General features: G+C 41.0%; 14 protein-coding genes and 3 long non-coding RNA genes across 83 annotated transcripts; 9 read left to right on the top strand and 8 right to left on the bottom strand.

Moving 5' to 3' along the window:
* Positions 1–69911: 69911 nt before the first annotated feature.
* On the bottom strand, positions 69912–73554 carry IFNG (interferon gamma). The gene is made up of 4 exons (XM_030002952.1): positions 73374–73554; positions 71335–71403; positions 70793–70972; positions 69912–70076 (listed from the first exon to the last, which is right to left on the bottom strand). The coding sequence occupies exons 1-4, from the start codon at positions 73494–73496 to the stop codon at positions 69951–69953; spliced, it is 498 nt and encodes a 165-aa protein (XP_029858812.1). The 5' UTR covers positions 73497–73554; the 3' UTR covers positions 69912–69950.
* A 23481-nt stretch (positions 73555–97035) lies between these two features.
* IL26 (interleukin 26) lies at positions 97036–103463 on the bottom strand. The gene is made up of 5 exons (XM_041120452.1): positions 103293–103463; positions 102864–102920; positions 101342–101473; positions 97208–97273; positions 97036–97122 (listed from the first exon to the last, which is right to left on the bottom strand). Exons 1-5 carry the CDS (start codon positions 103461–103463, stop codon positions 97036–97038), a joined length of 513 nt encoding a protein of 170 aa, XP_040976386.1.
* A 14724-nt stretch (positions 103464–118187) lies between these two features.
* Positions 118188–133365, bottom strand: IL22 (interleukin 22). The gene is made up of 9 exons (XM_030002914.2): positions 132449–133365; positions 127959–130830; positions 122848–123139; positions 121049–121139; positions 120712–120969; positions 119873–119938; positions 119633–119776; positions 119349–119414; positions 118188–118995 (listed from the first exon to the last, which is right to left on the bottom strand). The coding sequence occupies exons 5-9, from the start codon at positions 120913–120915 to the stop codon at positions 118882–118884; spliced, it is 594 nt and encodes a 197-aa protein (XP_029858774.1). The 5' UTR covers positions 120916–120969; positions 121049–121139; positions 122848–123139; positions 127959–130830; positions 132449–133365; the 3' UTR covers positions 118188–118881.
* An 11-nt stretch (positions 133366–133376) lies between these two features.
* MDM1 (Mdm1 nuclear protein) lies at positions 133377–208024 on the bottom strand. 34 transcript variants are annotated; one of them, XM_041120489.1, is made up of 25 exons: positions 207129–208024; positions 195733–195804; positions 192637–192886; positions 187161–187288; positions 185769–185885; positions 184600–184790; positions 182497–184488; positions 175388–180873; positions 173563–173683; positions 165133–165228; positions 160529–160691; positions 158881–158986; positions 156152–156513; positions 155578–155712; positions 153322–153477; positions 151148–151281; positions 148882–148981; positions 142805–142843; positions 142258–142433; positions 140625–140903; positions 138761–138909; positions 138508–138638; positions 137301–137559; positions 135727–135795; positions 133377–133509 (listed from the first exon to the last, which is right to left on the bottom strand). In XM_041120489.1, the coding sequence occupies exons 8-25, from the start codon at positions 175650–175652 to the stop codon at positions 133403–133405; spliced, it is 2847 nt and encodes a 948-aa protein (XP_040976423.1). In that variant the 5' UTR covers positions 175653–180873; positions 182497–184488; positions 184600–184790; positions 185769–185885; positions 187161–187288; positions 192637–192886; positions 195733–195804; positions 207129–208024; the 3' UTR covers positions 133377–133402. The 34 variants fall into 34 exon arrangements, with proteins under 34 accessions (XP_040976423.1, XP_040976414.1, XP_040976438.1 ...); XM_041120480.1 differs by having other exon boundaries at positions 192637–195804; positions 207129–207179; positions 207295–208024; XM_041120504.1 differs by lacking the exons at positions 173563–173683; positions 207129–208024 and adding exons at positions 165718–165817; positions 167224–168793; positions 169718–169815 and having other exon boundaries at positions 180753–180873; positions 192637–195842.
* On the top strand, positions 201499–227409 carry LOC115336098. Its single transcript, XR_005931482.1, has 5 exons — positions 201499–201804; positions 202943–203020; positions 211292–215192; positions 216490–216778; positions 226272–227409. It is a non-coding gene; the product is annotated as an uncharacterized LOC115336098 (long non-coding RNA).
* Positions 218375–238832, bottom strand: LOC121232642. 2 transcript variants are annotated; one of them, XR_005931480.1, is made up of 4 exons: positions 235273–238832; positions 231835–234048; positions 224007–224121; positions 218375–223337 (listed from the first exon to the last, which is right to left on the bottom strand). It is a non-coding gene; the product is annotated as an uncharacterized LOC121232642 (long non-coding RNA). The 2 variants fall into 2 exon arrangements; XR_005931481.1 differs by lacking the exon at positions 224007–224121.
* A 149-nt stretch (positions 238833–238981) lies between these two features.
* RAP1B (RAP1B, member of RAS oncogene family) lies at positions 238982–271093 on the top strand. 4 transcript variants are annotated; one of them, XM_030002628.2, is made up of 8 exons: positions 238982–239067; positions 258452–258536; positions 259926–259994; positions 262788–262844; positions 264260–264400; positions 266460–266603; positions 268299–268414; positions 269868–271093. In XM_030002628.2, the coding sequence occupies exons 2-7, from the start codon at positions 258480–258482 to the stop codon at positions 268383–268385; spliced, it is 555 nt and encodes a 184-aa protein (XP_029858488.1). In that variant the 5' UTR covers positions 238982–239067; positions 258452–258479; the 3' UTR covers positions 268386–268414; positions 269868–271093. The 4 variants fall into 4 exon arrangements, with proteins under 4 accessions (XP_029858488.1, XP_040976443.1, XP_040976444.1 ...); XM_041120509.1 differs by lacking the exons at positions 268299–268414; positions 269868–271093 and adding an exon at positions 266917–268292 and having other exon boundaries at positions 266460–266664; XM_041120510.1 differs by lacking the exons at positions 238982–239067; positions 268299–268414; positions 269868–271093 and adding exons at positions 247582–247719; positions 266917–268292 and having other exon boundaries at positions 266460–266664.
* Positions 271094–277586: 6493 nt separating this feature from the next.
* NUP107 (nucleoporin 107) lies at positions 277587–309063 on the top strand. Of its 2 annotated transcripts, XM_030002978.2 has the most exons (28): positions 277587–277690; positions 278505–278590; positions 280307–280396; positions 284715–284851; positions 286820–286955; positions 287498–287601; positions 289527–289654; positions 289982–290030; positions 291241–291312; positions 291804–291892; positions 292824–292902; positions 293862–293975; positions 296162–296252; positions 297407–297483; positions 298014–298073; positions 299481–299626; positions 299733–299781; positions 300922–300991; positions 301434–301552; positions 303213–303251; positions 303641–303791; positions 304836–304942; positions 305930–306032; positions 306213–306373; positions 306558–306683; positions 307400–307513; positions 307801–307968; positions 308910–309063. In XM_030002978.2, the coding sequence occupies exons 1-28, from the start codon at positions 277683–277685 to the stop codon at positions 309015–309017; spliced, it is 2781 nt and encodes a 926-aa protein (XP_029858838.1). In that variant the 5' UTR covers positions 277587–277682; the 3' UTR covers positions 309018–309063. The 2 variants fall into 2 exon arrangements, with proteins under 2 accessions (XP_029858838.1, XP_040976460.1); XM_041120526.1 differs by lacking the exons at positions 277587–277690; positions 278505–278590 and adding an exon at positions 284539–284592.
* Positions 307967–309824, bottom strand: LOC115336277. Its single transcript, XR_003921680.2, has 3 exons — positions 309613–309824; positions 308844–309060; positions 307967–308238 (listed from the first exon to the last, which is right to left on the bottom strand). It is a non-coding gene; the product is annotated as an uncharacterized LOC115336277 (long non-coding RNA).
* Positions 309825–310141: 317 nt separating this feature from the next.
* SLC35E3 (solute carrier family 35 member E3) lies at positions 310142–316683 on the top strand. Its single transcript, XM_030003022.2, has 5 exons — positions 310142–310607; positions 310799–310909; positions 312481–312639; positions 313586–313668; positions 314137–316683. The coding sequence occupies exons 1-5, from the start codon at positions 310218–310220 to the stop codon at positions 314321–314323; spliced, it is 930 nt and encodes a 309-aa protein (XP_029858882.1). The 5' UTR covers positions 310142–310217; the 3' UTR covers positions 314324–316683.
* Positions 316684–335932: 19249 nt separating this feature from the next.
* MDM2 (MDM2 proto-oncogene) lies at positions 335933–354473 on the top strand. 7 transcript variants are annotated; one of them, XM_030002691.2, is made up of 12 exons: positions 335935–336065; positions 336481–336557; positions 336717–336789; positions 338991–339065; positions 339435–339568; positions 339728–339777; positions 341050–341117; positions 341273–341366; positions 343726–343886; positions 344867–345022; positions 346649–346726; positions 348255–354473. In XM_030002691.2, the coding sequence occupies exons 3-12, from the start codon at positions 336721–336723 to the stop codon at positions 348822–348824; spliced, it is 1455 nt and encodes a 484-aa protein (XP_029858551.1). In that variant the 5' UTR covers positions 335935–336065; positions 336481–336557; positions 336717–336720; the 3' UTR covers positions 348825–354473. The 7 variants fall into 7 exon arrangements, with proteins under 7 accessions (XP_029858552.1, XP_029858549.1, XP_029858551.1 ...); XM_030002690.2 differs by having other exon boundaries at positions 336481–336566; XM_030002692.2 differs by lacking the exon at positions 336481–336557 and having other exon boundaries at positions 335933–336065; positions 343729–343886.
* CPM (carboxypeptidase M) lies at positions 352538–384638 on the bottom strand. 5 transcript variants are annotated; one of them, XM_030002697.2, is made up of 10 exons: positions 384542–384558; positions 384189–384339; positions 382890–382961; positions 368887–368984; positions 360677–360849; positions 359013–359197; positions 358593–358763; positions 357596–357748; positions 356415–356563; positions 352538–355664 (listed from the first exon to the last, which is right to left on the bottom strand). In XM_030002697.2, exons 4-10 carry the CDS (start codon positions 368899–368901, stop codon positions 355431–355433), a joined length of 1080 nt encoding a protein of 359 aa, XP_029858557.1. In that variant the 5' UTR covers positions 368902–368984; positions 382890–382961; positions 384189–384339; positions 384542–384558; the 3' UTR covers positions 352538–355430. The 5 variants fall into 5 exon arrangements, with proteins under 5 accessions (XP_029858557.1, XP_029858553.1, XP_029858556.1 ...); XM_030002693.1 differs by lacking the exon at positions 382890–382961 and having other exon boundaries at positions 384542–384632; XM_030002696.2 differs by lacking the exon at positions 384542–384558 and having other exon boundaries at positions 384189–384410.
* A 40805-nt stretch (positions 384639–425443) lies between these two features.
* On the top strand, positions 425444–451758 carry CPSF6 (cleavage and polyadenylation specific factor 6). 6 transcript variants are annotated; one of them, XM_030002698.2, is made up of 11 exons: positions 425444–425584; positions 434045–434254; positions 436075–436178; positions 436917–437062; positions 437805–437978; positions 439095–439599; positions 440830–440922; positions 441923–442038; positions 442372–442525; positions 443524–443718; positions 451343–451758. In XM_030002698.2, the coding sequence occupies exons 1-10, from the start codon at positions 425525–425527 to the stop codon at positions 443711–443713; spliced, it is 1752 nt and encodes a 583-aa protein (XP_029858558.1). In that variant the 5' UTR covers positions 425444–425524; the 3' UTR covers positions 443714–443718; positions 451343–451758. The 6 variants fall into 6 exon arrangements, with proteins under 6 accessions (XP_029858558.1, XP_029858559.1, XP_040976378.1 ...); XM_030002699.2 differs by having other exon boundaries at positions 443856–451758; XM_041120444.1 differs by having other exon boundaries at positions 443817–451758.
* A 17734-nt stretch (positions 451759–469492) lies between these two features.
* On the top strand, positions 469493–474957 carry YEATS4 (YEATS domain containing 4). Of its 2 annotated transcripts, XM_030003100.2 has the most exons (8): positions 469493–469658; positions 469784–469903; positions 470281–470347; positions 470447–470541; positions 471281–471406; positions 472011–472103; positions 472181–472268; positions 474354–474957. In XM_030003100.2, exons 1-8 carry the CDS (start codon positions 469608–469610, stop codon positions 474521–474523), a joined length of 810 nt encoding a protein of 269 aa, XP_029858960.1. In that variant the 5' UTR covers positions 469493–469607; the 3' UTR covers positions 474524–474957. The 2 variants fall into 2 exon arrangements, with proteins under 2 accessions (XP_029858960.1, XP_029858959.1); XM_030003099.2 differs by lacking the exon at positions 471281–471406.
* Positions 474958–496161: 21204 nt separating this feature from the next.
* On the top strand, positions 496162–555303 carry FRS2 (fibroblast growth factor receptor substrate 2). 10 transcript variants are annotated; one of them, XM_041120519.1, is made up of 8 exons: positions 496162–496304; positions 496842–496922; positions 536077–536182; positions 538720–538811; positions 540632–540818; positions 544057–544215; positions 545127–545290; positions 547704–555303. In XM_041120519.1, exons 4-8 carry the CDS (start codon positions 538746–538748, stop codon positions 548652–548654), a joined length of 1527 nt encoding a protein of 508 aa, XP_040976453.1. In that variant the 5' UTR covers positions 496162–496304; positions 496842–496922; positions 536077–536182; positions 538720–538745; the 3' UTR covers positions 548655–555303. The 10 variants fall into 10 exon arrangements, with proteins under 10 accessions (XP_040976453.1, XP_029858903.1, XP_040976455.1 ...); XM_030003043.2 differs by lacking the exon at positions 496842–496922; XM_041120521.1 differs by lacking the exons at positions 496162–496304; positions 496842–496922 and adding an exon at positions 509674–509692.
* Positions 555304–557954: 2651 nt separating this feature from the next.
* CCT2 (chaperonin containing TCP1 subunit 2) lies at positions 557955–571925 on the top strand. Of its 4 annotated transcripts, none has more exons than XM_030002929.1 (17): positions 558066–558158; positions 558204–558217; positions 559205–559279; positions 559751–559816; positions 559915–560026; positions 560936–561012; positions 562576–562688; positions 563245–563447; positions 563647–563747; positions 563834–563961; positions 566032–566135; positions 567953–568072; positions 568666–568794; positions 568889–568992; positions 570011–570110; positions 570793–570934; positions 571611–571925. In XM_030002929.1, exons 2-17 carry the CDS (start codon positions 558215–558217, stop codon positions 571639–571641), a joined length of 1608 nt encoding a protein of 535 aa, XP_029858789.1. In that variant the 5' UTR covers positions 558066–558158; positions 558204–558214; the 3' UTR covers positions 571642–571925. The 4 variants fall into 4 exon arrangements, with proteins under 4 accessions (XP_029858790.1, XP_029858789.1, XP_029858788.1 ...); XM_030002928.1 differs by having other exon boundaries at positions 558077–558161; positions 558192–558217; XM_030002931.1 differs by having other exon boundaries at positions 558089–558155; positions 558192–558217.
* A 662-nt stretch (positions 571926–572587) lies between these two features.
* Positions 572588–575997, bottom strand: LRRC10 (leucine rich repeat containing 10). Its single transcript, XM_030002932.2, has one exon. The coding sequence runs from the start codon at positions 575407–575409 to the stop codon at positions 574573–574575; it is 837 nt and encodes a 278-aa protein (XP_029858792.1). The 5' UTR covers positions 575410–575997; the 3' UTR covers positions 572588–574572.
* Between the last annotated feature and the right edge of the window lie 719 nt (positions 575998–576716).

The following is a 576716-nucleotide window of genomic DNA, read 5'->3' as shown; positions in this document are numbered from 1 at the left end:
AAAAAGCAGGCTGCAGACCTGATGAAAAAAGGCAGGAGCTGTCTGATGGTTTACAGGGCAGGGAAAGGCTGCAGGAGAAGCTTATGCTTGTGCTGAGGAAAAAGTAGAGCTTTTTTTATTTCGCAAGCGGTCCAGCAGTTCATGTAGCTGATCGCCTTTTCTTTCAGATGTTTTTTGGAAAGACCAGTGGGAACGGCAGGACGAGTTTTGCTGAGGCAGGAGCGACTACCCTCTTTACAAAATACTCCTGGCAAAGCTGTGAGTCGCCGGTTTTACCTTCCAGAGCAGCAGCAGGTAGAAGGTGTAACAGTGGGACGTCTAGCCATGCGCCCACCCTGCACAGCCCCCCCGGGCACCCCCGGCCCCGCCGTGGGGAGCGTCAGCCCTGCGTGAGCCGGGGGGAGGCGGATGGAAGCAGAGGGGAGATGAGACATCCCTCTTTGGGGTCTACAAGCAACTACGTGGGGCGGAGAGACGTGAAGTTATCACCTCTGTGCAGCTCCGCGCTGGGGTGTTTTCGGTAAGGGCGTACGAGGGTGGCCGGGGTGGCCTCTCCAGCTCACGGGGGCTGCTTCACGGCTGCAGAAATGTCCTCCTCCAGCAAGCCAGGTCACCTCCCCTCATTCCCTGTAAATGTAAGGGGAAAAGTGATGGTGAGCCGCGGGTAAGGTGTTGCCTGGGGAGCTCTGTTCCCGCTAGCAGGCAGGCTGAGCTGCCCCAAGCTGGGCAGCGTCTCCTTGCAAACCTCTCCTTCCACTCCGCCTGTGCGGAGCAAAGGCAGGGTGCCTGCCAGCTGCCCACACAGCTCGCCTCCGAGGGCTCCCCGTTCTCAAAATACACCTTAGATTTGCCATTCTCATACTGGTTCGGGAGCACTTGGAAACTGGGAGCAGTTTGTAAAGGAAGGATAGCACGTGTGCCCAGCCTGCTTTTCACCCAGGGTTATGTTACGTGGGTGGGTACAAACCCAGCCAGAGCATCTCTGCCTGCCAGTGCAGGGCTGGATGCCCCATCGACATGACAGTGGCCCACAGAAAACATAGCCCTGATGTGTGCTAACGCAGCTTTACAGCTTCTTGCCTGCAGCTGGCTGACACATCTGGCCTGGCTGGAGAAGGGCGCAGATGTGGCGGTAACCAACACATCCAGGGACTGCAAGCTCTATGGCACGAGCATCATATTTTTGTCCAATGCATGCGAAGCACCTATAGGACAGCAACCGTCCAAGCCTGGGGTTGTTGTGTGTTAAAGTAGCACAAAATGTAGTAAACAACCGCCGCGCGGGGTAGATAAACAAGGTGGCATTGCCGAAATTAAGGCTGGTTGCTGTGTCGCCCTGCTCCTTGCAGAGCTGTTTTCACCTCGGCGAAGGGGAGCTCAGCCATCATTTGGAAATGTAGCGCAGCCGTTTTTCGCTGCCTGAATCACAGAAACCTGCATCACCCCGTGCAAATGTTTAGAAACCGTGACCCCTCTTCGTGTGTATAAGTCATGGGCCCAGCCAGTGCAAGAACATTATAAGGAAAAGATGTCACTGCAGCAGGTGCAACAGCTGCTTAACAATGGATTTTTCTTCTCCTGTTCTGAGCAAATTCACTGTTTGATGAACTTTATACTGGCTCTCAGAGTACTGGCAGGTTTTCTGGCTTGGCACGCCTTTGAATTATACAGGAATTCTGAACTCCCTCTCAAATCCGTTTAAACCCCCTATTAGCACAGTACTTCTGCTTAGAGTAGTTTAAAAAAAAGAAAAAACCACAAAACAAAACACAGAGCCAACAATAAATGTTGAAAATTTGCTTTGCCATGGCCCCAACAGCTACGCAGTCACTTGGCGCCTGTCTTCATAAATCAGCTTACAGTCCAGCCGAGATGAGCTTCTTTAAAATACCCTTTTATTACTTCACAGGGTATTAGCTTTTGCCATAGCAGACTCAAAACAAGTCTGTGCTTCCTGGAACTGCTTGGACTCCATCCCCTCTTCTACTTCCAAAACGGAGACTTGTTTTAAAAAACATTGCGCTAGTTCAGACTGCACCACTACGAGGGGCAAGCAGATGATAGAGGGGAAAAGGTGCGAAGTAACTGAGCAAAAATATTTTTTGTTTGGTTTTGTTTTCATTGCTTTAAAATTCAGAGAAAGGACAGCAAAGTAGATTTTGCTCAGCAACAGTCCAGATGAAGCAAGTTTAAAAAAAAAAATTTAAATACCCAAGCTATGGCTTGTCATTCAGAATGATGCCAAATATATAAAATATATAATTACTGTCATATGTAACTGGTTTTTGTAACTTGAATAAAATGAAAGGCAAAATAAAATGCTTGCTGCATTGTTTCTTTCTGATTCACTGCCTACGAACCTGTAGTGCTTGAAGAGGATGTCAAAACAGGAGTTGAATGGGAACTTTTCAATTAAATGTTTTTCACCAGAAAATGCTGTTTCATTGAAACCAAAACTTTTCAAGGAAATCTATATCTGTAGTTGAAACTTTTGTTAGAAAGGTTTTGGGGTTCAGACTGATATTTCTGATTAAAATGAGAAAGAGACAGACAGATAATCTTAATGCTCGAGACTGAGCATCGCCTGAGCTTTGTTCCCCTTGCCAGGAGAGTGAATGAATCACTGCCTTACCAAATGCTTTCTCTCTTTTCCTTCATTTATTTTTCTGACAAATTTCAACAGCCTTTTGATCATCAGTCTAACTAAAATAACTGTTGAAATCTCAAAAAGTTTTGCAAGCTAGAGTTCTCATTTCTAGCTAGCCCCATGGATAGCCAAATGGATGAGTCTTTCTGGGACGTCTGTTCAACTCCAGTTCCAGAAAGCTTTAAGCCTATAAAGGATTGAAATTCAAGCAAAAACCAGAGAAATTTCCACAGGGAGCATCAGCTATAAGTTTTTGGAACAGGTCTGCGTGACTCAAAGAGTGGCTAAACACTGTTATCCTTCATTTTTGGGAATGTCCAAAACTGACTTTTGTCAAGTAGTTACCCAATGGCTGGTTTTGGGCAGACAATCCAAGGTAATCTCTTCAGGGCATTCAAGGAAGAGGTATACCAGACTTAGGAGCCAGAAAGTAGCCATTGTAGCACACAAGTTAGCAAGCAAACTCAGGGGGACGTTCCTGAGCCCAGGAAGAAAGCACCGCTGACCAGAGCTGGGTATTGTGCATCCAGTCACCAGAGCCTGTGGCCCTTAGCAGTGAAACCCATCCCACCACCACGGCGTTCATTTTAAAAGTGTTTGGGGTTGCGCTTGTCTGTGCATCTTCCCTCGTTAGCTTTGTAGGTTATGCTTCCTGTACTGTCTCTTTCAAAAGAAATAAAATGAAAAAGCACACACAACAAAAGCAGGAGGTTTAGGATACCAAAAACCTGTATAACACTCTAAGCCAGTTACTTGTAGTTTCATGATGTGACAAATGTCTTTTCCCAGACTGGGAATCCTGACTTAGGAAATGCTGTGACTGTGGCAATATGGACCTTGAAGAGCACTGGAGAACAAGTCTGACCCTTACACATACAGTGACTTTTTCAGGAAATTCAGCAGCTTTGTCCACTATCAAAACTACAGAGCTTTGTTAGGCTTTAGCTGAATTTCTCTGTTTGCATTTGCAAGGGAGTTGCGTTTTCTGCAGTGGGGGTGACAAAGTTTAGCCCGACACTCCTGTGTTGCCTTTGGTCAGCTCTTGCATAAGACAAGCAAAATGGTGTATCTCTGCAGAACTCGGTTGATGCAGGATCTATGTCCAGGAAATTAACCGTCAGTTTAATGCAAGCCCCTTACAGCGGTAGGCAGGTAAGTAGAATATCATGATCGATGATCATGACGGCTGGTGATAGACTGGGGAGACCTAACACTGACATCTGACATGAGGCCATTATCCATCACAGCTCCGACTGCTGTCTCCTGATTACGAGGGGGCTGAATTATTGAGCAGACCTAATTCATGGCAAGCTGCCACTTGCGTTTCTGGGAAGGGCGAATGTAATAAGAAACAAATGCCTCGACTACAATTTTGTATTGTCTCCAAGTCTCTCCCATTGTGCTTCCCTGCTGGATTAAAAAAGGCGAGGGGGGAGGTTTAACTGCATGCTGAATGGCTTTGCATGGCAGTGACAGGTATTCAGAGGCAGTAAGACTGTCTGTTTCCAAAGAACCAGCACCAAAAAAATGTTAAGCCAGTGGGAATGCAGCACCTTTGAGACGGAGAAGGCTCACTTAAAAGTTTGGCAGGATCAAACCCTCTATTATAGTCCTCTCTTCACTCCCCAATACTCTCAGACAAAGAACATGAACTTCTGAGACTATAACTGAATGTAAAATCATCAGCAAAAGCATGCTCCAGCCACATAATTTATTTGGATGTGTGTCAGCGTAGAAACTGGCACTTGCCCCATGTGTGTTCATGGTCCAACTTCTCTGCCGCAGAGAGCCAGGATCCATGATTTTCAGTCCAAGGGCATTTCTGACATTTCAACATTCATTTTCACTGCAAAATCAAAAAGAAAAGTTCAGGCTTTCAAGGTCTCCACCCTAGAGGAGCACGGCTCGATGGCAAGACAAGGTGGAGGCGGTGATGCTGGTGATGGAGGATGGAGCTGCCCGTGGGACACGGAGCAGCGCTTGCCTCCAGCTCCCGGCCACACGCCGGGCACTGCCACCGTGCCAGGGACCCTGAGGCGGATGGAGCTGCAAATTCAGGGCCAGGGAAGGACGTGCCAGGAAAGCGCAGCCCTGCTGCACCCTCCCGCAGCCTGGCCCCTGACTTTTGGGTCTTCTCCAGTTAAATGAATCAAGAGGGATCAGGAGCAAATGCAATCAGATAACTGATTCGTGAATGTTCGCCTGAGCTTTTAAGAGAGGGTGAAATAAAAGTCTGTCCATCAAATTCATGTAAGTAAACTACCAGTGGGGAAATACCATCTCTGAGTCGGTACCGAAAGAAATAATTCTCTCAATTATTTCTTCTTATAAAACTGACTGCATTATGGTTCCTCTTTATGAAAAGTGCCTATAAATTTGCTTTGCATAAGAAAGGAAGCAATAACAAAACCAGCTATGCACTATGAAGTAATACTTTTGTATTAAAGAAAGTTCCTAATGGAAAATCCCCTTTCCTTCTATTCAGCGACGTTTTCGATTATCTTCAAAAATGAGATCCCTAAATGGTGCACAACTTTGCCCTCAGCGATGCTGATACAGTGCCATTAAAGTCAATGAGATTACATGTGTTTGAATGATGGCAGAATACAGCCCTGCATGTTTATTGCAAATGCATTTGTAAAACATATTCTAAGGGAGAAGAAGTGCATAAATAAATACAGCCTCTGTAAATATCAGCATTTTTACTGAATGGATGTATGTGTTTTTAAATAAATTCATGCGAACAGAAGTGAATTTCTGGCTTTTTCCTTCCAGTAACCTTCCACACTTTGCAAATTTGCCTGGCCAGGCCTTATCTCCCAGTCCTCCACCTGTAACTTCAGCAAAATACATGAAGAAAACTCCTGTAAAATTTCAATAATACAACCATCACATTAACTGTGTATACATTTCTATTTTGAGAAGAAAAAGCTTTTTGTGTGTTGATTAATTGTCTTTGACAGACTAATCTAGGAACATGAATAGGTTGTATTATAGACTATTAACTCCCTAGCAGTCCCAGTGCTGGGAGTATTTCTAGGAGGCAGGTCTCCTTTTGATGCAACCAGACCTTAATGATACTGTTTGTATTAATATTAACAGTGGCATTTTTAAAAATTCAGTATTAATTGAATCCTGATTTCTTAATTATTTTCCATATACTGTGCTTTTCCATGAGAACCACGACTCATGCCAACAAATGCCTAGAGAAATATCTTCACCTTGTAAGCTGCAAAATAAATTCTACCATCCAGTTAATTTATGGCAGCAATTTGGAAGTCTGCTGAGCCGGACACAGCTGTCTGGCAATGAGCGCATTGTTATTAAATATGAGCAACATGTGACATTAATATCAAATTAATTTTTGAGCAAAAATGCATGCAAATTACAATAACCTACAATAAAGACGTAAAAGAAAATGGTGCAATACATATTTGAAAAAGTTCGTTTCTGTAGCAGGTTTATACACATTAATTGGTTTTTCCTAATTTTATTCAGTGATTGACTGAAGTAGAGAAGAGACCAGTAGAGAGACCTGACTATTGGATGTACCAGGGCTGAAGTCCTTTGCTTGGAGCTGACCAGAGGGGTTGGATAACGCTGATGATAACTGCATTTAGCCCACTGCAGGAACAGCTTCAAGGACCTGAGGTGGGTTGTTGCAGTCACAGGTGTCATTTTGTGAAACTACTACTCACATCAAAACCACAAACTGTCAGGTCTGCGCCAGGACTTTACCTTGAATAATCTCGTGTAAAGGCTGTGCCTCTGTGAAGCGCTGGCTGCACTTTCCTAACACGCTCTCCCGGATGGGGAATGTAGAGATTGCGCTGTATCGGAAAGAGACAGTTTCTGCAGAAGGATTTGGCAATACAATGAATGTCGTTTTAATTAGAATTTTCCATAGGAAACATTGCCTTTTCACGAAAAACTCCATACATTCAAAATGTTTAAAAGCTATTTGTTTTTTTAGCAGCTGGTAACCATTTTCCCTCACCAAAAACTGCTGAAAATTTGGGGGGTTTCTAGCATCGCTGCTTCAATGAAAAGCAACAATGTTCAAAGAAAAGATGTATTTTCTGAAAGATTTAATTTAAATAAAGTTCCGGTGTATCTTCAAAAAAGAATGCTTCTGATGGAAATCTTTTGGCCTGCCCTTTTGCAGAGAGTAAATCTTGCTGGAAGGTGGCAGAGTAAATCCCCCCAAGTCATTTACATCAAAACCCTAATAAACATTGTTAGGAAACGGAAACCCCATCGAAACCACTGTAAGTCAGCCTTTAAATATTTGAAACGTTTTCTATGTGTCATCCTTTTGAAAGCCCTACCCAGCACACCGCAAAGCTTTGATAAGAGCTGCACGTCTGACAGCCCAAGCCTCAACAGTCAGAAACATCAAATGGAACCTTAAAACCTGTGTGAGGAGCCATGGGGATGGCTGTGTGGGATGCCGTTTCCTTCGATGCTGGCTGTAGGTGACTGGGCGGTCTGCAAAGCAGGTGTTGTTTTTTCCTTTACAGAAATCCATAGCACATCCTAGGAGAAGTGTGTTTTCCTCTGAGTGCTACCATGTCCGTGTGCTGTAAATCATTGGTTTTCCAGCTGTTCCCCAGCACCTGCAATCCCCAAACTGTTGCCTGTGCCCACAGTACCCTCCAAGGGCCCTAAACACAGCCAGTGAGGGGGAGAAATTGCACATAAAAAGCTGCGTATTCTGCAAACTCTGACTTCACGGCCCCCTGCCCTGTGCTACTGTGGCAGCGGGGGACCCTGCCCACCCCGGGGGGACCGTGAGAAGAGCAGCCCGGGCGCCTCATCTGGGGACTCAGGGAATTCTATGTCCAGCTCATCCTGTTCACATGCAAAATTCGGGTTTCTGCCTGGTTTTTGGGCTGCCTACCCCACAGGCAATTTGCAGCGGGGCTGCAAAGACAGGTTGGTGTCTGCTTTCGCCATAGGTTTTACCCAAACCTGTGCCAGCGCGTGCGTCGCAGCCTGCCCTGCGTGCGAGCTGGCCTCTCGCTTACCCTCCGCAGCTCTGGGCAGATGTGTCTGAGAAGGTGTGAAACGGTTGTGGATAAAGACAAGGCCAAGACAACCCAGCTCACTCCCTCTGGCTGCTTGAGACAAGCGCTGCGGGTGCTTAAGATGTGCCAGCGTGTCGGTCCGCAGACAGAGAAGACTTTGCTTATGGAATTAATAACAATAAATGATTTATCATTGCCATTATTTATTGACTAAATATAAGTTGACCATCTCTATAGGCTGACCCCCGACCCCGTGAAGTGAGACTCGCTCTACTACCTTGTCGGTTCAGTCTTGTCATCCCCTCTTTTGGGGACGGCTGGGTGCGTTTGCATTGTGTCACCCCCGGATTGGTTTGTACCCCCTCTTTTGGGATGGTTTGGCTCCTCCTGAAATCTAATTCACTTCATATTGACGTTATATATATTCATATAAGAAATCTATTATAAGTACATCTGCTGCTACATTGTTGATAAGTTTGCCTTGCTAATGACAAGTTGTGGTAATTGGTAATAGTACGTTACTACTTGGTTGTTGCTGTTATTGGTTATACTGCGATACTGATTGATGCTATTATTGACTGATACCATACTATTGATTGATACTATATAATTGATTGCTGCTAGTAATTTGTAATAGCTTGTATATATATTCATTCATATTCACTTTATTAATCATAGGTATATTTGCTAGTGGTGATTTTTGTGGTATTTGTGGTAATCTGTAATGAAGTAGAGACATTTAGAGGATAAAGCCTCCATGTCCTTATGTATCATGGAACCCTACAAACCCACGGTCGCAATCTCTACGCTAACCCCTTAGGTCATGACACCCCATCAGGACCCACACACTCCCCACCACGGGGAATGCGCCATGTGTGCACTGAGCAGGTGAGGTCTCAGCCCGTGGGCCCTGCGAGGCAGGGCTGGGGAGGCAGCTGCCCCTCCCCAGGACTTTGAACTCTGCAAAGGGAAGAAAGAGGAAAACAATTAAATGTTTTCACATTTGCCCAAGAAGTGACTGTGCAGCAGGTGATGGTTTTCTAAGGGCAATAACACACTTTGCAGTGAGACAGAGAAAAAATTCTGGGTTTTCTTCTTTTTCAATAAGTTCCTTTTTTAAGTGGTAACGGTGGTAGCCGTAGATCAAAGCAGACTCCGTGATACACTGTGGATTATGTATCATCCTTTGAAATAACCTTGTTTGGGATGAGCGCTACTGGGCACACAGCAATTTGATTCCTTTTGGGTGCTATAGAAATCTGTCTATTAATAATAACAATTATTTTCTCCCTAGACTTTCACTGCAGTTTCCCGTCATTATGAGAGGCTGGGGAGCTTTGCCCCTGAAATCCCAAAGCAGAGGCGTGGGATCGCTGTGCACAGGAGACTGGCACGCTCCATGCAGAAACACGGGTGAGCAGCCTCTGCTCTCAGCACTCGCTTTTCACATGACCTCTTGCAGTATTCCTATGGAAATGCTATAAGCCAGAGCAATAATTTGTGAGTTTTTTCACTCTAAGTCCCTTGGTGAGTCCTGCTACTTGGCAACCGTAGCGTGTAAATGCCGAAGCCAACGACATGGCAAGCAGGTGTTGTTTTCACTCAGTTTACTCTGTTCATGTGATTTTCTCAGCAATCCAGAAATCTTTCTTGCATAAGCACAGGCTCAGAGAGAAAAAAATAGCTGTGTGCATAGGAGGGCAAAGCTGCCTGAAAGGAAAAATACTTTTAATTTGTCTAACCTGAGAGTCTGATATTAAGAAATAGTGGGCATCCACAGCGTCATAGCTACTGAACTGAGCAGCAACTGCCAGTGCTCGACAGCCCCCAAAAAGCTAAAGCTCCCCAAACCAAAAGCTCCCTACGGGAATATATTGCTGTTCTGAGGGGACTTCTGCTGAAAGCCTAGACAAGTAAATGGGTTAGTTAGCGGCTGGCCAAGTTGGGCTGATTTTAGAAAGCTGCAAACACATAACCTTCCAGCCACGGGCGACAAATTTACTCTTGGATGAATTGCGGATAAATGAATCGGGCTTTCAAATGCTAGCCTGCGTGCAACTGGCACAAAACAGTCTGTAGCAGGCTTACCAAGACCAGACGCATCCCGATGCAAAACAGAGTGATCTTGTGGCCACGTCCCGTGCCGGCGCAGGTCTTTGAGCCTTGGGTTACACGATGGGGACATGGTGGCTGCTGCTGAGCCAACGCCACGTCTCTCTGCTCCCCGGGCTCGCGCCCGGGAGGGCAGCGGTGGCCCGGCGCTGGCAATGCGGCAGGAGGGGAGGAAGCCCCAGTCCTGCAGCAGCAGCCCTTTGAGCCAGCACGCTAAAGCTAACTCGCTTTCAGAGCGCTGCACCTCGCCGTCCTCCGAGCCTCCGGACTGCAGTCCGTCTCAGACCGCCGAGGACACGCCAAAGCACAGTCAGTTGTGAGCGGGACAGAAGAGCAGCTTGGAGAGACGGCATCTGATATCGAGGTGGCTGCTGCACGGACCTCGAGAACCTCTGACAGCGACCTTAAATCTGACCAGAACAGAAAGATGACTTGAGTGAAGAAGCACAGAGAGGAAGATAGCTTTGCAGCATCCTTTGCAAAGGCTGAAGAGAAGCTGCAAGGATCTATCCCAGACCTTCGCCTCTGCTCTCTCCTGCCTCTTCCACCTTTTCTTCTCTCCTCCACCACACTTCCTGCCCTTTTTTCATCCTGTGGTTTGAAATAGCAGTGTTGCTTTCACTTGCTTTGCTTGATATATTTTTATATATATTTGAATCAATATAAATAAAACCTGTCTATATCAGTGCATATTGATAATATAACAGCAACATATATATGCTGTATATGATATGCATGGTATGTATGATATATATCTTAATATATATCAGTATGTTATTTAGTTAATACATTCTAGATGTGCATATACATGTAGGTTTTGGGGGTTTGGGGGTTTTTTTTGAGGTCCACAGTTTTACTAGCTTTGCTTCCAAAGCCTAACAAAACAGTTCATCTTTTCTACCATTGGTTTAACTGGAATTTACTAACAATGATTACTACTGGTAAGTTAAATAAGAAGCTGATTTAACTAGGGCAGGGCTCCCATTAGCTTTTTACTTGCATTTTCTACCCTGTTAAACATCACAGCTGCAGTTAAATCAATTGGCACCATCTGTCCAGATGCCTATTTTCAGTTGCTTGTTGGTAGAACCTAATCTCAGCTGAAGTTTCAGCTCACGCTTTAACTTATCTGGCAGTGTCTGCATATGGTATTTCCAATTCCTTTTTCAAAATGTGAGCATGAAACAAAAACTGCATGGATGTCTCCAGCAGCGGTATTTTTTTCCCTAAAGAAAGCAACAGCAGCAGAGCAGACCTGCGCCCTGTGAGATGCTCTGCATTCCCTGCGGAGCAGCGTGCAGCAAGAGCCGCCTGCGTACCCCCAGGAGTAAGCCTTCTCTTGGGGTACAGTGGTCGGTGAGGCTCAGTGTGGAAAGATGGAGAAAAGAAGTGAAATTTTCCGCATGAAGAAGTAAAAGCAAATTTTACATTACCTGTAAGACAGCCAAAATGTTATGCATGATTTGTTTTTCCAGAGGTACCAAGCGCTGAAGCCGGAGGACGTGAAGGCACTGAGAACCCCGGCAAATGAGGCCCAAAGAGCATCATTACAGCGAAAGCATCTGTGCAGGCACTGAGCAGGGCGATAAACTGCGGTGAGCTTAGGAGTTGCCACCCAGCGCTAACCATCTTCCAGCCCCATGCAGAAGAGCCGTCTGCGCTTATTCCAGGATGCCTGGGAATAAGATGCCTGGATGCTTCCCATCCAGCCCAGACCAAGTGTGTCCACAAAGCTCGCACTGTCTTGAATAAGGAGCACAGGCTCATGTCCTCAGCCTCCCGCCTGCATGGAGACCTCACAGACACCTGTGGACCACCGGCAGGATACATCCCTCTGCCCCGGCAGTAAATCCACAGCTGACCTCCAGCTTTGTGCATTCTGCAATCCGTGAGGGCAGCTTTGCTTTGCGCCGCATTTGAAGAACCATTCAAAGATTGAGGCCACTCTTGGAGCTGTGTGGGGACCTTCTGCCACCTTGTACCTGTCCCTCTCATGGGTGTCCTCTCCTGCAGCCCCCCTCAGGGCAGGACACAACCTCTTCTGTCTTTGCACAGCAACCAGCACAGGGGGACCCAAGGCAGTCCCAGGGCTCCTCTGGCTGTCGCCATCAGGCAGATAACAACAGCTTTGTACATTGTACTCTTACAATTTAACACATTTCAAAAAGCAGGTTGAACATATAATGTTGGGAAAAGCCTTGGGCAGGGTAAAATAGGGCTGATCCTCGGTGCCTCGCTGCGTGACGAGGCTTTGGTGAGCTGAGCAAGCAGGCACCGCCGCCTGAAGGCACTTCCTGTTTTTTATACAGGTTTCCCCCGCGTTTTGCAGAAAAAGTCGGGTTTTTACAAAATGAGACGTGAACAGAAGTGTTACTAACTCAAACTGTGAGTCCTCGTTTTTACAGGGATCTTCCTGAGAAACAAGCACTGAATCAAGCTGAAGGGAAAAAAAAAAAAGCCTAAATCTTCTCCGTGGCCATGAAAACAAGTGATAGAAATCACCAGTTCCTGCTGAAGGTGAGCAGAATTGATTTGCAACCAGAAGAAACTGCTTAGCTGTGCATGAAAGGCTCGATCCTGCTGTGCTGACTCAGGCAAATCTGCTGCTTAAACATGCAGCCTGACTCTTCAGATAAGGTATTTTTCCAATGCTCAAGATCTCTGTTCAAAATCAGAGCAATGACTCTGTACCTGCACTTACCAACACATGTACAGGTGTGTGTACGTCTCCGTGGTGGAGCAGAAGTGGGCTTCTCCCAGCCACAGGACGGCTGCACACCAGGCGGTCTGACTTCTTAAAGGCATGTGTGTGCAGCCGTATTCACCATGCACAATTTAAACAGAACCACTGGGCTCTTGAAAGCTTCCAGAAAAATCAAAAAGTCAGGCATTTCACTGTGCCCACAGGCACCAGGGCAATTCTTTCTGTGCAGGGTTGTACCGTACGCTAAGGCGACCCAGACACTGCCCCATACCCCGTGCTAAAAATTGGTCTCCCAGAATTTCAGAAATTAGGGGCAGGAGACAGAGCAGTTATTTTCCCTAATAGAAAGAGCATTAGGAAACCGTCCCATCTATGGGACCCCCCCAGATGTTTACTAGGACTCATGTTTCTGAAATCCAGAGTGGCCTGGAAAGGGGAGGGCCTAGTGGGTGGCAAAAGTTGCAGATGACACCAAATTATTCAGGGTGTCAACGCTCAGGAGCTGTTAAAAGGCAAATTGAATGTTAAGACTTCTTAAGAAAAGTGTAGAGCACAAAATGGGGCTCATCATTTTGCCAGCAAATAAATCCATGGTGTACATGCACCTCGAATATTTTGTGCAGCTCTGGTAATGCCATCTCACAAAAAAAAAAAAAAAAAAAAGAAGGATGACTGGAAGCATCCTACAGAGGTGCAGGGTGGCTTCCACTGATGGAGAGCTAAAGCCTCAGAGCCTCCTCAGTCTGCAAAAGCAACAGGCTCAGCAGAGGCCTGTGGACGAGCGGTGCGGAGCAAGGGATGGGGTTTTTATCCCTGCTGCTGGGTGCTCTGGGATCCATGAGAGAAAAGATGCTGCTCTGGGGTGAGACGAATTCACGGAGGTTTGGTCCTGTATGTGACTGCCAGGGTGTAGCTCTGGCTCGGGGGGGTCCCACGTCCCTGACCGCTGGAGGGTAAATGAGATTTTTCTGTGCTTTCCCCCTTTCTGTACTCTAGGGCAGGCTTCTGCTGATGGCCGCTCTCACAGGCGAGATGCTCTCCAGGTGGACCCTTGAGCTGACCTCCCTTGACTCTTCCATTACACATTCTTCTGTTGAGTGTATCTTGACAGGGAAAGTTGTTGAGATTTATGGAGGTCTTTATTAAGACCTAATAAAGTCTAAGCAAACTAAAGACAAATCTTGCTTGTGCTCCCTTAACCTAAATGTATCCCCTGAAGATAATCCTGTTTCCTCAAGGATTCATCACACACCTAACAGATTCGTAGTGATTTATTAGCCATGATTTATTCATGATCTAAGAAGTGCTTGATATAGTCATTGTTTGCAAAACCATTACAGAAGCCTCATTTTGATGGCTTCTTTCTGGCCAAAATTCAAGTTTAAATAGAATATAAATTATTATATTGTGCCTCAAAGACTTTCTATTCTGTTTTTTTTCTTTTCACTTTCACAGTCTGGAGGGGCGTCAAGCCTGTAGCAGTGTGTGAGTGAAAGTGTAACAGTGCAGTCTGATGACTTTCATGTGTAGTCTCAGCAGGAGACTCTGTACTATTTTCCTTAAAATAATTTCTGTTATTACATTACATTATTCAGAAGTTCATGGAGACTCATTTCTACCCTGGTCAATGGCCTTTGGTATCTTTATCCAGAACTGAAGAAGCATGAGACACCCTGACACCTACGGAGTGTGGAAGTCCTTCACTTCAGCACGTAGGGCAGAATCTGCCCTGATTCATAAGGGCGCAAGAGCCAGGTTTGTCAGCTCCTGCTGATACCTGCCAGTATTTTACTCCACGGGTAATCTGTCTGCCTCTGGCAGTGCATAGGGATCGTCAAATCTGGTCTTGAATAGGGCTCTTCATGGGAAGTCTTGCTGATCGCACATATGATGGCCCCTTGAAGCAACTGGGCTACCCTTGGGTGATCATCACTGCCTGGTAGAGTGCCTGTTGGTGGGTAAAATTGTTGTCTACTTATTTAGCCAGCTTGTTGTTGCTGTTGTTTTTTGTTTGAAATTTGTTTTGCTTATTTGAAATAACAGCGTGGCTGCCCATAAAGTTGCCACTATTTTGTGTTTAAAAGGCACATCTTTTTTTTTTCCCCAAATGCATTAGTGTAGCATTTTTAATGCTGCAGGTTTCAATAAAATGTATGAATATAGCTGACAACAGTACAGCTCTGCTTGTTTCATTTTTTATTAGTGGTGCTAGTTTATTCCTATTGATATGGACAGAGACGCTCATTGCTCTTTTATACAAAAATGCACGAAGAAAACAATGAAGTTGGGGTGTATAAACAATGCTGTCTTCCACGTGTAGACTCAGCAAGGGGCTGTGGTGTGCGGTGCGGCACCCTCCTGCCCCACACACTTTGCTGTGTGGAAGGGCAGCCTGCATGTAAAATCAACGTCAGCTGAGAGCAAGCTATTCCCAGTAAAAAAGTGCAGTGAGCACCCTCCTGTTCATTTCCATTGGGTGACTTCAGGAGCGGAAGGCTGTTCCTTGCTGCTCAGGAGCGTGGTGTTGCTCAGCGAGATGTCAGCTCGTTGTCAGCTACAGCTTTGGTAGAAAAACCTCTAAAATACAGTAGGTTGGGTCAGGAGATAACTGGCCTGCTTCAGAAAGTGCTGTTATCACTCTCTGATTCCTCACCTTTCTCAGCGGTAGCCCAAGTGCATCCTCCCTGCTAGTGTAAGAACTGTCCCCTTAGCAGAAGAATTTACAAAAAAATTATATATCGAGTGCTACAGCCTGCAAGCTATCCATCTCCCTTGGGGGGTATTGCATTGGGTTGCAGCAGAGCAAGCAGCACAGAGGTCATCACCCCATGTGAAACCGGGTACTGGAAAGTGTACAGCGTCCTCAACACGTGCTCCTGGATTGACTGTAGGCAGCTACTCTGAAGAAAGATTGCTCATGGCTTTTGGAATAATATACTGTGTAAAAACCATGCCACGTTTAAAGTGGTTGATGAGTGGAAGATACTATGTAGGGGTGGGGTAAGCTCAGCTCCTAATTTGACACATGGGTTTTATGCAAATAGATCATCAAGTGTGGTGCGGTAAGAGTGGACCGGGGCTGGCAGAGGTTTCTCACTTTAACCCTCTTGCTTTGGGTGTACAAAGCACCTGCAAGTTCAGCCACCACAGCTTTTAGAAACCATCTCTCACACCTTCCCACCACTGTACCCACTTGTTATCAAATGCCCCAGCGCCCCTTTCCCGCTCTAGGCCCAAGCATTAAGCAGAAAATTTATTGGGTTCGTGTGGTAACAGCTTACTCATAGGAAAATGCCGACGAGCCCAGGAAACACACAATGTTAAAAAATGGAAAGGTGACGGGAGAGGCGTGAGCAACCCCCCACATCACTCCACCTCTTATCGCAGAAAAAAAAATGCTTCAGAGAAGACTGCGTGCCTCCGAAGGGCTCGCTGCGACGTGCAAAGGAAAGGCTGTTTCAGGAAATATTTTTCACCCTCTGTGCGCTGGGGACGGTGGAGCCGGGCAGCCCGGGGAAAGGCTGATGCGAGTGGCACGGGGGCCGGGGCGAGGGGCCGTCATGGGAAAGGCACCCTGTGTGCATCCCTCTGCCAACAGATCCAGTCCATCAGAAAAGCCGCAGGGGCTGTGTTACTCTCGTCATACCCCCCGACGGGAAAAAAGTTTTGCTAGAAACTCCGTGCAATGACTCACCCCCCCCCCCAGGCACTTTGCTTTTGGGTGCTGGTCCATCTGCCAGCGGGCGGCACGGGGAGCCTGGGCCGGTCGAACCAGAAACGCGTGCGCGTCCTGGCAGAAAGCAGTGGGCTGAGGTGGTGTGGGAAGCCAACAGTCCCGTGAGAGCATCCAGACCGTTCGCTGTGCCGGGCAGGGGACCCACACCGCTGCCCGCGGCCGCCTGCTGCCCCGTGGCACGGCACGGCACAGTGGGCTGGCAGGGTGCTGGCATCCCTGGCAGGCAGAATCACCCCCCGGCCACACCACGAGCATCTGCTCCGCCTGTCCTGTGCACGGCAAAACTCCCGCTCTCCTGGCTGAAGCTGCCTGCAGGGATCCGGGTAATACCCGCGCTGCGCAGCGGCAGCTGCTCAGACACGGGCTGCCGCGAGTTCACCGGTGCCTAATCGCAATCTCCGTTATCCTTCGAAGGCACCAGCACCCTAGGTATTTGCTGTAGAGAAAGCAGGGAAGGAAAACAGTGTTTGCGGAGGAAAAAGAGCATTTGGAAAGCTGAGCAGATGTGCCGCTCCCACGCGCGGTGGATGTGTCACCCTGCGCTGAAGGTGACCGTGAGAGCGGCAGGGAAATGTTGAGTGGAGCAGCTCTGTAACAGCACCCGGCGCTGACGGGGGAGCGAGACCTAGCACCCCGGGACACAGGCGGGAATGGCCCCCAGAGGCCACCAGCCCACCCACCACCACGGCCATGCCCAGCCCCAGGCTTGTGTCACGGCCCAGTGAGGGTGGGAGGGGGGTTTAAGAGAGGACCGGGTTGTGCAGATGCTGGAATAAACGTGACGTCCCCTTCCTGAGCACCGCGGCTGGCACCAGCGCAGGCAGGCAGGCGTCCAGGCTCACAGGGCTTGCGCCCAACCTGCAAAAACGCTGAGGAGCAGCGCAGAGCCACCAGCCCCACCAGCTTCCAGATGTGGCTCTCCAAATTTGTTAGCCAGAGCGTTTCTGGAAACCAAACCCTGAACTTGGAGTGAAGCCAGGACATTGTTTCTCGGCTTTCTGTGCTTTTGGAAGAGAACTTTTCATTCTTTTTATTCATTGAGCTGCTAAATGACAGGGTGATTTTGTCATGAAATTCTAATTTCCTCAAACCCCCCCCCCCCCCCCATTTATTTAACTGTGCTTTGTGAATTGTAAAGTGTGACCCACAAAAGGACAAAACAGAGAGAGGACGGTGGGCAGTTCAGCACCTTCAGCACATGTGTGCTTTTTTGCAGGGCCATAATCACTGCCCAGCTCTTCTTGCGAGGTGACATCTGCCAAGGTAATTAGGGCAGGTCCGTGCCTGGCACCAGGCAGCCCTGCCTCACCGCGGGTCTGCTCCAGATAATGAACTCAGCCGAGCTGTTAAGAGACATGTTTTCCTACCAAGCCATCAAGAATTAATGGGGAAGAAATTAGTGTTTCCTAGCTGACACTAGAGAAAGAAATGGTATTTTCCCATTTTATTGGTCACGGACTCTCTGCTGACTGTAGAGATACCAAGGCGGTGCTAACACTGGCACTGAAAAAAGCCACTGGGAGTCTTGCAAACCAGCGGTGCTAAGGGAAATGCCCTTTCCTACTTCTCCATTCCCAGGCTGCATTGACATCAAGAGCAGCCTCTGATGGGGCTGGGTGGGAATTTTCTCTTGGAATGATTTCTCTCCAAATATGCAGTTTTGTTTTATAAGCTGTCAGAGAAATTAAAATGGAAGCACCGCCTGCTCCACCGCACACCCCAGGGGCTGTTTCCAAGCTGGCATGGGCGACCTCTCCCAAGCTCTCTTCTCCATGACACCATGGCATCCCCGGGTTTTGGGGACGGGAGGCAGCTCCCCGTGTGCAGGCAGGGCCAGGGGACCTGCAAACACCCCAGTGCCCGTGGGAAAGCCGGACCCACTGCTCGGCTCCCCACACAGAGATGTGGCTGCCAGCCAGTGCTACTCCCCTTGCAATGATTTTGGGAGGTGGCGGCAAGCCCAGGGTTGCCAGCCCCAGCCCGGCAGCAGTCCAAAAGTTGGGCAAACTGGGAAAGGGGCAGCTGCCTCTTGCTCTCCTTGCACCGATGCTGTTCCTGATGGCCAGCTGCTTGGACGCGTGGCTTTCTGAATGGCAATTTCTTGTTCGTGTTTTGTTTTTCTCCCACTTCAGAGAACCTCGCGGAAACGAGATTTTGAGCTTTCACCAGTTTGAGTGTTTTGGTTTGCAACGTGCCTAGAAAACTGAGGAGGAAAACACACATAGCTATTTTCATCTTGCTTCAGTTCAGTTTTGCTGTGGAGTTTGAGGTCATTCACTTCACCCTAAGCTGCTGATGTGCCAAAATACCACAGAAAGTCTATATCAGCACCACTGAAAGCAGGAAGTAGCAGAAATTTCTGGAGCAAGGTTGTTCTCATGACCATTCCAGGTCAGTTCTGCAGATCCAACAGTACGAAGTTCACATGCAGTTCAAATATTTCTTGTACGTTTTTCTGGAGTGAACCTCCGCAGCATTTGCCATTTACTCACTGCTAGGTCTTTATAGCACAAAGGGTGTTGGCTGCTTCTTTATCTTACGTTCTTCAGTTATCCCCACCTTATACAGCAGCATATCCTCATCTCAACCTGGATCCATGTTCCCATTTACAAGGATATCTAGTCCCAAAAGGTCAGAGACTCAAGGGTCCAAGCACACAGCAGATATCCCAGGCTTAGCTTAAGTACGTTACTCAGGACAGTGAGGATGCTCTGGTCCCGAACAACTGCTAAGGTAAGAGCTGGTAGGAGGGATGGAAATATGCAGGCTATGGGGTTTGGTATGCTCAAGTCCTGGTTATATAGTTCTCTTCCCTATTTTTCTCAGCATTTGTGATAAGTAGCTTCCAAGCAGTGACTCTCACAAATACCTGCTGAGAGGCTTTTGTCCCAGAAATGGCAGAAAGGAGGCAGATGAAATGTCTCAATGAAAAAGGAAACCTGTTGAGGAAAATACTGCCTGAGCGCAGTCAGCTAACTCCAGGCACTCGTGGAGCCGAAGAGAAGTGCGGTGTTGTGTATGGCCATTTTCCCGACATTTCATGCCCCCGTGCCCAGCCCGTAGCCCAGCAGGCGGATTGCTGGAGCACATCTGGGACAGACGGCACTGAGGTACTTCAGGTCTGATGCTCCTTTCTGTATTCTTTGGCACTGACCCGTCTATTTTGAGTCCTGCAGCATCTAAGGGAACGAGCAGGACAATAATATTCATCTGGCTTTGGAAAACTTGGGTTAAACTAAGGATTTGAGTGGATCATCTCCAAGCATGGACACGTGCAGATTATCACTGAATCCTTTGCTTATTCTTGATGGTAGACAGATGGATCTCCATTTGTGATATCCCGATACTTCCCTTCAGAGAATCATTGTTACAGTTTCCCACAATTTTCCTGGGTGGGATGCTTGCCTTGGGATCTTTGTTCTTGGATGTTTTGGCTTGCATGATTTGTTCATATTAAAAATAAGGTCAGGAAAAATATTCCCTGCTTTGCCATTACAAAATAAAAATCAGGGTTTTTTAACGAGTTCTGCAGTCTTGTGATTTGCAGTAGAGACAGAAAATCAGGCTTGTGACTTAAGGTCACAAAATCTCAACCTTGGGAAGTCAATACATTTTCTGTTTATTTTTTGTTTGTTTCTTATATATAGGGAGGCATTGCATTAACAAAATCTAAAAAAAACTTAAAGGTTTGTAAAGTCCAGCAATCAGAAGTTAGAAATGGCCAGGATTTAGCTTTTCTGTCAGCTTTATTTTTTAAATTTCACACCATTCTTCTCCCATCAGCACATGACACATAGTGTTGTCTTTAATTACAGGATCACATACTATTTTTCTTTTCACTCACTGTGGAGTTACTAAGTATATAATCCCATAATTAAAGACTATTTCATACTCTGTGAGCATGGATAGATTAAAGTGACAGAGGTGACTTTGATTCTGAAAGTCCTGACTTTTGAATTTGCACCAATATACTTTTTTTTTGTAACCCTGAAGCTAAATTCCTTCTGTTATACATCCACCAGTTTTGTCGTGTTGCTTCCAATAACTGTGATTTTTATTTTTTTTTTAAACTGCTCTTATTTGGTGTTAGAGCAGAGTTTAAATAGTTCACAGAAGTTAACCTGAAAGTGCTGCCAGTGGTGTGTCAGGGCTCCTGACTACCAGGAACCTTTCAAGGTCCCAGCTCTGGATATAATTATTGAATTAGTCATCCTAAATTTTAACAACTTTCAGTTCCTCTTTTGGACATAAATAACAGATATCTTACCTGAAAATATCCCTTCAATCACACAGCTTCTGAGAAAGCTACCTAGTAATTGTCTATCAATCCTTTTGTTCAGAAAATTCTCCCCAGAACTCAAAAGCAGGGTAACTTATTTAGAAGATGCTTGGTCCTTCAATGGTGGCCACAACATTAATTGCAAAACTCACGAAGAAGTGGAAATACTAGAGCAAAGAAAGCCAAGTTCCTCACTAAGTTGAGGACACTGTATAAAGCAAGCCATATTAGGAAAATTTCCCACCTATCTGGTAGCTAATTCCAGGAAATAATTTATTTAACAAATTCATTTATGTCTGCGTGGCTAAGACAACACACTCAGCAGGGAGGAATCACTCACAGTCCCTGTGCGTGGTTTCCGTTCAGAGGACCGGAGGATTACAGTCGGGTACCTTTGATGCACATTGCCCAAAACACGGGAGGAGGAAACTTTTTTCCAGCCAGCCCTTAATGCAAAAGTTCTCTCTTTGGGCTTTCCTCTGTGTCAGCGCCTCGCTGCTGGGGTGGTGTGTCACGCTGCCGTTTCTCCTCCTCCCTCCCCTCCCAGGCAGTGATGGCTTTTCATCCATCGTGTTCAAGCCGTGAGTGGCTTTGCTTGCCTGCTTAGCTTCGGGAAGTGACTTTTGCCTCTGTTAGTTTGGGGGATCGAGTTTACAGCATTAAGTAGCTTTCCCTTGCCGTGACCTGGGAGATTTTGGCTAGTTCACCAGGCTGTTACTATAGTGATTATGCAACTAAGTACATTGCTGCACACTGGACTTCTTTCTTTAAACACTGCCTTTTCAATGAACTGCTAAATGTTTTCCTCATCCTTTCAAGTCTTCATTTTTCACTAGAGTAATTGCTGCCTACATATCCACCTGATTCTTGTATGTTCAGTAAAACAATCTGGGAAGATGTTAACTGTATGAAAGAGTGAAATATCAGATAAGAGTATTTTGATCCAGCTTTTTGTTGCTTTTCTTTCATCCTTCTAATGTGAAGAAGAATTACTTCTGCCTTAGGAAAAAAGCCTTCAAGAAAGGCCCCGGGGTCTGGGGGAGGAACCCAAACTGAAAAAAACCCCAGGAAACTGCAACAAGGGAAAACAGGAAGGGAGCATCTATAGAACACTGAAAACATATTTTATCACAAGAGGGCAGTGCGTATTAACAAGTGAAGAAATAATCCACGTTTCACAGGAGGCTAATCCTTTCTTTTCAAAATTTCCAAAAGCTTTGCTGCCAGTGCTAAAGAAAAAGAAGGCAGAAAAGTCTTAGCACACAATAGCAAACAGTGGCTTGTGAAGTTTGTTGTTCACTGGGACTGCAGGAATCTCTGCCTGGCACTGGGTGTTGTGATTTTGTAAGAGAAGTGAGAAAGCTCTAGGTGGCACAGGAGCCACCAGTTATCCCCATTTTGCTGTTTCCCTGGCAGAGAGCAATGTCATTTTGCTTCTGTATCATAACACCGGTAGAATGACCGCTCTCACATCAGATGTATTTATCCTGGTACCTCTGTCTGAAAGTCAGATGCCCATGCTCAGAAATGTGAATGATGCATCCAGCATGACACATGGTAAAAAAAAATCGTCAGTACCAGCAATGCTTATAATTCACCCCCACACCAACCATTCAGTTCTTTTTCCAGCATAGAGCCTTAAACATTTCTGCCCTGAAAGGTCTTGAGGTTTTAACTGTACTTGTATAGTTTAACTGTACATCCAGGTCTTCTGACTGACAAAACGCCGATACCAGCAGGTTGCCAAAATCAGTCCATCCCAGCTGACATCAGCCCTCCAAGGCAGCTCCCCACTGGCTCCCAGCCCCAGCCCACGGTGGGGAGAGCCTTTGCCCCCCTGTCCCTATGATCTGCCAACGTTTGCCCATTGCCTGCAGAGCTGCAAATCCCTGCGCGTGACCCTACAGCGTGAATGCATTGCCGCTGCCATAAAGCGCTGGGATTCCGCTCACCTTGTTTTAGAGTTCTACCTCAGGAGAGGTGAGCTGAAATCAAGAAGTGGGGTGGTTTTTCTGTTTTGATGGTAGAAGTTTCGGTGACTACACTATGTATAGGTAAGAAGAAAGTCACCCTGCTCTCCTTTCCTTGCATGGGAATTGTGCTAGGGGAATGAAGATTTAATTGCATGTTGAACGCCCATGAGTTCTTCTACCTATTTAAACATGCCTAGGAAGGAAAAATCACATGCCTTTTCAACATACTTTTTGTAGTTACAATCTCAAGGGTAACCTGTGCTAGAAGATAAACAAGAAATTGTCTTGTCTTACATCTTGTGCATTGTACTGTCTGTGTGTTCCTAGATGTGAGATTTAGATAGCATTTTGGCCTTCCCATCTGCCTGCAGGAGGGATGTGAGAGGAGGAGGTGCTGTGCGGCGTAGGGGTGTGCTGTAACGGGTCTCACTGGCCAGCAGGAGGAAAAGCTGAAATGCATGTCCTTCCCTGGTTGCTCCTATGGGTCTGCCCCTCTTGACCGTGCAGCCAACCCCCTGGGAGCCACCATGAATGTTTGCTGACCTCCCATCCAGCCATATGTCCGTGTCCCCAACACTTCCTATGGAGAAGAGCCCATAGCGGCGAGCCTTCCACAGCCGGGTTGTCGGAGGCAAACCGAGCAAGCATCTGAGTCTTAAAGCCCTCCTCTGAAGACAGGGACATTGGGCTTGGCGTTTTGTCTGCCATCATAGATGGAGATGGTGTCATCAGTTGTGTTACACCAAAGCTTAAAATTACACCTCAGTCTCACTGATCACATTCTTCACTGTGTGAATTTGCAATGTGCAGGATGAGCTAGATTTTCCTAGAGATATGTGGCCTCTTCTTTGCTAGACTGTCTCTCTTCATGTTTTTAGAGGACATGTTCAGCAAGTCAAGTGGTGCCTGCTCAGAAGTCGCCTCTTCAAGTGTGAGGAAACCCATACAGCACTTTTGGGGAGAGAAGAGTGGGTTTCAGGGAACTACAAAAAAGCGTAGAGTAACTTTGCCAGCATCTGTTTAAACGTCAGACAACTCTGATACTGACCCTTTACAGACAGTTACCTCTATTTGCCCAGATATAGCAAACTTCTGTAGTGAAGAAGTCAGTGCTCAAGAAGGGAGTTACTGTGAGAAGTTGCCGCTATTGCTCACACTCATGCCGAAGGCACCGTCAAAGGCACGCACCCAGTGCCACTGCCAGCCACAACGGGACCCGAGAGCCTGCAGCTGTGCAGGACTCAATGAACTGGCCCACTTAAGCTCTTCCCATCATGTATTTTGGAGCTTTTCTGTATTTGATTGTGAAACAGGATGGCTGCAATACAAAGTGGTATGCTTAGTCCAGCATGGAACATCCACAGACTCTCTTCAATCTGTTTATCAATAAGAAATCAGAAATACAAACCCAAGAGCAGATATAAAGGCTTTCCTGAGAAGGACAGTGTCTCTATAAAAGAAGGTTGTGTAAGTGAAATCGCAGAGGTAAAAGAATATACATTCATCCGTTCAGAGGCTGTTCTCTTACTTAATCTAATACAATGTGGTTCAGCATCAAGGCTTAAAAGGCAAGTCTGTGTGCCATGGGACCATGCAGGGCTGCCAGCTTCGGGCTGATGGGTAGCGTTGTCCTCTTTTGGGGAATGAACATCCTGCGTCAGCTGCACCTTGCAGTGCGGCCAGCTAAAATATCCTCCTGGCTTGCGCTGGGCTGAAAGAATTTTTACTGGCTTCTGTTTTAAAAGTGACATTTCTGATAATGTAATTTCTGTCAAAATCGTATCTCAAAACACTTTCAGATATTTACAGGCTCAGTAGTGCGGTGATGGTCCTCTAAGGAACATTAAAAAATAAAGTATATATTTGTATATATTTGACAAGCGGACAAAGGAAACGAGGTAGCAGTCAATACAAACTAAAGCTATTAAAATTTAGAGAATAAGGGAAGCCAAAGAGTGCAACAGCTCCAGTACAACAAAAGGGATAAGTATTAATATGAAATCAAGCAATGTAGTTGATGGAGATAGTAAAGTGGTTAGAAATGATAAAGAAGGAAAACCTCAGTAAATATTTCTGTCATACTTCACTAGGGAAGAGATGGTGCACTTGACTACATGAGGATGATGACGCATTTTCCAGTCCATTAATACCTAAGGAACCAAAAAGGAGTTGTCTGAACAAACATCTGTGCCACTGACAATAATTTCTGAGAAATACTGTAATACTCTAGTGAATTACAATAGGGCACTGGTAAAGTGTCAGTACTGTGCTAATACTGAAAAAAGGCAGAGAAGGATGATGTGAAGTAACTGGAGGTTAACTCTATTCCTGAGCGAAATAATTGAAAGGCTCATAAGGGAGTCAACAAAGAAAGCCTTAAAAATGAGAATGCAATTAATTCCAGTCAGATTATGGAGAATAGATCCTATTAAGCAAACCTTAGTGTTGGACTTGGTATCACTTGCTATTTTAAATAAAAAATAGGCCTATAAAATACTACTAAATTGCAGTGACTGAAAAGAGAACTGGCTTGATATATGGTTGTCCACAATGAATTATCTTCTAATGGAGATGCTAAAGTAGTCCTATGACCAGACTCCTATTCAGATTAAATAATCCAGGCAGCCATATATAAAGGTGGTTTTAATAATAGAGGCCTATTTAAGTCAAATGCATTTTGATACTGCCAGTGTAAAGCTCTACATCTAAACTAAGGAATTCAGACCTACAGAGAAATGACTGCATGTTGGAAAGTGATAACTAAAAGTAACCAAGTTCACAGAATGACAGTTCAGCGTAAGTTTCCAGTGTGATAATATGGAGAGAAAATCAAATCACAGTCCTCAGATTTTCTAAATAAAAAATTAGCAAGAAAATGAAAGGAAGCGGTTTTATTTCCAGATGAGATATCGATAAGAATAAGTATGGTGTCCGCAATTTTGCTATTGATAAATTGAAAAGAACCATGACAGATGCTCAAAATGTGGAGAGAACATCTCTGAGTGAGAGAATCAGAGTACAAAATCTGCTTAGATTATCAAAACGAAATTGAGAAGCGATTCTATAAAGATAAGTAAGAAACGTGTCATGGGGAAAAAAGGGTAATTAAGGTCTTGCTCATATAGAATAAGGTGAAGAGAGACAGTCCAGTGGTTTATCTGGCTTTACAGCCTCTGAATATATAACTTTCCAACTTCTGTGGCAGAATCTGTGCTTTTTCATTACAGCTATTTTTTGCCAAGTTACATGTCTAGTCTAAGTTCTTTAGATTCCTGTACAATTAGTACGAAAGTATCCATAAAAGAATATTCATTTCCCTTCTTAGATGTCTATTGTAGGACAGGATGAATCATCACTGTAGATTCTTCTACAATGTAGAATACTGCATTCATTGTAGTTTCATTGCAGATTCAGTGTGGATTCAGTGTAGATTCATCTACGCTGTGGAAGGCCAACATCACATGGACGGTGAATCACGGTCTCACGCACTGTCAGCAACACTTGAGGACAGCCACTGCACAGAGCAGGACTGCCTTTGAAGGATGCCATGGGATTTGAAGAATTCCTCTAAGGAGGTACAACCAAAGAGACGGACCAGCCCTCACAGGCAGAGCAGCCAGATGATATCTGTAAACCACGGAAGCATTCTGACCCCACTGAGATGACGATCCTTTACCTGAGGACATCTGAGAGTAAAGCAGAGCTTTCTGCATGATGAAAAGGATGAACAAAATGTGGTGGGAACAAATTGTTTAGAAGTCACAGGAACATCTCTGAAAGTGACTGGTGGTTCTAGACGTCTCAGCCTTTGGGTAGCCAGCTTTGAGATGCATCCTAGGAAATCATGCCACAGAAGTCATACCTTTGGGTAGACAAAACCAGCACTGCATAGACTAGCAACCAAAAAACTGGTTGAGTTAAATCCCTGCCTGCTTTGGGAACCAAAAAGTATCTGTCGGTTTGGTTCTACTCCTCTTTCAACATTAATGTGACTGAAGGAATGATTATTTTACTGATGATGGCTTTGATGATTAAATAGTATGAGTACGCTCTCTGGATTTGATAGATTGCTTATGCTCTGGGTGTCAAGAAATGTCGACACTGGTGAAGGTCTTCAGACCACACAGTGCTCTATGCTGTATTGCCATATAAAAGAGGTGTTTATTTTAGAAAAACCCACATTTCCTATGTATGCATGCTGAGTATTCCCTCCTAGCAATTTGTTCATTTGCAGAAAGAAAGTTCTTTTTGTACTCTTTGCATTACTGATCATAGACTTTTCAGTTGCTAATTATTACAGAGGTTCTTTCCAAGAGAAGGGTGGAGGATGAGACAGGCTTTCCACATCTCTGCTCTACATTTGTCATGGTTTATCCCCAGCCAGCAACTAAGCACCAAGCAGCCGCTCGCTTACTCCCCCCCGCAGTGGGATGGGGGAGACAATTGGGAATAAACCCCAAAAAACTCATGGGTTGAGATAAAGACAGTTTAATAGGACAGAAAAGGTAGGGAAAATACTACTACTACTACCACCACTACTACTAGAATATACAAAGCAAGTGATGCACAATGCAATTGCTCGCCACTCGCTGACCGATGCCCAGCCAATCCCCGAGCCGCGGTGTCCCCCAGCCAACTTCCCCAGTTTATATACTGGGCGTGACATCATATGGTCTGGAATATCCCTTTGGCTCGTTCGGGCCAGCTGTGTCCCCTCCCCACTTCTTGTGCACCCCCAGCCTCCGCTGGCAGGGCAGTGTGAGAAGCTGAAAAATCCTTGACTTAATATAAACACTGCTTAGCAACGACTGAAACATCAGTGTGTTATCAACATTATTCTTATCCTAAATCCAAAACACAGCACTATACCAGCTACTAAGAAGAAAATTAACTTTATTCCAGCCGAAACCAGGACAACATTAAAGATTTCTGCATTTGTAATATTGAGCTTATTTAGCTGCTGCTTCTCCTCAGAGATCTCAAAGGAAATGCTAATACCTGTTAGATCACTTTACCCTGTGGAGAGGAACTATGATTTCTTCTTTAAATAAAATGAGAGGTACTTAACATTTACACAAGACCTAACATGAAACTATTGGAAGAAATTTGAATAATATTGATGGATTTTGAAATACACTCATCTGTTCAAATCACTGATCTTTATCTCCCGGGTAATCAACATAAATATATATTTACCTGCTTATTCTTTTCATTCCAGGAACATACTGCAAGTCCAAAAGCATTGCTCCTAAGTTCTTGTTCTGCCCAGGAAAGCTCTCAAGTTGTATGACTAAGCATTCAGTCCTTGCAGACTGGCAGTTGATTGGATTAAAGATTGACTAAATGTTAAAAGAGTATGTTGTTCTTTTGAATTTTGTCTTTTCTTTTGAATTTAGTGATAATCAAGGTGAACACTTACACCTTGTGCTTGCATAGTCACTTAATTTGCACAAGTACTCTCACAAGTGTGCCATACTGTCCACAGAAAATTCAACCATCAGATGAAGAGCATGAGCTAAATTTGGGCTTCCTTCCATCAGTGGTTTTCCATTTTTAATAAAGTACTGTGAAGACTAGGATCCTGTTTGAATCCTGCCTCAAATGACAAGGTGTCACCTGTAGCAAAAAAATGTCTTTTATACCTGAATTCAAGTATGAACCTTTGTCTTTCTTCCTGCCTGAGAGCCAGGCCATTTTCCCTCTGCTGCTGGATTCCTGTGATTTATTCTAGCTACAGCTGAAACAATCTTCAAGCACAAAATATGGTTGCCTGTGTCCTCCGTGCTTTAGAGCTTCTCATGAGACCCAGGGAGAAGTCTCGTCACTGATTCCCAGTCAGTACTGAGGGCTAGCTGAATAATACAAACCTAATTTCCGAGTGATAGTCAGGTAAAGGCCCATCTTTTTCAAAGACTGAATTAGAGTGCAGGTGCCACCACAAGAGCTGAGTTGCTCTGATCCACAACAGAACACAGAAGCCCAGGACAAAGTACCTGAAAGCTATGGAAGAAGCATTTTTTATCAAAACTTGCAGAGGTAATTGAATGAAACCCGTCTGTACATGTTTAGAAGAAGCATTTCGACTTCATTTTAAAACTTACATCCAGAAACCAGTTGTTAAAAAGGAAGCAAACAACCAAACACCCCAAAATGCTGGGGGTGGGGAGTTTGCAATAAAAATAAAGAAAAACAAAAATGCTGATGCCCCTTTGTAAACACATGCACACACGCATGCACACACATATGCACACATGCACACACTTTTCCCTAAAAGAAGTTGCAGAGATTCCAAGAAGACCTCTTCTTGCCGTGGGTGTCCAGATGTTTGCTGCTGCTACATATTTTTACTTTGAAGGTATTCAGATACCATCATGATCGGTTGGAGGATAAAACTCTGAGACAGATTGAAGAGAGAGATACTGTACTTACAGAGGACATGGTTTGCTGAAGTGAAGCGTGGTTATTTGTTGTCTAAAAAAAATTATACTTGACCCAGTTTAATTAACTGTGGGTTGCGGTTCAACATTTGAAAAATGGTTACTAAGAAATTATACTGCTTTAAAAAAACCACTATAAAACAATCCTTTTTGTGGTCTGTTCTCAAAGCAGCAGCATAGATGAAGCTACTCAAACATGTGTACTGTATTTCCTTAAAGGTAGCAGTGCTGAAAATGCAGGTGGTTTAATACTACAGTTTAACCAGAAGGTGTTATCTACATATCATTTAGAACAAGAGAGCGAATGTCTCTCTAAAGCAGGCAGCATTTGAGCACAGTTTCATTCTTCATGGGTAAACTCTCCTTTCATGCCTATACGACTGTCTACTGTAGCTGGTGAAAGAAAGTGGTTATTTAGATCTTTATTTTACGAAACTCAACTTTAAAGTTATGCTTATGTACAGCTTTAGCTGACAGCTGTAGTTAACAAAGTGCTTTAGGAACATATCCTAATACATGTGAGTGACTTCCACCATGAGATCTGTCTGTGACTGACTGCTCACGGGACACAACCCTATAAAGAAAAACCAGCATCTTCTGATCATTACCAGTGTGGGCCAGACGTTAACTGATGACAGCTCTACGTCTGAGCCAGGCTGGCAACGGTCCGAAGTTGTAAGCAGCAGCAGGTTGTTTTGGTGGTCTTTGTTAGGGACAGTAAAGAAAGAGTCACTTCGTGAGCTGCCTCCCCCCGAGCGGTCACATTAGATGTCAGTCTTAGCTCTGAGGACTGGAAGGGTATGGAAGGAGCCTTGGGATGTTTCTGAACCAGTTACAGCCACAGCAGTTGACTCGAACTGCTCATCAGCTCTTTTTGTCTCTGCGCTGATTACCAGACAAAGGCCAGATTTCATAGCACCTGCTCCATTTCTTTCTCTAAGCCACAGGACCCTTGTTTCAAACACAGTTCATCACAGACTTTGTAGGCAACAGGGCCACATAATGGAGGCAAGGAATCCATTTGGGAAAAATACATGAGGCTAACTGGGTGAGCATGTAAGAACAACTGGGTCCAGAGCCTGACAGGGTTATTATTGTCACTCAGATGTGTTTTCCCTCAGGGATTTCCATTCCTGAATAGTAGAGAGAGTGGAAGGCATATGTGTTGGTACAGCTAAGGCAGGCACTGGAAATTTTTGTGAATATTAGGCCAGGGCATTTTTTAAAAACATCACAGCTCCCTGACTCCATTTACCTGTGGACTCTGACTCAACGATTCACTATTCTTGGGATGGCAGCAAGTTCTGTCTGCATATCTACTGAGCCCTGAATTTTTATTTCTTTTTCTCATATCTAATAATGCTCCCAAAACACACCTGTTCTGATCAACTGAATGGATTGGCTGGATGCTAAATGACATATTGTCAGTGGATTTATAGTACTTTCTACCATGGCTTTGGCACTGATTTTTGAAATCAGAGTTGCTAAACTGGTGTATTTTTTCCAAAAGTTTAGAAGGCAGGAAGTGGCAATTGTATGTCCAGAATCTCATGTCAATTCTAAACACTGGCACAAGGAAAAATGTCTGGATCAGGCTGGAAGAAGCAAGCTATCGATGGGGCAGACTGCCACATAATGACAAGGAAAATTCCCTAGTTGGCAGACATTTTAAAATCACTGAATTAATTTGGAGTTACGTAATGGTAAACTTGAAAAGAGAGCAATTTTGAGTGCTTTTGAGAAATCAAATACAGTGTTTACCAGGAACTCCTAAACATATCTTATTAAAAAATAGAGGACTGTTAAAGGTATATAATATTTATTGTTACGTGGCTGTTGCTAAAACACCCAAGCCTAGATCATCATTCTCATGTTAGTCTGATGTAACTTTATGAGATAATTCTTATGAATTAAACTTGCCCTGAGACTTTAGCTCCGTCATGGGGTTCTGGTCCAGTTTTATCCAAGTTTGAGTATAAGCTTATTGAAGGACATTCCATGAAATGATGAATCTGAGCGGGTTTATTTTGTGGGGATGGAATTTGCTCTCTCAGGGAATAAGATCTTCAGATCACCTCTCTTTCACACTCCCTCCTGAAATCTTTGAAGGGTCAGGGAGAGTTTCTAAAGGAAACAGGGTCTACTTCTTGTTGGTCATGGTCAGGCCCATACATGAGAAGATCGGGAAGAAATGGCAAGCCCCTTTTGAACACATTGGACACCTCTGAAAACTTAGAACAGTTGCTGCTTGATATTCATCACTTTCTTTAGACTCTATCATGTGTCACTTCATTCTGAACTTGTAAATTTAGAAGAGTTGGTCAGTTGCTTCCCTAGGGTCATTATTTTATAACTATAGACTAACTGTAGCCTCCATTGAACCAGTAAGTCTTCTTAGCCCTGGTTGGATTTTCCCTTTCCATAGCTACTAAAGAAAGAACATGTCATTATGAGCAAGAATGTCATATCTTTTATCTACCATAGCAAATGCAATTTGAAACTCCACTTTAAATGTGGGTGGAATGAGCTTTTCTGTGAGTCTGCAGTAGACTAATAAAGCTTAGGAAAAGAGCTCTTTTAAGATAAGGTCCAAATGCAGTTTCAAGATACGAATCTCCTTAGTGAGATAAGACTGCAACCAAATACATGTTGGTGTTAGATCAAAAGTACCCGCTCACTCATTTCTGAAAGCTTAATTCTAATCGCAGACGCATAAGACACTTTCCTGTGGGTCTCTCAACTGAAACAACAGAGGGTGAGGTGTGTTTGTAATCAGCAGGTTTTGGAAGGTGTAGAACAGTATACACCACTGAATAATCTGATGTGAATAGTTGTCTTTGGCCATATTAAATAAACTCTAAATCATAATAACTTGACCTTGCAGCAACACTCGAGCACCACTTTGTTTTCACGTTCTCTCCTTTTTTTATGGTATGTTAGCAAACCTAAAGCATGAGGCTATCTGCCCTTGTATTAGTTTCTATATCTATGCATGTTCTGCTTTTCTTTTTAATCCTTACTAGGTGCATTTAACTATGATGTTATTTCGAAACTTTCATATGGTTTAGGAGCCCAAAATAGAAATGTTATTTCTTATCGCAGGAGAGCAATGCTTTGCAAAGGTGCAAAGATGGTAACTCTGCAGTTGTGGCTTTGTCGTACAGAGCTTCTGGATATGTAATTCATCTTCAAATGGGACCAGCCTTAAGACAATGAGTAGAGTTCCCATTACAGCTCTTGGGGCCCTTCCAGGACATGCAACACCTCAAGCTTGTCTTGTGATGAGGGAGCAGAGGGGTCGTCCACTGACTCCTCACTGCGGGGCCCAAACCTGAATAGCTGCACAGATGCATCCCTCCACCATGTCCCCACAACCACCTCTTCTTGCTCCCCACATCTCTGGGTGACGGTGCTCCCCAAACTCAGCTCCCTTACCCACCAGCCCAGCTGTGCTGATTGCAGGAACATTCATGCTTCCTCCAGCACTCACTTTCCTTGAGTTCCTCACATCTTACAGCCACCCAGTGGACATCCATTGAGTGTTTAGTGCCACTATGAAAGCCAACTCTAAAACCAGCATCATGCAAGTGAGCCAGTGGCCACAGAGGTAGAGACAAGGTGAGGGTATGATGAAGTCAACTTGGCCTTGCTAAGAAACACAGAAATAGATGGGCTAGGGATTTTGCCTTTTTGTTAAATTTCTTTTAAAAGTATGCTTAGCATGCTGTGTTGTTTGTACATGTGGTTCTTACTCCACATGTTTATGTATATATGTATGTACACCTGTGTATGTATCCACACACATATCTACGACAAAACTGCTTAACTGCCAAGTTTTTAAATTTGATTTTGTCGACAAAGATGAGGTTCACCTTTTTTATAAGGGTTTTGTCCTTTAGCAGCTTCTGGCAAAGACAAGGTGGAAACCGTTGGAACCACTGCAGGAGGTGTGGGCACAGTTCTTTCCAGCTGGTTGTAAGATTGTCAGAGAGCAAAAGCCTGAAATATTCCACATTGCCCTGAAAATTTATGTCAAGAAGAAACACCATTTCTCATCACCTTCTCCTGATTTTATGAAGCTGAATTTGGCTGCTCCTTCTCATGTGATTTTGGCTATTTTCCTTTGTTCCCCTTCTACCTAGGTGCCTTCATGCATCACATTTTTCTTGCGGTACTGCACCTGTAGAGGAATGAGATTTCACTCTAGACAATCTTGGCTGGTGTTATTACATTCCATTTCCCAGTATATTCATAACAAATATAACACTTCTGTTAGCTAACCCTTAAACCAAACCTGTGACCATCTGTGTGCAATAAATAGCTTAACCTGGACACTGTCTACCTGACTGACTGACTCTCACTGGAAGAAGCAATTTTAATCTTTTTTCCCCCTTCTCCCTTCAAACACGTCTCTTGGGAGAGGTTTTCCCCTCCCTCCCTCAGTAAGCCTGAGCAGGCTGCAGAGAGATGATTAACTTCTGCCTGCCAAAATATCAGGTAAGTAGTAACTGGCTCTTCAAAACTTCCGATCTCTCTAGCTCAGGGGCCTTTCCTTTGGGGATGCTGCAGCGTCAGAGTTACAGCAAGCCTTCTGCATCCCCCGGGCATCTGTTCTGCATCGGGACAATAAATGTTAGTCCCTGTGTCATGGGGCTGCAGCATGTGCTGAGTGGGATGGGGCAGTCCTTCAGAGAAACAAGCATAAATGCAATGGATTTGCAGTGGCGCAGATCCCTCAGGCAGCAAATTCCAGGGTAGAGGAGTTATAAAGGCTACTGGTTTGGAGACTACCACACTGCACATGGAGTGGGTCTAAGGTCTGGTGAAGAAATTGCTGTCCCACCAGAGGATGTGGTTGGAGGTCCCTAGTCCCCAGTCCTGTTTTCCAAGGTAAAAATGACAAGAAATTCTTGGACATTGAATAACTTAGTCTTTTCCCTTGTCTTTGACAAAAAAGACTGCCACTGTATGTCATCACTACTATGACTGTTATATGCTATATCAATGGTATTATAGTGAGATAAATGTAAAGACAAGGGAAAAGACTAAGTTATTCAATGTCCCAAACCTTCTCGTTATAAGAAGACAATCTTTTATTATAAGACAATCTCTTCTAATGCAGGAGCCAGAGCAGAGATTCCCCTGCAGCCCGTGGTGAAGACCATGGTGAGGCAGGCTGTCCCCCTGCAGCCCAGGGAGGTCCACGGTGGAGCAGATCTCCACCTGCAGCCCGGGGAGGACCCCACGCCGGAGGAGGGGGATGCACGAAGGAGGCTGTGACCCTGTGGGAAGCCCACGCTGGAGCAGGCTGTGCCTGAAGGACTGCAGCCTGCAGAAGGGACCCACACTGGAGCAGTTTGTGAAGAACTGCAGCCCGTGGGAAGGACTCCCGCTGGAGAAGTTCATGGAGGACTGTTGCCTGTGGGAGGGACCCCACGGTGGAGCAGGGGAAGAGTGAGGAGTCCTCCCCCTGAGGAGGAAGGAGCGGCAGAGACAAGATGTGATGAACCGACCCCAACCCCCATTCCCCGTCCCCTGCGCTGCCGGGGGGAGGGGGGAGAGAATTCAGGAGTAAAGTTGAGCCCAGGGGGAAGGGATGGATGGGGGAAAGGTGTTTTAAGGTTTGGTTTTATTTCTCATTATCCTACTCTGATTTGATTGGTAATAAATGAAACTAATTTCCCCAAGTCGAGTCTGTTTTGCCCCCGACAGTAATTGGTTGAGTGATGTCTCCCTGTCCTTATCTTGACCCATGAGCCTTTTGTTATATCTTCTCTCCCCTGTCCAGCTGAAGAGGCTTTGGTGGGCACCTGACATCCAGCCAGGGTCAACCCACCACAGCACACTACCCTTAAGACCTACCCCTAGCAGCGAGGTCCATTTGGATGGCAGAAAAGCAGCAGAGAGCTCTCCAGATAGTGGTGAACTCTGGGCTGTTCTTTTAGCAGAGCTTTCTCTTTTACTGTCCATAAAGAGCATTCACAAACAACAATGCAGTGGAGCACAGTGATTTCATAGATTCATAGACGATAAAGCTTTGTAGGTTCCAAGCAACACAGAAACACCAAGAAAGCCACAAGTTACTAATAAAAAGATAGTAGGAGGTAAATTACAAATTATAGCTGTAACCACAGATATTAGATAATTACATTGAAACAAAGGTATTGTAGAATATGTGTCAGATGTACCAAGTGAGATCGATTTCATTTTCTGTTTTCAATGAAATGCAATATGAATAAGGAAAGCGTGAAACAGTGAAGCTCTACATCCTCAAATTATTTTTTAGGTTGCAAATTTTATAACAGTTTACAGATCTTCTCTCTGATATTTTTAACTCATCATCATACTCAGTTACCATTAGCACTATAAAAAACAGTAATCTAATTTTTTCCTGCAAGGAAACAGATTAATATAATCTATATAATCTACATAACCTATATAATCTACATGATCTATATAATCTGTATATAAGATATATAGATTTATCAATATCTTTATTAATTTTTAAAAAATAAGAACATTTTTCAAACTAAAGAAAAAACAGTCCTCCTTCCTCCTGTAATGTACCATGTTTGGTCAAAGATTGTGCTACTTCACTGCTTTGGGGACAGGAAAACTTGCTTCCCAAAGTCTGTGCAGCAGGATAGGATGTTCTCCACCTAGTACAGGGTCTACGCACCACTTGTTAGGGTGTTTCTAGTAACTTGGGTTAGACAAAATACATTAACTGTGTTTTCAACAAATGGAAAACTTCCCAATGTTTTAAATGAAAAATGCAAATGTTCCTTTTCTAATTGTTGTTCCCATGCCCAGTGCATCTGTGTGTGTGTTTTGCCAGCTCCCCAGCAGGCACAGCTCCCTGGCTTGCAATAAATACCTTGATGCTGCTCTGGCTTCACAGGGCTCTGAGTTTCTGAGCAATGAAAGCAAACCTTGAAGTTAGTCGTCCTGAAGAGTACTGCTGCTGCCGTGGAACACAGAGGGGTAGGGATGGGAGGAAGCTCGCATTGAAAGGGGCAAAGAGGGAAGACCTTTGAGTGCAAGGTGTCAATAATGATTCATGTTACTGCTGTGTCTGCACACCTGGTTCGAACAGTTTTCTTCAACATCCTACAGCTCTGAAAAAGACTCAAGTTTTCTGTTTACTTCATTAAAATGTGATCTAAGGTTGACTTAGTCTTACCCCTTAGGAAGACCTGAAAATCCTATATTTATTTTCAACAAGAAGTAAAACAGGCTATGCTGTTTATCTTAATGGCTTAGTAAGTCTTACTCTGTTTTAATATGACAGATCAGATTCTTTTTCTGATGTCTCACAAGAAAAAACTTTATTATTAAGCCTCAAAGAGGTTTTCATTTTGACCCCATCCCTATTTCCATTGAAATGACTGACTTTCTTTTTGTCATATAGAGCAGTATCAGTCCCTTTATTTGTCATAGAGAATTGGATTTTTTTTCTTGTTTTGATTGTCATTATTTATATTTGCAGAAGAATTAAGGGAGAAAATAGAAATGGTGTCACAAATTAATATTCCACAATCCAGGTTAGGCCATCAAATAGCAAGGAAGCTGATGATGAAAACTTTTCAAGAGATGTGTCTTTCCTCTCTAAATGTAATACACCATGCATCTCTTTTCCATTTAATGTGGATCACAGTCTAAAAGACAGCAACCAGCCATCATCACTACATCACAGAAGACACATGCACTGATCTTTCTGAACTAACTTTCTTCTCACGCCCAAATGCATTGGTTGTGAAAATGATGAAGCAAAATGGTTGTGCAGAAATTTGGACAGTGAATTGTAATAGGAAGCTTTGCAAACTGAGTTCAGATGTCAGGATGCTTGCAAGTTAAAAAGTGCTTCTGTCCCCTCTTAATGCTGACAGCATTGAACATATTTAGAGTTCATTTCAAGCTCTTTTCAATCATTTTTATGTCTTTACAATCATTGCCTAACAGGAAAAAGGGAAACATCACACCCCCATTTTTTAAAAGGGTAAAAAGGGGGACCCTGGGAAATACTAAACAGTCAGCCTCATCTCTGAGCCCAGTAAGATCATGGAACAGATCCTCCTGGAAATATGTCAAGGCATATGGGTGACAGGGAGGTGATTAGAGACAGCCAACATGGCTTCACCAAGGGTAAATCATGCCTGACTAATCTGGTGGCCTTCTATGATGGAGTGATTGCATCAGTGGAAGAGGAAAGAGCTCCTGATGTCATCTACCTGGACTTCTGTAAGGCCTGTGACATGGTCCCACACAACATTCTTGCCACTAAACTGGAGAAATATGGGTCTGAGGAATGCACTATTTGATGGATAAGGAATTGTCTGGAGGGGCGCAGCCAAAGAGTTGAAGCCAATGGCTCAATATCCAAATGGAGATCAATAACAAGTGGTGTTCCTCGGGGGTCCATACTGGGACCACTACTGTTCAACATCTTCAGTAATGACACAGGCAGTGGGATTGAGTGCACCCTCAGCAGGTTTGCAGACAACACCAGGCTGAGTGGTCCAGTTGATATGCTGGAGGGAAGGGACGCCACCCAGAGGGACCTTGCCAGGCTTGAGGAGGGGGCCCATGTGAACCTCAAGAAGTTCAACAAGGCCAACTGCAAGGGCCTGCACCTGGGCCGGTGTACCAGTACAGACTGGGGGAAGAATGGATTGAGAGCAGGCCTGTGGAGAAGGGCTTGGGGATACTGATAGATGAAAAATTGCATATGAGCCGGCAATGTGAGCATGCAGCCCAGAAAGCCAACTGTATCCTGGGCTGCATAAGAAGAAGAGTGGCCAGCAGGTCGAGGGAGGTGATTGACCCCCTCTACTCTGCAGTACTGTGTCCAGTGATGGGATCCACAGGCACGAATGACGTGGGCCTGTTAGAGCAGGTCCAGAAGAGGGCCACAAAAATGGTCAGAGGGCTGGAGCACCTCTCCTATGAAGACAGTCTGAGGGAGCTGGGGTTGTTCAGCCTGGAGAAGAGAAGGCTCCAGGAAGACCTTGTTGTGGCCTTTCAATATATAAAGGGGGCTTATAAGAAAGACAGAGAAAGCCTTTTTATCAGGGCCTGTAGGGATAGGACAAGTGGTAACGGTTTTAAACTGAAAGAGGGTAGATTTAGATTAGATGCAAGGAGAAAGCTCTTCCCTGTGAGGGTGGTGAGGCACTGGAACAGGTTGCCCAGAGAAGTTGTGGCTGCCCCATCCCTGGCAGCGTTCAAGGTTATAAGGGACAAGGCTTTGAGCAACCTGGTCTAGTGAAGAATGTCCCTGCCCATGGCAGGGGGGGTTGGACTAGATGATTATTAAATGTCACTCCCAAACCAAACCTTTCCATAATTCTATGATTCTAACTCTTCCAGGGGATGATCATCCAGTCATGCTGCTGGAGAATTTATGCTTCAATGATGCACAAGAAAATTCTGTTTAAAGAGTATTAGCTAAGTTGGAAGGCCAAGCATTAAAAACCTAGGAAAAGTCAGAATCAAAGTTGTCTGTGCAAGCTAATCTTGCTGGATAGTCAATGTGGTATAGTTAACAATCATACTGATTTTGTACCACATGGCCCATTTATGCTGCCAGAGTCAGGGTGCTCATCTGATAGGTACTCAATAGCCTCTTTGGTGCTTAATACAGCCTTAAGCCATTTGTATAGCACACTACTCTAGTCCTGCTCTAAAAACACTATTCCTAACTTCTTTGTTAGGAACATCAGAAGAGAAGATTATATTAACACTACTTTAAAATTAGGATAATGAAGTGAAAAGAGATTTCACCCCAGGGCAATCATGGACTGCTACTCTTTGCATGGGACATGAGGCAGATGTCTTGTTCACAGGCTTCACAGCCACTCTCTGACAGTACGGGACCACCTCAAACGTGGGAAGCCAGCGTCTGCACCAGGTCGGAGGGGCATATGGCCCTGTGCACTAGTCCAGCCTCCTCTGCAGACCAAACACCAGCTACAGCCAGTGAGCTCACCAGGCAGAGGAGAGGCCCTTCGGTTAAAGTTTGATCCCAGCTCCAAACTGTGGACATATTGGTGGTTTTCACTGAGATTATTAAAGATTTTCTAACAGAGGCAAAAAAACTTGTCCAAAAAAACATTTTGCTGATATCTCCATTCCTAAGACAAAATAACAAAAACAAAGCAATTCAGTCTGGGGCTGGTGTCTCTAATGAAAAGATCCAGATCAGAAAGTAAAGTCTGGCAATATCTGAAAGACTATAAGCCAAAAACCCTTATGGTAGAATGTTGTGGGGTCATCCCTGTAAGGTAGGCATTGCTAATTTTATTGCATAATGCATGAATATGATAAATAGCATTGCCATGCATGATAGAATGGTAAAAATGCTACAGTACCTAGAGGTCAGGTCTTTTTTCTGGGCAAAGGATGCTGACTCTCTTTATCTGCATATCAGCTGCTTAACTCAGACCCATCTCCAAAATGTTTCTTCCAAGGAAGCCAAAATTTTGGAGGGAAGCAGCAGCTACAGGAGCAGAGACTGGTGTTCAGCAGTCAGCGTGCTATTAATATCTGACTAACAGCAGCATACAAAGTTAGCTGCCTGATACCATATCTTGCACTAACAGAGATACTATTTTACGAGCGACACTGTTCCAGGAAGTGTTTTGCCTCTGTTTTATCTTGGTGTTTTCACAAGTTTATTGGTATGATGCCAAGGCGATTTTGATTTCCTTGGAACATAGCAGTGAGAGGGAGAAATAATACTTTTTCCGTATCAGATAATCGCGGAGTCCTATAATCTGTAATCCATGAAGGGCAAGGAAGAAATATAAGTGGCCTCAATTTACACCAAGCTCCAGGCATGGGTAGATGTGGAAGGCAAAAACCTGCCCCCTCTCTGTTGCGCGAGACTCGACATAGCCAATAGGATAAGACAGAAGTGAAGTGTTTAAGATATTTAGGCAGATCACTTAGATGCTTTTCTCCAAATGAGGGAGATTCTGTCTTTTTACTGAGCAGACTGAGTCTCACAGATGTGATTCAGGCTTGCAGTCTCTCTCCTTCTCAGGCAAACTCTACCCTCAGATGCAGTCCCTACAATCTGAGGCTGTGCGGGCTGAGCGTGGTGCTGGTTCCTGCCCAGCAGCTCCAGTATCCCCATCTCAGGTAGCGACTGAACTGTGTGGGAACCCTCGTCCTCCGTGCACAGAGGAAGTGGCTGGGACCGGCCCTCGTTAGTGCGTTGCAGCCCGTTTTTCAGATCAGTGATGCGGTAGGTAGTTTTGGCTCATCACGTCTCCAGTTTGCCGCAGAAAAAAGAGCTCTGTGCATCTCTCTGGGGTCACAAAGTTTCCTGGTCCTTGTACGAAACTGGATCAGATAGCAGTACAAGCCATCCCAGCGTTCGAAGGCAAGGGCCATACTCATTTTCTGACCGGGATTCCCATGAATCACGTATTGCTTGTAAACTGCTTGAACAGACAATAAAGAAAAGCTTCTTTTAAGATATTGGATGCAATACAATTTGCCTAAGAAGTTTGGGTATTAATGATTTATTTCTTATTTGTGAAAGAGAAATACTTTTTCACTGTTCTGTCTAAAGGGTACAATGGTGTTTTTGAAGATTTACGCAGTGTATAGATGCAAATAATGTCTAGCACTTACAAAAGTTTTGTAATTGGCCAACAAACTGCCAGGAAAAAAACCTTCATAAAAAAGGAGCATACTGAAAATGACAGCACAGGGACAAACCATACGTGCAAAATGGAAAATGAAAATGAGTGTTGGGAAATAGCGTGCTGTCGTTTGCGATATTAGTCATCTTGGGATCTAATATTTCCTATTTAAGTAATCCTTTGCTTTCTAAGTACTACCAAACCTTTGGAATCTCAATTTTAGAAGGCTTAAAGCAAAGCATGTATCTACCAACTGACAAAGCTTAACTTTAACCCAACATTTTTAAAGCCAGTGTATATTATTTTAAATTTTTTAATGTACTTCACACCTTTTATAACAAAGTTGTTGTCTTTGTCTCACGTACACACACATACTCATAGTAACCTGCTCAAAAATCCCCAGCTTGAAGAAACTGCATATCAAGCAGAACCCAAGTAAAGGTTAGAAATCTTCACTTCTTCAAAGACCAGAGAACAGCTATTGCTAGGTGGCGTGTACTTCTTTTCTTACCGTACATACAAATGTAATATTGGTCGTTTCTGGGTTATTATTTTTTATTTAAACAAAAAAGTCAGTTTGATGCCAAATAGGTTGGTTGCCATAAAGTTCCAACTCCCAGTAAAGGACTATTATTAAACTCTCTTTACATTTTTCCATTTAGAAATGCAGGAATCACATGTGTGACAAAGGTGCTACACTTAAGGCAGAGCAGGTCATACTACCTAATGTTTATGTTGCTGGACTCTTCCCAATGGAAGATTTTTTTAATGGTTTATAACCCTGTTAGACTTAAACTGTTCAGCTTTTCCATGCAAGAAGTCCAATCCAGGGTGATTATTTTTTTATTTCACCAAAAACTATTTAATCACTTCCAAGAAAATGCTAGGGGAAAAAAATGCATTGCTCTGCTGGTGTTAACAGAACCTTCTGACCTTTCTGACACTGTTTATGCTTCTCTGCCAGATGAAACTTAGTAGTGGGTGCACGTTGTGTCAGGAGTCCTTTCTCCTGTTGCCTTGAGAGCTGGACCAACTGTAGGCAAGATATAAATACTTCAAGAAACTGTGGTTTACAAATGGTCAATAAAGTGCAGTTTGCTTTACTTTAGGAATCTTCCATTTTAGTAGACAAAAGATCTGATGGTCCTTTCTCCCCACTAAGCACTCTGCAACTTCTTAGTCTTTCCAACTCTCATGCACCTTCTCAGAGCCCGTGTCAGTGATGGGACTGGAGATGTGCCATCCTCACAGAGCAGCTAAGCAGGTTTCTCCTTGTTACAGCTCAAAAGACAGCAGCAGGATGTTCCCTGTAAGTGTTGTTTCCAGCTCCTCCAAACTAGGACAAAGCTCAAGACCAAAAGACCCCCCAGCTGATACTCTTGAGTTCATTGGAAATAGACTAGGGAAACAAGCAGTTTTGGCAGAACTGTTTCAAATTTTCAAGTTAAAATGTTTTGCATAAACTATTCAGCTTCCACAAATTTGCAGAGGAACTCAGAGGAGATTCCAACAGGGTTTGTGAGATGTCCACTAGAAATCTGCCAACTTCCCTGCCACCCACGGCTCCCATGCTGTTCCGCCATTCACAGCCACTGAGTGAGCTTAGAGAAAAAATAAAAAGAATAAAAGAATTTTGCATTCAGCAGGTAAAAGACATGACGGTGCACAGGGTTTTATCCCTCTGCATCTCTGCTGGAGAGGTTCCTATGCGATTTTAGACATGTCACTTAAACCAAATTTTTCACAGTTGGTCACTAGTTGTGTTTCTCCTTTTCATATGTGCTCGGTGTTGGTGGTGCAATCGGCGGAAGCACCACTCATCCCCATTGGCAGAGATTTACAGCTGCACTCCAGGAAAGAGGGCTTCAAACATGTAAAGAGCTACTGTATAGTACTTTGTAATCCAGAAGGTAAGGTCACTGCAAACTGGGCGGCCAACATTATCATAATATCTCTTGGCCTCAGATTCCAATCCATAAAATGCAGGGAAAACCCACCTTTTTTTTACATTGCAGAGCAGTTGTGAGGATTTATTAGTTTGTTATTATAGATGCGTGAGATGCCCTCAGTGATGCAGCAGCAAAGAAAAGGACTGAAAGCAGTGCTGGGGTCTGGCACTGCGGGGCGCGTTGTGCCAAGGGGAGGGAGGTGGATGCCGATGGCTGTTCCTGGCACGAGCATTGCCCTGGGCCAGGAGAAGGAGCTGGGCCAGACCCAGCCGGGCTGCGATCAGGGGGTGAGGGGATGATTGCCCGTCCAGCACAACGGTCTCACTGCCTGGGGGGTCACCAGGGAGACTGCTGTCAGTCCTCCCTGGGACCTTGGGTTTGCATAGCGCATGATGTGCCCCAGCCCTGCCCCAGGGAAGTGGTGGGAGAGGAGAGCCGCACAGACAGACCCACACCTCAGCAGGGGGTTTTGATGAAAAAGTGAAAAATAGCAACCAAACAATCTCCTTTTCCTCTTATTCAGAAGCAGGTAATAATGATTTGAGTCATATGTTCCAGATATGGGAAAGCACATCCGCCACTTGCTTTTAGCAGCATAAAGTTAGGTTTGCAATGGTTTTGGTATCTTCACCTTAAAAATAACCAGAGTGGTGCTTAGGAGTTCACTTAAAAATCTGCAGTCCATCGGAAAGGTGATCTGCACTGAAAAGTGGCTTCCGTGTGCAACCATTAGCTTTCTTCCAAGATTGCACACACTTAGTGCCAAAACAGGTGTCAGCAGTTTACCATATTGAAGCCACTACCGAAGCACTATTTACTGTCAGACATCACTTCTAACATCTGTCATCCCACTAGTTTTACCAGTAAACACCATGAAGGTTAATATTTATCTCCTTCCTAGTCCAAACTTACTTTCCATGGGCCAAGTTATACCTTACCCACAGAGCAGTCCACCATTTCTGAAGCATTTAAGGACTCCTACACCAAATGGAAGTATTTAGGAAACATTTCTCATTCTGTATTATTTGTAATAGGCAGTATTAGTGCATCAAATCATGTTATTTCTAGGTTAGGTCCTAACTAGATGTTCCCCTGAGCCAAAATATCAAGGAATTAGTGCAGGCTCCAGTAGTTGCACTCCTGCAGCAACCCAGCCGGGCTGCAGCAGTGGCCCTGTCACCCTTAAAAACTTGTTCTGGGCAAACACCAAATTCATTTTATGTGTAAGGATGAGAATTTATTGTTAGTGTAATTGAAATCTTAACAGCATAATCAAGGTATCAGTATTAGCACAGATTTATTATGGGAAAAGAGAGAAAAAGTAAACGAAGAGAAGAATTCTGTTACAGAGGAAAAGTTTCAGTAAAAACTATACACTTAAAATTCCTATACACACACGTCCTGGCTGTTACCCCTTTTTCTGGTGTTAAGCTCAGCCTTCCACTGCCCCTCAGGGTCCTAATGTTGATGGCTTCAGTCTAAGGCGCGGGGAGGGATAGGGCAAGTCATCCACAGCCCAAGTCTGTTGCTGGGAGAAATACAGTACTGGTGTCAATGGCTTCTTCTTCCTCGCTCTAGGATCCACTTGGAGTCATCTTCTTATTCTACATGTTACTTTTTCTTCACGAGTCTGCAAGTCCGCACTAAACCTGATTTTATTACACATAGTGTGTTTTACATGTGTTAGATGCTCTTTGTTGTTCTTGCTGTCTCGGTTATCCCTAAAGCCAGTTTTGCCAAGCTCCAGGTCTGCATTTCTTCATCTGACCGTTGGTGAGTTGCTCACAACCACGAGGTCTCCAGTGCCAGGTGTTACTGCCTAGTCCTGAACTCCTCAGCACCTCATCCCGTGTCCCCACTTCCCCACACCTCCACTGTCAATACCAGGCCTGCATTTCTCCACACGACATCATGAGGTTTGTCACAAATACCCCATTCTACACAGAATAACTGCATGTAACTACTGCCTGTATAAAATGATGATTGTGTCATCTGAAGATCAGCAAATTAAAACAAATTTAAGGCATAGAATTCTAGCAAAATAGAATGGTTTGGGTGGAAGGGACCTTAAAGATCATCTCGTTCCAATCCCCCTGCCATGGGCAGGGACACCTTCCACTAGACCAGGTTGCTCAAAGCCCCATCCAGCCTGGCCTTGAGCACTTCCAGGGATGGGGCAGCCACAACCTCTCTGGGCAACCTGTTCCAGTGCCTCACCACCCTCACAGGGAAGAGCTTTCTCCTTGCATCTAATCTAAATCTACCCTCTTTCAGTTTAAAACTGTTACCACTTGTCCTATCCCTACAGGCCCTGATAAAAAGGATTTCTCTGTCTTTCTTAGAAGCCCCCTTTATATATTGAAAGGCCACAACAAGGTCTTCCTGGAGCCTTCTCTTCTCCAGGCTGAACAACCCCAACTCTCTCAGCCTTTCTTCATAGGGAAGGTGTTCCAGCCATCTGACCATTTTTTGTGGCCCTCCTCTGGACCTGCTCCAAAATTGTTGAGTACGTGACCACCTAATTAGAAAAAATTGCTGTTATGGGTAAAGCAAGTGAAAACGAAGCTTCAGGCAGGTCAAGACAAGGTCAGGAAAAGCAAGTCCTGAGGCTTTGTAAGCTCAGTGCAAAGCCTGTGGGCTGTTCCTAGGAGTGGCAATACTGTATGTGCAAGGCTGCAGGGCCATACTAAGACAAGGCTCTGTGTAACAGAGTCAGCCCAAACGTATTTCCCCATGCAATCATGAATGACCAGAGAGTCTTTTTGCTGTTGCACCATTGTCTGAGAAGATCCAATTCTCAAACACCCGTATCCACTCAGAAGGCCCACTGAAGTCAGTAGGAAAAATAGCCATTAATTTCAGCTGGCTTTGTATAGTTTTTGATTCTTGGTGCAATAATGTCATCAGAGTCAGAAGTGAATCTTCAGGGAATGAATGTGCCTCCTGCACACGAGATGCTTCCCCGTGCCTACAGGTAAAAGGTTGTACGAAGGGTTAGAAAGCTGTGCTGCCCACAGGGCACATCCTGCCCCTCTTAAAAGCAAAGCAGGAGAATTCAGGTACAGTCATTTAAAAGTAACAACAATAATGGTGGTGATGATGACGACAACAGCATTTTGCAGTAAAGTACTGTCTTTCTGCAAAGATGAGTTCTGCAGCTGCTAACCTGTGGGTAGCTTCAGTCCAAAGCCTTTGAATTTATGGTGAGTAATTTTATTATGATGATGAGGCAGGAACTCATTTTCAGTGAAACAGATGATGAGTAAGCTGAAACAAGGCAGTTTTCAAGGAAACACCTCAGTCATACATGACCTGGTGCAGCCACGGAGGTATAAATGACTTTGCTGGGCTTCTCAACAAAGAGAAATCATAACCACAGGAAGCAAGCACCCCATTTCATGTTAAGAGTTTATTCTTCCTGCGCCCGAGTACTTCTGCAAAGAAGGGACACACAGGGAAAACCAGAGGGTACCCTTTTCACAGTGGGTTTTATTTTACAGTAAAAAAAGAAATAAGAAGTCCCAACCCAGCAGAATTGCTGTGGAAAGCAAAGCCCCTGCCTTTGTGTCTTCAGCTGCTGTTACAGTTATATTTCTTGTTTGTTCCTCTGCTGTTTTTTTAACAGAAGTGAAAGCATTTGACAACACGCAAGGTAGCAACTTGGGAAAGCTGCAGAAGGAAATTATTTTTAACCCCCACATTTTTGCACAAATGTTGGTTTTTTTTAAGGAAAACAAGGGCATCGTCCATTTGAAGCCCACAGTGCAGATTTCTAGTTACACACTCACAGCATGGAGAGCTTCCAAAAATAATTTCCTCAGATCAAGACCTCACAATCACCGTATTAAATCTTCAGGCCCTTTCCCCAGTGGGGTGGAACAAAACCTACCAGCAGCCGCTATTTCAGAGGGGGTGTTGTGTGGTCTGCTTAAATAGTCCTTGCCACCTCCCCATCCCTGCCTGCCATCCGTCGACAGACACTTTCCCTTGCGCTCCCGTAACCGCAGCACCGGGCTATAATCCTGGACTGAGACTGCTCAGCTGCCTTTCGTCTTTCACTACCTGCCCGCTGCTTAGCTTTCGGTCCCCCCTCAGTGGATTTCACTGACATTCCGTAGTTATTTGAGGCAGAAATTTATTAGTTGCTTTCTGTCATTCAGATGCTTAGTGTACGGCTATATCATTCTGGTAGCAAAAAGAAACAGCATCTTAAATTAAGTAGTGAGAGTCTCCTCCCATGACCTAGCTGTCACGCTGGGAAAGATGAGGGTTTTTTCCACCGTGGAAATACTTGCTGAGAAATTCTGGTGTTGATGGCCTGTGAACAGGCTTGCCTGATGGCCAGCCAAGCCTTTCGGCATAGCCGAGAGCATCTCTTCCCCCTCCTGGTATCTCTTGTTTGCAATGTCAACATCTCCTGGCAAAAAGACTCCAGGCAGGAAAGGCAGAGGAAGTTTTTGATGAAATCCTGGTTCTGGGAGATATCAGGATACTCCACACCGGCTCTGTGCCCCAGGCTTTTTGGAGGGTGCCCAGGGTGGCAGGGGAGGACCACCGTGCTGGCCGCTGTGCTCGGCCCTCTCTGCACACCCAAGCTCTGCACTGGCAGAACACCGATCGATGGCTTTGAAGCAGTTCCTTCAAAGCTGCTTCACACATTTTTAGATTAATTTGACCGTGCACTTGTCTTTAGCAGTTCAGCTTAATTGCAACTTTTAATCTGTGTTCTCCTTTCCTAATATATCCTCTATAAAATCATTTGAGAAAAATCTCCCCCAAAGCTTTATGAAATTTTGCAGAAGCAAATAAATCGCACCTGGCAGCAGGAAGACATCTCTGCACTCGTTCCTTCCGGAGGAGCCAGAGAGCTTAAAATGAAAGTAGATGCAGCAGGTGGGGTACATTTCCAGCTTTCCTTTTCTCTCCTGAAGAGGGAGCTAGAAAGCTGGTGGTTTTGCTGGGTTTTGGTTGTTTTGTTTTTTTTTTTAACTAACCCCATAACTGCTGCATCCCATTAATTCAATTAATTGTCTATTATTTCTTTAAAATAATGAGGGTGGAAATAATTTTACTTGCATTCAGTGGTTCCTTTAATCAAGCTTCAGGCTGTCAGAAAAAAAGCTGAGTGGCAAAGTGCTAATAGAAAAAAACCTAATGAATAGATGTTTGATTTGTCTCCAGGCTTGACTTAAATGTAGCATATGTGGTTTACTGTAGCTTTTTTTTATGGATTTTACATCTTAAAAATAATAAGCGGAAACAAGGGAAGCTTTCCTAAGTGCCATGCCAATATTCCCACACGGACACTGAAGGTCAGATGATGTACTCCTGCAGTAACATCCCTGCTCCCACACACGTCAGTAACTCCCAGTCTCTGAGGTGTCAATTTATTGCCAGAAAAATGAAAATAATAATGTCCTCTTGTCTTGAACACTATATACAGTTCAGATCATGCAATTCTGAGAAAGATGTATTGAAATCGGAATATGTTCAGAGAATAGAAATCTATGCACGTTGCTCATTGCATGTGAGCACCGGAGAGGGAAAAGTATTATTTAAGGTAAGGAAAGTCCTCCTGGCTGAAGAACAAATGGATAGGAATTGCCTTTAAATGTAGTTACATTAACAGATGACTCCTAAAAATTAGAGCAGCCTTCAGCTGAACAGGAGAGACAAGAACATCATTATTTCCAAAATCAAATATCACCAGGTATAAACATTTATGAAGAAGATAGGTGTGGTTTCCACCAAAACAGGCACTGGATACAATTATGTCAGAAATCCATTCTAATCCCTATTCCTTAAAAGAGGGATTTTTTAAAAACAAACTTAATGCTAGCATTGGGATAAATGAAAGGGTCATTCCCAAGAGATTTGACTACTGATCTATACAGATGTCTTTTAACCCTTTATGCAGAAGACTGGTGGTAGTGGTACATGCCAGAGGTGAACCCACCTCGGCCTTCTAGGATGGACTATTATTTCCACATGGAAATTTCTTCCCTGAATTTGAAATGGAGCTTATTAAAAAAGAATAAGAAGCCACTTTATTTATTAGTCTTATACACTTGTATCCCGGGGAACTAACTAAACTTTCCTCTGCTATTCTGGTGGAGATCCTCGTTTCTATTAATATAAACATCTAACTGAGGGAAGAAGCTGAGGAAGGCTAATAAAAGTATTATCATCATGTGTTTCGATGGCAGTAACATCAACAAGCCTGCTGACCTGTTCTGTGTGTTCCTCTATGCCTTTTGCCAATTATTTTATACTTTTCTATTTCCATTTCTCCTTCTAAAGACAGAAGTAATAGTCCCTGCCATCTCCTGTAAAATGCTGTGAAACCTAGCAAAGCAAACTGCAGTGTCTGAATGAGAAGTTTCTATTTCCTAGAGCACATCTGTTTAAAGAAAATCCCATCTGTAAGGTGCTGTAGATTTAGCGTCTGATAAAGAGTGCCCAAAAGTCTCTGGAATTTTAATGTGGTTCACCTTGAAAGAAATGAAGTGGCAGTAAAATCAACCACACTTTTAGGTTTCCTGAATAAGACAGTCAAACACTTCCTCTTTCAGGGATGAACTATGAACCTATTCTACTCTCTGTGAGAATCTTCACACCTTCCCCTAAAGGAAGATATGCTTCAATTGTTTACCTTTCCTGCTGAAATTATTTGACTTATGCAAATGTTGAACTAGCCTATAATCATCCACAATCACTTTTAGACAATTTCCTATTAGCCTGTTGTGGTTTTGCATGTTGCAAAATTAGCTGGGGAGTTTTAAAATAGGTTTGAATGTAGGCTAAGGGAGTTGAATGCCCTGATGAAAGTGGAATTTGGATACTTTATATGTTTCTCTGGAATTAAGGTATTATGGAGAATTATTGAAAAATGATTACACAACACTGGGAAAAATCTGAGAAATATGCTTGAAGTCTCCCTGCAACTCTGCTAGCTTCTATAATGATTTGTCTGGCAGGCTTTGGTCTCTGTAAATCTATGGTTTGTGCTGTTAGATTTTATTTCATTTGATTCACTACAGAGGGTATTTCCCTCAGAAAAGCAATATCCTAACATAAAAACAACACGTTGCCCAAGAAGGCATTGCTTTGCCTGACTAGAGAGAAGCAATTTGTAAGTAAGTTTAGACATGGAGTTTATTATACTGTATGTCTGTGACACAAATAATACACCTTTTAAATTTAAAAATAAGAAGTCAATTTCTTTTCCATTTTACTGGTTTAATGTTCCTGTTTCATCTTCATTCTGGGCCTGATTCAAAGTTTACAGGAGTAAAGGGATTGCTATCCATTGAATTCAGGAGATGTTGGATTGGTCCCTAATAGATTTAACAGTGATATAAAACTCTTTAATAATGTTCAGCAAACCTAAGTAGCTGCCTTATATGCCTTTTTGTGGTTAATTAGCACACACTCTTGCTGCAACAAAGGTTGCTTGAGACAAAGTCTTGGGTTTTTTTCTCTCTTTGACAAATGAGCTCCTGTATTGTAACTTGAAACTCTACTTGAAGATACTGGATGAGATTTTCCTGCTGCCATTAACTTGCCCATCTATAGCAGCCAAAGAACACAGAATTTTCCTCCTCTGGTTGAGAAATTATCCCTCACTTGCAATTGAACTGCTTTGCTCCAATGAAGCATAAATATTATTTGTATAGTACAGTGCGCTACCTCATACTAGCAAACGGCGAGAAAAAAAACTTAATTGCTGGTACCACTATTTGACCATTTGAAAAAGCAAAGTAATTGCATTCCAATTCTTTGCATGCATATAAGCTGTCTCAAAAGGCGCTTTTTTTTGACATTTAGGGGCTTTTAGATATTTACATTTAGGTATCTTCAGATATTTAGGAGACTATCCTGGTTTCAGCTGGGATAGAGTTAATTTTCTTCCTAGTAGCTGGTACAATGTGTTTCCGGTTTAGTATGAGAATAATGTTGATAACACATTGATGTTTTAGTTGTTGCTAAGTAGCGCTTATCCAAAGTTAAGGATTTTTCAGTTTCCCATGCTCTGCCAGCGAGAAGGGGCACAAGAAGCTGGGAGGGACCATGGCCAGGAGAGCTGAGCCAAACTAGCCAAAGGGATATTCCATACCATAGACCATTGTGCTCAGTATATAAACTGGGGGAGTTGACTGGGAGGGGCAGATCGCTGCTCGGGCATCAGTCAGTGGGTGGTGAGCAACTGCATTGTACATCACTTGTTTTTTCTTGGGTCTAATATCTCTCTTTTCATTGCATTCTATTTCATTACAATTATTATTATTGTTGTTGTCATTTTTTTATTATTGTTGTTAGTATTATATTTTATTTTATTTTAGTTATTAAACTGTTCTTACCTCAACCCATGAGTTTTACTTTTTTTTCCTATTCTCCTCCCCATCCCATTGGGAGGGGGGAGCATGAGTGAGCAGCTGCATGGTGCCTAACTGCTGTCTCGGGTTAAACTACAACAGAGACAGGAATGCTGAGGTCACCTGCAAAGGAGGAGAAAATTGTAAATGGTCGAAGAAGACGCCCAAAGACATGGCCATTTTAGAAAATGTCACCCTTAGCATTTCTCATCCCCTTTGGCTGGCGAAGCCTGTTCCTGTGATCAGGTGGCAGCTGTGGTTAGTTTCACATTTATACTATTTTTTTTTTTTATGTTTTCCTGAGGGCTATCTTTGAATGGAGCAGTCTTACCCAGCTAGAAAAATTGGCACCTGCCTTTCCACGACACACCCTTGTCTACTGCGTTCTGACCTCCTGCAGGCCCTATACATCTCAGTCTGTCGTATGCACCATATGCTGGCTCAGCTAATCATGCACCAGGTCCTTACAACCGTCGTATCATTCATCTTTGTGTTTTGCCAAGGTCAGGCCTGCTGTTGTTCCTTGGCTCATTAAGGTTATGCTTTCCACAGAGCCAGTGGAAAAATGCTTCAAAAGAGATGGTAATCAGGTGAACCAGATTCCACCTGGAAAGGTGGAGATGTAATTGTCAAGAATTCCTGTTTTCCACAGAAGTCAATAGAATGGATTACTGGTACATTATGAGTAAGCAAAACAGCCTACGGGGCTTGGATTCCCTTGGAAGTCATTTGGAAGGACTCATATCCTGCATGACAGTACCTGCATTCCCTGGGCTTCTCCTGTTGCATTTAGGCACCCAAATTCCTGCCGCTTCAAAGACGGGTGTGGGAAGGCAGGGACAGGCTGGTGCTCGAAGGCAGCTGCCCCGGTCTGTCTTGCAACATCTAGTACCAATTTTATTTGCGGGTAACTTAAGCTAAGTTTTTTCTCTAGCATTGTTAATTGGCTTTTTGTGTGGTTTGGTTTTTATTTTTTTACATTGCAAACTGAATTAATAATCTTTGCCTTCATAAATATTTTCTTTACGAAATCCCAAAATATTATTTACAGAGCTTCTGAAGGCCATCACTGGACAAGTAAGCAAACTAGCAATTTTTAAGGATAAGTAATAGGCAATTTGGTTTTGGACCTCGCTCCCTCCCAGAATTTTCCATTAGGAGACCATGTGCTCAGGGTGCTTAACCTGTATTTTTCACTCCTCAGGCTGGTTATAGCTCTGAGGCTCAGCTTCACAAGCACAGGTGGCTTTTCTAACTCAGAATCAGGTCTTCAAGGACCCTGTACAGTTTGTGAGATTTGAGAAATTGTGTGTACGTATCTGGTTTGCCTCCCTCCCTTTCCTTGTTTTGTTTATATCAGCAATTCGTATTACTCAAATAACCAAAGCCATCATGCCAGAACAGTGGGAGAAGCTCTCTGCCCCAAAGATTTTCCCTCAGTGTAACACTGGGAAAAACACATGATGTTGGACACAACCAAGTAGGAAAGGAGGCACATATGGACAACACGACCTGGAGGTCTGAGAGCTGCATAGGCATTATCTTTGTATACATATATGCGAGTGGGATGTTATAGTGTCTGTGCCTCACGAAGGGGCACTTTGAGTTACGTGAGCTGATTTCCCGTTAAATTAGTCTCACAGAGTCGCTTCGCTGTAGCGTGTAGAAGGTCCCAGGAGTCACCTGGCCAGGAGTGCTAAAGGGTTTTGCTCACTGTGGGCTTCCTACGTGTGTGGGGACACAGCCTGAGCACGCTGTGAGGCAAGGGAGGGAGGGACGAGAAGGGGATAAGCGATGGGTGAGCTGGAAGAGGGAGAAATGATCTGGCAGGAGGAGGTGGACAGTAGTCATGGAGCGACTACTGACCAGCCTGTAATAAAACACCCACTTTACCCCAGGGGTCGGGAACAGTGCGTGTCCGGATAGAGGTCAAAGACAAAAAAATAATGAAAGAAATTAATTTGAGGAGCGTATGGGAGGTTACTGAGCACTTGGCACATACAAAGACAGACCACGTTCGACACAGAAGATGGTGTGAGGGGAAAGAGGCAGCACAAAAAACCGTCGGAGTGGCCAAGGGCAGTGTAATTAAGGCTGAAAGCGGGGATCTGTGAAGGAAGAGAGTCACGACGACTTGGCAGCGCTGCTTGTCCACCGCCGCTCGCGGGTGAGGAGGAGAGCAGCACGGCCACGGCGCCGGCAGAGGAGCGTTTCCACCGCCGAGCAACGGGAACTTCAGCTTCAGTGACCGCCTGGGATGCTCGAAGCTTTTGCCTCATGAGGCTCGTGGGGAAGAGCTCCTCTTCACCCAGACGGAGGGGAGGGAGTGCCCCTAGCTCAGCTTTTTCTTTGTGTGCCAGTAATACGTCCCACCAGCCCTCAGAGCGGTATGCTGTAAGGTAACAAAACAAAAGCATCGTTTTTCCCTGCAGTTTAACTTTTTCTACCACACATCTTTTTCCTTGTGGGAATTTCATTAGAATGCATGGCGTTCTTTGGAGGCATAGCATACATATTTTCTGAAAGTCATGGGCTTAAAAACCTGTGGTAGCATCAGGCAGGTTTGCTTCCTGTCGTTTATTGCCCTGCTAGTACGAACACTTATTTTTTTTCTAAAGCGTGTATCTTGTGGTCAGCTGCATCTGGTGCTAATACACAATTACGGTAAATTTACATTTTACCAGCTGAAATTTCCTGTAAGCCTTCTGTGGGCTAGCAATACAAAATGAAACTAAGCAAGCCCGTTCTAACAAATGAGAAATATTATTTGATTTGATTTATTTTTGTTTGTTTGTTTTTTCATAAGAGTAGCTGAACTGGCTGCTGTCCTATCACAGTTTGTGCCAAGCATGAAAACAGCGTATGGCAAATAATAATTTTTAAGACATTTACAGACATTTTCCTTTGTCACAATAAACCATGATACTCTGTGGGGCCTTATGGGTGGGGATGTTTCTAGTGATCAGTCAGCTCCAAAGGAGCCTGCAAAAGATCTGTTTTGCTCTATGTATTGCTCTGAGCTGTGCATACGAACAAGAACATCATGGTTTCCTACTTGCTATCTTACATTAATGTGTGCAGCTCCTAGACGCATAGTTCCCAGGGCCAAAGGGGTTTGCTTTACATGACTTAAATAGAAGTGAGTGGTGCTATTAAGTATAGGTAGTATAAGGTATAAATAAGTATTAGACAGTATATGTAGCTGAAACTTTATTCTGTAGGGCTTCAACTGTCACTGGACATTCTCTACTGTGATACATATAATGAACAATGCCGGTAATGAAAATGACATTTTTTCTCCTTTCCAAGGGAAAAAGGAAGGTGACCAGAACTAGCAGCATCCATATTAGTTGGTCATTCCGATGTTAAATGCTTTCCTATGTCCCCATGTTCACCATCCAGAAGAGAGGAGGATTCCGTTTGTTCAACCCTTTGCTCTCCATTGACTAGGAAATGTGCGAAATCTTTTTTCTCAGCTGGCAATCTTTCCTCAGGCTGGTCTTTCATAATCAGGCAGATGAAGATAAGCGCTCACTGTGCTGGTCCAGGGTGGAGGCAGAGACTACTGAACCCTGCAGCTGTGGGTCTAGCCGAGCACCTCGCCTGCCTGGAGGGCTGAACCCAGACAACACCACCTCGACTCAGTTTGTGCCCAGGCTGGCTGATGTAAAGGGATTTGAGGACCCACCATTCGACCTTGCGTGGTGCTTTGTGCCACGCTTGGCCAAAGTGTGCGCGATGTGCCGATCCGATAATCACACGCATGAGCTTTGCCTTGGCATTGTATAGGTGGGTGAAGAAACAAGCTGCGTGGTGCTGTATAGCCCCACATCTCTGCCGAGCAGTTTGCTTTTGCTTGGAGGAAATCGTTTCTGCTGTGCAAAGGTACCTGGGAACACAGCAAGTTTTCTTTAAAGGGTGGTGCTTTGTGGCCTAGGATAGCAGAAAGTCATGTGGTAGAGGCACTGGTGACCTTTCGAACAGGCTGACAGAAAGTGGAGAGCAAGAAAAACATTCAAAGTACCTTTTTCTTGGGTGTATTTGCTCGTGTTTTAGATATCTTTCCAACCTGACCTTTTGAAAACCATCTGTTTACACATCCCACACAGAGCGAGATCAGCAGCGTGAGGCCGTGAGGGATGGGACAAGAAACGCAGAGCCGAGGGGGCTATAACCGCCCTGCCTGCACCGCGCCAGCCATCCTCACCCTCTGCCGGACCCCCCGGCTGGGCAGCAGGGGCCCGCGCAGGTCCACCTTGGGGCTAGCGTAGAGGCTGTGACCGCAGGGGACCGTAGCCCGACCTTCGTCATCTCCCAGAAGTTCCCAGCTGGTGTCTGTATGACATCTCAGTGTCCCGGGTTAGATCAGCCGTCAGAGGGCTCTTGGCCATCGAGGGCAGCGTATGGCGTGCAGCTCTGCCAGGATCGGGGGGCTACGGGACAGCCCGACAGCTCTCCTCCCCCGTGCGTGGCACCGCAAGCCTTTCTGCTCCAGATGACGCGGACTGTATGCCTTTTCATGGCCGTTTTCTGCATCCTGACTGTACTGGAAACCATAGGAGAAAGAGTTTCGCTAGCTTGATCCTTAACAGGAATTTATGGCTGCGTGTTACTATAGTTGCGTGTTACAGAGAACAGATTCATAAAGGGGTGTATCCAAGGCCATGGTGCTAATCGGTGCCACGGTACTTTTAATTTAAGCATCCGAATCTGGCAGTGCAGTTCCCACAGCATCTGCCCTTCTCATGCGGAGAGGGCAAGCTTCCCAGGAAAGTGGATTTCTTCACTGCAGTGTCACAGAAACCATAGGCATCAAAGAGATTTTGCTGGTAGGAGCCTTCTATAGCTTAGCTGTATGACTAAAATCCCAAAGACAAAGTCATTGTGTGGATATGCATGCACATATGGGCATATATGAGTAGCCCAGACTCATCCCAGACTGTGCAAGCAGGAGATTTTTGGATGCAATTTCAAAATTCCTGACTGTGCTTTGTTCCAGTAATAGTAATGGACTATAGCCGCTTAAAGCTGTAACCTGGCATGAGTGAGGATAGAGTTGCCTCCAAAGTCAGCCTGAGCTGCAGACTCTTTGCTTGCCTTGTGATAAGGAGCAACTTTTCAATGTACAATTAACTTGAAGAGCAGAATTTTATTTTGATCTGGGAGGAAGCATCTTTGACAAACTCACTGGGGAAGATAAACTAGGTGAGAGTACTTTTAGAAGGTCGTACCGTATATAACAACACAGCAGGGGGACCTGGCCTCAGCAGGCGAGGCAGAAGATGCGTGACTATTAAAGCAGAATCGCAGGGTGGTTTTTAAGCAGAGGTGAGAGCTGATAGCCATCCATTGGCCTCCAAAGTTGGTGGAGACCACAGATCAGTGTACAGGAAGAGTTCAGTGGTCCCTTCTCCAGCATTTTGTACACAAATGCAAAAAGGACTGAGTGAAGGCTGGCGGGCACTAGTGATTTGCATTGCATGTTATCAAGTCTCAAAGGAACTGACAAATGGTTTCATAACGCACCAACAACTCCCACTAAATACAATTTGGTGTTTGCCGTTAAACTGGAAAGCACACCTCTATAGTTTGCATATAGAGCTACAATTTAGAACAACTTGATCCAAGATCTGGCAGGGTCCTTGTGCCACAGGCTAATTGTGCAGTATCAGACTGACCCTTAAGTGGAATTAACAGATGTGAAATCTGATTTCACTCATTCTGAATTTCAATGGCTTTATCCTTCCCCATTTAGCTTTCATTTTCACTCACCTCAGTTGATGGTTATCATTCATTCTTAGATTCTCTTTATCTGATATTTCTTTAGTCATACTTTTCAAGTTGTTTCATGCCATATCAGTTAAATTCCTTGAGGTTTGATAAGCCTGGCTTCAGGTTTTCATGAAAAGTCATTGGAAGAGATGATCCTATCCACATATAGAACCACTGGTTTGCTTTGAAAATGTCCACCTTTCCAAACGATAGATGCTGCTTCCTGTACTCCACTGGAGTAGCTGTTCCCAGTCTTTCCTGACTTCTCCCTGGCCAGACTCATAGTCAGTATCCCAAACTCATCCAACAGTTAACTGCCATTTTTTTGTTTCAACATCTTGGGTTTTGTGATACTTCCTTTCCCTACCTGTAGCTTCATCTGTTTAGACTGAGGATCTTCCTCTTCACCTGCTGCAACTTGCTGTGGCGGTTTCTCAAGCTACGTTGTGGATTCCTGTTCTTGCTCTTTTTGTAGTTTATAACCTTCACTCCTGTTTCTTAATAATCTCATTCACAGGCAGGCATTCAGCTTTCTCTCTATGCTGAGGAAAATCCACTTCACCCCTTGACTTGTCTTTTTCTACCCAAACTAAAGTCCCTGTGGTCTCTCTATGAATGACCAACACCAACTTCAGTTCAGTATGGTCAAATGGAGTCATACTTTTCTTCCTAAGTCACCTCCTTCTAGATCTAAGCTAGCAACCTTTCATCAGGCCTGCAAGTCAGGTATCTCCTTCAGGTCAGCTCTCTTTGAGTCCTCACATCACAGTTGTCACTGAGTCTTGCAAGGTCTACAGAATGTACAAATACACCGCCACCAAACACAACACTACTTCCACCTACACAGTTGAAAATTAACAGCCAGGTTTTTATTGTATCTTCATTTTCATTCTTGTTCTCCTCCAGCACGCTGCTTCTGGCCTTGAGTGATGCAGTCTTCTTATTTACCCTGGTTCAAGATGTTTCAATCTTAGTTTTCTCGGTGTGTTACATTAACCAGTTTGCCATCCCCACTGCATCCCTCAGCAGATTTCCCTTTCTCCTTTGTGTCAAAATCTACCTGTATGCATTGGCATGGCTTTTTACCCTCCCACTCTTCTTCTGTGCGTTGTAGAGATGTCTTCTACCAGGAGACCATTTTTCTTCTGCTTCACACATTGAACTATATCATGGTTATACATAATTTCTAAAAAAAGGTCTGGGTTGTTTTAGAACCTAATTGTGTCCAGTTTCCAGCAGTATGAGAAAGTGGACAGGAGTTTCCTCACTCACCTACACATCTGATGGCTTGGTATAAATAATCAGCAAATACTGGTCTTACTTTGGGGATAAAAGTCTTGTAGGACCTTATGTCTGCTTCAAATTGGTCTTCTAAATTCAGTGCTACCATGTTTCAGTCAAAAGCTCCTGAGACAAAAGTGTATGCATAAGCTGGTGAGACCTACCAGGGTCCTATGAGACCTACCATTTTTCATATATTTTCTTGAAATCTTTGGTAGCAACCCCCTGGATAAAGAGTGCATTTATTTGTGGCAGTTGTGCTCATAATACAAAGTCACCACTGGCCTCTTGTACATGCTGTTGACCCCACAGCCTACTATATGCACAAGACTCAGGAGCAGCCTGTGGTTTCACTAGATCTTTTTTCTAGCAGAAAAACCCCTCACAGAACTGTAGCCTCTGCTATGGGGAAATTGGTTAGCCTCATATGGCACACCCCGATCATGTTTCCCAACAGCGTAAAGCTGAGGCAGAATACCAAAAGATTTAACAACTTCTAGCTGGAAAGTCCTGTGTCTAAAAGTGGAGAACATGAGGTCACCCCTTTTGCCTCAGGAATTCAAGAAGTACTACAAGAAATTGAAATTTTCTAGCCAAGAGAAATAACCAATTCAGTGAATCTGTGATATTTTCTAGAACTTTTTCATTAAGAGGGGAGTGGAAAAATGAAACACAAACCTCCCAAGGTTTCTGTTGTACCTATAAATTTCACTTGTAAATGATCTCACCAGCCTTGTTACCTTCACTTTGAGATATCTACCTTACTATCTATCTCAAGAGGAATACGAGTGTAATATTAAATATCTAACCCTGATGCATGAGTAACTTGGAACGAAAGAAAGTAAGAAAAAAGCTCCCTTTTTATTTATGTCCTTCCCAAAAGTGATCACAACAAAACATTGTGACCCAGGGCTCCAGCTGGGAAACTCCAAATTCCATCTTAAACAAAAGTAAACGATTCTTGCCAGGTAAGCTCTGGCACAAAATTTAGCTTTTATACAATGTAAATTAACAAATCTTAAAATTCTGCAAGAATAATGTGTATGTATATTCCCACAGCTTCTGCAGTCCAGTTTGTCATCTCTTGGGAATCCTGTTTGCTGAGCAAACAGGTTTATTATAGGATGGTAAGCCCAATGCTGCAGTGATAACTGCTCAAGAATGTGAAAATGAATCATTTGGAGCTGAAGTCATACATGTAATTACCGCTCCAGCTTAATGGCATCCAAGTGAACCAGCCTAGAAAATAGAGAATTAATTAAATTACAGACATAAATTGTTTTATTACCGTAAGATATTAAACATGGGTAAATCAATGTGTGTAGGTTTCCACTTATGGAAAAATGTTATCTTCCTTGGAAAACAGGTGGAGGCAGGAAAGGAAGGCTTGAGGAGCCAGATGGAAACGTTCAATGAATTCGGCCTCTCCTGAGGTTGCAGGCACCGAGTATGGATGCTGTAATTCTCCACACATGCTCCTCCGTCTACTCATGGCTGTGAGGTGAGCACTCACAATCGCTTTGCACCTAAACAGGTTTACCTCCAGCCACATTTGCCTTCTCATTCTTCAGCTGAGAGAACCTGTTTCCATGAAGTTTGTTTTCCCTGCCTTTCTACATCTGCAATGCAGATGTGTCTGAGCAATTTTTAATTACCATGGGTGATATCCCTTTTAATGCATTTTTTTAAAAAATCTGATTTTTAAAGAATACGAACCATTAATTTTTTCTTGTAAAGCATTGTGAACCAATAGGTGATACAGTATCTCTCTATGCCCTTGTAGTAATAATCACCCTTGACTTGACATTAGCCACTCCTTTTCACTGTTTTCTTTACTGTCTTGGAAAAGTAACCACAAACTGTTTTTTATTGCCATATTTTTTATGACTTTATTGTCACTTTGCTTTTATGAGTCAGCCATAGCCCTGTTCAATAGCCCTGTGACTAATTTAGTGCCTTTTTTTCTACAAACAGCTACACCAAAGAGCCCCTAAATAAGATCATTTAAGTGCTACTTCAATGCGCTGCATTTGAACTCTTTGCTCCTTTGCTGCAAGCTGTGCTCACTGCTTAGCTTTGACCACAACTGAGTAAGATGACGGTGGGATTCATTCCTCTTCTTAATAAAGGTTTGTTCTCCTCAAAATTGTTACAGTTGACTAGACCATCTCTGCTTGCAAGCGGTCCAGCAAGAGCAGGTATGTAATGCTATATACTAGAGATATGCAGGGAATCCACAGCTCCTTTGAGCCATACCTCGCTGTGAGCTATGGTAGAAGTTACCATCCACTTCACAAGGTCTATGGTTTGGTTTTCTGTTGTTTTAGCCAACTGCGCAAGCTGAAGGCTGGTGGAGGTCAGAGCTGAGCTGCGTGTGATGTTCCTGGCAGGTCCTTTTTTGCTTAGCCCAGAGGTGACTTTCTGTCCACACAGCTCAGCAATTCTTAAAATTGTGTGTCTGGTGGAAAGAAAATTTGGCTTGCCTCTGGCACGCTGAGGCAGATGTGGTGATACAAAAACAGGCTATCAGATGGTGGTACTGCATTGGACCTTTTCTTTTGAATTTTGTTACTTCCCCTCACCACAGCCTTCTCAAAGACATGAAAGCTAGCATTTCCTTTGCAACAACTTTATTTAATGGTTAAACTCAAGTGTATAGTCCAGGTGCTAAGTATGAACGAATTCATTCTGCTGCAGAAAAGTTGGGGTTTGGGCCAGTTGCATGAGTGTGTGCATCTCTCAGTAAGACAAAATGTTGTGTGCCTGTACTTTGGGGTCGCAAAGCAGGACTATAGTGAAAAGGAAATTTATCTTTCTTCTTGGGCTAACCCTCAGTCAGACATTTTTAAACTCCAGGCCACCTATCCACTCTCAGCCTTCCTGTGAATAGCAGTGCTTGTGCTGGTATGTCAGAATAGCAAAAGCTGCTTTGATGCTGAATTTGGTATCCATGTCTTTGCATATTCCTGTGGCTGAGAAGGCTGAGAAGGCAGGAGGACTCTTCTAACTCAAATAGAGACAAACTGAGAATAACTACCAGGAGGAAAACAATAACAGTAAAAAGGAGCAAAACCCACAGACTTTCCTATGAAGATAAAACCAATTAGCTACAGATAAGAAATAGCCAGACAAGAAGTAAAACTCCCACACTTAATTGTTAGACTCATTATTTCTTATGTGGGTGAGTAAGAATCTCTCCGATTAATGGCTACTATAAAAGATGAAAGGGACAGAGCGTAACAGTGTCAGCTCAACTGAATTAGCTAACAATATTTGATAGGAGCTTGCAAGGTGGTACTAAGTTTCATAAACCCAGTACGCAAGTGAGTGTGATAAAAATGAGTAAAGAATAGAGAGAAGATGAAGATGGTAATAATAAAGTCAAATACTTATTTTTTAGAAACTGCTAAAGTGCATTGGCTGAATGATGTGCAGTCTTCTTAAGATACGCGGCTGAGGGTGGCGAAAGGTTGGTTTGGGCTTTTCTGAAAATAGACACGCATGTATTAATACAAACACCCATCTGAGAGAGATTTCCTTTGTGCTCAACCAGAATTATCTGGGTCACATCTCGTGGGAAGCACTAGGTCCTGAAAAGAGATCTGTAAGAAAGGATGAGTTTTGGCCCTATTCATCGGCTCAGGAAGGCTGGGCTCTGAAAAGGGCCAAGCAGGGTAAAAAATCAAAGAACTTTCCTGGCAGTGGGAGAAAAAGAGGGCCAGGTGACCAGAGGGAAAAAAGTCTATTTACAAAGAAGTCACAGGAAAGCAGTGGAAATTTGAAACAGGAACAAGGACTGAGGAGGAAGGTTAAAATCAGTCCAAAACCTTGCTCATTTTCCTATCTGAACCACTAAGTGGATGATCAGCTGTAGCTCATTCACTCTGAATATGAAGCCAGAGGATGTACTGGTGAGCACAGGCACCAGCAGGAGCAGAGCTTCCCATGTGGGAAGAGGGGCAGGGCAGATGTATTTCATATTTTGTCCCACCCAGAGGCAAGTGCTGACTCAGATGGAGATCCTGACTCGGTACTTCCCAAGACCCCTGCCACATCACTGTGTTGTGCTTTCAGAAATGCCCCACAGAGAAATGCGCACAAGCACCTTGTCCTGGAAATGATAGGTCGTGCTGACAAATAAGTCAAAAAGAAGTCTATCCAGTATTAAAAGTGTCGTCTTGAAAATTCTTCTTCTGTATTGTCAGCCATTTTGTCACACAGTTTCAGCAAGTTTGTCAGAAAAGCCCCTTTGGAGCAGAAAATGGCTTAGCAAAATTGAAAATATGTGAATTGATGTTGTACATGGTCTAACAAAATAAAAAATATGTGAAATGAGTGCTGTATGGATAAAAAGAGGGCCTAGATCTATTAAACAATTGTAGAAGAAGGACAGACCTTCAGACTAGAGCTATTCCTTGGCTCTAGTCAGAGTCTAGAAGTCAGACAGCCCTTCCCACATCCTCAAAGAGCACCTCTGGTTTGAGACAGGGCTTTCAGTAGGTTCCACGGGTAGTTAAAAATCATTTCTGTAAAAAGTGTAAATGAAACTATATTTGGGTTTGTAATATTTTTTAAAAGGTTTTTTTAATGGTATGTGAAATGCTTACTGGGAAGGAACTTCTATCACTGGATAGAAACTACTTAGCTGAAGTGACTTTTACTTTTCATCTGAGACTCTGTTTTTCTCTGTGCAGGCTAAAAGGTACCTGTTTTGTCCATCTGTATATAGCTTATTTTGGAGATACAGGCACAAATACAGTAGAATTTCTTCTTTTAATTGCTGTTCTTTCCCTACAGTATGTTAATGTAGCATTTGTGTGGTTGGTCTATACGTAATTTTAGAATTCATAAGAACTCTCTGAAAATGAAGAGCTAGCTTACTAAGACTAGTTCAGGGTTTTAAAATGAATAATTTTTTCCATTTATATCCATGTCACTAGCCACTTGTGATAAATACCATCTCAGAAGTATACCAAGCTATTTTTTGCAGGGTTCAAAAAACAAATAATTTTTACAAAGTCTATGGAAAAAAACAGTTGCTAGGTAGGCAACATGAACTTCACCAGCTGGGTAGCACATATAGACTTTCATCACTGCTTGTTTGTTTCAGATAAGAAATCTCAACAATTTGTTAGTTCATACATCATTTTTCTTAAACTTCTCTGTTAATCTAAACAAACTAAGAGAACAAGCGCATGAATGACATAGGGCAAATGACAGCATTTTATATGTTTTCGACAAATCTCTGAAAAGTACTGTAAATATTTTAAATTAATTGTTTTCTGGTGTTTTATGTACCTTGAGAATTTTGTCATTTATCAATAAATTATGGCCCTTCTATGAATTCACATCCATTTTATCCCAAACATTCTTCTACTGGGCTAGACAAGGGAAAGGACTTTAGCACATTTATTTGTAATCAAAACCAAAACAGTTTAGCTTTACAGTGAGTAATGAAATCTTCCCAGCATTAAGTAAAAGGTGTTCTCTGAGTGTCTGGAGTGGCCAAAAGAGAAGCGTGATTCAGGAACCAAAAGACTGCAAGGCTGGACCATACAAATGAAATAGAGCCCATGGTGTGTAGTGGATTTTCACTTTCTTCTTACTTCTCAAGACTGTATACCAGGTGCAGCTGTGAGGAATTTTGAGGTTATTTAGGGAAATGAAGAATATTCTCAGCAAATAATATGAACACTGGTGGTTCTTTTTGCTACAAAATGTTGAAAGTGCAGGATCTATACTAAAGTCTCAACCTCTTCTATAGTCTTTCTTTTATTACAGTCATTTGTTTGGGCCCACCACTCAAGGTAAAAATAATTTAAAAACCCACACCCTTATATCCATATCCAGAATCCAATTACCCAATTCAAATCACTTTTAAATCCAAAGAAATCTTTCTATTGGCTTTTGTGAGTTTTTAAATCAATCAACCTGTAACAGAAATCTCAAGCAGCACCAGCTGCACAAGGAATTACATACTTCAAGTGAACAGCATCCAACTGGCTTTTCAGTAGAGATAGTAAAGACCTGCACATGGTCATTGCAATAAGTTGGGTAAGGCTGAGTTCTTTAGCATTTGTTTAGCCTAGTAGCCAAATTTTCAATTCAGGTAAGTATTTTAAACGTTAGTTGCACCGGTCAATTTAGCATTATGGTTCCTTGAAATAGTGTAGTCATGTAAATACAGCTCGAGTGGGGAGGAAATATTTTATAAATCCCTGAAAATAAATTTTTAATTGATAGAAAAGCATTATTTACATAGTGTTTCTGTTCAATGGTCCTTCTAAAGATGAAGCTAAAATGGGAAGTCTAAATTTGTTCTTATAAGAATGTAAATCATTGACAGAATTAATCTGTGGAGGAGGACACAGGATGATAATTAATCTGTGGAGGAGGACACAGGATGATAATGCAGGGAGATGTGAAAGTGGACTGAGGACAGAGTTGTGTGTGCCCTACAGGGAGAGACGCCAGTGAGCAACATCTGGTGTTTGACTTTCAGGAGCCTATAAGAAGGGTGAATGTAGGGGAATTTCCTTACCACTGGTGACATTAACAGCCTGAAGACAACATAAAATTGTGAGTTGTGGAATGACTTTCCTTCAAAGAGTCATTGGCTTTGGGTTCATTGTATATGATGATACACTTTTCAAGAATACTTTTCTGTGGAAATGATTATGCAAATAGATATATTTTATTGCATCTTGTTTAATAACATAGATCCAATCTGTGAGAAGTACTGAGTGCCATTTACTCCTGTTAATAGCATCTTCCAGAAAACTGCCAGCTCCTTACAAGCATGATCCTATAGGCAGCACACTGGAAAGAATAGTGTATCCAGATAGGAACACAGAGACATCCTCAGCCATCTCTGAACAATATACTCCTGTATATATCATTGATCAAAACCTGTATGCTGTATCACATGTGCATGCTGTATATCTCCATGCACTCTGCAGACATATGACTTAAAAGGAGATCCAATTCTGTACAGGACCTGATACTGCAAAACACTAAATGTGTGCAACCAAAAGGTCTTGGAGTGGTTATAACTCACAGCACTAGGTTGATTTAGGGACCAGGTTTACCTGACTGGCTTGCTTTCTGTTGTGTAAGGTCAAGGTAATCTCAGACCTGTGATCTGGGGGAAATCTCGCAAACAACACGTTTGCCTGGGAGGTAGCAGGGAACATGGCATGATGCAGGAGGTTCCTACCGCCTTTGTGCAACAGGGAACTGAGCCCTCTTTCATTTTGATTTCCCTCTGGCATGATGTGACCACCGTTCAGCCACAGTTGGTTTTGCCATGGATCAAGGAATGGCCCTGCTCAGTTCTGCTGGTAAATTTTTGGCATAGAGCTTCCTTATTGCTTCCCAGGAGGAGTTTGCTCACTGTGAGAGGGAACCTTGGAAAGAAAAAGAGTAAAAGAGGAAGCTGGAAGACAGGTGGCCTTATTTTGCTATCTTGCATCAGGACCAACTGCTACGTAATGCACCCAGAAGTTGTATTTGTTGCTGTTGCTAGACCGTTACGCTGCTCCTCACCTACTTCAGCAGCCTACATACATCCCATGCATTGCAGAAGTTGCTGTTATTACTTCTCTGTCCCACACAAGACAGCAGAGAGGTGAGAGTTTTTGCATGAATAGCTATTTTGGGCTGAAAATCCCACACCCGTCTACCACGTTTGGGTTTTTTCCACCTCCAGAAACTTTTTAGACTTTTTTATTATTCCTGCTTCCCACTGACCAAAAAAAACCCCCATGGTCACTTCTAGACTAGTGGAGGAAGATGACCCCAAGGACAGATTTGAGCTGACAGCCTTCACCCAGGACTCCTTCAGGACTCAAGGGTGAAACAGCTGAACTACAGAATGTGGGGTGTGGGGGATATAACCTGCTCTTGAGTCTGCCCCTACACCAGGGAGGCACAAAGTGGGCTTATTGGCTATTAATCTTCTAAAAGGCCTTAGGGGAATCCCACAAAACTGCAAACCAGGAAGGCTGACATCCCTACCACACAATACCGAGACAGAGAGGGCCCATGGATAAATGTGGTGCACAAGAGAAGAGTAAATACGACATTTGTGACAGGATATACCACACTTCTTGGTTATACCAGAGTTTACTGAAAAGCCAGAAAATACACAGACAAGGGGGAGACAAAATAGCATCATGTCCTTGGATCTTCAGAAGAATTTCAGCTGAGTCTCACTATAAAGCTACCAAAGAAGTTAAGCTATTACATTATAAGGAAGTCCTCACATAAATATGCAACTGGTTAAAAGATAAGAAATAAGGGGTAGGAATCAGTGAATGGGTTTTGCAGTTAAGTGTGTTCAGCCATGAGGTCTTGCCTGGGCCCTGTGCCATTTAACATAGCCATCAGCAATTTGGGAAATGGGGTGAACTGTGAAATAATTAAGTTTGTTGATGTACTAAGTTATTAATATTAACTTAGTCATTCATATTCATAATTAAGTTTGCTGAGGTACTGCGTTATTCATATTAGCTTAGTCATTCATATTCATAATTAAGTTTGCTGATGTATTGAGTTATTCAGGATAACAGAGAGGAGATCTGGCTGCAAAGAACTATTAAAGGACTTCAAAATACTGACTGACAAGGCGATAAATGGCAGATTAAAATCAGTGCTGATAATATGCAGGAATAGAGAGTAAGGACGGAATCAATATGCTGCAGAAGTGATGCATAAACCACAGCGACTTTCTGAGACAATGCTGTCTTTTCTTTTTATTTTTCCCCTTTCTAATTTTAACTACTAGATAACAGATAATATCTTTTCACTCCTGTGCATGCACATCTATTAATTCTCTCTCAGGTTGCGTAGCTGGAAAAAATTGTGCTGGCCTTCAGTAAAAATGTCCAACGTTTCTGCTATGTTTCTCTTTGGAAATATTTAGGGTAGCCATTAAAATTCATTTCACACTTAGATTTAGCTTAGCTGGAAATGCCTTCCTCACTTGGATATAGTGAGGAATGACACAGAAGAGGAGATCCAGGACTCCCATGGATGTGAGAGAAGAGATGACAGGTTTTCATGTTAAAAGTGCTTCACCTCATTTGTATGGTATACAACCGAGGGGAAAAAATATCGTCTTGCGGAGGCTGATTTTTATGATGTTCTTCTCAAACACTATTATCACATTAACAGAGCAAAGTGAGGAATGATTAGTTCAGCAGTTTATCTTAAGCACCCTGTAGAAATGGGTCTCACAGACTTACACAGGGAAAACTCAGGGGGAGGCCAATATGAGAAAAAAATTATTTGGATTCCTTTGAGTCGTTAGGTAACTATGGCAGCACTGGTGAATCTCTGCAATGTCTGGAGTCGGATTTAACATGAAAGGTTTAAAGATGCTTTAAAAATTTCCGGCTGGAAATAAGGATACTTTGAAATAAAATACAATAAAAAAAAAACCAAAAAACAAAACCCAAACAAACAAAAAAAACCCAAACCACCAAACTACTGAAATCAGAGTGCACAAACACATTTTGCCAGCAGTGCCAGCTGCTACTCCATCTCCCAGCTGCTCATTGCCTCCCTGCTGCTCTGCCTCTGCTACCCAGCACTGGGATGAGAAGAACCTGGAAAATTACGTGACTGAGCAATAACGTCCCCCAAAAACCCTTGCTGGTTTGGGCCAGATTTAATGGGTAGCAGCAGGACTGCATGGGACAGCACAGCACAGCACAGAAAATGGCACGGGCTTGGGTACACACAACTAAGGCAGCATGGATGGGTAAATGTTATTCCTGCTGGATGTATAGCAATGGCCTTAATTGTTTTTCCATGGATCCCTTTGGCAAGGTGTGGAAGGAGAGTAGACTTTTCAGTTTATAGTTTAATAAAGTAGATCCTAACCACTCCCGGCTTTAAATTCAAAAAATAGAGTATTAATTTAACCAGGAGTAGTGGGGAGACATACTGTCTCATTGCCAATGGCTAATGAAACTTTAACCTCCCCTGTTAGGTTTTTCATTTTCCCTTCTCTTCTCTTCTCTTCTCTTCTCTTCTCTTCTCTTCTCTCTTCTTCTTCCCTTCTCTCTCTCCTTTTCTCTTCTCTTCTTTTCCTTTTCTTCTTTTTTTTTTTTTTTTTTTTTTTTTTTTTTTTTATTATTTTTAAATAGACGTTGCTACAGCTGGCTTTGCTTCCCTGGAGGACAGTTAGTCTTTTTTAAGTAATACCTCATAAAAGAGCATGTGCGCAGAGAATGGATTGCCTATGTTGAATGCATACCGGGGCTTCTCATGCTTAGTCCTGGCACAGGAGGAATCCCACAGAGTTATTTCACTTGCATCTCACGTGCGTACGCATGTCTGTGATGAGTACAAACAAGAACAGCTGTTTCCTTCAAAATCAGTTCAAGTCTCCAGGATTACTGAGTCATTTTGTTATGACTGTAAAATGAGGATATGAATGAAGGTATCTTATACCAGGGGAGACAGCTGGGCCCATGGAAGTAGGAACTGCTGCAACAATTACAGCTAAACTCATTGGGCTTATTACTAAACTTAGGGCTCGGTGGGGTGCTATTTCTGGAATTTGTTGATTCAGCCAAAGTTCAAGGGGGAAATTGGAGGTCCCATGTTGGCAGGAATCCCAAGGAAAATCTGCCCCATTCCCAGTCAGCCCAACGAGTCTGGCCCCAGATAATTTGCTTGGTAATTTGCCTGAGGACCTGAGAATTTGGAAGCCCCACCAACTCTCCTCCCCAAGCCCATGCCCAAACCCAAGCCTCTGAGACTGGCCAAAGCCCGAGCGGCCCCAGGCCTCCAGCTCGTACCACCCACAGAGAGCCCAGCAGATGGGCTGTCCTCCGTCTAAGTTCCATAACTTTGACTTGCAGAGAAATTTGGAAGTGTCTTTTATTTTAAATCAGAGTAACAACAAATTTCAAATAATCAACACCTTCTTGTAAGCACAATGATGTTTCCTCATGCAGATACAAGCAGAACTTGAAGAGCTTGGGAATCTTAGACCCTTCTGCCAGATTTTTTGAAAACATTAGCCATTCCTAAATCTTGGACAGGCAGGAGGAAATAAAATAGGTTTCTATATATCTGGGCAGGGCCATCTTTTGTGACAACATAGAGCAAGATTAACATTCTACTTTTCACAGAGGTTCTGGTGAATAAATATGCAAGCACACTTTTTTTTTTTTTCATATATTTAATATCCAGATTTCAAAAAGCTTCCATTGAGAAATCCAAAGTTTTAAATAATATTCCAGTACAAAAATATAGTCCTTGAAATAAAAACTTCCATACTACTTCCTCCAAATAAATAAAATTACATCAGACACATTTAAATGATTCAGTACAAAAAAATACAGAACTTCTCAAAATTGGTGAGTTGAAGTTAAGTCAGTGCAATAGAGTTAGTCACATTTCCTGGAGTTGCTAACTAGCCTGGCCTCCTAGTAACTTCAGTGCATAACAATAATTACCAGCAATTAATCATCAATCCCCTAGTTCAGAAAAGTGCTTCAGCATCTGCCTATCTTTAAGCATGTCTATTTGCTTGATTTGGATATAGATATGCTTAGAAGTAAGCAGATATGAAAATGTTTTCCTGAGTACAGAAACTTCCCCATATTGGTGCTTACATCTCCATGCCAAACAGATGAATGATGAGACTAATCTTATAACATCCCTCTCCCAAGACAGCACCAGATGGAAAGCTGGGTACCGTATCATGTCATTTCAGGATTTCCATATGGAAACTAGGTAAACATTGCCTCATTCTATATTTTCAGGTCAACAAACATATAACAGATAGACAGGATTTTAAGACAAAGTCATTTCTTATATAGTAGTAGGAGTTATAAATACTTTGATTGGTGTTTCTTTATAAATAATTATTTAAAATACTTAAATATTAATAAATAAATGTATAAAAACTCAATAATAAGATTGAAATTAAAAAATGTGCATCATAACAAAATTCGCCCAATAACTCAGTACAAAAGGTCATATGATGTCATTAGCATTTGCACCTCCTCTGAGACTGGCTCCTTTTCCTTTTGAGAGAAGTTGAAGTCTCCACCAGTTTTTGTAAGACGCTGAACAGCTCGTTCGCAGCTTTGCGTTGAATTCTCAGGTCGCTCATCTGTTGTGAGTAAGAAACAAACAGAATGAAGGTCATGCCAAGAGCTGTCGTTATTTACTGATCACATCCTACAGGCTACACTGCTACCAGGGTAAACCAGCTGGACATCAGCGGTTTCCAATTACTCTCCTACCTAATTCCTACAACAAAGACCCACTTTGTCACAGATTTTTGTCTTCCACTTTCTGTGCTACTTTGCAACGTGCCGCAGACCAGCCATATTCTGTGAAACGGAGCTATTCTGTAGTTACTGCGATGATAAATGAGTTACCCACAAGCAGCCAGCTCCACCGGGGTATTGGCTGCGGACCTCTGCAGAGGTCGGTGGTTCGTGCCGGTGGCGCTCGCTCGATAAGCCAAGTCCCTCCGAAGCCCGCGGAAGCACGCCGTAGCCGGGCACAACTTTCCCACCCAATTCCTAAACCACAAAATGGCCTCGGCGGTGGCAGCCCTGGTGGGCAGGCGAAGCGGCAGCGCTGCCGGCACCTCTGTGCCAGACTCCGGCAAGACTCAGAGAGGGCGGCCCCCCCCACGCTGACACCCCACACCGCAGACCCGCAGCAGCCCCTGCAGCTGGAAACATTGGGTTTTCCAGTGTGAACTCAGCCAGACGGGGGTTACCAGACGGGTTACTGAAGCATTATTGGCTTGAGTCACACTCAAATCAACTGGAAAATATAGTGTCATGAGCCTTGGAGGCAGAGGAAGAGCCTTACCTGAACCTTTGAGAGGTCCATGAGGTCTTTCACCTTCTGTAAGCCATCAGGAAGGCTTGCTTTCAGAGTATAGAGCTCCTCGACTATATGCCTGGTGTGCGCCTTTTTCTCGGCAGTTTTTTCAAGCATTTCCAAGTACATGGAAACAATCTGGCTCAGGATGATCCTTTTTTCATTTCTCTGTTGAAAGATACAGTCAGAAAGAAAGGTCTGTGAGCGCACATCAGCAGGAAAATGAACGAAGCTAAAATGCAGCACACGGGTTCTCACTGCTGCTTGAAACAGGATGATAAAGAAGATGCTGCAATTCATCTCCTGGGCTTGGCTGTACCTCACGATCAGTTCATGGTGCAGTATAAAGCACCTTGATCCTTATGGGAAGCATTTTTCTGGGGATTGTTTTCTCATTTCCAAGCTACCGAAGCAGTCTCTGCTCGTGTTTGTTTTACCCCGGCTGGTTACGCTGGCCCTGGGAGCTGCTTTGTACCAAAAGTGCCCCGCAAAGCGCCTGAAATGCTTTGTCATATCTGGTTCTGACTCACCTCTGTCCAGTTTATCAGTTTATCTGTAAAAATAGGTCCACCGTCAGCTACGTCTGAATGACTTGAGTTCTGCAACAAAGAACAAACATATCTGTTATGCAAATGATACTTATCAAAAGGCAAATTTGTGTTCTCTATTCAAATGAGCAGTAAAAAACAGAGAGACGTGATTTTTGCACCACTGGCCTATAGCTATTACAATGCTTTCACTTCTCTAAGCACCAAATCGCATTGGATGACTGCCTAGTACCAGAAACGGCATTAGTCTGCTTTTCAATGTCTTCTCCTGCTACAACTCATCTGAATAGAGACATTTAGCACCATCTATTTGACCAAATGCTCCTTGCAAGTTTTGGTATTGACAGCTGAAAATTAAACTTCTTAAGCATAGCAACTGGCTAGAAAATTGTCAGATCTGATCTTGGCATGTCTTCTGGTAAGTCAAAGTCCACCCGTACGTAGTCTGTAGCCTTGAATTTATCCAGTCTTAGTAAAATCTCATATGGAACAAGAACAAATTAACTTTACTAGAAAACTACAGTTTGTAGAACTGGAGAATAGCCCAGTAGCCCACAGTCAGGCATGGGGATATACAAGGTTAGTGGGCTACTGAGAGGCTTGCAGGGACAGAGTTTAACCATCAGATGTTAGCCACACACTGTGGCAGATTCTAGGAAACAAAGAGCAATACAATTCTACCAAGGAAAGGTAAACTGAATCATTTCCTCTTCTCTGTGTGTCTTTTTTTTTTTTCTTTTTGTATACAACAGTCACTATTTCCTTATTTGTCTGCTCAGTAATTTAAATATAGTGAGTGCAAAGGGAAAACTTGCAGGCTGACAGAAACCTTGTAGGCTGATTGGCCCCCCCGTGCTGAGCACATCGCCAAACCTTGTTTTGCTGTTCTTCTGAAAGGTGGGGAGCACCTGCTGTGGACCAGAGTTTTTAACAAGAGTGCAAGAAGCTCACCATGGCTTAGGATCTCTCCGACAGAGTTATATATACTTTAGTGAGAATCTCTCAGATCTATGCTAATGACAAATTTAAGATATAATGCCAATTTTACAGCCAGTTTACTATTAATCTGCAAACACTGAAGTATCACACTAGGCTTCTTTGTGTAATACTTCAGGGTGATTCTTTGACTACTAAATTTCAACTTTCATATGCACAAAATTCTGACAAAATCAGAGCTGAAGATAGGAGCAGACTCCTGCAGTTGCTTTCACGCATTTAAGGAAAAAAACCCCAAAACATACTGAGAATAAAAGCTGTTAATTAGAAGTGACTCTATTGTAGATCTGTTATCGCTATGACTAATCCCAGCTGAAATCAGCTGTGAACTACTTTAATACCTCTTAGATGAAGATAGGTAAATTAACAATACAGTTATCAAGTTATTAAAATTCTGTCTGAAAAGAAGTAATATCATGCCAGATAACATTCCCATGCCAGATCATAGTCACAGATATGGAAGCAGAATGGCTGGAGGATGCAAAAGAATAAACACTAGGAACCACCTTTGGGCAACACACTACTACTACTACTAACTACCAGATGCATTTGTTAAAGCAAAAGTTCTCTACTTTGTTTATGTTGCTAACTAATACTAAATCCCCCATTAACTTTACTAACCTAAAACTAAAAAAGTGTCAGTAAATTGCACCTGAATAGAATTGAATCAAGATTAATTCATCCATCATAAATTGCATTAAGATTTCTTGTTATAAATTATTCCATGTAATCAAAGGCTGAATGGAGCTAGGAGAAACTCTTGTGAAAGGAAGACTGTCCCTGAAATAAAAGCAAACTACTACATTAACTATGACTATTGAAAACTGTATCATGTTACTGAAAGAGGTTAGCAAAACCAAAGAAATTGTCCATATTCTTGTTTAAAAAAAGATAAAACAAAAAAATTTGTTCCATGGTTACCCTCTATTGGTACACATTGAGTATGTCAAGCAGTGCTCAACTCTGGACTGTAGCTGAAGCACAAGCAGAAGGAGAAGAGAAATGCAGTAGAAGACCATACTTACAAAGTCAGCTTTCAGTTGGTCTATATCACCTTGAAGTTGGGCAAGAATTAAGCTATTTCCAAAACGTCCAAAATAAATCATGATGACAGACAGAACAAGCAAGCTGTAGGTCTGGCAAGTCATTGTCTTGGTGATGGTTCAGTTAAAATGCTCAGATAAGTTCTGGGAGATGTCAGTTCTAAGAGCAGTGAGCTTCAACTTCTAATAGTTAAATCTTCTATTAGAAGAAAGTAGACGAATGAACTTCATCTGCCTGTCAGTGGTATTTATACCTGGTCTTGAAATTTTTTATTTCGTCATCACAGCCTGTGTATATTTAGACAAGATAGTGTTAGATAAGAACACTTCGTTTTTGGTTAATCAAGGGAATCCCTCGAAAGCATCTTTGTTAAAGCATGGTCCTGGAAAAATTTTCAGTGGTTCGTCAATGGGTAACATTTACGTGGCAGATTCTGAAGTTTCTTTCACATGTGGTTGGGGAAAAGGGGGAAATTATGATACTGATTGAGGAGTATGTATTGTGGCTCAAGCATATGCTTACACACTATCTGAAAAAAGATCATATCGTGTGGTTAAAGGGTCAGTGTAACAATCAACTCATTTCTGGTATTCTTTTAAAGTAACCACTGAGATTGCCATGGTATTCTTCAGACTCGCTTAGAGATCTAAATGCTCTCCCTACTGCTGTCCTTTTGTGAAACACTATTTGCATTCTTTCCATGGTCTAAAGTGCATTTCTGCTGCTTTCTCATTCTTTACCTCCAGATTCAAAATAGACTGAGGGAAAATGACATTCCAGCATGGTTGCAATGGTGATGCATATCAACTTCCTCTATTGCTGTCTACTACCTGCAAAAGCAGAGTATTTAGTACTCAAGACACTCATTTCTGCTTGGCAATAATTAAAATTCCCCACCTGCCCATTCATTTGCACTATGTGTTTAGGATATGAAAACTGAAAGACATGGATGAAAAAAAGCCCAGCTCAAGAAGACAGACAAGATGGTCTCCAAGAGCATACAGACCCCTGAAACAACTGTATTGAGGATAGCTGGGGAAAAGGTTTTTGTATAGGAACCGAACTCTGCTTTGACGGATATCATGGGGAAGGAGCTTACTGTGAAGAGTCTGATGAAGAAATTAGAGTAAATTCAGGCTGTAATATATGAATGCAGGGTAGGCAGGAGCCTACAAGGGAAAGAAAGGAGGAGCCCATAGGGAAAAACAAGAGAGTATCATAAGAGAGCACTTGTGGGCTCAGTTCACACAGGCAGCAGTGAAGGATGTCTGTAGCTCATCAGAAAGAGATGAGAATTAAACTGGCCACCAACAGGTATAGTTTGAACTCTCCAGCACAGCCCTAGATGGTTCTTTGGGTGTTCCTTGCAAGAAGCTGGCCCCTTCCCCAGCAGCACCTCCCATCTCAGCAAATGACCACTAAAGCTATCAAATATTTTTTATCTGCAGCTTGAAAGAGGACTTCCATCTGTGGAATAGATCTAGCCTACTACTACCATTGCAAACAGGGAATTGCCATTTTGCAGAGACAAGAATCAGATTTCACCAGCAATTGCTGAACGCCCTGGGAACAGCAGTGTAGACAGATTGCACAAAAATTAGGGCTGTAATCTGCTTGGGGTAGTAGCACTATGCAATGCCCATCTTGGTTTTAGTTCAGGAAATTAAAATTGATTAAGCAATAACTTGATTGCTGGAAGTGTTGACATGGAGGTGAGATGATAATGCTATTCAAGGATGCTACAAAGCACTGTAAAAAAAATGCAAAGTTATCATGCTGTTTGTGTTCCTAGATTTGCCTTTCCTAGATGCTGAATGATCATGAATCATCCCATTGCTCTATGCTTCCATTTTCTTACCTGCAGAATTGGATGCTTGACAGTGGCCTCCTCTGAAAGGCAGAGGGGTTGGATTAGACAATCTTGAAAGGTCCCTCCCAACCCAAACCACTCTGATTCTATGATTCTATGCTAGAAATTAGAATCATAGAATCATTTAGGTTCTAAAAGACCCTTAAGATCATTGAGTCCAACCATTAGCCTAACACTACCAAACTATGTTCTTAAGCGCCACATGTATACATGTTTTAAATACCTCCAGGGATGGTGACCAAATGGAGGTCCCACCAAGATTCAAAATGGACTCACATTTCAAAGTGGACTCACAAATGTCAGCACACTGAACAAACCTATTGGTAATGTTGAAACATCTGGATTGCTTTGCAAGGCAGCCACAGTCAAATGGCATGTTGTGGCACAGCTAAATGTAGTCTTATACATACAGGAATACCAAGAGTATTCTGCAAGGTGAGAGATGCGTGCTGAGGCACATCAGGTGGCCATGAGCCTATGGAGCAATTCCTTGGCAAAATATTGGAAGGGAGATGTCAAGTGGCAGAAGGAAAAGGATTCCTGTTACATGAGTTACAAGAGTTCCTACACTCTTTATGTTGTCAGAAACATACAACTGGAAGAGGGACTAGGTCATCAAGCCCAATTTTTACTGTTACAGGTCCTAATTTGAGCAGTGCTTTTCTGTTGAATTACTAGAGAGTGTGCAAAGAAGAGCTGCAAGTAAGGAGTTTGCAAGAGATTCTTTACTCAAACAGCTCAGTCTTCTTAATATGTTGAGGATGAATCACAACACAACTGAACACAACTAATTGCTGTAATTATCCAGCCAGGCAGAAGATGTAGTTCCAGGAGCTGAAAGATTAAGTCGGTACTACTGCCTTCCTCTGCAGAGAACTATTCATCCAGAGTGACTGCGCCGGGTTAGACTGCCTTGTTAAGCCTGTCAGACACGCATCTCATCCAAACAGGCTGTACGTCCCAAGTGACCTCCCTTTGGTCTCCCATTACAAATAAACTTTTAAGAATAACAGGAGGATGAAATATCAGAAAGAAAGGATTTTTCCAACTCACCTTTTGTAGATCCTGCTTAAAGTTTTGGAGGTTTATATGGCTAATTTTGCCACTAGATCTCCTCACCTTTCAGAGGAGGCCACTGTCAAACATCCAATTTTGCAGGTAAGAAAATGGAAGCACAGAGCAATGGGATGATTCATGATCATTCAGCATCTAGGAAAGGCAAATCTAGGAACACAAACAGGGTCTCCCAGTCCCATTGTGGTCCTTTGCCCACTAAGCAGTGCTACAACTATTATATCATAAACTGAGGCAAGAAACTAAGCAAAGAGCAAAGAAGAAGAAAGCCATGACGTCTGGCCCTGTCATTTTATCTTCTGAGTGCAGGTCTGATTCCCAGGTACCCTCTCCTGCCTGTGGAGAGTAGATTCAGGCCTTCTACTCATCTCCACATTCAAATTCTGACACAAAGGGTTGAATGTTCTGTGGTATATCATCAGCTGGAGAGAAATGTATTCTAATACAGAAATATAGGATCCCTCTTACAAATCCTTTACATTCAAATAAATGGCACCATGTTAATGTTGACATGCTCGTCTCATAATGTTCTCTTCTATTGACACACACCATCACCTCTCTCCAAATCATTCTGAAACTAGGCAACAGCCTACAGCAGATGGTCAGAATGTGAGGGTCTTGAGTCCCAGGTGTCCCGTGCCCCTCCCAGCCCTGTTCTGCTTCCCATTCCACCCAAAAGTGATGAAACAGATCACCGTTGTCCGGTGTATGTCTTGTTGCCCAAGAACCATGAACAGTCAGGTTGTGAGGAAGGCTCAGGTTCAGATGGCTCCTCTGCACTGCCTTACCTGAGCATCAACACAGCTACAAACAAAATAGGGGGTATGCTGCAAATATCTGCCCTTTACTAGACAAAGCCAAGGGCCTAAGAGCATCCAATTTTTTATCCACTTCCTTAGTAGATATCTATTGAGTGCATGCTGGAGGGGACTGAACACTCAGCACTAACACAAGGTCTTTGCCTGACCACTAGTCCTAATCCAGCTGAAAGAGACGCCAGAATACTATTGAAAAGTCTTGTGTTGCATAGAATTGGTGTGGACCTTCTGTGTGGCTCCATCTGTTCCAAACACGTAGGAAAAGAAACCAAGGAAGGCATTTTTTCATTTTGCTGCCTGGAAGTCATCTGACTCTTCATGCAAAGCAGAGGTTTCACACCCTTCTGTTCATACAACACCTTACACCGATTACCCAATGATGTCCTTGCAAAGTCATGTCAAATTTCACTATGACCACTGACTAAAGGTTTTTCCCTTTCATTTTTTGTTTTGTGCATACTCGTCAGCGTGCTGGCTGAGTGGTTAGTAAGGAACTGCCTTTACCAGCCCAGCAGATCTCTGCCAGACTTTCATTTCTCTAAAACTCAGTCGCTTCCTCTATTACCACTCCCCAAGGACAGCAGCTCAGGGTTGGAAAACCCTCTCTGAGTTGTCATTCTGACTTTACATCACACTTTACCTCTTAGACTCTCTTTCCTATAAAGCAGCAGAAATAATTCCTTAGGTTCCTCCTTCACAATGCTGGCAGGGGGGTAAAGGGTTTAAATCATTAAAGTTTGCATACACATTGTACCAGTGCTATGTAATTACTAAATACTGTTATTCATGTTACCGCTATCGGAAAAATAGATGTCTTGATAATCAGGCTTCATGTCTTCGCAACTGAGCTTTACAAACACACTGTAAGACTAACATTTTTCTGTACCACAGAAAAACCCCACCACTCTCCTACAGATATGGATATGTTTCGTCAGTGCTACACATTATGAAGGATGTAGTTGTCTACTCCTTGTGACCACTGGATCTCCGTGATTTAGAGGATATTTCCAATTATTACTAGGGATAGTGTTGGCACAAACCAGCTACTTTGTTTTATAAGAAAAGAGTTTCAGGGCAGGGAGAAGTTCTGAAATTCTCAAAATGAACTTTTTTGACATTTTTCTAAACAAAATACTCTATCCTGCCCATTCCAAGCACTTTTTGGAAATGCTCTTATTTGAGAGAACTGGAAAACCGTTTGTACCATCTGAAATATGACACAAGGGAGACCCTTTGGCCTCCATTATATACTCCTGTCTGCACACAATCGGCAATGGGATAATGTATATTATTGATCCCTCTTTCCACCCACAAATTTTCTCATGCCCATTAGCTGCTGAGTCTTCCAAAGAAAGCAAAGGAAGAGAAAACTAACACCCAGTGGTGTTAGACATGTAGAGAGACAGATGTCCAGATAGATAGTGAGCTGATGGGTACAACTTTAAGTGATTAGAGTGTAAGTTCAAAATTATTAAAATCATGATACCTTGACTGACACAAGACATCTGTTTCATACTTCCCTTCAGAATTTCAATTTGGTAACCCCTTGCAGGATGGAAAAAAATTTATAGGTTGGGAAAACCTTTCTTCACAAGACACTAATGATTACTTTCTGAATTAGTAAGAGGAAATAACTACCCCCTCATAGTCTGAGTACTCATCCATCCTGTAAGTAAGAGTTCAAGCTTTTGCCTTGCCCAGGAAGAAGAGGACAGCTGTGAATAGCTGTTCTGGGCTCATCTTTCTCACACACTACTGTGGACTTTTTGGCCACTCCTAACCATATGACTACCATATGTGCTGTCCAGAGACTCCAGTAATAGCATGATATGAATATTCGGGACTCGTGTTAAAATAATTTTCTGGAGCATATGGAGATGATAACAATTATTTTTCTCAGAACATCTGTCCCCGTTAGCAGCAGTTACTGTCCCTGTTTATAAAAATGAGCATAATGCTGTCTCCTTTCCCTTTCCCTGAAAGACTGTTGAACTGATGTATATGACGAATTCTGAGACTGGAGAGAAGGACCTATAATATATGTTTTCTCATTGCTGATTGTGCATGGACAGCAATACGTAATGGAGACCAAAGTGTCCTCCTTGTTTCTTGTGCCATATTTCAGGTTGGTACAAACTGGTTTTCCAGCTCTCCAGAAAACACAGTCCGCATGTATGAATGATTAAGAAACTATGAGCTACCAGTGGGACCTAACCACAAGAAAGGCAGGTGCAATTCTAAAATGCTATTTTTCTTGTCGTAAAGTATGGAAAACAATGATGGCATTGTAGAAGACAGTGATGGACAAACATGGTGTGCGTTTTTACTCTACGCTTCTGCTGTTCAGAGTCTTTTCATGTATCCAACTCCTGATTAAAATCCGTTACCCATAAAACAGAAGAAAATTTCAAATGTGATTCAATTTTACTCTAAGTCCATATCAATGGAAAAGCAGCACAACTGTCGGCACAGCAGCAGCGCAAAGTATGGCTGGTGTTGCATAAAAAACCTCCTGTGCTATAACCACAGAGTGTCTACGGGTTTTTCCACATAAAACCTTTCATTTTCACCAGCTCTTCTTCATTCTTCCAAGAAGAATAAAACACATACTCTTGAAAGTTTTTTGTTTTCAGCACCATGATATCCTTTGGAGGTACTGTTGGTTCCGAGCATTATATCACGAACCTTACAGTATTTGTTTCCTTTTTAAAGCCCCAGCTTCTTGTCTTATGTGATTTCATGAATCTCAGGATTCATTTTAGAGCTCTTGGGTTGGAATTTTTTTCTAATCAGTTTTTAATCATCATGGTTGCAGGGAAAAGATTGAAAACGAGAACTTCTAAAAGCATAATAAGGCAAATAGAAAAAATTACAATTTAAATGTAATTGTTTCAAGCTTCTTCCTAAAGACCTTTCAAATACTCCGCCTAGGCTTTGTAGGCAGTAGTAGCACTGACAACAGTCATACTGTTGATTTTTAATGTTAACCAGGCAATGTTATCAATCCAATGCTATCAGTATGACATATGGACCTCAGATAACGCACTTCATGCCTTGGTGGGTGTAGTGTCTTCTACAAAATAAAGATATATTTTATTAAAACAGTTCTCCCCAAAGTGATCTTCCAAGGTTTTCTAATTCTGCCCTAATAACCCTGCTCTTCATAAGACCAGCACACTAATATTTCCATTGGTTTTAAGGTAACATTTTACTTCACTTTAAGAGAACTAATGCATTAAGAAAACAGTCCCACTGTAATTTGGCCTGACTGTGTCTGGTGGTTCTGACTTTCTGCTGTTTCCTGTGAATATATATGCATATGTCTACCTTTGCTGTACCTTAATAGATAGAAAAAACTACACATATTTTGCTCACAGTGTCTTTCCCCAATTCCCAGTAAACGAGAGTATGTTTTCCTCTATACATTAACTCTCCATGCAGAGACCTCCAGCGTTTTCACAGTCTGCTATTCAGTTTCATTTTCATAGGATCAGATCCACCTTCAAAAGAAGTCAAAAAGCCATCTGAACTTCTGCATCCAGGTATCTATGATAATACCTCACTTTTTGCCTTTTCAAAAGGACCATGTTATTTTTAAAAAGAGAAGACCAAAGGACGGTAGTCTGGGATCAGCTGCCAGTTTCTGTATGTGCTGGGTCAATCCACTTAGGGATCTCCATTGACCTCATCAGAGGCCAGCTTGCAACCTCCAGAAATAGCATGGACTCTGCTGAAAATTAATTGCAGATTGATAACATCGGAAATCATAGCCCCCAGATCAACCTAATACTTTCCATACATTCTCAATACTATATCCAAATGGTACTTTTCAGACTTTCAACCTGTCGGTGAGCCAGCCCCACTCATCTTCCTCCCATTAAGTTTACCGAATTTTCTCCACATCTTGGGTTTTGTGATTCATTCCTTCTCCTTATGTTGATTTTCTGTGTTGTGGGCTTTTATTTGCGTTGGAGTTTTTTGGTCTAGTTTTTAGCAAGGAATTCAAGTGCCATTCAAGTTTACATTGTAGTGTTGCATTTATTTTCACAGTTTAAGTACCTTTATCGTACAGACACATTTATTGTTGGAAATTAATACTCATATTTAAATTTGGAGGAAAACACTAGTGAAAGTAATCCTGTAGTGCTTTAATTTCTTATTGAATATTCTAAGTTGAAATGTGAGCATTTTCTGATAATCTGATACTTTTCACATGTTATCCCTTACACAATTTATAATAGTTAAATATTGCGTATGTACATGCAAACACAAGTGTGTAGGTGTGGGCATATGTTGGAGGCTAACTCAATGATCTATTTCAAGCATCAGTAAGAAAATATCCATGAAATGTTTCAAACCAGCCTACAGAGTGGGCATTTTTTGTCATAACCATTTGGAAACATCCACAGGAGGTTTCCTAGCAGAAATCTGCTGCGTGATGTAATTCTTTCTTCTAAAACAATCCAGAGGACAGTTTGGTGGGGATTCCCCTTGCCCGCCATTCTCTTTAGTGTCATTCATAATTGTGTGACTAAGCAAGCCAGTCATCCTTACTCACAGAAAAAAAGCAAATCAGTATGCAGCTTTGGTCCTACCTGTTTCTGTCCTGCCTCCAGAGTACTTATGAGCACACCAGAAAGTCAGGCGTACAAGCAATCCATCCACAGGTGGCATTTTACTTAGAACTGGACTTCTTGAGAGAAATTTGCTTGCAAAGACTTTCCAGTTAGATTCAGAATTTAAAATGAAAGGAGAAATATGCAAGACCTTAGCTTTTTAGTAGTTAAAGCACGAAGAAGTGCTTCACACCCTAAGTACATTTCCTCTTCATCTCCACAGGAAATAAGGCTGCCTGTAGAAGAGCTGCTGTGGGTCGAGTGTAGATGCACTTTATTTTAAAGTCACATATCTTCTTTTTTCAAAGACCTGGACTAACTGCTATGAAGTCCTCTGAATGGACACCCTCTGGTCTGCTTTAGGCAATGTGAAGATTTAATTAGCTAGTAATAAATACTTAAAAGACCAAGAAATGAGACAACTAAGTTTCTGTTGCTTTTTTGAAGAGGCTAATGAGTCTCTTCCCCCAAACTGAAATAAGGCAAGTTTCTAAAAAGACAATAAAATAAACAAATGTTGGAGACCAACAAAATACAATCTCAAGTAGCATACTTTAAAGTAATCAAAATGTAAGTACCGTGGCAGGTTGGTTTGCTAATCTTTTTTCCTAAGGAAATGAAACTTATGCAGTTTCTCTAGCTGTCAGTTCCTTCCTCGTCAATAACTTTTGAACAGAGTCAGCAATTTGATCCAAATGTGAAAGACCCAAAAGTCTCACAGCTAATTTAGCCCCTGGCACTTTCATTAAAGTTGACAGCTAAGCAACAGCAAGATTGTTCTACTAATCATGGACCACATGTTGATATTTTAAAGTGTCTATATGAGTTTATTGCCCTGAAGAGGGGAATAGCTTTCCTAACACAGCTAGTTGATTGTTGTGAAAGCATATTCATTCCATCAACTATTCAAGAGTTAGTTAATATCTAGGCAAGTCCATATGGCAGTTATGAAAAACTTCCAAAACTTATGAAAAAGAGTTATGAAAGGAGCCTTACCCTCCCACTTAAATTAATCTTACTGTTTCACATTAATGTGTACAGGGCTCTGGACTCTAACCTCATCCTTTTTCAATACTTCTGGTTTGCTATATCAGCCTATTCTGTGCATATCTGTGCAGCAAAATTGAAGGAGAAACTGTAGCATGTGCTACCATAGCGAGGGTTGTTTTATTTTAATCTAGCTAGTGTGGATATCAGTAGCAGAGGAGCTATGATATACCAGGCTTTAGCTATGGTGTACTATCTCTATCTCCATGTACACAGGCAAAGTACAACAGTCCTTTCAAAGCTTTGCAAAAGCAGGTGTACAAGTTGAATTTCAATTGCAAAGGGCTCAGAGTTCAGGCACACAAACTCTGGTTTCCATCAGCACACTTGAAATGCTCTCCCCCTTCCATAAGAGATTTTTCCTTTGGAAAACCAGCAATTCTGGTTTGATAATTGCTAAAAAAATACCCAAAGACATTTTAGATTAGCTAATAATTGTTCTCCCTCCCATATAAGGTAAAATGGCATATCAGTGAGATCTTCTACATTAGTATGCCATTTGTTCTACACATGGGAATTTTAAACCAGTATCCTAATCATCCCTACTCACCGTATTTTGGGTTGTGTTTGGGAGCACTCTTGGAGCTTGCAAAAATCAGTTCCTTTCAGATAAAATAAAACTCGAAGATGTTTTCAGAAACTCACTTGATGTTCTCCAGTTGTTAACAGGAGCTCAGGCCACAGGACCAGAGTAGAGCTGGTTGAAAATAAACTCAAAGCAAACACAGTGTGGAAGTTGAGTCCTCAATGCCAGATTTTTTGACTTACAGATCTGCTCTTATAGCATTGCTCCTTTTACTAATGAAGACATAGATATCTTACAACAATTTCTGATATGTTATTTGAAATGTTTAAGTACTGAAGTTGGTCTAAGCAATGGGAAGCAGGAAATTAAAATGTTGCTTGTACTAGACCCTGAACCAGAATAATCAGGTACAAGTAGACAGGTAAGTGTACAGAAATAAATATTTGTGGAAGAAGCAATTAAATATTTAAAAGTAGTTATGAATCTTCTCATACCTGGGCACACATGGAAACCTATTAAAAACCCCTGTAATTTCTGGCATTGCATCTTGAATTACACTCAAAAAAGGCTGTGGTGGGATGCATCAGTTCCTCCTCTGCTTCCAAGGAAGTCTTTGCAGGAACTGTATGTCAAGGAATCAGCAATGATGAAATGTTGATTAGCTGAAGAAGGAATGAATTCATGTTGTTTTTCTAGTTGCCTCAAATCACAAGGTTATGCTTTGTTGATATTCACAGGCTTAGGAAGTCTGTAGGTCTTAGAGTAATTCCAGAAGTGCTGCAGAAATAAGGAAAATGAAATAGTGAAGTAGCAGACATTCCTAGAGCATGGACAACAAAGTTTAGGAAAAGCAGAAGTAAAAGCAAGGGTGTTGAAGAAATTCTGTATGTCACAGAAGGAACCAATAGTCAAAATGTCTGAAGGAATACCTTGGAGAAAACAAAATGGGGTTGGGTAAAATATCATAGTAAAATACATTCCTCTGGAGTCACGTAAGGTGTTCGCTATCCAATCCCCTGGTTGGATAAAAATAAAATATAATAAAATACAGTATGACTGAGAAGGTAAGTACTACTGGGAAAGGTGTCATTATGGTAGATGTTAGTTCTCTGAATAAGACTGGATGTTGTTACATGAGTTGTAACTTTTCAGTTAAACAATGATATATTCATTTCAAAAAGAAGCATTTTGAGAAGTTACAGGAAATAATCAGTGGCTCTGAAGGTAAAGGTAAACATGAAGCAAGACTGGAGTTTCTGCAAGTCAAAAGGGCAAAATTCTTTAGAGTTTGCCTCAAAAGTAAAGAATTAAAATATGACAGACAGGACTGTAGGTCTGCTGAAGAGGACCTGGAAGTGCTGGTTTGCAGCAGTGAAGGCAAAAGGTATCCTGGGCTGTATCAGCAAAACTACAGCCAGCAGGTCATGGGATGTTCTCTCTCCCATTCTGCCTGGCACTTGTCAGGCCACACTCAGTATAGTGCACCCAGGTCTGGTCCCCCCAGCTCAAGAGAGACACTGAAAAATGGGAGAAGGTTCCTCCGATGGCCTCCAATGTGATTAGAGGGTTGGAGACTTCTACTTATGCAGAAAGACTGAAGGAATTTGGTTTGTCCAGCCACAAGGGGAGAAAGTTCAGTGGTATCTAACCAATGTCTTCCACTACCCAAAAGGTAGTTACAGAGAAGATAGAGGTACTCTTTTCACACAGATGCGTGGTGAAAGGACAAGGTGCAGCAGACTCAAATTGCTTCAGGGGGATCTTCAGCATGAGAAAAATTAATCAGAGTAGATTGCCCAAACAAGTGGTGGAACCTACCTACAAATGTTCAACACAGTGCTTGACAGGGCCCTAGATGACTTAACCCAAGGCCCCACTTACAGCAGAATGTTGGACCAGGTATCTCCAAGGCTCCCTTTCAACCTGGGCTTTTCTGTGATCCTATTCTAATGAGAACAGCCAACCCAACCACCCCCTCAAGGACAGCAGGAACATAGCAGGGCCCTGAGGGACAGAAAGAAGGACTGATCAGCAGTGATAACTACATCTTGGATGTCAAAAGGGGGGTGAAAGAACTTCCCAAATTCACACCAAATCAGTCCATGTAAAAACAGAAGTAGAAAAACAGCAAATCATGCCATCATCATGTAAATAAGAGGAGCATAAGGAGAGAAGTGAGGTTGGTGCAGGTTAAGACTGGGCTGGATGACTGTATACATCGTAGCCTAAAAATTAAATAGACAATTCATCTCAATTTTTAGTATGGATGGGGACATTAAGAAGAATTGGTGAATGCAGTAGGTGAGCCAGATCATTTTGAGAGTTTCTGAAACAGAACATGGAAGCAAAGTCAATGTGACTGATAGGGACAGGAATGGAAATGATCTCCTCTGAAGCAAAAGCAGAAGTGAGAAGGTAGAGTTAAAGGTTCTCCCATCAAGGAAACAAACAAAAAATACAGGCACATAAAAATGCAGTTGCAGTAGGGAGAAATTTTAATCAATCTATCAAATGAGTGGTGGCACTTTCAGATCGGAGAACAGCAAATGCAATAGCTGTCATTAAGAAAGGGAGAAATAACAAGCAAGGCAGAAAGAGACATGTTTTCTGTCAAGAGTGGTGTGCAAGGCTTTAGAGGAAATTATGAAATAATCATCCCTTAAAGACAACAAGGGGAAAGAATAAAATGCAGCCTGGGTTCAATCAAAGGCAGACTGAAGCAAGAAATACTTGATTTACTTGAGGATGGAATTAATAAAATAGGGAGAAATGTGACTGTGCAAGTGCCAGTCCAGGTGTTTCACTTCTAGTCAGAAGAAGCTGGGAGGGCACCCTTTGGAGAAGGGGAATGACCCCATTGTGCCACTGCTCATCACTGGAACCATCAAAGGCAATGCTGCAATGGAAGTGGACACTGAGAAGGTATTTCCAGAACACAAAGGAAGGGAATAATGCCAGTGTACAGTTGTGGGTTAACCCCGTGCCATACAGATGAGTTCAAACTAGAAATGGTCCAGACAACAAGTAGAGAGCTCCTGTTTTATAAAACAAGTCTAGAAGAGTTTGGCTTGTTCAGCTTCAGAAAAACAAAGGCTGAGAGAAGATGTAATTGTTATCTGAACGACATTAGAGTGGGAAAACAGCAAATTCAGCAAGTCATGTAAGCCAACAGAATAAACTGATACTAGATGAAATGGCTATAAACTGGCCATGAGTAAATTTGGACCAGACAATGGAAGACTTCTGGCAATCAGAGCGTAAGATTCTGGAACAGCCTTCCCAAAAGAACAGGGAAGCGTTCATAGGTAAAAAACTTCTTCAAAGCATCTCATTCCACCCATGAGCTCAGTATCTGGTGGATGCAACTTATTAAAAACTGTACAGTTTCCATCTACAGTCTTAAAAGTGATCATTTACACCAGTTGTTCTGGTAAGTGGTTGTCTTAATTGCTAGTTCCAGGCAAACTGGATTTCCTGATTTTAGTACTGAAGAGTAAAACCTTGCTGTGCTTTCTTCTGTCTGACTGGAGAAACCTGGTGTTTCTTATGAAGTCACGTCTGTAGATGAACTGCAATCTGGTTGATTTTTTTAACTTCCCTCTCATGGATGGGATTGAACTGATGTCTTTAATGTCTTGTTTTTACCAGAGGGCACATTTTCTTATAACTCTCCTGTAACCCCTTTGCAATATTCCAATGTTTCAAAGAAATGAAAAGTTGGAGCAGACTCAGAAAACCAATAGTGAAACCACACGCAGAAGTTACATCTTTCTGCTTCATCTCAGTAGTCTTCATTCACGGATGAGTTGAGCACCTATATTCACTCTTTTTGCCATTGTACAAGATGGGCAGTTTATAACAATTCTTAGTCTTTTTACAGTCACCAAAACACTCGTCCTGGAGTTTAGGTCTGGGAAATACTCTTTACTAGATTGTAGTCACCCAGCATATCAGTGTGGCTTCTTCCCTTCCATCTATAAAACCTCCCCCAAAGATTCACTTGTTTTTTCTCTATACAGAGGAATGAGCACCAGGATCTTGCTTTCCAAGGTCTGAAATCAGATTGTGCTGAACATACCTATTAGCTGAGCACGGTTTGTATCAGTGAGATATTTGCCTAAATCATCCTTTGGCATCAGCAGGCCTTTCTGGGAGTACAGGGCATGCAAGACCAGGGTCTCAGAGAGGCCAAGCCACTGACTGAAATCACAGCCCTGCACTCAGTGCTGCACCCCCTCTTTGTAGCCATTTGCAACCCTGCAATTTTCTCCAAACCTTGAATGTACTTGGCTTTGCTCAAGTGGAACGGGAATTTTTTCTAAAAACCACCCAAAATTTCATAGAGGGAGAAACCCACTCCCATTGCCACGTTGACATCAAAGTTGCCCCAAAATGCCAGAAATAGCCTGAAACCAAGAAGCAGTGGGGCCACCTCATCACCGTCCACATTGTGGCTCCCCTCTGCGCAGGGGAGGAAGGAGAGAGCAGGGGAACCTCCCAGGAGCGGGGGCGATGCCTGGTACCCACTTGAGAAACTCTGAATTGACAGCTGGCGTGGGCTGCCCTTCTCCAGCTGCCACCGCCGTAGTTGTCCGCCGGCTTGGGATTCACATCTGCAAACCCTCGCAGGGCGGCATTGTACGTGAAACACTCTTTCCCCTCCTGCGGGTAGAAAAACAGGCTGCCTTTTCCACTGACAGCCTGTGGTTTCTCATTCACAAAAAAAAAATTTTTCCTCACATCTAGGAGGCTCGATTGTAAATAGTTTTATCAAGTGACTAATTTACCGCGCCTGTGGTTTATCTCTGTGAGCTTTCTTCATCACTTGGAAAGTGCTACTGGTTATTCCCTAATCGTTGTACAGGAACAGAGAAAACATTTACATTGACATAACAAAATTTGTCTAGGAGACGTTAGTGGGTTCTTCGCTCGTGGTTAGGGACAACGAGCTGGTCTGGCACAAACTACTTCTTTCACATGGGGAGGGAGAAAACAGGAAATAATTGATGATGCTTTATTAACGATGGACACAGGCTACTGAGCTTCACCTGCAACGATAAAACCACCATGGTGTATTTTGCTGTTAATTACTGCTCATTGAATCTTTTAGGAGAAACAAGCAAAAAACCCCCTTTCTGCACCTTTGCTTCTCGAAGGAAGTTGTTTCCTTCTCATCAGCATGGTTGCGCCATGAGTACCAAAATGACTTAAACGAGCAGCACTGGGGGAAAGCGGAAGGAAAAGCATTGATCAGTTAATGTTAAGAAGTGATGCACGCTAATAACCCAAAACTCTGTTATTATGTCATGCGTGTAAAGGTCTTTTTGAGGCCTTAAACAGAATAAACATATGATAGTTGATTAAAAGGCTATTTGAAAAGCAAAAACAAGCCTGCCCACATCTCAATATCTTAGTATCTATAGTATCTCTATATACCTTAGTATCGATTTACAACCTTATCCATAATCTCTGATTTAATTTCATTCTTTTCTCTACAACTCAGCTGCTGCAAGTTCCACTCCCTGCTGGTTTTAAACAGATTTTTTAATGTGCAAAATACAGCAACACACTGAGGCTATGGCTGACAGCCGAACACCCCAGGGTCCTCTACTCTCTCATCATCACTCTTCCTCTACACTCCCATGCCAGCTTCCTCCAGTTCCCTCTCCCTTTATATACCCTCTTCCACTAAACTGTGTTAAATTCAGATTTTTTCATTTTTTTATCTCTGACTATTCAAAAATCAAGGAATGGTAATCAGACAGCTGTTATTACTTAAATATTTTAGCATGGCATGTTCGGCTGCTTTACCAGGTCGCTGAGCCAGAGAGCTGCTTTCCCCAACCAGAAGGTGACACATCTCTAAAAAGGACATCATGACCTGGGGTGAGGAGGGGAGGCACTCTGGGGCCAGCCAGAGTCAATGGCTGAGGAGCAGGGAGATCTGCATGACCCTTTTATGGGCCACACAAGAAAAACCTCCCTGGCGGTGCCCATGCCACAAGGAAAGGAGCGGGAGCAAGAGCAGGAGTGGGCTGGTTTCCACCCCCAGGGCCTTGGACCAAAAGCCTCAGCATCACTTGCGAGGGGCCTGCAATCTTCTTCAGAAATAACTTCCCAAAAGAGAAACGTCTGTGGCTTCTCATCTGTCTTAATTCTATTTCAAAATTCATTTGACCCTTTTTGCAGGACTTGACGCTTGCCTGCAGTTTGTTGTTCACCTCGCACAAACATTTTGTGGCCAGACAGTTGCTCATAGTTTTCCTTTCTACTATGGAAACAAAGTGCTTTGTCCTGCAACTGCTCTTCTCACAGAGGTGTGACACAGCTGACAGTCATAATGGGACTGTTTTTGATTTAGTTACATCAGGACACTGAGGTGGGTTTGCCAGGGCAAACAAGGGGGCTACCGGGTGTGTTGTGCATGGTTTGGTGATGGAAGAGCATCGCTGCACAGTCCCACTGCTCACGCTGTGGCTGCATCCAGCTCTTTAACACTTTACCTTGTCCAGAAATGACACAATGGCCCTTCAAAGTCAGCCTTCTGTGGCTCCTATAGGAGATTTTCAAGATCCAACTGGATAAAGCCCTGGGCAGCCTGGTCTGACCTCCTGATGGACCCTGCTTTGAGCAGGAGGTCAGACCAGAGCCCTCCAGAGGCCCCTGCCAGCCTTATTTACCCCTTGGCCCCGTGGCTTTATGATTATTGTTGCCTTTCAGAGCTGCAACCCCATCCACGGGACTGAAAAAACATTATCCATACTGTTTTGCAATTTAGCATTCAAGCCTACTCCTGACATATGTCACCAGCATCTTTATTCCATGATAGTCTCTGCCTTCACTCGAAGGTATTATATTTCCATTACCCCCCTTTTCCCTCAGGCAATGCTCCTCATAGACCTACCGACTGCCTTTACATTTCCAAATCTCTTTTCCACCGGAGCCAACAGAATGCGGAGCTAAATATTGATTTTTAAAGGAAAACTGAAATAAGGTAAGACCGTTCTCCACACGTGTTCATGGAGAGTGAGTCTCCCACGGCTCAGCAGCTCCTGCCGGTTTTCGGGAGCAGGTACCCCCGCAGCAGTCATTGGTTGCAATAGGAAGAAGCTTGGCTAGAGATGGGGGAAGCTGCAGGGTGAACACAGCAGGGCTGCGCGACCGCTGCTGCAACCTTTCCGTTCCCGTAACAGCACTGCCTGCCCAGGCACCCTTCCTCTTCGCAGCCCTCTCCCATCCGACACCCCGCGGCTGCTGGGGGGGGACGACTCGAGCGGTACCTGGGCTTGGCGGCTACACGGGGCTATTTCGGGAAATATTAATCACCAGACCAAAAGACCATGCGTTTCACCTTTGGCCGTGTGTCTTTGCAGTGAGTAGGCTGCTATTGCAGTCTCTACAAACCGGTGTATGTTGTGGGCATGAAGAAACAGTGACCAAATGGCCAAATCCAACACAAGTTACATCATTGTCGAAATCCCCTTCTTATTCCCATGTTTCAGGAAAAAATACCTTCCTTCTAATGCTCTCTGAGGGAAGCTGTCCCAGCGTTTGGTAAGGACTACATTATAACACCACCGCAGGGCTCCAGCTGAGATCAGGGATTTGCTGTAAATGGTTCAGTTTACAGCAGAAATTACTTATCAAGGGATAGTCTCTGCTCTGAAGATTTTGCACTTGAGAGAAAAAAAGTACTTCAGGGAAAACAGAGAAAATTTGTACGTCGTCTTGTCTGTGATGGAAATTGTTGTCTTTGCTGACTGCTGCTGTATTATACACACAATGCCAAAACTGCATGTGCAGCTGCCACTTTCCACTAGATCAGTGTTTTTCAAGAAATCACAATCTAGTGACAATTTTAATACACAACCACATATTTTTCATTCTTCCCTTTGCAGTAACAGTCACAAAATACCCTTTCTTCTGTGTAATAAGAGTCACTACTCCAAAAAGACCGAAACACTGTGATAAGACAAGCCATGCTAAGCAATAGTGACAACAATTAACACTACATGGGTATTAATTTCCTTTTGAGGATTTCTGTATGCAAAGCAAAGATAAATGAACTTAGGCAAATAATTGATAGACAATTTTTCCATTTGCCAAAGGAGAAAAATACCTTGATGAAGCAACTTGCCTACAGTCACGTAGGAAGTCTGTAGTAAAACCAGGGACTGAATTCATATCTGATTTATAACCCTAGTCTTTGGCTATATGCCCATCTTTCTTCCTCCTCATTTTTAATTTCAATTCTAAGTTTGTGGCAATTGAAATCAAAAAAAAAAAAAAAAAAACCACTTTCTAATCCAACTGCATATCTATCTCAGTTTTCCATCCAAGGAAACTACTTATGAAACATTCTCTAACACTTTCTCTATCAACTGAGGAGTCAGAAGTAAACTGGGACCAACATGAGTCTTGTTTTCTAAGAGTGACACCTAGAGTTTCATCTGAAAAATTAAAAAGCTATCCTTGTCTAGTTTTAAAAGGCAATAAGCTTTTGTCCATACTTATTACTTTGAATTGTCAGTTAAATATATTTAATACTAATTATTTTGCTATGTTTTTGTGAAGGTGCAACACAATATTTTTTGCTAAGTGGCCTGTGTATGGCATGTGTCACTTATCGCAACACTTCTCAATTAAATAAAGACCTATATTTTGCAGGTGCTATACTTTGCCTTTCATTCAGGAGTGTTTAATTAGTTTGGAAATGTGATTTGCATTACTGCATGAAGATGCACCATGCCCAGAGGTGTTACTGCTTTCATTTTATAGACAAGGCAACTAAGAGTCCGCAAAGTGTCCTAAGCCATATGGAAAATGAGAGCGAGAACCCCCAAGTCCTGAGGTTTTATGCCGTGAGATAACTTGATTTTCCTGTCAGATGGATGGAGCTGCTGCAGGGCTGACCCCCATGAACACAGCAGGGCGGACGGGTTTGCCCTTCCCCAACCCCTCCACCACAGGGCATCGTGCTGATCGCCAGGGAAGAAGGTGCTACTTGTGGGTTGATTAGTAACTAGACAAATCGCTTAAATCTAGATGGAATCTGTGAAAATTAGTTATCGGATTCATTTAAGTCCCTTTCAAAGTTCATCTCTTTCTTTGTGTGTCACCTACATATCTCTGCATCCCTTTGAAAAACGGGCGGCAATGCTCATTTTGTGAAATTATTTTTAGCCATGGAGCTCATATCCACCTTTGCACCTCAGCACAGCAGAAAAGACAAATAATCCACATGCAATCATTGTAGACTGCTTCTGGAGTTTTCTTTTTCAACTCTGAACATCCATGAGGGGAGAAAAAGAAAAAACAAAACCAAAAAATCCCACTGACTGGATGTGGTAGTTCAGCAAAATTTCCACAAGAAAAATCTTCAGCGACTTGAATCATCTGAAAACATTGCCCATGCATTCTGCCAATTAGAAGTGGAAGTTTTTGTGTTTGCAGGTGTCACCGGCTCTCTTCTGCACCCGAGAAGCAGCAGTCGTTCCTGCTCCCACAGCCATGGGGTTCCCTGTGCTGAGCGCCCAGATCCCGGCTACTGCTCCCTGCCAGCGGCGAGGGCTGGACAGTGACGTCCGATGAAGGCTGGCTAGGCCATGCCCACGGTCAGTTTTCTATTCCATACACCAGATTTTGGACAAAAACCATTAAAACAGAAAGCAAACCTAAATCTCACAAACAAATGGATGAGCTGTGTGAATAAATTAATGAAAACGGACACCACAATAAATGAAAATTAAATTACGTGCTTGAAAAAGACCACAACATTAAATGTACCACCTTTGCTACTGTCCCTCTAATTAACCATTTTTGTTTTAATTGAAAAAAATGCATTTTGAGTTGCAACCCCTTTGTATTAGTTAGACATTCGCCCTGACAGTGCAAGCTGTTGTTGAATATTGACTCCTCAGGACGGTGGGACTTCAGTGCAGTTGTTCGTCTGTGGGGCGAACGTTTGAAATGACGGAGTTACGCTCTTAGGAGTGAGCGAGTGAACGTACCCTCAGCCAGCTGCACCTCCCCTTCCTCGGGTCCCCCGCTGCCCAGCTCACCCTGGAACGAGCATCGCACCCCGGGAAACCTTCAGGCTCCTGCTCCAGCCTCGTGTGGCCAGGATGGGTCCTGGGCTGTTGGGCGGTGGGGTCCTGTGCCTGCCCTGGTCTGTCTCTGCAGCCTCCTGTTAATTAAAGCACTGGGCCAGCTTTCCCTGCTTCTTCTCCCTGAATGTGCTATTTTGGCAACAACAGGCTTCGTGAAATCTAAACGAGAGAGTTAGGACTGCATTTCGGTCTCGTTAGCCTACTAGGTGTCATCTTACTGTGTAAGGAGAGCATTCCAAAACAGCAAAAAAAAAGGAAATTCAGTAAGATCTAAAGTGCCAAGATCTAAAGTTCAGAGCCAGGAATGCTGTGTTCAGACTGGTTTTTAACATAGTTTGCTCAAATAAAATACAGTTGCCTGGTAAGCTACTGCAACAAAATCTGGTGTGTCATATACTGCAACTCCCTCTAGTAATAAAATAACAAATAATGAAATAATATAACATAACACTACTAATAAAATAGAGGATTAAACGCGTGTCTCATTGCTAAACATGCAAGGCATTCAGCTGGAGCTGGTATTCCTCTAGAATAAGGGGCATAAGGCAGCTTTCCTCGCCTTGCCTGTGCCTGTTATATATTACTGCATATATGTTCTGGATTGGCAGGTCCCTGTCAAATTTAAAATCACCATGTAGGATGGCACATTAGGTTTGCTGTCTCCCCGGGTAAGAAAGTATATGCATAAGAACGTTTTTTGTCAGGTATATCTATTATCCTTCACAAGGAACAGGTTTAAATTTATAGTGCCAAGGTATTAAGAACAATTTTAGCAGATTATATATTCCTCAGTGTTTGGGTCCTTTTATGGGGTTTTCTGTTGTTGGGGTTTTTTTGAGAATTATTTACTGACTAGCTTTTACAGGACAGTTTGCAACTGAATTTATCTTACAAAATATTCTCACTCTTTTCTTGTACTCCTACCATGGTCACCTGGGCAATCTATTCCCAAGTTCTGTCCTTTCATGTACATGGCTGAGGAAGCTGGAGATCAAAGACAATGTGAAAATGCTACAGGTCAAAAAAATACGAACTCTGCTTTGAGGAGCTTTCAGTCATCATCTGACTAGTTACGTGAGAGGTAACATTGGTTTATTCATGTATCATATTTCCTTTTGTCTGCATAACTGATTTCCCATCTTCAGAAGAGTAACAAGAAATAGAATTTACCCGAGAATTGTCCATGGCAGACTGTTGGATTTTTTCCTCCTTTTAGAGTTCTTTGAGTCAGCCCTTCTTTTTACCAAACCGGTGGGATATACATAATCAGGTGAAATCATGGTAATGGAAGAAAATGCTCAGCAAACAGAAACTACCACATATGAACATTTTTTTTATATGTGTTAGACTAAAACGTCTCCAGTGTTTATCCTAATCCATTAACAGGTGTGCCTAGCCAGCTTCTCTGAACTGGCATGTTTAATATGTGATGACTAAAGTCAACACAGGGACATCAAGAGGCCCCTGCAAAAGATGCATACTGGTGCCATGGCACTGACTGCTGAACCCCGGAATATACTGAGCACACAAAGTGCACGCTGTTATTGCGGTCCCGGCACCTTGGTCAGTCAGTGGAATTTCCCAAGAGATCCACCATTGTACTTTAACAGAAAAATGTCCCATTTTTCAGCCTGTAACTAATAGAATTCCTTGATGTTAATTGCTAGAATACGAAGCTAGAAAGTTAATGGTATGACAGGTCATTGCTTGTGCTGAAAGGCTCATGTCTTTATTCCACCGTTCTTCATATTAAACGTAAGTATAAAGAAATTGCCTTGTGTTCTCATTGAAGATCAGCCTTTGCATCTGTCTGCGATCATTTGTTATATAAACCACAAATGCTTAAAACTAGTCTACTGTCATCAGAAGCTGCTGTCTCTGAGATTTGCTGAATGCTTTGGCAGGTTCCCAAAATGATGGCATCCTTCTTTTTTTTTAATGAAGTAGAGGCGCTAATGAGTAACTTGCACATTGCAATTTAACATTGCCTTTCTTTGGCTTTTGCCACAAGTGGCCAGTGCTAACGCAGTGTGTTGCAAAGCTATGGAAAAAGCTGGTAAAGCCAGCCAGCCACGCTCCAGGTCTCTGGGGCATCAGAAAGGACAAGTCACACACAGTTTGCGGGCAGGGAGAGGTGAGGTGGGGTTGTAAGGAAGTGCTGGAGTATGGTCTAGCACGTAGCTCTGATCCCAACAGAAGCGGGTCATGAGCTGGATTCACTCATAGCTTCATGCTTTCTCCCCTCCGGGATGCTGGGCAGTGATTTGCAAGTTTAAAGACGAGATGATGCTCTTCTCCCTCCTCAACCCTCACCATCCACAAACAACTCACCTGGATGAAGATCAACAGCCCACTAGCAGCAGTGGTGGCCCGTTCATGAGTTCAGGAGTGGGAATAGGCTGGGCTCCCTCCTACTGCTCTAGCTACCACCTGTGCGGGGACCCCAGAGAGTTTCTGCACGATCCCTGAAGGAACAAAAATGAAGAAGCGCTGCCCATAGCCTGTTCAGAGAGCGTATGTTGTTGGACCCTGGAATCCAAAGATCACCTGTCAGAGACCAACCACCACCCCTGGGCTCCAGAAGGCCACAATGCAGAGGAGGAACTGGCTCAGGCTCTTTGGTGTCAGCACACCGATGTATTCGATGCCCCTGACATACTAGCACTATGAGATCTGAAATTTTGCAGAATTTCACCCCCGTGGAAGTGCAAACATACAGGTTGGGAATACTTTTATCACCTAGATAGTTTCTTCTGGTAAATCTTTAAAAATGTGAGAAAGCTAGAATGCCATCTTCATTCTGTACCATATGAAAGATATTTTGGAAACCACTACCATCATTTGAGTAATAACTTCCCATAAATGTCTCTCAAACCATTTTGCAATCCTAGTCCAAAGGCAATCCATTTACTGTGTTTTCTGCGTTGTGTGATCTCATGTAGAGCATATGGCATCTGAAGGTCATGCATGAGTCATAGACGAAAGTTTTGACATTAATTGGAGTGTGTTTATTAGGGAACAATTATTACTTTAAATTAATAACAATGATAAGCAGTATATAATTAATTTTCTTATTTATGTGTAGAATGGCTTGTGTATACTGTTATACAGCTATAACCAAAAAAAAAAGTTTAGCTTAGGGGAGGGATTTTCAAAAGTGGTCCTCGTTGCTTTGAATTGTAATCACAGGGGGTGGTACAAGGCATAGCTAGATCGTGCCCACAGCACATGGGACATCATTGTGTCTGATCCGCACGGTAGCAGATTTCAAGTTACGCCCGTGCAATGTGCCCGGGGTCTGCCGGTGAGGCAGCTGGCAGGACAAGAAATACATCAGTGTGCCGCAACTGCTCCGGAGGCTGCTCTCGTACCGCAGGACAGGAGTAGCTGCTATGCCAAGCCAACCATGAAAGCTCTTGAAAAATCCCTCTTTCTGCCACTGTATTACAGAGGCTCTCCTTCAGTGGGACGGAGTTACTGCCAGGCCCATTGTATGTCCGGCTCTCGGTTGATTTTCAGGCCTTTTGGGTAAGGATCTGTTCTTAGCACAGAAGCGGCGTGTTGTCTGTCACTTCCTCGCTCTTCATACGATGGTTTGTATGTAAGCTTGAATCCAAGGAAGGAGAATATCCAGCTCATGGATGGCCTTGTAGATTCCCTTCTCTCCAAGCTGTCGAGAAGATAAAGACGTTAGAAAAGAAACCACCCACAGACCTTGAACAGGGCAGCTGGGAGCCAATGCGTCCTGCTCTTACCTTAAGAAATGTTTTCTTTAATTTTTTGACTGCAGAAGTTAACCTTTTGGATGGAGCACACGGAAGCTGAAAGGATGAGAAGAAACCAAAAGAGCTAGTTGCAGCAAAGATGCTGATGTAAAGACGTAGTGGCAAGGAAGAGTCCAGCCCACAGTGTGGCACCACAGGACTACTGGTAAAGCCTGTGAACTCAGCATCGCTTCAATATCCTCTGTTACTACAAATGTGTTATTTTACCTGTGTGCTCCCTAGCAAGTTGAGTTCACAGCACAAAAAATTGTAACTTGAATGCCACTAAGTCTTCTTATTAAACACTTTCTATTTATCTCGGGGATCTTTACATCAGCTGCAGTTACAGCTTTTGTACAGCTCATCCTAGCTCTGAGATTCAAAGCCCTTTGAATCTGAACCTTCAGAGAAGGCGACGCTAAGGGCCAAAGACCTTTGCAAAGTACAGAGGGCATTTTCACACTTTTCTGCAAACCCTTCAAACACGCTTATAAAGCTAATTTATGCTTCCCCCTATTTTCCTGCCCATTGCTCCAGCATCTGTCTAATTACAGGCTAATCCTGAACCCTTTTGTCAAGCTAAGTCTTCCATTAAGATCACTGGGAGCTTTGCCAGCAAGACCCTACCCAGCTCCCAGGCATCCCACCCAAATCGGTCAACAATGTCTTACTTGCAAGTTCTGGCATCCCTCTGCCCCCGCTGTGATACCAGAGGCACAGGACTGTGTTACCACTGCAAGATTTGAGTTGGAAGCTGGTTTTAGGAAGGAAAGAGTTGTTCAGTTCATCCTACAGGACCCAAAGGCTGCACCCCGGGTTTAACCCAGCCAGGGCACAGCTGACAGCATCAGTGGGTCGATGCTCCATCCCAGAGGGATGCCAGGAGTGGGAACACTGGGGGAGACCCATGTCCCCCCACACACACCAATGACCCCCGGGGTGCCCCATCGGGCTCAGCCCTGTCTTCACCACCCGGCTCTGATGGACCAAAACTGGTCCAGCTGATTTTTTTGGAGCTGCCTGGTTGAGCATACTGAGCAACGCGGCTTGCTGACTCCCCAGCTCTTCAGGCTTTCCAAGGGGAAAAGTCATTCTTTCAGGGAAAAAAATGGAAAAATCTGATGTTTTCCAATCTACAAACAAGGACAACATGTTTGAAAAGGGAAAAGGCAAAGGTCCTCAACTCATATGAAAAGACATGATTCCGCTGAAATGGATGGTTAGTCCTTCTTTCTACCTCACACAGAGTACTTCAAAAAGGAGCACAAACATTTTCAAGTTACCGTTTGTGCTTCTTAAACTCACCTCGCAGGATGAAAGTGTAAATAAAAGCAACTCTAATTTGCAAACCTTTAAAAATCTTCTAACTAGGGCAGTTCTTTCTGACTTGGGGCTTTTTTTTTTTTTTTTTAAGGTCAGCTTGTACAATGCAGATTTCCACAGAAATCATTTGGTAGCAGAACTGACCTTAAATGACTATGCTGGCTTGAGTGGTGATACACATTGCAAACTCTGTTCTTCCTGCATAAAGAGCAAGTAAACAAATGAGCAAGCAAGTAAGCTTGCTCATTGCAAGCGATGCTGCAGTCTCTGCTCGAGGTCTATGAGCTCTGCCTACAGTGATAGAGCAAGGATTAAAAATCCTGCCGTGAATGTGTTGCCTTTCTGCACTCCACTCAAGTACAAGAAAAAACTTCCATAATCTGCTACTGATGTAGGAACATAAGTCTGACCTCCGAAACAACTTCATACGGTTCTCAGCGATGTTGCCGACTAGGGCACATGAGCAAGTAAATAGGTCAGTGGTGCTGCAGGTGGATGTTCCCAGTATCCTAGGAAAAATGTTTGTTCCCTTTACCATGCAGTCATACTCTAAACAAAAGAACCTGATTTCACTGCAGAAAAGGGATTTAGAGATTTTAGAACCTACATATTTTTGAAAAACAGGACTCGGGCTCCTGAATCATTGGAAAATATTAATGTTTTCTTATTTGGACAAAGCCAAGAAGTAGCAGGGTGGGAATCATAATAATAATATAGTACAAAGTCTTTGGAAGTGGTTTGGAGACAAATATTGTTCAGATTTTTAAATAGCATGCATGCCTCTAGCTGGCTGGATTAGAGCCTGAGTTTATGAAAGAATATACGGTGGGTATATATATGAAGGTATCACTGTTTGCCTCAATTGTATAAAGAACTTTATCCCTGAAAGGTAACAAATTCATTAGATAAGTAAGTTGCCATGGTAGAAATCCCTTCTGATAAACATCTTATAACTCAACTAGATAATACAAATTGAAGAGCTTATGTAGATGGATGAGTGAGTTTTCTAATTTATTGGGGAATAATATGGTGGAGAAATCCCAAATTTGGTATTAGCAAAGGACCCATCACTTTCATTCAGTTCACAATTTCTATTATTCTTTCACATGGTTTTGTATTGTTGGCTTTGAATTAATACAAATACTTTAAAATATATTAGTTTCCAGGAATGAGGTAGTTTTCTACTACCACAGGAAGTCTTTTCTCTCCTATCAGTATCTTTTAAGATCCAGAAACATAAATTGTTATGTTTAGACTTGTGTTGGGTAAAACGCTGGCACTAATTATGGCACTAAGAAGGTAGGAGCTTTGAGAAATCTGCAGCTCTTTGTCTCCATACAGCACAGAAGCAAATGTATAACTAAGTTATATAGCACGCTCCAGTCACTGATGGTATTTTAGAATAACTGATACTCTGAATTCAGTCACAGTTGACAATCCGAACTCCTCAGTGTGTACTGGCACTTGTATAGAGTGTAACTGCTTTTTGAGACAAGAATGAAATCTCTGTATATTATAGCATACAATATCTGGAATTTTGACAGACACAGATAACCACAGCAGTGTGTTGAATGCTGTGAATAATGACTGCAAATTGCAACTGTTTAGCATGGATTTAAATGCAGAACCTGAAAGCTGGTGGAGTTTTCTCCCATTGAGATTTGAATCTTTTTACATTATACAAATATTCCAGTTGTGTTTTGAGCTATAACTCTGCAAAGACATCTCTGAAGCTGCTTATTTTTGCATCGCAAATATTTGCACACATGTAGAACCAACGTCCTTTTCTTTCATGCTACCATACAATTCAGGTTAGACAAAGTTTTAATTCATTAACATTTCATTGACTTCTCATCCTGCCCTTGCTTTTTAAAATCACTATAGACATTTGCCTAGATATCCATAGCCATATTTCACCCTAAGTCACGCTCCACTTTTTGGGACACTGTGACTTGTGAGGACTGCAGGTTTAGGGGAGGAAAAAAAATAGCCATAGGACATAAAGTTTTAAAGCACACCCTGTTGTTACTCATCTACCCTTAAAAATAAGACAAGTAGAGAAATGACCCGCAAGTGACAGTGTCGTCTTAGCATCATAGTATGTTAGCATGCATATTTGCATGGGCAAAAGTGTGCTTTATCTGCTGTCCTGTTGTCATTTACAGAGTGGGATGATGACACGGTGTTGGTAAAAGTGCCTCTTCCCTGGGACACCTGGATCCACTCTAGGGACATTTTGCCAGTGGGCAGCATCACTCCCTGACAACCTGCTCCAGCTGCGGGCATTGCCGACACATGGAAACTGCCCCAATGTGCTTCATAATTGCAGTCCCTGCTTACTCATGAGACACCACCAGCTCTTTCAAAATTCATTACGGAGGAGTGGAGATGACATGTGAGTAAAGATTACACACGTCCAGTGGGTATGCTGCTGAAGAAGGGAAGTATACCCAGTGTTACACCGCAGAAACTTGAGAAGCCGCATTTCTCCCTGCGATTACCCCATCTCTTTGCAGCTTTGGTGCTGAGAAAGCAGCACGAGGCAACACCATCAGCAGGGAAGTGGCTTCTCTCCACGGTATCTCCACCACCTTGCCCGCTCCCCGCAAGCTCACTCTGGGAGGAAATGAGCGGTGTTAAAGTTCCCCAGCCCCAGCGGGGAAGCCCTCGGGAAGTTGGGTCCTCTGTGATGTGGGGCACACCATGGCTCTGAATCACCCCTCTCTGCTGAAAAAATGAGATAGAACTTTCCCTAGCCTTTCAGCCGGACACAGTTAGTTTGGGTCTCAGGAATATACTCACACAGGCGTTCATGTTCGCTTGCAGGACCTGGAAGGCACTAGTAATGTACAACTTGTCACTTCCTACTCCAAGATGACTGAAAACATTTTTCACGTAAAAGGAGAGGAGCTGATCTCGAACACTGCAGTTTGTCTGAAAACAAAACAGGTAAAGAGTTGCGAAATGAAAACCTTGCAAGTCAACTTTGGCCTAAAACTTCAGCCTCATGAAAATTCGTGTGTTTAGAAAGTGTACAATCAATAAAAACATTTTCATTAATTTTAGTATCCCATTGGATTTCTTCCTTTCTTTTTAAACAGCTCAATGTACCCCTATGGATTCTGAAGGAAAGGCAGGAGGATGCTGTGCTGGCAGCCAGAGGAGTATTAGTAAGACTAACCATGAACAGAAGTGACAGCAACAAATCTATTTTACACACAAAGAATAAATGGAAGATAAACTGGGGAGTTAAGTCAGACCATCTTGGCCAAATTGTAGGAGTCATTACGGGTGTCATTGTTCCATTCCTCCTCGTCGGTGTCCCATACCATTCGAGATGCTGTAGGGTATCCCACCCATCCCCACCTGCTGCTCCAGAAGAGACCAGTCATCCTATACAGCCTGTGTCATGTCTGCCTGGCCTGTGGGATCTCTTGGATACCCAAAGGTATCGCAAATGGCTATATGCCTATTTTTAGGCAATGGAACCAAGTATCAGGTGTGAAATTCCCACCAACCTGCAGCTGCAGATTAAGCCACCCAGATGCAGGTGTCCATGTGTAGGTCCCACAGGCAAGCGAGGAGCCTTCACTCCCACGGTAATCAATGAGATCCAGGGGAGCTGAAAGGCCAGTAGGTCTCTACTTCAGGATAAACTGACTCAGTTGGCCCTGCTGACTAGATCTCTGCATTAAGGAAGCTAAAATATCTCACACACTTGTAGTTACTTACAAAGAGGCACCCCAAGTTTACTGTTTCACTCCCATGCTGAATCGCACTGGAGGACCCTGATCACCCTCTTCCAGTGCACCTGTGGAGGTCAAAGCCCAGAGCAGCTCCTTGGGTGTCCCGGCTGCCCTGCAGCATCCCTGGGCTATCCTCGGTACCGCACAATCTCAGCAGAAGGTGCCTCAGCGGCCGGGAGGGTGGCGGTGGCCCTGGTCCTCCTGTGAATGGGCTGGTGCCTGAAAGTATTGCTGGGGGGGATTGCACCCTCTCCCAAGTCCCCTGGCAGAGCACCACTACAACTGCCTAGAGAGAAGTGCCTACAGCCAGGCTTTCCAAATCCACCTCTTTCTCCCCGTTCCACACTCAACTCTCCCCTCATCCCAGGGGAATATCCCTTTCTATGGGGCAGAGATAACACTCTTCCTCTAAGCAGAGGACTTCATTAAATGCATGGCTTTCATAAATAGAATGTCCTTCCCAATTAAACACAAATGATTTTTGTCAGCTGTCATTCCTTTTGATCACGCATTCTTATCTCTATTGACCAAAGGAAAATCAAAGTAAGAAAATGGAAAACCAGTAGTATAAATCTTACCATAAAAAGCATTTTTGTTGTCTTTTTAAGCAGTCTTGTGTTCTTGATGAGATCCTTCTGTAAAATACAATGTGCTAGTATTAATTAAGCAGAGGAAGGGAGACAGAGTTTTAAGTCTGGTTTGTACAATACTTAGGAGTAATAATAATCACGATCATCTTATTCAGATGTAGGACGAGGACTCAGCAAATCTGTCTTCCAATCCCAGCCTAGCTGCAAACTTCTTCCATGGCAAACTCCTTGGCAAACTCATCCCACCGCTCTATGCATCTTCTTTTTTCCCATCTTTACAGGAGTAGCATCATTACCCTCTCTCTCAGGACTGTAGACATCATTCGGCTTATTGAAGTCTTCAGGTCCTCAGTAATGAAGCTGGTAAAGAAACATCTATAAATAAAATAAACTTTCCAACTAGTGGGATCAACTTACAGGAACAGATGATTTTAAACTAGTTGCCTTGATACACAGGTTCTCTGTCACTTGGGAGAGGAGTCCTTTTCGGCAGGTATGCTTTCCCGTAGGTGACTTTTTGCCTTCCACAGTGAAAAGACAAAGCAGAACTAAAAAACGCCCAGATCTGAAAATAGAATATACTTTCATCTTCTCTCCCAAATCTTCGTGCCTCTACAGTCACACCAGCGTTTGTGATACAGCAAGACTGGTTAGATGACAGAGGTTAACCTAATTTTGTTAACCCTCAAAGCAGCTTCTGCACTGAGATGCTCACGTAGATAACCTATTGCTCATGTGCTGGCTGATCAGTATTGTTGCTGTGCTTTTTTAAACATCTTGCTCCACTTTCAACAAATTTGACCACAATCATCTGTGACGTTTTTCTAAACGATATCTCCATATTTACTGGCAGCAGGGTCAAGGTTTCCAGGAAAGAAGAACTTCCCTCTCATGTGAGAAGTCTTCTTTCATTTAAGTGGTGGTCAAGTGAGGAAAAAGTAGTTGAGCTGGTTAGTTTGGTTTCGTAACAAAGTATATCAAATGTGTGAAATTTTTTTTGATTTTTCCACAAAACCTTATGGCAGCACTTTTCTGGAAGGTAATGGCCTGGAAAGAAAAAAATCTTTGCTAATTTACACTAAGAAGCATTAGAAAAATCAGTTACCTATAAGGAAGTTGGACTGCACTGCCTTTAAAACTTCACTGTCCAGCCTTTGAGAAGTGTTTTCTTTCAGGGGTACAGCAGCTGGTAGCAAAGGAATTCGCTGCCTATTTTAATGTCTGTGATTAGTCTTTTGCCAGGGCAGGATTTGCCCCTGTAGAAGCAGCAGGCTATTTAGTGTGAAAAGGAGGGCTGCAGGGAGGGCTCTGCTCAAGGACCGGGGCACGCCTGGCTATCAGGTTGCCTGATGAGCCCACTAAGAGCCATGGGCACTGGGAAATAACGTGCAAGGTCCCAGCATACCCACCATGGATGTGGTAAAAGTAAAACCATAAAGTCAGATGGTCACTCTTCTACAGAGATGCTCAAACAGGGATTGGGCAGTCTATGTCCCTGGCCTGTTTCTGAGACAGCCAAATCGTGAGGGATTCTCGGGTACCCCTCCAGACACGCAAGAAACATTACACCAAGGATAGACTTGGAAATGCTGAAGTGACACCAGCAATGTGAGGCTGTTAAGTCAAGGAAGGATGCAAGTCAAATGTCAAGAATCCTGGGACTGGTGTATGCAAGAAGGGGGGGAAAGCAGTTTTTGGTCCAGCATAGCAATACTTCAGCCTACAGTGGTACCATTTTTGTTGGAAGTAAAAGCAAGCTCTTGAAATGTTCACCCAGGAGAGAGTTTTTTATTCCTTTAATGTTTCAAGAGCAACATAGAAGGGCTTAAACAGATCAGAGAAAATTATTTAAACTACCACTGATACCACCCAAAGGGACCTTGAGTGGCCAGAGCCAGCAGCAGAGCTCTATGTCCCTCTATGGCACCACCAGCGCATCCATGGCAGGGGCGTGAGCTGGCTTTGGAAGGAAGAAGGATGAGATGAGCTGGATAATAAACTCACCCAGCCTTGATCCCACTGGCCATTTACACAAACAAACACGCATGCAGCCTTCAGGCCAAGCTGGATGCACATCCATCTTCAAAGATCCCACCTATAACAGCTCTGGAAAATGCATTTTACCCCAGGACCACCCACACAGCCCAGTAGCTTCACCAGCACTGAAGTGCTGATGGGGTCCAGGGACAAAGAGGACCAACAAGGGGAGGAGAGCTTATACTTTTGGGAAGTGGAGATGATGGAGACCCGAGGCCCTATGTGCATTTTAGTGTGCATTTGAACTGTGGTCTGTACTTAAACTCTCTAAATGCTGCCAGGCTTGCCAGCTGAGCTGCACCAAACTTCAGAGTCCAAGGCATGTGGACAGCAGATTAGCCACTTGCTCCTAGTTTGTTCCTAGAAGAGAGGATCTTGGGCAATAGCAAGAATAGAGTCAGAATGCAAAACTGCCTTGGGTTCCCCAAGGCGTGGTACTCCCTGGTCAACAGTTTTCCTCTAAATGGAATAAATGGGTCATGTCACCAGTCTGTAATGGCTTTTCACAAGAAAATCAATAATTTTCAACACCGCTGAAACTTCTGATGTTGCTGGAAAACCCTTGAGCCCACAAGTTTCATTTTGTCTGTTCTGTGAGCTCCTATCCCCATGCTTAGAGGGCTGTAGCAGTGACACTGTTGCGTTGGGCTCTAGAGACCTCCGCACATGAATCAGCTAACACCTCACTGAATGCGCTAACTTTTCAACTGAGCGGTGTAAAAGGGTAGAAATGGATGCAGATGCATGGTCACCATATTTTAAAATAAATGAATAAATAAAAAGGAAATAGGGCTTTCCTATCTTCCCTGTCACAGAAGGATGGTGGGTACCATTTACTATCCAGTCCTGTAAAATCAGTTACACTTCCACCTTTTTTGATATGCTGACTTAATTGCTAATCAGAGAATAGCCAATATTCTTTAACGTTCTCATCTGTTACTCGTTCAGAACAAAGGTGGTCTTTTCTTTTGGGGTCTCCTGTAACGCTTTGTACACTGGATTTTAGTGCCACTTTGGCACTCAGACATAATTACGGTATAAATAATATAGCATACCGAAGAACCGGTATTTTTCAGTATTTTAAATTTATATGAAGCAGAGGAAGAAATGAATTCAGGGACTCCAGCCCTTTTAGCCATGAAGACAGAAAAGATCTGCAAAGGTTTGTATGGGCAGTGGACCTGATATCCAGAGCCAGTCTGAGGACAACAACAAAACACACCACCAAGCATGTTGACTTCCAGACCTAGGCTAGGAATGACAGGAATTCAAGGAGCTTGCCCCATAGAAAATGGGCTGTCTGCATACAGAAAATTTTAAATGTACAGTATCAGCGAATACTTAAGGAACAATACAATACTGATTACACATGCAAAGTTCATGTGTTACATTAATACAAAATGTGTAAAGTTTATGATCATGAGAATGAAAGAGAAAGAAAATAGCTAAGAAGAATAAGAAAAACTAACAGAGTAGCCAGCTTATTAGAGAAGAAAATCTTGCCTGATTTACCCTGGCTAGGGACTAAGTTTCAAAGAAGGCTCTGTGTGGCCCAAGCTCCACATGAGTGCAGGAGACCACCAGTCTGGAGAAGATAGTTTCTTCACCGTCTTATTGTGAACCATGGAATTGTCTTGATCTATATGAGTTCAGTAGATATTATTAATATTATACCCTCTTGATCTATGTAGAATGAACAGATATATTTACTACTGCTGCAAAGTTCCGTTAGTCTATTTAAGGTAACACTCATATCTACTGGTTGTTTTGCAGCTTAATTGGCTTTCTGATCTCCATCCATAAAAAGCCTCATCTGGTTTCTTAATTCTGAATCTTCTCACCTTTCACGTTTTCTGTTTATTTTATTTCCTGTTAGTATAACTAGAACTAAATTAGTCGTGCACTTCCTATAAATGTTAGTCATATTTGCTTAGCTGCTGCTAATGTTATGCTGTCTCTTAAGACAATTCTCTACTATTTCTTTTTTTCCCTTATCCTGTTTAATTCACTTTGGTCTTCTGAAAAATAATAGGTCTACATGAAGAACTGCAGTATTTGTGCTCAGAAATGTGATTTGATGAGTAACAATGAAGTCTAGTGAGATTTTCCAAAAAATGATGGTGACAATACTGCTGTAGGACATACATAAAAAATTGAGATACCCTAGTGCCTCCATTGAAGAGAAAAGTTTGGAGTGGAGCAACTCCTAGCATCCAAAATGGATTCTGCAATTTTCTGAACATGGTTGTAATGAACATAGGCACATAGGTAAGCACAAAATACCCACCAGTGCTTAAACACTGTTTCTTGTAACTTTCTATTATTATAATAGGAACCTTTGGAGCTGCTATAGATTTTGTACAATTACTGAACAATTATTAGCCAGTTTTTCAGACATGGGTACTTAAATCGCCCATGCAAACTCAGCACATAGGCACCCGACAATTCACTGCCATCAGCTTCAACAGTCATAAAAGGCAGGGGAACAGAATAGCATGAACAGATGGTACTAGCAGCTCCTGCTTGAATATTGTACATACACTGCTCTGGTTAGGAAAAACCCTACATAACTGAAACTGGGACAGTGTCAAGAAGACTAAAAACATTGGATGCCTAGGATTGGATGTCAGTTGGGTGTCTTTCTCATCCCTAAACACAAAATCACTACACTTATTCCCATGACACACCCACACTACATGCTGCCTGTCTGGGTGCACCTCGACTGATTTTGTTGATGAACAACAAAGGCTGAGGTTGGAAGGGATCTCTGGATGTCATCTTGTCCAACCCTTCTGCTCAACCACGGCCACTTAGAGCCAGTTGCCCAGGGCTGTGCCCAGTTGGGTTTTGAATATCTCCAAAAATGGGATCCCACAACCTCTCTGGGCAACCTGTGCCAATGTTTGGTCACCGTCATGGTAAAAAACTGTCTTATTGCGTTCAGATGGAATTTCATGCATTTTAATTTGTGCCTATTGCCTCTTGTCCTGCCACTGGGCACCACTGAGAGGAGCCTGGCTCTCTTCTTTACCCACCCCCCTCTTCCCTCAGGTATTTATACACATTGATAAGATTTCCCTGACCTTTCTCTTCTCCAGGTGGAACAGTCCCAACTCTCGCTGCCTCTCATCAGATGAAAGATGCTCCAGTCCCTTAATTAGCTCTGTGGTCCTCCACCACCAGGGCCACATATCCACCACAACCAGAATTTTTTCACTCTATGCCTTAGACAAACTTCATAAAAATGTTAAGGCATTAAGTAAAGCAGAAATCAGACTCAAACCTAGATGAAAAAGACAAACCAACCAAAAAAAAAACCAAAAAACCCCCAAACCAAACCCAATTACATTTCCTCTGGGCATTTGCATCTCTTTGCACTTTATGAGTAACACCTTTTGAATAAGCCTCAAATGTGAATTGCTATAAAACATACAGTTACTTTGCTCTCATCTTCAAGAAACGACACAGACTGGTTCCAGTGGTGGATCTCCCTGTGCTACTGTCCTGGTTCTGTGTTTCACTTTGGTGACAGATGGCCGACAATTGTCTGTCAAGCTGGTTTTACTTCAGCCATCTGATAGGAAGGTCTCAGCACATTCAGTCTTTTCAGAGACAGATTACAGAGTATATTCAGGGTCCAGTTTGAAATCACCAAGGTACTAAAAGTAAAATTTTGCCTAACAGACAACAGTTTAAGTTTTCAAAGCAGTTGTAATTTTTATGGCCAACAATTAGCTGCTTTGAAAGAATGCTCAGCACTCCCTGAATGTCTCAAGATGCTTTTCAAATGTCTCCAGCTGTGTAATTAAAAATCAGTAATCACTTCATGGCTAGACAAGGATTTGAATTTGACATAAAACCTTTATGCATACAGCCTTTACTAGTCACATTCTTGGAGTCTTGTGTTTGAGAAAAAAAGATTATGAAAGAAAGAGATATGAAAACCTGTTTGAGCATGTTCACATTGTTCCCATCAACCAGTCAAGTGATCTCACTTAACAACAGTGATTCAGTCCCCAAACTCTTTAGAAAACGTTCGTCTGCTATCACCAAACTCACACCAGGAAACCCCTGTACAGCGGTATTACTGCAAGGCGTACGGATGTGCTCGGCAATAACAGACAGCTCAGCTTGCCCACGTAGGCAAGCGGCTATTCCAAACTCTTCATTTTCTCTTACGACATAGAAGACTGTTCAAGAGTCTGTGACCTGCTTTTTCTTGTAATTTCATCATGGCTTTATAAAAAGGTTGTACTAAAATTATGGAAAAAAAAAAAAAAAAAAAGGCAAACTGGATGGAAACCTGGGCCTGGTTCTGGGGTCAGAGGATGCCCACAGCAGCTAGGCGGGTAGAAGTGCGTCGGTTTGCATGGCACCACTCTTATACAGAAAAGCTTCTCTCTCCTTCTACCTTTGTGCACCATTTTCCAGTTTTCTCTCTCCCCCTGATTTTTTTTACCCTTCTTGCTTGCTTCTCTTTTCAAAAGTAATTTTTAAAGGTTTCTCCCCTCTGTTCTCTCAACCCAGGACATCCCTCAGCATCTTGGCAATGCCAATACAGGGTGCCCATATAGCACTATCAGTAATGATGTCAACTGGGAGCTGGGCTAGAAGACTGTGAAGCTGCAGAAACTACAGCCTCCATCCTGGAAATGTTTCCTGGTGTTGGAAAAAAACATTATTTAAGACACGAATTGAGCAGACTGTTCAGAGGTGGCTGTATCCTGTGAGAAACAAATTTTGAAATGTAATTTAAAATAGTAATGAAATAGAATTTCTGGACAATATTCAGAAACTACAATGATAAGTTAGGACGTACAGGGGTGTAAGAAACCTAACCAGATGCTGGTGAACAATACTGGCATTGAATCTTTCGGCTGGCATGGCCATGTTAATGGCATGCAGCAAAACAAACTACATTAAGAAAAATCATTATAGTTGATCTTTACTGGCAAGAATAGTCTTTCATTTAAAAAAGAAAAAAACAAACAAACGAACAAACAAAAAACCAAAACTGTGCAGGAAATGTTTGTTTGCAGTGTATTTCAATAGTCGGACTGCCTGCCGCAGAATGGCTGTGACCTTGATTCTCCAGTGGTAGCACCAGAGGATAAAAGCGAGGGAAGCAACAGTGCAGTAGCCAACAAGATGATGTTCCAGAGCATTTTTCCATTGGAGGTGTCATTCTCCCTCTGGTGAACTTAAACCTATTGGTAATAAAGGTGCTTCCCTCAGCTACGTTTCCCTTGGAAGTAGTCCTCAAGCCCTGAGAAGTCTGTGACCTTCAGTCAGAGATTGGGGCCCTGGTGCCATCTCCCCAGCTTTTGTTCAACAACCCCTTCATGTCTCTGGACTTCTCCGCTTCCCACTGTGTACCTGCCGCCTTTGTGAAGTGGTGCTTTCAATGAATCTCATCAGTAGGGTCATGCTTTGTGGAAAATTTACTTATTTAATTATCAGATATGATCCCATCTGGCACTTTTTTGCTAGAGAAGATATAGGAGTCGAATAATAAATTACCCATGAGAGGTTCATTTAAGAAAAAGAGATTGTATTGTAAAGACTCCTAAAAGTTATAGAAAAATAAAATATCACAAAATATAAGTAGCACTTAGAGAGGAAGAACAGATGCCACATGTCAAAATATGCATTGAGATTTTCACTTCAGATCAGGGAAATTTTGAGAGTGTTTCCAATTAAAACAATGGGGAAACTTTGTGTTACCATCTAAAAGATAGCATTGCTTACTGCAATTAACATAATTAAATCTTATTCAGCAGATGTTAATGGTGATGGTGGTTGTTAGTTCTAGAAATGAAGGAGATAATAATGAAGTTCACGTTTCCTATATTATTTGTAATTTATTTTAGAAACTTAGGAAGAAGTAAAATACTGGTTATATCTACCTTTGGATAGCTTGCTTGTCTGAAGTTTCATTCTTTAGCTTATTTTTAGGCTTTACTCTTCACTTAGTCTGTAGCACAATACATAAAAACATGCACAATGTTTTCAATTATGGAAGAGATATTTTAACTAACACCTTCTTTAAGAACTTCTTAAACAAATCAGAAATATTCCATCTCTTAATACCTGTAGATTTAGTAAAGTTTTTAAGGAATCCTTATGTGCAAAATTACAGTTAGAGACCTGAGCATTGACTTCACAAACTCCCATACATCCGATTAATTTTGTAACTGTGACAAAAGTCTAAATCATCTAATATGCTTGTGGGAGTGAAATGAATTAGAAAGTTGTTGATGTTCTCCATATGAAAATACCTACTTTTCATTTTTTAAAATATAGACCCATGGTTTCCAGTGAACAATGAATGAAAACTTTTTTTTTTTTTTAATTTAGTACCTGTACTGGGCTTTCCAGTTTTTGAGTTTCCAGGAGAAAATCAACACTTATGTAGAAAAGCAGCAAAAGCATTAATTTCTTCACAAAACCCATTTTCTGCCAACTGGGAAAAACAAATTCCAATGCAAAAAGGCTTCCAGTCCTAATCAAAGCTTCAGAGCTACTATGTGATACAAAAAAAGGAAAAAAAATTCCTTTGCAATCATTATTCTGATTATTTGTATTTGTTACAAAAGCAGAAAGAGGTTAAATTTATATCCTTTTGTATGGCCTGGGAAAATCACATGGCAGCCTTGATTTTAATTACTTTTTTCCCATTTCTAATAAAAAATTTCAGTACTTGTACCCATTTGGGAAGAAGCTTCTATCAGTCTCACTGCAAACTTTAGTGGATTTTGATGCAATCCCAGACACCAAATAAGCTCTTCAGGGGTTGTAAAATGTTTCCTCACATTTCCAGGTTTAGATTAGATTATTTGAAAGCAAATTTTTCCACAGGAGAATTCCTTTCCTTGGGAAGGAGCATTTTTCTAGCAGATTTCCCTTCATTCAGCTTAGCAGTTCCATAAAAATCAGAAGATTTGTTGCTCTGATATTCAGCCAACCTGTTTCAAAACTTGCAGGCAAGCCCTGAAAAGTATCCCGAGTCTGAAAAGTTTGACCAAACCTCTGAACTTACTGAGGTTTATTTTTACTAAGCTGTCACTTCTGAAAAACAAACATTTTATTTATCATATACACCTGTAACGACACAGCAAAGATCAGGAGATAATTTATCAATATGCAACCTCTCTCTTGTCTCGGTTCTGATAATGAGGTTACGGCATAAACCTAATCCTCCCAGCCAAAACTTCACACTGCAGCTCTAAGAAATTCTCTGTTTTACTTTTCAGAAGTGTAGAAAAGATGAGTTGCTCCCTTCTTCCTATTTTCAGAGAAACCTCACATGTTCATCTCACCTAAAACACATTCTTTATTATTTATTCATTTCCAATGTCACCGCGTTACCAACATAAACCGAAGTTCATAACTGCAAGTAGTGTAAAAAGTACCGATGGAAAACTGTTAAGAAATGAAAAAGGAAATCAAAATTTACATTCTTACTGCCAAGAGGTTTCCAAAGTAAAACGGCACAGACAAAGCTGCTTGTTTCTGGTTCTTTCTCTTGCCAGTAGCTTGACCCATGAGCAACGTAACACCCTGAAGTCCACACCTGGGATTTGTCACGCCCAACCACGGACCGCTGGAGGTCGGATGTCTGAGCGTGTCCTCATCCCCGGGGCTGATGGAGGGACCGGACCCTCAGAGGACACCTCCCCTCGTCTGCCTAGCATCCTCGCTGCCGACGGAGCGAGAGACGGGCTCTGCGGGGGCCTCTGAGCAGCACCTCGGGCTTTGCTGGCTAGTTTTCTGGCACCAAAGCTAGGGCAGATGACTCATACAAGGGTATTACCAAAACGAGGAAAACCTGTGGTCTTTTACCAATTCGCAGGATCGGAGTCCTGGTCACGGATTTGTTTTGTGTTCCCAGTTGCTGCCCACAAGTCCTTGTCATGTAACAATTGGATCGTTGGCAGATTAAAAATGAGAGCGTGACGTCAAGGTTGAGCAGCTCCCTGTTTTGGAGGCTTCAACCTCACGTGTCAAGTTAAACCAGACATTTCATGTGCAAGTAACTGTCTCACGTTTTCTGAGACACACATGGGTCCCGTCAAACCAAGACGCTTTCCTAAACTTAATGGAACCTCTGTTACATACAGGAGCAATGATCACCGTGTTGAAGTTGACGTGTTAATACCTACAAAATAACCATATTGTTTGCCAAATGCTGTGCTTGACAAACAAGTATTCTCCATTTTTGAGTTACCAGAGTGAAAACGAGCATCAGAGTTGATAATCCCTAAATCTGGGATTATTCACCTAAAACTCAGTTATCCAATATTTTTGGTGATAAAATATGAAAAAAAGGAGTGAGAATCTGAATTTTCTTCTCCTATTCAAGACTGGCAGGAGTCACATTATAAAGGATAACTACTAAAGGAGAAAGGTTGGTCAAACCAGAAATTTTAGAGACATGTTTGATAAGAAGTATTAACCTAAGACAACGCCTGGATAGTTTTAGACCAACAGAAAAAAAAGGTTGCTGCAATGACAAGGAGTGTCTAATCTTTATTTTGGAACCTTTGCTGCCCAAATAAGTGTTAATGCATTGGACTTTCTGGAACAAGCCTTTCATCAGAGCAATCACTTCCATCAACATCTGTGTAGAAAACTTTCATCTTTTCTTTGTAATATAATTAACTTGATATATGTACAAACTACAAGCCTGATTTTACACACTTTGAAGTCAATAGTTTTCTTTCTATCTTCTGTGGAGCAGGACTAGGTACATGATGAGCTAATCCATTGGGGAGCTCTTACATGTCAAGGCTTAATGTAAAAGACAAATCAGAAAATCAATCTTCACGATTGCATAGCTTTTAGACTTTACCACAGATACCTGATTGCCGCATTCCTTTCACAGTTTAATGAACATCATCACCACTCCTTAAATGTGCTGCAGGAGTCAGAAGCCACCCTCTTTGGGAAAACTATAGGACAAAACAAACTTTAAATCAGTGCAATTTTGCAGTTTTTTGAAAACAATATAATTTTGCATTCAGTCATTTGAAACTAGGGCTACAATTTCCATTGAAGAACCTTACTGGTTCTTGCAGAAACAGCCATACAACAGTTTCAAGTCAGCTAGTCAACTACACTTTCTTCAGTCTGTTTTTTCAAAATATTTCAATTCACGTTGCCGTGAGCGAAAGAGAAAATGTTTTTAGTTTAGAAGATTTGCCCTTTCTCTTTATTCAATCCTAGAGAAGAAAAATGGCCTGATCTTGGAAATATTTAATGCTGTGCCTTAGTCTTTCATACTCAAAAAATGTTTACATTTGGGTCTCATGAATTAGTTTGCTGAAGATAAATGGACAGTTCTTCCCAAAATAATTTTTTTTTTCATTTCTCCTTAGAGGAGGAAAGAAGTAGGAATATCTTCTTTTCTAAACCACTCATCAGTGAATTCCAGATTAAATTATAGCAATTTATATCTGTGAATTTGGCCAGGGATTTGGAATGTAAAGGTTAAAAAGAGAGAGTGACTTCCTAGACTTCAGAAGAAATCTTTTCACTTACATAGTTGTTTAACACTTTTGCTAGTGGTGAAATTCATACAGTTCATCTGATAAGGTCTGCAGCTGTGTGTTAACCAAGAAAAAGGTGTTACAAATGGATATGTGTTAAGAAGCATGTGTGGCCCCAGAAATGCCATCAGCCTTAGCATAATTTGTATTTTGTAACTTACCTCACACAAATAAGACTTCCTAACAAATTCTTGAACGGCACAGGATCCTGGTCTGGATCCCCTGAGAGGCTGCATTACTTTCCATCCTAAATATGTTATTTTATGTAACATATCATTTGGTAGTGGTCTGCCAAAAATACCCTGGATCCCACAGAACTATATTGTAGGTTTTGCTTCTTCCCATGGTCATTACCTTCTTCCTGGCAGCATCATTCATAAGCCTGAGATTGACTGTAATGTCTCTGCCAATCCTGCTTCACATTAGCAGGCCAGTTCTACTCCAGATTACATCAATTTTACAAACATCCATTGGGTACTGATGATGGCTGTGACTGAAAAGGTTATCAGGCATTTATTGTCGTTCAATGCAATCCATACCTTCCTCAAAGCAGCTACGTGTTTAGCTAATTGTGCTTTAGAGCACAGGCTGACATAATCACATGCCACTGGTTTACCATCAGGATAGCTTCAGCTCTTTGCATTGCCTGGAATATACTTCCAGCAGCAAATTGGAAATATCAACCCTCTATTATTCTAGGTCACTTAAGGAGTATATATTCAGACATTGAATGGGTAAATCTCACAACTGAGTAACACTCCATGCAATGTATTTAAGAGACATTTCTTAAACTGTCACCAATACTTACTCAGCAGGATGTGGAAACTTCTATTCATGCTTTGGGTTCCTCTCTCTTCACAATATGAAGTTTCAGAGGTAGTTTAAATGTTTTATGATTACCTAAGTAGCAAAAAAAGTGCCTGTTCTGGTCACCTAATGTAAGTGAAGGGGAGGAAGAGCCAACAAAACGCAAATTTGGCAGTAGGTGGTTCTGTCAATTTTTGCTCGGGAAGAGGTCCTCCAGCCTCTACGATGGAGGTGTCCTCGATGAAGGATGTGGAGCGGGTGCCTTCCCTAATGTCGCGAGGTCAAGGACCTCTGGGAATTACAAATAGTCCATGACTTGGAGGCGGGGTGAGGAAAGGAAAATAGGGCAACGGAAATAAGAATTGCGTGAACAACGGAGTTTCTCTTTGGTGACCCAACCGAAAAATTAAACCAAAAAAAATCATTTTGGTGAGCCCAAAGCACTTCTCCAGCTCAAAATGAAACAGCTCATTTTGCTTTCAAATCTCTTTTCAACCTTTGAAAGAAAAAGTACATAACATTCTAAACCAAACTATTTTGAAGCGTAAAACTGAAATATTTTATTTAGAAAACCTCAGAACGAAACATTTCAGCATGATTTTCCTTTTCTGAGCCGTAACTATTGACTGAATTGAAACCCAGCTTGCCTGACTGAAACTACATCTTTATTTTCTTTTGGTCAGTAATTGTTTGTCCCAGACATTTCCCCTGGTTGTAAGGGAAATCTCCTCCAACTTCTACTTCCTTTGTCTGTTCAAAACTGACCGTCACCCACCATCCTTCACACACCCACAAGTCACATGTGCCCTGCAAGAAAACCTATGAAGGAAATTCTGCAAAATTTGTTGTGTGGCATTTCCAGGGCTCCAGCTTGTGAGGTTTCCATGGTAGAGTCTTCCAGCTGGTGGTTTTCAGGGTTGGAGAAATTGATAAATAGTTGACTTTGGTTTTACACTTTTGTGGACAAATGGGTTCTCAGCTGGGTTTAGCCCCAGTGTGGAAAGCCTGAGAGATTGATTTGACATTTCTGGGTAGGGCAGCTCAATGAGGACAATGTGGAAGATGCCTAAAGGAAGTAGAAGAAGGAAATAAGTGAATTATCCATTTGTGAAGAGATTATATCAATGAGGAACAGCATGTGTGGTTCATGGTCTAGTCTCTATTTATAATCAAGGAAGAAAACAGGTACTTTTGGGGCAAAGTCGCATTACTCTGTCCAAAGGCACACTCTTTATAAACCTCTAATGTAGATGAGATGAATGACACCGGGGTAATTCTTATTACCCTCCACTGACTGTAAAGGGAGCCGGGTGTAGCTTGGGGATAGACTGTGTCTGCCAAAGGTCAGTGAGATCAACTCCCCATTTGGTGCTTAACTTCCCTCCCTTTGCTGTCAGCTGTTGCATGTTCGAGTGATAAGGGAAAGGATATTGGCCAACAGCTCTTGACAACATCATTGCTTATCCCACAAGAAAGAAAATAAATATCCTACTGAATATAACAAAAGGTTAAATCACTAACACTGTAACGTGGTACCAAATCCTGGCTGGCTGTCACTGTTGGGTCACTTCTGCCTTGATTGTAAACAGGCATGTAATTCATATGTTGTGGGATGCAAATGAGAGTATGGAGCAAAGTAAGCCATGTTGATTGCTTCTAGTTTGGCAGGTAACAGGCATCCATCACCCGGATGGATCGTATGCCAGTCTAGTATGTGAGTTCCCACAAGAAAGTTATAATTTCAGTTCACATAAACCTTGTTCAAAGTAGGTATGGATGGATGCTTTTATCTCAAAATTGTTTCAGGAGCAACATGGGATAGTTTAATCCCACTTAAATGCCCTCTAACTTCAACAGCCAATGTAAGACATGTTGAGACTAACTATTTTTGGACTAATTTTAATTTCTCTTTGAATTTAGTTGATGAAGCTGCCAAGGTAGATCAAGGTAGATTTCCTGCCAACGTTTTTCCTGTATTAGAGTATCTATTCGTGGGGTGTCTTCTAGGTATCCTTTTAGCAAGCATTTTACATGTATGTCCCTGATACGCTGTGTTTATAAAACTTCACCCTCCTCATCTGCACTGCCACCCCGAGTCCTTTATTTGAGGACATTCGTGGTGATTTTTTTTTTCCCAGATGTGGACAGGATGCCTCTTGCCCTGATGAATAAATGGTAAAGCCTTGTTCAAGAAGTTTTCACCAGTTGCTGACAATCTGCTCTTACATATTTCCTCTGGCCTTCTCACTATTTGGATGCTTTTCACGTCTTTAACCTTGGTCCAGCCACCAATGTCCCTGGCTGCACTAGAGCAACTCCTCTGTCTTTGCCTAAAGGACATGGCTGAAGGACATGACAATGATGGATTAAACTGCTCTTCAGTGACCTGGGGTTTTTCTGTCTAGGAGCTTGTGTCGAAAGTAGGCACCAAGCACTTCTCTTCTGAAGTACTCTCAAATCCCTGATGCTGTAGAGCATCGTTTGTGCTCTGCGTGCCTATGGGGCAGTGAAAATGCAGTGCTCTGAGTTTTCAGTAGCAACTGCTGCCTGGCTGTTTGTCTCCATCTCATCTGATCTGGGGAGGGGGACAGTTTGGGACTTTTCACCAGCAGCTATTCAAGATGGGATCTTGTCTATAGGCATACTGAGGCAGAATCAATGAACCAAACCAATGACTCTCAGCAGTGATGTTATTTTTCCCACCACCCCCCACAAGAAAAGCTGACCCACATGCTCCCCTCTAAGCCCTGGCCTGTGATAAGTTGAAATTGCAGCCTTATGGTGAAGAAGCCTGTCCCCAAACCAAGATTCCATCCTTTCTGGATAGAAGAATACAGCCACTGGCCCAGCAGCCCCACAGGCACAGTATGTGTCATCTCCCTTATGTTTGAGTAAAAGAGGCAAGCTCTGTAAATGGCAATATTTGAGCACCAAAATATTTATTGCAATAAATTAGAGAGTAAGCATTTATAAAACAATCCATCTGCATATAAATATCACACAGCAGTTTTAATTTCATTGTTCACTTGAAACCCTCTGGTACAGCTTCATAAATACATTTCCTTGGATATTTTTCAATTAATCTATATAAATAAAAGTGCTGTATAATTATTACCTTAAAATAAGTTACCATTAAATATGAATGACAAAAAATATTTCTGAATTGGTCTGAAATACCAATTATTCAGGTAAAGGTCAGAAGGGGGCAACATATGCAAGAGAGATTTCAAAGTAAAAGGCTCAAAACATACTGGCTACGTATCACTGCCTACCTTGACCAAAGCTGATTCACAGGTGTCAAATCTCAGCATATAAAATACAGAAACGGTTTCTTTATTCCTATGGAGATGGGGAGGACAGGAGTGTGCCTTTGAAAATAACTAATGCCCTGTGTTGAAATGGATCTGCAAACACTGTCCTGGAGTTTTCATTTTCAAAGGCGGCAGCAATATGCATCCTGTCTGTGCCTACTTGGTTTGCTATTTTTGGCACAAGTGAAAAATATACTGCATGGGGGGGTGGGGGAGAGGGGTGCAGTTTCCATAATAGTTAATCAATTGGAGCATAGCAAGAGTTTTTTAGAGACATGTCTTCAAGCCTGATCTGAAATTCTTTCAGTTTGTCTTCTTGTTCCCTGCCTTCTTTGGGGCATCAGTACAGGCATTTTCTATGTAGTCAAACAGTAAATCCAGTTCTCCAATGGCTTTAGTCTTTCCATTCTCTCCCAACTAGAAAAGAGCAGAATGTAAGTTTTAGCATCTTGTTATTGCTCAGAAAATTGAAATTAGGCTTGTCGCAGAAACTGAATTGAGAACTTACTCTCCTTACTCTCTCAAGTAGTTCTGTTAGAGTCATTATATCATAAGACATAAACCAGCTCATTCAAATCTAGTCTAGCATATAGTTACCTGCAACTTGACTTCTGAAGGTTTAAATTACCATCTAATCCCCTCTTTAATGCCCCTGCAGGCTTCACCTCCTAAATAACCTCCAGAGTTCATTTCATAATTAGGTCAGCCTTAATCCAACTAAATGACTGGAGTTTGGAACTGCTCTTTTTAAGTGTTGGGAAAAAATTTACCTGTTTCATTTTGCTCTTCATTTCTTCCACGTTCTTTTCAATGTGCTCTTTGTGTCCTGAGCATTTCTAAAAAAAGAAAACACCCAGACATAACATTGGCAGCTGTATGCAACATTGTGCTTTTTTTTTTTTCACACCTTTCTATCAAGCTCGAGTCTGATATCTTTGATCTGAGGTTTCCTTTCATATCACTGCCTTTTGCCGCTGTTTGCAGCATTCTGAGATCCAGGAGCAGTGACAAGAGTCACAGCTCAGAGAAGGGAAAGAAACCCAACACTACTCACACATCTGCTCAGCTCTGAGGTCAGGGACGCCAAGAACTGTGCCACCTCCTCAGCGTACGGGTACTGGTCCTTGGCCTTGGTGAGGAGGACATCTTTCACTACAATCTCCGCAATCCTCTTCATCACGTAGCAGCGGTTGTTTTCCTACGTATGCAAGTGAGAGGTCACGTTAAATCACAGCAAGAGACCAAGGAGTGCTGCAGAAGGATGCAAAGAGCAGCCTCCCGGTGTAAGGCTTACCTTGACGTTAACATAGAGCTGCTGCCCAATGAGCCTGTTGTCCGTGTCTTCATCCAAGACCCTGGCCTGAGAGGAAAAAAAGGGAATGTCAGGTGGGGATGGGAACCCTACCTGAAAATTAATTATAAACCCTAAGGTTTTCATCAATAATAGTGCCGGTGAAACAAGGGAATGGACACCATAGACAGTGTGCTGCAGGTCGATAAGTTGGACATTGTGTCTGTTTCTCCCCTTAACTGGGTGACATTCAAGATCAGTATCACTGGAAAATAAATAAGCAGAAGTCTGAATTCCCGTCCCCCTCTTAAACATCAGATGTCGTAGCGGTTACGATGACTAAACCAGATGCCGCAGGTGGCCGACCTCACGGCGGCCCGCGGCGCTGCTGGGAGGTGCAGCGGCGCTCGACGGCGTAACCGGCAGCCCAGAAACCCGCCCGAGCGGAGCACCGTCAGACGCCCGAGGAGCTGCCTGGCCGCGGCTGGAGGACGAGCAGGCCCAGCTCCAAAGGGACCGGGCAAACGGAGAAATGTAAGCTCCTGTTTCGCATTGATCCAGTCTGATTCCAGCGGCCGCTGGAGAGAAGGAGCTGCGCTGTGCCGGGGGCTGCCGTTCCCGAGGGGAGGAGGAGGAGGAGAGGCAGCAGCTTCCCCCGGCTACACAACCAGCGGGCAACGGACCCGCTCCACGCGCCCAAGCTCTGCCTTACTGCAAACGCACGTTTTTTTTCTGGAGAAAGGCATGAGAAAGAGAGAGGAATGCCGAAGGCGAGAAGCCAGGGCTCTGGCAGAGGAGGAGATCCTCAGATCCTGCCATGAAGGACACGTGGGTTACCGTACCATTTTAGCCAAGGTGTAGGTGCGATTCCTGATGTAGGGCTGCTGGAAGTTGATTTTCCTGAGTCTGCAGGCATGATGGGTGCTAGAAGCCACCCCTGCCCCTTTCGGAGGCAGAGGGCTGGTGAGAAGAAGAGGGAGACAACAGCAGCAGCAGAAGAAGACCCATCCTGAGAAGCTCTTGGCCAAGGTCAGCAACGAGGCCATGGCTCACGATCCAAAGTCGTCCGTCCCAGGAGGTCGCAGCTACGGCACTCAGCACTGACGAGAGACAGCAGTGTTAGCATCAGGGAGAGTGGGCAAGGCAAAGGGAGAGAGGCACAAAGGCTGCAAGCCTTACCTTTGCTGTGATTCTTGATGTGCTCTGCAGGAGGTGAGGCACACCTTATATAGGGCCACCAACATCTCTCTCAGCTTTTTTTTTTTGGGTACTGGTGGTGAAATAAAAATGACATCAGCAAGTCTCTTACTTTCCAGTATCCTCTTCTGAGAACTACCTAACCACTACAAAACCCACAAATACAACTTCAAGGCCATTGTAATCTTTAGCTTCTTATAAAATAAACCAAATTTTAATGCAGGGCAAAGCAGGGGCTTTTACTGGGACAGGAATGCTGAATTCTTTTTGCATAAAAATATTTGAGAACTTTATCGGTTTGTGCCTCCTGTGCTGATTGTAACACACTAATTGGATTGGCAGTATGATGGCAGATAATGTAACTTCTATAAAGTTTTGTTCATCTTCTGTGGTAAAAGACTGGTGCTCCGCCGCTGCTGACTGGTATACACAAGTGGTCAGGCTGTACCAGACCCAAAGCACTGCCCACCTACGGTTCCTACCCTGCAAATACCCTTTCTCACACAGTGGCCTGCTGGAGTCACCGGCCATCTGCCCATCACTGTGCGATCATCTCGGAGAGATCGGAAACTGCGTAGGACCAACACCACATTTATCACATCCCTGATCTCCAGATTCCCGTTTTCCAAAAAATTACCCATATTCCAGGCTGTAACCGGGTGTAATGACCAGAGCTGTGGTCAGCTTATCCAGGTGACTTCCACGGTCCTGACCCTGTCCTGCTAACGTAAAGGCAGAGCTGCACCTTTAGTCTGAAATGTTACGCAGGGTGCTAAAGGGAAACTGTATTCCCTTTAGAGAGTAATTTGCAACCCAGTTGTAGACAGTGATGCATGAGGACGCAGAACTGGTACAAATGCAGACTCCTGGCTGTCTAATGCCCACAAAGCACACAGGTGACAAATGTCAGAAATTGGAGCGGGAAAACCGAGGCTCCAGTTCTGCCTCCGGGAGTCAACAGGGGCATCCCTGGGGCTGGGCTTCACCCTTCGTGGCTGAGGCTCTCGGGACAAGAGCCGTAATCAGCCTTACCCCGCGGGCTGAAACGCCCCGCTCTTTTCCTTACACCCGAAAGGAAGCCGTTAAAGGCTGGCTGTCGTCAATTTGCACGTTAGCCTCCCCTGAGGCATCCGCAGCACGAATTCGTCTCTCCGCGCCCCAGTCCTGCCTCAGTTGCCCTCGGATACCTGCCGCATCAGCTCTGCACAGGTCTGTGCCCTTGAAGCTGCAGCCCCTCAGCCTGGAGCCACCATCACCACGTCCCTTTCTGCGTCCCTCTCAGGGACCCATTCCCGTGCCCAGCCTTCAGGAGCATCCCGACCGCTGCAGGCAGCAGAAAGCACGGCGGGAGCCAGGATGTCGACAAGCTATTCGAGAACAGGTTTATAAACTCTTTTCCATAAATGTTTCATCTGCCAGGCTAATGGGCCCAGTGGGGGAACAGGTTAATGAGAAGATGGGAGGATGAGTTATACTTAGTCAAAAGACAGACATTAAAGACCAAACTGGGAGAAATCCAGACAGAGAGGCTGTTTTGTTTGATTGGCCTCCCCTGAAGTGCATTCCCATGAACTCCTCCCCAGGCGTTAAACACAGGCTGATAACCAAAGTCTGCTTCTAACTGAGGTTTCTCGCACTTCTCCACCAGCTCACCCAGCAGAACAGAAGTCCCAAACCCAGACCAAAAGCTGTGAATGGGCATTCAGACTCTCCCTGGTCGAGACTCCCCGTCCTCCTGCCCTGCTGGCAGATCCCACCTCTCCATCCCTTTGGCCGCTTACCCTTGTCAGACACGGATCCAGCTTGCCTGACTTCTTCTTGTGGCTCCAGTCCCATGGAAAGGGTTCATGACCTGAGTAAGTAGGTGCTGTGCCACTCGCATCCGTTCAAACCACTGCAAGGAGCCCACCTGGTCCCAAGCTTCCCACACCTCCTGATGGATATTTGAACAACATCAGGCAGATGGATGAGGAAATTGATGCTGCATCTTTCTTCTGCCCTCTTTTATGTAGTCATTACAGGATCCTTTCTGTCTGTCTGCTCTAGTGTTGGAAACCATACACTGGGACATACCTATTTTCATAGAAAATGTTAAATTAGACTTGATAAGGCTCTCTTTCTCCCATCTGTATTGTTAACCACCTCCCTCAGTCATACTACTTTTTGGCTGTTCCACGATGTCCTCCTTCTGAGCCTTTTAAAAAGCTTTGTTTCAACTGTTACATTTACCTCCCTACCTCTGGTATTCACCTCTATTTTCCAGACACTGAAATGCTGAAAAGCATATTATAAGTTCATTAATTCATATTTCACAAATTCTGTTTTTATGACATTCCTAAAGCCTTCACATTATTTAACCTTTTGTTTGCAGTTGTGAGTTATAATAACCTATTTTCCATCCCTCTAGCTTATTGTGAGTATGGTCCAGCCCAAAAATGAACGTTCAAAATCTCGCTGGACACTAATTTTAGCAGACTGTATGGTTCCTGTGCTCATCAGTCCACTCCTGGCCTCTTCCCAACCACCTTCCACGAGATGACTGCTGGTCCTGGATGTACCACTGAGTTATGGTGTAGCCACAGTCGTGGCTGCAGTTATTCCCTGTAACATGTCAAGAGACTTTCTTTGGAAGTGCCTCCCCTTCCCAGGGTCTGCTGCTACCGTTATGAGATTGCATTGAACAAGGATGTGACTAGTCACTGCTATCACCTCTTTTGACTAGCTCACCACACCCTGCATGGGAAATACACATTCAGCATTACATCCTATGGAAAGACGGGGTTAAAAACCTCTTACTCCAGTCCTCAGCTGAAGTCCAGAGAACGAGGAAGGAATCAGAAGGTTTTCTGCTACAGTTGAGGAAGAATTTCTCTTTCTTCTTGTTTGAGGAGGAAATAAAATAAACTTCTGAAAAATAAGGTCTTGAGCCAGCACTGAAGGTGAACCTCACAGAAATTGCTTAGACACCCCTCCCCAAACAGGCTGCTCTGAACTGTAGAGCTGACAGAAGAGATCAGTGGAAGGAAAGCTGCATTTAATTTAAAATGTGGTACCCTAGCTGAAACCACCACTGGTGGGTCTTACTTTGGGGAGAAAGAATAAAGTGGAAAAAACGCATCTGAAGAACGTGTCTTAAAAGAGCAGCCTTTCTCACTAATTCTTTCCTATGTTAACATTGTCAAGTATTCTAGCAAGTGGTATGGGAACTGGTAATTTAGTAATTGCTCTTTGAGCCTGAACTACTGATGTCTTATGATACATGATAGTACCAAGCTTTTCTTTATAAAACAATGTTCTTTTGAAAAGAAACAAGCAAACAAAAAGAACTCCAAAAAAGACCTCTTCAAGCTGAGGTAGGAGAGTTGGGGGGGAGAAGAGTGGGGGGAGGGAAGTAATTTTGCTTTTTAATTTTATGACTTTTTCTAGGTTTAATGATATTTTTAATGTTTAAGGCTAGTAACACTGTTTTAAATACAAAATTCTTACAAGAAAACATACCTGCTATGCTTTTAATTAAAAACAAGACCTCTGAAATTCTATAAAGTACCCTCTGCCTTCTTTTTAAGTATAATTAATTAAAAAAATAATTTTGAAATTGTTCACAGATCATATTTTCTCCCCAGTGCCATCCCAAGAGTTAAACGTCTATCTTATCACTGACCTCACCGATAAACTTTTAACGTGTAATTACATGGAGTTTCCCTAATTCATTAAGAAACCATAGCGGTTGAATATTCTCGACAATGACTTCTTGACCCATATTGAGGACAGAGGATTTTTTGAGGAGGACTGGAACTCTACATCATGTCTGCCTCAAAAGCCACAGACACTTCCTTCTTACTTTGAATGAGGCCACAGGTGAATAACCAATACTGTACTTTGACATTCAGCTGTTTTGCATCATCACGAGCACACTGGCATGCAGGAATTTTTTGAGCTTTAATACATTTTTCTATCAGCTAGGATTATACTGCATTACCAGAAACACCCTCAGGATCGGACACTGGGCTACAAACATTGTCAAGAGTAGGCATGTGGAAGAGTGAGCCTGTGTATCGTCCTCTTGGGACTTCTCCCTGGCGACGAAATTCTCCCCGCTTAACCATCTGTACAAATGGATCACAGGTCATATAATGCCTAAAACTGAACACGCTATCTATATGCAGACATCCTCAACTTTCAGGTCACACTCATCCTCTTCATTTTGCTCCAACTCATTTGTGAGCTAGTTCATTGCATTTTATCTCAGTTCTTCTCTGGTTTTGCCTAGACTTTCAAGCTTGAAAAGATTAAAGCAGACTTTAAAAATGTTTCAGCTCAAGCTCCAGTGGAGCCTTATTTTAGTCAGCTCTCTGCCCAGCAATGAAAACACCAGTAATGGAAGTTGATTTTTCTTTATAAAACTTGAAAATAAGCTTTTCTGTAATTCAGCCATTCATTATGAAAACATCCTAGTACACAGGCAAGTGTCTTCTGGGCATGATCATTAGGAGTGGCAGAAGGAATTCATTTTCTATGGAGGAAATTATAGCAACGCAGAGATTGGGAGTGGACAGATAGCATTTGACTGTCATATTTTTGCTTTTTTCACCATAGGTTTAATGTTGTGTAAGGGACTCTGAAACTTTTGGGAGGACGATTAGTAGTAGTATTAAAATTGCTTAGCCTGGGAGTGCTTGTTGACTTTGGAAAAGACTTGTGTCAGATCTCAGTACAGACACTGCTGACTCAGGCTTTTTGCAGAGGATGTGCGATTCACCTACCTCCCCTGACAGTAACACTTTTGTTACACAGTGAGTAACACATTTCCTCTGTCAGTAACACTTTTGCTTATATATCTGGTATTTCATCAAACATCTTTGTTTCTGACCTTCACTTGGTTGTTACATAATTTCTAGGTCTCCTAAGTATAAGATGCTATATAATAAACATAATAAAACTGGTATTTCATACCACAAAAAGTCTAAGTGGAAGGGAACTAATAGTTCATTGCGGTCACTGTTTTAAATGACATTCTAGGACAAAAAAAAAATTGGTTTAAATAATTTTATTCTCACCTCAGAAACATTCATGTAGTGGACATCCAACAGAAAGCCACCCAGAGACACGTTAAGACAACACTGTACAGCTGCTACCAACGTTATTACTGCTACCAGTGTTATTACTGCTACCCCAGGACCACTGATGTAACTTTTATTGCAGTGCCAGGAGGATTCAGTGTTTAATATGAAAACAAACAAACAAAAGAAAACCCATCAAAACCCAGTGTCAATGGAAGTGCAATAGATACTGCAATAGTCCAGTGGTCCTGCCTCTGCAGACAACTGCTGCCAATGTTAGTAAAGCATAAACAAAAGTTTTAATAAGACTTGCCGATAAGAGCTATCACTTATCACTGCAGACAGGAGAAAAGAGAATTCAGACCATCTCAGTGCACATTGCCTCATGCCACCAACAGCATCGCTATTAACCCTTCCACCAGATGGCTATTTCTTTTAATTCAGAGTGTAAAATCGTGCATGTATTATGAGACTCTGTCATTTTATATAGTGACCTACATATATCCAACTATGTCTGGTGAACAGTCAGATCAGGTGAACTGAAACTTCTGTGCTTCCTGTTAATGTGATGTGGTTGCACAGCAGTGACTCAGTGACATGGCAAAGTGGAATTACTGACATAGTGTATCTCAAAGAAAACCACTCTAACTGGGAACAGAATTTTGCAAGCTGGTTTATAATCCAGAATTCAGTGACAAACAGTTACTCAGATTAAGAAATAGGTCCAGCATTACGCACCTTCATTTACCAAGTATCATCAGTTTTATCGGGTAATGAATCCACACCACCTTGAGGATGTGTGGCCATTTTGACGGGAAGCAACATTATTTAAGGTGAAGTACTTGTGCCCAGACACTGCCCACACACCAGCACTTCCACCTAGGCTGTGAGCTCAGCATCATCTCCTGAAGGTGAGCCCTTGGCCGCTCAGTTATTCCGTATAACAGGGCTGCTAGAGAAGGAGGTGTTGGTTCCCATGTTGTTAACAGTAGTCTTCTATTTAGGATCCGTCCCCAGGAAGTCAATAGTCCATGTCCCAGCCCTTACCCAGCCGGAGGTTATACTATTGCGCATCTCCCAGGAGACCCTCCGAGTCAACAAGTTTCCTGTTGGAGTGGGACTATTGTCAAGAACATGAGATTTATGGGGCCAAAAGGAGACCAAACAAAATAGCTACAGCCTAGCAATTCGGATGCTGTTTTCCTGGGTTATCTGTTTTTAGCCACATGCCGTGTAAGCTAAAATACGTAAACAGGAGCCAGCTTCCCAGTGGAAACACGAAGAGTGCGCTCCTCACGAGAGCACTGTTCCGGGAACTCATGGACCCACTCCGGCTGGGGGGGGACACCGAGCCTCGGCAGGGTTCCACCAGCCCCACAAGAGACCTCAGGGTGAGAGCTGGGCACCCGGGCTCTCCAGAACAGGGTGCATCTGCAGATGCCTGTATGTGTGTGTCACACCAACTCAGCGACCAGAAAAGGACCCAAGAAAGAAGAAAACCAGAAGCACAGGCTTCCTGGATCCTGTCAGCCATTCCTGTTCTACTTCAAGTCTTGAAGTAGGTGCTTTGGAGACACCCCAGCACATGACATTATTAAATAGAGTCACCTTGAACAAAAACCTACTTTTTTAATGTATATACAGACACACATATGTATATACATACACAGACACACATACAGTATGTGTGTATATCAGATATAAACACAGTTTAAAGGAAAAGCTTCGAGACACACGCAAAACCTGCCCAGGTCACTGCCTTCCTCACCTCAGGAAAGGTAAGCTGGCATAAATGTGAATCAGTGACATTTACAAAGCTGATGCACACTTACCAGAAGACTTTATCAAGAGCTCTGAAGAAAGTGGGGAGTGAGAATCTTCAGTTGTCCTTTTCCCCTCTGTCGAAGAACTGTCTGCACTAAGGATGATTTGCTGCCAGGACTGTGGCCACCAAACTCCCCCTGCAACAAGCAAGCTCATACCAGCAAATGAGTGCTTTTGCTCTTATACTCTTATTCCAGCCCGATGAATGGAATAAACTGATCCAACAAAAGGCGTGTAAGCTGTAAACACTATCAGGCCTTGCTCGCCTTCCCAAAGGACTGCCAGTCTCCTGGTGAATCTCATGCGGTTCTCAGTCCTCCACCCTAACAAGACGCTGCAGGACCACCGAGCACCATCCGTCAGAGTTTCTCAGGGCTCTTCCTGAACGCAGCACGTTCAGCACGCTGAGTTCAGATCAACTAGGCATGGCCCAGTTGCTCCACAAGCTTCTCCAGAACGTAGACTGCAAAACAGAAACCTCGCAAGGTCAGTTCATATCTGACATGGATGAACTGTAGTAAATATCAAAATATTTAGGAAGCTCATTCACATTTTTTAACACAGACCTCCTGATGTCCTCCTTCAACACAATATTAAAGTCGAATCAAAAAGCAAAATAAAACTTGGATTTCTGTGAAACTGGAGTTTTCTGGTTAGCTACCATCTACTATCCACTCTCCAGCTTTCACTTTCGGTGTGATCACTGCTATGTGAGTAACACTTTCCCACCGGGTTTCAAGGCAGAGCAAAGCCTAAGAACTGACTGTGCTTCAAAGAGTTAACTGCAGCTCTACCGTCCCCCTCACTCTTCCCAAGGCTCCTGTCTGCAAAGGTTTGAATAACTGCTGGAATCAGGACATTAATTTAGGTCGCTTCACATGAAAATTACCGTTTGGCTTGTTTTCTTTATCACACATTCACATGCATGTGGATAATGGAACAACTTGGCTTCAGGCTACAGTAAAACTTGGTCAATGAGGGCACAGCAAAACTTCCACTTGCATCAGATAGCGATGGGGCTCTTTGCTGACAGATTTTACCAGACAGCAAGAACTGCTCTGACACCAGAACATTAGGTGCCAGCTCAGCCTTGCAGGAACAGGCAGATGTAATAAAGCAATATGGCATTATACAAATAAGCACACTCTAAATTGTTCAAAGAAGCTATGCTTCCTGCCCCATCTTCAAGTACTAGAAATTTGCTTGTCGAGTATTATGGATAGTATTTGGAAATCCCTTTTTCCTCCACTGCTATCTGCCAGAAAGCGATGACACCAAGAGTCAGATAAGAAAAACATCTTAGTACCTGGACTTGAAAAATTTGTGAGTGAAGGAGAAGGCTGGTGGCTGGTAAGTAACTTCGCTTCCTTTTACCCTTCTGCAACACACACTGGGCTTCAGGCTGTGGCCCTTAGGTTCAGGGGGAACTCAACTCAGGCTACCTGCAAGGCATCAGGGAAGGCAAACCTGTTTTCAGGAGGTTGTTACTCACTACATATGGATCCATATGAGCAATAAAGAAGACATATGGATCTATTCATTGAAAAAATCTGAAAAATCCCTATACAACAACATACCCATAGTGATTTAAGTATCACTGGAAGAGCACTGGGCAGCCTTGGGACTTAATCCACACTGTGTGTCCCAAAAACATGCCTTGTTGCCTACACTTTCCTTAAAAGCAATCTAGCTCTGATGGCTAAAGAAACTTTACTGCTTACATTTGTAAGGTTAACAACATTTATATACTTCACACTATGTTTCAGAACTCACCTCAGTATGTCATTAAAATTTGAAAGTAACAACAAAGTATTATTGCAAAACTAATGCATTTTAGCAGGATTTTTTTAGTAGGATGGGATTATCCACAACCCCAGATGTCCTTCCAAACTTTCCTGCAGAGATGGAAAGCCTCAAACAATTCTTCTCAAACTGTTCAATCCAGTGTTTCAGGGGTAATTTCAGCATTTGAAGTAGAGAAGGCTGATGCATCGTGAAAGGCACTGGAAACTGAGACTCTGAAAAGAAATGAAAGCCCAGAGCCATAAAGGGATGCAAGTGCCTAAATACTACCTTACTGCTACTGTAACCGTTTAGCTAAATCTTCAAAACCCTCCTCATGCCCAGGGGCATCCAAACCTCACTGGAGGAGTTGCCTAAGTGCTGAGAAAGGCGCTTCATCCCTCCTGGCAAAGTCATTCCACGACTGATTTGGCCAGAGAAAGGAGGAAGAGGATGCTAGAGTGAGCATAGCTTTGGGAATAGGGAGATCTTTGTTCCAACCCCTAGGTCACCAACCATTTTTATCCAAAAAAAGATTCAGTAGAAGAAACCGAGAGCTCGCTTCTCATTCTCGCAGACAGGCAACTGTCTTATTATCTGGCAAGATGGGAGGTTTTTGAGACATGACAGACTGGAATCAAGTCTGCTCTTTGTGGGCTTGCTGGGGGAATGCTTTATTGGCAGGAATACTGGGTAAAGGAAAGCCTTTTCCCAGCTGGCAGCAGTCAGTGAGAAAGAGCTGGCTTCTTTACTTGTACAGGGGGTTGAGAGCTGTGAACCCCCAGCAGTGAGATCCACTCAGCGGGTATACCCAACTTGGGAACAGCAGCTGAAAACATTTAATTCAACACTTTTTGACTGGGTCCATTATTAATGTGCTGGTTTTGTAAATCTTGACCTTAAGTCGACAAGATCCCAAAGCTGTTTATTCCTTAGATGCATCTCCTATTGGCAACTGCCTTCCTCCTTGTTTATCTACTTGGTGTCTCCAAGGCTTCTAAGATTTCCTTTGAAAACAATACACATTCACTGTACAGCACGCACTTGTAATTATTAATAAAGGGTGCACTTTTGAACCTTTTTTCCATGTTCAGCTTGCTGGAAAACACAACAGGAAACATGTTTGAAGGTTGGTCTGAAATATTCAACAAAACAAAACAAAAAACCCTCTTCAGCTAAATAAACAACAATAGCAGAAAGCAGGCATAAAGAATTTTACATCTGCCTTGAAGACTACAGAAGAGTACCCTTCAGAAGCTTTGCACTAGCATTACTCAAAAAGGGTATTTTGTCTACATTTCTCTTAAATACTTCTGTCCAATAGTAAATTAAATTAGAACATTTCAGGCAAAAGCTAAAATTTGTTCAGATAGAAAATAATGTCATGATGATGTGTGGGACACCAGGGGCTTCCATTTTCATCTCTAAATTGGGTTTGTACCCCCATGCAACAAAAATGTCTCCCTCCTTTACCACATCTGTTGTCTCCTTGGCAGAAATCAATATACACGTACCATACAGCACACATCTAACAAACTCAGAGCTACCCAGATGCACCAGACTCATGGTGCAATACTGTAAGAAAAATTGACACCTATGCTGTTATATCATCTATGACTTACAGGCCTCAAAATCAGGCCTGCACAAAAACTCTGACAGAGCTGTTGGATAGCCAGGAATCCCAGGCAAACCTAGAAAAACAAAAATAAAGCATCTAAAAAGAGGACACAGTTCATAAAACTCAAATTACAGGTACTACAGAGGAGAAGTAATGGATGATGAGAGCTCTTGGCCATGAGAACCACAAGAATGTGTTGAATTTGAAGAATGTAGACAGAAGACACACAAATTAACCCACCTGCAATACATTGTGGCAACATTCCTTCCTAAACAAAAATATTTCCATTTTTTAAGCCATTAAGTTTTCCAGTATAAAACTATCATTTTAGAGGAAAACTGGCAATTTTCATAAAGGCTGTTGCACACAAATACAGTTTCCCTTTCAGTAGGAACTTTCTGACCAATTATAACTTACATACTAAGTGCATGCCACAGAATAATCCCAGAAGTCCCCATGATAAAATAAAATACCTTGACTTGTTTCAAACAACTCCACTGGTAGGAAGCTACTGCAATGCATAACTTCTGGAAGAAGCGGACACTGTTTTCTAACATGGTCAGTGCTAGATAGCACTCACTCTTTAAATCAACACCTCATTTGTTGAGGACTGGCCCTTTGGGCACTGCAACCTTCCAGCCTGCATAGCATCCATCTAGTCTGGGTCACAATTCCAAGTATCAACATATCTAGCTTTAGTAACTTCTTCTTTCTAAAGCTGAGTTCCGAGGTAACATCTTGTCTTTCAAAAGTCCACAGATATTCCAGTTGAACAAGTGAAACACAGAACTAAACAGAGAAGAGCCAACATAATAGGCTCTACCAACTTATCTGGCATAACTTGAACAGAAACAAATCAACCAACCTCTTTTATTTTCAGTAATATGCATACATAATTGTGTACAAAATTGAAATGTAAGCAAATGTGTACAAAATTCAAATTGTTCTTGTATAAAATTTCCAAATGAAGTAGTATTAAAACTTGAAGCCACACACAAAGAACCAAACTGCCTGCTAGCCACCTATTTCCTCTACTTCATGTTAACTTGTTTGCATCACTTGGAAAGATAAAACAAGCTGTCAGCATAAATCACAAACCTTTTTCACTGTGACAATCGTAACAGTATGTTGGTCTCCCAGAAATGGGCAACTAGGAGGAGAGGTAATTAAAATGTCAAAGTCAAGAAAAAACATTCCTCTGAATTTACTTTAAGAGATCAACTACTCCTAAACACCTGAGTTTGAAGTGAGGATGTGGAAGGCCACTGTTTAAGGTGGCTGAGGTTGCTTTTTCTAGAAAAGTTGAAGTTAATACTAAACACGGGTCTTGCTCACAAAAAGACAAAAGTTCATGTCAGTACATCTCATGACTGCAGTACTGTACACACTGAACTCTAATAGTCATCCTGGCCAAAAAACTGTGGACAATGAACAAACCCTCACACTTAGTGTTCTTTTCTCAAACTCCTGTATGTTCCATGTTAGCTTCATTAAGAAATAATAAGATTTTTTTGGTAACAGGTTAAAAGCAGTAAGTAGTAAAAGTAACTTTTTGTTACAGCACTGTGTTGTACTGACAATTCATACAGTAACATAAACAAATATACCACAGTTGCCTTTAAGATAGGTTAAAATCAAGCAACTGAGATGTTTGGTGAACGATGGTGTTGCCCCTGAATACCGTCCCAGGTCATACCGCATGACTGCAGCAAAATACCTTGAAAAGTAACACACAGGTTGCATAAAAAAAAATAATTACCTCAGTTTCAAGAGGTGCCACTGTAAAAAAAAAATAAAATAAAACCCCATGTGGCTGTTGTGACATAGTGAATTAAGACATAACTCTCAGATATAAAGGACCTACACTTTCAACACTGGTTTAAATATTGAAATTTTAAATTGGGATGGCAAGTCCTAAAAGTTGGGCCATATTAGTGGTAAGTGAAAGGATGCTGCATGATATTTACAATCACCATTTTTTAAAATGTACACTACAAACTATAAAAAAGAAATAATTTTACAGAACAGTTTCTATACAACAGCTGGGAGAGATTATGTCTTGCCCCAGAAATCCTTCCTCTTCCGAGCTCGTTCCAGTATCTGAGACGCAAGTGAGCTAGATGCTGCCGAGCGAGCAGAAATCTGAGACAACCTGTCATCTGTGGGGAAAGCGACAAGGAAGATTAAATAGACATATTAAAGCACAGTTAACATTCATGGCAGACTTTGAAAGTGCAAATATTTTTATGCCCTCTTTCACAACGGATGCTAAAATAGTACCACAATACACTTCAGTTCTATTACTTGGTAACTGACATGCTGGAAAAGAATCTCACTAGAAAGCTACTAGGATGCTAAGGTAAGTTTAAGAGAGCTACATGCCCAACTCTTGACAAACTCCAGAATGAGATCCCTACTGTCACCTGGGAATTGCCCAATTCTCCAAGTCATCTCTACATTTACTCTCCTCAGAAATCGTTCCTCTGCCACTGAAGTCTGTACAGACTAGACTTTGATAATATATTCATGAAAGCAACCCACCTCTTCAAGCAGAGCGGACAACCGTAGAATAACACATAACTAAAACATCAGAACCTATGCTGCTGAAAGGGCCCTTCTGTGCCAAACCCAGCTAGTGTCCCCCAAGCTGTTAGAAGAAACGTGTCTTCTGAAGAAAACAGGATGTTTAACACAAAGACAACAAGAAGCATGCTTTAAAAATGTACTTTCGAAAGGTCTTCCTTTTGAATACAGGTCCACTTCATACCCAGCAGAACTCTTAAAATTAAGCAGCCTAGAATGCTGCTTCTCTGATAGAGCACAACATTATACTTCAACATCATTATTAAAATGTTGCTACAGCTCTGTCAAGATGCTCTCTATGAAAAATGACACCCATTCTCCTGCAATGGATTAAAAAGAACTGTATCACTACTTTCCAGCCCCCACTACCAACAAAAAAACCAGCAAAAAATTCCACAACTCAATCCAAACAGGACCTGTACTTTGTGTTTCAATTAACTTTTCAGCAGCATTTCTGAATTTTTGAAATACAGTGATCCAAACAGCCCATAACAGGCTCACACACTATGCGCAACAACTATATTCCCATGTATGAGAAAACTCCTAACTGCACTTCTGCAAACAGACATGTAATTGGATAACTCCCAGTTTTGTATGTATATGAACAAATACGGGCATAAGAAGTATCTGTAAGCTGGCACATTGCACCCATTTCTGAAAGCTCATATATCATTACTCAGCTCATAAGAAAAAAAAAAGAAACAGCAGTTACAGCATTTAGTCTGTGTGCAACACGCTTGTGGGAAGCTGCAGAGTACTATAGGATTTTGCATGTTTTATGTAGATACACAGATGCTTGGCTGAGCCATCTGCACAACCCACATATTTTCCAGCCAACTACAATGAGTAAAATAGAGAATCAGCCTGAACCTTGGTTAAAACCAAGGAGCAAACAAGTGTAAGGTGTACAGAAAAAAGCTTTTGGTTTCTCTGGGGTATACCTATAAATAAACTGCAATCAGATATAAGCTTGCTCTGCCCATATTCTAATCTGAACCAAACACAGATGACTGTGCCTAGCACAGCACCACACCAAGCTCAACCTCATACACCATGCTAAGAAACAATGTATAGCAGCTCAAGCTAAGGAGGCTACAGGGCCTTTGGTTGACTCACGCTAGTAAAAGAGTTTACTTGTGTCTGTCCACAAAAGGGCCAAGAAGATGCACTGGTGGACTGTGCCCTTGCTGCTCCCCCAGATTAACTTTACAGTAAACAGAAAAAAAGGCCAAACCAGCAATCAGAGTAACAGGATGCCATAAGTGCCCCTAATACACTGAGCAGAGGAACAGGTGTGAAAATTAAAGTCAGTAGAATCATTGCATGCTGCCTATCTGGTGCTGAAGTCTCACAAACAAAATCTTTTTCTTAAGATTTCTGGTACTTTTAAAGTTGCATCCAAAGTTACTGCAGCTGCAACCTGAGCTGTCATCATTTTGCAGTCTTCTTCTGTTGCTATCAACACAAAGGCTTAAAAAATGTGCAGGGAGGAAATTATTTTAGGTATGCAACTGAGCAAGCTATATTAACCATATTGAACCACAATGGTCTATTTAATTTTCAGCCGCATTTAATGTTTATTCATGCTAGAATATACCTTCATATTCATACTTCAGATTACTAGGATGAACATTTTCAAATTATTTTGATGAAACAATGCAGTAGTTATTCATGCAATCACATAAACCAGTATTACTTACTGCATTCAGAGACCTCTCACATTACTGCAAAAGTTAAAATTAATCTAGGTAATATACACATGATACACAACAATACTTTGGGACGAGAAATACCTTCATCATTATAGCTTCTTTCCTGAAGGGGTAACTGGAAAGATCTCATTTTGGGATTGCCAACATTCCCTAAGACAAAAAGTCAAAGGCACATTTTTGAATCATTTCAGACAGACAAAGGATAATATTTCATTTTAGAACGTTTAAAAAGGTTACAACATTATTTCCAAAACATGGGTCTTATAAATAGCAAACATACCAAAAACTCCATGAGATTCTTTCACTCTAAGCTGAGGTAAAATAAACTTACTTTACTCTATTCTTCTCAAGGCACCTATCTTTGGTATATAATAAAAGTTAGTGAACTGCACTTGAGGTGCAGAGCTAGAACACAGCACCAATTCTAACCTCTTTCCAAGGAAATTCTCTGGATTTCACCATCCCACTTAATCTGACAACTACTTGTTCCATTCCAGAATGGAAATACTACTGTAGTTTAGGTAATCTTTATAATTAAAGGACCAAGAATTGTGCAACCTTAAGCAACTACAGAAAGTCTTTCTGGAATGGAGACTTAAGCACATAAACTTTATTTTGACTAAGGGGTGAAGGATTCTTTTCTTTATCAAATTTATGCCCCCAGTAACCCTAAACATTGTTAAAAAAAATCTGTGAAATACTCCAGCACAAATTCCTCCTCTGCCAGGAAATGGCTTTTCTCAATATCCAATACATCTTTTATAGATGGCTTCTTTGTTTCTATATCCTGCAGAAATATTTAAGGAGCTTATCTCTCAGAAATCCACAACTCCTGCAAAATAATACCACACTGTAAAGGTCCTCAGTTACACACCTGTCGTGGTTTAACCCCAGCCAGCAGTGAGGCACCAGACAGCCACTCGCTCACTTCCCCCGGTCCCAGTGGGATGGGAAGGAGAATCAAAAAAAGAAGTAGAACTCATGGGTTGAGATAAGAGCAATTTAATAACTAAAGTAAAATAAAATATAATACTAACAATATAATCATAATGAAAAGGAATATAACAAAAAACAAAAAACAAAAAACAACCAAGAAAAGACAAGTGATGCACAATGCAACTGCTCACCACCTGCTGACCGATGCCCAAGCAGCAATCCGCCTCTCCCGGCCAACTCCCCCAGCTTATATACTGAGCACGACATTCTATGGTATGGAATATCCCTTTGGTTAGCTCAGGTCAGCTATCCTGGCCATGCTCCCTCCCTGCTTCTCATGCACCTGCTCGATGGCAGAGCATGGGAAACTGAAAAATCCTTAACTTAGGATAAGCGCTACTTAGCAACAACTAAAACATCAATGTGTTATCAACATTATTCTCACACTAAATCCAAAACACACTGTACCAGCTACTAAGAAGAAAATTAACTCTATCCCAGCCGAAACAAGGACAACACCGCTGTTGGTAATTCCAGATGGAAAAGTGTCACACCATCCAGTTGTAGCCTAAAGATTAAAAATTACCATTGTTCATGCTAAACCAAATTATTCTCATAATGAGTAAGTACTTATTGAAATTAATAAGGCAAAATTAGACAACGGTAGCCATTTCCATCCTGCAGCACTCTAACACAGCAAGTTAATACACAAAACCCACCATTATGCTGGAATTCTGGATCCTTGAGAGTCCCTTGAATACGACGAGAGGGACTCCAGCAAGGCACAGAGCAGCTTTTGGCTGACTTCAGCACAGGAGGTGTAGAGGAATGCTCTTGATGGGCTGAAGCAAGAGGAACTTGCTCATCAGAAACACTGTTAGGAGGCCACTGATCCTGCCTAAGTGGCAGAGGATCCAAAGTTCCCAGCCCAGCAGGTGGAGAGGTAAGGAGTGAAACAGCTTCCACTTCCACATCAGGCTAAAACACAATAGAAAGAAAAAAAAAATAACCAAAAAACACAAAAACCCAACATCTCATATACAGCCTTCCAGTACAGATCCTCACATATGCAGCAAACGTTAGCTTTACACTGTTACACTTCTCATGAGGATACTGGAAGAATAAGTATTTCAAGTTTGTGAGACAGCTTAAAGAAAATCTATTCCTAATAACAAGTGTTTAACATGGTCTGAAAGTAATCTAGTCAGGTCAAACCAAAAGCTTATTTTCTTCACAGCAAAAAACTGTGTTCTTAGATTTTAAACCAACATAACCAACTTCTCGGGCAAGTGTGTCTGCTTCTGTTACAGAACCTACTACAGAGGACATATGCAGTGAAATGCTAGCTACCTTTGTAGAACACTAAGTGCAACTTGACAAAAACCCCACAATTTTGAGAGGAAGACAGTTAAACAACTCCTAAATGTTTCTATTTTTCTTTTAGTAACTATGCAAGCTGCAAAGTAAAAGAAGCACAAAAGTAAAGGAAAGAGAGAATGAAACTATTATGGCACATTTACCTATCTTGTACATAGACACCCAACCTCTCCTTCTTGAACTTCTTTCAAGTGAAGGAATCTGGAGCTGTGCCCTGTGTCAGTGGCAAGCTACAGTAACATTAATGGGGAAATCGACAGCTCTTGATAACAACTGGTTTTGTTTTTTTTTTTAAAAACAGATCCTGTGCATTTAGCAGAAAAAGACAAAATAGAGCTCATCCAATCTCACTCCAATAGTCTCAACTCCTTTGCTTGATTCCCCCCCCAAATTATTTATTCAGACATTGGCCTTTTTTAGTCATAGATGCTGAGAATTTTAGAACAGTAAATGACTACTCAGGAACAAGATTTATTAAATAAATTATTCACAATTACTTAAAAAGCACATTCCTAAAATGCATAATGGTAAGTCTCTTTCCTGGCTCACCTGGAAGGACCTTCTTTTGGAAGCGTCTTTTGCACCTTGCTTAGCTGAAGAAAGGTCTGTTCCTAAACCTCGTGTTCTCTGCTGTGAAGATGAAGACTTGAATTTAGGAGGAGACACTAGAACCGCACCTCCTATTGTAGTGAAGAAGATGAAAAATGCTTTATTACCTTAAATAACCTAATAAATTAATTCATATGTGTCTTTTTTTTCTTTCATTCTTGAAATACTGCTTTGCATTTAAAAGTCTTTTTACCAACAGTTGGGGTAGTGAGATCATGATGAGTCCTCTGAGCTCCACCAAGCGCTCTCAGCTTTGGAGTAGGAAGCCTGCCGCCTGTCCTCGAGGATACAGAAGAAGAATTTGACACAGCTGCAGAAGAATTCAATACTAAGGCATTCTCACTGCAAAAAAAATGAGCAATGATTAAAGGATTAGCTAAGGACTGAGAAGCCTTGCACTCAAGCTTTCTGTTCCTAATACATTCCTACAATGAAGCCTAAGGCAAGACAGTTAGGGCCATAAAACACCAACAGCCTGTAGCTAAAACATCTGCTTGGAATGGGGAGTCCTGGATTCCAGCCCTTGAGCCTCAGTTTCTGTATTTATTTTTTTTTTATTTAACTGGATAAAATACATAAACAGTCTCAAGCTGCAAATTCAGGCTCCCTCTGTCCCAAGACACGTTGAATGTATTGCTGCACAGTAGCAGAGACTCAACAGGAGGGCTGGAAAGAGTACTCACCCAGAAAAACTTTGAATGTGGTTGCCACCTTAGAGGTGGGAATGTGGGTTTGACTCTTTTCAGTCGACGTGATGGAACTGAAACCAAGTATCCCACATTTATGTAACCACTCTAGCCCCCAGGTTATTAAATAAATCAGCGTCACCACTTCTGTCTTCCTCCAGATGCATTTCAAAAGGACGTGGTGGCATACCCACACTGTGCAAGGAACCTGATCCTGTCAGTGCATGCTAGACATGCTCTGAGGACATCTAGGCAAAGAATGCGTCATTTCTAGCTCTCAAGCAGGCTTAGATAACATGCAAGTATTAAGCTGCTCTGCACAGCCAAGTCCAGAGCGTATCTCAGCACACACACAACCACATTGCAGGATGACAGAAAATCTTCTGTGTCAATCAGAGATACATTTATAAACTAGATCACCTCTAGAATCAGACAGAAACTTAAGAATGTTTTCAGGATGATGGTTTCAAAAGCCTGCATTTAATTTCTATTTGAGTCTAGCATCTCAATCTTTCTTTGCCTGGGTTTGCATATAGGATATTACCCCCAAAGGAGACAATTACAATTCCTTACCTTTGATTCGTGCTGCAAGACCAAAGGTAAAACCCAATGAGAAATACAAAACGCTTAGATGGTATGGTAACAAGGGCCAAAGTTATTCAGATTTAAGTATCTATCAAACTAAAACATTGTTCTACCAAAAAAAGTATGCAGAACTTGCACAGTAAAAAGCCTGAGACTTCTGTAACTAGATATAATTTGGATCTTTCAACTGCCAATTACAGTACTATGCACATACTGAATTTCTCTCTCATTATTTCTACACCTTTTTCCCACCTGTGCTCAGTAACATAATCAACAGTAACTAGTGGATGCTAGTTATTTTTTCCCTCCCGTCCTTCATCTTTGCACATGAATTTTTTTTAAGAAAAAAAAGATGCTAAGTACAAGATCAGCATGTATTCTATCCTTTCAGTCCTATCAATCCTATGCTGTCAATTTGAAGGAAATTGTGAGCTTTAATTTTCACTACAGGTGGCTGCTGTGTAATGAACAGCCTGTTCTGAGAGGCCCATACTGCAAAATATATAGTTTTGGAACAAAAAAATCAGAATTGTTCATGCTTCTACAAACTTCTGTCTTGCAAGTTAGAAATCCCGTATTCTTAATGGTAGATCCATTTCCATCAACCACCTCAGTATCTTGAACTTTCTCATTCTTTCTAATACCGTTAAACACAAAGTAGTCTCACACCAACTTATATTCTCTTAAGTAAATCTGATTTTAAAACAAAAATTAGTTAATCTACAGATTTCCTAGATGTTAGAGGAAAAAATTATATGTATACACCACAAAAACGTTCAGTTTTACCCTTCAATTTTCTTATCTTCATTGGCATCTTTATTGTTTTCTTCTAATTGCTGAGCCACAACTGCAGCCTGTTCATCTTGGTTTTTTTCCTCTTCTGTTGATTGCCGGTTCTCCCTTTCTTCAGTACCTTCTTGTTCACCCCAAACTAAACGCCTTTTGACTGGAACAGTTAAAGGATCTGACGTGTCTTTCTTCTCAGTGCTGTCCTGGTGTGGCTGTTCTCTGGAGCCAGGTTGCTGCAGCATTTTGGGGCTTGGTGCAGTCTCTTTTTCAGAAACTCTAGGTAACAAAGAAAGCAGTGTTTCATACCACTAATTTGCACAATTTACACATGTCTATGTGGAACACATTCATCCAGTTCAGTCCTTTGCCAAAAGTACAGCTCAGATATTAAAAAGTGGTACAGTTGACGTGATGAATGGTTAAATTTCCACTGAAGTTTTAACTGATGTTTAAGCACAACCCATTTTCAAACTAGATTCTATGAAAACTCCTTCTGGATCACCATTTCCAAAAATGAAATGTAAAATTAGGGCTTTATTTCCAATTTAAACAACAAGTTCGATTATCAGAAGTGCTCAAAAAATAACTAGTTCTGTGCATACAGACTGTCTGATGGCACAATTTTGAAAGCCAAACAGTTCAGAAGACTCCTCTTTAGGCACAACTTTTGAAAGTCTTAAACTTTCAACTGCTCACGGAAATCAGTGCAAATTAGCCCAGTGCACAGAAATGAGATCAGCAAGAGGATCTGTATTTCACAGGCAAAAACCAAACTAGTAAACCAAAAAATTTACACCATGCTTAATATCACACATTATAGTGTAATAAATACTCTTTTACATGTCAACCCCCAATCCTTATTAGAGCTACAGTCATACAAATGGGTAGATCTCTCCCACACACACAAGCAGTGCACATACAGCAGTCTAAGTGGACTGCAGACAGAGGCATCCAAGGCACTGTTTTTAAATATCAGATCTCAGAGAAGACACAAACGGTGCTTTTTTTTCTCCTTGCTTCAGCAATAGCTGTCTGTACATTTTACAAAAACGCTAATTCTGAATTTTCCTAGCAAGGGATTTAATATCTGATGGCCTTCAAAGAAAGGAGAAAATGGTTGTACACCATTCCTGACAAGAACATTGATAACATCCGAGTAGGCAAAATGTATTTCATATCATTCCAGTGGAAAGAAGAGTATTACTTCAATATGACTCAGTGTGAAATTCCTCCAGACTTGATGGGACTGAGGTTGCCATGCTAAATATGCATTCATGGAGAATTACAAAGGAGTATCCTCCTCTTCTTTCAGAAGATTGGACTGTGCCTCATTTTCTATTTGAGCACAGATCAACTGATGTATCTGTGAAAAGGTAAATGCCCTCATCTGTTCCAGAGAATTTACATATCACAGAAACAGAGAACAGTCCAAGTTGGAAGGGTCTTTGAAAGACCATCTGGTCCAACCTTTCCTGGGGAAAGGGAGCCTAGATGAGATTATCTAGCACCCTGTCCAATCGCATCTTGATTACAGTCAAACATCCAAGATCTCACAGCTATGCTAAGCCTATATTCAGCATTTTGCTCTGTTTCAAAGCTACAGAATAATAGGCAGGAATGACCACCTTACCCGGCAAGATCTAATGCTCTGATGTTGTTGCTGATGCCTTCTTCTGAACTAGAATTTGAGGACACATCCCAAAGACTGTTATTATCGGACAGGATCTGATTGAGATGGTATCGGGAGAAGTGTGTTCCTTCTACTCGTTGCCTGTAAGCCTTTGCTCTTTCTCGAAGTTCTCTCACCTGCACATCAAGGTTTCATAAGTTGCACGTCTATTTAAAGTTCACTAATAGGCTATAACATTATAACATATTTGCATTAGCTAATGGCAGCCAAAGGAGAAATGCAAGTTACTCATAATACAGGGCCACCCACAGCACTAACATTGCATGCCGCAGTAAATGCAACAAAAGGAAAGAAAAAATAACAAAAGCGTGTATTTAGTAAGCATGTTTGAGCCATGAAGCCAAAGCAAAATTGTCATTTACTTATTCAATGAGCACAAAAAGTTATGCAGCAACTATGAATAAGTGTAGTGCTGGATTCTAGTTTTTCCATCAGCGCTCAGACACAGTGCTCCAAACATTCAAACAGGAACTTAGATGCAACCAACCTCCATATACCACATGGAATTTAAGGTGTTTTGAGATGCCTAAGGAGAGGAATACAGAATTATTTTAAAATTTCTTATTTTTCTCTCAACACTGTATTGTTATTATCACCCTTGTAACATTATTTCAGTCTAAGAAAGAAATTAAATACTAAAAACCTGTCAACATAGCTCTATGCTGCCTCCCTGAGATTCAGTAAAAAGCTGTAAAACAAATACATCAGCACTGGTATTTCACCAGTCTTGCCAAGCTTGCAGAAGTTAATTTAGATTTCTAAGCCTTAACACCCAAAAATACATTCACCACACACAAATCTATGATTATTTCAAGTCAATAGGTCTATGTGCATGTGTAATACTGAGTTTGTATGCTGTGAACACCACAACTGTCTCTAGCTACATTAATCTTATCTCAGTGAGGAGGTGATGATTACATAAGAACTCTTGGTGCTTCTGTATGTAAGACATATTATCAAAAGCATTCCTTCTAGGCTATCAGTAACTGTAAGAATGAGATGTCAGGTTTAGTCTTAAAAAAAAAGTGAATAAGCCCTCTCTTTAGACATTATACTGCTGATTTTACACCATCAATTTTTATGGTTAAAACTGTTTTAACACTCACACTGTCTTGTGTCCTTCACCCAAACACAACTGAAGTGCAGGAAGAGAAAGCAACAACAAAACTTCTATGTTTAAATGATCAAAAATAACTTTGTGATATTGTTGTGTGAATTCTGGCTCACTAAAAATGGCTCACAGGAAATAAGTATTTTGTCAAAGAGCAGGAAAGTAATACTGACACCTCCTCTAGCACATTTTCATAGCTTTTCTTATTTATTCTTCTTTCATGTTAGACTTCACATCGTTCTTCCTGCAAGGAACAGAGTTAAGTGGGCCAAATTCCGCTAAACCCACTAAAAGTAACTGGATGTAGCAGATGGAAATCTACTTAGCCCACACTAGCTAACATCTCACAATATGGCCCACTAAACTTCCAAAGAATAGCCCATTAAAATATATACTTATTATTTTAAGATGAGAGTTTAAAGTCTGAGGTGCAATTGATCTACTGGATTATTCACTTTAAGTAGAAGAATGAAAAATTAATTATGATAGCCACAACAGAAGGAATATAAATCCAGAGCAACAGGACACTGCAGGGGGAGGAAGAATACTATGTCTCCAGCAAATTGTGAAGAAGTACAAAGGACAACCATCTCCTCCAGCGACTCAGCAGGCAGCATTATCTCAGCAGGACACAGGCCCCAGAGAGTCCTACTGTGATTGTGAATTGCCCACATTAATTTTTCAAAAGCATAATTCAAAGAGATTTTTTTTCATTTGACTGCTGAAAAGCAACCCTTAACAATATATTGTAGAGGTCTAAGAGTAATCACTACAGCTAAGGTCATATCAGGATTCTATTACAGCCTTTGCCTGTTTGGGCTCAGAACTTCAGAAAGTCTGCTTTGGACACAAAATTACGCATGTGCAGTCACAGCCGAGGGAGAAACTAGACTGAATCAGTCAGAGCTTATCATCTAATCACATATGCAAAAGATGTTCTGTAGGCACCTTCAGCGGGGGTGAGTCTCAACAAGCTGTCAGAGGCAGAGGTTAGATAAAGCTTTGAAGAACATTTCTCTTCACGTCAGTGCATTAGTACAGGAACAGGCATGGAATCATGTAGAAACCAAAACGACTGTTGGGCAGCCTATACTGTGAATGGCCAAAGTACCTTTGTTGCTTTACAGTAACACCGATGCACTTGACACTTTTTCCAAGTAATGAATACTTTCATTAATCTGCTCTTTACATATTTGTCAAATGGCTAGATTCTTTTTTATGTCTGAACTGTGAATGAAATATTTTATTCAGTCCTACTCTTTTAGCCATGCTGGATGCCATCCTGTAGTTCTTAAAACAAAAATATTGATGGATGCTTAAAAAAAAAAAAAAAAAAAAGCCTAGCCAAGGATCAGGTCTATCAGCATTTGTATTCTTGTATTAACAGAGGTTTTAAGAATTAACCTTGGTTTTCTTCCAGCCTGTCTTGAAGACCGGAAAATTCCAAGCTTTAATATTGCTCTTTGTTTTCACTACACCCAGAACTTCTTTTTGAAGAGTTATAACCCTCAATGATATATATGGAAATATTAACAAGACAATAGCAAATTAAAAAAACTCTATATAGAAAAAAATCCCACACAGTATCACATTTACACAACCTAAATATTATTCTTTGTCTACTAGCAAAACTGGTTTGATATGCTGTACTGGCTTTGGCTGGGATACAGTTACATTTCTGCAGAGCTTGTATGGGGCTATGTTTTGGATTTGTGCTGAAAACAGTGTTAACACACTAATATTTCAATTACTGCTGAAAGGTGCTTACACAGCCTCAAGGCCTTTTCTGCTTCTCAGACTCCCCTGCCAGCGAGCAGGCTGGGGGGGGGCACAAGGATTTGGGAGGGGACACAGCCGGGGCAGCTGACCCCAACTGACCCAAGGGATATTCCAGACCATAGGACGTCATGCTCAGCACATAAAGCTGGGGGAAGAAGAAGGAAGGGAGGACCTTTGGAGTGATGGCGTTTGTCTTCCCAAGTCACCGTCAGACGTGATGGAGCCCTGCTGTCCTGGAAATGGCTGAACACCTGCCTGCCCATGGGAAGTGGGGAATGAATTCCTCGGTTTGCTTTGCTTGCGTGCACAGCTTTTGCTTTACCTATTAAACTGTCTTTAGCTCAACCTATGAGTTTTCTCACTTTTACCCTTCCGATTCTCTCCCTTATCCCACTGGGGAGGAGCGAGTGAGCGGCTGGCTGGGGCTCGGCTGCCTACTGGGGTTAAACCATGACATATGCTTACAGGCATGTGATTTAAAGTCTGAGAGAAAGAGGAGAAATCCAGGTAATTCCATTTATAAAAGTCTCTTCTACAAGAATTCATACTAGGATCTAATGTAGGTATGCATACATTAAAAAGTGCATGTAATCTAAGCATATTTGTCATCAATAAAACATTTATTATAGTCTTAAAATTAATTTGGTTCTTCCAGCTACCCAGCACAACTCTTCCGTTTAGAAGGCCCTAAAAATCCTAATAATTCTTTTTTGAATTCTTCATGCCTACTCCCAAGTGACTTCCTTCTAGTTTCCTCTGCAATTCCCTTGTCAGCAAGAGAATCTCCATGGAAAAGTCAGACATATCCAAACCACATATCTACAGAGTGGGAATTTCTTTGTTTCTCGTACGCTCTAATTAAATGCCGCATATATTTACTTCCTACATCTCTCAAACACAACCTAAAAAGGATCCTGCCTGGTAAAGCAGAACACGGATCCTTCACTTGCAGTCTCTTCATTCCTTCCCTTGACTCTGCTGCAGTGACTCCTCCCAGCTGGCTGTGCTGCAAACACAACCTACTCCAAGGCAATCCGCCCCTTTCCCCTCTCTTGCCTACCAGTCAGTTGCTCCTGAAGCTGAGCACTGCTCCTGACTGTTTTGAACGCTATTGATGCAACATCCAGTCTCCAGACAAAAGCCTTACATGCCAGGAAAATGACATAATATTCTACAGAAACATTCTGTATACTGCTTACAGTCAGGCTGCATGCAGTAGTTTAGATTACTCTACAGCCTTAGTGATGGTAAGACTAAGTCTAATGCATATATCAATACATATAAAAAATAAAAATATTGCTTGGTTTTAGTCCTCTAACATTCTCATGAGGCTGTTTTCACAGAATGGATTATGTCATGCATGCATACACAAAATCTGATTATGAATTATCTCAAACTACAATATACTTTAAACTTTGAGACCTAGTTCTCATTCAGTATTTCATATATATTCAATATAGATTTCTTTTTGCCTAAAAAGAGAAATAAAATTACTTGCTAGATCAAGTCCAGTGAGAAAACATAAAACTGAATGCTACTGCACTACGCCAGCAATTCCCAGAGAATGTTATTTCCAAAATCTCAAAGCCCAATACCCTAGAGCCATCTGCTCTGGTTCTATCTTCCACATCAGCTTGGTCCCAACTGGTAAGGAAACTCACATTTCCAAGCATTTGCCACACATTTAGCAACACACAGTGTCTCGTGAAGGTTCCCTCTATCAGCTGGGAGAAGCCCAAGTCACTTCAGTGAAATCTGACAGTTGCAGAACTAGCTCTAGCAGTTTCTTCGCACACCGCTAAAGGTTTTGATTTACTTGACTAATTCAGGAAACCATACTCAATAATCCTGCTCAGAAATCCTACAGTCCTGAAGCTGTTCAGCATTTTCAGAGTTCTGTCAAATGGGTTCAGTATAATACTGATCATAGTTACTGAATAAACTACATCAAAATACTTAGATTGGCTGACTTGCAAGAGAAATTCTTAATTTTGTGTTGTGTATGACTGAATTCAGCCGACCACTTTGAATGGATTCAGCATGGCAAGCTAACAAGCTGATCTTGATAGTCAAGCTGACCTAGGCTGATATGTATATTGGCATTTTCCTTGTATTCCCTTGGAATCACCTAATTCTACATTTTGAAAACTTAACGCTTGTTACAACTGCACTGAACATCAATGCTACAATCATCTGCTCCAAGAGACTCTGTCCTGCGTGATGCCGATTTGTAAGGGAAACAAAGCTCCCCCCTCACTTTGCATGTGTGGCGGTACATTTCCTTCCCCCTCCCCAGTCTGATTCACGAACTTGGGAAGGCTCGCTAGGCCTTAGCATAAGTGTCAGGCAGTTAAGCGACCCTTGACTGTGTCAGGAACTCTTACACAGCTAAGACAGGGAGGTATGCTGTGCGTCTCGTGGACTCCTGCTACACGACGGAGGCAGGGGACAGGAGTAGAGATAGCTAGTTCTCATAACAACCTGCAGCCAGTTCTCTCTTATAACAACCTTGAGACATTACAGTCCTCCCCTGACAATCTTGGAGCATCCCGTATCTGTTTTAAGCTAGTCTCAGAATTTTCCAGCGCAGTTGGGATTCCAGCAATTTGTGGATGACAAAAGTCAATCATCTCCCGAACCTATAAGCAGTGGTACTAAGTGAGGCCCTTTGAGCTCTCCTGGACCACAGTGGGCTGTGACCAGCATCTCCCTCTGAGCAGGACGCCTCTCAGAGCTCGCAAACTCTTCAGCTGGCAAAGATCAGAGGTCTGTGGCCAAAAGCCAACTGGACCTGGGCTGATACTCTCCGCTCCCTGAGGCTCAACCCTTCACCCATTGAGAATGATGCTGAAGCATTCGACGTGAATATTTCCACTGAACTCGAGGGGAATTTTTAACAGGTATACCTCTTTTAATTGCTTATGTATCTCTCTTAGTGCCTTTATGCATGTGTGTGTGTACTATTTCAGTCGTGATTTTTTTCAAATGTGAATGAATTTTAGGCTGCTATTATTATCCCTTTAGACATAAACCACTGACTAAGTCTGGGACTAGGAGTCAATCCAGCCACATCTAGGCTCCAACAGGAATCTAGAAAGCAAGGGGTTCTTCTCTGAACCTCGTGACTCAACGGGAGGGTCTCCCTTACCCCTTCCCACATTCCTGATCTCTGCACAAATCACAAGAAATTAATTCTTTGTAACATTCCCTTTTACCCTATTACATTTTTGGTCCCTATATACATAAGTTTAGTTTGATTCTAACTTAATTTTCCTGTGTGCATTTTATCCATGTACTAAGTAATAGAGTGAACCTTGCCATCAAATTCTCTGAGGTTGCACTTCCATATAAATTTCTATTAAATCATTTTCTTATTGCTCATACAATTGGGGGTGATTCTTTAAGTGATCTGAACCGCTCATTTCCCACCCCCAGGACAGCATGTCACATTAATATATTCTCTAAGTCACACTGTCTCTTTTTTTTTTTTTCTTACTACATATTATACTGGCTTGTCAGAACCTAATTTTCTTTGTATACTCACCTTTGGGAACTTGAGTCATTAGCATTACAATCTGAAAACTGTATCTTATAAACACCACAAGTCAGTTTTTTGCATACAAAAAATCAAAACACAAAGCATACTCAGGCTTCAGGTTTTTAAGAATACTCACTTGGTTGGGAACTTTACTCCTGATTCGAGACCAAACTCCATCTTTGTAGAAATACTGGGCTGGAGACAAAAATTTTGACCTATATTCAGTGTTCATCTTCCTAAGAAATCAAGAATGAGGAGAGGAAAAAAAAGACAGAAAGAATAAAGCTTGACATCCAGAATACTCTTTAAGAGCACTTTTAAAGTTCTATCAACAATCATAAGTATACTTGCACTTAAATGCCAGGGCTGAAATGCAAAAAATGCATGCTTTGAAACACAGCTCATCCATACCAACACAACTAGGAAAGCTACAAAAAAGGTCATTCACAGTTGACAGCTCTCCAAGTAGTTACTCCTGTTGGTTTTTCCTCACAACCTTTCTACCAGAAGCTTTTGCCCTGACAGCCAAATCAGCAGAACATAATACACACATAAGCCTCAATTACTTAAACACAAAGTGAAGCCTCTTGGTTTACGCCACTGATGAAGGTGCATTTAAGTAAAAATGCCTCGTTTGGCACTAATGTGTCCGAGATGTTTCTTTCTATGAATTCCACTCTAAAGGCGCTCTGCATATGGGTGGGGTGAACTGCTGGGGCTAGAAACGCCTGACTACCAGAACAATGGTCAGTATAATTTATTTATGTCCTACTGCCTTTGATCTTCAAAAGGCCTCAGTACTTGAAAAGATGGATTCATTTTGCCTTCTGCCACACACATACATACGCAGACAAATTAACACCATCTAACCTATAGCAGGCAATAAGAAATACCTCAAGTCCTTAAGCACTGAACTGTGGATTTATCAGCCTAAATCTAGAAAGGTTTTTGTCTTTAATCTTGCTTCAGAACATTACTAACTTTATTTTAATATATACAGCACTGGGTAAAAAAGCCCTCTTTTTCAGTCCTTCTTCAGAAATAGATCCTAAAACCCGAAGTCAGAGAATAAATGCACCTTTGTAGAAAGAAAAATACCAAGGTAAAAAAACCCTTTATATTCAAAATTTCTTTCTATATGCCCCTTTCTTTGAAACTGACAGAATTCCTTCAGTTTTGGTTGCAAAACTAATGGATTAGCTCAAAAAATACATCACTGCTGTGCCTTGATCCCAGTCATTCTGCTGCAAAAGCAGGCCATGCAAGTCAGCTTGCATACAAAGTGACAGTCCTGCCTGCATATTGAGAACTTGCACATTTTGACAGCTATTTGCCCAGTGACTGTTTTGGAAACCTTTGTCTTGTGCTACCACACTGAAGACATAAGAGGCAGAAATTTGTCCTTAAATGAAAAAATCATAGCAAATGATGAAGAATTTTACACACTACTCACTGCAAAATAGACTACAATCTACTATGTCAAAGAGCTACAAAAACCAGAGTTAAAGGTTTTAACTACACTATAGCCACTCACCTTTTCATAAAGCAATTTTACTTCATAGAATTTTAGGTGATCATTTTGTAATTATCTCCCAATAGCCAACAGCATTCAGACCTAGGTAAGTCTCCTCTACCATCTTTAATCTAATGCCTTAACACTGCCAGAAAGTCATGTGAATGAAAGCAATCACTGGGACATTAAGCACAAAGACAGGAGAGATGGATTAATTTATGCATTTTAAAACCTACATCCATTCTGGGCTTTTATTTCTCTCAGGGTATCTCAGATGTGTAGAAAATGGAAACATGAGTTCAGTTCCTGCAATGTAGGTATGTGGCAGAAGAAAAAGGTACTTTGATAGCACTCAGTAACATACAATTTCATTTTGTTTCTGTGCTTGTCAGATTACCCTAAATGGGACAGATTTCTTTACTTCCCTTTACCTCATGTGTTTGCTTTTGTTACTCTGGGACAGAAGGTGGTACAGACTAGAAAAAGCAGACATCAGTTACAATCATCACAGTTTTAAGGCGTGGAGCAAGCACAGGAGAGCAGTTTGAAAGGTGGCTACAACTTCCAAAACACTCGCTGAAAGTCTAGTAGCAGCACTGCACCAATTAAATTTCATTCATGTTGAATTTATTAATAATATTATTATTGCATCAGAAGGTTCAACAGAACGAGTGTGGTTACAAAGCTTCCACTGCCTCTGCCCAGGGAAGGGGATGGAAATTAACACCAGGTTTAGATGTACCCAGAGGAAGCTCAATCCCAGCACTGCAAGGGGGCACCTGCCCTGCAACTGTAGCATGGCATGGTTAAAGGTCCATTGTCCATCGGTCTAAATACTAGGCTGCTGTACACCTATTCACTAGGCTAGGTTTTCCTATTTCATACATACCCATGACTTGTATGTAAAGAGAGGGGCTTTGGACTGATATGTTGCTTATTTTTTTGTTTAGGATGTTTCTGTTCTGATTTCCCTTGTTTTGCTGCATCTTCTGCTGGCTTTTGAAACGGTTCTTCCCTCTTACTCTAAGGCAAAGATAATTTTAAAAATACCACATTAGCTAACAATCTGAAAACCCTCATATTCCTTTTGACATCAAGCTTTTGCAAAAAGTTAATTTATTATAGTGTTAGCTATTTTGCATATTTAATACAAACAAGAATATTACATTCCTTTGTTAACACAAAAATAAACTAGCAAAATGCCAAAGCTAAAATTCTGAGTGCAACATCCATTTAGTTAGTTGATCCATTTTGTACACTTTACAAAATGAATTTAACATGAAACAGAAATAAAATAATACGATACCTGCGCATTCTAACCCGAGTTGTGTAAGACTTAACATGTATATTTCTGGGATTTGTAATAAATAAAAAACCAAAAACTCTTAGCTTTATAGTCAAGCAATATAGACCAATTTATAATAAACCAAAAGGCAAATTTTTAATTTGGCTGCCATTCTGGTTTATAAAGGGTCAGATTAACTTGTTCAGTTTTCACATTAAAGGTATTTTTTTTCACGCTTGTTTTATCCTCTTGGAAATCTCATGCATGATTTCTGATTCTGCTAGAGATCTTTACAGATATTGTTCAAATTCAAGGAAAAAAAAAAAAGGAAAGAAAAAAAAAAAGCCCACCAAAATCCCCCAAACTTTTTCAAGATATTCATCGGAGAAGAGATATTGGTATAAACAAAAAGTGTTTCAGACACTTTCACCAAAATTCCGTTCTCATGTCTTCTCTTCCTTCACTTTAGTAGCTCTCTTGGGAAAACATAACCTGAATTTCCAGTGTTAAAAACAAAGAAATGCTTCCCATGCCTTTCAAGCTTTCCTCACATCTGCTAGAAGAGGCAAAAGGGGACATAAAATTCCTCACTCCCAGATTTAAAGCACTGGGCAGGTCTGAGTTTTAAATGATAAAGCCTCCAAGCCAACAATCATCTTTAAGAACCTCCAATGTACCAATGGCTTAAACTGAGCCACAGGCACTGCATGTTAAGTATGCATTTTGCTCAGTAATGGTCTTAGTGAACATGTTGTCTGATAATGGCTCTTTCTGTTTATCAAGGAACAGAGATGGATACTGAAGAGACTCATACATGGTCCTTCTACCTGAAGGATGACTAGCTAACCTGCAGGAATTTAGACAACACTACACTTGGCAGCTTGCTACAAAAATAGACATTCACATGTCCACCTTGGAAAATAGGTTAGCTGTCATGCAGCCTAAATTGCTCTCACCTATTTTTAAAAGGTCTCAACCTGAAACAATTTCTTTTCATTAAATGTATTTGGTAGAATGGCCATAGTCATGTTTCCTAAAAGTCCACTTAAATTTGTCCAAGCCAAGAGCAAGACAAGGAAACGCAAGGCCTCAGACAGCCAATTTACTTTCATAAAAGACATTTTAATGTTTTCAACTGAGTAACAGAGCCTACGCAGACTACACAATGTCCTGTTATAGCCCTCTCCTAAACACAATTACTCACCTTTCAACTTATCAAGGCAAAGGGAAATGAATTGTAACCTTTCCTCCATGTTTCTTCAAATTACTATTGGCTGAAAATCAGTTCTAACTGTGGCATCTTCCATACATCAAAATATTTTTTTTTAATTCACACTATGTACACTATGTCTGATTTATGAGATCCAAAAAGTTCCAGACCTCCCATCCAGCCCTCCTCCATACCAAGAGACTGCACTGGTACCAATGAGAGTATAAATCAGAGATCTAGATTTCAGAAACTATCCTAACAACCAGAAACAAAGTTTCAACTAAAAAAAAAAAAACCCCACACATGAAAACTCATAAATTAAGGTGACAGGAAAAACACACTTAAAATGTCATTGTAAACTGAACAAATGCACTACAGAAACTACAGAACCCACTACAGAAACCCGTAAGAGCAAACAGAGCTGTACAGTGTTATTTTAAGTCTTTTATAGCAAAACCACTACTGAGTCCAGTGTCATTAGCAACAGCTCTAAAACTAAACTAAAAAATTTCACAATAAACCCACCCCTGCATTATAGAAAAGAACAATCAAAATTATATAAGTATACTTGTTCACAAACTGGAAATTCTTTCTCTTCTGAACCACCTCTTTCTTGTGGACCCTTAACAGGAGGAGACCCTTTGAAATTTCTCTCATGTGCAGTTTCAGAAGTAATTGCAGGAGATTTAAATGGAGGTATGGATTTACTTGTGTTGCTAATAACCTGGGGGGGAAAGAAAACAACAACAACAAAGTGTGATTTGCTTACCTTCAGGCTAAATTTTCAAAATCACTTAACCACTTCATGCAAATACACTCACATAAGAGCAGAGACGGTCACGTGTACAAATACAGCAAGTGCAGACTAATTAACTTCCAGGACAAATTAAAGAGAAACTTAATTGATAAAAATACATTTAAAAGCAACCAAGTCAGACGCAGTTAAACCTGTGGTCAAACGCTGTTCTTACTGAAGCTCACTAACAGAGATTTCGTTTATTTGGGAAGACAGTTCACCTTCAGAGTTGTATGTAGGATCCTATTTTTTAAAACATATGCCATTAAACTTCCCTATGAGTCCTCAGTACATGCCTAGTCCACAAGTAACAGACAACTGTTCTGTGTTTTAGAACTGGAAGCTTAGGACTTGTGTAATTTGACCTATCCACTATTTTTCAGTCAATACGGTATTATAAACCAAGGTGGAGAATTTGCCTAATACGCAGTCAGGTATCATCTCCTCATGGGGTGCCTAATTAAAAGACCATGTCCTATGTCACAAGCATACATTTTCCCCAGCTTTGCTAAGAGAGTTTAGGTCTGACTTATAACCTAACTTGGATAACTTTGATATTTTCACAGAACCTCTTCAAGGGAAAGGTACTGTCAGTATTCAGTGTTAGATATATTCTCCATTATATCAATAGCAATCAAAAGAATATCAGTTTGTTAATATATATAACTTTTCTCATGAAATTCTAATCTTAAGTTTAGAACCTGCAAACATTTATACATATTTAGATTGTCTCTAAGTTCTATTTATCTAAGGATTTATAGTGCCTATAGACTTATTCTTACAGCTTCTTATTCTGTATAAGCTGTGAAAAAAAGGGTTTAGATTTCAGTCTTTCTTCTGAAATAGCACAATGTTCAAAAGCATCAGTAATTAAATTATCAAACTGATTTCTAATAGAATCAAATGGAATTCTCTACGAAATTTTCTGCAAGGTGACTTTCTGTGATCTGCCTCTTCCTCAAATGGTCCTTTGACTTCTGTACTGTTGTCATGCATTTCAGTGAGTTTTCCTTGGATAAGGGACTGCTGGGAAACAGGTATCTCACAGTAAGTCGACCTGCTTGGCATTCCAGCAGAAAAAGACAGGACAGTGATCGATCCTGGTTATCAACATTTATTGCCTCTGAAAGCTGTTACTGAACAAATCTGCTACCTGTGGGTAAAAACAGAGAGCTCACTATCTGCAGTAATCCCATTAATGTATATGCTCCTAGTGAAGAAACAGAAGATAAAATAAAAGCAAAGTGCCTATTTTATACTGTAAAATGACCAAAAGATGGACTGAGTCTCCGAAGTCCTGATCCCAGTAACAATGAATTGAAAACACAAAGCAATCTCACAATCAGAGTTACTCTGTGGTCTGATCAGAAATAGCAGCATTTCCAATCCTACAAAGTCCCAAAACTCATGAGATGTATTAAAATGCCACAATAGTATCTTAAAATCAGAAGATTCCACTTTTAAATATAAACAGTTCTCATGAAAGAAAAAAACACTACAGAGGTGCACTTTAGAGCTTGGAAGTATATATGCACAAAGATGGAGACTGAGAATAAGAAACTGTGGTAACCCATAAAAGACCATGAGAATAAATAGTGAAACCTGAATTATTTCAGTGGCAAGACATGTTGTTAAAATACAGAACACCTGAACATTCCTCTGTTGATTAGCTATATGCTAGATAACATAAAAATTATAAAAATTAAGTGTAACATTGAGTAGGATCTTAGTGCTCCTAAGGTAACTTAATGCAAACAGAAAAAAATGGTCCTGTTAGAAAGGATGGAATACAACCAGGGATAAGGAGAATGAGTAATTAGACCTGACTACAATACAGAATCACAGGGAAACAAATCTAATTATACTGCACTTCTGTATATTGAGAGAAAAAAAAAAAACCCCATGTAACAACATTCAAGTTTGTCATTCCCCTGCCAAAAGAGGAAGAAAGGAAATCTTGGAAGGTAAGCAACTTTGCTGATACATAACAGAAAGTATTCATTTACTTTCTGGATTCTTTAAAGTTACCTGTTCAGCTGCAAGTATTGGTGACTTTTCATGAGGACTCTTCCAAACAAATTGGCTTTGATATTCAGAATTTCTGGGAAAAGTATTTAAACGTGAAATATTCATGCCCGCTTTCCTCTGAAGGACTCTGTGAAGCTGACAATATGAAAAAAGAAAAAAAATAACACCAGTTGTTCCCTTTCCTACAATGTTTTGCAAGTCAGATATCTTTCAATGCACACCTTCAAACCAATGGTTTGGGGTTTGGTTGTATGAATTAAATGAACGCAAAGTACATTTTCTCATTATAGACAACAACCCCCAAAAGTCTATATATTATTGGCTAAATCCTTGTTTAACTGAAATCAATAGTGATGGCACATGAAAGGCATTTCCTATTGACCTAAGTGGAACCAAAATCTGGTCTCAAAAGTACTGTTCTCCCAACAGAGAAGCTACAACGTAGAATATCAAAACACAGAACTAAGGAGAGAGTTAGACAACAGAGGCTGGTGTATGTGCATTAAATTACCATAAGTATCAGATTAGTAATTTTTATATTGGTCAATTAAAAAAAAAAAAAATCTTCCCTTACCCCATTACCCATTTTTTCTAATTCCTTTTTTGGAGATGAAAGTGCTTCATTTTGATTTGCTGAAGCTGCAGAGGGTGATCTCTTCATGTTGTTTTCTGCAAGGGCAAGGGCTGTTTCACCTCTAGAGTCTACTGAATGTGACCAAACTTCTCGGGGGAGTCTGGGTCCTTCTGGCGTTTCAATTTTTTCCTGATTCACATCATTGTTGTTGTGGTCTGTGTGCAACTCTGCAGTTCTAAGAACTTCAGTTTCAAGTGGGTCATTCAAATCACAATCTGCTGTCCATTCAAAGGACTTTGAAATCTGTGGATTATGGTAAGGTACCCTTCTCTTGGAAATGAATTTTGGTTCTCTCGTGATTCCTGAAAAAGACATATTAGGTTTAACAAAAACATTCTACTGAAGACATAATATGACTCTATTACTAGACTGAACTAAAAGTTTATCATACAACTGATTATTAGAAAAAACTATTTTAGCATCTTTGAGCAATGACAGCCTATGAATTATGGGCACGGCTGTGAAATTCTGTCTTCTTTCCCGTCTCTGAATGCCTTTCCTTTCCACTAGAGACAGGAACATTGTGCTCCAGGACCATGTTGGATAAAATCCTATAAAGCAAATATGGCCACAGGACAATCTTTTGCAAGTTGATTCTGGGAGCTGAACAACAACAACAAAATTAACACAGCCAGTGAAAAGAATGTGGTTCACAGAGATACAGAATAACCAACCTGCAGCGATAAAGTATGCCACAAACACTTCTCATTACACATGCACAATACACCTTGCTGAACAGGTTCTCACCGATTGTGACAGGACAGTGACAGATTTCTATCCATCTAATACAACTGTGATTTAAAACCATCTCATATAGCTGGTGACTTTTTACAGTACAAACAAAAAAACATTTCCAAAATTGTAAAAAGACTATGTAACAAAACCAGGTATCAAGTTATTTTAAAGAATTGCTGGCCTTTACATGTGCAGATGAAAATAAAATTACCCCACTATTTTAAGAGGAGGATTGAATGACCGAACACATTTAAAGCAGCAAATCATAATCTAACTGCAAAGTGCTCAACTGTGATGGAAAAATAAGTGAAGGCCCCTAACTGGCTGAAAAAAACACTTTCTAGGAGAGAGAAACTCCTATCTCATTAAAAAGCAATGTAGAAAGAGAGAACAACCAACAGTGAAAGATATACAGAATGTCTGGATGTCCGACTACACAAACAGGTGGTAGGAAACAACTTCAGTGGAAAAACACTGGAAAAGTAGCAGGAAGGAATGCAGAGCACCTGCAGCTGTTAACTTTTTGTGGTGATGTTCCAAGTCATTCTTAAAACTACCAACTATGTGTTTCAACAGGAAAAACCAGAAGTGAATTATCAATAACAACCTGCAAGTCCTATGAGGTGTCAAGAGCAACATTTGAAGATGTAGATGGTTAAATGACCAGAAAAGAGGTGGGAGTGAAAATGAACACAAAGGTGTAGGAAAACTATACCAAGGATGCACAAAAACACTGCTACAACATGAGGAGGAGGAGAAACTGCTGTATTGCTAACTTATGACTTTATTGCAAGTCTTGTAAAATTTGCAGTTTTGTTTGACTTAAAAGAAGCATGGATTGCAATTTTAAAATTAAGTTAATGTGTTTGGATGTTCGGGTGTTTCAGAATTCGTGGAAGTTATACTTTTCAACACAGGTACCCATACACAGAGCCACGTGCTAGGGAAAGCAAGATTAAAGAAATATATATTTTGCAGTAATGGAAGCAAGCAGTAATATATGTAACACACAAACTTTAGCATGATTGAATTATTAAATAAAATGTCTAGCATCTCGACGAAAAACAAACCCTACTCCCAGTGGTCAGTTCTTAATTACTCCGCCATAATTTAGAACACTTATCATACTGTAGGAATGAATATATTGGACTCTAATTACACGGACTGCATAGCGCGGTTGCACTGAATTGCACAACTTTGTTAATCTGTCTTGTGCCACTACAATAATTACAATTTTTTACTGCTCCTTTTCAAAGCACTGCAGTTGTCATCACTCTCCATCTTACTCCTATTCCTCAGCTCCCTATGGGCCTTTCAATCCAGATGCCATTTCCTTTGTCTTCTATTTCCCAGCCCCACATTTTCCTGCCATGATAAAGTCTACAACGCCTAACTCCTGGACGACAGCATCACAAGCTTTTCCGTTTAATGCTCATGGGTTGGTTTTTTTTTTCAGTTAGCTGTCCCTGTTAGTCTTCATAACAATTTCACTTTGTATCAAACTTTACCCCAATTTAGTCTCCTATTAGATATGGAATTTTACTTGGTGTTTCCATGCACCACAGGTAACCCAATGCCTCCTTCTACACACCCTGTATGGGTTAACACTGCACCTGTGGTTCATGTTTGAGACTCAGCTTACACTGTATGTCAGAAACCACGTATTTTTCAGGTTTTATATAAACACCACTAAGGTGAAAAGCAAGTTTCAGTGCAGCCAGAAAGAATATGGCATTCAAAAACATATTCTTAAATGATGACCAGGAATATGCTTTTACCTATATAAAGTGCACAAACTGCAAACGCTACCAGCTCACTGTGGCCGTGCACTCAATCACAGCGAACCTCTCCAGGCCTCCCGCGGCCCAGGCTCATCCTTACCAGAGCCAGCGCCGGGGTTTGCAACTGGGGGTGCAGCTTTCAGGGGCGCTTACCAAACTGATCCGACCGAAGTCCTGCCCACAAGGATTTCTGCTGTTGGGACGGGCTACAAAACTCTGGGGTTTTCCATCTGAAGTTTCTCTTATATTCACTCAGTCCCTGCAGCAAACAGAGAGGTGTATGTCAAGTGAGGGGTGTGTGTCCTGCTTCTAGTGGTAACAGATCTCGGAGGGGAGAAACACCAACAAGGCCGCTGCAGGATTCAGCTAAGCCGGCGGGTTGCTCTGCATCTTCCAAACCCACCCCCATCGAAGAGCAAAAACTACTTGATCGCCCTGCAGAACAAGCGTGGAATAATTTCACGCACCAACAGGTATGCCTAAAACTGACTCGTATCTTCAAGCGACTAAAGCTTCAGAACAAACACAGCCTGAACCCTCCGCCACCCACACGACCGAACTCTTTCGCTCTTTATTCACCGCCGCTCCTCAGCACAAGGGTCTCCCGCTTTATCGGCGGCACCCCCTCCTTCTGCCGGCTGCGGGGGCCCGCCGGGCCCGCCGCTCCCCCGCGGCCCGGTGCCCCTCCACACACACACCCGCACACCCCCGCCACGGCCGCTGCCCGGGCGGCCCCCACCGCCTCACCCTGAAGCGCACGGGCATGGCGGAGCGCGGGCTGCCGGGCCGCGGCCGTCAACACCGCCGTTCCCCTGGCGAAGCCGCCGGCCCGGCCCGGCCCGCCTCGCCTCGCCTCGCCTCGCCTCTTCTTCCCGGGCGCCTGCGCAGTGGCCGCCCGGCAGGGGCGGGGAGCACGGCGGTCGGCGGTCCGCTCCTTCCCCTCACGGCGCTGCCCTTCGGGGGCCATATTGGCGGGGGGCGGCCGCCGCCGCCTCACCTCACGGCGCTGCCCTGGGGGGCCATGTTGGCGGGGGGTGGCCGCCGCCTCACCTCACGGCGCTGCCCTGGGGGGCCATGTTGGCGGGGGGCGGCCGCCGCCTCACCTCACGGCGCTGCCCTCGGGGGCCATGTTGGCGGGGGGCGGCCGCCGCCGCCTCACCTCACGGCGCTGCCTTGGGGGGCCATGTTGGCGGGGGGCGGCCGCCGCCTCACCTCACGGCGCTGCCCTGGGGGGCCATGTTGGCGGGGGGCGGCCGCCGCCTCACCTCACGGCGCTGCCCTCGGGGGCCATGTTGGCGGGGGGTGGCCGCCGCCTCACCTCACGGCGCTGCCCTGGGGGGCCATGTTGGCGGGGGGCGGCCGCCGCCTCACCTCACGGCGCTGCCCTCGGGGGCCATGTTGGCGGGGGGCGGCCGCCGCCGCCTCACCTCACGGCGCTGCCCTCGGGGGCCATGTTGGCGGGGGGTGGCCGCCGCCTCACCTCACGGCGCTGCCCTGGGGGGCCATGTTGGTGGGGGGCGGCCGCCGTGTTCTCCACAGGAAAAGCCTTTTCCCCCTGCCTGTGGCAGGAGAACGGCGCCGTATCGCCGGTGCAGCGTATCTGGGGAAGGAGGACGGGGAGGCGTGCGCGCCTGCCGGCGTGTCGGTCAGTAGCGTCGGGCGCTTGGCGCTAAGGCAGGGCAAGGCCGGGGGAATTACTGGACGCCTGGTTAAAAAAAAAAAAAAATTACACGCCCACGCTCGCAGCACTGTGTTGGTACAAAAATAAGAGTTTACAGAAAGGAAAAATAAGCTCCCTTACCTTTCTGGAGCCTGTGCGATGGCGTGCCAGCTGCCCATCCTCCTTTGCCACCTCACCTGACCTCGCTGCACCCTCGGGAGACCCTAATCCACCGTCTGGTTCAGATCTTCCCTTGGGGCTCGCTTTTTTGACTGCCTTCCCGCTGCTAATCTCCATCCTGACTCTTCGTAGCGAATTAAAAATAATTGAGAGGGTGGTAAAAAAAAAAGGGGTAAGATAGATACACTAAAAAACAGCTCGGGCAATCTTTTTGAGCTCCCTCTGCCCGTGGCTGCTGACCCTCCCTGTCTTCTTCGTAGGGCCTGTTGCTGGTCACTGATGCCTCTAACACAGCGTAAGCTTCTGGAGCAAGGGCTTTGTCACCTCTGCCTGCAAAGCACCCTGCCAGACATGGGAGGAATGATTTGGTGCCAGTACCACTGACTTAAGCAGAGTTTAGGCCCAGTTGGACCCTCTATAAAAGGAGAGCAACGATTTTTTTACCGTCGATGCGAGGAAGGAGAGAGCACCAATCTGTAACGAAAGGCTTGCGAGCACAGTAAAATGTTCTGCGATGTAAACAGCGGGGGAAGAAAAGGAATGAATGTGCTGCATCGATAGTGTTTCCAAGTTTCATACATCTTTATTAATAAATTTCAAGATCAAGACAATAATTTTGTTATAATTTGCTTGCTGATTACACTTGAAACTGCTGGGTCCACCAAATAGTTTGTTTTGTTATTACAGTGGTTTATTTCATAACATTCAACCAGGTCTAGTTCCGCAAATTTTCTAAAGTAATGCATAAACTTGTTACAGAATGTGAAAAGCCAGCTGGCAAACTCCTTGTTCAAAATACAGATTCCAGGTCTGCCAGGAATCTCTCCTCTTTGATATGTATGGAAACCAGGCCAAACATAATTTCAGTATGTTTTTAGGGTGTTTTCCAATTAACCAAACTATAATAATGTATTTAGAGATGCTTTGGGGCTGTCTGGATTCGGAGATGGGTTTGATTCTTTAATGCAGAAACATAACATGACACCACACCATCCTGAAATGCAGGATATTATATTTCTTAACAATGTCTTTCCCTTTTTTTAAGATGAAGCAAAATAAATTATCCTGAAACAATGGAATTCACATTCCTCCATATGCACTGATTGATTTAAATTGCATTTTAAATCTTCTCCTTATAGCTAAGAGATAGGAATACCTGATGTGGAGGAAGCACTTTAGTAAATATGTCAACCACTGAGCTACTAGGATCTTTACCTCATGCTCTTTATCACTGCTGATGTATACTAGCTACTTCAAGTTCAATGTATATACATTACTGAACACACAGTTATTCAAGGTAATATGATGTAAGAATGCTAAAATGCTTAGGCTGGTAAGAATATTTTCATATGAGTGCTGAATAAATAATGAAATCATAAAAATGGATCCATGTGTGGAAAAAGTTACAGTGCATTCACAAACTCATGGTCCTGAAAAGAAGGAAAATATTGTTTCCAGTTTTCTGGAAATAAACTAGCTGGGACTGATGTAAATGTGCATCCCTCAGTAACTGGTCTGTATTATTTATTGGATCCCATTGTTTATAAAAATAAGCATTTAAAGCTTGTGTTGCTACATAACACATTTAAGTAGTTTTGAGTTCAAGTCACTTCACACTTCTATAACACTTGAGAGGTTGACCATCTTCCTCCTTTATTTCCTATAAAGTAAATAATAGTGTTTTATTTTGCCTTACTGATACCTACTCCAGATTTAGATCTTCTTGTTGCTGTTCTTCAAATGAATCAACAGATGTGGTTTCTCTTGCAAAACCACATATGAAAATTCTTTTAATTTTTTATACATATAATTTCAAATGGATAATTTGTGACCCATATATTTTTCTTTTCACATCGTTTGTTTGCCTGTTATCTTTGCTACATCTTGCTGCATATCCAGACCCTTATCTTTGACATTCTCTGTCTCTTGACCCCAGCCCTCTTGAGTCCTGACTTCAAGTGCTTGATTAAGCTAGATTTTCCCTGAGCACCTTTCACTTGGACATCAGCCTGTGAATAGCTAACTGTCTATTACATCTATCTAAATGGGGACCTTTTTATGACCCGTTTCTCACGCTGCTTGTAAACTTGTATACCACAGGCAGCCCTGCCTTAAAAAGTTGGTAACCTAAAGTATCTTTCTTTCCTTTGCTCTAACATTGATGGTCTCTCCTGCCAAAACTCAAAGCACAATGTATCGGCAATCCTCCCTCCAGCCAAAGAAGGCTAGACACAGCTTGCTGTGGAGCCTGTCAACTCCACTCCATGTGTCAGCCTGAGGGAATGAAATGAGAGCAATGAAACGTGTTTTCTACTTCCAGAGCCTGTAGCCTCTGGCACCTACTGGTACAGGAGCAAAGGAGGAGCAGTAGCACAGCTGGCCTGGCTCAAGTCCCATGGTTTTACTCTTAATAGCAAATGTTTTTCGTGCAAACTTGTCCCAGCTTATTTTACAACTCATTTAGAAACTGCCGCATTAAAACTACTTTAATTTTAGTACTCGTTTCAATCCCTTTTTCAAGTGACAGAGCTGATCCAGCAGTCATTAAAGGGCAGTGTTTTGTTGTTTACAGGGGTCTGGATTCAAAGATATCATAGAATCATAGAATGGTTTGGGTTGGAAGGGACCTTAAAGATCATCTCTTTCCCACCCCCCTGCCATGGGCAGGGACACCTTCCACTAGACCAGGTTGCCCAAAGCCCCATCCAGCCTGGCCTTGAGCACAGCCAGGGATGGGGCATCCACAGCTTCTCTGGGCAACCTGTTCCAGTGCCTCACCACCCTCACAGTGAAGAACTTCTTCCTTGCATCTAATCTAAATCTACCCTCTTTCAGTTTAAAACCGTTACCCCTCCTCCTGTCACTAGATGCCCTTGTAAAAAGTCCCTCCCCATCTTTCTTGCAGGCCCCCTTTAGGTACTGGCAGGCTGCTCTATGGTCTCCCTGGAGCCTTCTCTTCTCCAGGCTGGACAACCCCAACTCTCTCAGCCTGTCTTCATAGGAGAGGTGCTCCAGCCCCCTGATCATCTTTGTGTCCCTCCTCTGGACCCACTCCAACAGGTCCATGTCCTTCTTATGCTGGGGACCCCAGAGCTGGACCCAGTACTGCAGGTGGGGTCTTATCCTGGCTTCATGTCTCAGTAGTGGTTCTTGAGCTTGGCAAAAGCATTAACTGTTATCATCTTAAACTAGTCTGTCCCTCTGATACAATTTCATTCTGAATTGCAAAGAAGCCTATGTAGTTCATCTTTCTAACAGTAAAAGAGGTCATAAAATGAACATGAAATGTGGATAGACAGGTCCAACTCTCAGCCCACCATCCACTTTTTTGTGCATTGTGCACTATCTCTTAGGGCAAAACCCTGTCAAAAGTGATTGCTGCCTTTGAGAACATCATCTTTGACCCACCCAAAGCCAGACACATACAGCAGAGCTTTCCATAACCAAGAGCTGCCAGACTCATGGCATCCCAGGGTGATCTTGAAACTCCAAAATGTCTCAGATCAGACCACTTTTGAGATCAGCATCCTTAGCCTTTCTGTCATTTCTCCCTCTCTAAAGTGAGAATAATTGGAGATTCCTAAGCATAGTTTGGTGTCTGCTAATCATGAGCTTATTTTGATTATAAAAGCACAAGATCTTTTTTAAAAAGTGTAGAATTTGGGTTCAGAAGCAGAACAAAGTATATCAAATGTGTGTAGCTGATGCAAGGGCAACAGTGGCTAACTTCATTTCTTACATTAGAAGAAAAAGGAAAGTAGGAGAGCATGTGTCATTTTGATCTAATTTTGATCTAACGTTTGCCTGGAGAGCACAGTGAAACCACAGCTGCTCATCCTTTAGCAAAGAAGCGTACACCCAACTTGTAGCTATAAACCATAGTGATCTCTGTTTCTGTAGGAAGCACGGGGTGTTACTTTGTGATATTTGTGCAGCTCTACACGCTCGGTCATTACCAGTCTACATGACTGCTCACAATGTAGAAATAATCTCCTTTCTGTTTTTGAAGGTGTGTAAGATTTACACACTTGCAGTGGCAAAATTGTGCCATGCTTGCATAAATAATCTGTTATGACAACCCCTCAGGGAGTAACTCCTGTTGGCAGGATGTGTGTAATCCCAGGATGGTCTGATGCATTGGTAACTGCACTGTAACAATGGAAACATGAGCTTGGCCTCGGGTATCTCACGGCTCGGGTTGGCGGGCTCAGCTGTGTTGGCAAGGTAATGCAGTTCAACTTCAAAAGTGAAGGCGAAGAGGCTAATAGTCACTGTAGAGGGCCATCTGCTAGACGGCCAAAACTCACTATGATGTATTAAGAAAAAGTTTTGTAAGAGACATGCTGATCTTTCTGTTAAATGAAACTTTTGTCATTTTTCTTCTCATTTCTTACTTTGGTCTGCATGCCGTCTGTAACAATAATCTGCTGTCACGCTATTGGTGCTACATACATACATCAGTAAGAAATCACACTTCCATGAGGCTGACTCACAGCTGTTTAGAAGGGAAGGCTCATTAAGGGAGTGGGAATTAGCCATACTGTCCAAAGGAGATTGTTCTTTACCTTTTGGAATCCAAGTGTGAGCAGCTCTCCCTCTTCCCTGGAGCTCCTGGCAGTGTCTGCCAGGAGGTGGACAGACAGAAGTCTGTTTCAGCAGCCCTGTAGGACAGAGTGAAAATGTTCAAACAAGTTCTGGTTTTGTATGTCTAGGTCAACACAGTTCATCTGGCAACACTGTGGTAAAGGAACATCTAAAAATTGTGGCTGCTCTGGTAATAATGATCTATCAGTGCAATTTGCCCGTGTCTGTCATCTCTGCTGATATCTGTATCTTACCTGGTCTCTATAAAAAAGATGATAATGCAATAAAGTCATGTTTTGAAAAAAATGTATGTAAAACCGCTGTGGTCTATAGTACAAATACTGAAAGAGATGTTATTAATAGCTTGAAATACACTGCACCAGTAGCTGTAACAGTGTTGAAGACAGGCTGGGAAGGGGACAATATGATCAAAGGGGAAACAACTTTGGTACCCAGCTGCAGGAAAAGCCATTAGTGGCATTTGCATAGATCATATATTCCCCCTCATTATCAGGAACTCATTTGCTGTAGACACCAGGGGTAGCTGGCTCCAGACAGCTTGTTACCCCCTTTCTCCCTTACTTGGTGGCATCTGGAGAAGAAGTTGCATATTCCTCTGTAGTATGCATTTCTTGGGTCACCGCAGCAGCTTATGGTGATGGCTTTCTGTCGTGGAGACACACAGAATTATTTTTATGAAGTAGCAGCAGTTCTCAAGATCCTGAGTCATATCAACTTTTTTATCTGCCATTTTATCCATTAACCCTCCAGTAACTGCAATGCAAATGTCCTTGTTCTTGTTTTCACTTCTTGTTAAACAAAATATCAGCAGATGGCAAGCCTTCACTGGTAGAGCTTGATCATATACCTATACTAAACACAGACCAGACTTTGATTCTTCAGCCTTTTTCAATGGGTGCCTCTTCCCTCCTGACTCCTGCCAGCCCACAGGATTAAGAATAATGCTCCAGCAGTTTCATATACAAACCTACATTTATCTGCAAATTACACAAATTTTTAGGTATTACTATGCCAGCTACATCGTGTCTAGGAAAGCTAGATTTGATGCACACCATTACTTGACTAGCTCTAGTGCCTTCTAATAAGGTGATTTGAAGACATTGATTAGAGTAGCATAGCAGAGGTTCCCAAATTGTGTTCATGCATTCTCCTCAAGTATGTATACTTTGCAGCCAGGTATAGGACCTGCTGTCACTAGCAGTGGCCGCCACCACTGCTGCCACCAGTGTCCCTGCCAGTGATGGTACCTGGCTTTAAAAGTTTGTGAAAGCTAAATTTAGAAACTTGTCTCCCCTCAAAAAGTGCAGTAAATATAGTAAGCAGGACATCTGAATGAGCCCTGCTCTAGCTGCCCTCAGTAGATAGCCCAACACAGATCTGCAGGTAGGCAGGATCTCGTAGTGTGAATAGCTCCTTTTTCTCCTGGCTTTTGTCTGCACTAGGTACCCACAGCAGCTGATACACACGTGTCTCTTAGCTGTATTTAGGTATTGCAAGGACTCTGTTTGACTGTGTACCTGGTTCTGACACACGGTTCTGGCTCTTCACAAGGACAAGAGCTTCTGAACACCCTGTATAAGACCTTTGGTTACTGCGGCTCAGCTTTTCAGTTGCAATTACGTTAGGCAAGAATATTTTAGGGCACTGAATACTGCACCAAAACACTGCAGCCTTATGGTGCAAAGTGCCGCAGGCACATGATTTTAATGTGCTAAAAAAATGCTTTGGTTTATATTGGTTTAAGTATATTCTGTCTATACCATGCCAGTTTTATGCCACATTAGATATTGCCAGTTCCCCCCAGACAATGTAAAGCCAGTATAAATACCAAACTGTGTACGGTGGACAATTCACCAGAAATGCTGTCATGTGCTCCTGCCCCATCAATTTGAACGGGTAGGTGATCCAGTGCCACACAAATCAAATCTTAATGGTCTTGTCAGCATGTCCTTACTACAACTGAAGTTTCTTAATTGTCTCAGCCTCTCTTCTGTCTGGCGAACATATGAGCACAAAGAAATCTAATATTTACCAGCACAGCTGTTTCCTACCTCCTTCCCCCTCTGCAGCCCCTCGGGACATCGTTCTAATAGAGTTTTGTGTAAACAGCAGTTGGCAAAAATCCTGAAGTCCCTTCTAAGGCAGATAGGACATCACTGTGACACACGTATCTCAAAAATTATTTCCTCCAGATAATGCCCACCGGAGAAACTGAGCAAGCTGAGGATGTTCCTGGAGGGCCTCATCCATCTCTGGCTGAAGACAGCATCAGTCTTTGGGTCGCCTGCAGGGGACGCAGGTGTGGAGCTACAGGCTGAGCCCAGCCCTACCCTTGGTGGTCCCAGGGAGAGGGCCAGTGGTCCCTGTTGCTCTTTGTGGACTTGCTAGGTGGGATTCGCCAAACACAAGACTTGTGCAGTTGATCCTGACTCTGTGCTTTCCCAGCTAAAGGAAAGCCATCGCATGGGGATGGGCTGAGGCCGGGAACTGTCGCTCAGGCAGGGATGAAGCACCATGGCCACGGCTGGAAGCAGCTCCGCGGGGACAGGAGTGGGTCCCAGCTGCAGCCTCCCTGCGGCACTGCCTGGGGGTCTCTCCCTTGGCCGTGCTGACGCCGTGTTGTCCCCTGGCCCTGGCATCCAGACCTCCCGGTGAGAGGATGCTCTCAGGGACTTTGCAAAATGGGCACAGCGGGCCTTTTGGTGTTTACAGCTGGTCTGCACAGACACGATGTGTTCTGGTATTTTCTTTCAATCTGTAGCAAAATCTAAAGTTCCCAATATTGTTGGAAAGGAAAATGCCACCCAACCAGCAATCTGGTCCTTATCGCAGCTGCTCAGTCTCAGTGCCCAAAAGTCAAATTTCAATCAATTTAGTCTTGGATGCCTTTTCAATTTCAGATGAACCAGAGCCTTCAGTGCTTAACAGCTTTTTGAAAATATATGCAATTAAATATGATACGTTGGATTCATTTCAGAATACCTGACTTGGAGTGGTACATTTCCAAAGATAATTTTATTAGGGTTTTTCTTTCCATGACAGTACCTGGAACAAAATTCTGCAATTTCTTTCTCATAAGTAGCTCCCACTGAAATCAATGGAGCAATCTCAGAGGTACAGTCTGCTGAAGGTATCTCTTTTCTTTCCACAGACCAGATTAACTTCTTTGCAGGCCAGATCTAGACATAGGGTCATTGGCTGATCATCTCTGCTAAGAGATCTAAAAAGGATTATGTATTATAACCTTTTATGTTCTAATTAGTGGCTTGAATTTGGCTCGTGTGAGCAGTGGCTTGATGTCATTCATGGGAGCAGTCTGTAGTTGTGAATTCTGGCAAAGCTTTTTTTCAAGTAAATAGACTGTCCTAGGTAAAATCTGAATAAATTTTGTAGTTTTTTAATCTGAAATCTGGAATGGCAGCAAAAGGTTTTGTGATCAAAACGTATACCTCCCCACTTGCGGATGTGCTGGGTCTCACCATCATCAGTTGGAGCGAGCTGTCAAAATCCAGCCCTCGATTACAATATCCAGTGAGGAGATAAAGTTGTAACTGTCATGTCCAGAAAGTCCTGCTGACATAAGGAACAACATTCCTGATGACCTCAAGAGGAGGTCCTGTTCTGAAGACAGGGATGGTGAAAGCATTAATGTAAAGAGCAATATCATACTGAGTTACTTAACTGTTTTTAAAGGTTAGTTTAGGCAGACGTTCCACCACTTCTGGTAACATAACCAAGTTGAAATGCTCTCAGCAGAACAAACCAGTTCTGCATCCTCACCAGGATGTAAAAGTTGCAGAAAAGAAGCCATGTGAGTACTAGTTAGATTTTTAAATATCAATCTTAAAATAGAAATGCGTAGGAAAAAAATCATTCTTTTGGCTGACTTATGCTGGAAGTTTCCATTTAGGTTTGGATTTGCACATACAAACAAGTAGGGTTAACATTTTCAGAATATCCCATTGGTCCTCAATTTTTTTTATGTGTGTGAACACCTCCCTGACTGCACAGTCTCCAGTGTAGCAGCATGGTAAAGACAAGCTATTTGTGACTAATCAACACCTATTTGCAAAACTGTTGGGGCCACCAAGGCAAGCAGAAAACTATATCCCACCTTGTATTTGGAGAAAAGTGTTCAGAGCAAAGCATTGCTGAACAGTAGTAAATACTTAGCTATGTATCCACATGTAGCCTTCAGTGTGGTATTAACCTCCCACAGAGTATTTTCTCTGGTGGATACAATGGTATATGGAAATAATTGGAAGTTAAATATTTCATGTGCAATCACCTGATGAAAAAAAAAATCTAAATTTTCCATTTGGAAAGCTTCAAATTTTCCAAAAACTTAACTTTTTTGTTAGGGAAAAAAATAAAAGAAACAGGAGAGTCTCAGTCTGCTCTGGTCTTAGCAGAAATAAGATTTTGTAGAAATAATATCAGAAAGAAGTTTGAAAATCATTTGACATGTTAATTGAACAGTAGCAACAGGATCCAGGAAGGCAGTCCAGCTTGATTGCATTATCACAGCTGGTGTATTGGTCTTACTTGAGAAAATGGGTATCTTTGGGTTTTGCTCCATTTTGGGTCTCTCATTTAAGCGTGGGTCATGCTGGCAGTCTCTGTGAAGTTGCTGTCTTTTCAAGCTTAGAAAAATTATTTGAGCGTTAACGAGTTAATGTTTGATTATTTTTTTTCTGCTCCCTTCCAGACATAATAATATTCCTCAATTCCTCAAATAAACAATTTGCCATTAAAGATGTTAGTTGGTTTCTGTCACAACATGCTGCATCTGGCCTGCACTTTAACGTGTAATTCTAATGCAGCAGCTATTCCAAGTGATTTTCCTCCTAATCTTTTTATATCTACACTTGCTCCACCCCTGACTCTCACTGAACACTGAAAGCATGGTATTAAGACAGCTTAAAGAAGACATATTTCTCACATTTCTTCTGTCTATAAAATATGTAATCCTCAACAAATGGTGCCTTACTAATCCATTTTTTATATTCACCGAGAACTATGGCTCATCTTGCAGACATACTTCTCATTGTGTTTTGAATTGGATTATTTAGGAAGAACTGATAAAATGCCTAAAAGCCTTTATTGGCATAGTATCACTTCTGTTAGACTCAGAAGTTGTATTTTCTACCTGGGCACTTTGACTAATCCCAATGGCAGAAGGCTTGCTGGAAGAAGGATGGACAGCAGAAAATGAGACCAGGGACCACATATCACACGGAGAGCAGGACCAGCTACTGAGGTGCTAGAGTAAAGATTACGTATTAACAAGAGCTTTTATCAATGGTTTCTGTCAGAAAAACTCAAAGGGGATCCCAGTATTAATTTAAATCTCTTAACAGTTTCCGGAACAGAGAGGCAGAAGCACCACATTTTTCTGTGCTCCTGGGCAGTAACTCGTGAAGCAGCTCAGGGTTTCAGATTGCTTCCTACCTCCTCACCAGGGCAAGTCGAACCTTCGATCTCTGAATGGGGACAATGCAGATTTTATGGCGGGATGGTTCCTCTGAAGACTTGAATGCTGACTTTCTTTTCAGTATTGGCCTGAATCCATTAAACTGTACGTGAATGCACAATACTAGAAGTTTTGCAGTACAATCTATTCATTAAAACCGCAGTCTGTGTACTGTGGCTTGCTCAGTGCAGAAAGATTGAAGTCAACAATTTCTTCTGTTGTGTTTTGGTCAATAAATCTGCTGGTCCAGATTCATTCCTGGTACAACTCCAATGCTGCAATGTGGATAGATGTTGTCTTTTTTTCCCTCCTTGAATTCAATTGTCCAACCAAAAAGATGACAAATCTTCAAAAGTACTTTGCTTAAGCGAGGCTGAAAATTTCATTGAACAAAGACAAATGAAGGAATTTTAATTTAAAATTTACTGCAGGTTTGCTGACAACTGGTTGTTAAGCCGATCTATTCCGGGTTAAGTTTAGACAATAATCGTAAATCAAAGTGAAATACGTGATCAGTTAAATAAAGCTATTTAGAAACATTTTCTTTTTTCTGATATACCTTTCAGGGCTTCCAGGCAATGCATGGACTGTTGACAGCTGTGTGATGACTTGGGCAGATGAAGAAGTGGCAATGAGTGAGAACTGCCCGAGTGAAGCTCTTCTGTGTTCTTCTGTTTTATTACCGTATTGCCTCTGGCTTCGAGACCCAGGCAAAGGCCAGCTGGAGTGGGCAGGCAAATTTACAGATGTTAATGCTTGCCTTTGGCATTTTCTTTCACCGAGGTCCAGGATGTCATCTGTAGTCTCCTAAGGGCTAACGTGCAGTTTGGAGGTGACAGACAAAACTTACCAGAGCATCCAGGGTACCGATTAATAGCCTAGAACATTGTGCTTTATCATTTGAAAGTATACTCTTGATTTTTATCGTTTTTCATGAAGAGATGTGAAGACCACTGTCTGCATTACGGATGGGATGCGGCACGGTGGGACTGTCACCACTAGATGGCACGAACCTGATGCAGCAGAAAACATGTCTGAAAAAATGCTGAAACATTTAATGCTTTGCTGAACAGCTGCCATCCAGTAAGTGAAAAGACTACCACCACCACGCTAGCCATCAGCACAGGATTCGTCTGGCAAGCCCACTTCATGCTGGTTTGCACAACAGCCTTCTAGATGGTGGGGGAAGGAGGATGTGTTTGGAACAGAACCGCTGTGTTGCCTCATCCCCTGGGCAAAATGAAAATCCATTGCTACTAATAAGTTTTTTCTGCATTTCTGCAGCCAGGTATTTAAAGCATACACTTTTTTTCCCCACTTGAAGCTACAGTGATGTATACAGCTAGGACCATCATAAAAATGAGGCTAGCTGGCTGCCGTTGCTGTCCCATTCCCTTTGGCCATGGCCACACATCTCACTTGATGCAACCTTGTTTTCAGGCCTCAAGGTTGTAAATTGAAGTGTCTCAGCCCCGCTTCGCCTCCAGGCCAGCGCTGACCCTGCACTGCAGGTCTGGGGAGAGCTGCTCTCACGGTGTCCTCTGAACGGGATGTCAGTCTGGAAGCCTTGGACGGCTCCCCAAGCAGGTATTAGAGATCCCAAGGTAATTCCAGTTAAAGCAAGTGATCCTCAAGATTTCTTTAGAGATATGCACTCTAATATACTGCTGATTTTTTGTTCAGATTTGCTAACATCTAATCCATTACTTTAAGCAGCATTTTTAGATAAATATGATAATCGATCTCTGTTAAAATACAGGAAAGCTGGCCTTGCTATTTACAACAAAGGAGACTGAGCTACAGAAATATGTTCTGGTTAGGCTTACAACTCTTGGTTAAGCTTTTGTAAAAATGTTTTATTTCTACAGCATCATAGATGTGGAAAGCACTTTAAAGAGAAAGAATATGTGCTTTAAATGTATCATATATGCAGCAGGCACTCAAAATAAAGATAATGTACTAAAGCACCTATACTTTAAATGAGATTAAGTGCAGGATAAGATGACAATAAACAAAGGGCTGGATGAAAGGCTGGCAATGGTGAACAGTCAGACTTAATAATATGACCATATCTTATTTCCTCCTCAGATTTTTTTAATACAGTAAATTTATTGTAATAGGATTTCTGGACAGCATCCACTCTGAAAGCCTGCGCAGAGGTTAGCAATAGAAGATTGGCTTAAAAAAAATTGAGGCATGTCAAAGGATTTTAAGGGAGTCTGAAGTTGCAGGAAGCAAAAGCTCAGAGACTATTTCTTTAAAAAGACTTTTAACAATTCTCATTTCTTATACAGACAGCATGTTTTAATACATTACTCATATATAAGTTCCTGAGTCATTTGTGTCAAATGTGAATTTGGTTTGGTTTCCTGGAAGTGTGATGCTACACCCAGACACTACAGTGACGGAGGTTATACATATGAAGCCAGTCAGAAACTGCGTGCAGGGGTAAGAAAGAGTTTCCTTACAGGAAACTTGATTTTTGGCAGAAAACAAAGTTAGTTCTTAATTTTGTCCAATGAGTTAAAAAGGAGGGAAAATGTTCTTTTGTATATAACATAGAGGAAAGCAAACTTTCTGAGAAAATCTTCATTTTGCCAAAACCTGATTTTTGATCAGCACAAGTTTTAGCCAACAATATTTCTAAAGCATGTATGTGAATTCTTGCACTGTAGGTCCCTTGCCTGAGAATGACTGCAATTTACTTGCACTTGTCAATTATATGCAATTTAGCTACAGATTTATCGTGGACAGCACTTAGAAACACATGGTAATAGCCACAGAAGCCCTGAAACTTGAAGCTTGCACGGGGGCAGGAGCTTGCTCAAGGGTCTTTGCTTGGAGCGGGCTTTCTGCTCAGGCAGAGATGCTTCACCACCCTTTTCCCCTGTTCTGTGGAGCCAGAGCTTGGTCTCACCCTGTTTCCCGTTGGCAGCTCCCGGCCCTTGCGAGGCATGGGGGTCCCACGGCCCCACGGCAGCTACAGGGGCACAGCCGAGGCAGGGCAACAGCCCAGGGAGCAAACCTTGAAACAGTACCTGCAAAGGCAGAGAGTGAATTACTGGGACTCCATATTTGCCAAAAAAAAAGCCAACAGAACGAGCCTACCAGCTCACGTCAGTGACGTATGATCAGAACTCTGCAAATGCAAAATATCCAGTATCCATGCTCCTCCTTTCTAAAGAGAGCCTGGAATTTGGGCTCTTTCACAGGCAATCGGTGTGTGCTATTTCAGAGGCCAAAAGAAAGTCAGGGAGAGGCACTCATTGTAGCTAGATCCCGAAAGGCGCAGCCCTGGACTTCCTCATAAAAATCTGCTTTGCCCCTTTCCAGCCCAGCCCTTCACGTGCTCCCACCCAGAGTGCAAAGAGATACAGCCTTTCTTTTCTGCGCAGCTTTTCTGAGCAAAACAGCTTCTTTGTTAGTGATGGGCCTATTACGTTTGGAACTGTGTTACAATCAAAGGAACTAATTTTGACCACATCTTCCTGGGACAATCTCCCGGCTTATTAGATCTTTTTCTCTAACGTCTGTTCCTTCTAAAAATACATCTAGAGATCAGCAACTGGAAATCTGTTGTCCTAGTAGCAGCAGCTGCATTATTAGTATTTTATTTTCCTGAAGGAAAGTGTTCTCTTATGTCAAAACATTACATGATAGTGCTGTCTGAGGTACTACACGAAACATCTGTACTCGTTTCCATTAACTGCTAGCGCGCTGGATCAATATTCAAACGTGGTCATTTGTTTTCTGCGATACCACCAAGCATCTAAAAACTGTCTCTAAAAACTGGGTGGTTAATGTGAACCAGGCATTTTTAAATAGATCAGCCGGCCCACCCATGATTATAAGCCTGAACATAAGGGAGCATGTTTTACAAGGTCAATTCCAATTAAAGCTCCTTTCCCAACCCAAATATCTTTAATCTCCAAAGACTACTTGTATGCATCGTTTCACTTATGTTATGCAAGTCTGTTTTGTGATTACTTCCAATTACTTCCCTGCCCACGTAGCTTTCTCACCCTCATCCGCCACAGTTACAAATACACACCTAAAGATGAAACTGGCCCTGGCGTACTACAGCTGCTTTCTTCGGATGCTTTTTTGTAGGGCAGCCTTCACGATGTGATTTAATACTTGAGAACAAGCCGGCACGTGGGGGAAGGGGAAAGAACTGCTCAGATGATGATGCTTAGTAGATCACATTCCTGCTATTTTAGTTACTAGTTTTACTTTTTTACTCTACAGTTTATACACAAGCATAAAGTTGCAAAGATGCTAAAAAGAGCACAGGAGAGGTTTTTTCTGATAGCAGAAATAGAATGAAATTCTAGTCTTAAACAAGGGTCAGAGTCAAAACTCCTGATCTAAACTGGAGGGAGTCTCAAATGTCAAGGGCAGATTTTGATCTTAGTTCTCTGCATGGAAATCTGAAGCAGCTCCGCACTTTGTCAAATGTGGTGTTTTGTTGGAAACCTCACTGAGAGCACAGTGTGAATCAAAGTGTGTGTATTTAGTCTTCAATGTTTTCATTTGGGTTGCGAAAGAAACCCACTTGTGAACTCCGGCTCAATCCAGGACCGAGAACCAAAATTTGTTCCAGCCCATTTTAATTAAAAAATATGTTTTAAAAATGTTAATACTGCAAAGGTCAATCAGGACACAGACCATTGTATTATTTGAACAGAGTAGAAAGGCATCTTCCTCCAAACTCTACCAAAATATACTGATTTCTTTCTTACTTTTCAACAGGCATAAGAAACGATGGGCTTCTGCAACTCTTCTATGCCAGGAAAGGGGAGTGATTCCGTCTGATTCAATATTTGCTTCCCCGCTTTGCATCAGCCCAATAGTACAAAGGGAGGTGGGAAACGGCCGGTCTCCCGAGCTGGCTGCCCTCTCCCTGGGGAGCTCCCGGCCGGCACCAAGCTGCCACACACCCCTCGGCGCACGGGAAGAGGAAAGGCGGGGAGGGATGTGGCCGAGCCTGCCGTGCTCCCATCGCATCCCGTCCCCAGGCCGGTGGGGCACCCGCTCCTCGGGAGAGCGGAGCAGTCTTCGGGCTATAACGGGCTTTTCCGAGACATCTCTTCCCAGCTCGGGTGTGCCAGAAAATCAGGCCCAGTGGAGTTACACCAGTATGCGTGAGAGCAAATTAGCGCCCTGGCTCTTCAGTTTCATTGTTTCATGTTGGTGATGCAATATGACTAATTTGTTAGGAATAATAGCACTGCACTCAAATATGCCCCTCTCAGAAATAGCTTCCCCACAGGCTCATTAAGGGTAACCTTTTTAGAAAAAGAATGCATTTGCCTTAGTTCCTGAGAGCAGAATGGCTCTTTAAAGTCACAGATACTCCTTTCAAACTATACCATCTTGCCGAAGTATTATGTAAAAGTATTAGGTGACACCATGCTGCATTTGAATGGTGCTTTTGGAGAGGCCATTTCTCCACCCCCTCAAAAAAAATGCATCTAAAAACATATTTTTTAACAGAAATGGTCTCCTTTCTACCAGACATTCGCTCCAGCACCAAGGCTCGGGGTTTGCTGGTGTGGGACTGTCACTGCACAGTATGCTGGTAGTGTCAAGACCTTGAATTAAAGGTCTGAATTAAAGAAAGCAGATATTTAACTGAAAGGAGATCCCAAGCACACACAGAACATTTCTAATCAGTGTCCATAAATACAACTGATGGTAAAGGAATCCTGCCTTTGAACTGATTGCTCTGATCAGATTTGGTTTTAAGTGAGTTCAGATGTAATCGGTTTTTAAAAAGGAAGCAGTACTGTAGAAAAAATAGGGATTCCTGTACTTCCAATTGGGATCGGTGGTGAATTTTGAAATTCCTCTTCTAGTTCTCTCTGATGATTTTATCAAGCATGTGAATTTCTAGCATATTTTTCTTTCTTTGGCATAGGAAGATGACAATATCTGTATTAGTCCACTTCACCCAAAACACAAGGGACCAGAAAGGCTTTACACATGAGTGTCCTCCTACAGGTTCAGTCTCCATGATTTCTGCAGGTCTAGCAAATCTAGACCCAAGTCTTAAGCGTGGGTTGCCTAAGAAAGCTGGTGATTGGATGAACATGAATAAAAATGGCATAAAATGGCAAACGTTCTGGTACAGTGCCAGCTTCAAGATAAAAGGAATTCCTCTGAACATGGAAATATTTGGGGGAATGCCTGAGAAATTTTCTGTTTTCCTCATAACAGTCTGTAAACTTTGCCTCACTGCTTCCCACCATATTTCGATCTGAAAAATTATTAAGGTCATATTAGAAGACAAGAGGTACTAGGAAAGATACCATATTAAATTGGTATATTTATTACACATACCTACACAATGAATTTAGGCTTTGAGGAGAAAAAGAACAAACATATACATTTGAATGAAGCAATATAGCATACATTTATCATCACAGTTTGCTGCATTGAGCGTATATTTTCTACTTCTTACAGAAAATCTCCCGGACAGGTCTGAGATTCGCAGAACTTACTACAATAAGTGGGTTAGCAGGCAAACTGTATCTGAAATGTTATTCCCAATAAGCACACTTGATTGGAGAGCGTGCCTGTGCTTACTTTCTGCAGGAGCTGCCCATGTTCCAAGGAGTCAGGAGTTATGCCTGGTTTGAGTAAGGTAGACCTTTGGAGCAGATGTTGTATTGATCGGATTTCTAGGACACACATCACTGTAGAGTCCCAGTCACCTTAGGCAGCATATTTCAGAGCTATGTATAAAGAATATTGATTTTTGGACGCCTATTTCTAAATGGAGAAAATGCAACATCTGCATCTTTCTTCTCCCTGAACTTGCACCTGGTATTTCCAATTCTTTCCATGCAGACTGGCTGTAAAGCACTTTCCTGTATCATCTCCTCTGCATGTTTCTAATACCTAATCCCACTGAAGTCAACAGCAGCCATCTTCAGGTGGACAAGATCAAACCTTGAAGCTGTAGATTAAGACCAAGGTGAAGGAGAGAGGTATACACTACTTCTGCTTCACGATTACACACTGAAAGCCCCTTCCCACTAGTAAACTGTATATAGTGCTTTGTCCAGATAAAAAAAACTTTGGAAGAAGCCATGCTGTTGCAAAGGATCAGACAGCAAACATCTGTCCTTTACCCATTGCCTCTATCAGCTCATTCTTAACTGATTCCCAGATTAGGAAGCGGGGCATCATCATAGAAATAGAGAAGCCAATGAAACAAAATAATGGTCCTGTGAGAAGAAAGGAGATGTCTCACAGCCCAGTCACTCAGATCTCAAGGCAGAAGCAAAGGGTTACGCTATTATTGGTACCCTCATCACCTTGGCCACCAATATTTGAGAAGGCCTGCCTGACAATTATTTTCTTCGCACATTTTTGCAAGTGCCACTTGCAAGTGCAATGAAAAACATGACCACAGAATAAGTTTAGGTCTAAATTAACAATAACTGTTGTGGAGTGGAGACTGTTGTTACATGATGGTGCTCAGTGACTTCTGTGAATTAAGACGGTACCTGCAGGGAGCAAACACTGCACGTGGCCGCGTGTAACACACTGTGCTCTGCTTCTCTGAGCAACATCGGCATGGCCAGACTCTCTAAGAAGTCCAAAGAGTGGGCCCAGCTCACTACGCAGAGGCATATAGCATATTTAAACTTACATCTCAGATTTTTGTCCAGTGTTGAGAACTTTACACAAGCTGCTCTTGTAAGCTACAGTGATAGGTACAGGGGACTTGCATTAAAATCTTAGCCTCATTGACAAATATAGGCTATTTAAAAAGTCTTGCGTTAGTACCACTAGAGTTAGATGATGTATGACTAAGGTGATTATGGGGAGAGAGAGAGAGTCTTTATACTAATTGATTGGTTATGTTCTCTATTAATGTAGGGAGCTCATCCACTATACTTTAGCTAGACATATGGAAGGTTTTTAAAGTGCCTTTGGCATTAGGAGCTAATATGGAATATATTGCCACATAAAGTTCTTTCAGAAAATTTAGCCCTGTTTATCACAGTGACATTAGGAAGTCAGTAAAGATTATTTTTGTGAGCAAAAGGTGCAGAATTTGGCCCAACTTTTGATATACTGCCTGAATGGCTCTATGCGATTCCTGCTGCATTTATTTCTGTTTGTAACTAAAACCAAGTTGCTTTCTATGGGAATTTGAATTGTGCTCTGTGTATTATTTACATGTGTTGAAAGAAGCATTGATGTACGATAGGAGCCAGTATAAGACTGTAGCAGGGAAAAGCCATTAAAACATATACACGCTGAACTCATTAGCTAAATTTATCTTGTATTATTTTTAGTAAAAGTCCAGATGACTGTGTATCCCCATTACATCTCCCTGGGCTTGTAAATGATCTATTTGGGAAAAAAAAAAAAAAAAAAGAAGGCATAATACAAATCTATCAAATTATCTTCCTTTCAGAAACAAGTTTCATCCACAATCTAGCACAACACTGAGGGGCCACGGAGGCTTCCTCTGTAGCTCAGTGGTTGCAGCAGTAGGAAGACCCACATCAAATTCCACCTTCAGCCTGCGTATCCTGCCTCCCCAGCTGAGTGCCCTTAATTAAGGCACAGTTACTCTGTGTATAAGGGAACCTCTGCAGTAGAGGAGGCAGTGCAGTAAAATAAGTTGAAAGCTGGTGTCTTGCTGGTCTCCAGCAGAGGAGGTGTGGAGTCAAGCATCCTCAGGCAGTGGAAGACATCCAGCCTGGATTCACCACATCTTAGGCATGTTTCTCTCCAGGAGGAAGAAAGGCAGCAGAGATCAGGCAGCAAGAAATCCTGAGCAGAGACACTTGGACCGCAGAGTCCCTTAGGAGGACAGACTCCCTAGCCTCAGTGGCTTCTATAGCTCCCTTGGCCAGGTCCCTTATTGTCCCCTAGCTCCATGCAGTGCCGTGTCTCAGAGCTGTGGCTCTAATTGGTGACAGCTGATAATTTACAGAGCATTTCATCTTGGCCTGTAGCAGAGATTTTTCCATGCTGCACTGAAAGTCAAAACTCAGTTCTAATGAGAACACCATTAATTTCTACCCAGACCTCCCAGCTGAACAAAGCCCTCTGCACCAGTGCTCACTCCACCCCGACATCACACTTCCATACTTGTCTTCCTCACCGCTCGAGTGTGAAGCACCCTCAGGATGCCGGCAAGCCAACATCTTCATCCAGCACCCTTTCCTTTTCTCAAATGCTCTTTGCTACCTGTCATTCAAAATCAAAACAGGGAACGAGAGGACCCTGGTTAATTAAGCTCCATCCCACGGGCTCCTGACGCCTTTACTCTTGGCAAACAGTGAGATACTGACTGTGGCTGGGGAAACTGGGACCTGCTGGGGGAGTTATACTGCAATTATATCTATTTCAGGATAACTCAGGCACACCTCATTACTTCTGGTGTACCATTGATTTTGCTGCAATTAAATCCTGGAGGTTTCAGACTTGGCTGAAATGTCAAATATCAATTAAAAAAAAAAAAAAATCTCAGACATTCACAAAATGGATGCTTCCTGGAGATGCTGTAGCAACACTTCACCCCTCCCCCACTTTTTGATCACCAGCTCCAATAAACTTCAAACAGGTATTTTCCTCTGATAGTGTCAAAATGATGGCCAAAATGGCTGGAAATCTTTAATACTTCAACCTTACCAGCTAAATTTATACACATTAGCCAAGGAGCGGTAGATACCCAGTGCCATTGCAGGTCAAGGACAACACTGAAATAAGAAAAATAGTACTATCATATGGGAGCTACTGAACGGTAAAATTAAAATACATAATGGGAGATGCTTCTCAGGAGTTGGGCAGGTTTTGACACAGAGAAAAACATAAGATAGCGGAGATGATGCATTTCTGTCCCTCCTAACTAGACCTGGTGTCTCGTGAATGGCCCCACATGAGCTCTGTGGACCAGCTGTGTTGACTGGGGCTTGTCTGTGGACGTAATGCAAAGGGCCGTGTTGGCTGGTGTTAAAGCCAAGCTCTGGACTGGACGTTCCCGTAGTCCTACTTCCATCCACCCGACTTTCCTGTGTTGGGTGGGCCGTCACCCAGATCCTTCATGGGAAATCAGATCAGTTTAGCTTGTTTACTTACCCAAGAAGAACTCATTACACCAATACCACTATCATCCTCACACAGGAGAATTTGTGTTTGTTTCCAGTGCACATGTGCTACAAATCCCTGTTGCATCTTGCTTCCCTCCCTCCTTCTGCTCCTGCAGTGGAGAAGGGGAGAGAGAAACAGCATTTTCATAAAGGACATGATAAACATCACTGATTACGCTTGAGAGATCTAGAGGGTGAACATTTAAAATATGGTGCTTATTTTGTTACACACTGTTTGAAAACATTCTATATGGGGATTAATGAAAACCAATGGTTTACTAGTTATGCTTATTGTTTTCTCATTTAATTAGGGACTTAGCTCTACGTTCCAGTGTCAACAGAGCCAGCAACTATTTAAATGAGATTGGGATACTAATTTCTTCATTGCTTTGCTCTCAGGGGAGGGGGCACTTTGCTCTCTGTCTCTCCATTTAGTATTTTATTATGAAGCAACAAAGCAAAGGTTTTTTTCCATCACCCACATCTGTGCGTTGAAAAGGGGGGGGGGGTTGGAAAGCAAGGCGACAGAAACTACTTAGGAGGCTAGAACACCTTGTCTCTGCATTACATGGGAGCACAGATGGATTATGGCAAACTGATGCCCTAGGCAAAATACAACATAGAGCTCCCCGAGGCTTTCTCTGCTCCCCCAAGGACACGCCGTGTCTCCACCGCTACGTGGAGCAGCACTGATGCAGGAGTTTGCTTCTCTGGCAGGCAGAGACTTGCCTTCCAGCCACTCCTGGCACCGTACTAGCAGCCAGGAGGACATCCGACAGCATTTTCCTGCTCCTAGGTGGGGTTGCCTGAGATGTCAGACTCCTCCAGCAACACCTTCCAGCTGGGGTGCAGTCGCTCTTGGCTTTTAGGGTTTGCACTCTAATTTGCCTTGGTACCAGCAGGCTCAGGCATCACTGCATCCATTGCACGCTCATCACCCTTCAAAGATTTTCCTCCTGACCATGAGGTCTAGAAATATGTATGAGCTTATGTTCAGATGCAATCACGCGACTCCTGGACGCAGAGACCAAGACTTAGACTTAAAGTACGGCTTCTAGCACCATATCTAGTGTGGGGGGAGTTGGGAGCATTTGCTGTGGACCCATTTCACAGAGGGTGAGATGTAGCCCAGGTATGAACAGAAAGTACAGACAGCAGCACAGCAGACCGTTGCAAGGCTGAGCTTTCCTCCTTCATGCCAGCATTCCCCTGCCATGCTGAAAGATTGGGAATGGAAGACTGCTTCAGATGTAAAGGTAGCATCCATTTGTATTTAATAGCTAGCATTGATTTCCAATTTCATATCTGCTGAACAGTAGCCACTGGCCACATTAAAATTCATCATCGTCTTCACTGCACCTTCCAATTCAGACTCTACCACCGCCCTTAATGAATCAATCTGTGTCAGCATACAATGCATATGTTTTTAAACTATTCTTGGTGACTTTATGAAGTTAATTCAGAGGGACTCTGAACAGCCTGATTTTAGTTTGTGGGGCTACAAGGAAGGTTTAAATATAAAACACCTAAGCAGTTCAATGACAAGTTCAATCTGTATTGAAAAACTTAGTATCAGACTACTCTCTGTCCTTAAACCACATATGTTTAATGCATGATAATAGTGTTTATCCATCATCACGAAGCTTTACTGCTCCTTAAAGCAACACGGAAAAGACCAGATCAGCTGTGTTATTCTTTGCCAGTATTGAAGCGCAGCTCTCTGCGTGACTCACCCTGTGCACACCATGAGCACGCACCAGCACAATCTGCCTGGGGGCTGGGTATTTTGGAAGGAGGAGGGGACCCCAGGTTTTGTCCTTCGGTTGAGAAAGGGAAACAAATATTTAATTCCGTGGCTCTGTGGCTTTGTAGCCAGCGGTAGGATTTGTTCCTTTGTGAGAGGGTTGCAGAACCTGCTCTCCGGTGGCCTTGCTGGTAACGCCAGCAGAAATGCTGGAAATGTCAGCGGTGCAGAGCGGGGAGACCTGAGGCTTTTCCAGCCTGCAAACAGAAACGTGGCGTCTTCGGCCCGGGGATCAATACAGGCTGCTGCTTGCTTTGTTTCACACGACCTGGAGCCACCCTACTTTTTTCACCTTATTACAGGACAGCAGTGAAGCGCATGTTAATGCGTGGTCTCCTCGAAGGCCTGTGCAGTAAGGAAAAGGCACAAATCTCCAGTGCAAAGGCTTGTGAAACACTCTGACAACTGACAGCAGCAAACTCCCGTGATTGCTTGGTGCCACATTCAAGTAGGGTTTTTGTTTGGGGAAGGGCAGCTCTGCTTGTATCATGTTCTCCTTCAAGAGATTAGCTCTCCCTAGACCTAATGTTAGCACAGTGAGTCCAGAGATATTACTCATCAATTAAAAATTCAATAAAAATAAGCTGTCATTACCATAATCCTTCATACTGGGAAATGTGGAGTTGAGAGCTTTACCATCCTGGCCTCTGACAAAAGCCCCAAAGACTGCCGGCTGTGGTGTTAATTGATTGGTGTCATTTATAAGTAATCTAACAATCCTGAATAATTTATTTTGCAGTGACGTACGCTGAAAATATACAGCTGCACAGATATGTGCACAGCTTTGGAAGAAACAGTGCTAAAGAGGGTGTAAGGCAAAGATTAAGATTCAGTGTTCTCCTTAGGAGCACTTTCTCATGTGCTCTGCTCTCCAGCGCTTTTATTATAGCAGAAGTAAATAGATCTGACAATAGGAGTGTATAGATCTGGGTGGTCGAGACATACAGGCTCGATATTCTCTTTCGCAGCAGATTACCCATAATGAATTTTAAAAGCGAGGAAGGTGGATGCCGAGCAGGAAATGTGCAGCGCTGAGGACAGCCTTGCCGAACCGCAGTAAAAATTGACTGCTGTGTTTCCACAACGAGGGTGCTGATGATGGGAAAAAGTCTAACGATTTAATTTCTCTCCGGCCAAAACGGAATAAAAACTCTTGCCGTTCTGTGACTGCAGAGCAGGTTTTCCAGGGTCACCTAGTAGGGAGTGACTCTCATTAATCCGCATTGTTTTTACAACTGCATGAACAGCCCCAGCTGATACGCTTTGAAATCTAGAGGAACCACCCCAGAGAGCCAGAAAGACCCAAGAGGCTGGCGGCCAAAGCCAAATCTCTTCCCTTACGGATGCACAAATGAAAAGTTCCTGCGAGCTCTTATTTGCTAAGGCAAAACTGCCGCTAAAGTCAATCAATGGCTGACGACCTGGGCCCATTTCAAGTCCACGTCACCCCTTGCTTGGGGTGAATCCCACCCCCGCAGGCCAAACCCCACTCCTTTTCGGTTCTCTGCAGCTCAGAAAGCTTTCCCCTAAATTCCATTTTACTGGAGCGATTAACTGCATAGCTGGGAGTTGCTTTGAAAAATGTTCATGTGCTTTTGTTACTGAAAAGCCTAATCCCATGCAAGTTTTTAAAATAACACGGAAATCAACCCCAAAACACACGTGATGAAAGGATGGGCTCCTTACTGCATCGTTCCTGTGCTGTCGTATCAGCTTTAAAAAGTAGAGAATCATATTCTTGAGACCTAATTTGTGTGGCTAGCTTAGAATTGCCTTTCTACAAAAATCTGTATTTTAACAAGTGTTGCAGGGCGGGGTATTTCTTTCAGAACATTAGTTTTTGAAGTGAAGGGATCATGCAGAAATCCTAACTTTCATTTCACAAAGTTCTTAGTTCTTCAATCTGCTCCTGGAACAGAGCCTAAAAATACAACCGAATACAGCTAAATGTCTCAGAAGCTAGAATGACAGAAAAAAAAGCGCATGCAAACCTTCATTTTAAGCCTCTTTCCCTCTCCCTCCCAACTTTGACCTTGTTTTGAGGCCCGGAGGGTGATCCTTCTAACCCTGAGAGCGATGAGCTCTGCCTTCTCCGTGGGACTTTTCCATCGGCACGGCGTTTCCAGAGCTGTGCTCGTCTGAGGGGAATGCCGACTGCAGGCAGCAGATCCCATCTTGCTCCAGAGAAGTCAACAGCACAGCTCTCCCTGACTTCAGTCAATGCTGGAGAGCATCCAAAGAGAGCAAGGACAGGAGGGAATATACTTGTTTTCATTATTCATGTTGGTTGTGTAAACAGCACTCACTTGTGACTGAAAAATATGTGACTTTATTTCTATCACTTTTAGAAAAAACGTTTACTAAGAAAATAATCATTACTACACACTGATTGCTCATTTTTTCCATTGCTTTGCACGTCAGAGCACGCATTGGTACAAATACAACTGATCTGGTTAAGTGTTTTAATACACAGGGGAGTAAATTGTTTGGGATGAAAGAAATTCATTATCCACAGTTTGCAGGGCTGAAAGTCTGGCTGTTTTAATGTTACTGCCGAGTAAAGAATTTAAAAGTGCATGCTGCGACAAGCTGAACACGTCTTTAGATTCTATTCTACTACAGTAAGCATATTAATTAGATTATTGTTCATTCTTTCAGTAATGCTGAACCCCAACACGGCTAGTAGGATAACGAAAGGTAATCAGCAAAAGAATAGCCAATTTTCCCTAGATTCGTTTCTCATTAATTTAATTCACAGTGGGGAAAACTTCCGGTTCCCTCCTGAGGTAGGGATGGGGAAAGCCTAAGTGGTAAAGACAGAATATCTTGAGAGGTCACACATGAATCCAGGAGATAATGCCTTTGCACGGGGAGGCAGGAGAGTGCAGCGGTGTGTGTGCTCCCACTCGGGGCGATACAGATTAGAGCCTCTCCTCCCCCTGCAAACAGAGGGCTCCTGGACACAGCAAACACAGCCAGGCCTTACGCAGACCTCCGCTATTTGGACAAGAGATTCTGCAATAAAATTAAAGGACCTCCTCAACGAGGCTTTCGCATCAGCGTTTTTCTATAGGACCTTTATTTTTGTCCATGCTACCTTCTAGCTTGTGCATGATAAAGGAGAGAAAGGACACATTTACTTACTTACTTATTTGTATTTCAGCCCTACTTTGGCGGAGTTTTGTGATCCATAAAACTCACCTCGCACTGTCTGAAGCAATTCCTCTTCATGTACACTGTGGGAGTAACATCTCGGGAAGTTAAATGTTTCCCACCGGGGCTTTTGTACGGGGCTGCTGCCAGATCCCCCTTTGAGCCCTGAGGTCAAGACATTAAAGAGAAATAATTTCCAATTCATTGAAAAGCTTTGTGGGGTGGGATGGCCCACAGTTCAGCATAAAGCTCTTTTTATAAAGTTAGGTTTGCAAGTGCTGAGTTAGTTGGCTTCAAAAGAAATGACCTTCTAGGATTTTTTTTTTTTTAAAGACCCTCAGTCTGTTGTTTTAGAAAATATAGCTAGATTATATGGCTATAAAGCTATAGCATTGCTGTGCACGACATGCACTAGAGACGAGATATAAACCATAGAAGACCCCTATAAGGTTTTTGACTGCCTTGGAAAAACCGTACCTCCAACAAAAAAGGCCCCGACCATAAAAGCCCCCTCCAGCTCTCTGCCTTGCCCTCTGCCAAAATTTGCCACCCCTGCAAGAGCGGTGGTCGGGAACAGACCCATACCCCCTCTGCGGTGCCGGGAGCTGAAGCAGCGGGGAGGGAGACTCTCTCTGTGCTGTCTGCAGCCGGCAGCAGCCCCGGGGGGGGGGGACTGAGAGGGGAGCGGGGACCAGGACCCCCCAGCACAGACCCCCCCAGCGTCAGCTCTGCACCCGGGGGTAACCGCTGGCGTCGCTGCGGAGGGTCTGCCTGCACCTCAGCCGCCCCAGTTTGCAGGCTGGTTGCGTAGGGCAAACCGCGGATGGAGATAAATGAGCAGCATCACACCCGCAGAAGTACCCGCGGCACCCGCGCGCTTTGCTGCCCGTGCTGGGCTGCCGTCCCGCCTGGCTCCTCAGGCTCACCCCGGCTCGAGCTGAGCCCACGCACGTGCAGGTCCGGAGGAGCAAAACTAAAACTAAGCACCCTACAGGTATTCCCTGTAGGCAGCCAACTACAGTTTTTTGTTTAGGCAGACCCTGCATTTAATAAATAGCTCGGTCACGCTGCCGGGAACTCAGCATCTCCCCGAGTCAAGCCCTTCCTTGCATCACCGTGGAGCGGCCGCGGGTTCGTTATCCCTGCAGCTGAAGGCACCTCGGCAAAGGTGCTGCAAGGACCTGAGCTCGCTACGGATTCCTGGAATTGCCTTGTGCTGCTTCAGAGCCGCCGCCGGTATCCCTGCCTGGGCCCGCGTGGGCTGCACGTTCACGCGAGGGGGGTCAGACCCTGGGAGCGGGACCGAGGCGGTGGGCAGAGAAAGTGTCTCTCGTCGGTATTTGAGCCTCACACCTCTTTCGCTCCCTTTCTAACTCAAGGGACTGTTTCGCACTTGCGCAGAAAATGGTAATAAAGCCAACGGGGTGAAAAGCCATTAACTTGGAGGTATCACGTCTCAGTTTTGGGATGCCGAAGTGAAGATGCTGAACTGTGCCTGATATTCACGGCCGGGCGCTGGTGCCATTCCAATGAGCATCAGTAGAAGGGTGGCTCCTCGCGAACCCCATCTGGAAAAACAGGCAGAACCGTTCAAATCGAGGACTAAAAAGTAGGGCCACCCACAGCCAGTGGTGATGGTAAAACTGAAGGAGACTGTGTCCGCTGAGGGCTGCACTGATGCTAAGTCCAGTCCTTTGCATTGAAGGTTACAGAGATGAAAATTTTTGTCACCGTCTGTCTCACTAATGCTGGTTTTGGGGTCCTTGGTTATATTTAAGTGGAAAGCCTAAAGATCAACAGGTGCAGAAGTGCTTCACATATATGCCTCGGACAGATCTCCTTTCTCAGGCCCATCCTGAGAAACTGGGTTTGGGCTAGCAGGGGCAGAGGAGGAAGGGTGTCCTTTCCCTGCTGCTGCAGTATGTATGTTCTCTAAACTGTGCTCTTCCTTCTGCCTCTCGTCTGTGCACTGAAAAGTGTAGCAACCTTTGTAATTTTGGTGCCCTGACCTGATACCACCGCCAGTTTTATCTCCACCCCCTTGCCCCAAAGGCTTTGGCATTTGCCAGTGCCAAAGGGTCACAGTCCTCTCCTCTCCCCCCGGTCCGTCCAGCTGGAGAGACTTGATCCTTCATGAAGAAAAAAATAAAGAGTTGAAAGCGCAGCTCCTGGTTGCTCTCCGAGTGCCGGCATGGCCCCAGGTTTCTATCATTTCATGCTGCAGAGCCGCGTGGCCCTGCTTCAGCCCGGAGCTGCAGCCCTGGCCCTTATCAGGTATTGACTCTCTAGGAAGACAACAGCACAAGGAATTTTGCTTGCTCAAGTAATGACACACTTTATTATAGAGCAACTGTACCATACCAAACATGTTTAATAATTAAGCAATGAGATATGACGAGAGGCAAATTCCAGCACAATTTTTACATGCCTTGGATTGTACGATAAGGCCAAAGGCCAAGGAATTTTCATCAGAGGATCAAACTATTTTGCATTTGAATCACCTATTCTGTCTAGGTTTCTGCACTCTGTAGCACAAGGGTGATATTCTGTCATAAATATTGTAAGCATAAAATTTCTCATGGTCTGAGACCTTGGAAACTATTCTCCCAATGATATATGTGTATCACCAGCATGCAGAATGGTGGAATACACCCCTTTGTCCATGATTAAGTCTGGAATTGATTTTCAGACTGCAGTTAACAGGTCTGAAAAACAGGTTTGCTGATGGAACTGCTGACAGATTAACTACGTCGATGCAAGGGACATCACCTCAGTGCCACGGTTGCTAACTCTCAAATATTTCTCCTTATGCCATAAAAAAAGAATAGAACTTGAGATTTCGAGACAATGCTTGTTCTTATCTGCCGCAAGTTTGATAAGAGTTCTGTTTGCTTCACGCTTTAGAACTTGAGTACATTATTATGAAATGCAATAATTTCCACAGAAACGACACACTAATGCAGCATCAACTCTGAGACTTTAATCCTATAAAAATCAGGTAAAGCCAGAATGAAGATTCTCACAATAAACTGACAACAGGCTCTTTGTGGTATGTTTTGCAAGGACTTTCTTTACGCAGAGAACATAATACTGGGCAGTGTGACGTGCTGTACAACAAATATTTATTTTTGAGATAAGCGTGGAGGCTTGAAAGGTCTAATGAGCTAATTGAAATAAATAAGGCTCTGCTGGAATTCAGGGCCGGATGCGTGTGGCGGTGATGGGGAAGCTGCCCAGCTGCTCTGCCACTCCTTCTCTCAAGACCAAACTGCTGGTGGACAAGACACGATAGCTTTAGGCTGCTCACCCCTCCCCACCTCTGCTCTGGGTAATTCTTACCTGCCACTCCTGGCATTAATAGGCATACTAATATTTAAGAGAGTGCGTACTTGGTCAGGCCAATTCAAAGTAGAATCTTGCTCTTTGTAATAGCCAGAACATGTCGTTCAGAGGAAAAAGAGCAAACCTAAAAATCAAATGTTGACTATTCTGTAATATAGACGTATACGCCTGTAATGTTCATTAGAGAGACCAAAAAGGTAATTGCGATTCCTGCCCTCAAACGCTTTCGCTTCAGCAGCAACCTGAAGTTCGGGGTGCGCTGGAGACCAAGCCCATAGGGGTAAGAGGCAACCTCGGCTCGAGGCAGGGAGCCATCGTGCATGGACTAGCCATGGGCTTGCGGTAGGGTAAGTGGAGACAGACCAAGCAGGTAAATGCTGGATGGTCACCAAGTGTCGCCTCAAAGCTGCTTTTAAACATAGCATAGATGAAGATCTGATTACAATACAGAGAGGCAAGGGTGAGGAAAGAAGGCACCAATTAAGACGTGATCGTCTGGCGGCATGGTTAGGTATTTGCACATCTTCCTCTGTGCTCAGCCAGCTGTGTGTGTGTAACATCTGGAGTTAGGAGGGGGAGTACAGCTGGGACACAGTCCTCTCCTGATTCCTGCAGATAATCAGCTTTTGCCCTGAGGCACTACGCTTTGCTAACCATCTTCTTCAAATCCAATTTTAAATGGACTGCGAGATCATACTGTAATACTGGCTGGCCAGTACAGCATATAAATACATAAACTCAAGGTATGACCTGTAAGGTTACAATGCATTTCAGGCACTGGGAAAGTGCAGAAGGAAACCTGTTATATTAAAAACCACGACAGCATTCTTTCTACGTGGCTATTCTTTTTATTAGATTAGATATCTAGATTTTTACCATTTTCCTGAATAAGTAAGGGCTGTTTCACAGAAGCTTCAGGGAAATGGCTGCATTTTAATACAGTCTAATTGACTTTTATGGTTATCTCTGAGGAGTCCTGGTCATAAAAGCTAATTAAATTATGCTGATCTACATATTCAAGAACCATTCTATTTCTCACCCTTGGAAAAAAATAACACCAAACCAAACTGGAGGCTCATACTCAGGATTAGGACACACTGCAATCTCCTGACACCCCTCTTTGTGCAGTTTGATTTGCTCAGCATTGCAGGAGACACTTAACCTTCCTGAACAAGTGACTGTCCCTACCAGTTTTAAGAATGTCGGTTATGTTATTTCAGATCTCTCATTCTGCAAATGTGTAGAAAGATCTATATACTCAATTTACAATTCTACATTCATCTAATAATTCTCTAGAGAAAAGGTTTAAAAAAAAAAAAAAAAAAAAAACCAAGCCAAAAGTAAATCATCTGAATCTGCGTGACGGGGGCTTTATAAAGTAGACTTTCTGCATTTTCTTAGTTTTCTTTTTTTTTAGGTGGCCATTTTTTGTTTCTACTTCTTAGTTCCATGCACCTTGTGAGAGATCCTGACTTTGTTGTAATAACAGTTTAACAGCATGCCAATCCTGATACTGTAAAAAACAACATTGCTATTTTTTAATCTGAACTCCCATTATTTTCCTGTATTTATTGCCCGCACAGTGCCAGATTTCCGAGATATTCAAGTGCCAAACAAATCAGACATGTGCCAAGTAAGATTTTATGAAGCAGACAATATTTCTGAAAGTCTTAGTAGAAGTCTAACTCTATCTTTCAGCACCTAAATACCTTTCAAAACCCAGCCTAAGGCAGTGAGTAAAATTCCCACTTAGAGTTATGGCCATTTGCCCTGACAAAAATTGCAGAAACCAGTTCCTCTGGAGTTAGTATCAACATCTTTCAACCAATTTTTTAAAAGGCCTTCTGACACAATGCACCATACCAATCTCTGTCCAAATACCTTAATCCAGCCAACACATTGCACGCTAAATAATTACCGAGAATTGCCCAGCAGCAGCTCAGCATCCAGCAGGCTCCCTCACACTTGTACCCACCATGTTAGGGGGTATGAAATATTCTAAATGTCACAATGAAGTGGTAACATCCCCCTTTTGCTCTTCTATTACGGATTGACTGAACAGCTCTGACCATCTCTTTTACCCTCTACCTGCCTGTCCCTCCTCTTCTCAGCGTCTTTGGCTCCAGGTATCGTAGGGACAGCTGTTAACATCTTCTGGTTTGTATCTGAGAATTACCTGGCCATACAACGGACAAACATTGTCATTTCCACTGCTCCTTCTTACTGCTGACCCACTCTTTTTTCGCAACTCCAAGGGGCTTTTAAAAACACGTGGTTTTCAAAAAGTTTGTTTACTAAACAGAAAGTAGTAGGGGAAGTCATCAAGGAACCAATGCAATTGGCACCTATAATTATCAGCACCAGCAAATCCCTCTGAGAAGACCCTCAGTACTGTGGGAGTTTGTAGTGAACGTGAAAATCTAAAGGTCATTTCCAACTGGAAAAAAGAAAAAGAGGTACTGATTTGTCAAAAAAACCCTACCTTTTTCTACAAAGTAATACAAAAAATTACCAAAGTTGGGCAAAATGTCATGGACTTCTATAGGAAAACATGTGAAGAAAAGGAGGTAGGACTTCTTGCTAATTTAACCAAATTGTAAGAAGGGGCAGTGAGGGACCAGCCTCAAGGTTGCCTGTGTTTCATACTGTGTAAGGTCATACTGAGCACCAGGAGCCACTTCATTATGTCAGGGGCTGTTAACCAGCTATTAGCCACGTTAGGCAGAAGAGTTGGGGGTCTCCGTTTCTTCAGCGAGGACAGACTGATAACAAAGCTTCGCTGTGCTGCTGCCTAGTAGTTCTGTTTGGTGTGATGGCGAGGTTTGGATGCCAAGCTACTAGCTGAGGATGGGATTGCAAAAGAGAAAATCCCTTTGGGGAGAGAGCCTGTACAAAGCAAGGGCATTGCGAGACAAAGAATAAGGGCTCCCATCAAAACAGGCACCTCACGTTCTTGTCGGCATGCACGTACAGCACCTCAGTGAAACCACAGCCACGTGCTCTGCATTGCTTTCTCGACTCTGAATTATGCAGAATTCAGGGTCCTGTGCATTGTCTGAAAAAATTACTGGCAAAACCAGACATCTGCAGATGCCAGAGATCCCTGTTTACAAAGATCCCACCCAGGAATGCTTCCCTGAGCGCAGCTGACAATCAAGCAGGGGAATTGCGGTCCCATGCTTCTGGCCAGGAGTTTGCACAGATGCTGCCTGGGCCAGCACCTCCGTGGGGGCCGGGGGGGGGCTCGGGTTCACCAGGGGGGGACAGACAGGGCAGGACTTCACCCCGAGACAGGGAGCAGGGCAGCTGGGGACAGCTGGGTTCAACCAAGAGTCCAGATCTTCAGACACCTCTGTGGTGGGGAGGTGGGTCCAAGGTCAAGCCGGAAAGTCAGTCCGCAGGCCAGGATCAAGGGGGTCCACGGCTGGGGACCAGCACCCCAACATCACCGCTCAGATGGAGGTCTAAAGGGGCCCGTGGGTAGAGGTTTGGTCCCTGGTGAGGCTGGGCAGACCCAGTGAGGGTATTAGTGCACCCACGACCCTGAGACTGAGCGTCAGTAAACCTTGCTTACTCAGCTGTTTTTAAGGATCCAGGGCGTTTCCTGTGGTCTTCATGCCTTTCCTGTCTTTCCAGGATTTCTGTGATCTTTCTTGCTGTGTTCCCTGCAGGCACACCGGGGCACAACTGGGGTTCTCTCCTGCGCTCTCATCTTGCATCGGCATCCCCTTGGGCGAATATTCCCACTCCAGCTCCGCTGTGACTTCGGTAGGAGTGGAGGTCCCCCCTGTTCCAGAGGAGCTGGTGGCTTTTTTGTATTTATGCTGAAGGGAAAGCAGCTGATTGATACACTTACAAAGTTTAACCCAATCCAGAAAAATATTAGCAGGGACCAGGCAGTCTCAGGGACTGTCTTTGTTCTGTTTGCTTAACACCAAGCCCCTCAGGTACTAGTAAGGGTCAGGTTTCAGTGGTGAGTTTGTGCACATAAAAAGAAAGGATATTAGCTCTGCAAGGGATCTGGTAGCCTGGAACGTCTTTGTTTTCACCCGGGAAGTCTGACCCCCCAGCTTCGTGCTGGGCAGGACCGGGCTGTGGGCGCTGCTGAGAGCCGCAGCAGTGGGCACGGTGCCTCTCGAGCGGTTCCCAGTGACCTGATCAGGCAGGTCAATAAATATGGCTGATATATTTTAATTGAGTAGTTTCACGGACCGGTTATGTCCTTGTTCGTAGATGGATTGCTAGAGTAGAGATTCACAACTTTTCTTATTAAAAACATCTGAAGCTGTTCGCCACCGCTGCCATAACTCAGAAGGAAACTGCCCCAGCTGGACCTTTTTCTTTTCAGCAAAGCCTCTCATCTGTGTGTGTTTGATCTAAGGACAGTTATATTGTATTAGCCTGCAGGATCTGATAAGCAGGGTGGACAATAAGATTAGAGCCTGTGGTGTTGACAGAAACACGGTCCATCCACCAAAACCTGCACAGTGTTTAGTGAGGACTCGGAGAGTCCGTTCCCCAGTGATCGTATCCTGCTTCTACCTCCCACCCACCCTCACCCACGGTTCTGTTTCACTGTTGTCTCCTTCCCACAAAGCACCAGAGTTTCTGTAACTATTGACTTTTATGACTCAAATGCTTTTCCGAATGCAAAGCCGGGTTGCAGAAGAACTGGTGAGGCAACCACAGCCAATGTTTTGGTTTCTTCCAAAGACATCTTCTAATGCAGCCCTGAGAAGCAGGGGAGCTGTACCCATTTAGCACAAGGGCTGTAATGTCACTATGAAGTTTCTTGGTCTTTTAGGAAAGCTGTATATCATCCATTAATTAAAGTGATACAAATCCTTACATTACTGTCTGACTGTACTATGCCTGAGTGACCAGGGAGTACCAGTTTTTAAAAAATAACTCAAATCTGGGAGCCTCCCTTCCTATTGGAATTGGGGTATACTGGTCACTTAAATATGAGTTAGGAGCCTAAATACCATTTAGGGTCCAGTCCTTAGCTGCTTCTTCTCAGTTGATGGCCTGCCCACAGGGATGCATGACATGGGTTTGCCACTAAATTCATTAATCCTGAAGCTGGGTATGAAGGTGATGAGCAGGGTTCTGTGCAAGACAGATGTGCCTCCTGCATCACCCAGGCTGTTACAAGTACATCAAACCGTGGGTCATCTCTTCCCTCTGGACCTCCATAGCCCTTGCTAAGACTTTGGTCCTGATCGTAAGGATGTTTCTTGGGGAAGATCTCAATCCAGCAAAAACTGAATTTAATATATTAACAACTGCCACAGCTGATTTGTATTGCATTGGAGAGCCAAGAGGTGTCCATGTCAGGAATGGCAGTCTTTGTATGAGACCTTGTTTAAATAGCACATGAGAAGACAGTCCTAGCCGCCAGAAACTTACGGTTTAAAGTTAGGAAAAGTTGCGGCAGATAGGCAGAAAAGCAGAGAGAACAAGCCTAAGGAAGTGGTGAAACAAATACTTGTCAATCTAGTAGGCCTCATGCAAACTCATGGAGGCAATGTGGCAAAAGCAGAGTTTTAAGGAGGGACTGAAGAAAGATTATGAGGCAGCTCTGCAGATGTTTACAGAGAGCTTCTCCTGAGTGCTGGGGACAGCGTGAGACAGAGCATGGAGGCATGGGTTCGAAAAGCTGGCAGGAGGCAATGGGCGTTGGTAGAGTGGGCTGGTCAAAGACAGGAGTTGGCTTCTCGGCCCCGAAGGAGATGGTAGGTAGGATGAGGATAAGCCATGCTTCTGCCCCATCCCCTGTCAGGCACGGAGGGAAGGCACCCGCAGAGGCAACCCCTTAGAGCATTACAGACACTGTTTGTCAACAGCCAGAAAGCCCCCCTTCTTTTTGACCTGCCGTGAGTCAAATATAACTATAAAGCTGAAGTGGAAACAGATGGAGAGATAACTGCTGAGGAAAAGGACTTCGTAAAAGCAGTATAAACATGCACACAGTGTTTTTCAGTGTTTTTCAAACAGCCTTTCCTCTGGTTACAATTCAATAAGAAGATACTGGAAGTACCTCCTGATGTTAGTAAGGAGTAATCTACAATTTGAGAGTAAAGTCTTATTCCCCCACTTATCCTTTGGCTTGTTTGTACTTATTTTTATAGATCTTCCTTACCGCACTGTTTGTATTTGCTAACATTCAGCAACCACTTCTTCCTTCAGCTGCACTTTTTTATATCAGTGTAACCACTTTTCTCATGGTCTCTTGGTGTTTGTTCTTTGCTTTGTTTGGATTAAAAAAGGGCTTGCACTTGCAATCCCACCAATTGGTACTTGAGTATTTACCAGTACCTACTTGTAAATTCCTGAAAGTTTTAGTAAGTTTTGCATAATTGTTCTGATTATTACCTCTATTGTCCTTTATAAAGGAAAATTTGTGCCAGAGTCATCACTATTCTGCATTCTTCCAGCTCCAGAAACAACCCTAAAGTCAGACCCGACAGATGCCTGGATTTGACCCTGCTAGCCTGAGTATTGGCGTCTTTGCCAGATGTCCAGGTCAAAGCATAGCCCAGACCATTAGAAGTGCAAGTAGAAGGGAACTAGAGTTCCAAGGAAAAGACAACCTTACCTTGTTACACAAGGCACACCACGTTCAGTACATATTTCTACCCCTCTCACAGAAACAGAAGTAATCTCCTACCTGACATTGCCCAGGTCTGTGCTGGCTCTGAGGAGGTGCTGTGTAGGGGTGAGACTCAGGCAGGATGTTATCCTGAAAAAAGTTGTGTTGAAGCTCAGGCGCAGCTGGATCTAAAAAAAATTGACAGCTGTCCTGACTACAGCACTGTTACCTTCCGCACAAAGATTGACGGCCCTCTTAATTTCTGTTTGTCATAGTCACCTTAAAAGACTATTGGAACATGCAAGCAAAAAAATCCCAAATTATTATTAAAACTTGTTCCTTTGTGACTCTTTTGGACTAACTGATCTCTACCATCTGTGCAGTGCATGGATGTTTTTAGCAATTGTAAACTGTAGTGATGGGCCAGAAACATGCAGCTTAGTACATTTCAGTCAGAATCTGCAATTGTGCCATTTGGGTCAACCATATGCAATGTGAGTATTTGTAATAAGTCACCTACATCAACAGTGTATTTGTCCCCTACTAAAAATCATATTATGCCGATTAAAGTACCACAGTTCCCTTTTTTTTAATTTCCTGTTCTATAATTATGGTGGCGTGACCATCAGAAGGCGGGGGCAGTGTGGTAGGTCAGGAGGTTGGCCACTACAAGCTCTATCCCATAAGTGGGTTGTATGAACTCACTGGGAAGTATACATTCAAAGGCTCAAAAAGGAGCCCACTCTCACTGTTCTGTTTCTAGGTACTTATGTTTAGCTAACATTGCTTTAACTACAGGAGAGAGAACATTTCAAAGGGTAACATTTAAAAATGGCTTACTCACTTCATGTTTTTTTGACCTATTGATTATACTTTATGTATGACCTACAAATATGCAAAAGGAGAAAACTCAGCATTCAAAAGTAGGTGACGGCAAGATCCTTCACCTCGTTTCAGTCCCTTTATGCCAAATACAGTCTTGACAGCACAACAAAAGAGATCCACAAAATTGGCAGCAGCAAATAGTCCTTTGATTAAAGCACTGCTGAAGACCATAGCGAAACCTGGACACTTGTGCCAATAGTGCCGTAGGAGAACGCTAGGAAGGGGACCGGCGAGGAGATGAAAAACACCAGGAGGAGGGGTGGCTCTCGGTTGTGTTGTGGTCGTTGGGTTTAAGCTGCAATACCTTTGAAAAGTCCAGTACACGCCACTGATGTGTACAAGAAGGAGAGTGCCCCCAGGCCTACGACATTTATATCGCATCTCCCGGAGATGCAGCACAGAATTTTACCTGCAAATTTTGGAAAACGCTGCTGTCCAATATTGACAAACAGCTAAATTATTTGTTACGAAGGATGAGAAAGAAAACGGTCCAGCAGGTATCAACAGGGGACTGGGAGTCAGGAAGGCTGGGTTATGCCCTGGCTCTGTCTTTAAAAGGGCTGTTTAATTGCATAATTCTCTTAACATACATGCACATTGTCATGTCCATCTTTTAAATAATAATACTCGTCTGCTGAGAAGCTTATATCATTTCCAAGAAAGTCATTTAGATACTTGGATGACAGGAGCTCTGACCATGCATTGCATTATTACTGGCCCATGTGGTCTGAGGCTATCTTCACTGAAATATTAAGCAATGATCTGATTGATTCTCCTTACAACTTCTTGAACTGAGCCATTACGCAGAGTTAGATGTCTTCTCTGCTGATTTGACAAGAAGCCTTGGAGAGGGCCTCTCTTTACTTCCAAACACCTTAAAAAGACACATTTTCATTCCTAGAGATTTACCAAACAAGTCACCCCTTTGCTGCCCGTGGGTCAAAGAACAGCTCTTTGTGCTAGGCTCTTCTCAGGGCTTGTTCAAGCCTTGCCCTTTGGGTTTTTTTCTCCCCATCTTTGTCCCTTTGTTGCCAGGCTTGGAGAAGGTTATCATTACTTCCATCTGTCAAACATATTTCACTTCCAAAAGTGTAATCCAGTAGGCTCACACCAGCTTTATATGGGCCTCTCTTGTAGGTGATGATCTCCTGACTTTTTTTTCATTTGTAGAAGCTCCTAGCTTTTAAGTTCTCTGTTACACCCTCCAGCTTCAGTGGGGTGCAGCCTTACACACAACATTTGTTTAACAGAGTGAAAGGCCCTTTTTTTCCCCCACAGTATTCCCACTGACTTCAGCAATAATCTCGCTGCAAACTGAGATCAAAATTTGCCCTGCATTTGGGAGTGCCTTGTCTTAGCTGCTAGTAGAGCCACCATTTTTCAAATAAATATTTACATTTGTGTTTTATTTGTGGTTGATTCTATGGGAAACAATTAAATGGGTTCTTTTCCCAACTAAATCTGAATGATTCATATTTGGGGCTAAAGAGTTCATTGTGCGATTTTTACTTGCTTTGCTATATTTTTATTGCAGAATTTGTTATGTTGAAGAATCATGTGTGTCAGAAATAGTCAGCAGGCAACTTAATTAGTCATGAGTTTACATTTCTGAATGTCACATGGATCTCCCGGAAAAGAGCACAGACAGCATCAGAAGAAAGCCAGCAGCATCAGAAAATGTTCCTCTAAACAACTGGGAACTTTAAGGACAGATAAAGGGTTTTTGTACTTAAAAATAACCTCCTAGATAATCGTTCTGCCCATATGTTGAAGGGCTGCTGCTTTGTCATTTCCTTGTGTTTGTTTAGTTTATATGTTAGTATATGCAGTGTGTATGCAGTGTGTAGATAGATTGTGGACTGTTTTCCTGACTTCAAAACTCTGAAGTTTCACCTAGAATTTAAAAGGGAATATTAAAGCTACTTTAAATGGGAAAGAGATTCTACTGATATTGAACAGTATGGGCTTTCATGCATCTGACTCCGAGTGAATGCAAAAAATCATTAGACAAGCCAATCTTAATGTTGTGAGTTTCTTGATGCTCACAGGGATCCCCTGAAAGCAGAAAAGTAAACTGCATAATCCAATTATTTAAAGTTACCTACAACAAAGTGCCGTTCGGGGAACACACACAATCTAGACACCTCACCCACAGTCCTTGTGCCGAAATCCCGCTGAGGCGGTGGGAAACTCCTGTGCAAAGAAATCCAGCAGCTGTGGGCCTTATCTTTGTGCCTTCAGCACATTACCTGTTTTTCCCAGTTGCAGATGCTTTTGGCTCCCTGAAATTTTTGTACTGAACTATTAATATTTGTTGATACATATCCTATTCGAAAGCGTAACATTTTGTATTTACATTTATTTTATAAAATTCCTTACTCTTGATACGAGAAATAAAGTTTTAAATGGATATTCCATTGACCACCTAAGCAATCAGGACTTTAATTTGCTTTCAGTGAAGTTTCGGTTTTCAACAGACACAAGAACAGATCTGCATTCATGACTGCTTTTTATAATTAAACCAAAAAGAGAGGAGCTGCCATTAATGTAATGCAGTTTTCCAAATCAATATTGTGGCCTCTTCCTCCCTGATCCGCTGAAATACAATTTCAGAAACGCAGACCACATCGCTGCTCGGGGAGGGGGGAGGAAGGCGCAGAGTACCTAACGTTCTGTCACTGCCTGAAAAAGTAAAATCTAAGTTGCTGGACCTTAAAGAAGAGAGGCCAAGGGGAGCTGGTAGAGCTACCTTTATAAAGCAAAGGACATCAGCGTAAGCCACTGGTGTGCCTGTGCTGGTTCCCTGCGGGGGGAAGGTATCATCAGCCTCCTCCTTGCTTCCTCATTAGTTATTTTTGGCTCCAGACGAGACCTTCATTCCTCTTTACCAAGAATGCTAGACTTCCGTCACCATCATAACAAGAACAACAGCGGCAAAACAATGTGCATGTCTGGGTGTGCTCCAAAGAATGAAGCTCAAGGATAGAAATCGTTGTGACATTTTAACAGAATAAAGAGGGTTTCTAATTTAGCAACTGAGTTTATGTCATAAAATGTTATACTGGCAAAGATGTAACATACTTTGTAAATACATTTTCCAAGCTTTCCCAAAGTCAGCTCGTGCTACACATATGTCAGCTTGTCATTAGGGCTTCTTGCAAAGTTCAAGAAGTAGTACGAATGTTTCTGAAACAGTAAGGCCTGACATTGCAAAGTACAGAGTGTTAGAGAAACCTGCAGGGGACTGTATTCCATCAGAGGACCACATTCTACCAAACACTGCAAAACTGCATCAACTTCGCCTATTTCTTGTTTATTTTTTAAAAAGAGAGAGAAAACTGTGATAAAACAATTATTCAATGAAATATTTCAATCACAATTATGTTTTCAGAAAATATTTCGGATGTTCAGGGCATCTTTTTTTCCACAAGAATGAAACCTCCAAACTCTCTGTGGAATTCATATCACGCATCTGCACTTTTGGACATTCTCAACATCCTCTAGGTCCAGAAGTCTTACCTGTAGGTGGGGGTTCATCTGAACATTCATGTTTACATTGGGGATGTTTTCATCTGGCTTAGTCATCTAAGCTTTTTGTATAGCCAATCCCAATGGGAGAAACAGACCTTTCTAAAAAAAAGCAATTAATCTTATCCCAAACTAGACATCTAAAACAGAGCTAATATATCAAGCCCTTTTAAAGTGCCTTTCTATCTGTTGATGGTAAAGATAGCCCAAGGTGCCTAGCTCAGATGTAGATGTTTGAATTGCAGATGACTCAAGTTAGGTGAGATGAATTCTGCCCCATATGTCTTCTTGATTTTACAGGCTCTCTTGGAAGCAGACTCTGGAGTAGGCAGTGAAAATACTGAGACATTTTTGTTCTGTAAACCAGAAAGTTTGGTGTTCCCCAGGCAGGTCTACTCACCATATGTCTTTACATTTGTTCTGTATCACAAAATTGACTTCTTGTTGCTTGGTTAAATACAACATTTTTAAGAAGCTAACATATGGCAGTACCACGCCACTTTTCAGAACTGGGATGCTATGGCGAGTAATGGGGAATTCTGTTTAAAAATTGGTGTTAAGAGCTATCCTCAAAAAATCTCTGCTAAATGGGGGAAAGGAGAAGGGTTTTTTTTACCAAAAGTACCTCTTCTTAAAATATTGATAAATTACTTAACATACTATGAGTTAGTTGTATGAGAAAATGCTTATGGCAGTTGTTGAGTATTGCACCGAGGATTTGATTCTGTGCATCCAAATGCAGGAAATTTCTTTACACATAGACAGATGTTCAAGATGCAAATACGTTAGAGATGAACCTGTCAGGTCTAAAAAAAAAAAAAAAATCTTCTTTGCTTGCTGTTTTCTCCATCTTTCAAGTAACATTCATTTCATTATTATTTTTATGTTCCAGGGCAAGGAGTAAATAATGTAACGGCAACCAGCTGTCTCACTGGCACCAATCTCCCTGCCCCCTGAGGCTTTGGTACAGTCAGTAGGTGATCCATGCTGTGAGAGCCAGCAGAAGAGAGATCATAGGCAGGAGAGAGAATCAGGAGGGAAAAAAAAGCCTCTCTGGTTCAGATTTGGCACACTTTGGGCCAAATGCTCGCCCTCAGGGTACGGAAGGCGGCTCTGCAGACCCGTGATGCTTCCCAAGGGCAATCCATGGGTAGGGCAATGGCAATATCAGGGTCTGCATCCGCGCAGCTGCAGAAGGATGAGGGTATTTTACAGAAGCTTTCTGGGTGTTGCCGTTTCCCACTGGACCAGGTCGCACTGAACCGCGTCCAGGGGTAATGTGGTAGGAAATATCAACAAAGCTGCTTGCTCCCGTGGCATAACACTCCCTACATCCTAATGCTTGAGATAACTAGTGTCATCTTCAGAGCCCTCCACCCACTGCCTCAACCTCCCTACATCTGAGCTGAGGAAGTCTCAGCCGCAGGATTCCCCGTCTGCACCGATCACGCCAGACCTTGGGTTCGCAGCGCCCGATCTTGTTTCACAGGCGCTCCCAAAGCTCCGCTGGCACGCCAGCATCGCCGCTGAATCACCGACGTGCCTTAGTCAGCCTGCTTAAAATGGCACAGCTCTGAATTGTCTGGTCGCCTCCTCCAAACTGCATCTGACCTTCTGCCAATCCTGCTCGTGCGTTTCTAGCTACCGGCCTCATCTCTGAATTTGCAACCCCCTGCTCCTTGAGACATCTATGCTCCAAAGTCCATACGACCGTCTGCGGCCCCTTCCTCTGATGAGGTACCAGGGCTTTCCTCCATTTGCACTATCAGACCATAAACCCTTCAGGGCAAGGGCTTATTACGTGTTAGGCGCTGACCTCTTCCTGTACCGCATCATGTACATTTACAGCACTATCAATTATTTAAAATAGCTCTGCCTTCAGTTCAACCACATGCTGAGTTAAGCTCCATAGCCTTTGGGTAGTTTGCAGCAATTTTATTTTTCTTCCTCAACGTTTCACAAATTGCTTGCCGCTCTGTAGCACTTGTTACTATTTGCTAAGGGAGACGATATGGTGTATTATCACTCGAGAGAAGTGTTTTTGTGGAGATAGTGTTAGCTTTCTTCCCAAAAATTCAGCTACGCCTGCATAGGAATGGAAGCCCAGACCCTACCCCCAGAGAGGCCTTGACTTCATTAGCACTTTCATTTAGCTCAGACAAGTAATTATTAATATCAACATCCAATTCTAGCACATCTAGCTCGGTGTGCCACAAGGTGACAAGATGTAATAAACATAAAACAATATAGACTTAGAAGAAGGGAAAATGTTCCTTTCAGTTAGCAAGGGACAGACAAGACAGCAGCAGAAACAAATGGTGATGCACAGAAGTAGTTTCATATTTTTTAACTTAATCTTCTTCCCATATACTAAGTTAATGTTTTAATGCTTTTTCCCTTGAAGTGTTGGGGACAATTTTAATTATTTACTTGGGTTAATGAAGAAATTAAGCTCTGCCTCCTGAAATATAAATATCAGGATGTTAGATGACAAAAATGCTGGTTTTATTTAGCTCAGGAACACCTGGAGACAAATGCGATGCCTCTCCTCCCCAGGGTCTGCCAGGGGCCAGGGCACCTTCCCATCTTGTGTGTGCTCAGGGCTAAACCAGGAACAGGGTCAGGGCACCCAAGGACATGGCAAAAGCCAGAGGGGATGAGAGAGACCTTTCCTGCACTGTGCATGCATGTGTGTGTGTGTATACGTGTGTGGTGACGTCCAGGAAGAGGAATCCGGGAGCAAGACTTTTACCAGGGGGCTATGTCATCAAATAACTCATGTTATAGCTATGAAAAGTCCAAAAACATTATTGTTCCTATTTTTCTCTCTTCACTCAGGCCTGGACCTCTAAATAATTATTTATTTTTTTTTTAGCCACTGTGCCAAGAGCATTAGACCCTAAAACTATTGAGACTCATCATGGAAGATATAATTCCCACTCCCTCTTTTCAGGTAAGCCCACAAATCAAGATGTAGGGCCACTTGCTTGGGCTGCTCAGACAGCACACTTGGTTAGTATAATACACGGCAATCCACCTTTTAATGGGAAAGCTCGGGGGAGAAGAAACTATCATTTGAACCACTTCCCATGGCCTGTAAGTCTGTCCCCAGCCTCCACCAGTCCCACGGCCATCGCAGGACTGGGTCTATTGGGTAGCTGGCCTTGGAGACAGCCCAAGGTCTGCAAAGACCTTCCTTACAGGAATGCTTGTGCTGAGCACGGTCAGCTACAGCTCAGTCACTCCCAGACCCGCTAAACTCAAGGACAGCAAGAAGGGACAAAATCCTAACGCGTAGTTCCTAAATTTTGCTTAGGTGTCAAAACCTGTGTGTTTGGCAGATTCCCACCAGGAATTCCAGAGAAGAGTTTCTCTCCTTCTCGGAGCCTTTCTCGAGGACGTAGCAAAGCGGAGGTGGCTCGGGGCAGGGCTCTCTGGGGCGCTGGTGGCCGACGCCGGCTGTGACGCTGCCTGGCTGCATCCTCGAGGGAGCACGGGGGAAAGAGGAAGAGCCTGAGAAATGAAAGGGCTCGGCCAGCTCCTCGAATGCTGCTCCTCGAGTCTTCTTCTCTGTTTCTTTAGGCCCTTGGCCAGCAGAACCCCTTCATGCCATATGCGACGGGGTGTCACCATTAGGCGTGTTTTCAAATATCTGTCCGAGAAAAAATCCTTGTTGCTGCGATCGAAGCCCATTTATTTTTGCTTAACGGACATGCTTTACACTTACATTCTTAAAAGGATTTATTTTTTCTCCTGTATCTCCAATATCTCAAAATTATTTTTAAATTTTCATCCTCTCCTCCAGTGTACTAACAGTCCATCCTCAGAGGATGTTGTCTCCAAATTTACTAAGCCGTTTCATCATCTGAGTTGCTAATGAACACATTGAATAGTACCAGACCCAGAGAGGCCCCTGTCCAACCCTACTGCATGCCTCTGTACGGGCTGTTGGGGAACTATCGATTACCGCTTTCCAGACATGGTTAGGCAATAAACTTGGCTAATCGTGCCTTGTATCACATTCAGGGTCCCCAGTAACTTCACCGTCGGTCCGGGGAGGTGACTCAAGTAAAGACTCATTGCCAACCTTCACGGTCACCCCCCCTTTCCTCACAAACTCCTCACACTTTTGCGGCTTTCCACATTTCCTCCCATCCATCACATCCCTGCCGGAGTCGTCACGACAACAGGAGGGTAGTTATTGCCAGTGTCACTCTCAGGAGCAGCTACCAGATGGTGAAGCCGCACACAGAAGACCCTGCGGCACCGGGTGGGGGAACTCAGGCAAGTTCTCAGTCCTACGTTTTGTCTAGGGATGAACCTGGAAGTCCTGGAGGAGAAATGAAGAATGGAGTAAGCTTTTACACTTTCACCCCAGGAATCTGACTCTGGGCCCCTATGGTGAAACGCCCAAAAGAAGAACTTAAGCAAAACCAGACCAGAGACTGCAAATGCTGAATGAGGAGGAAATAATTCTGAAATTTTTGCTTGTCCACAAAGCATATTAAAAAGCCACAGAAGCACAGCAGAAATAAGGCCTCTAAAGGCAACAGTATAAAACTGTACCCTTTGTCTGACCCATGGCTCAGAGTTTAGGCAGCCTGGGGCTAGAAGTGCATGGCGTTCTTGTCCAAGTTTTAACTAATCATCATGGTGCATTTGCCATTTTTCCTATGGCTGACCAAAAAGATCCAGTTAAAACTGCCCACATCTTTTTTAAATTGTTTTAAATTCTTTATTCAGTGAAGCCAAGGTTTTACTCATAGTCCCTTAGCTCAAAAAAGGGAAGCAATAGAGGAAGAGCGAAGAAGTATAAGCTTATGATTTATGTAGATGGCTGGTCCTCTATGTATTCCCCAAATCTCTTTTACTTGCCTATTATGCATAGACTGGCTTCTTACTGGCCTCCTGAAAGACATACGTTTCAATGAGGAATTTGAGCAAAGGGAACAGTGGCCTTAGTGACTCCTTAAGGCAATAGCTGCAATAATCTTCTCAGATGAGGAAAATATACATACATATAACTTGATTAATATTCTACAGGATAATGTATTACTTTCAGAATGACTTCTTACGTGAATAGCTGAGCATCCTCTAACATTCAAAGTGGTTTTGTGTTAAAAGCAGCGTGCAAGGCAAATAGCACGACCTTGCAGAGCACACGCCACTTACAGGGCGTACTGCTGTGAAATACATGCAGTATCAACAGTCACATGAGCAAACCTGTCCCATATGTGTAAAGTTGTATGCCTAAGGCATTTGCTGGGTTTAGCCCCATAGCTGCAGCCGCTGTGGAAGTTGTTTCATAGCCTGTCTTTCCAACAGAATTAATAAGCTTTTCCAGGAATAAAATACTACAAACACTGTGTCTTTGCTATCAAATTTGGGGTAACAAAATAATGCTTCTCTGAGGCATAATGTGAGGATAACCGTGCGCTGGGAGTGCTTTCCTCAAGCACAAAGTCACTCTTTCTCCTGATTAGGGGCCTGTTCAGAAATGCCTGGTTTTCAGTGACTCCAAGAACCAGACAGTTGCATCCCTCATACCGGAACATACTCTTCAGGCGTGTTTCTATGATGTGCCACATTCCTTTTCAAGCAAAATGATTTTACGATGGGTAAGCACATCCAGGCTAGTGCTAATCTAGTTAGCAAGCATAAGAAAAGGTGGTGGCATGGGCAAGCGACTACTAGGTGTGCCCAGGCTGCTTGTACTCCAGTTGCCAGCCTGTGCTGTCACATCTTTATTGCTGCTGTTACCAGCATGAAGTATATTAAAATTAACACAGGTAGCTCGTAGGTATGCCAAATCTGCCTTGAGTAAATATTTATAGTCTGTGTAGACATATCCAGTTCAAAAGCCAAAAAAGTGGAACAAATGTCTATAAAGACGCACTTTTCCTACTCTTTTTTCTTTTTTGCATATTAGCAAAATAGGCTTCCTTTGTGGAAGTTCTTATTATAGTCTTACTTAGAATAGACTGGCAAGTGACGGGCTGAGTCATATTGGGTTTGATCTCCCTTATATGGCAGCAAACCAGGAGTCACTCTGCTGAAGTTCACTGGAATAAAACTAGGCTAAGTGGGATCAGAATCGGGCTCACAAACTTGTGCAAGGGTGTTATAGGTGCTGCTGGTGATTGATACATGTATTTTGGAGTTAACCCTCACCGAACTCATCACCATCACAGTGACAACAACAGTTCTCGGAATTGAACAGGAGTCCAAATCCACACGGAAGAGAATACGGCAAAACAGTCCACAGCCTGGGAAACAGGTTTTGCTTTAGCATATGATGTATGAGAGTCTCTCAAACACACACTTGATACTTGCATCTCATAATGGTAATGGGACTAAATGCATAAGTAAGAGTTACAAGATAATCCCTGACGTAATTTTACTCATGCCTTACACTCATTTTTTTCCAACCCTCTAGGCTGTCCTATAACTAAGTATTAAAAACTACCAGGGGATTCCTTGCCATTTAGCTCTAAAAGCTGGTTCATGAATCTTGTGATCTGACTAGCTTAAAAGGCCAGTTGTTCCCTGACATGTAAGCAACATTATAACAACATTAAACAGCAAATCATCTCATCTTCAGACAACTCCTGAGCATTTATTGTTGCTTAATTGCTATCAGTTTTGTTGGCGAAGACTGTACCAACTACTTTCCAGGGTGTATTCATTTCCAACCATTTTTATTGCGGTCCCTGCTGTTCTTCTTCATTATTTTTATCCTCTATGGGCCATGCACCACTTTGCTGAATCCAATGTCTTTTCTTAAAAGCCAGTTTTCCTTGCTAAGTTGTTAATTTTTTTTCTGCTGGCTTTGATGTCTTTCTTCAGTTACCCAGTGCATCCTCAGAACTCCAATTCATTTCAGGCTTTTATTTCTGTTGATGCCTGCTCTTTAATTTACTACTACATATGCCAGCAATTTACAAGTGTGTGATTTCTTTAGTTTGAATTTTTCATGCAATAATAAGTAAGACATGAAGTCAATGTAGTGCTATCAACCCAAGGTGCAAAAAAAGAAAAAAAGGGACAGTACCAAACACCACCTTCAGTTGCTTTATGATTCTAAGCCTTCGTGGCATTTTTGGTCTTCTAATCTAAAGGTAAGGACAAAGATACGCAAATTACAAACAATATTAAAAATAATGCTGAAGTAAAGTCCAGTGTATTTGAAAGCATAATTGACTTTAGCAATGAAGCTAATATACTCACTTTTTTTCAAAAATTTCAAGCCAAAATGCCCAAGGCTATCTGAAGCTCACTTTCAAGAATTGTTTGAAGGTGAACTGCTCTGTCGGGGTAAAAACCCCAGCCCAACCATGGAGTGCTTGCACAGAGCCAGTATTGCACCCTGCATGGGGGTTACAGAATGGGGAGAAAGCATAGGGGAGAAGCAAGAGAAAAGAGGATGAGGAAGGAAGAAGGCTTGCAGAATTATCCTGTGGCTTCTTAGATGCCCCCCAGAATATACTCTACATCCCACCGTTCCCCCTTTAGTTAACTACAGGGCACAAAAGCATAATTTCTCTGTGCTTTGTAGTTCACCTTTAAGACCTTGCTCTCCTGAAGTTAAACTCCTTGTTAAGCTCTGACATACAGAATCATTCTGCTCGGATCACAAGGAACAGGCTTATATTTTATGTTGATGTAAACTATAAAGGCAGCGTTTTTCTGTATGTGGTTAAAAAAAAGAATGGAGAATTTAGCATGCCTAAATTCACAACGAGAAAACCTGAACATACTTCTAAAGGAAAAAAAATGTCGGACACCATTCTCCTTGTCATGTTCATAAACCCATCATTTCTGTGTGATTCCTTTTAAGTTCAAAGCACTGGGTTTTTTAGTAAATGAGACAAGAGGGAAATGGTGAAAAGAGTTTCCCTGAGGAAAACTATTCCCCAGCTCTTAAAAAGTTTGAACATATCGAAACCTTAGGGAGATGAAAACATTTTCCATTACATTTGTGCTTTTCTTCTTGTTTTTTTTTTTTTATTATTTTTACAGAATGGCGAGAAAGAAAGGAAGAGATCATTCAGATCCATAAATGAGCTCTTGCTTTGGCTGATACCAATCTCTTCCTTCTCACAATGTTTTGAAAAGCTTCCCACTATTTTCAGTGGTGTGGCTGTCTTCACATCGGGGCCTCATTCAGCTGTTTCAGGGCTTTGTAGGTGTTTTGTGCCTGGTGTGTTGATTACAGAAGAAAATTCAGCACAAAAAAGAGCTAACGAGTAGTTTCAGTTATGTCTCAGATTTTTTTTTAATATATTTCCATCTGAAATACCCTGGAAATCTGTATACATAGCAATAGGCTCACAAATAGGAGGCGGGAAGGCACCTCAGGAAGCCCTCTAGTCCATCGCGTTACCCGCGGTAGGATGGACCATACCTATGCCACTTCTCACAGATCCTTTTCCAGCTTCCTCTTAAAGATCTCTAGAACTTAGAGATCTGCTTCCTAGGACAGATACTCTAGTTCTTCACCATTTTACCATTAAAAATCTTCACTAATACCCAAACTGCATGTTGCACTTGCATTATCCCCCCTTAGCACATTTTTTCTGGTCTTAACCCACGTGAACACAGAGGTCAGACAATTTCCTGTCCTCTGCCTGGCAGGCCTCGATGTGTCTGAAAAAACACGTTTGAAGGCTGACATCATGTCACTCCTCGCTCTTCATTTCTCCGCAGAAAATAACTTCAGTTCCTCCTGCCTTTCCTCAGTCTGTGCCCTCACGATTATTTCTTGAGCTCTGATCATTCCTGTTGCTTTTCTCATGAAACTCTGCCATTAGTTTCCACACACACACCCCTCCTGAAGTGGGATATCCAAAAATGGGTTCTGTATGGATGAGAAAAAGATCTCACCCTTGTCAGACCCTGCCTCTCCAACTCAGTGTGGAATATCAATATGGAAAAGCTTCATCGGCCATAGTAGAAATGACCAGTATTTAAGGGTCTGTTAAGCTCAGCTTTCAGGAAATTGCAATTTGGCCTCATTGTGTCATTTGCAAGCATTAATAGGCATTAAGGCTACTACTCCATACACTAGGGTAGGTGAACACACGCCCAGAGGGAAGGAAACTTCTAGATGCTGTTGGATCCAGACATGGAGCTGCCCTAACCGCCATGCAAGGGCTCCACTACTAGTGTCCTGCTACTAAAGGTCATTTGCCTTCCTCACACACGAAAAAAAGAGATGCAGAAAATCTGAGATGAGAGGGAGAAAGTGCTGACCTACTGTAACTCGATCAGCGTTGGTACAAAATGATGCTTGGATAGCAGGATCATATCTTCATTCTTTCCTTCTCTTACAAAACTCAATCCGGTTGACACTCAATTAGTATAAAGTTTGCTGGAGACTAACTTTCAGAGTCAATCTCCTGAGAGACTGGTCAGTAGCTTTAATAACAAGGAACCTTGTGCTGTGCAGCTGCCCAGGGCTTATCTCGTGTAGTATTTAGGATTCCATTCAAGAGCAGTTCCCCTTTGTCTGCTGCCTTCATAAATAATGGATACATCTTGCATTAGAGATTAGCAAAGATTGTTAAGCTTCCTTTTTTGCATGTGTAAGATTTGGTAGCTTTTGAAATATTGATATAGTTGTGCAATTTGGTGCACCTATGATGTTTTTAAGCAAGAATTAAAGAAAAAAAAAACAGAGAAGAGGAAAATTATGGTAGATCTAAAAAGCAGATCTCTGACACTCAAAAACATCAGAAAATGTGATCCTTCCATTTTTAAATCTATGGAAAAATAGTTGCATTACTAACTTTTGTAATATTCTTTTAAGAAGACTCTACAGAGATTGCTGTAGGTTTCAAAGCAATTACGGTAGGAGGTCATGAAAAGCCTTCAGGAAATGCTGCCAAGGTACTGCACCATCTAAAGGAAGAACACAGTGCTGGAAACTTTTCAAAGAGTAGACAAAGGAAGACAAATTTTCAAAGTCCTCTTTACTCATTTCACTGATTTTATTTTTACTGTAATACTTTACAATTACATCTCTTATCTTTCATATTTAACCTTGGTATTCCTTTTTGGAAAAAACCACAGGTAATTCACTGCATGTTTTGGTGGGAACCAGCTTTATCAAGACTGGTGACTTCTGTTTTTTCTTTTGCATGCATGCTACAGAGTTTAACTGTCTAAGCAGTGACATTGTACTTGTTATTGTGGTTCTTTGTATGCAGTGAAGTCCTATTTCCAGCTCTCTGGCCCATCCCTTCCGCATATCCCACAGACAGGACTCTTAAGTGCAGCTTATTACAGGGACGAGTTAACCGGTAATTTCATTGTGCTCCGTGGCTAGGATCCTGAAATGCAGGCTGCCTAGCCAAAAAAGGGTGGACAAAAACTGAAAGACTGCATTAAATAACCATAAAAGTTACAGGGTCTGATAATACATACAGTTATGGCAAAATCGTTGCTTTCATGCTGTGGCCAACTTGCCATTATCCAGAGCTATGGGAGAGGAGGAGAGGAATAGAGGCCTGAAATAACCTAGCTAATGGAAAATTGCAGGCAATATGGTACTGAACAACTTGGTGCCAAGGCATTTGAATGGTTTGCTGTGAAGTCAGCCAGGATGGCTGGTGCCACATTAGTGCTAATATGCCCTGCCGGAGCACGCCGATTCCTTCAGGACCACACAATTGTGGCCTTTTGTCCACGCTCCACGTTGCAGGGATGCTCAGAGCTGGCTGAGGAGCACAGCGCAGTTGTATTCACGGCTCTGCAGGAGTTAGCTCAGGTCCAGCTGGACTTAGTACCTCAAGCTTAGTGCCAGACTTGCTAAACTGAGGCTGGCTTCGTGCAAAGCCACCTTGAGCCACGGGGTGCTTGGACACCCAAGTTGCCTCTGTGCAGAGCAAGATTCAGTCTGGCAGGATTAAATAGTTCAGCATACAAAACGTACAAAATCCGTACAAAATGTACAAAATTGGCTGAGCTTTCTCAGAGACTAACTTACTCTCGATATGGTATGGCTGTCTATGCAACATTCTCTAAACTACCAAGTCTGGCCAGATCAAAACTGCCTCTGTAATCATCATAGAATTTAGCCTGAAACCACAGATCACTGAGAATGGACTGCTTTAAAGACAGGGCATCTAGACACACGAGAGATAAGAGATTTACTCAAAGTCTCGTAGCATGTCAGTAAGAAGTCCACAGCTGCTCACTATCTCAAGTGTTTCCCAAACTTTAGGTCTTCGTCCAGGCTACTCTGTGAAAACAAGGCTGGAGTCTCTGTCCTTACTGCAGGGAATGGCAGGGTGAGGAACTCCTAACTTGTCAAATGGAAACTGTAAAACTGATCGTTCAGCAGACAGAGAGCAGAAATAACAGGACTCAGTTAACGGGGACTGAAATATTCAGCTTTCATGACTACACAGGGATACCACAAAAACGATGAAGAAAACAAGGCTATTTGGAAGTTGGAAAGCCGGGGACAGGTACTCTATACCCAAATAGATTAGCTAAGGCATGACTGACTAGAATTACATGTGCCTTTCTAAATTACCCATTTAGCAGCACTAGGGATGTGAAGAGGGCAAGAGAGACCGACCACATTGTTTTCTTTTGACTCTGAGGCAGACTGTTTGGACTGGAAGAGGATCAGAACTTGCAACAAGCTCTTCACTCTTCTAAGATTGATCAGGTTACACACAATGCATCCAAAAGTGGCTTAGCCTCTCCTCACATCATAAATATGCTATGGAAGGAAAGTGAGAAAATACATAGAGAAATGACAATATTTGGAACTTTCCTCTCTTTCAATTTTCTTCTTGGTGACCTCTATTCACATTCCTCCATGAGCTATCATTTGATTCCTCTCTTCCTCCAACTCTTCCTATTAAGAAATGTGAAATGACCCACAGAAATCTTTCAAAACATAGAAACAGGGACACCAAGTCAGGGAACATCAGTACAGCCCAGTCTCCCATCTCTAACGGTGGGCAGCAGTAAATGCCTAGAAAAGAACTTAGCAACAGAGCAAGTGCATGATAGTGTTCCCAGAATATCTATCGAGCACACAGCAATTTGTGGTTCAGAGGATTCCTGAACCAGACATGGTGATTTTGCATGTAATAGCCCCCAATGGATTCATCTTTCATTAAGTTGTCTAGTCACTCTGGAACCCATGCTAATTTTACTCATCTACAGCATTTTGTGGTGAAGGGGGTCACATCTTCAGCATTCTGTTGTTGCTTAAGGTTCTTGGGTTTGATATTTGAAGGAGATATTTCAGGAAATATTTCAAGAACTGACAAACTAGGGTTGATGAATGGAGGATGTGATTCTCCTTCAGAAGATCAGACAAATGTATCTCTACCTTTAAACAAACAAAAAAACCCACAGCTGAGCACAACGGTAGCATATGTTTGTACACAGTGAAAGTACTTGAGTCTGGTTTCAGGTGCAAGCCTTTTGTCATGCACAGTTGAATCCATCAGAAAAGTTCTCAAGAAGTAATCTAAACTTGGCTGCATAGTGGAACTGTGCAGATATATTGCTTTTTGATAAGCATGGAACTGAATTTATGCTGCAGTGTGGCTAGACAGACTCACTCCCATGGAGTTTCATAAGCAGCATCTTCTGTTTTCCACCATTCCTTCTTGCCAAAGAAGACAGTTCCCTGTGCAATTCCTCATAACGGTCAAAGGAATTCACAACAGAAGCGTGAATTCTATTGCATACTGAGAAAAAACAGATCCTTTGTGCCTTAAGGTAATGGAGCATATCTAAAATAATACAGCACAAGCATTAAGCTCAGCAAGAAAAATTCTGTTCTGTTACCACTAGCTTATTGACAGAAAATGAAGCTGAAAAATTTGGCCAAGCATACTTCTGTAGTTTCTTCACGCCTGGTTGTTGTGTTCAAACAAAGGCCTTCTCTTTTCCACACAATATAAATGCTCCTTGTTCAAACCTAGAGTTCATAACTTAAGAATTTGTTCCTAGAGAAATTGTTTTATTGTTGTTACTAGTGCTACCGAGAAGAAGACAAAAAAAAAAAGTTTTACCAAAGCATTTAGGATTCTCTATTATATTAATACAGACAGAAAGAGGGGAAACCCTAAAGCAGTGAGATGACTTTGGACAGCCTGGCCAGCAATAGCCACTGCAGCCTGCTGGCATGCCCAGTTTGACCTGACATCAGCTGGGAATTGCCACAGAGCGAGGTGCTGAGATTTGGAGAGAAAGCCCTGGCAGAGAGGTGGAAGTCCAAGGTACCCACAAGGATACGTCACCTGATTTTGTGTAGGTGGATGAGGTTACGTCGGGCCGAAGGTGGACAGGGAGAAGGGAAGACCAGGGAGAATTTGCCCTCAGGATCTGTACAGAAAGCTGGAAGAGGGAAAGGAAGACCTTCGATAAAAATGCTGGAAGAGGAGCTGGGAGGAGCAGAAAGAGAAATTAGTATGATGGGAGACATTCAGTATGATATGACCCAGCACGGGACTAACTAGGAACAGAAAGTGGTTGGAGGGAAATCCAAAATCATTTATAAACTCCAAAATGCCTTCTCTGAAGATGTGGGTCAAGAAATATAATAATAAATGAAAGGGTCAAAGACTCATACTTTCGACTCTAGTATGTGCAAGTATCTTTCCCTACACAAAAGTCTGTCTTTCCAGTGTATTGCTCTTTGCTGCAGTGGTGAATAAATTCTGCTTCTGGAGTTCAGGGGGGGTGAGATCTGCTTTCTGCTTCCCTCTGAGGACACCAAGGGCCCAGAAGCCGTGGGACGGTGAACAGCAGTGGTGTAAGCAGGAGAGGGGACGGAGTGGCTCCGTAGATTACTATGGTCCAGCAAGCAGGATTTTGCGGAGGAAGAGTGGGCAACTAGACCACAGGGCTGTCGTTCAGCTGACTGACTGCTTCTCAGCAAGGCAACGCCAGGTGGGAGCTGCAAGCAGCCACAGGGCCACAACCGTCCAGAGGGAGAACCAGAACATCCCCGTCCCTGTTGAAGTCCACACGGAAAGGAGGAGAGAAAATGCTTTCAACTGCCGCAGCCCCAAGCATCTCACCTGGGCTCTTGCACCCTCAGTTCGAGCGGATAAAGATTTTGCCCTGAGGAACAGACGCAGGTTGTTCTTCAGCCACTACTGTGTCATGCTGTGCTGTTTGCTGTAAACTTACATTCAAAACAGAGCTGGACTTTTGAACTGGAGGCCCCTGGGGAGGCAGAGCTATGTACCATTACTAAATTTAGAAGCTTCTGAAGTGGAAAAATGGTAAAATGTTTTGCAAATAGCAAACTTTTCAGGAGGCAGTGCACAAGAGTGGTTCCACGCAGCCCGGCTGCTACGAACAGATGATTGGGAAACGGGCAACCATTAATCTGCTTCTGGAAAGACATATAGATTCCTGAACTGTTCACAGATGACTTCAGATACATCCAGAATGAAAGGCCTGATTTTTCTTCCTGGCTCCAGTCACACAGAGCGTTTCACACTGGCATTTCTGCCTAGGAATCGCTGTTCCCTGAGGAAGCATTTGAACCCTCTGCAGAAACAGATGAGTCTATGTAAAAGCTGCCGCATTTCCTTGCAGGAAGGGTGTTTTTGCCCTGTATTTGGCACCTTTTTTTTTTTTTGAGAAGCTTCATAGGTATCATCAAAATTGATTACTATGTCAGATAATCACGGTATTTATGGCCTTTATCACCTTCAGCTCAGTTCAGAGTATTTAATTATACTTCAGGTATAACTTACTTTTCTGTACAATCTTCAAAGACATTGTTCTGACGGCAACATACAGCCACCTCCTCAAATAAGTTATTATTTCTTAATATCAAGATACATAGTGTTAAGTAGGATACCTTACTACTTTGTGTCTTGCTGTGGCTTGTTTACAAAGATCTGTAAGAAATCTGGCTTCAGATTTCTCGACTTTTCTGCGAAAGCCCATCCACTGCATTGCATCGCAACATCTGCTTCATGTAAGCTCCTTGAAGTTCAGTGGGACTCAGCATAACGAGTAGCAGCTAGGGGTTATCTTGGCTGGTGGGGGCAAGTGAACGTTCATCTGCAGAACCCTGCTGACAAGCACTGCGGTCACTACAAGTGATCTGTGTATTTCCATGGATATTCAAAACAGTAAGTCCAAGTGGCTCTTGGGATCTACAAACTGGAATAGATAAAGAGGAACAGAAAAAGCCCAGAGCTATGCTTCCTCCTTTAGTTTTTATTCATTAACAATAGAGACGCAGTGAAATAAAATGTGTGTACTTAGACCAGAATGCTTTACAATTTAGATAACCGAATTATTTAATAACGAGGTAAAATCCTATAAAAATTAGCATTTTGCCTCTCTGTTGTGGAAGATACAATGCAGACCAGTGGTTCAGGGTAAAACTAGGATAATACAGTTGCATGAATTATGACACAATATAATTTAAGAGAAAATGTAATTCTGTTGCAACACCATCTCTTGATTTAAGTTGCACAGCAGGACAAGGGTTTCCTAAGACAAATTGGATAACCACCATAGAGGTTTTTTTCTTTTTTTAGTTGCCTAGTTACAGAGTTTGCAAGCATATGTTACAAGGTTAGCCCATTTGTGAGGTATCCTAAATATGTTAGGCCTGAAACTATAGCCTTGGCAGTGCACCAGAGACCCAAAGGTTTCTTACAGGAGACTCTGATATGCATCAGTTTCCAACAAAACCTACAGATTAAGATGATTTTTGGCATACAAAAAGGTCTAGGCTAGACCCAGACCGACAATGACCCAGTGTTTCTCCATGGGTTAGTCATGAGGCTTCTTTGTCATTCAATCCTCTTGATATCTGTAATATGCAAAACAAAGGTATATTTCCTTCATTTCTATAAAGAATTTTAAGATCTACAAATAAAAGAGTTGTATAACAGAGCTAAGTACTATTATCCTAAGTAACACTACTGCTGTGTCTTAAATCGATGTATCTATAATCTATGATTCATAGATTTGCTCTCTTTTTAGTAGTGGTTTATACCATTTTTGTGGGGTTTTAATTATTTTCAATATTTTCTGATGTCATGCTCTAGAATTTGCAAGGATTCACTTTCCTCAGGACTCTGGCCTAGAACATGAATTGCCATGGTATCTGCTCCTCTCCTGTATGGTCGCAAAGGTCACCTTGAAACTGTGACGGCATCATCAACCGGTGCAGTAATGTCTTCCTGAGGCTGCAAACAGTCTGAATTTAGCACAATAAACCACCTGTTCATATTCCAGGGGACCATGCATACGCTGTGATTCTGTGGCTAGGGTATAAAATTTGTCTAAGAAAAAACAGGCAGTGCCTTTTTACACAAAATATTTCACCTTCTCCAACCCCTTCTCTCCAACATGTTTCCTCTTTTTCTGCCCTACCATGACCGCTGTGAATCTGCCCTTTTTTCAACCCTCTAGGAGCAAATTAATTGGATTAAGCGGTCACTCCTTCAACCACCACGAAAGGAAGTAGGGTGTTAGAGATCCCATCTGCAGCTCTTCAGGCAGAAAGCCGTGCGTGCAGGAGGCAGAACCGGGCAGCCCAAGGACCAGCTGGGAAGCTGGGACCAGCCGAGTCCCAGCACGGAGCTGCTGAAGCCACCTAAAAGCGACCTCTTCCCTTTGAACAAAGGGAAGGGAAAGAAGGTGCTGAATAAACACCAGCCAAGCCAAGACCCAAGGAGCAGAGCCTAGCCAAATGAGAGGTGTAATGTAATAAACTCTTCCTCTGATATAACCTTTGTTGAGAAAAATCACCAGTTAGTTTCACTGCCAACTTTAGCAACAGTCAGCTGTCAATTAGCCATCACTGATTATCCATTCCGCTCTTGGTAACTCCTAAGGCAGCTCTGCACAAGCCCAGGTCGGGTCTAGAAACAGTATGGGCCCTTCACAGGGGACTGTGCGTGCCTGGTAGGCATGATGCTAGCTCACTGTTTTTTCTTATTGTATGTCTTTATAGTCTAATTTAGATATGTTTCGTGTTGCTCTTCTTTTTTCTTCAAGCCAAGTGTTCACCTCTGTCTTCCCTACCTGCATTTTGCTAGATAATTAGCAGCTATGTGAAGCATACTTACGGGATGAAGGTGGGCACGGAGAGCTGGGAGCAAAGATTAAGGCCCCATTCTTTCACCTTAGAAACAGCATTTTGTTTCAGAAGAGCCCATGAGTGTTGCCATGGCACTTGGGGATTGTTCTTGTGCGTTGGGTTCCACTGTGTGGAGCTTCTTTTAATTTTCTGACATTTTCAGTGATCGGGCTAAACTATAAATTCTCAGATCCCTGAACTTTGCTCTTATTTTGTGGTTTGAGCTCATTTTATTGACTGATAATGATTTTATAATAAGAGAATTGTTTCACTCATTAGCAGTGCAGTGACTGCTGGAGGTCTGTGCCCAGCATAGATTACTTAATCCAAGCTGGCCAGATACTTAAATTTTAGCTGTTTCAAATGAAGACTGTTTTCACTGAGTTGGTTTCTGTTAATTTTCACTGCCCTCTGACAGCTGCTGCATCAGAGTTTCCTTTCTGTAATTAGTTATTGCAAATTCGTACATATGAAGAGTTTTTAAATACGGAAGGTAGCAGACACAGGTGCTGTTTGCACTGCCAAAGCGATCAGCCCGGCGGGAAAATGAGTGTAGCCGGGAGAATACGGGAGACCTTACAGAAGCGAACTCCTGCCGTATGAAATGTCATCGGACGTAGCGAAAGGCCTCCGAGCCGCGCAGCCGTCACCCCCCCGCCGCCCACCACAACCGCCCAGCGCTCCTCGGGAACGGCTCCCTCGCGCTCTCCCGGACCCCTCTGTCACGCAGCTAATTCTGCGGCCGTGCGTTTACAGCCCAGATATACCACGGGTTGCAGCGAGTGGCTGACACGAAACGCTAGTGGCAAAGGGTAAGGCCGTGAAGCAGTGAGGCTGCCGGGTCAGGCCGGCCGTCGGAGCTCTCTCTACCGAGACATCTCCAACGGACGAGTCACCACCCGCCAGCACAGCAAACGGACGGGCAGCCTTTCCGCTGGCAGCCACGGCTTAACCAGGGATCACCATTTCTTTCAACCACCCGCTTGCGCCTCCACGAGACTCCCTCGGCGGGGTCAGCCAAACTCTGCGTGGCCGCTCTGTGACCGCCACATCAAATGACCGATGTGGACCCACGAGAGTTCTCCCGGATTTCCCAAGGCAATCCACTGCACACCCCCCTCCAACAACAGCTTCACCAGCACCGGTCACAGGACAGTGCAGGGGAGCGAGAAGGCAAGGAGACAAAAAGAGCTGCAATTCAATTAAAGCCATCGCTGACAGCAAAGGAAACATCTGCGGACCCACCGCGTCCACACCGACTGCAGAACGACTGAGCCTCCCCTCGTACTTGTCTCTCTCTGCTGACTCCTGACAGAGCCTAGGAGACCTCCTCAGGCTGAACACCTAACTTTGAGATGGTTAAAGTCAAATTAAAAAACCCCACCCAAAACATCTCTGGCTCTTCGGTATGAAAGCACCACATCCTGGTAGCTTGTTTGCTAACCAGGCTATCAAACGCTTCATTTCTGATCATGCATCTCTCCTGTTGGCCCCTCACTACCAACTCTTTTTTTCTCCCCATCCTTTCAAATTGTATCTCGACCTTTTCGTTTGCTCTTGCTTCTCTTCTACCTCTTTTCCCCTTTCTTTCATGTTTTTTATCTTCTCTTTTTTTTTTCTCCTCTGGTTTCAGCTTTACGTTTCCGTACTTTGTTTTCAGTGAGCCGCTGCCTCGTGGGTTGTCACAGTAACACCTCGTACGTAATTAGCTCCTGTGCTCTTCGTCGTACTGTTGGGTAGAGATCTAATTGGCCTCTCAGTTTCCCTGCTACGACTCCGTGGCCAGGCCAAAGACAGCCTTGGTCGTCCCTTCCTCTTCGTGCTCGCCATTGTCCTCCTGAACCTTTCTTCACCCTCACCATCCACGTGCGGTTGGTGAGGAAGGCTGGGAAGCAGCTGATGTAGCCCCAGAACCAGCTGGCTTCCTGCTTTGGTAGCTAATCAAAAATCTGCATTCCTCAAATTTGGAGCCAGCAAGTCCGAAGCCGAGCTTCAGCGGTCGTGTGAGCATGTGGTTTCGGGCTGGCGTCACTGACTTTGGGGGGTTGCATGCACCAGAACCGCCCTTGGGCCCCTGGCACCAAAACCTCCGAAAGATGGAAACAGAAATAATTCTGAGAATTGAAGCAAGGGGTGGCCGGGAAGGAGGGGGGAGGAGGAACAGACATGCTCCTCGGTGTTTGCCAAGAGACAGCTTGCTGTTCAATCTGGTTTATAACCATTAGCTTATAAAGAGGTACTTCTCAGCTCTGCTGTGCAGTAACACCGGAGAGTCAATGCTCTCCAAGTTGTGAAGGGCCTCTGCACAGCCTGTTGTAACCAAACAGTGCATTCGATACGTTTCCTGCAGGTATTGCCAGCCATAAAAAATATCCCAGATTGTTTAGCTCCATTAAAGAAAGCAATTACACTGTCTTCATTCAGCCGGACTGGCAGGCCAGCACCACTGTAAAGGAAATTCATCTCCAGGATCCGCAAATGACAGAGCTGGCTCCCCTGTACAATAAAGCTTACTGCAGCAGCATTAGCTGCAGCACCTTTTGTTACATTCTGCTTACACTGTACAATATTGGGTAACTTGATATTTGTCCAAGTGACATTTAAATTTAAGTCCAGAAGAAAGCTGATCGTCATCTTTTGTGAAAACATTACGTGAGAATTTTAGACCCCTGTGTCACTTGATGTAAATCAGCTCTGTATATAAAAAGCTACGAAACTACCCTCAGACCCTGTAAGGGCGATAATTTTCACATAATTTTGGTATGATTATTGTTCAGCCATTTATGTGTGACTATGATAAACATACTCCCTTGGAATTAGTCCATTTAAAAACACATTTCCATGATCAGCTTGCCCTTCTTAGCCCTTCTTGACCCCCACTTGGTAATTTCTTCTAAGTCATTTTAATCATGTTTTATCATTACAAGGCTTCTTAATAGGACAGTCTAGCCTTCCTTTCTCACTGCATGAAACGCTGCTGCTGGAGCTTGATTTGCATGACCTAAATGATTTTTGCAATCACTGCTCTCCAGTTGTTTGTCCTGGAGGGACAGTGAAGGATTATACTGTTTTAAAAGCATTTCTATTTAGCAAATACCTCATTTGCAATAAGACATCAGCATTTACCACATTCATAATGCAGCTTGTCCTGCTAATAAATTTCATCTCTGCTTCAATTTCCTTGCTTCACAGAAGACCAGAGACAAAGATTGCATAACTGAGATTCAAGAGCAGGTAATAATTCCTTACCCATTAGCCCTCCAACTGCAAAGCTGTAAGCTCGTTCAAAACAGTTAATCAGCAGCTTGCACCATCCATCCTATCACAAGGACCCCACATGAGGACCTCCACAGTGCCCTGCATAAAACGGGAGGAAGACCACTCTGCTTGAAGTTCTGTCCCTCGTGCTACTGTTCCTTTCTGCCTCAGTTTCCCTTCATTTAAAAACAAAAGATTAAAAAAACTAGAGGCTTTTAGCACCACAAATGCTTTGAAACTGAGGATGATGTTTCTTCTATTTGAGGGATTGATCCAATCAATAGGAATCTCATGATGGAATTAAATCACTCCTAGTTCAAGCCCATTTTGGGGAATGGGGAACGGAAAACCGGTGAGGTGAGGTGAAGGGATGGTGTTCAAGCCTTTTCCAGCTGCTCTCCCACATGGGCTGTTCTCAGTACCAACAGCTAACGGAGGTAATGCTCGCTAGGCCAGGAGCTCTTAAGCTCATTTCCTTTGCTGCCACTACACAGATGCACTGAGGAAGAGCTCGGTGAGAGGAGGAAGGGTCTGAAGTTTCCCCATCACACTGTAGCTACGCAATACAAGAAGCACGATTTTCTTCATAACAGTAAGCTGAATGAAAGTTTGAGGTGATTAATGACCATGGCAGAAAAAGAACCAGTAGTGAAAGCATTTATAAGTCACCGTACACCTTCCAGTGCGGCAAAGGGTTCTTAAACGAACTACTTCATGCAGCAGTTGCTGTTAAAGGGAGGCATTCATCTTGCATTATTGATTTTGTTTATTCATACGGGTCTTCACAATAACCACCAATGTCATGTCAAAAGCAGCAATAACCGATTTCCACATCTTCTTGAAATAGCCTATATCTTTGTTAAAGCAGGATATGTCTCTGCCATGTTTCTGTAATGCCTAGGACATTGATATTGGACCTATTAGACCTCATCATAGTAGAAGGAGTAATTATTTTATAATCCTTGTAAGAACAATATAACTCAATAAAATATTTCCTTTGCTCAGCTTCCATATCGAGATGACGCAACAGCATCCAGCTCCATAGTTCTTTCATAAAACAGGTCTCTTTCTGGCAAAGGGAAAGAACTTCTTTGGGGAAACATTTTTTTTTTCCATCTGTTTTTTGAATCCGAAACAGCATCTCCCTCAAGACCATCAGCAACCCAGAATATTGCTGCTCGGAGCAGAGCGCGCTTTCCTCCGCACTGCAGGCCTGCCTTTGTAGGGGATAAAAAATCAGCTGAGCCAGCGGACACTTGTTGAATTCTGAGCATTCTCCATCACCCACCACAAGTGGTGAGGGCAGCTCGGCTGCTGGCTGCAGCAGGAGCGACACAGAAGGCGTATTAACAGAGTAGACCATAAGGCATCTTATCAGGTTACACAAACACTCACACACAAGTACACACACGCACACACAGAGAAATAATAACGGCCCAAGAGAGATAAAAGCAATTTATAAGGTTTCCACCTTGCAGAGCCACAGCAAGTGAGCAGATAGACAGCTCCCTAAAAGGTGGCAAATGGCCATAACTGGAAGTCTCACTATTAGCAAGCTGTTTCTCTTCTAAATTTGGATTAAAGGGGGAATCACAAAATCTGTTGTTGAAAAGAGCAGAATCCCCTGTAGAGCCAGTAACACCCTCAGAGCAGGTGAGGTTCGCAGTGAATTGATACAGCTCATGCAACAACAGGCAATGTGAGGTGTCATTTACAAAAAAACTAATATTTGGCAGTTAACTTCGGGTCTGTTGGCTGAAGCAGAAAAAGCAATCAATACATGTTGGCAATATTTACCCACTTACGGTACTGCCAAATGTGAATTTGCAGGAGTGTATTGGCTGTTTTGAACTGGTCTTTGACTTTGTCTCTTCACAGACGAATGTGGACTGAAACTAGAATAATCTACATTACAGAGAAAGAGATATGGCAGGAATGCACAGGGTCACCCCTATTATTTGTTCTTGCCGTAAGAGTCACTGCTGAAAAAATTAGGTCAGATACAATTTCCAAAGGGATTAAGTGAGGTAAATCAGATTGATAACAGAATATGAGCCTGAAAAAACTCACTGTGTCAGACTTGATCACCCTTCTACCTGGAATAAAACCTAGATTTTTTAAAAATTGGAAGAGAAATTTTGGATTTTAAAAGAATGAGCCCACATCTGGTACATTGTCTGTTTCCAGCTGTCTCAGTCTCCCTTCCTCTCTCCCTTCAGGCAGTGGCTTTTAGATGCACCCCCTCAGAAATACAGACTGAGACACCAATAGTTATATGATGTGCTGCAAGTAAGGAAGAACACCTACAAGATAGAAATGCACCCTATGGCAATAAAAAGTAGGACAAACATGACTTCTCCTTATTTAATTTGATTCATGATCGCTATTACAATCCAAGTGCTATGAAAATTTCACTGAAAAACAATAATAATTTCAAATATCAGGTCCTAATTAAGAGCAGGAGAAATGTCCCAGTAAGTCAAACTAACGATCCATCTCATCCAGTACTCTGTCTTCAGTGTGGGCAGTGGAAGATGTTCATGGAGAGCATGTGAGTCTAGACACTTTCTGCGGTCCATTCTTCTTCATCTCCCAACAAGCAGAATTGCCATTTGAGGGATGTTAGATGGTGCATTGCTGCCTAGTGCTGTTAGCACGTTTACTGACTTTTTATCTGCAAATTTGCCTCATTTCTTTTTGTCTTGCTGATACCATCTGCCTCCCCAACCTCCCCATATCTCTAGTGGAACACAACAAAGCCTTTCTACTCTCCATCCACGTCTTCGCAGGGAAGGCCCAGCTGACTCCGAGAGACAGACCTTGGGCCATGAACGCCAACATGTGGGTCCCTTCCTGGAACAACGTCTTCCTTCTCATTCTGCAGAGGCCAAGAAAGAGTTTGAAACTGAAGAGCTCGTTTCTGTGGGAGAGCAAAGGCAGGAGAGGAAAGGTAGCCATTTGCAAGTTGCCAACAGAAACAGGGCTCTCCTATGGTCATACAGAATTCTAAAAAAAATTAAGCAACAAGCCTGAGACATGGAATAAATCAAAGGAAAAACTAACTGTTGTTCTAGGGCTTTTGCTAGCATTTCTAATTGTGGAAAGAAATGAGAAAACTGTCAAGTGGAATCTCTTTGATACGGCTGCATTAAAGGATAATTTCCATTCCCCGGATGCATGATCTAACTCCTAATGAAAGGTGTGTCCTGAAGGACAGAATTTGGCCTTATGTGAATCTAATGAACCCAACATCTTTAGCAGGCTTCTCAAATACTCCTTTGTTCTGCAAAGTGCTTTACTGTACTGTTTACATGAAAGAAGCTGCACAAAAAAAATTAGTCAGATTAAATGCTCTAGGGCCAGATTTCATCTGACCTTCCCGTGATACCCTAGTAAAAAAATTAAAGGAAGGTCTTGTACAGCAAGTATTTCTTTTTACTGCATGAAGCAGCAGGTCTGCTCCCTCACTGGGGGACTCCGGTCAAACTTCCCTTTGCACTGCAGGAGATAATGAAAAGCTGAGGCCATCTGCATATTTGCCCCGCGTAGCAAAGCTAGGGAAGAATTAGTGCCCAAGGTGTAGCCTTACCTTTCAATAATAACTAGCTTATAAAAGGATTGTGGCTTTCCTTAAAACTGCATCTGCAGGGTGGAGCTGCTTGCGGACTGTGGGGTTGAAAGGCCTACAGGGACTGTTGATATAACTGTACAAAGTTGGGAAAAAATTCAAAATAAAATGAAGCTTTTAATGAATCACAAAGCTATACTGTCCCAAGCAGGTGATGAATTCTGAATAATTAAGAGCTTCGTTTCTCTTACAATGCAGATGTATTTATTTTTTTAATTTCCTGCAGTTGTACTGATAACACCTTATACTCCATCTACTTCTTAATGACAAGTCTGCTTACATCCCTGGAGGACTAAGTTCAAGACAAACAGAAGAACAGGCACCAGGCCTAGGAGGACCTATAGTTGACACATAGCACTCTGGAAGAACTGCTGCTAGGTATGAGCTCTGTTCAAGAGCAGTGCAAAACAGATTGGGAGAATGACAGTAAGAAAGACTTTGGAGATGCTGTATGATCCGTGGGGAATGAAAAGTATTTTGGAGGCAATTTTTAATTTATTGGCAGAACTCTTTAAATGTGCATGGTAGAGAAGGAGGTGTGTTTTCTTCAGCTCAGTTAATAAATTAAGGTTCTGATTTATGTGAACATTCATTACAAAGGACTGTTAACCTGTAGATATGGCCCAACTCTACTTATTGGCAAACCTGACGAGGACTGAAGTTAGTAGATCTCTGTGTCCCCCACTCCTCACGATCACTGACCGCCAGCTTTAAAGCAGCTTTAAAACTGCTGACTACATCTCAGCAGCAGAGCAGCACAACCATAAGGCCAGGCAGAAGGAAATGCTGTTGCACAGCACACCGTGTAGCTGCTGGCTCTGACCCGGTTGGGCTACCCCAACTGGCTCGTGCCCTTGTGCCCGGCTTTGGGGACCCAGCCCGGGAAACTCCCCGCTGTGCCTTGCGCCTTCCCGGGCAACCTGATGGACCTCCATGGCTTCGTGGCCCTCACAGCAATGTCTCTGGACACGCAGCCCGCAGGTTGCCCTGGTCCTCCCTGGAGAGGGGATGATCTCTAGCAGGACAGCGGGGGCGAGGGTCTCACCAGCCTCACCTCGCAGTGAGCACAACTTGTCTGCAAGCGAGGGATGGACGTGCGGCACTAAATCCTGGGACCGCTTCAGGCACCTGGTCTGGTGCCTCCTCACTTGGCCACTGAGACTTACTGACATCTAAACATCCAAAAGAGACTACAGTGCCAGGTGGGGGTTAGTAGATTGCCTCCAAATTTTGGCTGTGCCCCTCCCCATAACTCTGTATCTTACCCGGTGTTTCTACTGAAAACTGTAACAGAAACGCAGGCACCTATCTCAACTCTCCCACGTATTAGAAGCCACCACTATTTGTTCACAAACGCTTTCCTCTGCCTTTCGGTTGAGAAACCCACATGAGAAGCCACATATGCTATCCAGTTTAAACACGAAGGGTCACAGATTTTTTTTCTGCAAACTACTTTGAAAAATCTTTCTGAAATAAATGCAGTATAACGCAATGAGGTAGATGACACTAAGCTGTTTCCTTCAAGGTGGATACGCGGTATGAAAGGAAACATGAGTACAAGAACCAGAAAAGAACAGAAAAGAAATAGTGAAAAACTAATACGCAAAAAATATTCAGGAACTGGAAAGAAGGAAATGTGTACGAAGAGGTAGACTGGGAATCTTGCAGGACTCAAACAGCAACAGTAATGTGACGAAGTGCTACAAATAAGAGATGGAACCAAGGAATTTAAAGGGAAAAGATATAGTCCAAGAAGCAAGAGAGAGAAACTGATTTCTTTGTCTTTTCCTATGACTTGAATTCATGCTGATAAAACTGCAACTACTTAGTACACAGCATTAGTGGCAAACCTTACTCTGAGTTTTCAAGTATTTTCAGACATGTAGTCAGGTTTCAGCTGAACAACAGTTGAACAACTTCCAACACATGCACGGACAACAGGTCCATAAATGAGTATCAAAAGCACCAGGTACCCTCCAACACCCCCGATGCAACAGTTCTGGATGCTGGCGGTACAGAGAGCGTCAGGGCTCACTTGCTCTTCTACATGTACAACATCTCCCATCTGTGCCAAAGGCAGGATACAGGACCAGACAGAACGTTGGTCTGATCTTGTAGGGCATTTCTTATGTGCTTGTGCTCTTAAATCCTTTCAGAAATGTTGTGTTAGATGACAGAGTAAACTTCAATTTAAGCTCACAACCCCACTCTCTCTCTGTGTTGCAGTATCCTATGCTATAAATGTATTGAGGGCATTCGGGAAAGCTTCTGTCACACATGGGCAAAAGATTTGCAGGATGGCCACAACGGGCCACATTGCCAAGTTGTCTTCTGGTCCAGAGGAATCCTTTCAGCAGATCGACATCTCAGACTGATCATAGGGAAAACCTTGTGGACACAATACAGAACATGTGGAATGGAGAAACCCAGAAGAAATATTAGATTACTGTGACAGGACAGGAGAAAGAGATAAAGTTTTCATTACTTGAAATCTACCAGCCAGTTTCTTGCACCCCTTTTGGCTATCAATATAAATCTGAAAATTCCTGCTCTGCTCAAAAGAGCTGCTGGTTAATATGTATGCAGTTTTCATATAGGACTTTTTCCTTAGCATTGCTGAGTATCTTTGATTCTCATGTTAATACTTCATCAGCCAGTAGGAGAGGAGCCAGCACCATTTTACACTTGGTCCACAGGTTCCGGTGTGAGTAAAGAGTACTCATCATCTCCTACCATTGCACCCAGTAATTATCTTTGGGGTAATTAGCATATGTATCCTGGAGATCTCCATCAAGACTCTTCTTTCTATTGTGGACTGTAACTATTAGGTTGGATCTCTGGCTGCCATGAACTGGCGTAGCACCCTTAATTAATATCTTTTCCTCTCCCTCAGAGCTGGGAGGAAGCCTTAGGAATAGATGTTGTTAAGGGATATTCAAGGCAGCTGTGAGCTGAAGATTTGAGTGTCTTAAAATCTGATTATGCATTCCTTGTGCACTCAGAGCTCTGTAAGTTTTAGCTTGGTCATAAATATGAGATCAGACCCTCGACTTGTTTAAATGAAGGAATATGTGTTGCATAGAATGCAGGTATCATTAAACTGCTAAACTTTGCACTGACAGAAGCATTTTTTTAGAGACTGAACAAACGATTTTCAGACCTTAAAACCTCACAGCCAATATCTATGATGCAAAAGTGCTTGCTCTGCCATCCTTCCCATTTTAATCAGTATAATTATAATGGATTACTTTGTATCATTTAAACAAGTTCACATATCGTCATCTTGCAACTAAAATACCAGTGGCACTTCGTGGATCTATCACAGCTTGAGAACAGCTGAGGTTATTATTATTATTCCTCTTTCTCTGTTTGTTGTAGCTATGGCTTGTTTCGTTTTTGCTGCTGAAACATGACTACAGCCTACTGTGGCAGCGGACCCACGCGCAACCTGGGGAGCAGGCGGTGGGAACAGGGAAGTCATGTCCCCGCTTCCTTTCAGTGATAAAAGCCTCGGGATAAAATGTCTGTAAAGCTGAGTGCTTCTGAATGAGCTGTTCAGAGGAGTGGAAGCAGGCTGGGATTGAAGTCTAGCTATTTATCTCTTCCCACAGCAGATTTGTGAGTGTTCGCTCTGGAAAGAGGAGAGGCTTCAGAAGCCGTCAATGTTCACAAACCACACTGTTAGAGCAGAAGTGTTAACGCCTTTCCGTGGCAATGCGTCGTCTTTGTAAAAAGTACAGCAACTTCTGCCTACAGATAAACGCTCACAACATGCATCTCTCAACTCGTGGGGAATCTATTAGTAATAACAATGGGGTTTCTGTACCTCGTAACATTTCTCTAGATTAAAGTAAGGTATGAATTTTAATTATAATGACAATTCCAGGACAACTACTTTTGCAGGCACACGTAATCCACTACAGTTATTTTGGTTAAATTCCTCTCTGCAAATAAGTACCACTAGTAATAGCTAGCATGTTGTTACAATCCTCTTATGATATTTCTCATCATATACATTCATACACAATAGTAATTATTATTATTACATAGCCCTATATAATAATTAAATATGTTATAGGTATGTGTAAGTATATGTAGTATGTCATTAAAATAATGTGTGTTGCATAAATAAATGGCAAATATTAGTGTATATGTATGTGCTTTGATACATATCTGCACAAGGCAGTGATGGATACTTTGACACAGGGTATGATATTTAGAGTCACATATGAATAAAAATTTGAGAAATAAAAAAAAGGGAGCTATGTTAGTTCAAACTAAATTCCCTGGAGACAAAACAAGAGAGAAGATCTAAACAAAAGCAGTGTATAAAATGTAGCCTAGACATAGATTCTGATGGCAAGTCAGTGCTATAGATACTCTATCAATATCCAAACTGTTAGTGATAAAGTATTTTTGAGGACAGATTAACATAAAACTACCCAAAAAGGAAAAAAAAGTAATCAACAATCAAACTATATTTTCTTTTCTTTCTCTCACAGAATGACTTTGATTTTTACTGTATTCAGATAGATCCTAACATCCAGGAGCAGCCACCAGGCCACTTGTTATTCATGGGGAAATAAAACAGAACTTGTCTTTCAGTAAATGAAACAGGAACATCTGATATTGCCAGTGTAACATCAGCACCTTCTATTTCATTTGGATGCAATTAATCTGGAAGTATGGTATGGTCCCAGGAAACCAATCTTTCCCTAGTTTTACGCAGTAGAAATAGATATCATTTACTGGAATAGTGGCCTCACTTATGTGGGACAGAGCTTCCAGTTGGAGTTTCCAAGCACCTCAACACTTCTGCTTTGCCAGGCTTCCTGTAGGGTATATCCCCATTTTCTGTGCTGGCAGTTACAGGAGCGATGAACTCCACGTGGAGTGACACAGGGTGCACAGCCTCTGCACTTGAGCAGGGAGAAAACTGCAGGACATCTATATGAAGATTTGGGTGGCATATGCAGGAGGACAAAATGGTGGGTCTGTAAAAAGGAGCAAACACACACTGAAGATGTGAAGCTGAGAAGCAAAGAGGTTCATCTTCAAAACACCCCTTGTCAGCAACACACGGAGAGGACAACCGCAAGCTCTCCTGCTCCAGTGGAGTTACTGGCCAGTTTTGAATCTGTGTGGTGGCCCTGTAGAAGCTCCTCATTCCCTAGATCTGCCCTCTGTCACGACTGCAAACACGAGGATGGCGGCTTGTTTCAAAAAGCTGCTTAATCGGGGAGTGAAGATACCTACTGGGATGCTCTGTTGAGTGCTGCATCTTCTCTGTGCCACCCTCATCTGCTAGCCAACACCCAGGCATAAATAAATGTCCTTTACTGTCTCTGCATGAGATATTCAAACACAAAAAAAGGTAGGTAGCCCCCTAACCTATAAAACCACTGTGAATATATTGACATTTAACTATTGTGATTTAATCAAGATTTGCAAGTACGTTAGAATGAGTAAGTGATACACTCAGTGTCAATTCAAACAAGAGGATGACACAGCACTGAGTTGATACTAGCCAAAGATATTTCCTGATGATCTGAAAACCACACCTATCTACTGCTGATGCATGGGGCAAATAATTTCTGTAGGCTCAAACAATTAGAGATAGCCTTCTGAATGATGTTTATCTAACGCTGCTTTCTTCACAGTAAAGACTGTTAATGCAGCAGTTGAGCAACTCCAGGAAGGCACAGTTATCCTGAGATAATCAGGAGCCTGAGGGCTCAGAGGCAGTCATCTGTGTTCTCTGCCCCAATTTCATCGGTATATTAAATTAAAAAAAAAAAATCTGTATGTTAATACATCATGAAGGTCAAACATTTCATTGCAAAGAAGTGTGGAAATCCAAAAATAGGATTCCCAGAGCAATCCTAACAGTATGTTTACATGTATATAGCTACGGTGCATTTTCCCAAATATTATTACTGCTGTCACTCAAAACCTATTAGAAATTATTAGGAAACTGATGTCTCAAAAATTGCGTGTTTCTTTATTTGCCTCCATGTATATGTTTATGAAGTGTGTGGGTAGGCAAATAACCAATTAGTTCAATTTCACTTTGGACATGTATTTAATATTCTTTGATGAATTTTGTAATTTCTTTATATATTATGTGATTGCATATACAGGAGGGCAGAATTAAGGTTGATCTGTCCATCTTACAAATTCCATGTAACTACATGGAATCTATTTTATGTGGCACTGGTACCAAACCACAGGACACTGGGTATATGATACGTTTTTAACTGTCCTTCAGGGAAATGACAGTTTCCATATAGGTTCAGCTGGCAAGCTTCTCGCCACTGATATACTCTGAAAGAAAATGGGCTTGAGACTTATTAGTGGTGTTTAGGATTCCTAATTATGGGCCAAGCCGCCTTGGAAATATACTAACAAACCTGAAATGAGCTGTAAAGAGCTGACAGGCATCTATATGACAGAATGGTTCATGACTCTGTTGTGAATAGCTAGCTTATTACGGAGCATTTAAAAAATACGTCTCCAGAGTGTGACTTGGACAAGTACATGCACAGCCTTTCAACATGGGTGTCATGAATGTATGTACGTGGCAAGGAGTCATGACTGACTGTCCTCCCTACACTGCAATCTGACAGAGCCATCTAATCACACTCTGGCTAGATGAGCAGAAATCCTGGGTATGGAAAATGCTGAGAATTACTGGCCCAGTGAATTGATGACACTCGGTATTCTCTGTACATTAAATAATGTGGGCAGCTCTGTTCACTTTCTAGAGTCCATGTGCCCGTATACTGCAATCCCCACACATGCTGCCTTCACAAACAGCCTAAACCATGCACAGAATGTTCCTGGGAACTAAAATACGACGTTATGCCTGGAACAGAGCAGATACAGGGAGAGCAGGACATGGGCCAACCTGGGAAAGTCTGAAGCGCCTCAGAACTTCTTCTATAAAAGGAAGGATTCCCTCCTGAGGGCTTTTCCTCCATTACTGAATGCCCAAAGACAGACAAAAAAACTCACTTCAACGATAAAAAGCTATTCGCAAGAACTGGCTATAAAATTACTGTTATCTCCAAGGCACTGCTCTTTCTCTGAATCCACTGTTATATACCAAAACTGTTAAATAACATTGTGCTAATCTAAGAGTCTAAGAGCGTTTTCAGGAAAAAAAGCTGCAGTCCTCTCTTTTTATATCATCGAAGGAGCATAAAGAAATAAAGTAAGAGTAAATGCTAATCTCTGAGCATAGATTTCAGTATCGTAGTGGAAGAAAGGAAATCTAAAGACTATCCTGAAGTTGATTATATCACACAACCCCACCCCAGAACTAACTTGCAATCTTTAAACTGCTGTGTTAAAGCAAAAGGGAGACAAGAGAAAAGATAAAGATTAGAAGAAGGAAGGAGGAGGAAAGTTGCTGTTTTATAAAATAATGGAATGATATATAATAAAGCTTAGACAAAATTATATGAGTTAGAGAAAGATGGCATGAAATCCATTACTGCAAACCATTGTGTCCTCACTGTAGTCTGAAACTCCCATAATTTTTTCATTTTTTAAGGAAAAGGAAGAATGGAAGGAAAAGGAAAAATGTAGAAAACAACAAGAGTTAGGAAAAGCAGGGAGCAAAACTAACAACTCAAGTGACAATATAATTAAAAAAAAATAGAATTTTTATTTTATGTTACATAATTAAAATCATAGCCCTGTGTCTTCTTTCACTTGAACCGAATTTGGAAATGCCACATGGCACACAGAACAGGCTGCACAAATGGCATAGCCAGTGGAGTATCACCTTAGCACGTGAAACACAGCACCAGGGCAACAGGAGTATCACCTTCACGCAAGGAAACGCAACACCAGGGCAACAGCTTCCATTCCGTCCCTATCTTTGGTAGTGATTCACAGGGATCCTCTTCACTCAGCCTCCTCTGAATGTTACAATACTGTCTAGAGCTCAAATTAGAATAAATTTTTTGCTGCTCGAGGTTGTAATAGAAGATTCTGTGTAGTGCAGAGGTAGTTAAAAGGCTTGGGACCTTGAAGCAATTCTGAATTTGTAAGAAAGGTTTGGAGAGGACAGCATTTTCATTTCAAATGCGTATTTTTATTGATAAAAATTGAATATAACAACACAGACATCTCACGGGAATAGGATATTATGAAATCTTCAATTTGAAGTTCAGCAGAACTGCATAGTAGTTAAATGAAAGGATTCATAAAATAAATCTATTACACAAATAATCTATTCAGAACCTCAGGCCAGTTAAAGAACAAGAAGGGATTTGACCCCTGAGTCCTTCTGAAAGTGACAGCAGAAAGGGGCAAATATGTTGTAGGCCTACTAGCTGATAAACCACCCCGAAAGACAGGCTAAAATGAACCAAGCAAGCTGCAAAGAGTATGGCGAGAGGGAGCGAGAGGACGCAGAGCGGGACATCAGCATGTCTGCACAGCTCCGATGCCACCGATGATCATAGCACTCATCTGACATGAAAAAGCATCAAAACTTTTCCAGATCAGACTGTGAGCCATGGCCTGTGGCAGATGTAGCAACCTACTTGGAGATGGTTTGAATACATGCACTCATCCAAAATCAGCATAATTGTCAACATTTTCCTCTTTTTACCTTGGTTATTTGGGGGATACTGTTTCACTAAAATACCGCCTCCCAACTAAAATATACAGTTGAATTAGTGCTAAACACTGTAATGAAATGGTTGTTTGAGGGGTTTGCCATTTACTGACTCATTAAGAAAGAAGTAAAACAAAGAAATTTTTATCAGCTAAAAAACCCACAATGCATTTGTTTTGCAAAAAAGATTAATGAAAAGGAGAAAAAAAAATCCTGCTTTTTGGCTAGCTTTAAAAGGCAAGGAACATGTGTATTCCTTGGTGTAGACTTTAACAATCCTCATTAAGACCTCTCTCCTGATTGTAGTTTCAGCAACAGCTTCCATAGCCAGAGGAAAGATATGGCAGAACAAGGCCGTGTCTACAAAGAAAGCTAAGGAGAAAACGATCTCACAAATTTAGGAAATAAATTCTCCTTTCTGTGCTGTACATTTTGTTCTTCTAACCAAACTGAGTACCAAAACTAAGGAACTGTTAATGTAACTAATGATTTCCCTGTGAATGCTTTTGGCCCATTGTGTTAAGGCTTGATTCTGAAGTGGACAGAAACGAAAGGAAGCAAAAAAAATCATATCTATAGCTATATTTCAGTGTAAATTGCTATGTTAATTGGGATATAATTCTGCTGCTGGGGGAAGCAGGACAAAAAACACAGAGTATTTTTAGACCTGTCATCGTTAAATATACTTGCTCCTGTCTTAATATTGACATAAACCAGAAGTGAATATATATTTTAAATGCAAGTATTGCTAAACGTTGCACATTCCTCAAGGGCTGAATTTAAGTCCTGCTATAAAGCTTATTAAAATCAACAGTAGCTTTTCCTCTGTCTCCAGCAGAGTCTGAATCTGGATATAAATGAGTATTCTAAAAAAGAGTAACAATGCAAAATCAAAAACCAAAGAACAAAAGAAAGGTACAATAGTTAAAATGTTGGTACTGACATTCAGTTATAATTATAAACACTCTTTTCCCAAGTCAAAATTCTGTACTTTCATGTTCTGGTAAAGCAGAGTCAAAAGTACTCACTTCCCATATACTTGACTGGGACTACCACTAAGGTCCCAGTACTATCTTTGCTCTGGCTATTCTATTCTGCTCAACGCATTATTCTAAAGTATCTGGTAACAGAGTGAAGAAGGACATTCTCAGGAAGAGCACAGAATTATAAATGGGGGAAACTAAGCATCAGTTTAGAACTTTATACTGCCGTGTTATCTAAACTGTGAATGTATCAGTCATCATCATCACTTAACTGCCATTGTACCCAGTCCTTTCATGGAAGACTTTGAAGAACTATCCAGGTATCACAGGAGCTGGTGATTCAGAAGGTAGTAATCTTCTTTGTGCATCATGTGCTGCTAAAAGTGTTCTCCTGAAAAAGCAGGGAAGTAAAACTTCTGAAGCTTTGAAATTGTTAAAACACGTGTGACTCTTTTTTTGAGAGAGAAGTGTTCACCCATATCCTGGACAGATTCTGCTCCAGGTAATGACATTCCCTCTCTAGTTCCAATTGGATACATTATTCTTCATTTACTCTTTTAAAACACTTAACGTTGCTGTGTTGCTGTGACAATCTTGCTCCTTATCTGATCAGCTGGTTGTCCAATGCAATTTGAAAGATCTTTTCAACACAGGATAAAATAAAGTCGGCTTTTCCTTTTACCAAATTAATCCTTATTTTTAAGAGTTTAAATTCCAGAGCTCAGGGCACTTTCTTGAATCTCTCTGCAATTCAGAGTACTGTGCTTTCACAACAGCCGTGTTGTGAAACAGCTATTCCTTGCTTTATCTGACGTAACTGCAGTGATATAAAAGTAGTCTCTCACAGACAGGAGAAAATAGATTAAAAAATGAGACCCCTGTAAATAAATGCTGACATTTACAATTTAAATTGCAGTAGGTCCATTGCCTGTTCTTCCCCAGCTTAGAAAAACAAAGGTAAATCTTGCTCCTCAAAGCAGTTATCACAAGCTAGGGAGGGAGACAAAACACAAGAAAAAGGGAGTGCTGTATTATAGGAACAAATAGTAGGATTTGGGCCAACAGCAGGGAAAAGGGTCAGCTCAGTAAGACATACTGGCAGGTAAATTGGAAGAGTCATGGAACATCCCTAAGCGATAGGAAAAAGCATTAATTCAAGATAGTTTGGAGGAGGAAGAGGAGCAGAGGATTTTCCTCAACAATGAGGTAGACATATGGAAAGTGAAAAAGGCTTGGGGAAAAAAAATCTTGGGAGTTCAAGTTTCAGCTGAGCTTGTGATTAAAGCCCTGTTTAAACAACTTTGATTAGTAAATGGCAATACATCAAGAAGATGCAATGAAGAGAGGTTAAGATGCAGAACTGTATAATGGAAGCTATGTCAAAAGTGAAGATGATAAACTAGTTATCAGTGTAAAAATCTCAGGCTGAAGCTGTATCAACAGATATGAAGACACAGAGAAATTGCATCGAGTTTGCACGGGAAGACACGTCTCTGAAATGTCTCAAGGAACTATTCAGGCAGGCAGGTATTCCCACTCTACGTGACTAAATCTTCTGAGTATGGAGAAATATCAAACGAAAATCATGTTGAAGGATAAAAAATGCTGACGATACCTCACACATCTATGTCTCAGAAATAAGAGACATTTTTCTTTAGCGTTGGAGATGATGTCTCCTTATTGCTCTCATGATCCAAAGCACATTCTGATCTAGTAAACACCCTCTTGCTGGAACAACCGAGTCTCCGAGCTAAGAATCAATGTCTTTCAGTCCACTCACCAGAAAAGACAAGAACTTTGCTTCCTCTCTGAAAGCAAAGCAACCTCCTAGATTAACCGAATGACATTTCTTTTCCCTTCAGGACAAATTTCTAGAAAAGTTCACAGCTAGTTGGCATGCAGCCAGCACAACATTCCCTGGCACCACATGCCCATTAAACTTCAGAGTTTGCTGGCACAAGCCAGCTCTGCATTCTGTCCCAGAGATGGCTGTATTTCAGCAGTAATGAAACTGCAATACACATAGAGCCACATTCTTCGCTCCAACACCCGTGCAGCCCCAGTGAAAACAATGCAGGCAAAGTTAGAAAAATTATATGGAGGTGACCAAAGGCCACCCTGTCAAGCTTTTATGAAAGCATCATTTAAAAAAATATTCCTTTGTTTTCCCCAAATAACCTACCAACTCCCCCTTTACCCCCACTAATTCCACAGAGCTTTTTAACAAGATGTGTCACTGTTTTCTTCCTCTTCTTCCATCAGAGGGGATCTTCCACGTTCCCTTGTAGCTGTTCCTCACAACAGACATGACATTATCAGACAGCTCACCCTGTCAGTGATGAGCAGGCTGAATTAGCTCCAGCTAAGCACTGGTCATTGAAATAAGAGGGTTTTGAAGTACAGGCAGGCAACTGGTACATTGGGAGACAGAAGTTACAGCCCAAAGGACAATTGGTACGGTGCTTCGGAAAGGTCTATTTGTCAGTGAGGTTTATGGGCACAAGCAGGTCTCTGCTGTTTTTTCGTTCGGTGAGCAGGCGGCTAGCTATTTGACCTCCTTCTTTTAAAAACTCCAGGTTGATGCTGGGCGCAGGCAGACCCTCTAAGGAAAGCTGATACGTCTGTGTTGTTTCTATTCAACACAACAGCACTTTGGCCCTATCTCCCCCATTTCTTCCATATTCCCGGTTCTCTGGGGAGTTGCTCTATCATAGGAGCACCTCCGCACTGGCACAGTTGCTTGAGTAACCATCAGCGAGCAGCTCAGGCACATGTGAAAAGCTTAGCAAGCTGAGCAGAACAAGCCCCGTGGAGTACCAGGTGAGTATGCTTAACAAGCGCACCAATTTCTATTCACCAGTCACACTGATATGAGTAAAGCTGGTTTACGAATTGCGCTGAGGATTAGCTAGATGATTCATAGGAAAATCCAAACTTAAGGGCCCGATTTACATTCAAAGTATGTGGCTGAGAGAGTTGGGAAAAGGGAACACTCCGTCTCTTGCTCAGAATGGATCCTAATTGCCTATTTCTTCTAGTTACAGTGATCAATCTCCAAGCACGTCTATATTAAGTAAACCATATGTGTATATACGTGTATATACACTTCTTCTAAAATACTTAAGAGTTTCAGATTACCCTGTATGAAACTCAAAACACCAAGATCTGCTCACGGGAGATTCACTCAGGCTCCCAAAGGCCCCTTTCGGTTTTCTTGTTGTATAGCAAAGAGCAGTATTTGCCCCACTGCCTATAAAACACAGGGCAATTAAAGGCACACTGTAAAATATTATTACGGTAATGGCACACATCTGTTCCCGGAACACTGCTTGTTATTTGTGATTAAGCTAGATCACTGAAGAAAGTTGTGAGGGCAGAGGATATATCTTTCTTTTTGTTCCTTGCCTCTGAATATTTCTGGGTGCTGATAATAATACCTACTGACAGAAAAGACTAAAGAAACAGAAATGTTTTTTTATCTGGTGAGTAAACACGCTATACAGCTAATAACTGCATGAGATGCTCTTATGATTTTTACTTGAGAGGCTGTATTTTATCTATTTTGCCATCTCTCATTAATGATTTTTGCCCCGCATAGGAAGCCCCACTGAGAAAGGACTGGTTTCTATGTACTTGATTTCTCACAACCTGAGCTCTCTTGCATTATCCGTCATTTACAGGGATTCATTATCAAAGTACTGCACAAGGGTTTAAGCTGTAAAACACCAAGAGATTTGTCTGGACTTTGGAAGAGATTTTATGACGTTTGGGATTTGGGAGCAACACTCTAAAAGAAAAATATTTTTTAAATGCGTCACTTTCTGGATGCCTTGAATCTAGATGAAGCTTCTCTTACCAAGGGCAGTTCATTTCACCGGTCACTCTTTGACTCCATTTGCTCTGAGCTCTAGCGTCTCCCACACATTCATTTGAAGCTGTACGGTCTCCAAACATTTATAGCAAGGAACTCTCCATCATGCAACTTGGGGAAATGTAATCTCTCTCTATTTTTTATCCCTTTTCTATCTCTGTGCTACAAACAGAAAGCCTGTGCTTCCTCCACACCCACTCTCCTTGCCAGAAGCCTCACTGCAACTTCCTGTCAGTTTTACACTCTGCTGTGGACTTCCTCTGGGCAAAAGTTTTATCTGAACGTACCACGTTAACTATTTGCTTACTAAGTGTTTCCTAGTAACGTAAATGCTCATTTATTTTTAACCTTTATCAGTTAAACCCTTTGTAACTGGAAAATATTGGTGACACTAGGGAAAAAAGCGCCTTATGTTACTTAGGACTGAAATAAGCGAAAGGCTGAGATATACCATAATTATTTGCAGGCAATGGGCATCCTGCTTTTACAGCAGGGCTAATGACAGGCTGTTCACATCCAAAGGCGTAATAATCCACGTAAAAAGAGTAGCATGTTGCATTTCTAAAACACCCTTCACCAGTGGATCTCTGACCCCTTTTAGACTGCCCTGGCATTTACGTTTCCAGCTCTTGATGTTCTAAATTAACTTAAAACCAACCGTCATGTCCTTTTGACCTGTCTTTGAGCTATAACTAACCCAGGGCTCCTACTCGGGGCTTGCAAGAACTTGGGGAGAGAGGGACCGCGTTACCCCGACGAGAACTTGGAGAGAAAGGGATGTCGGTTATCCCGATGGACACGCTGCTGTGGAGCACGAGGCATCTTTGGGAACATCTAACAGGGCTGGCGACAGGGTTACACATCACGGGCCTGGTACCGCAAGGCAACCCTGGGCTCTGCACTCTGGCTTTCACACGTTTTCCCAGCCCCTCAAATAGCACATCTTGCCCGTGCTCCATCCCCCAGCCAAAATCTCCCAAGCCCAAAGCGGGACCGTGTGGACGAAGGGCCACGCGTCCCGTGGGCCGCCTCTCCCTCCCTCCCTCGGCTGCCACCACAGGCGACGGCGGCGGCGGGCCGGGGGGCAGGCCGCAGAGCCGCAGGGCGGGCGGCCCGGCCCTCCCCAGCGGGGTTTCCAGTCAGGGCAGCGCTCGGCCATCCCTTCCTACCCACCACCAGCCGCTCCGCGCCGGGGGCTGTGTGTCAGTGCCGCCCCTCACCGCCCAGCCGGCCGCACCGACATGGGGCCCGACGGGGCGACAGAGAGAGCGAGAGAGCGCGGGGCTGGGGGGGGGGAGGGAGGGGGAGGGGCGGCCGCGCGGCGCCGTGCCCCGCGCCTGCGCAGGGGGAACGGAGCGGCGAGGTCACCCCTCCCCTCGGCGCACGCCCCCGCCCCCGCCGCGCCAGAGCGAGGCTGGGCGTGCGGCGTCACGGCGACGGCCCCAAGCCGCGCCCCGGCACAGGCAGCGAGAGGGAGCGGAGAGGAGCGGAGCTCGGCCGGCGAGGCGGCGGGCGGCGGCTGAGCGGAGGCGCTGTCCGGTAGGTTCGCGGAGGGGACGGGCGGGCCGGGCCGGGCCGGTGTGGCGGCGGCGGCGGCGGTGGTGGTGGTGGGGAGAGGAGCGGGGTCTGGTACAGGTGGCGCGGCGGGGCGGGGACGGGCCGGTGGGGGCGGCGGCGGCGGGTTGAAGGGGGGGGGGGGGTTGGTGGGTGGGAAGCGGCGGTGGGGAGCGGCGCGCTGTGAGGGAAGGGGCACGAGCCTGAAACATGGCGGAGGAGGAACTGGGAGCCGCCGCCTCGTCCGGCCTCAGGCGCGGGGGGACACGGCGGGGGAGGGGGGGGTTGGCGGCGGGGGGGGGGGAGAGCCGGGCGCTGAGGGGCAGCCGGGGCCGAGGGCCCGGCCCTGCCCTTCGCCGCCGCCACCCCCCCGCCTTCCCGCCGGTTCCCCGGAGCAGAAGTTGGAGCGGAAGCGGAAAGTTGTAACCCCGCGGCTCGGGGCCGCGACGTGGGGCCCGGCCGGGTGCGGGGAGGGGCGGGTGACGCCCGGTTCGGCCCCGCCGCGGGCGGGGAAGGGGACGGTCCCCGGCTGCCGCCGTCGTTGTCAGCGGGAAGTCCGAGCCCGGAGCCCCACCTAGTCCGGTCGTCGGAGAGAAGCGGCTCGCTCTTTCCGGCCGGTGTGTGGGGGCGAGGCGGGGCGGGGAGGGGGGAACACACAGACACACACACACACACACAGACGGGACACGGTCCGGGTGCGGCCGGCCGGGCTGCCCGCCGACCGCCGGTGCTTGTGCCCGGGGTAGCCACGGAGCGGGACGAGCAGGCGGCGTCGTGACCAGCGAGTTCCCCTCCCTGCTTATCACAAAATAAAAAGGAAAAGGGGATGACAGGGATGTTCATCTCGTCTGAACGACACCCCCCCCCCCCCCCCCCGCACCACCACCACCCGTGTCAAAGCAAATGGAAGAATTTGACTGGCGCTTCCTGCGCCAAACCCGTCTAATAAGCCTGAGAGACCTCATACCCTTCTGCGTGTGTTGGGTGAAGAAGCGGTGGAAGGAAAGCGAAGTTTGCAGAGGGGAAAATAAAACCGAATCCGAGTGTTCTCGTCCTGGCCTTGGATTACAAAAAGAGGATAATAAACCAAGGTTTCCTTTAAATAAAAGATCAGTGTGCTTTTACTCCCATTTCTGTCTTAAAGGGATGGGTTGTGCTGTGCAGGGTAAAACAAAACAAAGTCTTTTTCTATACTGCTGTGGGGTGTGATAGTAAGGTAGTATGGTTCCAAGAGAGAGGCTGCTTCAGAGATGCCTAGCTTGAAAATTGCACAGGTCATATATGTGTTCTTGCATTTGATGTTTTGATTAGTGTAACTTGCTATTTCCAGCATATAACAGCTACATCTTAGCCCAGTGCGAAATGTGTAGACAGTGTATGACAAAGACTTTTCAGTACTCTTTCGCGGTAAAATATGCATTGAAATTACTGTTATAAAAAAGAAGACACAAAACAATCTTCTTTTTTCATAAACTATAATTAAAAGGCAAAGAAGCAATCGCATTATCTTATATAGTAACCATTCAAAACCAAATGTATTTCCCTTTGGAAAGAGTCTCTTTTCTCCTCTATGGAAAACTCAAAAAATTAATCAAATGATCTCCTTTGGATGACTTGCCTCTGTGTTAAAACCACAGCTTTTGGGGAGAAAAAAAACCCAACCAAACAACAAGTTTGCTACAGTCAAGTGTTTTCGCTTTCTTTATTCATCACGTCTCTTTTTACTCTTGTTCAAAGTCTATCTTGTAGCCTTCATTCTAGCTAAAAATGAGCTGAGTGAATAGTGGAGGTTACCTTGGCTATTCATATCAAAGGCTTTGCAAATAAACTTTCTAACTAATTAGATGCAGTGTTTTATTCCTTGGTACCTGCGTATTTTCAGGGATGCTTCTTGTAGTGGTATGAACTACTTCAAGTTCAGCTTGCAACTGCAGTTTAAAGCTTTATGATTATCTGTAGCTAAATAACTGAGTTTTGAGTTGCACTGTACAATATAAATGTCATGTATCTCTTGCAGCAAAGCTGATCTTACTTAGAGCACCTGTCTGCCTGGGGGTAAAATAATCTGCAAAACAGAGTTGAAAGACTATAGGTGTAAAAACAGAACTTTTATATGGCAGGGGGAACCAATAGTCTTTTTACTGTCTGTAACTGTGTGTCTTGCTTCTATTACTACATACGTGCACCAGATAAGTTTTCTGAGTGGAATTAAAATTGTGCTATTTTGTTCCAAAGCTCTGCTGTAGGACAGTTCATCAAAAATAAATCTGAAGTGAGCCATGACAGTTCTCTTTGTGCTGTGCCAGTTTTGCAGAGTAAAACTGACTGTCTTTTTAATTGAGAGCCTTTCTGGAGCAGAGGCAAACAGATGGGAATCTAGGTGAGGGCCTACAAAAGGAGAAAGAAGTTACTTGTATGGCTGAGGAAGGAAGTGTGCTGAAGACTATACTGTACCTTGTGATCTAACAGTTAGTAAATGTGGCTGGGAACTAATATAAACAGTTGTCCACCTATCATCTGGGATGTGGGAAGTGCAGGTGTCATAGAAGTACTAGATGCTTACTGCCACAGTGCCAATCCTGTCATGCGCAGAGCTCTGCTCGCTGCTTGGAGTTAGGTACGGAGAGGTGCTCTTAAGGGTAAGAGTATCTTGGAGATAAAAACAGGCACTCTATTGTCCTTGGGTGTATGGTAAGAGGGTAGGCAAGTCCTTTATGAATTGGCCTAAGTAACACTTAGATGACTTTCAGATACCTAACTGACTTTTGAGAGTGTTGCTCAGGGTAGGCTCAAGTTGTTGTGAGTTTTAATCAAAATTGTTCTCTTAGTAAACAAATCTCTAAGCATACCCTGTGCAACAGAAGTTCATGTTTAGCTCATGGTTGCAAGCACTGTCACTCTTTTGCCTCAGAACAAATGCAAAAGCAGACTGAAGTGCACTGTGTTAATGTCAGTGCGTTGAATCCCTGCTGAGTTGGGGCAGGCTTCTGCTGCGTTCTGTTGCATCTAGGTCAGGTAGAGGGATATTTTAGACAGCCTCCTTGTTCAGAGAGATTAGAGGAGTATCTGCAGTAACTACACCTTCATATTCGAAGGCAAACTTTGTTTTCCTGCTCAGACATGGTTAAGATGGTCTGTTTCTATTCTTCTTGCATAAAGCAGGGGAAAAAGAAGGTTTTTTGTTAGTTGAATGCTGTTACTAGGGGCTGGTTTTCAAGTTGACTGAGTTTTCAAAGTTGTTAAGCGGTTGACTGCAGTAGAGCTTTAGTATCTCACTTAAAGCATCTAATGTATCACTTTCTCCTTAGGGCCTGTCAACCATGAGAAAGCTGAGTGGGACAGGTGTAGTGGAAGCAATATTCTGATGAAGCTATGGGAGTTTGCTTGTAGTAGGCAAGCACTATTTGGAGAAAGTCAAAGACCTTGTCTGCTGGCACAAACTGTTTCTTCATGGAACGGTTGAATAAGGCTACCTTCAAAAGCGGCAGTAGGTTCTGGCTGGAAGCTCTCATCTCTTGAGCTGTAGAACGCCTAAAGAAACACCGGACAGCTAAAAGCAGAAAGTTTTTTTATTATTATTGTGTGTGCCTGTTTATGTATGCTTTTGTGAGCTCCTGACATACTACATGTTCCTCTCCTCTAGTGGCAAGGAAAGGGAGGAAGGCTGTAGATGCCAGGCTGGAAATCTGCCTGTTAGGCAACTTTTGAAATACAAAATGATTTGGGGGCCCTCTAGCTATTCAGGATGCTCTTTTTTCAAGAGCAGTATTTTAATAGTAATTTTTACTACTGAAGCAGTAGGGTGAAAGTTACTATAAGACCATACAGGAATGCGTGTAGCAGAGTTAAAGGAACTTTTTTGGGTTGAACCAGGAGGAAGAGGAGGCATTTGACAGTATCTTGTACACTGTCCCACTCAGCTTCCTAGTTATTAATCTAAGGACTTGATGTTATTTGAAGTAAATCCCTGCTATGCAACTTTGAAAAGAGACTGCCAGTTAGAGTACACATGGTTAGTTCATTCCTGGCTAAGGGAGGAAGGCCAGACCATAGTGCAGGGGTGGGACAGCCTAGCCCTTCTAATGGATGCAGAGAAGCAGCATCTCATGTTTCTCTCCAGCCTGAGATTCTCTTCAGGGAACCCCTAGTTTCTTAGATCACTTCATATCATTCCTGCAGCTGTTGCAACTCAGGAAGGTGTCCTAAATCTGAATGACTTGACCAGGTCTTCTGCAGAAAGGATATTGTGCGCCACTGTTACTCATTCATGAAATAATTTTCAATATAACTCTAACTGTAGAGCTGTGAGAACCTTTATATGATTAAGTTTCTGGACAGTATTGAAGAACTGGAACAGGCAAACAGTTTATTTTCATAACTGAAGACAAACTTAAAGCAAGGATCTGTAGTTATAATTCTTGTATTTTTTCATAGAAACTCTGAGGAGAATGTGCTCTTTGCATCAAAATTTGTTGACGTTGAGGTGAATGTTACTCTTGCTTTAATTATAAGTTAAGTCTTGATTTCAGCAGGTAATCTGGATTAAAGGAAAAGATGTAGTTTAACGACATTTCCTTTAGTGTGGCTTACTTCATAACTTTATGTGAAATTAGATGGTGAAAGTTTTCTCTTAAATGAATTTGCTATGTATTGCCCAGATAAGGTATGGTGTCTAGCCCCTCTTCAGTTACTCTAAAACAGCTTGTGAACACAGATAGTCCCTGCAACTGTTTCTTTTTGTTTCTCTGTATCGGTTGTCTTAGCTTTTGAAGTCTTGTCCTATTTTTTTTCCACTCAATAGTCTCTGTTTCTGCAACCTAACCAGTTGTGCCTTCACTTTTTTTCATGTCTGCAATGAAGGGATATTTCTTAAAAGCATTCTGCATATATCAGGAAGAAGCAAAAAGAGTACCACCACATCCATGTTAAAGATGAACTGCAGATACACTTGAGTTACCTGTGTGGAGTTCAAGAGGGGAGGTACAGGAGACAGAAGGAGGACCTGTACCTTGCTAGGTGTGGCACTTCAGCACTACTGAAATCAAAGTGTTTTCCGTAGTTGCTGGGCCAGACCAGCTACTTCTGTTTTTTTCTAAAGGTTTCATGTATAATCAACTTTTTTTTTTCATTTATTTGAGACGAAGCTAGTTATGCTGAACAGTGCTTGGACTGCATCAGAACCCAGACAATACTGATAGTTAAGTTGTGCAGTTGTACAAACCTTGCTTGCAGTTAATCAAACTTCTATAACATCTGGTCTGATACTTCCCCCAAAAGTGATTCATTAGACGACTAGTGGAAAGTTGCAACATGCTTTGTTTTTTCTGAATGTGGAGATGGGTAAACTGGAATGTGGAATGGAAGTAATCTTTAAGTGGAAGTTACCTAAGCATTTTACTCTCTGCAATACAGTATTGAGAACTAGATTTGTTTGTGACAGTCACACTTGAGACTGAGCTGTGCATGGCTATGTGTCCAGGCTTATGTGGTTAGTTAAGTGTGGGGGCAGCCCAAGGACATACTGTGCAGGAACCTCTTTTATTAATCTTGCAAATGTGAAGTAGTTAAGGTGAATTGTTAGACGTTGTAAGATGCAGTCAGTAACCCTCCTCTGATCTTTCATTGTGAAGCTACTTACAGGATAACATTCTGAAAGCTTGATGTACAAGATGACCCATAAGCATAGCCTACTTGGCTTCAGGTGATTGCTTTTGGCATACAATATTGCTGAAGGATTTTCTTGGGGTTGGGAAAGTGTATAAATTAATACTGCACGCAAAATCTTGACTCACGCTTCTGGGGTTATATTTATATAGTTAGTATGTATAACGATATATCATACTGTCTTTCTGTGACCCTTCTGACTTGTTTAAAATGGAGAATTGATGGGCAGGAGGCATTCTGCGAGTGTGGTGGTTTTATTTCCATTCAGGGAATGGTCCTTTTGTTATGTACTGTCTATTGTTTATCTTGGTGCAAGTGTACAGAAAATGCTATGTGTTTTCACGGGTTTTATGATGAGTGGCATCAGAAATGAGTTCTTGGCAAGTATGGATTCACCTTCAGAGTTTTTGCACATATTATACCAGCCCGTAGATGAATTTCCAAGACAGTTTTATATCAACAGTGTTCACTGAATATAAGTATACAACTTGAGACACCTCAGACTTGTGTTCTTAGTGGACTGCGAAATGCTGTGTTCAAAATCCAACTTCTGCTGACATTAGTTATTTGAGAATATGCCATGCTTCTAGAAACTGATGCCGAATTGTCACCTTAGCACTTGGTGGAACCTAAGAGACTGTGTAGTAGTCCTGTGGCATCAAGAAGGAGCACTGGAAGAGGCAAAACCAGCTGAGTGTCATGCTGGAGAAACAGTCTTCCGTTTTTCTGATACATCTTTTTTGATGTAAGAAGCAGATTAGGTGGGATCTCACCAAAGAAGAGATACCCTGTTAGTTGATATAGATCATCCTGGGCATTGAGTAAGTTTGGAGGCCAACAGAGAGAAGTCTATGACACTATAACCAACAGGCATTTGTAACTCTCATTTTTTTAACTGGATGCTTGGTCTTCAAATGTTCTTAATGTTGGTGTACAATTTTCTACTTGCTTTTTATATCTGAATACTAGAAACGAGCATTTCTGAATGATAGCTATTTCTGCTTGTTCTATGTTCTTACAGTTGTTACCTTTTCTCCTTTCTTTATATTTGAGCAAGTCCATTGCTTTTTTTTTCTGGTGGATTTTTTTTTTCTGATCTCCCTAAACCTTTTATGTCAGAAAATGCCCTAAGCTAAACTGAGGTTCAGCCAGAGATCTCACATAGAAAACTTAAGTGTGGTAGCTGAAGTTCTGCAAAAACTGAGTAGCTGAAAGCACGGTTTTACAATTAAGTGCTTTAGACCACTGGATGTGCTGGTGTTTGGCATCCTTTTGATCCGTGTTGCTTTTCATCAAACGCTTAAGAGTAATCTCTGAAGAAAAGTGCTGTATCTGTGCGACTAGGAATGAGAGTGAGAAAATAAGAATATTTCATGTGAAGCCTGGAATGAAAAGATCAAGTAGGTTGTACAGTTTTATTCTTGAAGAAAGAAACAAAGAAGTCCTGATGGTAGCATCTTCCTTTTCTGCTAGAAATCTGGGTCCTGTCTAGCCAGGAAACTGATGAAGAAGCAACATTAAGCGCATGTTAGTTTGGACTTAATTTAACTACAGTAACCAATGTTTTGAACAATGTGCAGGCTTGCTAACTGAAGGTACATCCTGCTTCTAGCCAGAGGCAAGATCTTAAGATGCGGTTTGCAAATACTTTTTTCAAAGACAAATATATCAACTTGAAAATATTTGTATTTTCAGGTAATGTAATTCTTCCATTACTTAATCTTATTGTGGACTACTTATTAAATGAAATTTGGTGCTGTCAGTTTCACAGAGGAAAGCTGAAGCCACTTTTCCAAGCTGAATGCTGAATCTGCTGTGACAGTAGAAGTGAAAATAAGGAACCATTCACAGCCTTATCTACAGACGGCTGAAGTCATAGATCCCAAGAACCTAAACAGAGGATGCACTGGGTAAACTGGGAGCACCCTAAGCAATGTGGAAATACGAGACTGTGGTTTCATGAAGGATAAACTTGCTTCACTGGAACAGTCAGACTGAAAAGTCATTCTTCCTCTCAGGCATTGCCCAAAATATAGATTGTTTTGAGATGCATATATTTAACTTGCTGGAAGCAAAACTCTTCTTCAGTGAAAGATTTAGGATGTAGTAGTAATGCTTGTTCAAATGCTGTGGTGATTGTCATAGTCTAAATAATAGATGAACTCTTAGAAGACCAGACATGCTGATTTGTATTTAGAATAGTCTTCCCATCCAAACCTCTGGAGCTGATTTTAAATTTCAGTATGCTTTGGACATCTGCTACCTTATCAAAGTACATGTTTGATTTGACTTAAAGCAAAGTGAGTCTTAAAGTATGACAGGTTTCTCCAGAAAATGGCAAGCTTTGAAGATGCAGAGGAACCAAAAGTATGGTCTAAGTAAGAACTAGAGTGATCTGAAGAAGATTTAAATAGACTCTTGTGGAGACTTGATTAAACAAGTTTAACCCTCATTAATTTGGTAACTCTCTACTAAAGATCTAGTCCATGTAATAGAAAGTGGTGTGGGGATGAGTGTGATTCAAATTCATTTGGTTAAAGTTATTCAGCTTTTCGTGTAGGTGTCATTGTGTCTATGAGCTCAGGCTTGCAAGCATGAATTGCTTACATTTGGGTTCTTCCTCATAACTGTCAGATTTTTCCCTCTCGGAAATTCCTGACCCATTAAATGAGACTTTTTGGGGGCTAAGATGCATCAGCTGCTCACAAAGCAGATGCAGAACTGTGGCAGTTCACAGCTTGGCATGTCAGGATAAGCCAGGATTTGTTTGGGGGGTGGGGTGGGTGGTTTTTGTTGTTGTTTGTTTGGGGGTTTGGTTTGGGGGGGTGGTTTGGGGGGTTTTTGTTTTTAAATACCCTTGTTTGAAGCTTGTGACAACTTACAGTTGCCTCAGAAACAACCAAGTTGTCTGTGCATCTGCATATGGGCAGAAGTGTGGAGGTCAACTTCTACAGCTGTCATCTTCTAGTCAAGGTATGTTTGTGAGTCGGATGTTTACTGAGGAGCTACCATTCCTAGGGTCGAGATGCTACTGCCTCGCTGCCAGAAACAGAACAGGATGTTCTGCCCGAGTTTCAGCCACTTCAATTAAGCATTTTGGACCTTTTATAAACCCACCTTCATCAGTGGATTCAGCTATAAAAGTTAACTGTGAAAAGAAGCAGTTAAGGTTGCACCTCCATTATTGCAGAGGTAGCAAAACCATGTGGCAGAAGATGGTAGTTATTGCTGGGTGTTGGTGTATGCTTTTTTCAACTTAACCTCCGGACAGATGTCTCAAGCTTTAACAAAAGAACTGTTTGTGAAATCAGGTATAATTTGGGTGACTTTGAGTGACGTTTGCTGCTCACATTCAAATACCATGTTTCTATTAGGGAAGTATTGGTTGAGAGGTCAAAACAGACATGAGTTACAATTACTTGGGACTTTGCTGGTATGGTTCATTTATCATGGAAGAACTAATTTTATTCCTGTTAATGAATGCTAGTAGCTAGTATTCTCAATTTGCATAGAATCAGTGTTCTTTCAACAGATAAACCTTCTAATCTTAATTAAAATGACGTATGGGAATTTCTAAGACCGCTCTCAGGCTATCAACCTGATTTGTAATAGAGTTTCTGTAAATCACACTATGGAAGGATACTTTGTATGTAAAGGGCCTACACTAGCCAGTCTTAAACGGCCAGCAACAAAAGATCATATAATGATGAAGGAGATTTATATATCTGTGCCTTGATGATGTGTTAGTAATCTAAACAGACCTGAATCGGAACCAAACTTTTACTAATGGAGACAGTGCAAGTAATGATACCTTGGTATGCAAGCTCTGGCGTTGCCAGGGGTGTATATGATGTGCGGGTTATAGAGAAAAATAGACAAAAGAGTGACAAAAATTCAGGTGGTATTGGAATTGCAGTTGAACTGAGCATTGTCTTATGTCGGTAGAAGGAAACCTGATATAAGGCTTTACTGGTTCAGCAGCCAGTGTCGCAATCAGAGTACAGCTAGGATTGCCAGATGTTAAGCAGATATCACATGGAATTTGAGGCTAGGTCTTGTTTCTGCAACAGAAGTTAAGCTGCCTTTTTCCAAAGAATAGTATCTTAAGCCAACTGGCAAGTTTATTCTTGAAGTAACTTTCAAACTGCACGAGTGCATTTTTACAAGAGAAGTATCTTAACTCTGAAAATTTCCATGCCTTACTTGTAATCCTGCTGTTTTTAACTAGTTTTGTAGCTTGAAAGATAAATTTACTGTAACAGTTATGGGGAGAAACAAATGCTTATATCTGCTTTTAATCAGAAGGATGCATATCAGGTAAAGCATGTTGAGTATACCATGATATGGCAATCCATTGATCGATAAAAGTTTTAGAGCTAAATACTGATCCTTCTCTGCAATGACAGTAGAGCCAAAGTCACAGCAATAAATTGCTGTCTCAGTTCTCAAAACTTGCTGTATGGTTGAACGCTTAGCTTATGCATAGTGAGATATTGTAATGTGGTAATTATGCGTGCTCTGAATTTAATATACTTGTAGTATTTTTAAAAATCTGAGTGTTCTTTATTTGTGTGCCTGGATTTTCTTTGGAAGCATAAAAAACATTTGCAATTCAGTTTCTTCAGGAATTCTGAGATCATCGTTTTAGCTGGAAGTCTCACTGGTAGAACATGCACAAACAACTGTCATGGGGGATGGTGATGATTTTACAGAAATAGGGAGAAAATGCAAAACCATGGCAAATGGTCAACAAACATAAGAATAAATCTGATACATGTTACAAACTCCAGTTGAGGCTTAGACTCTGTAGCTTAGGTTTTATAAGGGACTCCAAATTTGAATTGACATATTTGAATTTTTGCACAAAGTTGAAACTTGAACTCAGTAGGTGTTGAAGCACAGCATATTTTTTAGTAGCTTAAGAATGTTCATTACATCACTTGCCTTGAAATGACTTCTTACACTTCATAGGAAACTACTGCAAGTTGCACATGCTTGTTAGTCTCTCGCATTAGGAAGCTTTCATCTTGAGATATCAGTAGCTTCAAGCAGGCCAGTTTTCATCCTTAGAACATGCATTAAGTTTGTGTTCAGATTTAAGATCTAGCTGGGAGTTAACTTGGACTTAAGGTAAAAAAAAAAAACAAAAAACAAAAAAAACAAAGCGCAACAACAAAAAAACATACTTTATTCAGCTATACTAATTATAGACAGTGGAACTAGTCTCACAAGCTGATGTTAGCTGCTTTGTGGAAATTGTCCATGTGTGCAGTATTAATCAAGCTAACTCCCTTCAATGCAAGGACAAAAACTTGGTTAAGCTATCTCTGTGGGTAAGTGTCCCCATGGGCAGTTCAAGGAGTAACGTAAACCTTGGTGCCATGTTTGTGCTGCAGTAACTTGTTCTCAGGTCTCTGCCTCTTTCTCGGGTGGTTAGTATGATTTCATGTCACTGGATAAGCTTAATCACTCAGCTTTTTGAAAATCCTCTGAAGATTCTCTGGAATCAGTTAAAGTATTTGAATATAATTGAAGAAATATTTTTGTCCAAGAAGAATTATTGTATTAGTGCCCAGAAGAACTAGCTGTCCAACTGACAAAACTTGTATGTAAAGACAAGAAGCTATCAAAACCAGGTAAAAACTAGAAGTAAAAATTGCTTCTAGCTTTGTTTTCTGAACAGTTGACTCACTTCCAAAGAGTCTGCGTTAGTAATGAAATAGCTCTACTTCCAGAAGTCTTGAATCTAAAAGTCTTTAATTAGACCGGATCAGCTTTTCAGTGTATCTTGTCTTCAATAGTGTATCTTGATTTTTGAATAATGTTTTCTATAAATAAGTGTGAAAGTCAGCTCTGGAGTATTTTAATTTCTCTTTTATAAGAGATACCGCTTACCCTTTTGAGTAAGGATTATCCGAGTTGCTCTAATTGCTAAACTATCTAACAGTGGGTGAAAATGAACAGGCTTCTACTTTGGGTTATGTTGTCAAGGTGCTGTTTATGTACTGAAATTATTCTGGGAAAAAAAAAAAACCTCCTTGGATTTGCGGGATAAGAATTTAGGACTTCCCCTTACATGTAAGTATTTGGGGAATATTAAGAACAGCACACATCCTGTCTTCTCTAATGAGTTGCTTCCCTGAAGAAGGGGTTCTAAACCAAGAGACTCAAAACTTAGTGGAATCTGAATGGTACAGACAATTAGAAAGATTTAGATTTGGCCATCTGAGACTGCTCTAGTACCAGAAGTGGGAAGCATCTTGTCTGGAAAGACTTAATCCTCTGACCCCATGGTTGGTCCTGTGACTGAACTAGAGCTATTTTTCCAAATGTCTGACCATTGTTGTCTTGTTCCATCTCAGGACGAGTATCTCCTCTCTGAGAAGCAGGTTTTTTTTTCCCTTGGCTTTTTTTTCCCTCCACTGCTGATTGTAAGCAGGTAAACCAGTCAGTTAATTTGCTTCATCTGTCATTCTAATGTTTGAAACTTTTTTTTTTTCTCATGCAAACAGTTGAGATTAATTTAGGAGTCCTGTTCCCAAGGTGGTTCTAACAAAGTGTCTCTTCCAGAGAGGTAAATGTGCTGGGGCCAGAAGCATTACGAAAATTTTAGTGAGTACGCCACAACTTCACAATACAACCAGAATGTCAGGGTCTGAACAAGAATCATGGTGTCTGTAAAGTGCTGAATAATCATGATCCCTTCTGAAAATGATACTGCTTCTGGGAGGGACTGTTTGTTTAATTCCATACCTGAACAACTAGTTCACATGAGCAAGTCTCAGGGATATCTTCAAGTACTGACTGTATTTAGTTCATGTCTTTGGCCTGGGGCTGAGCTCCAGTTACAGCTTCATTTGGTTTAATATCACTTGGAAAGATTGGATTATTAGCTTTCTCATTCCTCAGACAGGTAACAAAGTTGAATCAAAAACCAAAATTTGAAGCTAAAAGAGTTGAAATAAAACTAAATTATACAAAAAAACCCAACTGTAGCAGTGCTACATATCAAGGTGCCGCGATTAGATCACTGGTTGGCCCGGACCAGGGAAGAGACAGATAACACACATGGTGTGAGTGCCAACTCCGTCCTTTATTGCGCAGTTAATTCCTTTTATACTAACAACAGTAGGTGGGATTACTGATATGTCATAGGGAGGCGACGACTAGCCTTCTACCTTTCCGTGACATCGCGAGATCTTCCGAACGCTGTACCCTACACCCAACAAACAAAAAAAAACCACTTTCATAACTGTCATGTGAATCCCAATTACCAATGGCATTTGAACTTTCCTGAATTCTTCATTGTGTGGTTGCTTTTTAGGAAAGCTTTACAAGCAGTAAGTGTGCGGTTTCTTCATTCACTGCTAAAGTAGGGTTTCCTATTCCTCAACTTTCTTAGCATCATCACTTTTTGGTTTGCCTTTTTCTGGAGATGTGCTTCAAGAAATTACTCAAGAAAATGTCCAGGAGGCACTTTTTCTTGGTTTGTCTGATAAGGGCAGAAGTGGAAAGCAAGTTCTACATTCACGGTCCTTGACAGATAGGGAGCTTTTAAAATACTTCATTTCCAGTGGCTTGTCCTGGTTAACCTTTCTTCCTTTTGTTCAAATGGGTTTGTTCAAAGATCTGCTCATCCTTCAAAGAGAATCTTTGTTGGAAAAAGTGTCCATGTGCATATAAAGCTCTTGCTCCTTTAGTTCATCAAGTACTTTAATTTTAAGTAGTGTGCCATGAAGAAGTAGAATTCAGTTACATTAACATACTACGCTAATGCATTAATACGTGCATTAATTAGAAAAAGTAATATGAACAGACTAGTGAGAGAGGCTGCACAGACATGGTGGTTTTAAGGACTGTTTCAGGAAGCATGCAAGGCAGTTACTGAAGTGCCACTGGTAGTTAATGGAGGCAATCTGAAAGTGAGCTCTGTACTTTTGAGATGTTGTATACTTGAGACAGCATTAGAATGCAGTTTATGTGAAAACGCTATTTCTTGAAGAAGAGTAGCTTCCCTCGTTTTTCTAGCTAAATCTTGCATTAGACATCTCCAGAGTTCACAGTTGTGTCAAATACCTGTGCATATAAATACTTGACTCAGCTGTTCAAAGCCCATACCTGCTCCAATTAGGAAAAAAAGGCCTTACTTTTTGCATGCTTCCCATCTTCTTGTTCTTTAGCACCTGCATAGAGACCACAGTTGACAGTATTGTCCTGTATAAAGATGGAGGAGCAGAAAAATGAAAAAGCAAAGGAAGTTGGCATTGCTCTGACTCCTTGCTGCAGGTCTGTCACTTTAAAGGTAGCCAGCCTTCAAAGCAAAATTTCCCTCTTAAAGTAGACTCCACTAAATGAAGAGGGATTCAGACAGGTTACTTGGTTTATTTGGTAGGAGTAAGTTTAAACTTACTCCTATCTTAATTGTTGGGTGATTCGATGGATACTTCTCATCAACTGTCCAATAAATCGGTGGGGGGGTTGGCTTAGCTGTTACTCAGTTATCATAGTCTCTTCATTTCTGTTGTGCCCCTTTGAGTATATCCATTTTACAGCCCTGAGATTGGGTGATCTGTGGAGTACAGACAAATATTGTTGTTGGACATAACCCTATCCTATTCTAGAAATGCTGGCCATGCTGTGATACAGCTGTAGCTTTAGAACGCTAAGTTGTAGATGAGGAAACATGTAAACCTAACTGTCTCCTTATTTGAATGAAGCTGTCTCCTCATTTGAATGACTGAGATCATGTGATCTAACAATCCTTTTTCCTCCTTTCCAGTTAATACAATTGTTTTCTGATAGCTGTAGAACTGAAGGGTATCATTGAAATGACTGGTTAGTGCAGACTGCTGAAAATTATTCTTAAGGTGCTACGTTGAGCTCTGTCTTGACTGTACAAATGGTTTTGTAATTACATATTCTTCAAAGTTCTTCCAGTAACTTCTTTTTTTCGGGGGTGGGAGGGCATGGCAATATGTGAAATGCAAGGCACAGACTTTATAAAGAGATACTGCATGCACTAAGTCCAGTATCTGTTTTAGAATTGCTAGAGACGTGCTTTTTTTTTTTTTTTTTTTTTCAGGCAGAAAAGGAAATCTGCCAGAAGTTTGAGCTTCCATCTCAGTTTGCATCTCTTTCAGCAGTTGAACTTTTTACTTTAATGTCTTACTTGAAGCTTAATGGCTTCTGTTGTTTCAAACACGGTCAGGTAACTGAAAGATAGGGTGCTTTATGGCTTAAATCTCCTCTTTTATACTTTGTCATCTTCCTCCTCTGCCCCCACTCATTTGTCATAAGTGAGTCAAAAGGAAATCATGTTGGCACTGGATGGACCTGAATACAGTGTTAGTTCCAGAGTCAAGTGTTTTGTCAATCTGAAAAGTGAAGTAAGAGCGTGATCGAGTTTAGGATGCAAGCAGTCTGTACAACATGCAATATGGAAAAATAGGTTTGAGCTAGAGCAAAGTCAGGTCAGGCTAGTTGGGAATCACTGGAAAGTCAAGTTCAGAGCCCTAACTGAGTCTGGGGCACACCTGCAGCCAGCAGGCATACTGGTCAGTGGAAAAGTGTGTGCTAGACTTTTATTACGCCAAATAATGTGGCAGAGCTCATTATGCAATAATGTGGCAGTGTCCTAAAGCAGCTCCTAGCTTCGTGGGCTGGTGGCTTCTTAGCTGAGAAAGAGGCAAAGACCTGTAACCAGGAAAGTTTTCTTAGGAAAGTTCTCTTAGCTAGGAATTGAGTTTTTCTTTTCTGTTAGAAAACAGTAAGAGGAAAGTGAAGTGACATCAGGACTGCCGCACAAAGGCAGCGGGCTGGTAGATGTAAGTGGGAGCAGAGGATACATGGTGCTTTTGCTGCATGCTCTGTTAGATATGTCCAAGTTAGCTTTCTTAAAGCATTCTGGAGAACACATTGGTTTGCATTTCATTCCAAAATGTCATGGCCAGGCTACCTGATGATAGATCAGCGCAGAGATGCCAAGCTACCTCTATGCTACATAGGTGTGTGTATATATAAAGCATTACTGCGTGCTCTCGGTGAGTTAAGGAGTAACTGTACAAATGACAAAAGTTGTCATGGAGAAAGAGGAAGTTAGTACTCACCCTGCTCATTGCCTGAGTTTTGAGGGAAGGTCAGAGAAATGTTTGAGTGTACTGCAGTCTGGCTTTGTCATCTCTTCAAAGATGTTAAAAAAGCTTTTTGTTTGGATGCTTCAGAGGTTAAGAAGTTTGGCTAACCAAGCTGTAATAGTGTGTGTATATATGCTTTAATTATGTACCACCACTTAAAGTAGTGAAATTGGCTCCAGAGTGTTGTACAGCAATTAGATATTTAGGGCTGAACTTCCAAACCTGGATGCTGAAAGAAGCTTTGGTTTGCATTAAATTCCTGAATCCCTGTTTGAGAGCCAAAATGGAATTGCCAGTCTCTCACTAAAACCAAGTTGTTAGCTTCTTATTTCAGGATTTGGAATTTTTCTTTAAGGAATTGTAGATAATACAGTAAGAAAAAGTCAGAAATTACTCAAAACACTAGGTAAAACAGATGTTTGGTACCTGCTGCTTAAGTTCTGTTAGTTCTAAATTACTGTCAGCCTTTGTTATTGACATCTCCATATTTAGTTGCTAACTTCAGACTGAAAACTGAAAAATTCAGCTTGGACTGTTCTTTTAAAGACAGTGAAATTGCTGCAGTTTACCTAGATTACTGTGCTGGGATTTCCCCTACACCCACTATGTTTATGTCATTCTAGTGACACCTTGCCAAAAATACAGGCATAACTGAATGTTTGTTTTAAAGAAATGACAGGTAATGTAGTTATAGGCTTAACTTTTCATGAGTTTGAAAGGTGCATTTCAGTACCATTAGAGACAGTCCTTCATTGTTTGTGGAAGGGCTGGACAACGTACAGGCTTGTGGATCTAACTGAACATTTACAGTGGTGCCAAAAAGATTAAGCTTGTGGTGTGAACGGTTCTGGTGGTCCATGTTTGCAAAAACTTTATCTAGTGAAAGAACTGTAGTTTTTAAAGTCAGGAGTGAGTAGATGTTCTATTAAGTGTGAAAATCACTGAAGAGTCTCAAAAGTTACTGGTAACAGAAGCCTGTGGAGAGACCTGCTTTGCTGGACATCAGGTCAATTATTTCCTTACGGTTTTCTCCTTGTGTTCCTTTTGCTTTCTTAAGGTGCAAGAAACAGTTTCACTAAGTTGAAAGATTGCTCATTATGTTTGCAAGAATAAAATTAAATAGGACCTGGCCTCTTGATTTCTCAGTTTTCTGACAATGTGGAGTTAATCAGCTATGGCAAAGATGGGCGCTAACATGGAGGTGCTCTAATTTCTATGTAAATCATCTTAGCCTTTTGTGCTAAATGCCTAACAGATGGTGTGACTCCGGAGATGCTGTGAGATTACTGCTGATGAGAAGGGTCTTTCTTACCTTACTTCTGCTGCTTACCTTGTACAAGCACCTGTGTTGGATTCCCTGCACTTGCCCTTGCTCCCAACCCCCAAATTATTCATCAGGTGGGGTGGGTTTCATCTTTCTGCGGGGGCAGAGAGGGGAGAAAACAGGTAACTCAATCTGGTAAGTGCTGGAGCCCCTGCAGGAAAGGAATTGAAACCTTCTTCCCAGGTCAGCAGTAACAGTCCTATTAGCTCAGTTGCTAGCAGGACTGTAAGAGGTGTGTTTTCTTAAGCAGTATGACCCAAAGACATGTCCCAAAATCCGTGGCCTTGTTTTGGTTTTGCTGGGTCAGTTTTCAACACAGATGAGCAAGCAGATCTGGCAGACTGCTGCAGGCAGCCACACTAGCTAGTTTGGAACAGGGGAACAGATCCAGCTTGTAGGAGAGGAATGGTCTCAAAAGAATATTTTAGTTGCCTCCAGTTATTCATGAAACTACAGTCATTATAACTGTGGTTAGATATCTAGCAAAACATTAATCAACTTTCAGACTTAAGAAGGGATTTTTTTGAAAACAGACTTCTGGGATCCTGCTGTTCTTTTTGAGGAATGTTTGTTTGCTGGGAAGAGGTTGTTTTAATTTTCTTATACAAGCCTCTGTGATTCGTTGTTTAGCATTTAAGTGTTTCAGAATGAGAAAATGCATGCTATCTCCTCTTGGATAATTGTTTCTTATCAGTAGTAACTGTTAGCTTTACTATATCAGGGTTTACTGTTCTCCCATACAGAAATACTGAATAATGAGGTAGTGGAAGTACTATATCTGATGGTTTGCAGCATTTTATTGTAGCTGCATTAAGAGTTGATAGTTTGAAAATGGCCACTGTATTAAAAAAAGTTAACCAAGCCCTTCTGTCAAACCCTGCTTAGTGAACTGGATTGTGGTGTCATGGTTGTACTTTCTGCATCTAGATCAAACTTTGGGTCAGTAGATAAAAACTTTGGATGTTATTTCAAGGAAATGACAACAGAAATAAAGAGGTGCTGTTGCCTAAAGAAGTTTCCCATTCTGGTTTTGGTTGTTGTTGGTGGGTTGGGTTTTTTTGTTGGTTTTTTTGTTTTGTCAGCATGATGATGCTTTCAGTTCTTCAGAGGAGACTGGAGACATTTCATGCATGTCAGTTCATATGAAGAAAATAATTTACATGTGTATATGTGTGTGTATATATATATGAAATTACAAAAACTTGTGTGATAGGAAATAAGTTGGCGGGATGGATGAGGAAAGGATGTAGCAGCTGTGACATTTAAGAAACATGTTTTTAGAATTACTGTATCAGTACCATAGCCAACAAACATTACAGCTGTTTACCTGATAAACCTATTCAATACAGTGAATGTTGTGGTTGTAAAACTGCAAGCTCTTTAGGCACCTGTGTGGCTCTTGGGAATGTTGGTTTTGGTCTGTTGTTGCAAAATACATAGTGGAAGCAACTTCTTGTGAGTGAATGGAAGATCTTGAGAAACCTGTGAAATACCTTAATGCTTGCTGTGACTATAGCTATAACTAGAAGGGATTTTTGTCAGTTTCTGGAAAATGTTATGAGATGAACACACCTCACTGGTTGGTATGCTGTAGTCCAAGTAATTGGCCTATCAATTGGAGTAAATTAATTTCTATGCCTGATTCTTCCTTGCTGTAAATAAAGGAGATTAATCCATTCAGAGGCCTCTGTGGAAGTGATAAGTGCACATGGGTGTGAGCAGTTCTTCCAGATACTTGTGTGCTTTCTTTGAAACACCTGTGATATTTTGGCAGGATCATGATACTGAGGTCTTTATTACAGAGTCTTAATCTGTTCTTGCCTTTTCTCTAAATTACTGTTTCATGGGATATAAAAATCTCCATTTTAAAAACTTTCCAAGTCTGTACTATCTTGATTATGAAATTAGGCTAGATAACACATGAGCAATCGTTCTTCTTTAAGTGTTAAAATCCTGGTAATGAGAAAACATTGGAGGCGCTTCATTTGTGCAAGATGAAAAAGTAGCATTGTTTAGCAGTTACTGTGTCTTGAATAACCGTCTATAGTTTCCATATTGTGTAATAATCAAAGTGACATCCTGCTTAGGTTATGCCTAGTTATAATAGTGTATCTCCTGTATTTATCAGTTGATACCAATATTTAACTGTTCATGTCTTGTTATGTATGCAATCTTACAGTGGATGTAGTAATGCTAAAATAGTTGACCTGTTGATCAAAATGGTGAATAACTTATTGTGTGTTTTTAGGTATTGAGGGTGATTTATCTCTTGCATCATGCGTGAATACAAGCTAGTGGTTCTTGGTTCTGGAGGTGTTGGAAAGTCTGCTCTGGTAAGTACTTTGTGAGGCAGTTCAAGTAGGTTTTCTTAGGCTTCTCATGTCTCTTTTTTTTTTTTTTTTTTTTTTTTCCCTCTAATATACTCTCTACTAACCCATATTTCTTTTATGTAGGTGTGCACAAATAAACATAAATTTAAGTAATGACTGCTGAGGGTTCCTGGCTAGAATAGGTACATCCTTTACTGGGTATATCCGCATCCATTGGCGCATTCTCGCATGCTACTATTTTTGTACGGGGTTGGTTGATGGTGCTTAGTCAGATCTGTGCCTGTCTTACGCAGTGAAGTGCATAGCCACAGCATCATCAAGGTCTCTGGCTTCGCTGGGTAACCCAGCCACAGGTTTGCCTGTGCCTGGCCTTGGTAACTCCTGCCTCTAGAAGGGTCTTCAGGGTGCTGTTTGCTTAATGTTTGATAGCAGTCTCTAAAGCACTAATATTCTTTTTATGCAGGTACAAATATATTTTTGCATGTTTGTAGGAACTTTAACATGTTTTCTACATCTTTCCCTGCAAGTAGGTGTATAGCTGCAGCAGGTAGATGATTGTAAATCAAAGAGCTTGTGCATTTTAGTTAAACAATTGCAGAAAAGTTTAGTCTGACCTAGACTAGCACTGAAAAAGTTCACAGAATATGATGTTCTCAGCCCACCTAAGAACTTTACATCTTTCAGTTTAATTGTGCACTTTATCATAAACTAAGGTCTAGAGGTCCATTCTATCAGGTAAGTAAGAACTATTGTCTTACAAAGCAGTTCCTAAAGGAAAACTTAAATGTCAAATCATGTTAGATTATGAAAGAACGTTTTCCTTCACCTCTGAATTCTTTATCTTACTGCAGCATTTCTGGATTTGATCCTGTCTTCTCAGACTTGGCCATTGAGTCTTAAAGTTCCATTTGACTTGTGCTAAAAACATCCTACATGCTAGGTACACAGGAATATCCTACTGAGTCTAGTTAAGACTAGTAAATGCTGGCAGTCGTTTTTTGACTAATTCCTGTGCTGGCAGATTAAGTAGCAGAAGTTGCAGTAGTTCTAAATGCAGATGTAAAAGCCATGCAGCTGTCTAGTATCCTATTCAACTAAAAACTAATAATGATTCTAAGAGTTAGACAAACCTTAAATCAATGCATGCTTTAATTCTTACGCTCCAAGTAAGAGTGGATAAAGGAAGGTGTGCCATTGCTTCATCTAACAGTACTTAGTTAAATAGGCATATACATCTAACTTCCTGTTGTTTCTTATAGTTCTGTCAAGCACTTAATTTGCCTTCAAAAATGTAATGGATAACTGACTATACACCTAGAACAGTAATTTGTGTACAATGTTTACAAAATGTCACTATACAAGAAGAATCTTACAAGAACTTCTCTGTTGCAGACTGTACAGTTTGTTCAAGGAATATTTGTTGAAAAATACGATCCTACGATAGAAGACTCCTACAGAAAGGTATATGCAAAAGACCTCTCTAGTGTTACAGAAACTTAAAACTGCAGTACATATTGTCAAATATTTGAGTCGTTGCTTAAAAAAGGGTATGCCTGTTAATGCCGCATAATACCAGGTAGCTTAAGTTTGAAAGGTAGAGGTGCTCTTAAAGTCTGTCTGAAAGGAATAATTCAAGACTAGCTTTTTAATGTTTAAGCATAATACCTTACTAGCTAGTCAGTTAAAAAAATGGTAATTTCATTGTCAGAATTGGGAACATTGATTAAAAAAAAAAAGTAAAATACACTACCACGTTTTTATAATATTTATTATCAGTTTGTGTGTGTGTGTTAGTATATGCAGGTAGATTTGGATTTGTATGTTTGAGGTTCTAAGCTTCTTTGCTACTAGGAAAATCTGCTAAAAACAACTTGGCTCACCTTTAGAACACTGGAGGCATCATACTGTATTCCTAACAATTTAACTGATAGCTTGATGTGCTTCCATTAGGTGGGTGGTTGTTTTATTAATAAGTTAACACAAACCTATCATAAATGAACAAACACTTACAGTGGCCTGTTAGTTTCTCTTTTCCCATCTTCAGCATGACAGGCTGAAAGGTCTGACTCTGCTTGCATCATCTTGAATCTCCATATTGCTCACTCTTCAGTTTCAGCTGAGACCATGATTAATATTCCAGGCTAAGATAGTTTACATCTGGACTGCTACCAAAACAGTTAACCATTTGGTGAAGCAGATTCATTTTCAGCTGTGTCAGTTTCTTAATCTTTCTTTTTTTAGCTGAATTACTTTTCAGATACATTGATACTCTGATGTAGCTCACCATGTGGCCACAAAAATGCCAGTGTCTATACAAAGAAGGCAAGATGCACAAACCCTAGCTGGGAATGGGCAAAAACTGCAGGGCCTCCTCTTTCAGCACTGGACTACATTTATATGGAATAAAGAGGCTGCATTAACAGGCATTGCAGCTTATAGTGATCAGAATCTCTTCTGAACAGAAGAGGAATTAGTGAGAGCAAAATGATAATTTCACACTTGTTTTCTTTGACCTCATAGAAATCTGTATGCTGGCAAAATCCTAGTCTGTTTAAGCATGTGGGCTTCAAGCCAAAGCTAGAACTCTTATTAAAGAGACAACAGCAACAACAAATTCTACATAGCCACTTACTTTTTCTGTATTAGACGAACAGGAATTTTGGACCCTATCCCAATGTTTGGTGCAGGCATTTGCTGGGTCAGGCCCAATAAATGACTCCAAAAATATTCACAAGCTGTGCTAAAGTGAAATGTTTCCTTTGTTACATATTTACATTCTTCAGGTCATACTAGATTCATGATGTTTGCTGGGTGAATTTTTCAAAAGAGTGTTTCCATGGAGCATGAAAAAGTAAAGCCATCTTAAGAAAATTTGTCTTTTGCTAATTAATTTTTTTTATTTTTTTTTTTTTTAGCAAAGATCTTACAATGTTGCTTTGAGATTTGGTCCTGAAATGACTAGGAATATCTCTGTATTCTTCTTTTCAAATCACCCAGATTGTTGAAGTCTTGCTTAAGTCTGGACAACACTTTATGCAGTCATTTTCTTCCCCTCACTGTTAGAATTCTAACTTGCTTTTTGACTTGTGTGACTTCAAAATATATTGGTTTGGCAGTTGCAATTCTATACCATTAATGTTAAATCTAATTATATAATATTTGAAGTTGAGAGGATGTGGCTTGAAATATTTTAAGTTTGTCTGGAACTAAATAATTGAGCATGAAGTCTTGAAACTTGATGCCTTGGTTTACTCCCCAGATATTTCTTCATAAAGAGAATAGATGCTGCTTAATTAGCTGAATAACTTTGTCAGCAATACAAGCTAAAATAGTGGTTATTGAAGGAATCTCCACCCTTAGGGGACATGAGGGAGGTGTGAGAAGGGTGGAAATGCTCCTCTTCCCCTCCCCTCAAGCTCAAATCTAGTTACAAAAGAAAAGCTCAGTTAAACTAGTGATAATGCATGTATTGGGAGTAGGGGGCACAAAGTTCTCTGAGTCCTGAACTGCCAACTAGGAATTTTACATGCAAATGGGAACAAGGGAAGTGTACCAATAGTTTGAAGGGGGGGGGGGGGGGGGGGGGAAGTGGGTAGCCTGCTTGAAGGCATGTCCATATCCTTTGCCCTTACAGCTACTTTCTTTTTTTTTGAGGTAGAAACTAGACAGAGGAACTCTGAAATAGATACAGAAATTGATCTGCCTTCTTAAACCTTCTATTTTTTGGAAATTTCTCTAAGCTGGATCAGTTTCCTGATTAGTGTCACTAAAGGCTTGTTTAGGGGACACCACTCTTAATGGTTTGCTTGGTTTACTGTTTGCTGTTTACTACTTATTCTGTTGTTGATCTAAATTACTATCAAATGAGCATTAATATGCCAATCCAACTTTCTAGCTTTCACCTGTACTTTTCTTTCAGTCTGTGAATGATCCCTGAAACAAGTAGAAATTAGTTGTGGTAGTTGCTGATAACCATCATTACAAATTTAGCAGCCTACTTTTTAATAATCAAAAATCCCTAATCACTTTGCAAAGTGGTACTTGGCTGCTGATGCTGCTTTTGAAAATGTCACTAGGGCTCTTTGAAAGGCTTCTTCCTGCTGTTTTCAAAGTGTATATCCATATAAACTTCCTAAGCCATTATGTTGCTTTATGCATTATGAATTTGCTTATAAAAATCACACAATTCCTGGTGTCTTTGGAGGGGAGAGTTGCAAGAGGAAAAATTCTAACCACATTGTTCTCTCTTGACAGCAAGTTGAAGTAGATGCACAACAGTGTATGCTTGAAATCTTAGATACTGCAGGAACGGTATGTAAAACCCAACTTTCCTAAGTACTGATGTACATATTAAAACCATCAAAAGATGTAGGGATGTAAATGGTGACATGTTTCCTTCCTCATTCGTTAAAGAGTAGCTGTGGTCAGTGCATTGGATTAAAGGATGTTCTTTAACATACTAGTATTTAAACAAAACTTGAGTATAGCAGCAGAAAATTACTTACAAGTTTCCTGTGAGTTCATGTTCTGTAATAGGGGAAACATGAGATTGAGCATTTTAAAAAAGATTGCACTGCTGTTTTAAGTTCATATTGCCTAGAGGAGAATTTAGGCCCGATGGTTACTCAGGTTTGATTTCTGTTGCTGTAGAGAATACGTGCTTTCTTCTTCTTCCCTTTTTCTTTTGTGTGTGAGATGTACTCTGACATTGGGATAAAAATAGTATCACTTTAGTCAGCTTAGGGGAACTCAAAGCACAGGGTTTATGCTGACCCTTTGCATACTGGTCAGGTTTTTCTCTGACTAGTTCCAAAATTACTGAAACCAGTCATTTCCTTCATTGATTCCAGTGAGCATATGCTCAAGACCCTTGGAGTGTAACATGTGTTCTCTGAACTGTAATACTAATCTGGTCAGATAATAACTTATTTAAACTCCGTATTAGAGTAAGGCCATGTAAATCTACAGAAAGATGGAGTGGTTGTTCTCTCGAAATAAATTGTGCTTTTCACTGACATATAGCAAGGGACTTGGTGAGTGATTGATCAGGCACAAGATAGCCGGAGTCACCAATGTGAGAAAGGCAAATGCTATTCCACAGTCATACTGGTTAGAGTTTTCAAAGAGGGAGAAGTCCTAATGCTGCTGTGCAGTGCACCAGCAAGTCTTCATATGCAATATCGTAGTTGTCACCGAAGCTTAGGAAATGTGACAAGTCTACTGAGTGTCTCCATCTTCTAGCCAATCTCCTTGAAAATTAAAGTAGAATTTAACATAGACGACAAAATGGAGGCTGAAAAGGGATGCATTTACTTTACAATGCATTTTAAAGAACAATCAGGAGGTGGGAAAAAGTTGGTACATAAGGAGTGACTGGGGAGGAATGTAATTTCTGTAATCTACAGATTACACTTTACCTTCTGCTGTACCTCTTCTCTCTTAAGAAATTACTCTAGTTTGTCACTTTTTCCCAGGGTGTAGCCCTTGGCAATATCTAGATGTTGCTCAGCCACCGCAGATAATGTTCCAAACTTCAGATTTCTTTAAAAGCAGTTCAGTTTACTATAGTGCTTATAGTCAAACAGTAAAATATTGTTCAGTTTAAAGGGGGGGAGGGGGCGCAAATGCATCATACTTGCGATCCATTTGTGACCTGAACTGTATAGCAGTTTGTGCAAGGAAAGCGCAAATTGAATCCAACATCTGTATCTACTTTTTAATTACAGGAACAGTTTACAGCAATGAGAGACCTATACATGAAAAATGGACAAGGTTTTGCATTAGTATATTCCATCACAGCACAGTCCACATTTAATGATTTACAGGATCTAAGAGAACAGATTCTTCGAGTCAAAGACACTGATGATGTAAGCATCTCTAAATAAATGCTTAATACTTATATTTAGAGTTTTCATACAGATGTTGTAGTGTATACACTGTGATCAGATAGCTTCCAAGCTTTAAATTGAGACCTATCAACCAGTAGATGCACAGTACAAAAATGCAACTTTTAAGGCAAACTGGAGAAATTGTAACTTGTCATGTGGCATGTAGCAAATTGTCTTTTTAATCTCTTCCTTTAAAATACTCTATTTGAAACTGTATATAACCTTATTCACTAGTACTGCAGAAAACATTTCTAAGGCAACTCTATTCTTACCTCAGTTGCTACCAATGAAGGGTTAAAAAAAACTACAGTTTAAGTTTTCTATTCAATATGGTATTTTAAAAGGACAAAATTCTAAGTTCTTGCAAAAGACAGTACTGTAAGCTTTAAACTTGCATGTTATGTAGCTTTTATATTTTGTGTGTTTGTGCTTGCAAGTAAGTTTGGTCATGCTATTTCCACACAATTTCAATACACACCTCTCAGCATTATTAAAGTGATAAAGGAGGCTAAAACATTCCAGTTTATAATTGATTTTAAAAAACTTACTACGGTTGTAGGAAGTGAATATTCAGTCCCTTAATAAAAGTAAGAAAGGTCATTTCAAATGTGAAACAGCAGTAACAGCCTGTTTTTAACAGAAACACCTTGTAAGTTGTAGCCATCAGGCAGGAAAAACTTCCTTAAAAAAAAAAAAAAAGCAAGCAATGAACAGTTTTTAAGTGTGCTCTTCTCATTTAAACTTGTGCTCATGGAAACTTTGATGCCTTCCTTGCTGTATGTATCCACAGACACTTCTGCTGTCAGCAGACACAGAATGTATTAAATGCTTCAATTTCAGGAAAGCTCACTGTGACTTTTGTAATACAAACCACCTTGTACTTTCTTAACCGTAAGCATTTGCGGGTCTTGTCTACGTTCAGCAGATTTCTTCTAGAAGTGATTTATTGCCCATTATCACAAATGTATCTCAAAATGGTAGTATTTAAATTGCATGTACCTTTCCCATTCAGAACCTACCAAGTTATAGCCTTGTTTAGCATCAATTTAATTTTGTACACTAAAATCAAGATAAGTATGATGATATTTGAAACCTTAGTTTACATGGTATATTTATGCTGACTAGCATAAGCTTTCTTTGGTAGTATTTTGGTAGTATTTCCTTAGAATTGTATTTCTTTTTGAACACTCCCCTCAGTCTTGAAAGCCATTCCATAGTATCAGGAGAAAGATAATGAGCTTTAAGTTGCAACTTTAGTTCTCGCCAAAATTTACATAAAGTTTTTCCTATGCCAAAGCTTGAGTGTGACTTGCTTTCTCGGTGGGGGGGGGGGGGGAATTAAATGGTCAAAATATTGTAACCCTTTCTTTCAATATTTGAATTTGGGAGAAACTTAGCTATGTCCTTAAATTAGTAAAAGGAAGGGGAAAAACAAACAAACAAAACCAACGTTGTATGATTGCCTTTTCTTGCCACAAAGGTCAATTCAGCATTTTTTGTAGTTCGTAATTTTGATAAGGTAGCATGTTTCTTTCCTCTCTGTGTATCAGCTTACTAATAAGAACTATGTGAGCAAACTGCTCTTGAAAGGAGTGCAGATATGCTGGAAGTAGAGGAATGGTGAAAGGAGCTTTAGTGTCCTTCATCACGCTACCGAGTACAGCCCACTTTTTCCAGGATTTCTGAACATTAAAAATCTTGTAGCAGATTCTTCAGGAGACTTCTCAATGCCTTAAACATCTAAAAATGAAATCTCATTAGGTCGTCTAGAAGATGCAAAATTTGCTCCATTGGCAGTGTACTGAATCCTCAAACCATTCCTCCTACTTCCCTGCCAAACAGCAGGCAAAAAATACAGTCACTTTGATTTGAAGATCAAGGTATCGCACAGCTGTAAACTTAAGTTTCAGTTATACCAGAGCTTGATTATTCTAAGTCAGGATGCTCTAGGGATTCAGATAGGGTTTTAGGTGTGCATTTACCTTGTGCCTTCCCAAAATTTTAATGATTTCTTTGCTGGTATTAAATTGTTTTTTAGGTGCCTATGATTCTGGTTGGCAATAAGTGTGACTTGGAAGATGAAAGAGTTGTGGGAAAGGAACAAGGTCAGAACCTAGCAAGGCAATGGAATAACTGTGCATTCTTAGAGTCTTCTGCAAAATCAAAGATAAATGTTAATGAGGTAAGGCCTGTTACCTATGGGGGGAGGAGTGGCAGGGAGAGAAGGATGGGACACTGTTCTGGTAACCAAATATTTACTGTATGACAAGGAAAAACTAAGAAAATTATGAGTAACGTTACTACAGTGGACAAAACTGTACCCTACTATTGTGAGAATTTGTGAGATGTTTATATTAAGGGATGTATTTAGCTTTGACTTGGGACTTTTTCAAATTATATAAATTTTAGTATAATTAGTTTTCAAATATATTAATATGAATTTGGGATAAATAAAGACCTTTTGAGTTAAGTCCTTAAAACTATTTGATTTAAGTTATTTGGTATTAAATTATTTGAGATAAGAACAAAAACTCCTAAGGGTTTTGTCAAAATTAGCAGTTCTGTAAAGAAAAAGGGGGGCAAAAGCCTCTTTACTATCTAGCCACTTACTTGTTTAGCAGGAGCTAGGTGACTGATCAAACACATGCATTTTTGGGACTTGCCATAGCGCATGCCTTCTTATCCAGTGGGGGCAGCAGCATAAAGGGATGCAGAAATTTTTAGAGGAAAAAATGTGTTAATATTTACATTTCTGGAACAGCTTGAATTTTATGATAAACCCTCCAGTTCATTGTGTCTTCTGGAAAACATTGCTGGCAGCATCAGTCAAGTTGAAAGGGCCTCTGTGCAAGACTTGCATGTAATCAAAAGAGTATGGTGGTTTTAAGCACAGCTGATTTTAAAAATAAGTAATGTGCGTTTAATTAGCTGAGAATTTCTGGAAACTATTCAGTTTTTCTTAAATACAAATTAATTGGCTTAACTATATAAAAGTCATATGTTTAATAAACTAGAACTAACTTCCATCAAATACTAAAAGCCCTTGTTGGAATGTTTGCTGCTTTGCAGCCAGTGCTTAGGAAACTTCTAGGATGGCTTTAGTACGAGGACTTCCTTGATTTAGGAGATGCAGAAATAATTACAACTGTATCGATTATGAACGAAACAGATGCTGTTTAATTGTAGTATGTAGACTCGTCTTAAATTAGCCTTTCAACAAAATCATGTTCTAATTAGAATTCTAGGAGACTCAAAGTGTGAGAGTGTCTCATACATGAGTTACTTTTCTAGGAAATGTTACGCTTATGTCATGCTGTAGTCCTAGAGAGGCTGCTGAATTAATTGTCTAGACTTCAGTATTTTTAAAGTATCTGGAAAAGCATGATCTCATTCAGATACAAGAGGCTATTACTGAATATGCAGTGTACTCAAGTTACCATGAAAATGTTTAGTTAAAACTTACTAGAACTTTCTTTAAAAGAATATCCTTAGAGTGATTTGAGTTAGAAGAAAGCTGTGGCCTGTTTCTTGACCTCAGTGCTAAATTGCAAAGTAATAGCATATAGTAGTTGATCACTGTGGCATATATCATGCCATATATCAGATAAATTTGACCCAGAGGTTAAATAGCTGCAGATTACAGATGCCTTTCCAGTTTGCTTCATTGAAAGTGAAAAACCCTTAGCAGACAATTATCTTAAACAGTAAAAAACCCCAGGTATTAATTAAGTATACAATTTCACTTTCTGGCTTTCTGATAACTAAATATTTACAGGGGTTCTTGAGTATGCGAGTACATTATGTGTGAAGATTCGAGGCTTAAGGTTATGAGAGAAGCCTCTTAATTCCAATAACCAACTGATTTTTATATTCTTAGATCTTTTACGACCTTGTGCGACAAATTAACAGAAAAACTCCAGTGCCTGGAAAAGCACGCAAAAAGTCGTCATGTCAGCTACTTTAATACATAGCTGTACTGTAGCTCTGAGCCAGGTAAACCTTTTAAAATTTTCTGTGTATTATGGCTATTAAAAACAAACAAAACAACAATGACAAAAAACCCTAAACTGTGGTAGCTGTTGATGCAGAACAGCATTGAAAACTCTTGATTTACATTATCATAGAGATTTTTATGGTCTTTATTTTGCCATTCCAAAGTCAGAACTGCAAATATATGCAAGATACACTGTTCATGCTAGTATCAAATTTTTTTCAAGCTTTAAGGTGTTGGTAGAGCTCAAATTAACAATGTTCATTCTGATACTTCAAAAACTTAGCTTTTGGAAACAGGGTTTTCTTTTTTAAAGGCTGATTAGAATATCCTGCAAGAGCTCAATTATCAGGAATGCACACTGTAAAATATTGCAGTTTGCATGTTAAAATGTCACTTCCTGCTTTGAACTCCTGGATATATTTGCATGATGCCATAGGAATTTAGCTTGCTTTCTTTGGACTATATGGATATTTTATAGGCTGCATTGTAATGAGTACCTTTGGAAGAGAATGGTGAAGTGATCATTGTAACACTCCAAATATTTGACCTTGAGCTATTGGTGACTAGATCAATTTCTTGCTCGTTGGCAGTTGGCTAATGTTCTACATGACTAAATCCATGCTTTAAGAATGCTGCTGAAGGCTCAAGCAAGCTCCAGCCTGCTCTTTAAGCAAGCCTTTTCAGAAGTTAGTCAGCAGGCATGAATTTTCTTCTGCAACTTGTTCTTGGGCAGGTTGTTTCCTTCTTTCCACCTCCAGGCCTTAGTATGGGCAGAGGTCTCTCTTGATTGACCTGACATCATGCAAGTTGCCTGTTCATCTCGATTCCCTTCAATTTTACTGGACATATGGTGGTTCGTTTGCTTCAGTGCTATGATCCATTATTTTGTCATCCGATAGACCTATTTGATATACTGGAGGATCCCGGTAGGACATTTCACTGTCATAAATTGCAGGCTTTTATTAATATTCAGATAGTGGCATGTTTAACTCTTTTTGGTATCAATATTAAAACTTACTTAACTTGAACAACTTGAACCAGTTCAAAGTAAACCTGAGAGGGTTCCAAAAGCATTAACTGAGGATGGCAGAAATGGCTGCCCCATTTCCTTAACAGGGCTTTTGGTTCAGGAGCTTTGATCCTCCAAATGTGTGTTTGTTTTTAAAGCCACTGGAACTGTCATACTGTAAGCAAAACTAGTCCCACCCATCAAATACTACTACCACAGTTCAGCTTGGATTGCCATATGTATCCCAAATCAGTTTTACTAATTGAGACAGTCTGTTATTTGTATGTGTATAGTAGAAATTATACTAGTAGAGGAGAAGTGATAAGGTTGTTTTCTAAGTCTGTTTGCTAAGAACTTTCCTAGTTCCTGCTTTAGTTGTTTTAACTTAAAGAGCAATGACAAATAATTGTTACTAATGCGAACCTCTTGTTTTGTTGTTACAGGTCTGAAGAACTGTTGCCCAATTCAACAGTGCCAGCATTCCAACTTTATTAAACCTACCAACATCTTAAATGGACTTTCCTGTGGTGGTACCCTTTAAGAAATGGATGAAAGCTACTACATCAGTTTGCACATTCTAATCACTTTCCAGTGTCATGAGAGATTTTTACTTATAAATATTCTAAGTGTATGCAACTGGTAAAACCAGAGCCTACATCCAGTATTACTGATAAGAGACATTGTTCATCCACCAATGTTGTACATGTATGAAAACTGTGTACTGTATACTTCAACAATCCCCACTTTCTATTGGAGAGTACAATAATGTAAATCCTAAAAGCACCACTATTTTAGCATAATAAAAGAAAGTCCAAAGAGCTCCTATATAGACTACTCCAGATAACTTTGCTTCATCGGTATTTGTAGCTTATTGTAACTTTTTTAAAGAAATACAGGATCATCATCATCGTATTGTACAAAAGCGCTTTGATTAACACAACAGCTATATAGTTTTTTAATTTTAGGAAAAACCTGTGGAGACAGTGATCTAGTCTTTAAGAGTCCTTTCAGTATAACGTCTGACTAAAGACATGGCCTTTAATATCTGTTGGGAAGGAAATGTCCAGACTTTTCAACCTTTTATTGTATGTTTCCTTTTCCTTGTTTACATAGGGAACAATGTTTATAGTTGTGTGTACAGTGGGGGTCTACAACAAGAAGTGTATATTTTAAAACGATTTTTTAATGATTTAACAATTTTTTGTAAATCATTTTCGGGCTTCTGCAGCTGTAGATTCTCACTGTGAATTCCCTTGCTTGCTCATGCATTAAGTGTATTTGCAATACCAAATATACAGGTTTAGTACTTTTGCCTGTTAGTGATTGTTTTACATGTGTAACGTTTTGGTTGAGATGTTAAATGGTGGAAGAGTACTGTGGATGTGAATGTGGGAAGTAATTTTAATCATGTGTAATTGGTCACAGGGCCTAAGTTGCAGTAATTAACTTTTGCTGATTTATTTAACAATGCCTTGTTGCTTTGTATGCATTAACGTTTGGGTGTAAAGATTGTGTGTATATCCAACAGGGAGCCACAGTATTTAAATTGACCAACCTAATGTTACAACTGCTTTGAGGTGGCCAAATGTAAACTAAAAGCCTTAATTAAAGTGGTGCAATTTTGTATGACTTAGCATCAGTAGTTCAATAAATTTGGATTGCCATGCAAGGGCTTGCATTACAGTTATATACTACTTGAATGTTTTGTGTTTTAGTAGTGCTAGTAAATAATTGATTTTAAATCTCTTGCACAGTGCAGATTCATACATCTTAGGACGAAAAGGAACCATTATGACTTTGTCTTCTGACAAATACGTGCCGTAGATACTTCTTCTAATAGCATCCCATGTGCTAGGGTGGATGAATTTCTGACTGAATGAAATTCCACTTACAGTTTTGGACTTACAATATTCCAAGTTCTAATGTAAGAGAGAGCATAACAGAAAAATATCTGTCTTCAAAGGTTAGGCTATCAGTGGCTGTTTTGGGAACTTGAAAATATGTTGCCTGCTATTTTCCTTCTTTCCAGGAAGAATTCATTGTTAAAATTGACTTAGTGTAGCTTAAAAAAAAAAAAAAAATCCTCTTGGGAGAAAATAAGATTTTTCTGCATGATTAAACCATATTTGTTTGGTTTCAAGGAAATCTGCAGAAAAGCATTCTTTCTTGCAGTACTGAGTGTAGAGTTTTGCAGACTTTTAAATATCTGTTAACACTGTTGGACTGTGAAGTGGAATGTGTGGACTGTGGATGATTTCCTGATCTTGGCTGTGCTGCTGAAAATTAATGTCACACCCAAATACTTGGTACCTCTTGTTTCTCTGGCACAGAATTATCAGAGCTTGTTCTAATCAATTGCTGCAAATTCAATCAGATTAAGTTAGCTAATACCGGTAAGCTTTGAGATAGTTTACGTTGCCCAAAGTAAATTAAGGAGCCCAGCTGATCCTTCCTGCTGGTAATTTCATCAGTCATCACCATTGTTTAATGGAGGTAATATACTCTTTCACTGTGCAGAGTCAGAGTTAAGACTGAAATTTCTTTTCATTTATCGTTAGAAACCAGAACATGTGGTTGATGATCCCCATAAATATCTCTTTTGGTACTCCCTGCATCCTGATTGGTCCCCAGAGTAGATGAGACTGGAGCACTGGATGCTCTAGTTCTTTTTTTCCACTAGGTACCTTCCTCCTTGATGAGCTAATCAGTATTTTTCCTCCCTTCATTTTCAACCTCTGCTTATTCAGGTCTTATAACATTTTTATGTCCCAGTTGTCCTTTTATCAGTCTTCTTTGTAATGTGTTTCTTTTTCAGGCAGCTGTAGAGATGGCATTGGGTGGGAGGGAGAGAAAATTCTTTGATAACATCAGAGAGGGGGGACCTGGTCTAGTCTCAGTGTCCAGCCAAAGAGTACCGATTACAGGGAACATCAGGCTTTGTCCTGAAAGCTCTCTACTGAAGCATTCTTGGCTGCTTTGTAGAATAGTAAATGTACAGTTCCTCAGCATTAGAGGTAGACAGCTTGATCAAACCCCAGGGAAGTAAAATTTTCAGAAACTCTAACTTTACCATCTAAAGACTGTGCTAAAAAAATGAAATACACTGCCCCCCACCCCCCTATATTTAGAACTTAGGCCAGATTTGTAAAGCCAACACATTATAACCCAGGTAATACCTAAGCCCCAGGTTTTTTCTCCTTGAAAACTTAGGCAACCTTCAAGGGAGCAGTGCCCTGGTTGTTAAAGGGAAGATGCATGACAAAATGATGCTGAGGAAGTGATGGAGATGAAGCATAAGGAAAAACACATGAAAGAATTTTCTTCATATCTAAGTAACTGCGGCATAAGAAGCTGTTCCCGCTGAGGAAGTGAACATCCAGTTCCCCACAGGAATTGGAACTATGTAAGCAGTTACCAATTCTAGAAAAGAATCCTCTGCTGAAATTTTTGAACAAACTTTTACATATCTCCAGGATAACTGCTTTGTGTACCAACGCTTAAGAAGTTCACGCTTGAACTACTTGTACAGAAACAGAGCGCTTCTCAAGCTTTGGATGAAAACATGCATAATTCATATTTTGAGAACTAACGCAGTAATTTTCCAAATTCAGTGTTAATACACGTGTATTACTGCTTGTAAAGTTAGCTTATGCTTACCGTGCACACAAAGGTTGTGACTGCTTTATTTCCACCCTGATCTGAAATTGGTATATGTTGGTATTTAAATGTCTGAGCTTTCTATGGAAAAAGTAATGTTTATGTCCCGAAGTACAGAAGTATTATTTAATGGAATTGCACTCTTCCTGTTAGGACTCTTTCCTTGCAGTATAAATTTTTCTTATACCTTACCTTGTTCCTAATACCCTTTTTCATTCTCAAATTATTCTGTGAAATGAATGTCTACTTGCCTAACTTACAAGAATATTTTGAGATATTGCAAGATGTTTTCAGATGTCCAAATGAATGAACTGTAAGCTCAGACTACTGCTCTTCTACATAAGAGAACGTAACTTCTGGAAAAGTATTGTAGAATTAGATATTAAGTTTGTTTCATAATATGTACTGATATTGCAATGCTAGAAATGGGAGGTGGGAGGAGTTTGGAATTTGGATTAAACTGTGCATTTTCTCCTTTTCTGGTGTAAATAGAGTTGCTGTTTCCTCATGGGTGAACACTAAAGATGAGGATTTTCTTCTTTTAAAATGCTCTAAAGAAACTATGGATGAATGAAACTTGATGGGTTTTTTTCCAACGCTTTCTAATCTTTGCCAGTTTGGGGAATAACTTAGAGGGGGAGAAATTTTGCCACAATACTGTACTTGTTCTAGATAGACTTCAGTTTAGACATATCAACAATGGAAAGTTATTTCTAGGTGTGAACGGTCAAAAATAGTAGTCTATATACAGCTGTCTATAGCACTTTTTGAATTGCAGTATGAAGATGCAGCCAAGCATCAGTGTAGACAGAAAGCTTTTTGTCCAATTTTAAACTGCTCTCCCAACAGCATTAGGCTATACTTCAATTTACAGCTTTTATTTTTGCCTGTGTATGGGAAGGAGAATAAAAGCAAAGAAAAAGTTGCTCAAATATGTAACAAAATGCAGTTGTGTGTAGCAGAGCTCTTAATCAAATTAGGTTCTTATTTCTGAGTCTTGAGCACCTTATGCTTTTCTTTGAAAGGTTTAGGAACAACTTGAAGATTCTTAAAACCTAATTTAACTTCTCTGTTCTGTAAAGTAAACTCTCAAATGATACTGACATTTGTTGCAAACTTTACATTCTTAGTCTGGCACTAAAAGTAAAGTTGTTTTTGTAGTCTTGATTTTGTTCTCAATGTTGCAATATCTGGGCTTCAAACAACAGATAAATGCGGATTTTGCTTCTTTTTTCTTTTTTCTGTGTTTGGGGTTTTGGGTTATTTGGGGGTTTTTGGTTTTGTTTTTTTTTAAATAACCTCCAAACCCATTTATTTTCAGAATTTTGAATTGTTAAGGAGAGCGTGGCTTCCTGGTTTTGGTGAGATGTTCTTTAGAGAGAGATTTATGAATGGAGGAAGAAATGTCTTCATAATTCCACTGTACTCATTTCAGCCTCAAAAAAATATTAGTTCTGCCAAACAACAAGCTCTACAGCTTCGTTTTAAGAAAGTTCACTGCCAGCAGGATTTTTTTTTTTCTTTGAGGTTGTGGCTGGGGTGAACTACTTCATTTGAAAGACATTGTAATTTCTAATTAATTCATGTAATGTCTTTTGGCTGCCATAAACTTGGAGGGAGGGGGTGTTTCTGCAATCTGGGATACTGAGTGAAATTATTATAGAAGTTATAGTTCCTCTTTCGTCATTATGCTTTCCTTTTTCATACTATGTGGCATTTTTACCTTATACTACTCAATCTAGCAGGGAGGAGTCAGTAACTTCACTCCTGTATGAAGTACAAAAATCTACATGTGAAATCCCTGCTCTCATAAGCAGGGTTTACTGCTTGTAACGTGCCCAATACAACAAAGACCTTTGGCACCACTGTCATGATTTTCAGACACAAATAAAATGACAGTTACAAATTTGTCTCTTTTCTTTTTCCTTTTTAATAAAAAAGGGGGTTTAGCTGAGCTTCCTCAATAGGAGTAGGCATCGGAGTCAATCTGTTTAGGGTAAGACCCCTAGTAAACATTAATTTGAGAGTCAACACGGGTATTTTAATACTAAGCAAGCACATAAACACTTTTAATTAAATTCTCGAGATTGGTTTAAAAAAAAAGTTTCCTTACATTTAAATTTTTTTTAAAAGTGAAAAAATTATACACTTCCAGGAATGTGTTTCAACTAAGAAAAGATGGGCTAAAACATGAGCTTTCTTCTTCTCTTACAAAAACACAAGGTATAGCGTAGGTTCCAGTTTTCTTTGTACTGAATGCAGTTGTGCTGCTGTCAGACATTGCACAAGAACTTTGTCGTGTTCCTGCTTTTGATAGTTCTGAATTAAGACTACGATTTTATATAAGCAGATGTGTCATGTATGCAGCTTAGCAATGCATTAGGGCAATTTATTTGATTTGTGAGCTGTCTAAATGTATTTTCTAAAGGGTAGTTGGAGTTTTGAGTTAGTTTACTTATTTAATTTTAATTTGAATTTAATCTGAATTTATCCTGAACTTTAACCTAGAACATCTTGTAAACCTCACTAACTTCACAGAACGCTAGTAGGGAGCAGAGGAACCTCAGGTGTTGGCGATAGGCATGCCATGTTTCTGTGTTACTTGTGCTAGCTGCCGAGTTGTCTTTGCTTGTCCTGCCTCTTAAGTATGGAGCATTACTATCCCTCGTGATATTCTGACAGCGTGGCTGCTGTTAGGATCAGTGTTGACACAAATATGTGAAACTTAAGATGGATTTATAGTTTTTAATTAAAAATTTAAATTCAGAGTCCTTTATATCACTGACTGAAAAATTTGTGTTCCCTTCTGCTTCTTGGAAGTGTAAGACGCTTGCATGAGACTTTCAGTTCTTTTTTTCTCCCTTTTTTTTCCCCCTCTTTCCCCCTCAGTGGATAAATATGAAGTGGGATGATAGTCAAAAAATACTGCCTGAAACCACACCTCCAGGTTTTTGCCCTGTTGCCCTGCCCCTTGTCCCCTTACTGGAGCCAACTTGAAGCCTCTAAGGTGCTTCCCCAGCCTGCACTTGGAGGCTGTATATACGAAGACAAGTTCTCTCAAGGGCCCCGATCTTTTATATTCTTTTACAGGTTGGTTTGGGTTTTTTTTAAAGCATGCATGCTTCCCTCTTAATTTCTCTTCAGCCTTATTTCTTTTGCTTTGTTCTCATCTGTCATTGCTTTGAATAAACTTGAGGCAGCACACAAAGGAAGCATTTTCTCTGTCCTCATTACATCTCTCATTTGTTTGCACCTTTGTGCCCTGAGGAAGGGCTAGCCCGAGCGAGCTGTTGGCAAAGAATTGAACCAGATACTGATTTGTGCATTACTCTGAACTTCCTGCTGCACTACAGGGACAATAATGCCACACTGCTCTCTCAGGATGTGTTGAGAGGTAAGTTCTGTTATATATGTAGCACTGAATTAGGATATAATGGTTCTTTTACCATTCTTTTCGTTTTCTGCCGTAATGAAGGTTGTTGCCTTCACTTGTGCTTTCATGATAGTCTACGTGATAGAAGGACAACTTTTTTTTTTTTTTTTAAATCCAAAACTACATCTCCCAAATGACTAATCCACTCTCCTAGGGTCTTCTGCTTGCTTGTGTTTGTGCATACCCAATTTTCATCGGGCTTCTTGGCTTTCTGTTTCTTGTGAAGCCGCCTGAGGTTAGGCTCTCCAGCAGCTTCAATGAGACACCGAGCTTGGGTGCTGTGACATTTTATCAGCATCTTAAGCAAGCTGTGGGACTTCAGGCTGTCGTCTTGCAGTTCTGCTGCCTTTTGCAGCTGTTTCCAGATGTATCCCTCTGTATGAGGAATTTAAATGCTGAATTTGCTCAGAGTACCCCCTTGTAGCTGTAGCCCCAAATACACCTGAGTACTTGGCAAGTGCTTTTCAGCACTTGCCCATCTCTGCTAAAAAATGCAGTTTGGACAGTTTTCCTTGTGCTAGAGCACAAGTCCATGAACTATTGTCAGCAGCACAGTCATTTGTGCTGAGAGAGCAGCAACGGTATTTTTCTACAGTTAAAAAGCATGCAAAATCCAGGGGGGGGGGGGGGGGGAGGCAGTTTTGTAACGTTGCGTGATCCTGCGCGCTGGTTACTACTTTACCTCTTAAAAGTTGGTGCCAGTAGTCCGAGTTGCACTGGGAGAAACGGGAGAGGAAAAGAAACAAACACCACGTCGTGCCCTTCTCCGTGCAACGAGATAACCTCAAGAGCACCTGAAACTTTTAAATTAGGGCGTTTTGGCGGCTGGTTTTTTGGGGGTTTTTTTGGGTTTTTTTTTTTTAAGCTTTGTCGCTTAATGCGGGATCCCGCGGACTGACGGAGGAGAGCAGCCTTTGGCGGCTGGCAGCTCCCGCCCGGGCGGAGGAGGAGGACGGGGCAGACCCTTGCCCCTCACGGCCACCACGGCCCCGCTCGCCTCAGCCCGTCCCGCCTTCCCCGCTGTCCCGCAACGGCGCATGCGCAGCGCTGCGGCCCCCTCGCCTTGCGCGGGCGGAAGTTCGCCTTTCTCCTTCCGGGCCGCGGGCCGGCGCTGGCGGAGGCGGGAACGCTTGAGGCCGGGCTGTGCCGGGCCGGGCTGGAGGCCGCTATGGAGAGGTGGGAGACGGCGGGAGAGGGAGGGAGGGGGGACGGGAAGGACACGGCACGACACACGGTGCCGGGGGGGGTGCGGGCCCCGCACCCGCGGGTGTGCTGTGATCTGACACATCCCGCTGTAGCGGCCGCGGAGGAGCGGTGCGCTGACGGTGCGGGCTGGAAGAGTTTCTGAGGGGTATCGAAGGCTTTTTTGTCACCCGGGAGCTTTGAACCTGCTTGATTTCTTCTGGAATGTGTCGATAGATTAAACTGAAGCTGTTAATTAGGCGGGAATCGTTGAGCCGGGCCTTGGCAGGGTGCTCTGCAGGCAGGGCCGTGTAGGCAGTCACGGCTGCGGCCTTCGCAGTCCACCGGCGGCTTCTCACTCGAGTTTTAGTGATTGTTACCCGGCTTTTAGCCCTTCTGCAAGACACGTGAACTTCCTCAATCTGTGGTGGTTCTGTGTATCTGAAGAAAAAAAACTCAAACGGTGACATCCAGTCATTCTTTAAATTTAATTTTTCAATTAGAAATTGTATTTTGTACGGTTGCATCTCTTACTGGCTTCTTTTTTTTTTTTTTTTAAATAAGATAATGTCTGTTGTGGTGTAGGAGGAACGAAGTGTGGGTTTTCAGACAAACCCATTGTCCTGAGCTGATGAGCAATACTAGACGTTCTGTAGAGGAAACTGGGCATCCGTACGAGAATTAGAGGTGCCTTATGCTTTGTTTAAGTTTCCCGGTTGTGGAGTTACTTGAAGCAACAAAAAAACCCTTGTTGTATGTTTTCCTTGGATTCACTTGCTTACTTTGTGTCTGTGGTGCTGTTCTCTAGAAATGATTTTGGAGACATGTTATCCCCCTGTGATGCAGAGATGGCCAGACCTGGATGGAAGCAAAGCTCTCAGAAAAGAGTTTCTAGTATCCTTTTTCTGTAAAGACTTTTTATCTTCTCTTTAATCATTGCTCGCTACGTTCACAAGGTGTGTGTATTTTTACCAGTGCTTTGATTTTGAGCATGTTGAGAATAGTTTTTAATTATACAGCAAGTTACTCTCTGGTTCTTACCCATTTAAAGTGAAGAATGTATGAATGTAATGTGAAATTGTTATTTGTGAGGTATTCTGTGGTCAAAATTTTGCTATTGAACTGTCTCATTTTCCCTTTTTGTAGTTTTTTTTCTTCTCTGTGTGGTATTTTCATGTATTAAGATGGAGAAAATTTCAAAAACAAAACTGATTGCAGTATCTAAAAACTAGTGGGGAAGGATATTAATGACTGACTGAAAGTGTGACTAGGAAATCTGGATGAGTTTCATTTAGAAAAATACTGCATTTTCAGCAACATAGTACATTACTTGGCCCTTACAGAAGAACTTAGGGGTGAACCAAAAGATGCAATTCTTTGCCTTTTCACAGAGTAGTATTTCCTCTGAGTGGAATTTTCTCTCTCCCTTCCTTTTCCCCACATTGTAGTCTCAAACCACATCAAAGCTGTTGTAGTGATGGCTCAGAACAGATTATTCAGTAGACTTCAGGGAAAGTAAAAGATTGTTGAAATGCTTGCATAATCAGTTCTTGACTATATTTAGATGGATTATTTCGATTGTGGGTTAAATATGATTGCAGGGGTGTTGCACTGCCTATCTCCTGAACTTGTGCCGTCACGTTTGTGTAGCATGGTGTTTTACAGTTTTTCATGGGCTTATGAACTCAGGTTGACGTCAGCCCAGAGAACTATGAGAGCCATAGCTGACATCTCTGAGTTTTTTGACAAAATAAAGTTTTCTTCACTCCATTATATCTTAATTTTGTGGGTTTATGCTGTTCTGCGTGTATTGTGTTATCAGAGTATTGTGATTATTCAGTATATCTTAACCTCCCATCCGCAGTAATAGCAAGAGGAGTGCACAGTCATAGATTTATATTTCCACAGAATTTTTTCCTCCACTTATTTACAATAAGAAAAAAATACCGTGTAATTTGACAGTTAATATAATGGTATTTTTCTGGTTATGACAGCAAAGGAATCCAGTACACTTGCTCGTCCTTCTGGTTTTTGCAAGCAGAATAAAATTAGTGAGATTATCCCTAAGAATCATGACGTTCTTGGACACTGATACAACATAGGATACTGAAACTTTTACACAACTACTTCTTGGTAAGCCACACCTGGAGCACTGAACCTAGTTGCTGACAGGAAAAGGCAAAGTAGAGCAACAGCCTAAAGTCATCAGCATCCTGAAACTGAGAACTTTTTTTTAAATACATTCAGTCTCAGATTTTCTTGTTATGGTTTATGCAGCATAAAGCAGTTCCTCATGGGGCAAAAGTATTCTCTTTGATCTGAGCAGTTATGAGAAGTGAGGAGTCCCAGACCTGCTGCACTCAGGCTTCTGAACTTTACCTTGCAGTGTCTCTTTTAGTCCACCAGCTTTTAAGCTTCTGGTGAAATGTTTTGTGACCTAACTCAGGCTCATGAACGGGACTTTCTGCTTTAATCTGAAAGACAAGATGTATAAGCTTCGTAATATTTGAGCTGCAGCAAATTATTTTTCCTTTCCAAGTATTCACAATTGTTTTGAATAGAGCTGAAAGCGTGTTTAGGAGAATGTTTCTTAACTTGTTTGTTAATCAGTTCTTACATCCCTGGATGACACTATTGGAAACATGACACCCAGAGGACAGCTGATTTCCCGAACTCCTAGTTCATTGCTTCGCCAGCCAGGTAAGAGTATTTTCTTTCTTTAGTGTTTAGTTAAAGGAATAATATGCTTGGACTTCATAATTGATAACAATTCATAACATTGAAAGACATGGATGTACTGTAGTGGGTCCAGTGAAGGGCCACAAAGTTGAGAAGAGCTGGGATTGTTTAGCCTGGGAAAGAGAAGGCTTGGGGAGGCGGAGGAGGGTCTTGTCAACGTGCATAAATACCTGATGGGAGGGAGTAAGAAGACAACCAGGCTCTTGGTGGCGTCCAGTGAAAAGACAAGAGGCAATAGGCACAACAGGATATACAGGGAATTCTGTTTAAACATAAGAAAACACTTTTTTACTGTAAGGGTGGTTGAACGCTAGAGCTGGTTGCCCAGACCGTCTGTGGAGTCTCAGTCCTTGGAGATAATGAAAGCTGACTGGACAAGGTCCTGAACAACCTTTTCTAGTTGACACTGCTTTGGGTGGGGGGCTTGGAGCGGTTGATCTCCAGAGGTTCCTTCCAACCTCAACTACTTGGTGATTCTGAAGTTAAACGTGTTTATAAATAGGGAAAAAAACACCTAGTAGCAGTCAACATATATGTTCATATGTTACATATTTATGCTATTGCTGAATGCCAATGGATTTTTGCCTTTCCATTTTTAGAGGGTGTTTGAGCTTCATTTTCTTTGTTTGGCACAAGAGTATGTCCAGTATCCTTTCAGTTTCTCTCAAGTACCATGTTGAAACTGATTCTTACTAGTCAGCAATCTAGTTTGTTGTGTTTCCTTCTTTTTCACAGCCTTCTTTTGGTTTTGCAGTAGCTTTTAATTCTTTGAGATAGTGTGTGGTGTCTCTTCAGGTATTTTTCCATCCTTGTTTTTGTGGCAGGTTAGTTCTGTTGCTGACCTTTCTACCATGTGTATTTATTGGCAAATGATTTCCCTCTCCACTAGCAGAAGAAGAAATTAGATGGCACACCTCACAGAAAGGCTGTGGAACCACACATGTTGGCTAGGGTCAGGTTGCCCTGAAACCTCCCAATCTCAACCCCTGTGTTCTGCATCAGCTGACACATATTAGGAGTGTGTTGAGGGTTATTCCCAAACTGGCACTGGTGCAAAGATAGTTACAGACAGACTGATTCTTCATGGTTTCTCGGGGTTCCTGGCAAGTTCTGTGTAGCCCCTGCTTGTTCTCATTTAGTGTAATATCTAGTGGCTTCTGCTTGGGTGGCCAGCAGCAAAGACAAATGCTGTTAGCATCAGCCTTCGTCTCGAGCACAAGCTACTTGTGTGTCAGCATTGGCAGCTCTTGCAGTGAAAGTGCAAGTTGTTCTTAGTGTTGACTTGACACTAAACATACTGTGAAAAGGTCTGTAATCCTTTAGAGCCTTCCTCAGTAGCTGTGGGTGAAATAAAGAAACACGCCTATTCCTTACATTTCCATGTCATCACCAGGGCTTACCTCCCTTTTCCTTGTCACAGTCTCTTCCTGTAGTCTTTATTTTGTCATCATTCAGACATTTATATAAGGGGTTCCTCTTTTTTTTGTCATCATCTAGCCTGTGTGTTTTCCATCAAGCTCCAAGAGCATGGTTGCACCTTCTGCTGCTCCACATCCTCCTTTCAGGACTGCTTGGAGATGGGTGATGTGTTAGTTGTTTTAAAAAGAGGAGCATTGTGTGTCATACTGTGATGGTCAGAGGGCACTTCAAAATCAAGTAACTCTTTTCCCACTTTTATCTTCAAATTAGAACATGTGTATACCATCTTGACCATTGTCTGTCTTCAGTGAAGATCTTTATTTCAGTTAGTGTTTTGATCTATCAGCTTGCCATGATTTTGTTGCTATGAAGTTTCTGTTTTGTCTATTTTCAGAAAGCTCAACAGTACAGAATTTCATAAGAGGTAGTGTACAGTTTGTTTTTGCAGCAGCTACCCCCAAACCATATAGGGAGTTGATGTCAGGTGAAAGTAGAGATCACAGGTGGAAAATACTCTGATCAAGAAGGTTTAATGTTGAGCAGTTCTGTTCATTTGTATGGCCAGTCAGCATAGAGATGTAACATCAGGAGATGTTACTAGACAGCATATACTCTGTAAACCTGCCATCTGTTTTTTAACAGACTTCAGAAGGAGACTTTCTGGTTTCTGAATAGTGATTCTCTCTGCAAACTTCCCTAAACAGCTGATGGTTATCCATGTATGTGCCTATGATCTGTGATAAACTTTCTTCAAACAGCACTTTGAGTGGACAGAGAGTCCTTCCAGAAGGTTTGCTATTTGCCATTCCTGCACTATTTAATCCAAAGACTTCTGCGCTTCTTCGTTACAACTGGATTTCTCCTTGGCACCCTGGCTTTCATCTGTTTTACCTCTGGCACTGCATTGTACAGATTTTCTGAGAGTCACAAGTGTCATCAGCTACATAGGCTAGAGCTACTTCTCTTTCAAACTGTCTGAAGATTCTGCAACAAACAAAGCATCGGCATTTTCACTCCTGTTTCTGTTCCCGTTGTACACTCCCATTCCTACAGTGGAACATTTAAAGTGTTCTTATGAAGTGCATCCATTATCTCCTCTCCTGAGGACAAGGTGTTTTTGCTTCCTTTGATGTCAGTTGCTCCTAATTGTGGCTTTGGGAGTATTAGAAACTGTATGTGAGGATTATTCAACATAGTTCTTTTCTGCCACCCTGTGAATTCTTAACCCTTGAGTCCATCGTGTCATATGGGTAGGGGGGGTTATAGCAGTTATTTTCTGGTACCATGGAGGAGAGAAGGATTATCCATTAACAATTTAAATGCTTTGATCTGCAACTTCAGAGTCAGACTGTTAATGCTAGTAGCCATAATTCTAGTTCAACAGATTGAAAATTGATTTGTCTCTTTGATCTTCAGTATACCTGACTTTCATGTCTCAAGAGTTTAGGGAAAGTTCATTGGGAACAAAACCTTTGGTTCTTCAACTTTCTCGATCTGTGTGAAACTGATGCATGGAAAACTAAATCTACCTATTGATACAAAGCCTTCTAAGGTCCCTGTACCTGTTTGCAATGACCTTGCCCCCTTATAATTTGAGGGTGTCAGAGATCTGATGAGATATACTCTTGGTGACCTTCAGGACCAGGGAAATTCCAAGAAAGTTCTTTTTACCTCAGGCACTGAAAAAAAAAAAGTGCCATAGGCATTTGATTTTCTGCTTCCAAACTGGATGGTCTGATAGAAACCCCGGACATCCTCTTTATTTTGTGGTTGTATATGCTGTTGTGGGCATCTTTGATGCCTCTGATTCCAGCAGTCCAAAAGGAAACATTAATTATCTCAATGCTGACTGAAGCTGTCTTGTTATCAAGAACTGCTGTTGAGGGTTGTACAAGCACTTCCCTCTCCAAATTTGCTACCAAAATGTTGGGACTAAGTGTCATTCCCTCTTTACCACTGTTGACACAGCTCCTGATTTGGCTGTCACTGTCAATGTTTTTAGGTGGCTTCCCAGGCTGTTTGTGATTGATAAGGGGACCAAAGCAGCTACTGTCTTGATGCAAATTTTGTGGTCTTTGGACTGTATGAAGGTCTGTTGTGGTGGAGCTCCCTGTTGTCATAGGCTGTGGCATTTATCATCTTGCACAGCAGTGTCTCCATTTTTAACATGGGTCAGATATTCCTGGGAACACCAGCCATTGCACTCATGTGCGGGATTATCTGGAGCAGATGTGGTGCTTGGCGGAGCAGACTTGTGGTTGCCTTTTGCTTTAAGGGTTTGGAGACCAATTTCCAAGGAAGAGTGACCTGAGATTTATTGCTATCTATGTTCATGGTGTGTGTTTACTAGTGAACTCTAGTAACTGAAGGTGTGTCGCATATTTGGTGCATATGTACACTCGCATTCAACCTGGCTTCAGAATTCTATCTGGAATGCTTCTGGACTTGAGGAGGAACTGAAATGACAGTAGATGGGCTTTGTCTTTATGTTTATACATGCCCTACTTGAAAAACTAGGGCTTGAGTATGCTCCAGACTTGGTTAACAGGGTGTTTGTATAACTCCAGCGTAACTAGATATGTAGATTATTAAGTTCCATTATTGATAATTAACCTTATTTCTAAGTGTTGTTGGGCCTAAGACTTCTTTTCTTTTATAATTGGCATTTGTGGCTTTGGTACAAGCCTTCTGATGGAAGGAAAATGAAGATGGACAGGAGCAAGTTATTTCTTCATCAGGTTGGTTTGTCTGTTTCTTGTGTGACGGAGTAGGATTTCATAAATACTTCAATCTCCATTATAAGATTTCTTTTGGACCTCCTTGATAGAGCATAGTGGCCTTAAATACTTTTTCTTTTCAGAAAAGGCACGGTCTCTTTCAACTACTGCACTAACTCGAAGCTCCATGAAGCCATCAGATATGTCTGCCATCCTGGGAACAGGAGGGAAATCTCCTCTGATTCTACCAACTCCTGGACTTTTTGGCAATCTATCAATGGTAAGATGGTTAGAGCACCTTTTTCTCTTCTTGTTCCTGTGAAACTTACAAGAAACTACAAGTTTACAGTGTTTCAGTGGTGTTTGCACCAAGGACAAACTGTGGGTGGTACAAGCTTGCTAGAACTACTATTGCTGCTTGCTACTAATATTTATTACTGTGGTGTTCTTTGAGATGATGTGGTGAGGAATAGTGGGGGGGTTTAAGGACTTGCTAAATACACCATGTGTGTTAAGCTAGTCCTTATAACATCAGCTTGTAACTACAAAAATCCTGACTTTGCTTGTTTACAAATTCTTCAAAGACAATTGTTCTATGTCAGCAAGTTAAACCTTCAGAATTTTTCTTATTTTAGCACTCTCCAGTATTAGGCTTCACTTGGATGTTAAAGTTTGGACTTCAAAGAACAAGCTCTTCTGATGACTTTTCAGATGATAATTATCTTCTACTGTAATGTCTTTGGAAAAACACTGATTAGAAAAGTTATCAGTAGGGACGTCTGAAGTATTTTATCTCTGTTTATTTTTAAATTAACTCAAAACAAGTTAAGATGTCTTTCTGTATGTGCATTTTAATTCATTCTCCCTTCTAGTTGTTTCTATAGTTTGTTACAGTCCATTTGTTTCTTTAAATTATCAGGTTCTGGGGCCTAGTTGACCAACATGTATACAGCTCTTAGCAGTGCCACTTTTCCTCTGATTCAGAGCCTCTTGTCATTCTGTAACTAGTGTTTTGTGAGTGGACTACATTTTAGGTTAGCATTCAGTGCTCTGATTTGAATCCTGTTTAGATTAGCAGGGTGAAACTTGGGACTAGACAAAGGCTTTCACAGGAGGGTGATGGAAAAAGGACTTAAAATTATGTCTTGTGGAAATTTACTTGCTGGTAGATAAGAACACTTATCAGCCCTTTTTGCATTTCCCACAGAGACCCGAAATGATTTTACAGGAACTGAGTTTCTTGTTATTTTTACTCTGCAGTCAGAGTGCTTATAGCATTCTGTTCTGGTTGGCTAGAGGGCTGTAATGGCAGAGAGAGATCAGACAAGAGGGATACTGTGGTAGAAACTGGGGCATAAAAGGAAGAGTAACAGGTATATGTCCAGAGTTTTTGAATATACTTAAGCGACTGCTACAGCAATGTCATCTGGTTCCCTGCTTGTACTTTTTGGGTGGGACCATTTTAAGAGTGGAAAAAAGAATCAACCAGTGGCACATCTCTAGGTCTTTGTATAGCATTAATTGCTGCTGAGAAAGCAATTGCTGTCATGGAAACAGCTACAGGAAGCTGTCCTCTCAGTGCAGTGTATGTACAGTCTATCTTCTCTTTTGGCCATTTTGCTGCTCTGATGTCAGATACGTTATCAAATACCTACCCTGAAATACCCCCCACAAAGTATAGGTATGTCATTATTTCCCCCTTTAATATTCTGATACTTGTTATTATTTTAAACATGTATTGCTTCATTTGATTAACTGGTTTTGAGCAGTTCACCAGAAGGTTGAAAGACTGGTAAATGGTTCTGATTCAAATTTTAACTATTTTGCTTAACTTTTCACAGCTGCTTTACGACCTAGTCAATGTTATTCTATCTTTTTACTTCAAACGACAAAATACTAAGTAAACATTTAGCATAATAGAAATGAAAGTTTAGAGTGATGTATTTGTTTTAAGATGAAAAGTGATACATGGTGTTTTAAAGTAGACAGTCTTATTAGATTAGCTTCTACTTGAGTATTTCCTGAGGAAAAAAAAAAAGATAATTTCCTTTTCCCAGATTAAAATTTATCTTTTCAGAGCTGTTTGTTAAAGGCATAGTTGCACCTTATCTAAAGGCAGTTATTTCATTATTAGGTTTTTAGGATTGCTCTGTTTATACCATTCATATAGAAGGGAGAAACTTGGAGCTAGGCTTATAATAGTCTGAGATGGCTATTTATTTTCCTTATGTTCTTGTTTTGCTTTTAGTTGGATGAAAGTAGCTGGACAATGGCACTCTCGCCTCAGCAGACAGGAAAGTTCGTAAATCTAGACATGTCCAATACGACAGAAGATGTCACTATGAGTGCTGTACTGTTGCGTGAGGATGATCCTGGGGAAGCTGGTGAGACAATCTGAAATTTTCATAATAATTGACGACATTTTTTATTAGTGGGATATAAATACATATGTTCTTTTTTTTCTGTATTATTTTGCTGATATTCCTTTGTCAAAAACAGTCTAGTTAAAAAAGTTCAGAAAGTTAATCTCTTCCAGTTATGGGAGTTTTGAGACTTTGTGTCTTCTGTGGAACCTGATGGCACAAATGGGGTGCTTGCTCTGGTGACGTGAGATGCCAACTGGATTAGTTTTGTGGAGATATGCAAATGATTTTTTTGTTAAAACTTTTGCAGATGACAGGTTTACAGCAAAAGTTTTTTTAAGTATTTGACTTACCTCGTAGCTTCTGTGTATCTTAACTATCTTAGCTGATAAGTTCTTCTGACTTTATGGGATATAAACAGTTCATATCATCATTGTTTTCATTTAGATTTACGAAAGATGATATGCCTTGTTATCAGAACGATTTTTTTTGTAGTCTGTTGGGGTTTTTTTTACCAAATTGTGTCTGACTAATATGGCTGTTTCTTCTTAAATCTGTTCTAGCTACTATGAGCATGTACTCAGATTTTCTGCATTCCTTCTTGAAACATACATCAACTACCATTTTTGATCTTGTGGATGAGTATGAAAGTATTTGTAACAGTCAGGTAAGTAGTTTGCTTGGGGTTTTGTTCACTTTATTTTACAGTCCCTTCCCAAAGTAGTATTGCTGTTTTTCTTTAAGCTGAGAAGTAATAGTGCTTAACATAGACACTTTAAATCTTCCAGCTGGTTGCAGTCTTATGAGTCACTGAACACTAGCACTGAATAGTATCTCTTTCCTCATACACTACTTTGGCACAGGAATACCCATTGTGTAGCTTGCTGAATACTAAAAATGTCATCTGGCTGCCATTCCACTACAAGTGTCAAGTGACAATAAACATGAGCAGATGTATAGATTTTTTTGTTGTTGTTAATGATAATAAGATGGATTAAAATGTTCTTATTTCTCTCAGGTATAAATAAATAAAATCATTGTATTATGATGCTTTAAGTGTTTTCTGCTACATTACTAACAAGCTGGCAGTAGAGGGCTCAACATTAGCTTTAAAGTGTCTCTGCTTTTAGACATAGTTTTTTATTTGATTGGCTGTTGACCGACGGTTCAGGATCAGCGGGGATTGACAGTTTGAAAGGAAGAAACTATGATGCTTCTATCAATAAGTGTTGATCATAAAAGAGATAGGTAGGCAGGTAATTTTTTTAAAGAGACTTCATACCTCTGTCTATTGTTAAGAAAGCGCATTCTTGGTAGAAGGTTGCTAGCCCTGTTTTGTGCAAATTTGTTGTTGGGGCTGGCTAAGTTGGAGAATGCTGAGATCTTTAATGAGGCATGTACCACAACTGTGTTCCCAAGCGGGAAGCAGACAAGAGAAGGAAAATAAATGTGAACTTGATTATTTTATGAGATGGTGGAACTTCCGAGCTTAAATGGAAAAGAAAGTCTCTTCCATTCCTCCTGTTAGAGTATGTGGATAGCATCTATAAGATCATGGAACATAGAGTGGTTGTTTTAAGCCATGTGGAATTGGGGGGAGTTGACTGCATGTTACCATACAAAAGTAGAGCGAAGGATGCTGCTCCAAGGATTGGCTTGGATGTTGCTGAGGGGGCTTGAGATGGGGGTGGAGGGGCAGCCCTGAGCTCTCATGCTGCCTCTCCGCTGTACCCTGAGATCAGCCCAGTGGCTCCTAGCAGCCATCAACTCTTTTCATATTTTCTGGGAGGTGATAGAAGGGAACAGAAGATCATGTTCCTCTCTTGCATCGTGATGGTACACATCATTCTTTTCTCCAAATCTATTGCTCACCTCCCACTTGAAAACTGATGGAGATATTGATGCCTGACAAATTGGGTACTCCTAAAATGTAAGAGTTTGGGGCTGTTCTCAGAAGTAGGAGGAGCTCTGGAACTAGCTACTGATGGAGAAGACTTTATTGTCCAAATTTTCTTCATAATAAATAAAGGAAAAGATAATAGAATTTCTTTTTTGTGATACTGTAAATTATGTGGTAACCAACAGTTTGGGTTTCCTCATTTAACAGAGCTAGAAAGGAAAGGTTATCTTTCTGGCACTGATAAAAGCATAAATGCTGTCGCAAATACCAGTAGGGCTGACTTTATGACTTTGTTTGGTATTGATGTATATGGAAAAAAAGTTGGGGATTTTGGTGGTTTGTTTTTTGTGTGGTCTGTTTTTTTCAGTTTTTTTCAATGGTTGTCTTCTCTACCTCCCAGTCTTCTGCTGCTTTTTAATTGATCAACATAAGCTGTTTTTATCCTGGCGTTGTACAGTGCATTGCAAAACAAAGCTGCTCTCTTGGTTTATGGCCTCTAGGCTGTGTTAATATTATTTTTATTAATAATTAAGGGAATTTATGGTATGGAGTATCATTTACCTATTTTGGAGAGATGGTAATCAAACTTAGTTGTTGAAAGCATTCAGGATAATGAAAAGATTGCTGTAATGGCTTAGGAAAAAAATACAATGATGGACAATATTAACTATGCATAAATTTATTTACCTCAGGTGAATATACTAGGGAAAATAGTTTATCGGGCAACTCCTGGACAGCAAAAGTTTTCAAAAACTGCCAGTGTGTTGTGGCTTCTCAAGCAGGAGATGGTAACTTGGAGACTGTTGTCCTCGCTTTATAGGTAATTCCTTTGAAATGCATGTTATGTTTTTACACTGACCTGACTTTCTTGGATATATTTTTTATGAGTTTATAAATACAGAGTGAGGCAATTAAGTTCCTATTAATAATCTGTTTATGGAACTAGGTGCTGATATATATGTCTATTTATTATCTATTTACAGAAATGAAAGTTGTAAATGGGCCTATTCTTATTACCTTTGCAACTTCTGGTATCTTTTTAAAAGAACATTTTTGTAATGCTATTTTTAAGGGCTTTCACTTATGCATTCTGCTGAATTTTCTCAGCTTTATTTTAATCATTAACGTTTTGCACTTTTATTTCTAGAGACAGAATACAGTCTGCACTGGAAGATGAAACTGCATTTGATATCACAGTAAGCTTGGACTTCTGGGAGGTTTTTTTAAACTATATAATGAGCTAAATACAAGCTAAGTGCTTGCATTTTATTTTTAGAATCTCAATATTGCAGTCACTCAAAATTCAAAGGTGAAGGAAGGAATGTGAACAAAAAATGAGACTGATTTGATTTTTATCAAGACAAATATTAAATTATTTCATATATTGTGAAAAGTTAATTTGAATATTCAATTCTGAAAAGAAAATGCTAGTGTAAAAAATATTATAAACTATACTTTGTTTTATTTCCTTAAGTATTCCATATACACTTGGAAAATCCACTAGAAATAACTATTTCTTTTTAAAAGTTGCATCAGTAGCTGTAATGTTCCCATAGGTCAGAGATAATTTTGCTTTGCCTAAAAGAAGAACATGTGCTCTCAAGCTGTCTAGCCTTTGCAATCCTGATTCCAATTTGTCTCAAGAGAAATCCAAATTTTTTAGCATTCTTCTTTCAGCTGTAGTCTTCTTGTCTATGTCAATATAGTGCTTCCAGCTGTTGCTGCCAGAATATGCTTAGGAAGGCAAAACAATAAGTAAAGTGACTCTGCCTTTGTAAAATTTATGATCGCAGTTGCTTTTTTCTCAGTCATAAAATAGCTTCCTCTAGGATTCCCACTGCTAAGTTGTCACTATTAAATTAAACACTGTTGTGCCAAAAAACAGTCTCCTCCTACCTGTGTTTTTTAGGAAAATGCATCTTCTGTTCTCTTTTTGTTACAAGTCTAATGAAAGCTAAATTAATGCAGGAGAGCAGATAGAAGGATCAGGGTTCTGGGATTAGTTTTTTGGGGTTTTGGAGGGTTTTTTTGCTTGTTCATGTTAAGTGTGCGTATGGTCTTGGAAAATGTCATCTTTTTTATGTATACAGTAATAAATGGGATTTAGGATAATATGAGTGCAGTCAGTGGAATCAATGGATCTACTATGTAGAATCTTTCTGTGGTCATACATTTGTGAATTATATTCTGAATCTCATTTTTACAGTTTTTAGTGTAACTGGATGTAAAAGATCATCCAAATAAAACAAATGTATAGTGTCATCCATTTTTAAAAAGGGGGTAGGGGAGAGGTAGCATACTGAACTTGTAGAAAGTTTATGAGTTAGTATGTGTCCAGTTTGGTATTCGTGGGTTTGTGACGAGTTTTCTTTTCCATGAAGTAATAATCAGCTTTTTCTTAAATAGGTTTTAACTGCTAGTGAAAAAACGAATGTAGACAACTTGTTTCAGAAAGATTCACTTGTTCGACAAAGCCAGGTATGATGGAAAGTTTTTAAGATGAGAATGGAAAATAGATCAGTGGACACTTAAATGTTTATACCACTAATGTTCTATGCACTTTTTAAAGCTGTTTCTAATACTTTTTTTTTTTATATTCACTGAAGTGTGTTGGTCTTTGTATGCGTAAAAATAATGCTCTTTAGTTTCTCAAGATCAGAAATGTTTTTCAGGCTAGCTTGGAGAGGATGGAAGGCTGAGAGCTATTCCCATTTGGCTCATCTGTTACTGTTGATGGTGATTAATAAACTATTAAATAGCACTGTAGTAACTGCAGCATCTAGTGAAAAATAGAGATCAAGTGCCTAAACAACCTTCATATTGGATACTTTCAAAGTGGAATAGTCTTCAGGATGTGTACGCCTTTGGTTACCATGTAGATAATGAGTACATCCAGAGATGAGAGGAGGGCAGTTAAAATATTATTTGTTACATGTTTGTTTTAAAAATGCAATTTAATTTTATTCCAGCTGGTGGTAGATTGGCTAGAGAGCATTGCCAAGGATGAAATTGGGGACTTTTCCGATAATATTGAGTTTTATGCAAAATCTGTATATTGGTGAGTTCAGATTTCTTTGATTGTATACGTGCTCCCATCGAGTGTAAGATTCGCATGCACAGACACAGAATCACTCTTAAAAAAGAAGTGGATTTTAAAAAGTTGTTCAGTTCATTCACTTCTTTTCTTTAAATTCTTAGATGTAAAAATTGAGATTTTGTACCCATCCACTGAAGTGTATCTTCTCAAAAGTCAGTTACTGCTTTTGGGAGGCGAGGATGAAAGGAAAACCATCAAAGCAACTTAATTTAATCTTAACCTGGATGCAGATTTGATTTTTTCATAATAAGGCACAATAAGAGATGGTCACCTGCTGATCAGCCTATTATTTATGCTGGATAAAACTATTTTTATTATGTGTTTCTCAGGTGGTCACTTATTTGTCTGGCTTTAATTTTTACATAAATTTTTGTTTAAGTTCTTGTCATCACTTTGTGTCACTGACCCTTCACCAGAAGCCGTTATTGTCATCTTTATTATCAGTGATGGGTTTTATGGCAGAAAAGACCAAAGACTACCTTTCATGCTAGATGCCTAGAATAAATCTGCTTTTAATGGCCAGTGAATACAGGCTTTTGGAATCATGTGTTCATCCTAAGTTGAATTTCTGTCCTAGACTGACTTTATAGTGAATGCTAGTGGGAAGTTTTGCTCATGCAGAAATCAATTCGTAGTTAAATACAGGAATGATTGAAATTATGGATGCTTTTGAAAGAAATCAAAGATACATGTATTGATTCTAATATTGTACTTCTTGTGAAATGCTCCATTTTCACAACAGTAACACAGTCCGTTGATAAACCAAGCAAACCAAGCATGTGTCTTCTGTAACCATATTCCATGTAACAAAAAATATCTTTCAATATTTGTGTCTCATTAAAAGATGCTTGCTAAAAAAGCATTTTTCTGAAAAGCATTTCACTACTTTCAGGGAGAACACACTACATACCCTGAAGCAGCGACAGTTAAGTACATACATTGGAAGTTCTCGAGCTCTGGTCACAGAGTTGGTAAGTATTATTTAAAAATAAGGTTTGGTTTCAAAATGGGTTAGAGAGAGCACATATGCTATTTTCACAGCCTTCCACCAGCTTTTAGATAGTTGTACTATCCAAAAGTAGTAGTACTATCTGAAAATTAGTACAGAAATTGTGAGGCAGGGCACCTCTGGAGTTCCTTTTGGGATATGTGGACTTCTATTTTCTTTCAGCAGTCACTTCCATACCCCCACCCGCCATCACAGGTGTCTGTGGTCTATTTGAAGTAAATGGCTTTATTAGTACTTTTTATGTCTGAAACAAACTCATTTTCCTAACCAGAAAAGCTTATAAAACTGTTTGGAAGCCCTTGCAGGTCAGGGCATGCTGTCTTTATGCAGTAACTAGTACAATGAAACCAAGTCCTTATGGGATTCCTTGAGAGTTACTATAGTAAAAGCTAATAGAAGAGAAGTTAAGGAGAGAAAGGACTGTCTGGTAGAAGGAGGTAATGAACTGTCTCAGTGACAGCAAAGCAGTCGTAGAAGAGTAATTCAATTGGGCAGTGATCTGAGGTATTTATTGACTGACTTGAGAAAATCTGTTTGGATTAAGTAGAAGCAAGTACAGCTGTTGTGAAAAGCCTTCTCAATCAGAAGGTGGAGGAGGAGGAACAGTTTGGTATGTAGAGAGGCAGAAGGGGAAAGGATGTCTGAAGGTGAGAAGAGCTGGAAGACGAGAAGTTTGGGGCAAAAAACAAGGTGGTGGAGTAAATAAATTGCAATGGCTCCTTCTGATAGGAACAGTGACAGAAGAGGAATAAAAGAAATGAGAGAGGAAAGACGGGGAAGTATCATGCTAGATATTACATGGGTTGTACAGATTGTTGTACCAATGTGAAAAAGTGACTCCAAATTATAAAACAGTGCAGAAAATCATCGGAAGAGGCATACAGGCATCGTGTGAATGGATGGTGACTTTTTTCCTTGCAGGATCCAGATGCTCCTATAAGACAGAAACTGCCACTTGATGATTTGGACCGAGAAGATGATGCGAGGTTATTGAAGTATCTCTTCACTCTCATCAGAGCAGGAATGACAGATGAGGTAAGCTGCAGAAAGTTATAGTATCTTCTTGGTTAACTAGTGTAACTTATTTAAATCTCTACTGTTAAGGCTAATGAAAAGCTGTATACTAAAATGTCTGTTTAAATTTGGCTTGTAGTGATTTAATTTTCAATTTATTATCAGTACTGACAGTGATGGACTGCTAAATTAGTATTTTAATAAAATCTTCCATTTAGTTAAGTAATTTTGGGTGTAGAATACATGTTATGGAAAAGATGATGCATCTTTGCTTTTTTTGGTTGCTTGACAGTGTTTTTTTACTGTAGTGGCTTGATACTAAACACTGCCAGAAAAACACACAGAATGTTTCAAAGAACTTCCTAACTGCATCTCTAAAAATCAATGGATTATCATACAGGCTTCCTTCTAGATATATTAGAGTAGAACACACTTGCAATTTTAACTAGACAGAGAGGTTTGATGTATGCTTTTCTTAGAAATAGCATTAAATTAAGCAAACTTCACTTGCTCTACTCCTCTAATGTTCCCTTGGGTATATAATCTGAGTGGAATTGAGGAAGAGAGTCAGGCCTATTTTTATCACCTTGTTGTACAAACAGTTGCAATGACACATTTCGAGGTGTGTCCCAGGACTGAGAACTGGGGGCCAGTGCACAAGCTCCATAGGTTAATACCACCATCAGAAGAAACGTGGTTATTCACAGTGGTTACTTTCTTAGTTAAAACAATTTTTTCTTTCTTGCTTTCTACCTTTTGTTTTCTTACCTTTGTTGTTTGGCAGGGTCTTCAGCAGTGAAAACTCTGATAGACTTTATCTGAGTATTCTAGAAAGCACGTTATTATCCCCCATTAACTCTTTCACTTTAAGTCTGCTTGTTCCACCACCTTAGAGAATATATGACATGTATACTTTGCATTAATCCTTAGCTGAGTAACATCCAGGCAATTTCAGTCCTAAAGCTGTTCTGAACAACAATTCCCAGTTGTGAAGTGACTTTCATGATTTAATCATGTAAATATTTGTATTGTGGTGTTGTCTAAAGGCCTCAGCTGGAAACTGATTCCCTTACACTAGGCTTTATGTATGTATAATGACATTTGAGTAATGAGGGGGAAAAAAAGGGACTTGAGATTCTTGTGCCCAAGACCTTAGACTTAGGAATATGGTTACTTGCTAGTATTCTGTTCCAATATGGTGCACGTCCATTAATTTTCTGATAGTATAGGCAAATGAGCATGTTGCTGCAGGGCAATATGAATATAAATTTGCAGCATCAGTTGTTCTGCAGTCGCTGCTGTGATGTCCCTGCTGTCCGATAAGCATGAAGTGGGTTATTCACTACTGAAAGAGCAACTTAAAATACTTCAAGTTTACTCTGAATTAAGAACAAACCTCTGTTCATTTACCTATTACAATAGGTAATACCCAGCAGGTAAGCTAGAACAACTTGCTTGTCTATTCTTTAAATTTACTGTTTGTCACCATTCCCAAAATGGCTGACTGTCTGCAGCCTTCCAGTATGAAAAGAACAGAATTTGGCTAAACAAACGAAGACTGCATATTGCAATTTCTCTCACTGTTCATGCTGTTTTCTCAGTCCTGGAACAGTACCAGTGAGACTAATTAGATAATCTGTAGCTGACTTTTTTTTTTTTCAGGGGTGGAGGATTGGAAGAATTGTGGGGAAGCTTTTTTTGTACAGTTTCTGTTCTACTTTCCATGCTATTCAAAATAGCTTTGACTTAAACCTGTTTGTGCTAGTGCATAGACTATTGAATATCATTATGGGAAAGGTGGGATTGCTATTTTTAGAAGTGCATGAGAGGTTTGGAAAGCTAAGTTAACTGGAATAGTAGATGACTGCGTGAAGAGATGGATTATACATCTAAGCAACAAGACGACACCTTAAACTAAACTTACCAGAAGGATGTGTAACAGCTGTTTAAGCTAGCAAAGATGAGACTAGCATATTTCTCACATTGCTATAAATACCAACTGTGTTTAGTGAAAAAAAACAGTGATGACATTTTATTCACTTTGAAATCTTTCAGTTGTTTTGAGTTTAGGATTCTTTATCCTTATTTTTTGCATAGTAGAATCTCTACACAAATTAACTATTTTAATAAAGTTCAAATTTTTAAAGGAGAAGCTGGTGCTTTTCCTACCTTGAAGTCTGTTGCTGAGCAAATCCATTATTTTTCAGGCACAGCGCTTATGCAAACGATGTGGTCAGGCCTGGAGAGCTGCAACTTTGGAAGGATGGAAATTGTACCATGATCCTAACATAAATGGAGGTATCTACTTCAAAGTGCATTTGAGACAGATGTAAAAACAGGGCAGAGGGCTTTCTCTTAATATCTGTGTGTGGCAAAGAGAAATAGCTTTCTTTTCACCTTAAGAACCTTTTTTGTATCTTTAATGTTTTATCATGTCTGTTGAACATGTAAACATATAAAAACAAATATTTTAGTTGAAGGTATGAATTCACTGAATTCACTTAACGTGCTAAAGTCACTTTCTTTCTGAAAATCAAGCATAATCACTAGGAAATAGATGTCTCAGAGTTCCAGACAGATCTTCTCCACCTCCATATAATATTTCAGTCTGTATTTTCTCAACATCTGAATTGTGCCACCTAGCAAACATTTTGTTGCTTACAGGCTCCAAAGTTGGACTCTATATCCAGCTTCAGAAAGGTATAGTAGGACTAGAGTTCAGCAAGTGTAAATGCAGGAAAAAGAAGTGCTTTTAAAATATTTGAAAATTGTTAAATTACCTTTCTCCTTGGTTCTGAGGTTCCTTGCACACGGTCCTATTTATAACACAATACCTTCCTTCTCTTTATGCTCAGGACATGCAGGATTTAGAAAAATTTAAGAACGTGTCTAAGCATTGTACATAGCCAGGTCTGGAAGGCATATTGGTTTCCTACTTTTCAAATCCTGATAGCCTGTTACTTTTATCTGCATGCTTCACCAGTGTCTTAGCCTTGTTTTGAGTGTACCTACCTAACCTGCTGTTATGTGGGGTTTTATTTCATGATGCATACCCTTATGCAGATGCATACAGAATAGCAGCACTGAAGCAGTGACATTTTTTAGAAGTTTGTATTCCTTAAGATATAAAAATTCTTTTTCTCCTTAATTTTGTGTTTTCTGAATGTAAACATTGTAGATATGTTGTGGTCAAAAACATTATTTTCTTCAAAGCTAGTTAGCAGCTAAGCTTTCAAAATCCTGTAACTTTAAGATGTGCATTTACCAAGCTTCCTGGAAAAGCCACCTTGTGGTCCAGTCGAAAGCAACAAAATGCTTTGGGAAGCGTTCCAAAGGGATTGAAATTGGGTTAATAACAGAAAATACGCTTTACCTTGTTACTGGTTTCTCTTTTTTTAATAGCACCTTTCTCTTTTTTTTTTTCCCCCCTTTTAATTATCCTTTGCATGTAGGGAAAGAGCTGGAGCCTGTTCAAGGGAATCCATACAGGTGCATTTGGAAAGTAAGTTGTTGGCGTATGGCTGAAGAGGTAAGACAATGCTGATTTGCTTGATATTAATATATAAATTTGAACTTTTCTGAACTCTGTAATAGGATTTTAAGTAAACCTAACTCCTCTGTGTTTGCTGCTTATAAGTTTGGCAATTAATGTTTGTAAGACGACTTCTGAAACAACATATTTATGTCTTGTAGTGAGAAATCTACATAATCAGCACCAATTTTTCAGGCTTAGGAAATGTCTGACTTTTTTATTTGGTTGAAAGTGAAACTGCTGACACTGACTTTCATCTTGACTTAATTGAATGGGAAAAGAAAAATGCTGCTTTCTTTCCAGGTCAATATAAATTTTTCACATAAGTTACAAGGGGATGCTAGTGAAGGGGGAGTCACTTGCTATTCTTATTTTGGCTCCTGATGTGTCCTGTGATTTTCCAGCTTTTCTTGGAAACTGTTAGATGGAACATTTTGTAATGGATTAATCTCTAATAAAATGTAAAGTGACTAGAAAACTTATATGCTTTGTAATTGAAAGTTATATTTTTCTACTGTTTATTTTAGGAGCAGTTTAATAGATATGAGAGAGCAATCTATGCAGCACTGAGTGGAAACCTCAAACAGGTATATCAGGCCTCATAGTTAAGCGGTGTTTGGTAGTTGTATGTTTTGTTTCTCATATGGGACAGTGATATCAGAAATACTGCAATTACTGGTTATTGTACTTTTAAAGATCTAATAAACAGGACAATAGCAAACATTGCTGCTTTAGTAGACAAGTTCTTTGTAGGATTGACGTGCCTTAATTAAATATACGTTAGACTCGGTATTATTCCTGCTGACTTTCAGTACAAACAGTTCTAATGTTGTTTTAGTTCCTTTCTAGTTCAGTATTATTTAAGAGCTTATATAGTCACTTCCCTGCTCATGCACAGTGTTCTTACAGATGAGTTGGTGTATCCAAAGATTATTCTGTACCTGAATTCCATTATCAATAGGTTTTATACTCTGTATGATGCTCACTTTTTAGTTTTCTCTTTTTATTAGTTTTAATCCTTCAGATGTTTTTGTGCTCTCCCACTCCTAACTACTGATTTTTAATTTATTTTTTTATTTTTAAGAACAATAAGGAATGTTGCAGACTATCATAAAAGTTTCCTTGCTGTTACAGTAATCCATGGTAAGCTCCTACTTGAGGAGCTTGATTTCCGCCCCCCCCCCCCCCCCCCCCCCCCCCCCGTCTTGGTATGATGTAGTAGAAATAAAGATAATTCAGAAAATAAAAAGAGGGGGAATAGGGAATGTTTTCAGGTTTTATTCATTGAAGTTTAAAATTAGCTCTTTTACAGGAAAAAAGGCATTGTAAAATTATACAGACTTACAGAACAGAAGATACTTACCTTCCTGTGACAGAACAGAGAGACATTTAATGAAATTAAATTTCAGTAATTTCAGTAAAACTCAGTAATTTTACAATTACTGTAAGAGAGAAGTGTTTCATGAAATGCAGTGGTTTTTCTGGAGCTTGCCCTAGGGTTTCAGTGCTGAAAGAGCCTAGCAAGATTCAGAGAAGAACCGGATATAAAATTCTTTATATCACCACAGCAGCAGTACTCCCTTCCTCCTACCTTTCACAGCTCACTACTGAACTGAGACTTGTGCAACCATGACATAAACCAGTAAGGCAAAGTGATCCTTCTGAAAAGTGATCAGGCAGAAAAGTGGATAGTCTTCATCTGGATTGGTTTTCTGAGGTGGTACACAAGAGGGGGAATGGTGTTGGAGTGGTGCTGCCTCTGGAAGGAGGATAGGATGGTTTCTGTTGACTACCTTTGATATAAAATAATCAAGGAACTAGAGCTTTATTCAGTGAAAGGATTTTTTGTATCCTGCTTTGATGAAGGAAAGGCTGCTGTGGTTATTAGTCTGCTTTGGTGCCCAGAAATCTGATCCTAAATTACAGTTGCTCTGTTTGGATTCTGATAGTTCTCCATCTCTTGATAATTTTTGCTCTGTTTTTTTAATATGTAGCTTCTTCCAGTTTGTGATACCTGGGAAGATACTGTTTGGGCATATTTCAGAGTCATGGTGGACACTCTTGTTGAGCAGGAAATACGAACCTCAGTAATAACTGCAGAGGAGATGGAAGAGCTCCCTAGAGATTATTTAGAAACAAAGTAAGTTTTAAGTAAAATTATGCTCCTACACTCAACAAAGGATCCTGTATGATCTGTTTGGAATATTCAAGGTAATGTTTTTTGCCTTTTCTCTCCTACTTTGAAGCTGGACTTCAGAAAAAGTTTTTGAAGAACTTCAGGCAACAGACAAAAAGGTACATGTTAACTACAGTGTTTCTCCTCACTGTTTACCATTTTTTACTATTCCCTAGGTTCTACTTTTACTACACTATTTAACGAAATGCTCAAATTGCACAGTGACTGATTTATTCTAGGTTTTCTACTTCTGTAATGTGTAATTTCTCAATTCAAATAGATTTTTCTATATGCTGCCACCTTTTAATGATAAAAAAGATACAGGTTTTGTCTTGCCCCATATCTGCCAAACTAGCGGGGTGTGCTAAAGAAACAGCTGACTGTCAAGTGTTGTCAGACATACAAAGCAGACAGAGTAAATCAACTGTTTAACACTTTGATAAAATGTGCAAAGATAGATTACATACTGTTTCTTTGTAGGCAGTTTCAGTTTTCTTTATAGGAGGTTTGTGTGCATATTTCAAAACAGGCCTTTCAAAATCTAAAGGCATATTTGCTTAACCTGTGTTTTTTTGTTACTTTCAACACCCAGGGTGCTTATTCCATTTAAGATGGAGTATATAACTTATATGTTAATTTTGTAAACATTAAATTGAAACTGCACTTACTGTTATTTGATGAAATAGACATATAGCATTTATCACATTGCTAAGACAAAGACATGTTGAAAGACAGCTTACAGATTGATGCAGTTAGGCACAGATACACCCAGCTGCCTTTGCCTTTCTAGTGCAGTCCTCACCATATAGCAACTTTACAGGTGCATTTGAATTGCATTTCATGCATTAACTCCTCTACCGGAAAAAAAGTCTCCTCCCCAAGTAAGTTTCGCAAGCCTTTTCTTTAAGGATTTATACACATTATTGTTTCTTCTGTGACTTTGTAGAATCTATTCTCTGGAACATCGTTATTTGTTCTCCTCTTCAGAGCAAAAAGCCCTTAGTCTTGGATCTCTTCCATGAAAGTATTAACTCCACAGATCTATATTCTGGTTCTTTCTTTCAGTTTGTCGATATTCTTGTAATTTGACATTGAGCTAGCAAGTGCCTTTTCTCCTGCTGTTTATGCAGAATACCCTTTGAAATAGGATAGCTTTTTTCCCTAAGGAGGAACCTTTGCTTTATTTATAAGTTTGCTTTCTTTATACATTATGCTATAAGATTTTATTCGAAGTTTGAACTTTCTTTTTCTTTCCCCAGAGGGTTATAGAGGAGAATCAAGAACACTATCATGTGATTCAGAAATTCATTATACTGGGAGATGTGGATGGTGAGCTTTTCTCTGAGTAATTTTTAAATGTCAACTGACTACATTATTTCTAGTGACCTTTCCAGAAACTTATGTGTGAATGGATTTTAGAGGCACACAGTAGGCAAACTCCACCTAAAAGCTAAGCTGCTTCTTTAATCAAGAACTGTAGGGACTTTCTGCAGTTTGACATACAAGGTAGTTTTCAAAGAAGTCATGAAATCGTGTAAATGTGTCAGAATATATGTAAGACTATTGCTGTAACTTTTCTGAGAAATGACAAAATACATACGGCAGATATTTAAGCAAAACTGCTAAATCTTTCCAAAACTGTTGCTGCTCTGTTTTGTTTGTCTTTTGAGGCTATATTACATTTGTTGAATAAATGCATAATTTTGAAATATTTCTGAGGTGTTTTTTCCCCGTGATATGGCTAATATCAACTTTTCCTTGGTGGCTATAGGTTTGATGGAAGAATTCAGCAGATGGCTTTCCAAAGACAGAAGTGTGCTCCCAGGACACCTCCTTCGTTTCATGACACATCTTATTCTGTTTTTCCGCACTTTGGGTCTGCAGACTAAGGTAAGTTCAGTTGTAGTTGAATTGTTGTCATAGCAATAGCTAGTCTTTGAAGTAGAAAAGCTTGTGTGTAAATATATAAACTACATGCAGTGACGGTAAATTGCTACCAGGCTGATGAGGAGGTGCATGCTTAAATAGTATATCTGTTGATCTTGGAGCCTAAATACAACAGTCAAAATCAGAAACGAGCATCCTCCTCCCCTCCAGTTCAGCTTGAAAATTATTTTTTGAGGATGGTGGATCCTACTCATAAGCCCTTTATTGAGAAGGACCTGACTCAAACTTCAATGGTAGGCTTATTCATAGCAGCCAAGATGCTTTGAATATGAACCGATCTTATACAGAGTCCTTGGAATTGTACCTATTGCTGTAAGCTCATAAATGTTTTTGCTTGAGGTAATTGGTACTAGCTGAAACTTTCATATTTTCTCAAAATATATACTAAGTATAGCCTACTAGCTACCTAGCCTATTTATGCTAAATATGCAGATGGGTCACACAGGTGTAATTACTCTTTTCTGAGGCAATCACAAGTAATTAGAAGCTCTCCTTTTCTACTATTTTAAAATTTAGAAGCACTTATGTATCAAATACGTTTCTGAATGTAACCTATTTTGGCAAAAGACAAATGTGTGTTTTCATTAGATGATTTAAATACAGCTCTGAGTTATGTTTTTTCATGCATCTAATCATTGCTTCATTCCCTTGTTAAAATTTATTTTGAAGGCAGTTAAGATTTAGCTAATTAAGAGGAACTTGTGTGTGTGTGTGTGTGTGTACGTACGTACGTACGTACACATTTTTTAGCCAGACTCAAAATTTGCTAGAGTAGGTCTTTAAGCTAAAGTATGGTAAGACTAGTCATTAGCATATGTTTAACAGAGGGGACAAAGAAGGTGCAATTTCCTACATAACTTCCATTGTGGGATTGCAAGCAACTGTTGATTACTGCCTCCATGGTTTTGGAGTAGGTGAATTTACTGGAAGATTACTCGATCAACCCTCAGTAGACCTCAGAGGGAAGAGGCAGTTTGCAAGCTTTTATGATGTTCCTTATTTGATGTTTGAGTACAATTCATAGATGAAGATCTCTAATTTCATTTACACATACGAAACTAAAATTATAGTTCTTCACAGTAACAAACACTTGAGTCGTAGCTAAAGCAGTCTCAAGTGCTCGGACTATACTTTGGTTGTTTAGTATAGGCTATTACAGATGAGCCAGGTGATATTTATTACCTGTACAGGAGAAGATTAGAACCTTCTATAATACAACAGTGCGTGTAGCACACTGCAATAGTCATCTGTTCACCTGACATTTTATTTATTAATTTAAAAAAAAAAAAAGGTAAAATGGAAAGACTTGAAAAAAATTTTAAAAGTAACTTTGCAGTTAGACCAAAAACTATATTATCCAGTTGCTGAAAAAGAAAATCCTTGGAACACTAAATCTTTGAATCAGAAGACTTATTTTTTTTATTCGTTCTCCAAGAGAAACAGTTCTTCCAGCTGAGCCTGTTTGAATGTGTAAATTAACTGAAGCAAGGATAAGCAAATAACCTTGTGTCTGTGTAATAGTGATACCCTGTAAAGTATCTTTTTTTTTTTCTTGTGCCACATTATCTGATTTAAAAATGAATTTTTATTTGTTTGCAATAAGGAGGAAGTTTCTGTTGAAGTCCTAAAGACATACATTCAGGTAAGCTTTCAAAAATATAGTTTGCTTTCTCTAGTGTAATTTAGACATAAAGGGGGAAGAAAAGAAGGCTTAAGGTTACAGGATGGAAAGAGCTGTGACGCAGTTAATGGTCTCTTGCGAAGAGATACATGGAAGCTTGCCTAATATGCAGAGTTTCTGTCAGCAGTGCTTGAATAAGAGACAGTTTTATTGATCCTTGTTTAGAAGCTGAGAAGTGGAATCTTCCTGTATCAGAAGAAAATAATCAAAAATCTGTTACACACTGATGGTTTTACATAAAACATGTTTTTACAGAAGTGTAAAGACGTGTTTTTACAGAAGTGTAAACACATGTGTTTACACAGAGCAATATAGTATGTTTTTCTAAATATTTGCTTCTTATTCTGCAGCGGATGGTATCTGAGAAGCACACAGATTTAATAGCATTTTATGTTAGCCACTTGCCCCCAGAGCTAGCTGTTGCTCAGTATGCTTTATTTCTCGAAGATGTTATTGAAAGTGATCAACGCCACCACTGCCTTGAATTAGCAAAAGATGCAGGTGAGATATGCTGATATTCCAGTTATCGTTTTATATGCTGGATTATTTTGTGTTTCAGTAGTTTTTAATGCAAGACCTAGCTATGAAGATGATAATGTTTCCTTCCTGTGTCTCTTCATTTTTCAATTAAATAAAATTAATTTGCTGATCACTTCTTCAAGTAGGTATATTGTGGTTTTTAACTAACCTGGAATTGCAATTCTTTTTCTGAATTAAACTAAATATCACTTTTGCTTCTGGATTATGTCCAAACACAGCAGGAAGTAAATGCCAGCTGCCTGCCTCAAGCTGAAGCTCTGAAGCTTGACATGATCATATTATTTCAGAAAACAAATTATAAAAATACATACCTGTTTGTGCATTTAGGAAGGTTATGAGTATCTTGATTTTTTTTTTTTTTGTCCTATTTATAGTGCTCTTTCTTAGCCATGTTGGGTTGCTTGCATTAATTGTAAGCTTGCTTCCAGGCCCACACATCAAACTAAAAGGGACTACAGTGAAGCAGCACACTGTCCATTGTTTGACAATGCCTCTGTGCCACTCAAAATTCACAAAGAGATAGATTTACTGCAGACTTCAGTGTCTGACTTTTCTTCGATCATTTTTTAGTCGTTTTCTTTTAAAAACTTGGATAAGGTTCCAAAAAAAAAAACCACCCTCCTTCAGCATCTGTAAAAGAACTATTCTGAGCTTTTCCTGGTACATCCCTGTCAAATCATAGTCTTGCCGTCAGATTTGTAGGAATCGGTGGTCTTAGCAAATATATCTATATGCTGGTCCCCAGCACAGACTGGAAAACTTGTTAGTTGTCTTATTCTTTTTTCCCATGTCTGGGTTCTCTGTTATCTCAAATATCATTCTTCTAAAATACCTGCAATAAATTACGTATCTCAAAAGCTTATAATTTAGTCTGACAATGCGAGTGTGAACAGACTGATGAGAATTACTGGTAGTAAGGAATAAGATCAACAATTGGAGTCTGAAATCCATTTTGTGGCAAGTTTGAATTCATGATCGCTCTTACATAGTTCTCTTCTAACCCAGGTCTGGATGTTGCGACCATAACAAAAACTGTTGTTGAAAACATCCGCAAGAAGGATGCTGGTGAATTCAGTCACCATGACCATATGTTAGATATGGGCACAACGGAGGTGAGTGTACTTTGTAGGCAGATAGTCCAGTTTGCGATCAACTACAGAGTCTTTTACCATATATGATCCATATTTCTCTTTCAACAATGCTGAAAATTGCCTTGAAAAATCCTGTGAGGGAAATGCACTTTCCATGTGACCAAGTGAGGAGTTGAATTGGACGAATTCATAATTTCTGTTTCTACATCTCCTTCATATTCTGGGCTGTGGTGTATGTTGCTCAGCAGCATGTCTGTATGCAAACAGTAAGTGGAGATAAAGCCCATGAAATTACTATAACAAAATCTGTTGTAGCTGAGAGCAGGGTATTATTGTAGCTTCTAAGAATTATGAGGATTAATACTCTGGATCTCAGATGTACCTTATCACATGCTCAGGTGATATTCTAGCTATGACAGACTGCCTTTACTGACAGTTTCCTTGTCATCACTATTGAGTGTCGGTTGGATCCAACTCAGTACTTCAGTGACAATGAGGTACTGTTAATAGCTTGTATTCAAAGTACTATTTAGAAAGCAACTGACAGTTTGCAAACTTGTGGCAATTTTTTGGCTGTTCAGTACAAATTTTAAACTCTAAGCCAAATAGGTAGTTTATCTAATGCAAGAGTTGGAAAACTGGTTGCAGGTTGATGGCACCCCTGAAGATTATAGCAAGGGCTCCATAAATCATGTTTGTACAGTGTATTCATATTAAAGTTTGAGGAAGATGCATGGTAGTCCATAAAAATTTTTGAGACCTGATGTTCATCCATTGGTCTGAATATCTTGCAAATACTTAGAAATTGATTTTTTAATTATTCTAGATTGGAGAGATTGTTTTCTAAGCTTTTGATACTAAAGTTGTGAATAAAGCTATCCTTGTTAGTATGTCGTAATGCTATCCAAATATCTCTAGAAACTTGTGTATTTCATTGACCAGATTTAACCTGTCTAACATCAGCTGTATGCTTGAAATGTTAGTGAATCTATATGTTGTTTTTTACAGGCGGATCGGCTGAAAATAGATGTAATTGATTGGCTCGTATTTGATCCTGCACAGAGGGCGGAAGCACTTAAGCAAAGCAATGCAATCATGAGGAAGTTCTTGGGTACTAAATTTCGCAAATACTGTTGACCTTTTAAATGTTGGTTTTGTTCTTGTTGGCTCTTGGCATTACACTTGATATAACTTTGAACCTAGTCTATTAAAAAGCATTGGTTTGTCAGTTTTTATAAAAATAAAGTATGGAAATTGCAAAGCTGTTGATACTTAGTTCATGTTCTCATAGCATCCAAGAAACATGAAGCTGCAAAAGATGTGTTTGTGAAGATTCCCCAAGACTCTATAGCAGAAATATATAACCAATGGGAAGAACAGGGAATGGATACTCCACTTCCAGCTGAAGATGACAATGCTATACGGGAACATTTATGTATTCGGGCATATTTGGTGAGTTTCAGATATGCTGTATTCCAAGTTATTACTTAGAAATAATGGTGGCTTTGCCTTGGTGGTGAAACTTCAAGTTTTGTCCATTTGATCTAACTTCTGATTCCTGGATGCACTATATCTGTGCATTTAATGACATTCTTGTAATTATGTAAGTCAAAAGACTGTTTCCAATGCAATCCAGGAAGCCCACGAAACCTTTAACGAATGGTTTAAACACATGAACTCAGCTCCACAGAAGCCTTCTTTGTTACCACAAGCAAGTTTCACTGAAAAAGTGGCCCATGAACATAAAGAAAAGAAGTATGAGGTATGTAAAAGTTCAAGTTATTTACTATGAACATGTACATTCTTGCCTAGGAGGTGGTCTTAGTTTAATGAAGCAGAGTATAAGACTGCTAATTCATATTGCTTAAGAACTCTATGATAAATTATTCTGTTTTTATATTGGGGGAGTATGAAACAGTAGAATAGTAATGCCACTGCACAATAAATTCTCGTGTGTTGGGGTTTTTTTTTTGTATGACTCAGCTTTACATATAATATTGTCATGTAGTAGTAAATGTTCATTGTAATGTGTTGATTGTCAGTGTTATTAATAACTCCGAGTACTTGATTTTGCTATTAACTCTTTTTTATTCTTGTATTTGTCACATTTTCTTTTCTAAAAGATGCTGCCATTTTGTTTGTTTTGCCAAAAGTTCTTTTTGCATGTCTAGCCAGTATGAATATACTGTATTCAGTTAATACAAGTATGTGTTTTATAAGCATGGCAGAATAATTGTTTAAAATTATCTTCCTCTGGTGGCTTTGCTTCTGAACAACCTGTCTGACACTCTGGACAGGGAATTAAGCAAGGCTGGAAATAGCTGTTAGCAGCAGGCTTTTAAGTTTTAGCCATTGGCTGAAGATTCTAATTTGAATTGGAGCTGTGCTGGCTGTTGCATGCTAGGTGAAGAGTCTGTCTTAACATAGCCTTGGAAATTATCCTGTTCTGCAGCAGTTTATTTTTTATTTCTTTGCCAGATGGATTATGGTATTTGGAAAGGCCTCTTGGATGCTCTTACAGCTGATGTGAAAGAGAAAATGTACAATGTGTTGCTCTTTGTTGATGGAGGATGGATGGTTGATGTTAGAGAGGTAAAAAGAATTTTTATATCATGGCGCAGACCACAAAGCGCGGATTGTACTCAGTTGTACCTTTGTCACCTTTAGTTTGATGTGCTTCTGCTTAATTCACTCTGGTCTTGCTGTGACCAGTTACAGATTGCTTCCCCTTCGGTTACTGTACAAATCGGCTCTGGCGGTCCAGCCCAGGCTGGTTAGTCCAGTTTTTTGCCTCTGACGCTACTAATTACGTGGTTATGCCAAGGTGCCTTTTAAAGGTAGATGTTCATAATACTAATATGTTATTTTGCTATGGTAAGGATGCCGAGGATGACCCTGAACGAACACACCAGATGATTTTGCTGCGCAAGCTGTGTCTGCCAATGATGTGCTTTTTACTGCACACGGTGTTACACAGTACTGGACAGTATCAGGAGTGCCTGCGACTGGCTGACATGGTTGCTTCTGAGCGACACAAGCTTTATACGGTGAGTTAGTGAGAGCTGCAGGCAGCTTAGCTTCCATTTAAAAGCTCTGTGGGTTGACTGTGGAAGAAGCTTCTATATAGAGAGGAAGACGCCATATGTTCCTTAACATCATAAGTTTCTTTATCTCTTGCCATTCACTGCAGTAATAAAGGGCTTCCTTGTATGCTGACTTAAGGAATCAGACAGTTAACTTTGAAACCCTGAAGATGATGCCAGTCTTCTGACAAGCAGTTCTTCTGAATAGTACAGTTACTAATTTTTGGATTGGGGCTATTGAATTGAATTAAGTTTAATGGTTGGACTCGATGATCTTAAAGGTCTTTTCCAACCTAAACGATTCTAAGTTGAACTGTAGAATTGTAACTGATTTTTTTTTTTTATTACCATTACATTTCAGAACATTGTACTAGCAGGTTTTGTTTTGCAGCACTTCGGTTTACCTAACCTTCTTCCCTTCCACAAGCCTGAAAAACAACCCCAAAAAACTTTATCACTTAAAAAAAAACCCAAACTCAACCAAAAAAACCCACACACACCTAAACCACAACACTCCCCCCCCCTCAAAAAAAAAAAAAAGACCTAAGGATTAGACATCTGAAAAGAAACATCAAGGCCAAGAAAAACACTGTGATGCATTCGCCTGGATTGGCCTAAGATCTCTGCCAGCAATAACAGGAGAATTAAATTTGGCTGTTTAGCAATAATCTCTGTAGTGGTTATGAGACAGAGCTATCTTGAGACTATCTTCAGGTTTTGGATACTACTACTAGCTTCCAGTCCTTTACTAAATGCCTTTCTGAAATGTCAGATGTTCACGCTGTCTTCAATAGAAAGAAAGGGGGAAAAAAATTACAACTTAATTAACCACCATTTACTTTGATATCAGTGCTGTTCATTGCAAATAAATATAACTTCATTATTTTTAATTTTATCTTTCTTAGGTATTTTCAAAAGAAGAACTCCGGAAGCTTCTACAGAAGCTGAGGGAATCTTCTCTGATGCTTCTGGACCAGGATCTTGATCCTTTGGGATATGAAATTCAGTCCTAGGATTTCATGTAGATACTTGCAAAGACTTCTGAACATGGACATTCTGGTTATAAAAAAGAACAAAACCATGACTCGGACAAACTGTTGTGATCTTTCTGGAGAGGGGAAACAACCCTTGGGATTCAATTTCAACTTGAAAAATTCTGACCAACTTCAGAAATGATATTTGTTATATACCCTTTTTCATAATGTTTTTTTTTTTCTAATAAAAGTGCTTCACAAATAGAAAAGGTTTGTTCATTCTAAAATGTCGTTATGTAAATATGGCCATTGTATGAACCTTCATCTCTCTGCTACATGCCAAAGAGCTGCCTGTAGCCTGGAAACGTTACTGGGCAGGAGGAGAATGTGCAAGGGTGCAGCGGAGAGGAAAGCGAGGCTGCGGGAGGACGTATGTGGAAGGCAGGGGAGAAGAAAGCGGACGCAGGGGGCTGGAGGAAAGGAACGTCACCGGAGGAGCGAAGGCGTTGGGCCACGGCCAGCCCTTCGGAAGAGAGAAGGAAGGGCTCGCTTCAGGGCTCGCACCGCACTCGGGGCCAGCCTGTAGCTGCTGAAATGCTGACATGATCCAGAACCGGAGGAAGGGCGGTCGTACCTTGAAACTCCCCAGTTTCAGATCTTGCAATTGACTTAGAAACCCAGTTCTGGCCCGCTTTATGGGTGTAAACACGCGTTTAGCCGCTTTTCCCTCCAGTGCGCAGAGGCCGTGGCTGTAGTGAGGCTCCTTCGCCCAGTCGGTGTCCCCTGACAGCTGACGAAGAACGCGATTCGTGCCACACCCGTACGTGGGTATATTTTTATGTCCATGCTTACAGAAATACCGGCTCCGGTCGGTACCTCGGAGCGAAGGTATGTTCCCGCCCGCCGCTGGACCGGGGAGATGGGGTATGCCTGGCGGCGGGGGGGGGGGGGGGCGGGGAGAGCTCCTGCACCTTCCCCCGGCTGTCCTCCGGGCCTTAGGCCGCGTTTTCCGACGCTCCTGCAAGGGGGTCCGGGCCAGGCCCGCTCCCCGCAGCCGTCCCCGTCCCGCTCCCGCTCCCGGTCCCGGCGGCGGGCGCGGCGGCGCAGCTCCGCCCCTCGGGGGCGGGGCCACCGGAAGGCGCGGGCCCACGTGTCCCGGCGGTGGGCGGGGCTAGGCGGCGGCGGCGGCGGCGGCCGGCGGGCTGCCTCAGCCGCTGCTGCCCGGCCCGGCGGGACGCCATGGGCTGGCTGCCGGCTCAGGGTCGGCTGGCGGCGGGGCTGCTGGTGAATCTGGCGGCTTCCATCTGCATCGTTTTCCTGAACAAGTGGCTGTACGTGCGGTTGGGTTTCCCCAACCTCAGCCTCACCCTGGTGCACTTCGCCATCACCTGGCTCGGCCTTTACCTGTGCCAGGCTCTCGGCGCCTTCTCCCCCAAGAGCCTCCAACCCTCCCAGGTGCTGCCGTTGGCCCTCAGCTTCTGCGGCTTCGTCGTCTTCACCAACCTCTCCCTCCAGAGCAACACCATCGGGACCTACCAGCTGGCTAAGGCCATGACCACGCCGGTCATCGTGGTCATCCAGAGCCTGGCTTACGGAAAGACCTTCCCTCTCCGTATCAAGCTCACCCTGGTGAGGAGGCGCTGGGGCTGAGGGGAGCGGGGAGGGGCGGCCCTCGGCCGTCGCCTCAGGGCGGGCGGGCGGAGGGAGGGGGGGGGGCGCGGGAACCCCGCGCCCCCCCCCCCTCCCTCCGCCCGCCCGCCCTGAGGCGACGCCTCAGAGACGATCCCGGTCCAAACCCCGCTCCCTTTCCCTCTCCGCAGGTCCCCATCACGCTGGGCGTCTTCCTCAACTCCTACTACGACGTGAAATTCAACGTCCTCGGGATGGCGTTCGCCACCTTGGGCGTCCTGGTGACCTCCCTCTACCAAGTGGTGGGTAATGGCGGGAACTGGGGGGGGGGGGATGCGGTGTTTGGTCCTGACGCTGCTGTCTCGCGGTTAAATCACCTTCAAAGAGCGCTCTGCCTTCCGGCAAAGCCTCCACGCGCCGTTATTTATTTTAAACAAAACCGCAAAACAAACTGTGGTAATCCGCCGCAGCCCCTGGTACGTTGTTTAAGGAATTGATCGTCCTCGCTGCTAAAAACCGGGCTGTCGTCTTTCACGTGGTGACGAGCATACTTTCAAGGGGTGAAGATCGCTTTATCGGTAAAACGCCGGTTTTCTAGGGAGCACGGCTGTTCTCCTTGCTGAAGCAAGTGCCTTGCCTTTGAGCCTTTCCCTAGAAAGGACATTTCCCAGTCCTTCAGTTACTCCCATGGTTTATCATTTTATCAGCATCTTTCTTCAATTTCAACTATACACAGTTTTTATAGAGGGTGCATTAACATGTATGCACAATATAACCTTTGTGGCTGATTATGGTTGAAAAAACAGATGTATCCAAGGACTGCCTTCGCCCTTTCTGCTGCAACATTGTACTAACGGCTCACGACCAGTTCATTATCGGCCGTAGCTGTAAAAGCCTCCCAAATTAGAGTCCCCAGTCGTGTTGAAGTGATAGTCGTCATCAACTTAAACGTGCATTTCTTTGTAACGGGCATACTGTGCCTCCTGAAGAGGTGAGGCTCTTTGACCTGTAGTGTGCAAGACCATAAATAATTGTCTCTTGTCCTGTTTTGCGGCAGGAGGAGGAGAGAGGTGCTGCATAATAACTTTAAGTGATGGTGTGTGTACTGGAGAAATGGTAGTACCTGAGTGAAATTTTTCTGTGACTCCTTTTAAAAGAACTTAGCAAGTTTATACACTGGAATCCGTGTTACCAATTAATGTGATTTATGAAGTATTAAAGTAAATGTCATTCTTCAGTACAATATAAAGGTGCATCTTTTTGGCTTTAACATCTATCTTCATAACTGTAGATAACTAATGTTGTCTCTTAAAGGATGCTACATTGACAATCCAAGTTATAGTCAATTATAGTCAATATTGAAGTGAAATCTAGTAAATTCACAATAAACTGGCAAAAGACAGACAAACATTGACTGGTTTTGTTAGCTTGTGTGTGGAAGAAAAGGAGAAGAAAGGAGCAAAAGCAGATCTCTGCTTAGACAAAGGTGCTCGGCTCCATCATAGGCAGGATCTGGACTTTGTCTTGAGAATAGAAGGCAGCTGACATTTTCTTCCCAGCTCTGCTACTTTTTTCTTTTTCTTCAACTATGATACTTTACCCCCAGGCAATGGGAAAAGGAAGGTTTAGGCACTCAGGCGTTTTTCACTGCCCCTGCATATGATTTTCTCCTCACATGGCTCGTGCGCCTGCAAAAGACAAACACATGGGCCTTTGGTTAGGCAAAGGTAGAAGATGATGCTCAACAATCTGTTATGTAGTATTGTCCACATGAGACTCCCTTTGTGTTAGTAGCCAGTTTGCTTTTGCTCAAGTTTTCAATTTATGGGTTTTTTTTTTCCTTGTGTGTAACGGCTTTCTCTTTTGGTTTTAGTGGGTAGGAGCTAAACAACATGAGTTGCAGGTAAACTCTATGCAGTTGCTGTACTATCAGGCACCAATGTCCTCAGCTATGTTGTTGTTCATCATACCCTTCTTCGAGCCAGTCTTTGGAGAAGGGGGAATATTTGGGCCCTGGACGCTTTCTGCTGTGGTAAGGCTTTTATTGACTTTATTTAAATAAATATTCAGCATTGATATAGTTGAATTTGATAGTAAGATCTGTTTCTTTGTGAAACAGATTTTTGTATAGTTATTGTCTAAGAGGAGATGAGAGGCGCATGTGCAAAAGAAAAAAATCCCTTGTTGTGTCTCCCCCTTTCCTCCTGGAGGAGGCTGTCTGTCAACTGGTTTACCTCCCTGTTTCTGTTTAGAGGGCATCTGAACAACAGGCAAATCTGACAAAATCCAGAAGATTCCCCTAGTGTATTAAACTAAAAATGTGTAAGTGCCCAAGTTCCAGCTCTTACTGTCCACTCAGAAAAGAGATAAGCATGCTCACTTTTGACACTCTCAACTCCTCTTCTGTGGAAGGATGCCAACATTGGTTGTTCTCTAGGATTGCTAGTTTATTTTCAGCAAGAAGGCTATAATTTCTGCCTTTATCTTTCCGTCCAAAAAAAAAGCCAGTGGCATATTCTTACCACTGCTCATCATGCCGCTCAGTGATGGGCCATTTCTCGTAGCGCTACAGTTTATGAATGGGATAGCAAGTATTCGCAATAACAAAATCAGAATATTTTTCCAAAATAGTTTTTGTTGTGACCATAAATAAGACTTTGTCTCAAAGGTAAAGAATACAACCTCTATGTGTATGAGTAGCCTGATTTTCCAGATCACTCTCAAATGTTCACTGAGAGTAAAGGAGAAAAGGCTTGTGGTTATATTAGTATATATTTATGGACATCATACCCTGAGATACTTACACACACCACTAGTGCCTGTACTGATTTGAATCCATTTCTATTTTTGTTCTCCGTATGGTTTTTTTGGCTGATATTTTGCATTTGAAAGTAAAGGAAACTAAACGAATAACCTGGAATATATCTACAAATGGCCAAAAGCGTGTCAGATTACTGACTGTGTCCATTAATCCACAGATAATGGTACTGCTGTCTGGAATAATAGCCTTTATGGTAAACTTGTCCATTTACTGGATCATTGGAAATACGTCACCTGTCACGTATCCTTTGTACCATTAGTTGTTTCTCCTGTTTCCAGATGAATTATATTAGCATTCATTTGGGCTGATTTACTGTGGGAAAACTGTTTGGTAACCTGCCTGCTTTATCTTAAATGATGAAGCTGGAAAAGCATGTTCATGTTTTAGTGTATTTTGTTTCTTTGTTCGGGGTTTGTATAAGTAATGGCGGTTAACTTACTGATGTGACTGTCATACTTACAAAGAATATTTACCCACACTTCGGCTACCTTGAGGAAGTGTTGGCATGTCAGTTTGTAGTGTACGATGGGTGAAAGGGCTTTAGGTGGAGGTTAATTGTCATAGCTGCAGAGGTGGGGGAAAGTTGTATGAGTTGAAGTCAGTGTGACATACTGTTGCATGCTTTGGATGTAATTAATGAAGTTGCCAAGTGTTTCTCTTTACAAAAAATAATACTGATATTTGCTGTTATCCTTAACAGATGTCTAGGTATAACATGTTTGGACATTTCAAGTTCTGCATCACCCTCCTGGGAGGGTGCCTCTTATTTAAGGATCCACTGTCTGTTAATCAAGGCCTTGGGATTCTGTGCACATTGTTGGGCATTTTAGCTTACACCCACTTCAAGCTTAGCGAGCAGGAAAGCAATAAGAGTAAATTGGTTCAGCGTCCATAAAGCAAGGGTTTCTGGAGATTAATAATATTGTGAAGGAAAACAAGTATTTAAATATGCATTGATTCTTGAATGCACAAAATTGCCCCGTTCATTTGGATCTATGGTTTTAGTTTAACTGCCAGGATCGTTATTCTGTAACTAAACCAAACAAACTGAATTATGTAAAATGCTGGGGTTTTGCCATCTCAGTCCATCCTCTCATTTCCATTAAATTTAAATGGTAACTTAAAAGACAAAAAGGCACACTTCAAATTGCTGCGGAAATTGTACTGAAGTAATTATATTTTTGGCATACCAAATGAGATCATGATGGCTACAGTTACAATACAGAGAGAGAGAGAAAGAAAAGGAATCCTGTCTTTGTGATCATGCCAGTATTGCTGTTGTGAAGAAACTTGGAGGCACTTTTATGCAGATGTTCTGGTATGTAGTGATAACTTCCTCCTTTTTGTCTGGTGAACGATGAAGAGGAAACATACTTTGTTCAGTAGTTTTAAAAAGGGCCGCCAAGCTCATTGCTATTTCTTGTATGCTTTCTTATGTATGTTTGGCTTCAACACATTGACAGTTTTTGGCTGAAGAAAGTAGGTAAAGTTACAGGTGGAGAGAGACTAGAAGAGACATTGGAAAACTTGAAGCCACAGGCCAAGCTATAGAAAAGTAGGAGATCAGATCCAAACAGTTCATCTTAAATTTTTCTTTTGGTCTATCAGGACATTAATGAAGTCATTCATGTTTTAGAAAATTCTGTTACTGCTTTATAATTTTCTCTGTGCCAAAACCAAGGCTTTACGTGAGATCTTGTAAATACTCATGAGCCTAATAAAATCTCTGATTTCATGGTAATAACCAAATATTTTGCAGCCCTTGCACACAGACACCCATGCTAAAAATATTTTTGGAGAAATCTTTGGAAAGGTCACCATCTGTATTGGACATGAAGGATGCCTGGTTCTCTCTGCTGCTGAAGCCCCACCTCCCTCGCTCCCGCACCTTTCCCCAAGAGTTACTTTCGCTGGGATCTGCAGATTTGTCTGTTGTCATTGTTTCGGGGGGAGGCCCGGGGGCTGTCTGGGCAGCGCTGGCTAGGTAGCGTTTCCTCAACAGACAGTCCTCGGAAATGTATCAGGGTGAAGAGTGCACTGAAGAGTGCAAGGTGAGACCTGCTTCTGCTCTAATTCAGGAATGCTTTGAAAATTATTTTATGACAGTATCAAGCACCGATTTTGACAACATGGAAGGAAGAAGTTGAGTGCTGTTCTATTTAAAAAAGGAAAGAGAAAATAACTGCTTTCAGTAAATCTGGTGAGAACATATGTTCACTAGATTTGCAGGGTTAGAATTTATTTGCAGTATCTTAATCCTTACATTTTGGGGTTCATTTTAGCTTCATCTACCTCTAGCAGATTTAAAGAGGGGAATTATGTGAACAAAAACAGGTATTTAAGTTTTAGAACCGCCAACGGAAATTATATTTAGTTCCTCTAAGCTTTTTACAATATAGGTAACAAGGCTTTGTGTTGGAAACAATGCAGATCTTCTCAAGCTTGTAAATTATTTATTCTGTTACAGAGTTCTTGATTTAAGAAAAAGTTATTTCTCTGTGTAACCTAAGTTTACACCATAACACTCTATATCATTTCAGAGTTAGAAATACCTGAGTAATTTTACATCTTTACCAACTGTGTCTTAGACATTGTACTGGTTCAAGGATAATTTTTTGTATACGTTTTTATAAATCTATATAATTAGTTTAAAAATACAGCCTGGACTACTGAAAGATGTGTTCAGACAGCCAATCTCTGGATGCATATCCTTCAGTACATATGCTGAGAAAGCCATTTGCATTAATTTGTGCTGTGCACAAGTTCTTCTAAAATGTAGATAGACCACAAAGACTCTTACAGTTATAAAACAACAACTGAATTAGAAGCCTGTATGACAACAATATTTGGGATGAGTCTGATGTATATATATATGAAGTGGTAGAATGAACAAAACAACCATGTCTGAAAATACAAAAGACTCCTTAAGGAGAGGAGCAGATCTGCAAGAGAAAGTTAGCAGTATCATTAAAACAATACATTATAAATACAGTCTGTTGCTGGAATGTGTAAGTCGTGGAGGTCACTCAAGTGACGTGATTTTTTTTCATACGTTCAAGAACTCTCCTTTGAGATTTACCTGTTGTATCTCACAAACAAAGTATGTTGAACTTTGTCAAATGGTTCAAAATATTAAATCCAGGAGGCTTGTGTAATCGTGGGATAAATAGATCTTTGTATGTATTGTTTCTTTGGATACCGTGTGTAGGGTGGGAATAAATTTTTAATCACTTGACACCTGCTTATTGCAGGGGAGAACAGTTGTTCTTGTCTTTTTTCATCTTCTGCTTGAATTGCGTACACTTTGGGGGTCTAGGTGTGTATGAGACAAAATGGTGCCACTTGGATTTCTGTCTGTATAAATATTTCAAGGAGTTTGCATGTTTTGGGGCTGAACTTTTGACACAAATGAGGGAAATTTTAAATCCCGAGGTAAAATTGGAGTCTTATAAAAATTACTGATACTTACCTGGTGGGAAACTTGCTTATTCTAGTTTTTACTACATCACTTTAATATGTTTTCCTGCTAATTGTGTATTTCATTCAGTTTTGGCTTTGCTGAAAGGGAAATCAGAGACTTGGCATCTTTAACAATATGTAGTCATCACCCTCTATTTGCCATCGCAATTGGAGCCATACTGTACAAACCCTGGTGTTTGCTTTCTGCTTTTCATTTTACTTCATATTCTACATATGACTAAACCGTGGTAACAAGATGGACCTTGGTCCTTTTCTGCTGTTGAGTGCTTTGCTGCATATATTATCATTCTTTGATTTAAAAAGCTACCACTGATGTGGTTCCAGTGGAAAAGATAGCATAGATACCAGGGTGGCATTTAAAAATTAGAGCAGATCCAGATGATTCTGATTAAAATGAGTGACTGATGGTAAGTTATCTCTGCTAGCCTTGTCCCTGAAAACACTTTAGAACAACATGCACGAGGTTTTCTAATTTTCCCCAAATGAATAGAAAGTATGCCTTCACTTAAGCGATGCTCAGTTCAAAGCTTTGTGTTACCTTTAACGTTGGTAACTCAGCGCTTGTTTGACAGATTTTGCATCTGGTTTTGTACTACTTGCTAAGTTCTTGCAGGCTTTGGGGGCACTGTGCCACAGGAGTTTTCCTGTTGATGGGTGAACAGCTACTCTCTCAGGCTTGAGGTTGAAGGAGGGTGGTTTGCTGCTGTTACATGTATGAAAAGGAGGTTTGTCTTGCAGGAAGTCTACCTTCAAGACAGAGCTGCAATTCAGCAGAAATGTATCCTCTCTCTGTCTCATTTCGTGAAATGAATGCCCAGTGATGGCCTGAGGCTAAAGCAACATTAAAGCCCTGTTTGGGCTACCCATAGATTTTATTAAACTTTTTCTAAAATATTAGTGGTAGTCAATGCTGGTTTAAGTATTAAGGTAAAAATCCCATTTTTATAATGTTTTATATAATAGGAGCTTCAGAAGAGTGTTTTTATAACATTTTGGAGTACAGCTAATGTCTAACCCATGTCTAGTTTGTCACATCTTCTGCAAAATCTATCAAAAGGTAATGATGGATTTCATTAACTGGCTGTATGTATTTATACAGTTGGGCTGCTGAGAAGGGGCTTGCTCTTGAGCAATACTGTGCTACTAAACACTGGCATACTTTTAATGTATTTAGCAGTGATTTAGAAATAGCTAGCCTGAAATTCACCAGTGTGCTTAGGAAGGGAAAAAGAAGGCTCACTGAGAGATGAGAGAGCTTTTTATCTTCTTGCTTTTAACAACAACCGTGAGGCTTGCGGTTTAAGGGCATTTGGAGAGCAAGCCTTAGTGTCTCTCAAATCACCTTTCATAGTACGATTTTTCTCCCAAGATGTCTGTTTTGCTCCCAGTTACGTAGCTGGTGTCTTACCTGGATTTTAAAAGAAGCAGAATTTGGATTGCAGATTAGCAGGTGTTTGCTTGTGTTACAGGTTTTTTCCTCTTAAAATTTCACGTTAGCCATTCACAACTCAACTTCCCTCTTTAATGAGAAAACAAAAAAGAAAGGAATGCTGAATAAATGAAAGGTAGACTGGGTATACAGTGAAGGTAAGTTTTGTTTTGCACAAGAATTTCACTCTTCTAACTGTGAAGATGCAGGTCTTTCTGTTTCTCTACTAACACATAGATGCACAAAAGCACCAGCTTTCTTCTCCATACAAATTCTTTCTCTTCCTGCTGGTGCTCTCTCTCTGCTTACAGTCTCAGGCTTCCATTTGACAGCTCAGTTGCTGCAAAGATGATTGGGATGTCAGCCACAGAAGGTTAAGAACATGAAGTGAAAAACTATCAGCAGGAGCGCATATAATCTCGGGTAATGAGAAATCCTATTCTAAGACACAGAGACATCTTGCCAAAACGACCCATGCTAAGCAGCGGGGAGAGGTGTGGGTTTATCTCCAGGCAGGTATTGCAAAGAATGCAAGAGCTGAATTGTATGAATTCTTGCTGTGCTGCAGTAGTTGACAAATTTAGTCTAAGCTAGCTTTTAATAATATAAAAATTGAAAATAGAAATGCCATGCAAAAAAATAAATAGCTGAATTCAGACAGTATAAAATCTTTGCCAGACTAGTCCGCAGCGATGGTTAACCTTCCTGAGAGGAGGCAGCTATTGTTCTGCCTCCCCTTCGCCCAGTGATGCTGGGCTTAGTGAAGGAGGGTTTGTGCTCCCAAAAGCTGGTCTGCTTTTTTTCAACTGTATCAGTTGGTCCAACGAAAACACATCACCTCTCCCTACAGAGCTTGTCTCGCTGAAGTTACTGTTTCTGCTTTCATCTAACTGACTTGGACCGTGCTCCTATCTTCCTCCAGTAGCTGAAAGGTCTGATGGACCTTGGGGGTAGAACGTACTCCATCGCCTGGCGTAACTGTAGTGCCCTGTCAGCCCTGCGGTAGGGGATCCAACCCAGCCCAAAGGGTCATAGTTACAATCTGCAGTACAACAAGAACTAAAGAAAGGGGAAATGTGATCCCTTTTCATTGTTTTAATTGCGAGGCAGTTACTAATCCTTTCAAACTTTAGTCTTTGTCATTTCCCTTTAGTAGGTGCATGAGAAAGCTCCCTTTCCTGTTTCAGTCTGCCCTTTCTGTATAAAGTATAATTATGCCATATTTTAGGGCATTCTGGACTTGAGACAGAAATTGTATTCACTGCTCACATAAATATATTGAGCTCACCCAGTGTTGCTTTTTTTTACCTAGGAACCCTTGACTGCCTTCCAATCTAGAAAAAAAAATAATTGCTTAAAATACAGGAGGAGTCAGGTTAATGTGAATTAAGAGGTAATTTGCCAGCACAGGAGTTGTATGTGCCTTCCCAGCTGCGCTAATAGGCACAACATGCTGCCTTTATAATGGAAAGGCAGGAACAGACACGGACAGATTAAACAATGTAATGAAAGTAAATTATGTCTTTAGAAGCAGGTAGTGGAGATGATCCAAAGGTTACTTAAGGATTAGCATTGGAAAGATATATTCTGATTTGTTAGTGGCTTCACTGGAATATGAACACAAACCTTTTATCTGAAGGCACGTGGTTATATTTAAGGAGCTCCAAGAAGTCCAGCACCGCCATGTGGGTAACTAGCAGGCTAGCAGTGTGTCAGAAAAGAACAGGATTATTTTTAGAACCGTAGACAGCTGTGTCACATCCAGGAAGTGCAGGGAGGAGATGTCTGGTTGAAGCACAGCATAAGAATGTAATTTTTAATGACTTCAGCACAGAAATCAGTTGTATTTTTTACTTCCTTACAAAGCAGAGGCTGAGAAGCAAACCTGTTTAAAGGAGCTGTGTTCTGATCAGGCAAAGCACGTGGAGTAATCACTGCTACCGGGACCACAGAACAGAGGTGGCTGTGATTTCTTTAATTAAAAAAAAAAAAAAAAAAAAAAAAAGAAGGAGAGAAAAAAGGGAGACAGTGAATTAAGAGACAACTGAGAGGAGTATATAGCACATATACATATAGGCAGGTTTTTAAATATAAGGTCTAAGTTTAGATGCTTAACTCCACAATTAGGCATCTGAATAGCAGGCCCAGATTTGTCGGTGTGAACTTCTTCCTGTTCAGTTGTACTTAACGGAGAATGGCATGTGCTCAGCATTTCCAGAAATGAAGCTGCATAGTTGACAAGTTTGACATTTTTTTTGGTCTCCTGTTTAACAAAGAAACAGTCCTTGTTCTGCTTCCTTACTCTGCCCATAATATTTTTAATCCTCCTTACTCTTTGGGGAAAAAGAAACCATTTGTGCACTTTTATATTCTGTTGCGTAACTAACTAGAGTGACTGAATAGGTTTTGTTTTCCAATACACTGGAGTTGCATATTAAAAATTTTGATTAAGATCTTGTAATTTATCTACATGTGCACATATTGATTCCACTGAGGTTTCTGTCTCTGAGCTGAATGTAAAAAGCCACTCCTATTATACAGCATCAACTGTTGTGAAATAAAGCACTTCTCTCCAAGGAGTGCAAAGGCAATGTTAAGGTCTTTCTGGGATCCAAAGTGGTTTACTTGTTAAATGCATTTCTTGTGGTTAGTCAAAAACTGGTTTCCTATTTGTCAATCCAGTTGAGAGGAGAAACCAATAGTGGTGGTCATACATTGTCCTTCAGGCAATTGTGATACATTTCTGAAAACACACAGTTTCACTTCTCTGAGTGGTAAGATGGTTCTTCTGATCAGGATTAACAATGTACCAATGTCTTTTAGCTAGTATCCTTCCCAAGAGACACACTTCTTCAGCTTTTCTTCAGGTGCAGTTTGCATAAGACTTTGGTCTACAGGTAGAAAAAAAGAGGGAGGGAGATGTAGTAGATTTGTTTCCCAAACACAGCCCAAGCAAAACTTTCCCATAAAGGCTATTTTGATTCATGGATAGCTTTGCCTTTATCAGGGGTGGACATGTAAACCTTAATTCTATACCCCTAAACCTACAGTCTCAGTGAGGTCCAGCCAACAGCAGAGTGGACGGACACATGGGAGGCTGGCGCTGAGCTGGGGTTGCTCAGCACCCACAGTAAGTTGTTTTTGTGGAACTAGATGCAAGATTACAGAACCAGCTGTACTTGGGTGTCATTCAAACCTTGTCTTGGATGCCAAAGAGAGAAATTAAAATACAGGTAGATTGAAAATCAGAAACTTTGGGAAACTAGTGAATTTAGTGAAAGACGTGCTCTTGGCACACATTATATGAGATGGCAGAGTCAGTGGAACGGCATGTTGCTGCTTAGAGGCACGTGTCCTGCTCCTCCCCAGGAACACAGCTTGGGCACTTGCTTCTGCACCTTGGTCTGTGTGAACTGGGAGATTCATCTGACTCTGCTAGGCAGAACAGCCATGACTGCTTCAGACGGCAAGGTGATGATGCCTTACTGCACGTTTCGGAGCTGGGACAAGGGAGAAGAGTGACACGACACGGCTGGAAACAGGATTGAGGGAAGCGGGGCAGGGTGGGAAGCACCTCTTTCAGTCACAGAGAAACAAAATGGTGAGAAAGCCTGATTTTCATGTACAGCTACCAAGCTCTCAGCCAGAAGCCCTCAGAGTTCCTCAGGCACTCCACAACATATTTATGTGCCTATAAGTGGTATTGAAGTCTTTGGGAGACTGGCTGGCTCTGAGCCTTAGTGGCTCATTGCCTGCCTCTGCAGCCTCTCATGGACTGGCAACTCTCTGTTCTTGTCCCCTGTATAAAGGGAAGATCTGTGGAAGGTTTCTATGTCGGTCCTATTTTTCGGTGTGCTGTATTTAGCTGAACCAGTCTGTGCTACACCAGCTGTTTCTGCTTCCATGAAGAGAGCTTTACTCATTTGAGAGCCTATAATAATTCACAGGGTGTCACACAAATCAGAAGTCATTGGGATATTATTTTTAAAGGCTGGTTCATTTTCTAATCAGTTACTTGTCCCTAAGGAAGCCACGGTTTAAATATCTTGTAGTTAAGAATTCTCAGCATTTTCATTGAGTGTAAAAGTAAGATAAGCAGTCCCCTGATCTCCGGAGTTTCCTTTTAAAAATGGATGTAAATCAACGCATACAAAGATATCTAAAGAAATTATTTTAGGATGTGACATCCTTATTGACTAATGGGGTTTAACATTTTGGGGCTAGGAATGACTGAAATGAAACAAACTTCTAGAAATACTTTTCTGCAAAAGTGGCTTGACAGGATTGGGTTGTAGCAGAAGAAGAAGCCAGAGACATTGGGCTCTAAAAAATGCATTGCTTGCATTGAAAACTGGAAGCAAAACCTCGTGAAAATGGAGAGCTGATATGCATATATAAAGCATAGATAAAACCATAAAGTTTCCTTAGTTTTACTGCAGTCATCTTTTTGGTCTTGCATAAAATAATTGTATGGCTGCACGGACCAAAAGGACTCTTAACTCTTATTCTGTGTGCACACACTGACAGCGATGTGAGACAGTACCGCTCCCCAGCTACTTGGGGCTTCTCTTCCAGAGATGATCGTCCTTTCCCATTGTTGTCCCACAAACGGAGTTCATTTACCTGGTGTGCAAGCCAATAACACACAGAGTCGAGGTATTCTGAAATTAATTTCATTGATGCACATGAATGGGTGCCTGTCTCAAGACAGCACACCCTTGTCTCAAATTCTCACATTTATACACTTAACTAATACATATTCATTGTTATTTTCCTTAATGATTGGTTCTTTCTTCTTCGCCTCTCATGTAAATTAGCACGCAGACTCTGTCTTCTTCCTTCATTGTCGTCTTTTGAGTAGGTGGTATCATTTGAGTAGGTGGTCAATGAGTCGGTGGTCCCGATCTCCCCCTGTAGGAATTACCTTTTACTTACTTCTTCCCTAATCTTTGCAGTTCCAAGCGGTTCTTCAAGGTTTATTGGCCAGACCACAATCCATTACCTTTTCTGACATAAACATAAAGCTCCATTGTCTAGTAGTTAGTTCCTAAACCCTAAATCATGTCTAGTTATTGTTTCCCTATTTTAAATATTAACTCATGGGGGCTGTACACAGGACTTTAGCAGCTCCCTGGTTATTTCAATCATATTATACATATTAATTGATAACACCGTCTGTGTCAGCAAAGAGGAATGTGTGCCCATGTCGTGGTCTCCCTTGGATGCAATCATCTGAGTAACAGTTTAATGTGCCAGACTGTGAACTGAACCCACTGAGATGTGGGTAGTGATCCCTCTGACTTACTGCGTTGCAAGGGCAGTAACTTTTGCTAAGAAAGTACCATCAACAGCTGAGGGAGTGATGTTTTGAGCTTGAGCAACTTTATTTGCTAGAGCTGTAATAACAACAGCAAATCATGCCTGCTAGTAGGCAAAGAAATACCAAGATGATAATTTTGGAACTGTGTGGGGAAAAAGCTTTGAAAGTGGTGGAATGATTAGCCACAAGATGAAAGAGGGTCTCACTTCTCAGTCTTTTATGAAGAAGAAAAAGTTGCCACAGTGAAATGTGTGTATTTGCTATCACAAAGGAAATTCCCTTAATATCTGCACAAGTGGAATGCAAAATACACAGCTGAGATGCTCTCTCCAGATGTCAAGGTGTACATTTCCAAAGAAGCTTTCACAGAAGAGAACAGGTTCAGCTTGAAGTACAGGGCAAATGAGCTATAAAACAGAATGGCCTGCAAATTACCATCAGAAGTGTCTTCATCAGTACAATCAACCCAACTCATCTTGCAAAGAAAGGGTTCAACTCCTTTGCAACACAGGAAAAAGCTGTCTGGGACTAGCTAAAGTAATTATCGGTGGTAATACATACTCTTTACTTCTGCCTAAGTAACACCTGAGGGAAACTTCTGAGAATTTGGGCCCAGTTCTATCACAGGAGATACCGCAGGGGCTTATCAACCCAGATGACTGATACCGCAGGTAATGGCAGGACATTCAAGGTGTGGTTAGATGATAAGGGAAAGACCACTGAATGGCTCCCTGCCTTCAGAAGGGGTTATCTCCCCATTTCCATCTCCAGTTCTCTGCTTCCAGCTGTGTGTTCCTGCTGCTTTCTTTATGATGTCTCGTGTTCATGTGACTGCATGATAAAGCAAGCGGACATACAAGCAGTAAACAGAAGTAAATATCCTGCTGTTGAATCAGCTAAATCTGTGGTCAAATGAGCCAAAGCCAACTCAAAAGCACAGCTCCTGGCAGGGCCATTGTTTCAATAGGGCATCAGATGGGCTCAGGACATTCTTTCAGTGAGAGATTTGATGGGCTCAGCTGCATCACCTAACCACCTAAACATGCAAGGTGGCTGAGTCAATCCAACATTGCACTGCTTCCAAAAAAGGTCTCACCACCAGAGCTTGCAACCAGCAGTGAGGAGGCAAGGAGGAGAATGGGACACCTCTTTCATAGTGGTGTGCTCTGAAATCAGCCAAGCTTTCTGTAAGCTTCACCTTCAGTAGTGCTGCTGCCTAAGCTAGCTGAAGCAGATCCCACCTTTTCCCCTGCCTGCCTGTCTGCTACCATTCCAGTGATGTCCTGGCCCAGCCCCTGTGTAGCTACTGAGGACTACCTCTGGGAACTGATCTGCAGAAAAAAATGCATTATTTCTCAGGCATTCCAGATCACTTTATCTACTTTATGCCATAGATGCACAAATATCTGTGCCAGTATAACAGAAGGGGCAGCAAGAGGATGGAAGAGGTGGATGGGAACAGATCTCTGTGAAGTAGCATGCCAACCAAAGAAACGCATGCTGAATCTTCACTATCTCACCATTAAACACAACCATTTTAGTGTGGCTGTGCAGCCGAGTAAGCCCCACAACTGATAGGTTTCTTTGAGCAGAGCAGGTATAGTAGATAATGTGGCTGATTAGGGATCAGGAAGAGGGTAAGGCCGGCCCAAGTCAATGATTCTCTGCAGCTTTACCTACATCCCATCCGGTAAGAAAGAGGAAATTAGATATTGTGGCATCTGCATTGAATGAGTTAAAGATCAAGATAGGCAATTATCTGCCAAAAGGGATGGTCTGTATTCTACCAGACTGTCTTCAGTAGATAGTAGGGAAAACAAGCGTTCTCATGAATCATCTTGAAACTGTATTTTAGCACAGAAAGCCAGAAGACCTGTGCTCTCAAATATCTCATGGCAGTGCATTTCTGGATATGTTTATGTGAGGCTTGTTTTGCCTATGTGAAGGAACAGCAGCCTGTCTCCTGACAGCCAAGTCGTGATGCAGCAATCTCTTACAGACCCACAGTGGTGGATTTGGGATTTTTCCCTTGTGAGTAATGCTACCGTGGTGTATTTCTCTCAAGGTGTTCTACCATGCTGTGTGCCCTCCAGCCTTGGCTCATATCTGAAAAACATGGTGTTAAGATAAATAAGGTGGGTCAGAAGTCAAAGCCCAGTGCCTGCATATCTCTCCAGGTACACAAAGAACAGCAGAAGAAACTGCCAAGAAAAATGCACAGACTCAAAGCTACCACAGCTAAAAAGATTATTTTTAAACAACAGGGGTGATCTAAACTAAGATGCTAAGATGGACCCAGTGAAACCAGCTGAATGAAGGAATGCCAAAAAGCCCATGGACTTGCTTTCTCTGGAGGCAAGAGATAACCAAGATATTAATACTTCAATGGAACCAAACAAAGCACAGACCAGTATTTTGCATGGCTGCTTCATCTGCAGAGTTTAGTTTATGCCCTGCTTTTCCAGTGGCATCAGTGGATTTGTGCAAGTTTTCTCTCTGTATTTCTAAGAGCCTTTCTTTGCGTGCTGTAGATGGAAAAAACCCTTTTCTCCACCAGATGGCATGATCAGCAACAAACCTTCACGGACAAACCTCCTTACAGAGCCAGCATGGTCTAAGGCTGAAGGCTTGTAAACAGAGGTAATTAATGTCTGTCAGACCAGCTAATGGAGCCAGGGGAGGTGGCAGAAAAACAAGCTTAATGGCACACACATCCTTCAAAAATTCATATACCATTTGGAGTAATACTTTCTCTCTCTCTCCAAACCTTGCCTTCCTGATAAAGACTGTGGATGTCATCCTGATCTGTATTGCCGACCAGTACTTAGAAAGAGGTTTCAATTTGTAGGGCAGTTGGGGTGGGGGATTCCCCATGCTTTTCCTGTTTCATATTTAGTTTAAAAAAAAAAAAAATTATTATGGTAATAAAAACAAGTCAGGGACAAGAACTACCTGCCTTGTACAAGTTTCTCTAGTGCAGCTGGACCCATCAGAAACCTCCTCAGGCTAAAACATGCCACGTAGTGGAAACCAGTACCAGCTGGCTTTCAGGTCGAAGCTATGAAGAACTAAAGCTCTAAAATAAGAAAGGCAGGGTATTAAATATATGGATACTAAAACACTTTAAAAAAGGAGTAAACCCTCTTGCTATATGCTTCTTGCTATATGCTATCCAATTCTACAAACATTTTCACATGTAATTACCAAAAATTAGGACATGTAAGAGTACTTGCAGAATAGTTAGCAAGGTCTTTGTATGAAACTATTTTTTGTTTTTTCATATATGTCTAGAGAGTATATTTATTAAATATACTGTGGAAATATTAACAAAATCTGAAAAGCAGCAATGACATGGAGGGGAGAAGGAGACAAAGAATGTGTAAGTACTGGGAGGAAAATACCATAGGGGACAAAGTGGAGAAATTCAGAGGTGAATGTAAAAAAAGAAGCTCAAGATAGTGCTGGTTGTCCCAACCAGTGTCTGGCACCTGAACTCCAGAATGCCAAAATCCCACTTTCTTAGCATTTCTCACTGCAGCTGTGAGAGTGGAAAACATGTATGAGAGCTTTTCCCTTGATTCAGGGGGAAAACATGTGTGAGAGCTTTCCCCTTGATCTCTGTGACTGTCATGTTCCAGGGCCTTGGCACCCAGCTTGGCACAAGCAGATGAATCATGAAGGCTGTTGCAGCAGAACTCCCTGCTGTATCTCCCTGGGTCACAGAACTCCTCCCAGGAACACCCAGCTATCTCCTTAGCCGGCTTAGTTCCCTAAAGTTGTCCAGGCCTTTGGAAGGGCCTGAGTGCCTGTGCTTAACCCCTTGCACCTCCTCTTACGGATCTTCCACAGAAGGCTTTTCTCTATAGTAGATTGCCTTTGAAGGACAAATAATTTTTGCAGAGATCTTTAGATCTCCAAGATCTTTAGGGACATTTGCCTGTTCTGTTACAGCACAGAAATATTTCCTGCTTTGGTCTCCCTTGACAGTAGTAGTCCACTAGTCCTGGGACGTGAGGTTTAGTCCCTACTTCCCCAGCCCTTTTTTGCCAGACATCTGAATAGGAAAAAAGAGCTGTAAGATGAACAGTGAATCGCTGCAGAATGGGAAATTGATACAACTGATGCACAGATGGAGCCTAAATGCTGAAGCTAAATAGCTGCTTTCCATGTTTTAGGTAGCCTTTCTGAGAGCAAGGGACAAACCTTGAGGATCAGCGGAAGGAACAGGTCAAACAGGACCATTAAGAACATCAGTGAATAAACAGCTTTTATCACATCCTTAACATTCATTAATATGATTATGTCATATTGATAGGGTACTTCGGCAGTCCTGCCAGGTTACTGCCAATGGATAGCAAGATGACTAGTTACGTTCTTTGTGGAGGTGCAAGTACAGAAGAGCTACACATGTGGGCTGAAGGAAATAAATCACACAACCAGCCATAAATAAAAATGAAGGGTGCAAGTTCTAAGATATTTCAGAAATCTAAATGCTCCAATTCCAACTACTGCTAGAAGAAGAAATCTGGGAAAAGATCACTCAAGATGAAAGTATAATGTGTGGCCCACTACAACTACATCATAAGTAGGCTTTCTGGACATTAGGGCAGTTAAAGAAGAACCTCTGTATATGTCATATGTAAATCTCCTTCCCTTTGGATCTTTTTTTAAATCAGAACACTAATATACCACTGGAAACATAACAAATAATTTAAAAAACAACTTTACTGCATATTCATTATGCTATGCAAACTTAAAAGATCACAAGACCATGTGCTTCAAGGTGACTGCCCCTCTCGTATAGCCTGTTTTCTGTGTAAAGCTCAATATGCTTGAGATACAAAGCACTGCCTCTCAGACTACTTTGCCAGCTAGGTAAAAGGAAAACTTCGTATAAGTTTGTAGCTGTCTGGGAGTCACTGGTGTATTTATTTTCTACTCTGCCAGCTTGTCATTCTTGTGCATATATGCACTAGCTCTTGATCTAGAAAACCTGCCTTTTTCTTCTGTTTCTTTCCCGTAAGAAAGTCTTTCAGTCAGACCAAATACAGCCACCATTTTGAAGCAGAAGGGCAAGAGGATTGAATAACCACTGTCTGGACATAAAGTTATGCAGTTGTCCTGGTTTCGTCTGGGATAGAGTTAATTTTCTTTCTAGTAGCTGGTATAGTGCTATGTTTTGGGTTCAGTATGAGAAGAATGTTGATAACACACTGATGTTTTCAGTTGTTGCTCAGTAGTGTTTATACCAAGTCAAGGGTTTTTCAGCTTCTCATGCCCAGCCAGCAAGAAGGCTGGAGGGGCACAAGGAGTTGGGAGGGGACACAGCCAGGACAGCTGACCCCAACTGGCCACAGGGGTATTCCATACCATGTGATGGCATGCCCAGTATATAAACTGGGAGGGGGTTGGCCTGGGGGGGGGATCGCTGCTTGGGAACTAACTGGGCGTCGGTCGGCAAGTGGTGAGCAATTGCATTGTGCATCACTTGGTTTGTATATTCCAATCCTTTTATTATTATTGTCACTTTATTATTGTTATTATTATCATTATTAGTTTCTTCCTTTCTGTTCTATTACATTGTTCTTATCTCAACCCACGAGTTTTACCTTTTTCCTTCCAATTTTCTCCCCCATCCCACCGGGGTGGGGGGGAGTGAGTGAGCAGCTGCGTGGTGCTTTTGTTGCTGGCTGGGGTTAAACCACAACAGCAGTGATTTGGGTTTGCTTGTTTACAAAGAAAGCAATGTGGTGCATGCAAACTCACTATTAGGAGCCCATGGATTCAGTCCTCTTCTTGGTTTGGCTCCCAAGTGGAGTTCGGGTTGATTTGCTGACTGTGATTCAGGATGCTCCAGGCCTTCTGTGAACATCGGAGTTTACGGGCTTCACCAGATCAACGAAATGTCAGTTTTGTATATTGGTCAGAAAAGTCCGTATCACTATAGTCACTGAAAGATGACAGAACTAGCACAGATACAGCCCCCTCCTAGTAGAACTGCACCAGTTCCCTCCCGTACGTTGTGCTGATGTCACTATTCCCTCAGTCCACAGAGAGAACCTTTCTGTTTCAGTGGCATGCATGTGTTCCTTACTTAGATGCTGTTTCATGTCTGTGTTTAAACAAGTACTAATTCACAGGCAGGCAACTGGACACTGTAAAAAACTTTTCTTGCTTGGCAACAAGTAGTTGCATGTGAACTACTAGGTGGTGAGGCAACATATGATCAGGACCCACCGGAATCAAGAGAGGGCATATAGATAAACACAGATTGGGTAGCCAGGAAAGCAATGTGGCTCTTCAGAAGGATGACTTAGCAAGGTACATCAGTTTATTTCAGGAGGTATATGGATCCATGCCTGATTTGGGGGAGATTTAATCTCAAGGAAACTCCTCTCCTCAGCAAATCCACTTCCAAAGCGGGCTTTGGAAGATACATCCAAGATTGGTAACATAGCCCTGTTTGTGATGGCAAGGAATTCTTGGAGGGAAACTACTCAAATTAACCTTCAAGGTTTCAAGTCGAGGCTACCCCAGACACTAGTAATGCTTCTAGCAAATGCTCCAAACAACTTGTCTAGCTACTAGCATTGTTGTTTTAACTGCACATGCTGCAAGCTGTATGTTAAAAGCTGTACTGACAAAGCTACACTCCCAAAAGCAGAGAGCCATTTGATACCAGCAGAAAGGTGACTTTGTAATTCAGCAGCAAAATCAACCTATTAACAAAAGTAGAGTGCTGAGGCTTTTCTCAGGAATGGATATCTTGTTCTGCATCAAGTAAAATCATACACCAGTCAGTAAGACTGCATCGACCAAACATTAAATTGTGGAGCAGACCACAAGAAGGTCTGCAAGGGAGGATGTTATAGAGACTTTGTGGTCCAAAATAGAGGTTATATTCCTTGTATAACAGGCAGCTAGAAAGCAAGCATGGAAGCATGCAGGGCAGATGTTGACAAATGGGTTTAGCAAGGCTGGGACAATTCTAGGAGATACATGATCAGATGCACAGAATGGGTCTGAGTTAAGAAGCTGCTTGTGTAATAAAATGCCCTGCTGGGTTTTGTTGTTAGTAACAAACAGTTTAAGTAACAGCCAGACAGTTAAAACCATTTCTTTGTCTTCCTCATCTCTAACCCAAACTGCAGCCTGACTTTAACAGTACTTCAGGCCTGACATCATCAGCTGTAGTTCTGTCCATACATGGCATCCCAAACAGACTGGATTTGGATTGCATGCTATGTTTGCTCTCAGCCTCTCCTAGATCTAGGTTGTCCCTGAATATATTTCAGAGTGTTTCCTCAAGAGCTTCTGAAAGACATCTCCCTCTTCCACATGAGTCCTGTTAGCCTGTACATACCCCACACACCCTTCTGAGCCCCTCCCTGGAACAGAAATGTGTTTTGTGAATACATTTCAGAGTGTTTCCTCAAGAGCTTCTGAAAGACATCTCAGTCTTCCACATGAGTCCTGTTAGCCTGGACACAACCCACACACCCTTCTGAGCCCCTCCCTGGAACAGAAATATGTTTTGTGCTAGACCGAATAGTACATTTGAATGACAAATGAACACTGGATTAATAGAACAGTTCTAAACTGAACTGGGGTCATCCTAGTTTGCTTAAAGGAGTCAGATGACCATTGTTAAACTAAGGCTTTCTCTGATCTAATTACATACAATCAAGTACTCCTACAGAAGGAGAGATCACTGGATTATTTCATTTTCACGGCTACAGATTAGTAAAGCAGGAAATGGTCACAATCTAGCAACGTACTTCACCCCTGCTTAACAAGAGTAGAATTAAAACACATTTCCTTTCTTCCTTTCTTCACTCAGTGATGTTCCTAACCAAAACTACTGAGAGTAAGAAGAGCCTTGTCCTGAGATTTTTCCCTTTCAGTTCTTTAGAATCACCCCATGAGCTCCAAAAGCGAGGACTAAACAGAAAACTAGACGGGGAAAAAACCCACCCAAACCTTTCATTCCCTGTTAGATACTGAGCACTTCTAAGCAGAAGTTCAAGATAATTGGTTTACATTTTTGCCAGTTGGCCTCCCTTCAGAAGGCATACACTATTGTTTTATTTTGCTTGTGGCTGATTGAGCTGCTACCAAATAGGAATCAGATTTGGGCAGACGGACTGCCGATGTCTCCCAGATGCACGAAGGAATGAGTATGCCCACTAAACAAAAGCAGAAGAACTTCTGTCTTCTGATGTGGGATTGTTCCAGCTCCAGGTGGTTTTGAAGCAGCTTGTAGTTAACGCTTGCAAGAGCAGGGCACACCTGAACTGAGTGCCTGCGGGAGGGAGGTAGGAGCTCGTGAACAGCTGCTAGAAAAACATTTTGTCTGAGATCATCTTTGCCAGTCCACCTGAGGTGATTTTACATTTTTCAAAATAAACAAGGTTGCATCTGGAGTTATGGAAACATAGGTAACTGCCACTCTCATATCCAAAACACCCGTAAAATTCCGCAGGTAGTTGAGCCCAAGGTGCGCACACAGGTGAAGCTGCAGAACGCCTGCCGTGCCACCCAGTCCGCAGAGCAGCTGGGGCTGTTGGGAAGGGTGGTGCAGCCCTGGGCAGCTCAAAGACACAGCTCCTGTGCACCCGAAAAACACAAGTTTAACAGCAAAGTACAGATCAGTTAAATAGCTGCAACAGCATGGCATGTGGTCTTTGGGTTCCCACTGCTGCTACGAGCCTTGCTTTTGATTCCTGCTTGTCATTACTGCCTGTTCAAAACTGGCCCCAGGAAGGCTGCGTCCCCTTTTCATTTAGTAGAATTTGGGTGTCATTTATAGCAAGAAGTTTCCAGTGGTGGTACTGACAGACCTCTCCATTGGGATAGGTCTTAGCTTACGAAGTGTCAGTTCTCTGAGCCGAGTATGCTATTACTGGCATGAGGATTTCTTATCAATGTGCTTTTTCTTACACAACAAACAGGAATGTCAAGACAACAACAAAATTCTTTCTCTTGTATTTGTACAGAAGTGTACTGACCCGCTGTCTGGCATGCAGGGTCACGGCTGCAGCAGACTGGCAGAAAGCCCCATTAAGCCACACACACCCCGGCTGCATTTCAGCATCCTTTTTCCTCTGTCCTCTTATCCTGTGGTGCCTGACAATCTGCAGCACATGACTGATCACAGCTTTGTGTCACACTAATAGAGATGCAGTCTGAGGCTTTGGAAAGGATACATCAGCACAATGTAAGGCCCCAGAGGCTTTTTTTGAAATTTTTTTTTTTTTCGTCTGGGAGCAGTTGATAGACAGCATGTGAGGTTAACCTTTCTGATAGCCAAGAAGCAGCAAATGGGTTGGAGATGAGACCTGACAAACCCTGGCCACCCGTGCCTCTGATGAGCCTTTGGGAACTTCGGACCATGCCATCTATATGCTGGATGCTGACTAGGTTGGGGGGGGGCGGGGAAAGAAAGACGGTGAGGAACTAAAATCTGAAATTGAAGTCTTTAACGGTCCATCCATCGTTCACTTGAGTTGGGCACCCCTGCAGCACAGCGACCCATCTTTCCTCTGGCATATGTGCCTATAGGTAGACTAGATGCATCTCAGAAAAGAATTTAGCTTGCAAGCATTAAACAATGAAATGTCTACAATTCGAATCTGAATTTATATTAAAAAGGGTCTCATACCATGTTAGTTAACCACAATGTAAAGTGAGTATCTCCAGTTAAGGCAGCTGGGCTGCATCTGCTCCAGATATTTTCTGTAGCATTATAAATAAAATACATAGGTGGGGTCTTGCCATAGCGATGTCTCCTTTTCTTTTTACGGCCTTGAAATAGTGGGTAAATCAGCTCTCATACCTATACAAGCTTATTACTCACCCTTCAAGTAAAACTTTTTAATTATACTTGTCCTGAATTATCAAGCATAAGAAAATAATTATGCATGTTGATGACATAGCACGTGCTGTATTGGTGACAAACTAGTGGCAAACAGGACAGAAGTAGTGCAGCACTGCGTGTCAGAAAATACGCTCCTATCTCCCCGAGCAAGCACAGACAGCATGTTTTACCTGCTCGCAGCCTCCCCTTACTTGAGATTAGTCTGTCTGAGAAAAGAGAGATTGTCCTTGAAGACAGATAAAAGTTCTAGACAGAAACTGTTTGGTTTTATCCTTAGCAGTTAATGAATCGGTAAGGGAAGTTATTATGTAAAGGATCCCAATTTAATCTCAAAGTCATTGGTCACAAGATGTTTATTGGTTGAGAAGTGGAAAAAGAAAGTCCTATTTACCAGTTTGGCAAGTCTTGGACTGTAGAAAATTTGTTGTTAATTTAAAAAGCAACTTAATTTCCACACAGCCTTAGCAAAATGATACTATGCTTAAGACTAGGCTCAACAAGGTGATATATTTTTGGGAGAACTACATAAACCCTCTGGTTTTGTTTTGCTTCAGTTCAGTAAAATGCATTTTGTATACGAGTTAAATAGTTTCATGCCACATCAGGACAAGATCGAGTATCCATAATACTGCTGTTCAGTGTTACGTCAACTGAATGTAGCCATTTGTTTCTCTCCTCCTGCATTTTTGTGTAGATGGAATTTTCTCCTAATGATGAAGCAAGCTAGCTAGCTAAGGATCTCAGCAATTGGGGTGCTGGGTGAAAATAAGCAGTTATCTGACTTGGCCTGTGGCAGGACATTCCACTTAAACCAGATTTCTGTTTGCCTTGAAATTCCAGTGCTAACAGGAGGTGAGCACGCTTTGCAAAATTCTGGCAGCCTCTCCTCTGTCTCCCACTAGACCTTGAGCTTTATGCTCAACAGGGATAACAAGCTCGTCTTGAAAATCCGTCATCACACACATATCTAGATTTAAACCACTGCTGGAATTTTTACAAGGTGACATGGTCGCTGAGAATCTATATTTGGCCAACGGACAAGTCCAGGCAGTTATCCACTGCTTGTTTGGACAAGTTAGTTGTCATGAAAAATTAGCATTACGCTCTCACTCTGCTCTAGTGTATCTTTAAACACTATCTGCAGCACTCATGTTCTCTAACAAGTCTTTTCACTATTCAAATATGATTTTAAAATGTCACCATGGGCAAAGAAAAAACCTGCGAATTAGAAAAGGGAGTCGGACTAAAAACTAACCAGTTCTAGTTGAAGTGTAGCAATTAGTACCTATCAAAATAACATACTTCCAAATGCCCTACACTTGAAAGATATTCAGAAGTATAGAATGGGAGACGACAGGCATGTAGGACAATATGACAGCCTCCAATTCTCTTTGGATGTAAAGTTATCTTGTTTCCTCTCCTAAAGATCAGTGGAAAAACAACTTAAAGGGCACAAATGAGCATTGCAAATCAAACTAGTATCCAAAGGTGTCATTACCTATAAGCCAGGCAACCAACACTTTTACTATTGTGTCCCTGAATTTACGTGGACTATAAGCAAGGGTCTCTGCCGTTATTAACCTCGAAATAAATTGACATAATGAAGTTTTCTGTCACTAATGTGCTGCAGCGGGATTTACAGAAGCACAAGGTTGCCATCAGAAGCCTTAAGGCTCTTTAATCCCAAACAAGGTCTTACATTTCGGACGCGGCACTCACGAAGCGGGGGTCCAGAGAGCTGCCAACGGCGGGGGGCTGCACGGCCTCGCCCCGCGCAAGCAGGGCTGCGCCTCAGAACCACCTGTGTCCGAGGGGAAGCCAGAGAGATGTTCGACATCAATGCAAGTTTTTTTCCAGATTTTTAGTAAAGTGGGGCTCTGTAGGGAACATGCATACTCTTTTGGGCTCGCTGTTAGCAACAAGTCCTGCTCGTCCAGTTCCGTCTCCTCAATGCTTCACATCCACAAGCCACAACACGTTTTGTTTGCCACAACATGTTTTGTTTGCCACAACCCGACAGTTTTTGTGGAGCGGCCGTAAACACGGTCGGGAGGGGGTCGGGAGGGGGTAAAAGGGACGACGGACAAGAAAGAAGAGCGACGCAGACAAGAAAAAGCCGCCGGCAAAGCACAGCCCGGGCGTCCCGCTTCCCTCCAGCCCCCCCCCCCGCCACTGCCGCGGGTCCGACCAGCCCCTCTTGCTGCTGCCAGGCCTTTCCCCCTCAGCCCGGGCACCGGCTTTGCTGTTCCGCCCGACGCCGCGGGCCCGGGCTCTGCCTCTCCGTCCCCTAAAGCCCGGGGTGGGCCGGCCGGCCGGTCTGTCGGCAGCCGCCTTGTGTGAGAGGAGCCGCCTCAGGGGCCGCGCAGCGCGGCGCAGGCCGTTGCCCCGAGCCCGTTAGGGGGCGCTTAGGGGAAACCCGCTGAGCCGAGCCGCTCAAAATGGCGGCGTCGGGCGCGGACGGCGCTGCGGCGTGTTAGGGGGCCCTCCCCGGTTCCTCCGCCCGCCGGGCAGCGGAGCGGGAGCGGCTGGTGGTGCGTGGGGATCCCGGTTCGCTGGGCGGGCGGGTGGGTGGGTGGGTGTGTGTGTGTGGGGGGTCGCTGGGAGCTCGCTTTTGGCGCGCAGCGGCCCGGGTGCTGGGGGAGGGGCGGCTGCAGCGCGGCGGGGCGTTCGCTCGGGGCGCGGCGCTGAGGCGAGCGGGGACGGGGACAAGGGGCGCGGAGACCGGGCTGTTTCTCCACGACGACGCCGTCGTGTTCCCCCCCCCCCCCCCCCCCCCCCCCCGCGGCCGCCGCTTCTGACGGGCGCGGTGAGTCAGCGTCGTCGTCGTCCCCCCCCCCTTCTCCTCCTCCTCCCCCGCCGTGACTCGGCAGCGCCGCCGGTCATGCTCAGGCATGTCGGGCCGCGGCCGGCGGAGGAGCTAAGCCCCGACTTGCCTCCTCTTGGCAGCGCTATATAAGGGCCCAGCCCGGCCCGACTCGGCCCGGATAACCCGCAGCCGGAGCCCGGCGTACGGGTTGGGCGAGGGCACCGAGGTGAGTGGGCACCGCCGCGGGGGGGGGGAGGCTGCAGACACCGCGCTGCTTCCACCCCCCCTCCCCGGGGTGTCTCTGTGCGGGGGAAGGGGAAACCCAGGTTGTGTAGCTGTGTTTCACGTTTTGAGGCTGTTCTCTCCTTAATTGCAGGCAAATGTGCAATACCAAGATGTCCTCCCTTACGGATGGCTCTTCTGTCACCGCTTCGGAGCAAGAGGCGCTGGTCAGTAGCTCCGTTGGACGCGCCAGTTTTTCATGCTTTTTGCAGAGTTTTTTATCTGCTAATTCAGAAGGGCGGCTTTGCTCAGCGAGCGATGGTTAGAGAGAAGCCAGGAAATCCGGTGAAGATGGTCTCTCTGATTCTGTAATTCTGAAGGAAATCTTTCTAATTCGTGGTTGAGAGTTGAGGCTGATGGTTTAGGTCTAGACTCTGTTTCCTGGAGACCTCTGATGGTCAGGTTGCTTTCTTTCAAAAAAAAAAAAAAAAAAAAAAAAGGATCTTATGGTCTGCTTGAATCATAGTAAGTATTTTGTGGTGGAAATTTTTAACGGCTCATAACTGAAGAGTTGTGGAAGACCTCTCTTCTGCAAAACGTACACTGCCTGTGAAATAATCTTGTCATTACAACTGAAGGGTTTCAAATTTGGCATTTTCACTTCCTCCTCCTGGAACTCATAAGCAAGTTGTAATAGGAGTCTTCGTTTGTGTTTATAGCTTTGTATATCCAGGCTTTCCATCATACAGTGACAGTCCTGCTGTCCTGGCTTTCTGGGCAAGTTTTGCTGAGGATGGAAGCCTATGGGTTATATCTGAGATGTGAGTTAAAAACGGTGTGTGTACAATGACAGTTGAACTGGATTACTTTTTGTAGAAGGGTAAAGCTTAAAAGTGTAGACTGATAGCAGAACTTCAGAAAAGCAAAGTAACAGAACAGCAGACTGGTCAAAGTTGGTGGTTTTTTCCATTTGTTTATTCTTTTTTTAAGTCGTCATAATGTGATGCTACCAGGCAGAAGAACTTCATACTTGCAGGAGTCGGGGATTGAGGGCTGGGGAGTAAAAGGATCTGAACCCACGAGTCTAGTTGTGGATTCAGATATCTGAAACTGTCCTTTGCCTTCCTATGCTCAGCTGTCGTTTGTAGTTGAATAAGTTACTGTTTGCTTCCTTTTTGAAAGTGTAATATATGCCGCATGCTCTAAATAATTCAGCACTTAGGAAGGGGTGAATAGACATCTAACGGTGTCCACAAGCTTGTTTATTGTTTTCATTATGTGCGATTCTTGCAACTAATCTCTTGTTAATGCATTAAAACTTAACATTAGTTTTAGCAGATACTTGAAATGGAATGTAGGGAAGTCCCGTCCCGACCCGTCCCCCTTCCCTTAAGCATTTATTCCTTGTCTTGTGATATGTTATTCACACTTTTCCTATAAAATGTTTCTTTTCTAGAATATTTCTTTCTTATTTTAGGGAATATATTAGGATAGCTAAATATTAGCCTGTTCTTAGAATCGTTATGCTATTGTTGAAGTGGCAATACTAGAATATACTGCACCGGGAACCGTCAGTGGCTCCACAGGCATTTTCTTTGCAGCTGTGGCAGCCCCTGCAGCTTGTTCTCACCTCCTGCACTGGTACTAGCACAGCTGTTTGTGGAACAGTGCAGTGGATGGGATCAGGACATTGCTCTGGCAAGAAGAATAAAAAAAAAAGGGGCAGGGGGGGAAGTGATTTTTTTCTTTTTTTTTTTTTTTTTTTTTAAACTTCTCCCCCTACCTCAGAAATTGTCATAGACTGACTGCAGATATAACTCTGCTGGCACAGTGGGTGGGTGGGAGGCCATTGCGGAGGTGGGAGTGGTGGAAATACAGTGGAAAGGACAGAGTGTGCTTATCCTAGCTAAAAAAAGTCTTCAGAGGTAATGCAGCCCAGCTGGCAAATACAAAACCGCAGTCCCGGAAACTGTCACAGGAAGAGACTAGGAAAGAGGTGGACTGGTGTTCTGGTTTGTGACTTGCACTGTGGACCTGACAGACAGTCACAAAGGTCCGTTTGCCTTCCTCCCTTCTCCTTGGGAGTCGCTGTAAGGGAGCAAAGGAGTGAAGCTGAATTCTCCAGGACCCAGCCTTGTCCTTGGAACTACCAGATGAATCCTGCAGCTCAAATCGAGGAATCTGTATGTACCAGTGGAAGATAAGGATTTGAGCTAAGATGTACAGTGTTTGAGAAGTTTAGTATGATGGGGTTTGTGTTATTTGCTTTTAAGTTTAAATTTGCAAAGTAAAAAAACTTGGATGCAGTTAGGTTTTGATGTAGTTGTGTGTTTGTGTATCAGATTAATACAGGAGGAGGAAGCCAACCTGTATAGTGTTTTGTTTGGTGAACAACTGGTGCATACTGTTTTTCTTCTTCCCCACACAGGTTAAACCAAAGCCGCTATTGTTGAAGTTGTTAAAGTTAGCTGGTGCAGAAAAGGACACTTTTACTATGAAGGAGGTGAGAACTTTTAATCACTAAAGGTAGATTACAGTGAGTACAGATAGATCGTTCTTTTGTCTTGGGTGAATGGAGGGGCAGTGTAGTTCACAGCTTATCTAGAAGATATTGAGACAAGGTATTACTCTTATTGTCCTGCTGACTTGTTAGGTGGTGTTTAGCAAGTTTCTCAAAATCTGAACAAAAGTATCTGGTGGTCGGTAGAATAGCAGAGTACTTGGGGAATGATAGATGAAAGTTGCAGCTCAAGGGGAGTTTAGGCAAAGTGAGAAGAGCAAATCTCAATGAATTTAATGTGTTTTCTCTTGCACTTAAACTTCAAACAACAGAACCTGGGTATTTAATGTCTGTATGTCATTTGTTTTACAGGTAATATTCTATCTTGGACAATATATTATGTCTAAACAATTATATGATGAAAAACAGCAACATATTGTACACTGTGCAAATGATCTCCTGGGGGATTTATTTGGAGTAACAAGCTTTTCAGTAAAAGAACACAGGTAAAATGGGATTCTTTTCTGAGAGTCTGGTTGTGAAATGATGGAGAACATAATGCGTATGGCCTTTTTTTAACTCTTTGTATCTTCAGAGATGGTAAGCTCTCTTTTATAATTACATGTAGCTAACTTGCAACATCTCTCTCTTTATCCCCATCTAAGGAGACTATATTCAATGATTTCCAGAAATCTGATAGCAATCAATCAACAAGGTAAGCTAGTTTGGGAGGACCTTTTGTTTTGGGAAATGGCAGTAGGGAAAAATACAACTTATGTACGCATCTTGCATGTAGTGATCAGATAACATTGATCTCTCCATGATTAGCTACTTGGCTTTACACACTACTGTCCAGAGCAATCACAAATAGTGAATCAAAGCAAACACTGTTTCTTCTGGGGGAGAAAAAAAAATTCTGAACAGCATTTGGGTAATTCTTGTCAGACTAGAACCAGAATAAGCACAATCAGAGCTGAACACAAAGAGGACTAAATTGAAAAATTAGTTGTTTGCTTGTATTTCTTACAGATAAAGCCCTCAACAACATAAAAAGTTTTAATATGAAAAATTAGCTTCTTGAACTTGAAGTAAGGGCAAATGTTTTTCATTCTTTCTGTTAGTGTTCTGTTTTAGTTTTCAAAACTGAATGTGGAGTACATTTAGAACTGTTCACCCTCAGCTACACTTGAGTCCTGTTATAAAAGACCTCTATACTTAAAAACGTAGCTTTGCAGTAACTTTGTGGGTAGCCACTCCATAAATGGAGTGCTGTTACTCAATATAGCTGTAGTTTCTGAGTAATAAAAGGAGTGTACCAGAAGTTAAACAGTAGAAGCCATTTTGTAAATTGGCTTCTATATCCATATTAAGACACCTTTTGTTTCTGATGCTTCCTAAAGGCAAGTGTTCAGCTGCTGAAGATGCAAAACATACTCTCTTTATTATCCCTTATTTTTATGTTTGCAAACTTAAAAATTACCTCTCAAATTCTTGAAAGATAATTTATTAATTCAGTGTCTGTCTGATAGTAAGCATATATAATTAACCACAGTTAATTTTTCTTCCAGTTAATATCTTTTTAATTCAGTGTTCCCATAAGATGATAGCTAGTAAAATAAGCTTTGGAGAGGAAGAAGTGTAAAATATTTCCTGCCTATATTCTTTCATACCTGTAGAATCCCAGCTAATGCACAGCCTTCATTTGAAGGCATTTGTAATAAAATTCTGAGCTATTCTGTGGTTGAGATTTCTTCTTCCAGCTTTACCGCTTCAACTAAGCTACAGGGGAAGTGCTGCACACACCTGAAAAGCAAAGGGGCAGGGTTGTTTTTTCCATTGTTGCAAAACGTCTGGATTTTAAGTTTAGAATTTACTTTGTAAATGCTGTGCATGCAGTTAACTTCTCTCCCTTGCTTTTATTCTAATGTTTTTGAGCCTGAAATTGACTTTCTGCTGTGCAGTATTATGGTGTTTGGTTTGGTTTCAGAGTCTACGCTTGCTGACACACCTGAGGAGGATGCCAGATTTCAGCTTGAAGAAGAAAATGTTCTTACGGTGATTTTTTTTCTTTTTTCCTCCAAAAAAATGTTCCGAGATGTAAATTCTATTTAGTGTTGTATGATAGTGTCAATGGTTTAGATACAACTAGTTGATTCTAGCCTTTTACCTCATATTCATGCTCAGGCTTACTCAGTATTTCTGTTAACCAGGAATCTATGCAAGAGATAGATGAGAAGCAGACTTCATCAAACGTGACTTCCCGACCAACTACGTCTTCTAGGAGGAGAACACACAGTGAATCTGGTATGTGCAGATTTATGATGCAGAGCTTCCAGTAGCATGGCCGCTTAGGGAAAGAAGTACATTCTGTTGCCTTACTGACTTTGAAAGATGCTGACAAATACTATTCATGTTTCTCTGCTTATCTAAAACAAAATGTTCAGTCTGGAAGAAATACGCAATTCCTTGCATTGCTCCAGTATCACGTTACAGTTTGGACCTTTAGAACTGTTAGTAAGATGATGGAATAACTTGTTCCACAGATCTCTTAAACTTGTTCACATCAGCAGGACTTACTCAGCTGTGTTATCTTCATGAGGAGAACACTTTTGTAATAGACTGATGTAGTCAAATTAATTTCAGTTCCTTCTGTAGACAGCCACAAAATTTTACATTTTTGTTTGCTTTCTAAGACCAGTTTTCATTGGATTTCAATTGGTGGCAGACGTCAAAGTCTGGTAGTAACATGGGATGATTTTGGATATGTTGGAAGTGTTCTCTACAGTTCTACTTAATATTCTGTGGAATTTCATAGATTAGTTTGTTCCATCAGTTACTTCTGTTACCTCATGACTTGGTGGCTGTAATTACCTGGGCAGTGATAACCTTCTGTCGCTGCATAGAACTTCCTTTTCTTCAGTTGGTCGGTAGCATTTTTCAGTTCCTCAGCTTTTGTGTAGTATTTTTTTTGTGTTCATCGTAGGCCACTGTTATGTTAGTCAGTCCAAAAACTGTGCTGCGTTGCTGAGCGGTTTGCACTAAATTAAAAGAACATTTTAATGTTGTAACAAAAACTGGTGAAAGGATGGAAAGTCTTGGTTAAACATCATAACCTGTAATATTTAGGCATGACCCAGAGCACATAAGGTCCTGTGTTGTGCTTACTTATTGTAGGTTTGATTATTAACTCTTGTCTTTGCATCCGTTTATTAGTTTGTTACAACCTTAAAAGTTCTTTTAATATAGTGTTTTTATATACACTTTTTTTCTAATTTATAGGAAATCTTCCTTTTAAACCACTATTCTTGTTAAATTGGGATGGTAGCGGCTCCTTTGGAGCCGCTTATATAGTGTATAGAAACCTTGTGGTGATACAGTATCAGTACAGCATGGAGCCATGACAACTAAATGAGGACAACGATGGACAGGAGCAACCCTTGGGCCTGGGGGCACCAAATTTGGTGGGGCTCTCAGGGCGGAAAAAGAAATGAGAGGGGCTGAGCCAAGAAGCACCAAGGGAAAGTAAGAGAAGTCTCAAAGTATGTACAAGTGTTTTGTTCTCTTTTCTTTTACAATGAAAGATTCAAGACTTGAAGACTCGTGGATTGTCAGGGTGTGTTTTGCAGGGCAAAGGAGAAGCTGGGCAATAGAGGGTGGGTGCAAAAGGCACCTGTAGTGGGGCAGCAGGCTCTTACCCAGGTCTGTTGAACAAAGTTGTCAGGCCTCTTGGGGAGTTTTCACTCCACTGCACTTCTATACTGACTTTGCAACGCCTTTTTTAATAAAATAGTTTCTTACCGAACACTCTGAAAGTCAGTGGAGCTGAATTTTGGCTTGCCTACCCCTAAAATGCTGTCCCCCCTACTCCTTATGGTGCTGTAGGTGGTTGTTTCAAAATGTGATGTATTTAAAAAGCATTGTCTTTTTGCCTTCAAACCAAGCATATTTAATAAGCACAGCTAAAAGCAATGCTTTCAGAGTTCAATTTTTATATAGTATGCCTTGAAGGTTTTCTTGCTAGTGCGTGGTGAAAGTCATAAAGGTTTGTTACAAAAATCCTGTTGAGTAAATACAATTACATGTAGTGCAACTATTAACTGATAAATTTGTTGAGGTGTCTGAAACTTGAACTTACATTGCTTAGCATGAGGTCCTTCGTATGCATGTGACCTGGGGAGCTAGTTGCCCTGTCTCCCTGCAAATTCTGGGTTGGACTCAGCAGCCCTCTGAAAGTGCCTTTCTGTCTACTGACTGTAGAGGGAGCTAGGACAATCAAGATCCTAACTGTATTTCTTAAAATTAGGAGGGGTTTTAACGTGTCATGTGTGGAGTAAAAATGCTTGCAAATTTGCAGTTATTTTATTTTCTGCATGTGGAGACTGCCATTTACAAGCTGTACTGATGGGGCAAGCAGGGAAAGCCAGCCCCTGAAATACTGACTTCAGGAATGTTTCACACTTCTCATGTTTCTCGGTGTTACTGTGTCTGTCTTAAAAAAGTTTTTGGTGCCTTTACTTTTTTCCTCATAAAATAATGCTGAATGACTTTATTTATCCTAAATTCCTATATACATAAATTATATTTTAAGCTTCTGCTAAGAATATTCAAAACTGCATATTGCATAGATGGTTTTGGAGTAATAAAAATTCTTGAATGTGCCCAGAAGAAAATTCTTCAGATGACCTGCGTAGTGACAGAAGAAAACGACACAAGTCAGACAGCATTTCGTTGACGTTTGATGAAAGTCTCTCATGGTGTGTAGTCAGTGGTCTGTGCCATGAAAGAAGCAATAGCAGTGATTCAACAGATTCTCTTTCCATTCCTGTAAGTCAAAATATTTTTTTTTTGTGGTACAAATTTTGCAGATACCACAAGTGGAAATATGCATCTTAAAACATCATGTTCTTAATTAAAAGCAGCAGTGCCTTCAGTGGTGTCTGAGGAAGGAAAAGAGGCTGAAAGAAAAGTTGGTGTGTGGGTGGAGTGGGGTCTTTCAAACATCTGCTGACAAAGCTGAAGTGAAATTTTGTTAAATATTAACTTCTAATATTCTTTAAAAAACAGATTCTTACTGCTTGGCACAGCATTGAAAAAAATGCCAGATACATTTTGTGTTTTAAAATAAGTATTCCTTAAAATGCTAAGAGAAGAAAAGCAGTCACAGACGTTCCATAATTCAGAATAGTTGGTAGTTCCAGTACAGCTTTGGTAACTGTACATAGTAGTGCCGTGATGATATGCTGTATTCATTTTCTAAGCCTTTACTGTTTTTTATTGTTGTTTCCAGCAAACACTGAGGCAAAATACCTGCGGTTAGGTTAAGTCATGAAGAGCTAAACTAACAGCACTCCTAGCCATATACTGTATTCTGAATTGACAACTAATACTATATCTTCACTCTTGCTATTCTGTAATTGTTTAGCCACTGTCTCAAATTAAGGTTAACAAAGTTGATGAGAATAGAGAATTTAGTGACATGCAGCCAAAAGACAGCATCTTCTGGCATCTGTTCTTTCACTTTTTAGGAGAGCCTTTGTGAAATAGTAGCTGCAGTCTTCAAGCTGGCTGTAGGTTGACTGCAGCCTCTTATTACAGAGCTGACAAAAGGTTTTCAGGTCTAGCTTTATTTTTACCTACCTATGGTTTGTCTGTCTCATAAAAGACATTCTATCTAACAGCAGCTGGTCTCATTTCTTCCATAGCTAATTAAACTGAGTGGTTTTATCTCATGAGCTATCTTTAACAGTAATGGTCATGGATATGGACTGGTGAGGTTGAATGTGTACTTTCTTTTTTTTTTTCAGGATCTTGATGCCAGTTCATTAAGCGAAAATTCTGATTGGTTTGACCACAGTTCTGTTTCAGACCAGTTCAGTGTAGAGTTTGAAGTTGAGTCTATTTATTCAGAAGATTATAGCCATAATGAAGAAGGACAGGAGCTCACAGATGAAGATGATGAGGTATATGTTTGGTTTGTTCGGGTATTTTTTTGCCTGGGGAGGTGGTGAGAGGGGGAAGGAAACTTACAGGAAGTAGTAACTCTTCAGGTTTATTGCAGGACTGCATGTGCTATGTCACAAACTGCACCCAGTTGTTTATTAAATCAAATTACATGCCTGTGCAGTTGGGTCACCATTATACACCCACCAGGCAGTAACCGGAACAGTGCTAAGGCTTTCTGCAGGCTCTGAAACAGACTCGACAGTCTGGAGAAGTCTGTCTGTTTAACTTCACTCACTAGCTGTTGGAGTCGGTGGCAGCGTGTGTACTTGAGTCTGTCTCTACATTTTTAATTATAGAAGTATGTGTTGAGTTTTGACAACACTTCTGATAACTGAATGAAAACTTTCCTAGTAACTGTTTGCAAAGGGATATTTCTGAATCATTCGCCTCCATGAATATAAATGTTTCATAGAGATGCTGAACCACAATTTTAGAAATTTTCATTAGGCGGCAAGAAGACAGTAAAATTGTCATTACTATAATTTTCAAGAGATCTAGATATCTGGAATGTCAGGAATGAAGTGGGAAATTTTTTTTTTTCTGGGTTAGTTTTCTGTTACTTTAAAGAGGTGCATCAGCTGGTGGCAAGATTGGGTAAGTACCAGAGGTAGAATTCGCCAGGGACATACATGATTGTGATATTTCAGAGGCTGAATGGGATTGACTGTACTGATGTACACTGGGTTATGGTGCTGTGGAGCTGCACCCTCAGATAAGGTGGTGATTTAGAGGAAGAAAGGATTGAGGTGTGCCCCTGCTCCCAGCAACAGTGTTGAGAATTGCAGAATGAGAATTGCAGAACGGTTGAGGTTGGAAGGGGCCTCTGGAGGTCATCTTATCCATCCCCAGCCCTGGGCTCAAGCAGAGCTGATTGCCCATGGCCATGTCCAAATGACTTTAATATCTCCAAGGGTGGAGGCTCCGCAGCTGCTCAGGGCCACCTGTGCCAGTGCTCGGTCACCCTCACAGTGAGAAAGTGTCTCCTGACATTCAGACAGAATCTCCTGCGTTTTAATTTGTGCCAGTTGCTTCTTGCCCTGTTGCTGGATGCCAGTGAAAGGAGCTTGGCTCCGTCTGCTTTACACCCTCCTTTCACGTTTTTATACACATTGGTAAGACCCGCCTCTGCCCCCCAAGCCTTCTCTTCTCCTCCAGGCTGAAGGGTCCCAGCTCTCTCAGCCTTTCCTCCTGTGAGAGCTTCTCTGATCTCTTAGTGATCTCGGTGGCCCTTCGCTGGACTCTCTCCAGTAGCTCCGTATCTCTCACGTACTGGGGAGCCCAGAGCTGGACACTGTGCTCCAGGTGTGCAGAGGGGAAGGGATCACCTCTGTTCTAGAAGGTGGTACCTTCCATCTGTCTAGTCTACACTTTTCTTCAGACAGTGTGTTAAAAGCGTGAACGGCATTTTTTTTCCCCCCAAACCAGCCATCAGATTTTTGGAGTTACTTGCTAATGTGAATTAACATGTATGCGCTACTTACTACATTTGATTAAAAGTGTATCAGAAAATCTGTCAAATTTTTTAAATCTGATAGATTTTTTGATTGCCAAAAACCAGTTACATCAATACTTTATTTTTATAGGTATATCAGCTGACTATTTACCAGGATGAAGATAGTGATGCTGATTCATTTGATGAAGATCCAGAGATTTCTCTAGCTGTGAGTAAAAACTTGACTGGCAAAGCATCTTAAGTTGGGTGAACTGAGAGAGTAGATAGATCATTGAGTATAGATGAATTCTGTTGCTACCAGTGATCTTTTAAGAATTAAATGACTCTTTCTTGTATGCTTGAAGATTCCAAGACAATATTTTTAATTATTGGACATGTGATTATTAAGGAACCTTGATTTTTTTAATTATTTCTTTTAAATTAGTAAGCTTCCTAATCCATTAAAAAAAACCCCCACACTAACTTATGGTTTCACTGACTTAAGGGAAGGATGTTTTTTGGAGCCTAAATCTTTGCACAAAAAGGAAAAAAAAAAACAACAATCTTAGTGTCACGTATATTTAGAAAACTCTTCCTATAAATCATAGTATTTAGTTTTATTGTCCAATCTGAGTGAAGGAATCTGTACCATACAGATGTGAAGGCAAACCTGTTTTCAGAACAGTACTGTAAAATTAAAAGATGCTGAGGCTTTTTCTAAATTCTGTGAGACCATTCTTGAAGTGTGGGAAGAAATTCAGGGGTTTGAGGCAAAGTATGTAGGCATACGTGAAAAAAGCACACGCTAGCATTAAAATGCAGCGTATCTTTTTATTTGGATTTGCTTTTCAGAGTTGAAGCTTGAGTAAAGCTGTTGTCCAAAACTGTCTGAAGTGTTCCAGTCCCTTGATCGTCTGTAGGACTGAGGGACTTTACTATGTGTGTAAAACACAGGGCTAGCCACCACCTAAAAACACAGCACTACTTATGTAGGGAAAAATATGTCTGTATGTTGTTTTTAGGAATTAAAATTGGTCTTTCAAGCTTTTGATGTCACTGATGTTATTCAGGACTCAAACAAAAAGTGCTTTGAATCCTCTAAATAAGTTTTGGGGTTTTTTTTAATTATTATTTTTATTCCCCGTATAAAAATGAAGTGTATTTTTAATGAGATAACGGCTTATTTTCAGCTTAGCCTATGATGCAGCCGTTCCTTTTTTTTTTTTTTTTTTTTTTTTAAACGGCCGATGTTTTCTGTTCTCCAACACTGCTGTGTCAGAGTGCCCTCACCCGGCCGTTCTGCACACCAACAGCTTAGCATCCCACAGGTCGTTAAATGTCCCTTCAGTCTTGAGTAGCTTCCACTTCAGAACTCTATTGTACAAAGTAATGGGAATGGTGACCGTTTTATCAGAAAGAAGTTTTTCATGAGGTTCTCTGAAGACTTTTGTGGTCTGGTTTCTTCAGTTTAGCATAAGAAACAATCAATTGTTATTGTTCCACCTCTATTTTTATTTCACAAATCTACTGCAAAAAGAAAGAAAATCAGAGAGTCCTTTTAAAATCAAGACTATTTTAAGCTAGAACCGTAAAGTGGGGCCAAACACTGAAGGGAATGTTTATATTATAAACAAGTTGATAGCTCAAGCTCAAGATAACTATTATTTTGGCAGTAATAAGTTGTTCATGATCTCTGAATACTTCAGTTGTAAGCATTCCAAGTAGCTTAAGCTGTTCCAACCTTTAATTCACTAAAGGATTATTGGAAGTGTCCCGAATGTAGCGAAATGAATCCTCCGCTTCCACGACATTGCCACAGATGCTGGGCCCTTCGTGAGGACTGGCTTCCAGATGAAAAGAGTGAGAAATTGGAAAAGAGCAAATTAGAAAGTTCCTTCCCTCTAGAGTCTGAAGAAGGTTTTGATGTTCCTGACTGCAAGAAAGTGAAAATGACTGAAGATAAAGAACCAGCTGTGGAGGAGAGTGAGGATAAAGCAGTACAAATTTCCGAGTCCCAGGAAAGTGAAGATTATTCCCAGCCATCAACATCGAGCAGCATGTTCTGTAGCAGTCAGGAGGACTACAAGGAACCTGAGAAGAGAGAAGTGCAAGACAAAGTGGAAAGCACGGAATCCAGCCTGCCCGTTAACAGCATAGAGCCCTGTGTCATATGTCAGAGCAGACCTAAAAATGGCTGCATAGTACATGGCAAAACGGGACACCTCATGTCATGTTTTACGTGTGCAAGAAAACTTAAGAAGAGGAACAAACCCTGTCCGGTGTGCAGGCAGCCCATACAAATGATCGTACTAACTTATTTTAGTTAGACGGATGTTGACTGGAAAGCAGCAAAAGAAACTTCATAAACTGGTTGAGAGAGTAAGAAACTTATTTTTGTATGCTTATGGGAAAATTAATATTTTGGTCTCTTTACATTTGGTATTAAAAGTAATTGCTGAAATAAGTGCACTGGAGTTGTTAAGAGGTTAGCCTAATATTCATAAGTCAACTTGAAGATTTTAAATCCCTCTCAACAGAATTAACCAATTCCTGTAAACTACCTGCTTCCCCAAGTGTTTTATGTTCCATACAAGTTAGCGACATTTGTGTTACTGGATTAAATAGACATTAAAAACCCAAATTCAATGATTAGGAGAGGAGGGACATGTTGAGGAGTTTGCTTATGTGAGTTCCTCCTCATAAGAAGATAGAACATTCTCCAGACTCCAGTATCTGTTGCCGGGTGAAGACACCAGGCTCAATCAGAACGCTCTGAATAAGTCAATAAAATAAATAGAATCTTGTCTCCCTCGTTCCCAAAACTTACATTCCTCCAAGTAACCAAATTACGGTGGAGATCTTACCAGGAAGGGAGGAAAGATGCGACAGAAAATCATTTAAGGTTTTGGAAATAGAAAAGGTTATTGTGGTTTTTTTTATTTTTGTAGTGTGCATTGTAAACTTCCGGGCTGTGTGTTTCCTGAGAAGTCACTGATCCATGTTCAGTCTTACAGTTATCTCTTAAAACACCCTGAGAAACTGGCTTTTAAAATGCTTTTTGGGTTTGGAGGTCTGTACTATCCTGGTTATTATTTTAGCAGCACTAAGAGACTCAACGGGCAAGATAAATGAAGGAGATGCTATGTAATGTCAGCTCAGGCAATATGAGGAGACAACTGTATTCTTCTTCTGCACTTGTTTTTGACTTCAGCAGTATAGCGTGCAGCTTGATCACTACATTTGCTTGAATAAAAATAGTAAGGGAAAAGTCCATCTGCAGAAACAAATAAGGCTGTGTAGTTCTAGTTCACGTAGACATTCTTTAAATTCAGTAGTCTTTCCAACTTGCACTGTATTTTTATCTGTATCACAAGAATTCTGAAAATCTGTTGCAAGTTGTTTGGCGAACTCAAAATGGGTCTTGCCAGACCTGTCCTTTACTGCTTTTAGCTCTTGTCTCCTCACTGTACTTTGTCAAAAACTTTGTGAAACTTGCCAGTTCCTTTATTAAGGAGTCTATGAACTGATGCGGTTCTGTGCTGCGTTCAGAATAGGTAGCATGAGTATATTTTTGTAAGCTCAGGTATCTTCAGGTTGTAGTTAGATTACTCAGCTGTTTTCCAGATGGAGAGTTTCTGTACCAGTGAATTGTATTTATTCCTTTGGAAAACTAGATTACAAGAGTCGTATGTTTTTAGCACCTTTTAATTTTACAGGTAGTTGCTGATCATCTGCCCAATAGCGAATGGCAGATAAGTAGTCAGGGGAGTGCCAGGAATGGACATGCATGGAGTATAAAGTGTCTGTACACCAGGGCTGCGAACACCCAGACGACAAGGAAGTACGTAGGAAAAGGACATAAAGCTGTATGGAAGAGACTCAGCAAGCCCTTGGTTGTTACTTGCCTGCAAAGAAATACCTTCATAGGTAAAAACTGAACTACTGGAATTGGTCATGTTTTCCTCATACATTTGAGATAATTTTTGAAAAATACAACTAAAAGATAGCAGTATCTCTGAAGTTTTACCATAATTAATTTTAACTAAACCAAACGTAAACCCCAGCTGTATATGTTTCTTCAAATTCTGACTTGCCAATTGCTTCCCCCTTGCAATTTGTAAAGTGACAGGGGGTAGCTGGAAGTTCTTGAAGTTCTTTGGTCAGCAGAAACCTTTCATGGGGTTTGATAACCCTTCAGCTGGAGATAGAGAAGTCCTTTGGGCAGGTATTTAAATATTTCAGGTAAGGATGTTTCTAATAGCAGTGTGAATTGAGGTTGATAGCCATCTTCCTATTTATTTTTCTTAATTTTTTACTTGATAAACCTAATTGCAGTGAAGCTTGCAGAGGCTCTTCCATTGCACCTGCAGGTCAGAACCAAACAGCAGTCATATCACGGTCTGGAGTCTGCAGCTGAGAGAGAATTGCAGACGTGTGCATTCAGAAGCGTTGGTAACGTGGGGACTGTACTGAAAAAGCTTCGTCCGCTGACATCGTCTCCGATGCCTTACGCTTTTTCAGTGCAATAGCTTCTCTACGGTCACTGTGACGGCTGTGTCACAGCAGTCCTGGGGGAGCAGCTGTTGGACAAATTGTACCGTCCCACTCGTGGCATTCTCTTCCACTCTAATCCATCCCCTTTGGCAATCTCCATATTTTAAAAAAAGTATTTCAGCTCTTGCAAAGACATGTATGGTCAGAGTGATGATCTGTGGTGTTCACACTCGCTCAGCTTTGGGATTTTTCTTCAAAAACAATTTCATCTCCCAGTAACACTTTCTGTTTTGGCAAAAGATAAAGCAAGAGCATACTGCATAATGAATTTTCCCTTCTATGATCTAAAATCTTACTTCCCTAGCATGTCTCTGTTGTGGAGAACAGCGCTGGAAATACCCTCTGCTCCACACGGTGCTGAGGAAGTGGGTAATTTTGATTTCTGCATCTATGGCCAAACTACTGTCAGAGTGAATCTTTGTTTTGAATTACATTTTCTGGCTTACCATTATTCTTCATAACTTCTCATAAAACTTTAAGGTTTGGTTTGTTTGTTTTTTTATTTTCCCACCCCAAAGGACGCCTCCCAAATAAGGGAGTGATGAGGATTGGTGTCTGTTCCAGTTCCTACAGGAGACGCTGGTGGGGAAGTGTGCGCCTGGGGTTTGGGGGGGGTCTGCCTCTGCGCCGTCACCCCGACCCGCGCTCGGTACTTGTGGGCGAGCGGTGGCCAGCCTGGCGTCTGCCAGCCCTGTCCTTCTGGCCTTGGGTAGCGGCACAAAAGTCGGCAGAATTTTAGTACCGAAGTTGACAATTGTTCTTACTTGGCGAGGTCTTTGAGATCCTTATTTAATATCGCACACATTTTAATCTTTAATTTATTGCAGTTTGTAAATATTCTTGTGCTTACGGTTAGCGTTCTGAGCTTTAATTTATTGAATTAGTCTGTTGGTACGTGTGTAGATATGTAAACATGCATACCTAGTAAATCACAGTCACAAGAAAAATATTTAAGAAACTGTAGCATTATGAAGAGAAGCGTTCAGATTATATACAGATTAAGAGAAGCATAAGATTTATGGCTTTGTTTTCTTTTTTCCTTCCCTTAAAACAACCTCTGTGTTGAACCTGAACAACATTTATTAAACAGAGATGGAGGCTGGTGCAACTTGAGCAGAGTGAAAATGTTTTGATGGTGTTTGTTTGCCTTTGGAAGGCTTTTTGTTCTCCGAGTGCAGCCAAGAAGCTGACTGACTGCTTTGTTGTGCTGGTGACATCGGAGGCGATGGTCTGGAAGATGCGGTGAGGTGACCAGAGGTTTCGAGGTTAATTTGCAGCGGGTGGTAATTGCTTTTGCCTTTGAATGTGTGACCAAGAAAGTTGAAGGGACGGCCAGATGCTGACCAAAATGTGACAGTACACAGTTCTCAGTAACTGTCCAAGTCCGTTCCTTCGTGCGCTTCAGGTAGACAATAGTTTTATGTATGAATGTTGCAAGAACTTGCATTTAGTCTTTTTTGAAGTACAATAAAGCCACTATTTGATGAAATAAAACTTTTTCACTATGTAGCTATTTATTAGGATTGAAATTCAACTCTTGGCCCAGGGAAGTGAAGTACTTACTTAAGGCAAAATTGCTTTGTTTCAGTGTCTGACATTTCTCAAAAAGGCTAGAAGTGTCAAATATTAAAATACTTGAGAACCTTTAGTACTGAGTCTTCCCTTAAGATTTATTAGTTATGAAGCCTGCTGCTTTTGTCCTTTAAAAAACTTGCACAGCTGAAGCAGACGTAGCTGCGTTCCTGATTATTTTGAACATTCACGCTGCAAAAGATGATGCTTTTTTTGAGCAGCACCCCTTGAATGTTGTTTTAGTGTTGCGTTCCTAACGAGCGCATGGGATGAAATCTGGGCCAGGGGCAGTGGCTGCCATGTCAGTTGGCAGGTTGATTTAGAAAAGGGAAAAAAGTGCTACAAAATTTTAATTGATGAAGAGCATTGCGTTTATTCTAACAGTGTGGTACAATTTTTTATCACCGAGTTCTGTTTGCTGTGAATTTGTTTAAATGTCACTGTCTCCAAAATGTCTGTCTGTGTGGGTGTGAAGCCACATGCCAGACTCAGGCAGATTTTTCCCCTTAAAGACTAATATGAGAGAAAAACAATTCCTCGTTCTTACAGAGAGCATCAGCAAGAATAATTGTTTCAGAAAATTGTGTTCTTATAAAACAGAGATGAGAAAATTACTAGAAGCATAATGAAACTGAATAAATGAGTAATGTAGGACTAATAGAGGGGTGAAGAACTGTTCTTCTCCACCTTAACCTAAAGCTGCTGTTGTGTTAGGGTGTAACTAGGAGGTAGAGTTTATCACCTTAAAGCAGTTAATTTATTCCACATGTTAACTTGCCACATGTACTGTGGGGCAGCAGTCTTCCCAGGAAGATGGGACATTTTGTTGTGCAACACTCGGCCTAAAAAGGGACATTTGCTGTGGGAAAGAGCGTTGAAGGTGTGCAGGTGTAGGGGTTTGTACCTCTTCTGAGCTCTCTTGGTCGCTCCCAGTGCCGGCAGGTGGGTGCAGGCTTCCAGTGTCTGTAGGGTCACCCGTGTACTTAATAAAGCGCGTTACGTAGCACGTTTGTACTCTTAATGCACGGCTCCGGCATTATTGTATGTCCAGCGCTTGGCTCTCCCAGCTGGCGGGTGTCTGTTCCAGGAGCATTGCCTACTAAGGGCACTTCCCCAGCTCGTCCATCCCTGAGTCAGTCTTAGCTTGAGTTAGTTGTTGTTTAAAGGTTGTGCAAGCAGTATAAAACAAAACAAAAACCCCCACCCTGAAACCTGGGCTTATGGTATCTTTTAACAATGGATTGCACTTAGTGAATGTGAAAAATTGTTGCTTTTAACTAATGTGTGCTTTTTTTTTTTTAATTTAGCACAGATGCACTGAAAGCTTCAAGTGAATGCCTTGCTATAGTGTGTGTATATCTATTCTACATGTAAAAATTTGTTGGTGATACTCCACCTTTTGAGTAGACATTGCTTTAACTCAAGAGCCTGATTTTAAAGGACAGTTCTTGGTTTTGAGCTAATTTAATGGCCATCAACATGACCGTACCAAATAGCTTTTCCAAAAGCAGAGTCTCACATTGTTGTCTGACTACATGTAGCTGGATTGACCATTAAATGGACTAGATTATAGTGAATTTAAATAACTATGCAATCTTGCCACTACTAGCTGAACACGCTTTCAAGAACGTGTCATGGTGCATCCCTTCCCGGTACCCAGAGCACGTACTACCACAGTCAGCGACCATTCAACTACAGCCCTCCACTTAAATTGCACAGAGCATAGATCCATTTCTGAGAAGAATTTTCATGTGTATTGTGTTTGTCTTTCAGTTTTTAGTTTTTCCTTTTCTGAGGAAACTAAATACTATGTTGCATTTAAAAGCTTTAAATAAAGATTTGTTTATATACTCCTTGGTGCTCAATGACTTGATTGTCAGAAGTTCTGCTACTTGGTTTTCTGCAGGGGTAGTTGAGCTGTCACTGAAGCCAGGATCAGGTCTGTGCCTCGCTGCGGCTTCCAGCATGTGTGCTAGACACGGTCCAAACTGTCTAGTAGCAGTGCTGTGTAACATACTTGCACATGCTAAAGTTGCTGCTGAAACTACTCTGTTTAAAAAAATCTGAATTGGATGCAGTTCTGTCTGTACCAAATTCAGTAAAAAATGGATAGCAGCAATGGTCTAAAACTATTGATGACTGTTTTCAGCAGCTCTGTCTTAGGGGACCACCATTTCCAGAGACCTGACTCACTCTCTTTGCCTAATGGCACAGATAATCATCAAGCTTCCAGCCACATGGCCCTTCAGCCCATGCTTACACATCTTTTCCATCTTTCTGCCTCTCAATGTGTCTGCGTTACTGGTCTTTACCTTATTTAAGCCCTGAGGAGGCTGGTCTGTCCAGGTGAGAAAGAGCATACGTAAAAATGTCATTCCTCATTTATAGCAGTGGCTTTATTATGAGAAGTTGGGACTGAGCTAATTGCTTACAGTTGTGTGGCACATGAGCTGGTGGCTCAATGAGGAACCTGAGCTTGCATGAAAAACTGGCAATTCAACCCTGGACTTTTTTTAACTCGGGTGAATTCTTCAGAATGTATTTGTACCTTCTGCATCAAAATTCTATAGTTCTCTCCCTTGGCTATACATAATTTCTTTAGAGTAAAATACTTATGTAGAAAAATACAGTAGTATAATTAAAACATTTGATTGTTGGGCCAGTATTTTACAAAATACAATAAAGATTGTAAATCTGAGAATTTGGTTTATAAAAACATACATTTTTTTTGCATATAAAATTCCTTGTCTGAAAAGCCACATTTGTGCAGGAAGGTTTTGCCCTGCCATGTCACATCAGTCCTGACTTTATTTGAAGATCACAAGCATAACAGTCATTAAACCCAAGATATGTAGAGTTGGTTTTACTGCAGCTGATGCCCGATCGAGCTCTTGGTAGAGGGGAATTTTGGGGCATGAAGGCACTTCTGGTTTGATAGAGACTTCTGAGAAAAAGAAGTCCTGTTTCAAAGCACTGAAGTTACCAGTATTGTCAGGAATTTCCACTGTCTTCAGCATTGATTTAAATCCTGGTACAGTAGCCTAGGAGCAAACGTGAAACCTTTTCTTACTTGGTTTGAAACATTGTTGAGTTCAGCTGTGAAACAATCATTGTCTAGTGTGCTTATTTACACTTTCACCATAAGGAAAAAGTGCTCTAAACGTAAGTTTGAGAACATGGAATGAGAAGAGAGTAAAGTTTTCACATTATATCAGTAAGACTAACCCCACCCAAAAACCTGAGAATATTTACTTCTAACAGGGGGGCACAGCATGCTGTACAAGGGAGGGAATCCTGCAGTTACGCTTCAGTGTAAGCCCTTGGCTGGCAGCAGGCAGAGCTGTTCTCCCGGACCAGCTCCTGCCACCCGCCGCAGAGAAGCCATGTCCGCCAGGGAAGTAACTGTCTCCGATGGCGTTGTCAGCCCCTCGCTACGGGGACCCCAGCCTCCCCCTCCTCGCCCTTCAAGAGCTCCGCGGTTTGTCTCAAACACCTCAAGCTCCCGTCACCACGGTCCAGACACTCATCCCAGCTGGCTCCACCATCCACGTCAGATGAGTGCTTATCTCCAGCCAGTCTGGGGACTCGAGACCCTACTGCATCAAACACATTTCCTTTCTGCTGACTCACATTCTAAGATACTGTCTTCTTTTAAATCTGGTAAAGAGCCTTTACAGCTCCTGTACATGACTTGAGCAAGTTCAGCTCGTTGGTCTGTAAGGATGCAGTCTCGCTGCGCTCAGGAACTCGATGCAATTAGAAACAACAATTGAGTAAGGTGGCACACTTACATTGATGACATACGTCCCAGGCAGGAGGAGAAGAAAGTATTCCCCTTGTTGATTTGTTCTGTAGGGGCAGACATGAGCCCTTCCTTTGGCTTCCACGATGGCATTGGGAATAGGAGTCCCATTCTTACCAGTAACTTGACCCTTGACACCTATGGAAAAGGGAGAGGAGAGAAAGGTCACAACGTCTAACTGTGGTGAGCCACCTCCTCTGAGAAAGTCGGGCTGTTTTGTTCCTGGATGCACTCAAAGGCTATTTCATGCACTTCTAATAATATCACTAGTCCCTTCTATCTTAAGGGAATTAAAATAGAAAATCCTTTGTTGTTGTTAACATGAGGGTAAACCATTAAGTTAGAAAGCAGCACTGTAATCTCTGCTTTTAAGTCTCATTTGCTGAAAGCATCATACATACTTACTGCATGTGTCTTTTACTGAAGGGCTTCAATCTCCAGTACTGGTTTGGGGGATTTTTTGGCCATTTTTTTTTTTTTTAATTTAAAATAAGTCAGCCTTTTATCCAGTACTTCTGAAGGGCAGAATACCAACACTGTCTGCTTATGAAATAGTTTCTCTAAATTCTCACACACCACCTTCAAGGCAGCACTCGCGTTAAGCAAAGATAAAACAGCAGTCAGACATTCTGGGCAACAAAACGCAAGACAAGCAACAGATTTGTGCAAACTCATTGTAAAGTACCACTGCTTCACTAACCCGCAGCTCTCTTCCAACTGTGAAGTTAAAGAGCACACCTAGAAAAGCCTTACAAAAATACAAAATGCAAGCAGCAAAGACCCACGAAACATTGTCCACACACACACACATACCTGTACCGACCTCTGAAATAAATGACTGCCCCAAGGCTGCTCAGCAAAGCGGGCTGCCTGAGGGGGAGTCTCTGCTAAGATGGCCCCTGGGGCCTGGCCCTTGCTCCTGCCTCAGCGCATTTTAAGCCCCCTGCATCACTGTAGGAGCGCCCATCGCCCCACGCCTGACACACGTGTAAGTTCTCCGTTACCCATCCCTGGCCTTGTAGCACTTGCTATTCCAAAGCGATAGCTCCCAAGTTCAGGCCAGAGCTCCTCACCTGTGAGCTCTGACACTGACCTGGGCTGCTGAAGAGCTCCCACTTTGCCCACCAGCCTGGCCTCAGCTTTGGCTCCCTTCCCCATTCGCATACCCACCTAGATGTACTTGTTTCATATATTCGATCAGAGCAGCTTTGTTGTCTCTCCAAAACTTTTCCAGCTGGTTTGCTGGAGGATATTTACAGCATGACAGCTCCAATGTAATTTCAAAACATTGTCCCCAGATGTAGTTGTAATCTTGCATTCCACCTTAAAAGTGACATAAAAGAAAGAGCGTTCAGCTGCAAAGCACCACCAAGTTCAAGCTCAAAGAAAAATAGGAGAGTTAAAATGTTGGTACTTGCATCACACCTGTAAGAAAAGTAAATCAGATAAATGATTCCTCAATGCCACACTTGTATTTACTGCCTCCTGTGGAAAACCAACTTAATTACTCTAGTTACATGTAGAATGTTGTTTTCTAAAGCACAATGGCATTTCGGGAATGACGACTATTATGGCTGAGGAAGGGTGGGTCTTTGACTTAAACTCATTCAAGCGCTCCCAACCAAATAGGGGCAGGTAAATTCACAGGCTGGCATAGAGTTTGCCACTGCCAAAGCCATCCTAAGAGCCTGTTAAGGCTTTGAATTTAGACTGTGAAAGCAACACTCAGTGCCATAGTACACAGGACCCATGTTCTGTTTGGCTACACATAAAGAGTAATGAAAACATTTATTTCAGTGATCAAACATTAAAAAAAAGGATGATGTATGAACAGAAGATTGGTCTTCTTTCTGAAAGGACAAGACTTTGGTGCCACACCAGTGCGTGTGCATGTATGTTATCTATACAGCCACGCAGGCCTTAAGAAAGGGCACAGAAGCAGCCAGACAGCAGAGACTGCCTCATTCACTTCTTTAACAGCTGACTGGGAGGGTCTGCAAACACCCAGGTCCTGCTCAGAGAATCCGCATGAACACGTTGGCTTACTCCCCTCATCAACCCTCTACTCTGGGCAAAATCACAGCCCTTTCACCATCAAAGATGGCAGGCAAAAGTGAGAACATCGTATCTGAAGCAGCTGAAAAAAATATATCGCTGACATTCTTACCTTCCAGCTGGTACCAAGAATACCCATTGGTAATGCCTTCCGGAAAGGTTTGTCTGTTGTCACACCCAATCCCTTTGTACATGCTGGCATGGTTGAAAGAATAAGTTTTTGCCAGATGAATAAAGACATCATCATCTGGAGACCTGCTATAGCCTTTCAAAGAGCCGGTAACTGCAGAATGAAGATAGCCATCATGTAACTCTCATTACTGGTAAAACATACAGAGCTGGCTTACATACAGGATAAATATCTCCCAAATAGCCGTATCAGGCAGTGAATTTTGATGGGGTTTTGATGGGCTGCCCATCCCAGCTCAAAAGCTGGAAAAACGTTGCAGAAATCCTTATAAATTTTGCTTTGGTACAGCTAACATTCCTGAACCAAATCAGCTGTGGAGAAGAGAGTGTGTTACTGGCTTACCTGAGTTACCATTATCAAAGGTGTAACTGGCAACCAGGGCACCCCCGTGCAAGTTTGCCGAAAGAACAAACGTTTCATTTTTTATCCAGTCCATTACTGCTTGAGTCTCTGGCTGAATGCTAGCATTGTTACTTTCAAAGGCATCAGGGAAATTTCTGTTCAGATCTTCTCCGTTCTTATTGTACCTTAGAAAGAGAGAAGACATTCCCATTACTGCTTGGCCTATAGACACTTCCACATCGCCAGCCTCCCAGTACTTAAAATCTGTTGCATGCTAGTGTCTTCGGGAAACAGGCAAGATGACCATTTCAAATCTTCTCAAGCATTAAGAAGATGGACTTTAGTTTGCTTTCTGGCAGCACTGGAATTTTCACAGGACACAATAAAACAATTCTATTGTATTTCAGGTGGAAACAGTGAATAATATTTAACATGCATATAGCATGCACACACCTACACATATGTGAATTAGAAGAACCTAAAGCCAGATAAGGAGGAGGATGTCCTTCTGTATGGTTTTTCCCACTTGTATAGAAGACCAAGGTAACTACTGGATGGCAGGGTCCTTTGTCCTGCTGTCACTCTGGACATAGAGCAAAACATTTGACTCAAACACAGGATGTATTCTCTTCTCCCTGTACCTGAATGTCCAGCCTGTGCAAATGCCTTCTTTTTCACTCAGACAGGTCAGTACAAGAGTAGAGAGGGTATTTAGCATCAGCTGTATTAATTTTTAAACTCAGCAGCTAGTTAAACTCTGGCTATTTGACAGTGAGGGGATAAAAAATACCACCCTCCATAAAAGTCCTATCTATTTGCTGAGGAATAAATTTCTTTCCTAATAAAAAGGATAGCCTACACCGATCACCTAGAGAACTAAACTACCTTGTCACTTGCTTCTGACGTTGCCATGGCCAGTGATCCAAGAGAACTTCTGGCTCATGAGTTTGCTTTTTGTGCATATTCCAACTCTGTTCCTTTGGCATTTCTTCCCATTCTCTCACTCTCTCCTCTTCTTCCCTTTTCTAGCCCGTTAAACCTTTCCTCCCTTTTTTGGTCTCTGCAATAGTTACATTAAAGAATGCAAAAGTAGCACAGGATGCAACACTAGGTTACTTTTTCTTCTGTGTAAGTTTTTTTCCTAGCTCTGCTATTAGCACATCACTTATTACAGCTAGCTCTGCTTGCGTAACTCCTCCCTCTTAGTAGATCTGTGTTCAACATGATCTTCAAACACATTTCTAGAAGTCCATTCAGCCAGCTTAGACACACCTTATTCTCATTAGGAAGGGTTACAGGGTTCTCCAATTGAACTAGATCCCTGTGGGTGGAGTTTTCCTTCTTTTTTTGTAGCACCCTAAAGGTCTAAATAGATAATTGAGCTTCTATTCACAGTCTGGGTCTCCTGCCTAAAAGGTTAGGTCATTATACCATTCTGACCAATTTTCTCTAGCCGCACCACATATAAACACCAGTCTGACTCAGTCGTCCAAAAACTCTATGCCGTAACAGTGTGTCTTCAGAACAGCACAGGCCAAAATTAGCCCTCACGCATCCTCTAGGCTGTCCTCGCCACCAAGTATGACTAAGTCTCTTGGCTATCTCCGATTATTACTCCCCACCCATTTCTTCTACCTACTCCCACCCTCCTAAGCCGCCCTTACCTTCCTGGCGTGTAGTAACAATCAGGCACTTTTGTAGCTTCAAATCCATCAGGATTCATTGTTGGCATGATATGAATCCGGGTATTATTGAGTAACCGGGTAATAACTGGGTCACGTCTATAGCTGGTCACCAGGAAGTCTATCAAATGGAGCAGGATTTCTCTCCCAACAGTCTGTATAAAGAAACATAGATTTTAAGTCTGCTATGGAAGAAGAAGAGGAGAAAAAAAAAGACCCACCACCTTACGCTTACAGGTTTTTTCTTACTGGATTATACAGACATACAAGAGCATTCTGGTCAACACTGTTTTGTCTTACGCTCTCCCCTAAATACATTTAAAGTAATTTAATACACGAAAGTAGTCACTGGAGGGCTTTCACAAGGGTTTTAAACACGTATCAACCAGAGCTTTTTCTGTAATGGGAAACTGTGTCAGCTGCACTGCTTAAATCCTGCACGGATAAGGCGTAGCCTTATCAAAAACTAAAACTGCATAGACTGCCTGTTAAAGAGCACGTGGGCTTGGAAACGCACCACTGCACTATCTCAGTTGCACTGCAGAGTCAGCTCTGTGCTGATGCCCAAGGGACCCCAGGCCCTGCACATAAGCGTCAGTGCTGTGCATCACCACTTGGCAGTAAAGTTCAGAAGAAAGGAAGGCGACAACTTCCATGTTTTCCAGGTGCTACAGAGCAGGATTTTTTCTTGTTGATCACCTTCTATGGGAAGTCAACTTTAATACAGGATCAAGAGAGGCCCCATAGGCACTTCTGTTATATTCTCTGTTATTTTGCTTTATTTTAATGCCGTGAACACAGGCATTAGGGAAACCAAACAGGTATATATAAATCCTTAGCAGAAGAGATGGAAGGATATTTGGATGCAGACTTTGGATCAAGGAAAGGCAGTAGCAGAGAAAAAGCTAAATATGTATTTTCGTTCATGTAAGTTTGTATAGGTCGTGAAGACTGGCAGGACATCTCCCTTTAGTCTGCTCTATCAGATTTCTGGCAAAACAATGGCAAGATTCAGCTCCAGTGAGTTAAGAACAATCCTATTCTACCCCAGAAACCACTAGTACAGCGTTCACTGAACCATACTTTCCAGGAGCATTTCCTATAGCACTGTGACCCATGCCTCAAGGGCACTGTAGGGTTCCTAAGCCCTGGCTGGGATGGGAACAAATCAAGACTTGCAACTAGATGTGCTCCAGAGACAATTTATCTCTAAGAACAAAGCCTGGTAAATCACTGCAGGCTCTAATTCAGAGCTACAGCATCTCAGTATCTTTTTGAATGAGTCTTGCACCACTGAAGTGGAAATATTTCAAAGAATTTTTTTTTTTTTTTTTTTCTAAAGCAAGGAACATGGAGCAGCATTACTAGATGAACCTGGTGTTGCAGATAAACATGTCCTTGCTTTCAGACTGGTACAGGCTAAGGTGTAAAAGCTAGGTGAAATCAGGTAGGAGAAAAGGACTATTTCTCCACAGCTATTTGCTGCACTAATATCTGTCGAATTTTCACATTGGTACATTTTAAGTTATAAGTCCTGCTCCAGGTGTTAAGGTAAACAGGAACACAGACACTGTCCAGCAGGAGCTCTGCCTGCAGGAGCCGCGTTGGTACACGATGGGGCAAGGAGGGCTGGGTGTAACTCCTGTTCAGGTTGGGAGCAAACCATATCTTGCCAGTTAGCTGGCAATTGCTGTTTATTGCAGGGGAAACAAACAAACAAACAAACAATGTAGTGCCAAACATGATCACACCATTTTAAGTATCAAAATTGAAGGCAGCCATGCAGTTTGTACAGGGAAAAAGAAGGATCTCTTCCCACCCTGCCCTCCAGCAGATTTGTTCCTAAGTTTTCTAACCCTTGCCTGTCAGCTCCTGCTGATCTCCTGCAAGCCACCATCCAGTAATCTGTTAGGGGAAGCTGCGTTACACAAATGCATATACTGTGTCAGTAACTAAGTTGTTCTTTTTCCAGACAATGCAGCAAATGGGCTTGGACAAGGGGTAAAAGGTACCCAATTTCCTCCATTGCCAGTAGCTTTCAAAACAGCACCTGAGCACATGAAAGCAGACTGGTCTGCAGGTTTGATAAATTTACTCTGTGAAATTTAAGAAGGGATGCAACAGAACCTGTCTTGTACAGGCAGCTCAGTTCCAGCTCTGGGTGATAGACATCTTGGGAAGCACACAGAGCAGGGGGGAAAGAAAGGAGCGGAGGGAAGTCAGCCAAGATGTGGCCCTGGGCATGAGAGATAAAGCTAGCAGACTCAGAAGCAGCAAGAACAGCCCTACCACAGAGGTAGCTAAACTACAGACAAGACTGGACTGCTCTCTGGAGAAACTGGGAAAGTGCCTCCATTCCTACTGTACTTCTCTGCAGTACCTGACAAAAAGATATCCAGGAAAGAAAGGGTAGAGAAGCAGAACAGGAAGGGTAAAAAAAGATAAAGAAAAGCAACAAGAGAAGGTGGTAGAAAAGGACAACATTTATAAAGAATGGAAGATGACCAGTTTTTCATGGATGACATTCTTTGCACTTAGAAGTTAAACCCAGACTTACTTACATATACAGTATTTTAAAAACTAACCCTATTTTACAGGATTCCTTGCATAGCCATTGTTGTACCTGAGTATGTAGTAGATTAAACAATTCAGCTAATCTCTATCACAGACAGTTGGCACTTTGATCATTCCCTTGTGGGAGAAGAGTGTATTTATTACAACGCTGTTTTGGTGGGGCAACTGAGGGGTGGTTTTGTTTTGGTCCAGAGTACCCTGCATTTCTTGACAAAGCACATCCGGAGATGTTTGAGGGGAGGGAAAGTTTTAGTTTCTGGGAAAGTATAGCTCAAGTTTTGATCAAGCCCTTGGAAGGCATCTGCCACCCAGCCAAGTAGAGCCATTAGAAGCTTCAAAAAAAGGATCTAGGCACAGTGGAGGTAGGTTACTGACAGTAAAGTCGAGGACAGACACCTTAACCTGCCTCTAGTCTAATATGAAGATGTAGAAAGCAGGGGACAGCCTTTATGCGCTCTGGGACTTTGAGAAGACATGATGAATACTTGGTTTTAATTGCAGTATCCCAAGGGCAATGTCCAGGTGCATTGTTTTGCTGTAGCTCAGGTGAGGAGTGACACAAAAGCAAAGGAAAACGCTTTCTCCCACCTCCAGGGATACAGTTAGACATTCAGTTTCTCTGTGCACTTTCAGCTGTCTGTTTCCTTGTGTGCCCCAAAGGGAGAGAGTCAGCATGAAAGGCTTTCAGGGATCCTCAGGGGAAGTCCTGAATGAAGCAGCACGTATGTGTCAGGGCATGGATCAACACTGTAGAAAAGGGTGTTACTGCTGTTTCTGTACACATACCCCTTAAACTTGCTGACTATTGCTTCTGGCATGGCTGGGTCAGCACCATGCTCAGCTACTGAAGGGCTTACTCAGAAAGCCCTAGCAGCAGCCAGTTAAAAGATTAAGGTTATCTCCAATTGCACCTGCGCTGTAACACTTCACTGCAGCACCCCTGTTTTTAAAACATTTTTGTTACCACATGAGACACCTAATACCAGGGGACTATGGGTGGATAGACTCTGCCCATTTTTACGATTAAAATTCTTCCCTTTAACGTGGCCTGGTTTTTAAGTTGAACTATGTTGAAAGAAAGATCCAAACCATCAGGTAGGACCTGTTTCAGAGCAACATGGTCTTGCCCATCTCCTTGCTCCAGCCCTGACTGCTCTACAGACCTAGCACTAGCACAACCCCACCTAAGGAAGTGGAGTTACAGCACAGAAACCAATAGTCCATCCTGGTTTACCACTTAAATGCCACACTTACAAGATGTTCTTAACGCTTGTACAGCACTAATTATTATGCACAGCTGCAACACACCCCACTCTATTTGTCCTTCTTTACTAAAGTGTTAAAGCGACTGTTTGTGCAAATAGAGTTTGGCACATACCCATTTATTTCTATGGCAGCAAATGCTATGGAAATAAAAGAACTACCACATATATGAAAGGGAATTGCAGTTCCTTGGATTATCACTTAAGGAAATGGCAACATAAAGCCTGCTTTTGAACTAGTAACTGGCATAAGATGGTACCACCTGGACAAATTCCATAGCCTTCAGGCTTCTCGGCACAGGCTTCACCTGGCTGAGAAATGGATCACTTTTTTTTTTATTTTCCCACTCAGAAGAGTGGGAGTAAAGATAAGGAAAAAGGTAACTGGGGCAAGGCAGCAGCCCTACCTGTGTTGAAAGATCTCTGAGCAGCATCCAGCTTTTTTTAAATTCTGTTTTTAGCAAATAGATTTGGCTGCTTTGAATTTTGAAATCTTTGGTGCTTCTGACCTTCTTTATACCACATCAGCTGATACTGAAGCCAGGTGGAAAACAGTTCACTACACAAGAAATATTTCTTTTTTTTTTTTTTTTTTTTTTTTTACTCTTTCTAGAGCATGTATTTGTTTCCCTGCCACTATACTGCACAGTGCAAAGGACATAAGATATGTGCTGAAAATTCCTTATAGCAGATTGTGTAGTATGTGGACACAACTCTTTTTGCCCAACCTGGTGGAAAAAAAAGCACCTTTTTTGATATTGGCATTTTGATAGTGTAAATGCCGCTGCCATTCATTTTCTGGAAATGAGAGTGAGAAATTCTACACAAGACTCATTAGTTCATTGTTTTTTGGTTGGGTTTTTTTTTGTTCGGTTGGTTGGTTTTTTTAAGCCCCAATTATGTTGATCACAAATAAACCTACCCCAGTCCTCAGTCACCCAAGCCCTAGTAAGTCACCATATCTCAGGAAACCATTCTGTGGATATGGCTATGTGTATGATGACATGGAAAATAGTCTAGTTGCTTTAACTTAAACCACAAGGTAAGCCAGCAAGATCAACACATCTTTCATGTAGGCTAGCTCAGGCCTATCAGTACAGGCTTTGCTTCTCATAACGAAAGAGGCAAAATACTATTACACTAATAAAAGAAAGTGATCAGAATTGGATGATTTAGGAGAAAAGGGCTGGTATCAGCATTACCATCCTGGGAAAGAGTTTATCTTGTGATGGCCCAGTTACACTGTATCTGCAGAAAGTTAAGGAAGCCATATACGTAATATATTAAAGGGAACAAGCAGAAATGCACAAATAGTTTACACTTTGTTCAGATGTGCTTTTCCTTAAATGGTTTCCCTTCTGTGATATACACGGTTTAGGAAAACCCTTCTAATTAGATCCTGTGGTTCAGTTGTGTAGATTGGACTCAAGTCACTGGTACAGCTGGTCAAAAGGTGATAGTTCTGCTCCATTTATGACTTAGGAGTGTTTGGGGGTTTGATTGCAGTCAATGTTAAGTGGAATAAGTTCTTCCCCAGAGAGGAACGTGTGAGTGTACACACTGAAGACGACAGGATCTTTCAAGTAATAGTACAAGTCTGGGACAAGAGAGACTGCTGCTCAGTTCAGAATGAGAGCTGCCCCAGAACAACAGACAACCTCTCCCTTGTCTTCCTCAGTACAGACTTTATTAACATTGCACAGGCTTATGCATTTTGTGCAGTCTATTAGTGCCATTTTGATTAAAGTCTCACATAGCTGCAAGTGACTGAACTACCTCTAATTATCATTTTTAATCTGGTTTAGGTTAAACAAAAAGTACTGCTAAAAATGGTGTCCAACTTCATACAGGCACACAAAGAATGGGAGAAGTCTTTTGTTGCACCTCTGGGGATCTGGGACAAAAGTTCACGTTATTTGGCAATGGTGATCACAAAATAAAATCGTTTAAACCTTGGCTGGTCATGTCTTACAGTATTAAGAAAAATTACCCTACTTAAAATAATAAATCTTTCCAGTTCTGAAAAAAATACTCTTCCTCGTATTGCGTACTCACATTAGTTTATTAGAACTTCCCTGCTGGGCAGGTCTCCAAATAACCTAGGTTTTCTTCCAGCAGCATGTGCAAATAGCCTGCACACATGCAATTCAGGCTCCCCCACCAACTTTTAGGTTTCAGGAGCACCCAGCCAGCTGAGTCAAAAAAGAAAAGTGTCATTTGTGTGATCATGACAGGTTAGAAGGGCAGCATCACCAAACAACACTTGAGAACATAAGTTTTCTCACTCTGTACCATTTATGAAAAGCATCACTGAAGCACAAAAGACCCAACTAGATCAATGAAGCCATAATCCTGCAATTTTAAGTTATGACAGACTGTGGAACACAAGTTGAAGCTTGTCATACAGTCAGTACAAAACTTATCTGCTTAATATATTATAGGGCTGGTTGAATCTTTCCCCAGTGACTAGTCCAGCAGAATCTTATATTATGGGGAAAAAGTATTCAAGTTCTTCAATGCTTCTCTATACGAGGAATTCATTTCCTGCCATCTGAAATACATTTATGGTCAGATAGGAAAAACAAACACCAACTGTGTTACATCCATACACAAAAAACCATAAGGCAAACATCATCATGAGGGCCTAAAAAGGAGGAATCCTCTATTTCCAGAATCTTCCCTAGGTGCATGCTTGGTCTAATGAACAAGTTAAAATGCAGCATGGCACTTAATACTATATGGTACCTAGGCAGCTCAAGAATCAACCCTGCTCAAACTCGGACACAGTGCCAGATCCCTTAAAAAAAAAAAAATTCTTGCCTCATTTCCTCACAAAGTCAATATAAGAATTTAGATCCTAGGCAGTGATCCAGGTTGCCTGATCTCCAGCAATTCCTGACCCTGTGGATATGCAAATGGTGCATGTCTCCACAGTCAAAGTTCCTTGTGCATATCCTGCTAGGCAGTGATAATGGCAGAAGTGCTTCATTGTGGAGGTTTCAATAGGAGGAGTGGCCTTCTGCAGTCCACCAATATCGGATTTGAGAGCCAGGCCATTCTGGATGAGATCATATCCTGCCCTCCATCTCTTTCCCACCAAAGCGGGGTCATCTGTAGCCATAGGTTTTCAATTCCCTTCAGCAGTCTGCAGGGACTGTCATATGGAACCTCAGTTCCTAGGCACCCTAGACTACCCTGCTGACACACACTAGGTTTTAGGAGTTGCAAACGCCATCTTGGGCATCCAGTAACACGTGTACCCATTTGAAACCATGAATCAGCTTCCTCCCACGGAGTTAAATTCCAAAGCAGTCAGACTCCCAGCAGCACTTTGAGCATAGCCACTGGTCAAACAAGGTGAAACTAGTCTAACTTGGGGAAAATTCTTGGCACATAATGTCACAAGTGTCTGTAGGCGTGCAAGTGCTCACGCATGGTATTAGTAATAGCAATAGCTTGTGACATGTTATACTTTACACGGGATACACTTCCTACTACATCTATTTTTCTTAGTTTGAGGAACTCAGTCTAGCAGATATAGGTAGATAGATATATAAAAAAGATTTTGCCATTTCTGTTGAATTATTTACCCTTCACATTAAAGGCTGCACAGAAATATATTGTGTAGTTTAAACTTATCCTGAACATGACTAATATAAGCAGGTAAAGCTAAAGAATAAGGGAATTAGAAAGCAAGAAAAGATTAGAGAGAAGAGTGAAGCTTTAAGTCTTTCTGTTCCAAATTCATGTACTACACCAGGAAGGCTCATAATCACCATTTTCTCCTTTATCATTACTAAGTGGGCATTCTTTCCAGAGCAAGTTAATCCTGTAATTGCTTTTTGTTTTGTACTCACTGTGTTATCTCAGGTAAATCTAGGTATTCCAAGCTTAAGGTTTCCAAGAGAAATTTTCTTCCTAAAATAATTTGGTGCCTCACAGCAATTATTATTCAATCTTATGATGTATTTGAAGAGTTCTATCAGTCATACTTCATGTCTAGGCAATAATAATGTACAAGCAAACTACTGCATCTGACTCATTGCCAGGAAAGTTAAAGCCTCTGGGTTTATTCACATGGAGAAGACAAAGCTCCCCACTTGAGAGGTCTTATGTGTAGGATTGTAGGATTCTTTACTGTGATGTAAAGTCTCCTAAAGCCCTTCCACCAGAACAAGGAAACTTTATTCTTGAAATTCCTCAAGAAATACACACATATTAGGTCTTCTTTGAGGTATGACATACCTCAATAGTAATAGTAGCACACAATAGTAAGTAGCACACACCTAAGAAGTTCACTCTAAACCTCTGGTAAGTGTATTTGGTATAAATGACATTACAAAAGTTGAAACGTACCTCATCCCCATGCATATTAGCAACATACTTGAACTCTGGAATGCCAATCTTATGATGGGTTGGAAACCTCCCCAGAACAAGAACCCACAGGTCTCTACCTTTAAGAAGGGAAGGGGAAAAAACATTTTTTTTAAACAACTATAATATCATACAAACCTTAGAAAAAAAAAAATTAAAAAAAGTTGGTCATTAAGACCACCATACAAATTCTCATATTTCATCGCTGCCCAGTCAGTCCTATATATAGCATATCAAGTAGGCTGTGGGGTTTTTATTCTATGAGTACTTGTTATATTAGTTACAGGAAAATAGTTTGGGTTTTTTTTTGTAATAAACATTTTTCAAATCAAGTTTAGCAAGCAAGATCTTGTCAAGCAAAGTCACCAAGCAACTAAAGAGTATTTAAAATAAAAGACATTCTTCCCCAAAATATTAAATCATAAGGGTTTTCTGAAGTACACACAGAAGTTTTCATTAACACAAAGAAAGAGCATCTTTTTTGTATTAAAGACAACACAGAAAAACTAAACACATTCATGAGTTACTGCTCAGAAAACAGGAGATACCAAGCAGAGCTGTATCAGAGACATATTAAATAATAAAAATTAGCACGGAAAGAATTAATAGATACAGAATGAGTATTAGTTAGGACCAGTAAAGCTGCACAGGAAGCTGAACTTAAAACAAACAAACAAACATTTTGGAAGTCCTCACTGGGGGTAGGGGCATTTTTAATTATTATTTTTAGTGATATTGTGGCATTTCAGATCTTATCTTGAAAACTATGCTTCCCATTAGTCTGCTCAAGGAGGTGGAAAGCTCTAGTTTCAGCAGATGGCAGCAATGAAACTGGACCAGTTCCTTGATAATAGCGGTCACAGCCTATAGATTGCTAATGCCCAGACCTTGCATATATGCTACCTGTCCCCAGCTCACACAGGGCTTGTTGGGACCCATGAGCTGTCTCAGAGGAGTCCAGCCATCATTGTTACTTACAGGAAAGAATGTAGGTGCTGCTATATGCAGTACCATAAAAAGTGTTATTTCCTAAATCTTTGTGGATCATCAAATCTGCAGTAAATAAACTCTGGAGGGTAACAATTTCCCAGAGGTGTAAGCCATGACCCTCATGGTATAGTGGCAGTGAGCCAGTCACATAGCTAGAAAGGAAAACAAAAATGCTGTGGCAACTGCAGTACCTTCAGGAATGGGGAAAAAAAACTGAATAGGGCAGAAAGAACACAACAAGATGGACTGAAAACAACTGCAAGACAGGTAAAACTGAAGACAGTGGCTGTCAAACTAAATTCTCACTTAACAGATTGAATCGGAGTCTCAGGCTTAGAATCAAGAAGCAACAAGACAGCACTGAGAGCAGACAGATTCAACAAGGAATAGTCTCAGGATCCCTTAGTTTTACACAGTCACTCTAGAAGACATTGGTGTTCAACCCTTATATCCATATGCTATGCACAAAGCTGTGAGATGCTGCTACTGACTCTTTCATTAAAGGACAATGTGAGCAAGCAATCCATACTTTTAAAAATAAGTTCACGGTAAGTGCTTTGGTGAAGAAGCTAGTTATTTGGCTTTGTTGTATGCAGAGCAACTGTTTCATTAAAAAAAAAAAAGAAAATAGTTTGACTTCTATAAACCTAGACAAGTTACAGAGCAGAGAAACCGGAGATGTTAGCTTTTAAGTACATCCTTCTTCAAAAAGGAACGAAGAACAACCATCAATCCTCACCACCCTAGCCCTTCTCCCCTCCAAAACCTCCAGAGGTCCCTTCCAACCTCAATCATCCTGCAATTCTGTGAAAATAGATGACAAGTCTTGCTGCAGAAGTATGCTTGGAACTGAAAAAAACATGCTACTTTTATTCATAATCAAGCGTGGACAATAATCTCAATTTCTAGCTCTGCAATGTGTCATCTTCTCCATGGTTGCATCGAGGGGCAACCTGCAATGAAGTACCAAGGAAGTCCTTCCAGAGTGACTCCTATGACTGTTTGTCCTTATGCCCTCTAAGCCATTATGCCCAGCTCTCCTTCCCTCTACTGGAAGGAAATTTCAGACATCCCTCCTTGGTTCCCAACTTGTCAGCTGCCATACGGACTGCTGCACCAAGAGGAACATACCTGCTTACAATTGCGATTGCAGCCTTTCTGTCACAGCCCAAACTTAAGATGACTACTGGCAAACCTACAATGTGCAGCTTCCCTAGCTAGGGATTCATCAGACGAAGCTGCAGTGTCAAAGAGCACATCCAACATCTAAGTGGTGAAATTATAAGATTAAGGTAGCAAAGGACCTATATTGGAGACCTGATGGTGTCCCAGCTCTCTCCTTGATGGATGTGGATACAGCTAAATTGTAAAACACGTGGTTTCCTACAGAGGAGTCATATGCCTTCTATAAGGTTATAAATTCATTCAGCCCTGGGACTGCTCATTATCAGCATGAGTACCAAGCACACAGACAGGGCTTCAAAATATCTCAGAGCCAACGGGTTCAGTGAGTTACATGTAAAAAGCCCTTTCACAGCAAGTGAAATAATGCCAATTAAAAGCATTAGCTTCCTCAAATCCTTGATGATTTCCTACACAAGCACAAGACAGTGACCTAGAAGGCGAGATGGTTTAATGTCCTGGTCCTGCACTAAGCTAACCAATATATTTACTACATTTATATTACCTTTCTGTACATAATTATTATCTATTATATAAAATAACCAACCAATCACAGCAGCCAAACAATACTGTAGTCCCTAGAACATGAAGCATCTTATCTCACCAATAACTAGACATTAAGATTAGACCCTGGTTTTCTTTGAAAGGAAGCAGGTCACAAGGACTATTTCAAAGCCAACTGCTAGCAATGACAACATCCACATCCATTGCATACAGACTTTTTGGAGCATCTCATGAGCCACTGTAGAACAGTGCCGCATTCTTTAGCCACTTCCCCACAGCAGCACTAGCACCAATTCAGTACTATATATACACTAAAGCAACAAGAGTCCAAGTACAGCCAAAATGCTATAGTTATTTCTATCATTTAAGACTTTCTTCAAATAATATTGTATTCTGATTTCAAATTAAAAAGAAATTTCCAGTGCCTTGCCATCAGCAGTGTTTATTCCTGCTGCTATCACTGTGAAACTGCACTCATGGGAAACACAAGGAAGAGCTAAGTATAGACTAGCATTAAGTACTGATTTAAATTGGTCTTTCCAGCATTAGTGTTTAGACTGTTTATAGTTTATGTGAGGGCCATCTAAATGATAAACACTCCCATGAACTGAGACAGCAATTATTTCCTGGCATTTCCAGCTTGTGAGAAGTATTAAACCTACCATTAACAATTAAAATAAATTCCTGGGTCTGCTCAGCCTGCAGTACTGGATAGTGTACCTATGAGGGATGATGTAAGATTTCTTTCCATACAGCAGTAATTTACTGCATATAAAAAGATTCAGTATATAGATAGTTTCCTTTAATCAGTAAAGCCTAGATAACTCTGTTTTTGTACCTGAAGTGAACAGCAAAGCTATCTCCCATGCTTTGAATCAACTGAAAGTGTATCAGAAAGCCATTTCTCACTGCCAAACCAGAACTGACTTCAACTAATTAGTGAACTATATTTCAAGTAATCAGGACAAACGTGTGTTTCTAACTGTGTGTCTCAGGACACGTAACAAGGCTTGTATTGGAACAGAGCCAGACCACACAGCTTCTAGTAGAATGAGCAGTCTTTTTTTAAATTTTCTAGCACTGCCACAGTTCATGGCATAGTACCAGTATTCTAACTAGATCTATGAAAACTAGGAATTAAGATGGAGAATCGAATTTGATCTCCAGATCAAGTGGGAAAGAAATCAAATCATTTATACATGTTCCCGTCTGGATTGCCTCCCTGGTTTGTTCTGTTCTGAAATTTATTTCTACTTTTCTTCACTTTGTTCTTTACAGCTTCATCTATGAAAAAGAACTGTTGTCATTTCAAAGAAAGTTATGGCTAGGAAATTAAGTGAAATGACTGGGCAACACACCAGACCCAGTGTCAGTACTGCTCAGGCTAGGCTACTGATTCAGGTTTGCATGGAGGTCCACTTTGACCCAGAAAAAGCAATAGGCTGACTACAGTCCTCCTGGGCTGGCCATGTGTTGCACACTGACTTCATGGGTAGGAACTGCAGTAATGCTGATCCATGTTGAAGCAGTCCCTACCTAGAAAGCACAGGACAGAAGAGAGGAAGAAAGATTGACTCTCATTGGAATGCAAGGCCCAAGAACAATTTAATCCTAGAAACAATTATAGAACCATAGAACATCCCAGGTTGGAAGGGACCTCAAAAGATCATCCGGTCCAACGTTTCATGGGAAAGCAAGCCTAAACAAGATTATCAAGCACCCTGTCTAATTGCATCTTGAAAACCTCCAGTGATGGGGACTCTACCACATCCCTGGAGAAGTTGTTCCAGTGAATGAGTGTTCTCACAGTAAAAAGTTTCTTTCTTATATTGAGATGAAATCTCTCCTGGTGGAACTAGCATCCATTGCCCCTTGTCTTTTTCCATGTGGCTCCTTATGAATAGAGAGCCTCCATCCTCTTTGTAACCACCCTTTTAAGTACTAGAATCCTGTGATGAGGTTCCACCCCCCCCCCCCCCCCCCCCGAGGATTCTCTTCTCCAGGGAGAAGAGCCTGAACTCCTTCAGTCTTTCCTCACAAGGCAGGTTCTCCAGCCCTTTGATCATCTTTGTGGCCCCCCCTCTTTGCACCCTCTCCAGTCTGTCCACTTCTTTCTTGAATTGTGGGTACCAGAAGGGGACACAGTACTCCAGATACAGCCTGAGTGGCACAATCACACCTTTATCTCAGCTAGCAATGCCCCTGTGGATGCATCCCAGGATCCAATTTGCCTTCATTGCTGCAGCATCACACTGCTGACTCATGTTCAGCTTTGTATTTCCACCAGGACTCCCAGGTCCCTTTCCGCAAGGCTGCTCCCCAGCCACACAGATCCTAGCCTATACTGGGCTCTTTGGTTATTCCATCCCAGGTGCAGGACTTTGGATTTGTCTCTGTTAAACTTCATACTGTTCTTGCTAGCCCACTCTTCCCTTCCAGCCTGTCCAGGTCTCTTTAAGATGGTTCACCCTTCTCACTTGTCCACCTCACCACCCAGTTTGGTGTCATCAACAAATGTGGTGATGGTGCTTTCAATTCCATCATCCAGATCATTTATGAAGATGTTGAACAGTGCAGAGTCTAATATCAATCCCTGGGGGACCCCACTTTGACAGGCTGCCAGCCCGAGTAAAAAACACATTGATGACCACCCTCTGAATACAGCCTGTTAGCCAGTTTCCTCCTTATCTTGCAGGCCACCTATCCAATCTGCAGCTTACCAGTTTGTCTAGGAGAAGGCTGTGAGGAAAAGTGTCAGAAACAGTTTACTCTGGCTCCAGATCTCACTGAATACCTATTTGAACAGTACAGCACTGAACATGGCTCATACAAAACTTGCTCTGACACTGGCTAGAAAATTGAGATTTTAGATGTCTAAATCCTCAGATATGAGTCTGCTTGGATTCATCTATATTACCTATAAAACACGTAAAGCTAGATTATGAAGAGACATGACATTATACCAAATCAAATTAATGACCTCAAAAAATATACTCCTGAGATTTGATCCAAGCCGCAACAATTTACTTCTCTTTGTATTTCATATCCTCTTCCTTAAAACTTACTAATTTTTACTCTTACTTAGTGTTTGGCAACAAACTCTACAGGCCAAGCAGTATATTATCAGGGTGGTTTGCATATTACCCAGAAAGATGTGGCCCTAAGTTGTAGGGAAGGCCACCTTAATAGTAAGGGAAGAAGATAGAGAAGTTAAATAGAAACTGCAAACAACTTAAAAGCTTTATTATTATTTTTCAGATTGTTATTGACTACTGATATTTCAGCAGTCCTGAGAACTCTCCCTATCAGGGCTTCACTCTGTCATGCTCCACACAAACTTTTAAAATACATGTTTCTGACCCCCAGAGCATACAATCAAAGCAGTGCAAAATAAGAAGGGGGACCAGACAGACAAGGTTTTGTTCAATGAGAACATAAGAGGGTGGTGGCTATGCCTGAGGCATAGCTTGTATCAATCCTGCTCAATTCTAGTATAAGCAGAAGAGCTTCAGCCTAGATTCTATGATGAGAACACCAAGTAACAGTAGTGAAATAAACATACCAGCTGATTTTTATAACAGCTTCCACTGCAAAGGCAACCATTACATAATTATGGTTTGACAGAAGAAAGAGAAACGATGCAAATAACTAGCATCTGCATTACTTATACAAAATATTGTGGGGAGATGGGGTGGCATGAGAGTCACTCCTTGATAAATTCTTCTGTAGATATACCACAATTCCCACATAATCTCTCATACGCTCTTTAATCCACTTTAACTATGCATACTAATATTGAAAACATTTCCTTAACTGCATTTGGCAACATATTCTGCAATGTCTTGGGATACTCCATCCTTACCAGCTACCTGTAATACTAGTGTAAATCTAGGTTAATTGTTACCATGCAAGACACTAAGGCATCTTTACAGTTTTCTTTTCATTGCAGAACTATGTCAGGGTATCTTTCCAGCTGCACCTGACACCTATTTTCTGAGACTAAGTCAAACTATGCTTATTACTTAAAAGTTCCTTATCTTGCAGGAAGAGAGAGATGAAGAAATCAATCCTGGCTTTATCACTTCTAACTTTTAAATCACATTCATGGTAAACCTGTTTGCATACTAGCATAAACCATTCTTTGGTTTTTAAGTTTTCTGATCTGTACTTGTATTCCCTGCAGAGTTCAGTAGCATCAGTGTGTAACAGGAGTACAATTGCCACCTATGTGCGACACATAGGCAAGAAGATGGGAATACAAAGACATTAAATGCTTACGTAACTTAGTATTGCACTTCCAAGCTTCAAAACAAAGACAAAGTGTTAGTTTCTCCATGATAACAGTGGGGCAATACTGTCTTCTGGCAAAACACTACCACAGCTAATGAAGGACTTCAGGAGCAATTCCCATTTGCTAAGCGAGCACCAGCACCATCCTTGCCCTGTGGTACTCTGATTTGCCATCAACAATTCAAGCTGGAAGATCTAAAGCTATTTTGGTACTTGACTTCCGCAAGTGGACTGCCCAACAGCACACACAGCTTGATTCAGATTCTCACAGAATTTGAGTTACCAACACATTATATATATAACCAGAAATGTTTAATCAGAATGAGTGAGGTAGTAGCATTGCAGAAGTAGCCTTACAAACATGAACAAATATGTGAGTTAAACCTAACCAGACTGTCGAATAAAGCACCCTCCCGATTATGGTAAATAATATACATGCATCCTTTGGAGATATAAATTTTGTAAATTATCAGTCAAAAAAGGCAGCTGTCTGCTCAGAAAACAGACACTCTAAATGTCTAGTTTACACTCAGAATAACCTACATACCTGAAGCTAGGATCAGATGGACATCTGTATGAACGACTGTAGTACATCAGATTCTTTTGTGAGAGTTTATCCTCACTTTCAGTATACCATATTCTTATGGTCCACTGAGACAGAAAGGATTATCTAAAGACTCAGCCTGGATTAACATTAGTAATAAACAAAGTTGGTATCCCAAGAAGAGCTAGGACACTTTAAATATAAGAAAGCCTTCAAGGTATTTTGAAGAATTAAAGATACAGATCAATCACATATGTTAACCAGGCACATCTGGCAATGTTTGGCATGGTGCATAGGTAAGCGGAACAAACCCAGAAGAGCCCAAGGTAACATTAGACTGCAGGTCTACCATGGCTACATCCCCCCTCCCACCGCAAACTGATCACACTTATTTGGGGAGGGGAACAAAGGTTTTAGTACTTGCTTTGCTTCCCCAAGTATCCTGCTTAATGGAGAGCCTGTAAAAGAGATCATAATTAGCAAGAACTAATCTAACCACACTGTTCTTAGTAAGCTATTGGAAGGAGTAAAAATCATTGATAAGGAAGCAAATTCTTATTTGAGGATAACAGCAAGAGACACTAATTGGTAGAGTACCTGCGTAGCACTTTTAAATTTTATTTCAAAGTGTTAGGGCTATCCTGTGCTCTGTATTTCCATTTGTCAACTTTCTGACTGCTAATACTGACAGTCCTATCTCAGCCAATTTGTGGTATTTCTTGAGATAGAAAGGACCAGAATGTTTCAGCAACAGCTGCACTACCACTGACGTAGTTACTATGCTGGGGCCACTGCTTAACTTAACACTTCTGGTCTCTTCTCACATACCCCTTCTTACAGGCATAAGGCTACCTCTCTCTAAAGAGAAAAAAAAATAAATAAAAGTAACAATTTCCCACTATTTAATAAGCACCTATCTACTTCCAGAGATTACACCAGCCAATCCAATTTAGACTCAGTAGCTTATAAGCAGAACTGTGGGAATGACCAATGACTTTTAAAAAAAACTAGACACTCTTTATTTGTAACCAAAGCACTTGAGAAGGGAGTCAAAACAGTTCATGGCTCATGTGCTTGCCTATCTTCCTAAAAGTTTACAAATCTTCAGTTGATTGGGACATACACAGCTGCTTTAAACACTTTCACAGGACTTGTATTTTATGAGAACAACAACTTTTTCTTTCCTACATGTACATGACTCACCACACTGTACCATTTCCAGTTCTCATAATCACTTTATACACAAAACAATGAAAAATTACCAATCCAGAGCACAGTCTCTACAATAGCACCTTACAGTTTATTTCAACACAAATCAAGAAATAAAAAAAAAATTAAAAAATCCAAACAAAAACCACCCAGAAGGAAATACTGTTTTTAAATTAATATACACTAACCTTATCCAGTATTGCTCACTGAGAAGAGAGCACCACAGACACATAGGATTAGCCCAAACAGGCTCTCCCCATTACTTACACTAACTGGTTTCTGGGAGTGAATATTCACTCCCAGAAACCAGTTAAACAGACTGTTTTTCCTTTTCACCAACTCTTGCTTCTGTTACCACAGGGTTTTTAAACCTAGTTCTGAAAACATGTGCTTTATTTTCTGAGAAAGATGTGACACTGGTATGCATCCAGTAATTTTCAGAAAAGCTATTGTATACATAAAAGAAAGTAACATTACCCATTCACAGTAGTACTGTTGGATCACCATGAGCGAAGTGATTGCTTATAACACAAGCCAGGCACAAGAAAGAGGATGGTTTGGTTTTAAGTGCAATTTATCCAGATTCAACAGTTTTATTTGGCCTACCCTTTTGTCACCAGAGGCAGAGAAGACCAAAACTATTCCTGCCACTTGAAGGCAAGAGAGGGAGTAGAAAACTAGGAGGACACTATAGGTTGTTGCTCCTACATGGCTGAGAAGTTACTGGTGAACTTTCAGGGTTTCAGTGCACTGAAGCGCCTCATCAAGAGACTTACTATGCAGATCCTGTAAACATCCTTGGCAGATCCCAGACATTATGTTTGCTCCAAGAATAGCAAGCTCCAAACAATACACATCTCACTGGCAGAGTCCTACAAATTCAGACAGTGAGCAGCTTCCCCCCCACCACTTTTTTTTTTTTTTTTTAAACTGGCTGGATAGGAAAAAAGGCAAGACAGATTCACTTTTTTAAAAAGAATCCAACCCTTATCATCATCATCTGTTTCTGGTTTAGTTAACAGGCTACATGAGTTTGACTAGCTGCTTCCAGATTCTCTTTCAAAATGTCTCCTTAGAAACATTAGTGACTGCCTTTTAAGAAAGGCAACAGACACTACAAGGAACTAAAATTCAGGCACCTACAAACAGAGTAACTCAGTCCTCCTTTGAGAAACGTGTTCTAGTGGCCTTTGTTTCCTCTTGGATTTTGAGATCAGCCTAGTGCAACTGTACATCAAAGCAAGCTTTGTACTTTAACCTACTTTACGTCCACCACGATTAGGAAATACACTTTGTCAGAAACACCCAGGTTGCACATAGCCAGAAGTACATACTGAGGAAGTATCATGCTGTGCCTACCCAATTCCTAGACTTTTCTCTAGCTATTCTTGGAAAAAAGAATACTGGTCCAGACTGGACTTTTGAACTGATGCAGTATGACTGTCTTTCTTATTAAAAGCACAGTTTGCTTTTATTTTAGCTTTCGGATAAATGTTACTTTTGCAGACCTGCTCAAGCTCTGCTTAAATGCCCCAGGTAACTGCAAGACTCATGGATGTAGAACACATTGGTTGGGAACAAACAGGAAATGTAACTCAACCGTCCTAAATCCACTGTGAGCTCAGCATGTTACACAGCAGCTATAGTCATTTAATTAAATAACTCCAACTGCCATGAACTGACCTTTCACATAACAACAAGTAAGCCCTAGACATCAAGCTGCAGAATAATCTGCTTAGAAGCAGCCCCTAACCTTTTTCTTGCGTCTGAACAATTGTATAGATAAGAGTTACTGTGCCAGGAGTAGAGCAGTTTACAGGGAGGGTAGTATCTCAGCTGGGAGGGGAAGAGAGCTACAGCCAGCCCTATGCATTATTTGTTTCCATCTCCAGTAGCTAATTCATCCAAAGTTCTGAAAGCAGAACTAGCAATCATCATCTAGCTTTTACAGAAAGAAAGCAGCCTTAAAAAAAAAAAAATCTAGATCTCTTTTCTATGCAAAATAATATATGGAACAACTGCCTAAGGAACAAATGCTTCCGGGTAAGCAGTCACATGTTGCCTATCAACTAATTAATGTATTATGAGTAGGTCTCCATTTACACTTATGTGAACCAGCTGAACACAATATGCCATACCACAGCTACATATAGTAAATCTTTAATTAGGCAGCCCTGACAATCAGCAACATTGGTAGCTCCAAGGATCTACAGCCAGAGGTCCTTAGCAGAAAGGTCATCCAGAAGGGATGCAATGTACACTGCTCTTTTGTGAGGCATGACTAAAAAGCTAGTAGAAATACTTTTCCACTAAAAAGCCTCATCCCCTGAAGTGGGGTAGGAGATATATGTTATTGTGCTCTCCTCAAGTAAGAGGAGAATGCAGACAGACTGACCATCTGGGTAAAACACAGGCATAGGATAAGAGTTTTATTTCAAGTAAGTCTGTGACTAGAATTTGTTTAAAAATTAACAACATTGTACTGAAAGGGCAAATCAATCCACATCACTGATCATTAACATCAATATTCACCCGATCTTCCCTGTTCCTAGGGAAATATAGGCCCTGTAGCACAACCCAAAGACTGGCATATGTAGGCTGTGACAGGCTAATAGAGAGACCTAATCTGGTGGCAGAAGACCTTTAATCGAAGGCCATCTCTTGATTAATGGTTATGTTTTCTCTTTTTTTCTTTACTGGAAAATCTCTTTCTCTTCTTGTGCTACTCTACAGCATCTGAAAAACAGCAGTTGGAGGAATTGAATACCTATTTAGGACCAGCGTTAGTCAACACTGAGTTACATATAAAAAGTAACCTTGAAGTAAGAGTACAGGTTTAATTTGCCCCTTGCAATCAACAGATCATAATTTAAATTGTTGGTATAGTTATGAGCTATACAAAGGATCACAAGCCATGTTTCAAGATCACACCTCTTATCTACATCATTAAAAATTTATGTGCAATACTCCAAACAGCAGAATCCTACAAGAAGTGAGGGGGAAAAGCCCCAGTTATTTACCTGTCCATTATGCACCATTCTTAGTATCCTGAGCTCTGTGTTTTTGTACTTGGCTGATTTTTTTAAAAACATTTTCTACGTACTTACTTTCTCAACACCAGCTAAAGGATATGGAGATCGACAAGAATCAGACTGCACCCACCAGCTGCAATTGCCGATTTTATGTTACACAAGCTCCCCCACATTGCTAACTTCACTGGTGTGAATTACAATACCCAGTTGTCAATTCTGCCTGCTTCTAAACAAACATGGAAAGCTGCAAAGTCTTGCTGAGGGAAAACAGGATGGCTGCAGGCTTAAGACCTTTACTGCTCTGAAGAAAAGTTTGACAAATATATGCTGCAACTACACAACTACAAAGCAAGGGGCAGAGAGGATGCAGGAGAGCAGAGATTCTTCCCACAACACTGGTTTTAAATAAATGCTGCTCACAGGAACAGCAGACTATTTCTAAATAGATCAGATCTTCCTGTTTCAAAGTTACAACATAAAGATACCAGTACTAGATGACAGTTTTTATATGAAAAGAAGTGTTTGATCTATGTTGCTAGGATAGGTCCCCTTCAAACAGTTGTTTGAAATTTTTTTTTTTTTTTTTTAGGCTGGGACAGGAATCTCTGATATGGCAGGTTTCACAGAAAAAAACCTTCCCACAAGATCTTCTGCAAGAACAGTATTTAAGTTTCATTTATGTGTGTGTGCATGTATGTAAAAGAAAACTGCACAACACATACAAATACATACACACACTTCCATTATTATTTTTAGGTGTAGGAAATAGCATAGAAGGCAAGACAAAAATGATTGACCAATTCAGAGCAAGCATAAAGAAGACTTAAGCCAATTATTTTACTTTCACTGTAAGAGAATAGGAACATGCTCAGAGTCAGTGACCACATCTCTGAGTAACATCTTATCAGCCTTTTAAACATCTGATGCTGACCAAGCTACATACTTTTTATAAATTATTTGCGTAAAAAGCACAGCCATACTGACAGGAAAACAATGTTAACTCATGTTATCAGGCAAAATCTTAGTACTTGGCTATTGGAAGACTGTTTACACACAAACTACCTGTGTCACATTACAGTAGTCAGACTACTATTGCAGAAGGTAGAAGTGCTATGGCTTTTCTTCTATAAGTAGACATACACAGTATTCACATTTAAACTAATTCTGGAGATGAAGTCAGATGAAATACAAAACTACGTTTCAACATTTAAAGACTTCTTAGCTTCAGTTAGGACAAATGGACTTAGAAGTTAAAGCTAATGCAGTAACAGTGAGTTCTATTTAAGCACATGGTTTAAAGCAAAGCTCAGTTTGAAGCTGAACATTTTTAAAAATAGACTAATACTTCTTGTGTTTGAAGTCATGGTTTAGCCTTGACTAGACAAACCCCAAAGAAGCCAGTCCTCCTCCTCCTGTTTTTTTCCCCCTTCCCATTGCAGTGACTCACATAATATGCTGCAAATAGAGTTTACGAGGCCGTTAAGATCAAGCCCATCCATAAGCCCAAACACCCTTTCAATAATAAAATGAACATATAAACCTACCTATAATCTTGTTAACATACACTTATATGCCACAGGTACTGACAAATACTAGAACAAAGATGGTTATGAAGGAGGAGACCAAAAAGAGCAAGTGGCACATAAGGGGAAAAGGATTTCAGAAGAGAAGCAGGCAAGAATGTGTAAAAGTTTAAGTATCACAATAAAATGCCCATTTTTAAATGAAACTCTGCACTTGAGCCAAGCGACTTTATTGTGCTTTACATGCGGCCCTCAGAGTGGGAAATGTCTCATTCATTCTTGTTTCTAAAATTGAACACTGAAAATCTCAATGCTTATATTATCCACACATGCCATGCTTGCACGATGAGCCTGTAATTCACAGTACTAAGGAAATCTGTGGGGTGGGAGATGAGAAGGGGAAAGGGAAGGGGAGATACCAAGGATTGAAGACATGAGGAAAGCCATCTGCAGCAGTCATTCAAATGGAACAAAGAGAAGGTAATACTCTTCTACACAAACATACCTCACATGTAACCACAGAAAAAATAATTGCAATGTTCTCTTTAAAGACATCACATTCGCTGTGGATTTTCCTCTAGACAATTTGTTTATTTTCAAGACAAAAAGTCTTCTTTATCATCTTTTTTTTTTTTTCTTCCTTTTTAAATACATGGTACTCACATTTAGTTTGTACAAACATTTAATAACAGGTAACACTGAGAAACTTACCTCAAAGTACAGTGGACTATGTATAACCTTCTCATTCTATTTTTGTACCGCGCCAGGACTCCTGAAACTAACCTGATAAGAACAATTTCAGTAGAGTACAAACATTTTATGGATACATATTCCAGTTTTGTTTTCTCCAGCAGTAAAACTTGTTTTCTAGTACTTTAAACAAAAGTAAAGACATCCAGAATATAAGTGTTCCTAATGTAAATTCAATAAAATTTTCAGTGCATTTTACTATTGGTGGCAGTGACCCAGGCTCCTTCCATACTGTATCACAAGAAATGTCTGAAAATAAATTTCTGTTTTTCCCCAGGTAAACATCATTTTTCAGCTACATACACAGACTATCAATATATAGTCAAGTACAATACCTGGTCTTTTATTATTAAATATTTTCACTGGAGTGCAATGAATCTGAACTTAACACTCCCCTGTTTAATAGCCTCCTGTAAATGCCTAAAAGTATCAATCACACTGTATCAGAACAGTCAGGAGCTTTAAACTGATCCCTAGCATATCTTGGGCACATGTTCCACTGATGTTTGTGCAGACTGATGTCAGGGACAGCTTAATTCCCTAGGTTCTCTATTAACTGTATTACCAGAATAAACACTACGTTTTCTAATATCTTAAAACAACTTTAAAAGTTTTTTTTTTTCCCCTATAGATTTATTGTAAGAAAGTACCAGTCATAGAGGGATAAATTCAAATATCTATATAAGGCCAGGAAGGTGATTATTGATGTCGGTATATTTTCCTGTAGGATTTGAGACTGAAATGCCATTCTTCATTTAAAGCACAAGACCCTGTATCAGTCTAGAGTTTGAAATTCTTTTTCTAGTCAGTCCAGATTTACTGGAAAAATAGGTAAAGCCAAACGAGAAGATATTTTTAACATAGCCACAAGTTAGGAAACACACACTCCTATTACAGCCCCACCTAGAACGGGCACTTGGCAAATGGGGTACCGCTCATTTTAAGCTCTTTACGGACAGCCCTGTTTCTGAAATTGCCACTCAGGTTCCCAATTCTCAAAAGAAGTAGGTGTTGGGAGAACTTCTACCCTAGCTGAAGCGTCATACGTGTCGTCAGAGTTTGTTACTTCAGCTTAAGCAAGAGGAAGAAGAAACTTCACAGAGATTTAAGCAGAGAGGCACCCGGCACTTGCGATCAGAGCAGCCCGGCGGCCAGCAAGCGCCCACCAAACGCCACCACAGCCACTTTTACCCACACTTGTCCCAGTTTCAGTAAAACCGAAAGCCTTCGCTCCCCCCCTCCCCACCCCTTACCCCCTACCTTCCACCGACCGCCCGATGCTGTGCAAGTGGGTGAAGGAGGGGTAGGCGGCATGAACCTCCTTCAGGTACGCCTCCAGCTCCTCGGCGTGGTGGTACTTGAAATCCAGCGCGGCCGCCACAGAAAACAGGCAGAGGATGCCCGCCACGTCCTAGAAAGGAAAGGATGAACCGAACAGACGCGGGAACCGGCGGGCTTGTCGCTGCCCCGGCTCTGCCGCCGCCGAATTCGGCGGCGGCAGAGCCGGGGCAGCGACAAGCCCGCCGAGAGAGCCCTCCCGCCTCAGCCCGTCTCCCCTCACAGGGAGCAGGTGCCTCCCCCCACACCCCCTCCACCACAACCGCCACTCCTACCCCGGCGGCCGCCCGCATGGTGCCGCCGCTCTTCCACAACTGGAGCCCCAACGCCGGGCGGGGGCCGCCATCCCCCGTCCGCCGGCCTCGCCCTGCCCTTGACTGACACGGGTTTCATCCACTCAGATCCCCCCGGCCCGCCCAAGGGTCGGGGAGGGGGGGGGGCACACGCCCCTCCCCTTCTCCCCTCCCTCCTTCCCGCCTTTCGCCAACGGCTCTCACCTGTGCGCGAGCGGGCTCCTGTCAGGGCGGCGGGCGGCGAAGCCCTCTCCGCCGTCCTCGGCAGCCCCTCGGGGTGAAACCAACGCTCCCCTTCCATCTCCCCGTGTCCCTTCTTGTAGGTTGAGGGGAGGGAAAGGGCTCGGGCACACGGCTGGCGGTCGACTTGGTGTCGTGGCGGACCCGCTGGCTGGCCCTGCTGCTGGGCGGTGTGCTGAGGGAAGAGCGGGGCCGCGTTTTGGCGAGTCCCGGCTGGTTTTGCCTCATTTTTCTTCGCGGAGGCGGTGAGGGGTGTCTGGAGGCACCAAAAAAAAAAAAACCAAAAGGGGGGGATGTGTGCAAAAGTTCACATTTTGACTTTTGGTGATTGTTCTGATTCACAAGAAGGGTTGTTAAAAAAAACAACTCTTTTTAATTTTTTTTCTAATTTTTTTTTTTTTTTTCCCGTGGGAGGTGTGACAGCTGTCCGGCTCCGGCTGACACGTACCGTTCATATCACTGCTTTTCCTCAGCACCTGTGTGCTCCTGGGCTGCGATCAGGGTGTCAGCCCCTGCGGCCCACAGACAAAACCTGCTGCATGCAGAAGGACTCTTGAGAGAATTTAACTGCCCAAATCTAACAAAATCTCTGCCTAGTGTGTTGGGGGTTTTGTTTGTTTGTTTGTTTGTTTGTATGAGTTTTTAATAGGCTTGTATTCACTTACTGAAAGGACTGGATTATCTCTATGGAATTAAACGCTTTTCTTGGTTTTGCGCTAACCACATTGCCTTGGGGATATCCTAGTCTTGGGATTCACCACAAAGACTTTTTCATCACCTTTTATTGTCTTTAAGATTGAAAAAGACTAAGAGAAGAAAGTGAAGCTGGCCTCCAGCAACAAAAATTAGGATAGCATCTAAATTTCTTTTAAAATATGATGTGGATATAGCTGAGTGTTAGAATACAACTATTTGTAAATTCTGCATAATTTTTCTGAGGAAGAAAAATGGCAGTTTTCATTATAACCAGCAGCAGGATTTCACCCGCCTTCTTCCGAAGTTTGCTATGCTGGTCAATGTCAGAAAAAGCATATTGAAGGAAATGAATGTATGAGTCAATCCCAAATAACAAGTCCTGCATTCCAAATAGAAGAAGACGCTGTATTTAATAAAAAAGTTCTTCTTAAATAAAAAGTTACCATTAAATTAAAAGGTACCTTTTTTTTTCCACCCCAAAGCTTTAAGGAAAAAAAATTCAAACTACACTTTAATGCAAGTATCTGTAGTATCCCAATGTACTAGAAGCATATACATCTAAAAATGGTTGTAAGATATCTATGTCCAGACCCCTCAAGTATTCTTAGTTCATGGGAGGGACTTCCATATCACACAGGATGTATGCAATGTACAAGGCTACTTGGTTAAGAGATATATTTGGCTTCTGTTGAATAGTGTTCCTTCAAGCATGGCATTTTGGGGGAGGGAACAACCCCAGAGCCCTTCTCCCATACTCTGACTCCACCATTTTTTAACTCTTACAGCTTGACAAGACCTTCTCTCACCTACCACAAAAGAAAATTCTTGTAAGACCTAAATATGGATGACTTTACCTTCTTTATTTAAAAAAAAAAAAAAAAAAAAAAAGAGGTTAATGGTTGGTTAGAGTTACTTGCATTTGCTACATGGAATGGGAGAGAAACTGGGGGGTTACACTGCAAACATGTCTGCAGAGAAGCAGGAGGAACAAGTCAAGTGTGTGAGCTTCACATTTGAATTTGTGAGGCTTGAATATATATATTTATAGGCTCCTTGAAAGATGATCTGGAGACACCACTTGAGTAAACAGGAAAGAGAAAATACTCAGGTGGTAATCCAACATCTACATACTTGGAAACTGTCCCAAGATAATCACACAAAATCAGAGAACTCTGACTCCAAGACAGAGTAGGGTGTTGGCAACATGATAAAAATCACAGGGGGCTGTAAAAACTTAATCTCAGTGAAATGACTAAAATCACCTTTGATACAAGGTAATCACACACAGCGTTATCTCCTGTGGAAATTACACCACCCTTTAATGTAGCCAACATAGTCATGGTTAAATGAGAGCATTACTGTATTTAGGAATGTTCAAAATGATAGATTGTTTCCATGCCAGGTGCTTGCAAGTTAGGACAAGTCAGCCTGTTTGGCAATATTTGAGTTACATGTGACAGAATTAATTTTTTTTTTTTTTCCCAGCCTGCACAAAACTCAGCAATACCTGTTGCTCTTGAATCACTTTTCAGAAGGTCAGTTTAATCCAACCTGGGCAAATAACACTCTGGTATACGCAGTTGTGGTAAAAGTCAGTACCAAACACCAAATCTTGTATGAAATTAAGTCAGCAATACATCTCCCATTGGCATCAGTAGTTCAAAATCAGGGAGTATGTGTCTGAAACTGCTTGCAGTTGCTGTTCTCAGCACTGCAGTGGACAATGACCCCTATAAGGAAGCGAGATAAACAAAGTCCTATTGCTGTAAAAAGCATTAATTGTTCTCCTCTCAGTGTCATTCCGGATCATCCGTTCAAAAGTATTCAACAAGTAACTATTAAAGCTAGCACCTGAGCGTGGGGTTTGCAGGGGAAAAAAATGCAGGTTTTGACGTGACCTCCGCACCCGTGGACCTCAGCAGAGAGCTGCTGGGGAGGACATCGGGGTGGAGGAATGATGTGAGTAGCTGTGTTGCCCTCTAGTGACAGGTAAAGAAAATCCTGTCACAGGCAACAGGTACGAAAAACTCTTCCTGACGCAATAGTTAGGTAGCACGGTAAGACTGACACTTCACACACAGTTAAGATGGGTCTCAGCAGTAAAAAGATCTTCTGGAAGCTTCTGTGATTTTGGAGAGCCATTCACAGAGGCAATCTTGGAATCTGAAATCTTACTTAGTGTTTTGTCATCTTTTGTGCAGGATTTCTGCACTTTCCAAAGATTAGCAAGAAAAAATGAGTGCCCCACATTATAACTGAAGCTTCAAAATATTTTTAGTGAGAAATACAAAGACGTCACTAACAAGGATTAAACTTTTTAAGGATCACCGCTGCTATTAAAACTTTATCATTTGAAATCATGTCCTAGGCATACAGGCTACAGCTTCATGTTCTTTGCATCAGTCTAACACCAAGGACCTGACAATCAGATTTCTGGTGTGGGAAAAACATGGGATAAAGGCTTTCTCAAGTGAGATGGACCAGACAAGTGAGTCCAGTACAAGTGACGACACAGATGTGTGAATTTGATAGGACAGCACAGTCCTGGATTAGCGTAAACCCCAATACCAATCACCTGAATAAACGGCAATGAAGCCATTCTGGTGTATAATACCCAGGCTGATTAATTAACAGGCTGATATTAGTATGGCGAAAGACAGATTCCCTGCGTGAAAGAGCACAAAAGCACCAGAAATCGCTCAAGCATTCACCACCTTACTAGTTGTCTCTACCACGCAGGCAATTCTCAGCTGAGGCTTGCGTATTCCGTTCATAAATCTCCTCGCCTCCATCCCAGCACAAGGATTACCCCTGGAGAAGAAAGGGATGCCCTGCTGTGTCTGGTAATCTGCAATTAGAAAAAGATCCCGAGGGGGACTATTAGCAGCTGGTATAGTTTAAAGCTGTCCAGACATGCACTGAATTAGCTGGAGAATCTGGAACCACAACTAGCTGCCTGACAAGCCTCGCACTCATCCCATCTTGCAAACAGCAAAATCTGCATGCAGCAGAGATTCTGAGCTACCGGATGACAACACGTTGTCATATGCTATGGTGGAACAGGTCAGTTCTGCTCCACAGGGGCTTGGAGCATGGGAACATGATCTTGTTCAAGACAAATGTCTTGAGTGTTGTGTGTTGGGTATTGTAATACAATTGTAAAATGTTTTGGTTTTATCTTTCTCCTCTTAAATTGGCTTACACTTGCCCTTTCAGCAGTTCACACAGAATTAGATGTAATTTGAAAATAAACTATCCTTGGAATGGCAGAACTTAATTTTGCACCTGTGGCATAATGGGTCCCTAGGTAAGTACAGGCACAGGACTAAGAATGGAGAAAGCCAGGAAGGTCTGATGGGAAGGTCAGTGGGATGGGGACCGATGGACTTCAGGGAAGTAAATGGGAAGAAGGAAGGTGAGGAATGTCCCTAGAGGTCTTGAGGAGGTGGGAGGACTGGAGCTTGGGGAGAAGGGGCTGGAAGGTGGAAGGGTTACAGATACTGTTGTTGGGAAAAAGCAATTGAGAGGACTGGGGAGTGCATGGAGGGTGTCATATGGAAAAGGACTGAGAGTAGTATTTCTGCTCACTAACATCTCGCTAATCTGACCCCAGGATAATAAAATTTGAGGGATTTAAGATGTTGACATAGCATCTTGTCAGGTCTGCTAATTTGTATATGAAATGCATTGTGGTTAATACCATGGAAATTACAGAGATTCTTCATAGCTGATTTCTTGTTGACATTAAGCAATACTTTTGAGTAATCTGAAATTTGTCCCAAGAACTGGACTCATCTCAGCTTTCAACATTGGGAAAATTAGTCAAGCTTTGGAATAGCATTTCGCCATTTTTGCTAATTACCTTCAGATCAAAATATCCTCCTAATTGCCATTGTCAAGAACAATGCAACACTCTTACTCACAATGATGGCTAGTCTGTCTCCTTAAACAAAAGTCCTCCAGGCCACTTAACATATCTATTTCAAGTAAACAATGGTGCCATTTCCTGAACAAGAAATTAAGACATTTTTGGAAAACTTCATTGTGTAATAAAACAATCTTCTATTTCTCTGCACTGATTTATGCATAATGGGCTTCTACACAGACTACCAAGTAAACAGTATGCGCTGAAATCTCCCATCAGTGAAAAGTACACATTGTGATGTTTTGAACTAACTGTTTTCTTTCGGGAGAGAAATGAAAAGGGAGCATTCTAGATATACAATATCTATGAATTTGCTGATCAGCAGTTTAAAAATGAATGTTTAGTGGTGCAATAAACAAATATGCCACTTGACCTCACTGAAAGCAGCTGGCAAGTCTTTTCTTGGATTAATCTGTACTGGTTACGCTATCATTTATTAAACCATATGGCTCTGTGAAGGCTCCATTTCTCCAAAGATACGGGTATGGTTTTGTGGCCAGCTCAAACCAACCTAAAACTGAGCAAGGCAACCCTGCACCCAACCCTGCTGCCTCCCTTTTGCCAGTGTGAGCACTCAAGCAGCCATGTGGTCAGCTGGACTGGGGAACCGGTGCATCTGGAAGCTAACCCAAATAGACACACAATCCAAAAAAAAAAAAATCTCTTCATCTTCACCTGGCTCAGCTCCCTGATCCAGCCCATACAAGCACTGACCCTGGCTGAGGGAGCAGAAGGGCTAGATGGCCCACGCAGGGTAAGAATGAACAGAGAGTGAACTGCTGGCTAGAGGTAGTTAGGTGTGTGACACCACAGGTCAGAAGAGAGTTTCTTCAGAAGAATGAGCTGTGCACAGAAGAGAGAGACTCTTGTGCTGTGCCTCAATTCTGGCAATGGCTCGTTCCTTAGAGATAGGCTGGACGTGAAATCCTCTTACTCTCCTACCCCACTGATGATATGGGAATAGTAATGCTGAATTTAACTGTAGATTATTAGTGCATGTCAAGCAGTTTTGTAATGCCAATTAAATAAAAATCAGAGAAAGAGAATGCTTTTTCACATATGGAAACCTCTATCAGGCTTAGTCTGATACTATTTCTTGTTCTGTATAGAAAGCGATAATGCAGGGGTAGTTCCTCCAGCCAAATGAGCCTTCCAAGGCAACCTGTTGTGACAGAAAGCTTATTAAGGTTATCTTGATACGATCAGTATTTACAAACACAATAGCCTGCACAAAAGAGCACTGGAAATAATAACTTTTATTCCTAAATGTTTGTAAGTCCATGGAGAAAAGCTGCTCCCATGGTGGTTATGGAGGCTGGCTAAAGAGCAGCCCTTAACAAGACACAATCTGGAAAGAATGAATCTTCCAGTCCTCAGGCTTTGAAGGTAGTTTATTGAAGGTCATGCATAACTTTATCAGAGAATCAAAAATCAGGATGAAAAATGTTGTTGCTGACAGCAGAGAATTTTTTTTTTTTCCTAGTTAATGTTTTACGGAATGATTAGAAAACTGTAAAAGTAGTCAAGCTTTGATATGGAGCAAGAAAGACCAGGTAAGCTTAATTTTGTCTTGGCTCATTGAATTTTTATATGATTAAGCTTCTTCTAATGTCACTTATTTACAGAGACTTTTAAGTGATTTATTGCTTTAGAATGCTTTGTTCTTAAACCAAATCGTGTAAGAAGAATCATTTTGCTACCACAATGCTTCCCTAAGAGTAACCATTCAGCATTTTTTCCTGTCAAATCCATCCTTAGAGAAGACATGTAGGATAAGGGATGCTCTTGCATTCTTGGCACACCCTTGGAATGGATGTTTCAAAACAACATACATTACAGCAGCCTTAAGCATGGTCATCAGGCACCAAACTGACATCTGAGCAAGGCCCAGACTGAAAGAATTTCCTGTACCAGCTTCAGAAGGAGACAAATCTTGGGGGTCAAATGTCTTCATTTTTATTTTGTTAATATATGACTGTGTAAATGTAATATAAAATTCTCCATTGGGAATGAGGAGATTTCAAGTGTTTAAGAAAGAGTAGCCTCATCTCATTTGCATTAGTAGTCCTTTTTGGCAGTCTCCCACACAGGAAGCCTGAAAATACACAAGAAGAAAAACATGAATTCCCCAGAGAGCTTGTGGTAGAGAAATCACTAAATTAAGATAACTTGAAGGATGCCCTCATTTCAAGACATCTATTCAAATCTCCATAACAGATAGCAAGGCTGAATGTTGCATGCACTGCAAAGACTGACATACTGCACAGCAAAAGCTTTTCTGTAGTCAGTTGTTTTTCACATCGCGTTAATTGTTGTTCATCCCACAGGGTTTTTAATGGATGATTATGGAGCCTCAATCTGCCCTTTTCATTACACACTGAGTAACTTTTTTGAGCCTTTCATTTACCATGACTGCTCCTGTGCAAGCCTAGCTACATGAAGGATTCTGTCTTCGATCACAGATTGGACTGTTCAGAGAATTATTTGGCCCTTAAAACTATCTGGTTGTGGGGTAATATTTCAAATTGCACTATGTATTACAAAAATTGCCATAGATTGCCATGGATATAGATATTTGATCATCCAAAAATTTCCACTTCCCATATCTGCCACCTTTGAACATAAATTATTTAATCTTCTCCTAATATTCATAGATCTGTTGTGCTCTGGCACTTGGTATTATTTCAAAGTGGCTATCAAAATTACACAATATAAGCCTAACGTGATTGCTGGCTTACAGACTCATGGTACAGAACCTAGCTTCATGGTGGCAGATAGATGTTTTACAGGACTGGAATGTTAGCCAGTTCTTACATGAACTGAAGAAAGTTCTTGGTTTTATTTTACCTATAATAATTTTAAATAATGGACTAAACTTAAAGGAGAACCTGAGTTGGCAAAACTTGAATCTTCTCCTGACCCTATGATGTAAGCTATATTAACGTAAACTCAGATTTTTTACTTGTCTTGGTTCCCTTAGATTCACATTTCATGAGACTGGACCTCTAAATTTGGCCTTTTAGTCTAAATGTAACCAAAATGGGTGGTTACTCTACTAGGTCATTTTATCAGACTTCTTTCTTTGTCTTCAAACAAAGGATTATTTCTTTTCACTGCATGTGAGAAAAGACCACAAAAGATATTATTCCTCACATAAGTTTATATTTAGGACATTATTCCTTATAAAAGGACCAAAATTTATTTCTTCCACTCCAGCCAGTGTTGTCCTAATGACTCTCAGTATTTTTGGTACTTTTGTCTAGATCTAGAATTACAAAAGAGATCTTTATCTCTATCTGTTGTCCAGCCTTACCCAGCTGCAAATAGTGAATCTGAGCCAGTAAATCACACAACCATATGTTCAACAACTTTAAACTTATGCCAAAGTTCTCTTGACTTCAATCACAGTTAAGCATATTATTAAGATGATGTGTGCTATCTTGTAGGAGAGGGAATAAGCTTGGGAGCTTTCATAGTTGGCGTTCTACTGTTCTGGAAATGTCTGTCTTCATTACTCACTCTGGAGTTTACATTGCTTTATATAAAACCAGAGCTGATCCATAGACATATGCATCTGTAATTTCTATTGTGTCTCCTTTTAATGATTTGGGCTCAGAATTTTGGTCATCATTAATTTCTCCCACCCTACTTTGAAACAAAATTTTAGTGAGTTGCTAGGCTAATAGTGATTTCATGAACTTTCCCTGTCCTGTATGGGCATTTTATCTGGTTAAAATATGATATTGTTGTTTAATCTTCTTTGAAGATCTTTTCCTTTCTGTGATTATGTTCCATTCAGAACTGATTAACACGGGAAAAAATCTTGCTCCCGTCTCTTCAAAGCATTAAAGAAGTGGGAATGATTTCTCTTTCTGCTCCATTCAAGATTCTAGACTCTCTAGACTCAGTTTTGCATTGCCCTGTGTTGTCATTTATGTACATAGAGTAATTGAAGAGTGTGCAAAAGTGGTAAATTAGCATTTTTCCACACATTTGGCACTGATGTGTTGATGGGGCCGTGGAGAATAAGTCTACTATCATTTGACATTCTGCAAAGACCATGGGCAAGTAAAATGAAAACAGAGCTGCTTGCAGAAGCTTTGTATTTATTTAATTGCTGAATTATGTCAATAGGGTTAATTAGAAAGACATGGTGCTTGTATTTCTGCTGACTTTAGCTGAACTTGTAGGTAGCAATAGCTCATTCAAAAGGTTTATTGAAAGTCAAAAATGCTCTAAAAACAAGGCAACAATGCATGTATCATAAACATGGTAAGAACACCTGGTTCATGTGTATGGATAACTGATGTTGAACTAGCAACTGCACCACCCTCCACAGAATACGGAGGCTATGGTAAATGGTCTTTGCTTCTGGCTGCTGGAAAGCCAAACACCACCATATTATTGTCTATGTATTCTGTGACGAACAGTTTTACTACTGTTTACTACCATTTGCCACAATGCTGAGGTACGGTTCCAGTATCTGAATGAACTTGAGACCAGAGGGACTGGAGTCCCTGGCCAGTGGGAGATGATGGAGCTGTCTGGGGATTAAATGAACCCTCAGGTTTTCAGTTACGGTTAGTCTGCAGCATCTCTCACTCACTTCCTTTCTCTGTCTGGTCAGAAAGGACCTCAAAAAATGTCCACGGGAAAGTGTTATGAAAATAGATGTATTTCCACTAATATTTTTTTCTTTAATGAGACAGAATACATGGCTAAAATACTTTGACACACTCTGAATTTAACTAATTTTAATGGAGGACTTTAGTTTATATTCTCCACCCTGTTCTGCAAATCTCAGCCATGATTCTAATTTCAATATGGTTAGAAGTACAAAGGAAAAGTTTTCAATACAATATTTTAGTTTCTCCCTTTGAAGTTTCTTCTATTTATGTGTTCATAAAGGTTTATGTATAATCTCTTATTACATATAGGATTAAGTTCTCTGAAGAGAATTGATAGTGTGTTGATCTTAGTTTATGGAGTGATCCTCTACCTGATATATACACAGAATTGAAAAAATATTAGTAGAGTTTTAAATCAGGCCTTGAGTAAAGATTTAAAGAATAAATCTAGCATAAAATAAAGATTTCTGGCGCAAGAGTTACTCTGATACTTTGTCCCTGTATTATGACATTTATTATATGAACTAATTTTTTTTCTGTACCTAGGACCTCTATTTTGGTCAGAGTACACACTAACTAGTGCCACTTGAAGAGCAACTACTTAATATTTTGGGTTATATTCATTTTTCAGAGAGTGGCCTGTTTGCACCTGAGAGATCAATCAACATTCAAGATCTTGTGGGCGTTCCCTTTAAAAGGGGAGACTAGTGATGGAATCAAGCATCTTGTTAATTCAATCCCTTTCATTTAGAAAGAATAGATGGTCATGAAGTGATATTTTGCTGAACTCAGTAGGAGTCAGTCAAGAAGCATTTTCTTTTCTTACATTTTCAAGCAACACTAGCATTAACTCCGCTGCTGTTAGTCTCTGTTCTGCTTCCGCTGGCATCTCCATCAAACAATACCTAGTCCCTCCAACTAACGTTCATCTAGACAGGGAGCTCAGCTTCTGACCAACTTTGTATATAACCTGTATTTACAGCTGACTTACTTTCAAAAGAAGTGTAACCCTCCTATTTTGTATTCAAGGTGAACTTTAAAAACAATTTCATTTACATGATACTGGTCCATTTCAATAAACCACTATTTTAACCAGAAAAAGACATCCCAAACCCTGTTAGGAGGACCAAATCATTAATTTCCTCAGGTTTTTTTTGTCATGTTCATACAAATGGAATATGAATAATTCCCAAGCATTAATATATAAGCCTCTCTGAAGATTGATGTTATCCTCATTTTACAGATGACGCACTGAAGCACAGAAAAAACAGGATCAAAAGTTTTCATCAGTCTTAGCAGCCAGTCTGAATACCAGCAAATTGATTTTTGAGGATAGTTAGCATTATATTACTTTCTTCTGCTTAAAAGAAAACTATCACTGACTTCAGCTGCAGCTGTAAATACTAGAGACTTTTACAAATTTGACCCCTCCATATCAGTCTAGGTCCCCAAAAATCAGGAATACAGCACATCTGGTAAATGGTTTTACGAAGTGGCATCACATAGTAGAGGCAGACACATAATCCTGTTCAACTGGACAGTATTTGCAACCTTAAACACTAACTGTGTTTTCTTCCCACACTCCGTGGTCTCAGATAATCCCTTCCAGCTTCAGCAGCAGATGAGACTAGACTCAGCTATGACTGGTATTTACAGCCTAAATTCAAGTGTCACTTAGTAAGTCTGTTACAGGTCCTACACATGAAGGAGCCAGGAAAAGGATACATGGACACTCTGGTTTGCAATGATAGTCTTTTAGTGAAGAGACTTTTTGTTTAATCTTCCACATGAAGAATCCAAAACAAGTAGAAAGAACAGGTATTCAGCCCTGTGAAATTTCGTCATCTATATGGTTCATGAACAAGGTTCTATTTGCTTTCTGCCAGTTGAGTTAATGAGACCAGCAAGGGTTTATTATCATTTGTGTCAACAGCTACACCTGGGACAGTGCCAGCACCTTTCTAAGATATTTGGTACCAGCTGAGGTTTGGGAACCTCAGGGATCTGGTCTTGGCCTCGAGGAGGGCACAGAAGCGGCTCTTAACCAGCTTGACTTCTCATACCCTCTGCACATCCACCACCTTCTTTTCCACTCTGATGCATTCTGGTGCTTGGCTTCTTTTTCCAGTTCCATTTGTCTTTACTTAACAAGACTCACAAGATGTACCAAAGACATTGCTAGGCCCGGTTTGCCTCCATTTACCTAAAATAGGCTTTTTTCTAGCCAAAAATACCCAAGGATCTTCTTTTCAGAGTTCACTAGGTGCCTTCCTCCCTGCATCTTTAAAATTGGATAGAAATCTTTCTTTCAGTAATTTTTAAAAGTTCTTTTGTGTTACTTCGACTAATATAAGAAGTATCAGTGAAATGTTTAGGTTGGATAGTTTGGATTTTAAAGAAGGGTAACATTAAAAGTCATTGATATTTTAATTAATCTATTTCATTAACTCGGTGGGAACGGCCAGTGTGTACTGGGAGTTTCAGCCAATTCTGATTACTTCTGTGAAAGAGACAAAATTGTGGGGGGAAACAGTCAGGAGAAGCTATTAAAATGGAGTGTGCTAATAAGCTTTAGGAAAGTACAAAAATGAACTGGGGGAGAGCAGATATGTTCATTTAAAAGGACAAATTACCAGCAAAAATGAGGGAAGAAGAAAATTTGACTTGGAACTGCCCACTGATAATACAGAACATTTTCTGAGCATAGTGCGAACATATCTCTCCCCATCCTTCAAAATCCAACTATTTTCACCTTTTTTATGCTCCCATCCATACCTGGGGTTTGAATACACAGTTCTGATTAGTGGGAGACCCATACAACTGGAGACAGCAATCAGACTGGTAATCTAAGGATCTCAGGTTCTGATTCAATACCATTCACGAGGCAGAAAATGTGAGCACTCCAGAGTCTTATCAAGAAAACACAAAAAGCAGGTGTTGCTAAGCAATTTATGGATGTGAAGGCTTTAGTGTATTTACGTAATATCAGCAAAGAAATGGGTCTGATGAATTTTGTATAACTAATGACGTGGTTCATGATGACCGACCTAAGCTCCTTGTTTTTTCCTTGTTCCTTATTCACAAAGAAAGCAGTGGGTCAAATTCAGATTTGCATAAATAGATGCAAGTGCCTTCAAGTTCCTGGGAGATATGTCCACTTATGTAAGGGCTGAATTAAGTCTAAATATATATATAGTTAAATATTAAACAAAAGTTTCATAAAGAAGAAGATATTGAGACTAGAAAGAAAGTCTTCATATTAAATACTAGAATATAAAGAATGACAAGACATACACAGAGAAATTACATTACCAGGACATTAAAATAAAAATACTCAAATATTAATGAAACTCAAATACTAGTATTAAAACTCAAGGCAAAAACACTAATAGTGTTTTTGTAATAGTAGTAATAGGCAGAATAGATAGAACCCAGACCTTAAGACTAAATCCAGTCTCAGAACTGGCTATCTTGACTCATCCTTTTCTCTGTAAAAAGGACAAACCCAATACTTCATACTTTGAAAAAACTCAAAAATCAGAACTTTCGTTTCAACTCTAGTTAAAACACCCAGGCTGTGCATGAAGTAAATTGACAGAAGGCTTATAAATGCATTTAGTACAAAGTGATTTTAAAAATAGTAAAGGCAGAACAAAAGAGCCTTTCACTAAAATTTCCTATAACAAACTCTGTTACAGAAGGATACTGTCACTTCACTACAATCAGAAAAGGCTTTAAATTGAATCATCAAATAAACCGCTTATCCTGCTGGTGTAAGATTGCTCCAGGGCACAGAACAGAGTTTGCAGCAACCCTGTTGCACCTTTGGCTCTTTCAGCTTGTACATGTAAGCAAAGACTGAAATCCAACTTGGTGCTCTGTTTGCTTAAAATGTATGTTTTATGGACATTTCAAAATGATCTGCCCAATGCTTTGGGAAAATCAGATACCAAATTAAAAACCACAAAAAGTCTATTATATACTGAACCTGTGGTTACACCCTGCAAACAAACACAGAAAAAGAGTGTAAGTTTACTATAGCCCTGTATGGAGTGCTGTAAATGCTGCTATTTTGCCTAAACTGCCATATATTCAATTTGGTCTTATCTTACAGGCGCTCTGCACTTTATCCCATAATAAATGCAGTAGCTCCGCTGATGTTACTGTAGCTTTGCAAACGGTAGGTTAAGGTAAAGAAAGAAAAATGTAGGCAGGAGATTTAAAATGTATAAACATATTCTTCAGGAGGATTTATCCATTTAAAATGTTGTTCCAATTCCCAGAAAGTGTTGTTACATTTGAGAAGACTATTGGCACTGTAGTACAGGATCAGGCCCTGACACAGGAGGCTAAGGTGACCCTTCAATTTTACTGGGAAATAGATTGTTAGATCCACTGCTACATGATGCTAAGACTGCTGAGGCTAATTTGGGAACACCAGGCTCTTGCAAACTATGGTGTCAATAATTCTGTGTAATAAATTCATTGAGTGAAGAGTCACATAACAGTCATCCTGCATCAATAAATGATCATTTCAGTCTGTGATGGCTTGTGCGGCTGCCACAAACTGGTATCAGGTATTGCATATTTTTATAATGATGAGGACTCTAGATACTTTTTCGAACAAGTTTCCTGAGAAGACTCACATGTCAGGCTCCCTTACCCTTCACTAGGAGTCTTTTCAAAATCACCCTGCTTTGTAGGGGTATTTTTCTATGTTCTGAAAGATTTAATATTGTCCGTAAGCCACTAACACAGCACTATTGCCTTCTGGTACGGCCTGTTACTGTGTTAGTCCTCTGTATTCACAGAAATAATCTACAGTAGGGCTGTTGTCCTGCCTTTCTGGGATGCTCATCACTCTGAGCCAATCTTGTCCTTTCACTGATGGTATCTGGACTGTTCTGAGGTCTGGGACACTACAGTTTTGTTTCCATTTTTCTGACTATATGCTTTGTGATGCTGTTTCCTACCAGCACACCCTTTCCATTCTGGCACACAGGAATTTGGCCCCAGAATCTCTTTCTACAGTTGAAGGCAAATTTCTACAAAAATTTGCCCTGTTGCATCACAAATGTACTGCTCTGAAAAGCAAGGAAGCTCAGAGAAGTGCTTTGTGACTTGAGGAGAAACCACTGCAGGGCCAGCCCATGAAACCTGGTTCACTGTCACCCGTCCTACAGCCAGGATGATTTCTAACATTACAAACACAGTGTTATTATGGGCAACCAAAACTTTCCCTTCTGATCATCTGTAAACTGCAAGCTATATCACTCCCAAGAACAGAAAGGGTACTGCAAACACCCTTTTAGCTAAAAGCTCCTGATCAGGACTGAGCAAAGGCTCTCCTAGGAGCCATCTGCTATTTCCTACCTGGTCCTGCCTGGTAATGATGGTCACAGGCCTGGGGATGGCCTGTAATTCACAGCTTTGGTGTATTGCCATTACTCATTTTGCTAAGCGTTTCATTTTTACAGCCAAAACAATTTGCGCAGTTAACAAAATCATTATAACAATTAAAATGACAACTTAAAAGGGAAAGCCCCATCTGAAAATGCCTGTAGCTGTAGGTAGCCGCCATTAGGAGGGATTCCCACCATGGCTGCAATATGAGTAATCTTCTTATTTGAACAGACTGTAATTTCTGGAAAGCTACCCAGCTGACGAATCCAGTAAAGGTAGGGCATTTTAGCATGTACCACAGTAGTTTAGCAGGTACCTAAAGGCACTTGTTTAAAGTTATCAGACAACTGCCTTTACGTGATGGAGTTTGATGGTCATTTCTATGCATATCATGTAATTGTAATCATGACCCTTCACGGAGATTACACTACAAATACACGCATTTTTGTCACTTTATGCACTGGAAAGATTTACATACACAACTGACCCATTTCTAAACAATCTACAAGGCCACACATGATTGAGTTAAAATATAAGCAATCATCCGATGGCTGTAGGTGCAGGTCTTCACAGATATTTTGCACAGGCTGATTGGCAATTTAAGCTAGCAGTAAAACTATCCAGAAAGTTTTGCCTTGCTCTAATCTACCTTGACTGATAAATAACAAGGTTAAAACAGAACATTTTGGGGGTTACCATACTCTGAGTAAGCAGGTGGGTTTGCGATTATATGACCCCAGTGGCAACATATTTCTCTTTTAACATGGCTGTACATTTCTAACATTACCTGGTCAGTTTTTTCAGCAACACCACCACCAGCACAGCCCGCCCCCCCCCGGCCTTTTTCATGAAATTGGAATGCTTGCAAATTGTACACATACAGAAAGTTTTGATTATCAGCCACCACAAATGGCAACTCTTTGGTTTTGACCATATGATATTTCCCTTGCATCAAGTCCCTCCCATAAGCGTTTAAAAACATTCTCAATATAGCCCTGCACGGAGTGACTTTTTTTCTAACCTCAATGCTGCAAAACTACATGTGCTGCTATACAATCGTTCAAAGTACTTTTTACCATAATAAGCATTCCTACACTTAACTGACTCACGTTTTCTTTTTCATTGTGCTCAACATTTTACAGATATGAAGTCACATCTACCTGTATGTACTTTGTTACATACACAGACATTGTTCGTTTATGTATTAGAGATCTGTTAGTCATGACTCCTATCAATAATGGAGGTACATTTATCCTCATGGAGAGAAACAGTTTAATGTGTTTGGAGATGGAGGCATGGTTAAAGTGGGTTCTATTTCTCCATGCTACCTCAATTTGTTAATATTTTTCTGTTGTTTTTAAGTTCAGCTATAGCAATCAGTCTGATAATAATGTTTTATCTTTTCCCTTTAACTTGCACATATATGATAATAAAACCAGAAAAAAAACCACTTAAAACAGAGCTAAGCAACCTCTCTCCACTGGTGAGTTTCTGGTGATCTGTTTATCAGTCTTTACTTTGTGTATGTTATCCATTGCTTCCATCTCTTCTCTATAACAAAACATGAACTTTATGGCTTAACTTAAATCAACAGTCCCTCTTTACATAATCAGAAAAATTGGCTTTAACACATCAGTTAGAAACACACATTTACAGAGCTGACTTCTGGCTTTCAAAGCCAACTGTATGCCTCTTCAATAAGAATACAATTCATTCTCTCCATCTCAGATCTTCAAATACACATGCTAAATTCACAAGTCTCTCAGCTCTTAACCACTTCAGTACCAACAGCGCTTATTCAGGTTCTCATTTTAAACTTCTCCTTTTTCTTTTCTTTCCACTGCTTACTGTGCAGCCAATGTACACACTCCTCCAAGATATCATTCATGCATGTAATTTACTTGAATACACATCACTGATTTTCATAATACTACTGTCATTAAGCCTGAACTATTTTTTATCTTGATACCTCTTAGATTTGCTTATCTCGAATCCCTCATTTTAGTTGCCTTAAATTTGCTAACAATCAGGAACTGTTTTGTGCATAGCTCTCTTTTTCTTCCAAAACTTTTTGGAAGCCATGTTAGAGATTCCATGAATGTGAAAATAAAACACCAAATGAAAAGATGAAAAAAACCCCCAACCCCAAGAAAAGCAAATGTTTCTCTTTTTTTTTTCTACCTCAATTTTTTTTTTTCATCAGAGTAGATATCTTGTATCCAGGCCTCTTCATTATGCTGTTGGATATGCCAATATCTGGCAGTTTATAATATCAAGCAATATCCCAATATCCAGCAGCCTCCAAGGGCTTCTTGTTCCCTTTTCATCCCATAATTCCACCAGAATGGTGAGCCTTTCACAGTGGTCAAACTGTAATTTTACTATGAAGCCCCAGGAAGACCCTTTGTATAAACAGATCATTCCTTTCTCTGGAGGTTTTCTTTTACTTGGTCATCTTTCTCCAGGCTGGTACAGTTTTTCTTATTCCTGTTGATAGGTTCTCCCATGGTTTCTCTCTTGTGCCTTTTACTCTAGGAATAGGGAGTAGAAAAATTATTTTCTTCTCTTGGAAGGTCTGTGTGTTTAGTGGAAGACAGCAACCTGGTCAGCACAGGAACAAACCTTATCTTTCATATGAACTACTTTTACCAATCACTAGCCAATTGCTACTTTGCTATTATCTTGGAAGTCAAAGTTTGTAGTTTATTCCAGCAGCAGCAGCAAGGAGGATGAATGGGAAACAGCTTTGTAAAATTCACAGTCTCCACAAATTATGAGAGTCTCACATTTTTAATAGATAATTGGAATGCTCAAGATTATTTTTTTATATAGATAATGAGATGTGCTTTAATTTGGACATCTGCAAAAAACCTGTGTTTTAGCTTTCAAAGCTAACTCTATCCCCATTCAGTTAGGACATTTTATTATTCATTGTCTCCCTCTCAAACCCAAATACACATGCAGCATTCGTTACAGTGCCAGGACTTTATTGGCTTGGTAAGGAACAAGCACTCAGCCTAGTTCAGAGCTAAAGACCTCCTCTACACTCTGGACAGCATCTGGCAATTTTCTCCTGATAAATCTTCCTCTTCTATCTTGTTGTCATAAAGTACACAATTCACAACAATGAGGAACATCTGATATCATTTTGGTTGATACATCTCCAGTTTGACAAGTTCTGACAGCAGGCATAGACTAAACCGTTCCCTGTGTCACGCTGGAAATAAAGTAAAATTGATAAATTAATTAAGATTTCCAGTCTCACTGGAATGCTGAGCAGCATTTCAACAAAAAAAAGATATGGGATTTGCAATCAGGTTTAAAAAACAAAACCAAAGTGAGGGCCTGTTTTTGTTTACTGAAGAGTTCCAGGTCTGGATTACAGCAGTTCCACATGTTGTTGGAGTTATGGGAAAACCTGCCCATGCAGCACTATCCAGTCATGACTATAGGTTATTTACTCTTCTTGATGAGATACAGATAAAATGCAACCTCAGACAAACCAACTTGATGAAGAAGACATAAATAATTTTAATCCTCTAACATGATGATTCTTCTGCTTTTATTTAGAAATACACCATGAACTGTGCTTCTATGATCGCGTATCTTTTGGTTTCCAGAGCTCTTCATTCCGAAGTCATGGAGGTAAATCTAACACCCAAAGACTGTGAAGGCTGTTTCTGCTGTGTCTCACCAGCACTACCTGGGTGGACTTACCTTGGTTTTGTTTGTACAGGAGCTTTGCCGTGCACATTCTGGGTGTGTTCAAAAACAGGGCAATATTCCTTGCCTTTATTGACAGATCTTTTATTCCTTTTTCAGATCTTGGCTGCTAGATGACCTCCCTATAGTGTACGTACGTAGCTCCTTCTAATGTACAGATGTAGTCATGGTGATCTAGTTGACGGGGTTTTTCCTCTGTAATGCCTGACGTGACACTGGTGGTTCATCAGCAAAATCGTGGCCAAGAGAACCTCCTCTAATTGATAATATATAGGAAATTATACACTCAGATAGTAAAAGCTGCTCTTAGGCTGCTGCTACACTTGGCAGCAGGAGGAAAATGAAGCCACCCTCTGTCTGATTTGTCATCCACCCTGGGGAGCGCAGCTGGAGGGACTCCATCCATCCAGGTGGGCCACGTGGCCCAGACGGACACACTCTGCCAGGGCCAGAGGTGTCTGGATACCCGCTTACCTCCAGAGCTTCCATCCAAACCCTCCAGAATAAATCAGCGGGTACCTCAAAACCTCTAAAACTAACATCAAGAAAGTATCTGGCAACAGAAGACTCTGCTGAAAGACGAGAAGAACGGAGAGTCATCCTCTCAAACAAAATGGCTGCCAACAAGAGCACTGAGGCCCAGCTGAAAAAAATTACTGTAGTCACTTTGGAAATTAAAATCACAGTGTCCGACAATACTGTTAGATGCTACTCCAATTACTTCTTCTTGGCAACACTACTGGGACAGACAAATGAACCTCAAGGGGGATATTTGTGGTGGAAGATGAAGTACAAGAGATCCCTGCCCAGATCCAGAAAAGTCTTCAAGACAGATATATCCTCTGTACAACTGGACTAGCCAAATCCTGCATCCCACAAGGGAAGGCAAATCCTTAAAGCTTGTCTTCCTGTTCCTTACAAAAATGCTCAGATGTCTGGTAGATGGTGAGTTTAATTCAGAAAAAGCTCTGCAACTGACTCCAGTTGCCAATATCATGTACTGATATTTACACATCTCAAATTGATTATGAGAGGGGAAAAATATAACTCAGTGAAAAGAATTCTCTTCTGGGGCTGCCACATTAAAAATGAATCATTTCCCGCAATTTAGCAAAACATGTTACTGGACTGTAATTGCCCCTTTAAAAAGTAGGAAATCTGCCAGGTGGCAAGGACTTAAACTTTTTAATGAAGTTTCCAGTTCAGCTCTATTTCCAGATCAGTGAGGAGCTGCATCTTTTCCAAAAGCTACTCGTTTCTAGTCTTTAACTTTTAACAGCTCACCTTCTGCTCACTAAAAACATGAGAGTTAATTCTATTCTCAGTAAGATATCATGAAAAAATGTCAAGTGATAGCTTCAGCAGTCAACAGAGTGGAAGAAGAGATCAGCACAGGATGATTCACATCATCTGGATGATCACCCACTAACCCATTCCCATTCTTCAACTGCCTGTACCCTTCCTATCTCCCCCCCTTCCTCCCGTCTTTCTTCCCACTCGTTCTTCCCTCCCACGGTTTCCATCACCCCACCCTCCCTTTGATTTAATCCCTCATTCTCTATGCCCCCTTTGCTCAACTTCACGCACCGCATGAATCCAGACCTCCCATGCATGAACCTGGCGTGAAAAGCCTGTAATAAAGAACCAGTTACTGGACTTAATTGTCTGCGCTTTTCGCTGCAGAAGTTTACAATTTGTCCCAGCAGTTAAATTTTTCCCCTGATAGCTGAATGTTTGCTTTGCATGGGGGAAGGAAAGAGACTGCCTGCTTATGAGGAATGGGGAAGGAGGCCTCTGCTGAACCCTCCCGCTCCCCCAGCACATAACATCTCAGTGAGAACACAAGGCTGTTGATGAGGGTATTCAGTCTGGCAAACGATAAATCACAGAGCCGGCGTAATAGGCAGACACATCCTCCGTTAAGAAGCACGCCTGCAGAGCGTGAATCTGCTCACACGGGGTGCAAACCACTCAAGCGCTTAGCTCCTAATGGTGCAGGCAACGTCCAAGGGCAGCAAAAACGCCAGCGAAAGAAAGGGTGAGCGCTGCCCATGCGGCAGGGCCGTCACCTCAGCTCCAGCGTCTGCTCCCAGAATAGATGTTTTTGTTTTATTCAGTGCCATAAAAAGTGGCTTGCTTTGATTCTGCCTTTCTTGAAATGCAAGTCTCTAATGTCCTTCCTCCCCAGACAGCACCTCTGGCCACACTGCTGCCTGTGCCAGGGAGGCTGCAAAGAGCAGGGGGATGGGGAGGAAGGTGGGCACGCTCCTCCCTCAGACACGTCTTCTGTCTCCTCATAGCCACTTCCAGTTGCTGCTGGAGGCCCCCTCCCCAATGTCCTCCTTCCCATCTTCCTCCAGCTGTCCTGCTGCTGGCAGCGGCAAGTAGCCACTGTCTGAGGAAAGAGCAACTGGTGGGAACTGGTCTCTCTCCAGTATCACAGGAGCCGCCTCTAGGGCAGGTTCCCTTCCCATACTGGCCTTATTATGGTTCCTGTATTGCTCATTTACAGCCAAAAGACCATTAGCATCTTGCCCACCAGCAAGAGGGCTGCAGTCACAAAGGCAGGCTCTGTCTGGGTATTCCCTCAGGCCTCAGAAACTGTTAATTCTTTTCTTCACAGGAGCACAGATTCAACTGGAAGGTGGAGTAACTCACAAATTAGTGGTTAAGCCAGTCTCTGAAAGAGACGGGAGATGTGAAATAGGAGTCGTCAATGCTCCCCAGCAAAGGAGAGAACTGCAGCTCTGGGGCAACTCTGTGAAAAAGGAGTGACGTTGCCACACCAACCACATCATGATTTAAGTGGAAGCAGTAGCCTGAGACTGTTCCTGCTGGTGCACGAGAGAGAGAGGCTTTGACACCTCCTGGAGCACACCATCAAAGAGACTTCGGCAGAGGAGCTCTTGTTTCTGAACTCGGGTGAGGTAAACACAGTACGTGCATGAGACACAAAACAATCTGCTGAGCCCTGTCGAAAACTGAGGCACTTCTGCACATGTAGAGAGGCTGAACCTTCAGGATGTTTGAAAAGCCAAGGATTTTAGATGCCTCCCAGCTGAGGTCATATCTGATCACCGGTCTGAAGGGTAGCAATTTTGGGTGCTGGTGTTCAGGGTCCACTCTGGGTAGCAAAGTCCTTCACATGATCTAGTCTTTCAGCCTTAGGAACAGATGTGATCATCAATATATGATGTTTCAGGTTTGAAGAATCCAAGCCAAAGTACAATAGCACATTTGAACTCATTCACCGTTGAAAGAATATATTCTTGCCACAGAAATGAGGTACAATTTTGGACATACTTTGGCTTTACTGCTGGGTCCTGTCTTGCAATTCTGCTTCTGTGAAGAATTGTGGATTGCTTAACGCTGTTGGACACTCTTTGCAGTGTATGGCATTTAGCAACATACATCAGCTGCAAACTTTGGTTTTGGTTTTTAAATGGTTATTAAAAAATTAGCAATATTAATAATAGCGATTACATGGCTAGGGTATATGTAGTACATGTTTATTGGCATATTTAGGGTTGTACATGTCAGTCAGAAATTTGGCACAATAACTTAAATACCTAATTACTTAATATATTAAAATGTAGCTTGTTCCACAATACAAGGCCAAGCCTATACCAAGCTTTGCATTTGTAGCTCACCTTGACAAAGATGAGGTTAGTCCTGACAAAAAGTCCACGCACTCTCCACTGTCATGACATTTTCTGGCTTCACCTGATTGTGAAATCATAGCTGTATCATCACCGCATGATCCTCATCAAAGTCCTGAAATTCGTTATAGGTTCTGTGTTTTTAAAAATAGCCTTTTATAGGGGAAAAATTGCTAATACATTATTTCAATGACTTCATATCTGTATTCTCTATTGCATGTTCAAGAAATTTGTTTAAAGACACATTCAGCATTCCCAGAATTCACTTGGTTTTATAAGGACTGCCAGCAGCAATCACACAATTTGCATGTTAGCTGTAATTCTTATCTCTTCTTTGTCTATTGTAAATACTAATCCACAAGACTGAATTCGTATTTTTGTGGATTTGGGAAGCCAATGAAGTATGCGAAGATTTGTGTTTTACCCCGTCGTCCATACATATTGGTGTTGCAATTCCACCTTTCTGTCATAAAACTTTGGAGGGAACACAGGAAGAAGACAAGGAATAATTTCATGAAACTGATAAACCATTTGACCAGTAGTTTAGCATTGGCCATTTAATTGCCTGACCCATTCTTAATTTCACAGAGGATTCTTATGATTTTATCCCTGAAAATTGTGATGTCCAAAGATTACTGGATCAGATAGCAGACATGGAGACCTATATCACCAGTGAAGGCTTACCTACCCGAGCAAGTTCAGTACAGGACAAGGTATGCACTTGAACAAATGTAGCACATGGATATAATTACTTTTCTTTTAAAATTACTGTGTATGTTTTCAAGTCATACTAAAGTTAGCTTAAATACATCCGTTTGTCTGTTCAGGTGCTATTATAACAGCATGATCAGCAACATTTTTACACTTCAACAAGGTTTAGTATAGTCCAAAGGTTTAGTAAATTAAGAGGAAAACTTGAACTAGAGTTGCCTGAGCTCTATATTTAGGATTAATATATTTACAAGTAAATGGGACTTTCTGATTTCTCACACATAGTCATTACAAGCACAATGAATATAGGTGTGTAGGTGAAAAAAACCATGTATTTCTAGTAGAATTAATTGTTAAAAATTGGAGTGTTTGGGTGTATTAAGACTTGGTGATGATCATTTCCCACATCTATACATTTTTGGAGTTTACAAAAAGAAAGAGCTATGTTAAATTTTTGGAGTTCCATTTTCAGCACAGGCTGCCAAAGTTGCCACAGTTTCCAAGGCTTAAATGCAGTATACATACTCTTAAGACTTCTCTAAGAGTCTTTCAAAAATCACCAGTCACCAAATCACTTCATTCAGTTCTGAAAACATGGTCAGAAAATAAAGAGCTATAGGTGTTTGTTATTGCATGGAGGTTTGCTGGGAGAATGCAAGTTAAGGAGTGTGGAAAAGAAGGGTGAACACTGCTGTTTAGGGAGTAATGCAGTGCACTTGGAAATCAATGGGATTTTTCCAATGACTTTCCTTCGCTCTTAGCTGCCCTTAGGAAGGAGTTTAGGAAGGACTGCACCTCCTGAACCGCTGAGACTAGCACCAGCAGAACTGCACTTTTCAGCATGAGGTTCTTGACACTGTTTTACTCCTCTTTCAAGGGGACAGTCTTATCAGTACAAGCAAAACACAGTCTAAATTTTGATATCAGTTGCTTTCTCTAAACAAAAGCCTCTAAGAAATATAGCTGAAAACCATGCTGAACTTCTGCTCCGCTCAGAAAAAATAAGATGCCTGGATGGATGGATAAATGGATGGATGGATGGATTGATGGGTAGACAGATGCACAAAACATTTCACCACGTACTTGAAAGCTAATGGAAAACACATTTTGTGGCTTTGACAAATTAACAGAGCAGAGCAACCTAATTTTATATATCACAATCTTCTTATTTCCTGTTTTTCTAGTGCATTTTGGCTTGGAAAGCAAACAGACTTGTGCACAGATGAGTAATGTGTTTAGCTTTAGATTTGGCCAGAAAAGAAAATCCCGGAAGATCTTTTTACTTGGATGGAAATAATGTATGTTACTCTGATGTTACTCTCTGGGATTCAGTTCTGTTGCTTCTTTTATAGCTGATTGCAATGTGCTTATGTGATAGGGCCAAATCTCAAAAGACTTAGTGAAGTCAGTGGGAGTTTTGACTGAGTAAAATTTAAATATCTGAGGAAGGGATGTTAGGACTTGGTTTGTCACAAGATTTTCACCAGCACCCTAAAACCTTTATGCCCTGAAAAAAATGAGTATTTTGGAAGAGTCCTAAACACTCTGTAACTGAGATGGTTTCTGGAGCACGGGCAGGCACGAAGGAAAACAGCTGTAGGACTGTCTTCCAGTAACCCCACCAAATCACAGTGCAAAGGGCATTGCAAGGACAGAGCAGAGGATGGTATGTCAGAAATACAGTTGCAGAAATACAGAGCAGGGTAGCACACAGAAGACAGTCCATGTCAGACCCATCCATCTTCTCACGCTGGCTCCTCTACATTCCTTAGGAAAGAGGGATGATCCATAAAGCAGGATCAGGAGTTCAGCGTTTCAGAAGAAAGCGTCATCTTTCTTCTCTCTTGAGCTAAGACTTCTGTCATAAAAAGCAGAAACTCATGCTTCAGGTATAGTGGGTTTAATTATCATCCTGCTGTAGAAGATATTGATCTGGTTGGACTAAAACTCCTGGGCCTGACTCTTACTTACACCAAGGCCCTTTTGCAGTGTAAAGGCCCCATTCGTCAGTATAAAGCCAAGCTCATAGATTCATTGGATTATACAACGATGTCAGTTGCTATTTGTTTTTTAAGTAGTTGCATTTTTCAATAGATTTCAGGGCTGGGTAGCCAGAAAATCTATATGGGTTTAAAACCAGCATACCAACAAAAAGAACATTTACTATTTTTAACCCCCCTATTTTTAAACTAATCTCATGAATCATTAGGTTCTGCCTCTGGGATTTTGAAGGGTTGCGATTCACATCACTTCCCAGCTCCAGAGGGTGAGAACTGTTCAGTGTTCTCCTCGACTTGAAGTTGTCATTAAGTATATATGTTAGAGTATACTGCTATGACAGCTTTGTAATCAGAACTTCCTTTCACGAGAAGCTGGCTGGAGCCACAGATGTTTCTTGTATTACATATCATAAAATGCTCACCTGAATGTACAAATTCAAGCCTTTTTTAGACATTAATCTGGTTTGGGTGTTACCCAGCTGGGCATTTTTGAGGCTCTCTGTTTAATCAGCAGTCCTCTGCATTCTCTTCAGCCTTCTACAAATACATATACTTACACACAGAGAGCACAGTTATAAAACATAATTCTGGAATCCTGGTATGAATATTTTGAAGTATTGACATGAAGCTCTTGTATGCTTCTGACCTGTACATCTTCCTGAAGAACAATAGTGGCTCACTGGCATACACCAGTAAATACACACACATTTTTCACATTGAGGAGAGTCAAACACTGGAACAGGTTTTCCAGAGATGCTGTGCAGTATCCATCTTTGGAAGTTTTCAAGACCTGACTGGATAAAGCCCTGAGTAACCTGGTCTGGTCTCATGGCTGATGCTGCTTGGGGCAGGAGGCTGTGCTGCAGAATTCCTGACATCCCTTCCAGCCTCAGTTACCATGTAATCCTGGGATTCTAGGACTCTGCAGTAAACATACATATATACACACTTTTTTTTTTTTTTTTCAGTGGGTTTGGGACTTTCATTATCAAATACTAGATAATCTTCACACTGCCACATTGTAAGTCCTGGTTGTGTAAGCCAATGAAATCGATACAATATTCTGTTTTTCTTTGAAGTTACAGTGTTTGTGATAATTTAACTATTCAAACTAACTATGATAGAGTGTAAACATTTTTACAAAATATGTTTAAAAATACACATTAAGGTTATCTTCCCCCCCACCCCGAAATGCATAGGGAAAATATTTCAGTCTTTCCAGTCACCATAACTGCAAGTTCACACTATATATGACTAAGGATGCTTTTAGAGTCAAGATGTACCTGTTCATACACACAAGGGTAAAAGTAGAGGATATAAACCAGAGAGAGATAAATCAGAACAGACAAAATAATGATGAATGCAAGAGAAAAGAAACAACATCTGGTGATATCTTTCCTCAGTTAAATAGTGTTCATTGCTGTCCTGAGAGTCGCTGTTGCCAGCTTCAGACACCGATAGCATGCAACTCCCACCGATTCCCTTACAGAAGACATTTCATGCTCGTTGTGACATTTTTGCTGTATTCCCCTCTGTTCTCTGGTTCATCTTCCTTCCTCCTTTTGTTCCTTTCCACGGCCTTACAAGGTCAGGATTCTTCTCCCCCCTCAGTTTACAACTTCTCAGAGTTCACACCCTTTTCATCCTCTCTCTCAAGAGCTCTGGCAGTGACCTTTCCAGAAAAAATAAACTTTCATATTGCATAGTGATTAGAGAGATTATCCACATTAAGCATTCCCCTTGTGAGCACGAACATAACAAAAGCTCTTTTAAGAAACTCAAGCACTCTGCTGTAACTGGGAGAGGTATCGCCTACCTCCTACAAAAGTGGCCCTTTTATTCCTCTGCTAGATTTAATCAACCATCTGTGTCTGTCATCTCCCGCAAGAAGCCCTTTTGCTTCGTAAGCTTTGTATATGTTGCTGCTAAATCACCAGAACAATTGTATTAGTTTCTAGTTTTTCTTCCCATTTCCTATCTGCTTACCCTGTGCTTAGCCTACTTTGAGATCTTACTAATAATTAAAAGCTCACACCTGTTTTTATAAGGTAGAAAACATTAACTAAAATGTCTGAAAGCAAACAGAAATGTCTGCTGTTTCTTCAGAATATTTCTCTGTGACATTCTCTCCATCTCCATCACTGTAGGCATTAAAATGATATGGCATGAGGCAGAACCAGAAGAAAAGTTCATTTACTAGGAGATTTGACTCTAGTGCAGAGAACCATGTAAGTCATAAATTTTTTTTAGATAATCACATCCTTTTCCCAGCCAAGTATCCTGTTGTCCCAACAAATTATCTACAGGGCACCATTGATCCAGTAAATTGTCTCTAAGTCAAATATTTTGACGTTTTTCCTCCTTTCAGAAAATGCAGTAAATGAGGTGTTTTCAATTAAGGCTAAAGAGTTTGCTGAGGATTTGGGAGGTGCATTTGAAGTTGGGAAAAAAAATCAGTTGACAACTCCGATCACTTTGGCATGGCACCAAGAATTACAAATGCAAGAAACCATGTGATTGCCTGTTACCGCTGTCTCCAAATGCAAGTGTCACACTGAAGTCTTCCCTCTGTTCCTGTACGGTTCTTAAGCTTTTCTGTTAAGTGAATGTGCTACATTTGGCTTATGGTTGTTAAATTCACCATAACAGGTGCGATATCAATATGTCTACAAGAAAACATTCATCTACTGAGGACTCAAATGCTGAATTTCCCTTAGAAATTAAAGAAAAACAACAAATGCCAGTAAGTCCCATGTCAGTCATGGTCAATATTGTCATGTAGCAGGTAGTATGTGAAATCAAAGAATTACTATAAACTTACTGTTTCCGATAAACGTGCTAAATGCAATATAAAACATTTGTAATTACTTTTACTTAAAAAAAAAAAGTAATTCTAGATAAATAAACACCTTTGACTGTATGAGAAAATGTGTTTCCTTTCCATAATAGGAAGCACAACCATTTTCATTTTGATCTATGCGCTACGTTTCCCTGATCATATTGGTAGAAAATTTCACCTATTGTCAGATTAAAACCGAGCATATAGCAGCTGAGTACATAAATTCAACTTTTTAGCCAACCTTTTAAATCATAAGGCCTCAATTTAATACCAGTTTTGAGTAGGTGTTACATTCCTGCAAAAGAAGTATAAAGGACTAAATTTTCCAGCCCCAGATGATGAGAAAGCTGAAGAACTGGAAAAGAAGCAAGCTAAGATCAGGGATAGGCACTGTCTAAATGAGTTTGTTTTTTAGGAAACAAACTGCAATGCAAGTTTTGAGGGATTAGAAAAGACACGTGCAAATAATACATTAAAAAAAAAATGATACAAGCATTCTAAAATTAACCTTCCCAAAAGTAAAGTTGTGAATCTGAGTCATCCCAGATTGTTCAGGGCGTCAAAAGCAGGGCAGTTACACTGCCTACTGATACAGAGTTGGTAGTGAACAATTTTTTTGAAGTATTTTCATAACCTCACAGTACCTGTGGAAGAAATAAGGGACTTTAGGTAATTCTGGCAAAACAGAATCAAACAGTACGTTGAGTACAACCATGGTGAGGTTGTTTTAATTTGTAAGTCTGTTATGGGCAGATGAAAAGAATCATTATGCCTATAAAATTAATATAACGACTATTATAAGAACATATTTTCAAGATTATTCTTTCACTTATATATATAAATGGCTTATATTAAACCATAAACTTTTGAGAGACACATTCCTTAAAGTAGTACCCTGGATCTAAGGATTCTGACCCTTTTATTTTGTATCTGTAGTTTAATGATGTAACATCCAAAAAGCAAGTTATTAGAATAGTATGTAATGATTCAGTGAAATATATTATAAAATTATAGCAGCCTGAGACGGACACTCACACTGTTTGAATTAAGGTATCTAGTTCAGGACGCCCTTGTTCATGGAGTGAGGGAGGCTCCTCTGCAGCTTAGCTCAGGGAATATCGCTATATGAAAATGCTCATTAGGTTCATTTTTAAGACAGGTTCCATAGAAAGGAGACACCTGTGAAACTAAAAATGAGTTCTCTCTACTGTATTTCATGGTGGATATAATTTCCTTAAAAATTTGCATTGTAAATTTGTATTTTAAAGTAGTCCTTGGTAACTGGTCTTTTTGGAATAAAAAAACATGCCTGCAGTTTCCACTTATTTATTTAGATTCACTCCTTTACTGTTTCAATTATTTGTCTTACCCAGGCCCAGTTGTTTACCGTTTCAAATCATGTCTTGAATAGTTGCTCATCTGAGGTTTCCTACATGATTGTTTATGTGTCAAGGTAAGAAAAAAATCAATCTTACGAAAAATGTACATTATGAATAACAGTTGTGAGGATTTTCCTTGTTTGCATAAAAGTGTGCTCTCTGCTTTTATTCTGGCAATCTAGTGTACCCTAGTGCAAACTTGAATTGCAGAAGATTTAGCTTTTGGAAAGGCTTTGTGAGCTTTTTACCAAACAAATAATATTCCTAAGGCAGCAATATCTTGTTCTCCCTGGCTTTCAGATTCAGCTCTTGTTGTCTTTAAATTCTTTTTCTTATACTAGAAAAACACTGCATTATAGGAAGTACTACCAGCAGCATAACTGGTCTGATGAACACCGTCATATAGAGGCCAGTGAAATATAATAAAAAATACCAGAGTCCTTTCTGCACTTCTTCTTGAGCACTAACAAAAAACCTTACACCTCAAGATCTGGTTTTATTTTGTCTGTGTATTACTGAAGAAACAAAGGTCCATACATATCCAAAATTATCTTGAAGAAAGCAATGACCCTGATGGAATGCAGTAGCTGCCACAGCTGTATTTCAATATACACTGGACAATAAAACGACACATCATGGGAAGGTTTACATCTCTTACGCTTTCTTGTAGAATTACTTCTTTCTCTGCTTCTTGGAGAGATTCAACTTGTCTTTTAAATACATTATCAAGGCAGAGAATTAATTTATCTACAGCTGTCTGATTTTTTCAATACCCTGAAAAGAAGTTTAGTAACAGCTACAAACGCCTTAGGGTGGTCTAAAGCAACCATCGTTATTTCAGCTATCCAGTGTTTAGGGCCTTTTCCAAAGTATATAGGGGTTAACAGCAAGACTTGCTTCAGACCAAGCCTTCATTCTGCAAAACACCAGAACAACCTAAACACCAGCGTAGAGGAATGTGAACTATTTTCTTCAAATGGGATACACAGAACAAAAATGTGCTCTATGTATATGTGAGATACAGATATATTCCATATGTAATGCAAGCCTCCATTCTAAGGCAGTCCCTATGTGAATGAGGTGAAGCTATTTGGTCTATCTGTTCTTCATTTTTCTATTTGGAAATATGAGTAACATTGCCACCCTACCTTCTGGGATATTATGAGAGCACAAGCAGTAAATTATTTTGGGGTGCTCCAATATTATGGGTGTAGTGTCAGATATACATTCGAGCTCAGATAGATCAAATTAATGTGCAAATACCGAGTATGTGCAGTTATCATTCCAGGATGTGATCTTCCCAATTTATAGCTAGATAGGATTATTTCAGTTAGTAATAACAAGATAGCAAGATTAGATCATTATGTTGTATGTTGCTGATAGCAATCCAAAGATTTTCACAGAATTTAATAAAGAAAACAAGATGTATGTGTTTTCAGGTGAAATATTAAAAGGAACAAAAATAAGTCTCTGAGTGGAGAAATGCAAGCAGATGGAAAAACTATTACGCAAATGCATGATTCATAGTTTTCCTAAGGAAATAATTTGACCTGAAAAATCTAAAACTGGAATTTGGCCACAACACAGATGCATGCCAAAGGCCTGATCCTTACTTATTTTGTTGGAATGTTCTTTAAAATTGCACAAAGAATCCCATTATTTAGAGGTTTGCAAGATCCCAGTTCAGCTGACTTGCTCACTTAAGTTATAGTGCCATCTACTGTAGTAGATAGTCCAGATATAAGATTTCCCTGTCCTGAGCTTATTTTTCAATTATTTACCACTGTAGCTGTAATCAAATCAAGCTATGAATTTAGAAGCACTCAAAATAGTATCAGATATGAATATAAATAGAAGGGACATCCAGAGTTACAACAACATAGTTAGAATGCGCTATTAGGAAACCAGACAGACCTACAAACTACAGTGAAGACTTTTTGAGGGTGTATAACTTGCTTTGGAGTTCAGGATGGCCAAAAAAGCCAGTCTTTAAATACTAAAATTAGAAGGAAATTTTCCTGCTGTTGGGTTTTCCTATACCTGCCAGAACTGGAGTTTTCACAGCTTCTTTTGAAGCTTCTGAGAGTGCAGATGCTGAAGAGGATACCCCAGGAGATGAACCACTCTTCTGCAAGAGGCATTTTTTTTCTGTACTCTGCTCTATTAAATGCACTCTCTGCTAACCTTAATCCCCTCCCTCCCCAAAAAGATGCCATACAGTTGAATTTTGTGCCCATCTGCTACAGCAGGGATGCAAAGTTGTACATTTCCATGCATATCCTCCCCCAGTGCTGCAGTGTGATGAGCATACGTAAAATATCACAGGACATTGACACTGAGATCTCAAAGACAGAACTGGGGCTCAAAACCTTGCCTTTTTGTAGACAACTACAACACGCTGCAGGGACAGATGCTAGTTAGAGACGGTTCCCCTGATTCAAGCAATGTGGAGACAGATACGGAGTAGCCTCCAGAGAGCCTTCTGGCACGCTGGTATCACAACTAGGACATAACCGTCTCTTAGGACAGGGACAGTCGATACACAGCCCACAGTTTTGCAGCCCATGTGTTCATTGGGCAGCTGTAGTCTGGACAGCCCTGCAGAGCAGAAAATGACATACAATCATCTCATTTTTCTACATGCTCGTTAGACCAGAAGTAATTATGTTCCAGAGACCCTCTACATCAATGCAAATGAAGAAAAAGGTGCTAGCACTACTCCTGTATCAAGCTTCACTCTGAAGAGTTGAGTGAGCGTTTGTCGTCTATGATTTCTGTTCATACTCCAGACAACATCCGCTAATTTACTGAACCTGTAGACAAGTAACATTTCTTATCTTCCTCAAAACCTTTGCATCAGCTTCCAAGTAAAGTCAGGAGGATTCACATCTAAAATGCACCTGGTTGCATCACTGCATGTCAAATTCAATGCAAGACTATACCGCTTTATGTCTTATGCTAAAAGGGCTCTGTTCTTTTTGCTACCTACTTCTTGAAACCAGCCTGCCCTTTCTGCTGATTCCTCAGACTGTTTTGCAGCTGACGGCTGCACTGCAAAGGCAGCAGAGATTTACAGCTGGTTAATTCGCCCTTTCCAGTGAACTGCATTGTATGCCCTTCTCCTTTTTGCTTGTATTGTGAATGATTCCCCTGTTGGAATTTTTAGTGAGCAATGGAAAACAGGCCTTAAAGAAACACATGATAGTGTAGCTCACTGAGAGGTCATCTCATGTAAAGACTGGTGCGAATGGGTTGCATCCCAGATGGGGCTTCCTAAGGATTTAATTCTGTATTGGCAGGTTGAGTTTGACACTGGGCATTTTAGTAAGCCTGTGTGAAAACACTTTACTGCTTGAAGGCACTCTTCTCTGAAAGTCGTTTGTTCAACACATTTATAGCACCCACAGCTGAAAAAATTGGCTGTTTTTCATTGGGTATGGCACCAGAACTTCTGGAAAAAAACAACCTTTAATGAACTAAAAGGCAGGCTAAGGTGCTACGCAAGGTCATAGTTTCACAGTTGTTTGGAACTGGCATAAACCAGAATTGCCACTGAAAGATGTCACCCTGCCCTTCCCTGACCCCTGTGCGCATGGTCCCCGCCACCCCCACCTGCTCACACAAAGGCTCGTACAGCCTCACGTCAGCTTTATTCTTTTTACCATGGTAATTTCGAGCCAGACCACTGTTCTGACCCAGTTTGCCACGGTCTACATGGGTTATGACTTTATTGCTCATTAAGAGAGTGCCAAGTGGTGCAGAGGGACTTGCAGCTACTCTCTTTACAGCTGGTCGCCTCTGGAGAACGGCTTCTTCCTCCCCACAAAACACCTGGTCCTCGGTCTTCTGCAGATCACACGTAGTGCCATTGTGGCCCCAAGACATAATTACTCTTTTATGTGGGTTTTTTCATTTCAAAGAGTCTGAAAGAATGAGATGGCCATGTTGCAGCTTAGCAGGAGAGGTTTTTTTATTGCATGAAGCAGTGGGTATGTGTTGCACGCTCAGTGATAACGTGGGCAGGGAGGGGGTTGATGAGCAGGGAGTAAATTTGGGGGACTGTGTAGGACAGGGGACCCCAGAATTAGCAAAGTCTCATCCATCCTGCCCAGCCAGGGGGATTCTGGAGTGAACTGTATCGTGAACCTTCCCAGGCACAGAGGGGAGGTGCAGGCAGGAGAAGAAGGGGTTGCAGAAGGGCAGCTCTCCGTCCTCCCGTGGCAGTGTCCACTTCAAGTGCCTGCAGGACTTCAACTGGTATTGGAAGGACATCATGAATCTCATAGCAATGATGTGTAATAAACTGATTTTAACGAAAGGGAATGTAATTCCAAGGAGTTAAAAACTGCTGAGTTGGCTTTGGCATACGTAAAAGATGGGTGAGCACCGGTGGGCTTTAGCTCAGAAGAGAAATGGATCAGGGCTCTGGTTTACTGCTCAGGGCAGAGCATCTGAGACTCTACCAGGGAGGGACCAGTCCCTGTCCTTAAAGGCTGTTGCAGGTCATCTGTGTGAAATTATATGATGGTGATACTGAATCTTTACATGCTCAAGTTTGGGGGGCAGAATATCATTTGGAGTGTGTGCCAGTAGACAGCAGCATTAATGTCCCTGCTGAAAAAAAATACCAAGTTTATCTTCAGAGCCATTCATTTTTAGTTGCCATAGAAACAGCCATTAGAGCCATTTTATATCTGGCTGACAAACCCCACATTTTCTGATCTCTCTTGCTTTTCTTTCTTTTTTTTTTCTTTCATGTCTGATTTTTATTTCAATGCAAAATGTCTGACAGAAGCATAACTTCTACCTGAAACATGGATACAAATTTTTGATTTTTCTCCGTGAAATTCTCCATTGGTCCTCATATATATGTGCTCAGTTCATAATAAAAATAAGTATTTCTAGTTAAAAACAAACAAACAAACAAAAGGAATAAAGACACACACATAAAACAAAATTACAGTTATAGATACTTTTCCTTCCCTTTTCCATTGCAATAAAGTGAGTATCCGATTAATATTAGGATGATATCTCCCTTTTAATGAATCTAATATAATCTGTTCTCCCAGTTTGCCCATCTTCAGTCATCCCAGATGGGTTAAAAACACAAAAGAGGAGTTTGTATTTACTTACTTGCATTTAAAATTAGTCAAATTATATGGGTTTTGTGATTGTTTTCATTGATTGAGGTGTTCTTCCAATATTTCTGAAATGTTCTATTCTTTTTTTCTGCTTTAGTGATGATATCTCATGACATCACACCTCCAGGAAGAGAAAATCAATGTTTTTTAAAATTGTCCACTCATTCTGAGTAGCTCAAATACATAAAGGTGCTAAATTCCATTAGCATTTACCAACTTCTGCTAATACCACAGTGGCTGGCACTCTAGGTGTGACATTCTCACAAATTCAATAGGTGTTTTTGGAAATTTCAGCCCAAATGTCTCCATTTGATTAAAATACATACCATGGTACACGTACCTAACTTACAGAGAGAGAGTTAATGAATATATTATAACATTTGTAAACTATATAATAAACTCAGATTTAAAGTGTTGGGAAAATGTGAAATAATTACGAGTACTTTGTGTATTTTCTGTAACACGAAATTAAGTTGGGCTAAAACTAATTCAGAATGAGACCTTACACACCAGAAGTTAATTATTACATAGGAAAATTATTTATTCCTAAAACACCCTTAAAATTCCTAAAGAAATAAGCTTGTTGAGAATAAGGAATACTTTTCTTCCACTAAGCTGGTAACAGCAAAGCATGTTCTTTTTAGACACATGAAAACAACGCTGAAGCACTCCTTGAGAATGGCCTTGAAAACCGCAACTTTGTTGTATTACAAGTATTCTCACAGTAAGTCTGGTGGTGTCAGCTCACCAGCGCACACAGGTTTCATCAATTCATATTCTGCTTGTTTGCTTCCCTTTGCTGTCTTTAAATCTAAACCTTTGTCCTGTAACAACCGTAATGAGTGCACACATAATTGTGGTTTATGGTGCGTGCCGAGGTTGACGGCTCCTCCTCTGGGGTGAGTCCCCTCCACCCTGAATTACAGCAGTGATTTATTCTGCAGCACCCTCAAGACCAAACCCCCGGGCTATCTGTGCAGCCTCATCCCTTCAGCGCTCTCAGGGTGTGTTGGAAGGAAAACCTCTGAACTGCTGTTCCTCGCTGCTCTCTCTGCAGGCAGGATGGCCCCCAGGAGAGCCGCAGATGAGAGCGATCCCTGTTCCCTGTTGCACTTCTGCAAAGGTGCCTGGTGCAGCGTGTCCCGCTGCACCTGCCTGCCGTACCCCAGCACAGCCACTCCTCAAAATCTCGGTGGTACAAATGGGACACCCAACCCCTCTGCTGCAATCCCAGCAGTGGGATAGGGGTTGGGACTTGCCACACCACGAAAAACACCATCCCGGCAGCAGGAGCGATGAGCTCCCGGAGGCCATCGGCATGGACACGTCCCCTCTGACCATCGCTAACTGCTTACGCGGACATCACTCAGCAGAGCTGCGTAGACACGGACGAGGACCACTGTAAGACAGGACAGGATACTGTTTGAATACCATACATTGCTTTCCAGTTCAGACTAATTCTGCTTATTTATAACACAGTAATGATAGACATTGCTACTCCTGAAATCTGGAAGTGTACAAGTTTCAAAAAAACAAACCTGAATGTCATGGAGGAGGCTTCTCTTGTCTGAAACTGTATCTCTAAATAGCTGAGCTTGAAAGAGAGGAAGCCTGGAGAACAGTCTTGTACCAGCCTGGGCTCAAAGTGCTAAGGCAGGTGCAATACATGAGTGAGCAGTGAAGATTTTTTCCAAATTCAGAGTGACTCCTGCTATCAGAAGTAAACAGAAATTAAAAAGGAAAAAGAAAATGAACAGAAACCTATGCACCTAAGTTATCCCAGAGCTCAAATGCTTTGAAAAATCAAAACCATCTGAAAGTGATCTTGACAGTGCTGTTCCTTTGTCTGTATATGTGTACAGCCCATTCAGAGAAAGAAAGAGATGTTTCATACACTTAACACATTGAGGAGGTTTCAGTCAATTTAGAAGAGGAGATTAACTGCAGAAAGGTATTGCAAAAAATAGATTAGTGCTGATCTTAAGGGTAAAAACAAAGTTTAGGAGAGGTTTTTAAGCAAAGAGAAAGTAAAGCTATCCAAAAAACAGTGTGTGATTTAAAGCTGAAAATTCAGTTTCATACTTTTTCTGGAGGTAACTGAGCCTTCTGATTAACAGCTCATATGGAAGTGGATTCAAAAGGGGCAACTGAATTTGTTATCACCTCTTGCACTGTACTTACCTTCTCTAATATACCTTCCTGCCTCGAGGGTTGGGATATCCATGCCATTTGCAAATCATCTCCTGATTACCCGTAATTTTCAAACTGGCTCTGAACCACAGAGTGAACAGCTGAACCAAGAGAATGAGCAGGCTGATGGACAGTTGCAGGGGGAAAAAAAAAGATGGAACACTATGCTCACATGTATGAGCCCAGAACAATTAAATACCTACAGAAAGACAACTCTGGGCAAGAGATGAATAATACCAGTTATTTTCCTACAATAGCTGTGTCAGTAGGAGTTCTTGTAGATGCCCTTCAGTTTCAAGTTACACTTAATCCAATCTAACTGTGAGCTGCAACCAGAAGAGGAGGTGATATTCCTCCTTTCCCAGCACAGGCTGTTGCTGCCTTTGTTTGGGAATGGAAACACGACTGTCCCTTTCCTTGTCAGCCTGCAGTTACATTGAAGTTAATAAAACTTGAAATTTCAGTCTTTGAAAGCAAGTATGCAATCAAGGATTTGTGCCTGTTTGCCACCACATTTGGAACACAACATTTTTTCCCATTTGTTGTCTGTGCAATTTTATAAACTGAGACACTTCAGTGGAAAAAACTATTTCTTACACTTTAGAGTGTACAGACTTTTACCATTTGGATATTTTTTTATTATTATTATTTAGAACAATAAAAGAACTTGCACAGTGGCTCCAGGCAGCTTTGGAAAGATCAAAAGCTTCAGGACTGCAACTAAAGAAACAAAACATATTCAATACTGTTGGACTAACATAGCTGGGACATAAGTTTATACAACAAAACATACATTGTGCAGATGTCAGCTAAGCCGAGGCCTCTTCTGATTTTGAGTACTATCCTGATTAACACAGCATTTTTTCTTATCTTATATCTTATCTTTTCACTTGTTATCTATAACATTACTGCATGAACAGTTTACTCTGATATTAAAATAAAAAGTCTGTTTGAAAATTCCTGTACCATTGTCAGTCTCAATTCCTCAGGGAAATTTCTAACATAATTTTTTTTTTTAATGTAAAGATATATTTTTGCTGTGTTGCTGTTAGCAAAACTAGATAACTTTAAAAATGTTATTATATTGAAACTGGTTCTGCCACTCTTACTCGAAGTAACACACTTAAATGTATTTTGAAGTCATCACATCAATACAAAGGAGTGGGAAAAGTGTTCTCCTCTCCTTTGTCTTGCAGCAGTAACATCCTAGTAGGAAAGGCTCCAAAAGGCCTTGGAGAGGAAAGCGTGGAGAGGTCTTGCAGACCAGCATGACATGCGTCATAAGGTTCTCAGAGCACCAGCTGCTGCTTTTATGTTCAAAATGAGGATTATACTTGAATTTGCATCGTTACAGCACAGGAGACCAAAGGAACAATATACAAATAGATAGGCTCTTGTGGATACAATGAGAAACATGGACTTAACATATAGGCCACTTTCTTATGCAGAGCTGCCAGTATCCCTTTTTCCTCCCTCTTTTTATATCAAGGGAGCTCCAGCTGTTGTTGTCAGATGAAAGAATGTCCCGTGGTGTGAAAGAGGAACTGATGGAAGGCACCAGTTCATCTGCTGCCACTCATTCTCATGTTGGGCTATGGGTTTGGAAGCTATGCAATTACTTCATAACCCACGGCTTTTGCTGTCCCCAGCAAACCTTACCAGGACTCTTCTCCCAGACCAAGCTGTACCACCAGTAACTCCTTCTCTCATGACCACATTTCTATTTCAGCCCATGCTCTACCTCGGCCTTCTGAATTTTGCTGGGTGAAGGCAACATACGGTCTAAATAATTTTGACGTGTACAAAACACAAAGCATTAACATTTTCACTAGAGTGGATCAACTCTTAAGATGCTCCATAGTGAGATTATAAATCATAAAGAAGCTATTGCTGACCACGGGAAAGATGAAGACATATTTAGTGGGTCTAGTCATGAAAAGAATGAAAACACAGCAGAAAGTAAACAGAACAGCTTGCATAATATTTAGTCTCCTACATTGTTTACAGAATTTGGTTAATGGTATGTATACAAGAATAAAAACGCTCATAGCCTATTCTGTACATGCCTGTGGGCAGTAAATCTAGCAAGTCAAACTACTCAGAAATGCTCCAAAATGGGAAAGCCTCCTGAGCAGGAAACACAGCACAGGGCAGGGGGTCCAAGGGCTTCATTGATCACCCTTCATTACCTTAAAGAGCAAAGAAGAGGCGATGCCTTTTCCTCTTCAAATACCCCCCACGGGGTCCCTCAAATGCTACTGGCAATCCCTGAGGTGGTTTCTGAGGTGACTGTAATGACTTTCTCATTCATATTTAATTTTCTTGCCCTTTTAAACATCATTACAATCTATGCATAACTTTCTTAAGATATTCAGACGCATATAAAACATCCACCTGCACACAATGTGCGAATTCTCCTGTGAATTTTTGTCAGATCACTAGGATAGCAAGGGTTAAGTTTTCCTGACTTCAGTAACTTTGTTCAGTGTGGCCAGAAATATTAAGCGTCACAGTGTTTCATTCTGTTCTGTAGAAGACTAGTCAATAAATCAGTTCATCATTAAGCAAACATGTGAACCCAATAGATCTAAATACTTTAACAGTACCTGAAGGCACTGTGGCAAATCCAGAAGTGAATCTTCCTTGCAAAACCAATGAATCATTTAATTGATGTGTGACTTGTGCATTCATAAAAGGGAACTTGTACTTCTAACCTGTGATCAAACACAGGATTATCAATCATAATGGCAACATTAAAAAGTTCAATTAAGGCTTTTTGTTTGTTTGTTCCTAAAGTGTTTTTTTTCAGGTGATACTCTGAACCGTTCCAAAGGGTAAGGAATGTGCTAGCTCCTCTAACCAGGAGACTCTGTCAACAGAGTTGAAAACAAACTCAGTTACAGGGTTTCTGGATTCCAGAATTACTAACACCAGGAATGACACGAGATCTGCAGTTGATAAATTTTAACGTACCACAAGCTGGATAAGAACTCCAGGAATAACGTGTCTCCATGCTAGAGGTATTTCCGGACTGTCAGCAGGTGCGCTCCACAGCACATCCTTTGTAGTGGTTCTCTGATTTTTCAGCTGTTTTCTGGTCTGTTCATCTTTTCTTCCAATGGAGACTACAATGTGGGGGCAGCAAGGTAGACAGGGATGGTCTGTTCCCAAGTCCTGGCCCCAACGTGAAGTCAGGACAGTTTGGGACATGGATGCTGATCCAGGAATTGGGAAGTACTGCCAGTCACGGAAAAAGAAATTTTGAGTCCAGCTAAAGATAACACTTAGCATTTTTACTCCTTGCGGTGATGTTTTTACATTATTTTAATTCAGTCTGAGAAACACAAGCTTCTTGCTGTCAGCTCATGGTAAGGTAAAAAAGGCAGCTTTATCTTTGGATGTGCAACATAACGTACAACGCAGAACATCATCTACGATGTAGTAGAACACTATGCACGTTGTGCATTACGCTCCAGGAGACGCTCACTGGTTTTGAATCATCTGGAGCTTAAACGTGGATCTGGGCAAGAGGCACATTCATTCAAAAACAACCTGAAGCTGTCTTTGCAGCCCTAACAGTTCTGAATGCATGAAAAAAAAAAATAAACACAATCCCTTGATTTTACACTCGTTTTCTTCACTTTGCGACGTTAAAGCCGAGCTCTGTACCAGCACAGTACTTCAGAGTCCGGCTACACACAGGAGAGCGTGTGCTGGCTTGTGTCCTTTCTGCACATGGTACTGCGCTCCTGCGCCCAGCCTGTGCATCCCTGGTTTGGAGATGTGGCACTCTGCTTCATTTTACAGACGTTACGTGAAGTCCTTGGCTATTCACAGCACTCAAGGCGCTCCTCCTCAGCCGGTCAGCACTCCCCCGAGGAGCGAGGCTGAGCGGGGAAGGAAACACGAGTAAGCACCCAGCAGAGCTTGCCTCAGCCCCATCCCCCGAGACCGAGAAGCCCCCCCCCCCCCAGCCCTGCAGGACACCCCGCACGGCGAGGGGCGAGGGCCCAGCGCCGCCGGCCCCGGACCCCGCGCTCCCCTCACAGCCTGAGGCGCCGCCAGCCCGCCGCCTCAACATGGCCGCTCCCAGGAGGGCGGACGCGCGAGCAGACCCAGTGGCGGGAAGGGGCCCACGCGGGGGCGGGGGCGGGGACTGGCTAGGCGGGGCGGGGACTGGCTAGGCGGGGCGGGGCGGGGCGGGGCGGGGCGGACCCGGCGCCGAGGGTGGGTGGGGCTTCTCCAGCTCCGCCGCCCTCCCCGGGCAGCCGCCACTTCTGCAGTTGCCGGAAGCCGCCTTCCCCCGCCCCTTCTCGCGCGGAAGTGACGCCTTGCGCCCCGCCCCCTCTCTCCTTCCCTCCCTCCTTCCCTCCCCCCTCCCTCCCGGTGGCGGCGGCGGCGGCTCCGGTCCGGGCGCGGCCGGGCGGGATCATGGCGGACGGCGTGGACCACATCGACATCTACGCCGACGTGGGCGAGGAATTCAACCAGGTACGCGCGGGCCGGCCCGGCCCCTCCCCTCCTTTCCTTTCCCTTCCCTTCCCTCGCCCGCCTTCGCCGCCGCCGCCGCGCCGCCTGCAGGCCCCTCAGCGAGGCGGCCGGGCCGGGCCGCGCCGCCGTTGCCGCCGCCGCCGCCATTGTTCGGCCGGCTGCCGCCGCCGGGCTTTTCCCGCCGCCGCCGAGGGCGCGGATCGGGGCGGGGAGGGGACGACAGGCCGCGCCTCAGGCCCGGCGGGTGTTGGCGGGCAGCGCCGGCCGCGGTCTCTGAGGGGAGGCTGCTGGCGGGCAGGGCGCGGGAGAGGCCGCGGTGCGCCGGGAGCGAGCGCCTTCCCTTTCTCCCTCCCTTCCCTCCCTTCTGAAGGCAGGAGCGGCTCCAGATCCCTCTCCCGCCCCGCGCCGGAGGAGGCCGTAGAGGACGGGACCCTCCCGGATGCGGTGGGGAGAGCAGCTCCTTCCCGGCGGCTGAGGGGAACCGCTGCCATTGTTCGGAGATGAATAAAAAAAAAAAAAAAAAAAAAAAAAAAAGGCGCCGAGCGGTAACAGTTTCTCGGCCGCTCTTTGCGGGGGAGGCAGGACTAGTGCAGATTTATTCTGCAGCGCTGGAGAAACTATCTCCCTTTTTTATGTTGGGTGGGTTTTGGGGTTTTTTTTGGTTCGCTGTTCTCTCCCTAGTCGTTACGAAAGTCGCACAGCTCTTCTTTAGAGGAGGAGCTCTATTTTAGCCAGGAAGTGTGGATGAAATAAACACAACTTCCCTGGATTGCAAGCCGTCCACTTTTCTAGTTCTTTTCTTACCCCTCATCCTTCCCAAAAAGCAGTGTGCCTACTTTCCTACCAAAACCTGATGTTCCTACCAGTTCTGTGTGCCATCTGTCCTGTTTGTGGCTCTTGCACTTCTCCAGGTTGTGTTGCCCCAGATTGCATTGTTCCTGCCCTAGAACATAAATAACCGAGAACAACTGCACTTTCACACCTTTACTGGGCTTACAGTTGTATGCCTGCCTGCCCTACAGACAACTGGGAAGTAGGTAACAGGTTATGGAAGTCACAGTTAATTTGGAAAGCAGCTTATAACTACCTCAGGAAACTTTAATTCTTTAGATATTTATTGATAAAGTAATTCAGAAGATTAGTAATCTCCTAAAGGTATACTATAAAAAAATGCCATATCAGCAAGCAGATGATGGAGAGGACTGATTTGCTCTTAGTTTGCCTCCACATGAAGGTTTGTCCCTTACAGCTGAACACCCATTATATGAATTTAAATGGGGATGAACCCTAGGACAAATACCATTTAGCATAAAAGTACATCTCTTCGGTTTCTTTAATAACTTGGTTTTGGTTTAATCAGTTCCAGGTAAAACACTGATAACAAATCAAGTTTTTCAGAAAAAAACTAATTTGAATCCGGTAGTGTTTGTGTAAATTCACATGTGCAGAAGCCCTCACAGTAGAATAGTTCTGTGCTGTAAGTGTAGTGCAGACAAATACTGCCAGAACAAAAGTGACGGGGATGCTCTGTTGCACTCACAGGGTCCTGGTCTACTCAGGTTGTGGTTAATATTGATGCTCCCTATACCATGGTGCAAGGAAGGGTGATGGTACAGATGAAGAGAGTCTTGTGGTAATTTGGTTTGGCTTATTCCAGCGGTCAGGAGACCCTTTTGCTCTTTTTGCTGTATTCACCCCAGTTGCTCTCCTGATGGGGCTGCGTTTCTGTAGTCTGCTTCGTCAGTTTGTGATCCTTGCAAGATATAGGGCAGAAAAGTGAGAAGAGGCCGGTGCCCCTTTTCCCTCAGTTTGGCTTTGTTTTGTGGTTGGTCTTTCTTTCACCCCCAAAATTTTGCTGTTTGTTCTTTTCCAAGTTTCATTTTTGTGACTTTCATGTTGTCTCAGGACCTGCTCAGTTGAACTATATTACTTTAAAATAGAAAGTTTTACTGAGAGTGACACCTCTGCACTTTCCCGTTTCCTTCTGTCAAGTATGAAAGAAGGCTAGTTGTTACTGCCTGCACTATTACTTACTACTTCTGACATCATTGTGATGGGTCCTCTATAAGCTTCTAGTCATGAATTACTGTTTCTGATTTGAAGCTGACAGCTTAAATTGGTAAGACGGGACATGGTTCTGCATATATGTGGATGGCTGAAGATGACAGTTAAGAAAATGCTGTAGGGAGAAAGTGATTTGCATTACTTGTTTGTTTATGTAGCGGACATTTTACAGAATGCCATACTTGTAGGGAAAAATTGCTTTATGTGTAAAGCAATAAGCTGTTGTTTTTTGATTGTGTTGTGCTACGTTAATGCGACTTACCAATATTTGTTCACATTGGACTACAGGAACCCTTTCCTCTAGTTTTGCCAGTAGCAGGGACTGAAAAATATACTGTGTAGCTTAGTTGTTCTGGGTGCAGTATAACTGTATTTATACCCAAGCTGGGACAAAACTTTTGTTTGCATCTGTAGTAAATTAAGACTTTTAGGGCCATTTAGGACTTGTGGCTGGTTGAGCTGCCTTGGGTTGTTTTATCTTGTTCTGGGCCTCAAGGTACTCATCCTTGAGGCTCTTCTGGGATTTTTTTTTTTTTTTTTTTCTAATGCCTTTTTCCAGGAGAAGGGAGGGTGGAATGTTCTGCTTGATTAGTGCTTAATGAACCACAGGTTATAAGGGTGAAATAAAGACCACAGAGCCATGGGTTTACAAGGTGGCTAAGATGGATGACAACTGAGAACTGTCTTGGGTTGTATTTAGTGTTGGTTGCAAAGAGCTGACTAACTTGACTTGAAGTCTGATCTTTTTAGTGAAAATGCATCTTTCCCATTCCATCTGGAGCTCATCAAAACTATGTCTGTCAGGGTTGCTCTTACTCTTTCATGAACTTACTGTTCATCATAATTGTATTCTTTGTCCTTGGGCTTACAGCGTTACTCAATTTGAGTCCCACCAGCTGTATTTATTTTTTTTAAATCATGCTTTCCCTTTTTTTTGCACTTTTTTCCACCTTTTTTGCGTGCTTTTTTTTGCTCCCCCCCTTTTATATTTTCAGAACTTGGTTGAGTCATTTTCCATTTTGTTCTTCTAAGCTGGCTTCCCCATCCAGTGGTCTTTCGTGTTTATTTATAAAGTCTCATTTTGAGATGAGAGTCTCATAAACGTAGTACTTCCTGCATACATTGCTTGTAACCTGTAAGAATAGGTACTGCATGGCATATTTTACTTTGACCATCTCCCTACATGTTACTCATCTTGCTCTTCAAGAAACAGATCTGTGCTTCACATGAGAACTGCGTTATCTGCATACAAATGGCTGAGGCTGGCATTCTCTTGATGGCAGAAGACCACAGTAAGATTAGGGGCGCTTTAGCAAATATCAGGGTATGTTTTTGTACGCAAAAGCCTAGAGTATCAGCGCATGATACTGAGATAAGGAGGAGCCGGTGCATGAGGCCAGCTTGGATCTGACTCAAGGTTGCCTGCAACTTTGGCCAGCAAACCCAGTTACTTTCCTGCAGTCACGAAGATGTGACCGTGCGTTGTCAAATTCTCTGGTGCTCTGATCAGCTTTGCATTTCCCAAGTTTGTTTTTTCACATAGACACATGCACATAATTAAACAGTAAAAACCTGTTTTTATTATACATATTATATGTATGTATACACATAAAAATCCTTCTGACCAAGCAGAGGATACAAAACAATTTAAGGATTCTAATGTTGTGGAAAAAGTGCTTGCTTTGTTTATACTCTAATGAGTATACTTGCATAGTTGCATTGTAGATATGTCTAAACATGCCCGTAGTGTTCTAGTTTGATATTTAAATACTAACAAATTAGAAATGAAAGAGTTTTGATTTTGTATTTTGTAACTGGATAATAAAAGTGATTTAGATGGAGTAAGCAGCTAAGAGGCTAATTATCTGGAAACCTCTGTGGCTACGGATTCTTAGGAATGTGTTAGTTACTCTCTTGACTTCTTATCTGTACCACAGAGAAAAAATTATTTTTTTGTGTAATAAATAATAAAAGCTAGCATTTAATGGCCACATAAACCAGGTTATTAAAAACAGCCTTTATATAAGGAGGACAGTTGTCTCATTAGCGGAGGGGATGGACATATTGTGGTATAAATTTCTACTCAGAAGGACAGAGCTGTCCTGTTCATAAAAAAAACATAAGCTGGCAGACCTGCACTTATTATAAAATTATATGCAATAAGGTATTGCACATACTATTTCATCAGTTCTGTTGATCTGCTGAAGGGGGCCTGGGGAAGAGATAACCTTTGTATATTTGCAAATATCAAACTACAAAGAAAACTTGAAACCGTCTCATCTGGTGCCTCTTAGCTTTGTTCTAATGCAAACAGCAATATCACCTACATTTAATTTATACTTTTGACTACTTGTGAATTTTTAGTTACTCTATTTGACAAGCGATCAGATTGCTTAAATTTTAGTGGTGTGCCAGTTGTAGAGCTGAGAGTGTTTGGGCCTGTAGAGTAAACATGAATTTTATGGTCTAACAAACTTGTCCACCATGGTGGATGGTTCTGCCACAGGCAGCGTGCTATTTTAGAAACATCAAAGGCCTGCTGATTTGTTAAGGTTCCTGTGTGTGTTCAGGCAGCTAATCGAAACCAGAAAGATTTTTGCTTATCTCTTTAACTTGTTATTCTTCAGGATCTACAAACTTTAAAAAGTGAGCATGCTAATGTGTATTTAGAGTTTTTGACCCCATACACTGTAACTTGAATTAAAAAAATAAGGGAGAAGCTGGATAATTTGCTTTTTCATAATTGAATGTTTTTTGGAGAAACAATAGCAATTTTTTTCATGAAATTTTATTTAAATCACCGATTTTTTTTAATGTCTTTTTGGAGGTGTAATTTAGTGTTTAACTCTTAAATTGAACAGAGTTGAGCAGAAGAAGCAAGTCTCAGAGATGTATGTACAGTTTAAAGAAATTTTATTTAAAAAAAACCCCACAAACCCATTTCCAAAACAGCATTTGTAATGGGACTGACCAGTTCTTCTCAGCAACTCAGAGGAGTATGGCTGCTAAGTTCCAAGAAGAAATGACACTTTTAGTTTGTCTCTTCTGGATACGACCGTGATGTTCCATGTGTTTATGGCTTTCATATTTGAATGTTGCAAAACACTGTGAATGGTAATTAAAATACAAAATATTGAGGAAGGGCTGAGTAACTGGAAGTGTAACAGCTAGTCTGGCATGAATATTTGAGAGCATTATCTTTTCAGTACCCTTTTTATTCACCCAGTCCCACTTAATAGCACAGAATGTGGAATCTCAGTCTTGATTTTCCAGAGCAAATGGTCTGGTATTTCAGACTGTGGTCTGGTTAAAACATGGGCTTTGGAAACGTATTGCTACTCTGAGTCGGTTATAGAGGGGGCCAGAATAACGATGCTGACTTTGTTTCTTAGCATGTTTATTTGTAAGATTGTAAATGACTATAATTGAGTAGAAATAATTTTCCTTCGTGCTTGATGGTCTTCTCTTAACTAAGGAAGTCGGAAGAGGTCCAAAACAATTCCTGGTACAGGCAGAGCATTTGTTGAAACAGCTAAGACTAGAGAAGTAATGCTTCCTGTATTCTTTTTCTTACTCTTCTGCATCTGGGAAAGAAGGGTGTGTTTAGGTAAGTTTCCATGGTACACATATGAAGGAGGAGGGGTTGTGGGATCTTCTGCAACAGCCATCGAGACACCTCTCTTCCATCTACACTTGCAGTTGCTGACTCAGATCATTATTAATCATCTAACCACACACCTTGTTGACAGACTGGTAACTGAATTCTATGCTGATGCAAAACCAGGACGATCTAAGAAGAGATTATAGTGAACAACATCAGGGTTTCTGTTGTGTTTTTATTGATTTAAATTAAGGCACTGATGCTGTTGGGTGCTTTGGGCCTCCCCCCCCCGCCACCAAATTACGTGCAGACTGTGCTGCCCTGCTATTTCTCTCCCTCTCCTTTGATGGTGACCTGAAAGCCTATGTGATAGAAACTTGATCTGTTTCAGAGGAGTTTCTTGCCACTAGGGAAATGCAGCAGAGCTGTATACTGCTGCCTACTCTGGTATTTTGGCAATGCTGACTTTAGCTTTCTCAGAGGGATAGGTTAGTGTACATCTGCTGTAAGACTGGTGGCTGCCCGTTTGGATCTGTCTCCCAAGACTAAATTCTACTTCCCTGAAGTCATCATCCATACACACAGATGACTAGAATTACTGCATGTTTAGCAGAGGATTTCCTTAATTGCCTTGTGACATCATCCTTAATCTTGCTGGAAGATGTCATGTTTAGGCCTGTCCCAGGCTGTTCTTTGAACCTACTTTCATTAGCTGTGATGATAGGAGGAATCAAACTGAGACAGAGAACTGGACAGACTAGGTGAAAATATGAAACGCTTACTTAATGTAATGATGATAAACTTATCTTAAGATAAATTTTCTGTTGAAGTTTAGGGCGTATTGGGACAGTGCAGTTTACTGAGGATCAAATCTACTTGATTGACAATGCCAAAACTTAGCTTACCTGTTTTGTTTTATTTATTTATTTTTTCTGTTTTAGCGATACCCTCACTGTATGAATACCAGTTCATAATGAATGTTTTCGTATTTTCAAGACAGCTGAGCATCTGATGATGGTTGTGGATATATTGGGTTTTCAATCAAGATTGCTAGCTTTGCAGCCTCTTTTCTGTGGAATCCAACTTGATTCTCTCTAGTCACCATATCCGGTACCTTGAACTATTCTATCTAGGATGTTTGTGTGGGCTTCTAGATAGAGAATCACAAGATAGTGGATGCTGAAATATCTCCGATATCAAACCTGGTGAGGTGGTTTCTGTTCTGGATCAGGGTGAAGTCCAGGAATCCTCTGCAGGCTTTTGAAGTCCAACTTTTGCATGTGGCAAAGCAAGCTATGAAAGTCAGTATAAAAGCTGAAGGTTAACATTAAACACTGCTAGGCTCTCCTAAGCTTTGTCAGACCACTGTTGTTCACTGAGAAGTTATTGCCTTCCTGTCAGTAGACATTTAGATGGTGCCTCTCCCTCACACAGATTGGGCTGTTTGATCGTAAGTGATTGGTAGGTAGTAAAAAAGGATAGCAGTGTCCCATTGTGGAGTTGATCACCATTGAATATGGTGAGTGACAGTATATAAGATGAAAAATGGCAAGTATCAAAAGAAGTCTTTGTTTTAAAAATAGTTCCTTAATGCAAATATACAACACCCAGCTTCATTCATATTTGGAGTTAAGCAATCCCACTGATTAAGGTTACGTTGTATTTTAAAAAAAGTTTTTGCGTGTTTTTGTGAAGGAGATTATTATCATTTACAATCAACATGTTTCACCCTTCTCTTAATTGTCTGTCTTCGGTGATGACAGCACAGCTGTCTATAATAAAAAGTAATATGGCTTGGTAGTAGCACATCAGCAGATTGAGGCAGTCGGTGCTTATGCCCCTCCATCTACCCAACATGCTGTTTGCATGGTCTACTTCAGATGAAATTTGGTCTGGCTTTTTGGACCAAATATTCCTACCACACTTCTGATTCAAAGCTATCTGAAGGACCACAGATTGATCTTGACCTCTCTGTTCCCATTTAGTAGGTAGGATGCAGTTGTTGAGCACATGAAGCAGAACTTCTGGAAAGAAACTCGCTTCCATTCCCTCTGAAAGGAATCTAGTTCACTTGGCTAGAGCTGTGCTGTTAACCTGTACCAACCCAAGGGAGAAGGGAGTGATTCACTCCAAAACCCCACACTGCTTTTCTGAACCAAAATGTTCCAGAGGCAGACTCATGCTGTAGAATAGTCCCTCTGTAGCCCATGAATAAATAAATGTTTAATAAATATAAACCGTTGGGTTTATTAAATTTAATGAAACAGAATAGAATTCTGTCCCTGTCTGGCCCCTCTGTGAATGAGGAGATAAAAATCAAGTTAGGAATGCAGCAGAGATCTGAAAGGTAGAATGTGGAGTTTGTCAGTAGGGTTCTTGAAGCTTGGTCTGTTTACTCTACCAAATGTTTTAATGGAAAAAAGATTTGCTTGAGAAAGAATGTTAGCCTCTCATTTTGCACGTTGCTCATGTCTCTAATTCTGGGAGTAGGGCTTGTGGGATTTTTGGATTTCTGCTTATATTACAAGGGCAAAAGTATTGCAAAACAGTGGCCAGAGGTACTTTTTGTGGATTTTTTTTTTCTGTTCAATTTAGAATATAATAGAAGTCATAAGAATTTTATATACTTTAATGTGGATGAAACTGGGGCTTAGCTTTTTAGCGGGAGTGTTGTGTAGATATTGGATCAGACTTGCCACGTCTGTGGAATGTGGCAGCTATCACAGCATTTTGTTTCAAGTAAGTTTTAAGAGTGTTTAATGTTAAATATAATCAAGGTGTCTTTTGTATTTTAGGAAGCTGAATATGGTGGACATGATCAGATTGATTTATATGATGATGTAATTTCTCCATCTGCGAATAATGGAGATGCCCCAGAAGATCGTGATTACATGGATTCTCTCCCACCATCTGTTGGGGATGATGTAGGTAAAGGAGCTGCACCAAATGTTGTCTATACATATACTGGAAAAAGAATTGCCTTGTACATTGGAAATCTTACTTGGGTAAGTATCCTATTACTATTTAGGTGTAGCCAGGAGTTTTAAAATTATGAACATAGTTCTTTGTAAATATTTTTAGCTTAAAAATTGTTTTAAATGAAGTATTAAGAGTACAGCAAAGCAAGTGGGTTTTTGTTGTTTTTTTTTTTTTTTTTCCTTTTACCTGAAATTTAGTAAGCCTGTCTGGAGCTGTCTTGATGTCAAAAAGATCAAGGAAATCTTCAGTAAATATGAACTTTAAAGTTTCCTCTTGTGTTTTAACTGTTATGAAGGGGTATTTGTGCTACCACCTTCTTAAGGCTTTCAGAGAGCTGAATGAAAGAGGAGAACAAGCTTAAATTATCAAATACTGTATGTCTGGAGATACTTAAGACTACTGAATGAACCTATTTTTCAGTAAACCCTTGCTGAAGTTTTTAGTTTAAAAAGGAACTGGAATGTTCTCAGGGATTTTCTTGAAATTACTTTGCGCCTTTTTCCAGTTCCCTTTTTCCAGGGCAGTGACTCTTCCAACAAAACTGTTTTCAGGTATTTGCCTTGAGGCTTATTTCTGCTGTCCTAGGAGTAACAGGTTTGGGATAACTCAATGAACTGCAGTTGCTCTTAAGACAACTACTTTTGTTAGCATTAAAGCATTTAAAAATCAATTGCAGTTAGGCAAACAAAGTGCAAGAGCTGGTCAGTACCTGAACTAACTGGAGTTTATATCTGTTTACCTGAAATCAAATTATTGCAAGTCCACGCATGAAAAGTTCTCATTCAAGGCTTTTTCCCATCTGATTAATTTCTTCCTAGTGCTAAACTTGGAAAAGAACACTTTGTGGGTGTTTAGGTGTTTTTTCATTGCTTATTACAGTATCCTAATTTCAGGAGCTAAACAGGTAAGTAAAGGAGCAGTTGACTTAACAGTTGTACCATTCTAAAATATATGAATGGAATTAGTGAAATGCGCATGAATTAGCTGAACTCATCCAAGTCAAATGTCACAATTTCTAAAGCAAATTGTGCTTGTTTTCTTTGTGTTTAGCTCTCAGGAAAGTAATTTATTGAATTTTTAAAAGAAATCTTGATTTGAGAGAGATCAGATAAGTAGTTCAGAATCTTGAAAGCCTGCTTTGCACTTCCCATATGAAATTTGAAGAGGTGATGGAGTTACAGAACTAAGAAAAAAACAATAATTATTGGTGTATTTTTGTATCTTCAGATGTGAGTGAAATTGTTAAATGGTACGTAGTAATTAATAGGAAGTTGCAGCAAGTAGGTTTGGTTAAGTGGAAGCAGTTGTTTCTAACCATGGTTTCTGTACTAGTTTCCCTTCTTTTGTCTGTAAATCCTGCTATTTTTGTGCAAGTAATACGTAGTTCACTAAACTCTGATTAGTCAAAGCTCTCACAAAGCACCTGGTTAATACGGCATTTTAAATTGACTTTTTTGTAGAAATAATAGAATCAGTGGGAGAAAAAATGGATCAGGTGTGGAAAAAGTAAGTTACTGAAATAGTTCAGTTGAAGCCTTGCACTCTCAGAAAACAAAAGTTACTCAAATACAAATTTTTTTTGCATACTGTAGCTGGTATACTGTGTGGAGGAGTTGATGCAATGTAGCATATGGGGAAGTGTGTATATTTTTAAAACTAATTTTCTGAGAATTGTAAAATATAAATGACTGCTCTCCAAAAGTCAGAAAATATTGACAGCCTGAATAAAGTATTCCTCTTGACCAATTTCACACACACAAAAAAAAAAAGGCATGGAAAACTTAGTTGACCTTTTCATGGTGTTTTAGATAAGCTTTCATAGCTTAATATTAAAAATATTTTTCAGTGGACAACAGATGAAGACTTAACTGAAGCAGTTCATTCACTGGGGGTAAATGATATTTTGGAGATAAAATTTTTTGAAAATCGTGCTAATGGCCAGTCTAAAGGGTAAGAACTTGTCATTTGTTTTTTCTGTAAATGGACTGAAGTTTGGGAGGGTGGAAAAAGGGAAAGAGTTCTCAATTTTCATAACTGTCAGTATGCGAACTAATAATGTTTGTTTATTTAACAATGACTGGGTGTATAATTTCATACTAATGACTTAAATTTCCGGCATAATTTTTTATGACGGTATTGCGTGTCTCACTATTTTGTGAGTTAAATCTTGTTGGCACTCTTCGTTAAGATTCTACTCCTAGATTTCAGTTCATGTGGTGGTGATATTTGTTGTTCCTCATAGTGTAAATAGTGTTCCCCTAACCTCCATTATTATATCTTTCTTTACGTGCTTTATTTTCCATTAACTGTTGAAAGTGAGCGCTTGAGCCCATTTTTCACTGACAACCTAATCTTCCTTGCATGAATGTGCCTTTCTCTCTCCTTAGTAATAATGAGAACACACTGAATGCTTAATAATAACTTGATCATATGAATTAATATATAGTGTATTGATACGCTACCAAGAAGCTGCCTTTGTTGTGATATATTTTGATGCACCTTGTACTTGTACTAGACTGAGTTACTGTATCTGTTCTGAAAACCGGACTAAGACCTGTGAGACGGTTTCTGTATTTAGTTTTCAAGTATTCTTTTGCTTACTGTGTGTAACCTTTTTCATGAGGCATCAGGATATCCAGGAAGTGGAAAAACTGTGGTGTAACTTTTTTTCTTCTTTCTTTCTTTCAGGTTTGCCCTTGTGGGTGTGGGATCAGAAGCATCCTCCAAAAAGCTGATGGATTTATTGCCTAAAAGAGAATTGCATGGGCAAAATCCTGTTGTGACTCCATGTAATAAACAATTCCTGAGTCAGTTTGAAATGCAGTCAAGGAAAAGTAAGCCTTTCTCATGTACTGTCTTGGAAAAAATAGAAGTTTATTCCAAAAGTAGTACTGCAACTTTTTCTCTCGGCATCTGATAATCTCTACGCGGTTTAAAATAGCTATAAAGTACTTCCAGTAAGGTGAATGAAGTTGCAGTTTTGTTTGAAGATGGTCCTTTTAAAAGTAAAAATTAAAAAAAATCACTTAATGTACTGAGGATCTGTTGTTTTGGCAAGAGAGAGCACTTGCTGAAAGAAGGTTGCAGCTTTGTGAAGCTCTTGTCTTATGGTTGGAGCAGCTTTCTCATTTTCTTGTGGATTTCATTTAAAAAAAAAACCAACACAACAGCATTTAGAAATTTAACATTTGTAGACAAATTGGACTGAATTCTGATGTCTGGATAAGTTGTGCTTCTGATAAAATGGCGAAGAGAGATTCTGTGTTGTGCTTTCCTCCAGCATATTGTCGTGTGCTTCCCAGTCCTCATGTGTAAATGTGTTCCTTTGTGGCCTTGGGCTGCATTAGGAGGACTGACAGTCTCCCCAGATGCTATTCCATTAGTATGGGGATATTGGAACACTGTCATATTTTAGCAAAGCACTTTTTCCTCCCCGAATAGCTTTGGGTTTGGGTACTGAGAAACAAGTTGGTGCTCATAAGGTCATGCTTTAGTGCTGCATAAAACTTTAGATCGAGTTGAAAAGCTTCAACCTATTTTGATTTATGTAATTACACTTTTGTTTTTCCATTGCAGCCACACAGTCTGGCCAGATGTCTGGGGAAGGTAAAGCTGGTCCCCCAGGAGGAAGCTCACGAGCAGCATTTCCACCTAGTAATAGAGGGCGAGGTCGTTTTCCAGGTGCCATTCCAGGTGGAGACAGATTCCCTGGACCAGCAGGGCCAGGAGGGCCACCACCACCTTTCCCAGGTAAAATAATTCATATATGGAGTTTCAATTTCATTTGTGTTTTCTTGTATTAATGCAGCATACTTATTTGGGGAATTATAAAGATCAAGGCAATTCAGTAATGTGCTATAATCAGTGTTCACCGCCAGATTATAGGATTTGACAATATTTCTTTGTTGATATTCAAACAGGGAGTTGTACTTCCTAAATTTCATAGCAATGTAATAACATTTTTTAGAGACATTCTTTATAATGTGTTGATGTACATATTTTTAAAGTATGAAAAAACTAAGATAGATCGTGTTAGCAAGTAGACTTGTCTTTAGTGCAGCGTGATTCAGATTTTCTGATTTGCTATATGTGGTGAGAATGCCTGTGTTGCAGAGCATAAAGTAACTGTTCCTTACTGCATTTCGGGTTTGCACATCATCAGAAATTCAGCTTTGATTCATGCCTACTGAGAAGTCAGTTAGTTGGTGCTTAGGATGCCACAAATTTGAAGAGGAGGTATTAACGTTTAGTCAGGTTTCGGATACGGGAGAGATCTGTTTAACAATCAGGCTTGCATTGCAGTGAAGTTCTCGTTTCAGCTTCAGTAGTTTTAATGAATGTCATTGAGTAGTAGATTGCCTACTAACAGTCAAAGGGACTGGTCAAATTGAAAAACTACTAATAAGGACCTGAAAGTAGGTTTGGGTACAGCATTTATCTTACCTTCTCCAATATAGCTTTTCCTATATTTTTAATATATATTGTATCTTATGCCCCATATGAAAGACTAGCTGCAGGTGTAAGTAGGATGCAGTGTTTTCTAGCTTTTGTAAGCTTTTGGGGGTTTTGGTAACAATAGCAGGTGATTAAGTGATTGGTGGGGGTGGGTTGCTAGTTTTCAATTTAATGTTGTTCTCTTTAAATATTGATAGTCAAGCAACTGTTAAAAATTTTCTAAGCTATTGGACCCAAGGTGGGACCATGCATGTCTTGTGTAAGTTGCAAATTGTTCAGTAAGGGTTGATTTTGGTTTTTTGTTGTTCTTAAGAATTAAAAAAAAGGCAAGATTTTTAATTATTTTGCTAAGTTTTCTTTCTTTATATTTATTAACTTACTTTTTTTTTTTTTTTTTTTTTTTTATTTTAGCTGGACAAACTCCCCCACGTCCACCTTTAGGTCCTCCTGGCCCACCAGGCCCACCAGGCCCTCCACCTCCTGGTCAGGTCCTCCCACCTCCATTAGCTGGACCTCCTAATCGTGGTGACCGTCCACCACCACCAGTTCTGTTTCCAGGACAGCCTTTTGGTCAGCCTCCACTTGGGCCACTTCCTCCAGGTCCTCCACCACCAGTACCAGGATATGGTCCACCACCAGGTCCACCACCACCTCAGCAGGGTCCACCTCCACCTCCCGGTCCATTTCCCCCTCGTCCGCCTGGCCCTCTTGGGCCACCCCTGACTCTTGCACCTCCTCCACATCTCCCTGGGCCACCTCCAGGTGCTCCACCACCTGCACCACATGTGAATCCAGCTTTCTTCCCCCCACCTGCCAATAGTGGCATACCTACTTCAGACAGCCGTGGCCCACCTCCGACAGATCCATATGGCCGACCTCCACCATATGACAGAGGTGACTATGGGCCACCTGGAAGGTGAGTACTTTTGGTGTGATGTGCTTGGTAGCAGATTTTACTCCTCTTGTAGGAAGCATTTGGTTTTCCTTTGTAATGCAAATGTTAAAAATGATGCAAAATAGGGCTGGAAGGGATCCCAGCAGTCATCTAATTTGCCCCTTTTCACTTCTCAGTGAAATACCTCTCAGAAGCATGTTTGTAGCAGTAAGAAAATCCTGAAATGCAATACTAGTAATCTCACTTTCCCTTTTCAGCTCTGAATTGTTTGTCTTCACTGTTTGTATTTGGCAGTGTCTCTATTCCATGTGTTCTACGTGCAAACTTACATATCGCTTCCTATGCAGCAGCTTCTGGTGGCGCTTCTGCCTTAACTTGAAATTCTGACTTGTACCTTTATCATTGTGCTTTGCAAGCTGTCTTTTTAGAATGCTCTGGAGCTCTCCTTTTTGAATATGTGCGTATGTTGAGTACAGTGCCATACCAAGCTCATACCGTTTTCATCTTTCAGTAGCTCTGCTAGTCCCTTTTTTCTTCCAGATTCAAATCAAAGTTAGTCTTTGTCTCAAAAACCAGGCGTGATTTTACTGCAAGACTTTCATCTTCCTTTTCTGTCAAGATGCTGCAGCTCATTTGGTGCAATCTTGCTATGTTTGTAGCAGTGGCTTTTCCTATGGTTAATCCTATCTGGAACAGAGTTTTTGAGTCTCTCTGACTTGACTTGTCAAGTTTTTCACATCTTGTTTGAAACATCTTTTTCATCTGTGCTTTCAAGCATCTCTGTCTTGCTCCTGTTCCTTGATTTTCACCATATTTGCATTTGTCACAGAACATTTTGGGATAAATTGTAAGAAAGATATTTTTTACATAGTTACATTTGGATTTTTCAGTTGTGATTTTACTGCTAGCATGAGAGATGCTTCTCTTGCTTAAAATGTTTTCTGCGAAGACACTTTGCTTTGATTCTTCTTTTACCACAAATTTTAAAAAATCCCATGCATCTGTACATTCTGTGTTCCTACAGAAACTATAGAAATTCAAATATTTGGCTTAATTGCCTGAAATATAATAAAACGATAAGGTGTTGGTTGTTTTTTGATGGACAAAATCGAGGTTGTCTGCAGTTTATAGAATGTCTGGGGAGGGAAGGAGTGGGAATAGGACAGTATAACTTACTGTCCAGTATTTTCATTAATAATGTTAAAACTATCATCCATAACTATTTAAATTGTCATTAATTATATATCATAGGCGTTTCACTGGAAATAACATGTCCATAAGAGAAAAATTACATATTCCATTCTATGGGAGGCACACGAAAAATAATACTCAAAACTCAGGGAGGTATGAATTTTTAGACATTTCCTCTTATGCTAAACTGGCTATAGGATCTTGTTCCACTTCTTGCAATTAAGAGGATAGCATTGCTTATTATTCTGCATTTTCTTTCTACCAGAAGAACTAACACTGTTCTAGAAATATCAAGCAGTGGGCCGGTTCAACAGTCTCAACATTTGTCTCTGACGTATTTCTCCAAATTTTCTATATGATACAGAGACTGGCTAATAGGACACTGCAAAACTTTTGGAAAAATTTTTGTATAGGTTAACTTCTGTTACTTTGGAAACCCTATATAGGTAGCTAATAATTAAAGTAAAAAAGTGTAATGAGTATGAGGATTCTGCTTTATTGCTTCCTCCTTACTGTGACCAGTCTGGAGATCAAATTGGAGCACATTGAACTTGACCAGAAATAAAAAAAAAACAAAATTAGCTGTAAAATGTTGAAGTATCATTCAGAAAATTGAGTGTTTTAAAGATGATAGACTATATTTGCTTTTCATAAGTTACAGCATTCTGGTCTTAGTTAAGATCTGGGAAACAGGATCATATAGTTCTAATTCCAGTATTGTTTTAAAAATAATCTCTAATTTTGCTCAAAGTCGCATTGCCTATGTACATGTATTTCCACATTCATTCAATTGGGATAATATCTTACTTACATACCTTCAAGGATTTTATGAAAATTATAAATATTAGTAAAGCACAGTATTGAAGTGCTGCTGAATCTTCAAAATAGATGGGATGAACAAGAATATAAGTCTATTTATACAGCAATGTCTTAATTGTTTTTTACCTTTTTTCTTTTTTTTTTTTTTTTTTCTCTAGCTTTCAGGATTTTATACTGTAACATGGTCCTTAACAAAAACCAAAACCAAACCCAGATCCTGCTTTCTTTTCTGTTTGTCACTTTGCTTAAAGTTGCAAACTTGGATTGTTAAAACTGCAATGATAGCTGCTGGAGTTTTTCTTAACCTTTTAAATACTAGTTTTATTGCTTGCAGAGAAATGGATGCTGCAAGGACACCTCTAAGTGAAGCAGAATTTGAAGAAATCATGAATAGAAATAGGGCGATCTCAAGCAGTGCCATTTCGAGAGCTGTATCGGATGCCAGTGCTGGTTAGTAAAACTCGATTAATGTGTTTGCTATTCTACCCAACTGAAAAGAGTTTATAGCTTTTCTATTAGGAAACTGGCAGCCCTGAAGCCACATTTCCCTAATAGGAGGCTGAGTTTAGGTACAACGTATGACTGATTTTGTATTGTACTCCGGTTAGTTTCTGAGAATGCCTTCTGAGTACTGATCTGGACAGTATTTTAATATTTGGTTCTACAGTAAATGATCTGGATGGCTGTTGAAGAGAAGATACTTGAAATGGTAATACTGTCACAGATAAAAGTCTTTGATTTAATTTGTATAGTTTTCTGATCATGATCTTGTATCATTTTCAGGGGACTATGGAAGTGCTATAGAGACCTTGGTAACTGCCATTTCCTTAATTAAACAGTCCAAAGTATCTGCGGACGATCGCTGTAAAGTACTTATTAGCTCTCTTCAGGACTGCCTTCATGGAATTGAGTCCAAGTCTTATGGTTCTGGATCCAGGTAAAACTTTCCTCTTCCATCTGCCCTTACTTACAAAAGGGAAGGTGTAGCACAGGACTAGTTCTCGGAGAAGAAACTAAGTTATGTAAGAAGCATAGTGATTTGCTGAGTTGCACAAGAAATCTGTGAAAGAACCAAACAGGGGTTTCCAGAACTTAGCTGCCTTTTAATTAACCCTCTTTTCAAAACTGATCTGACTAGCTTAAATTGAACTCTTAGTTTTAGTTAGTGTCCTTTCCTACACGGTACTCTTGCAATGTGTAAACTTCAAAATAGAATTATCCTTTATCAATTAAGATGTCCAGTGCATAATTTTTATTAGAATTTGCTATTGAAAATTATGACTGAGGATATTTGATGCCAGTTTTCATTTTGCTTAAAAGTAATCTTCTCCACACTTGTCGCAGTAGAAGTACACTCAAGTTGGGGAAAAAAAAGTTGGGCAGAATGATTTTGCCTGTTGTCGTTTGTCATACAATCTAAAAATCGAGAGTAGGTAGATTTGAAATTCGTGGACTCTTCTACCTAGTACAAGTAAGAGATTGGTATTTCTTTCAAAGCTTAAATAATGCCCCTTTCAGTGTTAGGACAAACACTGAGCCTCTAGTTCATTTGGATATTGTAGCAGTAGTGTAGTTGGCCTTGAATATTAAAAGCACAGACAGCTGGTTTTGGCACATGCTTTCAGTATGCAGATTAGCAGCCATGTTGTAGTGATCGTTTGAGGTATGGTGCATTCCCCTGGCTGATTTCAGCCATCTCATCCTCCATTCTGAGCATGTACTTTCTGACTTGATAGATTAGAAAGTGGATGCACCTTACTATCTGTAACTGAGTTCTTAGCCACCACCTTTTATACCAGCTATCTTTCATGTTATATACAAAACCATATCTGCATCATAGTGAACAGATAGTTCTCTCATATCCCTTTTTGATTAAATTCAGCATGGGGATGGCTTGTATTTTGAAGAAAAATTTAATGAAGTAATTTCTTTTAGAAGACGTGAGCGATCCAGAGAGAGGGACCACAGTAGGTCACGAGAAAAAAGTAGGCGCCACAAATCACGTAGTAGAGATCGTCATGATGACTATTACCGGGAAAGAAGCCGTGAAAGAGAGAGGCATCGTGATCGTGACAGAGATCGCGATAGAGAACGAGACAGAGAGAGAGAATATCGTCATCGTTAAAGAAGGTGAGTGTTTCATGTTCTTGAACTTTACTGTTACTGACTTACTAAAAGTAACTACTCTAGGTTTGGGATTATTTACACCGTTAATGTCTGCATTTAAGTGGTCCTGCAGTATGTACTGAATCACTTTCTTCTTGCAGCCTCTGACATGAACGTAGGTAAGTAACAACAGGTAACTGGTCTTGGGAGGGAGGGAGTATTTGTGTGATTATCTTCTGCAGTTTGCATGCCGCCTTTTTAATTTTAGGTGGTATTAATGTTTGCAGTTTTTATGAAATGCGATTGAACCAATTCTTAAAAAAGTAGTAAGCCAGACTGGTAAGTCTGCTCTCTTTGTAATCTTAGAAGATTATATGAAATTTATGGTTGTATTTCTTATTTGTATTTTGAAATATTAATTTTGTATTTTAAAATCTCTTTGTGTAAGGACTGCAGCATTTAGCTCTTCATAGGTCATGTGTGGATTATTTCAATTTAGGGAACACATGTATATATAGTTGCTGTCCTTGCACAAGTATGGCGGTGGGGTTTTTTGGGTTTTGGTTTGGGTTTGTTTTTTTTCCCCAGTGACTTTTACTCAAATTCAGGAAATATAGCCAGACTTTGCTCTTTATTTTATGACATGTGACCTGTCAGTATCTTCTGCCTTATAGCTAAATTCAGGTGTTATCTTCAATAAGATTTATGATCAGTTGTTCCCTACCACCCTGATTTTTCATTCCCTCCCGTCTTTGACAGTAAAGTCGTTTTATGAAGACTAGTAAACAAAAGTGTGACACAAGGATTGTTTCTTTTCTGGTTGTTCACAAACTAATGTGTTCTTTTATCTTGTATATCCGCAGTCTTGCATGCATTAAATGTCTAGATAGCTACAGAGTAGCATGCTAAATAATGCTTTTTTCAGTGTGCTGCTGAGAGCTTTAAAATACATAGAAATGTTCATCACATTATATAATGTACCATTTTGAGGATTGGGAATTCAAGCTACCCATGATTCCTTATATTTGACAATTGGAAAAACCCCTACCTATTCGTTTGCAGTGGTCTTTTTTCTTTTTAGAAGAACTTCCCACTACATCTCCATTAAAATTGAAGCTTGCAGACTTGCCTGTCTGCCCAACTTCCATTTCTTATATTTACCCTCAGGTTTAGTTTCCGGATTTGCATGTGGTATTTATTCATGGAAGTTCACTTAGAGATGTTAAATGGAGCAAAAGCTTTTAGAAATCATATAAAATGTAGTATTTTAAGTGAAATATATTTTCTAAGTGAAAATATAATTTTGTATTAGTTAAATGTCAGTTTTTCAGTCAGGTTTTTGTGTCACTGACTCCTTTGGGAGAGAACGAACTGATACTAAATGCTGTAGTCTATTGAGTATTAAGTGGGTTGTTGTCTTGGGTTCACATACTAACAGGGGACACACGAAGCAGTAACTGACCTAGAGAAGGGGAGTCAAAGGCTTAAATAGGAAGGTGAAATGTGGCAGCTGAAATGAAGTTGGCAGTATATATCTGTTAATGCCACTTTTTGTCATAAAAAATGGATTGGTAGAAATATTTCTGGAATTGCATAAAAATAGCAACTGTGGTTCTTAACTGTAAAATATCAGAGCATAAAAATACAGATTTAACAAAAGCAAATGTAGTTTCTTTTGTTGAACTGGATTTTTACTTTTTGTCATAAATGAGTATTTGTGATATTTGCAAATAGTTGTTACTAATAGGAGGTAACCATTGAGATGAGTGATGGATGCATTTCCAGAGTGTTTTCCTTCTGGTGGAGATGAGCAAGCCATGCTAAAAATTGTTAATAACCTGGAATTTAAGATTTTTTTTTTTTTTTTTTTTTTTTTTACCCTTGGCATACTTTATTAATCTAGCTTTAATTTTTGTGTATTTAGTGTTGTGCATGTAGATATGGAGTGTCTGTGCCAGGTACAGATTCCCTACCCTGTCACCCCAAGAAAACATACCACATAGCATTAGGTTGCATTTTATAATTTCCAAAGCACAGTTTTAAAATGAGACTGTGGTTTCAGTCTTGTTCGGGTGGGATTTATATATGCAACATCCTTCAACTTTGTTGTGTGCTGGGACTTCTCTTTTCTTTCAGAAGGGTTGTGTAGGTAAGGTTCCCTTGTGCAAAGAAGAAAATAGGTCCCAAGAACTTGATTTAAAGGGCAAATTTAGTATTCTGCATGTAAATGAAAGCATTTGGTATTTTTTTAAAGTTAAGTTGTAAACATTTTGTCTTGTTGCTGTCTTAATGAAGAAGAGCTTTATTGTAGTTTTGGTTTTATATATTTATACACACACACATATATAAAGGAAATAGAGTTATCTCCTGGTTTGTATGTTTCATTTTCACTAAGATGTATGTTGCCATACATTTTTTGTTTCGTTCTTTACATTGATTAATATTCATAAACGGATTTAACAGTCTCAGTCATTTAATAAATATCAGCAGTGCTGAAAAGAGTTACTCCCCATATTACTGTGTTTTGCCAGATAACATGAAGTTGCCTCTGTGCCTGCACCCTATGAATGGCACCTATACTTCTCCTTATTGTGTACCTGTAGTCATAACTGTGATACTGTACTGGCATTTTTTTTTTTTAAAGTGTTACACATCTAGTTTAGAAGGATTTTAAAGGTCCATTGTGAACATTTTTGTATACAGTGAAATTCAGTTTGTACTGTATTACATTTATAGAGATAACTTACTAAATGTGTTTATAATAATAAAACTCTATTAAATAAAGTTTAGATGTACCATAGCAGGTATTTACACTTCTGTTTGTACACTTCATGATGTAAAATTAAATTCTTGCAAGATTATTGTGCCTTCACTTGAGTAAGGTTTTATGTACATCGATAATCCATTCTACAGAATTACTATAAACTGAATGTTTCCTTGAAACATCTTGCCTTTGCTTGTAGAAAGCCTATAGATATAAAAGAGAACAATTGATTTAAGACAAATGTCTAACCTGTATTAGTCAAGAAAACTAAGAATCCAACAGAATGATGTTTAGAAGGATTAAAAGCAAAATTAGTGTACAAACAGAATAGTAATATAAATTCATCAGCATGAGTCCTGACATTTTTTAGACAGAATTTTATTTTTTCAGTTTAACTGATACTCAATGATGTATTTCTAGCTGATACATTGTCCCAATCTTAATATGTCTGAATTTCTATAACTGCTGAATGTTAAATTTTTCATTTTATGTTTTTGTTATTGGGTTGATTGATTATTTCCTATTTAAACTGGATTTGGACTGAATTGCAAAGACAAAACCACAGCATTGTAACAGTTGATATGTATGTAGACTTTGTACTCCATATTTCATGTTTTTTCTCTGATTTTTCTGCTCTCAAACCACTGTAAGCAAAATCATTTGAAGTCGGAGGCTCACATGCTGCTTCAAAAACTGCTCTCAGCTCTCTCTGAAATAGTTTCAGCTTTGGAGTGATCTAAGACCTAACATGGTTGAAATTTTTTTGGTGTCAGTAGGATGGGAAATGGTACTGATAGTTCAAGTAAGATTCATTATATTTTTGCTTGTATAAGTAGGAACTGTCCTGTAACAGTGTGTTAGCAACCACTTAAACATCAAGTGAAGTATGAAATTAGCCTTTTAAGAAACCTTGTTAATTAATAGGAAAAATGTCTCTTTTTGTAAATTACTTTAATAATAAGCTTCTAGGTAATACTGGAATTTTAAGTGAATCATGTGGTAGCATTGTTCAAGACCTGGGTATATGTACCTGTCTAGGATTATTTCAGATCTTCTTAGTATTAAGCTATTATGAACATTACCTACCTAATCTCTCTTTTTTTAAAATGTGTATTTTTGAGGAAGCATATATGTGGGGCTGGCACTATTCTACTGCATCTAGCATTCATCAGAGAAATAATGCTTTCTGAATCTGATTCAGTATTTGAAATCCACCATAGAGTGAAAGAGGCAAGCAGTGCCGCTTTTTATGTGCTTCTTAAAGTATTTTATGGCTACTCTGGTGCTTTATAGAAACATATAGCTTGTTTCTTAATGTTTAGTGATTTCTCATTTTCTTGAGGGTGGTAAGATGGTTTGAAAAACAAACTGAAAATCTTATGCCATTGTTTAATTTCAAATGCGTAACTGCATAACTTCTATTAATTTTTTCCATGAACATGTTGCTGTAATTTTGTTGTCCTCTGAGGTGTCTTTAGACACGCTTGTATTTTTGTGTTCCCCACATCCTGTGCTTTTTTCTTTTGTTTGTGAAATGAGTAGTTTTGACAAATTTGAGCTTGTGAAAGTTCCCCAAGAAACTTTAAAGCTTTATACTATTTGAAACATAAAGAAGTTATTTGCAAGTGAAAATGTTGGTTTGATGCAGTGTTCTCCAAAGAATGACAAAATTCCGTTTTTTCCTTTTGCTCATTGTGGTTTGAGAACTAAGATTTCTTTTTACAAAAAAGAAAAAGAGAGAGAGAGAGAAATGAGAGATCTTCATTTTTATGTTTTCCTGTGGCAGCCTGATCTACCTTTTTATGTCTTCCTCATATATTAATGTGAAAGACTTGCCAATAATTCACATCTTTTTAATTTGTAAACTAAAGATTGAGTTTTCCGAACATACTCCTCTGTTCATCAGTTATTTTTGGTGAATAGACAGGCAGGGATAGTAGGAGAAAGACATACAATGAATGAAACTAGTTTGGGACCATTCTTTTTCTTCCCATGTAAAATTATTTATAAAATCAGGAAATTGTTCTAGTGTTGTTATTAAATTATACACTAAGATTGAACAAAGATGCCAGGTAAGTACACTAATAAGGGGGGGGGATATGCAACAAATGGAAGAAGGTGCTAGTGGTGGTAAAATAATCTGTTTGTACATGTATGATGAACAGAGTCGCATATGTATCTCAGCTTACGTGCAGAAAGACAAATATAGGGTCAAGCTTGAAATTCCTTCTTTCTCACTGTATTATAGCTAAAGCATCACAGTATTTGGAGATTTGTGATGTTCTAGAATGTAGGTTAAGTTAAAACAACTCTTGGCTTTCAAGCTAATACTTTCTGTGGGATTTTTGCTTTGTGTATTTTTTTCTTTATGTATAGAATAAAATAAAATAAAGGAGAATTACATGAAGTAATTCTTAGGAGCTATTAGGATATAATGACAAGTGTGTATCATGCATTTTACTGAAATGTGAACATGTTGGGAGATTGAAATTCAATCCCTGAAAATATCAGAAGTTACACTACGATAAAACTTGATGGGTGTATGCACATACAGCTTTAAACTACTGTAGAATTTTCACACTTCTAAAAGCTGTTTAAAGCTTTTATATGCTTATTTGGATAATTGGAATTAAAGGGAAAAAATCAGTTGCTACTGCAAGATGCTTTATATATAAGAAATCTATTGGGTTTTGTTGTAAGAGTCTGGGAAAAAAAGTGCTCAAGTTGCATCTTGGATAAATACAAAAATGTGTGATCACTTAAGTTCTGGGATTTCATTTTTGAAATGTTCTGGCATTAAAACCCTAGCTTTTAAACCACAAAATAACTATTAACAGATAAGTCTGAATTTTGGGGTTTATTAGTAGAAATGCTGAGAAACCGATTGCTGTATGGTGTTAAATTGTACAAACCTAACACATGCTTGGGACAGATAGCTTATACAAGTTTGAGGCAGATGGAAAACAGCATTGCCAAGAAGTACTGACTAGAGATTTAATCTTTTTTTTTTTTTTTAATTGTTTCTTACTTCAATATTCTACTTGCTTGTAGAATACTGAAAAGGGCTGAGCATGAAGGTATAATCCATACAGATTTATTTCTTCCTTTTGGAACCACAAAGGCTTCCAGTTTTGCCAAGAACAGTGGCAGAATACTTGGAACCAAAATGCACACCACTTTGGATTTTAGTTGGTCATGTTTTTTAAAATGAAGGTTCAGTGTGGTGCTGACCATCTTAAGAGCCCTATAATGAAAAGTATTAATCCTAAGTCCAGTTTATCATGCATTCTTTAAAGTTCCTGTAGTTCCATAAGTACCCTTACAAATCTAGCAAATTATTCCCAGGAACTGAAGTTTTCTTATGCTAGTATTATAAATCATATATATGTTGCTTTGGATCTGTTAACTGTCGCCATAGAAGTGATAAAGATCCATTATTCTTGCCACAGCAATTGTATGATGAGAGCAGCAAATTCTGACACGCAGTCTCACAGCTGTCATATACTTCCTTTCTACACTTAAAAAACTGAGATTCTCCCCTGTCTGTTTGTGCTAACTTAGCTTGCAACTCTGAACACATCTTCTTGTGGAGGCAGCACTTTGTCACTTTGCTACTAATTAATTTTAAATGTACATAACAGCTATGAAAATTTTGGTCTCTGGGGAAGGAACTTCCCCAAAAGTAGTTACTGGATGATACATTCATGATTTGGGAACAAAATCTGCGAATAAGAAAAGAAATTCTGGTCACTGCTTTGGATTTGAGTTAGTTTATGTGCATACTGTAGTGTATAGAGCCTACTTGGTTACACATTTTTTTTAAAGTTGTTATTAACAGTCACTTTGAGGAAAGGAAGAAGTGTGTCAATTGCTCATGCAAAAATTGAGTGCTTTGTTTTCCCAGCTGCTTTGAAATTATTATAGTTGAAGAATATTTGACAGCTGTGTACTGGTGCACGTTCATGAAATTGCTCCTCTAAATGTCTTGTTTTTCAAATGAACAATTTAATGTGTTGGTTTTTTGAACAATTTGATTTAAACTATTTTGAAATTACTGAATGTTGAAATTGTGAATTATTAATGAAATGAAGATAGCTAACTGTTTTGTAATGGAATTCAACTGAAATCCAGTGTATGGAATTATACCATCCCAAGTATTTTGTGAACTCTTACAGTAATTAACTCTGAATGGTGTGGTTCCTTAATTTGCCAAAATAGATGAGAGTAGGAAGTAGGGGCTTGGGTTTTTTTCTAGGGCAAGTAGGCGAGGAAACCTGCAAATCTATATTGTATTATTTGAAAAGTGGGTTCTTGTGATTAAACTGCAAGTGTGTATTTTTAGATGTGAAGCCCATTCTGCTTGCCACTAGTCTGAAAATTTTGAAGTACTGGTATCAGATTCTGTGCACTTTTAAATGTTACTGAGCTGTGAGCCATCCACTTCATTATATAATCAGTGCATTACTTAAATGTCAAACCAGCTTAAAACTTCTGTAAGTGGGCAGGTAAAAATGTAAAAACCTAGTTGTGGCAAAATTACCTTACGTGCTTGTTCGTTCACTCTTGCAGAATGCATACTTTAGGAAATGTTCTATATAAATGTTTCCATCAGTCACAGGAACAGTAGCTATTTCTTCCTTTATCATTCAGTACTTCAACTGTGAATTTTATATTCTTTCAACTTTGTTGTACAACAACAGTAATTTTTAACTATTGTATTAGAAAACAGTTTCGTGCACAAACAAGTAGCTACTGCTTCTGGGTATTTTGTGTTAGTTTACGGTGAAGTAGATGCACGACTTGTGTATGTATAGATAAGCCAACAATTTTCTGTGTATTATGGGGACTAGCAAAATCTACATCACAAATTTTGACACATTACAGCTGAAGGAAGAGGAACAGCGTGCAAGACAAGATACGTTCTTCAAGGAAAGATGCTTGTCCAGCAGTTTGCTTCATGTGATTGAACTGAGCCTGTAAGGATTCATGGATAAAATGAACAGGAATAGATCTGAATAAAGCAAATCTGCATACATGGTAACCAGTAGCTCTTTTACTTTTTTATGTTGCTTAACTGTTTTATTTGAGGGAAACCTGTGTGATTTAAACCTTATAGCTTTTGCAACTTTATTACTGGTTATATACATTTGGCAATTATAATGTGCAAGCAATTGGAAAAAGTCAAGTAAATGCTTGTTTTTATAGTAGTTTGTTCATGTTAAACTGTTCATATGATAATGTCTGTACACAGCACCACTGATTACAGTAGATGTAGTGTTGTAATAAACTGTTTAATGGGGCTGATGTGTAAAGCTGTTCAAGTTATTTGATGTTTACACCTCAGGGAAAGTCTTGTGTTCAGCAATATTTAAAGATAATGTTACAATGAAAACATTGATGCTGTCTTTAAAAACATCGCAATAGTCTTGCATATGCCTCAACCTAATCTTGCATTCAGTGAGTTAAACATACTAATGTTGCTCTCACACATTCAATTTTGATATGAAAATAGGTGGTTACATAAAACCTTTAATGCTATTTTGCTTTCTAGCAGTGTTTACCTAGGTGGCTTGTGAATTTGCTAATTGACATATAAAACTGTAAAAACTGCAGCTCTTTCTGGTCTGTTTTGAGGAGAGGTGGTCCCAGGTCTGTGATCTTATCACACTGAAAATTTTCTCTCTCATACAGCCTTGATCCTGATTGACACTACAGCTAATATAAACTTATACTGTTCATATGAACTTAAACTGTCCATATTAAGGGATGGAAAGGTTAGGTTCAAAAAAACCCAAACCAAAACCCTGCAGTTGTTTACAGTTTTATAGTAATAGTGCTTGTGTGTGTTCCCTCTCCACTCCCAAGGCCGTAGCAGTCTGTACATAGTTGTATATTAGAAATGTGCCAGAAGAAACCAGATGTTTCCATTTTCCAGACTTTATGGGTTTGGTATTTTCTTAATACTTCGGGGTTTATTCACATATGCATATAAAAGAGAAGGTACACTTGTATGTCCTTGTTCAGTAATGGGCAATATTTAAATGTCTTAGCAAAAAGTGGCAGTAGTTAAATCTGTCAGATGAGGTTTTGTAAATTTACCTAAAAACAAATTATTGGAGCTCACAGTGAAAGTTGACTTCAAATTTAAGAATTTGTTTTAAATTTCATTAAGTGTGAAATGCAAGTGAATAGAAAGTTCATGTAAGTTGCAAAAACTTAGTTTCTGGCAGCCTTGCACAAAGGCTCACTTTTAGTCTCTTGTAAATCCTTACGTAATGGATTTATTCTTGGAGTTTTCGCTTATTCAAATAGCTGCACTTAATGTTTTAAGTTAAGTTTCAAGACCTCAGATGGCTTTAAGAGGCAACTCTTAGCTCTTGATTTCTTTTTTTACTGATTTTGAAGATTTTACAGCCGACCTAAAATGTTACCCTGTTCAGGAAAGCACTTAAATCCATTTGGTTTTCCAGAGCATTTAAAGCATGTGCTTACATTCCATAGATTTCAAGGAATGTAAACATACACTTTAAGTACCTTATCTGCATACGTAAGTGATTTTTATGCTTTACTGAGTTGGGACCAGTAGCCTGTGCAACTGCAAAAGTTTTGCATAAGTCTGAAATGCTCTAATATTTTTGTCACCTACCACTCAGCCAGGTTTCCTGCAGCCAGGTTGATGCTTGTTGGACTTGGCTACAGCTTCAGGCACTTCCCCCCCGCCTTTTTTTTTTCCTTAAATTGTGTACCTCAGTTCCTCATGCATGGGATCACTGGTGTTTATTGAACTTTGCTACTGAGAAGATATTTGACATGTTTGTTTAATCCTGTTTGAAAATGAAAACTGCCTTTTAAAATTTTTGTAAAACTGAAAGTTGTATCAAACAAGTCATGACTCATTTCCTGCTTTTTGTGAATAGGTGTTGGTTGCAAACAGAACTGTTGTAATTTTTTTTTCTTTACTTAAAAACATTGTTTACTGCTGTGTGTAATAAGTTTAAGGAAGAAATAACCTGCCTGTAGCTGTTACATGGGGAATAGCTAATACTGGAGAGGCAGCAGGTAAGTAATGTTCCATTGCATAGATATATTAAATCTTAAAATAAAAAAGTAAATTTACAAGCATTTTATGCAGGAACTGATATTTTACTCCACATTGAAATAGATTTAAGGAGACTGTTGCTCTTTTTACACAGAGTGTAGTTTCTCACTCACATATAGATTTCCATTGCAGGCAATGGAAATGGCAGGGAGGGAACAGCAGGGGGAAAATAACATAAGTTAAACTGAGCAATCATTGTGACTCGAGAGATGAGGTCCCTGTATGAAGCCCCTTTTTTTCTGCCTGTTCTCTGAATTCTTAGTTTTAACTGATAAATGTGCTGTGTTGCAATTTAGATAATACTCTCTGGTTATTGTGAGTTTCATTTGTTAGGGTTGGTTTTTTTTTTTTTAATGAAACAAAAAAATGTACAGAAAAAAAAAATCCAAAGACCCTGATAGACACCAAAAAGGAATATGCCTAATGCACATCATGTATAACTGGATCTGTAGTAGAATTTTTACCAGGTTTTGGTTTATTAAATGTTACTGGCAATTTCCTGTGCATGCTCAGGAAGTAGCAGTTTGGTAACTTACAGACTGGTCATGATGCCATGATGGCTACTGCTGTGCTCTTTGATATTCATCCAATTGTATTTCATCTCCTTTTGCTGATGAAAGGACAAAATAGTCTGTGAGGAAATACTTTATTTCTTTCAAATACTGATTTTATAAGTAATGTTGAAAATAATTATCTTAAGGCTGTGTCCTTTATCTTGAAAGACAAAACGAACAAGTAGTGACTTAGGGGTGGTGGTGCTTTAGCAACAGAAGTTGTTTTACTGGAGGTTTGTTTTCTAGAAGTAGAGGGTTTTTGTTTTTTGGGTTTTTTTTAAGTAAAATTTCTACTGGACTATACATTTTGACCGGTCAAAACTACTTCTTCTTCAGAAGAACATAGCATTTTGGAAACTACGGTCTTTTTTTTTTTTTTTTTTTCCTCGTTCCCTTTTTGCTTTCTGTGCCAATAATTTTAGTTCTGATTGCATTTTGAAAAATGTTTGTCAGAACTTCTTCGAGTTTTTATTTACAGTGTGGCTTATAAGCTTGAATAGCTGTTGGTTTTGTGTTAAACAGGATATCTTATTAAATTTAGCCATTAGCTTATTTTTTGGGTTTTTGTTTTTGTTTTTTTTTTTTAAGGAGTGAGTGTTTTCTGGTTTTGTTCCTTTGAAATTGGTGAGGCTTAGTTTTTTAACTGTATTTTTTTACCTGATTGTTTAGTTGCATACCCAAACCCTTGTAAATTTTTTCCTAGTTGTATGTGGATAATCGGAGATTTAAATGTTGTATATACTTGTCATCTGTGTTTCTAGTAAAAATACATGGTATTCTTTATAGAAATACTTAATTCCTGATTTCCTTTTCTTATCCACTTGTTCTCTGTGTACAGGTTAAACAGACTTTGCTCCTATTTTTATTTATAGAATTTTATACGTAGCCTCTTAAAGTTATCGTTGGTTCTTGTGTAAACTGAGATACAGCCTTAAATTTCTTAACATAATGCTCATTAAGATACTGTTAGTCGTGTAGATTCAAATATGAAACATGCATGTTTAAGACTGGTACTCTTCAGAGATCCAAGACACTGAATTGCTTCTGCATTGCAGTATAAACCCTTCAAGATATTAGAGAAGGAAAGTGCAGGTCAGTGTGCATATACTTGAAGAAAATTGAATTCTTTCCAAAATAAGTATTTGACGTGGGAAAGAAGCAACATGGATTTGTTTAGGATTTAAATTATTTTGGTAATTGACTGCACAGGTCTTAAACATAATGGTTGCAGCATGCTAATTAGTCATGATGTTTATGCAGAAATACTGTCTCTTGTTCACTCAACTGTTCACTATGATGCCTTGCAATTAATATTGCGGACAGGCTTGGGGTGGGTGGGGGTGTTGAGGTGGCTTTCTGTTGTTTCCCCCACCCACCCCCACCCCCCTTAAGATCTGACATGCTGTGTACTTTCAGATTCATTTTAGCTTTAGAGGATGAATTACTAAGGAGCAGTTTGGAGCGTAGAAGTTCCTCAATTTGATGTTCTCGTGGGATTTTTTTTTCCCCCCATGTTGGACAAAATATGATAAAGCGTCTCATTCTATTTGTATATTATGCACATGTTAGTTCTTGAATCCTTTCTATAGCCCCAGTTATTGCAGTGGGTTCTAGGTTCTGGTATGACCTACGCCTATGCTTAAATCTTTTAAAGCTTCTTTGGAAATACACTAGTTTTACTGAAGTCTTTTGAAAATAGTAAACAGTATACCTTTGATCCCAATGAAACGGAGCATTTAAGTTGTAAAAATTCCCATCTATTCATACCATGTAATGTGATTTTTACATGATTCAGTGCTAACACTTTGGAGTGTATTCAAGTGATAGACTTTGGCCTCACCCTCTTGTATACTGTATTTTGTAATAGAAAATATTTTAAACTGTGCATATTATTATTACATTATGAAACAGACATTCCCTTGATCTTCAAATGTAAGAAAATGAGGAATGTGTGCGCTTTTATAAATACAAGTGATTGCAAATTCAGTTTCCTTACTACTGCAGGTGTCCTTTTTTAAAATATTTTAAAAAAAGGAAAAAAAAAAAAACCCAAGCGTTTTAAAGGTGAAATACATTCCTATTTGCTAAACCTTAATGTTTTTATGACGATTACCAGCACTGCTGACTTTCTAAACAAAAGGCTGTATTGTCTTCCTGTACCATTCTGTTTCCTGATTCCCATTTTGCACAAGGATGTATGAGTAAACTATTCAAGAAATGGTTTTGAAATACAGGAGGGGGGCTTGTCTAAGTTGGAATGCAGAATTGCAATGCAAAGTGTAAGGAAATAGATGCCTGTCAGAATGCCTGACTCCAAAGGATTTTATATATATATATAGTAAACAGTTTCCTGATACTGGCAGGCCAAAGAGTCTGTTGAATACTTGAGTTTCTGGAGACCTATATTTCTCAACAAGGTAAGATGGTATCCTAGCAAATGTGGATTTTAATACATTTTCAGCAGAGGTATTTAGTTAATCTATAAGTTTAGGGATCACTTCATCTTTTTTAGATGTTATACTTGAAATATTGCGTAACTTTTAGCTTTCATGGGTTTCTTTTTTTTCAGCCTTTAGGAGACTGTTAAGCAATTTGCTGTCCAACTTTTGTGTTGGTCTTAAACTGCAATAGTAGTTTGCCTTGTATTGAAGAAATAAAGACCATTTTTATATTAAAAAATACTTTTGTCTGTCTTCATTTCAGCATGTCTAATATCTTTGCAGTGCTCGTTATTGTCAGAGTCTTCAAATTTTCAGACATTAAAACAGCGTGGTCATTCTAATGTTATTATAGCTAGATTCTGTGCTGTAATTATTTCTGAATCTAGAAACAGCTTTGTTCATACTAGCTCTTGTCCTCATCTGATCTTTAAAGACTTTTTGCAGAGTTTAAAATTAGTGAGAAGTGCAGACCTTTTCTTATTTTAAGCCAACCTTTTTTTTTTTTTGGTCAGGCATTTTTTTTGGTCAGGCATCATTTCTGTAAAATGCAGCGATCCATGTGTAATACATCAACTGAAGGAAAAAACCAAAAGCATGCTGCAATTTCAGTCTCTTAAAATTACATTTTCACAATCAAACATTAGTGTACTAATGTTTGGGAGCTGTGGCCTTGCTAGATAGGAGGCGTTAAACCAGTGATGATAAAACTTTATTTTAATCTGGCTTCTTGAGTTGACTAAATCTGGCAAATGTTAATCATTACAAAGCATGTGTGTGTTAAACACAGCGGTGGTAAAACAGCTGTACGGCAGGCTGAACTGTTGTCAGCTCATCTCATGCAGACAGTTGGTCTGGTACCAATGACAGTATCCTTCCTGCAACAATGTAAAACTACTTTTGGCACTGGGGTTTCATCAGCAAATGTTTTACTCTGCTGCTAAATCGGAACATTGCATTACATAAAACACACATCTGTATGTGATATACAAAGTCATTAGTGTTGCCATACTCTGCCATGCTAGTGGTGAACTTTCCGTCATTCGTAGTATTTGTTGAAGTTCATTTACTGTAGCGCAAAATGAGCTCTATCTGTTGTACCATCTTAGATTGCTGGTACCGTTTTGCAGTGTTGTTGGCTCCAACGTTTGTCTGTGACAAGCCTCCAGCATTTGGCAATGTTGAGATTATGTGAGAATGCTGGCTTTCATTTGGGAAAAATATTTTTTTTCTAATATTTATAGCTTCAAAAAGAAGACTGAAATGCAATCTGATTGGCTTGGAAAATCACAACATCCATGATTTAATTTAAACCTGATTTTTGAATGAACTAAGGTGGGTGATTGTACAGGTCTGTGTAGAGGAAACAAAAAGCTCATTAGAAAATGAACCCAAATTTCTCTGGCTAGTGCTCTAAACCTGTAGTAACGAAAATAACATTCACTTATTTTAAAGGGCTCAGACATTAATTGTTCAAAATAGCAAGCAACAGGATAGCAAAACTAACTTGGCTGCTGATTATTTACTGCACTGTGTCTGAATTTTGCAGTTAACCCAAGTTTTTAACGACGTGTTTGTTGTAGCCTGGCTTCATTGACCAAGTGAAGGTTTGGACAGAGGTGGAAGGAGTGTTGGGCTGTGGCTGGTGGGGTTCGGGGGACTCCAGGCTTCCTTCTGGGTGGAGAGCACAGGGGAAAATCATTGCTAACTCTTGATTTTTAAAGTATCCTGTTGCAATTTTCCTCCAGGTTAGGGTGTTCAGCAGTTCCCATTGCTGAATGGGAGAGAATTGTAAAGCATCCTGTCCCCGAAAACATAGGATGTATACTCTAAGATAAACACAGCGAGGATTCAGTAGTACCTGGATGAATTCATTGTCTAAGTGTTTGAGCGTAGGCCAACTAACCAGGATGCCAGATCACCGAGGTATGATTTGAAACGGTATCAGAAGAATGAGGAAGGTAAGCACTCTGAGTACTCTGGGTTTTTTCCTTCCACATAAGTTCTCTGGGGAAAATACCGTCCCTTGAGTTGGAGTCAAGGAAATAATTTGATAATGCTTATTAGGAAAACTGTTTCTTGTGCAATTCTACTTCCAAGAACCTTGCCTCCAACCTTTTTCAGTGCCTTCTCTGTAGCTGCTGCAGATGGGAAGGCCCAGAGCTTGAGGTGAGCTGGAGGGGAGACATCTTGCTGGAATCCAGGCTTCAGCAGAAGATTATTATCCTTGCTTGTTCCTCCCTCCAGTGCCTAGCAATGTGGAAACTGGTGCAGAAGCCTCCTCTCTGCCACCTCTTGCTGCAGGCTGACTGGCTTCCCACCTACCTTATCCTTATCCAAAACCCAAAATGAACCACATCAGGATTAAACCTGTTCCTGAGCACAGCTGTACTTGGCTGAGTAACATCCCTGTGTGGCCCTTAATATTGACTGGCAGGTTTTGGGCAGGAGAGGGAGGTGGAAGGCCTTTGTGGGGTTTAGCAGGGGAGCCTGAAATAGTCACTTCTGTGAGCCGTGTGTTCTTGCACCAGTCGCAATCGCAGGGAGATTTCTGGGCTGCAGGAACTTGCTGTGCGGTAGCTCCCGAGTTCTTGTGCAGATGTTCTGCTGTGGGTTTCGCAGCCCAGGCAGGGGGACTGCGATGTCCCCAGGATGTCTTTATGCAAAGAGAAAGTCTTCCTTTCTGCTGTTGCACCCGTTCTGACCCAGCCTCCCTGAAGGCACTGCTGAACTTTCTCCTCTTGCAAAGCCCTCGCCTTGCTTCATTTCCTGTCATTAGAGGAGTGTTCCTGATCGGGGAGAGGCTTATAGTTCTTAAAATTTGTCTCTATGGAAATGAAAGACGTCTAAGCACCTGCTGGGAAGCAGACATGGAGTAAGCAGTTGGGAGTGTCCTTTTTGACCCCTGTTATGTTTGGGGTGGGAAGAGATGCTCGGGTTCAGAGTATTAACGCTGTTCTCTACCTTTTTATTCTCCCCTGGTTTGTCTTTCAAACCTTTTCCTAATATTGCAGCTGGTCCAGGGCAGATGGTAAGTTGCAAGAGAGAGGAGCAGCAGAAAGCAAATCGAACGCCAGAATCGGCAAGGCAAAGTCTGTATGAAGCTGTGGAAGGTAAGTTTGTCCAGTGCAGGCTGAGAGGAAGGCAGAGGTATATGTGTACCTTATGCTCACAAAGATACCTTTTTTAGAAACATTGCTACAGGAAAATCAGATGTAGGCACCTGAGTGTCTTTATGCCCAACTTACCCTGAAATGCTAGACTATAACAAATCATGACATGCCAGGCAAGGAAACACTGATTTAATAATTATGGGGCCAGAACCTCTGTTTTGCGTTGGGAATTACCCGAGTCCTCTTAAAGGCCTGTAGCATCACACTTGGAAACAGTCAACTGAGAAAAGATGTTTGCCACGTTAACCTCTGCATTTTCCCAAAGATAACCACCCAGTAGCATAGCTGTTAGAGGCATGTAGTCTCCACACTCAATGCCTCTGACAGTGGGTTTGGCGTATCCTGAAGTAGTTAAAGCACAACACTACTTGATTTTCTGAATGCATCTTGGCTAACAATAGATCACTCCAAACATAGTGAAGAATTTAATTTTAAAGAGTTGATGCTCATTCATGTCTGATGAAGGTGAGGCCGCTGCTGCTCAGGACAGTTTGTCGTGTAAGAGCTGGACAGATTAACTGGGACTGCAAGAGGAAGAAAATGTATCAGTCACATTGCATTTTTATCTATTTTACCTTTTTGAAGATAGAGAGGGAGGTGATTGCTTCTGAAAAATGTGAGTAAATGGCTGCAAAGAGGGAGATGATAAGCCTGCTCCCCATCCAAGAGAAGTAACTTGTTGGGAGATGTCCAAGAGCCTTTAGAGAGGCAACAGGCCAAAGTGAGAGTGAGGTGGGAATATATTTCCTTTCTTAGGCTGGAGATGAAAGGAGGGGTTTGTGAAAGGTGCAGAAGCAGTTTGATGGAGTGGCAGCTACGGCAGGGCAGCACGTTTTGTTTTCAAGGATGTTGCAAGCTGAGCGGTGCGGTGCTGTCCCTGGGCTGAGGGAGGGAGAAGGGCTGGTGCTAAATGAAACGGGTTAAGGTTTTTTGTGCTGGGCAGATTTTTGCTGGTTAAGTTTGAGCTGGAAGTGAGCCAGAGAAGAAACTCTTCTCTTTTATTCATGTAACATAATGCATAATATTACAGAAAACGGTGAGATGCTGGTCAGTTCATGCTCTTAGTGCTGAGACACAAAGTATGTGGTATTCAAGGAGCTGATCAAAAGTTTTCTACCTTTCTTACTCTGCTCTTTTTCTGCTCCTGGAGAGATGGTGTGAAAAACAATCGCAGACCATTTTTATTTGTAGAAATACAGGTCTTTTTGCTGTGGGTAGAAGGTTGCTATCCCTTTTAATTATCTGTTTATCCATCTCTTCTGAATGACTTGCAGAAAATTGTTATCACTCTGCTTCCCATCAGACTGCAGCAGTTGTAAGTCTTGTATACCTTGTGGCCTTTGTGTAAGTGGGAAATAGAGTTAATTGCTTCTCAAACAGTGTTTCCCAATTTTACAGAAATGACCCAGTGTAAACAGGTGGTTTTTAAAAAATAAATAAATACATTTAAAAATTTGCTGAACATTTTTTCCAAAACACTTTAATCTACTCAGCACTGGCACTCATTGAGTAGATTTTCTCTTCTTATCCTGTATATTAATGGTGAAATCTGGCCCCTAGGTGTTCTGTCACACGCACAAGAAAGGATATGTTCAAAATGGTGCAGATGTGTACAAGTGGTGGAAAAGGGTCTCCTCGTGCCATCTAGCGGCATGAAAAAAACTCCGCTTCACTCATCATCTCATGAATTCTGATGTCTGCGACCCTTCTTTGTCTAATTACTGTGATATCCACACATTGGTCATTTATCCCACATACCCACCTCCTTATGAATTCTGAGCTTTGTCAGCAGAACTAGATGTGATAATTTGCAACTGCCCTAAATTTAAGAAGATGGCAGTTGCTTCTTCCCCTTTTTCCACAAAATAACAAGCTGTATTGGGGTTTTTTTTTGTCCTTGCCTTGACACCTCATGAAAAAGCCCGTGTTTCTTGCCTTATTTTCTGCATATTATCTTGAATGCCTTTTGAGTGCGCTGCTCTTTAAATTCCTGTGCGTGTTTTCCTATATAATACACTCAGAGTGAAAGAAATACTTTAATGCTCAGAAGCCTTTCTTTGACACTGAAAACAGTAGAGGATACGGTCCACACAGGCAGAGAAAATGTTGGCTGTCGTTGAAGGCATCTCCCAAACCCAGCAGAAGATGGGTGGGTTCCCGTGTGGAACAGGCAGCATTTGCCTCTGAAGGACCAGGGAGCTTGACAGTTACTGTATTTCAGAATGGTTAAACTGATGCTTAAAACTGGTTTCTAGAGCTTGCTGGTATCCCCTTTCCCTGTTTGGACATCTCCTTCTTTTTGACAGACAGGCAGCCACCCTCACCACCTTTTACAGTCTGCAGGCTGTGCTTCGCTTCAAAAATCCGTGGCTCTGCCTGGATGTGTTACAGCTCCGCACTGGTGGGAGGGGATGAAAACAGTGACCATTCATCCCAAACAGAATCCTCATTCATGGGTCAAGCTGTAAGGGACTTGGGCTCCTACCTCAAAAAGTTAATTGGAGCCTATACGTAATTAAAACTGCAGTTCTCACTTTCCTAAATCATTCAGCCTGGAATATTTGCAAGATGTAGGTCCACAGCCCCCATTTTCTCAAAGACCTGTAGTGTAAGGGTAACTAAAATGGTGAACGGTGTAGAACGGGCAACAGAGCCCTGCAGAGGAAACTGTTGGAAGTCGTATCTAAATTGTGTGGTGGGTTCTTTTGTTAATACATAAAGTACTTTGAATGAAAAGGGTCAGAGAAGGCCAAAGTTTTATTAGCGGCTGTAAAAACAGATGAGAGTGATTAGCCTTTTTCTCTACAAGCAAAGCTGTATTTTGAACTTCTCTGTGTAAGTATAAATTCTTCATGATGATTAAAGCTATCTGCTGGCTGGCTTCCATCTCAGCTGGAGTCCAGGAAAATTTTCTCAGTGTTTCTTTCACAGTGGTAACAGTATAATACTTCAGAAAAATAACTTTTTTTTCTGTCATGTGGGATCCCTACTGTGCCCTCCTAATTTTAAGTTATCCCTTGACTGTTCCATTCAGTTATTTATAATATTAAAAAAGTAATTTTATGCCTTTTACTCAAAATGAATTTAGAAATAAAACTCTTAACCTCTACGTTATAACCTCCTCCAGCATTTTTTTGGTTATAATTACAGCAATAACTGGCTCAGATTTTTAACTGAGGGGCTTGGGTGCATTACTGAAGCAGAAGGGAAGGTTTCTGAAAATTCAAGTCTTTATTTAGAAAACTGGCAAGTTGCCAAAACCAAAGAAGCGTTACCACCAAATTAAATTAATAGTCTGTTAAAACCATCAGGGCTAGCAAGAGAGGTGGTGGTATAGCATTCATTGCTGGAGCCAGGTTTGCGCTGCCTCCAGCTGCGCCTGATCCTTGGAGCAGGTGGCCTCTTCCCCCACTCAGGTTTGTCCTTTCCAGGACTGGAAGAAGTCTGAGGAAAGTCTTACGTGACACTTCTGCAAGGTCAAGTCCTGTGAGATTGTATGTAATACCCTTACAAAGAATAAAAATGTTCCCACCTCTTTTTAACTTGAAAAAATTGGCAAATTTAAAACCACAATTCTGGAATTAAATCTTGGATTGAGCTAACCTGGGTAAGGATGCTGAGGCACCTGGTAATTTTGCTGAGGGTTGGAAGTTGCTCTTTATTTATCGACTATGCCAGTATCCATGTGCCGTCTGAAGGAGCTGTGAAATGTAAAGGCGGCTGGCAGGTGAAGGACTCAGCCCTGTGAGGAGCAGCCAGCTTGCCTGTGCACGGCTCACTTCTTTTGTAACAGTGGTGTATGGTAAAGCTGCAGCTAAACTGCACACTTGGGCAGAGGCTGGGCTCGGCAGTTACATCGTGGTGGCAGATCGGGTGCAGCAGCCCCCCAAATAGGTTGGTAGAAGCAGGTTCAGCACCTGTGTGCTTCAGGGCACTCCCAGCCCTTTGCTATAGACAGGAACCTGGGTAACGCGGTCTAGTTCAAACAGTCCCATCCATTTCCAGTCCTTCCCATGTCATTTTGTTACGCAGATTTTTTTCATTCCACTTGTACCTAGAAAGGTTTTCTGCTGTAGCTGGCCCTGTGCCACAACCTACTTGTGACTCTGAAAGTGACTGCTTTGAAGACTACTCCATTTGAGGTGATTTCCTTTATTTCAGTAGGCATAGAGCACGCATCCAGTGCCAGTTTCTCTACTTCTGCCACTTTTCTTTTTTTTCTTTTTTTTAAATGTGCTTCCATGCTGGTAACAATGTTCAAGCCTGTGAATATTCAGATAGTGAACCCATTAAGTATTCTCTTGGTGATCCAATCTTTGTATGAAGTTTTAAAAAAAATTGAAGTTATTTTTTCATTCTCCCATAGCAGTCTTCTCTATGACAATTCATCCCCAACATAGCAAAGTAAAGGTAAAAGGGGCTGGGAGTGGGGTGGGTGTCTTTTAGCTTTGCATACATCATTGCAAGGCCACAAGAGAAAGCAAAGTAGCAATACAGACTGGAAAATGCCACCTAGGACATGAAGTTCAGTCCCATCCTGGTGCAGCCAGCTGTGTCTTATAACCCCTTCTGAGATTTATCTTACAACCTGATAGGATGTAAATTACTACCTGAAGTTCTTCTTGGCTAGATTATATTAATTTGATCTTGTGCCGATACTGTTCTCTCTAGTTATTTCCCTTCCCGTTGTACTTAACCCCTTAAGGCATTAACAACAACTAGTTAATACTTCCTCTGCCTTTATTTTGGTAAATTTGTTTAAGGAGGCTCTTGCCTTCTTTAGGACAGTGTTGTGGTTTAACCCCAGCCAGCAACTACGCACCACGCAGCCGCTCACTCACTCCCCCCCCCACCCAGTGGGATGGCGGAGAAAATCGGGAACAGAAGCAAAACTCGTGGGTTGAGATAAGAATGGTTTAATAGAATGGAAAAGAAGAAACTAATAATGATAATAACACTAATAAAATGACAACAGTAATAATAAAAGGATTGGAATGTACAAATGATGCACAATGCAATTGCTCACCACCCGCTGATCGATGCCCAGTTAGTCCCTGAGCGGTGATCCCCCCGCCCCCACTCCCCCCAGTTTATGTACTGGACATGACGTCACATGGTATGGAATACCCCTTTGGCCAGTTTGGGTCAGCTGTCCTGGCTGTGTCCCCTCCCAACTCCTTGTGCCCCTCCAGCTTTCTCGCTGGCTGGGCATGAGAAGCTGAAAAATCCTTGACTTTAGACTAAATATTACTTAGTGACAACTGAAAACATCAGTGTGTTATCAACATTCTTCTCATACTGAACTCAAAACACAGCACCGTACCAGCTACTAGGAAGACAATTAACTCTATCCCAGCTGAAACCAGGACAGACAGACTATTACACCCACTTGGCCTGTTCTTGCATATTTGCCTTTCAGTTCATTTTTCCTATAACAGGAGAGAATATATATTCCTTGAACAGAAACACACACGCTTTTCCAGATGGGGTCTTAACAGGGTTTGTATGGTGGCATTAGCTTTTAGTCCATTGACTGCAATTACCTTCCCTGCTGCAGCCTCCTGGGGATCCTGTCATCAGCTGGGGTACATAGTCTAGTCAGATATTTCCAATAGAGAAGTTTTTGGTACTCCTAAATCCTGTCCTGTTCCTGCTATGCCATTTTCTAGATCATTCACTTGTTCTTGTTCCTTGTTGTCCTCTATTAATTCTAAATTTGCATTTTTAACAAGTACTAGCCTATTTTCATCTTGTCTTTAGTGGCCATTTAATTCTTCGATCTCTTTTCTTCCCATTCTGTTGATACCAGTGGAACTGGAGTTGCCACAGTTTGGCAGTGAAAGCTGTCTGGCTGAAATCCTCATGCCTCTCACTGTTCCTGCCAGTCCGTCTTATTGTTTGGAGTCATTCCTTAAACACTAGAGAGGCGCATCCTTGTCACTGAATTTGCATTTTATTGCTCCTGCTATGTAGTTACTTTGAAATAACCCACAGACAGTCTAATCAATTTTGCTGGTGTTTCCAGCACATCTTTGTCCTTCACAAAGCTTGTTTAAAGAATCATACTTTTTTTTTTATAATCTTGGCAAAGTGTTCAGCTGTCCATCACAAACCGAACAGGAACGTTTGGGGCAGGCTGACATCAAGTGAGAGGCAGATGAAGTGGTTATCTAGCTCAACAGAACTAAGAAATAACAAAGCTGCAGCGAACAGTGTTGCAGGATTTGTATAGGCACACCCTAAGCAGTTTGCCAAAGCCACTCCACAGCACTTCACTTGTAAAATAAGTCATAGTTAGCCTTCCCCATGAATGGTGTGCAGAATTGTCACGGCATTTCCTGCTGCTTTACTACAGTGAAATGGTAAAATAAGAGATGGCGGAGTAACACTTGTTGCTGTAGGTGCTCTGCCATCCGAGCAGTGATTGCACTTGCATCTGCACACTGGAAATGAGGGATGCTCTCTGCAGATCGGTAGCACGGGCGGTGATGTTTGGTTACTGTCCTGCCCGTTCATTAATGTCACCTAGGAGGGCATCAGCCCATCCACAGAACATGGCCAAGCTGGAGCAAAGCTGCTTATTTTCTGCACATCATCAAGCTTTTGCTACTGATCTGACTGTTGCCTCCCAGGTACTTACATGTGGCTCATTAGATCTTTATTTCTCTAGGATTTGGAGTCAGAACTGCCAGATTAGAAGGGAACATGTAGTGGGGAATTTATCCAGTAGCTCCAGATCTTCCTTTAATGATGATGTTTCTTGTGAACGTTTCTGTGTGTTTGAACGTAGAATTGCCTTCGCTGTTTTCTCTCTTTCGTGCACTCAGGAATGTTTTCAATACCAGAGGAAAAGAGGAGCGATCTTCTTGGCACAGGGGGAGTTGTCACACCTGCAAAATAAAGGATGATAATAGTATCATATAAATAATAAACGAAGGTTCATAGCCTCCAGGTCTGAAAGACAGCCAGAAACTGTTTATTAGGCTTCTTTAAATGCAACCTTTGAAAAAATAAAGGTGTTCCTGGCCAAGATACTACTAGTTAGTATTCTCATGGTAGGAGAGTGTTAGACTGACTGGGTGAGTGACAGTCGATGAAGGCAGTTTCTTCTCTTCTGCTTTGCTTCCTGCACCCCAAAGAAATGAAGGAGAAAGGGGTGTCTTCCACCCATCATGAAGACTAAGGCTGGAAAATACTCTTCGACTCCAGCCGCAGGAGTGCCTCAAGGCATCTGTGGGTTGTGAATGCAGTCACTTAGCCGTGACAAAAGCATATCCTGAATAACATGTTTCAGGTTTATAGAATCAACCTGAATTGAAAGTAACAGTAACGCTTTCAAGTTTTACTTCTTTTGGGATGTGCGGGTGTTATTTCCCAGCTCAAAACGTAAAGTGGAACAACTATACAGAAGACCTAGAAAATTGCTTAGTTCCCAGATGACTGTAGTTGGAGATAATTTTGGGGAGATTTGCCCATAAATATTATAATTTTCAGTCAATGCTCTGGTGAATAATTTTGCTTCAGCTTTCTGAGCTTTCATTGGAAGCCAGACAAAACCTCCCTTTGTATCCCCCTCAGAAACTGTAGCTTCCTGAGGAATAAGAATATCCTAAAACAATCAAAGCAGTATTGTTTTCCAGAATTGTCCCACAGCCTGAAAGAACAGATCTGAGGGGCGCAAATGGGATGTTGAATGCCGAAGTTTTAACGTGATGTTTGAAAAGTTAGTATTGCTAATTACTTTAAATGCTCATTATTTCAGTGAAATTTGCAGCCAGTGTGCTTGCCCTGCATTCTCACACTGTGAATTTTTATTGAAAATGCCTATAGCTACCCAGACATTTAGTTCCTCCCCTTGCAACTCTTAGGGCAGTTGTGATGAGCAGGACAGGACCTTTCTTAGAGGTAACCTTTCACAAAGGAAAATTTTACTTTTCATTAAATAGAGAAAAAATGGAGAGAATAGATGTATTTCATTTTCCCCAACAGCAAAGCTAATTGCATTAAAAAGTGGTTATAGGAGTAGCAAGGAATAAATAGCTGGGTTCATTTCTACAGGAAGAGAGCCTAGGAGCTCTAAATCTATACGGACATGCCATTGTTTAAAACAACTCTACAAGTGCTGTTCCTCTCCTCAAAAATACGGCAGCCTGTGGTTGGCGTGAGGTGGCTGATGGCCACTCGTGCAGCTGCTGTACTTTGAGCCTTTTTCTACTGCAATGGCAGCTGTCCCCAGGGGTTGTTGCTCTCGGGGAGCGTACCGCTGCAGATGTGCCACCACCAGTCCCTCCTCGCCCCTTCTTCCCTCGTCAGCAGCTGGAGCATTCCTGCTGGTGCCTTGGGTGGGTGTCCTGAAAACCTCTTCCCAGCCCAGCTCAGAGCAGGGAGGAATGGTCCTGGGGAGGGAACGTGGAGCCCTGCTTCCCACCACCGGTGCTCACTGACCCTTCTCCAAGTATCTCCAGCTGCGGGAGACCCCCGCTCCCTCTCCTGGCTGCAGGCAGAGCCTGGGGGATGTCCAGCCGTGTGAAGAAGCAAGGGGAATGCCGTTCCCCACAAAATACCGACAAAGAAGGGATCAGCAGACAGACTAGAGGACAAGACCTGCAAGGCTACTCCCTTCCACTGCAGTGCTGTGGGTGACAGCAGGGTAAGACCGTGCAGTTGTTTGCAAGTTGGAGGTAGAAGGGTACGAGGCCACGGGCCGTGGAGAAGGTGCTGATGGTGGTGATGGGCTGGCATGGAGGGAGGGGCGTAAAGGAGGTTTGGGATTTTGTTTCCTTTTAATTTAAGCAGGTGAGGGCAGGGTGATTGGAGGGCATCACCCTTAAGAACACGCTTCATGGGCACCTTGCAAAAATTCCTGCCACGCATCGCTGTTTCAACAGACTTCATAGGAATTTGCAGCATCGGTTCAAACAGGAGTCAAATTCCTGCTGTGGCTGTGCTTATTCACCTTCGTAACGGGCACGGTGTTTCCCCCGGTCATGCTGCAGGCTGTGATTTAAAGGCCTTCATCCCTGTGCATGGCCATAGCTGGAGAGGAGTGAAGCAATCTCTGATTACGCAGCTTTGCAGGTTGACAGGACGTGAGGCCGTGGGCACAAACTGAAACGCGGGAGGTTCCCTCTGAACATCAGGAAACACTTTTTCACCGTGAGGGCGACCGAGCACTGGCACAGGTTGCCCAGGGAGGCTGTGGAGTCTCTCTCCATCCTTGGGAGACATTCAAAAGCCGTCTGGACATGGTCCTGGGCAGCCCGGTCCTGGTGGCCCTGCTTGGGCAGGGGGTTGGAGCAGATGACTTCCAGAGGTCCCTCCCCGCCTCAACCGTCCCGTGACACGCTGAAGTTCAAAGCGTGGCTTCAAGTACCCCCTTTGTTACTCAGCAGTAAAACAGGCAGATCAGCCGGGTTGGTACATCTGCGGCTGGCAGGGGAAGGAGGCGGTAACGGTGAATATTTCTGCTCAACCAAGGGAAAGCTACGCGTTTCTGCATTGGTATTTAGAAATGCTAATTGTGCGCGACAGGAGCGTCTCTTCAGATTTTTTTTTTTTTTTTCTTCCCTGTTGGTGACAGCGCAGTTCTGGAGTCAACTTCGATGTGCGAGGGTAAGAACAGCGAGGAAACCAAATCCCAGTTGGAAGGCTGAGAAGGTTTTACCCGCCTTTACCCAGTCAGTCAGTCAGTCAGTCAGGGCGGCTCCCGCCCTGCCGGCGGCGCGCGGCCGGAAGCCGGGGGGCGGGGCCTACCCTCCGGGCTGCGGCGGGGCCGGGCCGGGCCTGGCGGGGCCTGGCGGCCGCGGCGCCGGGGCTGAGGGCGGGCGGCGCGGCTGCGGCTGCGGGCGGCGGCGGCCCCCCCCCCCACCCTCCGTGCGGGGCAATATGTTCAAGAGAATGGCTGAGTTCGGGCCTGACTCCGGGGGCAGGGTGAAGGTGCGGGGCCGGAGGGCGGGAGCCTTTGATTCGGGCTGCGGGTGGCAAGCCAGCCTAGGCGGCTTTCGTAAACGCGACGGTTGGGGTTTTCTTTCTGTTTCGTGTGGTGTTTTTTTGTTTTTAAGGGCGTCACCATCGTGAAGCCGATCGTGTACGGGAACGTCGCGCGGTATTTCGGGAAGAAGAGGGAAGAGGATGGTCACACGCACCAGTGGACGGTTTACGTCAAGCCTTACAGAAATGAGGTGGGACCTTCGCGCGCCGCTGGTCGACCCCCCCCCGAGCCGGCCGGGGGGGGGGTAAAAAAAAGCCGGGGTTTGAGGGCGGGGGGAGCTGCCCGGGCTGGTGGGGTTCCGAGAAGGAGACGGAGAGGGAAAGGCGCTTTTCCTCTGAGGTTCTTCCGAGTGATCTTGCAGGCCGGGGGAAAACTGGCGAGCGTTCGTGGGGACAAAATACTGACGGACCCCGGCGCCGGTGCCGGCTCTTTTATTTACCGTCTTGCTTTCTTGCTGTTTTTAAAGGTAGCTCTGTCGGAAGAAACGCTAGTCACGTAGGACGGATGAATAAACGGTGGTTTGGTGTGCTGTGTAAGTAATCAGAAATAACGACGTTTCTGTTTTAGGATATGTCTGCCTACGTGAAAAAAATTCAGTTCAAGTTGCACGAAAGCTACGGTAATCCTTTAAGAGGTGGGTTTTGCATTCGGGCATTTGCTCCTAGAATGGGCTTTTTGATTAGTTCCACTGAGGCTTTATCGCCCGTATTAACACCTCTGTTTCCTACTGCAGTTGTTACCAAACCACCGTATGAAATCACCGAAACAGGCTGGGGTGAATTTGAAATAATCATTAAGATATTCTTCATTGATCCAAATGAAAGACCTGTAAGTACATTGAACTTTTAGCAACGCTTAATTATGGCGGCCTAAAGCTGTGCTGTAGGGTATTGCTGGTCAAAATAAGTCCCATCAGCCATGGCAGTAATAAAGCTTGTTCTTGTAGGAAATGTGTTTAATGGTTGGCCACGTTTTCCTGTTCCCATGCTTTACTGCTGGCTGGGGCGTTCATAATGGCTTTTCCTGCACTTGGCTTCTCGGATGTTTACTAATACATGACCACGTGTTGTGCTTTACCTGGGCTGAACACATGCTGAGGATTTCTCTTCTCTGTGGCTTCCTAGTTGTAGAATATTTTAATTGTCTTTTTTTTTTTTTTTTTGTCTGTCAGTTTTGGTCAAAATCAGTCAAAAAGCAGCAAAGGTACCATGCTAGCAGTAGTCTCTTTCCCAAGAAAAGCAGGTTAAGACACTTCTCTAGTTCTATAAAGCACTGGAATGAATTTCTTCCCATCCTGTGTTTTAGACATGTCTTGCAGGTTTGTTTATCCAGGTTTAGGTAGGAAACTCAATTACCATATTTTAGGGGAAAGGGATGTTTTTTTCCTGGAAGAACCGAGTTCCTTCTGTCGCATGAACTACAGCAGTCCTTTTGGTTTAGCCGTTTTTTTGCTAAATGAGGGGAAAACTGAATTTTGTGTTTTTCTTGAATATGTGAAAATCGATACTAGACTAGAAAAAAGGGCTTCCTGTGCTGCTGTGCTCGGTAGCATCCTGACTTCTATTAGTTCCGTTCACGGCTTGACCAAGCTGTTGCAAAGTTGGCTGGGTGTTTTTTCTGTACTGCTGTTCTTGGGAGGCCGTTTCGGCGCCTGTCGTGTTCTTCCTTTCCAGGAAGTACCAACTGGAGTAAGGTATCTGTCGCGCTCTTCCACCACCGTTTGCGGGTCTGTTCGTGGCAGGGAGGAACTGTGGGCTGTGTGTCCTCTTCCCAGGTCGTGGTCCAAGTGGTCAGCGGTTCCTCAGGGCTGGACAGAGGGCTTCCATTCCTCTCTAGCTCCTGCCGTTTGCAGCGCAAGAGTAACTCCCCAGAGAGAAATTCCAGTGAAAAGCGACTCACAGCCCCCCACCCCCAGTGTTTTCTTTCACACAAAGGGATGATAAAATCACAGAAAGCACTTTCTAACTGATTAATTGGCAGTCAGCTTGGAACTAAATCATCTGTTTGGAAATGTTTATGAGAAGGTCTTTGTAGTAGTTTTTATACACCAATCCTAAACCACTTGCCCAGACATTCTTAAAGTATGAAAGAAGCCTTTGGGTAGTTGGTGTGTTTAACACTGAACGTTAAAGTTAAGTGATTCTGCTGAAGTTATAAGACGTATATTTGTGTATTCCTAAAAGATTTTTAAATCATGTGCAATTGTTTGGTAAGAACAAATACTGCTTGTCGATATCTAGAAGAAGGTTTGTATTTCCCTACAGTTGTCAAGCTAATAAAATTCTGTCTTTGTATAGGTAACCTTGTATCACTTGCTGAAGCTTTTCCAGTCCGATACCAATGCCATCCTGGGAAAGAAAACTGTAGTTTCTGAATTCTATGATGAAATGGTATGAAAATTTTTAATGTAATCCTCACTTTATTTTGAAGAGTGTTAGTGATACCATGTATTTTTCTCCTTCGTTAGATATTTCAAGATCCTACTGCAATGATGCAGCAGCTGTTAACGACATCTCGTCAACTAACGCTAGGTGCTTATAAGCATGAAACAGAGTGTAAGTTGAAAATTAAAATATTATAATTTTAGAAATAAACAATAGTTGGTTTTGCTTTTAGTGTTTTTTTTCTGGGCTGTAACAGTTCAATGGATTTGGATGCTGCTAAAAAGTGGTATTTTTGCATTAAATTAGCTTCAACTTTTGCAAAGATACTAATACTTACTTGAAGATGTTTTAAGATTTTCTGATCTGTATGCCTGCTGAAAAAAATAATTATGAATTACTCAGTATGAAGGGTGATGGCATGATCTACGCCTTGTTTAACATCTTTGAAATGAGTTAAACCTGAGAATAAATTAAGGCCACTCTGTGGTACAGTTCTGTTCAGCTTATCGGGGTGTTAACTGCAAGCAAAGATGACACTTTAAGCACTGAAGTATGGAAGAGTTAGTACTGTTAAGTCAAAGCAGCAACCCTTTGGCGATAAAGAGCTGTGCCTGAAAGCTCTTCTTGTCTTTCCCTTCTGTCTCAGTCTTTAACTGTAGGTCATTTCATAACATAGTTCTTCAGTATAGCTTAATGTTCTTTGCATCCTTTTTATCTAATCTTTTTGTAAATATAAACCAGAATATTAAGGGAATTAAAGAAATGACATTAAAATACATTGATTTGTAAAATGTAATGCATTTAGTGATGATTTCTGATCTTCTGGATTTCATCTCTTTTCTTCTACTCTCAAAAAGCAAATGTATTTATTGAGCCCAAATCCTACCTCTTTAGTTACCCACTCTAATGCCATCATAGTCCAGCTCACCTAGCCTTTGGCTTGTCTGCGTGTTCCCCTGACAACAACTGTCAGGTATTTTTAGACGGTGAATACCTAGAGCTGAGAGTGGTTTTGAGTTTGCAGCTCTACAAAGTTAGGGTTCCAATTTGCCTTACATCTGTTTGGGGGTGCGGACATGTGAGCTACTTGTATTTTCTACCTCAGTTTAGCCAGTCTTGAGGTGGATTTTAGTTATATTGCATGTTGTGACGGTTTACGTGTAGAAAATGTTTAATTATTTGCATCATAAAAAAGCTGTGCCCAAATTTAAACTTTTCTCGCTTAAAGTTTCTGGATGTTTCTCCTGAGAGTAGAAAGAAACTTTTAGTGGGTTTTTTGTGTATATTTCCTTAAAATGTGCTACTGAAGCAGATAAAAATTAAGATTTTTTTTTTTTTTTTTTTTTTTGCCACTGCCCACGATTATGTACTGTATGGGATATGAAGATATACCCATGGCCTCCACAGATTTATTGGCTCTACCAGCTTTGTCCAAAAACTTGTGCATGAACGAGTTAAAAAAAAAAAAAAAATTAGGACATCTCAATAAACCAGATTGAGATGTCCTAATGTCAGATACTTATAAAAGCAAAGGCAGCACCACTACATCTTTTAGATACATGGAATTAAACTCCAGGGAGACAGAGAGTAGAAAGTGGTTACAGTACACAGAAAAGGAACCACAGGATGGTTGAGGCAGGAAGGGACCTCTGGATATCGTCTTGTCCAACGCCCTGCCCAAGCAGGGCCACCAGGATCAGGCTGCCCAGGACCGTGTCCAGACGGCTTTTGAATGTCTCCGAGGATGGAGACTCCACAGCCTCCCCGGGCAACCTGTGCCAGTGCTCGGTTGCCCTCACAGTGGAAAAGTGTTTCCTGATGTTCAGAGGGAACCTCCCGTGTTTCAGTTTGTGCCCATGGCCTCTGGTCCTGTCACTGGGCACCACATATAAATTATTTGTAATTCTCTGTAATCTCCCATTTATTTGCTGTCACAGTGTCAGGTTTCCCCCCCCCACCCCGCCTTAATCTTTAAAATCTCTGGAAAATTATTTGGTGAATTATGTAACTCCATCCACAAAACTGATGGGCTGAATGAGGCCACAAAACAAGCTTGGTTTTTCTTCTTTTATTTTTAATTTCAGGTTTTTATTTGGATACCTTTTTGACTACAATCATTGAATCTCTAAGGCTAACAGTGATAGATTTTTTTCAGGACACACACCATCCAGATTACTGTTGCAATTTAAAAAAATTGCATAATTACAAATTTCCATGCTACTTACAATATTTATTTTTTCTTTATCACCACCACAGTTGCAGATCTTGAAGTGAAAACCAGGGAAAAGCTGGAGGCTGCCAAAAAGAAAACTAGTTTTGAAATTGCTGAGCTTAAAGAAAGACTAAAAGCAAGTCGTGAAACGATCAACTGTTTAAAGAATGAAATCAGGAAACTTGAAGAAGATGATCAGTCTAAAGACATGTGACGACTGTTGACTTGAAAAAGAGCCTATATTGAAAAGAGGAGGACTTCCTTCAGTCGTGGAATTCTATACGTTCAATTCTGTAACTGAGACTATGTGCATTTCACTTGCAAATGATTGACCTGTGTGGCAATTGACTTCATAAATGGAAGAAAAAAGAAGGAATGTATCCTTTTTTTATAGTTAAAATCTGTGGGTACTTAACGATTTATTTCAAGTAGAAGGGGTCTTGGAGACCAGACTACCTTTTTTTTTTTTTTTTTTTTTTTTTTAAAACTGCATTTGAGTGGTATATGGAAACTTTGTATTAAGTCTTGTATTAGTTCAATGTGATTTTACAAAATGCTGGTGTTTACTTTTTTTACTTGTTTTTTCTACTGGTTGTTTAGACATGCATCTTTAAAGCTGAAAATAAAATATGCTTTTTTTAATTTTAATATTTTTTGTCTCTGTCCAGTTGTGGGCTTCAAGAACAATTGTAAATAGCATACCCTGATTTAAGGCAGAGGTTGAAATATAATGGTACGCAAGTTGCTTAAGTCTGGTTACAGTGATATCTGCATGTCTGTCTGTTAATCAGCACAGTGAAAAAACTTCCTGAGAAAAGGATTTTAAATAACTTGTATATCTACAGATAAGAGTTTCTAGCCCCACATCTGCTTTAACACATATAAATGCGTCAGTTGTACAAGTTATGCTCGGAAGTAGGAAATGATTCTGGTCCTGTTTTGTAGAATTTTAATGCTTCTACTGTACTGTGGTCAGTTCATTGCATGTTGTCTCTGCTGCTCTTTCCTCCTCACCCTCTTCCCCTGCTCCAGTGTGCGGTCTCTCCCATGGGCTACGGTCCTTCAGGAGCAGACTGCTCCAGCGTGGAGGGTCATAAGTCCTGCCAGTAAACCTGCTCCAGTGTGGGCTCCTCTCTCCAAAGGTCCTGCGAGGAGTCTGCTCCAGCGTGGGCTTCCCATGGGGTCACAGTCTCCTTCGTGCATCCCCCTGCTCCGGCGTGGGGTCCTCCCCGGGCTGCAGGTGGAGATTTGCTCCCCCGTGGACCTCCCTGGGCTGCAGGGGGACAGCCTGCCTCACTGTGGTCTTCCCCACGGGCTGCAGGGGAATCTCTGCTCCGGCGCCTGGAGCATCTCCTCCTCCTTCTGCACTGACCTGGGGGTCTGCAGGGCTGGGGCTCTCACATCTTCTCTCTCCTCTCTCCAGCTGCAGGTGCACAGGGTTTTCCCCCTCTTCTTAAATACATTCTCCCAGAGGCACTACCGCTGTTGCTGGTGGGCTCGGCCTTGGCCAGCGGTGGGTCCATCTGGGAGCCAGCTGGCATGGGCTCTGTCGGATGTGGGGGAAGCTTCCAGCAGCTTCTCTCAGAAGCCATCCCTGTAGCCCCCTCCACTACCAAAACCTTGCCACGCAAACCCAATACGTATTCTTATGTAACTAGCAAGTGGTACCCCTGAAAAACCAGTACGTGATCCTTTGCCTGTAACATTTATTTTTTTTTTTCCTTTCCTAGAGGTAAAAGAGCCTGATAAAGATGGTGCTACCTCAGGTTTTGAAAAGGCTTGGGCATCTTTTCTGCTTCAAGATACTGTGTTGCAGTAAACTCTGCTATAGAGAATCAAACATCCCACATACGTTCTCCCATAGAAAACAGGATTATCGATGCTTTGGGAACAAAGCACTCATTTCTTCATATTTGAAACAACTGATGATTGGCTTTTACCATGGCTTGGTAAAGATTTAGAACTGAAACAGTTTCAACACTCAATACGAAGACTTAAGTTTTTCATTAAGAAAAATAACTGTTAAAACTTGGCATATTTAAGTTTATGTTTAAGTTTATGGTATTATATATACACACAGGTTGAGGAACAGCTTGTGCCAGTGGTGTCCACACAGATCCTTCCTAGCACTGCAGACTATCCCAATTTTTCTGGCTACCTAACTGGTTTGGTTTATGGATTCAGTAGCCAATTTCCTTTTAAGCAGTAGCTGAAGAAGAATGTGCTAGGCAATTTCAGTACAGTAGAACGTGCCATTTTCAGAGCTGTGCACTGAAAATAAGGCTTGCGTGGGCCACAGTATATTACACATTTTAAGGCTGAAAGAACACTTTTCATGGAAAAGTTAAAAAAATACTCATATAATTTGCTTTTATGATACCTAATTATGCAAAGTGTTTATTTGGTTGCTTCCTTTTCTTTGATAGCAGTAGCAGATTTTTAAGGAAAAATATAGTAAGGTTAGCACAAAGCGAGGCCTTCCAAGTATATTCTCTTGGATTCTTGCAGATTTATTCCATTTCCCAAGGAGGTTTTTAAGGCACATTTTGTTTGCTGAAACAAAAATGGGAACAGAAAGCACGGTTTTGGTGACACTAGGTTGTATGCAACATTATTATCTTCATATTTGTCAGTTAAAATAATACTAAGGTAGAGTAACTCAGATGGAATATTAAGTAGGTTTTGCAAGAGCTGTGACTAACAAGACTAGGTCTGCTGCAACAGTCTTGAACAGACCAAAAAAGAATGGAGTGGTACCTTTTGAATCTGATGCTTTTGTAGGAGCAGAAAGTATTCTTTTTGTTTACATTTTTAATAACATCCAATAAACAGCCTAGTATTCAACTTTATACAGAAGCAATGATCCTGGCTCTACTGTTAGTAGCCATCAACATGCTAGACCAGTGATGTAATTTTTGTTTGTGGTTAGCGTGTTTCTTTTTCCCCAGGTTTTTTTTCAGCTTTTTGTAATTTTTTTCCCTCTCCTTTGTGCTCTCTGTAAAGCTCATACAAGAGTCATTAGGTTCCCCCGTCAATACTAAGGCAAGAAAATAGTCCTAACTTCTGTCTGTGCTGAGCAGTTACTGTTGACAGAAAGCATGAAGTGTACCTTCTGCTTTACAAAGTTCCTTATTATGTTCTTCAGATGCTGAGAAAGCAATTGAGCCCTGTATTAGGCAGTAACTAAATTCTGGAAGAAGTTCATGAGAATTAATCAGGATTTTGGATTGAGAATAAATATGAAAAAACCCCACCTCCCTGCATTTGACAAGTAAACCTATAGCTACCTTCTCTACATGCAACTGCATGGTTCTCAATTAATAGGTTATGTTTGGATCTTTGTGTTCTGCCGTTAAGAGTTGTTGATGCAAACACCTGACATAATACGTGTACACAGTAAATGTACAGTGCTGGCCTCCTAGTGCGTATCATTTTCAAAGTTACTAGGACAAAAATAGAGTGGGGCACCTAAGGACATGGTTGCATTTGACCTCCATTGCCTTGAAGAAAAAGAAAAACCCAAATGCTACACTCTGCTTTATTTTTGGCAGCCCTACGAAGATGCGATTCCAGACAAATAGTTACAGTTTGTGCTTGCCAGGGGTGCTAACTTAAATGCTAGCTATTTACATTGCTGAGACTGACTTCAGACTGTGGTTTCACCCTGAGTTATAACTGTGAAACACAGATGTACTTAAATTAACTTTGCAAAGGTGGGAAAAAAATCCCTTGTGCTAGAGGTAGTTTGATACCAGTGAATTGCACAGTAATCAGTCCAATTGCCTACACTGAGCTTTAGGCTCCACTTGAAGTAACCCTTTGGTAAGTAAAGATTAGACATGATTTATCTCAGTTTATACACTTACTGTTACCAACTTTACCAATGAGGAATGTTTACTTCAGGCATCAAACATGCAAAAGTGGTAGTTACTGTCATCGCTGCTTCCACTATAAAAACTTGGGGGTTTTAAGTACTTTAGCTAAGACATATTAATAGTCATCACAGTAATTTCAGACACTGACTGCTGACTCACTTACTACCCAGTATTATCTAGTGCTAGTCCTTTTTTTACCTAGCTCCATCTCATATAACGTCCTTCTTTCCTTTGCCTTTGGGTTTGGCACACTGTAGTTCACTGTTAGACTGTGAAGTTGTATAAGGCTGTGCCCAGGAGGTTTCTCATCAAAAGTGCCATTATCTGACAGGAGATGTGTAAATACACTTAATTCAAAGATTTACTTGAGAATTTTTGTGGTTAGTAGAGATGGCACTGGAAGGAACATTAAGTCACCCTGTTCCTTTTCTTTCTAGACAGATGCTGGTACTAACACCGACCTAGATGCTTCTGCTGCTTATCCATTTATTCCATATTAAATACGTCACTGTTTGTTTGCTTCTTAACGGGTATATAGATTTCAGAGCATTTCAGGTTGTTTTCAGACATAAGGTTGTTTTCCAAACACCAGGTGGCAGGTATGTCCAAAATATTCTCCAGTCTCGACAGCATTTTAATTACTGGGATTTTGGCAGATCTGTGATATTTTTGCTTGATCTCATTTGCTTTGAGACTTGATCACCTGATTAGAGAACTTGTATTTGTTTGACCAAATTACCTCTTGCATGTTATGAAACTGTTCAGCAGCCTTGTAAGCAAATCGAACATGCTGTGCCACGAAGCAAAAAAAAGTGTGAATATTTGTTTGCAATTTTTGTTCATTTGGCAAGGGAAGCAGCTTTCAAAACACAAATCTCTGGGGTTGTTTTTAGGGTTTTTTTTGCTTTTTTCAGGCCGAGATTGTGTGACAATACGACTGAACAAAACATAACTTAGGTATGCTACTGGACTGCATACTTTGCTGGCACTCAATCGCCTGCACTCAATTGCAGGTGCAAAATAGCAGCATATTCCACAAGTAAAAGTAATTACTTTTTTAAACTTAATGTTGATAGAGTTAGTAAGCTTCTTTGACTACTTACTGCTTAATGAATACTATGAATGAACCTTTGGCTTCCAAATATGTTGAAATTTTTATTTTTCCTGAATACAGTAGGGAAGAACAGCTTAACTTAAGTAAGGGGGGAAAGAGAGAATTAGGATGGTAAAAAAGAATAGCAACAATGAGAAATTCTTGTTATATATACATCGTGATATAATTAGTTGGGATTTATTTTAACATTAATTTATGATACATTTATACTATTTCTATTTTTAAATGTTTTAAGCTAGAACATGAAATCATGTAAGCTTCCAGTGAAAGTCTTGCCTATGCAAATAGCTAATACACATCCAAAATTGAAATTTATGTTTCAAATTTCATAGGAAAAACCTCTTGAATGCCTAGTGATTAGGCCATAAAAAGAACTCATTAGCAGTGAGGAATATGCTGTATTTGTCCTACTCCCTCCCTACAATATAATGACTATGCTTTTTAAGGTGTTCATGTGTTAAACGAGTGGCTAGCACTCCTTAGTCCCGCAATTGTGGAGGATTCTGTACCTTAAGACAGAAACAAATGTCATCTGATCTACTGACTTCTGCTTTGTGAATACTTTCACCTAAAGTGATCAAAAGCTTTCTTCTTCAATGTCTAATTCTGCAATATCTGGCAAATCTCACATTTTTTCACAGTCTACAATTCAGCTTTATTTCAAATATATTTTATTTAACCTCTGATCTAGAATGTTACTAAAATGCATCATTTTTATTTAAACAAGCTTCTAAGTTTCTCAGTGAAACATTCTGGTATCTTTATTCATAGCATCAAGGAAAAAGACATATGGCTAAGAAAGGTCTTCACCTGCTGAATTGATCAGACAAAACTGCACCTCAGTTTAATGACTCTGAACAAATGATTTGAAATCATTTCACGGTTAAATCATAGTTTCTAAGCTTGCATCTTTAAGCACTAGCATGCTGGGTAAATACAGGTATTAAGAGTTGACAGAAACAACAAGGTTTATGCGTCTATGCATGTAACAAAGGTGCCAGCTTTTGGAATCAAAATTTGGAGAATGAATAGTGCTGCAGCACTTTGGTGTTCCATGCGCTGAGTCTGTTGAAGGTAGCAGGGCCAGCATGTGGCTCCTTTTTCCCATCTATGTTTATGAAAGCAATAATTAATCAGGTCATTTTTGTTTTAATCACTGTCCACATTAGAGTGATAACTATGTCCCACCTAAAACTTTATTCAGGTCCTAAGCCACCTGAACTCTGACTAGGTAATATGGAGAATGTTGAAAAGTTAGGTTTTGAGGGGCTTGTGGTTAACTTTTGGTGTCATTTCGTGGTTTCTGTATGGAAGTCTATGTAGCAGTTAAAGCATTTACTCTGTAAGCTTCTGTAAGGAAGACTGAATCTGCATCTCGCAGTATTAGAAGTTCATAACCATGAGGTCATGCGAGCACTCTCCATCACTGCTATTCACAGTGAGCTTTAGGCAGTCAGCTCTGCAAGACTTCTCTAGGACTGGACAGGGAACAGGCGAAGGAAAACCATAACCTCACTTAGGCATTAGGGCATTGGAGAAAACAAACAGTGCTTTTCTTCAAGCTGAATAAAGCCACCAACTCAGAAAAGGGTTAGATCCTTAGTAGAACATGTCTAAATTAGATGGAATTAATTTCCCATTACCTTCAGAAGTTACACACCTTTTTAGTGATGTAGAAGAAATTTATATATTGGACAAATTAGAACTGATTTTTTTCCTTCTTGCTACAGGTTAGGCACATTTGTATGGTGAGGCAAGACACAGGATAGGCACTTAAACTAGACAGACTGGACTCCACCACCCTCCTACATAGTGTTTGGAAATGATCAAAGCATCCACTGCTTTGCAAAGCTTTGTGGTTGCTCTGAATCTTCCTTTTTTAGTCCTTACCAGCAACAGCCAGGAACTGCAGTGTTAGATGAACACGGGCATTGCCCTGAATCATGACAGAATGTCGTGGGCAATGTCAGAGGGTAAAACTGATTTGGTATGACTCAACTGCCAGGCCTGCAAGTCAGCATGTGGCTGCTCCTCTTGGGTAGCAGCTTGTACTTTTTGAGCATCTCATCACTGATCAGTCTGCTAGTCCTGCTTCCTGCTAGATTCACTCTACAGTATTTAACAGTCATGGGTCTGCAATTGCAAACAGCTAATGCAGTCTAGGTGAATTTAAAATAAACTGTTTTGAGTTTTGCTTACTTTTTATTAATAAACAAGCAATGGGTCCTAGCTCTTCTGCGTTTGCTAAGAATAGAGAAGATACATTTCTAAGGCTGTGAATTCTTTCTAGGTTGTTTTTTTTCCCCTCTAGTATAAAAGGCAGAAACAAAGTCATTACTGTAAAGATGATTAATTTGTATGAGTTTCAGTGTTACTATCTTGGAACAGGCTGACACAGTATGTCTATTTTAAAATGCAAAAGCAGTAAAACTTTTCATGGTTTCATTGTCTGAAAAGTGAAATTTAATTAAAGTTTGTTCATAGTCTAATCTGACCCCGTATGGTACTAAATGCTTTCAAGTGCCCTGCCTCTGCATTTGGAGCTGGAAACGCTTAGTGCTTCACTAAATAAACCTGACCTTCAATCGTTGTGAAGGCAGTGGGTTTCAATCAGACCTCTGGTGAATGAAGGTAATAAATCAGTAAATGAAGATGCCACATTTTCATAGGAGATGGGCCACTTGAGAAAAGGGCCACTTGAGTAATGTTTTATATTTCATGATAGTTACACTTTACAGTATTCCTTTACAAGTATTAAGCTAAGGCTTTTGGAAGTCTGATAGATACCTACACATAAATTTAAAAAAATTGTTTTTTCAGTTTGTCACCTAGCCTTTATGACTTATGCCCTTTTGTTGATTTTGCAGTAAAATTATTTTCTTGTAGCATATTTTGTACATATGCCCAAAGATTTGCCCTTTATAAGTTCTATCTCTCTCCTCAGTTCTATGCTACAGCTCCTTCACCACTCAACTAAAGAGAAATGACCTGTAAGACAAAAAGGAAAGTATAATTTTTTTTTTGCTGCTCTTGTTACTTCCAGAGCTTTAACTGACATGATGCTGCAGAGTGCTGGCTTCAGAGTCTTACCTGAATCTAGAGATAGTTTGTGTGACAAGTCTGAATACATTTTGTAATCATCTAATAGCTGTCCACACATAAGCATGTTGAACTTGGTTAGCAGCCATTATACCTGTGTCACCCTTCCGTGGCCTTCTGTAAAAATACCCCCCAAAACCAAAACGCTGTGGCTGAACCTCTATTGTAGTGTCCCTGGTGCAAAAAATAAAATTTGCTGATCTACAGTATTTTAATAATAGTAACATTTTGTAAACTGCATCTAATGCTAAATCATTGATGCACTGTCAGATGCTTGTTATCGTTACAGCTTTGGTTGGAATTTCTGCCTAAAAAAATCCCACCACCAAATAAATTGACTCAGTTACTTGGGTGCATTCTGATCTCTCTACTGCTCTGTAGTCATACCTGGTTTTTGAGAACTGACTGTGGTTTACTCCACTTGGACTAGAATTGCATCCAAACTAACTTCAGTAAAGACACTTCGTAATTGTGAAGCAGAACTGGATTTGAAATAACATTCTCATGATCAAAGATTCTAAGAAGCTTTTGTAGTAATTGGAGAATAACAACTATATAAAATGTGTTTGCTTCTCATATTTAAATTAAGCATAAAGATAAAATGCATGAGAGGCTTATTAAATGAACATACAGATAATGCGTCTGATAAGATCAAAGCAATTGAGTGGGATTTTAATTTAGGCATTTGACTGACTTTGTCTAAAAAAAAATGTTTTTGAAGTAATGCTGGCCTTGTTCCATAATATCTGAGAGGTTCACTCAGTTGTGGATTGCTCCACTGGGCTATTCCCTCCACTGCTGATATATTATTATTTATATTGTACCCTGAGAATACTGCACATGTAAAACACACAGGCAGAGTTCCAGGCCTGAAGGCCTTCAATCTAAATGGGCAATACAGGATGGGTGGTATAATAAATTGCAGTTCTTTACTTGAACTGTAAGCAATGTCTTTCAGCTCTAAAACTGTACCCTTCATCCACTTCGAACTGAAGAAGCATTCAGTACAGTTCTCATGCTGTGGCAACACAGCTCAGTCTGGCCACAGTGGATAAGTGAAGCGACTGCTGTCTATGGGTTTCACCATCTTTAACAAAATAGGCTTCTTTTAAAAAATCAGTATTCCTGGAAGTCACTTGCATGAAAATTGTTCTTATAGTTTTAAAAAAGGAGAGATGGAAACAAGACTTGAGCCAAAATTCTCTGGAAATCTCCCATTTGTATCAAAAAGGCTTTGATTTGAGTGTTGGAGTGGGCATGCAGTTGTTTGGTACAGAACTAAGTAGCCTTGGGAAGAAAACTTAGGAACAAAATCTCTAAGCATCTCGCTTCATTACTTTGACAAAATAAGCCTGTACCCGCCAACTGTGAATGCAGAACAAAAACCCCAAATACTTCAGGCTGCTTCATAGAGGTTTGCACTGACAAGTGGGTCTTAAAGACTGGGATATGCAGCCTGCCCTGAGCTCTAACACAAAGAGCAACTATTTGAAAATCTCAGGAAAGGCCAAGAGTATGACAGAGAGAGAAGGAAAAAAACATCAGAGATGATCTATGGCCTGCAGTTACCAGTTTCGTTCTTCTGTCACAGTGAAGCTCTCTTCTGCAGGGGGGCTGAAGCTTTCTTAGCAGTGGAATGAACTTCCCCAAAAATCAAAGACTCATAGAATTCAACTTTTCTCACTTCATCTTGAAGATCTAGTTCTTTGGGGTTCTTTAATGTAAACACAAGCCATTTTTTTAAATGCTTCATTAAAGCAAAAACTGTTCTGTCATCTTTCTCTCCTCCTGCTAAGAGGCAGTATGGAATAACAAACACAATCAGGACAAATATCTCTCTGTAGTAGAATCAGCTAGTCCCACCTGAATCAAACTGCTTTGGGAAAAATTCCATGAGCAGGATTTCCTTGGTCTCCATCCTTCAGACTCTTCCCCATACTTGTTTATCCATGAGAGAATAATGTTGCTATATATTTTGATTCTGTCCCTGATTTGGCTTAAAATATATGCTATTATAAGTAATTGAAGGGAAATCTAATTATTTCTGCTTAAAATAATTGTTGCTTAAAATACTATTAAATTAACAAGTCTGCTTTTATTTCCCTTGTTTCAAGTAATTATGTAGTTTGCTTCTACCAGCTTTATGTGTGAATTTAGGCAGTCCTGAAAGTGAGAAATAATATGCTGCCTGCAAAATGAGGCACTGTAAAGGCAGCTTTATATTCCATTACCAATAGTTCTCCTTTGCCAAACTTCATCTTTTCTTCTATGCCTCTTCTCAGGGAACATGCCCAAAGTTATCTCATAGACTTTTATGTTGGCTGTCTCAGCTCTAATTTTAAAAGTTATTTTTTCACGGGCTGGAGTTGTTCCTCACCTTGGATGGCCCGTTACCCTCACTTAGTGGTTTCTGCCCACATGGTAAGAAGATTCTCGCTTTCCTGAAGAAGCCCACTCCTTATATACTGGGGAGAAATAAAAAACCCCTGGCATTTATGTTTTTCTTCTCTTATAACGTCAGGCTATGATCAGTAGTTCAGCAGCAGCTCCACAAACTGAGCCCTCCCCCAAGCGGGGGTAAGACCCTTCAAGGAAGGGAAGGGCAGGTGATATCTTTCACAGTCCTCCGATTTTCATCTGTCTGTATAAATCACGATGCTCAGTTATCCATTCACATCTAGATGTGATTTTGGAGTACGTGGGACAAAGGCACATGAATGAAGGAGGGCGAAGCCTGCTGTACCAGTGTTCAGAACTGTTGATCTTGCACTTTCTTTGACCACTGTTTTCACTAACAAATTACGATTAAGAGGCAAGAAAGAAGATTAATCCTGCCACTGTGAGCTTGGGTTCCCTCTGCAGATTTACTGCTGAGCAGGCAGAGTTGTTTTGGAAGACAGAGAGTGTGTTTCACTGTTTTTCAGCATGACAATTTGACTTCTTCAGAGAAGCTTTTATTTCTTGCATAAAGTAATATGTCCACCCCAGAGAAACTGCACAAGGTCACTGTGGGTCCAATTTACTTTACTATTTACATCAAAGTTAATTTGAAGTAATGTATTTTACCTTTTCCACTCCAGATAGGAAAAACACTGGATGAAAACAAACACCATTGTATCTGATTTTGCTAAGTCAGCTCTATCACTGCTAGGGCAAAAAAATCCAGGTTGCAACTTTAAATGTTCCTTTAAACGTTCTTCCTGAGCACACCAAAAGGCAATTTTCTTGAAAAAGCCACAGTATCTCTCTCATTGCATAGGACACAGTAACTTGTGCGTTAGAGAAAGGAGTTTCAGAAAGGCAGATACGTAACTCTGGTATGTGATGTAGATTAGAATTTGACATTACAGACCATTTCCCAAAGACAATCCAGTCATTCTGCCAACCACAATGTCCCTTAGTTATGCAAATGACCAAGTAGAGCAGCGATTATCTGCCTGTGCCAGTGCAGATCTTTCCACCACTGCTAACTATACATTTTTGTGAGAGTACCTGCTGTCCCTATAGGCACCAGGTCCCCTCAGAGTCATTTTAACAATCTCTGAGCATGAAAAAAAGGTTTATTTAAATGTAGTCCTGGAACCTGGAATGATTAATCCATCCATTCATGAAAAGCATCAAAAGATACTCTGAAGGTTTTATAAAAAACATTCTGTACATCATTCTGTAACCTGATGGTGAAATACATACTACAAAATACATAACTGTTCTAGTAAAAGTTTACATCATTTTGCCAGTTTTCTTTTCTCACTGTCTCAGATCCTGTATGTTGCCATGCTATGGCCAGACTTTCTGTTCTTGCAATGCTCTTCCTGACTGGAAACTGTGGCAGGACGTATTCTTGTAAGGATGCAGGCCCAAGGAGAAAGCAGTGTTATTTTTAACGTTTTCTCTCTACTAGTTACCATTCATAACTTACAACATATACTGTGAAAAGACTGAGAAAACCATTTATTGATTTAAATCTGCCTTAATTTTTTACCAAAGGCAAAAACTCCACACACTGATGCTTAATCATACTTTGCATCATGTACAAGCACGCAGTTTTCCATACAAATTCCATAAGGTGTTTAATCTGCTATTGCAAAAATACTTATTTGCATACAATCACACCCTGCTGTGGTTTTAAATGTTTTCTGAGAATACATTTTGAGCCTATTATCTTAACCTCACTGCCTTTCTACCCACATATAGACTAGCAGACATGCAAACCCTTTAATTTTTATTCAGGCCTGACTGTAATTAAGTTGAAGTGCATTTGTTCTTTAAAACTATAGGACTCAGCTTATTCCATAAGTATTGTTGATGAATACACTGTCGTTAAGTTGCTGAGCCTAGCAGGGTCTGCAGCTTACAAATAGAAGTTCTTATTACAGGTGAAAACAGTGATGGGCAGTTTGGGGTATTTTTGTAGTCTGAATTGTTTGTTCATGCCATGCATGCCAGCTGTTGAACAGAAGCAGTCAGTCACAAGCAGCACTATCTTATCTTTCAAAAAATCTTAACCCAAACACCAAGAAGCACTGACCCTAGTTAGAGAAATCAGGGTGAAGAACATCTTTTTACTGGTTTTCTTGTTGGAGACATGTTTGATCCAGATGCAGAGAATAGAATAGACAGTTACACAACCACATCGTGTGACATGGCAGCACATGCTACACTAGGTATACTCTTCCCCATCATTCAGTGTCTGACAAACTAATTATACATCATTTGTTTAAAGAAGACATTGGAAGTAAAAACCAAAAACTGTAAGCATGGACAACAGTATCATTTACTGACTCCTGCTACAGCTGTACCCCGACAAACAACTCCTCTTCTTAACATATTTTTACAAAGTATTTTAATGACTACCGTCAAGCCCCTAGACAGAAAGGTACCGTAGCTGACTCTTGCTTTCTTTATGGCAAATCCAAAGTGTCTTGTCCCCACTATGTTCCTGCACTGAGTTTTAATACATATTAGTTAATCCAGACCAAATATATTCCACTTTTGTCAATTAATATACCATATGAAATAATGTATAGTTAGGGCACAAGCACATGGTAAGAATCTATCTTAAGAAGACAGAACCACATAGGTAGCAATGGGCCTCAGGAGGCCACCTAGGACCACCTACTGCTCAAAGCGGGGCTAGTTAGAGCAGAGTGCTTGGGACCATGTCTAGTCAAGTTTTGAGTATCTCCCAAGAAGGAAGTCACACAACCTCTCTGGGCAACTTGTACCAGTATTTGACCACCTTCATGATATAAATATTCTAAGCAGAATTTCCCATGTTTCAACATGTGTCCCTCTCGGCCTGTCACTGTGCACCTCTGAGAAGAATCTGGCTTGGTCTTCCACGCGGACAACAGCAGTAAGATCTTCCCTTAGCCACCTCCTTAAGGCTGAAAAGTATCAGTTCTCTCGGTCTTCTACAATATACCATTTTTCCAGTTTCCTGACCATCTTGGTGTCTCTCTCCTGTACTAGCTGCAAAATGGCCATACTGTATCAGACTATGCAGGTATGCCTAACTCACTTCTGAACTTAATGACCAGGACTAAACAGTCAGGAAGAGAGTATAAAGAACAGGTCAGGTATAGCACAATCCTTCTTGATATATATTCAGAGTTTTCAGTAAATCCTTGATTAGGAAAAACCTGAACCAAAGGCCACTGTATTCCATTCCCTTTACTAGCTGCCAAGGCACTCCTTCCCTTTTGAGTTTAGTCCCTTTTTGAAAGTAATGATAGTTTTAGCTTCCACATCTCTGGAAGCAGTGAGCTCCATACTTTAGTTCTGCAGCATCTGAGAAAAAGACTACCTTTTCGGTTGTTTTAAACCTGCTGTCCATTGTTTTGCCTGTGTGCCCACTTACTAGAAAAAGTGAATGAGAGCTCCCTACCTTCTCTCCACAAGCCACCATTTTATATAATTCAATCCTCTTCCCTCAGTCGCCCAGGCATTGTCACTTTTGTCTTTTTCAAACTGAGTAAGTCCAAGTGTTGGTAGTCATGTTTTAAACAGAAACCGTTCTCTATGTTTTATTATTTTTTTCTACCTTTATCTTCTTTCAGACCTGGGAAACGAGAACTTCATTCTGTTCTCTAGATGTGGCCACACCACTGATCACACAAAGATGTCACAAAGTTTTCTGCTCCATTCTGTCTTCCTTTTCTAATAATTCCTAGTATTTTTGACTTGGAACTGGAAATGAAGTTTCCAAGGAATTACCTACAGAGACTCTAAGAACTCATTCTTCAGCAAAAACAGCATATGTAGAACTTAACAGTAGGCACAAATAATTAAGATGATTGGCTTTGCCTGTATGCATTACTTTACAGTTACTGAGACTGAATTTCAACTTTTAGTTTAACACCCATACTGTTCAGCAGAATGAGATCCTTTTGAAACTCCTTGCTGTCAGCTTCATACTCCACTACTGTAAAGTATTTTGCATCACCAGCAAACTCTGCTGCTTCCTTACTCACTCTCTAAGACCATTTCTGAGTATGCTAACTAGTGCAGGTCCCAGCATGAATCCCTGTGGGAGTCCAATCATAACTCGCCTGCAGTGTAAAAAATGACTATTTATTGCTACTCCATTAACCCTTCTCCTGCAGCTAGTTACTAATTCACAAGACAGGCTTCCTTCCTAACCTATGACAGCTAATGTTCTTTAGCAGCACTGGTGAGGAACTGTGCCAAAAGTTCTCTGAAATCACTACAGTGAATGTATCACCCTGGTTTATCAGTTTGTTGATTTTGTCAAAGAACTTCATAATTATGACAAAGGTTCTCTGTCTACAAAAACCCATGCTGATTTTTGCATAGTCTGGCATATTTGCTGAAGCCTCATCCCAGCTCTCACTGATTCACTTGTGTGACCTGAGACAAGTCTTGGTGACTATACCAGTAAGAGGACTCAGATGCTGAAAATGAACACTTATGATCCAAAATGACTGTCTTCAAAATTCTCATTTAGTTGCTTTCTAGCTATGGAGGTGCTTTCATTCCATAAATTCTTATTTCAGTGAGGTTCCCAAGACGTCTCTGGACCGCTTTAGCATATATTTGCCAGCAAGCTAATTCTACTCCTAAAGGTCCAGCCCAGACAGTCTAAACTATTTCAGTAGCTAGGATTAAGGAAGCTGTAATAACCATAGGATGGTTATAGCACACCCCAAGTGAAGAAAAATATTAATTTATATGTTCACAGGCAGAGGATGAAACCAAACGCAGGTCCCTCACAAGCTGAGTTTCAGGATTTCTAATCACTGAACTATAGGAAAAGGACAGGATCATTTCTCCTATCCTTAAACATTCACGTCCTGTATGAAGGGGCCCTCTTAGGCATCTAACATGATAGAGCTTACTGAAGTGAACTCCAAGCAGAGCAAGCAACTCCTTCCAACTCAGTTAGTTTTGAGGATGTTGAGAGACACACTTGCAGCTGTACTTGCCTGCCTGCTCTGCCTCTGCATTGAAACACCTCTCATGGAGCTGTGTTGGCAAAATGGACTATTTGTCTGTGTCCTGGTTATGAACTTGCAGTGTGGACCTAACTTAACAGTCCTGAACTAGCACTGTAGTGGCTGAGGCAAAGGCACATAGTCCATCTGCCAGTTTTCCAATAGCAGTCATAATACCTGCTTGTGGGACACAACAGACACAAGCCCAGCATCTTACAAGGTTCTTTAGCACTAAGCCCTGGTCACTGTGACTTCAGTCACATAAATGTCATTGGCCTTTCACAGTGAAAAGATTAGTCAGCTTCTTGTTCAGAGTGGATCCCCTGTGATTCCGTTCCTCCACTTCCTTCCGCCACGTACCATATAGGAAACCTGGATAGAGAACTAGTTGCGATTGATTTCACCCACCAGCAAGGTTCTTCAATGTTAACTGCCACAAATCTGAGCAGTGCAGTACTGAGACCCTCTGTAGACCTAATCCACACTCCCTTGTAAGTAAAATGAAACTATACTTATTCTCTTGTAAAGGAAACACAGAAATAATTCCACTAATGCTAATGAAGCATCAAGTAACACAATGGCAAATGCCCTAAGAATACCTAAGTGGTTATTCACTGAATGAATAAATAAATAAGGCAAAGGGTACCTGCTGCACACAAAGATTTAAAATAACTAGCTGTTTTCTCCTATGAGAGGCATCTATTCTGCATCCTGAATGAGGAAAGGGCAAAATAGAAAAATGGTGTATGATAGGCTACTTAATTCTATCATACTTTGTGCCCACAAGGGAGTCAAAATTACAGTTGCACAAGTTGCCTAATTTTTAAAAGTCTGACATTGTAACAATGCTCTTTGAACACTGTTTTGTACACAGTATATAGTCAACCGTGCACAGTTCTGAGGCCCTGAAACTCTGAAATACAAAGGGGTGAAGTAAGGACATAGCAGCAATCTTCACTTGGAATTTCCTTGCTTTTGTCAGCTGAAGTCAGATCTTGAATGTTATTGCAACACACTGTAGCTTTTTTGCATTAAATTAGATTTACATCCCACTTGGTTATCACAGGCTAGTTGGAAACAGACACGTGTACATTCTACAGTCAACACATTGATGCTCTTCCTGGGAAACAGCCAGCAAAAAGTTACAGGAACTGCATGTGGCAGCCTTTGTTAGGGGAATGGAAACAGTTCCATTTGGTTAAGCAGAACATTAATTTGTGAGGAGAACTGAATTTAGTATTTGTACTTGGGAGGCCCAAAAGGCAGCTTCGGTTGCAACGATGTTTTTCAGGCTTTCAATATTCAAATGGTAGGGGACCAAATAGCTAGTATCTCAAGGAGTAAAATACGTAGTATCTCAGACAGCAAGCTCAGCCTAAAATGAGGTCAGAGAAAATACCTAAGTTTAAAATTATGGTTTTGCAGTTCACTGTATTATCTTTAAAAGTCTACTGACCAACTGTCACAGCTACAAGTATCCCGTCCTTCACAGTACATTACCTAGAGCTCATTGATCCTTTAACCATGTCAGTGGTATATTTGTACAAGACAATGAAAATTTATACAACTGATGAAAAACAAATTACAATACAGCCACCTGAGGAATTCTGGAATGACCAGGTCTGCTCCACTTTTGCCTGGATACCACAGGAATAAGAGCAGAAGGTCCATCATATTCCAGCAGTCATTTCAGGAAAAGTTTCACTCTATGAATTAAAATGTCCAGCTGCAAGACACCTTTATTTACTGTTGGATTTGAACTTTTTTTTTTTCCACTTTTAACTGAAATGATGACAACTTAACTAACGATGACAATACTCAATGAAGTAGTGAACTACTGATCTAAATTACTGGCTCAATGTTGTACTTCCTTGTGAAAAAAGAAAAGACTATTAACTTTACTGGGGAGGTGTTCTTTCTTAAGAAGTGCAGGATCAGGCCATAAGTGGCTGCTAAATAACCCTCACTGTATGCAAGGGCTTTGTTTGATTGTGAAAACCAAAACTTCTTGATTTGATATACAAAGGGTAATTCTAGTCAGCGTGGCACACATGAGGGAGGGGAGGCAGAATGTGACATGACTGGTGTTACTCTGTTCAGCTAGCACACGAAGTCCAACTCTCTCTCTTTGTAAATCTATTTTCCAGCTCCTGAAATGTTGTTACAGACTGCATGTGTGGGTTTTTAAAAAAAAAAAAACTTTTTGTTACAGTGTCAAATGGATTTTGGAAAGGGGCGTCAGAATAAAATTACACTCTAGGTAGCCTCTTACAGCAGAGAAAGAGAGCAAGCTTCTGTACCACATTTCAACCAGAAACATGCTTTTGCTGCTGAGTCATAAACCCTGAAAGACAGTGTTTATAATAGAGCCCTCACCTATAGCTGGGTTACGTGGTGCCTTTAGCAATATAAAAGGCCTTCTTCATTACAAAACAAAGTGACTGCAAAGTTCTATGATTTGTCATGAGGCTGTTGCTATGGTTTTATTTTTAAAAGGAACTGTTTACTCTCCTATGTTTACTTCAGGAGTAGAATTTGTAGTTGAAACATTAAGGATCTGAATCAGCTGGATCAGATCTGGATCAGGATCTGATCATCTCCAAAAATACATCCAGGCTTCATGCTGTGGTGTACACATCTTATACTGATCAGAAAAGACTTCCCCGATGAGAAGACAAACTATACATGAAATGGGATAGGTTCCAAAGTTCTTGGGAAGAAGAAATATAACTCCTTCACTTCATACCCCTGAGAGGTTTGTTGCCATGAATCTCTGAACAACATATGAAAGGAAACGGCAGAAACACAATGCAGAACTCGGCATTCTATTCCCCAAGAGTCCCCTCTTTGTCAGGCCCAGGCATTAAGAAAGAATACAAGATAAATAAGGCAGCACTTTATTAATCAGATACATCTGCTGTTAAAATGTTGTATGCGACTGGACTGCTCTCTTGCTCACAGAATTGAATACTGCCTAAATCAACGTAGGTCACAGGCAAAAGCACTTAACCTGCAGAGTCCAAATTGATAAAACCCACCACAAAATGTTGAATACCATCTTGTAAGAATTCAGGAACTGGAACAAGAGGGGACTATGAACCGACACTGAAATACATTAGGACAGTGAAATGAGAACTTCTGGAAATACAAGCTACAGTATATCTGACGCAGTTCAATTTTATTTCCTCTTCAAAGACTAAGAATCTTTCTAAAATATTTATATGAGCTTCTAATTTTTAAATAAAAAGGCAGTGTTAACCTGAAATTTTTCATTTGAGGTGAAAGTTTCATTATTAATAAAGGTGTTAATTCTAAATAGTACTAAAATTTAACACCTTTAAAATGAACATTTAATTGGGTAAACCAGTTATGAATCAGAGAATGATGAAAAGTATGATTACTTTTGTTGCCTCAGAAAAGCCATAGCACACCCAGTAGCCACTGTATAAGACCATGTAAGAAATGCCCAAGCAAACAAATGGAAATGTTTAGCTACTAAAATAATAATTTTACAAATTTTAGCTATGGGCTAACCGCTTATGGAAAAGCTTTAAAGGTGGCAGCAGCATCCAATTTTAAAAAGAGAGAATATGAGCTATAGTGAAATAACAGAGGAGGTCTCTGACTTCAAAGTTGATCTAAAGAAAGTTTAGGAAGATCTAACAGAACCGAAAATGCCATCAGAGGACTTAAAGCAACGTAAATTCATAATTTGCAGAAGTCTGCAAGCAGCTATGCAATCTTTGAAAGACTAGTAATCGATACAGCAGCTGGACAGAGCTGCAATGATCTCAGTTTGGGATGACAAAAATGATTGTAGATATGACCAGCAACCAATAAGTCATGGATCCAAAATATCTATGAAGTGAGAAAGAGAAGGAACAACAATGTGACCAGTTTGAAGTTCTCAGCAGGAATGAGACAGAGCAAGGTCGTAGGAAGCCAGAAAACCGCCTGGAGAAAGATATATAACAGCCACGGAGCACAGCAAAGTTCCAGTATCTAAATACAGAATTGGTCTGTCAGTAAATCTGGGTGAGCTGGGTAAGATAACAATCAAGTAAACGGTGAAGATGACCAATTTCACAGGTGAACAAAACCAGCACTTCACCTCTGATGAAGACATTGAACTTGACTGTCAAAGAGACACTATGCTATCCAAATTTAATACAAATCCTGACATACAGTTTAAATGCAGCCATTCACATGTGCTGGTGGAGGAATGGTGAGAGCTAGAGGGAGTAGAAAAAGAAAGAAATGACCCAGCAGAAGAGACATGTGGAGACTTTGTTCCTTGCTCATCCAGACACTGCTGAGGCAGCTATGGAAAAACTGCAAGGTACAAATATTTAGTTGAATGTGGACTCACAGGTGGAGATCAACAACTGAAGCCAAGCAGACTTTACGGCAAGTCTGCATAACAGAGGACCTGAAGGTCATGAGGAATCCTGCAGATGTTTTTTCTTAAGAGCAGCTCATTGCTTTGTAGCTCGTTGATATATTACATTTATGGGATATGGGCATATACTGTATGTTAGATGACAGTTTGCTACGTGCCTTCACATATTACATGACTCAGCTACAGGAAAATCCCATTCGCTCTGGTTTATCATTCCAGCTCTCTGAGCACTGACTCACACGCGCGGAAGCCAACAGCTGCAATGGTACAAATGTTAAACCGCAGTTGTGCTCCCTCTCTCCATTGCCTTCTAGATATTATCACCTTTCTAGCATGTACATCTGAAGAAAATCTCTGCATGGACTTCAGCTTCTCCAGCTCTCATACAACCTACAGATTAAATGAATATTGGGGTAGTGGAGTAATGTCATCCATTTGCTTCTGCCACTTCTGCTACGAAGCAGTAACTGTCAAGGGAAGGGAGGAAAGGTGAGCAACTGTCAGAGCATGATTCTTCATTCTCCCTGTCAAAGACTTCGGATAACTGAAGCACAGTCAAAACATGAGTTGCACAACCCCTGATAAAGTAAGATACACAGACAGACCAGTTCTGTGAAGTAACTTGGTGCTAGGCATTGTTTGGTGGAGAGGTCAGAAGTTAGACCAAGGCCAAAGAAGCTAGACAACAAGAGGGAAACCTATGTAGCACGATCTGAGACAAAGCTGAGAGTTTTGTGCAGGCTGCTGGCTGCTCTAACTGTGAGCAATGTGTTTGATTTGTGTGTGTGTTGGGACAATAATCACACATTCATGATTAATTGTAGATTACAAGGTCTTCTGGCCCAAGACCTGTCACACGTACTGTCTGTAAACAGGCAACAGAGAAGATGATGTATGGGTAGTGTCAGTAAGAACAAACGTGAGGTGTCTTTTTGCACCAGCTAGCGGGAGTGTTCAGTGTTCCACAAATCTGCGCAACGCACAGGCGTGGCACCTTCTCTCATTCTTCGTTTCCCACAGTTCTTTTTGCTGTATCTTTGTTTTTTAACACATACACTGTCTACCTTTCCTTTCAGTTGCCCATAGTGTACTTCATGAAAACAGAGCAACTTCAACGGCTGTAGACGAGTCACCATGGCAGCATCTAAAATAACACCATGACACCGTGTACAACACAACTGACGGAGGCTGCCTCTCAAGAAAATTAAACCAAACCCAACCGACCAAGCCAATCCTTTCCAAACCTGTGCACGCTATTACAGCTTTAATTCTTTTTTTTTTTTTACCTGAGAAACCAGTAAGACCCGCTTCGTGGCCGCCTCCCTCACAGCTGGCCCCTGCACCGCTCTGAGGCGTGTTCTTCACTGCGTGCCGCTTCCCGGGAGAAGCCCTGCCGGCTCCGTGACCGGGACGGGGCCGGGTGACAGCACCGGGGCCGGGTGACGGGGCTGGGTGACCGGTCCTGGACCGGGGCCGGCTGACAGGGCCGGGGCCGGCTGACTGACATGACCGGGGCCGGCTGACTGACAGGGCCGAGGCGGGCTGACAGGGCCGGGGCCGGGTGACTGACAGGGCCGGGGCGGGCTGACAGGGCCGGGGCCGGGTGACTGACAGGGCCGGGGCGGGCTGACAGGGCCGGGGCCGGGTGACTGACAGGGCCGGGGCGGGCTGACAGGGCCGGAGCCGGGTGACTGACAGGGCCGGGGCGGGCTGACAGGGCCGGGGCCGGGTGACTGACAGGGCCGGCTGACAGAACGGCCCCGCCCCCGCCCCGCCCCGTTCAGCGCCGCCCGCGCGCGCCCCCAACGGCTCCCCGCGGCGCCCCCGCCACCCGCCCCTCCCGCTGCCCCCGCCCCGCTGGCCGCTGCTCCCGGAAGGCGTTCGCGCCGTGCCCCGGAAGTTGTCGCGAGGCAGAGTCCGGCCCAGAGCGAGGCCCTGTTGCTGCCGCTATCGGGAGGCGCAGCCGTTACCCGCCGGGGCCGCCGTCTCTCCCGTCACAGGCGGCCCGGCCGGCTCGGCTCGGCTCGGCGGCCAGCGCGGGGCTCATGGCAGAGGTGGGTGCTGGTCCTTCTCCCCCCCCCCCCCCCTCCTCCCCCGGCTCCTTCTCGCGGGGGTGCCCAGCCGGCTCCGCTGGGAGGGGGCGGCAGCGGAGGCTCCCGGGGCCGGGCCCGGCTCGGCTCGGCCGTGGGCGGGAGCGGCCCCGCGTCTCGCCTTCTCCCGTGGGAGCCGGGCTGGGACGTGCCCTGCGGTAGGACCTTGCTCTCTTTTCCCTCGCGGGGCTCGCTGTGGGGATGGCACTGGGGGGCTGCGGGCGGGGGTGGAAGGCCGCTGGGAGGAGGAGGAGGGGGGGGAATCGCCGCCTTGGTCTGGGGAGGGAGGGAGCGGGGGTGGGCGAGCGGAGCGTGAGTTTAAAAAAAAAACACAAAAGACGAGCCCTTAAAAGTTGTGCTGGCGGTGGGGTCGCTGGGGGGGCAGGTCTGGCGCGGGGTGGGGATGCCGGCGGCCTGACCGCCCGCCTCTTAGGGGCTTGGTGTGTCTGGTAGTTCGGTCTCGTCTTGTGTGACCTGTCAAGCGCTTGCCCCTTCCTCCAGGTCGGCTGCTTCTGCCACACGCCTCTCCAGACGAGTGCGTGTTCCGCTCCACGTCGCCGAGCGAGTCCAGGGGCTTTCGAGGTGCGAGCCCTGAGACTAATGGAGAGCTCTGTCGGGTCGGTGGGTTAGGGCCGGCAGACAAGAGTTTTCCGAGGGGAAGGGGGTCCTCTGGGCTTTCCACAGTGGTGCTGTGTGTATGAATGAAAGGGATACCTAGCCCGCTTGCTTGTCATTTTAAATTGCCCTTCCTCGGACATACCCGTGGATGCGAACGTAGGAAGGCTAGATCTGAAGAGTCGCAAAGGTCAAAAGGTGTCTCGGTACTCGTTTGACTCGGTTCTTCATCTAAACTTGATTTTCTGGAAAGTGAAAGCACGTTTTCTCATCTTTCTGGTCACTGCATCTTGTGCAATGTTAATGCATAAGAAGTGATAATCATGAGTAGAAATCTCCAGGAGTGTTGTTGGACTGTGAGTTGAAAATAATACCGTTATTGCAATGAATACATACTGTAGAAGTCAGGGTTGATTTTAGTAAGTGTTGAAAAATTTGCCAACTGTGGTTTGATATTAATATTTTTAACAAGTTTTTTATTTGTGACTTTTTTGAATAGTCTTCGATTTTTTTTAGCTTTTTTTTTTACTTACAGTGCTAGTGACAAAGTAACATATAGTGTAATGAGCAAAATAGTTTTCCGAATAAATATTTTTTAGCTTTCTTTAAGGGTGTTAATGTTAGCAGCAATTCTACATTATGAATCTGTCATTAAATCTGCTCTGCTAGCTCTACAACATATTTGCATTTAGGGGAATGAAAGCCTAATTTTTTTAAGATTTCTTGCTGTGTTAAAAGTGATTCGGTATTAAGATACGTGGGTTCAGATCCAATAAGCATCCTGTTTTCTTGTTAAAGTCAGCAGAACTGCTAGGGAAGTTCGTTGTCTGTTTTCCTCGGTTAGCAAGTGCATTTGAAAAAGCACACCTGTCTACCCTTGCTTAAAAAGAAACCTGTATCAGTATAAATCATCAGTTCAAGTCCAAAACCTGTTAACTCCATTCCAAATGGAAAGTGATTAAGAATGTTATTCCTTGACTGAGATTCCTTGAGTTTATTTGCCTCTCTGTCAGGAACGCTTTGAAAATGCTTGTTGAAACAATGCGCCAGCAGTGGTATGTGTATCTGGTTAAATGGCTTTCCAGGGTTTTGCTCACTTTCCAGTTCAGCGTCTTGTCTTAAATGTTCATGGTGAGTTGCAGTCAAAACAAACTGTTCTCATTTCTGTATAATTCTTATAGGCAGAGTAGTTTGGAACACTTTTTCATCATACAGGAAATTTCTGTTAAGAAAGGTTGTCTTAAATTGTTGCGATGGGCAGGTGGCAGTTTGTGGAAGAATCTGTAAGATGAGAGTTTCATAGACTGTAAAAATATAATACATGGCACTTGGGAAGACTGGTTTGTGGGTACATGAATCTGATTCTGCACTTCAGTTACACAGTTTTTGAACTGTAATGTTGATATGTTTTGTCTTTTGAATTGATAGGGTTATGTTTCTTTTCTTTGTTAACTGAATGAACATAAACAAATATATTTACTTGCCATGGAAATAATTTCCTGCTAAATCTAACAATCCAGAAATAAATCCTATTGATTGGAAGTTAACAAGATCATTGCTAACAGTCTGTCTGTGCTCCTAGTTACGATACTTTACTGTTCAAAAATTAGCTTGAAAGTCGCTATATCCATGTTTATTAGGGGTCTGATTCTGAACTCACTGCAGTGAATTTAGTTCACTTCTGTGATCATTGGGTCTTGTAGTTTAAGCAAAACAACTTTTTGAATAGTGGATGAAATTCACTCCTGAGCAGAGGGGTTTGTAAGACCACTTTAATCACCTGAACCCTTGTTTAAATTCCTTGTAAATACTAAACTACAGTTAAGATAATACTTAACATGACTGCATTGGTTTTATTATGTGTATGTTCCTCCTGTGGAAATATCTGAGGTGATTTAATCAGTGATATTTAAATGAATATCTGGTGAAAGTATCAAGTTAGAGTAACTAGTGCTCTATCTTCATTTTGTTAAACACGAAGAGCGAAATTGGTTAATGCAGTGAACTGGCCTTGCTTCCTGCTGCTTGTGCCCCGGTAGACTATGGCTGCTTAGGTTTCTGAAAAAAATTTGGACAAGGTTTACTCTTAGGAACAAATTAATTAAAACGATCATGTTCAGCCACTCTGGCGAGTTTAAATTTAAAATGTGGCGGTGTACGAGTGTGTTTCCACAGCATCACAAGCTGATCAAAATTGGACCTTCCGCCTTCCCAGCCTCCTTCCTCCTCTTGCTTCCTTGTGCCGGTAAGGATTGTGCCGGGAGCTGGTTCAGGAAGCTGAACTGGCTGAAAACTAGCAACTTTTTTTTTTTTTTTTTCGGTAGAGTTAGTTTTTAATTGACTCGGCACCCTGAACCGACTCACCCTGCAGTTGCATACCTGTCAGTGGCTGTGTGAGCAGAGAGGTGGGATCTGGGAGAGGGAGGGGAAGAGTGGCACTGCAGAAGCCTGGAGGTGTGAGCCTGATGTTACGGGACTCCAGCCTGCAACCTACTGCTTTGCATAGGCGTACAGCTGGCATAGACCAGCTCCACCATTGAAAAACATGGTCCTGTTTGTTTCCACCCCGCTCTGCTGCTTCCTCCTTTGTGCAGGCAAATACTTGTATGGTTATGTGGTGAACTGGGTTGAGGTTTGAACTAACTTGGAGGAGGGGCAGGGAGGGGAGGGTTAGGTTTAAGCTGGATCAGTTTGCTGCACAAACATTTGTGCTGGCGCAAAGATGGGGGTGGAAGCAAGCAGTAAGGGGAGCAGGGTGTGTCTGTTTCTTTTGGTGACAGTGACACATTATGCCAGTTTAAAGTATATTCGATACTGGCCTCATTCAGTGAGGTTAAGCTTGTACGGCATTGAGGGTTTGAAGACATTGTTCAGTTATGGTTCATGGGCATATTTTACATCTAAGACCCCTTAATCCATGGCAGTGTGTCTCTGATTTCATAATGTACTTTGAAGGGATTTTGAGGGAAGAATCTGGCCTTTTGTATAGTAACTAACTTTTTTTAGTATTTTTTTTTGGTACCTATTGTTTCATTTAGCGGTACTTAATGGGAAAAATATGCTCCTGTCTATAACTGCTCTTCATCCATCAAATTCTTGGGACGATGAATTTGTTCAGCCTGTATATTGAGTTTTTAAATTTAAAAGACTAAAATCAGAAATAATGGTGATCAGAGTGTCCACTAAGAAAACTGCAAGGTATTTTGCAGTAATAAGTAGATTAAAAAAACCCAAATGAACAAACCTATAAAAATTATGAGGCTGACCTAAGACACATATTATAACTTCAGACAGTTTCCTAGGAGGCAGCGTGTGACTTTTCTTCTTAAGTAACCATTTAATCCATTTAATGGTTAGTGGTTTTTAAAATCTGTCTTAAGGCTTTCAGGCTATCACAGAAGTTGTACTTAATGTTTCAGGATATGGATAGGCATTGATTTTTTTTTTTTTTTTTTTTTGGCAAACATCTGGGAAAATTGTAGATACTGTGTCCCCCAGTCATTTGTCTCTACTGCTCTGCCATAGATTACCATGCTTAATGATCCTTTCCACCAAAGAAGCTCTATGCAGTGTTACATGCTTTAGGCGTGATCAGCAGTTAAATGGACAGTATTAGCTCAGTCTACCTTCACTGGTCAGTTACCTTGATTAATTTTTCCTGAAGTGGATTAGTGTGCTCTTACACGGTACGCTCTCTTGCAAGTCTGTATGGGTGGTAACCTCTCTTTGCTGGGTGGCAATGAGTAACTCTGGGCAGTAGCTACTGCTGGAAGAGATGACCTATCTGCAGCTTTTCAGTGACGTTTTCTGAAACAAATGTAATGAGTGTTATTTTTGTCTGCTACTGAATGACATCATCTTTATCAAAGCTATTTGAGGAGCTGTTGGCCGAAAACTGCTGTACAGAGATGTGTAATTTCACGCAGTGTATGCAGATGATATTTTAGTTATGTATAAGTTGTAGAACAGCAGTCCTAATATAACAGACTTTGAAATTTTCTGCTCTTTAGCATCATCTTTTCTTGTTGGCCCTTCTGTGTAATCAGTGTTAGATGTGAACGTTCTTTTTGAACTTGAACTGGTGATAAATTGGTGTGTGGTGTTTTCTCATGTAAGTATGTATGCATATAAATGTGTGTGTATATGTTGTGTTCTCCAAGTATAGTGTACTCTTCAAAGTTTCCTCTTCACTGCTTCTGGCAGGGTGGCAACAATCACGACAACCAATTTAGTTCAATCTTTATTGAGGCCCATCTTCCTGCAGCCATGTGATTCTCCAGAATTTCAGTCTTTCCCTCAAGCTTGAAATGACAACAGAAATAATTATCCCTTGGGTTTAATAAAAAGAACTAATAACTTATTTCTGATGTTTATACAATAAAATTTCATGATTATTGTGTGTTTGGGACTGACTATGTGCATTCTTTTCTAATTAGTGGAAATGGTGTTGTGATTACTGACTGTTTCCTTCTCTTGTCTTAGAGTAATTTCATGTCTTATTTGTTCTTCTTCTAAAACGCTTTCACGTCCATATGTGGGGTAGTGAGATGAGAAACTTCTTGTCACGTGAGCTGTACTTAATCTGTCACTGACTTCTCAGGTGGTCCAGGATAATGCCTAAACTTTTTGCCTGAATCTCAGTTGACAAAGTAATACTAATGTCTGTGTTAGGCAATGTGTTCCTCTGAATTACTGCAAGGGTAAAATTGCTGTGTTGTGTGTTGTTGCTATCATAGCCACCCATGCTGGATGGCCACCTTTATTTACTTCAGCTTCCAGGATCAGCCACAGTTACTAGACCTGCCACTTCTCACAGAACTTTTTTTTTTTTTTTTTTTTTTGATGTAAAGGTTGAGGTTCAGTGTTGGCTGTTGGTAGAAACACCTCTGTGTTGGTATGTTTTTGAACTGAGATTTTTAAAAAAGATTCTAAATATAGGTTTTAGCTCATCCTTTTTTCCTTTATTTAAGATAAACGTGTATCTTACAGAAAAACTTCTTGCTATTCAGCTTTTCCTTGTACATGTGCCTGTTAATTTTCTGTTGAGGAAAATGCGATTCAGAAATACTGTATGAATTGTCTATGCTTGTAATAAAAGCTGAGAATTATAGGGTAGTGGGCATATCTGAGATAGTGATAGTTATCCTGGACTGTACTCCAAACTCAGGGGAGACTGGGGCACCGTGTTTTTAGTCTGAAGAACTGACTTCTTTCCCTTGGCTTTTCTTCATAGTGATTTTGGTCCTGGCAGGGATGAGATGCTACTGCTGTCGTTCATACAGTGGTGACGGTTACTGTAAACCACTGATCCGTTTCTGTGTGCTGACTCAATGGTGAAAAGTTGCTTTAATTTCCTGCCTTTTCAAGGGTAAAATAGACTCTCTATCCCATATGCCGGTACCTGGATTCCTGTGTTTCTAATGGGAGATGCAGAACTTTGATCCATCTCTCACTGGAGCTGCAGTTTAAACTGGTGTGTTGATATTTCCACTGTTTTCCTGTGGCTGCTGCCAAAGAAGTTAAACTGCGTAGTAGTTCTTATCTGCTGGGATTACTCACCTTGACAACAAATGAAGCATTTGTCTTTCAAGCAAATTTTTTTAAATGCTTTGCACAGGGATATTATCTTCTTCTGCGTTAGTAATGACACCTGGCACAATATACAGGTGGGGACATATTATTCTTACCATAATTCAGTCAGTAAAAGTGATTATAGTAACACTGCTTGTTTAGAATCAGAGAATATCACGAGATGGAAGGAACCCATTATGTGAACATTGGAAAGATATTCATCCGCACAATATTCGATGTGTTTCTGAGGTGGAATGTCTTTATTTCATGACTTGCAAGATGTTTGACAGGGTGGAGAGTTGACTGGTTTTGCCGTGCCTTCGGACAGTGTGACATCTTTTTCCCAAATGGAGATGTTGAAGCAGTAGCTTTAAAGGGGAAACTCCCACTATTTTTTTTATCCCTGCAGAAATGCAAACTTTGGGTTTTACATAAACTTAAAGTGAAAAATGAACGATCCAGTGCTGTGTTCGATCTTCATAGCAATGTATGTAATGCTGAGCTTTTTTGAAGGGACAGCAGTAGCTTTTTGCTTAGCCGCACAGCAGAGCAAAACAGAGCTGACTGTGAAGCAGTTATCCTTCAGACATGTCTAAATTTTTCAGTCTATTTATGAGTATCAACAAACACTTTGTGCATACTTTTGCCATGCGTTGAATGCTTCTATTTTCCTTTAATTTAGCTTAAAACTAGTAATGGAATTCCTGAGGTTTTGAAAGGAATAGCTCTTGGCAAGCCTAGAGTTTTGAAACCAAAGGCAAATTAAGATACCAAGCAAACACAGGGAGGGCTACTTCTTCAGGGAAGTATGTTAAGATTCTTCCGACATCTTAGAGTTTGTTGTATATATGTTTTTAAAAAGCATATATCTCTTTTAAATTACTCCTTTAAAGCACAGTTGTTGTTATTTTTCTTTAAAAAAAATATCTTACTGGAATACAAGGGGACTTTTTTTTTCCTTTGATGTCACTCAACAAGTTTAGCCTTTCCAGCCAACCATTAGAAGTAGAGGGTGTACTACTGCTTTCTTTGTAGCTGTCTGTATTTGTCAGTGACTCAAACACTGATTGAAGCATGTAATTAGATTACAAATTTCAGTTTAAATAAAATATGCTCTTGCTTTTAAATCACCACAATAATTGTAATTGAAAGTAGTTGTTATTATGCATCTGTCAGGTGGTACAATAACACAATAAAAATTATTTACATTTTCAAAGTGTAGCTGTGTTTTTTATAAAGTGTATAGCTAAGGTGCTTGAGCTTTGTGGGAATAAGAGGAGATGGGATGTAGGGAAACTTGCCTGGCTGTCACAGCCTTGTCCCTCTCCGGCACCTGCGGTACTGCTTGCTGCAAGCATCTTCCCTCTTTTGTACCCTCTTCCCACTAATCCCAAGGCGTACAGTGTTCATAGAAATTTTGCATGCTATCTCCTTTATTTAGTTTACTGCATTTCTTTGTAGAGTTTTGTGGCTCTCTGTGCCTTCATTCAGTCCTGCATTTCCTTGCAGTGTTTCTTATTATCATAAACATTTTGAATGTCCCAGAGCTCATTATCATCTCTCTCAAACTTAACTCATTTGCTTGCCATTTGCAATGCTGCTGACAGCAGTATAATCCTCTCTTGCCCAGGGCAGTTGTTGGGGAGTAGCCCTCTTTTTTTTCCTCTTCTCCTTGAATCCACAGTCATGTTTTATTCATATCCTTCTTCTTCCTTGTCCAAACAACATTTTCAAGACCACGTTTTCTTATTGTATCTCTGCATGAAGTTTAGGCCTGCATCTGTCATCTGGAGTACTCCAAGTACCTCCTCCCTCTTCTCCTGATACTCCTATCTTTGCAATCTGTTTAAAATACAGCTGGTATGATTTTTCAGTATTCTGACTGCTAGCTTTCCTCATCAAGCTAAAGCTCATTGTCTTTGAATTTGAAGACCTGCATCTCGTATTTCTGCATCATATTCTTCTTTTCCCCTGCTACTTCTGGCACTCAAATCTGTCTGTCTTTTTATTTCTTCCCCTCCCCCATTTTGATGTCTTTATTTATGTTTCATGTCATATTCTTCACTTTGATTTAGGAAACTTTTGAGTATAATTGTATGTTACATATGTTAATGGTACTACAAGAGAAAATTATTGCACCTCTGACTTTTCTTCATGGGTATTAGAGTATCCTGTTGTCTCTCTGCTTATATAGATAAACTACGTTTTTATCTACCAAAGCTGACAGGGATGCATGTTACCTTTGGATCTTTTCCTGTAGAGACCTGTGAAATGTGTGTTGCTGTGTATCTTCCAAATCTGGTTTGCTTGTCTGATCGCTATACTTTCTACTTAGGGAGTAAGCAAAGAGGACCGGTGGCATGCTTTAAACTCTGTTGTACAAGTACAGTGTCAGATTTTGTGGACTTTTATTATCGTATGTGATTTCAGTTAGTAAATATTTTTTCTGCACTTGGCAGGTTTCTTTGGTGAGTCAAATCAGATGTAATCTGCAGCTTTAATTTAAATGACATACAAATTGAATTAAACTGGCAATAAAATTAGTATTTAAGTGCCATGTCCTATACTTGACTTATTGCAGAACTAAAGCTAATATTAACAGAGGTAATGCTTTTTTTTTTCTTCCCCCAATAAGGAAAGCCAAGTGACTCTTAAATATTTTTTTTGTGTCTCATGAAACTTTGGGACACAAGGATTTTGTGGCTCGTGTTTTGGTTTTTGTTTGTGGTGGTGTTTGTTTGGTTTTGGTTTGGTTTTTTTGAGAAAGTTGAACTTTTGGGGCTCATTATTTGAATGTTTTTGGCTGGTAATACAATGAAAAAGTAAAACAATTATAATAGTTAAAGTAATAAATTTTAACACAGAGCTTGCTGTACCTGTCTTAGAAATGTTTTAGGACAGCAGAGTTAAATCATCGTGAATCTCTTCTGGGTCATGGCAGCTGCCTTGTGTTTCATTCACTTAAAATCTACTGAGTAGACTCTTATGCCTTGAAATTGAGAGTGCAGTGTATGTGTAACTCACCAATTTGTATTGCCATAAATGTAAAAGGACTAGGGCAGTGGTGGTTTTAGTGATAATTCTCTCAGGTGTACAAATGTTAATGCTAAAGTAAGCCAGATGTTTCGTATCAGTCTATACAGTATTTGTGCAGCTAGACTGGAGGTAGTCTTAAATTCTTAAATAATTGGTCCCTCCTTGAAGATTCCTAAAAGCATTTAATTGGCAAGTGTTTGGATGCTCTGTGAATGCCTACTTTCTTATCTTTCTGATAGCTGTCTCTTTCTTCATTTACTGTGTAAGTTTTAGGCAATGTTATTCAGTTCCTGAGAGAGCTTCCTCTGCACTAGCAATTTTGCTAGGAAGGGTACCATTGTGTTAATCTTTGTTATTAAAAGGCATTTGGTTAAGACATTTTAGATCTTAAAAATTAATGAACAGACTAATATTAAATACAATATTATCCAATAAATTGTTCTCTAAACTTGAACTTTGTGGTATTTATTTAGTATTATTACAATAACATTGTTGTGCCTATACTTAGAGAAATTCTGAGTAATACATGCCAATTGGTCAGTCCTGCAACTCCAGAGAGTGCTCCATTCCTAAAAATTGCTGGACTAGAAAAGAATGTATACAGGAAGGGAAAAAGGGAATGTGCTACACAGGCTTCAGACAAACTTTTCTTTTTTTATTTTTTCTTCCCTTCTCCTCCTTTTTTTGGTAGACAGGTAGATGGGTGAACCTTTCTTAGCCAGTGCTTGCATACTCCCTCCCCAAGTTCCAGAACTTTTTCTGGTAACAGAGGTGGGGAGAGCATTTCCAGCTTGTCCTCTGGGTCTTTAGTTCTAGAGCAATGTGTGTTTTGTCTCAGAGGTACAACATATACCAGAAACTTAGATAAGCTTCTAGTTTCTGTAAGACTCTTTGGGTTTAAGTGTATATTATGACTGTTATTTTAAGATACTTCTGGCCACTTAGAGTCTTGAAATATTTCTACTAGTGAAGGGCAACAAAGTGTCCTTCAAAATCTAAAGTTCAAGTTATTTGTCTTGGATTTTCTGTGCCAACACTGAATGTGGATCATCTGACCTTCACAAACGTGTTTTCTTTTACTGTGACTTTAGTCCATAAGTGTCAGTACTTTTGCTTAATAAATATGTATTTCTTTCTGATTCAGGGTTCCTTGTTCTGTTAAGTCCCTATAAACTGGCCCCTAGAGCACAACTTTGTGTGTCTGCTACATTTAAGTTTACTTCCCTTGAAGAGTTTGTATTTGTTATGTCAGCTGTAATACAGAATTCTATTTGTTAAATGGATGTAACTTACTAATTTTAAATGGTATGGGTTTTAAATAGTTTCATATCAAAGTGAAGAGTAGTTTAACATTGTCAGTAGTGTGAAATGAAAAAGAAAACTACCTTTCTGAAGGTTTGATTGTGCCAATACCATATCAGTTTAGCATTTTTCTGTGAATTCTTCACTGCTGATGGTAAAATAAATCCATAACACTTATTTATACTACAGTCTGTCCCCTATCTTGTCTCCCCCCTCCAAGGACACAAGCACCTCCGATTTACCCTGGGACTCAGCCTAAGGCAAGCTGTGAATGTTTGTGTCCAGGTTTAAATATTTGTGAAATGTTAAGGTTCACAGGTACAAGTGTGTAAAAAATTAATTGGCAAGCAGTTAAATTTTTATGTTCACATCTCACCTCTGATAGCTTCCTATGCTCTTATCTATTGATAAGTAAATTGGAGCACAATTTTGAGTGTGTCTGTTTATTTAGATTCTGTTTCACGTAACATTTTGCTTAGTGTTTTGGTTTCTCATTGAACTGTAGGTGACAAAACTTGGAGAGATATGTAGGAAGAATAAGGTTCAACTTAAGCATATGCCGGTCAGTTTGGAATTTACTGGTCTCCTTTACTAAGCTGTCCTTAGGAAGGATGATTTCTTTGGAGTTCGGAGTAGGAAGATGTCTGAAGAGGAGGAAACCTCCTCTGTTCAGCTGAGGCTTTGAGGACTGACTGAAGTACTTAATGATAAGTAGTGTACTCTAGGGAAAGCTCTTAATAAAGTGATTAAATGTTGACTACCATGAGATACTTCATGCTAATAAGTAGAATGATATTAACCAGTTATGTGATATGTCAAACTGCTCTTGCATTGATTATAAGGTGACTGGTTACAGTGGTACTATTGGATTGATCGGCTCTAGTGCTGACTTATAAAGTGAGCAGTGCATTAAGGATGGTGCATTGGGTTCTTATAAAGTGTTCTATCATAAGTGTAAGTTTTCATGTTGTACATGAAATATGTAGTTCTAGGATTTTGCACTGAAAAAGTTAAGTATTTGTTTCAACATGCTATGCACTTAGTAGCTAATTATTTTGAAATTGTCTGACAGCTTTTTATGAACTGCTGTAGTGCCTGATTGCATACAGTTCTAGAATTTTTTTTTGAGAAAATAAACATATTTGAAGTCAGATGAGTTTTCTAATCCTGCTGTCAGATGTCAAAATGTCTAGAATAGGCAGACTATTTCTTCACGTTGCTTTCCAATGCCCCACATAAAAGTGTGTGACCTGAATGTGTGTGGGTTTTGTTTTTTGTTTTAGTGGAGTTATGCAAGTTAACATAGCTTTTATTGTTGATTAATAGCTAAAATTATTGGGGGGGGGGTTAGGATGGGGAAGGGACGGCTAGTGTTCATTCTTTTATAGAAAGATAATCTTCGGCTCTCTTCCATTGCTTGGGTCCTTTCAGCTTTATGTTCTGCTCCATCATTAGTCTGTAGAAATGCTAGCATTCAGATTGTCAAGAATTGGACATAACCCAGGAGCTGAAAAGAATGTAAACTCTTGTATAATGAAATATATAAAACTTCCTTGTCAGCTAAGGAGGAATAAGTGAAATACTGTATTAATGAGGTTTCTAAGTAATTAGATTTTTAGGTTTCTCAAGTGTGCTGTACCAAGGAAATGTAGCTTCAGAAAGCCTTCTATATTCTTGACTTCAGAACAAACAAGGAAATAGCACAGAAGAATGCTTGAGATGATGGAATAATAAAGCCTAGCAGGCTATGGTGAACAGTAGAAGTATTTTACATATTACTTCGAACAGTAAATATTGTGGGCTGACTCTTAGTGATTTGAGAGAGGTCTTGGTTTACATTCATTGTAAAGGCTTTCTATGAATTAATTCTGATACCAAACACAACTTGGTGAAGTCACATCATTGATTACCTTTCAGTAGGAATGGACTACTTGGAGGTGGGTAGTTATAGGAAATTTTGTGACTACATAGGGGCACGTAAAAAGCACATGAAACTAGAAAGAATAAGGGGGTGTTGTCCTTGAAATGCAAGTCTAGACTTTTGAATAAAACGTGACTAAAACTGTCACCAAAATGTTTGATGTTAAATTTTGTATGTTAAAAGCTACTTGCCGAGTTACTCATAGGCTAACCCTAATAACAAACTTTATTTTAAACTTTCTTTGGATTTCACTTCTGTGTGTGTGAATATATTGCTTTTATGCTACTGGTGAGAGTAAAACCATTGTTAAACGGAAATTTGGTAAAGATCTCAGAAACCTAGAAGCTGAGTTTCTTTTGCTCTGTGGTAAAATCCCATCGTGCTTTCTTTCCAAATCGAGATATGGAGAAGGAGAAAACTCCACTTTTTTTGTGTGTGTTAAATAATGTGTAATTTGGAACTAGGGACACTTGCTTTTTTAAAAAAAAATATTTTTATAGAAAAGCATTATTACTGAGACTTGAAATTTTTATTCTGGTGCAGATACACAGTGGGTAGATCATTCCTACTTCCTCTAAAAATATTTTTAAGTTGTTTGAATGGCAGTTTTGCCCAGCTGCTGTGCAGTTGGGTGAAGTGTTAACAGTTAAATTGGATGTCAGTAGGTTTTGGTTTTTTTATTTTAACTCAAAAATAGCGACAGGATAGCTTGGAGCAGGCAGTGCACTTTTTCCTACAGTTTGCTTTGCACAATCACCTTGCACGTCCATGATTAAACTATTTGTAAATCAGTTTACAGTATGCCTTACAGTATTTTTTTGTTTGTTTGCTTTAAGAGGCCATGATGTGAACTGCAGCAATTTAGCAGCTGATTCCTGAGTGGTTCAGTGTTTGTCTCCTGAATGAGGTAGGGATTTTGTTGGGGGGCTGGCACCTTGTGAGGGTAGTGAATTTATCCGCTGGCTCCTTGGTGATGGTGGTTGCTACTTCCCAGAACTTAATTTTATTTCCAAGAAAACTGTAAACGCTTCCCTATGAAGCGTGTGCATTCATAGGCACACATTAGGCCTGTGTCTAATGTGATGAATTGTACCAATGGGTTATGTGGTGCCCTGCGATTTTTTTTCATGCAGATTTTATGCATTCTTTATACATCTATTTTAGTACTTTTTTTACTAAGCTACTAGATGTACTTCATCTAAGGTTATACTTCACTATTGATGGCATAAGTCTATAGTAGTGACTTAGCAGAGATTTTGAACACTTGCAAATGTAATTAAATTTCTCAAAAGTGTCAACTATAGGTGATTCTCTAGAGAAACTCTCAAATGAGTCATGTACAGTACCACACAAGTAGTAGACTCAGTTCCGAGGATCTTATGATTACTACTTCTTCTCTAGGCTATCTGATGGCCAGTGAGGAAGCCTAGATGTACTAAAGATTAAAGAACTTGGCTATCGCTTCAGTGCGTAGTGAGTTAACAAAAATGGCTAAAATTAACAAACCCATACACATTTGTTCTATCTAGTTTGGCCCTAGTTCAGTGACTATAATAGGCAGAATGTATCACCTCAGCAGCCAAGAATTAATGCATTTTTAGATTGAATAATGTAAAAATTACACCACTGGGGCTAACTGATCCATGTTGCTGCTGTGTAGGGCTGTTAGAATGGGGACAGTTAACATGCTCATGATCCTGTCTGAAGTAGGCTAGTGTGATAGGACTGCCTGCAAAAGTCACTGTCTCTGCTGCAGTAGAAGAATTTGCATCAGTCTGCAGCACTAGGCAGGTTTTAGAATTTGACAGCAGCCCTCCTTGCAGCATACAGCAGGCTTTCAGCTGCTGGCACAGCAGAAGCGAGGGATGAATATAATCTGGCTGTGGTTCCATCATGTATTATTTAAAAGTTTTCCAACTGTTTGTTTTCCCTTCTGCATTATGGTTTGCTGCCCTCTCACTTGTGATGTTATAGATGTATATAGGGTGACTGAAATAACGTAAATTAAAAGTCCTCTCCTTCCCAAGGAAGGTAACATCAGTACATGTGCTTTGCATAACGTTCTTGCTTCTCTAGTTATTTTCCAGAACACTTGTTAAGCAGTATTGACTTCTAAATGAAAACCAACAATTATCTCCTACTGTAATATAGGACGTAATGTACAGAAATTGATCTGCATATTCAGATGTACAGAAATTGATCTGCATATTCAGATGTACAGAAATTGATCTGCATATTCAGATAGTCAACATAAATGGGTTGGAATTTATGAAGGAGTGTAGAGAGATGTTAGGTTAATAATCTTTGAAATATTCAGAGTTAAATAATTTACTTGAAGTTGTACAACAGTATCAAAGCACATATCATGTTTAGAGTAAGCAAATTACTAGTGTGTTTTAATGATCAGCTATTATAGAGAATACATCCGATTCAGATGTAGAACTGGACCTGTGGAAACGTAGGTGAGCAGCCTGGAGGTTGCTGGGGTTAAACAAAAGTTGTGGGAGCTGGGCAAGGTAAGATGAGGTAGTGGATGAGCATAGGGAATTGAAGGGGAACTGATAAAGAAAGGGGACTAGGAATCAGTTAGGAAGAAGTCTGATTTTTGGAATATTTTTAATTTTGGGTGCTTGTCTTAATTTATCCTAATATCACCTATTACATACAGAATTTGAATTACAGTGTTTTACTGTCTTAGCAGTAGCTCATTATCATGTTTCTTAGTTCTAATTACTTTCAAAATATCTGCAGCATTGTTAGGCAGGGATAAATGGCTTCTCTGCTTTTGTTTTGGGGTGTCTTCCAGTATAGACAAAGGGGTTGCAATAAACGGATAGAGTATGTGGGATTAAAGTATGCTGTAACTAGCATAATGATTATCTCACACTGCTTCTGTAACTGTGTCTAAATTTTCTTCATTCCTTTCTATTCCTGTTCTAGAAAATAATGTAGCTTTTGCAGATCTTGTTGGATTGCTGTTTCTGTAACATACTCTTGTTGACTAATTCAGTTATTGCTGGATGTAATGTGTTGCTTTGACAGAAGCTTGTGTTTTGTTTGCTTTTACAGTCTGAGACACACCATTTTCATTCGCTTTTGAATTTTTTATATTAACTGCAAAAGTACAGAGAGAAGGAATAGGAGTCATGGTTTATCTTGGATTATCCAAACTTGCTTTGGAACATTATTGCCAAAGGCTATTACGCTTAGTGATTATTATGTTTATGAAGCTGTTGTATTTTCTCAAACCACAGTTCTTGTAAAAGGATAATTAAGTTAAAGCTCGGGCTATTCTTTGCAGATTCTGTGCCAGCGCCAAAATATTTTCAAACAATACGTAGTTATCATTTCAAAGATATCCTTTCAACTTGAAATACTAAGTAGTGTAATAAGTCTTTAAAACATACTACTGTCCTTCTAATTTACTGAATATTATTTTTAAGGTGAAATCAAGCTATTTATCTTGCACTGTCATTAGAAATCAGATGTGAAATGTGCTACTTCATATGAAGGCTTAAAGTTTATGTTCTTGCTCTAAATTAATCTTTATGCTTTTGATCTTTTGCGGGGGAGGTGTGACAGGATGGGACAGGATGGACAGGACAAAAACCTTGCTGTTTGTAGCTATTGTTGCTGAACACTTTAATAATCAGGTTTAGCAAATCACAAACTTCCAAAGGTTTCATGCTGCGTGGTTATGTAAAATATAATTTAATACTGAGTTGGATAATGCTTGAGCTGGAGTTTGCAAGGATGCTTCACATCTGTAGTTGACTTTTTGAAAGATGATGGGAGTGACTTCCATCAGTCAGGTGAAACAGCTTAAAGTCAGGAGCTTAATCTTAACTGGTACTCTTAAGTGAAGTTTTATCTTCTTATTTTAAAGAAAATGCAAAAGTAAGTGGACTTTTTTTTTTGTAAACAAAATCTGTACTGGCTAAATGGTCACTAATCCTGTTCCTAAACATTTAGGAACTTTTGAAGCTGTATTTGTGCAGAATTTTGATGCACTTACTGCAGTGTAAATAGAAGTTAGAAATAGCACTGTTAGAAGTTGTAGAATGCTGACATGCTGCTTGTATAAGTCTAAGTTTAATAAGACTTATCAATACCATTCTTGATGTTGCAACTGAAATACTATGCTTTTTATAAAAATCTTACTTTTCCCAAACTTTAAACAGATTTCAGTATTTGCTTGAAATTATACTTTGCACACATAACTGTAGCTTTATATTAACTTACCTTTACATAAAATACATTCAAAGAAAGCAGTTTCAGAGGCTACAGCCTGTTTTCTTTTCCCTTGGGTGTTCTATAGGTTTGTGTAAAAATGATATACAGGTTGATCTATTTTAGCAGATCCCTGTAATATCTCTTTACATTGTAATGAAGCTGTATTTTCATGACCACTTTAAAATTGCCAAAGTATGACCTTGTCTTGGTTTAAGCCCAGCCAGCAACTAAGCACCATGCAGCCACTCACTCACTCCCCCCCACCCAGTGGGATGGGGGAGAGAATCAGAAGGAAAAAGGTAAAACTCGTGGGTTGAGATAAGAACAATGTAACAGAATAGAAAGGAAGAAACTAATAATTATAATAATAACAATAATAAAATGACAATAATAATAAAAGGATTGGAATATACAAAACAAGTGATGCACAATGCAATTGCTCACCACTTGCCAACCGATGCCCAGTTAGTCCCCGAGCAGCGATTCCTCCCCTAGGCCAACCCCCTCCCAGTTTATATACTGGACATGACGTCACATGGTATGGAATACCCCTGTGGCCAGTTTGGGTCAGCTGTCCTGGCTGTGTCCCCTCCCAACTCCTTGTGCCCCTCCAGCCTTCTTGCTGGCTGGGCATGAGAAGCTGAAAAACCCTTGACTTGGTATAAACACTACTGAGCAACAACTGAAAACATCAGTGTGTTATCGACATTCTTCTCATACTGAACCCAAGACATAACACTGCACTGGCTACTAGAAAGAAAATTAACTCTCTCCCAGCTGAAACCAGAACATGCATCTTGCCAAAAGAGAAGAGTATGATTTCTCCTTAGGCTTCATGGTCCAGCCTCCCTTTTGTTGCCACTAGTAACAGTGTGGCCTTCTGATCAGCAGGATCAGTGCAGTGGTTTGGATTGAAGCTTGTCTGGCTATTAGAAGATAGGCAGAGCAGGACAAACCATGTCTTTCAGCTGTAGTCACCTTTAGCATTCTGAGAAGGAAGAGCACAGCAGTTAATTTAAAATATCCCATCTCTCAATGACTGTTTAATTCACAAAAGGAAAACTTCAAACTACTTGATAGCTGTGCACCTATTTTCTGTACATGGGAGGAAACAATATGTCCTCGTAAATTGAATTTGTGTTATCTCAGAAATGTAGGCTTGGTTTTGAAAGAGGTGGTTTTGTTATCTCTTACCTCCTGTCAGTTCTAGTAGACATAATTCTAGTAGAGAATTAAAAATTTTTAAAATAATGATTTATTTTTGGCGTTTTTCTGGGCTTCAGTGTCAACATATAAAGAAGAACAAGTTGAGTGGGACATAGATACGTAAATATTAGTATTGAGTCATTTGGACTTCTCTCTGATTTCACAAGAGTAGTAAGAAATTTTTTTTTTCTTTTTTTTTTTTTTTCCAGGAAAGCAAGCAGGGGTTAGCAGTGTAAAAGTTTATGGGGTAGCCCAGTATTTCATCTGCAATATTTAGAGTGGCCTTTAGTGAGTGTTACACAACTGTTTTGATTATCAATATTCAGCGTTTTGACTTTAAAGAAAAAAGGTATACAGTCATCTTAATTATTCCCTGTATGTAACTAATATCAAATGCTCTGGTTAAAGTACATAGGTGCTACTCATAATGGAAATGATAAATGAATAGAATACAACTGAATTTCTTCTGTAAATGGGATTTTTTACATCATTCTCCTGACCTCCCAGTCATTCCTGTACCACACATACTTAAATATGGCTCCTGGGACACAATTAATGTAGTGTGGTGTTTAAATTGTGATAGAGAATATTTAAGAGAAACTCAAAACTTCTAAAAGTTTAGCTTTAATCTTGAGTGTATGGTTAAAAGAACTTTCACAATTCCAACTTTTGGAAGCTGTCTGCCTGTAATGTTAAAATCTTTGACATAAAATGTGACCCTTATTAACATGAGCATCTGCTTATAAGGGTAGGAAAGGCACCCATTTTCTTTAACCTTAGTCTTAATATTTCCTTTTCATTATAAATACTTGTTGCTACCTATAAAATAATTGTGCTTTTGGTTATGTTCTGCCTAGATTAATGCTCTTCCTTTGATGTGCATAATAAATGAAGGTGCAAAATTATTTGGGATTTCTCCTCAATGTTCAGTTCAGAATGATGAAGAGATTATTACACTAAACTTAAAATCTTAATGCTAACTTGTAGCTTTACTGACTGCGAGGGGTGGTCTTTGACGCAGCTGCTCACTGGAATTTTTTTCTCTGTTCTCCTCAGAAATGTCCAATCTGTCCCCATTGCTTGAAGACAACAGAAATTCTAGGTTTCTGGAGTTGCACTGAATCAGTAGGAAGCTTGTGATATTAATTAAATATTATTAATAACATCTGGTTTTGCTATTCATACTGCTGTCTTTTTCTGGATAGACTAAATAAGCAAGAACACTTAAATATTTTGAATTTGAAAGCATCAGTTTCTGGTAATTGAAGATGTGGCTTTTAAGGAATGACTTGGAAAGTACATATAATGGCATCCTTTAATGGTTTATATTTATCTTGATATTTATTAAAATATTATTGTATTGTGTATATAGGAAAATTTCTATGGGAAAACGTGCACAGAGTATGATATACATGCCTATACTATTGTTAATTTGTTTGACCCCTTTTGGTGGTGGTTTGAGGAGGGGTGTTTGTTTGTTAACTCAATGTGAAATTATGATCTTTGTGTTAGTCCTCACAGATCTGTTACAGCTTTTTGCGAATCCGTGTTTATTTTTACAAGTAGCATGATTTATCTAGCTAACACAGGCGGCAATAGCAGTGAAGGGATGGAGGCACAGACAGGCAGTTGGTGCCTTAAAGTTTCTAGAAAGCTCAAAGAGACTATTCCTTTTCATGAAATGAAGACTGGCAACCTATTTCAGAGTTAGTGGAGCAAATACTGTATTTGTGTGTTGTGAGACCACATGTAAAATCTGTCCTGGTTAAAATCAGTCACACTGAGTAACTGGGTTGTTCTTTGTGTGTAGTAAAGCTTTGGAAAGGAGAAACAGCATGCTCAGGAACTAGCTGTGTCTGTATTACCATGCCAGTGGGTACAAATGATCGTGTCATTCTGCCTGTTCATTGTGTAGCTTTGGTAACGATTGAACTTTTTGCATTAGAGACCGTTAACTCGGATAATTCTGTCTATTTTGGGACTAGGTAATTAATGGATGTTTCAATCCAACTAATGGCCAAATTTCTTTGAACCAGTCAAGCATACTTACCGATGTGTTTCCAAAACATGCCGATATCCAAAATTACACGCCTGTTGGGCCACTTGGGCAGGTTGATGGGATAATTTTTGTGCATTTGGTAGAATAAGTTGCACCATCCTAGTGACTATTTATTCATTGAAGTTCTCACTGGTTGTTTGCGGTGTAATCCATGCTGATATATGCTCAACTTCATTTACTATGCAGTAACGGTTTTTTTGAAATGTTTGATGGGTATGTGTTCACCTGACCCATCTTCTTTCCTTGCCACAGACTTTCCCTTGTATAGCCTTCAGATTGTAAGAGAATGGTGGGAGACTTTTTGACAAGGTGCCCTTTTGGCCTTAGTATATATGAGCAAAGCTCTAAAAATGGTTATGTATGGAAAAGGTTTTAATCTCACATGACTGAGCCTCCTATATATGGACCTTTGGACTCACTAGTTGTATTATCTCTAAGAATACAGTTCCTTTAGGAAAAGTAAACTACTTCTGGCACAGCGTGTCTTGCGAATGTCTTTATTTCAAGGTCTTCACCATTAGTTTTTCTTCCCTTGTCTCTTGTACTATTGCAGACAAAGGTTTTAAACATAATAAAAAAATGGATTTGTCAGCACTGTGTGCTGACTGTAAGGTATAGCTGGAGTTCCTTAGGAAGCTTTTGTCTAAGTCAAGTTTACTGACAAGTTGTAGACTTTCCCCTTTCCAAGTCTGTGCCCATCAGCTGTATGTTTGATGTCTTTACAGTTGTGGGTTTGAAGAGTTGTAAGCAGTACAATATCAAATAACAGCTCTGTAAGTATAGAATTGCACGTAAAAACTCATAACTTGTACTCAAATACAGGGTGAAGCGCAAGGCACTTAAATTGTATGATAAGCATAACACTGTTTTAACATAGTTGAAATGAGTCTCCTTATTGTCAGTTCTTGGACGGAGAGTATTTTCATTGCATGGGAACACACAAAAGCAACAAGATAGCTGTACCATAAAACGGGGATGCCAGTTTAGACTGGTAGAGGTGTTTCTGCCAAGGAATTATGGCTGAACTTACGGTTTCCATGTCTCTTACAGTGTGTGTAATGGTCAGCGGAAATTACATCTCTCTTGTGGTAGCTGCAGTAGAAATATTAGGGCAGGAATTACCAACTGTTTTTTAGAGTTTATAGTCTAAATGGATAAGACAGGCATGCAAAATAAGAAAAATACATGTATTATATAAGTGATTGTAGATTGACAGCAATGGTAGTAGCAAGGTCCTGGATAGGGACTAGGGATGAGCCGAACAAAGAAAATAGAATGAGATGCAGATAGCTGAGATGAGGTGTGGTGAGAGGAGGAGGAGCAAGAAAGTGAGATGAAGACTGTAATGGAAAGAAAAGGTCAAGCCAATGTAGGAAAGACAGCGAGATGTACAGAGAATCTTCTAAGTGTCCTGGAAACCAAAGGCCCTGGCCTTAGTTGCCTCTGGTCATGTCACCTGGGGTACTTGTCTGGCTTCATCTGACTGGCCATCTCCACTGGACAGAATAATTGGCAGTGTGGTGACTGATACTCATCACCCAACTGATTCACTAAACCCCAAAGTTGGTACAAAAGGGCCAATTGTTATTTTCAGGGTACTTCCCAGCAGAAGTCTCTGTGGCAGGAGATGGAATGCTATAGGAAAGACAGGAAAGAAAAATAAAATTGAGGTAGACAGAAAAGGAAGGAACGCTATGTTCAGTAATCACGCTTTACAAATCAATTGTCATATAAAATTGTTACCTGAACTGTGTGCTTCTGGAAAACCTTTTCCTATACAGTACAGCAAGAGTTTTTTTCTTTATTGAATAGGTGAAACTCATCATCAAAAATACTAGATCAAAAGTACCCCTTATGTTAATGAAGCCTTAAAGTTTACACTTCAGACCTTGTAGCTTTGTTACATGGCAAGTGTTTTGATTTTTCTATCCAAAGATGCACATACTTTCAAACTGTGTGTGTTCATTGATGTTATTTCCTCTGTTCATGTTTTAAGATACTCAGTAATCATTTCTGTAATTTGTCAGTTGTGTATGTAATGCAGTGATATGCTAAAATGTAGTCCTTGGCAGGAATATATTTTAACACCAAGTTCAAATGTAGTTTTTATTCTAAAACTGCTTTTGAAAATCTTTAATTATTGAAGAAAGGGGTTGTTTTTTGGTTGGTTGGTTCTTTTTAATGCCAACATTTATTCTTAGTCATAAGCTTAAGGCTAGAATGGAGGAACCTCGTCTGACTCCTTTGTATTCTGATAAGATACTACATCTTGCCCATTTACTCTTGAATTGAAAGCAGTTAACTTTCTACCTAAAAAATGTATTCCGGAAAGTTTTCTGACCTTGATTTCAGAGCTACTCAAGACATCAAAGCTCCACCAGTTTTCTTGTCAGCTTATTACAGACATTAATTACCATGTATTTACTATATGTTTAATTATTTGGTGGTTTTTGTACTTAATGGTTTTTAAAAACTATTTTTTTTAATACTCAAAGGTTCTATCAACTTATCTCATCTTGAAGTGTAAACTTTTTTTTTTCCATTTGACCAATGATTTTTGGGTGTAAATATTTGTGTAAATATTTATTTAACTGTAACTTCTAAACCTAGAAGTCCCATCTTAATCCATTTATAATGAACTTCCTTGCTTAGGATAAAACAGCTCATGTATCTGGCAATACTCCACATATTTTGAACACAAGAGAGCACCTCAAAAATCATTACTTTCTTCACAGCATTTCTTCACAGAATAAAACACCATATAGGGGTCTCGGGTGACAGGGTGTTCAGCTTGTAAAATATTTATGAAATAGCTCATCAGAAATTACTTTTAAATTGCTGTATTTTGTTATGATAACTAGTAAAAACAAATCCTCTCTGTGGACAGTGGTGGTTCAGTTTAGCTGATTTAGACTTTTTGTATATCATTCCCTGGCCTTTCCTGAGCAGTTGAAATGTGTTGTAGGAGGTGAGAAGCTCCTTTAACTACTTTGCAGGAGTTTGAATATTAACAACGGTAACAAGCAATTTCCCTTACTTAAAAAAAAAAAAAAAAAAAAATCGTTAAAATATATAGTTTACTGCAGAAATGCTAGTAAGCTGAAGTAGAGAAACTTAACAAGGAAAGTCAGTACTTACTATATAGATATTTTACTGCTTTGAGTTTTCACCTAGAGAGTAAATCTAGAAGGGACTTAGTAAGTCAAATATCTGTTGGAATTTGTTTTAAACTTGCATTCATCTGTACTTGAAGTCTAGTTTAAGATGTTGAATTATATAAATTAATACTAAATTTGAAATACAAATCTTGTTCTTAGAATTGAGTGAATTAGAGTAGATTTTTGTTTTCTTTCCATTCTTGTCTAAGTGCGTGCCAGCAGGCTTTATGGACTTGTTGTTTAAATGGGTTTTATGCCAAAACATTTTACAACCCATGTCTTTAAACAAAGTGTGCTGTTTTGCTAAAGACCACCGAGTTTTCACTCTCAAAATGCTGTAGTTGTAGAATCTGTGAACAATTAGGTTTTTTTATCATCTTTGAGCAGACTTCTCATACTCCGAAGCAGCAAATTGGCTGTTTAAACTATGTCACTAAAGTTATCTGTCCTCTTCTAGAAAATTGTGGGATTGGGATGGTATCCATTTTGCTTGTTGCACCTTCTTTAAAATTAAGCTGCAAGTCCCATGGGTGGGTCAGAATTGTAACTTTTAAAATGCTTCTGTTAAAAAAAAAAACCAAACCAAAACAAAAAAAACAAACCACAAAACTGCCTAAATCTGAACTCTTCTGTGTTCTGTCCTTTCCTTCAGGTTTTCTGTGACTTTTCATTGACAATAAGGTGTGATTGATTATTTAACTGCAGCACAGAGTAGAGTAATTACAAAGGTGTATCTGTGGGTGTAGTTTCAAAGAGCATTTCTCTTTGTGGTGCCGTTGGTATAAACAGTGCCACCCCCTTACTTGTGATGGGGTGAACCTGATCAGAAAGCTGGTCCAGATTAAAAAATAGCTCAGCAAGGAAAATAATGACTATTTTTAACCCAGATATTTTTAGCCCCGGTTATGAGTAACATACTGATGTTTGGAAGTGATGGGTAACTGAAGAACACTGCAAGAAAGTAAAACCTGAGGTAGCTGAAATTGAGGTGGGTATGGGGTTTTCTTATTAGTTTTTTGTTTGTGTTTTATTTCTCAGTAGCAATAAATGATATTTTGCATGCATTTAGGTGGAGATGTACGTATTAGCTGGAGGGAGGAACATAAGTGAATTTATCTGTGGTCAAGTTGTGCTAACAAAGCTGTGATCTGGGTATGGCTTGGAGTCCCAGGTGAGCCAAGCACACGTCCTCCTGTCGTCCTGCTCCCCTGCACATTCCTACCTTCTCTCAGTTGTGCCAGCTCTGTCACCAGGCCAGCAGGGAGGCAGCTCAGGAAGCTAAACTGGCTGAAACGTAACCTTCCACAAATATATTTTCTGCTGGCCTTGCTCCATGAAGCAGCTCACCATGGAGACCGATGAGAGCCAGAGCTCACCTGTGGTCAGGAGCAGCAGGAGAGCCCGTGGCTGTACCTCCAACCTGTGTTATTGAGTAGCCTCCAGACAGCAGGAGTGTGACCTCCTGAAAGGTGGCTGCGTGTATTTCTAAGCAGTCTTGCCATCCTGCTCTCTGCGCTGCCTGCTTGTCCCTCCACACTACCCCTGCCTGGTTTCGGCAATCCCTTCCTTCCCTCTGCTCCCCTGGCACCCTTGCAATTCTCCATCGCCTCCTGCAAAATGCTGCTCGAACTGGAGGGGAGAGTAGGAGGGATGGGAAGGTGAAATGAGCCTTGAGCTTGTGGACTTCAGTTTGAGGAATGCTGGTTTAGGAGATGCGGTGGCTGGTATATGAATAGGGACTCTTCATAAAGGAGACAACTTGTCTGCGTTAGCCAATAAACCAGTTAACGTCAAGAATACTTCAGAATTGGCAACTCCCATGGAGGTCTGCAGGGCTTTCAGAGCATCAGTAGTACGTTTATTTCGGTTTCTTGTTTGCAAGGCCTTTTTGAAGTTTAATAATAAAAAATGTAACAGAAGAGCTACTGTTTGTACCTAGGAAGCTAACGTACTCTACCAAGTGGTGGTACTTAAATATCCATTAAAGACCACAGCTGGCACAGAATAATGAGAGTGTGATCTGTTTGGGTAGTGTTACTGATGAAAGAGAGTATAACATAATTATGAAGAATTAATGTAATGTACCCTAGGAGCATGCATGTTGGTTGACATCCCCCTCACACCTTCAATGTATGTTTTCCACTGTGGAATTTCATCAGAAAAAAAAAAAAAATTGTGTAGCTGTGCAAGGTAAATTTTGGAGGCTTTCGTCCCAAGTAAAGACAAGACCCTGTTGTGGAATTGATATTATTTCCAAAGGGTGCTATGGGTGCTGCTTTGACGTAGTCATGGCTAGTAATGGTAATTAAGTCTTGGCATCTTCAGCAGTCTCTAGAATTAATCCTTTATGAGAGAAAATGGGCATTCAATATAGCCATCAGATACTAGCAGAATGGATGGGCAAGGACAAGCTTGTCCATGCTAGCTATAAACCAAATCAGCTTGTTTTCCATATGCAAGAGTGTTTGAAGTTGTAGTGTGGTATTTTAAACTACATCAACCTCATTCTTAATATCTAGAAGTTGCAGAAGTTTGCACCACAAAAGATTCGCTCACAAAATACAGAAACATAAAGCCAGTGCGCACTCGTATGTAGAGACTACTACTGAATGCAGCTGGTAGAGAAACAAAAAATCTGTGGGAAGGCTTTGAGGGCTACAGTATTTCAGGTAATATTTGACACTACAGCACTCAGAATTCCCTGTAGCCACGGTTGGGTGAAGGTGTGTGAGGTTTGTCTGAGGCTGAAACTTAAGGCTACTGTCCCAGCACCAGGAAAGTTCAGTGCACTTCTTAGGCTTTTAATTTCTTGTTTTTTAAACTGAGTTGTGTCACACTTATGCTTGTTCAGAGGGGATTATAGCCGAGTCTTCATATGTACTTAGGAATCCCAATCTTGGATGTGACTGCTGTGTGAGAGCACGTCCTGCACATATTCAGGCATCATAGTTGTTGATTAGAAAACATGCATCTGTTATCAAGAAGAGAATCCAGAAAGATTATTTCTGTATCCTTAAAGACTATCTGCCGCTTAAGATTAACAGGTGATAATTTCAGTACAATAAGGTGAACATGACTTTTCTGTGTAGTTGAAGGCACCCATGCTTATGTCACGTGACACGCAGTCAACAGTTTAATCCTAAAAACCTTCCACAGAAATTATTTTCTAAATGACACCTAGTCAAACTTGTTAATGGAGGGAATCTTTTGGAAGGACTTGTTTAAATAAAAGTATATGTGACTTTTTTGGTGAGGGAAGCTTCATTTTATTGTAAACTTCTGTTCTTCAAAATGGGCACTGTCACTGTACAAAAAGTCTTTCAAACTACAAATTTGGGACAATAAAATGCCTGAAGTAGAGGCTTCAGTAATGTCTTGGGAAGAGGTGAGTCTTACAAAAAGAAGAATCAAGTGGGATTTTTTTCATTTCCCACCATCTCAAATCATCTCACCCCAGGCCATACTCTTCCACGTAATGAAGATATAATTGGTAACAGAGATTTAGAAAGGTGTCCCAGGGGAGGGGAAAAAAAAATAAATATGTAAATAGTAGCAAACATGAGGTCCACAACTGTTGGTATTGAGGAATTTTAAAATGTGGCTGGGTTTGCAAGCCATGTGTGCATTCTTAGGTACAATCCATTATTTTGAAAAGTGAAAGAGAGCAAATGGTTACTCAAGCTAACTTTGTAATGAAACCAGCAGTTCTGTGACAATTATTTTACAGTACTGATAAAAAATAAAATTAATTTCTCTCTTTAGGAAGAATGGTATAACAAAACTCAGCACAAGATCCTACCGTGGGGCAAGGTGGTATTTGTTTCTCTGAGCTCTCAGTTACTTGACACTTGTTCTCTGACAGATTTCATTTGCTTGCACTCTTGTGTCCAGTTGCTCAATAAGCAGCAAGGCTTGTGCCCAAGTGGTTTAGCCAGGATCCCTTGTGAGTGACACAGGACAAGAAAAAAATCTGTCAAATCCTCATAACATCTTGGGCCCTTATTGACTGGTGATGCCAACCTGATTTTTGGATGATCTTTTAACCATCCTCAGGTGGCGTGGTGTGGTTTTTCTCAATCTTCAGCTCCCACAAATCTTAGGAGAGGCAGCTGTTTATTGTCCGATTTTCCTTTTTTTTTTTTTTTTTTTTTTTAAAATACATGTGTTAAATACGTGTCAATAGTCTGTTTTGAGAATGCGCTAACAGGAAAAGGGACGATTCATGCAGTGTGATGCAACCTCAGTGCTATCCTTCTGGTGTTAGGCTGCAGGATCTTCTGCTGGCAAGTGGTCTGTGCTGTGGTCTGGTGCTGGGAGCACTGTTGTGGGAATGGTGCCCTTCCTTATCAGGACAAGCTAAGCTTTAATCTTTGTTCTGCTGCTTGTTCTGGTGTGTAGACACCGACACACACACATGCACGCACAAAAACCCGCCCTTCCATTCACGTTGAATATCCTTCTAATATTACTTTTACAGATCTTTACAATATTAGGAAGAGATTTATACAAAGCAGACCATTCACTAGGGATTCTATAGAAAGGTATGTTTAATCGTTCCTAAAAGAAAATGCTGCGTGTTGTTAACATTGGACAGCAGTTGTCTAATGTGGTATAATAGTTATCCAACAGAATAAAGCTTTGTAGGGCTCTATATTGAGAGATCTAGGCCACTACAGAAATTTCTGTAGTGTTTCAGCAATGTTCAAGAAGGAAACAATTTATAAGACCCACAAAGGAGCTTTTTTTAAAAAATGATAATATAATACAAGGAAATAGACCTTTTAGCTGTGTTAGGTGTAAAGTACTAAGAAGAAAGATTTTTCGTTTAATGGAACTTTGCTCTCCACTGTACAGGTAGCTCAAACTACAGTTTTTGGTAACTTCCATCTCAAACAGGAAAATAATTTTTAGGGATCAGCTAGACTAATGAGGAGTGTGTTAAGTCACTAACGAAGGAGTACTCAAAACTATAGAAGATGTTGTAGTTACTTAATTGCATAGAAGTTGACTAACAGATTCAGCAGTCCAAAGTGCTAAAAACTTGCTGATAGCAAAAGAGGAACCAATGGATGGATGATGAAAGGCACATCTTGAGAATACATACTGACACTGTATTTATCTATTTATTTTTATAAAACACAGTGGCATGGTCTTAGTTTTGATAACATTTTACTGAATCTGCTTAACATTTCTGTAAGAAAGACCTTGCAGGCTTTTCATTGTTGTTTCTATTAATATATTAGAAGACTATGTAAAACATGTCAAAAACATAAAAGCAAAACTTAACCTTTCCTGAAATGTTTGAATGAATGATGTTTCAGAGATTAAAATATTACAAAATATAAACTCAATGCCATTTACTTAATTACAAAATTTGGCACTGTGCTGGCTTTGAAGACTTGGCAAGAGCTGTGGGCCTCAAGTTTTAGGAGGCATTTGTGGTTAAATATTGGAGAGCTGACTCACTATTTAAACAGTTTCAAGCCAGGCATCCTTTTCAAGAATCAAGCTAGATTCTCTCTTCCTCTTAGGCCCCATTACTCAACTTAATTGTTCTAGCCTTCTATTTTATTTTCCCATCTCCTTGCCTTTCGCCTTGATCCTATATCCAAAAAGCTTTTCCATAGCACTGATGCTTAAAACTTCTGTCCCGTTTCTGCTGTTTTATTGTTGTATAAAAACGATGCTTTTTGTATATGCTGTTCCTCAGAGGACATTTTTAGGAGATTCAGAATTTCCAAGAATTAAAGAATGTAGTAGTGCTTGCTTGTTTAACCTAATGTCGCGGTTTGGAGTTTGATGTTCTGGCTGTTTCTTTTAAAAGGATGTAGTTAATCTGGCAGACATTCACAGAAAACAATATGGTGGTGTGGATCTGGAGAAATTGTTTTAGTAAGAAAATGAAAAATATTTGCATGTGTGTAAGTTGTTTTAAAAATGATACCAAGTAAAATACAAGTCTTGTTTCTCTGGAAGTTTAGAGTAAGAGGATCATTTTTTGGAGAGTGATTAAAGAATAGAGCAAGGAACCTTGTCACACATCCTCAGAAGGATTAATGGGGATGGTGGAGCAAACAGCTTGTATGCTCCGGTTCAAGATACATGTTCATTAAAGACCTAGAGTTTTCAAAATGTGCTGAGGTGAAGATTTGAAACTCCATTTAATGCTGCATATATATAAGTATGCACGTATTGAATAGAACAGCTGTGTCAACCTAGTACCTGGATGAAATGTGTGATCGCCTTTTATGTCGTGTTAGGATAGGCCAAAATATGGGGTGCCGCACCTCAGGGTAAGGGAATGTGGGTCTTAAAATGTCATGCTGGAGCGAAGTGGAGAGGCATAGAATCAGTGTCACATGAATCAGTCTTAAACGTCATGAAGTATTTAAGTGTTGGCACAACATTGCTGCCTGCTGCAGTTCTCTCTGCTCGTCTAACTCAGCTGTTAGAGTTGGTCTTTAATCTTCACTTCTATTGTAATTGTGGTGAATATAAGAGCTTTTCTGTCAGAACGAGCATGGTTTTTTAAGGAATTACCGATGAACAGTGTTCCAACAAATATTTAACTGACTTACCTAAATATGAGCATTCTGATAAAATGATCACTTTTAAGGAGAACTGTAGAGAATTAATTTAATACTAACTTGCCATTTCAAAGTTTTACATAATGACTCTTCAAGATCAGTTGGCAGTGCTGAATTTAAACAAACCAACAAGGCTCCTAATTTGCTTTTCTTTATGTTTTTTTTGGGTTTTTTTTTTTTTGGGGGGGGTGGTTTAAATGCTATTGGGTATTTTTATATAGCACCAACGCAGGGTGGGGTGAGGGGGAAGAAGTAAAAAGCTGCTGATCACGATGAATCCAAATACACTGAAACACACATAGCAAAACAGATCTGAGTCGTGAGGCTCTGGGTGTTAAAAAGGAGTAAGAAAAGAAAAGAAAGCCTCCTGTGAGTTTGAGGAGCAGGCAGTTGGCAGCAGCAGGAGGTGCCGCTGGAGGAATGCTGCTGAAAGGGCGAGTTCCCGGTGCGATCCTGCATCAGCCTCCTCGCCGCGTGTTCAAAGAGGGCTCTGAGGGCGGCGCGCCGAAACGGCAAGCTTGTGTGCTGAAGCTTGTGTGTGGTTGCAATAATTTTGTTTTCATAGGAGCCAGAAGGCTTTACAGTTTAGCTTGGGTTTTGCCAGTTTTGGGTTTTGTTTTCTTTGTTTTCTTTGTTTTTGTTTTTTTTTTTCCTTTGGAAAGGGCTAAAGAGAGAAAAGGAGCGTGCATTTATTACTGTATTTTAATCATAAGTCTGACAACGTGCTCATTTAATAAAAATCTTGAGGTAAAACTCCACCTGTTAGCATAAGCAAAGTTATAAACTAGATTCTGCAACTTCACCTCTACCGTTCATAGTTTGTTTTCCATAATTGCAGCCAGCGGCACCAAACTCTTTCTCAGCATGTTTAGTTTCTTCTTGGATCTCCTTCGTTGTCGTCTTTAACTCTGTTATGGTTTCTTAGCACTGCTGCTTTTTCATCCTTCTAGTACTTAGACACCTTCAATATTAATTTTCTTAATAATCGTTGCCAAGTGGATGAAGGGCAGGGATTATGTCTGACCTTAGTTCAGCTTGCTTTACTATTAAAATGCCTTTTCCCCAAAATGTATTCACTGTTTGGGGGTGAATTGTTGTTACGTCATTGTTTGTCAGACTGTGCAAGGCAAGAGTCTTCCAGGACACCTGAAAGAAGAGGAGTTGATCTGAAGGATGGCGGCATGTGTGTGCAGGCAAGGAGAGCGTTTCGTGCCCCTTTTGCTGTATTTCTCAGGGGTTTCTTCCTGTTCTGCTGAACACTCGTTTCCCTTTAAACTGCTGTGTTTCCATGGGAGAACATTCCAGCTTTGGCACCTCTTATGTCTGTTCTGTCTCCAAACATTAAAGTGAATTAGTCAGTCCTTGCTGATGTACAGAAATCTTTTATTTTTTTTCCAAATAATTATAAAGTGAAGAGGTCCTTTTTGTGACCGTTGGGGGAACGAGGCTCTTGGAGCTGACCACACTCAGTAATTACTAGTTCAGGGCAAATGCTTTATTTCGGTGCTACATCTCTTATGTGCATGTGAGGTCTGGTACGTGGGAGTCCCGTGTTCCAGAAACCTAAGTTTTGTTTTCCAATTGCAAGAACTTGGCTTCATGGTAGTGAAGATATGCTAGCCAAAGTAAATAGAAGGTCAAAGTATGGGCTATTTTAAGTCCTAAGTAGGATACCAGGATTCTTAAATCATATAGAATTTGCCACCATGAATTACATCATGATGCTGAAGATGCAGGATTTGCCACATCAGATAAATTGGTTATCCATTTAATCCGTTGTATTAGCCAGTTATGGGATGCGCAGTATTCGGCTACCAGCAAAACTCAAAGGACTGGTTGCAGTACCGTTTCAGCCTTCTTCACCTATCTTCTGGAAGGAATAAAGTGGCAATAAAACAATCATTATTTTACTCAGTAACATTTTTCCTACGTGGTAAGTTGGTTCCTCTGTTTGTTAGTCTGTTTGCTGTCTCAAGTGCCTGTAGGACTTCCACTTTCATACAAAATTGGTTTGTGCGGAAAAATTAAAGCTGCCTTGCTGTAGTGACAAGTCTAGTTAATGAGCAGAGGATGTAATGAGTTACTTAGAAATTGTCTATGTATAACCTGAAATGCTCAGATTTAAACTCTCAGTTTGTACTTAATCTCTGGGGTGACAGTATCCAGGTGAAATTATTCTATGCTGTAGAATAACCATTAGTATCAACAGTGCTCAAAAACTCTGAGCTGAGAAAATTACTTATCATAATGTATCCGTAGGGATTTGGCTGTGCTTTCTTCAAGCATTTCCAATTGTGAGAGTTTAAAAGAGGAGAAACATGTACTGGAATGAGCTTCAGGGAGGGGCAGGTTATGTGCTGTGTGGCTCATCACAGGGCAAACAGAAAAACAGAAGACAAGTTGAGTGGAGTTACTTGATTTCTTTGAAAGCTAGCATCTAAGCTTCAGGTTCTGTCATAAGATTTTGGGCTGGTAAAGGTAATGCAAATTTTCCATCATTTGGGGTGAATTTTTAAATAGAGGATTTAATCCACAACTCCTGCAGTATCTCTTAAAGCATGTTTTTCCTTTGAAGTATTATGTCCTCAGTATTCTTCATGAAAGATCTAGAAAAATAGGCTGCTTTATAAATTGCATCCCATCCTTGCTGCTTATGTTTTTGCAGGGTGAAAATTCACTGTTAACCAAATGTAAATACACCAGTTGTAATCAAATACCAAGCAATACTTAACATGGTATGCAAGGGTGGAAATGATGAAACATGAAAGATGTCAAATCTGAAATAAATCAATTTATATTTAGTATCATTCTGTAAAAAGTTTATAAGGAAAAATAGGTCCTTAAGGGAAAAATGAGGGACAGGGAAGGAGATAAAAAGTTGCAGAGAGTGGTTTGTATCTGTAAATGTTTGACAGTGATTTTGTTTCCATATGCTGAAAGCCATAAAAAAGATTAAAAATAACTTCTGTTTCAAAAGAAATCAGTGTTAAGACATCTGTAACATTCCTATAAGAAGCTACTCATCCAACTGTAATGAAATTAGATTGCTTGTTTTGAATAGGTCAGCTCTCTCACCAAGTTACCTGTCATGCGAGATTAGTCTTGGAGCACGTGCTGGATAGGTGCACTGATGGTCGCTGTAATAGCCGCTCTGAATTAGGGATGCTTCTTGTCTGAATCCCTGTATAAATGTAAACATCCAAACACTTGGGGGCCACGGATTTTGAACTTTGAGAGGAAATTATCAAAGTTAGTTTTTCCTATTTCAGTGTGTTCAGTTGCCTAGCAAATGATTTGTGATGTCTACTAGTGTCTAGTTTAGATGCTATTTAGACAACCAAAATTTGGACTCTGTTTCTTACACACTAAATGGAAGGAGGTAAGTCTCTGTGGGGTGAAGGCACTGATGGACAGTGTTCAGGTTAGTGACCTAAAACACAGGATGAATCTGGTGTCATACTTAAATAATAAACACCTTTCCTCCATACTCCCTAGGTTTTCCTTTGCACCTTTCCACTTGAAGTAAAGAATTGACTTTTTTTTTTTTTTTAACCCCAGGTGAGGTAGAAGAAAATGCATCTGTAAGAGGCAAAATCTAGAAATGTGATGGGTCTGTTCCTGCACAAAGTATTTTAAGTGTTAGCTATCTTAAGTTATAGGTTTGAGGAGAATAGCATTTATTTTTGAAGGAGTTTTATAAGAGGTGACAACATTAACATGCTTGGAGAAAGGAGAAGAGGGAGTTTTACTTAATACTGAACAATTTGTGCATATTTTTATATAGATATAAATAATTTGCCATTGCCATCAGTTCTGATAGTTCCTGAACTCCAAGGCATCAGGAGAAAGAGTCCTTTCTGGGCTTGGGACAATCCTTTGTGGAGAGCTATTTCTACCTTTAAGCTGCAGTGACAACAGACTTCATGTCTCTTAGTGGAGACTTTATGGGTTTTCAGAAAAAAAGTCATTTTGTTGTCTCCCACTTGCTTTTGTAGTTTGAGGCTACATCCTCTTACCAGAGAGGAGGCTAAGGCGGGGGACACCCTCAAGTTCTCCCATTTCAAACGGGCTTGCACAACAGGCATCAAGAAAAAAACCCGCTCACAGCTTGCCTGTGACGCAGTTTATGTGGGGAGATTCAACTGTGTCACAGGAAAACGTGGCTCTGATCTGGCATATAGTTTAGGTCCACAACAAGGCAATTGTAAAGCCTTTAGGAAAGCTTCCCAGGGGCCTACGGATTTTCCTGGAAGGTCTGGACCCTGCCGCTGTTACGGCCATCAAACAGAACAAAGAAATTTGGCTCTCAAACATGTTCCACCTTACACAGGTTATTTTGTCTGCAAAGTCGCGGCTTCTGTGAAAGATACCATTTTTGTAGGTCTTCAAGTAAACTTGAGGTGTGGTCTTGAGATGAGAATGCTTCATGATGAAATGTGCCCAACATTGATGACCCTAGGATGGAAACTCATGTGTAAGTTAAAAATGTTTCCTTTGGTGGTAGTGTCTTTTACGTGGCACACTTAAATTGAAACATGGCACAATTTGAGTTTGAAATAGGTTGTAGAGTCTGTTCTTTCAAAGTTTTAAGAACTTAGGAAGAAAATGTGCTAGCCACTTTCAAATTTTCTTACTCCCACAAACATTGGTTTCAGCAGAATACTTATTTTTTTTTTTTAGTAACAGTTGTCCTTTTCTACATGTATCTCATGTTCCCAAATAACTTTTAACTTTCAAAGGCCAAAGAGAACCCAAAATGGGGAGGAAAAAAAGGTTAATCTCCTGCTTTTTCACTATTCTGATCAGGTAATACGAAATTGAAAAGAGCTCACAAACAAAACTCTGCAGCTAAAAGAACAATTTGAAAAAGTGAATTTGAAAATATCCGAGAACTTGGTTTTTTAAAAAATAAATAAATGTTTGTCATTCTCACTGTCCCCTACACAATAACTTGAATTTATTTCACAGAAGGCAGCTATGATACTGAAACCTTCCTAGGCGCCGTACAGATGACAACCATTACATTGTCTGTTCCCTCCACTCCCCTCCCAAGCACTGGACTTCTGCCTTCCAAAAACTTAAGGATTTCTCCTGAAGCTATCAAGTACAACTAACTTCCTTGGTTGTTTTTTTTTTTGTTTGTTTGTTTATTTCATTGATCTGAGCATTAGTTACGAAGTTAAGAAAGAAGCAGGTGTTGAAACCATTCATATAACTTCTATTTTAAGAGCATGTTAATAAAACTTCAGTTTTAATGTAATTTTTTTTGTTTTTTTCTTTGCTAGTGAACAGCTGTGAGAACCCAGTTCTATAGTTCTGAAATCCTCAAGTATTACAGTGCTGGTGCAGCTGAAAAGATCTTAAATGGACTTAATTTTTGAGCTTTCTGAATTGTAATGATTGATTGCAGTGTTGGTCTAAAGCATGGTTGGCTACCTTGTTTCAAGCTTAGGTAAACTGTGGTTAATGCTTGGCAATGGTTAGGGAACACATTTTGAGAAATGTATTTTAGGAAGTGGCAGAGTTTAACCATGAGGGTTACATCCTTGCATTGTTATTAAAGACAAAAGAAATATGAAGTGCCAGGCAGTTTCAACTTTTAAAAATAATTAACAATCTGAAAAATATTATTCCACTGACTATGGTAAATAGAATTGTTTAAAGAAATGAATGAAAAAGTTGAATACTCCTGATTTTGATTTATCTATCTGTCAATGAGTTTGGAATTTTAATATACCTTCAAAACTCACAGCATTTCTGTTGGTTTGGTTTTTATCATAATGACTTTATTTCCACAGAGCTTCATGTTAAATGTAGAGCGTTTGATAGTACTTCTTTTTACTCGACCTGTTTAAGAAATTATTTTAAATAAGAGTAGGAAATAAAAGTGCAGAGGAGTTCGGTGTTCTAGTGGTTGGGATTATATCCTTTTATTTTTATTTTTTTTAAATAGCATAAAAAACAAGAATCAGCCTCTGAAAATGGTTGATGTTGACACTTTAAAAATAGCTGTAATCTTCTAAATAGGGTGATTTAGAATGTTATAGAGAAAAATGACAGCATAAGTGTGTGTTTATATCGCTTAGCTGTGATCAAAATACTATCAAGTGCTTGATAATAAGTGAATGAATAGGTTCAAGTGCTTGTCAGCCTGAGTGCTAACAACCTGTACACAGGCACCTTTCTCCAGTTACTCCACTGTATTCATTGGGCTTTCTAGATATCAAAATTTCTGAAGGAGGAAAAGGCCCTAGTCAACTTTTTGGGTTTGTTTGGTTTTCATTATTTGAACTACAATGTTGCGGTATAAAATGCCTTAAAATTATGTTAATGCACTTTAGTTATGTTTTCTGCTCTCTATTTGTAGGTCTGAGAGCAAGACGTACAGAGGATCTAGCACTGTGGCAGCTAGTGGTTTGAAAGGCCACTTTTTCATTTGAAAAGAATATGTGCAAAAGATCGGTTTACAGACAAGGCACCTTTGCTTGTCCCTACCTCTTCTGAGGCGTGCTATGGTTTGGGGTTTTTCTTTCCCTGATTTTTAAAAGGTGTGTGCTAGGAATTAATGCGTACAGAAAATAACCCCCAAAGTTAATGTTTGATTCTGCAACCAGAGCATGCAGAACTAAGTTAATGCCAGTTTTTAGATTGGCTTTGCAACCGTGAGCTGACTTTAATGGGGCGACCAGTTATTGTGAGCGAAAGGAGGAGTACGATGGCAGCTGGTCCATGTGGCCTGTCTTACACAAGGGGAACGCACGCGTTGTTCAGACCATTCCCAACCTGGGGAGATTGCAGAATTGCAAATGTTAGAATTTCTACAAGCTTTTGACTGTGACTTTAAAAAAAAAAAAAAAAAAAAAAAAAGTCTACTGTGTGTACACTGATGCCTTGTCTTCCTTGACTTTTGAGAGATTAGCATAACTTGTTGCCCCTGCTTAGTCTATGAGAGAAAGAGATATGTTTTACTTTACAAAGCCAAGTAATAAATCTTACGGAGGTTATGGAAATTCCTAACTTTCACTCCGGTTAACAAGGTTTAGATAAGTGCTGGTCCTGATTTGTCTTGCCTGGAATTTTTACCTTGCAGTGCAGTAATGAATGTGTTAGGGAGAAGCAGAAAATACTCTCCATCCCCTTCCCCCTCCTTGCAGGGCTGCACCCAACCACCACTGATGCTTCATGAACGGGAAATTACAGCTCCTAAATTTGACATTGTAGACATAACTGAAAAGATTAACTTTTAGGGTTGTGACTGTGAAAATATCTACTTCTCCTTGTATGTTTAAGTTTGGGTAAATATTTTGCAATCTGGGAAGATTTAAGAAAATCCCAAACAGAGTAAATGGCCAACTTGTAATTGGAAACAACTGGTTGGAGAATTTTGTTACTGCTTTCCATTTAAAAGAAGTTAGGTGCTGTAAATTTGTGTGCTTTCTTTTATGCATTAAAAACTCTGTTTAGATCATTTAAGAATCATTCTTAGGTAACTGAAACAGACTACTCTGCTATAGGTAGCCAAACCATGTGAAGGCTTTAAAACTTTGCTAGAAAAAGGTCAGGGTAAATACTAGTGCAAACCACCTGCATTAGTGTAGCTTGCCTGTGAAAATTTTTAATTTTATTATTTTTCTGATGACTACCTGTAAGATTCCACCAGAGTGGGTGGGTGGATGGGTCAAGCTTTCTGCTCCCTCTTTCCTTTCTTCTGTCCTGAAGATTTTAGCAGGGAAATTGGTAAACTAAGTAAATCCCAGTAATTAGTGAAGGGGCTAAGTTTTCTGAAAACTGGGCAGAGGTGACTAAGGCTGTGATTCTGTCCCCAGCTGGCTCTGGCACTTGCTAGACTCTCTGCTGAGCTGGTTTGGTGTGCTAAGCCAACAAAAATCTAACTTGACCAAAAAACATAGTTAAATAATACCAGCTGGATTGGGTAGGGCCATCACAGAACCAGAGCCTGTGTGTGTTGCAGAGGGATAGGTCTTGAGTACAACTGTGTACAATTTCGTCCAAGATCAAGAAAGCTTATGGCTGAAGGGCGGATAAATTATAGGAAGGGTATGTGACTTGTGGCAGGTTCCTGACACTAAATAGCACTTAGGCACAGCAGAGAATCTTTATGTTTACTATGTGTATGAAAATACACATATGTATCAAGTAGTTCAATAAGTTTATCCTTCTGTACCTTTGTGAAATCTAGATTTTGGTTTCAAGTTAAATGCAAGTTGTTAATTATTTCTTTTTTTAATGTGTTATGACAGTGCACTCAAAAATTTATGCTTAGCCCATGTCAGCCTTTTATGTTAACTAGAATGGCTTTACTGGGTCAGACTTGAAGTATTGGCTTGTTCAGTATCCTGTTTCTGACAGTAAATAGTAAATTCTGACAGCCAATAGTAAATATATAGGGAAGGGAATAGTAAGAAGGAGCATTTTATGATCATTCCCTAAGACCCTTCTAAATATTTGCAGCTTAGAGACTTTTTGAGCCAGATGTGACATCCTTGAGTTTAAAAGCTCTTCATGGAGCTTGCATTTGTCCAGTTACTTTCTGAATCCTTAAATTTTTGGAACTCATTCCCACAAGACGTTGTGGATCACAAAGTTTAACTACATACCATGTGCAAAAAGTACTTTTGTGTAGTTGTTTTGCTTAATAATGTCAACTGCGGCTCCCTAATGCTTCCATTTGGAAAATAGTTGTGCTTTATTTATCTTCTCCATGTCACCTATAATGCTGTACTCACTTTTTCTGTCCTGTATCGTCCCTTTTTCCAGGCTGAGCAGTCCAAGTAGCATACTTCTGGTTTTACTCTGTCTTTTTTGACAGGGGGAGACACGATTGCATACATTACTACATCTGTGGGTGCACTGTGGATTCATTAGAGAGAATTGTATTTTTGTTTTGGCTCTTTTTGTTCTTTCTGAACAATTCTGTGTCATTTGCTTTATGATAGCTATTGAGCTAGTGTTTTCATTGAACTGCGCAACTACATGACTGATCTTTCCTAACAGAGCTCCTTTGCTAGGTGTGTTATTTTGCATTTAACAGTATTGAATTTCTGCTTTTCTCTTGCACAATCCTTCCACAGTAAGAGTGTTCTGCAACTGTTACCATGATTCCTAGGATCTGGGATAAGTTTGGGACTATATCACACTTGATACTATGCAAAAAAAGCACTGCTTTGTTTTCCGAAAATGCTTGTAATCCAGATGCAAGGCAGAGGACAGCATATGATACAAAGAATTGTGGCAGTATTGATAAGCAGAGCTGCAATGGTCTCAAACAAGTTTGCGCAGACATCCTGAAAGTCTGATAAGAAAGGCTAATGATACAGTAGTTTTCTGAGAATTTAGCCCTTCTCTCGAGTTCAAGAAGCAGCGTCAAAGGAAACATCAAGTGCACATTTGACAATTTTACAAACAGAGAATAGAGGCTGCCAGTTGTTAGCCTGATGGAAGCAGCATTTGAGGTTTTGGTGTTAAATGTGAGTGGAGAGCTAGTATGAGAGTTGTTGGGGGCAGGGAGTGAAAGGAAGCAATATATGGTTAATGTCACGGAGCAAGAATCGTGAGGAAAGCAGAGAAAGGGTGATGTGTTAGCCATACAGGTCAGCATTTGTATATGTGCAGTAGCATAAGCAAGAGGGAGTTAAGCAGAGTAAGTGGTACATGTTCTTCTGTTTGTCTGCTGTGGTTTGGTTCGGTATGTGCTAAGGATAACGGGAGCTTCACATCTGTCGTTTCCACACACTAAATTGGGTAAGGAGTGAGTGGAGAATGAGTGGAGTCGCCAGTGTGACAGGCTATGCTGCAGAAAGGGACACCAGATTATTTTCTTCCAAGACCCAACTAAGCATGGAAATGCTGGGGAAGCTCTAAGCGATCAGTGTCTTGTCTAAAACTCCGCTTAAGATGCCCCCTAGCCATGAAGATCTCACTTGACATAATACTGCCAAAATAATAATTAAAAAAGTATGTATTTTTCTTAGTTTACTAACTGGCATCTTAAAAGCAAGAAAAATTACATTTTTATGTACTCTTCTAGTTCTAGGTCAAATGATTAGTTCTGTGACAAGACAGCATGATACTTTGAGTATGACAGAAGCCCTGATGCTGCAGCAGAGGCTGGGAATATTAATGGCCAAATCTAGGTGAGTGATTTTTAATTCTGCCAGTTCCCTAGCTGTTTCATTTCTTCCTCATAGCCTCGGTTCACACCTCTCCTTTGAAGCAACATTGCAGTTCTTGGTTTTCTGAAGTATTAATATTAGAATATATTGGAGACAAAATAACAAGCTTGTATGATTATTCATTACATACCATTTCTTTGTCATTCTTGAGATACAGTGGCTATACTTCATGCAGCTTCATATACTACAGCTTGCTACTTGCAACTCTAGTGATTTTTTCCAAACTACTTTGCAGTTAAGAATTTTTTTAATTGTTTTTTAAGTTTGCAGGCATCTGCTGCCAACAGATTTGATCAGTTATTTAATGCTGAATGCAAAGAAAGTCATGATACTGTAACAGCATGCTGCTATCTAGTTCTGTTTCCACTTAGTCAAAATGTTTGGGGAGGTCAAATACTGGGCTTTATTAATAAAGAGCAAGCATCTGTGCCTGAAGGCTGCTACAAGACTGCAACTGACTGCTGTGTGGACCAGAGCTTGAAAACCCTTGCTGAAAATTTATATATTAATTGTTAATCTGCATTGCAGCTATTGTCACCTGTTGCTCCTTTTATTCTCAGAATAAGTAGGGTAGCATCAGTACGCTAACAAGACCAACGTCTGAACGTTACTACAGTGAGGCATTGTGGGGTGCCAGGGTAGGAAATTAGTAATGGGTGTTATCACCTGTATCTCCCTTTCTAAACAAAACAGGCAGAATTCATAAGCAAAAAAATGGAATAGTTAAAATAACAATGGGATATATGTGTGAAGACTATTAAAAGTAGTCTGTAATTGAGAGAGTGATTGGACTGATTAATAAAATTCAGGACTTCACTATGCAAAAAAACAGTTGTGTGTAGCATAGCTTCTCTCTGCGACAGTAGAAGCAACCAACCCTCCGGTTTCACGTTGAGTTGGGAAAAAAGCTCTGTCAAATTAGTGCATGTTTTCATGTTATGGCCAGAAATGACATTAGAGAATCTGTGATTTTGACTATGTGTCTGGCGCTCTGCCTCTTTCTTACTGGATTAATCCAAGCCATGTTGTTACCCTCTCTGCTAGGTTCTCCATTTCACCTCTGCAGGGGTTTGGTGGCAGATTTATGCAGATTTATACAGTCTCTAGGGTAGCAGCATCTCTTTTGAGTGGCTTTTCTGGTCAAAAAGATGGGAAGAGTTAGCTTCTCTTCAATGTATTCCTTGCACCTTATTTCTCAGCAGACTACAGTGCTACTTAGATTCTACTACTGCATGCTAATACAAATGCCTGTCTGGAAAGCAAGTTCCGGTTTTCTTAAGGTGACATCAGATTTTTTTTCCCCTTTAGTCAGGAAAAGTTATCAACCAGTTCTGTCTTCCTTCTTCTTGGTTCCTAGTGTCATATCTCTTGTTGACTTACTAGCCCTCTTCCAGGATTTTGCCCCACTTTTCATTTTGTAGTGGAAATATTAGTTCTTATCCAATTTAAAGATGATGTAAATGGATTAAGTTTTCTTTTGTCTGACTTTCTCATATTTAAGAAATACAAGACATACCACACTCTGCAAGGTGGTAAGGGAGGAGAAGCAAGTTTTGAGACTTGGTTCTATGAACGTTTTATCCTACTGTTTTATGAAAGTTTTACCATACCTACAAAAATCCTTAAATGAAAATAGAAAAAATATCAAATATTTATTTTTGGTTTCTTTAATTTAGCCATGCTGTTCTGTGTTAGTTGAATATTTTACTGTTTTATAGCAAATGAAGCAGACTGTGTAACACAAGTTAATCCAAACGGAACTTAACAGAAATAAAACCCCAAGTTTTAAAATATTTGTGTTGAATGTGGGCTTTTCTTCCTTCCCTTGACTTCGATTACATAGTTTTATGTACGTTGCTACATGGGAAGTATTTAAAAGTGGAAGCACAGAGCCTCACTGCAGGGCTGCCTGCAGCCCTGGAAGACCTCCACCCTCCGTTGCACGCCAGCCCTGGAGCTGCCCAAGCCAGGGCAGCCTTTCAGGATGGTCGTGTGGGCTCTTCGTGTCGCCTGTGCCTGGGGGGCTTGCGTGGGCGTCACTAGGGCTGCGCTCAGCGGTCGACGCCGGGGAGCGCTCCTTATAGACGGAGCTGGAATCCAGGGAGTTTCCTCGTGTAAAGGCCCTGGTTTAGGAGATGAGAATCGCACCCAGTAAGTTGTTGGGTTTTGTTTTCCCCCAAGCTGCTGCCATGGGAATTGAGGTGACAAATGGGATGGGTCTGTCTGGTAGCAACCTCCAGTGGAATTATTGGTAGGACTTTAACAGCTCGGTGTTACCACTCCGTAATGCCAAATCTAACTTAACTATTTTAAAAAATTTGTAATATTTATGTTGATTTTTTAATTACTCATGACTGCAGGATTCATCATGAATTGTAATTTCCGAGACCAGTTTGTGTTGAGTTGTTTTATCGATGATACTCTATTTTTACTTCAACTAAATGATCACTTTGTGGTGTTCTTCTTTTTTTTTTTTTTTTTTCTTTTTCCCCCTTTAGAGATCACATGGTCTTCTAAAGAAGTCATGGGTAGCTGTTGTAGCTGTCCAGATAAAGAAACTGTCCCAGATAACCATCGAAACAAGTTTAAGGTAAGCAACTGAAGTGGTATGCTGTGAATTATTTTGTTGCTTTCTTGCACGGTAGGTCTGTGATGGAAAAAAATTTAAATGAAAATAGGGTGAGAATTACTGAACAGTTAAAACATTGAGAATTGTAGGTGTCTGTGGCTACAGGTTTCTCTTGCCCCTTTGAGAAATCCTCTCTTACCAGCAGTAACAGGAATTCTTTAGACCAGGTAAGCTTTTTTATGACAGTTTTGATCTTCAGGAAGCAGAAGCAGCCCTGTGGTTTTGGTCCATCTCCATTTCAGTTGGTAGGGTCCAAGTAAGTAGTGTTGCCTCCGGGAGGTTATGGAAGTTAGGAGGGGAGTCATAAGCAAAAGGGAAGAGCTATTGGAGAAGTGTGATTATGAACCTGGATGCGGGGTCAGCAATGGAAAATTTTACTTGAAGGTTACTACTGATTATAGGCTTTTGAGAACTTTTGTCCTTTACTTGAAGAAATTTTATTTATAAAAGTGCTTCTGTCCCTTATATCCCTGGAATTTATAAGCTTGTGAACACTTGTTCATTTGCTTAGCATGCCTAACATGAACCTGCTGAAGTCAGTGACTTTAAGTAAACATACCTTTGCATAGTCACACAAGTTAGATTTGCTTCTGTGCTCCAAACTGTCTCTGTGAGTTGGCAAAGGAATGTAATGCTTCCATAGTGAAAAATTATTCATGCGTTGCCTTAAGGCAACACTGAAATGAGCTTTAAAGCCATGGGAATTTCTGGAAATGTTTAATATTATCAGTACAAAAAGCTGAAGGATAAAATATTTTTCTGTTTTCTTGCTTTTTATGCATTTGACATCACTTTGTGTCACTAGTTCCTATTTTTCTCATTGTAGAATTTCTCTATTGTTTGTGTGGGTCACTGATTTAGCAGCAGGGGGGAGAAGATGAAAGACTGTAATTTGCAAAATGAAGAAAGTTGGCATAAGCCTTAGTGGCAGATGAAACTATTCCTAATTCTTTTCAATTGACTAGATTTCAAGTTGAAAATGTCTCTTTAAGGGGTGACATTAATTTGATACCGTAGGGAAGATTTTTTGGTAGCCTTTTTATTGAGTAAGAAAGAATCCCACTAAAAGCAGTATTGTGAGGTGAAATACATGTGGAGGAAAATATACATTGTCTGAATTCCATAAAGGATGCAGGTGACCTCCAGCTGGTTTAAAAGCAGAAAGAAAAGAGTTTAAGCTTTATACGCGTGTTTTCACGCAAGACCGTAGGGTATTTGAATTATTTGTTAACTTCAAAAAGGCAGAAACCCCCCCCCTAAAACAGTCTGGTGGTTCAGCACAGTGCAAGGCTATACAGGTATGTGAAGGAAGCTTTATCTTGGAGCCCCTTATCCTTTTTCATTCCTTTTCCCAACTGTAAGTGGAATTATATGACAAAGCAAATATTTTTTTTTTTTTTTTTTTTTTTTTTAGAAACAGGGCTCTGAAAGATTCCATTAGTTGAGGTATGCCTTATCTGTGTGGAAATACAGAATATGTACATAAAGCCAGTTTAAAAGTAAAATTAAACTTATGAATCTCTTCTATTTTAAATTTCTCCTCAGATTTTACAATAATGTTATGCAGTCTCATTCATATTGCTTTTAAATATGTATTATTTTAATTCTGGGTTGGGGGAGCAAAGGAACTGGTTTGGTGGGGTTGTTGTTTTTTTAAACTTAAGGATTGTAACTCCTGACAGAGCAGATGGAGCGCATCAGTGAAACATTAAGATTATTAGTAGTGCTATTGGTGCTCAAAAAAGTACTTAACCTAATGCTATTTAACTTACTTTTTATAGGTTATTAATGTGGATGATGATGGTAATGAACTGGGTTCTGGCATAATGGAACTTACAGATACAGAACTAATTTTGTACACCCGTAAAAGGGACTCTGTAAAATGGCACTACCTCTGTCTCCGTCGCTATGGCTATGACTCAAATCTTTTCTCTTTTGAAAGTGGCCGAAGGTGTCAAACTGGACAAGGTATGTGGAATTTTGTTTGTATATAAAGCTTTTTTGAAATTTATTTCATGTTAGAAGACAATTTTGTTTAAAAAAAGTATGTTTGCTTGTCCTTTGGCAAGGGTTATAAAGGCTATAGTTTTATATGTGAATGTGGTTTCTGGAAAAAAAGTAAGTTACCTTGTGAGGAATGGTCTTATGGTAAAATGAGGATTTGAGTTGCACATCGGTTTTGGCATTGTAGGTCTGGAACACTTCATGCTTGTATGTGTGGATACTTCTGGTCAACTTAGGAGGTGGTTTTGACAAGGAAATTCTCCTACCTCAGAGGTTGACTTGACTTTCAGGGAGGGACAGTGAAACCTGGAACTGTGGAGGAATCTCCTCAGAATTCAAAGAATTCTCTATTTTTAGATTTTTAAAAGACTGGAGCACTGGTATGAACTGGATATTCCTGCCCTATTATTGTCTTCAGTAACACACTTGTGTTTCATCCTCTTCCTAAAACAAATAATACTTCCATTTATATCAGTGACATCATTCTCAAATTTTGACACATTTTTGTATGAAGCGTGTAAACTCCAGCTATGCGCAGTTATTTTCTGTGTGGCTTTAATTGGAAAAAGATGGTTACCTTTCCAGTTCCCAGATCATGCCTGCCTTGGTCAAGGTTGGCTGCCAGTGAGAAGACTTAGGCTTTTCTCTCTTCACCTGGAGCAGTCCCTGAGGGAATAGCTGTTTTGGTTGAGGTCTCAGCCTCGTTTTGAATCTTTCTGCTGTGATGTAGCTGTGTGTAGGTGGAATTCTTATGTATTTATATGTTGTGAAATTGAGTTGCATTTTTATTTTTCTTATAGATTTTTAACATTCACTAATGTTTTTATCAATAATGAATTTTAGCAATTGCACTTTTTGGTTCTTTTTTTTTTTAAATTTCATTGTAAAAAAAAATCAGGAATATGAAAGAACTTGATCATAAACAAAGCTAGTCAATCTTCATTGTCCAAGCAGAGGTAAGGGCAGACAGTTTTGGGGTTTTTTTTGATAAAAGTTTAGAAGTCATTCTCAGTTCATCTCCTAATGAGAAATAGAGATATTTTCAAATGTTACAGTATTCTCCATACTAAACTAAATTTTCAGACTTCTAAGAAGAAAGTAATAAACTTTGTTTTGAAGAAAATAACTTTAATTATTTTGCAGGTTTGATTTACTGCTTCTTCTAAACATGTAAAATAGATTGAAAATGCTATTTTGAAGGTTCTTTTCCATGGCCTATTAGCAAGTCTGCAAAATTTTCTACCGAGTCTAATTGACTTCTCTGCTTCACTCCTAATTTCTTTTTTTTTTTTTTTTTAAATAGAGAAGATTAAGCAGGCTGTGTGAGCAGCAACCCTTTCCTCCCTCTTTTGTTTCTTGCCTTCCTTACGTAATATTAAAATACTGCAAATATTGAGAAAAAAGAAATCTGGCAGAATATGTTCTCTCTGCTGCCATTTTGCAATGGAGCATTGTTCCTGAGACCTACGCTGGGTTTTGTGGGCACAGTTGCAAAACTTCATCTTCATTTGGTGAGATGACCGAGCAGTTTCTCATTTGAGAATACCCTGAATACTGCCCAGCAACTTTTACTGATTACATTAGTCAATATTCTTGTTTGTGTTTTCTATTTAATCTCAAATTATATCTACTGATAATTTGGCAGAATGCAATGATGGCAAAACATTGAGTTTGTGCTAGGTATTAAAAACCCTGAAGACACATTTTGAGAACAAAGCTAATAGATAATTCACAATAGAAAACTTGAAGGAGCTGGTATGTCACCATATTGTGAAAGTGACAGATTAGACTGTATTTAATGTGAATGTATTTAATAAAAATCAAGGTTTCATCAAGTTGTTTTTGCTTGTGGTTTCAGTGCCAATTTAGTTCACCTCATCTTTTAAGTAATCAGCAATTTGGAATCACTTTTTTTAAGCAAAGGGGCAAAGGCAGCTGAATTTCTCAGAAACATACTGGGAAATTTTTAAAGCTTGTGAACCTAGATCTTTTTATTTTATTTTATTTTTTGTCCATTAAGATGTAAGTATCCAGTGTGAATTTTCAGAAATACATGAAAAATTAAACATGGGCTGTTGTACTTCAGATGGATGATGGGTCGAGGAAATGTAGTAGAAGCAGCTCTACAGCTGCTGTGTTGCAAGCATGAAGCTTATTCACTGCACCAGCTGAATATTAATTGTTGAGCGTCATTCCTCTTAGCCCATTTACTGTATTCCCAGCTGGGTTTTTGTGAACTTCTGCCATGCAGAGCATTTCAGGTAGTTCTGATCTGTCACAGTTCTGCGTCCTTAAATAAACATATGATTATAGTAATTGCCAGCATATAACATAATTGCACTTACAGAACTAGCTATATAGGCAGGTAGTTTTTAGTAAAGATTGTTTTAAGATTGTAATACTCACTTTAAAAAATGAGCACCTGCACCCACGTTTAACAAGCATGTCAACTTTAACTTCATGCTTTCAATGGAAGAATAATCCAAAGCTGCGACTTTGCTGGTGAGGGTAAGTTGGGGCGCTCCCTGCTGTTCAAAGGCAAAGTGGCACAATACACACGCAAAATTCATGGTATTGCTGCTAACTTTGTGTTCTGTGTCTATCCTTTAGCCTAAAGCAATTGGTTTGTTACTGTCCGTTTCACACAGTTTGTCTTACTAGATTTTCATTTTAATCTTCTTAAAGAAACTAAACTTTTACCTAGTGTTTAAATCCTTCTTTCCTGTTCTGCAGGTATCCTATTTTTATGGTAATTTAATAGAAATCTGGTTTAAAAAAATATGACCTAGTAGCACCACAGTAGTTTCATTTAGTGATTTATTTATTTATTTATTTGTTTAACAGGTATCCTTTTTATCAGCTTAAAAAAAAAGAAAAAAATCTTGCCCTGTTTTGTGGTTTGTTTTGGGTTTTTTTACCCCTCATTTAGCACTCAAAACTTAGTTTTGCTCTTAACTGAATCAGTTTTCTGTTCTAAGTTAACTTTTGGTGCATGGGAATCTTATTCTTCTATTAGATAAACACTTTGAAGGTTCTCACAGTAATTTTGTGTGTTTTGGCACAATAAAAATTTCTTAACATTTTTGCTTCTTTAACAGGTATTCATTACATCGATTCCAGTTCTATTTTTTGAAAGTTATGTACATTGTAAGGAATGTTTCTTACGTTAAAGGATTTTGATTTTTTTCTTGTGTATTTATAGGAATCTTTGCCTTTAAATGTGCCCGTGCAGAAGAGCTATTTAATATGTTGCAAGAGATAATGCAGAATAATAGCATAAATGTGGTAGAAGAACCAGTAGTAGAAAGGAATAATCATCAAACTGAGTTGGAAGCTCCAAGAACCCCTCGAACACCTACCAGTAAGTATGGTTATACTGTCAGATGACGTACCTGAATGTAATATGGTACTTAGCTGAAAATAGCATTTAATTTGCATTAGAACTTTAATTAAAAAGAAAACTAATTTAAAGCTAAGAGGCTGATTACCAGTAATGCATTCTCTTGAGGTACTTGCTGAGGATTCTCTTCTGAGAATCCTAAGTCTTGGGAGCAAAACTGCCATAGTCAAGTTCTTCAGCTGTAAGACATAAGTTTTGGGAACTTAGTTGTTGCATAGGAACACTGCAGTGTTCTTACGAACACTTAGGAACACACCTCTTGAATTGCTTTGTAGTAAATCACCATATTTTACTTGTAGCATTTCTGAGAAATGTTAATGTTGAGCAATGTTCCAACCTCTTTGTTAGGGAAAAAAGTAATGGTAATATCCCATCTACAGTGGGTTTGGAATCTTTCTTTTGCTGTTGAGTAGATGGATGGGTAAAGTGAAGTCCTTTTAAAAATACCAGAGGATTTTAGGTAATCTCAGGCAGATGGCTTGGTATTTGCAACTAGGAATTCCAGGTTATTGATGATTTCGGAGAAAGGGAAGCTTAAGTGAATAAGTCCCTGTTTGGTAGGGCGGCATGTTGTTAATGGTAGAAAGAGAAGTTGGATAGGGAGTTTACTGTGAGGACTGCAGTGTGTAATACACCTAGATTTCAGTGGTTGCTTCAGACATGTTTCCCAGTAAATACTGGGATGCTATACTCTGCAATTTGCTTTCCCTTTCCTTCCCCCCAGCAAAATTGAGTCTTGTGAATATTTAATATTGTTTTACATATTTAAATTTATCTTTTGAAAATTGAAAATGAAGATATAAAGCATCTTACTCATATACAGTAAAATGTTCCATTTTAATATGGTTTTGCTTGTTTTCTAATTGAATCAGCTCCTGGGTTCAATGCACAAAGTTTACCTAACGGCTATCCCAGATATCCATCTTTTGGAGATGCTTCATCACATCCTTCCAGCAGACATCCTTCTGTCGGAAGCGCACGCCTCCCCTCTGTCGGTGAAGAATCAACACATCCTTTACTTGTAGCAGAGGAGCAAGTGGGTATTTTTTTCCTCTCCTGTAACTTAGGTTCTACATCAATTCAGATTTTTTTAATCCTTGTTCTGTAGGCTTTCCTTTGTGTTTTTCAGTATCAGGTGTAATGTATTTCTACTGTATGTTAACTACATCAGAAGAGTATTTGCTTTGCCTCTTTAAAATGATACTTTGTAGGATAGCTTGCTGAGAAAAAGTAACTATTTTAAGTTGCTCTTCATATTTATATACAAATAGAGAAATAGAAAGTATGTATTTGCATATACACTTTTCAAAAATTTCAGTAATTATTTTTAAATACATAAGTTGTACTCTAAAATGAGAGATCCTGGTCAAAATGCTTCTTTACATGTAAGTCTTCTATTTGGCAAATAGAAATCACGGAATAATTCAGACTAGAAGGGACCTCTAGAGTCCCCTAGGTCAAATTTTAAAGTTAGGGGCGGCTGCACAGAGCCTTGTCCTGTCATGCTTTGAATAACCCCAAACAAGGGGATTCCACAGTGTCTCTGTGCCATGTGTTCCAGGGCTTCACCACCTTTATTGTGAAAGCATTTCTCCCTAATAAGTAATCAGATTTTTTTTTTTCTGTTACAGCTAGTGTCCATTGCCCCTTAGCCTTTTGCTAAACATCTCCAAAGAGTCTGGCTCTGTCTTTTCTTTATCTGCGAGGTAGTTGAAAACAGCTGTTAGGTGGTTTCCTGGTTTCCTGGCCTTGTCTTAAGACTGAACAAGGATGGCTCTCCCAGCTTTTCCTTGTATGTTACATGCTCCAGACTCTCTAATCATGGCCCTCCACTGGACTTGCTCCAGTATGGTGATGTCTGTCTTGTGAGACTGAATCTGGGCTCCCCAGTACAAGTACTGAATTGATGGTATTAATCACTTTCCTTAACCTACTGGCTGTGCTTTTGCTAACACAAACCAATGCACATTTGGTTTTTGTTGCTGCAAGGGCACACTGCTGACTCACATTCAGCTTGCCATCCACCTGGACCCCTGGTGCTTTTTTGCAAGGTTGTTTTTAAGTCAGTTGGTGCCTGTACTGTACGTGTTGTTCCATACCAGGCACTGGACTTTGCATTTGCTGTTGCTGAACTTCCTGGGGTTTCTATGAGGTCAATTCTCCAGGCTGCTGAGATCCCTCTCTGTGGAAACCCTACCAATCTGGGATAGATTGAAGACTTTCAGAGGGTGTGTTCTATCTCATCATTCAGGTCGCTGATGAAAATGTTAGTCAAGTTTAATAAAATGTAATGTGGTCTATGAAGATTCTTGTGTGTGACAAGAAACAGTGTTGGAAACCAGAGAAGGTAACCAGAGCAAGGTGCAGTGAACCGGCTTGTGGGAAAGGATTTGTTTGGAGCCCCCCCGGAAGAGTCCAAGTGTTATTGTTGGAGTTATTGAAGAGTAAATGAGTTTAAAGGATCAGTGTAGGAGTCAAGTGAGCTGTAAATAACACTTCAGCTTGTAGAGCTTGACAGAGAAGTTGGGAAGGGTAGATGACTGCTGCTGTAAAATACTACTTGTGCTGTTTGGATATCCAGACACAGAATTAAAATTTAGAGAAGGAATCCATTATTCCAGTCTTTCCCATGCAGCCTTGTGTCGATCCACTGTGGGAACTTGGAGGGATAACCTAGTGGTGTATTTCTGCCTTTCTTAGTGGCATCTGGTGCCAACTCCTGCTCCTTTTCAATTCTGAGTGCCACAGTTCATATGGAATTGTGTATTTTCCTACTTCACTTTCTGGTATTAGGAGGCCGTTGGCTCTTGATGAAAGAATGGACTGTTCCAGCAGAGAGCCAACCTCTCTTCTCATTGCTTGAGTAGTACACAAGGCGAGATCCTAGGGGTTTTTTAGGTCTTTTTTTTTTTTTTTTTTTTTTTTTTTTTTATTAAATGGGCAGTAAGTTTCCTTTGCAGTGTGGAAATTACAAAGATAAATTTAGCCAAAGCAACTGTTGAACCGTTGGTCACTGTCGTGTTAAGGGACAACAAAGTAGAGCTCTGCTTCACTGATTTGTCTAAGTGAACTAATGAGCTAAGTTGGAGCAGCCCAAGGTTGCCCTGACCGCAGCAGAGCTGGAATAGAACCTGAAAAGCTGTAACTAGAGCACTACCGAGATAAACATCAAATCAAAATAATTATTAATGTAGGATGTAAATTCTGTTCTTTTGTTAGAGTAACATTAACAAAACCAACAACAAAATTTCAGGGAAAAAAACCAAAACTGAGCACAGTTCAGCAAAATGTGAGAGAGATGATCTTCGCTTTTAAATAGCTGCTTTCAAGAGATTTGGTTTTCAGGTATTTTGATTTGAAAAGTGGGGAGCTAAGAAGGAAAGAAAGTTGGGGGGAGGGGGAAAAGCACAAATGGCATTTGAATTTCCTTTTTTTTCTTCCTCTTTTAGGTGCATACTTATGTCAACACTACTGGGGTACAAGAGGAAAGAAAAAATCGATCAAGTGTGCATGCGCCACTGGAATCAAAGCTTTCAAACACTGAAACAACTAAAGTGAAAGAAGATCAGATGTGTACTGATGACAGAGATGCTCAGGTTCTCCTGGAGCCTGAAGGAGTCAAGTTTGTTTTAGGACCAACACCTGTTCAAAGGCAGTTAATGGAAAGAGAGAAACTAGAGCAACTTGGGAGAGACCAAGTTAGCGGCAGCAGCACAAACAACACTGAATGGGACACTGGGTACGACAGTGATGAACGTAGAGAAACACCATCTGGTAATAAATTGGTGTATGAAAATATAAATAGGTTATCAATCCCTAGTGCCTCAGGGGTCAGGAGAGGTCGTTTGACATCAACCAGTACCTCAGACACCCAGAACATTAACAACTCTGCTCAAAGGAGAACTGCGCTATTGAACTATGAGAACTTGCCATCCTTGCCTCCTGTTTGGGAAGCCCGCAAGCTGAGTAGAGATGAAGATGACAGTTTAGGACCAAAGACCCCATCTCTGAATGGCTACCACAATAACCTAGATCCAATGCATAATTATGTCAATACAGAGAATGTAACAGTACCAGCAAGTGCTCATAAAGTAGAATTTACACGACGTCGGGACTGTACCCCAACAGTCTTTAACTTTGACATTAGGCGTCCAAGTTTAGAACACAGGCAGCTCAACTATATACAGGTTGACTTGGAAGGTGGTAGTGACTCCGACAACCCTCAGACTCCAAAAACCCCCACCACTCCACTTCCACAAACTCCAACCAGGCGCACAGAGCTGTATGCTGTGATAGACATTGAAAGAACTGCTGCTATGTCAAGCTTGCAAAAAGCACTGCCCCGAGATGATGGTACTTCTAGGAAAACTAGACATAACAGTACTGACCTGCCTATGTGAGCCTGGGAAGCATTAAATCATTTGCACCTTTTGTGAAGTTTATAAAATTGAAGATGCAAATACTTTGCATTTCTTAACACTAACGCCTTTTATAGACTAATAGAACTTTTTCTGCATACTTCATGTACTTGTCTAACTAAAGGGAATTAATGTAGAGCAAGTATTCATTTAGGTAACACTCTTTCATTCTACAGTAGTAGTAATTACTGCATAGCAGCATCACCACCTTTCACAGTGCCTCTTTAAATTGATTAGAGTCTGAGTGACGTGCCAGTTTTGAATTTATAAATATTCTGGTCTGGTGCCTATACTTGTTAATGGCATTTATAACACTTTTTAAAGCCTCTTGATATGTGCATTATTAGCAGGTAAACCTAGTCTTTCAAGATACCCATCTTACGTTCATTCCTCATTGAAGTGGGTCCCCTGGAATGAAATGTATGTAATGCATTAATTCACTCGGTTTGATATACACGAGATAGATTGGTTCATCTCAAGGGATATAAACACAACACCTTTTTTGTCTGTTGTTTTGTTTGTTGTGTTTTGGTTTTTTTTTTTTTTTTTTTTAAGACCACATGGGCAAGAAGGCCTCTAATTCCCAATAGTTTTTTCTTAACTTGTGTGATATTTGAGAGGTCACATCAAAGTTCATTGATCAGAGCTATGAACACATCTAAACCCAGCCTTAAGCTCCTTCTGCTAGAAGAGAATTCTGAGTGGTGTATCAAGTTCCCTGTGAAATCTGACAGAATTTTAATCTCATTAGAGTTTGGGGTTTTTTTGTATTTTTTTTTTGTAAAGGAATTCACAGGTTGGCTGTATGAATTAAGGCTCTCTTGTCATTTCGTAGTTCGGTGTGCCTTCCTTTCTTTGTATTTGTGTGTTTCTTTTTTATCTGTTCCATAACGTCTTGTTTTAAAAGTCAAAATTTTGTACATAGCTTTAATTATTGTTCAGGGTCACTTATGTGTTTGTCTTACTCTCTGCATTTGACAAAGAAAGACTCTTGAAGGTCAAACGGTTGTCTTTGTCCAGTGTTCTACTTTTTTATGCCTGACAGAAATATCCCAGCTCTCCAGCAGCGTGCATTATTGCACAACTGGAAGGGTTTATTATGCAGTTATTGTCTTCCTCTAAAGCGTCAGACACAGGTTACACGGGAGGCAGGGTACTGGACTTGATAGTTCTTTCTAGAAAACTGTACATTCTAGCAGTGTGCATCCATAGTTGATCATATAATTTAGAAAGATTCATAGTAAATTATCTGAAGGTAGCATTATCTACAAGCATACTTCTTTTCCTTTTGCAATTGGTGAACTTGGTTATAATGCTGGCTGCTCAGTGTTACAGGTACATCCAGGTAGAATGTTGTTTGTTGGATATGCCAGACGCACCCTTAGCAGAAGTTTTGGGTTTGGGTTTTTTTTTTTTAATACTCTGAATAATTTTAGAATTCTGGCAGTATTGCAGGTGCACCTTGGTACTAGCAGCAGAAGAGATTACTTTTGAGCCTGTGATTGCAAAGGAACTGACACTTGTGTGAACTGGTGTGATGCAAAATAACCCTTGAACTGTGAGTGAGGAAAAACATGCAAGAAAAGCCATTTGGAGATCTGAAAAGAATTAAAGGTCTTCATGCAATATTTGAATTGAAGTTTTATAAAAAACAAACTACAAATACTTTCAGTCTCTTAAATTGGAGTGTGTTCCTGTTCCTTTGTTAACTTTTTCTTTGGTCTTCTCTCAGTTTAGTAGTGGCAGCAGTGGTAGCACCTGAAATGCATGCATCTTGCCACACCACTAGGGGATATCAGGCAACCTTTTCACTCTGACTTTCATTATTCTTTACAGACTGCATGGTACTAAAATACTAGATGCACAAAGAACATAATTTGCAGAAGTAAAAGATGGGAGTCATTGAGACCATTATGAGGAATTTAAATGAGATTAAAAAACCCCTCATTAATGATTTCATAGTCAACCTATGCATACTCTTGTGATAGACCCATTGACTTGTGGGGACACCTTGGTACTCAAGAAGGGAATGACTACCTAGAGCTAGACATTTTACAGGTCTGCAGTGTTCGTGCTCCTTCACACCTTTGCCATTGCCTCACCTTACGCTATGGACCAGTCTTAGTCTGCACTGAAGAGAAATTGCCAGGTATTGCAAAATACTTACTGGGTTCATGATTCTGGTGTGATTCTTGTTCTTAGCTTATAGCTTACTTAAATTTGTGAGCTGAACTAATGCTTCAGCATGTGTTTTGAGGCAAACGTGTTTGATCTAGCTAGCTGCCTAGAAATATTTGGTCCTCATCTGTATAGTATGGGTGTTTCAGAAATACTAATTAACTGGACCCTTAAAACACACCTGTGAGGCAGGGAAGTAATATTCTTAATTGACAAATAGGGAAACAGAGGCTTCAGATAGATCCTAAGTGACCTGCTGAAATTACAGCAACCAACCATATCCCTCCTTAGTTCTGGTGCACTGTTGTACGCGTTTATCGTGAATAGTCTCAGATACAAGGGATGGTCTGAGTAATTTTTTTTATGTTGTTGCAGGTTTCACAGTACTCCACAGTGGGTGTTTTCTTAGCTCTGGTCCCCAGAATTGAGAACATTGAAATTTCAACTTTCTGTAGCCTTAATTATATTAAGTCTGACATATTTTCCAGGACTACTTTTTACCCTCTTAGATTTTACAGGTGGGATAATGCTTTCTTGTTTTGTGTATGCTGCAAACATACCAGGTAGTCCCTGTTACCTGCGCTACTCATCTTCAGCATTCCTTATTTTCTGCCCCTTGAAGTAGATGTAGTAGCAATGCACTTTACCCTTTGAGACTTGGTAAATATTTTTTCAATTCAGTCTCTTTTAAAGGCTGTGATGTTAGGTTTAGTGTCTGTAATCTAGGATTCAGTTTTCAGCTGAAAGCCCTCCACAGTATTTAGGTCGTATTTATTTTGGGCCCACAGGTGTATAGACTGAGAAACTACAAATACATAACCATTTTCTTTAGTAACTGAGACATGTAAAGTTTACATAAACTAGGTCCTGCAAAAATGGCAGCATCTCCATCAGTTCTGCTTTTTGTCCATAGCATGCAGTTGGCTGCTACCCTTCAAGCACATTTGACATGGGAGAGCCTTTAACTGTAGGTATTCCTTTAATGCAATGATTTGGAAAAAACAAACATTAGTGTATCTTTTAAACAAGGAAACTGAGTTGATAAAAAAGATGAAACAGTGACCAAAAGTACATAATAAAGATTGTACTAGAAGTACAGTTAGTGAGAATTTAATCCATTGGTTATATCAGGAATTTTTTTTCTCAGATTGATGTCAAGAGGAGGACCAATTTTTTTAATTTTGTAGTGTTTCTTGGTGACTCCATAAAACAATATTAAAAAGACCGTTCTGAAAACCTTAACTCTCATTAGAACATTTTTTGTTTCCCCTGGTAAGTACATTTTGCATATGACAGGGGTTGAATGTAATGGTGTGCATAGAAGCACTATTCTAGCTCCTATTAAAGTCTACAGAACTCTTATAGAAATCTTAAGTGTTCAAATAAACATTTCATATCATAAACTGCTTAATTCCCCCCCATCCCCAGATGTTTGGATATTTGTGTGTGCCTTTACACCGTTGACTAGGTGCTTGGGTATAAAAAGGTGTATACACAGAAAGGTGTAAGCTGTACAAAGCCCAAACCAATGTCAAAACAGGGCTGCTCTTTTGGAGGTGACAGGCCAGCAGTTGATTTCGCAGGTTTTTATAACAGAGTGTATTGGCTCAAAATCTAGCTGTCCTTGTTTTTGTTTTATATTTAAACACTTCTCAATGAGACAGAGTCAGGAGAGAGCAGATTGTCTTTATTCACTGTCAGTGAAGTAAAAATGCAAGTTCTGATTAGTGTCAATTACTACTTTGAGCATATAATGATGTATCTGATTTGGACCTGTATTTCTAAGCAGTATTCTCCTCTTTGTGTAAGGTGGGATCAATGGTGAAATTCCATTTCTGCACTGTACTAATTTATTTAATGGCTGCAAATAAGATGAAGCTGATTTAGTAGGAACTAATAGTAGACTTAAATCTGAAATTCTCTTATTTCCCCTAAAGAAGTTTGGTCCTTAAGTTTGATAGATAGAATTAGGTATTTTTGGAATTTAATGATAAGATCTTTCCCATCTTTTCCTTGAGGTAGCAATTCAGGCATTTATATTTGACAGTATTTACTTAATATAAACATAAGTTCATTTATGATATCTTTATTTTAAATTCATATACACTCCAAAATAAAAAAATCCAGAAGAAATTCCACCACAAAAAACTGCGTTAAAATGGAGTCAGGGTTGCTGATGTCCTTCTTACAGAGCATATATGAAAAAGACAGGAAGCCATGAGTTAAGGTTCTTTTGCAATCTTTAGGAATTACTTCCTCTTTTGGACAAGATAAGTGAACAAGAAAAAAGAAAAAAAAAAAAACAACTTAGCAGCTGTAACTCTGACCATGTGTACATTATTCCTTGTGGTACTGTGCTGTAAGGTATGTGACTAAGTCTGTTAGATGTCTTATGAGGATATTATCCTAACATGGTGTTTACTCCAGATTAACGCAGTATTTTGTTTGGAAATATGTAGGTGTACAGATAGAAATAGAATACGAGAGATAAAGTTACCTTTAAAGCTGATGAAACAAGTGTTGGACATTTCTATATTTTTATATATTACAAAGGGCATTTTGAAATTTTCTTGCAGTTTTAGTAATTTAGTGTGGTAATATACATGTATTGTGACAACGTTTTCTGCTATATCCATTACTTTGGTGTAATTCTATTTTATGTAGCAAATATGTGTATATACAAAGGAGATTATGTAAAAAATACGATTAAGAAATAGGCTCGAGCCCCTCAGAACAGGGACCGTCTTCCTCTGTGTCTGCGAAGTACTTAATGCCTTGGGGTCCCAGCCACAGCTCGCGTCTGAGACCCGTGGTGACCGAATTGCCAAGCGATGAGCATGGAGGAGCAGCTCCTCTGCTTTCCACAAGAAGCCTTAGTACAAAAGGTGCCATGAAGCTCACCTTGCCGCTCCCTGGTGCTGGGGCTGTGCTCTACACGGTCATTCCCAACGCCGCCTGCCAACAACCCAGAGAGCCCGTGCGTCCTCTGCTCCAGTCCTTCCCCCTGGCAGTAGGAAAGGAAGTCCGAGGTAGGAGCTTTGATGTCATCAGGGAATCTTCCTTGTTAGCAGGGTGATCCTTCCGGAGCTTGTGCGGGCCTCATGCAGCGTCCTTTGAAGCCAAACGAATGATTCGTGTTGACTTCAAGGGCCCCTGGATGTGCTCCTACAAGATCAAGTTCTGCTGATGTAACAGCTCTGTTACACCTGAGGACCTGGTTGGTCAAGTTCTTCAGGAATGGTCTAAAAATACTGTAAAAATATAAATATATTTAATTACATGTACTGAAAAAAAAAATCCTATTTGTTGTGGTCAGAGTTGAGATTATTATGTGAATTTTGATTTCTTAGTCATACTTGCATATATATTGCTTTAACTATTATGTATGAAAGAGGAAGTGATTCTGAAGTGTGTGAAAGATCAGGATTACACCTGGTTTTTAATGGTTATGTTATTTAGGAATGGATGTCAGCAAATTTAACTCCATATTAATGCAGTTTTTTTGCATTAGAATATGTGTGTATATCATACACCAACATTTTATATATAATATATTATATATTTGGTACTAACTTTGTATTTTCCCTGAAATTTTGCCAAATCTCGAACACAGATGTTCTCACTTGTAAGGCTTTGGTACTTAATAACTGAATGTATAAGAAATGCTCTGGTATGAAAGGAAAGAGTGTTGTATGGTGTCCCACAATACAGACGTCTCAACCAGCAGGCACGTTGCCTTTTTCACATCTTGCTTCATTGCAGCATCGCCTTTCGTCTCCTGAAAAACAGTCTGTGTTTTAACTCAACTGCAGACCTGCCATTACAGTACAGCTGAATACTGTGCTAGCATGAAAGCTGACTGGTAGTAGTAAGAATACAATAGTCACCAGTGTGCCACAAATGCATTTATTAAATGCAGAAATAGACATTTCTACAAAGGCCAAAATCTTATGTTGTATGTTCCTTTCTTGTCATTACATTGTATGATACTGTAAGATTATTGTATGTCCTAATTTGCATTATAAAATGTTTTTTCCTACTTAAAGGCATAAATATAGCAACTTTGTATAAAGGTAGCTTTCTAGATTTTTATTTCTTTTATATAAAAAAAGTCTAAACAGTGGGAGTACCATTGCCAAATTGTTTATAAAATTTCAATTAATTTGCCCTGTTCAATGAATTTGTTTTTACAAGCATTCCGTATTTCTTTTATGAAAAAGTGATATTATACTATGCAGAGTGTATTTTTATGCCATTCCACATTAATCTCTTTAAAAAAAAATTAATTTCACTTGTTTTAAGCTGTCATTATTGAGAAAGCTTACCAAATGTGCATTTTTAAAAAATGTATTATGTATTATGACAACATTTTTCCCCTTTAACAGTGCCAACTTCATTTGGAAAAAAAAAAAAATTGTAGCATGGCAATAAACTATTGATTTTACATTGAAAATCGTCTGTGGGTTACTTCAGTGTTTCCCAGTGTTAGTGTCGCTGTATTGTATTTCATTAGTAGAACCTTTTTTTGCTTTTCTTTAAATCATTGCTTCAGTTACCTATCTATTTCCACCTCTACCCTCCCCTTTGTATTCCACTCATCATTACTCAGTAGTAAAAAAACCCAGACCTAGAACATGATGACCTGGAGTCTGTACATTTTTCTTCAAGCTTGTGTTTCATTTCTACTAGTGTTCTGTCACATCTTTCTCATGTAGGTAGACCTAGAAGTACTGCTGCTATTAACTACTGACTAGTGAATCACATGCCAGCAATTTGAATGTGCTCTCTTCTCAGTTATTAAATGACTAAGATTTCACAAAATCCAAATGGACTTTGTTAGCATAGTACTGATAAGTTCAGAAAGTAAGTAATAAGAAAATAAAAGGTTGAAGTCCTGCACAGATGGCCTTTTTGCTTTCTTCTGGAGACTATAAAATAGAGTGGTGATTTATCAAAATTCAGTATTTCCTCTCTTCTCCCTCCCAAGTCACTGTTTTAAGGCATAATTTAAGTAATGATGTTACTAGCCAACAAATGAACAAAACCCTAGAAATGTCAAGAGATGTTTGGTTTTCAGAATCTCTAAAGAAACAACATTAAGTGGTCCTTGGGCTATGTTGGTTAGATAACTTAGATGACTGAAAACTCAGTTCTCAGAAAGCTTTTCATATCCCTGGCCAACAGCTTTGCAGCGTTCCTAACTGGAATGGCTGCTTGGCAATCTGTCACACTTCATGTTTCCATACTAACACAATGCAGTGTTCCGTAGAAACTTTGGTTCTTTGTACATTCATTTCAAATAGAAAGAAGGCTTTCCTCTCATGTTTGTGGAAATGCTTGAGTGCACCAGTTCTGACATGACAGTAGGTAAAATCTATGCAGTTAGAGAATTAATCGCTAGCAATATTATAACTAAAACATCATGCAACTGATACAAGTGATTGCAATTAAAATATGCATATGCCTCGTATTCTTGACGTAATGATGCTTTGTGCTGAAATAAAATTTTGAAGCCAGATCAAAGTGGGTGGCATTAAACAGCCAAGCGCTAAAGAGCTGACCTTCCATCCGTATGTGCCTAGTACTAGCATTTCCAGTCATTATATAAACTGGCCTTGGTAAAATCCCAGTACATAACTCACAAGAATACATCTGTTAGTGTTCAGTTGGGAGCACCCGACAGGCTGGGTTTTGTGAAGAGTTTCTGTTTTCCTTCCTTCCTCAAATTCCTATCTGCTCAGAGGCTTAAGTGACTGGTTTGACTGAAGTGAAGCCTCAAACTAGATACTGTGATCGCTGCCTGAACTACTGGTCGTGGAGAAACCAGGGAACAGTTGCTGCTTTATTATTCCTACATCGTTCATAGCTCAGCTGTAAGCAGAAGGTCTTGATCTGAATTAAAGCACTATCACTGCTTCGCTCTGAGCTGTCTGACGTGTCAAATGGTGTTTGGGACTCAAACACGCTCAAGAGATGAGGTGATTTACAAAGCATATGTGTTTATGAAAATACTTAAATAAGGCACTTCTTTTTTCCTTCCCTTATTCACAGTGTGACCTTACAGACTGCTGTCGGCACAACAGAGGCGAGGGCACCGCGCTGCTGGAAGTGAGAACTAGTGCTGGGGCTCTTCCTATTCAGGTGCCGCTACTTTTACACATTATAAATCATAGCTTAGCAATAGTCAAAAGCCCCTTAAAGCAAACTTACAAATTCTTTCTAGTAAGTTTTTCTACGAGCATTTGATCTTCCAAAGAGGCCGTAACTTGCTTAATTGTCTGAGGCACTTTAAAATCTTCCCCCCCGCCCCCAGCTCACACCACGGTAGCAGCAAATGTGAATTTATGTTCTAATTCTAAGATTAAAATAGTTAACGTTGTTTTAGTTGGGTTATTAGCCCTGGCCAAAACTTAAGATACTTTTCTACATAACTGTGAGGAAAACTGAAGATGCTAAAATTCAGTTAGTACTCTAGTTTTCAGAACAAGGTAAGGGGTGAAAACCTATCTCTCTGAAGAAAACAAAGCAAAAAGCCCAAAGAACTCAAGAAAAATACTTAAAAGGTACTGACATGCTTAAAACCAGAGAGAGATGTGAAAATTGGCAGAGTTTTAGTCATGTTCTTTATTGCTGTCTCCATTGGGATAGATACCTGTCCTTGGCCAGTTTGAGTCTAGAACAGACAGCTTTGCATGTATCCCAAGAGATTTGTGTCTGGCAGCAGGAAGAGGAATACCAGCTGGAATTAATCCTTGAGCAACAAGTCATACAAACCAATTCACTTTTTTTTTTTTTTAATATGACCAGGTAACTAACAGGCTTTTTGCGTGGAGGAAAAGCAGCGACAGAACGAGGCTCGGATGTGGTCTCACACGTCCGCAAAGCTGCCAAGAGACGAGTTAACCAGACTTTTAATACTGAAAAGCGTTTTGAGTGGGATTGTGCTGGGGTTATCTCCTCTTCCCTGCTTTTCATTGGCGACGTGGATGATGCAATAGCAGGTATCCGGGACGGTCTGGCAAGCGCGCTGGAGGCCAGGAGCGGTAATTTTAAATGCTTTTGACCGGTTTGAGAACTGACCTCCAGGAATATGACGAAATTAACCTGGGGCAACCGCGCTCTCCTTTGCCGAGGCGGAAACAACTCCGCACAGCGGGGCCGGCCGCCTCCCCCTGAGGAGACGGGCGGAGGCTCCCACAAGGCCGTGCGCGCCGCCGGAAGTCGGCGGCTCCTCTGACGCCAGTTCCGCCGAGGAGCTCGTGGAGGGGCAGCGGAGCCGCGCGCGCGGGTTCTCTGGCAGAGGAGGAGGAGGAGGAGGAGGAGGAAGAGGAAGGAGAAGAGGAAGAGGAAGAGGCACCGGCATCATGGTGAGCGGCGGAGGGTGGGCACGGCACGGCAGGGCCGGGCGGCAGCGGCGGCTCCCTTCCCCTCAGACAGGCCTGCGAGGGCCCGGCGGCCGCGCCCCTCCTGCCGCGCTTTGTCCCGCGGGGTTGGGGGGGGAGGAGGAGGAGGAGGAGGAGGAGGAGGAGGAGGAGGAGGAGGAGTGTTGGGCCTGGAAGGTTCTAGAACGCGGGCGAGGAGAGACCGCTATGGGCCGCGGTGCGGGACCGGCCCGGCCCGGCCTGGCCTGGCCTGCAGCGGCGGAGCAGGCCGCGGGCGGTTCCCGGCCCCGCGGTGGTGGGACCTCGCCCCGGCCCGCAGCGCGGCTGACAGGATGGAGGCGGGCGGGAGGCCTCCTCTCCCTCTCCCTCTCCTCTCCTCAGAGGGTTGACGCATCTGTGCTTTTGGGATTTGATCGTAATTCGTTTAAGGCCTTGAGTTCTTTGCAAGTATTAGTCTCTGATGGCGTGTGTTCGTTACTGGTACAATTAATTTACATGGAAATGCAAATAAAAACAATTAGGGTTCAACACAAAATGTCAAAATATTACAGCCCCAGCGTGCTCAGTAACTGGATTCTTTAGGTTCTGCTGGTTGTACCTGTCTTTGGGTTGTCTGGACCTGATGGTTAGCCGCACAGAACAGCAACACAAACGTTGCCACAAAGCAAGGTACTGGTAACGGCCTTTCAGGCTCATCGATCTTACCAGAGAATGTGGTGTGCAGTCCCTTGGAGTACGTTGCAGCTGTTTTGTAATCCCTTTGTGTGATGAAGAGATTGCAAGACAGATTTTTAAGAAAGAGTCAAGGTGAATTTGTCCTGAATATACTTTTTATCGAAACCAAATGGGGTCTAGAAAGAAATAATTTTAATAATAAAAACATTGTTTAGGTTGTTAGCATCAGGGGTTTATTTTTAAAACGCATTGTTTTATTAAAGCTAAGGGAATATGCTTATGTTAACTCTGTTTTAGGCATCCATTTCCCTTGCTCCTGTGAACATTTTCAAGGCAGGTGCAGATGAAGAAAAGGCCGAAACAGCTCGGTTGGTAAGTTTAATTCTCTAAGAAACTGGTAATACTTGGGGTAATTGAACTTAGTCTTTTCTACTGTTAAATGTACTTCCAGTTTATGGTGATGTGGAACTTCATCTGTCTCATTGGGTTTTTTTGTTGCACGTCTGTGAACAGAAGGTAGGAGGAGTGTTGTTTATACTAACAATTAGAGAAGCTCCTCGTAAGTGTTCAAAAACTAAGTACCTAAGCTCAGAAGACTTACATTCATCGGAGGGCATTTCTTTTGGCTGCGAGACAGTTTTTATGGTTTCTGTGAGAATTAAGTATATCTGATCTTGTTATCAAAACATAGCAGTTAAGAAACTTGGACCCAGACTGCTGAAAGGAGCGTGGCTGCAGAAGGGTTGCGTTAAGATGTCCTTTTGGAAGTTATGGGCTAGCATCTACTTCTTGTATTAAAGTAGAAATAAATCCTTTTCTAAGGTATATTTGCTTTCATTTCAGTCATCCTTTGTTGGTGCCATTGCTATTGGTGACCTGGTCAAGAGCACTCTGGGGCCTAAAGGCATGGTAAGACAGCTGCAAGTTCTTAGTGGTCATACCTGATAATTTAGTTTTAATAGTTACGGTATGTTTTCAAGCAGTATTCTGCATCTCGTATCTTGTAGGACAAGATTCTTTTAAGTACTGGAAGAGATAGCACGGTAACGGTTACCAACGATGGTGCAACCATCCTGAAAGCTATTGGAGTTGACAACCCAGCTGCCAAGGTCTTGGTTGGTGAGTTTTTAACACCTTGTCATTGGAGTACTTGGCATTTCTTCAGCTGTAACTTTATTACGTAGTTTTTATTTGTTCTTAGAAAAGTAGTCTTCAAATAATGTGAAAAATTGAAAGGAGGGTGAGCAGAATTCCCGAAGTAAGGAGGCCAAGGTGTTGCAGGAGTTGTGGAACTCTGCCAAAGTAAAATTGAGGTATATGCTGCTCTTGCAAAACTGTTCCGATGTCTCCTCATTTTCCCTCAACCCTGGTTTGTCCCAGGAGTCAAAAGGGACAAAAAAGACACCTATGTGCCCTTCTTCTTTCACTGGGAAAATTCGGAACAGAAATCTACTGGGGTAGAGAGGTTCTCTCTGGTTCTCCCTGATTTAAATCTCTTTTTATCACTTAGTCAACATTGTACTCTGGACAGAGTTTACCTTTGCGATCAACTGTCTTAGTGTGGAAATGGCCCAGTTCTAGTGACAAGCAGGACCCTGAACAATTTGGTGTCAAGTTTCTTGATGATTTCGTGTTTGCTGGGTCCTTATTTATCAGCAGTTCATGGGGCGTACTTCGTTATTATATTTTGTGATCCTGTGTGTATAGCTTAGAGCTTCTCTCTGGCCCTGTTTCTTTTTGATGGCCATCTTCAGGAATGAGGAGAGAGAGGAGTAGCTCTTGACCATCTCCAGACTGGAACTGGTGTCTAGGTTGCAAATGAAGAGCAGGACTTTGAAGGATGCTGAATTTGATTTGCATCTCAGGTTTTTCTGTGACTTAAGGAGTGACCTCTTTAAAGTATTGAGGAGTAAGATTCTTTTTTTCTTCTCCAAACTAACGTGAGAGAAAAATACTTGTATGTAAAGCTGGTACTGGTGAGCATGGTATTTTGAATCAAAACATTAATGCAGTGGCTTCTTTTTTTAGATATGTCAAAGGTTCAAGATGATGAAGTTGGTGATGGAACTACGTCTGTCACAGTGTTGGCCGCTGAATTACTGAGGGTGACATATTACAGATTTTCAGATGTGTTTTTATTTGGCAATGTACTCCTGTGATATCAATAGGGGATGTGTTCTTTGATGTTTATGAAGAGGGCTCCCAAAATATAGGGATAACTAGCTCCCTTGCTCTTGAAATTGATAGGGGAAAAAAAAACCCAAACCCTTAGAATACTGTGTCATTGTCCTGGTTTCGGCTGGGATAGAGTTAATTTTCTTTCTAGTAGCTTGTATAGTGTTTTGGGTTCAGTAGGAGGAGAATGTTGATAACACACTGATGTTTTCAGTTGTTGCTCAGTAGTGTTTATACCAAGTCAAGGGTTTTTCAGCTTCTCATGCCCAGCCAGCAAGACGGCTGGAGGGGCACAAGGAGCTGGGAGGGGACACAGCCAGGACAGCTGACCCAAACTGGCCACCGGGGTATTCCATACCATGTGACGTCATGTCCAGTATATAAACTGGGAGGGGCTTGGCCTAGGGGGGGATCGCTGCTCGGGGACTAACTGGGCATCGGTTGGCAAGTGGTGAGCAATTGCATTGTGCATCACTTGTTTTGTATATTCCAATCCTTTTATTATTATTGTAATTTTATTATTGTTATGATTATAATTATTAGTTTCTTCCTTTCTGTTCTGTTACATTGTTCTTATCTCAACCCACGAGTTTTACCTTTTTCCTTCCAATTCTCTCCCCTGTCCCACTGGGTGGGGGGGAGTGAGTGAGCAGCTGTGTGGTGCTTAGTTGCTGGCTGGGGTTAAACCACGACAGGCATCAATTTTTCTTTTTTATTTATTTATTTTTTTAATTTTAAGTTATATTCCTTATTATTTATAAATTCACAAGTATTTTAATTTGGTACATTTTAGAAAATTATTTTCTCTGACTTCATTGTGCAAGTGAAACAGAAGTATCACTCTGTCATAGGTCACTTCCTGGATGTTGCACTGGGAAGCATGTAGCACTGCTTAGTTGTGTGAGGTTCAGTCCTCTGAAATCCTTTTCATAACATTAATGAGAAAAAAACCCAAGGCATGTTAAATTCTTTTCTTGTGTGCACAAGACCTGAATTCATACTGTTCATTTAAACTCTGTATACAGAGTTTCCACTGCCAAACTCTAAATCTGAAATTACTATAAAAGAGACTTCAGAAGTGAGGAACTCTTCTTAGCAGAGCTGTGCCAGTAAATCTAATCATCTCAGGTCCAGGAACTGTGATCAAGAGCATCTGAGAAATGATCCATCAGCTTGCCAAGTTCCTTGCAAAAAGGGAGTTTGGAGATTGCTATTTTGAAGTATATGTCTGGTTGCTATTCCTGTTAAAGTTAGTTTTTTGGTTTTTGTTTTTTTTTTTTAATTAATCAAGATTTCCTGACAATATTCCAAGGGCAAATCATATTTGCCTAGATTGGAAGGAAAAGCTGCCAGTAGGGTGACTTTCATTTCATTGTCAGAGCTTTCTGGGTTTTACTGCCATTCAGAATTTTCTGATTACTTGGAAGTGTCTTTCCTAGTTAGTGTAAAACTACCTTGGGGAAAAAAACTAATCATTAATTTCATTTAAATAGGAGGCAGAGTTACTGATTTCAAAGAAGATTCATCCTCAGACCATCATTGCAGGCTGGAGAGCAGCCACAAAAGCTTCAAGAGAGGCACTTTTGAAAGCGGCTGTGGATCATGGGTTAGTAATGTACATGTGCTGTAACTCATTATAAACCAGTCAAGATTAAAACATCAGTGAGAATTGTACACCATTGGGAAATTCTTCACTCTCTTTTAAGTAGTGTAAAGGCTGAATTTATGAATTTTAACAGTTAAGAAAAAAAAGACTGCATTTTCTTTAGATGAACTGCAGAAGCTTTATGAAATTATTTAAAATTACTTATGATGTGCAGAAACAAAATATGAGCAATAAGTTGCTCCCTAGAACAAAAATCTGAGCTATTATTTCAGATTTCATACTCTGATTTTAAATGTGACTATTTTCTTTACCTGACGCTTTGAGAGCACAGGCTTTCTAAAGCTGAACGCAAAGGTTCTCCTAATTGAGCTTGTATTTCAAATAGAAGGTTGTATTCTGGGATGCTGGAGGGATTCTGTGTAGCTAGCATTCCTCAAAATGGAACATGGTACACACAGATAAAGGCTAGAAGAAGCGGGGAGAGACTCACAGTGGTAGGTTAATGATAGTTAAGGATTTCAGACCTTCCACTTTAACTGTACTGACTTTATTTTAGTGATGATGAAGTGAAGTTCCGTGAAGACTTGATGAACATTGCGGGAACGACTCTTTCATCAAAATTACTAACTCATCATAAAGATCACTTTGTCAAACTAGCTGTAGAAGCTGTTCTTAGGTTGAAAGGCTCTGGCAATTTGGAGGCTATCCATGTCATTAAGAAACTGGGTGGAAGTTTGGCTGATTCCTACTTAGATGAAGGTAAGTCTTTGTACATTGGCTGTAAGTGCGCTTGAGAAACAAAACTGTTAAAAGTTACAAATCTCTGTACAAATTTGTCCTAGGAAACATTGCTATGTTATTATTAAATGGAATCATAAATAGGAGGTTTTGTAATAATGGAAATGGATTGTTCTCATTTTTTAATATGAAGTCTTACAAGACCTTTCTGTTACTACAGGCTTTTTACTCGACAAGAAGATTGGTGTAAATCAGCCAAAAAGAATTGAAAATGCAAAGATTCTTATTGCAAATACTGGTATGGATACAGACAAGATTAAGGTATTTGACAGAACTACTGTTGTGAAACAATATTTTTGTAAATGGAATTCCTTTTTAGACTGAGCTCTTCATTTTCTTTGATTTAGATATTTGGCTCTCGGGTTAGAGTGGACTCTACAGCAAAAGTAGCAGAAATAGAACAGGCAGAAAAAGAAAAAATGAAGGAGAAGGTAGAGCGTATTCTTAAGCATGGAATAAACTGCTTTATTAACAGGTATGTATTTTCTGGGAAAAAGGGGTAGAGTTTATAGTGCAGTTAGAAAATAGCAAGATTTGAATGTTGTGAGTGTGAAGAACATAATTTATGCTTGTATCTGGAAAGTTAGATGATCCTTCTTAATGCTTGATTTATTCACTTCAGTGCGGCCGATGTTTTTTTCTGTGCTTCCCCTTGTGTGCCATGCCCCCCTCCCTGCCCCGTTTTGGTTTTTTATTTTAAAGAGGAAGAAGTGATGTTACTTAATCAGGAATCCATGTTTCAGTCCAGTTGAAGCAATGTCACTGTGCTTTTATACTAACAGATTTATTTAGTTATGAATACCAGCAACATTGTCCATATCCATATTCCTGCTTTTGGGAGGAAATCAGTGCTGAAAGAGTCTGTGCTGCTTAATGCATTTAGTTCAGATTGAACCAGCTATGCTTTTTCCTGCATTAAAATGCTGGTGCTGGAGTACTGCTCCAAATTCCAAGTGTTTGAAAGGCCTCTGTGCTCCCTGTCCTGAACCTTTTATACACATCTCTGAAAGTATGAGAGAATACCATTTCCATTTAAGAGATGTCACAATCTAAGTTACTTATTTCTGTTAGCAGTGTGCTTCTCTCTTGAACTGTCACAGGGTAAAAAAAGCATTCAGTTTTTTAACGATGAAAAATGCTTCTGCCTTTCAGTAATTCTCATGTGAGTGAAACTGCCATACGTACGAGCAGCTTGACGCCTGGTGGTTCAGCACATCGTGTAGCCTACTGGGAAGCTGATTAGCTAATACTACACCAAAGGATAGGAGTTGTAAGAGTAGCACTGTTCTCCGCAGTAGCAAAGATTTACTCTTTCAGGACATAGTCCATCTTAGAACTCACCTTCAAAATTTGGGTTAAACATCTGTAAGAACCGCTGACAGACTGATGAATCTCATAGTCCCTCCATCTATGTCATGTTTCACATAGGTTATGTTCTAGTGTAGGCAGAATGAGTACTTTGTCCAGTGGACGTGGTACAAATAGAGTCAGGAGTCCTGTTGGCAAATAATTGGAAGAATCCTTTGAAGTATGCAAAAAAAAAAATCCTTAACTCCATCACTGCTGTCCAGTGTGCAACACAGGTAGTTGCCCTAAGGAAGCTCAGGTAGCAGTCAGTCATGGTAGCCAGGCTAGTGGTATTCCAGTTAGGTTGACTCTTGACTTTCAGACTTATTGCCTGATAAAATTGACTTCTGCTTATAGGCATACTGTAGATCCGCTTCACATCTGATACTGTAAGTGTTAGCCAGTTAAATACCGCTGAGGAGATGCTTGACAGGGGTCAAGGTTATACGGATCCAGAGTAGGAAGAATCTCCTCTGCGCATACCCAGTAGTGCCAGTTGTCTTTTTTGAAGGTAGATTAGGAACATCTTTTTTGACAGAGATGGCATCTCCCAGCTCCTGCTGAATCTCTACAACACTCAGTCTCTAGTTTGGAAGGGAAAATTAGTTTGGCGTAGCACTCCTGAATGACCATTCACTGACCGTTTAGCTTTAGATGACTACTTCATTCCAGAGAGAGTGGCTTACATATTAACAAGGGAGCACATACACTCTTCTCTGTGGTCTGCTGTTTGTATACGTTTTGAGACTGGCCATTGATTGTTCCCATAGAGTTGTCTGCTGTTTTGATTTTGTAGTGGTGAAGGAATTAGATGTTATTTCACATGTGGTTTTAGTGCACTCTGCTGGAGTAGGCAGTTAAGTGCCCAGCAGGCGCTTAGAATCAAAGGACTTTAAAGCATATGAGTCCTTGTGCATTGATAGTGTGCCTTCAGGGGAAGGGTATTGCAAAGAGCTATAGTAGTTTGAGTTTTTTTATGTTGTTTTCAGCTTTGTATGTTTTCCTGTCACTGCATTTGCTTCTGTGTGGCGTAACATTCCGTGTGTGGCAGGGGACTCACATATTGACTGCTTTTGTAGCTTTCAGAAATCTTGTTGCATATCCATGCTACTGAGAATTAGGTGTCCTTTGTTACTCTGGTATTTTAAAAGGTTTGTTCTGTGTGTAATGGGAAGATGTGCCTGTGTTTTAATTGTAGACAGTTGATCTACAACTACCCTGAACAGCTCTTTGGAGCTGCTGGCGTCATGGCTATTGAACATGCTGACTTTGCTGGCGTAGAACGTCTGGCTCTTGTTACAGGTATGTAGAGTACCTTGTTATATGAAACTTGGAGAGTCATGTTATTTAATCTTCAGTACATGTTGATGCTTGATCACCTAGTTTGTACTTTTTACTATTAAGCAGATCTGCGAATGTGAAAAGTACTCCAAATAAACTTTATTTTACGGTACTTAAATACAAAAGTATATGGAGGACCTTATGAAATTGGCCATAAGAAACTTTGAAATTACTTTGTTGATTTATCAACTGCTATATAACTGTCAGTATTTTTTCAGAAGCAGGTAACTCAGTTTCTATCTTCATTGTCTTATACTTTGCATGTAAAATGTCTGTTCTGATTCTGAATCCTCCCTGCATAATGATTTAAACATACTTTTTTTTCTCTAGCAGCTGTGAATAAAGGATCATAATGTTAACTGTGGAATATAATTTAGCCAGTTAGTGCCAGTTAGTAATTTTCTTTCATGTTTCAAAAATATTTTCAGTTAAGTCCCTGCTTGATAAACTTTTGAAGTGTTTGTTTTCTAGGGAAAGGATGAAACTTAGCAATAGGAAGAACAAGATGATGAATCCACAAGTTAGTTAATACCATCTTGTTATAAATGGCTGTTGTTTGATTGTAATAATAGAGAAGACTTAGAGAGTCATCCTTTGTTAAAAATGGGGGCCTGAGTCATCGACTTGAGGTGGATCTCAGATGACATGAACAACCTGGATATTTTCAGTAGTGGTCAGTGTAAATGTGACTCTAGTAACTAAGGAAAATGAAACATCTGGAATGCCACAGATGATTCTCGTTGCTATAATTAGAGATAGTTAACTGGAACATCATAAAAAGTTAATTGTGAAATTGATCAGGAGAATGGAGAATTTGCTTTGAGGGAGAGAGGAAAAGCTACTGATGTGTTTAGCTTAGTAAAACCGAAGTAGCAATTGTGTATAACTGTCTGTAGGCACATTGACATGGGTAAATGCTTGATTGAGAGCAATACTGCTTATGTTCTGGAACAAATTCAAAGCAAATTTTGTAGGCAGAGCAAGTGAACCATATCAGACCACGCTGGATCAAATAGTATAGCTGAAAAAAATAGACAAGCTTTTAGTAAGCACAAACTTTACTACAGATCTTGTCTTTTCTTGTACCTCTACAACTACAGCAGTGCTGCAAGCTAATGTGGAATAATTGAGCATACACTGGGAGTGAAGATATGTAAATGGTTTTCTAATGGGAATATCAAATTACTAGAACAATATTCCATTCAGAGACATTTTGGTCTTTGTAATATCTGTTTTGTTTACAATATGGGAGTTTACAATAAATGCACAATATTGCCACTGTGACGTGGCATAAGACTTGCGATTCAGGAGAGCGGTGACCAGTGGTTCTCAGCCATCACTGGCCAGGCAAAATGAATACTGGCACAAGCTCAACTTTAAAAACATAGCAAACTTGATATAGTACTTTATAAATACTTCATCAGTAAATACTATTGAAATTTTAAACAGATTGACATTTTAATATTGGCAAAGATCAACATTTAGTCTCTTACCCAGACAGAGCTCAAAAGCGTTACAGCTATTGTAGTTCTTGTGATGTGAAACAAAATATTACTGTTTTAAGGACTTGTCAACATCAGTGGAAGGTTTCTGGTGCCATATGCTGACAGTGGAAAAATTTGGCTTATCAGTATTGTTAATTTAAATTAATTTTTGGGCAATCATGAAGATTTTTTTTTTTTTTTTTTTTAATTTTTTTCCCCCCTTTGGTTAGACCTTGCCTGAATGGATGCTTTCATTGTGAGCTCTTTGACTTTTGTGTGATCTTACATTTATAGGTGGTGAAATTGCATCAACCTTTGATCACCCTGAGCTAGTAAAACTAGGAAGCTGCAAGCTTATTGAAGAAGTCATGATTGGAGAAGATAAACTTATTCATTTCTCTGGAGTGGCAATGGGTAAGTGTTTTACCACTAATGGCATGTTGTAACATTTATGTTAATCCCCTGCTAATGCTGTTGAGTTACCAGGATGGCATAGGAATTTTGTAACAATTCATGTAACCATTTTTATTAAAGCCTTGCTCTTCAGTAAAAATCCTGCAAAGATGTACGTTCATGGTTGAAGTTGTGTGTGTTTAATGTTAAGTAAATGAACATAAACATTTGTAAGGGTAGGAACCAAAATTTCTCCTTTGGGAGGTTAAATTGACAAGAATAGTAGCAACATGTCATACTTAAAGAACTTGAGTGCTTGTTCTAGTAAATGCCAATACTGTAAATGTTTGAGGGGTAGTTTTGAGATAACATTCATTTTTTTATTAAATTAAATAAGGTGGTGTGGAACAGTTCACTAATAAAAGCAATAGTATAGTGTACATCATTTCATTCTACCTGTGAAATGTCATCATGCTTTCTTCCCCCCACACCCCCAATTGATCTATGTAAAACTTGACTGCAGTGATAGCAAAACCATTACAAATACTTTGCTATAGCCTCTTTTTTTGTCTTTGGTTTGTTTTTTTTAATCTGTTCATATTTGCGCTTTTTAGGTGAAGCTTGCACCATAGTTTTGCGTGGAGCAACACAGCAGATTCTAGATGAAGCAGAGAGGTCTTTGCATGATGCTCTCTGTGTTCTTGCCCAGACCGTGAAGGACACTAGAACTGTGTATGGTGGAGGTGAATATTAGATTCTTTGTACCTTGTACACGATACACATTTTGTATTACTGTTCAAGTCAGATATAAAACATCTGTGTGTCTCCAATGAATAGGTTGTTCAGAGATGCTGATGGCTAACGCTGTTGCAGAACTTGCCATCAGAACACCTGGCAAAGAGTCTGTTGCAATGGAGTCCTTTGCTAAGGCTTTACGGATGGTAAGTTTGTTTAATCAGATTGCTGGATTAATAGACATGATGTTTCACTAAGTTTACTAGCTTCTGGCATCAGATAGTTGCTTCTCTTTCAAAAGTTTGGTTTTCTAAAAGTAAAAAAGTGAAATTTAGCAACACATCTTGGATGAACAAAGGGGAAGAAGTTACTGTTTTCTCTCTTAGGAAAAAAGTAGTGGTGTTTTCAATAATGCTGCATGTTACAGAATTCTGATGTTCATATGCTAGCCCTCTTCTAACTGGTTCTTGCTCCTGTTACCTGCAAGATTAAAAGTGCAGCAGAAATAGCCCATAAAAATCTTGCCTTATTCAGTTGACAACCGATTTAGAAGAGAGCAACTGTTCTGTTCTGTTGATACTCTAGTGCTATTTGATTGTATTTGTGCTCTAGTACTGTCTAGAAGTTTCTAGACTTGCATTGGAGATTGCAACTTAGTATCACAAGAAACATTTATAGAGTAGTATTGTGGTAACAGACTGTCAATTTGAGAAGAATTGCCTTCCTGTAATTTAAATTAGGGAAAACCTTTCTTAGGAAATGAAAGACCATAGTAAAACATTTCTCCCAAGAAAATTAAATTAAAGAGCATGGTAAGACTTGGCATTACCTCTTCAGTCAGCACAAGCAGTTTGCACTGCTGTCACTTAAATAGTGAACAGAATGACCTGGTGGTTAATGCTTACCAGCAAGCTTATGTTCTTAAAATGAAACTGTTTCTCCAGTTGTAGTCTGAAATGCTAAGAAAGAGACAGATTTCTTTCTGTCCATGTAAAATGAACCGACAAATCAGCTAACACGCTTCTGTCCTCTCAGCTACTCTCTTAGAACAGGGTCTTAAACAAAATCCTTAGAAAGGTATTTAGATTTTTTTCTTTTTCCCATGTTTTTGAAACTTCCTCTTCTTGAAACTGAATAGTAAACTAGTAATACCAAAGTATGTTCCATGTTTACTAGGGATCAATCCCTGCATTAATTAAAAACAACCTGTGTTTATCCCCTTAGATCCCAACAATAATAGCTGATAATGCTGGCTATGACAGTGCAGATCTGGTTGCTCAGCTGAGAGCTGCTCACAGTGAAGGGAAGACTACTTACGGACTTGGTAAGGGGCTTGATATTACTTCTGTTGTTGGATTGCTGTTTGGGAGGGCGATTAGGCTTATTAAACTTGGTCACATCTGTTAGTCACTGGTAGCTGGAAGAACTGAGTACGTTGATTTCTGTTTGCTTTGCATGTAACACTGTATGCCTACGTTCTATTTCCTTTATCATTCTACCAGGATTTTCACAACAGAGTGAAAAGCGTTGTTTTTGAAGGGGATGGTTTCCACCTGTAAAAAATACTTCCCTTACTTACATTGAGTCTAGTTATATGAAGCTTAAAAAGAAAGGCATTGATTTAAAAACAAACAAACAAAACCCCAACACAACCCCCCCCCCCCCCAAAAAAAAAAAAAAACAAACCTTAAAAAAAAGTTGTGGAGAAGAAATCTGAAGTTGATATACCTAAGGAAATAGTGCTGAGAGTCCTGTTGGGATCTTGTCTCCTCTTCCCAGTGTATAAAGGTTTCATCATTAATTTTTTGTATGTAATTGCAACATGTTAGGCTTAAATCAGGAGCCTTGAAGTTAAAGACTTTATTTAATACTTCCCTTACTATCAATATGGTTCATTTGAGCAGCTAAGTTACCATACTGCCAGCTTGTAATTTCTTTAAACCACCACCCCCCCCCCCCCCAATTTTAAAAAAACAAACAACCTCTTAATGTGTCTCTTCTTCCAGATATGAAAGAGGGTATCATCGGAGACATGGCAGTCTTGGGAGTAACAGAAAGTTTCCAAGTCAAGAGACAAGTTTTGCTGAGTGCAGCTGAAGCAGCAGAAATGATTCTTCGTGTAGATGACATCATTAAAGCAGCACCAAGGTATGATCTGAGTATCTTTGTGGTCAGTTACAGTGGTACAAAGTAACTTCCTTCTGTGGAAGAGTAATTGCAGAAAAGTCTTTTTCTAAAAATATTTATTCGAAATGAAGACTGACATATGACATGCTAATGTTCATGTTACATGATTTTTTTGCATTTTTTGCAGTACAAACAGGCCTTTAGAGCCGTCAGTGTGCTTAAATTAGTGCGCCTGAGCAATGCCGAGTTAATCTTAGGTCACCCGCTACTCATGTGCCATATCTAGTACTAAAGCATCTGCAGAAGTGGCTGACCAAAATGTAGGGGATCATGCTGCTTTTTTTTTTTTCTTTTGGCAAGAATTGTAGTGAAATGCCCAGCTGCTTCTGAAGTAGAATCTGCAGTTAAAAGAAAACCATGTTTGTTTAAAAAGTTTGAGAAGAAATGCCACTTGTAGGCAGGTTATTTCATGCGTGCCTGCTACCAGGTAGTTTGCACTGTTTTGTGAATCACAGGGGTTTTTTAACTGTGGTCAAAGGTGGTGTATTAGCTTTGGGATGATACTGCTTTTTGTGCTGTGAGGTAAAGCTAGCGCTGAACACAAAATACCAGCTAAAAATTAAAAACAAGGGTGGGTGGGGAGGCTGGTGGACATCAGCGTGGGGGGAAATTTTCTGATTTTTCTTTTTCTTCCCAGAAAACGTGTACCAGACCATCGCCCATGTTAAATTTTCTTCAGTACCTGAGGATGTGTGGACCAGATCTCGCCTAGTAATTTTCTTCAATGATCTAGTTCTTGTGAGGTTATGGAACAGAAGCTTGAGATGAGCAGATCTCCATCAGTGGCATGAAATAACTGTCTTCAGTTGGTTTTAACTTATTTCAGTTTATATGTGTTGTGGGGAAGAATTCACTTTCAAGTAAACTGGGTTTTATACAACCCTATTCCTTCTGTTCCTCTCCAGGTTCCACTTAAAATACGTAGAAATAAAAAAAAATAAGTTCACATTCATCAGAGTTGTATTTGTTTTTGTGTAGAACCAGTTTCATTAGAAAAGCTGCGGTGCACATCCTCAGTCCTCAGATGCTTCCAGCCGTGCCCTGGCAGTCAGCGTGAAGGATAACCTTTCAAGCCTTTGTAGCTTGCTGGTTCAGATTGACGTGGTGTGTTTAGTGTGGGTGGTTTATTCCAGTCCTGGCTGTATAGGTTTTGAGTTGGGATCCTAGAAATAGGCTCTGAAGTTACATGTTACCTTTTCCTAGTGATACAGGAGGATTACTAATTTTTTTCTGATGATGAAAGGAAAAGAAAAAGCTGAAGAGGAACCTTAGTCAGTGCCCAGAACTACCACTGAAGGGATTTTACAGCTTTTTACACCACAAATTTTATGTAGATAGGAGTTCTCCTGAGGGGAGTTGAGAGGAGGGCGCAGTTTGGGAGAGATACCAACATCCTGGACCAAACAGTCTGTGTGTTTGGCTGTAAAGGACTGGACTCGGGCTGACTTTACAAACACTTACAATAGAGGGCAGTTAGTGGAAAATGTGCCAGGCTGCATCGCGTTCCCTTTATTTCTTCCCCCCCCCGCCCTTTCATGTCTATTGTAGCCTATCTTTATATTCTCTTTCCTGTTCCGGTAGTTGCTGCAAAGGCAACATCTTTCTTAATTGGACCAGTTTCTTTATGCTCAGGTCGTAAGGAAGTCTGTGATGCCTGCAGCAGTCTTCACGCAGATTCTTGATGACTGTAAGCAGAGACAAGCGGAGGCACTGTCTTTGTGGGAGCCTGAAGAGAGGTGCCAGCTGGGTGTTGTGACCCTTCGGGCCCTTGCAAGTATAATGCAGCACCTTGGCAAACACCGGGGGAAGTCTGCCAAAGCAGGAAGATAAATGTGAAATCAAGAAAGTATCTGTGCAAACGTTTTTCTCCCTTAGGTTTCCTGAAATGAAGAGAATCTGCTTACAGAGCGCTCCTCCAAACTCTCAAAGCAGACTCTTCAGATCTCCAAAAGTGACAATGCTGTGTAAAGAGTGCTGTGTTAAATCTAAACCATTGGCAAGCAGGTGAAAGCACCTTCTTCCCCACCCCTTCAAGTAAATAAAGTACCAGGTCAGTTCCATAGGAAATAAAACGTGGAACTTGGATGTTAAAAAAAGCCCTGAACTCTTGTCCTGCTGAATAATTTTCTTCTGTAGGAAGAAATAGTTTGTTGAAACAAGGTTCGACAAAGAATTTGGAAAGAGAATTCAGTTAATTCCAAAGCAGGATGATTTAACTCAGCAAGATGCTAGTATACTTTATTTAATGACTAGTAAGGACACTACATGGGTGCCAGCCAGATCCAAATTCAGACTTCATTTAATAAGACAGCAAGTGCTAGCAGAGTCTATGTATTTCCAGATAATTTTTCAAGCATGTAAATGACATTAAGCAGTCACGAACTGGCATTGAATCAAACCTTTTCTGGGAAGTCAACTGCCGCTTCTGCAGGCTGCGCTGGTGAGACAGTTCCACTTGACAAGTGAGGCAGAGAGGGAAGTGGCTGTTCTGCACCACCAAGGGCTCCCCACCCTTTTTAAAAAAAGCTGTCTTTTACCAAACTCAACGATCTGTGCTATGGAATCAAAAGCTAAAAGTGTCATTTTGAGCCAGATTTCTGTGTTACACAATTATAAAGCAAAACATACTTTATAAAAAGAGTTCAGTGCATTTTGAAGGGGATCTGAACTGGTCCGAGTTGCAAGCTGGAGAAATACCCAGCTGAAGTCAACTGAGTAAAGTTCGCCTCGGCTTCAAATTCTGTGCAAGCCTGTAGCAGCAGGCTCCCAGCCCTGGGTTTTATTCATGCAGGTTTACCTTTGCAGCTCTTGTGGTTCTTCCCTTTTAGACAGGCTTTGATTTTCTTCTTGCTACTCCATGAAAACTCAGCATGTACAGCTGCCCTTACAGGCAGCGTTGTTGCTAACATCAAAACTAGCAGCAAAGCCTCTAGCCTTCCTCACCATCATTTAAAAAGCTGCTTGGCAATAACAAAACAAGAGTGGTCGCGAATTGTCCAGGAGGAAGGCAGCAGCAGTAAGAGGGGAGCTCCTTGGTATGTACGCACTGTTTCCTTGATAGCGCAGCCGGGGCTCTGCTACCGCTTCCCACGCAGCAGGCAGGGGAACCTTCATGCTGTTGCTGCATTTCGGAGAAGTCATCTGAGACAAATGCTGCGGGTTACTTTAGAGCTGTGACTCTCAGCAGCGATCACCTTGAACAGCGGCTTCCAGCTGAGCTCGGACACCTCAGCAAGGTGGAAGGGAGAAGGGAGAGACCATGGGTGAAGAGCAGCGAGTCCGTACGTGCTCTGTACAATCCACCCACGGAAAACGCCTTAACTATGTCTTCATCTCTACCGTGAACTGTGAGTTGTCCTCGCATGGGAGGAGAGGGAAAGGGAAGAAGTCTTTGCTCTAGAGAGAGCGTTGGCTGCTGTGCAAAAGGGGGTGTCTGTACACGAGAATTTCGCCGTCTCCTAGCTCTAAGCTGGTGCACCTACTCCTGAAGACTAGCCAGGCGATGTGGTGCTCCCTGGACACCAGCAAGGAAGGGAGAAGTAGAGGTTGGGCGGTGGGGTGAGCGTGCCGCTGCCTTTGCCGGAGCCGGCAGCTGAGCATCAGCAGGGCTGGGCTTCTGGCTCGGGCTTGGCGGCAGGAGGTGGCGACGGTTTCTCGTCGAGCGTGATTTCTATCACTGCCCCGGACCGCTTGCGGGGTTCGGGGGTCTCCTCTGACCATCTCCCCACCCTGCGCACCCCTTTGGCCACTTTGGGTGCGTTCCTGCAGGGGTTGTGGTCGTAGATCACCAGCTTCAGGCCGGGGAGGTGAGCCAGGCTGGGAAAGAACCGGATAGAGTTACGATCCACGTCGATCACCTCCAGAAAAGGCATGTCCAGCAGGACGGGGGGGAACTCGGACAGCAGGTTGCCCGACAGCCAGATGGTGCGCAGCTCCTGCAGGCGCCGCAGCTGGGCAGGGAGCGCGCGCAGCGCGTTGGAGCCGGCGTGCAGGGTCTTGAGCAGGCTGAGCTCGCATACCACCTCGGGCAGGCGCTGCAGGCAGTTGGACTCGATCCAGAGGGTCTTGAGGTTCTGCAGGAGCCGGAGCTCGAGGGGCAGGCTGCAGAGCTTGTTGTTGCCCAGGTAGAGGATGCAGAGCTGCTTCAGCGTGCAAACGACCAGGGGCAGCGCTTTGAAGTTGTTGAAGTCCAGCGCCAGGATCTGCAGGTTTTGCAGCTGCTCCAGCTCGGGAGGCAGATGGTTCAGGTTGTTGTCGCTCAGGTACAGCTTGACCAGTTCCCGAAAAGAGCAAATGTGCAGAGGCAGCCGCCTCAGCTGCCTGCCGCTCAGATCCACCATTTTATCCACTGGCATCTCTTCTAGGTCTTCCAGGAGGTACTTCTGGCACTCGTTGGAGGGCACAAAAGCAACTACGGCTTTCAGACTGTTGCCCATCCTGGGACTTTCTTTGTCCGGGGATCGCCGGGACTGCAAGGGACAGAGGGGCCCGCCTTGGTCTTCTGCTGTGCGCTGGCCTGCCGGTAACTCTGTCCTCCCAATATAAGGCTCTGTTTACATGGCACCAGCCATTAATCTCAAGGGCTCTGAAATGTTTCTGATAACCGAGTGAGTGTTTGGTGACGGGGATTACGGACAGGACGACTCAGAGTGCAGGTCTCCCTCTCTCGCCCACACTCCCGCTCGCCCCTCCCCGAAAACATTCCTTCTTGCCTCTTCCCGCACACTGAAAACGTTCTCTGATTTTGCCCCAAACCGTTGCCCCGATGCTCCAGCCCCTCACCTCTTGCTCCGGCTGTGCTGGCTGCGGGGATTCGCTCGGGAAAGTAAACACCACAGAAGACCAAATTTTTAAACTCCAATGTTTAGCTTTCATGAAACTTTCAGCGGAAATGTCGGTTGTAATTGAATTGTTGTTTAAAATACCTGTCAAGACTTGACTGACTTTCCAGACAAGTGGCACTTTTAGGGCTTTACTTTGCAACGTGCCAAATACATAATTTCAGAGTGTAGCTTGCCACCCAGTACTTATCTTAAAGCTTTAACGCAAATACTTGGCAAACTGCTATCTTGAGCTGTTCTACTATTTATGTTTCTAATTTAATGGTGTTTACTATAGCCTCTGGCACTCTTGACTGTGTAGGGCCTTTTTCATTACATTATGTTTTGCTGCTTGTCTGAATCCCCATTTAATATGCTCACTATCACAACCTGCCACGGCTGTTCTCCGGCCGCCTTCCGACTGTGCTACTGCGGTTCCCGTGTCCGTACCAAAACCTGTCAAGAAACTGCCATGGATTTAATTCCATCAAGATTCTCACTTGTTATGAGTGAGATAAATACGATGTTAAAAATTATGACTACTTAGATGTGACAGTATAAACTGTTCCCCGCCTCCTCTCAGCAAGGTCCCTTGCTATTGAGGTCAGGAGTGCCTCATTTCTAGGAGAAGCCTTCCCATGTGTAGGCACCTCTGCATACTTTGACTTCTTGCTGCTGTTTTAAGCTTTCTTGGGGATTGTCCTACCTGTGTGTTGGCCATGGCTCTACCTTGATCTTTGGGTGTGAAAGCTGGGAGAGTGTTTTAAGGTGAAATAGCCTTTCTGGCAGCTGGCGCTCTACTTTGGTATCTACAGCTCACTGCTGTTATTTTCCACGCTTACCATAATTTAGGGAGGATACTTTCTTCAGACAATCTGCAGTCGGTTTCGGGGCATTAGGTGCTACACAACCAAAATACGTGA

Source organism: Aquila chrysaetos, chromosome 26 (assembly GCF_900496995.4).
Source record: "Aquila chrysaetos chrysaetos chromosome 26, bAquChr1.4, whole genome shotgun sequence".
NCBI classification, from domain to species: Eukaryota; Metazoa; Chordata; class Aves; order Accipitriformes; family Accipitridae; genus Aquila; species Aquila chrysaetos.
This window is presented reverse-complemented; position numbering and strand designations above follow the sequence as displayed.

Coding starts and splice junctions, on each gene's coding strand:
- IFNG (XM_030002952.1), bottom strand. CDS start 73,496: ATGACTTGCCAGACCTACAGCTTGCTTGTTCTGTCTGTCATCATGATT. Junction 71,404..73,373: donor ACCAACTGAAAGCTGACTTT/GTAAGTATGGTC, acceptor TCTTTGTTGCAG/AACTCAAGTCATTCAGACGT. Junction 70,077..70,792: donor TGGACCTCTCAAAGGTTCAG/GTAAGGCTCTTC, acceptor TACTCACAACAG/ATGAGCGACCTGAGAATTCA.
- IL26 (XM_041120452.1), bottom strand. CDS start 103,463: ATGAAAGTATATTCTATTTTCAGATCTGGGCGTTTTTTAGTTCTGCTT. Junction 102,921..103,292: donor GTTTAAAATCATCTGTTCCT/GTAAGTTGATCC, acceptor TGTATTTTACAG/AAGGATCTCATCAAGAACAC. Junction 97,123..97,207: donor TAAAGAAAACATTTCTTAAG/GTAAGAGCAGGA, acceptor TCTTCTCGACAG/CTTGGAGAGAAGGGAATCTA.
- IL22 (XM_030002914.2), bottom strand. CDS start 120,915: ATGGCCTCGTTGCTGACCTTGGCCAAGAGCTTCTCAGGATGGGTCTTC. Junction 119,939..120,711: donor CCTACACCTTGGCTAAAATG/GTACGGTAACCC, acceptor TTTTCCTCTCAG/GCCAGGGTCTTGGATGAAGA. Junction 119,777..119,872: donor AGCTCTATGTTAACGTCAAG/GTAAGCCTTACA, acceptor TTGCATACGTAG/GAAAACAACCGCTGCTACGT.
- MDM1 (XM_041120479.1), bottom strand. CDS start 175,652: ATGCGATGGGAGCACGGCAGGCTCGGCCACATCCCTCCCCGCCTTTCC. Junction 138,639..138,760: donor TCTCACTACCCCAACTGTTG/GTAAAAAGACTT, acceptor TCACTACAATAG/GAGGTGCGGTTCTAGTGTCT. Junction 133,510..135,726: donor AAGAAGCTATAATGATGAAG/GTATTTCTCGTC, acceptor CTTTCCCCACAG/ATGACAGGTTGTCTCAGATT.
- RAP1B (XM_041120509.1), top strand. CDS start 258,480: ATGCGTGAATACAAGCTAGTGGTTCTTGGTTCTGGAGGTGTTGGAAAG. Junction 264,401..266,459: donor GAGTCAAAGACACTGATGAT/GTAAGCATCTCT, acceptor ATTGTTTTTTAG/GTGCCTATGATTCTGGTTGG. Junction 266,665..266,916: donor AAGGATGGGACACTGTTCTG/GTAACCAAATAT, acceptor TTTGATTTAAGT/TATTTGGTATTAAATTATTT.
- NUP107 (XM_030002978.2), top strand. Junction 296,253..297,406: donor TGATCCTAACATAAATGGAG/GTATCTACTTCA, acceptor CTTTGCATGTAG/GGAAAGAGCTGGAGCCTGTT. Junction 306,033..306,212: donor AATCATGAGGAAGTTCTTGG/GTACTAAATTTC, acceptor ATGTTCTCATAG/CATCCAAGAAACATGAAGCT.
- SLC35E3 (XM_030003022.2), top strand. CDS start 310,218: ATGGGCTGGCTGCCGGCTCAGGGTCGGCTGGCGGCGGGGCTGCTGGTG. Junction 310,910..312,480: donor TGACCTCCCTCTACCAAGTG/GTGGGTAATGGC, acceptor TTTTGGTTTTAG/TGGGTAGGAGCTAAACAACA. Junction 312,640..313,585: donor CCTGGACGCTTTCTGCTGTG/GTAAGGCTTTTA, acceptor ATTAATCCACAG/ATAATGGTACTGCTGTCTGG.
- MDM2 (XM_030002687.2), top strand. CDS start 338,491: ATGCAGCCCAGCTGGCAAATACAAAACCGCAGTCCCGGAAACTGTCAC. Junction 345,023..346,648: donor TCACAGATGAAGATGATGAG/GTATATGTTTGG, acceptor TTATTTTTATAG/GTATATCAGCTGACTATTTA. Junction 346,727..348,254: donor ATCCAGAGATTTCTCTAGCT/GTGAGTAAAAAC, acceptor AATTCACTAAAG/GATTATTGGAAGTGTCCCGA.
- CPM (XM_030002693.1), bottom strand. Junction 368,985..384,188: donor CATCGGGCGGTCGGTGGAAG/GTAGGGGGTAAG, acceptor CCCTTCTTAAAG/GTAGAGACCTGTGGGTTCTT. Junction 358,764..359,012: donor CTTTGATAATGGTAACTCAG/GTAAGCCAGTAA, acceptor TTCATTCTGCAG/TTACCGGCTCTTTGAAAGGC.
- CPSF6 (XM_030002698.2), top strand. CDS start 425,525: ATGGCGGACGGCGTGGACCACATCGACATCTACGCCGACGTGGGCGAG. Junction 434,255..436,074: donor ACATTGGAAATCTTACTTGG/GTAAGTATCCTA, acceptor AATATTTTTCAG/TGGACAACAGATGAAGACTT. Junction 436,179..436,916: donor GCTAATGGCCAGTCTAAAGG/GTAAGAACTTGT, acceptor TCTTTCTTTCAG/GTTTGCCCTTGTGGGTGTGG.
- YEATS4 (XM_030003100.2), top strand. CDS start 469,608: ATGTTCAAGAGAATGGCTGAGTTCGGGCCTGACTCCGGGGGCAGGGTG. Junction 469,904..470,280: donor TCAAGCCTTACAGAAATGAG/GTGGGACCTTCG, acceptor TTTCTGTTTTAG/GATATGTCTGCCTACGTGAA. Junction 472,269..474,353: donor TTATAAGCATGAAACAGAGT/GTAAGTTGAAAA, acceptor TCACCACCACAG/TTGCAGATCTTGAAGTGAAA.
- FRS2 (XM_030003043.2), top strand. CDS start 538,746: ATGGGTAGCTGTTGTAGCTGTCCAGATAAAGAAACTGTCCCAGATAAC. Junction 540,819..544,056: donor AAGGTGTCAAACTGGACAAG/GTATGTGGAATT, acceptor GTGTATTTATAG/GAATCTTTGCCTTTAAATGT. Junction 545,291..547,703: donor TACTTGTAGCAGAGGAGCAA/GTGGGTATTTTT, acceptor TTCCTCTTTTAG/GTGCATACTTATGTCAACAC.
- CCT2 (XM_030002930.1), top strand. Junction 561,013..562,575: donor TGGCCGCTGAATTACTGAGG/GTGACATATTAC, acceptor TCATTTAAATAG/GAGGCAGAGTTACTGATTTC. Junction 568,073..568,665: donor TTTCTCTGGAGTGGCAATGG/GTAAGTGTTTTA, acceptor TGCGCTTTTTAG/GTGAAGCTTGCACCATAGTT.
- LRRC10 (XM_030002932.2), bottom strand. CDS start 575,409: ATGGGCAACAGTCTGAAAGCCGTAGTTGCTTTTGTGCCCTCCAACGAG.